Source organism: Pipra filicauda, unplaced genomic scaffold (assembly GCF_003945595.2).
Source record: "Pipra filicauda isolate LSUMZ 115617 unplaced genomic scaffold, ASM394559v2 scaffold46_size3722508_pilon, whole genome shotgun sequence".
Classification (NCBI taxonomy): Eukaryota; Metazoa; Chordata; class Aves; order Passeriformes; family Pipridae; genus Pipra; species Pipra filicauda.
In genome coordinates, this window is record NW_024104609.1 from 231,465 (window position 1) to 798,467 (window position 567,003).

General features: G+C 42.7%; 22 protein-coding genes, 4 long non-coding RNA genes, 1 other non-coding gene and 1 pseudogene across 79 annotated transcripts; 18 read left to right on the forward strand and 10 right to left on the reverse strand.

Annotated features, from left to right (window-relative positions):
* Window positions 1–1,581: 1,581 nt before the first annotated feature.
* On the reverse strand, window positions 1,582–2,543 carry LOC113994379. Its single transcript, XR_003543059.2, has 2 exons — window positions 2,149–2,543; window positions 1,582–1,812 (listed from the first exon to the last, which is right to left on the reverse strand). It is a non-coding gene; the product is annotated as an uncharacterized LOC113994379 (long non-coding RNA).
* A 347-nt stretch (window positions 2,544–2,890) lies between these two features.
* Window positions 2,891–36,521, forward strand: LOC113994345. 4 transcript variants are annotated; one of them, XR_005565399.1, is made up of 6 exons: window positions 2,891–3,198; window positions 4,167–4,236; window positions 33,055–33,164; window positions 34,455–34,661; window positions 34,806–34,895; window positions 35,885–36,521. It is a non-coding gene; the product is annotated as an uncharacterized LOC113994345 (long non-coding RNA). The 4 variants fall into 4 exon arrangements; XR_005565400.1 differs by having other exon boundaries at window positions 34,486–34,661; XR_005565401.1 differs by having other exon boundaries at window positions 34,497–34,661.
* Window positions 36,522–55,032: 18,511 nt separating this feature from the next.
* On the forward strand, window positions 55,033–82,412 carry LOC113994365. The gene is made up of 11 exons (XR_005565393.1): window positions 55,033–55,281; window positions 56,440–56,661; window positions 56,991–58,937; window positions 59,033–59,197; window positions 60,080–60,189; window positions 64,552–64,638; window positions 68,840–69,070; window positions 69,880–71,159; window positions 74,280–74,370; window positions 74,578–74,722; window positions 80,697–82,412. It is a non-coding gene; the product is annotated as an uncharacterized LOC113994365 (long non-coding RNA).
* Window positions 82,413–87,745: 5,333 nt separating this feature from the next.
* LOC113994402 (tropomyosin-like) lies at window positions 87,746–91,825 on the forward strand. Of its 4 annotated transcripts, none has more exons than XM_039386169.1 (8): window positions 87,746–88,470; window positions 88,782–88,867; window positions 89,360–89,593; window positions 90,247–90,375; window positions 90,675–90,836; window positions 90,947–91,108; window positions 91,201–91,461; window positions 91,663–91,825. In XM_039386169.1, the coding sequence occupies exons 1-7, from the start codon at window positions 88,443–88,445 to the stop codon at window positions 91,429–91,431; spliced, it is 1,032 nt and encodes a 343-aa protein (XP_039242103.1). In that variant the 5' UTR covers window positions 87,746–88,442; the 3' UTR covers window positions 91,432–91,461; window positions 91,663–91,825. The 4 variants fall into 4 exon arrangements, with proteins under 4 accessions (XP_039242103.1, XP_039242102.1, XP_027589219.1 ...); XM_039386168.1 differs by having other exon boundaries at window positions 87,748–88,470; window positions 89,360–89,608; XM_027733418.2 differs by having other exon boundaries at window positions 87,750–88,461; window positions 88,791–88,867; window positions 89,360–89,608.
* On the reverse strand, window positions 91,771–101,048 carry DHX38 (DEAH-box helicase 38). The gene is made up of 26 exons (XM_027733401.2): window positions 100,539–101,048; window positions 100,113–100,300; window positions 99,851–99,955; window positions 99,362–99,527; window positions 99,131–99,249; window positions 98,935–99,011; window positions 98,694–98,849; window positions 97,882–98,043; window positions 97,698–97,805; window positions 97,045–97,157; window positions 96,805–96,942; window positions 96,395–96,581; window positions 96,119–96,304; window positions 95,544–95,684; window positions 95,276–95,386; window positions 95,087–95,203; window positions 94,748–94,855; window positions 94,542–94,654; window positions 93,830–94,038; window positions 93,590–93,744; window positions 93,343–93,498; window positions 93,133–93,267; window positions 92,929–93,054; window positions 92,427–92,522; window positions 92,168–92,289; window positions 91,771–92,047 (listed from the first exon to the last, which is right to left on the reverse strand). Exons 1-26 carry the CDS (start codon window positions 100,859–100,861, stop codon window positions 91,963–91,965), a joined length of 3,702 nt encoding a protein of 1,233 aa, XP_027589202.2. The 5' UTR covers window positions 100,862–101,048; the 3' UTR covers window positions 91,771–91,962.
* A 378-nt stretch (window positions 101,049–101,426) lies between these two features.
* Window positions 101,427–108,879, reverse strand: DHODH (dihydroorotate dehydrogenase (quinone)). 3 transcript variants are annotated; one of them, XM_039386180.1, is made up of 11 exons: window positions 108,646–108,829; window positions 108,170–108,369; window positions 107,763–107,845; window positions 107,062–107,249; window positions 106,490–106,603; window positions 105,981–106,134; window positions 105,747–105,906; window positions 102,927–102,988; window positions 102,656–102,760; window positions 102,395–102,469; window positions 101,427–102,247 (listed from the first exon to the last, which is right to left on the reverse strand). In XM_039386180.1, the coding sequence occupies exons 1-11, from the start codon at window positions 108,748–108,750 to the stop codon at window positions 101,484–101,486; spliced, it is 2,010 nt and encodes a 669-aa protein (XP_039242114.1). In that variant the 5' UTR covers window positions 108,751–108,829; the 3' UTR covers window positions 101,427–101,483. The 3 variants fall into 3 exon arrangements, with proteins under 3 accessions (XP_039242114.1, XP_039242115.1, XP_027589390.1); XM_039386181.1 differs by lacking the exons at window positions 102,927–102,988; window positions 105,747–105,906; XM_027733589.2 differs by lacking the exons at window positions 101,427–102,247; window positions 102,395–102,469; window positions 102,656–102,760; window positions 102,927–102,988 and adding an exon at window positions 105,284–105,602 and having other exon boundaries at window positions 108,646–108,879.
* A 527-nt stretch (window positions 108,880–109,406) lies between these two features.
* Window positions 109,407–117,210, reverse strand: IST1 (IST1 factor associated with ESCRT-III). Of its 5 annotated transcripts, none has more exons than XM_039386195.1 (10): window positions 116,356–117,209; window positions 115,330–115,429; window positions 114,548–114,728; window positions 114,230–114,317; window positions 113,854–113,937; window positions 113,391–113,501; window positions 112,873–113,079; window positions 111,711–111,799; window positions 110,504–110,549; window positions 109,407–110,339 (listed from the first exon to the last, which is right to left on the reverse strand). In XM_039386195.1, exons 2-10 carry the CDS (start codon window positions 115,418–115,420, stop codon window positions 110,154–110,156), a joined length of 1,083 nt encoding a protein of 360 aa, XP_039242129.1. In that variant the 5' UTR covers window positions 115,421–115,429; window positions 116,356–117,209; the 3' UTR covers window positions 109,407–110,153. The 5 variants fall into 5 exon arrangements, with proteins under 5 accessions (XP_039242129.1, XP_027589041.1, XP_027589054.1 ...); XM_027733240.2 differs by having other exon boundaries at window positions 111,707–111,799; window positions 116,356–117,206; XM_027733248.2 differs by having other exon boundaries at window positions 110,045–110,339; window positions 111,707–111,799; window positions 115,330–115,426; window positions 116,356–117,207.
* Window positions 116,645–129,288, forward strand: ZNF821 (zinc finger protein 821). 15 transcript variants are annotated; one of them, XM_039386188.1, is made up of 10 exons: window positions 116,645–116,734; window positions 117,007–117,158; window positions 118,353–118,442; window positions 120,500–120,690; window positions 121,925–122,425; window positions 125,215–125,340; window positions 125,845–125,978; window positions 126,519–126,623; window positions 127,487–127,653; window positions 128,357–129,272. In XM_039386188.1, the coding sequence occupies exons 6-10, from the start codon at window positions 125,259–125,261 to the stop codon at window positions 129,009–129,011; spliced, it is 1,143 nt and encodes a 380-aa protein (XP_039242122.1). In that variant the 5' UTR covers window positions 116,645–116,734; window positions 117,007–117,158; window positions 118,353–118,442; window positions 120,500–120,690; window positions 121,925–122,425; window positions 125,215–125,258; the 3' UTR covers window positions 129,012–129,272. The 15 variants fall into 15 exon arrangements, with proteins under 15 accessions (XP_039242122.1, XP_039242125.1, XP_039242124.1 ...); XM_039386191.1 differs by having other exon boundaries at window positions 122,301–122,425; XM_039386190.1 differs by having other exon boundaries at window positions 120,500–120,583.
* Window positions 129,289–131,043: 1,755 nt separating this feature from the next.
* Window positions 131,044–138,479, reverse strand: ATXN1L (ataxin 1 like). Of its 4 annotated transcripts, none has more exons than XM_039386179.1 (3): window positions 137,836–138,479; window positions 136,008–137,587; window positions 131,044–132,361 (listed from the first exon to the last, which is right to left on the reverse strand). In XM_039386179.1, exons 2-3 carry the CDS (start codon window positions 137,475–137,477, stop codon window positions 132,140–132,142), a joined length of 1,692 nt encoding a protein of 563 aa, XP_039242113.1. In that variant the 5' UTR covers window positions 137,478–137,587; window positions 137,836–138,479; the 3' UTR covers window positions 131,044–132,139. The 4 variants fall into 4 exon arrangements, with proteins under 4 accessions (XP_039242113.1, XP_039242111.1, XP_027588800.1 ...); XM_039386178.1 differs by having other exon boundaries at window positions 132,284–132,361; window positions 135,382–137,587; XM_039386177.1 differs by having other exon boundaries at window positions 132,272–137,587; window positions 138,161–138,479.
* On the forward strand, window positions 137,841–139,248 carry LOC113993782 (translation initiation factor IF-2-like). Its single transcript, XM_027732272.1, has 2 exons — window positions 137,841–138,273; window positions 138,821–139,248. Exons 1-2 carry the CDS (start codon window positions 137,841–137,843, stop codon window positions 139,246–139,248), a joined length of 861 nt encoding a protein of 286 aa, XP_027588073.1.
* Window positions 138,104–177,102, forward strand: AP1G1 (adaptor related protein complex 1 subunit gamma 1). Of its 3 annotated transcripts, none has more exons than XM_027732977.2 (24): window positions 138,104–138,295; window positions 147,618–147,821; window positions 152,136–152,260; window positions 154,470–154,611; window positions 155,850–155,946; window positions 156,807–156,883; window positions 157,518–157,526; window positions 158,587–158,682; window positions 159,180–159,260; window positions 159,509–159,607; window positions 160,012–160,067; window positions 160,917–161,030; window positions 164,251–164,391; window positions 164,701–164,755; window positions 165,784–165,906; window positions 166,236–166,325; window positions 166,830–166,957; window positions 167,572–167,676; window positions 168,370–168,511; window positions 169,083–169,209; window positions 169,656–169,751; window positions 169,992–170,152; window positions 170,944–171,042; window positions 173,188–177,102. In XM_027732977.2, the coding sequence occupies exons 2-24, from the start codon at window positions 147,621–147,623 to the stop codon at window positions 173,287–173,289; spliced, it is 2,466 nt and encodes an 821-aa protein (XP_027588778.1). In that variant the 5' UTR covers window positions 138,104–138,295; window positions 147,618–147,620; the 3' UTR covers window positions 173,290–177,102. The 3 variants fall into 3 exon arrangements, with proteins under 3 accessions (XP_027588778.1, XP_027588788.1, XP_039242109.1); XM_027732987.2 differs by lacking the exon at window positions 138,104–138,295 and adding an exon at window positions 138,662–138,831 and having other exon boundaries at window positions 173,188–174,439; XM_039386175.1 differs by lacking the exon at window positions 138,104–138,295 and having other exon boundaries at window positions 143,183–147,821.
* On the forward strand, window positions 162,622–162,708 carry LOC113994495. The gene has a single exon (XR_003543104.1). It is a non-coding gene; the product is annotated as a small nucleolar RNA SNORD71 (small nucleolar RNA).
* Window positions 177,103–178,117: 1,015 nt separating the features above from the next.
* PHLPP2 (PH domain and leucine rich repeat protein phosphatase 2) lies at window positions 178,118–214,059 on the forward strand. Its single transcript, XM_027732953.2, has 19 exons — window positions 178,118–178,282; window positions 178,489–178,733; window positions 185,265–185,398; window positions 190,911–191,101; window positions 191,518–191,643; window positions 192,852–193,006; window positions 196,970–197,116; window positions 198,590–198,820; window positions 199,529–199,731; window positions 200,239–200,299; window positions 200,893–200,988; window positions 202,265–202,420; window positions 203,169–203,369; window positions 203,846–204,008; window positions 205,240–205,370; window positions 205,755–205,865; window positions 206,323–206,511; window positions 206,641–206,872; window positions 208,182–214,059. Exons 1-19 carry the CDS (start codon window positions 178,151–178,153, stop codon window positions 209,319–209,321), a joined length of 4,044 nt encoding a protein of 1,347 aa, XP_027588754.1. The 5' UTR covers window positions 178,118–178,150; the 3' UTR covers window positions 209,322–214,059.
* An 824-nt stretch (window positions 214,060–214,883) lies between these two features.
* TAT (tyrosine aminotransferase) lies at window positions 214,884–232,832 on the forward strand. Of its 2 annotated transcripts, XM_039386170.1 has the most exons (13): window positions 214,884–215,348; window positions 216,460–216,568; window positions 224,900–225,142; window positions 225,321–225,425; window positions 226,196–226,263; window positions 226,644–226,802; window positions 226,969–227,107; window positions 227,634–227,686; window positions 228,053–228,205; window positions 229,108–229,236; window positions 229,676–229,759; window positions 231,309–231,407; window positions 232,164–232,832. In XM_039386170.1, exons 1-13 carry the CDS (start codon window positions 215,223–215,225, stop codon window positions 232,305–232,307), a joined length of 1,611 nt encoding a protein of 536 aa, XP_039242104.1. In that variant the 5' UTR covers window positions 214,884–215,222; the 3' UTR covers window positions 232,308–232,832. The 2 variants fall into 2 exon arrangements, with proteins under 2 accessions (XP_039242104.1, XP_027588834.1); XM_027733033.2 differs by lacking the exons at window positions 214,884–215,348; window positions 216,460–216,568 and adding an exon at window positions 220,944–223,282.
* A 6,953-nt stretch (window positions 232,833–239,785) lies between these two features.
* CHST4 (carbohydrate sulfotransferase 4) lies at window positions 239,786–244,502 on the forward strand. Its single transcript, XM_027733227.2, has 2 exons — window positions 239,786–239,804; window positions 243,133–244,502. The coding sequence occupies exon 2, from the start codon at window positions 243,146–243,148 to the stop codon at window positions 244,322–244,324; it is 1,179 nt and encodes a 392-aa protein (XP_027589028.1). The 5' UTR covers window positions 239,786–239,804; window positions 243,133–243,145; the 3' UTR covers window positions 244,325–244,502.
* Window positions 244,503–246,825: 2,323 nt separating this feature from the next.
* LOC113994196 (TERF2 interacting protein) lies at window positions 246,826–248,701 on the reverse strand. Its single transcript, XM_027732945.2, has 3 exons — window positions 248,166–248,701; window positions 247,988–248,064; window positions 246,826–247,406 (listed from the first exon to the last, which is right to left on the reverse strand). The coding sequence occupies exons 1-3, from the start codon at window positions 248,683–248,685 to the stop codon at window positions 246,966–246,968; spliced, it is 1,038 nt and encodes a 345-aa protein (XP_027588746.2). The 5' UTR covers window positions 248,686–248,701; the 3' UTR covers window positions 246,826–246,965.
* A 77-nt stretch (window positions 248,702–248,778) lies between these two features.
* Window positions 248,779–258,118, forward strand: KARS1 (lysyl-tRNA synthetase 1). Of its 2 annotated transcripts, none has more exons than XM_027732935.2 (14): window positions 248,779–248,959; window positions 249,659–249,803; window positions 249,991–250,156; window positions 250,613–250,706; window positions 250,964–251,150; window positions 251,399–251,524; window positions 252,255–252,374; window positions 252,566–252,728; window positions 252,828–253,001; window positions 253,716–253,801; window positions 254,497–254,582; window positions 254,891–255,017; window positions 256,669–256,812; window positions 257,058–258,118. In XM_027732935.2, exons 1-14 carry the CDS (start codon window positions 248,892–248,894, stop codon window positions 257,142–257,144), a joined length of 1,773 nt encoding a protein of 590 aa, XP_027588736.1. In that variant the 5' UTR covers window positions 248,779–248,891; the 3' UTR covers window positions 257,145–258,118. The 2 variants fall into 2 exon arrangements, with proteins under 2 accessions (XP_027588736.1, XP_027588729.1); XM_027732928.2 differs by lacking the exon at window positions 248,779–248,959 and adding an exon at window positions 249,056–249,177.
* Window positions 258,119–258,267: 149 nt separating this feature from the next.
* On the forward strand, window positions 258,268–281,809 carry ADAT1 (adenosine deaminase tRNA specific 1). 2 transcript variants are annotated; one of them, XM_027732844.2, is made up of 9 exons: window positions 258,268–258,498; window positions 259,255–259,323; window positions 260,035–260,089; window positions 260,844–260,974; window positions 261,961–262,579; window positions 265,062–265,207; window positions 267,424–267,523; window positions 270,030–270,116; window positions 275,110–281,809. In XM_027732844.2, exons 1-9 carry the CDS (start codon window positions 258,330–258,332, stop codon window positions 275,240–275,242), a joined length of 1,509 nt encoding a protein of 502 aa, XP_027588645.1. In that variant the 5' UTR covers window positions 258,268–258,329; the 3' UTR covers window positions 275,243–281,809. The 2 variants fall into 2 exon arrangements, with proteins under 2 accessions (XP_027588645.1, XP_039242083.1); XM_039386149.1 differs by lacking the exons at window positions 270,030–270,116; window positions 275,110–281,809 and adding an exon at window positions 269,294–269,541.
* GABARAPL2 (GABA type A receptor associated protein like 2) lies at window positions 281,614–287,003 on the reverse strand. The gene is made up of 4 exons (XM_027732915.2): window positions 286,679–287,003; window positions 286,317–286,372; window positions 284,232–284,404; window positions 281,614–282,201 (listed from the first exon to the last, which is right to left on the reverse strand). Exons 1-4 carry the CDS (start codon window positions 286,710–286,712, stop codon window positions 282,111–282,113), a joined length of 354 nt encoding a protein of 117 aa, XP_027588716.1. The 5' UTR covers window positions 286,713–287,003; the 3' UTR covers window positions 281,614–282,110.
* Window positions 286,865–292,475, forward strand: TMEM231 (transmembrane protein 231). 4 transcript variants are annotated; one of them, XR_005565391.1, is made up of 8 exons: window positions 287,175–287,362; window positions 287,439–287,608; window positions 288,643–288,771; window positions 289,296–289,439; window positions 289,727–289,808; window positions 289,943–290,048; window positions 290,919–291,203; window positions 292,177–292,475. XR_005565391.1 is itself a non-coding variant. In XM_027732902.2 (7 exons), the coding sequence occupies exons 1-7, from the start codon at window positions 287,221–287,223 to the stop codon at window positions 291,106–291,108; spliced, it is 963 nt and encodes a 320-aa protein (XP_027588703.1). In that variant the 5' UTR covers window positions 287,176–287,220; the 3' UTR covers window positions 291,109–292,474. The 4 variants fall into 4 exon arrangements, 3 of the variants coding, with proteins under 3 accessions (XP_039242093.1, XP_039242092.1, XP_027588703.1); XM_027732902.2 differs by having other exon boundaries at window positions 287,176–287,362; window positions 290,919–292,474; XM_039386158.1 differs by lacking the exon at window positions 288,643–288,771 and having other exon boundaries at window positions 286,876–287,362; window positions 290,919–292,474.
* LOC113994165 (carbohydrate sulfotransferase 6-like) lies at window positions 291,142–309,029 on the forward strand. 8 transcript variants are annotated; one of them, XM_039386151.1, is made up of 8 exons: window positions 294,048–294,136; window positions 294,655–295,909; window positions 299,331–303,850; window positions 304,392–304,528; window positions 305,220–305,394; window positions 306,154–306,309; window positions 307,345–307,457; window positions 308,677–309,029. In XM_039386151.1, the coding sequence occupies exons 2-3, from the start codon at window positions 295,767–295,769 to the stop codon at window positions 300,538–300,540; spliced, it is 1,353 nt and encodes a 450-aa protein (XP_039242085.1). In that variant the 5' UTR covers window positions 294,048–294,136; window positions 294,655–295,766; the 3' UTR covers window positions 300,541–303,850; window positions 304,392–304,528; window positions 305,220–305,394; window positions 306,154–306,309; window positions 307,345–307,457; window positions 308,677–309,029. The 8 variants fall into 8 exon arrangements, with proteins under 8 accessions (XP_039242089.1, XP_039242088.1, XP_039242085.1 ...); XM_039386153.1 differs by lacking the exon at window positions 294,048–294,136 and having other exon boundaries at window positions 294,161–295,909; window positions 299,331–302,034; window positions 303,771–303,850; XM_039386152.1 differs by lacking the exon at window positions 294,048–294,136 and having other exon boundaries at window positions 294,161–295,909; window positions 299,331–301,658; window positions 303,771–303,850.
* Window positions 301,223–309,029, forward strand: LOC113993775 (annotated as a pseudogene).
* Window positions 309,030–313,478: 4,449 nt separating this feature from the next.
* LOC113994137 (borealin-2-like) lies at window positions 313,479–320,435 on the forward strand. Of its 3 annotated transcripts, none has more exons than XM_039386165.1 (10): window positions 313,479–313,672; window positions 313,961–314,089; window positions 315,075–315,115; window positions 315,449–315,509; window positions 316,146–316,213; window positions 317,005–317,072; window positions 317,781–317,819; window positions 319,031–319,163; window positions 319,380–319,466; window positions 320,330–320,435. In XM_039386165.1, exons 1-10 carry the CDS (start codon window positions 313,504–313,506, stop codon window positions 320,414–320,416), a joined length of 882 nt encoding a protein of 293 aa, XP_039242099.1. In that variant the 5' UTR covers window positions 313,479–313,503; the 3' UTR covers window positions 320,417–320,435. The 3 variants fall into 3 exon arrangements, with proteins under 3 accessions (XP_039242099.1, XP_039242100.1, XP_027588634.1); XM_039386166.1 differs by having other exon boundaries at window positions 315,069–315,115; window positions 320,260–320,405; XM_027732833.2 differs by having other exon boundaries at window positions 320,260–320,405.
* Window positions 320,436–321,298: 863 nt separating this feature from the next.
* Window positions 321,299–333,037, reverse strand: DNAJA2 (DnaJ heat shock protein family (Hsp40) member A2). Its single transcript, XM_027732824.2, has 9 exons — window positions 332,842–333,037; window positions 330,188–330,247; window positions 328,966–329,186; window positions 327,549–327,629; window positions 327,099–327,232; window positions 325,283–325,479; window positions 323,718–323,862; window positions 323,425–323,552; window positions 321,299–322,921 (listed from the first exon to the last, which is right to left on the reverse strand). Exons 1-9 carry the CDS (start codon window positions 332,917–332,919, stop codon window positions 322,733–322,735), a joined length of 1,233 nt encoding a protein of 410 aa, XP_027588625.1. The 5' UTR covers window positions 332,920–333,037; the 3' UTR covers window positions 321,299–322,732.
* Window positions 333,038–354,993: 21,956 nt separating this feature from the next.
* LOC120324237 lies at window positions 354,994–366,131 on the forward strand. The gene is made up of 2 exons (XR_005565375.1): window positions 354,994–355,125; window positions 365,963–366,131. It is a non-coding gene; the product is annotated as an uncharacterized LOC120324237 (long non-coding RNA).
* NETO2 (neuropilin and tolloid like 2) lies at window positions 359,255–388,137 on the reverse strand. The gene is made up of 9 exons (XM_027732817.2): window positions 388,057–388,137; window positions 376,121–376,177; window positions 375,220–375,360; window positions 373,094–373,342; window positions 371,144–371,188; window positions 370,927–371,054; window positions 367,131–367,359; window positions 364,347–364,460; window positions 359,255–361,766 (listed from the first exon to the last, which is right to left on the reverse strand). Exons 1-9 carry the CDS (start codon window positions 388,088–388,090, stop codon window positions 361,186–361,188), a joined length of 1,578 nt encoding a protein of 525 aa, XP_027588618.1. The 5' UTR covers window positions 388,091–388,137; the 3' UTR covers window positions 359,255–361,185.
* Window positions 388,138–393,793: 5,656 nt separating this feature from the next.
* On the reverse strand, window positions 393,794–466,486 carry ITFG1 (integrin alpha FG-GAP repeat containing 1). The gene is made up of 18 exons (XM_027732808.2): window positions 466,252–466,486; window positions 462,775–462,847; window positions 461,239–461,384; window positions 459,534–459,591; window positions 458,869–458,943; window positions 456,492–456,586; window positions 446,981–447,042; window positions 444,802–444,886; window positions 432,248–432,342; window positions 425,338–425,510; window positions 418,481–418,631; window positions 418,078–418,186; window positions 414,742–414,785; window positions 412,761–412,839; window positions 401,630–401,754; window positions 400,695–400,777; window positions 398,945–399,062; window positions 393,794–395,623 (listed from the first exon to the last, which is right to left on the reverse strand). Exons 1-18 carry the CDS (start codon window positions 466,457–466,459, stop codon window positions 395,564–395,566), a joined length of 1,839 nt encoding a protein of 612 aa, XP_027588609.1. The 5' UTR covers window positions 466,460–466,486; the 3' UTR covers window positions 393,794–395,563.
* Window positions 466,198–534,350, forward strand: PHKB (phosphorylase kinase regulatory subunit beta). 7 transcript variants are annotated; one of them, XM_027732791.2, is made up of 33 exons: window positions 466,629–466,717; window positions 469,133–469,227; window positions 473,378–473,395; window positions 475,527–475,616; window positions 477,261–477,399; window positions 478,044–478,143; window positions 479,680–479,787; window positions 481,725–481,805; window positions 485,175–485,290; window positions 492,254–492,317; window positions 494,910–495,005; window positions 496,612–496,809; window positions 497,532–497,589; window positions 499,772–499,849; window positions 501,707–501,865; window positions 505,522–505,616; window positions 510,642–510,697; window positions 510,869–510,962; window positions 512,634–512,717; window positions 513,036–513,140; window positions 513,955–514,037; window positions 514,119–514,209; window positions 516,541–516,602; window positions 516,691–516,853; window positions 517,698–517,779; window positions 519,912–519,969; window positions 521,728–521,818; window positions 523,417–523,619; window positions 526,269–526,403; window positions 528,936–529,065; window positions 529,458–529,565; window positions 530,887–531,015; window positions 533,312–534,350. In XM_027732791.2, the coding sequence occupies exons 2-33, from the start codon at window positions 469,173–469,175 to the stop codon at window positions 533,447–533,449; spliced, it is 3,267 nt and encodes a 1,088-aa protein (XP_027588592.1). In that variant the 5' UTR covers window positions 466,629–466,717; window positions 469,133–469,172; the 3' UTR covers window positions 533,450–534,350. The 7 variants fall into 7 exon arrangements, with proteins under 7 accessions (XP_027588583.1, XP_027588592.1, XP_039242096.1 ...); XM_039386160.1 differs by having other exon boundaries at window positions 466,632–466,717; window positions 469,115–469,227; XM_039386162.1 differs by lacking the exon at window positions 473,378–473,395.
* The last annotated feature ends 32,653 nt before the right edge of the window (window positions 534,351–567,003 follow it).

Consider the following 567,003-nt stretch of genomic DNA (forward strand, 5'->3'; position numbering starts at 1 on the left):
GAGAGACTCCATTGGCTCCAGAGCAAGGGGAGCTTTGCTGCTGGAGCCGCTCTTGGAGGGCTCAGGTTTAACAAGGGTTCCCAGCACATGCCTTGGATACAGCCCTGGGGCTGTACAAAGACGTTCTGCCTCCCACCTTGGCTGACCGAGTAGTGACAGTCAGGGCTTGGAGTGCCTCTCATGGCCTGTCAGCACCACCTCTGCCCCGCTTGAGGTTGGACCAGCAGGTCTCCACACCTGCAGGATCGTTGTGCCTGGTGAGGGGACACTGTAACAGTGAGTGATGCACCTCATGGCACAGAGCCAGCACTGTGTGTCGCTGATGGCTGTGGGCACCTGGGTTTGTGCTTCTGGCTCACACGTCTATCTGGCAGCTCACTGTGGTTCTGCAGGGCTCTTCCAGATGAGTCCCTGGCAGGCTGGTAGAGGCACAGCTCCTGCTGACAACCTGCTGGATGATTCTCTCCAGGAAAGATAGTTTTGATGCATTGTCCTGGCATCCTGCCACCGGTCCTTGGTTGGGGTCTATTTTATTAACATTGCCAAGACGGCAGGTCTAACAGGATGAGAAGGGAACTCTTCCCTCAATCCACTGACTGGAGCAAATCAGCTTACAAGGAAGCAATTTCAGTTTCAGGCCTTGGCTCGATTCCAAACTAGGATGGGTCTTAGTCTATTAGCCATAATAAAATAAACTCAGAGTTGGCCTCTGCGGGGTCCCTCACACCCCTGCTCAGACACCAGGGCTTTGACACCAGCAGAGTGGAGCAAGGCACACCTGGTGTACATTCCTGCAGACTGGAGGAATTCATGTGTCCTTGAAAGGGAAAAAAAGGGATCTTCCCCAATGAAGGCATCAGCTACATCAACCAGCAGCAGATGTCCTCAAGTGTAAGCTCAGTAAACACAGTCCTAATTTCATACACCTATGAGTGGTGAATCAAAGCCAAATTACATAAAGGCACATGCTGGTGTGGATCACTGCTGCTCCTAATTTCAATTTTTTTTACCCGTGCAGATTTCAGCTGAAGGAATACTAAGAGAAAAAAGGTCTAAATATATTTTCAATACAGAAAAGTTTCTGGTTAGAAAATTGTTACGAAGTTATGAGAGATGGGGAAAGAATTGTAGTGGAAATTCTGAGGAAATATGGTTGTAATGTGCCCAGCAGTGACCATAACTGGGCTCTGGCCCCCACAAAACCCTGGTTCTCTTGCTGTCTCCCTGGATTTCACACATTTAAATGATACCTTGTTCTGGTAAAAGAATCTGGAACTGGACTTCCATCCCCAACACCATCTCACAGTTACCCCATTCATGCCATCTGGTATTTGATCTATATACATGGCTGCGAGAGTATTTTATGTTTGAGCTCTGTTACATTTTTCATGTGATGGTCCATTGCACCTGGGGCTTGGCCTTACGCTGAGCTAGACAAAAACAAATTAGAAGTTTCTCCTGTAGTAGGCAGTGCTTTGTTATTTCCTAAGCATCTCCTATGCCTGAGGCGAGCGAGATTAGGGGAGGATTACTGTCCATGCGCGCATAGCTTAGAAAGCTGCTTTGATTACAAAGCCCAAAAAAAGGATATTAAATTTTTATTACAAAAATATTTGTTTTACTTCAATCCTCTCCAAACAGCAGACTAAGTTCCAAGCATTCTCCTGCTCTGCGGTCACACTCCAGTTTCAAGAAGGGAGAAGTGAATTTCCAGTGCTGTTTTCCTCCTGGAGATCACAGCCTGGAGCTTTGCCTCGCACTGTTTCCCAGATCTATCACTGTGAGCAGGGCCTGGACAAGCTGAACTTCGTCCTGCCAACAAGGAGTGAGGGCTGTGAGAAACAGCAGCTCCCTGTCATTATTTACACCTTTAGGGTTTCAGTGAGCTCAGTTCCCTCCCTGCTTCTCCATCGAGTGTCAGGGCAGCCAGGCAGTTCCTTGCTACTATGATTTACCATTTGTCTGTGCATTTGTAATTTTTTTCTTTTTTTTTTTTTGCCTACAGCAACTTGGTTTCTAAATTGTCTCATGAACAGATGTATGAGTCATGTAGGTTTCCCAACTCCAAAGCTTGGCTTACGCTTTCCCTGTGCTAATGACACCTCTTTCAACAACCTTTCTATTTCTCAAACTGGCTGCTTTGCTTACACGGGAGGGCAAACCATCTCCAGCATCTCCTGGGTTTGGAGGCTTCCTCTGTGTCAAATCAGGTCTGTGTGTGTGCCTCAAAGGCAGCAGCAACTCCTTCAGCGGCTTGTAACACACATAAATCAGGGTCTAGCTTCGATGGCTTTGGCGGGGTTACAGCTGTGACTGGAACGCGAGGCGATGGAAGCAGGGCCTGGGGCTGCGCTGAGGGACAGCGCAGGACAGTGATATTCGACCCGAGCCCCCCAAACCATTGTGGAATCACCGAGTGGCTTCTCTGCGTGACAGAGGACAGGAGCCTCGCTCTGCGGGGTTGGCCGGGAGCAGCACCGCTGGTGGGGTCCGGAGATGCCGAACGCACAGCGGGCCGGGCCGAGCCGGGTCTGGCGCGGGGCCCGGGGGGTCCCCGGCCTGTCCAGCGGCGCCCGCTCGTCCCCATGGCAACGCGCCTCCTCTCTCTGGGCGGGATGGCCAATTGGCGCCACGCACGGGCGGGAGGCTGAGCTTCTATTGGGTCATTCTTACGTCCATCAACGTCTTCAGAGACCAAGGGGCTCGTGAGGCCTTCCGCGTGCGCAGGTGGCCCCGCCCCCGCCCTTGGCGAGTGTTGATTGGTCCTTTTGGGGGCGGGGTTTTGTCTCTCTCGCCTCAGGATTGGACGAGGGCACGGTCAATACGGGGCGGGGCGGGAGGACGGGCTGGCGGGCGCGTTCGAACGGCGGGAGGGGCTCGGGTTCTCCGGTCACCGCCACTTCTGCGGGCTCCGGCTCCGGGTGCCGCGAGGCCCGAGGGAACCCCCCACGCTGGCGGCAGGCGCGCTGTGCCCCTCGTGCATCCCAGGCTCCCGCTCTGCCTCCCGCTACCCCCGACATCCCTCCTGTCCCGGGAGGGCGGGGGGAGGCAGAGCTCCTCTCCCGTGCCGTCCACTCCCAATCCAGGACAGGCCGCGCTCCCGCCGGCTCCTCCGTTGCCGTTCCGGGAGAAGTGATGGGACAGGCTCCGCGTTGCAGGGTCCTGAAAAAAACGGGCACTTGCCAAACTGCGGACCAGGTTAGTGCTCGGGAGGATCCCATATGTCCAAGCAGTTCCCTGAAGTCTTTGTAGGGAAGAGTGGTGGGCTGCGAGGCAAAGCTCAGCAAGCCACTGTGGGGATCGTCACAGTGGTCATTGGGTTTAACACCTGGGTGCAAAACTTTCTCTAGGCAGGTTATTCTGCAAAAGCTTTGGGATACATCATCCGGTCTGATTCCTTGCTGAAAAGGGGGATGAAATGCATCTATCTGACAAACTATTCCAAACCTGTTATTAAAAGCCTTCAGGGATGGAGATTTAAAGTGAAAATTGAGCTGATAGAAGCTGAAGTGCTCAATGTGTCGAGTTCCTGTTTACGTTGGTCCTGTTTGACCTCCTTATTTCAAAACCTGAGTTTATTTCTACATCACTGATGAGAGAGAGAGAAATAGGGAGTTGCTTTTACTGAATCGAGCTCTAGGCGAGAAAAGACAGGAACAGCTCTCCCATGGTGCCAGAGCATTTATCGCACAGAATTTAGTGTAGGTCAATGAGAAATGAGTTGCTACCACAAAATCCAGGTTTTCTTAGTTGTCATACTTCAGGTAACCTAGAAATCATCTGTTTGTTTAAAAATCCCCGAACGTGTGCTTGAATGTGTATTTACTCTTTTGACTGCAACAACAAAGAAGCAACTCTGAACTCTCTGGTAGGTGATAGTGAGAAATCATTCCCTGATAACTATGAAATTCTGATTCTGACCAGTTTTGGCCTGGGTTATCGGTTGGACCATGTGGCACAGCTCTGGTCTCGGGGCGTGACCTCTCTGTGTCTGACTGTATGTTTAATAACGAGTGCAGGGGAAATGTGAGCACCGTTGACTTTTTGATGTTCTGACTGAGACAATGGCATCTTCTGGAGCATAAATTGTATTGTTTGAGTTGAATTTATGTATGCTTATAAAAATTATGGGAAATTAAAAAATTCTCTTTGATTTGAAATTCTAGATGTGACTGAGGAGACTCACTGCAGTATCTCATAACTGGAAGTCAGAGGGACAAGGGTGCTTCTGAACAGGTAAGAGACAAGCAGCCCCTTAAACTTTTCTTAACTGTAATTAATTTCACTCCAGCTTTTGATTTTAGAACCTCAATTTTTTTCTGTCTCCTCTTTCTAGTCAGTTTTCCTGTCTTTGATTTACAATTTTACCTTATGTTTTATTGGAATTGTTGTTTTATCTGTTTATACTGATGGCTTTACACTTTCAGAAGTAGCTGAGAAGACTTTGCTATTATTCCTTAGAATTTCAGATAGTGAAATAAAGCTCTTTTGCTGCTGCCACTGCTCAGTTAACAGTAATGATTAAATCCCATAAACATTCTCTTATCCTTGATGGGAAAAGCCTTGAAGGTAGGTTGACAGAAAGCATTCCCTTTCCTGTTGATATTTGTAACTAAAATCAGGCTGTAAAGTGCTGAATGCATCCAGAAAGCCCATGCTGGTCTTCCATTCAAGCAGAGCAAATGCAATCACCAGTGCTGTCACCCTTTGAAGGGTTGGAGCACTTGAAAAGAATTGGATGATTTGTAGATGGATTCTGACCAGGCCTCAGTGTTAGCAAAGGGCAGGTGGCACTTCTTCCCATTTCTGAAAATCAAACCCATTTTGTGCAATTCATCCCCCTCTCATTCCTCAGTCAGTGCTGATTTGAGGTAAGTGTGATCGTTGGTGTGGAAAACAAAGAGCCAGATCAGATCCTGGTGATAGAATCCCACTTTGGAAAGCCAGAATATTTGTTGTGTTTATGAGAGGTATTTCTTGGGGGAAATGTGTGGGAAAATAGCTCTTGTAGAAGTGATGAGAAGTTTGGCTTAATTTTTGGGTCACTTCACTCGTATGTATTTGATTGTAGCAGAGCTGGGGAGAATGGAAGAAACTCTGCCTTTATACAGGCATAAAACCCAGTGGCTGTCTCTTGGCCAGTGTTCCTGATTTTCCAGTAAGCTGTGTGCTGCACGGAGGTGTAGAACCCTAATGGCTTGTTGTATGCCATTAAAAGGTATTGTACACTCATAAAAGAATGACATTTTGATCAATGCTGCTAAAAGAATTACTGTCTTGACACAGAAAAGCTTTCCTGCTGCAAGTTTAAAAATATGCCTTTAAAAGCTTTTTATTGAATACCTTTGCATCCCTCAGAAATGTGCTATTTTGGCACAGGGCTGCTCTGAAGTAACTCCATGTTGTAACCTGAATGCAAGACCTCGTGTTTACCATCAGCAGGGAGTGAGGCAAGGCAGGTGTATTCACTTACCTACTGTCATGGGGACAAAGAAAAGCACCTTGAGCTGCCTGTATGCAGGCTAAAAATACAACCCCCTCATTTCTAGAGTCCCAAAACACTTGAAAGCTTTTTGGTTTTGTTTTGCCATTGATTCCTCTCTGTCCCTTCAGCTTTCTTTTGAGTGTCCCTTTGAAGCTGTACATTGATGGTGGAGGCAGGCAGGTGGCAGGTAGGGAAACCACAAATGTCTCCACTGCAGCTGGGTCCTGGCTTGTGGACAGGTGGGCTCTGCTGGGAGAAACTTTGGCTTGGAGCTGTCTAAGCTGGTTCTGTAGTGTAATACTTCTTGTGGCAGAAATTTCCCCTATGTGTGGTTAAAAGAGCTTGTGTTAGAGCTCTTGATTAATCACAGCTGCTGAAGAGGTGTTGTACCTGGCTTGGTCGAGGCCAGAATCACAGCTGGGCTGTTCCACACGGCTGTGGCTGACAGGTGGGAACCCAGGAACCCCAGGCTGGGAATCGGGAGGTAGGGCTGTAATTCCTCAGCTCTGTCGTGCTCCTTACGTGTCCTCATGCACTTCTTATGTTCCTTGAGCTTTCATGTTTCAGGCTTTGAGTCGTTCAGCTGCGTGTGATGATCTAAATACAACTTTATATAAAGGGGGAGGGATTACCAAAGGAGCGTGATGTGTGAGTTTTGGTGTAAAGAGATCCGGAATAAATTGTTCTGCAGGCTTTTTCTTCCTCTCCTTTCTATATATTTATGGTCAGAACAAAGCAGCAGATGTTCTGGGCACATTTGGTATGTGTCAAGTCCTGTTGTGGGACTCTCAGTGGCTGGGGGGATCTCAGGTGCTTGCTAAGAGGTTTTGTAACAGGTGAGTGAGATCACAGCATTACCTGGCATTTCTACACCTCAGAAAAAAGCTGTGACGTGTAGTGGGATTTCATTGCTGAAGAAAGCAAAATGTTTAGTTGCACCAGGTGTGAGTAGCTCCCTTTAAGTTTAGCTTTTCAAGATATGAGAGTTCCTTCAGGAAAAAGAAATATTAATGCTCTGCATGATCTGCAAAGACAAGGTATGAAAGGAAGAAGCAGGAGAGCTTGAATGTTTGTTATTGGCACATGAGGATGTTCCTCAGAGACCTGTCAGTAGACTTGCCATCCATCATATTTCCTTCCTAATTGTCTCTCATATACCTGAGTTTTGTCCAATTTGACCTTCAAGGAACACATGAGATGCCCAAATGCTTTCTTACCTCTGTTTCAATCAAACTTTTGGCAGCTTCCAAGGGGAGGTGTTGGTTTTGCTTTTCTAATGTGTGAGTTTCTGTCACCAGCTGCTGTCGACTATTTTCCAAAGCCTCGCTTGTGTAGTTTTAGCTTTGGAGGAAATTTGAAAGCAAAATTATCTCCATGATCCTATTTACCCACAGTATCTCCCTGAAGCTCCCTACAAATGTTTTTCTACAGTGACCTTTTAGATTACCTGCTTTCAAGAGAGGCTGCCAGCCTGGAAGTGGGGCTTAGGCATGTTTTCTTACATTTAGCTATATTAAAAACAGTGATCTTTTCTCCACTCTTCTTTACCTGGCAAACTAAATGGCTTTCTACCACTGATCCTTGTTTTCATGACTCTAATCTGTAAATTTGTTCAGTAATCATCTTGTGCTTTTTTCCAGAGTACAGACAAAACTGCTGCATAACATAAGGTCATCTCTTGAGGGTGGGATAAAAGAAACCGTTCTCTTTTGTGTTGATATTTAATTGATATAAGCTGGAAACATTTATTTAGTGTTTGGCCTCATCTGCAATTACATTCTGGGGCCTATCAGTCTCTAGCCCACTTGATGTGTCATGTTGATTTTGAGTTTCTTAATCAAATGTCATTTTGCATCAAGTCAACTGCCTTACAAAAACCTGCTATATCTGTGCTATTAATTAGCAATAAACTTTTAATTAAAAATCATGCTAGTGCAAGAATATATTTTCTGTAAACTTATGTCGTTAATGTTATATTATCCTCTCCATTTTGTTCTAGCCCGGGTCTTGTATTGGCTATTTTGTTGCTTTGAGATCAGTGTCACATAGACAAGATTATAGCTACTCAAGTCACCAGATTTAAGAAAAACACAACCTCTTATTGTTTCCCTCTGCCCTCTCAAATAGCCTGTGTTTTCCAAAGGATACTAAAAAGGAGCATTAATGGTCCAAACAGCTCCTCAGACAAGCTCTTTCTTCTAATCACCATGGAAATCGAAACCTAGATCTTAACCCTTTCCCATCTGACCTAGTTCAAGCCACTCACTCCAGTTATAAATGTCCTAGCAGAGTCATGGTTTCCCGTGGGACTTCAGCTTGCAGGAATCCCCTCTCAGGATGGTGGTTCCTAGAGGTCCCCTGCTCAACTGCTGGCGATGGCACTAAACGGGTGACTGTGACCTGGAAGGCCTTTGTCACTGGTTTGGGCAGCCAGGATTAGATCAAGGTGGGACAGAAGCTGAGGGTCTAAATCTCTTCGGGTTATTATTTCAGGTGAACTACATGGCTTTGGCTTATAATTGATTAAAATTTGATGTTAATCTTTGCAGCCATGAAATAGGGAAATTCAACAAACTTTTACAACTAACCCCAAATCTATAGAAATTGGTCCTGGGGGTGCAGTATTGCTGCCAAGCCATTCAGCATAGAGGCCAGTTGTGTGATGTGATCATAGAGTTCTTGGATGTCAGATGGATTGAATTGCTATAAGAACTGGTGGGAGCATATCTTTGGGCAGCAGAAACAGGGAATCTGCTTTTTTTTTTTTTTATAATGACTTTTTCGAAATCAAACCTCTGTGTCTCATGTTTGTGGCTGACTTCCTGTGGGCATGTGGATAAACCAGGTCAGTTTGCTCACTTGATGTGCATAGAAAAGTGTGAAGAGAATGAAATGAGAGCAATAACTGAAGGCTGTGTATTATAGTGAGAAGAAAAAAGGGGGGCATAGAGGAAAGTTGTGCCTGTTTGTAGAAATATTTATGAAAAAATTGATAATTGGAAAATAAGATGGGACTATCTCTTGGGAATAAACAGATCAATAAAGTCAGTAAGATCAGACTAGGAAGGTGTGTGTTTTGTTACTTTTCGGAGTCATGAGAAACACCTTTGTACTTGTGAAAAGGGCATGTCCTGAATTCTGAAATTATATTGTACTGAAGTTTTTGGACAGTAAATCAACTAGTAGCTCAAAGTGAGGTTTGCTTTTAAGTCTGGAACTTGGGTTGCAGTACATTTCCTCATTCTGGGCCTTGCCCGAGGAGCAGCGTGCATGTGGCTGAGGGAGTAACTCACGTACTGAAAAGAGCTCTGGCTCATTCTGCTCTTCTTCTGTTTTTAGCAGGGCAGGTTGTAGGATGTTTTCTTTGTAGCTCTAGTGTTTGGGCTACAGGGATTTAAAACCTTTCAGAGGAAAAAAAGATAGCTTCAAATTCAGCTCAGAGTCTGATATTTGTTTTATTAGTGGAAATCTTTGTCTCCTGTGTTTTCCCCATTCTAGATAACCTTTTCTTGTCATCTAAGAAATTAATTTCTTTGTTGGACTCATTGCAAGTAAACTTGATAGCAGGAGTGCTGTTATTGAGGCAGCTTACACAGTGATTTGCTAAGTACAGCCTCTTCATATAATGTGAAGCACAAGTCGATTTATTGACCACCACTGGGATTTCAGGAACTGTTGAACTACCTGGTTTTTATCCTTCTCTCATAAAATTTGCTATTGAATGTCTTTTTTCTGGTACCTGCTTGGAGAGGATTCTCTTTGATATGCAGTAGTACAAGAGCATCAATCCTACTTGTTTCTGTGCTGTAGAGTTTGGCTTTTTAATGAAGTGTCTATAGGGTCATTTAAGGTACCTTACATGACATCAGACTCTTGAAGGTTTTCCTAAAATACTTTCCTGTGCCAGGAGGACACTAATGCTTCTCAGCTGTGACAACCAGGTCCATGGCTGTGCTGCCATTGGCATAGAGCATATCCCAGTGACAGCAAAGCACTGCAGAAAGGCCAGCTCTGCTCTGAGCACAAGACTGCTCTTCTTGCAGTGCATCTCCTCTGTCAAATATAATCCACTGCTTCTCTGGAATGCTAAGGAGTTATTAAGTATATAATTAGATTAGTTGGTGCTATTTGCTGTATATTCATAATGCTTTTTTCCAACTTCCTGCAAGCACTTCTCTAAGTAAGGTGTATGTTAGGAAGGAAAACTGTTGTGTCTGGTAATCTGTAAAAACAGTTTTAAAAATAGAATCCAAGTGAACTGCACAAGTGGATTATTGATTCTCGGGGATGTGGAGAGAATGCTTTCTGTGAAGTCCTTTCATTGCTTCAGAGTCTGCACAAACGTCAGGGGCTTGGGTGGGGTGATGTTTGTTTAAATAACAGACACTAATGGATAAATCATTGCTCATTCATCTCCTGGATTTCTGACAACTCTTCCCAGCCACTGTTGCAGACAGGATGTCAGAGCTGGGGTACTTGGGGTGGAACTGGATACTTAGAGGTTATGGTATGTGGTGGTGAAGGCCTCGGCATATTTGTGTTCTGTGAGCAATGGTGCTGTGCCATGTTGTGTGATCAGCCTGCCTGGGACTGGGGCTGATGCTAAACTGTCCACACTGCTGCTACAGGCATCAAAAGGGAAGAGGGAAGTGAAGGCAGAAGAGAACAGTTATTAGAGTGCGTTAGATTATTGCAACCAACCAAAGGGCACAGCGTTGTGTTTGAACCCTGATGCTGTGGCCAGAGCTGCAACATCTACCAGCCCAGTATTCAGAGGGGCTAATCCCATCCAGTTATGTACTGTGGTTAAAACTGCTTATTTTTGTTACTATTTATGCAGACATTAAATGACAGGAACAAAAATAGTATTTTCCAGACTCCCTCTTTGTTTGCTTTAATCTTATATTTATTTTGGAGCAGCACCTTAGTAGTCCTAATTAACCTGAATGCTGGATTGTGAGAGATCCTTTTGATTTGACTGGTCCCAGAATTATTTTATTTTGCTGTTAACTGCAGATTAACAAGCCTCAAAGGGGTGCACAAACTTGCTATTGGAAAATAGCTTGTGCCAGGTGCATGGTTATCAAGCCCACGGCCAGCTTGGTTTTATTTCCAAGACAGCTTCTCCATCTGTGGTGTAGAGGAAGCCCCAATGCCCAGGGGTGAAAGCCGGGCCATCGCTCTGCCCCCGCAGCTCAACCTCATCTTCCGTGCGGAGCGTCCGGCTGTGTGCCCGGCTGTTCCCTCGGAGCCCAGCCCAGTGTGCTTCCCTCAGGCTTTGTCAGGGCTGTCCTCTTGGAGACTGACATGAGGAATAGTCTCCGACACTATTGGCAAGTGGCTTTCACGCTCTGTGGCAGATCTAATGAGCTACAGCTGCCTGGTGAAATCCTGCTTCTGATCCACTGAAGGGCTCCCAAAGGCTCTGCTTGGATTCGCAGACTTTATTTATTATTTTTTTTTTTTTTTGTCTTTTGGAAGCGGATGGAGAAAGCACTCTTGGAAACTTCTTCATAATTCACACTCACAAGTGTTGAGTTTAGAATATGGCACAGGAAAAGCTGTGAAGCTGACACATATACAGGCATGCCTGGAAATGGAAACAGTGGCACATGCCCACCTGCTGAGAAAGGCAGGAGTATCAATCACCTCCAGGCTGTCAACAAAGGTCCCCCATGAACAGGTATTTAATGCTTCCTGTTCATCAGGTACTACAGGTGCCTGTGCTGGTGGTTGGTACTCATATAAACAGGAGAGGTGGTGCTGTCTGATGGGAATGCAGCACTTGCAGCTGCATCTTCCAAAGCTTGGGATCTGCAATTGGTAACTGTGTTACTGTGTTTTTCTTCTGTTTTTTACTCTCTTTTTTTCCATCTCCAGTTTCCATTTCATTCTTATTTACACAACACTCTTTATTCCCTTTGCCTTGTCCCCTGCCTTAGGGATATCAGCTAGCCTGAACTAGCCTTTTACATTGGAACTGAAGCTGTGAGAGAGCAGGATCAAACACAGCAATATTCCTCTCCAGCCAGTGAGTGATAAGGTTATGGACTGACATATTTAAAGAAAATCAAGAGGCACATTACTAAGACTTCTAGGTACTTGGAGAGAAACTTTGGACGTGAAATGCTAATAAAGTGAACTCATTAGAAATACGTCTCACTTCTATGGCAGAAAATGCTTTTTCTTACTCTCTTGTTTGTAGTGGTTTTGACATGTTCATTATTAAACAAATAATATGACACAGCTCCTCTGTTCGGGTGATGTAATGAAACCCTAGGGACTGGCTCAGGGGTTGGGACTTTCCTAGTGAGAAGAAAAGCTGCGGGGTCACCACGTTTGCAGTTTGGAAGGAGAATTCTCACCCAGCTGAGGGCTTCTGGAAGGTGCCAGGTGCATAACAAGTCTGCAGTCATTTTTATACCACTTCTAAGACTGAAACAGAAAAGTTAGGTTCCTAACTGGGGAACAGAAGTGTGCAAGGACTGCTGCCGTAACAGTTTATTTGGGAACCGTTTATTAGCAGGTGCAGGCTAAGCATGCATGGGTGTGAGTCTTACAGGTGCACGTTTTTCAGCCCCAGCCCATGTGGCTGTGAGTGGCCTCTGCTGCACACTTGTGTTAGGACTGTTTGTGCCATGCTGTTACTGTTTTCTGGGTAAAATTTGTAATGTATGTAATTCTCAGGTATGTGGTCTTGCCTTTCACATCTCCTAACTGAGAAAATAGATTTGTTTCTTCTCCTCCCTCCCCTTCCTTTTCTATCATCTTTTGCCTGCTCAGTAGTTGCCCAAAGAGGAACCTGAGCCCAAAATGGTGAGCAAGTGAGGGTCTGCCTTGCATCCCTGGTTCAGACACCACCAAGCAGCTTCTCCACTCTGTCTTTAATTAAACTTGGGTTTTCTGTTGTTGTAGCTGGAAGCACTGTGCTGACACAACTCACTCTTGTATAGAACAGATTAAAATGTCAATGTTTTAATGTTCTCATCTGTGGGAAAAAGAAAATAGTTGGGTGTTTTATAACTTAAAAATAGACTGTGCTGTGGAAAAGGTTTCTTGTGCAAGATGGAAAATGACAATTAAAGGTACAGAGTCCCATTTAGTATTAAGAGTCTGTAAAGGGCTGAAAAGAGTGAAAGGATGAAATCTCTTCAGGAAATAGGCTATATTGGGGCATGGCAGTTTAAAGCAATTATAAACAATTACAAATTTATCATGTTTTTATTAATTCTACTGAACTCTAGTTATTCAGCTCCTACTGAACACTGATGCTAGAAAAGGGGCACCGGGCGTCTTTTCCCACTACTTTGTTGCTCTCTCACACTTATTTATTTATTTGAACCCATATCCTACTGCCTGGCTGCTGAGGGATCAATTTGTTGGCAGGGGTTATTCAAACATCAGCAGAATGCATGTTCTTACTGTTCTGGTTGGACCTGGCTGCTGGAGCCAACACAAACAGCTCTGGTGTGGGAACTGATGCTTTGTGTTTGAGTCAGGCTGTTCTTGGTGGTCTGTCCTTACTGCAGTAAAAATGTCAGGGGTTTCTTTTCCCATAGTGTTCATTTGTGTTCCCGTTGTTCCATGTTTGTACAATCACTGTGCCTGTGGACAGTTCAAATAAATACTTTGAATAAATTTTGTGGTTTTCTTCACTTTCAGCTCTTGCTTTCTGGAGGTTTGGGTTTTTTTCCACTCTATGGCTTCATTTCAATGGCTTCCCTCCAACTGTCAAAGGGAATGTGGCATTGTGTGTTTGGTGTTTGGTTTTTTGCTGTTTGTTTTTTCTCACAAGGAAAAACCTGACTGTGGGTGACTGTGGGGACACTTAGGGCAAATAAGCTTCAAGAGTAAGCAGAGTGCCTCCAGAATGCTCCAGGAGCCAGGGTACAGGGTGTTTCAGGCTGAGCTGTGCTGGGGCCGGTGACACAAATATGGTGCTGCAGTCTCAGCCTGGGGCTCCCCACAGTGAAATCAGAGTGTGCTTTTCCAGGAGAACTTGGGCCCTTGAAGCACTTAGTGCTGTGCTTTGTAACACCCATCCAAGGATTCAGGAACTACCAACATTCCTTGCTGGCTGTGCTTTGTTGGTCTAGTGAAAGTCCAGGATGCTGGATGGTTTGAAGCTTTCTGTAATTCTTCCTGTTACCCTCAGGGCACACTGAAAAATTACCTCTTTGTAGAGTCTTTGGGATATGATGCAGTCCCAGATCAGACATTTTTCTATTAAATAAAAAGTCTGATAAGCCTAAAAGCATTGAATTTGGTATTTTGAATCTCTAGAGGCCAATACCAGTGTGGATCTATTTGGGCTAATTTACTGAACTATTTAGTTTCTCCTCCTGCATAACAACCATTCCACCCCCAGCATTACCAAGTCAGCTCTGCCTCTGTGGCTGCCAGGAATAACTTTGCTTTGCATGGATAATTAACTGGATTGAGTAACAGGGAAAAAAACCCATTTTATTTCCACACAGTGGTAATAATAAATCTGTTACTACTTTTGGCTCTCCACGTTATTGCCATACTTGGGTATGTCTTAATGAGGAAGTGGCTTCCTTTGGCTGAGTTCAAATACCAGCATGGAGTCTGCCCCAAGTGCAGGGCTGGGCGGGTGAGAGGAGGGCAGAGGGGGGTTAAACCAAGCAGGCATTCCTGCCACAAATAGCTGTCTTTTTTTTTTTTTTTTTTTTTTGTTCCCTGCAAGCTGTAAATTTCCAGTCTTTTCAACAAGGTAAACTTGGGATTTCTGATTGTATCAGAATCAAAGCTTTGCTAAGATGGAAATCTTGCAAACCAATTTTTTTTTTTTTTAAACCAAAATCAATCTTTCCTGTGGTGATATTTGGAGCACCCCACTCTGTTTTTTTCCCCTGAGGGTATTTGGAGCAACCCACTCTGTTTTCCAAAATGCACAAAATATGGGTATGGGACCTGCCAAGCTCACCACAGGAATTCTCTTATGTGATGGAAGAACCTGAGGCTCAGATATGAAGTTATGAGTAACTCCCAACCACAATAACTCTCCCGTCTCATAACAGCTTATCTGACACTCTTGGGACCTTTTCCAGAACCATCTCCTCCTTTTCCCATTCATTTTCATCACCTATTTTGTCTCATGTTCTGGAGCCTCGTTGTCCATCAGTCCAAGGAGAGATGGACTTGCTTTCTGCAGAGAGGGCTCTCACAGCTGCTGGGAGCAGTTTCTGAGTGTTTTGCCAAATACCCAACATCTCAAGTTGACATATTTGCAACTCATGTGTGCACTGCTGCTGTCACGTGGTGACAACACACCCAGCTGCAATTCCTCCTTTGGCTGATCCCTGTCATTGTCATGGGAGCCACGAGTGCTGCAGACCCCTGAGAAGGGACAGTGACCCAAAGATCAGTTTGAGGAAAGGTTGGCACAACAATGGAAAGCTGAAAGCTTCCAGGAAGAAATGAGCAAACTTGTTTGATGGTAGAGAAAATTAAAGGGGGTGTTTGTTTGCTTGTGTCCATTAACATTTCCTTCTGTTGGTCTCGCCTGTGTCCCACCTGTGTTCCCTCTGTGCCTAATCCATCTCTGCTGTTCCTTTTCCATCATCCTCTCACCATGTCAACCTCCTGCCTCTAACCACTGCCCTGTTTCTTCCTGCAAAATATAAAATGCAAAAATTAGCTTAGTTATTGTTAAATGGATGGAATTTGTTAAAGGAGGGAGGAATATGTCACCCTAGATTTAGACCTGCAGAAGTTTTTATGGTTGTAAAACCAATCACTGAATTAAAAAATGACAAAAGGAAACTGTTCAAGAAAAACGTTTAAACTATTCTTGGTGAAAAGTGCTCTTTGCCAAAAATAACTTCATTTTAATGAATCATTCAAGTGTTTGGAGGAAAAAAAAATAGTCAGAAAAATAAGAACCGAGAGAAATTCACGTCCCTCCTCCCAGATAGTGCTAAAACACTTAGGGTCTGAAATGGCCACATGGAAAATGGGGGTTAATCTGGGCTCAGTCTGCAAACTCCTGTAGCCCGTAAAACACAGAAGCATTCTCCAAGATACACTGAAGAGAAAATAATTCTTTTAAACATAATATATGCATTTTTAAATTATTTTTAATCTTGTTTCTACCTCTGTAATTGGAAATCTGACCTTTCTGACTGTTTAAATCTATTATATTTTTAACCATTTACCTGTCTTGTGTCAGAGATGGGTACAGATACAAGTGTCCCAAGGTTGTCTCTCACTATCTCTTTGGAGATGATAAATACAAATAAATCTGTAGACACCCCAAGGAGAAACTTGCAGCCTGACGTTAAGGGGACTTGAGGCTTGCACAGTGTCTCACATTGAGCTGTAGTAGCATCAGATTCCAGACTGATTTCCAAGTGCAGGATTGAAGAACACAAATCAGCACCCTATGGATGAAAAACCGATAAAACTGTTAAAATGCTGAACCTAAACAGAACCTAGAAGTAGAGAGTTCTTTTCCTTTCTGAGCCTATTTATGCATTTACTCAATTTCCAGGTGGGCTCAGTGTTGTGCCATAGATGTTCAAAACCCTAAATATGGGAGCTAATCATAACGTGCCAGGTTTCAGTCTTTATCTGCTCATTGTTAGAGTTCAGATGTGGGTATCTTTAGGAGTAGGGACAGGAAATACATCCCCAGGGATGTGGTGGAGCCTCTACCACTGGAGATGCTTCCAAACAGAATGTTAGAATCTCATCAGGGCCCCTTTTCCCATGAAAGAATGGTCTTTCAAGGTCCCTTCCAGCCTGGGCTGTTCTGTGACTCTGCACAGTCAGAGGAAGAACCAGGATGTTCAGAGGCTGGTAGAAGAGGTCTAGAAGCATGTTTGCAGGAAGTGGGAGAGGTGATAAACAGGATCTTCTCATAACTGAAATCTGTTTGCTCTCTCTTTTCCATGGCAGAGTAAGTCAGACTTCTGTGGGCTTTCAAAACCAAATGAATGATGGTCTTGACCAGCACTGCGGTGTTGCTAATGACCTCATTGCTGACCACAGCTGCTGGCAGTCAGGCTCCCATTGCCACTGCATTGCTGATAGGTTTGTGAGGCATTTTTCTTATTTAATGAGTTGATTCTTTTTAAATACTGTTCAAGCTGTAATCTTGAATTAATGAATTTGGGAACATGGGTAGTGCAGGTTAAGGTCTGTGAGTTTATGTTCCTTATTGCTTCGTGCGGGTGAAGACACATCAATCACATCATTAAAAATAGTTGTTTAGATGACTTTTCTATTTTAATTCTGAGGCCTGCAATAGCCTGGGTGTAAGTACAAGTGGCCATGGGGCTTCTTCGTCCTGTCTGCTTTGCCAAAGTATAAGCCTGAATGGAGCACCAATCTGTTCTCTGGTACCAAATTTAGAGTAAAGTCAAACTGGAAGATGGATCATTTGGGTTTGCCTTCACTGAGTTATAACAAGGTTATCCTGACTTAAGTCTGAACTCCACAGAAATGTTTATTTAGCAAGATGTACCTCTGAGCTCACTGGCCACGAAGCCGCCTCGATCAGCAGTGGGTCTGTGCTAACACTGCTGCTCCGCAGAGCAGGCTCCAGCCAACTTCAGGGCTGATGGTACTTCTCTAAATCTTTTTCTTAATTGCTTTTCTCTGCAGAGAAATTCCAGCTGAGCACATGCTCTCACGTCACTGGCAAAGAATTTAATGTGGGCCTGACTTCTGCCCTGCAAATAAACATGAGAGAGATGTGCTCAAGCCCAGCAGCGAGATGCCTGTGAGACACCTCTGTGGTCAGCACTCTTCAGAGTGCTCTCCGAAAAGAAGCCAGCTCAAAAGAAATAACTTAATTGATCTGTATAGTCTAGACACTTCTGAAACAAAGACAAGCTTTATGAAAGAATGGTTGGTTAGACTGTTTGGATAAATACTGAGTATCTTTGATATTCCTGGAATTTAATTTACCTTGTTCTGAGCAAGGAGAGCCACAAACTGAAGTTATTTGTTTGCAGAAACACCAATTTTCTTTGAATCTCAGAGGCAGATGTGCAGATGGGAGAGAAGCCATGGTGCTGTGAGCAGATATGGACTGAGGGCTTCAGCTGGGCTGACACTGATGTTCCAGGTAACCCTGTGCTCAGGAAGCAGGAACAACCAGTCAGCTCTTGGTCTGCGGGACTCGCAGTGCCTTTAGAGACACCTGATGTACCCCAGGATACCGCCCATGTAGTAGCTGCATTAAAATCCCACCACTGTCCAACTGGTGTTTTGAATGTTCAGCAGAGGAGAAAGAAGGGAATGGATTACTGGCAACATCAAAGGCCAACTTCTTCTAGTAACTTTTTTATATTAATGGAGTCCAGGCTGTGGACCCAAGCGATCCTATGTGTCCTCTCAGTGCTCAGCTGAACTCGCTGGTCCTGAGGCTGTGTACTTCCCCTGGGTCATGCATGGCTCAGAGCCTAGCAGGGCTCAACTCCTGCTGCTGCCGTGTCCGTGTGACACAGGGGACAGCTTTGCTTACTCCCAGGCCTCCTGTTCTCACAGGGATAGCCCTGGGCACCTCGTCCCTGAACCTGCACCTGGCCAGCTCAGCAAGGTGTTCTGTTCTGTCCTCTTGTGGGGTTGTAGTTTGCAGGTGTAGCACAGATTTGTTTGTGTAGATTTTGGGTTGTTCTCCCTGAGTCTGACAGACCTAAAGGACAGATCTGTCCTTGGCTACATCGATGCTTCATTGCTGACTTTAATTACGTAGTTTGAATGAGAAGGGAGCAGTTTGCCTTGGGCCCGTGCATACCTGGCACGCGTCGTCACAGCCTGGCAAGCATCCCTTAATCCGGTCACCAGCTTATATCTTCATGGGCTCACTTATTTTTAAAAATCCTGCACAAAGCCCAGAGAATTGGGGCGTTTTTGAGGGGAGAGGTGTGACCTGCAAACCTTTGATTGGTTCTGTTCCTGTCTCACTGTTCTGTGTAAAAATCATTTACTGGTTTTCCTTTTAAACTGTTAGCTGACCTTCCATACGGATTCCAGCTGTGCATTAGCATTGCTTGGGGATGTGTTTGTATCTTTTGTCTAAAAATACCCAGCCGGTAGGATCCATGATCCATGAAAGCTAATTGAAACAATTTCTCTTCAAGTTTTGGCAAGTGAAGCATGCATTATAAGCATTAATATCTATAAATTGAATTGTTAATGAATCTAGACACTAATAATGAATGCAATTTTGTAGGCTTAACTAGAAACACTAAAATTATCAGGATCTGGAACAGAATTTTCAATCATTTTTGCTTATTAAATAGCAAAGCTATGCTTTTAATAAGCTAATCATTTTTATTTGACCCCATAGGAGTAGCTCAGCTGATTAGAAACAGGTTTCTAAGTGCCAAACAACATTGTTTTTCTCTCACTGCTTTAACCACCACAGTACTGAAATCTTGGGTCAGATGCTGATCTCCATTGCTTATCCTGCAATTCCTCTAAAAGAATTTGCAGTAGAACCTCTCTATGTCCCATTGAACGGGAGAATTCTCTTTGCAGATAAATCATTCTGTTAGCTGCCAAAACAACTGGAGCTTGCCTGAAGCATTGTCAGTGCACAAAAATACAATATATGAAAGAGACTTCTATTTAGTATTTGTTACATCAACAAGTAGAAAAACGCTTGATACAACTCAAAACTCAAGACCAAAACTAATAAACTGAAATCTTTTCCTCCCCTAATTTAAAATTAGCCTTTAGGATTATTTTTTGCAGCTGAAGAATATGGTAAGATTCAGAGCTATAGCAAGAAAATCTTAAGTTCTGATGATTTCCTTTGAAACAGTTTTGTGAAGTTTGCCATTCCTCCTGACTCTAGTGGCTGGAGACCAGGAGGGCACATGGAAACCGATTATTCTGCAAGTCTCTCCCGCAAAGTTTCTTCTCTCCACACTGCTGCTGGCAGCCCTTGCAGACAGGCTGTCAGCCTTTATGGATCACTAGTGTGCCTTAGACAAGCAATTTCTTATACCAAAAGATTTAGTAACCCTACACCATTTGTTAAATGAAAAAATCAAACTTGGTTATCTTGCAAGGTAACAGTGAAGAACAGTCTGAAAGGTAAGGGAAAGGGATGTCAAGAATTTATCACTGGATTTAGGGCTGGAAAGGACCATGAAAGGTTCCTCCATCTCTAGAGACAATTGATATCCTTATGGAAATGTATTCCAGTGCTTAATTATACTTTCTATTTGAGACTAGGTTTTTCCTTTACTTAATCCAAATCTCCCTTACTACAGTTCATATGTACTTCTACTTTTTTTGTGTTCCATGAACATGGGGAAGGGTTTTCACTCTCTGTCACAGCCTTCTCAGTATCTGCAGGCTCTTTCCATGTCTCCCTGCTGCCTCAATAAGCCCCTCCCCCCATTTCTTCCTTTCTTCAGCGTAGACAGACATGGGGTGGCAGTGAGGATAAGGGACTCATTAACATGGGATGACAAGGAAGGAATACTGGCAAGCTTGGAGGGATGAGGTGGTCAGGAAAGAAACATCAACAGATGGAACCAGGTAACACAGTAGGGGGTTCAAAATACTTCACCAAAATACTAATGGGAAAGAAGTGGAGTCCCACAGTTTGATTGAAAACTCAATGGGAAATTAATATTAAGTTAATCTGGAAATACACATTAAAGAGCAGAGTACTCTATGCAGGAGCTCTGACTTAGCAGACAGCATTGTAAATGTTACACTGAAATATTTAGCTGAAGTTGTTGAGAATATCTTTACTACTTAGACGTCCGTGTTTATGATTATTGTGTCCGTGTGCCCTGGGATCCTGTTCTGCTGTCCCTTATGGCTGCCAGGGAACCCCGGAGCACCTTCCCTGCATTTACGGATCCTTTCCCTGTGCTGAGGGCGTTACAGGGAGTACACAGCAAATTCCATCGCGGGGGGCCATGGTCACAGTCCGTGCGGAGTGTCCCATCTCGAGGCTGAACACTTTCATCATGATATGTCTGCAAAATGAAATGTCTGAGCTAACCTGAGAGGGGGAAATGCTTGTGGGCCTTCCCCCACCCCATACCTTTCCCTGTTGGACAATATGCTGACAGAAAAACGTCTCAGCCTGAAGATTGTGTCCTGTCCCACTGACTGCACTGGGTAAAGGAGAGGATGCTGGGTCTGGGGTGTATGTTCCTGTTCTGTTTCTTCTGTGAAAAGTCCATATTCTGGGAGACAAATATTAGAATTATCTTTAATAACTGATATTAGAATTCATCCATTGATAACTGCTGCGTTTGGTTTTATTCTTTGCTGTTTTCTACTTTCAAAGATTCCTTTTCCCAAACCAACAGAAAAAAAAAGGTTTTCTCAGTGCTGCTGTCTATTGACATTCAGCAGAATAACTGCCCTGGAGTTAATTCCTCCTCTTAAGTAAACTGCTTCAGTCAGGGCTGTTAGCATGGAGGATATTGGCATTCCTGTTTACTGAAGAGCAGTCTTTCAGGATCCTTCCTTTTAAAGTGAATTTAGTATGTGTATATGTGTACTTTTCAAAAAATGTAACAAATAATCCAGATGAACCTGGGAGCCTGCTAGCAAGTCACATGCAAACTGAACCAAAAATATTTTAGTCCTGGAGTAAACATTTATGAAGTGTCTGTGCCACCCTTTGCAAAGGGATAAGGTGGTCATTGAGTGTGCTACAATGTGCATCCAAGAAAGAGCTGAAATAATATTTTTTTGTACTTCAAATATTTTGGCATTATGAATGATAGTGTAAATCAGATAATGTGTTAAAGCCTTGCAGCCTCTTCCTTTCAGTTGAAGGCCAGTTGTGTCAGGTGCCAGCCACCCTCCTCCTCCGGAAAAGAAGTTTCTGTCCCTCAGAATTCCCCCTGCCACAGGTGCTGCACTGTCATGGGTGCGAGCTGGAGAACACTCAGGCTTCATAGTTTGAGATGCAATTGTTTCAGATATAAAAACCCAGTCACACACTCTATCTCAAACAAGTACTGGAGAAGGACTTTGCCTGAGCTCTTTTTGCCTGCTCTCTATAAACAGAAAAATCAATGGTCTCTGTTCTTTTATTGAGGGGAAAAAAGTATTTTCCCATCTGGGAGGGCTAATGGGATACTCTGGTGTGCAGCACCATTTTGGTGGTGAGGGAGGTGTCCCCACTTGATCTCTCCATACAGAAGTCTTCACCCAGCCGTTCACTCTGCTTCTGGGGTGGAAAATTCCATGTTCTGGCCCTCCTGGTCCATAGCTTTACTGAGCCTCTGTGGGATCCTGTGCAGCACTGTTTGAGTATGGTCTCAAGGAGGGTATGACTTGGAAGTCGTGCCCTTTTCACTGGCCAAAGGGCTGGTGGTACTGTGGGACATCCCTGTAAACTTGGCTGCAAAGGTTGAATGTTCTGATGGCCAGTGACGGGCATCTGAGCTTTCCAGCTTGTGTCTGAGTCCCCAGCAGAGTCAAATCCAACACTACCTGTGTGCAAAGCTAACAGTTAGGTAGCTTTTTTCCTAGATTTCAGGCCAGCGTGATCCAATAACCTTTACTTTGGTCTCTTGCACATCTTTCTGAAAAACTAAGCATGTCACATCCTCAGAAATGAGAGGAAATGGGATAACCTTACACCTAAATTGACATGGTCATGTCTTCTGTCTTTCCTCAGTGTTTTACCATTCCATGTTTTACGTGGCTCACCTTTCACATTGACAAAAGAGACGAGATGTATGTTTTTTTATTTTCTAGAATGCATGACTCCTTTAGAGCAGCTCTGTCATTTATCTTGCCAAATATTTAGCAGTGCTCAGTATGTGAGGCTCTTCAGGAAGAAGATGACAAGATTTCTCATTCTTGCTGCCTAGAATTTAAACAAATATAAAAAAATTGATGTATTAAAGAGGAAGTGGAAATAATTGACTAAGTGTGATGCTGGGAGCTAAATCATTGTTTTAGCAATGAAGAAATACTAGCCTGGGTTGGTGGAGCTGCTTGGATGCCATGCAATAACATCAGTTTCCATGTTGGATATCATGACAGTCTGTTGCCACTTTCCAGAGGACTATAACCAAGTTTTATCATAATAGCAGCCCTCAAAATCAAGAGAGTTTGAAGCAGTAGCAGCCTTGCAAGCAATTACTCCCACTGTTTATTTTGTGTGTGTATATTTATCTTCTTCTCCTCATCCTCAGACTCCCAAGTTTTTATCAGTGTTCTTGCAGAGTGGAACTGGAAGTTGCTGACACACTCCAGGCAATAACATTGAGCACAGGGAAAAGTGCCTGCATCAGTGGCACAGGGAGAGCAGGTTGTGGCACATGAGGAATGTGAACAGGTAACTGCTGTTTCTGTTTTTTCTAGTGCAGGAACCAGCTGAGGACAGTTGGTTTACAAAAAGAAAGGGAAATACTTTTTAACAACATCTAGTAAAATTTATGGAATTCGTTGTAAAGGCCAAAATCATAAATGCATTTTTGTGCCACACTTTCCATGACCTGAAAGTCAGATGAAATGGTAATTCCAAGCAATAGTGTGCACAGGTACTAATGCACTCAGATTTTGGTGCCATCTTCTGCCGTCCTGCTAAATTTCAGTCCAACTCAAATTATTCAGGAAGAGAGAATCCTGCACTGGTCCCTCAAACTGAAGAGATGGAAGATAGTTCTGGACAGTGCTTCAAGAGTGATAAATGTAATTTGATAACCTGGGTACAACACATAATTGATTAAGAGCCCACTGGAGGTGGAGGGCACATTAGTTTTTCCTGGCACAGGTGGGTCTCTGACCAGAGTTTGGCACCTGCCCTGTCTTTCCTGTGAAAGTGTGGGTGTTTCCAAACTACACCCAAAACGTTGAGGGGAAGAGAGGAGCTTTGAACTTTCCTTTTTTGGTTGTTTCTTGATATTACATCAACATTGCTTTTTCCATCATGTTTGTCCACCCCTCGCTCCAAGCAAAGATGGGTTGGTGTTAGCAGAGGTTTTTTGGTGTAGCCGGGAATAAAACAGTGTATTTTGCAGCCTGCTCTTTATTCTCGATTCAGGACTTACAGACTGTTCTCTGCAATGTGGTAATGAGATCTGGGATAATAATGTCAAGCTGTATCTAAACAATTGGATTAAAGCAAGCCCTTGGAGTAGGACAGAGGTTGGTGTAACTTGCTGGATCACATGGCTGATTGCTGGCCAGTTCCCTAGGGACAAAGTTTTTCCTCCTGGCAGAGCTCAGCAGCTAGCTTTCAGCTTCTTTCATGATCAGCATTTTGTATCCAATGTTTTAAAATGTTTGGAAAATGCAGCATAAGGGAGATTGAAGGTGTTATCTTTAATTGGACTAACTTAAAAAATTAATATTGAAAAGCTTTCTCCCCCTTGTGTTGCTATTGACCTGATGTTGAGAATAGCATGTGCTGATCTGGTGGAGAGGAGAAGGGAAACATACTTTGCTTTCTGTTTTGGATTTTGGGAGGAAGGAGACTTTGGATTTGTAGACAGAACTGAGGAAGAAGTCATGGAAAAAATGGGGAAAGAATCTATAATTTCCTGTAACCACTATTATGTTTAGAAAAAAATGGTCTGAGCATGAGTAGGGAATATTTTCAAAGGTGTTTCTATGTGTTGGGCTGCCTGTGACGATTTGTTCAGGGATCCAGCTGGAAAAGGTTCTTTAGCCAGCATGCAGCTGTTGGTAATATCTGTATGTCAAGTTCAGAACCAGGAAGGTCTGAAAGGTGGATGGACCTTTTTTTTTTTCCCCTAGTAAGGTTCCTTTGCTAATCACAGCTCATTCTACTCAGAAAGTGATGGCCTTATGGAATGGAATTGCAATTGCCTGCTTTGTCCTCAAAATATTACTTTGTCATCCTTGCCTTTCTCTCTCCCTTTCTTCTTGGAAAATTAACATTAGATAAGAGCGAGGTAGATTCTTTTCTGTCTTATTCATTAGCAGCAGCAGTGTTGTTAATCATGTTTTGATTGTAGAGCCTGTATTATGAGTGGCCAGAGAACACAGAATTAGTTTCAGATTTTCATAGCTAGAAGGTGGGAAAATCCTCCTCCGGGTTGCAGACTAAGCAGATTTCCTCTGGAGATCATTGAGGCACAATAAACTGCAATTTGGATGCTTTTTTCTATTATAGCTTTGCTCTCCATGCACAGATTTTACTGTGGGAAATATATAGCCCACTTCTTGGAGGGTCCTGTTGTCTTTTTTTACATATACCAGTTTCAGCTGGTAGAGTTTTCTGTTTTCTTCTTTTCTTTCTTTTTTTTTTTTTCTTTGAGTCTTTGAAAAACAGTTAGAATGTTCCTGAGGAGCCCTTAACTGGCTTTTTGTGTCTTCCTATGTGAGTTCAAAGCCTGCCAAAACCTACAACCATCCTCCCTGGGCAGCACTCAGCAGTGAGCAGTGTGAGAGCTGGTTACTTGGCATCATAAATAACTTCAACCCTTCTTTTTCTTTTAAGCTTTATAATTTATTTAAATTTGCAAAAGTGTTTTGGTTTTAATCAGCTAATAAACGCTGTGTGTCTGTGACTCAAAATACCTGATGCATGTGTTAATAAAAACACCACCCTGAGTGCATGAGTATGAGGGAGTGTGGCACTGCAACTCTGTTTATCTTACCAATCCCTGCTCTCACCTGCTCTTGCCATCCCGATGTGCTGCAGTGCCGTATTTCTGACAAACAGAACCAAAGGTACGAGTTTGCCTGACACTGTTTTCTGACTTGCTTAATCTTCTGGCAGAGTCTTCTTCAGAGTCTGCCCTGCATTGCCTTGATGCTCTTTTGTCCCTCTCCAAGTGCACGGAGCTTTTTGTTGGTCACTGGGATACCTTCAGCATTACAGGAGTGTTTCTAATACCAAATTTTACTCCCGGTGTCTATATTAAACTCCCTCGAGTCTTCCTCATGATTTCTTCTTCTGAAGTCAGCTTACACGTGTTCCTTCGGGCTTTTTGCATCAACACTTGATAAGTGTTGATAAGATATGATAGCACATTCCTAAGGAATCCCTGGAAGCACAGAGCACACATTTCACTGCGTGGTGACAGACAACCCATGTTTAAGATGTTCAGAAGCAGAGCAGACCCTTCTCAGCCCTGATTTCCTTAGAATTTAGTGGAAACTTCAATGTCTGATGAGGAATTTGAGGTGGAACATGAAACAATCCTTTTCATCCTCAGCTGAAGTGTCAGTATTCATTTTGTCCTTGGTAATTAAAGAGAATTTCTTGTTTTCCTTGCTCTTTCAAATCTGTATCAGTAGGATCTTTGGAGTAATTGCTCAGAACAATAACATGGAAATAGAACATCACTGATCTCCCTGGCTCGGAGATTTGTGAAAGGGAATGAAAAGAGGGAGAACTTCCCTGTCAGAGCTGCAGCTCTGCCTGAGCTCGGTGGGGTCTGAGCAGGGGAAGAGCAGCTCTACGTCAGCTTTGAACGCAATAAATTCATGAATTTGCTGTGTGAGAGGAAGTTGCACATAACAGGAAAGACAAGATTGTTAAAAAGTCTGATAAATTTCAAGAAACTAAGCAACTAGTGACAGAGAAATGGGTGCAAGAAATATTTAAAAAGAAAACAAACACAAGTAGAGAGAAAAACAGGCAAGGATTTAAATATATCATAAGCACATCACAACTAATTCATCTGATAAAGGAAGATACAAGACACAAGAGGTGATTGATGTAGCTCAAAGATTTGATGGTACAAAGGCGCCTTTACTTGAAATGATGAAAGGAAATAGGGCAAAAATCAGAATATTGGGGATTATTTACAACGTAGAGAGAGGGACAGTAATCAAAAAGGCTGAGTAAATTGTAAAACGAAATAAGAAATGGCTTATGGTGTATGGGGGGGGAAATTACAGAAATCATTACTAAACAGAGAGTCAACCAGGAATCTGAAATGGATGAGCCCTGAACTGATCTCATAAATGGGCCTTGACAAAGGAGAAAACACAGCAGCACAAGGCTATCTGTGAGTAATGGAGACATTTCACAATGTGGGATGTTAATAGAACACTTGGAAAGGATGAATCTAAATAGAAAACCAGTTCTACCCATAATATGTGTCCTCAATGTTAAAGAAATTAATTTTTTTTCCCCAAAACTTGGAGAATTAATTTGGAGGATAATAAACTGCTGAGATAGCGAGGAATTGCAGAACCCATGCAAGGCACTCCTTTTCCTCCCCTCAGAGAAGGGATTCAAGTCGGTATTTCAGTACATGGTAAAATATTGTCCAAATTTTTCTGGCTCATGATCTGCGAAGCATATTCCCTAAAAAGCTGCTGCTCTTGGAAGTGTGTTTGCCAGCTGTGCACCTCTGCTGAGGTACCCCCTGCTCCCAGACGGAGCTGCCTGGATGCTTGTTCCAGTCTTTTTAGTAAGTGTGGATGACTGGGTACCTAAAGTAGTAAAATAGCTTCTTGTTTAAGGTGTGTTGTTTCTGTAAGTTTGGATCACTCGGGCTGGATTTATTCTGCTGGTGAATCTTCAACAGAATTAACGTCTACTCAGTCACGGGAACATAAATTTCACTGGAAGTCTCAGGTACCAGCATTGCATTAAAGAACATGAGGTTTGCGCTTACAGGAAGAGGTTTTTTTAAAACATCTAATACATTGTAGGTGTCACACCAAAAATAAATAAAATATTTTTATCCATAACTTCTGATCAAGGATTATATTGCATTTGAAAAGAGTGACAATGTTGCAGAATTCTATCAAATTGGATGTAAATTTCTCAATGATTTTTGTATTAATTTCTGCACGCAAGATGGCAAAAGTGAATTCAAAAGGAACTGAATGATGTGAAGGATGAAAATGTGTAAGGTTGGCACTACAGAGCTAAGATTTTCCCCATGCTGCTCTGTAGAGCACCCAGACAAAAAAAAATAAATTGTGAAATTAGTGCAAAGCACTGGCAGTTGGAAAAATGATGGAACAGCTGCTGGGAGATTAGTAAGTGTGGATACCAGGCAACGTCATTTCTAAAATAATTTTTCTGAGTAAAGCTGCATTTAAGGGCTGGAAGTAATGATTTATGAAGAAATATGAAAAGAATTAGATGTGTTTAACTTGGCAAAATAAATGAAGAGTGTTGTTCTTGTCCATAAGCATATGAAGAGCATAAACAGAAACCATGGAGAAGAATTGCCTTGGACAGGGCCTAAGGAATGCAAATGAAATGTATTGTGATCATAATGCAAGAAGGAAAATGTATCTCAGATATCAGGTAATATCCTCCATTAGCAAGATTTATGAGACCCATCGTGATGGGAGTATGAAGGAAATGATGGAAAGTCCATTGACTGAGTCAACTGAAATTGGATTAGAAGATGTAGAACAGTTCAGCCCTGAAAAAGAAATTGTCACATGCCCAACAAACATTGCAGACTTGTTAGACGGTGGCACAACACAAATGTATTTCAATGTTTTCCCTCAGTGTCAGAGATGCAGGTTCTGTCCTGGTGTGAGAATGCAGGTGGGCAGTCCCCGAGTGAGCATGCCTTGGTCATGCTTTTGCTTCTCTCAGCTGATTCAGTTCCACCCGAATCTTGTAGAAAAGGGTCTTCATAAACGATAGTGTAGTAACATGCTCCTTCACCCCGTGAGTGTCCCTAGAACCAGAGGGTTCCACAGAGAAACTGAGGACAGAACACCTTGAAGTCCCTCTACTGTCCAGCTCTCAGGTGCCTGCCTGGAGGGCTCCCAGACTGCAGGGCGCGCTTCAGAAGTTCAGGAGTGTTGATTCTGGTTGCCTGGCGCTGGGTCAGAGAACTCTGGCTCTGGCTGTCTGGTGATAAGCCTAAGTGGTAGACTTGGAAGGGGTCCAATTCTTTTTCACCTTCAGCAGCTTGCTTGGGAGTTGGCCACTGCCAGGGCTGAGGCAGACGGATGGTTTGACATCCAGCACCAAGTGTTTCTCTGGCACTGCGCCACATCTTATATCACGCTCAGCACAAAAGAACCTTGGAGTTTACTAAGCCTCTCTCCACAGCTGGCTTCACCACAGGCTCTGGGGTCAGTGCTTCTGTTGTCACAGCAGGTTTTGTTTAGAGCCTTACCTGAGAACGTGGCTGCACTGTTCAGCTCCTGAAGACGTTCTGCATGGTGGTGGCTGGTCAGGTTTTGCCCTGTCTTAGCTCCCTATAAATGCCAGTGTTGGCAGTTCCCTTGTGTCACATCACCAAGACTCAGCCTTCGGTAATTTGCCACTTTCCCTTCAGGGAATCTGAGGCACCTGCACAGAACTGTTTAGAAGAAGTTGTAGGTGCCTTGTGCATCTAGATCAGTGGTCTCCACAGTGGGATGTATAAGACACATTATATATATATATTTTTTACAGTTAATATTTTAAATTTTTAATATTTTCTTATATTTTAATATTTAATAATTTTTAAAAAATTAAATAGTGTTTATTTCATCCTTTTCCTTAGTAAATGTCTATTTTTGTGTATGTTTTATAAAGTACATAATGGATTAGTACATGGAGATAATTTATAGATATACATACATTGGGGTGCACACTCAAAATTTTTTTACTTAGGGAGACTTGGAGACTGCTGATCTAGGTGTTCAGAGAAGGATGGGGATGATGGCCATGGCACAAAGATCTTCCACAACAAGAATCCTAAAGACTGATACTAAGCTTTGAAGAGGGAATATGACATAAAGATATAGAGTAATGTAAAAACCCTGGGTGATGCTGCTGGGAAGCTCCCTGTGTTGTCATGTAGGTGCACAAACTCTTCCTCACACCCACTGGGGTGTATTTTAGCCTTATGCAAATCCACAACTGCTGTGTAATTAAATAGCAAGATCAATCCTGCCTTCTCTGCCTGGTTCCTGTGTCTCACTGCTGGGTCCAGCCTCGTTCCCTGTATCCATCTGCTCTCATGGAGCATCTAGGCCTAGTTTAGACAGTCAGGCAACAAGTCCTGGAACATCCCTCCCCAGCAAAGGGGACAAACGCAGCTAGTTCCACCCACGGGCCGGTGTCCTGTTTTCAGCTGTAGTTGGTAACTACAGCCACAGTCTGATCATTCAGAACTTTAATTTATATTTATTATTGCTTCGTACACGTGACCTGGGGCTTCAGCAGACTCGTTTATAATGCCACCATCATGGCTCTGCCTTCACAGGACACGGAATGTGCTGAATATGGAAAAGCGGTGTCAGTTTTTACACTATCATGTCTCTGATTGGCACCTGCCATCTGATCTTTCTCCGAGGCAAAGAACACAGCCAGGTCTCGGCAGATTTCCTTGCACAGTGCAGACGGCATGTACCTGTTGCCAGAGTTACGTGCTGCCAAATTTCGAGCCGTCATTCCAAATTAAGATGTTAGAACTTTCCTTACCTATGATAAGTCATTAAGTATCGCTCAATTACCCTTGCATTGAGCCTTTTTTTTAAACTCAAGCTTACTTTACTGAAAGGCATCCTGTCTTGATTTGGAGATATTAAAAGATGAAGAATCCTCGTTCCTTTGATAAGGCAGGGGTTTTAATGTCTAATCATTCTCACTATAAAACTGTGCCTGATTTCTAATTTAAGCTGGTCTGGCTTCAGCTTCCAGCAATTGGTTCTTGTTATGCCTTTCTTGGCTGGATTAAAGAGCCCTCTAGGACCTGGTATTTTCTCCCTTTGAAGGTACTTATACATCGTAATCAAGCTATCTCTTGATCTTTTTAATAAACTAAACAGATTGAGCTCCTTAAGCCTCTTGTTCCGAGGCAGCTATTCCAGTCCTCAAATAATTTTTATGACTCTGCACTGTCTCCAATTTTCCCGTGTCCTTTTAAAAATGTGGACACCAGAAATAAAGCCACTCAGGGAATTTACAGCCAACTGTTTGTCCCTTTTCCCAAAATCCTTTAGATTCTCTTATTTCCATGCTATGGGTTCTCCAGTCTATAGAAGACTTTCTTGCTCCTAGAAACTATGACCACTGATGTAATTTGTTCCAGGTGAGCCAGAAGTGCTCCCAGACAGGTAACCTAGCACCAAAAAAAATGGGTGGACCCTTGCTCCGATCAGTGTTAACTGTTCTTACACTTTTTTTGCCCACTTGTAGGAGCTATTTCAAATCATTAATGTTTTGGAACCAGGACCTCTGTGTATTTTACATTCTAGGAGAACTTGAACTGTTTGGGGCAGTCCAAAATCGCTATAGATTGTAACTGAGCCTGTTCATACTTATAGAGGAAACTGAGGCTTCTGCCGCCCTTCAGAAGTGATCTCGGTAACCAAAGAGGTGTTTTGGTTCTGGCAACAGTCTTAGGAGATAGCACAGGTGGATTGGCCAGACTGCAGAACAGAGTTCAGGAACCACTTACACTTCTCTAATGAGCTCAGGAAGCTGCCCTGGTTTGTACAGGGAATGATGCTGTCTGCGAGGATTTTCTAAACCTGTCTAGTGCTGCTTCTACGACTCAATTGTTGCTTTGTTGTTTGGGGTTTTTTTTCCTGAAATATATTTGTGTTTATCAAAGGGATAGTGGATGAACAACTCCCCTCCTCAATATAAAGGAAATTTTCCAGGTGTTGCCTTGGTGAACCTATTTCTATTGAAACCCACTCATCCTCGTTTGGTCCCCTTTCCGATCCTGTCCCTGTTATTAATCACAGTTATCTTCTGCTGACTATAAGCAAACTGGAGGCCAGATTTGAGATACTGTGTGTTGACAATATTAGGCATTTTTTCTGTTGCACCAACCAGCCTCCAAGATATTTATCCTTGCAATTATCTGCCAGGTAGGCAACAGCTATTCCCTGGTTTTAAGACAGGGAGGAGAAGCTAAGGTATGGGAAGCTTCAGTAGGTCAGGGCTTGAACTCACATCTTCTAAATCTGGGGTAATTGTGCCTCCTCTCTGTTCCATCTTTAAAAAATAAAGCACACACGTTAGTTCTGAGGCTTGCTTTCATCTGCACCGTTCTGCCTTCAGAAATCCTCACTCCTCCTCGCCGCACTGCGGTCGCCCTCCAAGAATTGCACAAAGGCTGTCAGTCGCTTCGGCTTGCCATCATCAAACATTGAGGAGAAATAGGAACAATTACAAGTTTAATATTAAAAGAAGCAATTTCATTTCCTTTCTGGAGTCGGCGTCATTTTTTAATGCTACCTGAAGTAGCAGAATCCCTTTTGCCTGGTGAACGGGGTGCGTTTACACTGACTCGGGTCTCAGCCCCAGCATGCGATAGGCGGGAGAGGGGCCACCTGGGCCGCTGGTGGGTCCTGGGAGCCCCCACGCCCCCCGGGCGGGCCCTGCGCTGCGGCTGCGTGATGCGCTGTTTTATTTTTAATTCACCTGCCCAATCGGGCCGTTGTTTTTTAATTAAACTGCAGGAGGGCACGAAGAGCTGCTAAAGGCCCCCGGCTGCTCAGGAGGCCGCTGCCCGGGCGGGGAGCGGTGCCAGCCCCGCTCTGGCCGCGGCGCTGCCCCCGGTGCGGCCCCCGCGCCCCCGCCCGGCCCGGGCGCTCCGGGCCCGCCCTGCGGCGCGGGCCGGCGGCGGGGCGGCAGCGCCCCCTGCTGTGCTGCGGCAGCGCCGCACGGCCCCGCCCGGCGGCCCCGGCGGCCCCCCCGGCCCCGGCCCCGGCCCCTCACCCGGGCACCCGGCGGGACGTGCCCCAGGGCCGGGCGCGGGCCCTGTGCAGACGTAGCGGTGACGGGCACGGGGCGCAGCCACAGCGGTGCGTGCGGTGACAGCGGGGCAGGAGCAGGGACAAGAACAGGGACAGGAGCAGGGTCGGGAACAGGGACAGGGACAGGAGCAGGGACGGGGGCAGGGACAGGAGCAGGGACAGGGACAGGGACAGGAGCAGGGACGGGGGCAGGGACAGGTGCCCGCTGCCGTGGCCACCGCTATGGGGGGTGGCGGTGGCGGTGGGGTCGGGCAGCGGAGGTTTCGCTGAGCCTCGGCCGTGCTGGTGCCGCCTGGCAGGGGCTGTCTGTCACCTGGGGAGCCCCTCAGTGGGCCCGGGGGGGCTGTGGCCGATAGAACCGCTGCCTCAAACACCTGGTTGGGATCTCTGTGGGCTGGGCAGCAGCTCCCCAGGGATGAGCCGCAAGCAGGGGCCACCGAGGCCCTGCATCAGATGAAGTTCCACTAGGTGTGAAGGGCAGTTGTGTGCTGTGACATTTCAGGTGACCCCTCCGTGCTCACCCTTCACCTTCCAGAGCTCCCAGCTGGAATGTGGCCCTGGCTCCCGGTCTGGGCTGGAGGGGAATGTCCCTCCCGTTGCCACAGCGCACAAGGAGGCTGCTGGCTGTGCAGGGGAGAAAAAAACCTGTAAAGAAGAAAAACCTTCTACAAATTGGGAAGAGCATTCTGCTTTGACAGAATAAAAATAAAACCTGGAATGGGAAAGGAAAGGCATGAAAGAGTTAGTGACAAAGTATCATGTACAGCTGGGGAGATGATGGGTTTATTGGTATTGCGGGGGGGGGGGGGGGGGGAAGCTGAGAGGCAGTGAAAACACAATTTGGCCTAAAATTGAATTTCTCTGATAAGGAATTTCAGAAGCGGCTGCCTCATTCACTGTGCGGCCAAATAATCATATGCGCTTTAATAATCTTTATTTTACAGGAGTACGTTGCCAGGGCAACAGAGTGTAAGCAGGAGCACAGCACCTTGCAGATCACAAAGGCAAAGCTGCAGAAAGAAATTTCAGCGAGTTTCTCTCTCCCTTTTGCAATGTAATGACGACTTATTTTTCATGCACTGATTTAATAATCTTATTGAAAGATCCTTTCCCTGTTTCTCTTATTCTTGTCTGTCTGGGCGCGGACAATGGTAAAAACCTGGAATTGTCAAGCCCACTGGGCTCAGCAAACTAACAGATGTAATATGTTTAGCATTTTTATGTAATTACTTTTTATTGCTATTTTACCCCTACTTCTATTCCTCCCCGGTTAGATGCTGCTTCCCTTCCATTCCAGCCCAATCAGGGGATGGAGAGGGGCTGGGGGAGAGTTGGTAATTGACGGCATTAATCGGGAATTATTAGTGGGACGTGTTTTCAGGGGTGGGGGTTGGGTGCAGAAAGAGACCTTTTAGGAAGGGTGAATTGAATTATGGGCGATGCAATAATGAAGCCTCTGGGCTGTGAGCTGCAGAGGACACTCATCCTCACAGAGCTCTGAGTGTTATTTATCATGGGCTCTGCTCTGTGGGTGAAAAACAGTGTGTTGCCCTACTGACATCCTCTGGGTGGGGGAGGTCTCAACTAGCTGGGCTGAAAATGAAAAAAAAGCTGATTTGGGATGATTAAAAATGGAGATCTTCGATGTTGGTTAGACAGGGAGCAGGCACGCTGCTACCAAACCCTCGGCAGGGCGCAGTTTGTGACCAGTCTGTCTCTTGTAAACATTTTGCTTGTTCTTTCCCAAGGGCCAGGGCTGGGGAAGGAAGCGTGGGAAAAGCAATCTTTGCAGGCTGCAGAACTGAAGGTGGGGGAAGGCTCTGTGAGATGAAGTACAAACCCCGGGTTGTCTCACTGCAGCTGAAAAATTCCAAGAAGTTGGGAACAAAGGCTGTCTGTCACCTGAGCCCAGCAGTGCTGGGGCACTGCGTGTGGCAGGTCTCCGGCTGGCACCAGAAAGCAGCAGGATGTGTGGGTTTGGAGGGCTGACAGGGCAAGGCTGAGGGAAAGGGCACTGGGATAGGGGTTTGCAGCCTCAGCTGAGAATATCACAGTTTTGTGGTGTGAATTCATGCTCATTGATGTTGCTGACATGGAACCTTTGCTTTAGGATGCCAGTTCTTTAAAGGACAGCACATAGATTTACATGTTCTGCATTTTGCAAAATAATTACATAAAATAATACATAATAATATATATAAAATAATATATTTTATATATGTAAATAATATATAAAAGCCAAGCAGCATTCTCCCTACAGGATTACCTTGTGCCAAACATTACTGGTTTTCTCTGAGTTAGCATTTCACAAGTCACTGTGAATGTGAGATGTTCCCTGAACCAGGGTTTCATGGAACAACAAAAACTGCTTTGAGGCACATTGCAGAAATGGCTGGAAGCTGGACTCAGGAATGGGAGGTGGTTCTGCAGAGAGCGACAGGGACCAAACCCTTGGACCAGGTGTGGGGACAGTTGCCTGCAAGAGAAGAGAAAATTCTGCTTGGAGACCTGGGCGTGAGGCGCATAACTCATGGATTTCCTGCGTCTCCAGGTTTGGAATGTTTCCAGTCCTGTGGAAGCATTAATAACAATACAGTGCTTGAAGTCTTGTTGTCACTAATGTCTAATCATTGTACAGACAAAAACCCAAGTTCTGAGGCCCAGTTAAAATTCTGTTGCTTTCTTAAAAAAACAGATAAGCATTTATACCTGAGACATCAGAGTCCAGGGAGTGAAGAACAGCCTGGCTGCAGGGACAAGGGCATGTGGCTCTGTTCAGAGTGAGGTGAGCAATTAATGCATTGATATGTTCAGTTTATTAAAATTTGTTTATAAATCAAGTGTAAAGATATTGTACTATCACTAACAACTTCAGCTTGGTTTTTAGAATATTTGCAGTGCTAATCCTAGGCAGCATGGGATCAGATAATGCTGTGCTATAAAAATGACTCAATATAAGATTCTGCAATAGAATAATGTACATTAAATATATATAATATAGAATGCTATAATATACCCTCTATATAACATTATATATATAAGTATATATAATTACTCATTTGTAGTTTTGAATGTGTATGTAGATTAAATAGTTTAGATACAAAGACAATGTTTTAAGGTTGTAACAAAAAGGAAAAATAACACCTTTTTTTCTAAGCAAACATATCCCAGGTTTCACCTTTCTGCTACTAACCAAAGGAATTGGCAGTGATATAACTACTGCTAAACATTTTATCTGGTCAGAAAACTCAGCAGTGCCTGGTGATGAACTATGCTGTTGTTCCTAATCTGGAGACGTGCAGGATTTTCTACAGCCATTTTTATAATTGTTCCGTTTTTTCATGGCCAGATCTGATTACTAAAACAAATATTAACTAGACTATATTTTCCTTATTAAAAAAAAGGCTTTTCATAAAGCAGAAAAGGCGTGATTATTTACAAAAACATTTTTCTTGAGTATAAAAGCACATGAGCATCCTTCAAATTGTATGGCTAAAGCTTTTCCATGGCATGTAGGGTCAGGAGAGGGGATAAACACAAAAACCTGGCTGCAAGATTCCAAAACTGTTTGTCTTTTTTCCTACAAACCTGGGATCTGCTTCATCTTGGAATTTTTTAATTTATTTTTTTAATAATAAGAATGTTTCTTTGTGCTCCAGTAATATGACAAATATTTGGAAATCAGTTTATGCAGAAGAGGGTTGTTTTATTTCTGTAGCTGTATTTAGAGAAACTATGGAGTAAAGCCCTTGTCTGCTTCTATCTTTATGTTAGCAGAAAAGCCAGGAATGAAGAAGCAGCCTGTTGCTTTGGCAGTGTTTGAGGAAATATCTCCCTTTCCCATGGCTTCAGAGAGTTGGAGACAAGGTCACGCTGGTCTGAGGAAAGCCAAATAGCTTCTGGAAATCCCAAATCAGACTGACACTGCAAGATCTGTCCATCATTCAAATTTAGATGAAGTCACCTTCCACGTTGCTTTCACTGACATTTAGGATTTTTTTTGTTTGGTATTGGCTGGTTTCTGTGAAATCCAACAGCTCTGCTCCTCTAAGCTCTAGCCAAGAAAATCTCCACCGTTTTTGTCCTCTGTGCAGAATCTAATTTCATAGAAACTGAACATTAATTCAGATAAAATATGTAGATACAGAATCTCCTTAAAGCAGTCTTCTGTTAAGTCTGCAGGAAGGCAGCTGACTGCAACCAGACTGGGCCACAGAAAGAACTCTGGGACAAGGTGCACTTGCCAACTGCCAGACAGTGGACAATATTTCTATTTTTTGTTGGCTTAGGAGACTGCATTTTTGGCTCCTTAAAGCAATTCTGGACAAGAAACTATTTGCTGGATCTTTTTAATTTTTAAATTTTTTTTCTGTTTTAATCATAATAAATTTTAAAATGTAGAAAGTCAAAAGGATTGTTATCTGTTCTTTGTAAGACTCTATGGGGAAGCCCAAAGTTGAAGCAAGGTGGCAGAGCCTGTACTTGCTTCAGGGGGAAGCAGGGTTATTGCCATGACAATATAGAAAGGTTTACCTTTGTACCCATTTTCCTATTTTCCTTAGGAATGGTGGGATAAAAATTTTGGTAAGGAATTGAAGTCCAGCAGCTTAAATACCCACATATTTCTAGCACAAAATCTGGGCAATTTGCTTTCCCCTTCCTGCTAGTTTGTATCCTGCTGCCTTTTGAAATGGAAACTCTTCTGACCCTGTAACCCCCGTGTTACTCGGAATAAAACTCTTTTTAATTGTGTTTTGGAGGAGCATGCAGGGAGCTCCAACACTACTAATCAGCTTTGCTGGTCTGGGTCTGTATCGCCAGGATTCATGTCGGCAGAATAACTTGATATAATTGCGGCTCTGCATCGCTGATTTAATGCTGAAGAACTTTAAAGGTGCAGGTCTCCATTTCTGTCTGTGTGTTAGTACAGTGTGAGAGCAGCTCCTGGGCACTCCTGGCTACTTGGGGCCTTGCAGAAGGATGTGGGCAGGCCCTGCTGCTCTTTGGGGTGCCTGGAGGGGATCCCTCAGTGTCAGAGGGAGTGACTGCCTGCTGGGCAGGGTTTGGTGGGCACAGCATTAACACAGTGACACAGGTTTTGGAAGAGACCTTTCATACCTGTTTGTTTGCAATGTATCATGTGGAAATGCAGGTCAGCTTTAGTGCCTGGAACCTCTTCATATAATTAAAAACAAAAAAACCCAAAACTCTTCTAGCTAGAGTCTGAGTTTTGTACTGGCCAGAAGCAGGTCTGGATGGATTTAAAGCAGACCTGTTATTAAGCTATTTGACAGCATCTACAGCTTTGGTTTGAAGAACAGAACAGCTGCCTTACAGTGCCAGAACTTCAACACTGGATAACGCTGAAATATCCTCCTTGACATTAGGAAGGTGGAAGTGGATCAATGTAAACTCCTGCTCTGCAGAAGCTCTCCCTTGGGCAGACCCTCACCTGTTTTACCCCTGTTCCTTACATTGTTTGCCTTCTCACCTTCCTCAGAAAACACAAACACTGCTTCAGGTTTTTATATTTGGTATAACTGTGTTTAGCACCGAGTCTTGCCCCAGCCACAGTCTGTCCTAATTTGTTTATAACTCTGCTAATGTGCCTCTGTTTGGCCTTCAGCATTCCAGGAGTAGGAATGCCACTTAACCCGAGTCCCGGCTCCCTGATCCTGTTTGATCAGGAACAGTGATGCAGTAACTGCCTCAGACAAATGACTGTACTGAGAACACTCCCAATTGCCCTGTAATAAACCCGCCATCCTCCCTGAAAGCCACGATGAGGATAGAGAGGGCAACAATGATTGGAAGGTCAACAAGTTTGAGCACTGACAGAATAAAAGAAAAAATTATAATGCCGAGGCCATGATGCTGAGACTGTCCTGTGTCTAATTCGTGGCATGGCTGGAGCCCAGGTGTCTCAGCACAAATGCCCCACTGCCCTGGTCCCACGGGAGAGGATTCACCAAGTGTCACAGTGCAAGGCCTCAGTGGGGGAAGGAGCTCTGTGCTGTGCCATTGATATTCCCAGTGTCTGGCTTCCTCGTCCAGGCCGAAGATATCTGGTGTGGCTCCCACTGGCACTGGTGGGAGGGTACACCTGGCTCTTGCTGGGCTTGAGTCAGAATTTGGCTCTTAATAAGTGCAAGGAGAAACTTTCCAGTGTACTCTCAAAGAGGTAGGAAAATGAAAACATTTTACAAGTGATGTTTTCTGTCATCTTGCCTGTTTGTTCCAAAAGGGACAGTCTGGCATAGCTGCCTCTGGGCCTCTCCCCACTGACCCAGAGCTGGGAGAATGATCTGTTAGAAGAAGCCAGCTTGTTTGATTTGTTTTGGCTAAACAACTTATTTGCTGGGGTAAAAAACCCCAAACTTTGGGGAGCTTTTGTCATCCTACAATTTTGTTGACCCTACGCTCTTTTAAGTCATGAGTATTTTAAAAGGCCACTTGCCTTTTGGATTTGAGACCATTCAAATTCCGATACTTTTAGTTGTGAGGTTGTTTATTTTTTTCTGTTGTAAACCAACAAATCAATCCGTGTGTTCACACAATAGTCCTGTGTTACCTGTATGTTTCCAAGACCTGAAGTCCAAACAAAGACTGAGATGCTGGATGGATGTCCCGGGGAAACAGCTTACATGGGCTTTGAAGGATTTAATTAATGCCATTAAATCTTTGGCTTTTTTTAATTATTATCATTTTTTACACAGACAGATTACTTAAAACCTTGATCTGCTTTGTTTTATTACCACAAAGCATGCACAAAACAATATCATCATCTCTAAATGTGAGGTGTTTACCCAGATGAGTTTCAGACAACCTGCTGTACAAACTGCACTTTGGGAAGTTCCATGGGGGAGATAGTTCCTGCAGAGAAATGGTTGGAGTGATCAGAGCTCCTCCATCAGGAACTGGGGAAACCTGTGCAAGGCTGGGTCAGGTAGAGCTTAGACCTGGCACACCAGCAGCCCCTTTCAGCTGGAATGGAGCACATCCACACTTCCATTTGCACGTGCAGAGACCAATTTGCTTCTGTAGATGAATATCCAAATCTGGGCGATTATAACAGAGAAATGAGATCCCTTGTTACTGTCATGTTCTTACCACAACAGTGATAAGCCAGGATGTGATTTCCTGACCATGGTTGAAACCGTGTTCCTGTGGCATTGCTCTTAAGAAATCCTTTCTGAATCATTTTCATTCAAAGGTATCCTGCAAACTTTGCTGACACCTCCTTAAACATGTCCACAGATAACTCACTGTTCCTTGTCAGATGATTCCCCCCATAAGTACATCTCTCTTGGGGCAGGATAGAAACAACTATGTTCTTGAAGTCACAGAATCACAATCTGAGTTGGGTTGGAAGGAACATTTATAGATGATCTAGTCCAGCCCCTCTGCCATGGGCAGGGACACCCTCTACTAGACCAGGTTGCTCCAAGCCCCATCCAGCCTGGCCTTGGACACTTCCAGGGATGGGGCAGCCACTGGTTCTCTGGACAACTTGTGCCAGGGCCTCACCACCCTCATCACCACCACAGTTGGTGTGCTCAAAAGCTGCAGAGTTACTCTGGTAATTCCAGATACTTTCCCATCAGATGCAACTGAAGGAGAGAGAGTAGCTGCCAGGGAATTGTGACTACATGGTGTGAAAACCCTCCAGGTCAGTTGGAAAGTGATGTGTCACACACTTTCTGCTCTGATGTGTGAGCCAGGAAGAATGCAAAGATAAAGATCAGTGGCAAAGTGTGGTTAGGTGGATCGATAAACCACAGGATGTTTCAGATTCTGGAGCAGTAAGAAACAGTGGGAGGCATTGGAAGGTGTGTATTTGCACAGAGACCAGCACCTGGGGACTGCTCATGTGCCTCAACACAGGTATGAAACTGAGAAGTAGGAAACAGTAGCAGGAAGCCCCAAATTGAATTGGCAGTGCCACAGAAAAAGTGAGGAAGGAAAGGAAATGAGGCCCCAGCACATCCTTAAACTTGCTGTGCAGGAGATGGCTGTCTGCTGAGGCTTTACCCTTTGCTGTGTGGGATGACTGAAGTGAAAAAGGCTCTTACCCTAAAATACTATATTCCTTCCCTCTTCCGTGTTCCTATATTAGCTCTGACTGATGTTTTAACTTCGAACAGATGTCTCTAATGGGGAATAAATGGTGATTCATTTCTGCATTGGCCAGGTTCATGTTCTGGCTGTAGATGGAAGGACACACGTTGCTTCCTGTGAAGGTATCAGAGACTCAGTCTGTGACTCATTAAATCGAGGGTGGCCAATGCCCAGGTTCGATACATGTAACCATTGTATTCCCTGAAAGTTACCAGCCCTTCCCGGGAGGGGGAAACCATGCTGGGATGTTCTTTGGCTTTGTGAGAGGTGACCGGTACCCAGGAGCATTTACACCTGCCAGCCTTTGCTAGGCTGCCCATGCTCAGGGGAACAGGTGACAGTTCAAAGGAGAGGCTCTGAAATTTTGTGACTTTCACTGTAAGTTTAAGAGAATATAATTTTAGAGTAAAAGAGTCGCTGCCTCTACATTCAACTGGATTCAAAATGACACTGACACAGCCACAAAAGGCCCAGAGCTGTTGGAGTGTGGCCTGTGATGTGGTTGATTCATAGCAGCTGAACTGAGGAATTTAATCTCTAAGAGCTCTTTAGTGAAACCAAAACTTACCAGAACAGAAATCTCCCAGCCCTTTTAAGCAGAGTCCTGGTTAAACTGCTCAGTAGTTTGTGAATTGAGGTGATTGTACTAATTGGATGTTGGACAGAGGCTGATTGAGTTCACGTCTCATGGCTGGAAATCACGAGCAGTGAAAGCTTAATTCACCATGCCATTACAGCAGTACCTCCTGTTTCAGGAGCCACTGGCCTTTGTTCATGCCAGACTCAAATTCATGTCTGAACAGACAGTGCTTGCAACAGCCTGAGATCCAGATGCTTCTTTCAAGGCCAAGATGATGGAGGATCTGGGCTTTGAGATGTGTGAGCTGAGCAGTTCTGCTTGGTGTGAGAGCAGGGACTGTCATATGTGTCCTCTGAACAAGTGTCTTGTACTGGAAGGGACTGAGGCGGAGGTGGGGAGTGTTCTCTGATCACTTCTCCAATACAGCACTCTGGCCACCCAGATCACAGGATGTAACATTCTTGTTCTCTGCCTCAGCTCCTCTGACCAAGGGGCTCCCTCCAGCTGGGGCTTCAGCCCAAGTGTTTGCTCACCGTGACCGAAGTAGTGCACCTGAGACATCTCCAGGAGCTGCCATTCTCTAGGAAACTCTGGGATTATACTGATCTGAACTCTAACAGCCCCAGTCTATTGGTAACAGTGGACAAGAGCCCTCTTCCAAATGGTCTGTTGGAGCTGTGCAGCCAGTCTGGAACCAGGGTGCTGGGACTGACCGTCTGCATGGCCACAGGCAGCCAAAACCTGAGTCATTGCCTCCTCCTGAGGACTCCTTCAGAGAGCATTTGCCATCCAGGCTCTGCCTGCACCCATCAGGTGCCAGATGGCTTAAAATGGTGTGTGTGCTCCTGCAGAGGCTTTTAAACACCCTTCTCAGCCTCACATGTGGCACCTGTGGGGTGAGTGGGAAATAACAAATCACAAAGAACCCGGTTTCAAGTGTGTCACCTTTTGTTGTTGGTCCTGACCACAAGGAAATCAGTTCTAAGAGAAATCTGTTTTAAAAGATGAGTTTGTTAATAAGTTTTCACTTTATTTGCTGAATTATTTTTCTGTGAATTAAAAAGAGACAATAAGGTTTTATTTGTGCGTTTTGTTATTGTGTTTTTTTTAATTTTTTAATCCACCTTTCCTTGGTACAAACTCTTTCAGCCGAAGAAATCCACAGTGATTTTCCCTAGTGCTTTTCATGCCTCCTCACTTTGTTGACTATTTTGTTTATTGGATTTGTTATTTAAAATCTGTTTCCTTATGGCTTTCTCTTTAATTTCCTCTTCTTTATTGGGGCTGCACAAAGGTAAGCTGAGTCCCAAAGCTATTCTCTCCTAAGTTCTGGTATTTTATATATATAAAACTTCAGGGCTGATGGCAACAATACCTGGGATTATTTATGGGTTTTCATAAAAAAGAAAGGGGAAAATACAGAATCGCATGGCTCCTCTCTTCCTTCCCCATTTCCCAACCCCCTCCCCACAGAGGAGTTTAATGTTAAATGATAAATGTGGAAATTAGAGACCGTCGAGAAAATCCAATTTGGTGAGGAGTTTTAAAAATCCCATAATAAACGCCGAGTGAAATGTATGATTTAATGCGGGGCGCCAATGGCTGCTATTATGTGCTATTAGCAAATCGGGGTTGAGAGTGAATCTTTATCACGGGGCGCGCGCGGGCCGGGGCCGCCTTCGCTGCTGCTATTGATTTGTAGCCGCTTGTCATAATGACATGGGGAAGCAATGAATGGAAGATGTGCTTTTGATAGGATTGAAGCGGTGCAAAGGGGGGAGAAAAAATTCAGCAAGTTTTCTATCTCTTCTGCCTGATTAGATTTTTTTCTTCTTTTAAGAGCTTTCACATTCCAATAAAAATGCTAAATCAGCTCTGAAGCAGAATTGTTAGGGAGTAAATAGCCAGTCACATTTAAAGGAGGAAAAGATCTGACTTTACAGCTCTGGCTTCACAGTAGCTGATGAGTCCAAAGAATATTTCTGGCTCCACAGAAATGACAGTAGTGGGTGGTGTGAGGGTGGCTGGGAGCTGGTCACCTGCACTCGTGGCTCTGCAGGCAGTGGGCACAGACATCTCTGTGGGATGCACAGGAATTAAATCCCCAGTGTCAATATTTAAGGAGAGGAAGGTGTGTTTCATGATCTCGGAAACAAAAGTGCTGGAAATGAAACAAAAAAACAAAACAAAACAGCTTTTGCCTTATAGCAACAAATAATAAAGGACTCCTTTACATCTGGAAAGGAAGTTGTCACTTTAATTATAGGTGTTCCTCATCAGAAACCCAATCCAGGTTTGATGGAAAGGAGTGCAATCGCTGTGCTGTTTGAGGAACGCAGCATGCCTGTGCTGAGGGCTTTTCTGGGACTTGGGCTCTTAGGAACCAAAAACAGGCTCCTACCTAGGCATGGATCTCACGCCTGTAGGGAATGAGACAAAACCCAAGTGTGCTCAGCGTCTGTGTGTAGTGCTCACATGTGGCTTTGCCTTTCTGATCAGTAGATCCATGTGCCTTTATCTTCCTGCTTCCCAATCATTCTGCCTTCCCTGTCAAGGGGGGACCTGCCTGCACCCCAAGGAGCAGAGCTCCACTTTGAGCTCCTTTGCACCAAAGTCTGCACACATCTTCTCTCTTTACTATTATAATTATTGTTGTTGTTATTATTATTACTTTGGCTGGCCAGGCTGAAGGGCTGTGAGCTTAGTAAGGGTTGGGCTTCTGATATTTGGGTCCTCTCGTTTGGCCTGACCCTCCTCAGCCGCTCTTACCTATGGAAACACTCATGGAGTAGCTGAGAGAACCTGGTTTCCAGGGCTCACTGTCAGGGTATAAAATGGCAGATTAGAAATCAATGCAGAGAGTCCAAGTGCCCACTTCATCACTCAGGAGAAAGAAATACAGTATTCCTAGTCTGAGCCTTGCGCTCATTAAAATCACATCCTTTAAAACACCCTTTGAATTAAAACAATGATCAGTGGAGATGGGGAGAATTTCATGCAGAGGAAATTTTCCAGAGGCAGGCAGGCTGATGGCAGGGTGCAGGTTTGATGTGGTGTTCACCATACCACCCAGTGGTCTTACCGGGCACACATACCTGGTGTGTCCAGCTTCTGTCCTGCTGGAGGTGGCTACACACCTGCCTCAGAAATTCAGGGCAAACCTTTGATGTGTCATATGCTGCTTTTTGCTGCAGACAAAACAGAGGGGATTAGCACCCGACCTGTTCCTGCTCAAGAGTGTTTTTTGACTATGAATCACACAGGGTTGGACACTTCAGGAATCCATCTCACCCCTCAAGCCATTCCAGCACACTCCTACAAACAGAACGGATTATTCCTACAGGCATGAACGAACCTGTGGGAGCCCTTTGCTAGGGGGATGTGCTATTTTGGGCCAGTCTTTTGTGCTGTTTCATAAGAAGATAACAACTCGATTCTCTACATTTATCTATGAAAGTAAAGTAGGCTGGAATCAACTTTGGGAAGCTTTTGGTGCTAATGTGATATTGCTTCTAGAAGGGTTGCTCATACTTCTGAACAGATGAGTCAGCAAAAGTACAGAGGCAGTGTGCCAAGCTCTGCTGTCCTGTCCTCTTGGCTCCTAGGCACAAATTTTATGATAGCAGCAGAGGAGGCTGATACAACAACAGCTTTCAAACATGAAGAAGCTGCTGCCAAGGGGAAGGGAATAGTTTGTTTTCTGTGTTTAACAATTAATGACTTAAATAGCAGCTGGATTAGATCAGCAGCCTGGAAACTGAAGTCCATGGACTCACAGGGTGCTTTTGAAAGCTCTCTGGTCAATCTGTCTGTAAGTGTTCGGTGTAACTGTTCATATTGTGAACTCTCTCATATGTAAGTTTTGATTGTCATCTTCAGGAACACAGTTGAACATTCACTGACACACTCCTGGGCAACCTGGTCTGATTAGACCTGCTCTGAGCAGGGGCTTGGACTGGTGACCCTTGGAGGTCCTTCCACCCTGAATCATTTCACGGTTCTGTGTTACCTGTTTCCTGGGAGCTCAGAGACACCTTTGTGTAAAGTGGCAGGGAAAGGCCAACTTTGGTCCCTCCTTGTCCCTGCTCATGTCAGGAGATGGGACTAGGTGACCTCTGAGAGTCCCTCCCAGCCAAACCATGCTGAGAGTCTGTGATCTGTGTTTTTTACCCAAAGTACATGGGGGTTGTGTGGCCCATGGCATGACTCCAAGCCATTGGATGCAAGTTCTATCAACATCAGATGACTATTTAGGTCCCTGTATGCTGAGACATGAACAATTATGTTTCTTTGCTTTGTATTTCATGAATAAACCTGGACATAGAAACCCCTAAACCCACAGTGGCAAGGAGAAGCAATGGCATGGCAAACAGTAGCTTAATTTTGGTAAGACACTGTCAGAAGAGCAAAGCTGCACATTTCCTGAGCTATTGTTTTCCCTCTGGCCCTCTTTCTTATGCTTTTCCTTGGTTGAAAAGGTAGGAGGAGAGAGCAGACTGTAACAGTAGCTTCTAAAACCATCTCTCTCCTTTCAGTGAGTGCAGGTGATCTATCTCTGCAGTCTCCTAAAAGCACATTGATCATTTTCAATTTGGAAGCTTTTCTGTAATAGCACTGTGTTTGTTATAGCAGACAGTTCAGGGGCATTTATTGTGTTAGTCTGTTGGAGGACCTGCAAGACACTTTTCTGTCATGTTGAGGGTCCAAGGCTCTGTTCCCCCTGCATGTGCACGCCTCCACTCCCCAGCACCACTGGGGCTCTGGCTCCAGGTATGGCTGTCTGAGCCCCTGCTCTGAGCAATCAGAGTCCTCAGCAGAAATGAGAGCTCTGAGAGAATAGGAATATAGAAAATGAAATTAGGATAAATCAGGAGTTGACTTAATCATAATCTTTTTAACAAGATGCAGAAATATTCCTCTGCAGGCAGTTATGAGGCAGCAGGTCCACTGCCAAATGTTCTTTCTGATTCTCTTATTAAAAAAGAAACATGTCTATCTGACATCCAAGAGCACAAGTGCCTTTGCAGCGACGCCATCCAAGGACTAACCAGGTGGTGTGGGAAGTAGTTGTGTTTTTTTCAGTTTCTTTTTCATTTCTGTTCTCACAATGCAAGCGTTTAAATGTTGTTGGTCTTTGCTGCTGACTCCCTCTTCAGAAACCAGGGATGCAGCTTCTGGTGCTGTTTAAACCTCAATAACTGACGATGTGTTCCAGCATTCCTCCCTTTCCCAGCCTTGAAATTTTTTTCCTGCACCATCCTTGTGCCAGAATCAGAGCCAGACCAGAGGCAGTCTGGTGAGAGCTGGTGTGTGGTAACGCCCCATGGGAGGTGACAGGACATCCCCCTCCTCCTCCTTGGAAGCTATCCGGCATATTAGGTCAAAGGCATGCTAAAGCACAGCGTGACAATGATCCAGGGTACTCAGGTCCCACTGCTCTGGGATGGAGGGGTGGCAGGGTGGCTCACAGCTCTTTTCAGTGCTCTAGGCTCATGGTGTTGCAGCTGCCAGGCAGCGTGACAGCCACACATCCCATTAGCCAACACGGCTCCCACGTGCTGTGTGGGAGGCGATGGCTCTGTGGGACATGTGCCAGGCGCTGTGCCAGCATCCCGGGGCAGTAGATCTGGCCGGCCGGGCTGGAGAGACATATTCAGCAGTAGCCTCGCTTGCAGGCTGCCAGGATGGCAAATATTCCTTAAAGGAGCCCATTAAAGTAAAATAAACCCTCTTAATGTACATAGGGAACATCTATAACAAAATATACGATGCACATGTGTCTATTTGCTGTATTTAAAACCTGAATTTGTGAGAGTGGCACAGCATCGCCTTTGTCTGAGGTGCACTCAGAGATGCTCAATGGGGACAGTGTGTTTGGGACAATCTGTTGTCTGCTGAAATATATTCCTATTCTGAGTTAGGTGTCTAAAATACAGGACACAAAGCACTTGTTCTCCTGAGGATGTGATCCAGCTGGTCTGTGTAGCCTTCGGAACGTGCACTTTACGCTGCTGGAGGGGAGTCAGCCCTTCTAGTCAGGACAACATATGAGAGAGTTTTAGTTTTCGGAGGCTGTCTGTCTTTTGACCGCATTCCCAGAGCAGTTCTGTTCCACATCACCACAGCCCTTGCCTTGAGCAGCTGCTCTCTGAGCCTGAACAGCTCATTCTCCGTTCTCGAGGTCCTGGCTCCAGCCATGGCCCACAAGCAGGCTCTGCATGTAGTGTGGGTAGGGGAGATGTGCTCGGGAAGTTTGCAATGGCTCAGACATGACCCCCTGAATGCCTGTGAGGGGACACTACATTCTCTTGGCACCAGTCAAAATCTCTGGGCTCACCCAGAGCCAGATGTGCCATGGTGTTTGTTGTTACCCTACTCCTGGGGTTTTCTGGCCCAAGTGATGCCTGTTACCTGCCTGGCTAATGCTTGGCACCATACAGAGATCTGCAAAACGCTTTTGGAGGAGCAGCAAGCACACCTTTAAATATCTCCTCTTTATGATTCGGCTTGTGAGTCTGACACTTGCTTGAGCACACGTATTTAATCCATGCTCAGCTGGAATTCCTCACCTCCATCCTGCAGGTCATAATGCCAGGAGGTGGGAATATGCCAATAAAATGTGCTGATAATTCTGATCCTGCAGTGTTCTCTCCAAGAAGTCTGTCTCTTTCTCATTCTCCATGTCCTCACAAAGAAGGTAAAGTGGGTGCTGCAGGCCTGGGGAACTGGTGGCTTCGCAGCAGTTCAGGCAGGTGCCAGTGAGGCTTTGAGTGGGATGGTACTGGGAGGAGAAAGTACAAATGGCGTGCTAGTAATGTGTTTGTCCTGGTCTGAAAGTAGGGTGGTGTTCCTGCATCCATACCTGGGGAACAGGGAGAGCCACTGCCGTGGCCCACAGTGGCTCCAGGAATGAGGTTGGCTGCAGGTGTCAACATTAGAAACAGACAGCAATGTTGAACTGTGACTGTTGGCAGATAAGGGAGAACAGGAACTTCAGGTTCAGCAAGACAAAAACCCACCAAAATGCCTTGGTAGAAGGAAGACAGTTGGTCATGGAGAGGGATGTCAGGAGGTGTGAGTGTTGGAGGGTGCCTGGAGATGAGGGAAAAAAATGAAGGAGCAAAGGACCAAAGGGTAAATACAGACTTGAAGTGTGTGTCAGATCCAGGGGCAGTGAGTTGTGCCATGAACTGATGTGTTCTGATGGCCCCAAGGGGTTGAGCTGGAAGGAGATGAGTTCAGCACCTAAATCTGCAACTGCAGTGATGGGGACAGGCCAAGAACTGGGCTGTGTGTCCTGCAGACACTCGTCAGTGCAATGGAGGCATGACCCTGGCCACCAGTAACCCCTAGTATGTGGCACTGTGTTCCACGATTTTAGGATTGCAGGAAGGAGAGAGGTAGAATAATAGTAAAATCACTGGGATAAAGAAACCTTTTTAAAGGTGCAAAATGCCATGGTGTGCTAGTGTGGGGAGAGGTGAGAGCTGGGCTGCAGGAAGGGAGAAAGGAACAGTGAAGCTCAGCGGATGTTGTCCTGCTTTGGGATCATGCTTAGGGACCCCTGCAGCACTCGGTCACTGGTGGAGCTGGTGCCAACAGCAGCAGCTCCAGCAGCATGGGAACAGCAGAATTTGGTTATTGTGCTCTGTGGGAGGTACCACACTTTTCTGTAGAGACCCCTGAAGCTAACAGGCTCTGGGCTCAAGAGAGAGGAACCGCTCAAGCAATTCATCTGGAACTAATGGGGTTTGTGCCTTTGATAGGGCTGCGCTTTTCGATACACCTTCTGTGTCAGCCTGGGAGTCTGGTGAGACCTGAACCTCACTGTGATCATTTCCACACAGGACAACAAAGGTGGTTATTTAACCCAAAATTTAGTCTGATATACCCTCCCTGGCAAATATAAGCTTGAATAATTACTGTATTTGAACAGTAAAAAAAAATCTACCTTAATTACATCTCAGAGGATGAAAATCTCCCACCTTGTCTGAGTGCAGACTGAGCAGCTGGCAAAGGGAGGTTTCTCTCTGCGTACTAAATGGAATCTGTCTCAACCAACCCCAGATAGTTCTAGCTTGCTTATTCCTGTGTTGGTTACTGTGGCCCCTCATAGGGACTTATCTGTGTCAGGAGGGAGGTAGCAGCCATGCTCCCTCAGTGTCTCTGTGAACACCCTCCCCCCTCATCAGACCCCGCAGTGCCAACCTGAGGAATGGGATTGGTGGTTATGAGGTGTTTCAGGTGGGTCTAAGTCCTGATGGCTTGCAAAGAGAGTGAATTCCAAAGGGTTGTGAATGCTTGGACCTCTTGGAAGTTTCATACACCTCACCAGGCTTGAAACTGTGGGGACAGCTATGGGGATCTGCTTGGACCAAAGGTGTAAGCTCACCCTATGTTAAAAATAATTTCTGGCCCTGGGGTTGGCTTCTCAAAAATTTAAAATAATCTGGAGATTACTTTCATCTCCATTAGTAACAGAACAGCAATGTCCTCACGATTGCTGTGACAGATGCCTGTTCTTTTGGAAAACAAGACCTGCCCATTTCCTGCAGGAAAAAAATGTCCATTTTAACTGTCAGTCGCTGTTTCCCCCAGTGTTACCAACAAAAAGTTATTCCTGTCCTCGGGGGCTGCCACCACATTGTTCCTCTTGTTCCTCTGAAAATCTTAGTTGTCCCTTGTAAATGTGCTGTGTCTATGATGAAGAGAGCTGCTGCTCTCCAAACGTGAGTACAGATGCTCCAGAGGACTGTTGGGGACAGGGATGCTGGCTGGGCTGGGCTGGTCACTTTGTCTCTTTTGGGGAGGGGAGGTGAAGGAAGGGCTTTGCAGGGAGGGGAACTTCAGTGTGAATCCCAAACTCTAATTTTGTTGGAAATGAAAGACTAGCTGCAATAAAAAACTGAAGAGGGAAGTGCCTTGAACTCTCTGAAAATTCCTGAACTTCCTATTAATAGATCTGTGTTTAGAATAATGTGAAAAATTGAGTCTCTCCAAGCATTGAATCATGTGCATTCCCACGAGTGCTCAGCGTGTCTGCACTCACACAGCCCCATCCTACTCTGTCCCTCCCATGCTGGCTCCAGGCTCATGGTGCAGCAGGAACCTCCACGGGTTCTGCAGCATCTCAGCTGTGGAGATTCATCGCTGGCCTGGTGATTTTATAAAACATTTGCGTTCCCCATACTTTATTAGTCCCTGACAGACTCATTGTTTATAACATACTTCTCAGCAAGCTGTTTGCGACTCATCGCCCTGCTTGCTTTATAGTCTATAAATATTTAATTCTTTAATAAACTGCTTATATGTAATATCAAATGACTGATGTACTTCTCTCCCCTCTTCAGCAGTGCTACTATTTGCAAAACAATTCTTTTGGTGTTTTGAATAGCAATATGTTCTATAAATGCTTGAATTTCCTTTTCCTAAATAGCAATTTCTTCAGGGTATTTGGTGAATTGACAAGCAGTGCAATGGCTCCAGGAACTGCCCCTTCCTAAAGCTTCCAAAGGGCCACAGGCTGCAATCATGGGAGTGATATTTCTGGTAATATTTCCCACCTGTGCATGTCAGGAAATGGTGGGAGCCTGGCTGCAGAGCCATGTGAGCACATTGGGCACTGTGTGGACTGGGGTGGGGGTGTCGTGCAATGAGCATCCTGACTCTGACCATGTGCTGCATCCCCACCTCCTCTGCCTCACCCACTGCATGCTCCACACTCATTTTCCCAGCACAGTCTCCTTCCTGCTCCTCTTGTGGAAAGAGTGACTCTGAGTAGCGCTTGTGGAAAGAGTGACTCTGAGTAGGTTTGGTCCTAGGCTTGGCTCCATCTTTCCTGGGGGGTTCTCTACCCTGGGAGCATACAGCAGGCTGCTGGATTCCTCTGGCAGTCCCCAGCCTTTGGGCTCCTTCTGGCATTCCGGACCCTCTCCAACATGCAATGGGAGCAGCAACCTTGAGGACTGCAGAAGTGTCAGCCAAGTGGGGGCATGGCTAGAGCTATTGATCTGCTCTGCAGCCTGTTCCACATCTGGGTCAGAACACTCTGAGGCTGGCAGCCAGCTGTGGTCAGGGTTACAGGCTGCCCTAGCTGCACTGGGACCCATGGGCAGAGTGGACAGCCTTGCAGAGCTGGCAGGGAGGGCTGTCTGTCAGCATGGGCACAGGAAGGGACAGTGGCACCGCACTGCCACGTCTGTGCCTCTCAGCCTCAGTCGTTGTCTTACCCTCCACCTTGGGGGAGGTTTCTTCTCAGACTCTGAGCTTTTAATCTCTTCCCTAAGGCTCATGGCACGCCAAGGCACTCTTTGGGATTGGGCACCATGCTCTGCTGCCAGGGCAGAACCAGGTGGGGGAAGGATTCAGGGGAATGATGACAAGGGCATGGTGCAGGCATTGCCTTTCTGTGGAGTCGCTTTGTGTTGGTTCCAGTTATTCTGTATTCCCAGGTTCCATTTGGTCTGAACAGACACCCTGGCACTGAGCTGCTTTGAGGCTGGAGACCAGAAAGATGGGGCAGGGCCAAGTGACACCTTTGGGGTTGCTGTTCCACAGGGTCCAGACCAGCCACGTTGGGGTCAGGAAGCCATCGACTGGGGTGGATGGGCTGGATGTTGGAACGAGATGTTCATTAAGGTCCCTTCCAACCCAAACCGTTCCATTATATGATTCTATGGTCTGCACAGATCACTCCATCTGATCCTGGATGCTCTGTTCCTTACAGTCAGCTTTAGGCTGCTTGCTTGGGTCCAGACTGGTTTGAACACAGGTTCCTTGTTGCCAGGGTGGCAACATGCCTTAGCCGTGCCCCTGAGAGGCTGTAAGGGCAGGACATTCACACCCAGCTGCTGAGTCACATTGCCAGTTGGGTTATCCCTCCTGTCCTGGATTTTTGCAGGTGGTTTGGAATGGCAAGCAGAGCTCAGGTTTGGGATTGCTGCCCAGAAGCAGTCCTGTGTCCTGGTTTTGATCAGACCTGGCAGCCTGTTGTCTGTGCATGGTCTCCTGAGTGCCCTTGCAGAAGGAGTGGGTGTGTGTGTGTATGTGACAGGGATGCATCTGTTGAGATGTGGGAAGGGAGTGGAGGCAGATGACGGCTGGATGGGCCCGTGGTCAGGAGTCTGAGCAGGATGGGGCAGCAGCCACCCTCTTGGCTACGGGTCACTGCACCCACTGCACCCACTGCACATCGGTCCTTAGACAGACTAGAGCATAACCTTCCTCTTTGGGGTCTCATATCCCTTTGAGGGCGGCCTGCCTGAGGACCCTGCTTACTGTGTGCCTGGGGGTCACAGCTTTCTTTGGGCAGGCTCTCGTACCACTGCTGTGCCTGTGGCAAATGGCACACCCTCAGAGGCAGTGAGTCCACCCCACTCTGACCACGAAGGGACTGCTCAGGAGCCTTGCTGGAGCTGCAGTTACAGTCTGTGCGTGCCCAGGACATGGGAGGAGAGGAGGCTCTTCTCGCAGAGAGTCCCATCTGCAACTGACCTTCCTCTCCACCTGCCTCTCCCTTTTCCGGTGGAGAGGAGACTGATGTTCCCTCCCTGACACCACATCTGTCTGCAGCCTGAGCCCTGCCCACCACCAAGAGGGTGTGGAAGCTGCAGAGCCGTCCAGGATCAGCACAGGGCAGACACACAAGGCACAGACCCCCAAGTTGATGTCACACAGCTCAGGTGAGGGTGTTGCTGTTGGCTGCCAGCCCACTCTGTTTCTCTTTGTTCACCCCTTGCTGATGGACATGGGTGCAGATTCCAGCCTAGAAGAGCAGCAGGACAGAGCAGCCAAGGGGTCCCACATTTGTATTTTCATACTTGTATTATCCAGGTACTGCTCACTACTCTGAGGAAAATGGGTGCGGGCAGATCTAGCCAGCTCTGGGCTCCCTGTCCCCAGCAGGCTTCCTGAAGACACAGTGGCCAAAACTGCTCTGCCCACTGGCCTGTGGTAGGGACCCCCTGGGCACCACATCAGCACTGTGTCCCTTGGTGGGGGATGCCAGCCTGGCATCAACCAGCATCAGCCAGTGCCAGTGCCTGGGCAGCATGTTGTCACACCACCCTCGAGCTGTCATCGGGCCCCTCTTTGTCACCGAGCTGTGCCACTCAGCACATTCTCCCTCTGCTTCCTTTTCTCCTGTCCTCCTCCCACCACACACTTCTGAAGGAAAACCAGGAATCATCCAGGCATCCAGCTCTCGGCGCTCTGGGTCTCTGGCAGCGAGCATGCCCAGTGCCCTGGCTGAGGGATGAGTGATGATAAATAAGTAAATCACGCAGTGGGCTGAGCGATTCCCCAGCAAGCCTGTTTGTCCCAGGCACAGTGCAAAACCCTCTTCTCCTTGGCGATAACCTTTCTGCGTGCTCACATTATGCATGTATTCATGTGACTTCCTCTGCCTCACCGCCACCTCTTCGACTCATTTAAATAAAAATAATTTATGTGGACATTCCTTCAGTCAGGATTCCCCCCCCATAATATTTCATTGATGCTGTGAACCCAAATGGGGTCGTTATGCTTTTGCATATCATTAGGGCTTTATAAAGAACAACAGCGACATCTGCATGTGCCGCAGCGCCACAGAGATGGGGGAGAATATGGAAAACAAACCCCAGATGAGCTCCAAGCTCATCTGGCTCTGTCTTTCCTCAGTGCCTTTGCCTCTACCATGGACACAAGTAATTGTACAGTGTAATCACATCACGGCTCATCTGAATATTCATAACCAAGACAAAGACTTGGAGGAGAAGTGGGGGAGGGAAAGGAAGATAATTTAAATATAAAACAGTATTTCATTTGGAAGCAAAGTTCCGCGTTCAGCTCAAGAGATTGTCTTGGTACCAAATCGGTGTGTCTGTCTGTCTGCCTCCTGTGTGGAAGCATGGGCAGTGGGAGCACCACACCCGCAGCCCCCACCGTGGAGACAGAAAATAAAACACAACAACAAACAGTGGCAGAACTGCCCCCAGCCAAAAGGATGTTTGAAGAGTCGCCAACGGTGGCTAACCAGCTGCTGGTCTCCAGGAAAGAAATAGTCTATTGAGGGAGCTTTATAAAGACGCCAATTAATATGTTGTGCATGTATAAGATCTACAAAGAGCCCACTGTGTTCCTCCCCCCGCAACCACCACCTTCCCTTCCTGATCAGTGCCAGTGGAGAAGGATCTGCACTACCAAATAATTGATTAATCATTTCAGCAGTGACAACGCCCCTCTCCAAAATAAAGAGAGAAGAAAAACAAACACAAAAAGAGGCAACTGTTCGCTAATTAGCGTGTAAATTACCGCTGGTTCCATCCTTCTTTGTGCCTTTAAAAAAGGAAAAGAGAAAGAGTAGAGAAATATATTCCCCATCTTAATGTATATGTTGTCTTCATTTCTTTTCTATTACTCTGGTATCCTTCACCAGTATGAACCCAGCAGTGTGGTGTTTGTCGAAGCTGTGGCTGGCTCTGCCAGTTCGTTCCCCAAAGAGCTCCTATTTCCATTCCACTGGAGCTTATATTCCTTTAAATGTCTAGCGCAGCATCATTTCCCCCTTTCTAATACATCACTCTGCTGGAATTAGAAGAATCCAAGGTTATATCCAACTTCAAAGGTTTCCAAGTCATCATGATTTTAATAAAAGGAGAAGATAGATCATGGAACAAGTCCCTGGCTTTTGAAGATAGGCATCATAGGGACCTTCCTCCCTCTGTCTCGTTCTCGCTCTCGCACTCTCTCCCCCCAACTTTGTACCTCTCCAGCTCTGAATGTCCCGCGCTAGCGCGGTTTAATGATATGCAAATGAAATATGCATAAAACCATTCTACTGTATGATGATTAAACACTGGAGACATTAACCGCCGACGCTTCGCTGTTTGACTATAATAATCTTTCCCGAGCATCCACTTTGATTGCGGAGTTATGGAAACCCATAGCAGTTGGCAGAGAGGGAGTAAGAGAGAGCGAAGGAAGGAGAGGTGCGGGGACACATCACCCATCTCTGCATTTATCCCATTCCAGGAGACGTTTCCCCCCTCTTTGTACTGCGTTCCTACTGCTGTCTTTTGTAATCCATCCATGCGGTCGCACCAGGGCGATTAACGGGAAAAAAAACCTCTTTTCTCTTAATGTTTCAAAGCTCATTAGCCAAACGATTATTCCTCATTAACAGCGAAAGCTCATTCATTAAAAGAAAAAATATGCCCAAAAGATGCCAGCGCTGTTAATCCTGAGCCCTGTAGCTGGGCTGTAAATCCCATGCTAGTATTTTCCATGAAGAAGGGAAGTGCGCCAATCCACAAAAAAAACACCAAGCAAAAAGAAAACATTTTGTGTGTTTTGTAAAATCCGCAAGAGAGGCAATTAATATTCCCGTTGTATGACTTTATTTTTTTGTCTCTCCCTTTTGTCTCCAGTGCCCTTCCCTGGCTCAGCGCCCGGTGCCAACAGAACACCTTGCAGGATCCTCAGCAGCGCAGACAACGTAAGTAGCCAGCTGTCCCTTGATGCCCTCGTCCAGAAGCCCTGCGCCCTCCAGACCCTGTGGAGCGCCCGTGTGGCTCCTTCCCTCGCTCGCCCTCCGAGTGCCACCTGGGTTTCACAAGTAGCACCTTCCAAATCTCTCTGTCTTCAAGTTTGTGCATGTCTGTGTGGCATCCCTCCTCCTCCTTCACTCCCATAGTGGATCTCGTGAAGGGCTTCAGATCGGCCCCATTCATCTCCCTGGTGATAGCAGTGAATGTAGATAAATCTCTGCCTGCCTGCTTGCTGCTCCAGTATGATTTTTATTTTGTCTTCCGTGTATACCTAGGTCAAAAAGTGGGATGTATACTGACGGTGGGTGAGTGTGTGTGTGTGTCTGTGTCTGTCTCTTCCTCACTCCCTGTCGTTCTCTCTCACCGAGGCACACAAACATACTTCTCCCTGCGTGTGTGTGTTACACGCGTGCACACAAATAAATATCCACACACCGACACGTGTGTGCACACACAGAGGCAAACACACACCTCCTCACCCCCCCACTCACACAGCTCCTCTTCACCGACCCAAGGCAGTGTGTGCGTGTATGTCTGTGTGTCCGTATGCACTGTTCCATGTGCGTGTGCATACACAGGCATCTCGCTACACCGTCAAACATTCCCTCTCCTCCCAGCAGAGGCTGTGTGCAGCTCTGATCCTGCCCTGTAAGAGTGGTATTCCTTCCTCCCTTCCTTCCCTCAGCGTGCTGTTCCGAGACCTTCGTGCTCCCTCCTCGGGGTCCCTCCTGAGCTGCAGAATTGGCACCTTTCCCCGAGGTTGTCCGAATGGCAAATGGCACTGGCCAGAGCTCGCATTCTTGTAGCTTCTCATGGCATTTCTTCCTCCATGTCGGCTACTCCCTTTTGTTTGTTGTTGACTGGTCTGGGTGTGGTTGGGGTTTTTTTTGGCATTAATTGTAAACGAACCTGAATGGCAAAACACACCAACAGCTTGCGGGGAAAAAAAAGAAAAAAAAAAGCAAAGCCCCACACAAACGCCTTCTGCTGCGACAGATGCCCACGTTGCCCCTGGCATGGCAAGCGGGCACAAGGGGTTTGTTGATGAGGTTTTTTCAGTTGCTGTGTTTATTGTTCGTATTTCCCTTTTCCATTTATTTTTAAAGACTCCAAGATGCCGGCCTCGGCTTGGAACGGAGCGGTGTCATGGCGGAGACGACGGCCTTTGTCTCGCAGGGTGTGAAAGCATCCGTTGTGCTGGCTCCACTGCGGCAGAATGACGTCTAAAGGGGGGAAAAAGTGCTGGAAGTCCGAGTTGTGCGGTGCTGGTGGGGGAGCCCCGTCCCCACGGTGTGCGTCCGAGGAAGGGCTTGCGGCAGAGGAACCTGGTCTGTAATCCTGGCACTTGTGCCTCCGGTCGCTGCCTGCCGTTTGCTCCTGGGGGTCTGGATAATCTCCCTTGGCTCTACGGCACTGTCTGGCCCACGCACAGGGCCCCCGTAACATATACCCGCTGCCGCGATCACAGGGAGCTGTGGCGTTGCCACTGAATGGATGGCACTGTGCCAACTCCGCTGCCATCCGCCCTTGCAGCTCTTTTCCTCCCTCCTCCCTCCCGCTCTCCCCTCCTCCTCCTCCTCCTGTCGACTTGATGTTAATTAACACACGGGTTAATTGATTTTAAAAGCTGAAGAATTACAGTTAACTTTTCCCACAGGGTACGGACGCCAGCCGCCTGGCACGGCTCTGCCTCGCGCGGGTGCAGGGGGGCAGGGAAGAGCTCGCAGCAAAACCAGCCACTGCAGAGGGATGAATGGACGGCCGTCGACTGTTGGAGTGTGGCTGGGGCAGCTGATGCTCCTGCCTCATCCTCCGGACATGTCACCACTGAATTTTGCTATAAACAATCAACATGACCCCTCCCCTCGCCTCTCCCACCCACCCTCCTTTCAGGACGAGTGCTGTCGAAGTTTCAGCAGGGAAGCTGTCCCCCCCAAAGTCCCATCAGAGTCCGGCAATGTCTCACACCACAGGACTGCCCAGCCCGAGCACCCTGCATGACGACGTGGGGCGTCGGAGGGCCCCCGGCCCTCATGGGCTCATCCCGCCTGCCAGGGCTCAGTTCCCCTTATCGGCTCCAACGTGTCGCTTGGGATGAAGCATCACAACCACGGGAAAGTTAGTTTGTTGTAATTACGAGAGAAATAACCCATGTGGGGGCTTTGTTTTTTCGCTCTCCCTCGCCCCAGTGTGCTGCTGGTGAGGGTGACGGTGTGGCGGGAGGAGGCGCAGCGACGCTGGGAACTTGCTGCTTTCACCTTCCCGTGCTTTCATTTTATTTCGTTTTTTAAAAGCATGAAGCAAGTGAAGCGACGAGAGGAATCCATTATGCAAATCAGGTCACATTTGCATAATGTCTCATGACTGGAATATGCAAATGAGTTGTATAATTTATGAGTGCCAGTGTCTGTCTAAAAGTGTTTCCCAGAATTTATAAAAACTGCAGCGTGGGGAGGCAGCTGCCGGCTGCCCTGCCAGGAGGGTCCACGCTTGCTTTGCAAAGTCTGCCTGAGCCCAGCAGCCCAAACACTCAGGAATAAGAACTGATGCCCCTTCCCACCCTGTCCTCTTGCTTTATTTTCTGTTTCTCCCTCTGCAAAGTCCCCACCTGCTCCCCTCAAACTTCTCTGAGGGTGTGAGGCTGGGGCGTGGGGCTGGACGGCCAGGCAGTCCCGCAGGTGGCTCAGCCAGGGCTCGCTCAGGTCCCTCAGGGCTCTCCACAGCTGCAGAGCCCCTGCGCCGTTCAGGTAAGTGAGCTCATGGGCACGGTGCATCGGAGAGCTGCCTCCAGCCTCTGCCTCTACTGACCCGCACGGTGGGATTCCTGCTGGTTTGCCACGTGCCAGGTCCAGCCCCTGCTTGGATCCGAGCTCCATGACCTTGGGGAGAGCTACGAGGTCAGCGCAGGGCTGGCATTGCCAACGGAGGGACCCTGAGTGTCGTCCCCAGTGCCGCAGTGCTCGGCGTCAGCACTGGAAAGGTCTCTGGAATATCTGGACATGCAGGACAGGTATCAAGACTTTGTCTTTTTTTTCCTTCTTCCCTGCATGTCTGGTGATCTGGGGAGCATCAGGAGGATGCAGGTGGGCTCTTGGACCTGGGGATGCCACTGCCCCGAGCTGCCTGCATGGGGAGAGGGTAAATAATAATGCACTGGCCCGTGGAAAGTTGTGTGGGTCATAGCCTGCCCACTCTGGGCAGCATCCAGCGAGGAGCAGCGGGATGGGAGAGCCCAGGAGTCGGGGCAGCTCAGCATTGGCCTTCCTCAGCTCTGGGAGGTCCCTGAAAGGGCTTTTGGGCAAGAAAGTGTGATTTGCTGTTCTTGAGAGTCTGCATTTCAATTGTAAAACCCAGATGTGTTTATCTCATTGGTTCCAAATCAGTTTTGGTGCTAGCTACCTCTAAAGTGACAAATCTCACACTTTTCATCAGTTTCAAAACACTGTGTCTGTGCGTTTGGTTTGTTTAGTGCACGCAGCTCCAGGCTGTGACAGTGAGAGTCTTGCTGAGTGCCTCCAGGACAAAGAAGTGAGTTCATAGACTGTGCTTTTACCGGTGACTGGGGAGTTCTGTTGCGGGAATATGAAGAGACCCTCTGCATCAGGTACAGGGTACAAACTGGCACATACTCTGTGTGACACCAGTGAAAGGCAGTAGCACAGCCAGACTCTGAAGCATCTTTTGCTTGTTGTTGCTCAGGTTTGGTGCCTGCCCCCTCGCTGCAGGGTGACCGTCCCCCCAGCACCAAGGAGTCACTCTCCCTGTACTGGTCCTTGCAGGCACAGAGAAGTAGCTGAGTCTGATCTGGAGACAGTGCAGGACCAGGGCCACTGGGAACAACCGGTGTTTCCTGCTGGAGACCAGGTGCTTTGTGGAGGGCAGGAAGGGCCAAGGGCAGTGGGAGGGAGTGGGATGGTGGCCCTGGGGAATGTCCCATGGCTTCATGATCAGTGGCCCTGCAACGCCAGGGGTCAGGGATGTTTTTAATCTCAAGGCAAACCATTCTGCTTTGCTTGTCACAAAGACTCCTGCAGGCTGGAAAGGAGAAGAGAATGTCTGCTTATCTGTTGTGGTTTAGCATCAGCAGATTCTGCACTGCGACTGGTGCTGGTTCTCCAGATGGGGACAAGGATGGGCAGACTGTCAGGGCTGGCCAGCAGCAAGGCTGGGCCATGGGTGGGATGAGGAACTCGGGCTGTGGGGTAATTAGCAGGTGCCAGAGGGGACTCAGTGTCTGTTTGGGGAGAGCCCACAGCTCCGTGCAGAGCCGCCTCGCTGTGCTCTGGGCTGTGCAGGCGGCTGGTCCTGGTCCCATCCTCATGCCATGTGCTGCATGGGGAGCTGGTCCCAGTCCCCCTTGTGCTCTGGGCTGTGTGGTGTGCTGGTCCTGGTCCCACTCCTTGCACTCTTTGCTGTTTTCTGATATTTTTATCAAACCACCAAAACGCCTGAAGGTTCTCTCATGGTTTTGATACTGCAGCGAGGACTGGCAAATATTCTGAACTTTGTATTTAGGGATGAAAGAGCTTCTTTGGGGTGGGAGGAGGAAAGCTCATCCAGAACATACACTGAAACCTCCATATCTGCCAGACAAGATAGTCTGGTCTCTGTAAGTCAAAATAAGGAACAGTGCATCAGGAATCCCTCACACAGACCTGCTCATTCATGGTCTGGGTTTCTATTGAGGTGGTGCATTTTGTCAGCTGAACAGAGCATGCCTGACAGACCCTTGTTGCTCTCCTCCAGTGTTCTCCTGTGGTTCCTCACCGGTGGCATTGGAAGAATTCCCTGCAGCTCTGTCCTTGGGACTTCCTGGGGCCTTTGCCTGCAGGACTTACTCTCTGTCTCTTGATGAGGTAAGTCATCTGCAACACTGATCCAGGGACCTGTGAATTGGGACTCCTCTGTGCCTGGGGCCCCCCCAGCAGAGCACAGTTCAGCCATGTGCCTACTGGCAGTTGTTATCATTTCCACCAAGAAGAGTTGCCACATAGAGTCCCTCTTTTAAACAACTACTGCCTCCTTCCATTCCTCCTGTACCACTGCTGGTTTGAGTAGTGGGGTACAGTTACAGATAACCTCCAGGACCTCCAGTTCCCTCCTCACCTCTCCTGAGTAAGGCATGCACCGTCAGGCAATGCCAGCCTCAGCTGGATGGTTGGTCTCAGTTTTCCATTCCTATCAGTGCTGAACTCTGTGACAGTGTGAGCTGCTGATGCCAACTCAGTGACCCACGTTCTGAGCTGGCAGCTCTGTCCCAACCTTGCTTAGTTTTGCAGAAAGAGGGCAAGGTGCAGGCAGAGTCTGAGCACTGCTGTCTGACCAGGTCCATGGAGGCACTGGTCTGCCAGCAATAGGCATCAGCCACCAGCATCACATTACCAGCCTTGGCACACCTGACTGTGCCTGGCATCAGGAACAGCTTCTCTGCATGGGGCTTTTTGCCTGATGGTTGTAGATAACAATACTTGTAAGCAAAGTGTATAAAATCTTTAAATCTTTAACAAATCTCTCATTAATCCCAGCTAAGTAGATTAAAGCTGACTGCAGGCTCTAAAAAGAACCAAGCTGATCACTTGCAGAACAGAGAAAACATATACAGTGAAAACAGTCAGACTGTAAAATGTGCAGCTCCTATGTTCTTTAGTGTAGATAAAATTAAGGTGGCAGGATGGTAACCAGACCACAGGTCCTGGGATCAGTGGAGCCAAAGATTCGGTGAGATGAGGCAGTACAGCACAATTCTGTACAGCATGACTCAAAAGTGTCAAAGATGCTACAAGCAGATATTGTCTGTGTGCTGCAGACTCAGGGAATGAAGGGGTGCTGTGTGGAGGGCATCTTCAGCAAAACAGGACAAGCTGCTGAATTCCCAGATGGAAATCAGGATGCTTCTCAATGTTCAGCCTGATGTTAAGGTCCCAAGCATCAGACTGGCCTGTTTGTGGCTCTGGTACTCTCTCCACAGTGGTCACTGGAGCTGATCTATGTTTGCAGAGATAGCTCTGATTGGCAATGAAATGGTTAAATATCTTGGCACAGTGAAATTCAGCCACTTAGACTTTGCTTCAGTAACTGAAGGAGCAGATTTTGCAGGATTAGGCTCTTAGCTGGAGAGGTTAGGGGTTTGTCTTCCTTAGAACCAACCATGTGTTCCTTTCCTAGGTGTACATTCTGAGGTGTAAAGTACAGGGACATCACTCGCTGTAGCTGTCACAGGAGAGGTGAAAGCCCTCCACCAAAGGCCAGCAGTACTGTCACCGTGGTCACTCAGTGTTTGCAGCCAGCTGGTGCCTCCCTTCTTCTCCCCCTGGCCCTCCTGTTTGCCTGCTCACACAGTGCCTGTGGTTTCTGCTCCCCCAGACACTGTCTGCCATCCTTTCTCACGTTTTGCACATCCCAGTGGTGCCCACTCACTTTGCCAGCTCAGTGATTTTGTTTTCTTTGTCTTTGCTTTTGCCCTTGTCCCCACACACAGGACTGGGACTTTCTGCTCCAGCACCTACACCTCTGTGTCTCAAAGGTGGAACCATGGTGACCTGTGCTAAAAACTGCAGCAGTATCTCCTGCTGCTGTGGTCATACATCCAAATGTAAACGCTGGTGTTGGCTCCTGAAGAGCCAGGGTGACAGTCAGGCCAACAGCAGATTTTTGGGGTTTGGTGGTGAGCCAGGGGAAACAGGTGATGCAGGATACATCTGCTGAAGGGACCAACACTGCTCAACCAGCCAAACCTGGTGAGCCTGGCCCCAGAACACTCCCCCATTTTGGCAGATGGTGTTTGGCTATTCGAGAGCAGTTGAGATTTGGGGGTGTCTTCTGAGCAGGGGGATCATCACGTTGTCCCCTTGTCCCTCCCCCATCCCATGAGACAGACAGAACAGATCTGGCACAGGTGACTCAGCCTGGGCCCTCGTGCAGGCAGGGCTTTAGTGGCAGAACAAAGAAGCTGAAGTTTCCCAAGCTGCCCCAGCAAAGGGCTCCTAAAACAGTGACACATCTGTTCTAATAAAGTTACACTTGTTACTCGTCTAATCACGTGAGGAGATGGCTCGAAACAAGGACTGGAGGGTGTCCTGCCTTAACACAGCTCCGCCAAAATGACGAGAGGTTCCTGCTGTTGCTCTCAGGTTATTGTACTAAGATGCTGAGATCTGCTCCCCTTCCTCCCAAACAGGCAGTTTCCTCACCCTGCAAACTGCCCCAGGGCACAATAAGTAGGTTAATGCTTGTTTTAGGATTAGCCTGAGGGTGAGGGTTCCCTGAAGGAATAGCGGGAGCTGGGTTTGCTCTGTGCCTGTGTGAGTTCATGCGTGGGGATGCCTCCAAGGCAAATGAATTCCTACTGCTCCTATTTCATCGCTGTACGTCCCTTTGTCCCTTCCTCCTTCCGTGGGATGGTGATGTTCCTTGTCATGACAAAGCTTTGATTTCAGGCTCATATGCTTTTCCTTGCATTGTTTTTCCATTTTTTATTCGTTTTTCCATTTCCTTGCTTCCTAATCCTCATTCTGGCCAGGGCAGGGAGTGGGAGCTCCTGTGGGTTGCATTGGCCATGCCTCACGCTTCAGGCTGCCCCTGTTCTCTTATGGCCAGACTGGCTTCAGAAAAGGAAAACAAACCAAAATATGTCAGTGGTTTTTGAATTGCAAATCTGGGTGTTCAGAAGCCATGAAATGAGAAATTTCTTGTGCTTACCACAACATGAATCCACCCATGTTGGACATGAGCAGCATTTCCTATTTCTGCTCAGAGTCCTGGATAAAAAGCTTGGTTAAAACAGGTGTCAAGGCAGCTGCAGATGGGGAAAAACAGGGTCAGGGAAGAGAACAGGGAGGTTTTCGTATGTTCATCATTACAGATTTTGGCTGTGGCAAGGGAAAGTTAAACATGTGCTAGAACTGTGGATTCAAAGTTGATTTGCTATTTAAATTTTAACGTGTGAAGTTCCCATGTTTAATTTCCACATAAATATTGACTCATATTGTCACATAAAGGTAGTATTGACATTTTGCATGGAAAGACTCTCTTTTTGGTTGCTTGGCACCTCTTGACCCACATTCCCAACCTGCAGACCCTGGCATGTTGGTGCAATTCAGCCCAGCCCCAGGTGCAAGTGCCTGTTCTTTGGTGACTTGCTGTGTGCACAGATCCTGCGCTGGGAACAGATCAGCATGTGGCACAGGTGGTTGCTGTGTGAGGGATTCCTCAGCCTGCTGCTGTGGAACCTGGAAGTGTTGGATGGATGGCAGGTAGCGGCTTGAGAGCTGCTTTTAGTGACAGATACAGCTGTTGGGTTGCTGTGTTTGTTATGTTACTGGAGGCAGTGGATGAGTCAGGACCCTTGCAGAGACAGCTCTAATTGTCCTTGTCTTCCACTTTTTCATCCTGGAACACGAAGGTGTTTCTTTGCAGAATTGCTGAGCACTCATGCTTTTGCTTGAAACATATGAAACTCTATAAAGTCGTTAAGTGCTTCACAAATCAGAACTAGACACCTTGAATCAAGAACGTAAAACAAGAGGACAAATCTGGTGCTTGGGTCTCTCTCTGCCTCTATTTGACATTTGTAAAGTGCAGATGATAAAACTTTTTCCTCACAGGGTTGCTGAGATTAGGGAATGCTCCTGGAGAATTGAGAGTGATGAATGTCATAGGAATTCCACAAGCAGCTTAATAACAAAGTTCTGTGAGAGGTTTGAAAAGTGGGCACTAAATGCAAGGTGGAGCTGGAGCCACACACTGAGCTGTGGCAGAGACCAGGAAGCACTGACTGATACCTCTTCTGTGCACATTATTCTCCATGTGGATGAGTCCAGGGTAGTGTGAGATGTGCATTGGAGCCCATAGCATATGCTTACACAGAAGGGCCCAGATTGTGCTGGCAACATTGATTCTGTCATACCCAGTGTTACAATAGTATCTCATGATTGTAGTGTTTTTCTAAAATAACTGTAGGCGTTGTTCATAAATTAAGAAATTCCATCTGTACTTGTGCATGTTTCCATACTTCGTCCAGCTAATGAGAACTGCGAGGTTTGGCATCCTTTGAAAGCTTCCTCAGTAGTAAATGTGATCGGAGACACCAGAGCATTCTCCTGGCTATCAATCTGCAGATAATAGAAGGTCCATTTCTTAAGTACACACAGCAAAGGAGAAGAAGAAATACTGGCTATGACACAAAATGAATTGTCTTCCTCTGTGCCCTTGTAACCTAGGGCATGTAGTGCAGGCTGCCAGCCATCGCGTTACAGATTTAGAAGTGCTGGAATCTCTCCGTCTGTAGCAGGCTGCCTGATGGATTGGTGAGTAATGGACTCGGGGAGTGCATTACCAGCGCCCAGACTAATGGCTAGTGCTTGCCCATGGCTTTGGCTATAGATCATCCATCGTGCTATTCATAAGCTCTTGCCAGTCTGTCTCTGGCACTTGTGCTGCCGCTGTAACACCATTTGCCTGAAAAATTCTGCACCAATGTCCCCCACGTTTTCCGAAGGTGAGGAGTAAATGAGGAGAAAACAGTGAGTCACAGTTCTCCAGTTCTCTCGCTCTTTGGAGGACATGGTAAAGGATAAGGTGATAGACATGATACTCACTCACCCAGTGTTACCAGCACAATAGCCTGGAAAATACATCCAGGGTTTCTGCACACCATGAGGCACCACCTAAGGAACCTGTGTCTGGGATCCTTGCTTTCCCAGACAGACCCATGTTACAGGCTGTGGCAAGATAGAAAGGGGAGAAAGAGGTGACTGAGGTGCTGAATATGACTCTGGAGAGCTGGAAGAAGTGCCTGGATGGCACTGTCAAGATTTGGCTGTTTGTGAGCTAAATGAGGTAGAACTAACCTTCACAGCAAAGACCATCTCTAGGGCTGACTTCTGGGCTGGCTTTGGTGGACAGGTCAGGTGTGTGCAGAGAGGAATGAGTTGCTTCCACTCCCACCAGGCTCGGTAGCCTTTCCTCTTCCTTTAGACTTGAGTAGGACTCCAGGGTTGTGGCTCCCTGGGGTGATTGAGATGAGCTGTATCCCTCTCTGGTTCTTTCACTTGGACCACTGCCCAGCAATGAGAAAAGAGCAATCCAGTCAGCTCTCAATTTAAACTGGTGACCCATCCCACCTCTGGTTGTGTGAGCCATCCAGGACCCATTCCAATTCCCAAGTGTAGCCTGGTCACTTTGCTGATAGTGAAGCTGTAAGCCTTTTTCTGCTATCCTGGGCTCTTTGGCCTTGTATTTTTTGCAAGAAGTTACTTAAAAATAAACTTCTGCAGTTCTTTATTAACTTATTCCTGATGAGAATTTGGAAAGGATGAAGGCTTCATCTAAGGAGTTTCCTCTACAGCAGTCATAGTAAAGATTGCTGCTAAAACCAGACAGCAGGACCAATACCATAAAAACAATGCAGATGAGGGAAATTTTTCAGTTCCAGGAGTCCCGTGGAACTAGAAATAGCCCAAACTGAGCAACAAACACTTTACATCTTCTAGTTTACTTCATATGTTAGGAATGTTTTGCCTTTTGAGGGAATCATGCCAATGACACTGATGTCCTTGGGATGCTAGATGTTACTCTCTTTTAGAGAACCACCTCTGTGTACCTGGGCTTTAATTTATGCGCTTGGGCATCTTTCAATTGGCCCGAGCAGGGATCAAATTCTGGTTCTTCATATTTGTCACATTAATTCCACAACCAAAAGTCTGGGTGCATTTTGGATACATAAGCAGGTGGAGGATGCAGAGGGTTACAGAGAAGGCAACGCTGCTGAACAGGAGATGCTATAAACCCAGAAATTCCCAGTGAGTATTGTCCATCAGTTTATTTGTGTGCTATTTTGGGAGATGTTTCTGCTAATAAAGCGTCATCAATCTATTATTTCTTTTGGCCAATCTTTCCCTTTCTCAGCCCACCTATATAAAACCTTACAGTGGCCTATATTTAACTGAGAATATCCTCTGCTTGTTCCCTCTGTTCCACTGTGAGTTTTCTTCCTTTAACAAGCACAACAGCATGCTGCTCCTGCTTCAAAGAGAAAATTAATTCCGTCCGCAAAAGGGTCAAGTGCTGGAAAGTGCATAGCAATGCAGTTTGCATGGCAGGATCCAGGAGATATGATGCTAATAAGATTCCAAGATGAGAACAGCAGACTGGCTCTGGGGATTCAGATGAAGGGTTCTGTAAATTTTAAAAGAAATGGTCTCCAAAAACTAATGATGTCTGCTTTCCAATTCATTAATAATGTGGAGCAGGGAGATGGGAGTGAGAAGCAGGCCATGCTTTGAAATATCAGAATGTAACAAGGAAAAAAACAGCGAGAGCTCATCTCACCGGGGTCATAAAGCTGGGAGGAACAGGCGGGCTGCAGGGGAACACAGTGTCGGTGCCTGGAGGGAAGGAAATTGCACTGTGTGTTCTGCGACCTGTAATTTATGCACAGACTCTTTGCCAGAGCTGATGTAAAATTTCTATGCAGAAAAAGATGCTGCTGTATTGACAGATCTTTTTCAATGTTCTTGTTTAAGGTGACTTAGTACACAGGATATCTGATGGGTTTTAAAAACAGATCTGAATTGCCTTAGCATATTTACAAATGGCTCTTGGTAAACCTTCCCCTTCACCTTTTTGCATTGCACGCATGAAACCTGAACCTTGTTTGTAGTTAATAGTGGAAGAAAACCCCTCAGGCAAAGCCTAATGAACCAAGACCAATTCTGAGCTTCCCTCTGCAATATCTGGAGAGCCTCTGCCTTTCTGAGGGCTCCTGGACACACCGTGTGACCTTGCTGCTTTACATCACAACAACCTCCCATTACTGCTGCAGCATTTGCTGTTGGTGCTGCTGTGCAGACATAATGCTGGAGTCTCTCCCTTGTGCCTGCAATGGGCAGCTAATGGAAGATGTCTGTGCCTGAGCGGTTTCCGGAGCAGGAAGGTGTGTGGCAGCAGGATTTAGCTCTGACTTTTATTTTGACAAAGCTAGTATGATTGCAAAGTGAGGTTAAGGGTTTCCTCCTATCTTTTCCTTTTATCTGTGTGATATTTTCTCACCGTGCCTCAAAACCTCCTGTCAGCAATGGCTGATGAGGTTCTGGGAGAGCCTCGCTGCCCTTGGGAGCTCTTTGGAGCCTGTGGATGCCGAGAGGTCGACTGTGGCACAGGGCAGGGGCTCCACTGCCAGCCCTCAGCCTGCCCATGGTGCTGCCACTGCAGTGGGACCTGCCCACACTGGGCTCCTGTCCCAGCAGTCAGCTCAGCCTTGCTGTTTGCCAGAGCAGGTTTTAGCCCCAGTAAGATCAGTGTCTCCTCTCTGCTGCGCTGTGCTGCCCTGGAGCCCTTTGCCTGTGCCTGCTCTCACAGTCTGAAGGGCCCATCTGTTTCCTTTAGCTCGAGCCACATTCCCTCAGCAGCAAGTCTTGCTCCGAGACAAGTGATCTCTCTCTAGTGCAGGAGCAGGGGTTTAGAGGAGTGTTCAGTGAGTGACAGTCTGTGCTGGGAATCCCTGTCCCCTCGGAACAGCTGTTTTCATGAGGGGTCACCCTCATGAGCTGCAGAATCAGGGCTGCCTGGGGTGCAGTGGGTGATCTGGGGGAGTTAGCTCACGGAGCCTGGCCAGGAGGCTGGAGCTGAGGTTTGTTTCCTTGCTAAAGCCTCAGCCATGGAAGTGGATGAAGTGGGGCTCTGCATCATGGCTGTAATGTGTTCACAGAACAGGTTATTTTCTTACAGTGTTTATAGGTGCTGTGTATTTCTTCAGTATAGAAGGGGCCCTCAAGTATTGACAGATGTGCCTCAGCTGTCCATAGAGCAACCATGGATGCATTGGCACCAGCTCCAAAAGCCACAGACTTCACTTGTGGGTTTTTTCTACATGTTCTTGGTCTCCAGTGGACATATCAGACTAACTTTACAGCAAACAGCAGGGTGATACATCCATGTGTATCAAATCCTCATATTTGCATCTCAGATTTTTCCTTGGACAAGAGCTGGGGAATTTGTGTCCTCAGGAAATCTTGAGATAGATTGATAAGAATTTCCTTGAAGGTTTTCCAGTGAAGTTCCTGGTTATAATTCAGTATCACCACACTTGCCTGCAGCCATGGTCAGTGAGTGAAGCAGGCGGGTGCTCACAGCTGCTGCAGTGGAGGTGCACCAGGACTGTCTCATAGCACTGGTGAAGAGATGAAAACCAGCTGGTACGTGGAGGCCCTTTTTGGTCCTGCTTTTCATGCAGACACTGAACAACTGGGGTGATTTCTGTGTCAGTGATCTTCCAGCAGAAATCATTCTGTTTTGCAACTTGGTAATAACAGTGTAGTCACCAGGACCTCAGAATAAGCTTGTATATTTTTAAGGTCTTCGCTTACTTCTGTGTTTGTCTGTGCTCCTCTGTGTATTCAGCCCAGCTTTCATCTTCTTTTTCTGGGCTTCCCCTCACTTACATGAGAATGCATGTGTGTGTCAATGATGAGTGTAGCTGTTTTACAGCTTCTGCTTTCCCTTCCTCAGCATCCAGCATCCCTGTGGTGCTCATGGGAGCTGCACAGATCCATTGCTCCTGAAAACCAGACCCTGTGCCTGTCACTTCAGAGTGTGCCCAGTGACCTGTGTTTCATGTGTCATCACCTGATAGGCCAGTGGGAGATGAGGATGCTGCAGTGAGAAGAGATGAGTGGTGGGAGGAACATGTCTGCACCCTTCACACAGCGAGTCGGGACATGGGGATGTCGGGCAGGGAAGGTATGTGTTTTCTGAGCTGCCTAGTTGTAGTTTTCTTGTTTCATCAGAAAACCCTGACTTTTCCATTGAGAAGGCAACCCAGAGCTCTGCCAGAGGGACTGTGTCTTGGTGGTGTTCAGATGTTGCCTTATGATCCCTTTTCCGCTCCTTTTAACACCCAGCAGTTCCCTTTCCAGCACTTCATACCAAGGGCTGTCTGATTATTCCTCGTGACGGGTGTAAAAACGCCTGGATCCATGGCAGCCCTGCCACAGCAAACCTCCTGTGAAGGGGGAGCTCTCATTGCAGATAACAAGCCAGATTTCCGTGGAAACCTGCACTGTTCCAGACCCTGGACAGGCCGCAGGTTCAACAGCAGGGCTCTGTTCTCCTGACAGACACTCAAAGGCAGATTTTCTTTTAATTAAATATGAAAATCTATAATGCAGTCAGCATGACGCCTCTTGGTATGTTTATTTTTATACCCCATCTATTTGTTTTGTTCTCAAATGTGCTTCCATAGGGAAGCTTCCATACTGACCATCTGTATATGAGGAGTGAATGGGACTGAAGGACTGGGAGAGTGGGACAGAGGTCAGTTTTGGTTTTTATTATCTGAGTGGACATCATTTACAGTTGTGGAATAAACACACCAACTGGTCTTTTCTAAAATAATACTGAAGTTGCAAAGTTGACATTTTTAAGCTGTTGTCCAGTGAAGTATTTCATCCCTCATACAGTTAACGCTTCACTTTCTCTCTCTACACTCAGAAAAAAATATTTATTGTTTCAGTAATATTCTGCCAATATTTTCTTATTTTTCTCTGCAGCCAAAGGGCAAAAAGCGTTTAATTTCCCCAGCATGAAGATAATGCCATGAGTCCCAGCTCTGTGGAGGAAACTGCTTGGCAGGACTGCTCAAGAGCCTCTTCCCCAGTATGGATTCCTTCAGGTTCTTAATTCCTCTGTGTCTCCCAGCTTTAGCTCATTCTTCCTCTTTGGCTTACTATTTTTCCTTTTGACCACTTTTCTATGCTCTAAGGTCAAGGGTTTTCCGTATGGAAAGAAGTTTAGCCCCTCCTAGCCTTTCTTGTGCCATTTGCCCACCTGGCATCACATGCCCCATACTAAGCCTGGCAGTGCTTGGGCATGCAGGCACTACCAATAGCAAGGATGTTCTCCTTTGATTCCCACCCAAAAGAAGAGCACATTTCCCATCTCCTCAGGCTGATGCTCGGACTGGACAACCTCCTCTCCCTTCACATGCTTGCACACAGGACAAGAGAGGGCTGTGCACCCCACGCTCCCACTGCCATGTTCCCATCCTGGTGCTGCCATTCTGCAGCTGGAGCCAAGCATGGCAGAGACAATGTGCTGGAGCATTCTGTCTGAGGGGAGTTCGGGGAGGGGAGAGGGAAAAAGGCTGTTAGATCTATCGCTGGCAATTTAGATTCAGAGACATTTCATCTGCAGTTCCCTCAAGTGTTGAATTGAATAAAACCAGCAGCAGCGGTGGAAAAGAAGGTGGGGGAAGGGCTTCGAGCACTCTCAGCTAAACAAAAAGAGACAGGCAGCTCATAAAAAAGGAATTGCATCCTTGGGCTGAAAATCTGGATTCACAGGGCAGAAGGGGAGGGCGCGTGGCAGAGCCCATCTGTGGCCAGGGGCCAGGCAGTGCTGCCAAGGGCTTCTGGTGCTCCCACAGCAAGAGCAGATCACAGGGCTTACTTCTGGGTTTCCTGATTTTCTGTGGATTTTTGAAGCTCCCGTTGTAGAATCAAGCAGGAAGAACAGAGTCCCAGGCTTCGGTTGCAATTTAAAAAAAACCCAATACTTCACTTTCCAGTGCTTCAGGAGAAAAGCACAAAAGTGAAACCCTCAAGGGTCAAAAATTCAGAAGAACAAGTAACTTAGCACTTATAATTTTGTAAACAGTTGCTGTTGAGGGCCAAACTCATCATTCTCAAACACAGCTGTGGGATGGCAGAACTGTCCTCACCATTAGATGTTTCTGTTCCTCTGCCTTTGAGGGAATTGTTGCTGGTGGCTGTTCTGGCTATGCACTGCAGCATTGGATTCCTCTGGGTTTGTCCCATTCCCTGGGTGTCAGGTGAGTATGGCTTTGACAGGAGCACTCAACCCAGCCAAGGGTGGGAGGAGAGCAACAGACATCAGAGAGAATTGGGTTATAGCAGAAAATAGAGCCTTGGGGTCTTTGCTGCCTTGTGTGAGTGTGATGCCAACACCTCTGTGGTGCTGTAGGGCTGACTGTGACTGCCCTCAGGCGGGAAGGCAGGCCTTTTGTTTGCCTCCTCTCCCCATCTTCTTTATTACTCTCCTGCTCCCTTGTAACACCTTAGTGACAGATCCTTATGCTTTGCTCAGCCCTGCTTCAGACCAGGTACAGGTGTGCATGCAGAGAGCATGTGCTCAGCCCTCCCTGCTTCAGAACAGGTCAGACCCCACAGCACTGAGTGACCCCGTGGTACAGCTGGGCAGCCCAGGCAGGTGTGTGACACGGGGCTCATTGTGACTTGGTCAAGTGCTGTGTTTGTGTTACAGTGTCCCCTGCCTTAAAGTGTCCCCTGCCTTCACAGTGCACCTATGGAATCCCATGTGAAACACAAAGGTGAGACCAGGGTGAGGAGTTGGGACTCAGGACAGCACCGACACCTTCCCTTCACGTCACTTCAGCTGTAAAACAGGGGTCATGATTGTGTCACCAGGGTTTGGGAATCTGATAGCCTGCAAAAGACTGAACCAGACTTACTGTGAATCCTGGACCAGAGAGCAGAGAACAGGAGAGTCTGTCTCATAGGCATCTATTTATGCTGCCCTGGTTTTCTCCCTGTGCTATCGATCCAGCAGCTTGCTAAGATACAGCCCTGCCTGCTGTAGTGGTTTAATTCATTTTTAAGCACCATTATTTTTCATGTTGTGGTCTTCCCCTGCTTGGGGTGCTTCTCACTGCCCATCCCCAAAAATGTCCATTCCTGTCTGTCTCTAGGCGTGCGCTGCTCCCACATGTGTGTGTGCACACCAGGGAGATGGAGAGGCAGCTTCAGCTACACTAAGCAATTAAACTCCGGTAGCTCAGGGATGAGCAGGAGGCCGTGATTTTCTTTTCCTTCGCAGTAATTGCCTCTGCAATCAGCTTTGATCACCCGAGAGCAGAGGAGATGAGTGCTGCAAGTTGACATCAGTGGTTTTAATATATCCATTTACATATACAGGAGCAGTGCAGCATACAGCTTTCCATAGCGCCTCTGACCTGAAACCATCGCCGCTCCATAGACACCTCATTTAATTTAATACTTCACCGCCACTGCGGAAGCCACAGGATGGGGATGGGAGGGGGGATAATCAAGCCCTCACTCTCTCGCTCTCCGTGAATGTCTGTAAAAATGACATGAAAGTAATTGCTTTTGAAAAGCAAAGCAGAAATGGCACAATTGATTCCACTTAAATGAGAGGAAGGGTGGGGGTGGGGGATGCTCACCCTAAACATGCCACCTTCTTTCCTGCTGCAAGCACATCACTGCGTGGGGCTATGTGGGGACAGAGGAAAGGTGGGCTTGTCTGAATGGTATATGGGGAAGGAGGGAAACTCAGGCAAGCAGTGCTGCTTTGGGCAGGATGCACATCCCGGCGAGCTTGGACCCATAGGCAGATGCTGCTCCATGGAGCCTTGTGACATCCCTTGTTGTCACAGGCACTCCTGGTGCTGGGGAACTGGCAGGGACCCTCATTGCATTGAAAATCCTAGAATCACTCTGCCTCCCAAACACACTCACCTGCCTGGCAGCTGGGAGAAGGGGAATGGTGAGGAGACATCAGCTCCTCTCCATCTCTCATCTATCTCTCATTATCCCTGTTGACAAAGCTTTGTGAGCCCATGGCTTTGGAATCTATCCAGACTGCTGCTGCTGGTGGGTGCCCACCCTTCTGCCCAGGACCTCCCAATGCCCGCTCTGTGAGCTGCCCAGCACAACCCTCTGTGCCCCTATCTGCAGGAGCCGGGACCTGGCTGTGCCAAGGTGTGGCCCTCCCAGTGCCATGCTGGCCCCGCAGGCCACACACCACCTCTGTGTGCTACAATGCATTTTTAATGTAGACATTAACATCATTTCATGTTAATTACATGCAAATTGATTATTAATGTATTTATTGAATGTTGACAGCTGGGTGACAGTCTTCAGTAAATATGTTTTACTAATCAGTTAGCATCTAATTAATATCGAAATCCTCTCTAGGTTTAACAAGAGTCAATGAACACTGATGAGGCCCCTCTTGCTGCCAGTGTTAGTGGATGCCAGCAGCACTGTGCCCAGCAGCAATGTGGGGCACAGCTGGGCCCAGGGGGGCCAGGGACAGTGGCACTGCTGGCAGGAAAGACAGACACGTGCTCCGAGGAAGAAGCCTCTGGGAGATGACACTCTTGGGAGAGCCTCCCCCCATGAAGCATGGCTCTCCCAAAGGAGGGAGTGCTGCCAGCTGGAGCTGAGGTGGTGGTGGCCAAGCAGTGTCCACAGGAAGCTCTGGAGGCCCCTTTTCCCAGGACACAGCGCTGCTTCTGGGCACACCTGGGCAGCAGAAGTGAGATGCTGTTCACAGCTGCAGTGACAGTGTCGCTGCACACAGGACCCTTGGTTATGGCAGGGCATGGCACAGTCCGCAGCCAGCAGCGCAGAGGAGTTCTTGTGCTAAATTAAACCACCAAGCAGACCAATTCCTGAGCTGCTTGGCCAGCATTTTCTCTTACCTCCCCATTCTGAGCAGGACAGGAGCCACGCAGAGCCAGCTGGTTGTGGCTCCTCTCACCCATCTGAAGAAGGTGAGCAAGCATCCCTGAGGTATCCATTGCCAAGTCATCGGGAGAGTGGCTTCACCTCAGGACTGTTGCCGCGCTGGGTCAATATTCGAGTCTTGTTGTGCTAGTGCTCCTTAGTTGACATCCATGATCCTTCCCTGCTCCCACCCTGTGTAAACTCCTTACACCTGGAACACCAAGAAGTGAAAATGCTGAGCCCTCAGAGATGTTCCTGTTCAGGCAGGACAGGAGGGGATGGCCAGACTGTGGGGTACTTGAGCCCCTTCCCCTCTGCTCCAAGGACAGCGCAGGGGAAATGCCTGAAGAGCTCAGCACGCAGCCAGAACAGCAGCTGGGTGTTTAGTTACTGGTTAGAATAACTTTGATCTTGCTCAGCTGCTCTTTGCTTCCCTCACCCAGGCAGTCTGATACCCCTCCATGAGCAGAGGCAGGTGCCTTGGTGCAGTGGAGTCTCTGCCTTCCCTGAGTTGGACATGTCTGGTTGCTGCAGGTGAGCATGTCAAATCACACCTACCATATTGGCTTCCTGTCCCCAGAACATCAGATTTTTGCAGCTGATGTGTGGGGGGGTGTCTACTCCCGCCAATCCCCACCCCCAGCAGCATCAGGCCTGTGCTGTTCGGGGTTTTGTTAAGCCGTTTAGTATTAATTGATTTTTTTTTCCATTTTTTCTTTCTTTCCCTGGGCGGGTCAATAGCTGGATGCTCAAGAGCAGAGGATCTATCAACTGCAGACCAAGCAGAGGGAGAGGCAGGCAGAACTGGAGCAGAAATGCAGCCGGACGAGCAGCTCAGCCAGGACCTGGGGGCCAGCCACCAGCTGCGGGAGGGAGCTCGGAGCAGGTAGGAGAAGATGCCAGCCTGGTATAGCTTGGAAGCCCAGGCTGGGAAGGGAACTCTGATGCATTCACAACAATAGTGATAATCTGCTGCTCTCATTTACATGGTAGCATAAGAAAGGGCTGAAAATGCGTCACCTCCCAGTGAGGAGGGGAAGGTTGAGGGCAGCAGGGAGATGGCCACAGCTCTGCTGGCTGTAAATGGGTGCTGGGATCGCAGTTGGTGTGGGGGTGTGATGGCTGTCACGCACAGATGTCCTGGGTGTTGCTCCTGCTGCTGAACTCGGAGAGATGGGAACAGGGTGGCCGCAAAGACACTGCCGCAGGACAGCACTGTCCTGGCTGGTGGTGACAGTGCTGTGAGCCAGGAGATGAGGCTTGCTGAGACCTGTTCAGCTATTTTGCTGTGGATAAAACCCTCAGTTTGTTCCCGGACATCAGGGTAGGAGCACCCTCATTTCCTGCTGGAGGCCTGCTGGGCAGCCTGGGCCAGTCTGCTCCATGCTGGGTCTGTTTGCCCCTGTGCTGCTACAGACCCCCTCTCCTACCCCTGTGTTTCAGAAGCTGTAGGAGTCAGACTCTTTGCTCAGTGTGTTCCTCTGGCATGTGAGCCTGGCTTGGGAGAGCACAGTCGCTCCCGCCTCTGCAGCCATCTGGCTGTCTGCCTGATGTCTGCTTGGGCACCGGCATTCCACGGCATTCCTCAGTGTATTCTGACCACAAGCTCTCATTCAGATCCACATGGCAAACAGGGGTGAGGAGAGCTGGTCCTGGAAACCTGGGCAGCTGCTGCCACACACTGCAGCATTACTTGCTTAACCTGTACCCTTTTGTTGTCCCCTTCAGCACCTCATAAGATGTTAAAAAAAAGTGTCTATTTTAACAACTTGGTAGTTAAATATGCTCAGGGTTCTAGTAGAATAAACCAGGTACTTTTGACATTGGAGCACCAGGTGGTGCTGGATGGCAGGATGAACTCAGCAACGCTGGTTTGTCTGAGCAGCAGCTCACTGCGCAGCATTTAAAATCAGGATGGGGGGTCCCTTTTATTAGTCAAAGGGGAAACATTTTGTTTCATTTAATGTGGTGGTGATTAATATATTCATATGTTCATATATATAGAATAATACATATATTGCATCATATATGAACACAGTGCACTGATTACATTCATTGCATTTGAAGGAAGGTAATGAGATGTTGTTCCATTTACTCCCACATCATCCATTGTTCTGTGTGTGAGGAGCCAGCCCAGCGCGTGGGCTGAGCTGTGCGCGGTGAGCCCTCGCTCCGACTGCCCACAGTGAAGGCGGGAGCAGGACGTGTGTGCCTTTGTGTGTGTGTGTGGATGGAGGCGTTCTGCACATGCATATGGGTGACCGTCTGCTGACTTGTGCAAGCCCAGCATGGGAGGGTGGGAATCACACTCTGTTTCTTCTTATTCCCTTCCCATCTCCCCATCCGTTGATACCAAATTCAGCTGAGTTTCACTCCTGGTTTTGGTGTGAAAGTGGCAGATAAAACAGCCCAGCTCTCAACTTTCTCTTACAAAACTCCCAATTAAAGTACTGAGCATCAAGCCCTGTTACATAAAAATATAACACAATTCGGTGGCAGAACAGTGTTCCACCTGGCTCTGTGTCTGGCAGCAGCTTATGCCCCTGCCTGGGAAGGAGCTCTTTTCCCCTGGGAAAAGCAGGAGAAATTTGTGATATCACCACAAGATGCTAGCCCACCTTCTGTGGTGAAAGGGCTTCCTGAGCCCAAGCAGGAGTCTTTGTGTTTAACAGCCCTTGAGGAATTGTCATCTCTAACTTGTCAAACTAATTTTGTAACTCAGATCTTATCCAACTTCTGCAATGTCCTGTAGCAGCAATTTCCCCTGCTTGACCACGCATGGGATGAGAAGCCAACTCCTTTGGTTTGTTTTGAACCTGTCCCCTGACAATTTCCACTGTTTTATTGGAAGAGACCATGAACAGTCACTCCTTAGTCACCTTCCTGTGACACTTCTGATTTTATAGACCTCTGTCATATTTCCTTCCCATCATCCTTCTTCCAGACAGAAGGGCTCCAATATATTTTTCTGAGCCAGCCCCAGTTGCTGATAAATCTCCTGGTGTGGGGGCTCAGGGCTCCCAAGGCTGGTGGTCCCGGGTGCCTGCAGCAGGCAGCACACACCAGGAGTCCTCTGCAAGGAGTGCCAGGTGTAATTTAACACTGGGAGCATGAGTTATGGTCCTGCCCTTTACGGAAAGGCTGGCAGCGCAGCCCTGCCTGTCATCTCAGTCCCCCACCTGATCATGAGCTTTCCTGGTGAATGAATCAGGATTTGGCATATCGTTCTTTAATACAGCCCCCATGCTAATGTCTTTTTGAAATGAAACCGAGAAAGCTGTTAACCTCAGTTAGCCAGCTGTCCTCACCGTGACCTGGATAAATCATCCAAGCAGGAGCGCCGAAGAACACTGCTCTGGCTGCTTTGGAAAATGGAGCTGGAAGGGAAGGACTGTGCTTTCAGCTCATGCCAGGAAGACTCCTCTGCACCAGGACTGTGCAGCAAAAGGACCATTGTGTTCTCACACTAGGGACCCTGATGGGGCTCCAGGCTGTGTGTCAGGTCCTGCAGACAAGTCCACTGGCACGCTCCCTCCCTGGCAGACACTGAGGAGTCATGGTGTCACACCACAGGTGGGAGAAAGGCAATGTGTTGTGTCTGGAGAAGAGAGGGTGGCTTCCCACAGGGACCCCAGAGACTGGTTCCTTTTGCCCCTGCCACCGGGCACATCTCACCGTCCAGCCCCTCCTCATGACCATCTGGTTGTCCACATTCCTTCCCTTCAGCTGGAAGCTGGATTTTCCCCAGGGATATCTCCTTCATCACATCTGAAGGCAGCTGGCTTTGAGCTGATGCCTCTGGGGTATGAAAGGAGATGAAGAAGACAGTTTGGTGGCTGCCCCCAGAAGAAATGAATCTACAGGAGTAGGGCATTTCTCTCCATGGGCTGTTGTGACTCTGGGAGCTGTTATCTTTATAAAGGCCTTGTTACTTCATCTGCTCTCACAGGGCGCTCATAGATGTTGCTCTGTGTGGTAGGGAGTTCCACTAGACAGGGTTTCTTTTGTTATTTATGATCTGGCTGTTTTGTTGGTTTTGTTCTTATTTTTAATTTTTGCATGACCGAGGAAATTCACAACACCAGCTGTATCTAAGAAACTCCTGGAAGGAAGAACAAAGCCATCTGTTCTCCGTGTCCATGAAGGAACACACAAGAACTAATGGCCAGAGCCTGCATCAGAACAGATCCGGGTTAGGAACAGTTTTCTAAAGGGGAGAAGAACAGAACAGGTGACAGACTGCCAGGCTCTGAGGATCTTGCATTACAGGAGAGCTTTAAGGACAGATACACAATACACACAGCACTTGTAGGTTCCCCTGTCTCAGAATTGGAAGATGGACTATCAGTCTCTTGAGGTTCATGCCAGCCTTGCTCATTTCCTAAATCTATCCCTGTTCACACCTTGAAACACAGCTCTGCCTTTCCCGGAGCTCCACCACATCACCTTCAGTGTTGCCCCTTTTACTGCTGACCTGCCTGGTGCCAGGTTCCCCAGGAGGCAGAACATGTGCTGTAACATGCTGAAAGGAGCAAGCAGAGCCTGGAGGATGTCAGTGGGTGATGAAGGCTCCGATACCACCATCTGCATGACATGTGCTGCTGTGCCGCAGGCTTTGGCCGGAGCAGTGCAGTCCCACCCGTGGTGGGGAACACAAGAGTGGATGAGGCAGATGGGAGGATAGATTTGCTATCAGAACTTTTGGATTCAATTTTCCTTCTCATCAGAATAGCTGTGTGCAGTTTCTTACATGTGCTGCTCTGCAAATGAGTTGTGCAGGACATGGCTGCAGTCAGAGACCACCTGGGGAGCATGGTCGGTTTGGGGCTCACAGCTTGGCTATGCAGGGTTTGGCCCAGGCACCACTAGGGCAGAGTCTGGCTGACGTACGGGGCTCAGCTCCCTGGAAACTGTAGGAGTTTGCTGTCTTTGGCCTTGCCCCACTGTGCAAGGGCAGCCATGGAGCATCCTCAGAGGAGGGTGGAATGGTCACAGGCACAATACCCTACACCGTGTACCCTATACCATGTACCATATACCATACACCAGGACACAGAGCCACTCGCAGACATCTCATCACTGTCAGCAGAGAGACAGGGACAGAAACACATGGCCACAACAGCCAGGGGAACTGTGAGCCAAGGTGAGCCGTTATTTGTGTAGACACCAGCAAGGAACCCCACCGGGCACCTGGATCTGAGAGTCAGTTCTACAACACAGGCATTAAAGAGGGAATAAAGAAAATAATAGAGCATTGACTAAAATGGTCGGCAAGGCTGATTTCTCTCCATGCAGCCTCTGAAGGAGCAGACTTTGGGGCTGGGGAGGAATAGGCAGCCTCCAGGCTGTGAGGCTAATGCAGAACCATGGCTGTTTGTATAGCTGCAGAGCCTTTAAGAGAGACTTGGGAAAACTAGCCTGGATTCCAATGAATATTTACAATTACATTGCTCCAAAGCTGAATCCAATCACAACACTGCAGTGTGCAGGCTTTGTGCATCAAAAGAAAATGAGAGGAAAGCAGGAAAGATGGAGTTGCCTTTGGAGGGACTTATAAACACAGATCTCTCTGCTTGTGGCAGAACTAAAATGCTTTATTTCTGATAGGAGCAATTTGTTCTTCAGGCATTTTGCTTGATATTGGAAAGTGCCTGGCTGGTTTTTGAAGTGAGAGTCTTCAGTAGAAGGTCTTTAATTCAGAATGAAGGAAAGAAATGGAAAGTGTTGTGGTCTGTATTTTGATATTGTACTAATGAACTCCAGAAACAGAGGAAATAGGGGAGCATTACCAAACTAGAGCAGGGGCCCCTTCCACTCACTGTGTTCTTGGTCACCACGTAGAACCAGGCTGGGCATTTAAACCATGCTGCTAATATGGAATTTGGCTGGTTACTGTGCCGGCTAAGCACTCACTGCAGGCTCAATATTTGCCTCTTCTTTCTTGTAGTGGAAGGTATGCAAAAACAATGGTGACCAGGAATCACCTTGATAAAAAGATGGAGGATTTGTGATTGCACTGCAGGGAGCAGTGTGCCGCAAAATAGGAAGTGTGTGACAAAGCAGAGGCACTGCTTGAAGTGACAACAGGAACAGCACCATGCAACTGACTCCAGGAGCTGCTTTAGTGGCCTGTCCATTCTGCCCATCCTGCCCAGGCAACCCATGCAGCTGCCTTGCTGCTCTAACCTACAGGACTGTAAACAATCAGTGGTCTTGGTGTGGTCCCACAGCACAAAACCCCCACTGCTCTCAATTAATTTTAAGTATTTAAGGTATAGCATTGCATTCCACCATGCAGACATTGCTTAGCACCACAGTACCACAACAGCAGGAGCTTTGAGAGAATCAGGTTAGGATTTACACCGCAAGAACATGCAAATTGTTTGCCACAGTGTCTGCTTACAAGCCCAGCTGACCTGGGAAAGCCATATCTGAAGGGTAAGCCCCCTCCTTCCCCACAGCCCAGCAGGCAGCATGTCCCACCCTGGACAGAGGGCAGTGGGGGGCTGCTTCTAGCCTGCGCTAATTCCTCTCCGTGGTTTGAAGAAAATGCTGTCTCCTGGTGCCTGTCACCTCGTGGCTGCACAGATCTCTGCTGCTGGCTGGCAATCTGAAAGGATGCTGGTGGGAAATCCCGGGAAGCTGGTTTCTGATCTGAGTCAGTCACACTGCTGGTGCAGGGATGCACTCCATCACATGCAGGCATGGCACAGGGGGTTCCATGCACCTTGGCACAGGCTGCAGTTGATAGCCCTGAGTAGGAACCCGCAGTCAGTATTATATTGTCTAAGAGGCTTAAAATCAACTGTGAAGTTTCAGCATAGCTACAAACCCCCTGTTTTCTGTTTCTCCACTGATAGCTTGTTCCAGAAGATGGTGCAATTTGGTGATTGATTCCTGGAGTCTGGCTGGTGCATCTGCACTGGGGTATAGAAGGCACAGACCCTGCCGTGATGCCCAGAACACTCTGCCAGTGCCAGCCACCCACAGCTCACAGCTCCAGAAGCAGAAGCGGAGCATTCCATCAATGTGAGTGGATATTTTTCTCCCATTAAAATGTTTAATTTATTTTTGAATGCACATGAACTTTGAGGGCCCACCATACCCTGTGTGAAGCAGTCTGACACAGCACATGACATTAAAAAAAGAACTCTTTTTTGTTTTGTGATTATTACCTGCTAATTTATGGGGTGCTGCTGGTTCTTATATTGAAGGGACAAAGAGAAATCATACTGCAGACAAGTTCTATTTGCCGAACTTGATACTATAATTGTCTTCAGTCATTTCTTTTCCAGTCTAAAAAGACTATTCACCTTTTCCTCACATGGAAAATACTCTTTGCATTTGATCATCCTTGTTGCTCTTCTCTGAAACTCTTCCAACTCTTTTTCTAGAGAGAGGCAGACAAAGCTACATATGGAAATCACAGCGCACTTCCACCATGGATCTCTTCAGTGGCAGAACTGTGATCTGCTCTGCATTATTTTTCTGATAATTGTTAACAGGCAGTTTGCCTTTTAGGCTGCTCCTGGGCACTAAGCAAATATTTCCACACCTCTATCTCTCCATCCCCATCTGGTTGTATCTAGCACAGCTCCAGGCCCTCACTCCCGAGGAGGAACAGAGCTACAGCAGCTGGGACTGCAATGAGATCTTGTGAGCAAGATGGTGCAAACATCCCAGATCCTGAGTAAGATTAGGCCTACCTGGCTGTGTCATACCTTGGAGACTGGTATAGTCTGATAAACATTGAAAAAAGAAGAAATAATGATACATGGTCAGCCTCACCACACTGCAGACCGGGACTCTTCCAGGCAGGTCTACCCTCAAGTATCTGCCCACCTGAGGGGCTGAGTAACCCTGTGGGGAGAGCTCAGGAGCCAGCTTTTCACCAGAGCCAGGCAGAATAGCCAGGAAGGGCCCACATTTGCCCTGCACTTGGACATGGAGCCTCCTTAGGCAAAATGCCTGTGCCTGTGGAGTCTTTTCCCTCCAAGACCTCACCTTCACCATCACATGGAGCACTAAGGTCATTGTGGTACAGGCACAGGAGCACCAGTGGCCCAGGGACACAGGGACAACCCAAGTGGCCCAGGGACAGGCAGCCCACGTGGGGCAGGGGTGAAGAGCAGCTAGCCCCATCACCCAGGCGTTATGGGACCTCTCACAGCCCATCACAGGCATGGCTCCGCAGGGAACACTGCTGGAGCCAGATGGATCAGCACTGGCATGAAGTCCTACCCAAGAGCACAAATAACATCATGTTCTTGTGGTTCTCCTTTGCACTTCCTTCCTGCAGATTCCCAGGATGAGTAGGAATGGATTGGGCAGCCTGATCTCCTGCATCTGCAGCCAAGGAAATTTCACCGTGTTACTGGGGAATTCAGAAGTTGTCTGACTAAGACAGTTTCAGATGGGCATTCAGCTGGGCTTGAAGACATCAAGAGAGCAAAAGCATTACGTCCTCCCTTGGCAGTCAGTCCCTTCGCATCACTCCTACTGATTTTTTTTCTCTGATTACTGCTGTGCCAACAGGGCTAATGAAGCTTTCTGTGCAGCAGCAGTATAGGTCTCAACTTTGTTTCCTTTTGGTTTTTTGCTTTATATTAGAATGCTCCTTTCTTTTTGGCCAGAGACTTAAGGTTAACCAGGGAAAGGGAAAGGGAAAGGGAAAAAGGGAAAGGGAAAGGGAAAGGGAAAAGGGAAAAGGGAAAAGGGAAAAGGGAAAAGGGAAAAGGGAAAAGGGAAAAGGAAAGCTTTCTGCCTCCCTTCAGCCCCCATGTTTTCCCAACCTTTTCCAACCCACTGCTGCCATCACTGCCAGCTTAAAGGAGGCCCCAGACGCTGACGTGGCTGTCCGGGTACACCATCCCTCTCTCCCAGACTTAGTGGCTGTAACTGCAAGAACAACCAATGCCTCGTGTCCTGTGACCAGACCTAAGTAGTGCTGCTTTCCCCTCACTTATTCCTTCCTTTTTCCAGCGGGATCTCTGCTTCCTGCTGATTTCCAACTCATGGTTCCTTATAGGAACATGACAGCTCCTGCACAGCTTGTGTATGTCCTTAACCCACAGATTCAAAAAACCAAGATGCAGCTGACAGCAGGAGCAGTGGAAATGGTGCCGTGATGGCGTGAATACACAACAGCCTCAAGAGCACTGCCAGCACGTGGGCAGTGGGCAGGAGGTGGCCCTGGGGGCTGCTGCACCCCTGCAGGGTCACTCCTGTGCTCTTCTGCACCTTCCCCTGGCCCTGGGGGGAGACATTTAAACCCAACCAGCACTGGGCAGCCTGCTCCGGCTGACCCTGCCTAGGCAGGATGAGGGGATGAGCCAGGTGACCCTGTGTTTGAGCAATGGGAATGTCACAGGGTTGGCTCCTGTGTGACTGGAGTGGGTGGGCCCCCACATGCACCAACATTCCCCACTCCAAGTTTTTATGGGAACAAGTGGCGGATGAAGGGACAGAGGAGACGCGAAGCACTGCTGTCCACTCTGGGACGTGGCCTGGGCTCTCAGTCTGCACCGGGAACACAGCAAGGCAGGTCCCGACCCATTTTTGCCACTGTGGCTGTTTCCCCCTGCTCTGTTTATACACATCCAGTTTGTTCTCTCTCCATTTCCTGGCGAGGACCCTCTCCCGAGAGCTGCCGTGGTTTTTTAATAAGTATTTTTCAAGTAGCTGGCCGAGACCCCGGGAAGGATAATGAGATCATTCCCAGTGCGGAATGCAAAGCCTGCAAGCCTGTGCCAGTTGTTGTCGCTCCCGGTGGACCCTGCCCACGCTGCCGGTATTGCTGTTGCTGTTCCTCATCCCAAACACAGGAGCGTGCCCCGGGCACGGGCAGGGGTCGGGCCAGGGTACAGCTCCCTGCCAACAGGAATACCTGGGAATTGTCACTGAAACCGCCCAGAAATAAGCTTCAAGGTTCATTAAAATTCTACCGACGCAAACGCTGATCCCATTCACGAATCCCATTCCCCTTTCAGGACCCGCTGGCCCTCCACCGGCCACAGGCTGCGGTCGCGCTGCGGCGGGGGCACCGGGCACCCCAATCGCCGGGAATCCCCGCACGGGTACCCCGGGCCCAGGCAGCGGTCCCGGCGCGCCGCCCAGCCCCGACCGGGACTGCGGCGGAACAAAGGTGCCCGGGGGGTGCCCAGGAGGTTCGGGGGGTGCCGGAAGGTGCCCCTGAGGTGCCCCTGAGGTGCCCCTGAGGTGCCCCTGAGGTGCCGGGGCCGCCGGGGCGGAGCCGCCCCCAGCGCGAGCAGGGCGAGCAGCGCAGCGCGGGCCGAGAGCGACCCCTGCCGGGCGCGGGGAGAGGGGGCCGGGCGCGGGGAGAGGGGTCTGTCCGCGCGCCTGCGCGGTGCGTCCGCCCGCAGAGCTCGGGACCCCCCCGCTGTCCCCGGACACCCCCAGAACTCCAGATCCCGGCACACCCGCGTGCCCGGACCCCCTGTCCCGGAGCCTCCTGGGTTTTTTCACTCTCTTCTTTCCTTTCATCCCCAGTCCCCTCTCAGCCCCTGCCCAACACTGGCACAGGTTGCCCAGAGAAGCTGTGACTGCCCCATCCCTGAAAGTGTCCAAGGCCAGATTGGACCGGGCAACCTGGTCTAGTGGAAGGTGTCCCTGCCCATGGCAGGGGGTGCAACAAGATGAGTTTAAAGTCCCTTCCAACCCCAACCCTTCTACAATTCCTCGATCCCACAGCAGGCTCTGCCAAGCAGCCATGTCATCTCTGTCAGTTTTGTCACTGAAATGCACAAGCAGTCCCGGATGGAGCTGCTCCCACAGCTCTCCAGAGCTCTCCAGACCCTTCCCCACACTAATCCTGGGATAGTTGGTTGGGCTTTCGTTTTTTCATTTTTCCTTTCCCCTTCCCAGCAAAGGCTGACGGAGGGGGCCCGAAACATGATTCTGAGGTCAGAGTTGGGCTACCGAAGGATGGAGTCCAGTCTAGCTAAAATGTATGCTATTTTTCCTGTGGTTACAATTATTTTTAATACCAGTAATCTTTTACATGCAAAACTTCTCCACTTATTCCATAACTCAGGAATAGTTGAAAGGAGGTTAATCAAACACCTGAATTAAATGTATTTCTACGCAAAAACGCAACATGGAAAATTTTAGCTGCAAACAGGAGTGTTCCAGGAGTTTGGCCCAAGTGGCACAGGCCGTGACTGTGGTCCCCAGCCTGCAGACAGTGACATACAGGTGACCTCAGCTCCCTTGCTGCTCAGGCACAGCCCCCTGAGCAGGCTGGGAGCCTGCACACAACCTCCAGCCCAAGGTCTGAGATAGCTCACCTGGAGCCTGGGGCACCCCAGAGGTGCCCAGGGATGGGGACCCTAGCTCGGGGCACCAGGGGGGCAGTGAAGACCTCACTCAGTGTGTCCCACCCCACCATGGGACCACCAACATCAGTGTCTCCTTTGGGATCAGGCACAGGTGGGCAGAGCTGGAAACAAACCATCCAGACTTGGTTCCAAGTGGCCGTGGATGGCCCATTGTCCAGTTTGTTCTGCCTAGAGGTAACCACTCCTGCATGTGCTGTACTCCAGTTTCAGTTTGGCTTGTCTCAGCCATCAGACTGGCATGCATTTTCACCTGCTGACCCAAGAGCCTCCTCCTAACGGCTCTGTTCCCACTTTCCGCTGTTACATTCTGATGTGTGACCAAATTACCCCTCACTCTGCATCATTTAAGTCATGCAGGCTGACGCAGTGCCTATGTCTTCTCCTAGAGTTCCCAGAGTCCCTATGTCTTTCCCAAAGTTCCAAGGTCCCCCTGCACCATGAGCAGTGGGAGCACGTGGGCCCCCACTGCCACCAGGGCCATGTTGCCACCATGGCTGGACATTTGGCTGCACAAGCTGCCACTGGCATGCCCCACACACCACTGGGATGTGCCAGTGCAGTGGCTGCTGCTGCACAAGCTGCTTGTGCATTCACAAGCAGTGTAGGTACAAGCAAGACCTCAACTCATCTAGTCCTTTGGCTCCCCTTTGTGAAATGGGGATCAGAACACTTGTTTTGCAGAGAGGCCCTGCAGTTCGGTTCCTGAATATAAAGTGGTTTGAGCTGCTGTGGTGGAAGGTGCTGGGGATGGACAAAGGGGCACCAATGGCCCAAAATTGACGGAGCCCCAAGCAGTTGCACTGTGTTTGCTAAGCCAAGTGTGTAATCGGCACACATGGGAGACATGTTGGCTTGGGCTGTGTCACTCACAGCAGCTCAGAGCGCTCTCACTGCGAGCTCGCGCTCCCCAAGAGGGGCTGTCGGCGTCTGCGCAGCCACGGAGGACGGGTGAGGAGCAGGCGAGGATGGAGCTGGCGGCGGCAGAAGCGCAAGATGGGTATCATCAGCACACAGCCATGGCGCCGTCCTCGGAACAGAGAACATCCAAACCTCCCTCCTCCCCCCACCCCTGCCCGCCAGCTCTCCCAAATGAAGTCCCAGCTTTGTTTTCCTGATTTCCATTTTGTATCCTAAAATATTCACTCCAAGTTCCGCTTGACAGACAGCCCTAATCTAATCTCCATGTCTGCTTTCTAATTTTCGCAGCCGGGATAAAACAAATTGGCTGGCGTTAATTGCCTGTGCAGCGGCCTGGAGCTCTGAGCCGTGATTTACGAGCTCGGAGCAGGCGCTCTGCAACACATTTTTCTTAATTTATTTTTAATGAGTCTCTCAATTAATTTTCTTGGAAACATCTTAATGATGTTGGAGGCGGGTGTTAATGAGGTTTGTACCAGTGCCTCATTTTGCATATTTTAAAGTTCTGAATGGCATCACAAGCAAACTCCTGGTCCTAAAACAGAAAAAAGGTTAAGGCTAGAGAGTGGCACCCACCTGGGCTGACCCTGCTGCCCTGGCTGAGGCTGAGGGGCTGCATGGGCCGGTTGGTGACTGTGAACATTGTGAGGCTGAAGCCAGCTGAGCTCACAGGGATGGCAGGACTTTGGCAGCATGGCGGGGCTGAGGGGCCACACTGGGGCATGGCTGGTGGCCAGATGCTTCTTAAGAGACAGAATGAAAGCCTGGACTCTGGACACTGAGACCTCCATGCTGGCATCCCCCATGTTGTGGACGTCCCATCCCCTGCATCCCCCTGGCCAGACCCTTTGGGTAGGAGCGCCCTGGGACACAGGATGGGGCTGCCTGGGGCTGGCAGCTGTTGGGTGCTCCAGGGTGTCTCTGCTGGCCCACAGGGTCCCCAGTAATTGCTGGTGTGTGTGTGCCAGCAAGAGGCAGCGGCAGGATCGCCTTTGTTTTCTCCCAGCATGTCAGTCTTCATTAAACCAGAGGGGAATGAAAAAGGATTCACTTTTGTCCCAGCCTGAACGCGGCAGCTGTTTAATTTCAATTAACGTGGCACTGAAAAGAATAACATTACGGCAGTAATTAAAGTGAGACAACTCCCACCCCCAGGACTGCAGCTCACCCAGCAGAGGGGCCAATTTGACCACCCTGTCCCCTCAGCACTAGTCAAGCTTAGGTGGGCAGCTGTGGGTCAGGGCTGCGGGGCTGCCCCACAGGCTCATAGAGAGCTGGAGCAGGGTCAAGCCCTTCCAGACAGGCACTGCCCACAGCTCATCACGGTGTGGCACATGTGTTGGCACAATGCAGCATGGCATTGCATATGGCACAATGCAACATGGCACAGCACAGCACACAGCACGAGGCTCTGTACCCCAGGATGCTCTGTGCCCCATGGAGGCTCTGTGCCCCAGCTGTCGCTGCCTGAACAAGACTGAAATCCCTTGCAACTGGCAGAAATTATGGTCAAATTGTTGTGTTCTGGCCGGGGGGGGTCAGCAGCCCTGTTAGCAGAACTGTTGGTGCTGCGCCTGCTCCCACCGCCTGTGGCTGCAACCCGCTGGTGGAGCAGGTCGTCATAGCAACCGATGATTTCTATTATGGTACATCTGCATTCACCTTCTGGGCCCAGCCTGGCCTTGGAAATTTCCAGTTAAAACACTTACCTGTGAAACTGCACTGAATGTCAGCAAGGGACAGCACACAGCACAGGGAGCCCTGTGGCACCGGCACAGGCCAGCGGCAAGTCTGTGCCCACACTCAGGGTGCTGCTGGCCCTCAGAGACCCGCTCTGCTGCTCTGAGCACCTGGGCACTGTGGAGTGGCCCCAGGCAGGGCGAGTCTACCGGCCACACACACGCTCAGCCTTCTCTGGGCACACTCAGCCTCTGCTGGGGCCTGTGGCCTGTGGCTCCACCAGGACGTGCCCCTGCAGTGGGTCTCCCCGGCCCTGCCCTGAGCACAGGGTGCGAAGCAGAGGGGTCACACTGGGGAGGCTGCTGTGTCTGGCTGTCCCAGGGCACAGCCCCAAGTGTGGCACCACTGCTCACCCTGCTGCCACCCAGCCCTGGCCACAGGCCTGTGGCGTGTCCTGGGGCCAGCCGCAGGCTGAGTACAGCCTGAGGACAGGGCAGGGGCAGTGTGAGGGTGGCAAGGCCCCGCCATGGCAGGAGGGTGTTGCCGTGCCCTGGCCCAGTTCTGAGGATGATGCCCAGAACCTGGTGACCTCATGGTGGCAGACAGGGAAGTGCCACAGCGTGCTAGGGACACAGAGCGGTGAGGAGGATCATGGCCCAGGAAGACCGCGGTGAGAACTGTGGGTAGTGGCGGGGTCAGGTGCTGCTGAGGGGGGGCTGCAGTCCTGCACAGCTCTACCATGCTTTTCTAGGGGTCCCATGCTCGGCCTCTCCTGCTGGGGAGCGGCAGTGCCAATACCATGGGCTGGTGGGGCTGCCCCAGGCAGGGCTGGGTGACATGCCTGGGACTGAGGGTTGTCTGGCGTCACAGGAAAGGCCTGTCCCCTGTTGTGGTCCTTCCAGCAGTGAGGGATTGGCCAAAATGTGACACATCCAGGGAGGTTCCTGCACCTCAGGGCCAGCCTGAGGGTTCAAAGGTATCACTGTACAGGGCTACCAGGGGCAGAAGAGACAATACCAGAGCTGAGGGACTCCATCCAGCAGCTTCAGCAGGAGACAGAGGCCTGGCAGCCCCAGGTAAGTAGTGCTGACCCTGTGCTCCACCCAGCTGCTGGTCATGTGGCCACAGGATGGTGGCCAGGTGGTACAGGAGACCTTGGCCAGCCTTGACTAAGCCACCAGACACCTTGTCCCCAGGGCTGGGGAGAGCACAAGGGCTTGGGGGTACCCAGTCTTGCTGTGGCTGCACTGGTCCCACGACCACTGCTTCCCACAGTGCCACAGTTCATGCTGGTGTCACTGCAGTGCTGAGGGCCAGTGGTGTTGGGGGCTTGGCCATTTGTGAGCCCAGGGGGGGCTGTGTGGGTCACACACACACACACAGACAGGGTGACGCTGTCGGGGGGGGGGTAGGCTTGTACCCACCTATCAGCAATGTGCTCTGTTGCTGCTCTGCACAAAATCAGGACTGCCAGCCTTGTCCAGCCCTGGTGTCTGCCCAGGCAGGAGCTGCAATATGGGTTGGCCACAGTGGCAAGCTGGACAGATGCTGTTCACACTATGTCCTAGAGCCAAAGGCAATCGTTGGTGCTGGAGCCACAGCCTGGGGAGCCCAGAGTATGCCAGGATACACAGCAGCAGGAGCTGGAGCCAGCTGAGGTACTGGCCACGATACAGGCACTGCAGCGGGACCTGGACTTCTGCAGGGATGTGAACCGCAAGCGACTGGCCCAGCTGCAGCAGCAGGAGTGTGAAATGGAGCAGGAGCACCAGGACTTGGTCTCTCTGATGCAGCAGTGTCAGGTGCTGATAGACAAGGTACCACTGCTGGGCACAATAGCTGCAGGCCAAACTGCATGTGTCCCCCACTGCCTTCACATAACAGGCTAGGCACCATGCCTGCCCCACAGCCTGTGCAAACAGCTGGTGACCCCCCATGGGAGGGTGGGGGATGTCCTGCCAGCCATGCAAGGGACAGGGCTGTAGCACCACACCCTGTATAGAGCAGCACAGTCACAGGGCAGGCATGGCTGGCACAACCCAGTCCACTCAGCTGAGCAGAGCTGGAAGACTGCAGCCCCCCATGGCCCCACTGACACCTTGGGCACTGTACCAGGGCTGGTGGCACTGCTGCAGCCTGCAACCTCCTCAGTGAGCTGGGATCACCACTCTCCCTGTGACCATGCTCTATCACAGGGCAGGGACCATGAGGATGGCCATTTAGAGCTGCTGGCTGTCCAGCGGACACTGCCACAACAGGGGGGGCTGCACAGGGATGAGAGGGCCAGAAGCCAGCAGCCTTCCAGCCTCCCACCTGGTGCAGGCCACATTCCTTTGCCACAGGCCCTCCCCCACAGCTCACTGTCCATGGGTTGACACAAAGTGGCTCCACCTCCAGCCCCAGCTCTGCACAGCAGGGGCACAGGGTGATCCCACATCCTACTGGATACCCACAGGTCAGCGATGCACCTCTCCACCTGAAGGACCAAGCGGTGCAGACAGAGGTCACCTCCAACATGGCTGCCCACAGCCATTCTGTCACCAGCCACAATATCCCAGTGGAGAGCAGAAAGCCGCTCGAGCAGGTCAGTGCCAGCAACCCCCCAGCCACTGCATCAAGTCTGGGAGGAAGCAGTCTGGGGGGCACAGGAGCCAATACAGCCAGTGTCCCAAAACGTGCTGCAGGGCTGAGCCCTGCTCCACTTCCCCCAGAAACCCTGGGGCAGGGCGGGCGGTGGCAATGCCAGCTTTCCCCCACTGCCTCACACAGCCGGGCACCAGCTGGCTCAGAGCTCCCTGCGGCACAAAGAGGGCAGTTGTGCCCCTGCCCAGGGAAGGGCACACAGCACGAGGCCAACCCACCAACGCACTGCCTTCTCTGCAGCTGGGGACACAGGAGAACCAGGGCCCGCAGCACAGCCCAGCTCAGCTGCAGGAGCAGTTGGGAGCCACCGAGGCCCAGAAGCAGCAGAGTCTGCACCAGCTGAGTGGAGCCGAGGAGACCATCCAAGGCCCACACCAAGAAGTGGTAGAGCTGCAGCAACAGGTGAGGGCAGGGCAGGACAGGGATGCAGCCTCAGTGCCAGAGCCCTCTCCTGCCTCCAGGAGACGCTCAGCCTGCCCATGGTGTAGCCAACCACTCTCCCTGCCCCACAGCTTTGCGGGCAGGTGCAGGACACAGCCAACCTGCAAGAAGAACTGGCCCAAGCCCGGCGAGAGAGCACCAAGCAGGAGAAAAAGATCGCAGTCCATAAGACACAACGGCAGCAGCTCCATCAGGGGCTGAGGAAGAGTTCTCAGCAACAGAGCAAGCCGGAGGTAAGGATGTCTCAAGCCTTCCTGTGGGGCACCAGGAGTCTGTCCTCAGCCCATCTCTCTCACTGTGCCACTGGCATGTCTACTCCCTCCAGGAGAGGCTGCAGGACCTGAGCAGACAAGCCCAACACTGGCAGCAGCTACATGTGGACAGTGAGAGAGCTCTGGCTCTGCGAGAAGAGGAGCTGGTTGTCTGCAAGGTGGAGCTGGCTTTCCTTATGGAAGAGCTCAGCAAGGTGACAGAGCAGGTGGAGGATACAAACAGGCATTCAAGACACGCCAGGCAGGATGCAGGAGAACCCACACCTCACAGTCAGAACACCTGAGCAGCCCCACAAGTGTCAGCAGCTGAAAAAGTGAGCAGAATCCCTTGCACAGCCTGGCCTGAAACAGGGCTGGGCCAACAGTCCCAGGTGTGCAGGGACAGCTGGGCACAAGCTACCTGCCAAGGGCATGGGCTGTGGGGGAACTGCCTTTGCATGAGTATGGGCCGGGGTTGAAACAGGGACAGGCTGTATTTGTCCTTCAGGTCACTGAAATTCTGTGCCTTGTTCCAGGTTCTACAGGGCAACAACTTGACAGCACCAGCCTTGCACAATTCTGCAGAGCTGCCTCCACCCAATACTTGCCTCTGGGACAAGAAGCAGCACAAAAGAAAGCAAGGATTAAGACTGACAACCTTTAAACAAATAAAATTCTTTCTGTTCTGTAGCAAAATTAGTGCCAAGAACCAAAGCCTTCCTGGGCCACAAGCTGTGGCCTCTCATAGAATACAGTGATCAGGGGAGTTGGGAACTCTCCTGAGACTCAGCTGCTCCCAGAAGTCCTTAAGTCTCAAAGCAACAGGTACTGCCATCTCAGAGGCCAAAGCGGGCTGGGGTGCGTCGTGGCGTCAGGGGCTCCCCCTGCTCCTTCCGCCCAGGGGTGTAGATTTTAGTAGATCTGTCAGAGACGACAAGGGTGATTAATGGAAAATGCAACCTTTCGCTGCACCAGAATGCCCATGAGGAAGCTGGGATGCTTCATGCAGGCAAGCCATGGCCAGGCAGGGCCAGCACCCACCTTGCACTGCCCAGTGGGTTACGACGCTCCTGCTCCTCCCGGCGGGCACGCAGCTGCTCCTCCGCCAAAGCCATCTCCTCCTCCATGGCAGACACTTCCTCCTTGGCACGGCGGCGGTTCTCCTGGAGCAAGGCAGCAGCAGGTCAGGGACAAGAGAGGGATGGCCTGTTCCCTCCATGTCAAAACACACACACACAGCAATAGAATAGGCACACAATGGGTCTACCATCTGCCAGCTCATCCTGAACAAAAGACTTACCTGGCGTGACTTGCCAGCATGTTTGATACTGTAGAACATGGGGCCCAGCTCTGCCAGCCACTCTCCATCCACAGCAGTGACACACTGCATGTATTCCTGCAGGGACAGAAGGGAAGACCAGGGTAGCAGGATGGTACTCTTGGGGGCCTGGGCACTATGCACAGAGCCATGGCAGCTCCCTTTCTCCCCCACTTGCTGATGGCACTTCTCAGGCTGGAACCATACCCCTTCCAGACAATTCCTCCTGGCCTCAGAGGGCCCCCTGCTATGGGTTAGATTTGGTGAGACCACAAGGAGGTTCAAACATGTCCCACAGAGGCCAGGGAAAAATAGTGGGAAAGAGACAAATAGGACCCTGCAGATGACACAGATGTGCCTAGTTGGTACAGATGGGAAAGGCTGAGAACTGCCACTCAGGCAGATTCCAGTCTCACAGCAAAGCCCTCCCATCTCCCTTGGAGCACTTGTCACCCCTTCCTGGCAGCCCTCAGCTCAAGCTCACCTTTGTGGTCATAACCAATTCGTGATACACAATGTAGTCTGGTGTGTAGCCCATGCCAAACAGAGAGCTCGTGGGGTGCAGGTGGCAGGGCATGCCTGTGCGGATGTTCACGTACTCCCCAATGCCCTGCAAAAACAAGTGTGCTTAGCTCACCTGTTCCCAGGCAGGACCTCACAGCCCCCAGGCAGCTCAAACACCTCTCACCTTCAGCTTTGCAGCCTGATGGAAATATGCAGCACAGATGCACTTCCTGACAACATCCCAGTCCGTACCACAGGACGCCAGGCTCATCCGTTGCTGCACCATAATGTCCTTGAGCTGGGCACGCACCTCCCGCACCTGCAAAGGTGTGTGCTAGTCAGAGCCCTCTCCTGCACAAGGCTCCTTCCCCCAGGCTCATGGCCACAGCCTCACCTTCCGCATGGCCTTGGCATGGATGAAGTGCTGATTGCACCACAGGGTAGAATAGCTGTTGTTTTTCCACTGCAGGTAAACATTCAGGTAAGTCAAGTGATCGCTCTCTGGAACAGCAAATTTCTCCCGCACTTGGTCACTCTCCTCCTCTCGGCCCTGAAGGGTGAGCAAAGAACACAGACTAGTCAAGGAAAAAGCAGGGCCCCAAGCAGGGAAACGCCCCAAGCTGCTGGAATGAAACGGGTACCTTAGGACGGTAAAAGATGGCAGGCACAGACAACATGGAGACAACAAGCAAGATCTCAGAGCTGCAACCCATGTCACAGGAGACTATGAGCATTTTGGAGAGCGCAGGGTCCAGTGGGAACTCCACCATGAGACGTCCCGTTGAGGTCAGACCACCTGTAGGAACAGCACAGGGACCACTGATCAGCAGCTGGGCAGGTCCCAGTTCCATGTGCTGGCAGCTTGCCTCAGCAGCCAATACCTGTGTTATCCAGGGCCCCCAGGATCCACAGCTGGTACATGGAGTTCAACATGTTGTCCTCAGGGGGTGGATCCATGAAGTGGAACTGTAGCAGGTCCTGCACACCCAGGGACTTGAGCAAGAGCACTACGTTGGCGAGGTTGGTGCGCTGGATCTCAGGCACCGTGGTTGTCAGCAGCTCATTCTTGTAAGCACTCTGGGTGTAGAGCCTGGGAACAGATGCCAAGAGCATGCTCCTCCTGTTCTGGCCACTGTGTTTCTTACAGACTTGCCAGCCTCTGCCCAGCCCAGCCTGGCATGGCACAAGGCAGCAACCCTGCACCCAGACAGCAGGACCCTGGGGGGCACCTCTACCCCAGCCAAAGCGTGTCCTCCCCAGCACATCAGGGTGTTTGGGCTGCAGCACAGCACCCACCCAAGCACAGCCCTTCCCTGGTCTCAGAGCAAAGCCTGGAAAGGCCTTTGACTTGGCTGCTATCCTGACAGCATCCAGGGCGGAACAGCCACAAGTGCAGATGGGCACAGGAAGAAGCTGGAGCACATCCTTTTCTCTGCAGAGAACTGGGTCCCAAGGAGGAGTCCTTCAGGGCTGCCTATTGCCCACATCCCCCCAGAGTTCAAGATAATGAACAGCTCCAGTGAGCAAAAACATAGGTAACTTGATGCCAAGCTCGGGATACAAAAGGAATAGGAACACCAGTGATGTGCCTACCTGAAGCAGTGGCCTGGGCCTGTCCGGCCAGCTCGGCCTGCCCTCTGATTGGCATTGGCCTGACTGATGGGGTAGATCTGCAGCGCGTCCATGCCTATGCGGGGGTTGAAAACCTGCAGGCCACAAGAAGATCAGATGGAAGTAAGAGGAAGGCTGGATCACAAATGCAGCAGAGATCACAGATAGTACAGGAAATTCTGGCTGACCTTCAACTTGCAGTAGCCAGAGTCAATCACAAACATGATGCCATCCACTGTCAGTGAGGTCTCTGCAATGTTAGTGGCAACGATGCACTTCCTGACCCCGTCGGGAGCCTGCAAGCACACTACACATCAGTCACACCCCCGGGCAAGGCTCTGCTCCCCTGGGGAGGAGCGTGGAGCAGCAATACAGAGCCCCAAGTGACAGGTGGAAGGGGGCACATGCTTTCTCTCACCCTCCACATTGAATACAGAGACATGTCTGCACCCCTCCCTCCTGCTCTGTACTGCCTCCTGCTCCACTTTTCCCTGTCCCCACCCCTATCACAGAGCACACATCAGCACCTTCTGGAAGATCTTGGCCTGCAAGTCCGAGGGCAGCTGAGAATAGATTGGCAGTACAGCAAGAGCAGGAGCCTTCTCCAGCTCCTCAAGGTGCTCCACAATCTGCTCTGAGGTCACCTAAACACAAAGAGGGGCATAAGCATCAGATTGAAACAAGGGGGTAGGACAGTGCCTGCCCTTCCAGCTCACCTCAATGTCCTCCTGGCCAGGCATGAAGACGAGGATGTCTCCAGGAGCACCAGACAAGTGGACCTGCAGGGCTTGTTTCACTGCAGCCTCCACATAATCCTCCTGTGGGGTCTGAAAGGCAGAGCTCAGGTTAACAAGGGCCTGTCCTGTGTGCAGCACACTATGGCCACTCCTCCCCTGTCCTGTGTGTCCACCCCAGAGTACAGCACATCCAGGTCACAACCCCCTCCTGTCACAACAGTACTTCCCTCCACAACACTGACCATACCTTGCTAAAAAGAATATCCACAGGGAAAGTGCGCCCAGGAATGTGGAAAATTGGAACGTTCCCAAAGAAGGAGGCAAACTTATCTGCATCCATGGTGGCCGAGGTGACAACAAGCTTCAGATCTGAGCGTCGGGCCACTACCTAGAAAGCAGATGAAAGGAACAATAAGGAAGGGGTATTTGTGCATGGCTGTGGGCTGCTTCCATTCTTACTGAGACAATGGCACAGGACAGAGCTTCTGCTGTCTACAGAGGCACTGGCAACTCATGCCAGGGAGCACAGGTGCTGTATGATCTGCGCAGTTAAAAAGACCCACCAACCTTGGTCCGGGAAGCCTTAAGCCAGCAAAGATCTCTGTACTGAGAGTTCTGACACTCAGTCAGTGAGACTCTGGCAGCACCAGGGAAGATTTAACCCTCCAGAACCAGGAACCCAGATACTGGAGCAGCAAGTGCAAGACAGAGACATGACAGCTCTGCTTCCCTCTCCCAGACCTGGCAGAAAAGGGCTGTCCCTGCCAATACTCTGCTCAAATTGCCCCACGCTGCTGTCTTCTAGCCCAGGCTCACACACACCTCCCGAAGCAGCCCGAAGAGCACATCAGTGTTGAGTGAGCGCTCATGAGCCTCATCCATGATGATAGCACTGTAGTTGTCCAGGTCAGCCTCCCTCAGTGACTCACGGAGGAGGATCCCATCTGTCATGTACTTGATTACTGTGTTCTCGGACGTGCAGTCCTCAAAACGGATGGCATAGCCCACCTGGGAAGGCAGAGATACCAGCAAGTCTTCCAACAGCCCCATGAACTCACTGTCATTGGGTGGTACCCCTGCACCCTCTGCCAGACTCACCTCCTCCCCCAGACGGACACCCATCTCCTCACTGACCCGCTTGGCCACCGACATTGCGGCCACTCTGCGGGGCTGGGTGCAGCCGATCATGCCGTAGTCAGTGTAGCCATCCTCGTGCAGGTACTGTGTCAGCTGAGTCGTCTTCCCACTCCCCGTCTCCCCTACCACAATCACAATGCTGTTGTCTCTGAGGAAAGAGAAAAAGTATTTCTTCGTACACCACAAAGAAAAGTTTTTGTGTTCGCCAGTCAAGTGTCATCCTGCTCAGGCAGGAGCTGCCATCACCCACGGACAGCAGTGCGGTTTGTTCCCCAAGAATACAGTTTCCAAACAGCCACGAGTCTAGGAGAATTCCTCACTTGGGTTCCCAAATGTAGGCCAATGTCCTGGGGACGCCCTGGCAGCCATACCTGAGGATGGAGAGCAGTTCCTGCTGCACAGCAAAGATAGGCAGGTATTGTCTCTGCTCCAGGATTGATTTCTTCTTGGCAAACTCACTGCTGGCTTCACTTTTCTCTTTCATGTGTTCAGCAAACTTCTGCTCAGTCCTAAGGACACATCACAAGTCCTGAAGCTGCTTCTCCACACACTCTGCTATACCCACAGCCCCCATCACCAGCTGAACACAGTAATTCAGAGCAAGTCCCTACTTGTAATCCACTTTGCCATCTTCCGTCACCATCTCATCCTTCTCCTCCTCTTTCTTGATCCCCATAATGTCTCCCAATTTAGTGCCTGCCAGCTCCCAGTGCTTGTGCTGTGCCTGGAAAGATAGAGAGCAGCATAACTTTACCACAAGAAGCACAGACAATCCTAGTTATAAGCCTAGGTCCCACAATTTCCCAATGCAGAATGCACATCCCACTCTTCATCAGGTCTCCCTCTTCCAAATGAATTGGAGCAGAGTTTTAAGACACTGCTATGGATACAGGCACAGGATGAGTAACCGCCTCCTAAGAAAATAGTACACCATACTGCTACCATACTGCCTGCTGACTGTCCCTAAGCTGACTGGCATTCTTCCATCTGCTTTCTTCTTCCACAATTCAAATGTCCTTTGGATCAGCCTCCTCTGCACAAGTGCACAGTGATTCATGTCCCAGGCAGTGCCCAAGGCAATCACAGCACAGTAGCTGCTATGAGGCAATGCAGTGAGCTGGGCTGCCAAGATGTCCCAAGTTACAAAAATATGAACTCCTTATCATCACTGCTGCCAAAGCCCGAATTCTGCAGAGTCCAAACAAGACTGTGAGGCACTACCTAACATGTACAGTGGGCAGTAAGCCAAAAGGTCACAGCATACCCTCTTACGCTCCTTCTGCTCCCTGTGCTTGCGCACCAGCTGGCTGCCTTTCCGGGCTATGATGGCCAAATCCGAGGTGGCATCCTTCACAGGGATGACTGGCTCTGGCTGGAGGGAGGAGGCATTGCTTCAGTACAAAGGGCTCACACGTGCAGCCATCAGCACCTTCAGCTGCAGCCTCTACCTGCTTGGTGAAGACAATCCTTCCATCCAGGAAAGGAGGTACGAGGTTGTGCACCAACAAGTGAACTTTAGCGGAGTTATCCTCTTCAAAATCTTCATCCACTTCAATCCGATGAACCACACCACTGGTCAGCATGCGATTCGTCTCCCAGCGCTCGTTATCCTGCAAGAAACAACATACCATAAACACACAGAAGACTCACAGAAAGTCCCAGAGATCACACCAGAACACTGAGCTCGGGCCTGGGCGCCACACTGGCAACAGGATGGAACTGATGGTTCCAACCTAGGGAGCCTGAAAGTAGGCATGAGGGAAGAAACAATAACTGGAAGTAGAGTACAAGAAACAGACTGGCCACGCGAGCCACGTGGTCAACAGGACTGCCTCCAAGGAAATGCAGGACAGACACTGCCCACAAGGCCCCCATACCACTCAGAATACGCGAAGAAGCCTGGACATAGTCCCGCTCGTGTGCTGAGGGCAGCTGCCCCCAGCATCCACTGGGCCAATAGTGGACAATACTAGTAAATGTACCTCACACCCATAACAACAGGAGCACAGCCCTTTGCACTCCTGCTGCCTTGGAACTGCAATCCACCAACCACTTGAACTGCAAATTCTGCCCACACAAGAGATGCAGAGCTGGAATTTCCAGAGGGACACAATCACAGTTTCCCTGTGAGCCCTCCCTCAGCTTGGGCCAGGACCAAGAGTGTCCTTCTCCACTTAACAGCAAGGGCTCAGCCCATGGTCTCCCAAGGGGCAGCCAACCCCACGTGTTCAGAGCAGCCAACCCCACATCTTGGCCCTACCTCATTGATCTGCCGCCGCTGTGCTGAGATCCGCTTCTGCCTCTGCTTGTGTAAGTGCTGCTCGCGCTTCTTCACGTACTCCTCAGAGGAGTAGGCCAAGGGGTTGTGAAACTCATCATAGCCCTCATCCATCATGTACCAGTCCCGGTCAGCTTGCTGGGAAGGGAGAGGTGCAGCACTCAGCTCTGCCCGTCCCCACAGCCCGGCGGCCCCAAGCCCCTCGCCTGCCCTTGGCTCTCACCCGCTGGTCATCCTCCCACTGCTGCCGCTCCTCCTCTGTCTCAAAGGCGATGCCCTCCTCGCCGTCTGCGCGCCGCCCTGCAGGTGTGCCAGTTGGTCCAGAACGCTCCCAAGGAAACCCCACAGAGCTGACCCTGTGCCGCAGGGAAAGGGATTCCGCACTGCCCACCCTGGGCAGCCCAGCCCAGGCTCCTCACCTCTCCCTCGGGACAGCCGTGGTGTGGCTCCGAGGTGCTTCCTGTCGTCAGCCCACTCATTGTATTTGTACGACGGGGTGGGCAATGGCGTCTTGTCTGAGTACCTGCTCCTCACAGACCTGAAAACAGAGCAGGAGTGAGGAACTGGTGTCACAGCTCAGCGCTGCTCACAAGCACACTGTCCCCCTTCTGCAGCCCCACAGCTCACAGTCCTACCCCAGGCACTGGTACCTGTCCCGTTCCCGCCGGTCCGTGTCCCGCAGTGACGATGGCCGGTGGCTGCGCTCCGAGTCCCGATAGGAAGGCGTGGGTGAGGGAGATTCCCACTGTGAGCGACGGGTACTGCTGTAGCCACCATCATCTTCCTCCCAGCTGGAGCGAGATGGTGTGGCTGCATCTGGTAGAGGAGGTGGGGTTTGACACCTGATGTTCCAACAGCGGCCCCGAGCAACTGGAGCCACCTAACACCTTCTAGCAAGGAGCAGGGAGAGAGAGTATTCATTTTCCCTCCCTCTAAGGGCAGGGGCTGACCCAGTGATTCCAAGGAATTGCCAAAGGGCCACATTTTCATCACACAGACCCAGAACAGACCCCACTCGGCAGAGATCTGCCTGATTTTCACACATCTCTGTCCTTACACAACCAGCAGGAAGCAAAAAAAAAAACCAAACCCCTCCCTGTTAAGTCTCACACAAGAGCTCTACCGGGTCCCACTCCCACCTTTGGGCCGATGTCGGGGGCTCTCAGGTTCACTCCTCCTGCTGCTCCGTTCTGACGAGCCATCCCTTTCCGATCTGCTGCTGTGACGACTCCTGTCCCGCTCCTCTGTGAAAACAAAGTAGGATCAGGTGCCTATTACACAAACAAGCTTCCCAAGTCTGCTGGAGAAATCACCACAAACGTTAGCTAAGAACTACAAACAGGCGGCAGGACAAGCCCAGACCCAAACCAAGAAGCACCACAAAGGTCTCTGAGCAGTTACCACGGTCCCGTTTACGATCGTGGTCCCGCTCCCTGCTGCGTTCCTTCTTCCGTTCCTTCTCCTCCTTGGAGGAGGCAAAGACTCCGTGTTCCCGACGCTCTCTCTCCCGCTGCCGGCTGCGTTCCCAAAACTCCTCGCTGACACCCCCTGTGTATGAAGGTGTCTCCACGTGGACGGAGCGGTAATGCCTGGGCAGGCAGAGCAGAAAGAAGAAACCCTCAGGAGTGCTGAGCAGTAGCTGCCTTTCAGCTGGTCTCGTACGGCTCCAGTTTCAAGCTCTGTCATAGTGGCCCGCAGTCCCCCTCAGGCCTCCGTCTCTGCCACGCCGGAGGCCGCAGCCCCGTGACACCGCCTGTGCTCGCCCCCCGCTCCCTTCCCGGCCGGGAGCGACCTCCGCGGGCATCAGGAAACCCCCGCAGACCCCACCTGTTCCTGCGAGCTTTGCGGCTGCTCCGGTCGTCTTCATCCTCTTCCTCGTCCTCCTCCTCGGCGCTGCCCGCCTCGTCACGACCCTCTTCCCAGTCTTTGTAGGATGCGACCCGGGATCGCTTCCCTCCGGCCTCCTCCTCCTGGCGCTCTCGCCGCTTCTGCGCCGCCAGCACGTCCAGGCCCAGCAGGGAGGTGCGCGGGGCCGGCGCCTTGAAGATGTGCTGTTCGGCGCCCTGCGCCCGCAGCACCAGCCCGCCCGCCTCGCCGTCCGGGCTCGTCCCCGACAGCCGGTGCAGCGACTCCTCGCTCGCCGCGGCCATCGCGGCCGCAGCGCCGCCCGGGCCCCGCCGCCGGCACCGCCCGCAGCTTCCTCAGCGACCGTAACCCAGCTCCCCGAGCGCCGCCATGGCCGCCCCACAGTGCTCCGCGGGAGGAGCCGCTCTAGCCACACGCACCATAGACACAGCGGCCAGGGCCTATGGGAGCGCCGCCACCGCAGGGTGAAAACACCGCTGGGCAAGACGCGCTACCGCTCCTGGCGGACTTCCGGCGTGGGGAACGCCCGCGGGGTCACGTGGCCGCCGAGGCAGCGGGGAGTTACGGACGGGCGGGACCGGCGGCGGCAGCCCGGGGACAGAGAATCCCCCACGGGGACAGAGAGTCCCCCATGGACACTCACACACCGCGGAAGGCGGCGAGAACCCCCCAGAGCTCCGGGCAGTCCCTGCAGCCCCGAGCCTTCCAGCCAACCGCCGGCGAAGGCTTCCAGGGACCCACGGGGATGTGGTGGGGCGAGAGGAGGCACATGCTCGCCCCTGCGCAGACAGGCCCATGTGCTGCACAAACACAGAGCCTGCGGACAGACAGACACACACACACACAGTCTGCACAGAGACACAGCCTGCAGCCCGAGACAGGACAGTTTTATTCCCCCACGGCCCCTCAGCTGGCTGTAACTGTCTCCTTCACCCAGGCCAAGACGCGCTGCACGTCCACGTACACACTGTACTTGGTGGCCGTGCAGGTCTTGTCATAGCTGAGGATGCCAGCTGCGTACCAGGTGTCGTCATCAGGGTCCTGCACAGCAAAGGCCCCACCAGCATCCCCATAGCAGGTGTCCTCCCGCAGCTCACTCATGCCCACGCAGAAGGTATCGTTGCTGAGGATGGGCTGCACCCAGTAGGATGCATTCCGTGCCCCGTAGTACTCCTGGCACTGCTTTTCCTCAGCCACTGGGAGCATCACGTACTTCAGCATGTCAGAGAAGGCGAAGGTGGCACCACGGCCCCAGCCTGAGACATAGCCCACCCGCCCTGGCTGCACGTAGTCTTTCTGGGGCAGGCAGATGGGCATCACTTCCTCTCCAACAAGCACCTTCTGTTTGAGCTTCAGCAGGGCCAGGTCCACAGCCTGTGGGTAGCCGGGGTGCAGCACGATGCGCTCGATGCCCAAGGCGGGCTGCTCCCGGCTGCCCAGGAACAGCTGCAGCGTAGGGGCAATCTCCTCTGGATTGGTGTTCTCGCTGTGGTTCAGGTACACGTTCCTGCCAGTGGTTAGCAGCCACTGATCACTGATAAGTGTGGCCCCCACAGTGAGGTTGTGGCGGGTCACCATCCGGGCCTGCCAAGGGAAGCTGCCCTTCTGAGCCAACAGACCCCCAATGATGCGCTGCATCTGCCTGGGGGGGTTCTTCGGCTTCCCACACACTGCATAGGACAGAGCAGGGCCCAGGTTGAGCCCTCTCAGCCCAGTGGTGCTCAGCAGCCCCTACAGCCCTTTGGCTGCACAGACTGCTCATGACCCCACAGCTGCCCTGCTTTTCACAGCCCCAGCCCCTGTGACTCTGCTCTCACCTGGCTCGCAGACAGGCACCTCCTTACCAGCTCCAGGACTCACCCACACCTGATTCCCATCACATTTGTATGTCCCTTTGGAGAGAAACCAGAGTCAACATCCCTGCCCTGCAGCCAGGGAGGCACAGAGGTGCTTGTACCTCCCTGGGGCTTGGGTGAGCAGATGTAGCTACTCATACCCCCGAGGAAGTGGGGTAGGGGGCTGCATCCCTGGCATTGGGGCAGCCCCTTGCATCCCCTGGAGCTGGGGATGTGCCTCACCATCATCGGAGCCGCGCAGCCGGTAGTATGGGTCGCAGCGGTACCTGACCACCAGGTGCTCCACGTGGCCGTGTTCAATCTCCGCAGGCTTTGCACAGCTCCAGTCTGCAGGCAGACAATGCTCAGCTGGCCCAGAGCACCAAGCCCAGGACATGCTCCCACCTCCATTGGGTCCCTCCCTAGTTCCATCTTCCCTGACCCTGCCTGCTCCCTGCCAAGTCCCCTCCCCTTCATCTGAACCCCAGTGCTCCCTGCCTGCCCTGGAAGGTACCGGTGGCAGCTGCAGTCCCCAGCACGCTCCAGGCCAGGCCAGCGATCAGCAGCTCTGCAGGTCTGCAGGGAGAAGAGGGCAGCATCAGCAGAGAGCTCCCAGAAAGCTGCCCTGCTCCCAGCTGTGGGCTCCACCAGGATCCTGTCTGGGCTCCTGTCCTGTCCCAGGAGGGCCCTCGGGGCTGCCCATCAGACAGCCAAGAGCCAGACCTGGACCCTGCTGCTGCAGAGGGCAAGGCTGCAGTGTTGGGACCTGGGGTGCTTCCAGGCCCAATATGGGTTCTGCCATGGCCCTCAGCAGGGCCAGGTCCTCAGCCAGGCCCTCAGCCAGGCAAGCAGGACAGACAGAGCACTGAGCACATGGAGGGACATGTCAGTGTTGCTTACCCCATGCTGGCAGCTCCCTGCTCACAGCAGCCTCCTCCTGCAGGTCACTGCTGCTCGGGGCTCCCTCCTCACCCCTTTTATTGTCACCTCCCTCCCCCTGGTGCAGCCCAAGAGCTCCAGACCTCCTGACCCTGCTGCCTGCAGCCAGCACCTTTCCCAGCAGGAGGAGCACAAAAAGCCCCACCTGGCTCTCTGCCGGCTTGGCAGAGGCTCACGGGAAGCTGCCAAGCCCCCACAGGAAGCCAATGTGCCAAGAGTTTCCCGGATTTTGTAGCTACAAATATGGGGGGGGCTGGCTGCAGACTAGTGCCCTGGCACTGTGACACCAGCTGAGGCTCACAGAGAGCAGACCAGCCCCTGCCCTTGGCAAACCTGCCCTGTGCCCACACCTACCACAGTCCCTGCAGGGCACAGGTGACCGCCCCAGTGCTGGCAGGAGAAGCTGGGTCCCAGGAGCCAGGTCCCATCCCATCCTGTGCCTGGCTTTGCTCACAGTCAGGGCACACCCACCCAGAGCTGGGGTACCAGTGCCCTGGGCAGTGCCACCCTGCTGGCCAAGGGGAGCAGCATGTCCCACACTAGGGACAGGTTCTGAGGGACTGCAGCCAATCCGGCTTCCAACCAGTACCCACCCTTTCCCAAGCAGTGGGGCCACAGCCCTGTGTCCTGGCAGCCCCTGGCCCCAGGGGTGGAGGTTGTTTGTCAGCAGCATCGAGGGCTCAACCTAGGCTTACGGGAACTCACAGCAGCAACTGCTGGCCAGTGCCCAGCTGGATGTGGCTGGGCAGCAGCGGTGCAGGGCAGAGCACATCAGCCTATTCCCACGAGCAGTCTGCCTCCAGCAGGAGTACAGCTGAGGGGCAGCAGGAGAGGAGGGAGCCAGTGCTGCAGGGAAGCCACCCCAAAACCATTCATAGCATGTGGTGCTAGCCCCAGCCCTGAGCCACTGAAGCTTGGCCTGCCAGGGTCTTGCCAGTGCCCCCCTGCCCCTTGGATGCTCCAGCTCTTCGGGCTCAGGAGGGACATCTGTGGCTGGTCCCAGACCCCCCAGGTGGCTTTCCCATCCTCTGTGAGCTTCTTCCCATCTCATGGGGCATTTGTGTCCCCAAACAATGCAGAGCTTGACATCCCTGATCCAGCAGCAGCCATACTTGTACCACCACACAGAAGGCTTGAGTCCAGCACCAAATGCATCAGGGCTTGGCAACTCTGATCCGTCAACAGCACCAGTACCTTAGGAAGGTGCTGTGTCACCCTCAGCCTGAAAGAGCAAGAGTCTCCCAGGCACTCTCCAAAGCACATCAACACCTTGGCCGACAGATCAGGTGAATTCCCTGTTAGAGCAGCGATAGGTGTCACCTGCCCACAGCAGAGAATCTGGGACATGAAGAGGCTGGTGCAGGGGGCTGCAGAAGGGGGAGGCAGGTGGGTGATGACCCTGACATGAGCTGAGTGCCACTCGGAGCAGGGGCAGGAGTTGTAAACAACTTTGGGGAAGTGCTGTGGCGCAATCCTGCTCTGCAGGGTGGACTGCGAAAGGCTGCCAAAGCAAATGCTGTGTCCAGGGCAAGCTCTTGTTCAAGCAAAGCCCAAGGTAACTGCAGGAAGTTCAGGGCGAAGGAACAGTCAGTGCTGGAGGCTCCAGAAACAAAACCAACAGGCAGAAGCACTACCAATCAGACCTTTTCCACAACAATAACAGGGCATAACCGCAGCCATCTCCAAACAGCTGTGTACTGGCAGCAAAGGGAAGAACTGGCACCCAGCAACCCCAAGTGCCTGGCCTCGGGCAGAGATCTCTATGAGGGGAGCCCTGGTGCACTTCTGTCGGTTCATCCCAGAGCTCAGCTACCCTGCAGCTTCTCCCACCAGAAAAGTGGGAGCAACATAGAGAGCCGATCCTGCTTGGCTCAGGAGATCTGGGCTGTGTCCCTCCAGCCCATGAGGTATCCCCGGAGCAGCATACACGACTAGGTGAGCCAAATGTTTATTGATACTTGGGCTGGGTTTGGCTGCCCACAGGAAAGCCAAAACACAGCCCTGGGCAGTGGCACTGGTGTGGAGGTCCCCTCCCCTGCTCCCCACTAATGCAGCCCCTGCTTCACCCATCAGAGGCTCTTCTCAGGGCCTGGGACCAAGACCTTGGCTTGGTCCCAGCCTGCCCAGCACTGGAATTATCAGACTCATTCCTGCTCAGCCATGGCTCTCCTGGCTAGACCTTGGTTCTGCAGCATGTCAGCACCGGTGATCTGCTCCAACCGCCTCCATGACGTTCTTGAAGCCCTGCTCCCTAACCAGGGACAGTGCGAGATGGCAGGGCCAGCCTGGCACTGCAGCTCACCCTGGTGGTGCACTGCTTGGGCACCAGCACAAAGTTGTTCAGAGCCACCCTGGGCCCAGGGGCTCCCTGGGGAGGTGCCTGGAGCCCCCTCACCTCAGCAGCTCCTCCAGTTCCCGCTTCACTGCCCCCACCACCGGTGGCCCGTGGTACACAAGGGCTGTGTACAGCTGCACAAGGGAGGCTCCGGCACGGATCTTCTCCAGGGCATCCCGCCCGCTGCTCACCCCACCCACCCCGATGATGGGCACCCGGCCTGTGGGTAGGCACAGGGTCAGGAAGGCACAGGCAATGAAGGCATGCACCCCCCAAGCCCTGCTCTGCTCCCACCTTGGGTGAGGCAGTACATCTCCCTGATGGTCTGTGTGGAGAGCTCCCGCAGGGGCTTCCCGCTGAGGCCCCCGGGCTCCATGCGCTGCCTGCTCCGGAGGCTGCTGGGGCGGCTCACGGTGGTGTTGCTGACAATCAGCCCATCCACACCTAGCTGAGGGGGTCAGCAGCATGAGGACACAGCAGCAACAAGCAGCTCCCCCCCATCCCATCCCATCCCATTCCTGGGATGCCAGGTCAGGGCTCCCCCAGCACATAACCCCAGAAACATGGCTGGGCACAAAGCAGCTGCCCCTCACTGCCTGGACTATCTGGGCCACCCAAGGTCTGGTTGACACACATAGGTCCTCACAGACTCCAAGCTACCCAGGATACCACCCCTATGGCAGCCAGGGAGCTGCAGGTGCACCTATCTTTCAGAGAGAAGACCTGTCAGGAGTGCCATGGTCCTGCCCCTGTGCTGTGTGAGGTGAGGCAGGAGGCACATCAGCCTCCCCTTCCCATCTCACCTCGCAGATAACGCTGGCAATGTCGCGCTTGTCCTGTGCAGTGAGATCAGGGGCGATCTTCACCAGCACGGCTGGCTTGTGCTCGCAGGGCAGCAGGTCCCTCTCCGCCAGCACCTGCAGGTGCACATGGCAATGCATGGCAGGGAGAAACCTCGTGCCCTGACCAGGAGCCACGGGCGCCAACCAGGACAGGGACAGGCCCTGCTCCTCTACATGGCATTCTTGACAGAGAGGCACCCTCAGTACAGGGCCTAGGGCACACGGCCAGCACAGGACCCCGAGGACACCCAAAGCCGTGGGGTGGGTGACTTGCTGCCTCTGGCAGGAACAGAGTGGATGGCGATACCTCACTGCTCCTGAGCCCTTTGCTGGGGTACAGTGCCCTGGTGCACCCCACGGCAGCAGCTGCTCAGGGGACATCTCAGCAATCCTGCCCGCCACTCCTGGGAGCCGCCCCACTTATCCCTGTGCCAGGGCAAACCCACTGGCTGGAGTGGAGCAGACACTGCCAGGGCACACGATGCATCCAGTGCTGCAGCTGCAGGTTGGGCTGGCTGGGGGAAGTGACCCACCTTTCTCAGCAGGTCCTGCAGCTCAGTCTTGCCCTGCAGGTCTCGCAGCCCTGGGGTGTTCGGGCTGGACACGTTCACAACCAGGTAGTCAGCCAAAGGGCCCAGTGTCCGGACCCCAGCCACATAGTCAGCTGCAGCGTCTATGGAGCTCTTGTTCTTGCCCAGGTTGATTCCAAGGGGCATCCCCGCTGGAACATAGACATGGCTAAACTAGGGCAGGACCAACCCCCACCCAAGGGCCAGAGCACCAAAAAGGGAGGCTCTAGGACCAGCTAAAATCAAGATGGGGATATGCAGCCCATGTATTTCATGGGAATGGGCCTGGCACTGTCCCACAGCCACAGGAGCATCACCACAGCTGCCCCACTCAGCACCTCCCAGCACCACAGCCTGGCAGAAGTTGCTGTCAGGATCTGCCCAGCTGGGGTCCTCTTAGCTTTGGCTTTAACATGTTCTGCCTAAAGCAGTATGTGCAGCTCAGTCCCAAAGAAAATGGCAGGAGAAAGGTGACTAATCACAATCCCAAGGGGAGAGGCTACAGCCCCAAGAGGGTCCTGCTGTTTGAGTGTACCTTGCTCTGGCCAAGGTGCTCCTGTGCCTGGACACTGGTGTTACACACCTTTTCTGGCCTACAGCTACCTGGGAGACCCCCAAACCCACCCTGCAGACCCCAAGGGCAAAGTCTTACAAGCTTGTCTCACCACCAGTGAGCCTGGTCTGCGTCTCCTGGCGGGCCCGCAGCCTATGCTCCACTGCAACGTGGCCATGGCTGTTGAATCCATACCTGCACCAGGACAGATGGTTCAGGGCTGGGCTAGTGTCCACAAACCCCAAACAGAACATGGGAGAAACAAGGCAGACACGTAGTCTCTGCAGCTCTGCTCAGCACATCCAACCCAAAAGCCACCACAGCACCAACCACGGAGCTGGGACCATCCAAATAACCCTGCACTGCCATGTGCACCCACAGGTGCTGGCACAGAGGGACTTGCTGCCCTGTGAGTGCAAGCCAGACATGGGGTAAAAATCACCCCTGACCTTCCCCAAATAACCACCCTCGAGGTGGGCAGACTGCAGGACACGGCTGAACACTGCCCTCAGATCCCACCTGTTGATGACCGCCTCGTCCTCTGCCAGCCGGAAGACCCTGGGCTTGGGGTTCCCTTCCTGGGGCTTGGGTGTGACGGTCCCCACTTCCACAAAGCCAAAGCCCATCTTGTACAGCCCGTCCACAGCCTCACCCTGCTTGTCAAAGCCAGCGGCCAGGCCCAGGGGGTTGCGGAATCGCTGCCCGAGGACTCGCACCTCCTGCGGGGACAGGTCTGGGTCAGAGCCCACCGACCGCAGAAACCACAGCCGGGGCCTCGCTCCAGACCCCTCCCGAACAACCCCAGCTGCTTCCCCTGACCTCCCTTCCTCTGCCCCATGGAGTGCCTGCCCGAGAGACCCTCGTCTTCCCCCGCGGACTGTGACAGGTTTCCACTGGCACCCGACCGACCGCCCCCCCGTCCACTCCGCCCTCCCGACTCCCTGCCCCAATCCCCGCCCCGCCCCACCCCCGATCTCTCCCCACCAGAGCCGCACCAGCGCGGGGCCGTCGGGACGGGCGGGGGGCAGCAGCCCGAGGGCAGCAGCGCGCAGAGCCAGGCCGTGGGCGGTCTCGGGGGGCAGCGCCCGGAGCGCGGGCATCACCGCCGCCGCGTAGAGCCGCTCGTCTCCTGCCGCCAGCGCCGAGCCCAGCAGCAGCCCGCAGCCTCCCAGTGCCAGCGCCCGCAGCCGCCCCTGCCCACAGCCGTCAGCGGTGCACCGGCACCGATCCCCTCTACCGGCACCAGCACCCCTCCATCCCGGTACCGATCCCCTTCCCATTCCCTACCGGCACCACCCCCCATCCATCCCGGCACCGATCCCCTCCCCATTCCCTACCGGCACCAGCACCCATCTCATCCTGGTACCGATCCCAACCCGGCACCCTCACCAACACCCATCCCATCCTGGTACCGGCACCGATCCCATTCCACCCCCCGCACTCATCCCACCCCGGTACCCATCCCATCCTGGTACCGGCACTCCCTTTCCCCCCATCCCAGGCCATACCCTCATATCCCGGCACTCCGGCCCCGGATCCCACTCCACCCGTCCCGTCCCGTCCCGCCCCGCCCCGCTCCAGCCCCAGCCGCCCCGTCCCCGCGAACGGCCCCGCCGGGCCGGTCCCGATCTGCCCCCGCTCACGCGCAGCGGCGCCGCCATGGGCTCAGCCCGCCACGTGCGAGCACTTCCGGGATCCCCCTCGGTGATTGGCGGAGCGGGGACCCTTCCACCCAATAGCGACGCAGAAGCAGCAGTTCAGAGCGGGGCCCCGCTGGGGGGCGCTCCCGGCCCCGCCCGCGCGGCGCACGCACAGGACGGATCCCGGGCCTCGCTTTATTGGAACCGACGGCGGGGCCGGAAGAGCCCGAGCCCCGCGGGAAGTGTCTACGACTTCACGGACAGGCACAGGACAGGGACCGTACAGGTGTGGCAGCATCACGGACAGGTCAAGTACAGCCCTACGAGGCCCCACCCCTGGCCCGGGGAAAAACAAGGTGCTGCCGCATATCCCATCAGATTCCCAAGAGCGCAGCAGAGCAGCTAGGGGAGCCCCTGGGCAGCAGAGCCTGCCTAGCTCTGGCAGCAGAGCCAGTCGTGCTCTCAAGTGGGCCCAGGCAGAACATGACGCCTTGGGAACAGATTCCCCCCCGAGAACACCATGAAGGCCAGCAAGGGCTCCCCAAGAGGGAGCCTCCTCTGGGAGCACAGAGCCATCATGAAGGCAGCCAGGAACAGTGCCCAGAACATCAGGCACAACTTTCCATACAGCTACTCAGACTGACAGGGGCCCAATCTTGCACAATTCCCTACAGTTCACCTCCTGGAGCAACAAAGATCAGCAAAGTGGCAGCATTTGGTGTAAGTATAGTAGGAAGAGAGCTCAAAAAGGAGAGCGTGTTCATTTGAGGTTAATACAGGAAACCAATTTCAAGGAGAGTCTTTTTCAGAGAGAAGCTCCTGCCTCTCCTTCCTGCAGCCCAGGGAGTTTTATGTCTTCTTCTTTAGCTCCTCAAATCTCCGAGAAAGATCATCAAAGTCAATGTCTTCTGAGGCGGAGGAGTTGGCGCCAGCAGATGCCGTTGGCAGCGTGTCTGGCACAGACGGTAATTCAGGCAGCACAAAGTTATCAAAGGTATTAGGAGCTCCAGCTCTTGGTTTAGGAGAAGCTTCTGGCTTGGGCTCAGGCCCTGTTTAAAAGAGAAGTATCATTGCATCTCACTGTCAGCACACGCTCACTGGGCCAAATGGAGCTGCATAAAGTAAAGCTCACCCCAGGAAATGGACAGCACCAGTGGGTTTTTCTGAACAGTCCCTAACACCCACGGTTTCCCAAACCCCTGGACATACTCACCAGGCACTGGTGCAGCAATGTCCTTGTCAGCATTCGGCTCATCAATCTGAAAAAGACTCTCAGTTACTACAGCTCTGTCCCACCAGGCACGGTCACTCCAGCGTGCGGGCAGAGCTAAGCGGCACAGTCCCAGCAGAGCAGTGCACATTCCTCCCTGCCCTGAGCAGGTAGCCCTGGCTTTGGAACAATCTGCCTCTCTTCCCAAGAAACAGAGGCAGCACTTCAGCTTTCTTCTCCCTCCCTTTCAATTAAAGCGGCTTCACTGACTATGTTCTGGAACTGAATCAACAGAGCATATCCACTATCAGGTCTGAAACATTCAAGAGCATGAGTGCAAAAAGACTGCTCTCTTCACCCATGTCATCACAGCTCTTCTGCCCTTCATAAACCACTGACAGGCCCTTGTGACTAGCAGCAGGATATGAAATTATGCATCTCAGGTTTTGGTCTAGCTGAGACAAAGGCCCACAGCACACCCAGCTGTGCTGTTAAAGCTCCTCATTCCCTGCAGGCTGCAGCCAGCAACATCCATCCCCACCCAGTTCACCTGCACTGCTGTGCCTGTGCCTGCCCCTCCCGAACTCAGGCTGTTGTGCAGGGAGCCCAAGGTTCAGCACAGCTCCTCCCTACTCTGGATAACACAAAACCAAGCACCATGTCACCAAAGGCAGAGTGGGGGAGGCATGACCATGAACTACAGCAACAAAACCACAAACAAGCAAAAAAAGGGAAGTCTCCAGCCTCTCTTTCATTGTTCCCCAAGGACTGAGTAAAGTCTGGGAAAGAAAGAGTGTTTAAACATACAGCATCTGGGGCAGCCAAAATTGTCATCCAGGCTATTAATTAGTTCAAAAGCCATAATTAAACAGACTCGAGGCGATAAACCCTTCACATTGCAAAGACCAGAATTTGTAGGCTCTGCTTCTGCTTGTTAACTGTTTATCACTACTTGAATGATGCAGCAAGAGAAATGTTGGCTTTCCTTTGCAGCCAAAGCACAGAGCTGAACAAGGAACTTCTCCCCACAAGTCATTCTCCCGTCACGCGCACTCAGTGATTCACCCGTAAGCAATGCCAGCACCACCCCGAAAGCTCCAAAGGTTGGCAGCAGTGTCCTTAATGAACACTTCCCTTCTCTGTGGCTACCACTCTCTTTGAGGGTCCCCCTGCTGCCTGCAATGGCCGTTCAGCTCAGGCACTTACAGACTCATATGTGGGTGGGTTTGCCGGAATTGGTGGTGGGTGGATGTTAGTGAAAGGCTGGTAGGTCCCCACTGGCAGGCCACTGAAGTTCTCCTGTACAGAGAAATCAGTCATGCACCACACTACTCACCTGGGATACCACACCTACAGCTGCTACAGGAGCCACAGGAAGTAGTCTTAGATAAATGCAGGCAAGTATCCAACTGGATTGAGTTTATGATACAAGTAAAAGATTCTCAAGTATTAAGTCAGTTGTAGTCGCCTGGTGCAGGCAGACCCAGCTAACAGGATTATTCTAAAGAATCAGCACAGGTAAACACTTCATCTTCCAAGGCATAAGCAGTACCAGGACAAAAAGGGAATACTCTGCCATTTTTTGCCCTGTGTGCAGTATCACAGAACAGGAAGGAGATTTCTGCCTCACACAAGGCTCTGTATTACACCCTCACTTGTAACACAACAATGCCTCAAGGACGCAGACTTGGCGCAAGTCCTCAGCACATTTATGCCTGGGCCAACAGCCAGCTGATGATACTTGGCCCAGGTTTTCCACAAAAACCACTGCAGCACTACTGGGACCACGTTAAGACTCCAAGCCATCCCACTATTCTGATACTCTCAGTCTACAGAGATATCCTGTAAATGACTGAATTTAGAGAATGGGGCTCTTTTCAGCTCCCACATTCCACCCTCACAGAAAGTCATCTGCAAGAGCCATTGGCTCAGTCTCCTTCCCTTGCAGGTCTGAAGGCAGGGCTCTTCTGCATTTTTCTGCGCTGTTCCCACCCCAAAAAACTCACCTGATTTCCTTGACTGAATCTTGGCACACTACCAGCCTACCAACTTCGAAGTGCAGCTCCAACTCCTGGACAAAAGCCTGGCAGTCAGAAGACTGCCTCAGGAGTTAAGTCTGGACTCCTCTGTTCCCTGAAGGCAAAGAGGGCTGGCTGGAGAAGAGGGGTAGGAACCTCCACAGTCAAGAAGCAACACGAAGCTTCAGCTGCACTGCCAACAGTCCCCATCCCATGTAACCTCACACCAAAACAACGGCCTTCTGACAAATCAAGCTATCAGGTACAGACACTTTCTAGTCAGCAGGCACAGGGCTAAGCACCACACTCAAGAGTCTTTCACAGAAAAAGGAAACACAAAGCCAAGAAACTTACCGGTCCCTTTGGAGGTGGATAGGAGAAGGGCGGATTTGGCGTTGGCATGGGCATAGGCATCATCACGGGCATGGGTACTAACCCATCATGACCCATCATCGGGGCTGTAAATCCACCACCTCCACCCCCTCCATGGCCACCCTTCTTCACATCATCCGTGAACCCCACATCAATTAGATCTGCTTCTCCACCTGCTGGGGCTTCAGCCTGGAAAGGGTGGAAGAATTCTGCTCACCACCACATCTCTGTTCCGATCACTGCCCTCTGAACAGCAGTAGATGCAGCCTTTGTCACTGGACAAGATGGGAATAAACAACGAGGACAGAACAGAGAGCAGCTATACAGTGGTATTAACAGAAAACAGAACAGGAACCAAGCAGTTGCATGAGTAACTACGGGCACATGCTGTAGGGCTGTGGGAAGGAACAAGGACCGTGCTGTGCTGGGGCTGTCTAGAAGACACCAAAGCACAACGATCACCAAGTTCACTACAATGCCACAGCCCACGGCTCACTCACCATCACCACAGAGTCAGGCTCATAGGGCACATTGTAGTTCTTAGCAATCTCGATGAGGTATCTCTCCACCAAGATCTTGGGCGGCGCCTCAACGCTCAGCTTGTGCATCAGCTGGAACACAGGGATGGAGAGACTCAGTGGGGCCAGGGCAGTGGAGCACCCCACAGCTCCGGCCCAGCACCATCCCAGCTCTATCCCAGCCAGGGCCACCGGGAAGCACTGGGCAGCCCCGGGGAAGCCTCTCTGCCCAGTGCAGCACACTGTGGGCAGCAACAGGCCAGGGCTCCATGTGCTCCCCCCTGCCCAGGCTCTCAGCACCGTGCTCCAACACAGGTGGGCTCCATCTGCCCGCCCTGCTCTGCAGGGACTGTGGGCATCACCCACTGGCCGCAGGCCCAAGGGGCAATGAGCCTCAGCAGGCGTGGCTGCTCTGCCAGCTCCAGCTGTTCTACCAGTTCATTACCCTGTCATTGACTGTCCCAATCTGGTTTGTCCGGCACAGCTTCCCGTACTCCTTGCTGTACTTGGCGCACAGCTGGTCAGCAACCTGCAATAGGAGAGAAACTCTAGGAAGATGCATAACTTTGCTTTCCCCCACCACACACTGCACACCTGCTGTAGGCCCCACCCCCCTCCCTCTCATTTCTGCCACTGAGCATCCCTGTTCAGCAGCCACAGCCACCCTGGATGCTCCAGGGACACCTGGTCTCCATCTGCAGAGCCCATGAAAACACATCCTCTGTTTTAACGACACAAAGTCCCAAACAAGGGCTTCCACCAGCTTCTGGCAGCATCATCCCCACCCTGCGTGCACAACACCCTCAAAGAACTCTACTCACAATCTTCAGCTCGGCCACTTCTGACTGGAGACGTGGTGCAGCCCAAATTAGGGTCGATACCGCCTCTGCCAGGCCAGAGTCCAGCTCCCTAGGACACAATAAACAGTTCTCTCATGCACCCTGCCTTTGCTGCTCTCAATCTGCTCAGCCTCAAAGCTCCCATCCTCCACATTGGGCACCAGAGTCTTCCCTGCCTGGGGAAGAAAAGGTCTCTGGGGGCCTTAGGACACTGAGACAAACACAGGTGCCCTTCTGTACCCCAGACCTGCCCCAGCAGTGTCCCTCCCTGAGCCCAGGACCCTCTCAGCCAGAGCTTACTTCATGGACTGGATCAAGCCAAAGCGGGCAAGCAGCAGATCACAGTACAGCTCCAGGATCTCCATGGCCTCCACAAGGTAATCTTCACGGATGATGTGCTCCACACGAATCCTGGCACGCTCATCTTTTCCAGCTGCCAGGTAATCTGCAATCTCCTTCCTTGCCTTCTGGGCCAACTCAGCTGCAGCACACATCCCCGAGCATGGTCACCGTGCTGCCTGGGGCTGCTGCCTCCAGACCCCTCACAGTCCCCACCACACCCAAAGCCACCACCAGCTTCTCTCCCCCACTGAGCTTCTGCAGCACGAGACACTTGGCCAGAGCTTGGCAGAGCCCTTGTGTCCAGGTCCAAGTACACTAACTCACAGGAGACAGGAGAGTGGGCTTTAGCTGCTGGAAACACTCCTGCACCTACAACCTCCCTGCAGAGTCAATCGGGACCACAGACCTTATCTGCATCAGGGCAGGGCAGGGCAAGTGGGGAGAGCCTCCCACAGCACGCAGGGAGTTTCCCAATGTGCTGTGAGCACACACAGCCCACAGCTACCACTCCACACATTGCACTCCAGCACTTGCCAGGAAGATGGAGAGAAGCCAACCCCAGCCAGTCTGCTCCTCTGGGCCCTCACGCACTGGGACAGGCTGTAAGGCCCAGGTCCAGCTGGGAAGAGCAGAATACTGAATACTTGGCCCACAAAAGCATCCTGACTTCAGAAAAACCTCTTTAAGTCTCCTGAGCCCCAAAAGTATGGTGGAGCCCACCTGCCCCCTCCAGTACTTACTCTTCTTTTTCTCCAGCAGTTTGAGGCGATTGATAACAAGGCGCAGGTTGACTCGCAAGCGCTCGGCCTTGAACCCAGAGCCCAGCATCATAAACACCTTCTGGGGAGAAGAGGGAGGGTCACTGGAACCGGGGAGGCCAAGAAATTCCCCCAAAAGCCCAGGCCTGCCATTCCCGAATCTAGTTATTTATAAATAGCTGGACCTCCAGAGCTCATCATTACCTCTTCCACTTCACAACCCTGCACCCAACCAAGCCCAACAGGTTTGGCCTTGGAAACTTCCAGGAAACTTCCTGGATACTTTTAAAGAAACAGGAAAGTCAATTGGAAGAAAAAAGCCCATCTCTGTCGTACCAATACGCAAGTTATAAACCAGCTAGATAACTAACCCAAGAACTGTAGAAACTAAGATTTTAAGAGTCGTGTCGGGAGAAGGAAAAGCTGCCATTCCACATTCCCCACGCTCTTCCTGCTTACTGAACACACGCTCTGGCACTCCCCCAGTCTCCCCAGGAATCATTTCAACTCATTAATCCTCCAGAAAGCTAATTCTGAAGATATTTAATTACTGCATTTTGCTTTGCCGATAACCGTTCATCAAAAAAAAACAACCTTCCTGAAAAGATACTATATAGAAAGACGCTGGTTTGTATCTCGCCTCCCCATTCTTCCCTGCCGGCGGCTGCTCGGGCCAGCGCGGGGCGAGCCGCGACCTGGCCCGGCTGCCAGGGCGGCCACACCAGCCCCATCAGCCACCCGGCGAGACCCGCCGCGTAAGGCCCAGTGCCCAGGGACAGTTCGGACAGTGCCCTGGGCGGGCTCCATCGGCGCAGCTGCACCCGAGGAGCCGCGGGGGGAATTCCCTCTCTCTCCCCAGCCAACGAGAACGTCCCACAGCGCAGGCGGGGCAGGTCCCGGGACTGCGGGAGACTGGAGAAGGGCCTCCGCGTCACCACCAGCATCTCTTCGGCCGCAGAACGCGACCCACCACCCCGCTCCTGCTCCTCGACCCCGGGCCCCGCTCACCTCCCGCCGCTCCGCACGTCCCAGTCACCCAAAATGGCGCGCACTGGTTGGCAGCACCTCACCGCGAGCGGAGGGATCCCCACAGCCGGCACTCCCCGCTCCCCGTCCGGGGCACTGCCGAGCCGCTGCGGCGGGCGCTCTTCCGGTCTGGCCCTCAGATGCCGCCCCGGCGCGGCGCCGGCCGGGCAGGAACGGGGAGGAGCGGACACGGCCCCGGGAGAGGGGCGCAGAGGGACTACATGGCTCGGCGGAGGGATCCTGTGCGCAGCGCTGTAGTGTCGCGCCCGATAGGCGCCCGCTGGTGCCCGCCCCCGGCGTGGTGGTTCCGGCAGTGCGGCGTTCCGCCCGTGGCTGCCGCGCCGTGCTCTGGCTGCGGATGGTGAGCGGGGCTGGGGTGTCCTCGGTTCTCTGAGGGTTGCACGGCGCTGGCGCCACTGCAAGGGAGGGTCAGGCCGAGGTTCAGCCGGGTCCTGGGCCCGGTGCCGCAGCCCCACGGTGAGCGGGCCCGCGGCGGCCGCGCTCGGCGGCCTGCGAGGGGAGGCGGCCCCGAGCCTCCGGGGAGGGGCGGTTCAGCTCTCGGTGGGAGCGCGAGTTCACGACGCGCGCGGTGGGTCCGAGTTAATATTAAACCCGTGTGTTTTGGCCTTGCAGGGTACGCGAGATCCCTGTGAGCCGGGACGGCACGGGCGCTCCCGGTGAGCTGTCGGCGGAGGCGGCCGGGGCAGGGGAGCCCCGCCGCAGGCACAGATGAGCTCCCTCGGGCGGCCGGGAGCCGCGGGCTGGGGCGGATCAATGGCAAACAGGTGAGATGCTTCAGCTAATGAAAAACCGGCACCTGAGGTCTGAGGGCGAGCCGGTGACAGCCAGGACGGCGCTGGGCTGGGGCTCCCGGTGCGTGCCGGTGCCGTGCCGGTGCCGTGCCGGTGCCGTGCCGGTGCCGTGCCGGTGCCGTGCCCGTGCCGTGCCCGTGCCGTGCCCGTGCCGGGCTCTCCCGGTGCCGAGCTGTCGCTCCCGTGCCCGCGCCCGTGCCCGCGCCGCGCGCTCCAGCTGCGCCGCCATCTTGCCCGTCCGTCTGTCCGCTGCCCTTTGTCTGTCCGTGGCTCCCGGCGCCTGCGGCGGGACCGGGTAAGGCGGCCCAGGCCGGGCCGGGCCGGCGCTGCCGCCCCCGAGGGGCGGGACGGGCCCCGCGGCGGCCCCTCCGCTGCCGGGGCCGGTCGGTCTGTCGGGGCTGCTGGGCCGGGACCCTCGGCGGTCCGTACCACTGCCAGGGGAGCCGGGTCCCTTTGTCTGTGTGTCCGGCCGCTTGCGGGCCCGGTTGCTCCTGCCACCTCCCGTGCCCTGGGACTGCCGTCTGCGTCCCGCTGTTTGGGGAGGCTGACGGGATCCCCGTGTCTATCCATCTGAGGCGGCTGACGGGATCCTTTTGTCTGTCTGTCTGAGGCTGATGGGATCCCTGTGTCCATCAGTTGGTGAGGGACTGACGGGATCCTTGTGTGTGTGTCAGCGAAAGGCTGACAGGATCTCTGTGTCCACCTTTCTGAGGAGGCTGATGGGATCCGTGTGACCATCTGTCTTGTGGGAAAGGATTTGGATCCTCCTTTTGTCTGAGGGGACTGCTGGGATTGCCACCTTCTTCTGTCAGTTTGAGGACAAGCAGTCGATGATGAGGCTGCAGGAATGGACAGGAGGTAGAAGTGTGTTGGGACTGCAGCCATTCAAGAGGTTGCAGTCACTCTTGAAAGGGGCACTCAGTTTTTTTTTGGGGGGGGGGCAGGATTGCTTAAACCTTTGCCTGAGAACTGGACAGGACTGCCCGTGCACGGTGACTTGTAAAACGCTTGTGGATCGTGTTGGATGCTGGCACGAAATCCAGCTGTGCTGATGCAGAACGAGCCTCGTAGACAGAAGGTGGAGAGTGACCATGGGACAACCATCTGAGCTTGGCCAGAGACTCGGAAGGTTCCAGTGAAGTGTGTGACAGGCTCTTCTCTTCGCAGGTGAGCCCTCTGCTGACGGGAGGAACACTCTGCTCCCAGGTCAGGGAAACATGTCCCGTCGGAAACAGACCACTCCTAACAAAGTTCACTGTGAGTATGATGTTACACAGCAGTGTGGGACCCTCTGTCTGGATTGTGGAGTGAGAAGGGGAGGATGGGAATGACGGGAAGGTACAGGTTGCGGGGAACAGTGGTTACTCACATTTTGTCTTAGGGAGCGTAAGAAGAGAAGCTGAGCTCTGTGCGTCAAGGGAGCTGGCTGTGCCCTGGCGTGGCAGGATGGGGATAGGCTTGAACAAACAACTAGTGCTGTAGAGATAGGTGTGTATGTGCAGGGCCTGTAGCTGGGCTTTGTGTTCACACTGTCATAAGTGCAAGTTGGAATACTAGGAAATGCGACTTAGGGCTCTGGCCTGTCTTGGGTAGCAAAGGAGGTTCTAGGCAAGGTGGTTGGAGCGTGTGGCTGAAAACCAGCAAGTCTTGGGTTTTGATCTTTGTCCTACCAGACTCAGCTGACTGGCCTTGGCATGTTACTTAAGCTCACTGTACCCCAGTTTCCTACTAAATAATTAAATAAAGCCACTTGCTCTTTCCTGTGAGGGAATGGGTGGTGGTCAGCTAATTCACAGGACAGAAAAATACTGTCTGCCAGATCATTCTTGAGCTCAGCTGGTAGGGCAGATCTCTGTTTCTCCAACCTTGCCAAGACCCAAACATTTGTTTGACAGTGGAAGGGCTGAAGATGCTGTACATCAGCACTTCTTGTGGGCAGGCTACAGCCAGGTGTCAGTGCAGCTGGGAGACATGGATGGAGGTTTGGCTGCAGAGGGGAAACTGCACATGTATGGCTTTTGGTTGACTGGTGGTAGCAGAGGGACGTTGAGGGGCCTGAAGCTATGCCCTTGTTCATACCCGGGTTTGTGGCTGGAGACGTGCTTGGAATTTGGGCTGGAATAAGGAAAACAAGTTCTTCTTCCATTTCTGTAGACCCATGAGAGCAAGGCTGCTGAGAGGGCCCTGGATATTGCTAGCTGCAGTAGCTGTCAGGAGTATGAGACAGAGCTGAGTGCTGCAGCCCTAACACTGCCTCACTGCTGGTGCTGCTGGCTTGCATGTCTGTGTGCTGCCTCCGTGCACGAGTACACAGCAGAGATCTGTGCATGCTGCTCTCTGTGTGAGGAAACACTGCTGGAGCGTGGCACCGTGCACACTCGGTGAGTGCACTGGGAAGAACTGCCTCTCTCTGGGACTTGCAGCCACACTGGCCGCTCAGCTCGGGAGAGCTGACCGAGCTGTCCTTGGTGACCAGCGTGAGGGTCTGGGGGTGTGGCTTGTGGCATCTGCACTGCCCTGTGCTCTCCAATTCCTGCTTCTGGGTGCTGGGTTCCACAGTGGGCAGACTACAGTTGTGATTTGCCTGATACTGCATTAATGACTTTGGAGTTGTTTTCCTTAGAGAAATTTGGAATGTCCTGTATTTTGTCCTGTGATGCCAGTAACACGCCTTGTGTCCACATACTTTTGCTTCTGAGAGTGCCCAGGTATTAGTGCTGCCATTGAGCTCAGGTTTATATCAGGCATGCACTTAAACTGTCTCCCTGGGGGCAGAGTTGAGGTTTCTCTCGAGTGTGGAAACCAAGGGCTACAGCAGCTCTAATGGTGCAGGTACAGCTTCCATGGTGTTTAGGTGGGCGCTTTTCTGCACTCCACAGCGTAAGGGTCATGTTCTTCAGAAGCTTGTACTGTTATATACAAAACTCTATATATCACAGAGTTCAGCTGTGCACTGTTTTCACAGTGAACATTGCTCTTCTATCTGCAATACAAGTGATTGTATCTCCAGTCTTGGTCTTGGGGGAAGCTGCCTGACAAACACTCTACCAGTGGGCACGAGGTTGAGGTTATGGCATCAGGTATGCCATGGAGAGGAATTCTGGGACCTGTTCACCTCCTTTACATGCAGAACGTTGCTACAGAGCAACTATTCAGCAGGAGCCATCAGGACCAGCAAGTAGGACTACAAGAAAATAAAGGGACCGAAAGATACCAGAAACATGTCAATGATGATGTCTCCACCTTGGGATGGAAAATCTTGTCTGTCTTATGATGAACACCACGAAATCGTTGGGACTTCTCTGTCTACCTAGCCTGCTGTGTGTCTGGAGGGCCCAGAAATGCCGTGCAGTGCCCTGACGAGGATAATCGGAGAGAGCATCGGCTCCAAGAACGGGGTGAGCCAGCAGAATGAGGAGTCAGGCTGAGACATAGCAGACACGTTACTGGGACTTCTTCACAGGGACTGCAGTGGTTGGGAGGAGAGGAATGAAAGGGACAGCAGGTATGCAGCTTTTTACACAGTTGTCTGCAGCTGGGGTCTGATTTGGCAGGCTCTGGGGCTGGGGAAGTGCTTTTTGGATTTGCATAAATACAACTGTGAATATCTGACTGGACAAATTTAATGGGAGGATGGTGCCTACTTCTTCCTTGCATGGCTACTCCATGTTCTCTTCTTGGACTCACCAGGGCAAGCGACAGCTGCAGATCTCCTTTCCCTGGCTTGCTTGGTGCTTCCTCTTTCCAGGGTTACTTTCCAGGCTTGGCATGGCCCTCATTTCACCTTGCTCTCACAACAACATGGTTTGCTGTCCTCACTTAGCACAGAAATGTTTTGTTTGGCATGCAGAGTGACCGGCTAGGAGATTGTGTTACAAGTCAAAAGAGTTTTAAATGGAAGTTGATGTGTAAGGAAATTCAAAGTAATACTGAAGCAATGGTAAAACAATTATAAAAATTACTATTATCACAAAAGTCTCATTGTGCATGGTGGCCAGTGCTGCAGTTTTAATTGTAGTCATTTCCCCTGCAGCATGTAATTGGCTCTTGATAATTTAATTTTGTTTTGCCATGTGGTGCATGAAAAACACACCTGACAAAGTGCTAAAAAAGAGAACAGTAACAGTGGAATATATTTACTGAAAAATACAATACAGTTAAGTTGTTTCTGTGGAGTAACCTTAATGATTCAATTTGGTCTTTATTGTCTCCCAGAGTCTGAAGTAGAAAAGTATAAAAACTCTCTGAGCAATTCATCTGCTCTTGCATTCAAGCCCATCTGTTGCTGCACTGTCACCCCATCAGTCGTGGACCACTTGCTGTCTTTGCGCTTGCCAAAATTTGCTGCAGGTGTTAGTGTGCACTTCTCTCTCCCTACCATCCATGAGCTGCTTTGCTTTCTCTTGCTTGTGCCCTCTGCAACTGATGCTTATTTTAGAACTCTGGAGAACAGCTTCTGTTAGTCAGATTAATTCCTGCTTCCGAGCTCTATTTATCATGGTCCTAATATCCCATTAATCCTCTATTTGCTTCCCTCTCTCTCTGACACACACATATTCTGTGCTCCTTGGATTCTGCTGTCTATAATATTCCCAGTTTGAAGAGGGAGTATCTTGCAAGAAATAGCACCCAGCATTCTCAACCAAGCAGAAATGTTACTTGCATCAAAATCCTTGGTTCTGAAGGGCTCCGTGGGCTGCCATTGTTAACCCTTTCAATTGTGTTGTTTTTCATTTCAGTAACCACTACAGCAGTGTGGACAACCCAGAATAGCCATGGGGCAGGTGGAATAGATCCACAGTGGTGGAAAGACTTGCAAATTTCAGGTCCAGGAACACAGAGAAGACCTACACGAACAGGGACTTTAAATTGGTGTACAGGGGGGAATAAAGTGACTAATCTCCGAGAGACCTTTCTGTTTAGGAAAGAAGGCAGGGGAATGATGCAGTTCCTTTGGATTTTGTTTTGTGGATTTTGGGGTGGGAGTTGTTTGTTTGTGTGTTTATTTTCCAGAACACCTGAGAGTTATCCTACATTCATACAGTTGGAGAAGGGAAGGGCTCAGGGCTGATAACCCAGCAGACCCTAACAGTCATGCCTATCTCTGTTGCTCAGTACCACAGGGCTGTCCCCTACCTCCACCGCTGCTCACCTGGTATCCCACTCATTCACAGGAGTATGGAGAGGAAAATGGAATACAAAGCAGAGGCATTTGTGTGATCTCTCATCTCTAGCTGCTTGTAAGCAACTTCAGTGACTTGTTTTGGTGTTGTGGTCAGCCTGCAGCCCTTTTTGTATTTAATAAAGAAACTTCTGGAGAAGAGTCTGTGAATTCACTATTGAGCATAACATCCTTTATTTATGACAGTGATGCTAAAGCTGTTGCCTGTCTTACTCCCCTTCCAAATGAATGGAAGTGAACCCAAAGCGGGGTGGAGGGAGGGATGTAAGTGGCTATATGGGAGCATGTGTGTGCAGAAACAACAAAAGCACAATCCTGTACTTATCAAATGTTAAAGTGCTAAGGCTTCATCAAAGTAGGACTTAGTTCATCAGTAGGTGAACAGGACACTCTTTGCTAAGTCATTTTGGGCGCTATTATTATAACACATAAGAAATTCTGTACAAGCTGAAGACAGCATTTTTACATGTTTGAGTTTCCCAATCCCGTGATGTTTTTGGATTCAGGCTGTGGAGGATGCACAGGGTGTCCCTGCTAACAGCACGGGTTTGGTTAACAGGTTGCATTGCTGGCTGTAAGCTGGCTGTTCTGTGCACTGTGCTGAGTCAATGCTCACTGGGCTCTGGGGGTGTTGTGCCCCTGGCACACACGATTACTCTTGGTTACTGTGACTGATGCCAGTGTTCCTGATGGGAGGAGTTCCCTCCTCTGTCACCTGGATAGAGATCCTAGCTCTTAAGTCCTGCAGACTGTCTGCATGGCTTGTGTAACTGAGCAGGAACCTGCCTGCCTTTGGACTCCAGGCTGCTGCTCAGTGGGAATGTAATCTGGAAGGGAAGAAAACAAACACAGCTGCTTCCACGAGAGCTGCAGTGGCGTTTGGGAATCCCATTTTGGAACTCTGTCACAGGTAGCACTCTCCCACCGTAGTTTTATATCTGTCCTGCGTTCTGCAGGTTTCCTCATTTCACCATGCTTTCTCTTTCTCTTGCAATGCTTTTTTGGTCTCTGGGCTTTTATCCTGGTGGTTTGTGGGTATCTGCTTCTTGGAGAGGCTCTGGGATTCTGTGTGTCTGCTGCTCATACAGTCTGTATCTCAGTCCTACCAACGTGAAGCTGTGATCCAGGCATAAAAACACAACTCCAGGTCATGAAAACCATTTGGTGCTGGAATGGCTTCTGAAGGGGCTATGTGTATCACAGCAGTCATGACAGTACCTGTTGCTTTCAGTGACAAATAGACTTGGGGTGCTTCTCAGCACCTCTCCTCACATGCATGGATTGTGTTCTCAAGTTGTCTCTACAGAAACCTTTCTCACATTTCTAAACAGAATGATAAAAGCCTTCAAATGCTTTTGGAAACCTCCATGGGGACATTGGGAACTAAAACTCTTCTCCCACAGTCTCTGTGAAACTTCTGAAGGTCTTTGAAATCTTCTCTAAATTATGGCTTTTTAAAGCCCTGCCAAAATGGTGAGGTAAGCCCCAGGAAAGGCAGGGAGTGGGAACACAGAGCAACACTGACTGGAACAGTTCAGCATGTGAGAATGTGCCTGTCCTTGTAACCGGACTGGTGCTCTCTCGAGAATTCAATTCCCTGGTTATACTGATGCCAGCTGTGGCCCAGTATTAAAAAGTAGCATTTTCTTCTGAAAGCTGTGTTTTGATTTTATTTGAAAAATGCACTGCATCTTCCTTGGCATTTTTGCATTTGTGCTTTGAATGGTCTTTAAGCACTTAAAAATCAGTTGATAAATGCAACCCAAAAGCCAGCCTGCTGGGAACTTCAGCATCTTTGCCAGGCCTCCCAGCTCATCCACTGAAAAAAGTAAATCACAACTACACCTGGAACAAAGTAATTTGTTTGCTTGAATATGAAAATTAATGGTTACCTTTTATTGTTATTCTCTGGAACCGAAAGTTATCTCGAGCGGGGATTGCTGAAAGTTTTCTTTCAGAGAAGCACAAATAACTGCTTTCTTACAAGGTGTTTGCCATTTCCTGTTGAGCTGAGATACTAGCGGTCAGTGCTTTCAACAGAACAGGCTGTTTTATCCTAAACGTGCATCTCAGCTCTCAGGGTTCCTTCCCTTGGGTTGCTGTTTTGAGCACATGAAGTGCCACTGAGATTCTACTTTAGCGAGAGCCATTTCTGGGCGAGGCAAGGTAGTGGAGCAAGTCATCCGTCGTATGCACAGGAGAACATCAGCTCCAAGCACAAACACCTTCTACAAGGACAGCTTGTCCTTATCCCTCCTGGAACAGAAGGAGGTGACAGAGCATGCCAAGAACAGCCCCTAGTTTTGGTATTACTGTGGAGGGCAGGTGATGTACCAGACCCTTAGGGAGGCTCTATTTTTGTGCAAGATGCCTGTTATAGCAGGGAATAGGACTTAATGATTTAGAAGAGCTATACAGTATCTGTATCCCTGATCTGGGATACTGTCATAGTCCCCAGGGGCTTTGCCCAGCCTAGAGCTGTGCTGTAGGATATTGGTGGATAACTTGTCAGCAAAAGCCACCTGGCTATCTAAGGCAGGTATATGGGTCTCACAGTTTTTTTTGTGGCTGGAGCGGCATATACAGCGTATGCAGGGGGCAGGCCAATGCTGGACATTGCCCTAGTGAGACTGTTCTACACCCAGGCACTGGACTTGCACCAGTAGGTGCCAGAGGCTGGTGTGGCAGGGTAGGCAGAGAAGTGACCTAAGTGCTTTCCAAGAGGTGACTCCAGAGGTTCTGCACAGTGCAGGTGAGCAGCCCTACGCCTGTTGCATTTTTGGCAAGCTGTGGTGGTGAACACGATGGAACAGCACTGGTCTGACTCTTTGTCCTTGTGGCTGCCAGGGGAGCAAGTCTTTGCAGGGCTGGAGGAGCAAGCCCGCCAAGCCATGATGAAAAACAACTTTCCTGGAGCTCTTGGGGACCAGAGACCAGCCATCCGTCCGCTGCAAGACCCCGACTCCAGCAGCAGTGAGTTCTGCCCCTTCCAGTAACGGCAAGGTAGTGAACTGGGGAGACTGACAAGGCATGAGGCTACGGGGTGTGGGGGGTTCTCTGAGAACCATCTTACCCAGCTCCTCTTCTGTGTCAGCCCTTGGCTCCTGTGCAGGACTTTGTCCTGAGAGAAGGCAAGCCCAGAGCCAAGGACCAGCACAGCACAGACTGGGCAATGCCCTCACCACTGGGACACAGTCCCATCTCACCAGAGCAGGGAAGGAACTGCAGCAGGTCCAGCTGACAGTTTGGCAATTATCGAGGAAGGCAGGATAAAAGGCCATGCCCAAGGACTCTGCAGAGCAGCTCAGGGACTGAAGTGCTCCAGACTGAGTTTAAATGAAGCCCATGGTGGGAGGGGGTGGGTAGAGTCACCATATGATGCTGGTCAAGACAGTTAAGACCTGTAAGTTAAGACCCTGAGGCCTATGAGTGCCCTCAGGGTCCTTACACTTGGCATAACTGTTCTGCATATTTCAGGTGGCAGTGATGATGAGGAAACCACCCAGGATGAAGTTTCTTCCCATACATCTGAGGAGGATGGCTCAATGGTGAAAGTGAAGAAGGAATTGGAGAATGCAGAACGACCCATGGCTGGAACCCCACTGAACGAGGCAAGTGTGTATTGGCTCTGCATTCACTGTAGCCTCCAGGGAGGGGAAGGGTACTGTCTAAAAACCTCCTGTCCCATCATGGTTCTTCATCTTTCTTTCCCTCCCACCTCCTCCAAACTTCTCCTGGCAGGAGGAAAGGGTATGAAGAGCTCTTGGACTGCCACAAATATGAGACAGCAGGCACGAACTGGCCAAAATGTTTGTGGAGTGTGTCCCCTTCCTTCAGTTTTGGTGCCTTTCTCTGATTGACTTCCCCTTCCCCCCTGCCACAGAGCAGGCTCTACCTTCCAGAGCCACTGTGCTGGCAAGAGCCTGGGTGCAAGTGGAGGCTGTGAGGCCTCTGCCTCTTCTCCCTGAGATGTAGGAGTTTTGCTCAGAGGCTACGTGAAGGAGGTTTCAGATGTCAGGAACCCAAAGCAGCCCCAGTGGGACTGGGCACACAGCACTGGATCTGCAGCAGCTCTGGGAGGAGCTCAGGGAGAGTGGGAGGCTGCGGGGGGTCTGTGTGCCTTTCACCAAAGTGGCTGTTCCTCTCTGTAGGTGCCCGAGAGTTTGAACACTGACCCCATGCTGGGACTGTCACAGTGCCCCCTCTGCCAGCTGGAGTGTGGAAGCAGAGAGCAGCTTATTGCTCATGTGTACCAGGTAGGGATGTCTCTGGCCTGAAGGCCTAAGTCCAGAAACAGTCCAAAGCACAGAGTAACTTTGTTCTGGTCTTTCCAGTCACAGAACTGAGCTGCTAGCTAGGATGTGACTGAACTTTACAGCAGTAAACTGTGTCCAGAGGGTGTCCCGGGGAAAGAATTAGTAAGGCACCAGTCTGCAGATCTGAAAAACACAACTCTATCCCATGGCAGTCTCTGCAAGTTTTGCAGGCTGAAACCAGGCAGTTCCTTCAGATTAAGCGGAAGCAATTTTTATATCATTCAGTGAGATAAGAAACCTTCCTCCTAATAACTCATTTATTTTTTACTTCATTACAGTTCTTGTAATTACCCATGAGAATAGCTGTTCTTCCTCTACATGGTTCCAGTTTTGCAGGAAATCTGTGGTGGAATCTCAGGTTTTGTTGTCAGTGCTCTCTTCATAGCATATCAAAGTCTGTAACAGAAGGAATGAAGCAGAACTGAATTGGCCACTTACCTGCACCAGCTGCCTCCATCTAAGTGCTTCCTCACCAGCATCCTGCCTGCTGTTAATCCAGTCATGCTTTGTCCAGCACCAGCTGCTCCTCAAATGCATTTCTGAAAACGAGGGGCAGGTCTTACAATCCAAGTATGTTGGCCTTAATTGTTTCTCCTGCACTGGAGTGGAGCTGTAGAAGGGTTTCTTCCTTGTTTGACCTGTGACACACCAAATGTCTTGAGCTTGGTCTAGTTGCTGTCAGACAGAGGTTTAGTGGTAAAGGGTTCCCATTCCAAGAGGCTGAACAGAACGGTTTGAGCGTGCCTTGGACTGGGCAGGGAGCTGGGCAGTGTGTAACTAACATCTGAGTGGTTGTTTTGCAGCACACTGCAGCAGTGGTGAGTGCCAAGAGCTACCTGTGTCCTGTGTGTGGCAGAGCCCTCAGCTCACCGGGGTCCCTTGGGAGGCACCTCCTGATCCACTCGGAGGACCAGCTGTCCAACTGTGCAGTGTGTGGAGCACGCTTCACCAGCCATGCCACCTTCAACAGGTCAGGGTCTCCCTGGCTGGTGAGTGGGCTAGAGCACCACATTAAAGATTAAGTGGGTTGCCTTAAATGACTCAGAAGTTGTGGCTGTGGACACACCGAGGCCTGTAGGACAGTGCTAAACATCCCCAGTGAGTGAGATTCCCTTGATCCTTTCCTGCCTGCAGCTCTGCATCCCCTGCAAAGACCTCCAGGGGCTGTGGTGCTACAAGGGTGTTCCTTAGCTCTGTGCAGAGCTAGAGGGGTGCAGAAAGCACTGGGGTCTCCAGTAACTGGAGAACAACACGCTGCTTCCCTTACCCAGCAATCCATCAGCATAAGGCTGCACTGCCCAGGTAGGTTCATCATTTTCAAAGCAGGGCTATAGGCAGAGACCAAAATGTTCTTTCTCTGTGCCCTGCCTGGTGGGAGATTATCCACTGACCAATGGAATGGGGCTGAAAGGAGAAATCCAGAGATGAGGGGAGGAGCAGCTCACTGGTTAGTTCCTGCTCTTGCACTCTTCCAACCCAGATACCTCTCTGGGCTAACCCACTTCCTACGTCGGATAGGATGGTGCTTTACTTCAGATGCATCTGTGGGCAAATGCCATGGCTTCTGCCATGGGCTGTAGTGGGGGCACTGTTTGTGGCAGCCCCTGGGAACTCTGAGATGGGGACTCTGCCAACAGCACCAAGTCTCTGACTCTGCTCCTTATGCTCTGCAGTGAGAAGCTGCCGGATGTGCTCAGTGCAGATCGGCTGCCAGCGCCACAGAGCCAGGGCCCCTCCGGAGCCGAGGGGAAGGACGTTGCCTTTCGCACCCCCGTGTACCCCGCGGGCATCCTCCTGGTGTGCAACAACTGCGCCGCGTACCGCAAGCTGCTGGAGGCGCAGAGCCCCAGCATGCGCAAGTGGGCCCTGCGGCGGCAGAACGAGCCCCTGGAGGTGCGGCTGCAGCGCCTGGAGCGGGAGCGCACGGCCAAGAAGAGCCGGCGGGACAACGAGACACCCGAGGAGCGGGAAGTGAGGCGCATGCGGGACCGGGAAGCCAAGCGGCTGCAGCGCATGCAGGAGACAGACGAGCAGCGGGCGCGGCGGCTGCAGCGGGACCGGGAGGCCATGCGCCTGAAACGCGCCAACGAGACCCCTGAGAAGCGACAGGCCCGGCTCATCCGGGAGCGCGAGGCCAAGAGGCTCAAGCGGCGCCTGGAGAAAATGGACATGATGCTCCGGGCACAGTTTGGCCAGGACCCCTCTGCCATGGCTGCTTTGGCAGCTGAGATGAACTTTTTCCAGCTACCAGTGAGCAATGTGGAGCTGGAGAGCCAGCTGCTGGGCAAAATGACCTTTGAGGAGCAGAGCAACAGTGCGCTGCAGTAAACCACAGCCACGAATGGTGCTGCCTCTGCTGTGCCTGCCCCAGGTGCACTTAGCAGGCTTCTGCACTCAGGAGGCTGCTGGGAGTCTCTCTGACCTTCCCTGACAGGTGGTTCTGGTTCTCCTCTGAACCCAGGAGGAGAACAGAGCTGAGAGGTGTCTGCCAAAGCAGCTCTGGTAGGAGCAGATTCTGAGTATACAGTCTGCTCTGGGGGCCAAGTCACAGCCTGTGACAGAAGGAAAATAAATTAATGTTCACATTTATTAGTCCCCTTCTTTACCTTTTGTGCTTTGTCCTGTTCTTGGATCCTGGCCCCATAGATGGGTCTGGGCTGTGGCAGTTCTGCTGTATGTGAAACCCACCTCACTACAAAGGGATCTTGTTTACTGCAGCATGAATTATGGAGCTGAAGACTTTGACAGTCCACAAGTCCTCCAGGAATAAATCCTTTGCAGTCTGTGCCCATAAAAAGGAAACAAAGGAGGATGTCTTGCTGGAAATGGCTGTGTACACCGTTTTTCTTAACACTATTATTATGTGCTTATTTGCAGTAGCAGCCATGGAAAAATTAAGAGGAAGCTAAGCTCCTGTTGTAAGATACTCCATAAAAACAGTAAAAGAAAGGCTGGCTGAGGAAAGCAAACAGCAGACAAGTTTGCTGCTTTACTCACAAGTTAATTTTCACCTAAACAACATTTCAGGTTTGCAAGTGGTTGGATGATAAATAATACAGCAGGTCAGTTTCTAGGACTGGATGGGTTTGCTTTCTTCTTTACTCAGCGCTGGTGAGACCACACCTAGAGTCCTGTGTCCAGTGCTGAGGTTCCCAGTGCAAAAGCAGCACAGATGTACTGGAGGCAAAATGTGATCATAGCCTATGCCTATAGGAAAAGGTTCCAACTATTAAATTATGGAAATTAAATCTAGGCATCTTGAATGTGGAAAAGGCAAAAAGCAGTGGCACAGAAGGACTCGTGAGGGGCAAAGAGGCGGTACACTCTCTGTTATTGGGTTTCTTTAAGAATGTGCATCTGAAAATGCATGGTGTAGCTTTGTGGTTTCCAAACATCAGCCACTGTGCCACACCTCTGTGTTTTGTAGCCTAAAGACCCCTACTACCTCCATAGCATTTCCATTGAAGGTCTTGTGTCACACAGACTGGTTCAAACACCCTGGGAGCTACTGTCTTCTCTCTGATGGCTATTTTTCTGCTTTGCAAAGAAATGGAGACCACAAGACTCCTATTTGAGATCAGAAGAGTAAAGTTAAAACAAGAAGCAAAACCTTTTGACCAGACTACTTAGAACCCTATTTCCCCCTCATTTTTCAGTTTGAAAATCTTTTGATTGCAGTCCCTTAAAGCCCGAGTTAAACTTACAAAAGTTGCCTTCGAAGTGCATTTATGTTGCAGTTTTCTGGCGATAATGAACTACTCTTAGTGCCAGCCCTGGGGACACTGCTAGGAAAGAGCACCGAACCTTTTCAGTGCTCGTTTCCTCCACATGCCACTGCAACACCTTGTTTCCTCCTACAGAAGCTGTTTTAACATGAAATTCATCACGTAGAACTGACACCCAGGAGCCATCCCTGTCTCTCTCACTTTGGGAAAAGGCACCAGATCTGGAAAAGGAGCTGTTCAGTTCATGTTCCTTTGTTCATCTCCTGCTTTGTTCTCTGATCTCTCACTTTTATCCTTACCTCTGTTCATTTTCATACTCAAACCCAGTTTGCTTTTGGCAATATTTGCTTTTGCTCTACCTCATGTATTTTGCTTGCCCAGCAGAGATGTACCTTCACTCTGCAACCTGCAGCTGGAACTTTCCCTGCAGCATCACTGGCATCTTTATGCCAAGGGGTTCAAGAGAGACCACATAAAACAAAAGTATCTGAAAAAATTATGGCTTATAATCCGTCTGTCAAACAACCTGTACCTTGCCCTTGTCATGAGTCTCCAGATCACTGTGTAAGACCAGAGAAGCCACATCTTGATGATCACTGATGCTACAGACAAGCAAAAAGTCTCAAACACCAAAGGAAAAGCTATTGGTTTATATATAGATATATATATATATAGATATATACTGTGTTTACAGAGTCAACAAGTTAAATGCAATATTCATAAGAGCATTAACAATAAAAATACAATCTGTGTGTAGCCAAGTACAGACTTAAAATGGTAAAACAGGAAAAAGGATCTCACCAAAAGTACAAATATACAGTACAAATTGATTTATTTAAAACAGTTACAAAAAAAGCACAACAAAATAGAGATTATCCTTAGAATTATTAATGCTTTGTTAAAGATCAGGTAGGAGGAAAGGGGCAGGGACAAGGTCGGAGGGGAGCACCTGACTAGTTCTAAGGCTTTAGATACACTGCGTTGGTTACATGTTAATACAGCCATATACTGGGGTTATAGTGAGGGGTCAGCACTTATCTACAAACACCTCCCTGCCTCAGGGCAGCCCAGCCAGCCCCCCCTGTGTCTGTCTGTCTGTCTCTGGGCAGACCCTCCCCGGCGCTAAGGTGCCATGAAAGCCAAAAACAACTCAAGTGTGCAGGGGCACGTTGGCAGCAGCAGGCTGGAAGGACCTTAGGGGCAATCCTGTCCTCCAGACAGGTGTGAAGGTCGTGCAAGGGCCTGGACCATCAACCTTTTAAGCCATACATGGAACACCCTGGGCCAAACTGTACAGAATGTGCATTTGTGGCCATCGTAGCAGCTTCTGCAAAGTGTCAGGCCCTAGGACAGCCTGAAAGACAAGGAGCAGTTGTGAGTGATGCTGGGGAAAGGCACGTGTGCTGCTGCGGGCAGGAACTACCATTTGGGCTACTCCAGCTGCTGTAGTTTCTTTTACAATATTTTCTGAGTAACAAGGATTGTTAGTTCTCTATGGGGCAAAGTGACTTCAAGTGTGGGGGTGGGGACAGGGACACTTAATGTGAAAAGTGCATTATACCTGCTCGGTGGCTGGAAGGGGAAGGCAGAGGGGGCCCTCTGCAGCTTCCTCCCTTCCAGACAGAGCTTCCTCTGCATAGTCGTAGGCATGAGCACTCTCTGCTGTGAATGACAGGCCTGGCTCCGCTGGGCAGCTGACTCGAGGAATGTTCCATGGGATGGGACAGATGGCTACAGAACACTCAGTATTGCATCCCACAGACTCCTGCTACAGAGTGTGAGCTGGGTAAGACCAGGGCCAGGAGGCCTTCTCCTCCTCCAGGCAGGACAGACCACAGCTCTCCTCCACAACAGGAACATATTTCTCTGAAGTCTGTCACATCTCTGCCAGCAGAAAAGCCCAGGTAACCATCCCACTCCACAATGTTTTCCTGGCTTTATCTCCTCTTTTCCCTGTAAACCCAAGAAATAAAAGAATGAGCTTCACGGGCTCATTCACAGCCTTTCTGCCTGCAGCAGAGCCTATCTCACACACTCCCTGTCCCAGGAGAGTCTCAATGCTCAGCACAACCACCACTACAATGCTGAGCCACACAGCCCAGCCCTGTAAGGACAAGTTCCAGTGATACCAGTACTGCTGAGCTGGGCTGAAGGACCTCCAGTGGTCCACTCCTGCCCACCGTTTGGGGCAAGCAGCCAGATGCACAGATTCTTCATCTCAGTGCCCTGCCTTGAGCTGTGCCTGAAAGCACTGCTTCCAGGGAGGAGCTGGCAGCTGAAATATGCACAACAGTGGGAGTGACAGGGAGTCTGGGAAGAAGGACTGAGGTCCAGTTCACCCTGGCCTGTTCCACAGAGCTCAGGACTGCACTCAACAGAGGTGCAGCAAGCCAAAGTCCAGGTCAGCAGCCAGGTAAACAATGAGGGTGAGCACCTTCACAGCCCTTCAGCTGCCTACAGTACAAAGCTGTTTTAGCCACACAGCATCTTGCCTCAGTCATCTGTGCTGCCCGTTCAGACCACGGCACAGTGTGGCTGAGATCGGAGAGGAGTCACAGTAACACACAGGGGATAAGGCAGGCTCTCCAAATCCTCACTCAGACAGACTCCTGTGTTCACACATGTGAGGGGCTGCACCCTCAGCTGCTCAGACATTCCCTCTGTGGTGTGGCCAACCCCTCTACATTCACACGCCACACGTATGTGAGATCCCTTCCTCAGCTTTCACAGCTCTCAATTCCTCTGCATGCACCGAGCAAAGAACACGCACGAGAACCTGGGCTCCTCTGTCTCCAGCCTCTGGCCACAGACACCTCGGGTATCCTGAGCATTACGTACTGATTACCAACATTAACCGAGGTCTTTGCGTAGGAGAGTGCAGTGAACAGGAGCTGTGACGCCCCCGGGTGACGGGGGGGCCCAGGGGGACACTTCACTGACAAACAGGGCTGTGAAAACAGCGTCTGTTCCCGCAGATGCTGCACCTGAGGAAGCAGAATCTTCACCCGACAGCATCACCGTGACTTCACACATCTCAAATACAGCTGATGAGATCAGAAGTAGTGTGTCATTTGGGAGCAGCTACACATGATACAGGCAGCACCCTCATTCTGGAGAGCCCCGTGAGGCACAAACACTGAAGGCATGATTAGCACATCTCACCTAAGGCCTGAAAAGAGTCTGTCCAGGTGCAGGTATTTCAAAGGCAACAGAAATGGCTAGCAATGTGCTAGGAAAACAGGACGGGGATGGAAGGGACATTCTGGAGACTCTCTAACTTGCCTGATACCCAGGCAGAGCACCTGCCCATCACACAGCAGAAGCCAACCAGTTACAGGACACACTCCTAGAGAGTGCAGAAGAGCCCTCAGGCAGCACCGCTGCAAGGAGAGGTGCTGACACGCACCATTCTGTGACAGAGAGGAGCAGTGCCCCAGAAGTCAGGCACACCCAACAGAAACTTCAGGAAGATGAGAGCAGTGAGACAGAAACAGCATGCTGGACATAAGGGCTCTGCACACTGAGAAAAGCCCTCTCCAAAGCCTGGTCCTAGCACAGAGATGGGCACCTGAACACAAGGAATACTTAACCCAGGTTAAGTCAGGGAAAACTTTCCTCCCCAGAACAGTGACCATTCTTTATCCTGGCTGAGCTGGTGTCATAATACACCATCAGAGAGAACAGATTAGTGTAACTACAGGAGCCTTCACTCAATAGAGTGTTATCACCACAATGAGGTATTCATACACAATTGTATTAAGTCCCACCATGAAAGAGACTAGTCTTGATTTTACCTTATTGTTCTACAGAGGAACTCTGAAGTGAAGCATCAGAAAAACTAACAAAACCACCCCAAAATGCCCTGTGATGCTGTGATATTTTTAGAGCCCCTACATAAATGAACTGTACTTTTCAGAAACTTTGTACCTTGCCTGCACATGCACAAACACTTGTCTCTTGTCCAGAGCTTATTCAGGAAACTGCCTGCAGGGAAGAATTAGCCATCCAGAATGGTTTTTTTTCTGAGTTAATTACAAAATAGCCTCGGTCTTCTCACAGAAAAAGGATGTTTTCATCCTTTCCTGAAGAATGCTGAATATATTTTAATCCAGCTTTAAAAAATACAAACTAACAAAATACCAAACCCCCAAATCCAACCAGACAAAAAACCCCAACCCCATTCATTCCTAGGCAAAGACTCTGCAAATTTATAAGCCCAGGATTTTTTTTAAAGTTACTAACATGGGAAGAAAGATTTGATTTGGTGGCAAACAATTAAACGTATTTTATAGCAGGAAACGAAATGTCTCCCAGCTCAACTTGTGTCCCATCCCAAGTGGTCAAGTTCCCTATTCACCTACACCCAAACCCATCCTTTTGGTCCTTCCTCTTGAATTTCTGTGAATCATTCAAATCTGTACATTCTTTGCAAGAAGAAAGAGCAGTTGGATTCAGTGGAAGAGACATTAATCAGAACCACCAGAGAAGCACCTCCGTCCTGCCCTCGAGAGCTCCGTCAGTGAACGGTCCTTTTAAAGTGCATGTGTGAAGAAAGGGGATACTGGGAGTAGAGCCCCCAGACTCCAGTGGGGACCCGTCTCTCCCCATCATGAGAAAGGAGGAATAAAATCTTCAGCAATTTTATCTGCTACCTTAAGCCGTGTCTGCCCTCCTCATTTCCCCACCTGTCCTGAATGCTCAGCCCCTGCCCTGCAGGGAGTCAGTTATCCCTGGAGGTGGGAGAAAGCCCTAGCCTCCAGCCTCTGGAATGCTCTCATTGCATGCTCATGAGCACGTCCGTGCTCCCCACCCCAGCTAAGCCTGTCGCTGCTCCCTGAGGCACTGGAGCCCTCCTGACTCCCCAAGAGTCAGCCACGGAACTGGAATAGAGCCAGTCCTGCAGGGCAGAGAGCAGCCTTGCTGGTGAACCTGTCAGAGTCTGTGCAATTCCTCCACCTGAGGGGGAGGCTCACCTGCCGGGACTGCCCCAGCTCACACCTCCACGGGATCACTTCCCTGCATTCGAACGCCCTTCAATAGACAGCTTCACCTCCTGGGGAATGAAAGAGGGACGGAGCAGGGAGGGCCGAGGCTCCTCTGCCTGCACGCTGTATCTTTGGAAGCCTGGGGCTGCCCAGCTGTGCTGAGTGCCAGCCTCAGGCTGAGAGGGCTCTGCGCGAGCGCTCTGGGCCGCGCTGTCCCTGTCCGTGTGGCTCTTCCTTTCAGCAGCTCTGTCAGGTGGCTCTCGGAGCCCCTGAGCTGTTCGTTCCGATCTCTCCCTGGCAGATCCCAGCTGATCTGTGAGAGGGGAGTTGGCCTGAGAAGCAGAGTTGCCATTCATGCTCTGTAAACTGATTGATATGCAGACATCCCCCACTTGCAGCCTGTGACAGGGCAAAGCAAAGAGCTGAGCAGTCCGCCCCGGGCTGCAGGAGGACCAGCCCTGGCCATACACAAAGAAGGGATGCTCCGGGGGCACATCAATGCTCACTTTACTTTGTTGCTCCCCAACCACAAAATGCAGTGTGACAAGCCCAGGCCACTGGCTTTCCTGAATATCCACCACAGTGCTGGAGTCGATCTTCAGGCCCCCGCTCACCTCCGCACTGCGAACAAAATCTTGAGTCTGCAGGTCCTCCACCCGCTTCAGCTCTCCTGTTGCCAGCTGGATGATGGCTCCTTTCATGAAGTGAGAGGGCAGCTGGGAGGAGCTGGGTGGCTGCAGCTGGGCCAGCTCCTTTTCCAGCACGCTTCCTCGAGCCTGTGCATCTGGGCTCTGCCTCACCAGGGCTTCTGAAGTGGAAGACCTGATGGGCTCAGACCCAATGGGAACAAGGACTGGCTTGCCGTTGGCTACCACCATTCCTTTGGTTAACTGTCTCTGTCTAACAGCCTCCTCGGGGGACATTCCACACGGGCTCCGGGACTGGCTGTTCCCAGCCCTATCCACGGTGTTTCTCAGCATGTCTTCCTGCCCATCAGGGATATTATGGCAAAGGTTCAAAGGGCTCGGATCATCTTTCCTCTGGGCTGCCAGAACATGATAATCCTGAGACGCCAGCACTCCCACCACCCTCTGAACCTCCAGATCAGTGTCTGGGGTGCTCCTGTGAGCTGGCACAGAGATCTCTCTTCCCAGCATCTGGTAACCTGGAAGGAACTGTCCGTCACCCACACCTCCTGCTGCAGCCCCTGGGGGCTGACAGTCCTCAGCTGCACTGCTGGCAGAGTCCACGGCCTCGCTGAGTCTCCTGGCCATGCTTTGCTCCAGGGGCCTCTGCCCACCGTTGGCTGCAGCCACCTCTGAGCTCAGCTGACTGTCCTGCTGAGGAGACACTGGGCTCCCACCTGCTGCAGGTGCCTCATAGGCCGCATACCCTGGTGGGAGGCGGGACATCTGATAATAAACAGGAATCCTGCCCGGGGCCATGTCCAGCTGGGGCACAGAGTGGTGCTGCACCTGCCCAGGAGAGGCTGCAGAGGCGGATTTGTTGAAGCTGTGGGTGGGAGAGGTAGTCTGAGGGGAAGGAGTAGCTTCTTCCGCAAACAGGGAGGCATATGGCACAAAGTGGGGGACGTGGGGGGCAGCGAGGTTGGTGGAAGGAGACAGGAGAGGACTAGGCAGGAAGGCAGGAGGGACGGCATAGGGCACTGTGTAGTGGGACCCGATGAGCTGCAGGGAGGCCGGAGGGATCTGCGTGTAGTGGATGGGGGGGAAGGGCACCCCCGGGTGCTGAATGATGGGTGAGCTCACGTTGAAGGCGGGGGACAGGGGGCTCACGTTCACCACGGGGTGCAGGCCCGTGGGGGAGAAGGTGGCAGGTGGTGCTGCCACTTTGTAGAGCATCCCGTACTGGTCCACCGTAAGCCCCGCCGCCGCCTCGGGGGCTTCGCCGGGGCCATAGCGGGGGGCGGCAGGACCCGGTCCGGCCGTTCGGGCCCACTCCGGGCCCTCGCCCGAGCCCTGGGGGCCCCCCGCCCGTCCCGCCTCGGTGCCGGCGCTGGCGGCGGGAAGGTCCCGCTTCTTTGGCGGGAGGCACTCCTGGCTCCGCTCGTGGCCCGCTCTCATGGCGCCCCGCGCTGTCCCGGCTGCCCCGGCCGCCGCGCTCCTTCATGGGGGCACCCGCTGGGGCTGCCCCGCGCGGGCTCCCGGATCCGCGCCGCCCGCCGCCGCCTCACCTGCGCCAGGAACAGAGGGAGCCGTGAGTCCCATACACAGGCACGGCGGCGGCCCCCGGCCCAGGGCCGGTACCCCGGGCACGAGAGACGCCCGAGCCCGGTCGCCGCCCCATCCCCGGCCCCAGAGCCCCGGCCGCGCTGCGCCCCGCGGACCCGCCTGGTGCCCGCCTGGTGCCCGCCCAATGCCCGCGGCTCACCCGCCATAGCCCAGCCCGGCCCCGCGGACCCGCCCGGTGCCCGCGGCTCACCCGCCATGGCCCGGTCCGGCCCCGCGGGCCCGCCCGGTGCCCACACCGGCTCCTCCCCGCCCGCGGCGCGCAGCGATGACGCGACACGCCGCGATGACGCGCCCGGCGCACAGGAAGTGCCTCATCCGTCGGCGGGAGTTCTGCCGCCGCCGCGCCCGGATGACGTCACGTGGCAGCAGCAGCGCCGTTGCCGTGGCAACGGGCCGCGTAGGCCCGGGGCCGGCCCGGCGGCAGCGCCGTGCGGGGTCTGTCGGTCCCGCGCCCCACGCGGACACTCCTCGGCTGGGCGGGAGCGCGGGCCCCGCGGCGGCGCAGCCCGGCTCACCTGCGGGAGCCTGCGGTCTGAAGGGCCCCGCTCCCTTTCTCGCACCCCCGTAGTGTCCCGCAGGGCCCGCGCTGCTGGCCGGAGCCCCGCGGAGGGCAGTTTCTCGGCATTCGGTGATCGCTGAGGTGACAAAAGGTCCTGGAAGGGCGGACAGAAGAACTGCTCGGGGCGGGGGCGGCTGTACACCCTTTCCTGAGGCACCTCGCTCCTCCTGCCGCCGACGGACGCTTCGACAGGGCGAGATCGCGGGGGGGCGGGGAGCGGTCCCGGAGCCCCCCGGAACCCCGGGCGCGGGCGGCGGGACCCGCCCGGCCCCGCCGCCGGGAGCGCGCACCACCGGGACCGCCCCTCTCGTGACGTCATCAGGGACTGCCACGGTGCAGACGCACCGCGCCTAGTCAAACCAGTCTCGCGGGTGCTTCCGCCAAGAAAAGTAGTGCAAAGGGCCTTTTCCGCCGCGCCGCCGGCGGTGCCGAGCCGCTCCCACTCCGTTCCCGCCCAGCCCAGCTCAACCCGGCCGCGCCCCCGCCCGCGGCCGGGACAGCCCGGGGGGCTGCGGCGAGCGAACCGGCGCGAGGATCCCTCCGCCTGCGGTATCGGTGCTGCGGCCGCGCCGCCGCCATTTTGAATGCCCGGCTCCGTCTGCCGCTGCCGCTGCAGGGACCGGCCCGGTGAGTGGGACCGGCTCGGGCGCCGCCGCCCGGTCCGGGACTCCGCCGCCGCGAGGTCCCGCTGCCCGGGGCCCCGCGAGCCTCGGTGCCTCTGCCCGCCCCGAGCTCCGCGGCCGGGCTGCGGTCGCTCTTCTCGCGGGGCCTCCCGGTGCCCTCCCGCTGCCGGCGCCGCTGCCTCCGCCCGGCGGCTCGGCCGCCTCGGACTCTGCCCCCCGCGCCCTAAGGCCGCCTGCCCGGGCGCCAGGAGCGCTCCGTGCCCGGCCCGGGCCGTTCCCCGGTGCGGGCTGCGCCCCGTGCCCACGGCTGGGGGGCCGCGCGGTGGCCGAGGGGAGCGCAGCCCGGGACTGGTCCGTGCTGGGGCCTGTGACCGTCCCAGGAGCAGCCGGGACCTGTGCCCGTCCTGCCGCCGGGGTGTGATTGCCTGGGCTGTGCAGCCGCTCCGAGCGTTACGGTGTCCCCAGTGCTTGCCATGTTTGCCGGCGATCAGGGGTTTCAGCAGGCGCAGGAGATGCACGATCCGGCCGGAGGCATTCTGAGCTGTGACGGCCGGTCTGTCAGGGAGGCTTCAAGTCCTTTCTTCAAGGCTGATTGAGTTCTCTTCTCACACAAACTATAAGACAAACTATATATATTTAATTTTTTTTATAGTGAGCTTTGTTTTTAAAGTTAGCAGATGGAACAGGTGTGCTTTTTATTGTGTTGTAAGTGATGCGTAAAAATGCTGAGTGATTTATTTCAGTTTCTGATACTTGAGATGTTAATGAGACAGCACAGAATCCCAGTGGAATACCTTTGGAAGTGTGACATGTCACACGTGTGGCTAGAAGGTATTTGGTCTGTAGTGGCTTAAACAGAGTAGAACATGTATGTGTTTTCCCCTGCATGGTGCTCCAGTATCCCACATTTAATATGGCAGCGAATTTTGTGTTGTTTTCTTTTTCTCTTTTTTTTTTCCTGTTCCACTTCTGTGTGATAGAGCACAGCAGCTTTTTGTACCCCTGTTTCGCCACCACTGCTCCTCTAAACTACACTTTGTATTTTTCCCTGTGTTTATTTGCATGTCCCATTCTATTGCCGAATTCTTTCTTTTGCCTACTCCTGTGCATTCCTGTTTGGCAGGGTTTGAAAACCTGCTGGGTACTCAGGAGCTCAGCAAAGGCAGGAGATTTTGTGGGTTTTTCTGAGGAGTTCAGTGTGAATCTCTTAATTCTTCTGGGCTGGGAGAAGGAGGGGAAAAGGTATTTAAATTCCTAGGACTTGAGGAGGGGAAAGTCTGTGGTAATTGTTTTGTGAAGGGATCCAACTTTAGTGTTTCCAGTGTGTGAGATAACTTTCAGACTTCCTCCTTTTATGATAAAAAACTCCATTATCTTCCTTTTTTTCTTTTCTTTTGTGTTCCTGTGACTGCTGATCTATTTTCCTGAAGGTGGTGTGGTAGGGATGGGTGGATCCTGTAGCACCTTTGTGGTGTTGTGTGAGAGAGTAAGGGATACAGAAATGTTCGGATTCTTGGTAGCTCCTTGTGTACAGAGTCTTGTAGTGGCATCTCTGTCCGACAGAGTGAGTGAGTGTGTCAGGCCATGGTGTGAGGAGGTTGTGGACAGCAGCAAAGAAACCCAGATTGTCTGTTCTCAGGCACACACAGCCTGCCCTGCTTGGTGCAGTTCAGGTTTGGAAGGTTGCCTTTCCAAGTGTGAGGGCTCGTGGAAATCTTAACTGCTGCTAAAGCTGATGTCACTCACTCAGTAAAGCTCCTTGAGCCTCTCTAGTGTGAGTATTTGTATTTGTGAGTAGGCAGTGTATAACTTCAGCAGATGGGTTGTTTGACCTCTTCATAGTTTTTAGTGACACGACAAACTCTTCTGACTGAAGGTGATGTTAACTTGTTGTAGATGATACTCAGCTGTTCTCTAGGGAAAAGGGTCTGGTCTGCCTTGTACCAGCATTCCATCACTGGACAGAAGTTCGGGAGTTAATAAGTAAATATATGATGAGGCTGTAACTTGAAAAACAGAGCTACGCTAACATGGGGACAAGTGAAACTGCTGATATCACAGGTATTAGTACAACCTGTACCTGCTGTTTGGCAGAGATGCTGCAGATAAAATTGAAGACTAGAACTTCCTAGAGCATAGCCGAAGTTACCTGGCCTGTTGTAAAGTGTATATTAATGAATGTAAAAATGGGGCATCATGTCTTTCATGTGGCATTAACCAGGGTTAAAAAGAGTGTGGGGTTTTTAGTCACAAAGTAGTAGCTAATTTTTTTTTTATTTAAAGTCTAATTCTACAGGGAAGTGAACAGGAAGTAAAATAGGCAGATTACAGATTAAAATAGCGAGGGACCTAGAAGTAGGTAATAAATACAAAGGTAATGTAGGTCAGTGGTGATTGAAGTATAGAAATGGAAGCCAGGAAATCTGGAATTCTGCATGCAGCTGTCATACTGATCAGCTCTGTAGCTGTGCTAATTCTTCTTCGTACCCTTGTTAGCATCTAAAAAAAGGGAAATATTTATTTTCTTTTTGGGCAGCTGTTGAGGTCAATGTTTGTAGTGGTTGTGAGCTCAGCACATCTTTTGAAGGCAGTTGAGGAGCTGTTTGGTTTGGGGTGTGTGCACAGTTGTGCAGGAGTGGGAACCTCATCCAAAGTGCTGAGTTGTGTGTGGGGCTGTGCCCCAGGCAGCAGAGAGTGGGAGGGGGCAGTGGGGTCTGTGCACACCCGGGGTCTGTGAGAACAGGTCCTACCCTGCCTCTCCCCTTCCCTTCCTCTCAGCCCCTGAGCAGCACCCTGCCTCACCTCTTCAATACTCTTGTGCTACATTTCTTGTTCATTTCTTGTTCATTTTTTTAAGATGTAACTGGAAGTGGGACCATCACTTCTCCAAGACTGCTTTTTCTCTCTTGTTTAGGGGCACTCTTTTCCTTACTTGACCTCCCCCCTCTCCCTCAGCTGTCTTTGTATAAAGCGAAGCATAAGCCTGATGCCTTTTATTATGAGAATGCATTTTGAAGCCCCCTGCTGCCTTAATTTCTTCCTGATTTTCTGATGTTACTTTCTAATTCTCTTGTATTCAATAGCTTTTTCTCAGAAGAGATTGTTCCACTTAGCATGTTACATGGTTGGTTGCCCTTTCACTCAACTCTTTGTGTTCCCTTTGCCCTTGATGATGATGGTGCTCCTTACTTTGGTGTTTACTGTTTTCTGTATAAATATTGGTAATACTAGACCCTATACCGATATCCCTGCTTTTGTTCACAGCTTCATCTCTGCTTGCAGTGCATACTTCTGGTTTTACTGCCAATGTATCTTTGTTTTGAATTATCTGATAGAAGTGTGAAGCCCACTGATAGCAGTGTGGCGTTGAGGCCATCGGCGTTGTGTATCAACATTGCAGACAGATCCTCTGCTCTTGTGTGTGGGAGGCTGGATTCAGTGGGACCAAAGCAAGTGGGGGAGTTCTGCTACTGATTTCAGTTGGGAGTTGGGTCAGGCTTTCATTGCCTAACTTCCTGAAAGCTGTGTTTGCTCGAGGAGTGTGATTGCCTGTGCAGGCACTGGGGTGGAGCAACTGGAGGTGTGTATTTTAGATGTGTGTGAAATCTGCTTCAAGCTTGGGGTGCTTTCTAGACAGAACCGACTTCAGAAATACTATTTACAGGAAAAGCTATAACTTGGCGTGTGTCTCACTAGAACTGGAAATTCAGACTATTTTCCCAAACAGTAGAGCCCTTCTGTGAATAATTGAATGAGCTTTGATGGCCTTTATGTCTTAACGTTTCTGGAATTCAAGGCTAAATAATAATGGAATGTTAAAATGTTAAATGTCTGATAATTTGTCCTAAAGAAGTTTTAAAGCAACTGTTTGTTTTTTTAATGTCATTACCATAGAGACACATTAGACATTTTAGACATAAGCTAATATTTCTGAAGAGTTTCCAGAGGAGAAGGTCTCAACTCAACATTTAAGGATAGTCTGTCCTTTGTCTTTACACTGCAATTCCTGATGGAGGAATATAGCTTGACTGAAGCACTTGAGCATTTTCAAGGTTGATTTTGGTAGTACTAGGTGCTTCTTGTAAATATAAAAGGTGACTCACCATTTTTAAATGTGACTGTGTTCTAAGAGAGACTTCTGGTAAAGTTCTGTACTCAAATATTTTTGGTATAATGGCATGTTGTGTAAAATCTTTAACTCGGAAATGTGACAAGCTAACTAGTAAAAGACCATAAAAGAGGAGAAAATACTGATTTAGCAGCATAATTTAGATGAAAATTAAATGTTTTAATACATTATGATTTTTGTTTTCTTGATTTTTTTGTTTGTTTGTTTGGTTGTTGTTGTTGTTTTTTCCTCACTTTTGGATAGTTTAAAAGAAATGAGTTGCATAAAGAGAACATGCCTTTTTATTGGTTCAGGGGGAGGATTCCTGAATAGCAGAGGGAGGAGAATCACTGAGGTAGAACCTTTTGTGCAACCCAGAGAATAGGAAAAAAGCTGGAATTCTATTTTCAAAGGAACTTAGACACCTGCCACCATTTGAACTAATCTGAGTTAGGTATCTGACTCTCTCAGAAGTTTTCATCTTGATAGTAGGTTCTTCTGAGGAGCAAGGCCTTCACAATGAGAAAGGGGAAACAGATCTGATGAGGGAGAAGAATTCTGTGTACAATCCTGCCAGATACTGTAAATATTAACTATTAGGCTCTTTTCAGGGCCTGATTTCTGGGGCTTGTAGTTAGCAAAGAAATGGCCAAGGGAAACTCCTACTGTAAACCAAAGGAGGAAATAGGTAACTACTTCTAAAAACTGCCTTGTTGTTTATGCTAATGTGCAAAGAATAAAAGCATGTGCCTGTGCTGGTGAAAAATGTTAACTAATCTTGAAGAACAAGATCTACTGCTTTGGAGGAAGTTATAAGCAGCACTTAGGCACCAGCTAAATTAAAACTCCGGGTCTGCTTTGGTAGATGATACTGTTGTCCTCCCATTGTTGCATTAAAGGTCTGTTGGCATTATGATAGACTTTGGAATTGTTGAGAATAGGTAAATGCTAATCTCTTCTGGAATGTTTCTGAATTTAAGTGTTCTTATGGCCCAAGTTTCTTCTCATCTGCAATACCTACTGCTTATGCTTACTTGCATGTTTGAAACTCCAAACTGAGGTGAAATTTCTAAGGTATTAACATGCAAAAGAATCTGAAAGTCGATGAAGGCAGAGAACAGGTACCTGCTGCAAGAATTTCTTGGTATTAAGAGAAGGCTTGTGGAGGGGAAGAAACCCCAACGTGCTGTGTGGCATGGGAACTGTGTTGTGTTGAAATGCTGGAAGAGTGTGTGCACAAGAATGGAGCTCAAGCTTCTAGGATAAGCATGTGAGGTGATTTGTGAGGGAGAGACACTATTTTACATAGATGGGTGCAAAACCTTTTTTATGGGAAGCATTTAAAGGTATATTAAAAAAGCCGAATGATTTAATATTGACTGAAAGAAAAAGAGTATGTAGTTGCAGCAAAAGGATGGAAGTTCTCCATGTTGGAAAATAAACCATAGCTTTGTCTTTTGTCCTTGATGTTGTCCTCCATCAGAGCAGTTCTAAATCGTTCTGTTCTCATCAGGCAGGAAGCTGGTGTGAGACGCAGGTGCTCTTAGGCAGTCTTAGGTTGGACTGTGTCTGTGGGACTGTGTCAGTGTGTTACATGAGTGAGGACAGCAGGTAGCCTCAGAATTTGGCTGTTGAGACTTACTCATCAATTCTCTGCTTTTTGTGCTGGTTTCTAATTGCTTTCCTGTGGTTGTGGGGTGAGGAGAAAAAATAATCTTTACGATGTGCCTTGCTGATTCTTTATCTATGCAAGGACATTTGTAAATGTGGGTTGTTCATTTTGTCAGCACCTGGATGATGTTTGGGTGCAGTCCTGTTAGATCTTCAGTGTTTGTTTTCACTGTACCTGCCTTCTCAGTGAGGTAGGAAGTCCTGCCTAAACACTGGGGAAGGATGCAAAAAATATTCATAGAAAGTTGCACTTAGAATATATGGTAACTTTGTTCAATTCTCTTTTTCGTTGACTAGAACTGAATAGGCAGTCTGTCCTTTTACTTTCTGTTGTCCAGGGCCAAACTTAAAGTGCTGAAGCCTTCCATGGGCATACTGACAGAAAGTTTTGGACCCATGGCAAGGAAAGCACTGGGCTTGTAGAAGTCACAGGCTGCAGATATCAGTGTTCAGCAGTTTATAAACTCTTCAGATATAGAGTGGGAGCAAAGCAACTTGTATCAAAGCAACTTGTTGCCGAACTTCAGTTTGTTTGCAGATTATGTATTGGTGTTTCAAAAACTTTCTAAACAGATCTTTCTTTAAAATAACAGTCATAGTTTTAGCTTACAGTAGACACTGCCTATCTTCTCAGGAACAGCAAAGTTGTAGATCAGCTTAATTAGGGTGCATGGCCATAGCATAAGTGTGGATTACTGCTGGAGAGAACCCTTCTCCTCTTTCCCACTTGGTCTCTGCATGTTCTCGCTGCTCCCTTTGTGTCTGCACAAGCCGGACTGATGTGTCTGGGCACTGCTCTTGGGAGGAAAGGGGAAGGCTGTTTCTCAGATGTACAGGTTGCCTCACGTGGTGCACTGTCCCTGGAATGCCAGAGTCAGCACAGTGGAAGGACTGGAGCCACCTTTTTCAGCATGAGCCTCCACATGGCTGGTCTTGATGATTATGAAATTATTGGCTGTAAACTGCAGAGGAATATTCCTGCAGTAGTGCTTTTATTTTTGTAACTTCTGCCCAATCTTCCAACAAGAGCATGGCTTATCAAAATCAGTTTAGAAGCATGTGATATATGTGAATAGTAGGTGACTCCAGGCTTTAAAATTGGGGACTTTAAACAGACAGTTATTACCCAGGAAGGAGTTTTTTGGGTTTATGATACTGTTATGTGAAAAATACAAATTGAGCACTTTTTAGCAATCAGAACTCCAAAATGAGTGTTACCAATTGTTAAGAAAATAATAGAGAGCAAAATAGGAGATATTTAATATAAATAAATCAATAGCACACCTACCTCTCAAGTGCTGAGTGCAGCATTTTGCCCTCCTTTCCCTTCAGAAAGGATGCAGAAGAACTGTAGAATGTGCAGGCAGGGCAGCAGAGGTAATGGTCATGGAAGGACTTCTTCTGGAGATTCTTAGTTCCCTGTGACTATTTCTGTGATGCTTGTTAGTGCAGCATGAGTGCATAGCAACAGTTAATTTATTCATATTGCAGTAATGTGAGGAAGTGTTATGAATTCACATGGAGAGACAAGGAGAGACTAAGGAATAATGTGTCCAATAACCTTGATCCTACACGTGCCAGCATTTTGGGACACTTTACTTATGCAGGAAGAACATCTCTTCTATTTTCAGAGCTGAATGCTTTGTGTCTCTGTAAATTCAAACTTTCTAAGTATGAAGATGGGGAACTGAAATATGAGGAGTCTACTTGGTTTGGCTGAAGAGGCTTAGTGTTATGTATGAGTTTATAATTGAGACTTACAGACCTGGCTTTGGCTGGCTTACTGTGAGGCCACCTTTACTTGTTGAACATGCATCTCTCTGCTTTTCTGAAAGCAAACAAGCCCCCTCTTAGCTCTGTATGTGTCCTAGCCTGTCTGTGGTGTCATGCAAGCTAGTTAGTGCAGTACTTGAATGCACATCTTTTTCTGATATGGTAATGCTTAAAATGTATGACACACTGTTCTGGGGGGATGGTGACCCAGACAAAATCTGTAGTAGACTGCTATGGCAACTTTTTATGAGTTGGTGTGACATTATCTGTTATCAGAAGGGCTCGGTTCCGTTCACAAGCTGGCATGGATGAAGGAAGGCTGTAAAGATGCTTGTGTAGTCTGAGCTCCCAGAAAGTCAGAAGTGAGCTTTGGTGAGCATGAACTAAAAGTTCAATTGTTGAACATAATCCTAAAGTTTGGCTCCTGTTTGAGAGCCACTTCCCTCTTACCAGATACTTGGTAGGCTACGTTGCTCTTGGGGTCAGATGGCTCCGTCAATATTCCATCTGATGAGGTGAAGCTACTCTTGAATGTTTTTGCACGCTCTTTTCGTACCAGTGCCACCAGACAGTAATGTCACAGGCTTTGTTTGTTTCAGAAAAGGTGGTTCTATTTGGGGTGTAATAAAAGGATGGTGTCAACTTGATATATTTATTTTTAAAACAGGATTCTCTGCAATATCCACACAGCTAGGATTGCTCTTCCCTCTGCTTTTCTGCTGACTTCCACACTGCTCTGAAGGAAGTGTATATGGCACAAGTTTGGAGGAGTTTTGAAGCACGGCCATCTGAAGCACTTATGTGAAGTCTTGTGGAAGTTATTAAACAGAGTTGTCTTTTTTAAAGGATTTCTGACCCAAGTTGTCATGATTCTGGGATCAGCTGTCTTTGGAACCTGGCTTTTCTGGAGAGAGGCAGATGATATGAATATGAGAGTACCTTGCAGAATGCTGTTTCTGCCCGTTTCAAGTGGGGAGTCATGTTCTATTCATTTGACAGGTGGCTCAAATCACAGCAATTCCCATTTCTAATGTTCTGGAAAAGCAAATGTGAGGTACAATGAATTCCTCATGTTCTCAAGTTTACTTTTAACCATGCTACTGAAGCAACCTATCTTTTCTTCATTCTTTTACTTATATACTGGTAGGGTAAGAAATAAAAAAAATACGCAGCAGTATGAGAACAGCATGAAGCCTTTAGGTACAGTACCAGTTTTACAGACCTCTTTCTTCTCCCAGAGGATGCCAGCCCCCATCAGACTGCGGGAGTTGATCCGGACCATCCGGACAGCAAGAACCCAGGCAGAAGAGCGTGAGATGATCCAAAAGGAATGTGCTGCTATCCGGTCGTCCTTCCGAGAGGAAGATAACACATACCGATGCAGAAACGTGGCAAAGCTGCTGTATATGCACATGCTGGGATATCCTGCACATTTCGGACAGGTAGGTCAGAATTCAGTGCCCTCTGTGCATATGCCAGTCTGCCTTCTGGTTTTGGGCACGTTGACTTGTTCAGAGCATTCCTGCGTGCGGTTTTGCTTTGTTCCTTTGGGATGTTTTGAGGTGTGTTTTCATGTATGATCTGCACTTACATCAGTTAGTTTTGATTTTGTTAGTGATATCTGCTGTTTGGGGACTTAATGTATTTTGTTTTGAAACTTAGTCTGCTTTTGCCATACTGTCTCCCACCTCACCGCTTGTGTTTCTGCAGAGCAGTGGTGCTTAAACCACAGTCCAAGACAGAGATATTTTTAGATGGGTTCAGAACAGCACTTTGGATTTTTATCTCTGGTGGAAAATACCAGATACTTCAAAGGAGTTTCTATACCCTTTTTCTTCTAAAGCAGACAAGAGCTGGTGTGTTCCCAGCAATCAGAAGTTGTGTTCCTTAACCATCTTAGTGAGGTGACATGGAGAATGCAGGTATGAGTTTTCCATCTCTTGGCTTATTTTTGATGTGCTATTTTTGACACAGATTGTGGAAAAGGGAGTCAAGAAGATGAAAGTTCTTGATCTACAAGTTCTTGACAGGGTTATCTTTGCTCAGTCTTTGGGGCACAATCTGTTTTGCTTAGAAGTCAGTAAGTGTCCTATTAGTGGTAGTCTAACCTAGGTCTTCAGTAAAGTTGCAGTCAGTCAGATCGTTGTATCCCTTCAAGTAACTTCATGTCTCGTGAGTGTATCCGTTCATGATTGGATTTACCAATCCTGATATGTATCACTGAAACAGTAAGCTCAAACTAGTGAAATCAAAATGTAAATAGTGTTAGGGAGTGAGTGTGGGCTGTGCTTTTCCATATAAAGTGCATCATCTTACTTCTGTATCATTGGATTCTTCCCTCAGGATAATGAGTTGTTGAGTAAGAGCAAGTGAATTTGTGCATTATTATGTCTTTAACGCTTTTCATAGCCAGGCTCCCTGGTCCAAGAGAGAAACTTCCTGTCACAAAAATTAAGGCTTAAGTATCTTAGAGCTGTAAGAATAATGATAAGTGTTACAGATAAGTGTCATTGAGAATTTCTCTGTTTGGTCTATGTTACAAACATGTTTAAATTTCATTCTTTTGTTTTGTTACTCAAGTATTTAATGCCGTTCACTTACGAGTTGGACTCAATGATCCTTGTGGGTCCCTTCCAACTCAGTATATTTTGTGATTCTGTAATATATAGAAGATTAGAACAGATATCAGATATCTAGTAACTTGCAGTTTCTGCTTTGGTCAATAGTGGTAAATTCACTCTCAGTGAAAGAAGGATAAAGCAGATTTTTCAATATCTGTTGTTGCCAGGATTGCTACATCTCAAGAAGAAGCATCTATTCTGACTGTTTTGGGAGCAGGGCACTTCATTTGATGCCCTTGGTTGTCATGGAGTTTATCAGCTGCACTTTCAGGAAGGCTCCTTCAGGAACCACTTTTCAGCACCCCAGTGCTGAAAAGGGGTTTTAACAAGTGTTCTCCAAGTGAGTGACTTAGAGACCTTCGCATGTCCTCAATGCTTATTACTGGAAGGAATCTTTCAAGATGGTGCTGTTGTGTAGGAGGAGTGTGGTTTGTGTGAGCTGGGGACCTGTTGAGGACACATGCTGTTCCAGCAGTGGAGTGGAGCAGAGAGACAGTCCTGCGTTGTAGACAGGAAGCTTCTGAGAGTGACAAGATAAATACACAGGACAGATGTTTTGGTGAAAAACAGGAGAGCCACAAGTGGTGGTAGTCTCTCTTAAGGCTGTAAGCAGCCTGCAGCTAACAGTGTGGGTGGGGTAACCAGGAGTGAATGGTCAGTATTGTTCTTTCCGAGCCAGGGATCCTCAACTTTCACCCAGGATATCTTGTACACAAAGATGAGCATGAGCAAGCTGTCTCTTGAGCATGTGCAAAGGCCATTTGTGCAAGTTCAGAGTTGTCAGACAGCCCAGACAAATGGTCAAATAATGTTACTATTATCACTGTGTCTGTTTGCAAAAAAATTGTAGTTGGTAGAGTGGTTTTGTCAGTAGAAGTTGGGTAAGTTGTAGTCTTGTTACATGCCAGTACTGTATTAGCTTTGCTAATGTATCTGTTACAGTACTGATGTAGCAGATTTTAATTGTTCCTTTGAATGAAATGGATATAACAGTATCAAGATTTTTTCCACTAATTGACCTAGTAAGAGTTTCAGCTGATCATGTTTCTTAGCGTTGCTGTGCATGTATCTAGTTTGCATGTATTTATATCCAAGTAAAGCAAGAATTCATCAGCCTTTCATGGGGTAAACTTCACTAATATCTTTTAAATTCAAAAGTACTAGAAATATATCTTAGAGTATCTGTTGCAGTCATCAATTTTCTTATGCTCTTCCTCAGTCATTCATCTTCTGCCTTTGTTGGCTCTCATACTGTAGCTTAGATGTCATCAATTTTACATTGCATTTTTGCAGAGGATTGTATAAGAAAGTATCTTGTAAAGCCAGGAAAAAAAGTTGATTCACAGGTGCATTATTCTCTTACAGAAAGCACAGGAAAGATGAGAGCTCGATATCTAGTGTTCTGTACCTTATCCTTGGTTGATCTTACCCATTTGTGCAAATTCAGTTATCTTTGTGGATGACTGGTCTTATTGTTCAGAGGTGTTTATTCTAGGTTTTCATCCCCTTTAAACCTAGCAAACTGAACTTGCTTGCTTTCAAGCTTTTTCTTACTGGTTTGTCACCCTGCACTAGCTGGGCGTTCACACATGACGACAACTTGCCCAGTTGAGTGTGTGTTCTGATGCCACATGGTTGTGAGAACTTAGCAGTGATGAGGCCATAGCACTTTCTATGGTGCTTCAACTTTGATTTTCTTACCAGTGTCCTGTGCAACTTTCCCCTTGTGATGTGTGTGCTTCTTGCATCTCTCCTGTGCCCGTTTCCCTGTTCAAGCTTCCGTCTAGCTGGGGCCGTGAATCCCTTTTCCCAACACCCTGTATCTCTGCCTGTGCATGCCTCCTTTACTTCCTTTGCAATGGATCTGTTGCCAGCTCTGTCTGACCCCTCCTCAAACTCATCATGTACACCTACTTGCTGCCCCAGCTAGTTTGTAAAGCAGACTTACAGGAAGTGTTTGTGAGGGAGAGATCTTTACTTTCCTGTCTGGAAAGTAGATGTTGATTATACTTGGTTAGTTTTCTGTTATAGAAAAATATTTTAGTGCATAGTAATGTCAGAATATCTCTGTTTTGGTTTGTTTTGGTTTTTTTTTTTTGCATTAAGAAAGTGCTAAGTTTAAAAATGGGTTAGCAGTTAAATTCTTAATCAGCAGAGTGCAAGTGGCAGCTATGTGTGTTGTTTTGGGGATTTCCTCTATGCTATTGGACACAGTTGCTGTTTCTACACAGTGAAGGGAAGTTTGTAGTGGCTACAGTGCACGTGATTTTAGTAGACTTCTGGTGTTCCAGCAGAGATTAAAGAGCAATGCAGAAACTTAACTATCTCTGACAGTCTCTGGTTTACCTAGGTAGCAAGTTAGTTACAGATCATAATAACAAAACTTGTTTTTAGAATCATAGAATCCTAGAATGGTCTGAGTTGAAAGGGACCGTAAAGGTCATCTAGTTCCTACTGCCATGGGCAGGGACACCTTCTACTAGACCAGGTTGCTCCAAGCCCCGTCCAACCTGGCTTTGAACACTTCAAGGGGTGGAGCAGCCACAGCTTCTATGGGGAACCTGTGCCAGGGCCTGAGCACCCTCACAGGCAAGAATTTCTTCCTAATAACTAACCTAAACCCACTCTTTTTTCATTTGAAGCCATTGCCTCTTTTCCTATCACTGCCAACTTACAGAGCATTGATCCTCTCTCTGGTAGATAAATAGAGGTTCTTAAGTCTGGTTCAGAAGTTTCTGGTGCAGAGTCAACAAGATGTAGATTTCTAGATCTTTACAATTTTGTTTTTAGTGATGGATCTATGATCTCTATCAATATGTAATCGTTTACTTTTGTGATGTGACATAAACCCGCATATCTAGTATGTCTGAGGTCATGGAAGGCCAACAGTGTCTGACCAAGACACAGGAGCTGCTAGTGACCTTCCTGCTGGCTTGCTGGGAACTTTGGGCAGGTCATTTAACTTTTCTTGGTTTTCCACATCACCAAAATGAGAATCAAATACACTTTCAACAATGCATTCTAAGAGACCTATATTAGTATGCATCAAAATTCAAACTGTTTATTCTCTAGCTAAGAAGTAGTTTTAAGCTAATTGTCTTTTTTTTTTCCTCTTTTTTTCTTTTTTTTTTCCAGTTGGAGTGCCTCAAGCTCATTGCCTCTCAGAAATTCACAGACAAGCGCATTGGGTATTTAGGTGCCATGTTGCTGCTGGATGAGAGACAGGATGTCCATCTTCTTATGACCAATTGCATCAAGAAGTAAGGGTACCACCTCTCTCTCCATCAACACATGCTCTGAGGTTTCAGGATCAGAAAGTACACTCCTGACAGTGATGTTTTGAGTACTTCAGGTTTTTTTCCCCTTGTGTTAGAAAACTGGTATCTTCAATTTGTTGTATGCCATTGACCTTAATAAGGCTGTTGTAGTATTGCACTGTATTGGATGATCCTGCTTCCTTAGTGGGAAGAGAATATAAAATTGCACTGGTTTGGAAGAGGCATATGTAGAAAGCAACACATATTGTCCTGTGTTTGTTTGCTTCTGCTGATGAGCTCTGGAGAGTCGTCAAGGAGCAAGGCTGTGTATCTTACTTTCTCTTTAGGGTTGCCCTGACAGTCCTGATGAATGGTTTTCCTTGGAAGCAGGGCAGCAACTTGGGATGTACTGTCTCTGTGTCATTTTGCTGAAATGAGACAAGAAGGGATGGGAATTAATTTTTTTTAACACTTTTCTTCTCTCAGCAAAACGATTTTAAACTGTGACTTTTCTACATCATAGTATAGTAAATGACAATTAGTGTGTTTCCAGTAACGTTACTTTCAAGATGGATGGGAGCAGGAGTGGAACAGCTGGGTTCTGGGTGACTTACCCAAAGGCCTGTTTGGTTGTGTGTGGTGTGTCTGTTTTTATTATGATTTACTTTTAGCACATAAGCCTCTCATATATGAGCAAGTAAAGCACTGATCTTCACTTAGACTGTAGCCTCAAAGTGCTTGGAAAGAAACTTGACAAAACTGCAGGCCTGAGGATCTGCTAACTTTGGACCCAGTGTCCAGGAGATAAGAGATGTTTGTGTAAAGATCTTCCTCTGAAATGCCATACCTATGAGGCTCTTCTGTTAGAACCAGGCTGCAGGTTAACACCTTTTGATTGTTTATACTACAGTGAATTTGATAAGGGTGTCCTGAGTTTGAACTGGGAATGGGTCAGGCTGAAGCTGAGCAAAAATGGTGGAGAGCTTCCTACTACCTCCCTGGGTTGTTTATTGATTTCTCCTTTGGCTTTCTGTATCTACCACTTTGTCTTGTTTTTATCTAGACATTAAGGGATTTGATTTATGTCATTGTTTTTAATTATTTTATAGCAAGACCTAGATTTTTGATACAAAAGGGTGAGCACCCTCTTGAAGCAGGTACTTGCTATACACACAGCTTTATGTAGCTGCCAAAAATTTGTTAAAGGAAGGAAACAAAAAACCAACCCATTTAGTAGCATGTGCTGTCTGTTCCTTCACCCGCCTGTTGCCATAACTGCTTGGTGTTACAACCAGGATACTGTTCTCTCTCTGTTCTGCACCTCCTGTGTGTTGGGTTACCCACCACTGGTTTCCCTGGCTCTTCCATGGTGCAGTCCCCAGCTCCCCTTGCCTCCCAAGCCAGAAGCTATATTTTTTACTTTCTTCAGCATTGAATCCTGGGTGCTGTGGCAACATGAGTACCAAACACAGATGGAGAAGTAGTGTGCAAACAGGTTTTAAAGGCTGTTGAGATTGCCGTGTGGAACCTATGTTGTCTTGTGCTTAGTGTGACACTGGTACTTGGCCTCATGAATAGTATCTCCTGTTAGGTGGTTTAACTTCTTATTAACCACTTTTCACAACTTCCTTAGGCATATGAATAGGAAGAATTGCTGAACAGAATTCCTGTATGGTTTATTTTCAAGGTGTGTGAGTGGTGGGGTTTGCGGCTTTTGGTCAGGATAGAGGATACTTTTACGTAGATTCTTCTATCCTGTTTGGTTTGTAAATGCAGGAGCTAAAGTCTGTCCTAGAACATGTTTCATATGGGACAGCCCACAGAGTCACTGCAGGTCTGTACTTCATGTTAATTTCTTTTCTGCACTCAAGTTCCAAAATACAATGTTTTGGTTTTAGAAGTTTTAATGGAATTCCGTGTGGTCTTCCTTCTTCTCAGCTCAATCTCTGGATACCCACCTGATAGTTGAGCCAAGTATTTTATCTTTTTAATTGAGGATTCTAAGTAGAAGTAGTAGCAAACCCTGTGGTACATGCACTCAAAGCTGCTATTGTTCCCAAATTGTGCTCCCACATAGCTGAGAATCTGGAAGGTTCTTTTGGGCCATGCATGCAGCTGGTTAGATGACTGTAGCTATAGATACCTTTTTTTGTGTGTTGTTCAGTTTCTCTGTGTGCATGCTGATTGACTTTTTTTTTGTTCTCCTTTACAGTGACCTTAATCACAGCACACAGTATGTGCAGGGGCTGGCACTCTGTACTCTTGGCTGCATGGGCTCCTCAGAAATGTGCAGAGACCTTGCAGGAGAGGTGGAAAAGCTCCTCAAAACTTCCAACTCCTACCTGAGGAAGAAGGTACTTCAGGAAACTTTTGAATACTTTTTTATGTGGATTAAAAGGCAAGATTGATTGAATACCCTGGTAATATATGGAATATTAGATGACTGAGATGACAGTGGCTGAATATTTTCCCATTGTGCAAGGCAGAGCTCAACACTCCCTGTCTGTCAATAGCAAGAATGTGTGTAAGCCTCTAAAAGACAGGCCTCCAATGGGTGAGGCAGTTGTTTGCATTTTTATACTCTCTATCCTAAAGTTATTGATGGTAATGTGAACACCTGACCCTCCACAGACATTAGCCCCAAACTCATGGTCATCAGTTTTATTTCTTGACAGATAAGTCCAGAGAAACTTTAATTATTAGCAGTGCAGACTGGTATCTGAAGATTTGGACCTATTTGGTGTCTTCTGTTGATGATGGTGGTGACAGTAGTAAGAGAGCTAGAAAGGTTAAGGTCTTGAAATGTGAAAACACAAATTTTCTTGTTTCTGCAGCAAATGTGCCATAACATCTGCAGAATGTGATCACCCTCCTTCTTCTAGATTTATTTACTGATAAATTTTGGGAAGAGTGTGGAGCTGTAAGATTTAGGAAGAGGTGTATTGTTACTTCTTTGTCTAGTGCTGGATCTAGAGAGAGATTGGAGAGAAAGCAAAGCTAAGAGGTATTGCTGTATTCTGGGAAGAGGCCCTTAGTGCAATTCTCAAGCAGCTGCAAAGAATAGTTTTTCCTGTTGCTTTGGCATCCTAGAAAAAAGAGGCTTTTTTTTTTCTCTCCAAAAAACCCTGAAAGTATACTTTTGTTTCTCATAGCACCCATCACCTACAGGAGGAAGTTATTTTGTGGGGAGGGAGATGATATTCAAGGAAAAGTAAATGAGCCATAATTTGACATAAGTTTAATTATTTGCTTCCAATGCATTATCTCTTCCCTAGCAATAGGAAGACAGGCTGAAGTAGCCCTGTTAAAGGCAGAGTTGCTTTGCAGACAGTAGAACTTCTGATGTGAATAATGTAGAAGTGAACCATTTTTAGTGGGAGTATTAGCTTGTAGCTCAGTCTCCTGCACCCCAATTCATGGTAGTTTTATTGAACATTCTTCTGTGATGCTGTTTAGTGAAAAAATTTACCATAAACTTTCCAGACCTTTGTGTATCATGAAGTCTGTGACAGTTCCCACTATGGCAGACGTTCTCAGAAGGGGTATTGTTGTCATTGCAATCTATACTAACTGAGGTGTTTTTCCTATCCAGGCAGCCCTGTGCGCTGTTCATGTCATCAGAAAGGTGCCTGAACTCATGGAGATGTTCCTGCCAGCCACCAAAAACTTGCTGAATGAGAAGAACCATGGTAATAGCTGAGAGAGTACTTAGGAAGGCTAGACCATTCTCTACAGGATAGTGCACTCGCTACCTAAGCCTTTAGTTTGGAGGGAACTTTTGAGGTCTATTTGCATGATTTGTTTCTTCCCATTTCTATGCAATGAAAACAAATGTCATTCAGAAGGAAGGGATGTGTAGGATTCTGCTAGTCAGCAGGACTTTTACATGGCATAGGTGACAAAAGGAACTCTCTCGCTGTGTTTTGATACACTTCAGAGTAGTGGGTGAAATGGGAAAGTTTGGGATTTTTATCCAATACATTGCTTAAAGTGACTCTAAAGTGCAGTTTTTAGGTTTGGTTGTTTTTTTTTTTTTGTGTAGTCTTTCTCTAGATGGAGTTCTGAGACTGTCTGAGGAATGCCCAGTCCAGGTCACATAAGGTCAGCTAGGCTACCTAAATCAGAAGAGAAAATCAGGAAGTATGAAAAACCCAACATCCACAATGCCATTGACACATATTGTCCTTCTGGAGTCTTTTGTTTGTACAGAATTGTAGAGTGGTAGGATTTAGAAGGGTCCTTAGGGGTCACATAGCCCAACTATGTCTGTTACTGTATGTTTAGTTTATGGAAATTTCTGCAGAGCAAGTCCAATTTCCCTCCTCCTTTGGCCTTTAGTTACAGATCTAAGACATGAGCACATTGCTATCTGCCTCCCCTTGGGCACAGCTGCAGTCACAAATACCTGTAGTGGTAGATACGTTGAATTCAAGAATACTATTTTTTTAATGATTTCCTGTTGTTTTCTTATGATCTTTGTCACGTGTCTGGAGCCAATGGAGTTATGTTAAATGTAGATACGTTTTTCTTTTCCCCACCTCACGTTTAGGCGTTCTTCACACATCAGTTGTCCTTCTCACAGAGATGTGTGAGAGAAGCCCAGACATGCTTGCACACTTTAGAAAGGTAAGTGTGAACTGGTAATATTGCAGAATTAATATTCATGGCCTTTTAATAAAATCCTTACAAGTCTTTGGGTGTAGACTTTAATGATACTGTCTGCTTGTTATCTAAATTTTTTTAAAAAGGTATTAAATGTGTGAATCTTGTGTGTATCTAGCCTAATCTCCTTCAGTAAGTTGGGTAAATTACAGAACATCAGTCTTAAGATTGTGCAGTATAAAACATCCTAAAGTTAGATTTGAAGTGTTGCCTTTGATGGTCCCTTAGGGTTTTTTCCAGTCTTTGTATCTAATTGCATAGTGACACTATAATCACAAATGTAACAAACATAAAGAGACAAAGATGAAGAACCAAAGCTTATGCATTTTCCCTTGCCCTGATTGCATATATCAAAGCAGGAATGAAACTCGGATGAGGTTCATTTTGCAGGTACCATCTCTGCTACTAATGCTCAGTTAAGATGATAGATATGGGAAAAGAAGGAAGAGCTGAGTCCACAAAATTTAGTTACTAGGTACATTGTTTCTAGCTATTTCTTGTGGTTGTTTATGCTGTGAATGGTGCAACACTGACCTGTGCCTAATGCTCGCTTTGTCTGTTTTGTCCCTTTTGTCTGTTTGGAATCCTGCTGAGTTAGAATGAAAAGGTAAGAGTTAATTTTTCTAGATGGTGCATGTTTGCCTTGAATCTGTAGATGTTTGTCCCTTGTGAGGCAGTGCCTGTTAATGACACGTTTGTGATTGATGCTGCATGCTTAGATCAACTGTACTTGTCTAAGGCTCTTTGTATGCTGATCTTGTCACTTAAACCTCTAGGCCCATGGCAGCCCTGAATCTCAGTTGTGGCCTTCTCCAATCATCAGCCTGTTTTCCTCGCTCTCTCTCATTTGAGGAATACTTCAGGGAATTTTTTTGTACCTGTACAAGCTGTAGCCCTGGACCTTCTTCGTTTCACAAACTTGGCTTTGTGTTTTGCCTGAATCATGGGGCAACCTTGGGTGATTCCCAAAAGGGAGCAGGACAGACAGGTGTTTAGCTGCCTCTAGGAGGCTGTAAAGCCTTACTGTGCTAAAAAGAGCTACCAAGTCCAGCTGCAGTGCTGATATTCTTCATGGGTATAATTTGTACTCCAGAAGAAAGGGGGGCAACCCTCAACTGATCTCCAGGGCTGTAATGTTTCTCTCTGTTTGTCCTCAGTCCTGATAACTCTTGCATGTTGGAAGGCAAAGAAAATGTTCATCAGGGTTCTAGAAATGCTCTGCTTGTCTTTGTCTTGAGGGAAAATGTTGCAGCACCTTTTGATTTCCTCTTTAAGGCAGATATAGGAAATTCAGGGTTGCCTTTGTTTGTGTGTTTAGTTAAATGCATGTTTTCAGAGTAGTATATATGTCCTGAAGAGCAAAGGTAGGAACAAAAAGAGACGATGGGGAATCTCAGCTGGTTTCCTTCTTGCACTGTACCACAAGTGTAGATTTAGTACTTTAAAGATACAATATGGTGCTCCAGTCCCAGCTTAACTGTATCTAGTTGTGCCTTAGCTAAGCTGTAAGTATTCATATAGCATCAGCTCTAGCTGTGCAGGTTGAACTTTGTGGAAGAATTCAGACTGACTTGCTTTCAAATACAAGATTTGTTCTTGGACCTGTGCTTCAGAGCTGGGATTGGGGAAAGAACAACACTCTAATAGAACAACTCTCTTCTTCACAGCTTGTTCCCCAATTAGTTCGTATTCTGAAGAACCTTATCATGTCTGGATATTCACCAGAGCATGATGTGTCTGGGATCAGTGACCCCTTTTTGCAGGTAAGAACTGATGCAAAGTGACTGATAGCTTTAATTCTAGTACTGTGTTTTGAGCCTTAGGTGTGATGAGGTGGCGATCTCAGGGCAGCTGTGTTGATTTTAAGATTTTTGTGACTTCATTAGAGCTGATTGTGAAAATGCTCTTCATCTGCCCTAGTGAAAGACACCTGCCTTAGTTTAACCAGCAGTTGTAGTGCCTTACCCCACCCACGTCATGTGACAGAAGAGAGAAGCAGCAGCATGTGTTGGTCTCGCAAGGCTGTGCCTGGTAGTGAGGGGGCTCTGAACGGTTCTGGCTAGTGGGAAGAAAATGAGCACAACATAAGCATGTTCTTATTGATAAAGGTCTTACTCAGGATAAGCATTTTGCTTAAGAATGGAAATCAGCAGCTTGTTTTGCTTCTTCGCCACTCCTCGTAAAGTATACTGGGCATTTCATGACCCATGTCAAGCACTGCCATCCAATGAGCTTTTCTTTCCTTTATTTTGTCAAATAGGTACGAATCCTGCGGTTACTAAGAATTTTAGGGAGAAATGATGATGATTCTAGTGAAGCAATGAATGATATACTTGCACAGGTGAGGTCTGAAAGGTTGATGAGTGGTTTAAACTCTCTCTTGGTTTTTTAATAATTTGGATTCAGCAGCTCTGGGGAGGATACAGCTGCTTGTCATGGTGGGTGGAATTTTGCTGAAAGAGATGCGTGTTCACAAATGTGATGCTGTTTGCTAGGGATTAGTTACTTTCACTGCTTGTTCTGCACAACAGCACAAAGGGGAACTGGTTTGCTTGTGCTGGAGTTGCTTATTTTGTTTCCTTTCTTCAGGTTGCCACTAACACAGAAACAAGTAAAAATGTGGGAAATGCCATTCTATATGAAACTGTGCTGACTATTATGGACATAAAATCTGAGAGTGGCCTGAGAGTAAGTTGCCTTTGCTATGGCCTGTGTTTTTTTCCTAGGATTGTGTGTTAGAGTAATTTGTTTGGAGGGCATGAAGCAAGGTTGTTTCACCCAAACACAGCTCTGCAGTTGACTCTAGATAAGACTGTAGCCTTTTCAGAAAGTGGTGTTTGTTTTTGGTTTTGGGGTTTTTTAATAACAAAAATTAAAAAGCAGAACTTTTTGCAGACTGTGTTTCCTTGAGTGCAGGTGAGAGCCTGTGCTCGTGTTTCTTAGCTTCTCCTCTGCTTAGGCAGCTCTTGGAGTTCTTTTTGGCTAAGAACCACAATGGTAGTTTCGACATCTTGCCTTTAAGATCACCATGAGATGATGAAGATGACCAGCAGCCTTTTTAGATCACTGACCTTCCCTAATTCTTTCTGCAGGTCTTAGCCATTAACATTCTAGGCCGTTTCTTATTAAACAACGACAAAAATATTAGGTAAGTTGTACAAAGCATGTTTTGACAACACCCAGTTTAAAATGTGTGAGAAGCAATTACATAAAGATGATGCTGAGGTGGAGCTTTCCAGGAGACCCTGTTGGGATCACTGCTGTTGGGATTAGTGTGGCTGTCGAGCTTGCTGCTTTCTTGATGCATTATTTTTCTCTGCAAACTGTGGCCCTGCCCTTCTTAGTTGATAAGCCTGGGTATATGATCTAATTCTTAACTTGTGGTTTTTAATCAGGTCCACCTTTTTTTCCAATAACCCATGAATCCCCTGTGTTGTCCCAAGTAGTCTGTGGTGCAATTCAAATCGGAGATGGCATTGGAGATCTGACAAATTAGGCAAAGACTGTGTGCTGGTGGAAACAAGGGAGTTCAGTTGCGCTTTGGTCACTCTTAACCTGGACATGGAATTGCTGTAACTGCTAGAATTGAGTCCCGTCTCTACAGGCAGTTGGATATGGCAAATCATGATATGGGTCGCAGACTTCGGCCGTGGGAATTGTGACTCGTGCTAGTTTGTGTGTAAGATCCATGGATGTCTAATCTTTAATTGCCCTATTTTTCAAAATCTTTTTGAAGGCTGGACAGCTGATCTGAGCCCAGGAACTGGGGCAGGTGCTTGTCTAGGCAGTGGGGTGTTGTTAGGCACGTTACAGCTTAGTGTGGTAACTCACCTGTGAAGACAGGCCAGGCAGTCCCCTGGAGGATTTCCATTTGTTACTGAGTACAAGAGAATCCTGTTCTGTTGGAAAATAAGACCAAGTTTGGGGCAGGGGCAGTGTCTGTGCACAGAAATCAAATGGCTGCTGTCACACTGATGACTGTGTGTCCTTGTCGCAGATATGTAGCTCTGACGTCGTTGTTGAAAACGGTGCAGACAGACCATAATGCAGTACAGCGGCACAGAAGCACCATTGTGGACTGCCTGAAGGATCTGGATGTCTCCATTAAAAGGTAATCGAAGTCTCAGTGAAATAGACTCTCTAGGTTGACAGGCTATGGAAGGGGAGCAGGGCATAGGGGAAAATGATAATCCTGGGGAACCGTTAGTGAGATGAGTGTGAAGATATGGTATGGTTTGTAATTCAAAGAGGGTAATGAAGGTGTTTCCTTCTTTGGAAAGCTGCTGTTACATTTCATGGGGAAAAAAAATTTTTGTTTGCCTGAATTTTTCCAAAATGGAATCTCATTGGAGATCAGACTTGTGTGCTCTCAGTGAGATGGAAAGCCTCTGTACAGTATGATCCTGATCAAATCTACTCTGATGTGTTCCACCTTGTTTTTCTTTCCCAGATGAACAGGCAGTGCCATGTTGTCATGAAACAGTGTTAAGTCATCCAAATAATGTATTCTAGATTAAATGGATTAGGCAGTGGTAGAATTGAGACTAAACTTGATTGTTCAAACAATTTGCTTACAAACTGCTTACTGTTATCTTATCCTTTTATCGTTCTTTGTGTTCATTTGTCATTTAAATAGTGGTATGTTGCTGCTTCTCTGGCCAATGGGAAAGCTTGCTATCATACTTCTCGCTACAGAAATACTTTTTGTCATATACTCAGTCTTAGCTTCTTCCTCTGTTTCTTCACCCAGAGGGTGGTTGGGCACTGGAACAGGCTCCCCAGGACAGTGATCACAGCACCAAGCCTGACAGAGATCAAGGAGCATTTGGATGATACTCTCAGGCATATGGTGTAACTCTTGGGGATGGTCCTATGCAGGGCCAGGAGCTGGACTTGATGATCCTTGTGGGTCCTTTCCAACTCAGCATATTCTGTAATTCTGTGATTCTCATTACTTCAGTTATGTTCCTTTTACTCATAATAGTACCTTTCTTCTGTTTCTGTCAGTCACTCATAGAAACTTTTACCCTGCCTGTGTGGAATGCTGCTCTTCTAAATTGAGTCTTTCAGCCTGTCAATTCCTAGTTCTTTCTTTCAGAACTTTCTTCCTTATCATTATTCTTTCTGTAACTGGGTTACAAAGAGGGGTCTGAGCTCAGTACAGCATACAACATGCAGTGATGGGGACACTGGCACCCTTGTTGCATTTGTGGAATCTCTGCTACAGGCCAAAATTTCATTAAGCTTTCATCACATCATATACCTTCAAAATATACCTTAAAAATTGCTCAACCTCTCTTTTCCATCTACTCAGACTGATCAGATACCCTATAGATACTTGTTCTTACAGGCATTCTTCAAATTTATGCCCATCTTTGAATAAGATCTAGATTTTTTTAAAAATCTACTCAGTCTAATAGGTAAAGAATAGGGAAGAAGGTGGATTTGTCTTGCTTCTGAAACTTAGTTTAAACTGTTATGTAACGGGTATCATGTAATCTATTTTTACAGTTGCAATCTATGCCAAAACACAAATTTGTATCTTAAATGCTGAGCGAGCCTGGCTGCTGTTGCTGTTTGGTACCAGACTCAGTAGAGGGCTAGGCTGTAGAACAGCAAAGCCCCATTAAAGTTTTGAATAGAAGGCAACAAAACCATTTTATTGATGCCTGCTAGGAAAATACTACTGAGCTTCATGTCTGAGTGCTGTTGGAGGATGAAGCCTTTGAGTGATCCATCAGCAGAGCACGATGTTGCCATGCTGACACTTGTGCTGCTGACAATGCACTTCTTCATTGAAGCAATATGTTGACTGCATGTGTGTCAGAGTCCCCAGGTAGCAAGTTCCAAGGGCTGGGACTTGAGGGAAAGACATGATACCTGATTTTGGTTATCTGAAGCATGGTGTCTTCTCATCATGTAACTGTTGCAGTGTGTCTTTGGTCCATGTAGTATAATTCAGAATAGCTTTGCTATTTAATTCAAGTCTTTTTGTCTGCTTAATATGATCAAACTACATGATTAAGAGCTTCATGACAGAAATGAAACATGTAATATGACTGAAGGTAAGAAATACATGCTGAGGTAAATGCCTGGTACTAAGATTACCGTCTACTCCTGTGCACTTGCAGTGTTGCTATATCTGCTATAATGTGACTGAAAATTTAAACATAAATATGTAACCCAGTATGGTCAGGTGCAAGGAGTTGGGAACCAGTTGGAGGGATGGAAGTAATTCTAATAATGGTCTAGGTCATCAACTAGACACATGTTTAAATGTTAAAAGGTAACAATTTAGTTAAATATTTCCACCCTAAGTCTGAACACCTCTGTGTTTTCTCAGTCCCTGAGTATTAGTTGGGTAAAAGGCAAAGTAACACATTTACAATTCACCATTCTGTAGAAATCCTTATTACAGTAATAACTAGGAAGATGTTGAGAAGCAGTGCTGTCTAGATGTTCTCAGATTCTTGAGAACAAATAACTTGTGTCCAATACCATTTTAAAGATCAGACAGGATTGTTTAGTGAGCCTGCTTTAATGCATTTTAATTTAACTATTGCAAAGTTGTGCAGAAATTAATCTACTTTTGAAGGTAGTAGTCTTCATTCAAAAAATGTCAGAAGAATGAGAGACCTGTGCTAGAATCAACTACAGAAGCTTCAAGTAGAAAGGCCAAGGAATAGCCTCTGAGCTCTGGATGTGCACCAGAAGGAACAGCAGGGAACTGGTACTCTTGACTCGTTGTGGTGTCAGCCTGTCTGTAGGAGGAGGAATGAATGGAGCACCAGCGTAGCTTTGGGTTCTAGAAATCTTACATAGTCTATCCAACAGTGTACAGTGAAGCTTATCAATGAATACTTTAAATCTCTACTGTATATGAATCTCTAATATATGGATTGGAAACAGGTCTCTTCTGGATCCCTAAATCTGGAGTAAGCATGTTATAACGTGGATTAGTTGTTGCACTTGTGTGTCAGAAGTGACCAGCAAGTGATTACAAACACTTGGACAGTCAGAGTTTAATGCTGATGGACTCTGGTTGCTGAAAGATATTGCCAGCCTTAAGGACACATGGATAGATGTTTCTAGAACACTCCGCACCCTCGCTCCCCCTTAGTTTTTTGGAGGGTGGGTGTTTATTGTCTGCCTATGAACAGGAAAATACTGGCACATTTAGTGTGAAAGGCTATTCCCACAGAATTAATAAATATTGCTCTCTTCTTAATTAAAAGGCAACTTTGTTTTTGTAGCTGGACTTGTGGTTTGTGGGGTTTTTTCTTCCTTCACTAGGTGAAGATACTTGATTGGTTTTCTGTCTCTTGCCCTAGGCGTGCAATGGAACTGAGTTTTGCTCTTGTTAATGGGAACAATGTCCGTGGAATGATGAAGGAGTTGCTGTATTTTCTAGATTCCTGTGAGCCAGAGTTCAAAGCAGACTGTGCATCTGGAATATTTCTTGCAGCTGAAAAGTATGGAGTCATTTTACTTGCTATTAATTTTTGGTACATCCTCAGAATTGTGAGCATCTTGTATATTGTTCCTTCCCTTCCCCACTCCCCAAGAGAGAATGTGTTGATCATTTCTTCTCCGTTTGATCTGTGGGTGGTTTATCAGTTGTAGCCCACTCTGAGGAACAGGATACACTAGTGTTGGTGTCCCCCCTCAGGAAGCAGTGGGCCAAGAAATAACTGAGGGGAGATGTTCTGATGATGATGAGTTTCTTGCTGGTGTTGAAGGCTGGCAATTATTGCTCCAACTTGTTTTCTTAATTTTGTCAGATATGCTCCTTCCAAACGCTGGCACATAGACACGATTATGAGAGTCTTAACAACGGTAAGTGAAATTGCCTCTCTACATAAAATTTTCTTAATTCTTTAGGAAGTTACTCTTCATCAAGTTGGAGATGGCTGTAAAGGCTGGCGGATAATAAACACAGAGGAAGTGCACTTATGATAGTGACCCAAGGCAGCCAGTCAGAAATATGTAAACTCAGTAAATATGGCTGAGTGGTTTTTTAGAGGAAATGTATGATTTCAGAAACACACAAGAATAAGAGTGTGTAGCAGAGGATTTCTACTGCAGTAGTCACATTAGCTTCTAAGTTAGGACAGGTCTTGTCCTGTCTGATTCCAGTATATAGTACTTTCAGAGGAGAGTGAACACAGCCTTAAGTGACTTGCAAAGAGGAAGGGGGTGAAGCACTTTCTTGGAATTATTCTGAGTTTATCAAAGCTTATTAATGAAACTTCAGTTCCTCCTCTTTGTGTTTAATTATTACTCTTTACCTACTTTATTTATAAACATCATAGCTGAGGTGGAACTGGAGTATTGTTTTGGCAAACGAGGGAAGAGATCTTGATAGCTTGGGTAAGACAGTGTGTTTCCTCAGGCAAAGGAGTGGGAAGAGATTTATCAGTATTTGTGTTCAAATTTGAGAAGCTCATCAAGAAGGGAGTCTGGCTTGTGTGCTGTTTTGCCACCCTGAAACAGAGAAAAGTAGATTCCTCTGAACTGAGAATCGATTTCCATTAGAAGGTCGGCTGTGAGAATTGCTCTCAGATGACCTCATTCAATAAAGTAACTTCCTTTTCTTGACTGCTAGAGAAACCTTGTATTATAACCTCTTGCAATTTCAGGGTATCTATAGTATGGATTTCTCTGGGTACAGTTTTGTTCATTGGCAAATATGCTGTCCTGTACTTCTGCCTCTCTGAGCCTGCTCAAAATCAACCATAAAGTGCTCACAGATCAGAAGGCTGATTTTTATTTCCATGCACATCAGGTGGTTTTGTGAAAGGTAGCAGCAGCTGCTGGGTGTTACTGAGAAGGTGGATAGTAAAACCTAACAATTGTTCTTGCAGGCAGGAAGTTATGTTCGTGACGATGCTGTTCCCAATCTGATCCAGCTAATAACCAATAGTGTGGAGATGCATGCCTACACTGTGCAGAGACTCTACAAAGCCATCCTTGGAGATTACTCTCAGGTAAAACCAAACACGGCCAGCTTCATTTTCCTTGTTGTACTGCAATAAATATGCATTTTTACTAAGCATCTCAAGGTAAGCCAACACCACTCTGTCTGGCTCCAAGGGACAGATTGCAGAGAAGGCATGTTTTCTATAAGTTCACATTTTTAGTTTCTTCAGTTCTCTTACAGAATTCTTGATCAAATCAAACATTCCTCTTTTTTCTGCTGTGGAGAACTTCCTTCATTGGGAGGAAGACTAAGCTTGCTCTTGGAAATGAAGGTGGTTTAATTTATCATACAGGCATCCATTTATCTCTGAGGTTTCTCTGGTTTTTCTTCCAACAGCAACCCCTGGTGCAAGTGGCCTCCTGGTGCATAGGAGAGTATGGAGATCTTCTGGTGTCCGGTCAGTGTGAAGAGGAGGAACCAATACAGGTATAGCTTGGGAAAGAACAGCAGTGGTATCCCTGGCTGAGGCTGGAGCTGCTTGGTGCTGGCTATGTGAGGGGAATGCTTGCAACAATTCCTTAGCATTAATGTCTGTGATGGTGATGGACTCTGGGCAGGAATCTCCTTCCCCTGCTGCAGGCATGGACTGTGTAAACACTGGCTGTGTGGAGTGCCGCTGCAGTTGGCAGAATGGTGTGGTTTCAGTGCTAACCTGCCTTGCAAGGATTCTGCCAGTGTCTTAGCTGTCCATTTTGGTGATAAACCTGCCCTTATATGTGTGGAACAGGAACTGTATTTTAAAATTTGTACCATGAGATCTCCACCTGGATGCATCTGTCTCACACGCTTTGAACATAACGCTACGGGCTCAGAGTTGCAGAGGAGGTGTGACATGGCCATTAAGCAAGAGACAGGTTTTTACAGTATGCTCTGGCAGGCTTGCTGCAAAGCTCCTCTCTGTCTCAGCCTAACCTCTCTGTACCTTTTCAGGTAACAGAGGATGAAGTTCTTGATATTTTAGAAAGCGTCCTGATATCTAATATGTCTGCATCTGTGACACGAGGCTATGCTCTCACTGCCATCATGAAGCTTTCCACAAGGTTCACCTGCACTGTCAAGTGAGTTCTCATTGGTGGTGTACTGCACAGGGCTTTGTTGCAAATATGCTGGCATCAGTTGTCTTCAGTAGGAGTATTCCTTGAATATGTTCTGCTTCCATGGGTTACAAGAGTCATCCTGTTACTTGTTGGCTTTTAGAGTCCTCCTTTGCTCACTGAATGGAAGATGTCTGCTGTTTGTACTGTTTTCTCTATGGATGTCCTCTACTATATGGGACTTAATCCATGTTGCCATTTCTTGAAAACTCCTTATGGGAAAGAGAAGTCCTTACTTTCAGTGGGCTGTTCTTTCCAGTTCCTTTTTCAGATGATGGGGAGATGTTTCGGATGATGTTTCGGATGATGTTTCCTCTTGGAGGCTCCTTGGTGTGGGTAGTTGAGCTTTTTTATGCTGTACCTTAAGGTGGTGTGTTAATCACCTGCTGATGATGTTGTGAGAGGACAGTTCAGATACAGATATTGCATGGATACTGCAGGGACTGCTGTGTTACATGAGTTACAGGGGACTTGTGTTGAGCAGAGGCCAAGTAGCATCTTCAGGATGACACATGCTAATCCCTCGGTTATTGCTGATAATTCCGTGGTGTGTTTGTTTGTTCCCCCTGCCCCAACAGTCGCATTAAGAAGGTAGTCTCCATCTACGGCAGCAGCATCGATGTGGAGCTGCAGCAGAGAGCCGTGGAGTATAATGCACTTTTCAAGAAATATGATCACATGAGGTAAGTACTGATGAGTTTTGGTGTTTGAAAAGGGTCATTATAATGTGTGCTGATCTCCTGTTGATGACACTCCGGGCTTTGAGAGCTTTGTCTGGTGATTTTGGTAGGTTTACAGGGGAACTAGAATCCCTTCCCCATCTATAGGGTTAGTGAGTGTTTTAAGGACTTAATGTACCCTGCGATATTGTTCTGTGATCAGAGACTTTCTCTGCCAAAACATTTGTCCTGCTTTGAGCCTGAGCTTGACCGATTTTTACTTCTCGGTGTTGAATCTTAAGTGGTTAACCCTTCTGCAAAGATAACTCAGATGAGCTAACTCTGACTCACCTGCATATGGGACAGAGCAGTCAAGTGGCCCAGGTCTGCAGCTAATCCACCATTGCTCAGTTATGTAATTTTTATCTTGGATTTGTTATCCTAGCCCCATAGTGGAAACTGTCTCAGGTGCTGGGGGAAAACCTGAGACAGGAGGGCTCCTTTGGTTTTTAGCTGTCAGCTAATGTATTTACAGTGGCACAGAATGCCAGGGATTGCTTCTGACCACCTCAAGCTGTCATGCAATCTTACTGTTCCCCTGCATTGGAGCTCAAAAGAAAAGGCAGGTTGCCCTGTGTAAATCATCTCTTGAATGTTTAAGTATTTGGATTGGGATCCAGGAAGATGGCACAGTGTAACTATGTCAGCTTCTTTCAGGCCAGCACTGCTTGAGAGAATGCCAGTAATGGAGAAAGTCACCACAAATGGCCCTACTGAGATTGTACAGACCAACGGAGAGACAGAGCCAGCGGTACTGGAAACCAAACCTCCACCCTCTGGATTGCAGCCTGCCAGCCAGGTAACTGAAAGTGACTTGGGATGAGCTTCCACTACATGTCAGATCACGCTCTAGCCACTGCCAACAGTAAACTGAAACCATCTCCCTCCCCCTCTCTGCCTCTTTGCTAGTTCTGACTGGTGGTGATAGATCATGGCTCTGCTCTGATGGCTCTAGTGTCCAGAACAGGTGTGTCGAACAGGTCATTGTGGGCCTCCCAGGAGAGGGTTGGATTAGCTCTGTTGGTTATGGTGCTAATAATGCCAAGGCCGTGGGTCTGATCCCAGTATGGGCCATTCATTCCAGAGTTGGACTCGATGATCCTTGTGGGTCCCTTCCAACTCAGGATGTTCTGTGATTCCCCAGCCTGTCTCCATGTGCACGAGCTCTTTCCTCCTCTAGCTCTGTGGTCCCATGAGCATGGAAACAAGATCTCTTTTGGGGTGTGGGATCACAGTGAAACTAAGAACCCCTGTGACTGGCCAGCAGCTCTGTTGGTCTTCAGTTTGAGAACAAGTAGAATCCACTGCACTAAAAGACAAAGTAGCAGAAAGTTGAATATATGTAACTATTACATCCTCTCTCTCATTAGGCAAATGATTTATTGGACTTATTGGGTGGAAGTGATATAACACCTGTAATCCCCACTGCACCTACAAGCAAGCCAGCCTCTGCTGGTGGGGAGCTCCTTGACCTCCTGGGAGACCTCAACCTAACAGGTGAGCAGGCTGCGTTTCTTAGAAGTCCACATTCTCAATGCCAGGGTGCGATGAGAGGGAACTAGTTCTTCATTGTCTTTTAAGTCCTAGTTTTCACACTTATTCTTACCAAGATCCATATTAGCATACAGGTGGGAGTTGGGGAGTGAAGTCCCAGGTTGACTCTGCATGATTAGCTGGTGAGACTTGAGCATTTCTGCACTTCAGTCTGGGAATACTGTGAGCCTTTCCCGGAGAGGACTGGGAGATGTGAAGAATTAATTCCATTTGAATGCCTGCTAGCTCAAGAGGAGCTGGTTCTTGAAAGCAAAGAAGGGGAGGATGACAACACAGATTTTTTTGTAGAGCTTCAAGAAGTACAATATGCAGTGGTCAGTCTTTGGTGAAGAAGTAATTATTCTTCATTTCATGACAGCTGAGTAATAATCATTCAATGTTTTTTGTAGGTTCTCCAGTATCTGCCCCTGCACCCCAGATAGCACAGCCTCCATTCCTGCTTGATGGACTCACATCACAGCCTCTCTTCAATGATATTGCTGCAGGTTAGGGACATATAAATCCTTTGCCCTGAAGTGCCTCAGCACTCAACTAGAAGAGGAAACAAGGGATAGTAAAAAAAAAAAAAGGGGGGAGGGGATTTGAAAATGTGGCATAGACACTGGAGTAGAAGGGGCTGTGTTTAATCTTCAGAAGAGTTCATGTCTGGGGTAAATTAAATGCATGCTATGATGTTGAAATGATCTCCAGATTCTGTAGGTCTGCTGCTTTTTTGTTTTGTACAGGAATCCCCTCCATTACTGCATACAACAAGAACGGGCTGAAGATTGACTTCACCTTTGAGAGGTCGAACACGAACCCCAGTGTCACTGTAATCACAATACAGGCCTCCAACAGCACAGAGCTGGATATGACAGATTTTGTTTTCCAAGCTGCAGTACCAAAGGTAGAGCCACTTAGGGCAACTACAGTGAGAGGTAGAGGGCCAGCTGCAAACACTCCCTGGGCGGTGCTTTCATGTAGACAGAAACTCGCAAGGTAAACAAGGCTGAGAGCTGTTAAAAGGATTTCTTAGTGCTCGGTTTGGTCATCTCTTTCTAGTCTGAAAGTAAATGTTGTAAATGCAATAGAACACAGGTTCCTATCAGATTGGACTACTTTTGCTTGGACAAAATAGTGTTTTAAAATCATCACTTTCTAGGAAAGTTGCTAAACTGCACGCAAAAAAATGTTGAGTCAAAAAACATATTTTGGAGATGCTAATCATTCCCTTTAATCTTATTTTCTAAGAAATATATCATGTTCCTCGCAGCTATGAATACATGAAAGAGAAACTCTTCAAAGTTATTAGCTGCTTATAAAATTTGAATGAGTCACCATATGGTGATTAGTGGCAGTCCTCATTTAAAGGAGTGAATTCTTCCCTTGCACTCAGCTGCAGCACAAAATATGGGAGTCGGATATTGCCTAGTTTATAGTAGAGCAGACTGCTGAAGCAGGATGTGACTGGAATGCTCTCCAAATTTGGGAAAATACATTTACTTCTGAGAGTTTCACTTCTGGGAATTAGTATTCCCCTACCTTGGATTCAGGTTGGTTTCATACCTGCCATAGGAAGGTATTAGGAAAGAATGGGCCTCCTGAAGTTCTAATTTTCCTTGCTTTCTCCCAGTGCAAACAAGTCATTTTATGTTCTTACTTGATTAAGCACCAAATTTTCTCTTTGCTTTTCTTCAGACATTCCAGCTGCAGCTCCTGTCTCCCAGCAGCAGTGTCATCCCTGCATTTAACTCGGGGACCATCACACAGGTCATTAAAGTCCTGAATCCACAGAAGGTGAGTGATTCCAAGAAGAATTATTAAAGATACTGTCTTGGAATTGTTCATTTAGTGGCAGTCAGTTAGGGATTCATCTGTGATGAGAGGTAGGGAGTGATGGTAGTGAATGATGTGTTTTTCATGATGGTCATTTTGGTTAGGGTTAGGAAAAGGTTATGAAAAATAGAGTTTTGGGAAAAAAAGGAGGTTCTGACCTTCTATTTGGTTATACTGCTAAAACAGATTCACAGCTTTGCTATCTTGATTCATTCAAGTCTTACATTGGAGTGGTTGTGAAGTTTTCAGGTGACCTTTCCAGAGGAGCTCAGCCTAGTATTTATATGGGTGGTAAAAGTGGTGTCTGGAAAGCAAGCATCTTGCCATATGAAGATATTCAACATTTGTTCTTGCTATCTGCAGCAACATTACTTGAAATGTTTGCTACACAAAGAGTAGCTTGATACATATTCTTAACAAAATTGTCTGTTTTCTCAAGTGGTGTCATTTGTTTTTAATGTGATGAGCGTAGTTTTAAACAGTTGATTGAAAGAATCTTTAGGTGTGATGTAATCATAATTCCATTTGTTTTATAGCCTTCAGAGACAGGCTTCAAGACTGGAATATAACAGATTTGAGGGGAGGGAGGGAGGGATGTCCTCCTTAAGAGGCTTTGCAAGTGCTCAGATGTCATCAGAAAGAAAAATAAAATTGAGATCACATGTTTCTTCTTTTGAGGGACAACCTTAAGATCTTAAACGACTCTAAGAACTTAAAACATCTGACGTTTTTCATAGAAGTATGTCATGTTCTTTGCAAGTTAATACTTGCGTACTGCTCTAGATGTAAAGTATTGCTGCTAGACTGAAGTGCAAGTGAGAACACAATCACAAATTTCAGCCCAAGATTTCACTGAATGGCAGTCTTCTAGTGCATAGCTTTTGTGGATTCCATGCATCTCCCCTTATTTCCATGTAGTCTGCTCACCTCTGCCTATATTCAGCCACAAGGCTAATTATTCTCTGTCTTGTATACATCTGGTAGGAGTTTCTCTGTGGTGCCACAGAGCACCTTTCAAAGATCACCGTGAAAGTTATTTTCTGAACTTTGGAGGATTTAGGAGTTTTCCTGTGATGTGCCAGAAGTCACAGTATGGCCCCCTCAGATGGTACCCCCAAGGTGAAATACAGCTGGGTAGTGGCATGTTTCCTTGTTGGAACACCACAGCTCCCAGGAACACTTGAGAGTACAGAAGTGCAAAACAGTGTCCATTGAAACTGGATTGAAACTGATGGCAAGTTTTCCAAAACAACACCAAATAAACAAAAAACTGACACTGATGATGTTGATTTATTAGTGATAAAGCATAACTTCTTTATCCTGAGTCTGGTTGGAGCAGTCCTTGTCCTCCTTTCCTCCCTCTGCTATCCCTTTTGCATATTTATGTGTAGGTATGGAGAAAAGAGACAGAAATGGTTGAATTTTTGCTTTTCTTCTTAGAGTTTTTTGAGAGTGAGGAGAATAGGGAACTTGACTGGAGCATGCTGTGTTTTAGGGCCACTTAGTATCTGGGTGACAGCCAAATGACAGCGTAAAGCAGCTTCTGAGCTATTCCATCATTTACTCCCAGCAGAAGGCTTGGAGGCTCTTGTTTCCAGTCTTTCATAAGCTATTTCCTTCACAGTGCTGCTGAGCTGTGCAGTACTTGAAGTTTCCAGACTGCTGTGTTGAGTGGACAGCCAGTTTGGGAAATGCCATCTTTCCCTCCAAGCCCAAGTGCAGAGCAGTGGAGTACGGACCTGCCTCCTGCTTTCTTCTATTGTTAACTGGAATTTTAAGTTACTTTTGTATTTAAGGACCTCAGTGCTTGCAAGAGCAGGGCCAGTGCAGAGAGATGTAGGTAGAAGCTGTGCTATAGCTTTTCTAAGAGCTCGTCCCTGATCTGACAACTAGTGACCAATCAATGTCCTACCAGATTGAGCATTTATCTGCAGTGTCATGGCTCACCCTGCACATCCTTCCAGCAAGCTCTTGCAGTCAGGAAAGGTCTGTGTTGAGTATTCATGGGCTAGGGGAGGGGAAATGAACGTTGTGTGATTCGCTGACCTTTAAGGAAGACCTGAATTTGTTTTGTGTGTGTGTTTGTTTCTCCCTTTTCTCTTGTAGCAACAACTACGTATGCGGATCAAGTTGACGTATAATCACAAGGGCTCAGCAATGCAGGATTTAGCAGAAGTCAACAACTTCCCCCCTCAGTCTTGGCAGTGAGGCTCTGGCACCATTCTTATTCTCATCCCACCCAATCAAAAGAACTCTGGGAAGAAGGTTGTGATCCTTGGCAATCCCCCAAACTGCACCATGGGCATGGGGAACAGATGAGACCTGCTGATGAGGAGGAATTTTCCTGAAGTGATTGCTGACTTTGAAGCATATCTGTTAAGACTAATCTCCTCTCCTCCGCTGATGAGGCTGGTGGCTTGTGGACGCTACTGTGCACTCCCTCACACATGCATTCACAGCCAGAAGCAACATTCCCTTCTCCCCTTCCCCCGCCTTCCCCTGGCCCCTCAAAAAGAAACACAGCCTGGTTGGAAGAGAAGTCTGGAATTTCTAGCAGGGAAACTTTCTTCTCTCTGCAGCAAGTGAGCAGTTGCCCCTTCTTTCTGCTGTCTTTTTTCCCTGGGATGGGCAAGGCGTGTCATCATTCATTTCTAGCTGGATTTCTCCAGGCATTTTCATCTGGGACTCAGATGGGGACTTGGGGAATGTCAGGCTGCCTTGCCTCTTTCTTCTTGTATCCCATAGGTCTGAAGGGGCTGGAGGCTTCTTATGACCTACTCAGTGCATTATTGTATACACCCACCTCTTAGTTATGTGATGGCATACGAAGAGCAAGTGAGGCCTTGGGAGTTCATCTGCAAACCTGGGACAGTGCAGGAAAAGAGGTGCTGGCAAGAGCTGGTAAAATTGCGTTTGGTGCTGTACTTGGAAATGAAGACCTTACACTTGAATTTTCTTTCTTTCTATCAGTAGCTACAGCCATGCAGATCCACAGTCTTCTGTAGCTTCCCCAGAAAGTGTAGCGAGATATGAGAAACGTAGGGATCCAAGGAGCAGCTGATTTCCTACCACAGACGGTTTCAAAGTCTTTCACCCTGTTAGTTGTGGTTTATGGGTAGAAAAGACACATTCAGTTTTGTAGATCAGTCTTTGGGCAAGGGCTCTGCTCCTGCTGGGAGAGTCATCAGAGACTATGCTGCAAAGTTGCTCTTCCTGGTTATTCCAGACCTTCTCCCCAATTTAATTTCCAGAGCCTGTTGTAGACCCCCTGGGTTCCATTTGAGTTACTTCTGACTGGGATATTTGTGTTGTATCTGTAATATTGGCACTGAAATAAAGACCATGCGGTTTAAAGAGACCTTTCCCATTTTGTTACTTAATTGATCCTTGTAGTTTACTCCTTGCTCCCCTTTCAGGAGAGTAATGTGCCAGTTCAGGTTCAGACTGAAAGTAATTTTACTGTGTTTTGAACGGAAGCCAGTTGTTTGAGTATTTGGATCCAAAGAGGTGAGGTACAGTACCCCTGTGAGCTCATGGAAAGCTGTGTTCAGGATGTTCCTGTGGAACTGCTGGGAGGTGGTGCAGTTCAGGGCGGTCTTTCAGAGGCCATGTGTAGGACATAAAGCACAGTGTGACAAACTGTTCAGATATTCAGTGCTCTTCAGGGAGGAAGAGGGGAGGATACATCTTAGATCTTCATCTGTGAGTGTGCTGGTAAGCTGAAGGTAGGGTGCGTCTGCTGCAGTTCTGTTTTAGGGCTTTCCGGACAGTGATCGTTGAGTGCTCTCATGGCAAACTTAGACACAGCTTTTTGTGTCCGCAGAAGTGCTAATACTGGGCTCCAGTCCTTGCCAAAAGTATTGCAAGAGTGGTACACAGTGTATTTTGGAAAAATTGAAGACCTGTTCTGCCATTGAATTGGGAACAGGAGGCCACTAAAGGTTGTTCAGTCTGCTTTGGTTTTAACTGCATTAAGTAATATAAGGTAGGACTGACTGTCACTGACATAAGTGCCAGTCATGTGTAGTGGAGTAAGTTTGTCTTCTCTCAGAGGCCTTTTTTACTACCTTACTGATTAAACAGGTTTGGGCCTTTGGATTAGCAAAGAGCTTTATTCTACTAGAACTGGCATCAGCATGGGGTTATAAAATCTAGAAGAATAATGTATGATTTCCTTAAAAGTAACTTTGGGTTGTGGTAGGGTCATGCCTTGGCTATCAGTGGTGGGATAGATCCTGTGCTTCTATCTAGAAGCATTATGAAACAGGCAGTCTAGCAGGAAATGGCTGAATTAAGGTACATTTCCGGTGCTGAGCATTTAACTTTGTTGCTTTCACTGCAGTTCTGGCTATTCACCACCCCACTAGCTCAAACTCAGTGTTGAAACCTGACCATGTTAAGTCTGTACTTCAGTGGGCTTTGAGGGCGTCCCAGAGAGAAAGCTAATGGAAAGTCTTTGCCTTGGTTCCTGAGCTCCTTATAAGCTCTCCTGTTCTCTTCACAGAATTGTACATGGTCACTTGTACTGAAAGCCAACACACCTTGCTCTCCCTTTGGTTTTGCTGGGAAGGAGCACTGGTGCGGGAGATTAGATGGGAAGGAAGAAGGAAATGGTCTGTCACCTGGCGAGTTTGTTGCAGCAGAGTTGGGAACAGTGTATCTTGTCCCTCTTGTCATGCTTGTGTTCTGTCCCTAGAGCAGCTGGGTTTTGCTGTTGGTCTCTGGTAGGATGAATTCCTTCTGTGTTCTTGGCTCCTTCAGCCACCCTTGCACCGTGTCTGTGCTTGGGGAAATGGGCACTTTGTCACATGGGGGCTGGAGGAGGCGGCAGTTGTACCCGAGATGTGTTTTGCAGGAAGCCATCCCTTGGCTATGAAGAACTCTTTTGTAGCAGCCAAACATTCCGCTTGTCCTTGGAGCTCTCTCCCCTCCTCACTTAAGGGATGGGCGCTGACATTCTGCCAGAAGGAAGGCCAGGCTTCCCACCTTCCCGTACCTGCAATCCCAGATAATGCTGCTTGCTCCTTGACCCCTGTGTGCTCCTCAAGCTCTGTGCTGCTGCTGGGGTTTCCCTCTGGAGAGTACTCACGTCTGAGGCACTCCCAGACTGAGTCCTCTTCCCACCAGCTGAATGCAACAATTCTTACAGGCCTGGTCAACGTTTTACTTGCTTCACTGTAAGGGGAATATAAAGGCAGCAAGATACAGACTTCGTGGCTAATCTTACTAACCTACATGGAAGACTTTGGAGCTGGGAGATATTGAATGTCTGTTTTTTTCAAGTGAATGTATTTTGAGTCAAAAAATGACAGAAACAATAGTGGCCATATTGGGCCTGAAGGGGGAGGAGACATGGGAAGGTCCTAAAGTCGACTTTATCCAGGTTTTGATGGGACAAAATATGGCCTTGAACAACTTATTGAAGCAATAGCAGTGAGGGGACTGCCACCTTTACAGTACCTTGGATCTATAACTTGGAAGATGCTGAAACAGCTGGGAAAGGTGCCAGTGCCTTCCCTGAGGCTGGTCCCAGCTGTGAGCTGCGGCAGCAATGACGCTGGTGCACTTTTATGTGTTCATTTTCTACTTGGAGGCTGTGAGGGAAGGAGCTGCTGGACTACTTCCCTCTGAACTTTCACTCTATTCCTGTATATTTCTTTTTCTTTCCTGATGTTGTAATTTAAATTTTGCATAGAGCCCCAATTCCACCTCTTTGACAGTATAGAGAAAAAAATAAGCAAACAAAAAACCCCATGAAAATACAAACCCCCAACAAACCCAACCAAATTTGAAGTAAGAACATGCCATTTGAGCAAGGAGCCCGGTGGCACTTGAAATTCTGGAGACCTATTTTTGAGATGTGAAAAATTTAAGTAAATGCTGAGTCGTAGGTGAGTGAGGAGCTTAACGGATGTAAACATTTACATGGGATGCATTAGACTTCTGCTGTGTGTATTGTCTTTTGGTTGAAACAAATTATGAAGTGACTAATAAAATGAGTCAATATTCAATGATTTAAAACTGTGCCTTGTTACTTTCTGCAAGTACAGCTGGATAGGATGTTTTGATTCTTGATGTTTGGCCATGGCAAGTTCAGATGATGCAAAAAAAAAAAAAGGGCAGATTTTGAAAACCTTTATGGGAAATTTTGGAGAGCAAAATGAGAGGACAATTGCAAAACGCTTGGGCAGTTCAGAATAGCACCTGGAGAGAGAGTGTGTCAGTTAGTTACTAGCAGCAATGCTTGTCCAGGTGCTAGAAATGTGTGTGGGATCTGAACACAAAGAATATTTTTCACCGGTATTTGCAGTGTGCTGTGGGTATTGGTCATGATTGCATTGCTACTTAAAAGGCCACTTTGGTACTCCGTGTGCCTCTGGGACAAGGATCACCATCATCTCTGTGTCAGAGCAGCATCTGTGTCTGCGGGGAGGCTCTGCTTTGTGTTTTCTAGTCACAGTCACATTTCATTAGATAACTTTTCAAGTCTCTTCTAGCACGTAATTGCACTGTGGGGAAGGTGGGAGGCTTTTGTTGTTAATGTGCTTGATGCTGTTGGGGCATGAGCAGTAGCTGCCCTAAAGCATTAATCAGATTCTTCCAAACTGCACCGCGACGATGATGTCGTTAGTAGATAATTATATCATTAGTAGCAGCCACTAGTTAAGAGTGGCAGAGCTTACGTGGTGGACCTGCAGGGCACCAGGAGGAAGGCGATGTTCGGCTGTCGAGCTGTGTTCCTCCAGCCGTGGCAGCTGGTGGTGACAGACGCTGGAGGTAAGCGGAGGGCGGGCGGTGACGGGTGTGTTTGCTGCGCTCAGGTGAGCTTTGCCCTGTGCCCGGCCGGCCGGCGAGCGCTTCTCTCAAGGCACCTGGCGCCGGTGGGAGGCACGGACACAGCGCCCGGGACGGGGGAAGGACCGCGGGGCCCGGCCCGGGAGGGGACAGTGGGGACAGCGGGGCCCGGGCGCTGCCGCCGCCGCCGCCCGGGGGCGGGGCCTGGGCCGCGCGCCCCGCGCGCTTCCGGGGCGGGGCCGCCGCCGCCGCCCGGGGTGTGGGTCCGGCCGGGATGGGGGAGGCCGGGCCGGGGCCGGGGCCCGGGCCCAGGGAAGCGCAGGAGCCCGAGGAGGACGAGGCGGCGGTGCCGGGCGGCGCACGAGGGGGCCGGGCCGGGCCCCGCGGCGGCATCCGGGTGCTGAAGGTGAGGAGGGGGCCGGGGCCTCCGGCGGGGTGGGGGCTAGTCGGCCGCGGGGCGCCGGGGGCGCTTCCCGCCGCGACCTTGGCGGGGCGGCCGGGCGGGGCCGGGGTCTTCCCGTGCCCGGCGCGGGGCTCCCGGCGGGGCGGCCTGTGCGGCGGGGCCGCGGCCGGAGGCGGTGCTGACGCTCTCGGGTCTTGGCTGCCTTGCAGAGGAACGCGAAGCGCGCCGGCAGCAGGAGCTGCCTGAGCAGGAGCCGGGTTGGGTCCCGTGAGAGGGCCTGGCTGAAAGGGGACGTCGGACGGGGCTGCGTGTATGTTTATGGAAGAGACTCTGCAGCTGCGGCTCCCTCGGACTTGCGCCTGGTCCTGTGCACGGTGGACACCCCAGCGTCGGAGATCTGTAATGGAGAAGGGAGGAAAAACCTCTTTTTGCAGCTTCATGGAGACCTGGTCAGGTGAGGGCTGAGAAAGGATAAATCTGACTGAGAAAGGTTTAGTAAGGGTTTGCGAGGCTCCGTTCATTGTGTGCCTGCGCCTGTTGGCAGGGCAGGTAGGGAACAGGCAGAGGTGACAGGTGGCAGCCAGGTACAGCCTTGAGTCATGCAATTCATAAAAATGAATTGCAGGTGATGTGCCCTTTACACAACTCTTAGTTAAGTGTTTAACTGGGAGGGTTTGGCTGGTGCGCCCGCCAGAACTATGTCCTCGTTTTCTAGGTAGAGGCTCCTGTTCATATATCCCTTTGTTATGTTCTGTGTTATGGGCGTTTTAGTGTCCAGATAACCTGAGCTATTTAAGAGGCTGTAAACAGTTATTCCGAGTCAGCAAAACATGTAAGGTGCTTTCACAGTTTTGTCGTGTAATACTTATGTATTAGTAACTTTTTTACTAAGAAGAGTTGCCAGGTAAATAATTAAAGGCAGACAGAAAGTGTAGCAAGGGTTATATAAAGAAGGCTTAAGCATCAGATTATATGTTTTATGCCTGAAATTGATTTAGGCTGAAAATAGACAGCTCAGAGTTTGATGTGCATGAACTTTGTGCTGTGGGTGTGTTATGGACTCCTAATTTAGAAACTCCCATTCATTTTGTTAGGTTTTAGACTTTGCACTGATTCTTCTTGACTTAAGATTCAGTTATAAAATTGCCACCCCTGTTCTCAGGGACAGATAATTGTTGTGGTGTCCTTATGTGAAGGCTATTTAGACCTATTTGCCATGTCCAGTCAGGGTTGTTGGAACCAGGGATGAATTATTTAGAAACCCTGTATGAGGACAGATGGACACTTGAACATAGCCATTGAGGCACCTGAAAACCTCTGTTTGTTGGTTGAAGAATTTGTAAGGAAGTTGGCTTGTTTTGCACCCTAAGAATGAGCAGATTTTCCAGCATTTAGAAGGAAGAGCAGACCCATTACTGCAGATCATGAAAAAGCTTAGGTAAAGCTTAAAGATGTGTTCAGAGAGGCACTTTTTGACATTTTTGGCTCTTGAAATGGCTTTTGTGTTTGAATTCTTTTTGGTCTCTGTTTTCACATGCTACCTAGCTGTGCCTGTCTTTGATCTGTGGCAGGCTTTGTGCTGGATTAGCAAATTGGATCTGTTGCCACTGTTTTGAAAGAGAGTACTGAGCTATAAATTACTGCTTCCCACTCTTGTTGCCACTTGATGTCTCTCTAGAACTTGGTCAAGATTTGTCATAAATTTTGTGAAGAGTTCTTCATTAAGGGGTGTGTATTCCTTGTAATCCTCAGAATGTGTTTGCCACAGAAGACATCCTTGAATTACTTCCCACTGGGGCTGTTCTTGGTAGGAAAATGGGAGTTACCAGTATTGCTTCAGTAGCACTTGTGTTAGTAACAGGAAACAGGCCTGAATGGTACCTGCGTGCATGTCCACAGGAAGATGACAGAGTGCTTAAGATCCCCATGCTCTGTTGAGATAATTCCTTCCTTGAACAAAGCTTGCTGATTACTTTAATAATGTATTCACAAATACCAATTACTCTATTAAGCATCTGATCGTATCTTACTGTAAGTGCATGTGTCTCCCAAACACCTTCTGGATTCTTCACCCTTTTAATGTCAGCAGGTGACTTTCTTTCTGAAGCTGAGTGTGGCAAAGGTTGATTTGGCATCTGACTCGGGAGTCTAAAAGCTGGATGGAAGAATAGCAAAACCTTTTTTGTGTATTCACACTAAATATTCAGCAGCGTCCTTGTGATCACCCCTTGTTTCTGCTTCAATTTTGGGAATTCAAGTCAGTTTCTGTCAAAACTTTTTCTTCTCCGCAATGCACCTCGAGGATCTTTAGCTTTCTGCTAGCTAGAATCTTTCCTTATGTTTCCATCCCTTCATATCCAGAAAACATACCTTCCTGCAGAGGGGAGGTTAAACAAGAGTAGCACAGATACATTCTTTAGTCTGGACACCCTTCACAACAAAAACTTAAACTGCAAAGATTTGAAAACTTGGCTGTTGCTAATGGAGAGCTACAGGTGCTACAGGAGTTGTGAAACTGTTGCTACTTCTTGTTGGCTTTTCTGTCTCCTAAGCCTTTGCACCTGGGCTCAGCAGAGAGGCTCTGAGCAGTGAAGTGTCCAGTCCCTGATGTGTGATAGTACTGTGGCTGCCATGGGCTGTTTGTGCTGCTGTGGCAGCCGGGTGTTCCTGTGTGTGCCAGCATTCAGAGTCAACTGCGCTGGGTACAGGATGAATGTGTACAGTTCTAATGTGATCTCGTGCCAGTTTGGGTTTCACACCACGTTGCTTTCTCTCAAAAGGAAAACATATTTTTCTATCTCAGTTTGACTATTACTTCCAGAACCTGTCAGCCTTGATCAGGTTAGTGAAGAAATTCGGTACAGAAACTGCCATTCCATGTGGTTTTCCCTTTGCTGGCCTGCCCAAATATTTTTTAGCAAAACACATGGCTCTTGATGAGAATTTGGACCAATAATCCATTCTGCCAGGTCTCCAGAATGTCTCCAAAAGCATTCAGTGACCTGCTCCCTTTCCTGGTGTGAGCATGGTCTGTAGGCAATGAGCTGTTTTGTTCGTGGCTTTATTTCCAGAGCCCTGTGTGGGACTTGTGTGTGTCGTCAGTGGGACACCTGGGCTGGTCACTGGTCCAGGACATGGCCAGTGCCAGCAGGGAGTCAAACACCCTTCCCACTGTGTCTGAAACACCCAACCCCGAGCAGAGTGGCCAGTCATTGCCTCCTGCCACTTTTTGGGTTGAGATTTTTCTGTAAACTCAAAACTCTCTTGCCAGGTAGTGAGCTTTGACCAACTTGTGGTGGTTTACAGACAGCTTCCAGAATTCAGAAGACTTAACTTTTTGGCAAGGCTTTTGTCCTGCAACCATTGACCAGCAAGCCTGGTTGGTGCAATAGCATGAGCTGCTCTTTTGGTTGGTTTTCAGACAGGAATGAGTGGTATGGCATGAGAGGTACATTTGTAGGGGATTGCTGACAATGTTCCTTTTGTACATGGCTTTCATAAAAAAGAAATAAAACTAAGGGCATTGTGTTTGTCTTCAAAGAGCATATCAGTGTGATTTATGTGGACAAGAAAGAAAATTAAGGGGTTTTCAAATTAGCATTTTGAAACTTTGCAGCGTTAATTCTAGCTGAAGTGTAAGATGAGAAGAATAAAAAATAAAAAAGCAGATCTCATCTCCAGAAGGGGCAAGTGTGATGGGATAGAGTATCCAGCTTTTTCAGGAGGATGAGCCACAGTACCTCAGGTGAGCATTTAGCAACCTGTACAACTGTGACTTAATTTGTGCTGTATGAAAAGCACTTTTCCTTCCACTGCATTACTGTTCTTCCTGAATTCTGATATGCAGATATATTGTTCAGTGTGTACTCACAAAAGCCTCAGTCCATACAGTGACCAAATAGTAAAGTTTGAGTGTTTGTTTGGTTTTTTTCCCTGGGAAGTCTAGATGCAGACTACTTGACTCGTTCTTTTTGTAAGTGACACTCAAGCATTTATCATTCCTGAGCCACAGGTCACATGCTGGAAAAGCTGTTTTCTGGCAAGCATAAGGCTTTAATAGTAGAAGAATAGGAATCTAGGGTTAGCCAAGGGAAACTTGGGCAAGGTATTTGGAGATCCAGTCAAATCTCTCATATTCTTCTTGTATTCTGTGCAGAAAGGTATAGAATACATTGGGTATACTGTACTGGAAGGCAGCAGTGTTTGATGCAGTTATTATTTATTCCAGTTTCTTGCCTGTTAAAGGAGGCAGATACATAGGTTTGTCATTTCCAATATTACCTCAGAAAGCTCTTTTGAATGTTTACTGTTGTGTTTCTGTAGCAAAAAAAAAAAGAAAAATTAAGTGATAACATAAACCTCAGTTACGTATTTGTAGAAGTGCTTGGCTCTGAGCTTGTAAATTTTAACAGAGAGTTCTAAAGAAGGCTGAGAGCCTGAAATCTCAGCAAAGAAAAAAGAATTGATGGCATTACGCTCTTTTGAACCAATCTCTTGTCCTACATCCAGGGAAAGAAACAACATTTAATACATCACCTTTTCATACTGATTGTACAAGAACTCCATCTTAGCTGACATCAGCTTATTAGTGAATAGAAGCTCCAAGAGACAATTTCTGAAGTGAGAGGAAGGGGTTTATTTCACATAGAACCTTCTGGCTAGTAAGTAGATGTATTTCTGTGTAAAACAAAAGCAGGGAGCAAAGTTGCCCTAAGCAGGCTTAGCAAGCAGTGAGCAGTAAGAACTGGTTTTCTGGGTCAGCTGCATATCAACTACATTGCCTTTTCAGGCTAGAAACTTTGTTATTTTGCACCAGAACTTTGAGAGTGATCCAGAGGTGTGTGAAGTGAAAGAGTTGCAATGTATCTCCTTGAAATACCTGAGGTCATTTTACATCTTCTTGAGATGCATCCTGGTGACTACAAAGGAAGCCTGGAGGACTAGGTACATGTAAATGGTGCATGTTTTATGAAATTGGTCCTGCCTTAATTATGAGATGACATTTGTAAAGCTGTCAGTAATAGTGTAAATATTCTGATAGAGTCGTTAAAAAGAATCAGAAATATTTTCGTTCTTGAAAAGAGGTGAGAGGAAGCGGAAGGGTTTGGTACATACAGCAGTAAAATATTTCACATTCAGACACGCAATATAAACAATGTTATGCAAGTCAACAAAGTTTAGTGGAAAACAGGTCCTACCAAACAAGCTTGATCTTGATGCTTTGAAATTTCAAGCTCAGTTGCCAAAGGCATTAGTCATTTGGACAGGGCTCTGAGCAACCTGGTTGAGTTGAAGATGTCCCTGTCCATGGTGGGAAGTTGGAGTAGATGACCTTTAAATGTCCCTTCCAACCTAAAGTGTCCTGAGATTCTGTGTTCTGATGTTGTGGGGAGAAAAGCAGTGCACAAACCAGTAAAACTCGTTGACTGATACCTTACAAACTGGAAACTGTTATTCAATGTAAGCATCCTGGCTTGGATGAGGAGTTAATGTGTGTTTGAAAGAAGAAAGATAAATTTGCACTGTTCAGTTGTTCTGTTAATAACCTGTGGCTAAAAAAAAGGTCATGCTCAGGAGGGCATGGATGGAGGGAGTGATGGGTACTGAGAAGTCAGTGCAGCAGGCTGATGTAAATGGTTTAGCATGGAGTATTCCCTGGAAAACATTGGGTTTATTTATGTAAAAGACAAGTGTACTAAATTCTGCAGAGGAGAGGAAGGATGCTGTAACTTGCCAAAACTGTGGTTCAGGAGGACTCGTGGACTGAAGGGATATGAGTGAATGTGCCAAACAGTCGAGAGTAGGTCTGATCCAGGATTATAAAAGCTGTTGAGCAGAACCAATACCTCTCTGCAGTGTGGGGATACAGGGACCAGTCCTACTGGTGCTGACAGAGTGGGGATAAACTAAAAACAATTGGGTGGTAAAAATCCTTTTTAATCAAAGTAGACCCACCCTACTGCAAGAAAAATTTTAAAAGCACATTGAGCCTCATCTTGAAGAGGAAGTTTGAATAGTTAATGACATGATTTATAAATGTCTGCTTAAAGAATAGGTGACAGTTGAGGTCCAGTGACTGTAATCTGAAACTAGGCACTTTCAGATTAAAAATGGAGATTTTTAATGGTGGATAATGAGTTGACCATTATAACAGTTTATTTTAATTCCTATCTAATGTTTTCAGTGCTTAATCTTTTACACTGGTATTTTTTTCCCTAAAGTAAAACTTCTAATTTAGTGAGAAACTCAGTTGTTTTTATTGCAGAAAATAACAATTCAGGTTCTCTGGAAGAAGTGAGAAGAGAGGATCAGAAAACATTTTTTCTGTTCTGAATATACTAAACCTGATGGTTCAGGAGAACTTTTCTTATTGACATTTATTCAAGTTAGTCACTGAATCCTTCCTGCAATCTTCTGTAGTCCTAAAAAGTCCTTTTTAAATGTACTGGTTGAGTTAATTTGCCAAAATATGAGACTCTTGCACCGGTGAGAGCTGAAGAGAGTAGGAAATTTCTTTTTTTCTTTCTTTTTAGAACTTATTCTTCAGGAGGATTCTTCATATGCTTTGTTCCCAGCTGCATTTGGAAGAAAAATTTAAGAGTTCTTTTATATCTTTGAGTCATTGTACGTAGGGGTTTTTAATTATTTGGCATCTGCTTTTTGCGCAGTATTTCTGGTTTTGTGTCTTGTCATTGTTTCCTCCTGGTGCTCCTTAAATCATGAAATGGAAATGCTCACCATGGATTGTGTGGCTTATACCTATTGCTTTTCTTCTCTGTTTCTCTTCTGCAATGTAATCACAAGTGCTACAGTTCTTAAGTGCTGCTTGCCAAGCAGGGAGCACAGCCCCAAGGGTGCATGCTTGCAAGACCTTTTCAGAGGAGCAGAACAGCCAGAGTGTCACTATTCCTCACACCTTTGCTGCATTGAGACTTGTTTAATCTTTTTTTGTGTTCTCAAACTATTTTCTCCTATGTTTTGACAGGAGGCTGGAGCCCACAGAAAAACCCCTTCAGATTGTGTATGACTACTTGGCTGGGTTGGGTTTTGATGATCCTCTCAGAATGCAGGAAGAGGCAGCAAACTCTGATCTCAGCTGTATGATTCGCTTTTACAGTGGTAAGAAATTGTGTGTGCACACTGTCACTGTTCCTGTAGCTGTAACTGTGAGCTGGAACTCAGCTGAAGCCTTAGTCATCGGCCTGCTGCCTTTATAGAGGGCTGCATCAAGCACCCAAAGTACCAGTAAGCATTTCTTAAAATAAAACATTTCCAAGATTAATAGAAAAAACTCACAGTTCTGTAGTTTTTTGTTTCTGTCTGTGACTTGATATGAAGATAGGTCCATGGGATTGCTCTGTTGTCTTTAGTTTCTGGTGTTGCAGCTGATGGTTTGTAGCTCCCAGTGGGATCAGAAACATATTGCAGTTTGGTCTAGATGTGCCTGGAGATTGTATTTACAAAAAATGTCAGGAAGGTCCTGGTCAAATACCTCCACAGCCTGTAACTAGAGAGCGAAGGTGCCAGCTGGTTAATAATAATGCAGGCTGCCATCTCAGGAACCCAGGGCATTGGATTGCAGAAGCCAGACTTGGGAAAGTGGCTGCTGAATCGGTTTAGTCAGGACACAGTGTGCACAAGGAGCCACAGAATGAAGTCAGAGGCCTGTGGTCTATGGTGCTAGCAGACAAAAAGGGAATTCACTGAAGTTAAGATGAAATATAAAAGAAATAAGGGAGAGGAAAGCTAATAAAGGAATTATTTCCTTACTTTTAAATACTTCACTTGTGTAATTTTTTTGCATTTCAGAAAAAAAAAATCAAAGTGCTTTTAATGGAAAATTTTTCTTGCTTCATGGATCTGGGCAGCCAGACTAAGCTGCTAGCCATCATTTGTTTGTTCAGTGTCAAAAAATGCATTCATGAGAAATCAGCTTCCTCACTCTGTTATCTGAGACAAACCCTTTTGGTCTGGGAGCTGTGTGCAGAACAGGCAAAACAGTGTATATGCTGTATATATGCAAATATATATATATATATACACAAAACAGTATAACAGATGGAAAGAAGTATGATGAGTGGTCTGAATTTATGGGGCAAGGAAGAGGGAGTCAGAAGTTACTTCAGCTGGAAGGAGGAAAGGCATAAAGCCTAGGGCTATGGAGAGCTTTTGAAGAAAAAATGAGCAATTTATTTTGGCTATGTCAGGCAGGAACTGCTGAGGATTCAGGAACAGTGACTCAACTTCATGGAAGCAAGTAGGTAGAAAATGAAATTGAGTAGTTTCAGTCAGCGTGGGAGGCTGCTCCTGCTTAGACAGAGGCTGTGAAGGAAGAAATACAAGGGTTGAAGAGTATTCAGGAGACCTGTTTTAAGAAAGTAAAAGCAAATGCTGACAAAGTGATTCTCAAAGTTAGCAGAGGAATTAGAGGGAAAGCTATGGAGGATGATACAATAATTTTGCAAAGCCTACAGCTGAAAACATAAGGGAGGAAGTATGGATTTTCCCCAGAGAAACACTACTTAGAATCATGGCATCACAGACTCTGGGTTGAGTTGGAAGGGGCCTTAAAGATCACCCAGTTCCACCCCCTGCCATAGTCAGGGACACTTTTCACTATCCCAGGTTGCTCCAAGCCCCGTCCAGCCTGGCCTTGAACACTTCCAGGGATGGGGCAGCCACAGCTTCTCTGGGCACCTGTGCCAGGGCCTCACCACCCTCACAGGGAAGCATTTCTTCCTTATGTCCAATCTAAATCTGCCCTCTTTCAGGTTAGAACTGTTTCCCCTTGTTCTGTCTCTACAGGCCTTGGTAAAAAGTCTTCCTATGCCTTTCTTGTTTGTTTCTTCCCAGAGCTTTCTCTTCTCTGGGCTGAACAACCCCAACTCTCTCAGTTTGTCTCCATAGGAGAGGTGCTCCAGCCACCTGACTGTTTCCATGGCCACCCCTGGCCCTGCTCTAGGACATAGGTGTCGTGGTTTTGGAGCAGATAGGGAAACCAGAGGATTGGTGTAGCTGCTTAGTAATGCTTGGAACAGTGCTGCTGTCGCAGTCGGTAGGACACCGCTTGTGGTCCCGTAATACTGTTTTCTTACAAGTCTGGGGCTAGTCTTTCAGCTTGGTGAAATCAAAGCAGTTTTTTCTGTGGATGCTTACAGTTTCTCACTAATAAAGGACATCTGCCACACTTCATGTCCCTGAAACAAAACAACTGTTGCAAATAAACAACTAAATGTTCCAGCTAAATTCAGCCGGGTATGGGCATCAGGACAATGCTTTAGATTTGGCAAGCTGAAGATCTGCTGTCTGAGAAACAGTATAAAGCTTTAGTTGGCAGTTAACTTTTTGCTCCTAATAAATGTTTGGAGTATGGTTTGTGTCTGGAAGTGGGGCATGTATAACCAACAGTGAGAGTATTTTTCCAGCCCGTCTAATGCGATTTTTTTGTCATTGTCTGACATGTGTTGGCTACTCAGTTCCTCTGTCTGACTTTAGGGGAGGAGAGTACTGGAATATGAATCCCTGCAGCTTCATGCTGTTTCTGGATATCAGGACACGTGTAGGACAGTTCGAGAGAGAAGCAGCATGCCAGCAGCAACTTCTGAAAGAAAAAGTATCCTTTCCTAAGTAAAACAAAGTATCAGTTGCCAGCATCTGTCTTGGGGATTATTTAGGATAAAATGAATAAAAAATTTATATGAGGAGATTCTTAACACTTCAAACTCATTGCTCTGTCAGGTCAGGCTTATTCCTATTCTTTAAAATGTTCGATTAAATGACTATTTGGAAAATATTCCTAATCAGTAAGAGAGCATAAACAGTGGACAGAATCTTGAAAAGCATCTGGGAGACATTAAAAGGTCCTTGGCTTGGGGTAGGCACTGCTGAGCAACAGTGATCAAGGCATATTGCTTCTCACTTTCTGGTCTTTAATACAGTGGGGCCTCTTCAGCATGTATCACCTCCTCCTGTGGGGACATTTGGAAATCTTTGCCTTCTGGCTAGTCCATGATCACTTCCAAGATTCCTGGATGACTGAGGTTCCTTATTTGAGCTTGTTGTATGATCCATGTGACTCGCTTACTCGCTTACTGTAGCATCAGTTGCATGATGCATAGAGGAGACCCTCCTTTTGAACATCCAGCCCAGCACCCCAGCGAGGTGCCAGGAGCAGCTGGGCCTCAGTGCCAGTCACTGCCAAAGCAGCTCAAAGCCCTTCATATGCTGCCAGTATCTCTTTTTCAGTTAGAGTATAGTGGACTTCAAATCCTCTATCCCTGACTCCAGAAGCTGAAGGGTTGAGCTTGAGTGTGTCTGGTGCTTTGTGCCAGAGGCTCCAGGTAGGGCCATTCTTCCCATGTGCACAGTAAAGCTCATGTTTTATATCTTGTCCTGTTTGGACTGGCCCAAGGCTGCATGAACAAATGGCCCAAGGGCTACTGCTTGAACAGTCTCCTGCTTGATGTGTTCAAAGGCTTGTTGTTGCTTAGGGCCATTTGAAATCATTCTTCTTCCAGGTCACCTGATGGAGAGGGCTGACAATCAGACTGTAATCCAGAATATACATTCTCCAAAATCCCACGATGCCTAAAAAACCTTGTGTTTCTTGCTTGTTAGTTGGTGGAGCCATTGCTATTATCTTGTTAATCATATCCACTGCAGTCTGATGACATCCATCTTGCCATTTTATTCCTAAAAAAATGGATCTTCTATGCAAGTCCCCTGACCTTTGTTTTATAGCAAAACCAACTTTCAGAAGGATTTGGACTATTTTCTTCTCTTTCTCAAAAACCTCTTCTGCTGTGTTGCCCCACGTGATGATATCAGCCATGTATTGCAGGTGTTCTGGAGCTTCCCCCTGTTCCAGTGCAGTCGGGATCAGGCCATGGCAGATGGTGGGGCTGTATTTCCGCCCCTGGGGCAGTTGATGCCAAGTGTACTGGACATCCCTCCAAGTGAAAGCAAACTGCACTCTGCTGTCAAAGGGATGGAGAAGAATGCATTAGTAATATCAGCTGTGACACTGCTGGGCTGCCTTTGGCTCCACTTCCTTTTGGAGTTCAGCATGTCCATTGCGGCAGCACTCGGCAGCAGCCTGCAGTCAGATCTGAGCAGCCACAGCGCTTGTCATGGCTTAGAGTAGCTGCAAATAGTTGCTTCACCCTAAACAAGACCTGAACCACGTTCATGGTTCCTAGCAGTAGGACCACACTGGTTTCAGCTTCCCAAGGATATTCAAAATTCCCAAATGCTGTTGTAATTAGCCTGGCGGAGAAAAGGAGGATGTGGGAAGTGTCTGCTTCCTAGGCAGGCTCTCCAAGAAGAAAAGGCAGACAGTGTCATTGTTGGTATTTTCCACTATATGGCACCAGAGCACAAGAGGTGAGGGCTGTGCTGAGCACACAGACCAGATGACAAGGTACAACACGATAACCTTAACCCAGCCCTTACAGCAGGTAAGGTGGTACATAAGTGCCACAAAACAGAGCAAATAAATCAACATTGTGACCAGCCACTATTAAACCAATACAATAAATGCTTATAGCAAATTTGTTTTAGCACAGTCTGGTCAGGTCTGTCTGTCTCCACCATTTGTGCCCCACATGTGGCACAAAAAAAGGACTGTTGTGTTTTAACACCAGGTGGCCGCTAAGCACCATGCAGCTGCTCACCCCACACACTGCTTCCCCCATGGAATGGGAAGGAGAATTGGAAAAAGGTAAAACCTGTGGGCCGAGAACAGTTTAATAATTGAAATAAAGTAAAATATTAGCAATAATTGTAATGAAAAGGGAAATAACAAAGAGAGAGGAATAAAACACAAATGATGCACAATACAATTGCTCATCACACGCTGACCAGTGCCCCTCTCTGAGCAGTGATTGGCCCTTCTGGCCCACTTCTTCCAGTTTGTACAAGTGGGCATGATCTTCTGTGGTGTGGAATATCCCTTTTGCCAGTTTGGATCAGCTGTCCCAGCTGTGCTTCCTTCCGTCTTCTTGTGCACCTGCTCGCTGCAGAGAATGGGACACTGAAAAGTCCTTGACTTGGGATGAGCACTGCTGAGCAACAACCCAAACAGTAGGGTGTTACCAACACTATTCTCACATGGAATCCAGAACACAGCCCTCCACCATCTGCTAGGAAGAAAATGAATTATATCCCAGGCAAAACCACAACAGTCATCGTCAGGGAAAGAACTTCCTTCTGTAGCTGATTTTCCAGGCCTTCCCTGAAAGCCCAGTAGAAGCCACTTATTTGATGGTTTCTGTGACTTTAGCTGATTTAACGAGAGTTTGAAAGAGCTTTTCTGTTGCATCTGAATGAAGGATATTTGTCAGGCATGTAGGTTTGCTAAGGTCTGTAATTATCTGTAGATTAAAAACACACTGCACGGCAACCATTCCAACATTGCTTGGGAGGCACATGATGGTGCTGCTCAGCTGTTCCTGCGCTGACTGAGGAAGTTACTTGTTCTCTGCATGAGGCTTTTTTATTTTTAAAGTGCAACTTGTCTACCTGTTCTTAACAACACCTGGTTTTGCATGTCAAATCTGTGTCATTATTTGTACACTCAGATGAGAACGAAGAATGTACGGAAAGTAAATGCTAATGACCCCTTTTTCTTCAGAAAAGCCGTGTCAGGTGGAACAGTTGGATCGCATTCTCCTCTCTGGAGTCTATAACGTCCGCAAAGGAAAGACCCAGCTGCACAAGTGGGCAGAGCGCTCAGTCACTCTCTGTGGCACCTGCCTCATTGTGTCCTCGGTGAAGGACAGCCATGCAGGGAAGATGCACATCTTGCCTCTCATTGGAGGGAAGGTAAGGCTTTTTTTGGTTAGCTCTCTGTAGCTTGGGAAGGAAGAAGAGATTGTAATGATGGGAATCGTCCACAAGAGGCTAATGTAGGCTTTTGTAACAGTGTTAACACACACAGCCCTTTTCTACTTGCTTTGCTTAAGTAGTAGTCTGAAGGCTACTAAAATGAAGAGGCACTACTTCTGCTTTCACATTACTAGCCAATGTTGTGAACGGACACCCTGGAAATTATTACTTCTTGGATCTACATCAGAAAGGTGTTAAGCAGGATTTACTTCTGAGTTTTTCTCCAGTGACTTTACAGCTGTGTTTTCAGCAAAATGTAATATTACTGGTGGCCGTTAATACCTCACCCTGGACTCCAGGTCGGTTGTAGCTGCTGGAGCTTAGGCAGATTGTTGTCAATTCTCCCTTTGCAGGTGGAAGAGATGAAACGTCGGCAGTACACCCTTGCTTTCACCTCGGCTGGAGCACAGGCTCAGACGTACCACGTTTCCTTTGACTCGCTGGCAGAGTGCCAGCGGTGGCACCGGAGGGCGTCCACGGTGAGGCCCTGGGGACACTGTACTTCGGGCCATGGGTGGAGGGATAGGAAGGGTTTTTGGATGCAGGCTTGGTCTGCAGGCAGAGGTGAAGCTAGGATGTTGGAGAAAGTACCTAGGACACTTTCCAGCTTTCTTTATTTCCTTTGTGCTCTGGACTACAGAGATTTTTCTTTTAGCCTTTTCTTCTCTTCTACCTGTGCAACAATGTCCAGCAGTAGTTCTGTGTTGTTTTAACCCCTGCTGCACCTGTGAGAGTAACTTCATGACAGGTCACTAAAGCAAACCCCAGGGACTGGCTGACTTTACAGCCACAGAAACCTACAAATTGCACTTGTTGCCATACTTGAACCTGCCTGAAGTGCGAGCTGGGCATTCACAGGGTTGCCCTGCTAGATTTGAGTCACAGAGATCATAGGTCAGCAGGGGATGTGTGCATCAGAACACACTGACCTGCTTTATTTCACATTAGAGTGTGATTAGATGGTGATAGCTTAATGCTGAACCACACTTTGGCCTCATAGATATGGTTGTATATATAAGCCATGTATAAATGGGTGTATATATATTTTGTAATATATCTATAAATGAACTATGAAATAAGGTCAGATTAAAGCAGGTCGTAAAACGTCAAATGAAGCATCAAAGACCTTGAAATAAAACATACTTAATGAAAGGAGATCTGGTATTTGCAAAGACTTTATGAAGTGTTGCAAAACCATAATTTATTAAGGCTTTTCATAACAGGTTATGTTTCAAATTTTATACCCTCAACAAACTAACAAAAAAAAGAAGTAGGTAGAAGTACAGAAGAAGCAGCTAGGCAGAGGTTCTGTAAACCTCAAAGAACTGAACTGGAAAATCAATTGCTTCCTGTTGCTACTTGCACCTTTGGAAGGCACTTGGAGATCATCCTTTCTCAAGAGTTTCCTCAGCCTAAGATCTGTTTTTCTCCATTAGGTTGGCTCTCTTACAGTCTAGACTTTAGGCAGTGTCCTGTGCACATACAGAGAAGGGCTTTGTGTGAGTCCGGGTTGGCAAATGGCATAGACTCATACTCCACAGTACGGATACTCCACCTGATGGATACAAGGAGTTCTTTCATGTTTTTGCAAATTGTTTGCTACTTTCACCTTTGCATTCTTTGGCCTTCCATTAGACTTCCAGAGAAAAATCATTGCACAGCTGCAGCTCTTTCTCCTCCTTTTCAGGTTGTGTCTATGCGACTTAGCATGGTTGATCTTTCATGCTACAGCCTTGAGGAACTACCTGAACACCTCTTCTACAGTCAAGATATCACCTACCTCAACCTACGACACAATTTTATGAGATCAAGTGGAGCAGGGAGTCTTGACTCTCTTTGCAGGTCTGCAAAGAATTATTTTTCTTCTACATTTGGATCCAGGGATAAAGTATTGCCAGTTCTCTTGGGGTTGATAAAAAGATTGATCTTCAGGAAGCTCTAACAAGTGAGGGGTTTGGAAGCAGAACTGGACAGCACAGGCAGGCATAAGCTCCCAACAACTTAGAGTATTTGTGAGCTCCCTTCTACAGATTCTGTGCTAATTCTGATCTGAGATGAGCATTGTGGGGTGATGTGCCATTTATATGGATGTGATACAATAGTAATATAAGGCTGCTTGCTAAACAGAGAACATCTTGGCGTATAAAATAAAAGGTGAGGGAAAGCATAATGCTGCTATTGTGAGTAAATAAGTTTGTAAGAAGAAATTCAAATCTGAAAAAATGTTTTGGCAAGTTCTTAATGTGCATTTGGAATTGGCAGAGGGCCTATGAGACTCTGGTTTTGCTTTGGAAAGTTTGATCTACTTTTAAGAGAGTAGCAGTTGTGTGATGGTATGGAAGCATGATGTAGTCATCTTAGGTAAGCCAAGGTGTCTTACAAAAATATTTTTAAATTAATTCCCAAAACCCATAAAAATCTAGAGGAAGATTAGTCTGTTGATATCTATATTAGCCGTGCTAAGTAGAATTCAAGGAGTTGCTTTATGGATTTCAAAAGCCAATAGGAAGCCTGTAGTAATATTGTCCAATGGCTCTGTTTGGAACACATTGTGCCTTAAGAAAAATACATTTGAAGAAACTTTGCAAAACTGCTTAGGGTTTTTTTGTTGTTGTTTTGGGGTTTTGAGGTTTGCTTTTTTGCGGGGGTGGGGGCAGAGCGGGAGCGGTGGGTGGTGCTTTTGTTTGCTTTTGTTTTGTTTGTCTCTAGGGGCCTATTAGTGTGCTATTTCATTTTTCTTCTTACAGAGTCATGAGATACCCAGGTATCCATGGAGGTATACAGGGAAAAAAATTACTCACCTGTGGGAATACTTTGCAGTTTCATTGAGAGCCGAGTCTAGTCTGGTTTTGTTTTAATTCCAAACTTGTTTAAATGTTTTCTAACTGTTGAATTGTAATAGATTCTGTTATTGGAAAAGCTGCTTAAAATAATTTAAGATTTTGCTTTCTACTTCTCTCTTCAAATACATTGTATGATGATGTAAACCCTACCAAAACTTTATTTTCTAAAATGCGGTATCCTTGGTTCACAGGATCAGCAAAGGGGCTTGAAATTTCTTTTGACCTTGCATGTAGTCAACAAGAAATCTGACATGTCAGAAACTCGGCTCTTTTCCTGGCAGTGACTATGTCTGATGAAGCTGAAATCCTCAAACAAACAAAAGCCATAAAAGAAGTCCTCACTTCACACAATCTTGAATAAACAGGTAGCATTAGGTAGCCCACATAAGGCTGCTCATTGCCTTTTGAAAAGGTTTTCTTTCTGAGGTTTTTAGGATGTTTCTCAGGTCACAGCCCCACAAAAAGACCCTTGCTCACTTGCAGTATGTGCCACCAGTGCCTTGAGGCTGTCAATTCCCAACAGCAGAATTTTTTGCAATAGTCAGATCTCTTCCTCTTGGGAATTCTTTAAAGCTCTAGGAGTCTAATTAGCTATAACTATAATAATGGAACAAAAATAATTAACTAAAGGGAAAACGTTAAGCAAAGGGCATTAAACAACCCTACATGTTTTATGTCCTAGCTCATTTTTAACAAAACAAACTGCCTTTCAAGTATCTCCTTTTTCTGAAAAACACTCAGATCTGGTCTTCATTGATGTGTGTGCACACGTTATGTGTGCATGTCTCTTATCAGTGTTTTAGCCAGCAGATACAGAGTTGTGCTGGGGTGCTTTGCTGGTAGAACAGGCTGTTGTGTTAAACGGGGAATATTTCAGGGCAGCACCAGTTTGGGCTGCTGAGCAGAGGATGGTCATCTCATGGAAGATTCATTACTGTTTCCACACCTCTTTGCTGTTATGTCAGTATGCCTGTGAGAGCACAGACCAAAACGAGGACCCACAACAATTTCAGAATCTTTACTCCCTATAATACCTGGTTCATGTATGCAGCTTGAATGACAGTTGCATTTGTGCTCCATTCCTACATCCCTACGTGAGATTATTGGGGCAAAGGAGAAGGAACAGGAGAACTCGAAAAGCTTTTGAGTATCGTCCTCCCCATTGAGTATGGAAGGCTGCTCAAGGAATCTCAGACCAAGCTGTGTCATGTACCAGTTTCCCTTCAGCTTTTGGAAACTTTAATGCCCCTCTTCTATGTGCTTTGATATTGTTGCAGAGGGATGAATTCTAAACAATGGTTTTGCTGTTGTGTGTAGTGCTGTGTCTCTTGGGGCAGCTTCTCACCACAACCTGCTAATGAGAGAGAAACGCTGCTTGGTGTTAAGGAGAGGTGCTGTAGCCATTGCAGAACTCCAGAGAAAGCAATTTCATTAAAGTGTTTGCTGATTTCAGAACCTGAGAGCTGTGACCTGTCCTAAATCTCTTCAAGTTGAACCAGCTAATAAGAAAGTTCAAATCTTTAGGTTTATCCTCATTGTTTTATTCTTCTCCAGTACTGTGCTGAAGTTCCATGTGCAAGTTTCTGATCCTTGTTAGATCTTTGCATTATGCAGTGTGTTCCCTTGAGGAAGGCTTTTACCAACACAACATCTTTCTCTTTGGCATTCAGTTGCGATACAAGAGCGTCTGTGGCTGCAGCAAACATGGAATGCCGATGCCTTATTTATATGACAGCAAACAACCCATGTCCAAGTTTCAGCTATGCTCCCTCTTTCAAAAGAACAACCACCCCTCCAATATTATGAAGCAAAGTGGAGAAATATAATGCATAATTCCTACACAGATCATTCCAAGTATTTTGAGTCTGATGAAGGGTCACTGTAAAAAATAAAAATACTTCAGAATCTTTCAGTCTTATATTTTAAAACATCTCAAGCTAGAAGCAATATTCTCCCTCAGGCTCATTAACCTTAGTTTTGTTACCTATATTAAAACTTTTGCTTCAAAATAAGAACTACTCACCAATACCTGGCAAAAACTCAGATAGGTGGGGCAGATTAACAAACTTCTGTTTCCAAGAAGTAGTTCTATGGTACATGAAATTTGTAGTTACTTCATAAAAGTGAGATATTAATTTCCCCACTGAATTAATTTCTGATGATTCCAGTTTGGGATGAGGAGGTTATTACTTGGGGAAAAATACTTTTGTTTCCTGTAGAAAGAGGCAGGAACTCTTGGAGAAGAACCTCCTCTATGTTACCCCAGCCTATGCAAATTCCTTCTCTCTCTTTGGACCTTGCCCAGTGATGGAAGGGGATGGAATAGACAGTCACTTGTTAAGCACAGGTGGGACTGTAATGACCATGGGGCTGTGTCAGCACTTGGGGCAGTACCTGGAGTAGTGTGCTGAGTGAGGGGCACTGTAGACACGGAATCCTGTTCAAGCACCTCTGGGTGCAGGTCTTGGGGCTTCCCAGCATGAAGTGAGCACTTTCCTAGTTTTCCCTTTCGCAACTCTGCACAGCTTTCTGTTGTGCTCAGGTCAAAAAGGGAATTCCCATTTTCTGTTGTTCTCAGAATAGTCACAGTGAATGTTTTCAGCTCCTCTTTTCCCAAGCAGCGTAATTGTAGACTTTTACTCTAATTAATTCTTTGAAGGTTATTTTTTTGAACTGAGTATTTTAGTCTCCTTAATCTTAGTCACTAGGAGGAAGCCTGTCAAATCAGGGTAGAAGGTCGTTATCAGTTTCTGCAGTAAAACCAGGTATTTGATCACTTTCAGCATGACCACTGTGAAAAATATCAGTGACTTAAAATTAAATTTGTGCAGGAACTACTGTAACGAGTTAGCCGATTGTATCACCAGTGTACAAAGACTTAAGAATTCTTTATGACTGGTTTTGTATGTTCTTGCTTTGAGACCGTTTAGGTTTATGAATTAACTAGTGTTCTTGCCAATAGGTTTTCTCAGTTGAAGAATCTGAACCTGTCCAATAATAGACTGGGAGAGTTTCCTGTATCACTGTGTGAGATCTCTACTCTGACAGAGCTTAATATTTCCTGTAATGGACTTCATTACCTGCCAAGTCAGATTGGCAAACTGTTGAAGTGAGTATGTTTTTTTCACCTGTGATCATAACCATCAGCCTCAGCTGAGCACTGCTGACATGCAGGTACTGCTTCTGAAAGTGTGAGTGTAGGGCAGCCTGTTCTGCATATGAAGGCTGAATGATTGATTTGAGTCCAGCAGGAGGTCAAGAACCAAGATGTGCAATCCCTTAATCACTATTGTTAAAATGTTAAGGTTGCTGGTGTAGAAAAGATGAGGAAACTTGATGCAGCTGAGGTATTGAAGGCAATTGTATTGTTTCTCAGATGAGTCAATGCACATTCCTCTGCAGCTGCAGAGTTGTGTGACTTTCTGAATTTATTATTTGTATTAATATTTTCAGCACTGATGCAATTTCTATTGAAGTTTTAATTTGTTACAGAAAACTTTTCTGTGGTAACTTCTCACAGGGGTCTAGTGATTTTTAGTCAGCACGGGTACGTTTTGATAGTGTTCTGCAGAATTGGCTGCTTTTTGTGTTAGAGGATTTTAGTATGGAAATATTGGGGCAATCCCATCTGAAGATTTTGTTGTAAGGTGTTTGCTGGAATAAAAGCCTTGTCCATTTCCCCCTGTAGCTACCCCAAATGTATAAAAACTTAAGCTTAGGTAAATTTAATTGCAGGACTATTATTACATTTGTTTAGATAAACATCAGTGTCATGCTTTTGTGGTCTGCTTTTCCTCCAGCTTGTGTTTTTAAAAAAGGAGTGTCTGGAGCCACACTGGATGTAAGCAAGTAATTTCCAGAGTGATCTTTTAGCCATATGCAAACTGTGAGGAAAAAGCTGTGTGTAGGCTTACACTTTAGGGAGGTTTACAGCTTAGTTATGGGTCCAGTTATCTTGATGACCCCTTGAGCCCTTATTCACAAGAACATTTTGTGGCCTCAGATTGCACTTCTACCACCACTAAACAGTGGTCAGGAAGTTCTCTGTTGGAACATAATCATAGTAAGAGAAATTGTATATTTGGGATCTGAGTCTCAAAAGCCATGCAAACTTTGAAACAATTCATCTTACAACAGAAAGCCTTCCTATTCTTTTCCCAGTGTTGGAACAGACAACTAGAGTGTAAAAATCTGCCACCAATGTGTTATTGTGGTAGATATTGTGATTAAACTGTGCCATTTTTAGAAAACCAAGTAATTAAGTAAATAACTTTCATTTACAACATAAGTACTGATTTGTATTTTGCTTGTGTTAACTTACAATCTTTGGCACAACTGGAAGTTTACCTCCAAAATAATTTAAGAACTATTTGGTATTGCATATATGCAGTTCGGAGCTTATTACATGTGTGATAAAAGTACTTTAGTAACTTTGTGTGTTTAAGAATAAAATTAGCTGTGAGGCATCTTTGAAAAATAGCCACACTGAGACCAGCTAGCTACATGAGAAAATGCACTGAAAATATTAAATGCGATGTTCACTACTCTTTGTGGAATTATTTTCTCTTTTTCACTGCTGCAGTCTCCAGACCTTCTGGCTTGATGGCAATTTCCTCACATCCTTACCAGAAGAGCTGGGAAACCTCCAGCAGCTCAGCTGTCTTGGGCTTTCTTTCAATAACTTCTGTGAACTGCCAGCAATTTGTGAGAAACTCGTCGCCTTAGACAAACTAGCCCTGGCAGGGAACTTGCTGGAGACCCTGGACCTGGCAATGCTGAACCGTATGAGTCACATCAAAAGTGTGGACCTGAGGTAAGGGGGGAAACTTGCAGGTGTCTATAAAACCAGATTGCTGCCTTCTAGTTGTAGCAGAGGAGCTGTGTAACTTCTAGTACGTTTTGCAATAAACAAGGTGCAGTTTTTCGTCTTACTGATTCTTTAGCTTTTAGGGAGTTCTGTTTCTGAGGGTGTGCAGAATCCACTTGGAAAAGCACAGCTAACTGAGCAGTGCCTGACACTGAATGTGACCCAGCCCTCTAGTTTCCTCTTGTGATATGTTGTTACCCTGAGCTTTGGTAGGTCTTTGATCTATCCTTCCCTTCCTTGCCTCCTGGCCCTAGAGATGTGATCCTGATTCTCCAGGCTGCCAACTGCAGTACTCTCAGAAAGGGACAAAGAGGTTTTTGCTGTGGCAGGACAGTCATTAGCTTTGTGTGGCAGTGTAAAATAGCAGTCCCTTGACCTGGCTTCTCTTTCCTAGACTGAATCTTTCTTCAGAATCTCCTAGAAACTGGGGAATGAGTAAAATGGTTACACATGGTAGTGTAGACAAAGGAAATGTTTTTGTTTGTATTGGCTGCCTGAAATTCACCATTGCTCCTCACACATTTCACTGCATTCACCTTTGGTGTTAGCCTTCACCAGAACTCTTCCTTTCCTTTTGTTTCTTCTCTCTTCTTGCTATTGTCCAGTGTTCAGTGTTCTGTTTTCTGACTTTTTAACTCATCTCTGAGTGTTTAGGCTGAACAACCTGAAGAGAGCAACAGCTGACACTCTGGAGGGGAACAAATCCGTGACTTACATGGATTTACGAGACAATCAGATGACAGATCTGGATCTGAGCTCCTTGGGCAGCCTGGAGCAGCTGCACTGTGAGCGGAATAAGCTGAGAGAGCTGACGCTGAGTGGCTTCTCCCTTCGGGCCCTCTATGCCAACAGCAATTGTATGTCTTTATGTCTTCTTCACCTACCTTCTCCCTTTAAGCCTCAGGAGTAAGGGAAAACAGCCATTTGCCCTCTCCCACTCATAAAAAAATACTTAATCTGGTGTTATTGTGGCAAGACCATATATGATGGGTCCTCTGAGGTTAACTCCTAGGGATCACATACACATGTGTGTGCGCAGGATGTATATTGGGGGGAGGCTGTGGTGTTGAGTTACTGTCCAAGGAATTCATCTTCCAGTGGGATGTCTCTGGGAGCTCACAAAGAAAAGTACAGTTCTCCCTTGTTCTGGTGCCCCACGTGACAGACTGAGAAATGGGATAGTGAGATGCTGTAGTGCCATATGGCAGATGTATGAATTGTGAATTCTGTGTTAGAAAGGATCAACAAAGACCTTGAGCCTCCATAAAGAAAGACAATGAGTCTCATTTGATAGCTAAGCTGCTTCCCCGTGCTGTTTTCTCTCTGAAGCTCTGCAATCATACTTATTTGCTTTACTTCATCAGGTCTGGCAGCTGTCAATATTTATCCGGTTCCTGGTCAACTGACATGTCTAGAACTCTCTCAGTAAGTGACTATACAGCACAGAATTTAAAGCAAGTATCTGGATACCTTTGCTGTTTCCTGCAAAATTTTCTGGAAGTTTTAAGCTTTCGACAGAGTTGAGAGCAATTAAACACAATATAACTACAAAGCTCACTACTAAAAAATGGTGAAAGTGTTCCAGACCAGAAGCTCCTCTGAACCAGTATGGCCTGTCCAGGTGACTGGCTGTCCTTCAGCTGTAGTCTGTGATCAGAAAAGCCAAGCAGGGACCACTGAACTTGTGGCAGCTTACTGGGCTGAATGGTGGGGATCTGTGGAGCAAACATTTAGAGTAGCTGCCAGTGATCTCTGCTGTTGGTTTCGTTGCCTATGTCTGCCTTTGGAGCAGTGTTGTGAGATCTGTAAGACAGGATGCCCTCCCAAGTCATGCACCAGCTCAGTTTGCATTACACAGCTTAGCCATGAGATAAATTCCATATGACTAACTTGGATGCTGGTGTTCATTTTTTGTCTGTTGTTTTTGGTTTGGCTGTCACTAACTTCATGCAGCATTCAAACAGGGTCTGTTCCATATGGAATGCTGGTGTCTAGCTTTTCCCACTTGCTTTTCTCAGCAATCAATTACAGTGTATCCCAGACTGGGCCTGTGAAGCAAAGAAACTGGAAGTTTTGGATGTGAGCTACAACCTCCTTGTGGAGCTTCCATCAAGGTCAGCAAACCTGCATAAACGGAGCTGAGCTTTCTTCTACAGTGGGCTGTCTGGGAACAGAGAGAAACAGTGCTATTCCAGTTGCTTTTTTCCTTGTTGTACACAGATATAATCCACTTTATCTATGCAGCATTGAAAATACTCTGTATTCAAATGTTGGAAGGAACTAATTTCTAGGTCAGCCTCTTTAACAACAGAGGCGAGGTAATTCCGTCCTGTGCTTTTGGCTGCTACTGCTGCTCTTTGCACCTGATATAGAGCACACTGCTATGACTTATTTGTGTTACCATAATGTCTGTGAACACAGGTCATAGGTGAGACCCTAATATGTACAGAAATTTTATCTGTTACCTCTGATAGGGAATTACCACAAAGGGACAATACAGCTGATCTCAGAGGTAGCTTTTGCAGCACACAATCAGCCAGCTCCTTTCTCCGTTTCCCTTTCGCTTTCTGCAGAAATGCAGTAAAGGAGAGCCAGGAACTAATATAAGTTTTCAGATATTTATGACTTCTCCAAGGTATGGAGGATATTCTGGGAAGAAGCAAAGCAGCTTAACAAGGGTGTTTGGTGGGGGTGTGAGTGTAATGAATGACACAGTGTCTAGGGTAAGCTGCATTAAAATTGAATGGAGAGTGGGTGGCAGGGAAGAAATGCAGAGCACGGGTTGAAGAAATTAAAGCAAGAGGCATAGGAAATGTTAGGCAGTGACATTCTAATGATTGTCACAGAAAAGTTATATACATCAAAAGCAAGATAAGGATGTAACAAGGATGTGATAATGAGAAGTTAGAAGATAATTTTAGCCATATCAATGGATGTATGAGACCCAATTTTATATATGTTATGCAAAGAATAATTTACTGCCTCAGGAATAATGCAGGAGTGTTAAGCAGCTAGTTAAAGCTCTGAATTTAGGTTGGCACAAGGAAGCACTTCTTTCTGCCTACAGCTTAAAGCAGGCATTTAAAGCCATCCTTGTGACTTCTCTGTCTGCCTGAGAGAATGCTGGGCACATGCACACCAACACACCTGCATCACAAGATACCAGTCTGCAGTAGAATAGAGGGAAATGTAGATATGCTTCCAAGCGTTCAGAGTGACTGAGACATTGTGTGTTGTTCTGCTTTGTCATTGTTTACATTTTATGGATCAGTGTATTTTAATTTTTCTCTGCTGTACAGTCAAATTAAGTGGATTAAATACTACCTTTCCCACTCTGGGGATGTCAAGAGGAGTGAACCAAGTTAAATAGAAAACCCTGTGTCCTTCTAGGGTCCTCAGCAGCCTGAGCCTTCGGAAGTTGATGGTTGGGCACAATCGTCTGCACAGCCTTCCACCTCTTCTAGAACACATTCCACTGGAGGTGCTGGACCTTCAGCACAACCTGTTGACTAAACTCCCAGAGACACTCTTTCTCAAGGCTCTGAAGTGAGTGTCAGTAGCAAACGTCTTTTGGCTGCATTATCCTTTGGAGCCGTAAAGGCTTAAAGTGGCACCTGCGTGACTTTCCTTGCAAGGTGCTGTTTGCGCAAGAGATAACGAGGTGTACCCTTTATGAGGAGTTAATTCAGGTACCATTAGGGAAGCTATCAAGCTGATTTGAAGGAATCAGTCCATGTTACTGTTAAATTACAGGAAAAGAGAGGCTTGTTTAACCCAAGAGCCAGCTGAAGAATTAGCTTCAGTTGCAGTTGTTTTTAAGATCACATTACTGCCTGAAGAGCTTTGTTTCTAAAAGTAGTCGTAAATTCAGGTGCAAAGGAAAGAAGCCAGACAGATTTTCAGATATTGCAGCAGAAAGTACATCAGGTCACTGGAGAACAATGAGAGAGACCTTTACAAATGAACAACCCTTCATAACTGTCTATTCAGACAGGAGTCAGACCTTCTTTTAAAGTCTTACTAAAGGTTTATGGTGTGTGCTTCCACCAGTATTACCCAAAGGCTCTTCAGTATTCAGTGTTTACTGTAAAATGCTGTGTGCATCCACAGTGCTATATAGCTAATATGTCATGAGTAGACTCGTAAATCTTAATGTGAGTAGGGATGTTACAGTGCTGTCTGGGCTCCTGTCTGATGCTGCTGTCCACACTGGCATTTGTGTAGCTTCTTTTCCTGCTGTTAATGGGGTGGTTTGGATGATGTGAAGTCTAATTCTTGTACTTGCTGTGGTTAGCCTCAGGTACCTGAATGCATCTGCAAACAGCCTGGAGTCATTGCCCTCTGCATGTGTGGGGGAGGAGAGCCTGAGCATGCTGCAGCTGCTGTACTTGACCAATAACAACCTCACAGATCAGTCCATCCCTGTCTTGGTGGGACACCCAAACCTACGGATCCTGCATCTGGCAAACAACAACCTGCAGACTTTCCCTGCAAGGTAAGTCAGTAAGACTTCTGGGCACGACAGTGCTCCCCAGGATTTTAGGGGAGCCAGAGGCAGAGCGAGATGCTCTGCCTGTGGCTTGATGACAAAAACCTGACATTTCTACACACAAAGTCAGGAGAAGCATGTTAAGGGATTGGCACAGGGTACTGTTGTCTGTAGGGGTTCCTGTCCTCCTAGTTGTGGTGCCATCCAGAAGGACCAAGGGATACACCTAGTTGTGTGGATGGGGTGGTATTTGCAGCTTCAGCAGTGATGGTAAGGGGGCCTATCTGTTGTAGAAATCCAAACCAGGCACATCCAAGCCAAGCCAACCCTGCACTCTTACTAGAGCATCTCTTAGGACTTTTGGTCTCCTATCATTAAATCAGAAAAGTAGCTCATAAAGGGCAGTGTCTATGGATTCTACAGCTTCAGAAAGTGACAAATTCTTATCTGTAAGTTACAGTACTTTTTTGTTTCCTTTTCAGCAAACTTAGTAAGCTAGAACACTTGGAAGAACTGAATCTGAGTGGCAACAAACTGAAAACAATTCCTACAACGATTGCAAACTGCAAGCTACTTCATACACTTATTGCACATTCTAATGAAATCAGCATCTTTCCAGAGATCCTGCATTTGCCCCGTATTCAGGTATTCATATGGAGAAGATAAAGAGATGTCAGGGGAAAGTTTGGGTTAGAAATTGAAGAGTAACTGCTAGAGAAACTAGAGAAACTGAAGAGAAACTGGAGATCCCAGCAAGGCCAAGTGCAGGTGCTACGACCAGTATCAATCTGTGCTGGGGGATGAAGGGATCAAGAGCAGCCCTGGGGAGAAGGACTTGAGTGGATGAGAGGCACCCAGAAATCCCCCATGCCCTGGGCTGATCCCACAGCATGGGCAGCAGGGAAGAGGAAGATTCTGCCCCTCTGCCCTACTAAGATGAGACCCCCACCTGCAGTGCTCCCTCCAGCTCTGGGATCCCAGCATAGGAAGGACATGGATCTATTAGGAATGAGTCTAGAGGGGGCCATGAAGATGATCAGAGGGCTGGGACACCTCTCCTATGGAGACAGGCTGGGAGAGCTGGGGGTGTTCAGCCTGCAAAAGAGAAAGCTCTAGGGAGACCTTAGAGTCCCTTCCAGTACCTAAAGTGTCTACAGGAGAGCTGGAGAGAGACTTTGGACAAGGGAATGGAGTGACAGGACAAGGGGAAGTAGCTTTAAACTGAAAGAGAGTAGGTTTGGGTTTGATATTAGGAAGAAACTCTTCCCTGTGAGGGTGGTGAGGCCCTGGCACAGGTTACCCAGAGAAGCTGTGGCTGCCCCATCCCTGGAAGTGTTCAAGGCCAGACTCGACGGGGCTTGGAGCAACCTGGGGTAGTGGAAGGTTTCCCTGCCCATGGCAGGGAGTGGAAGAAAATGACCTCTAACAGACCATTCCAACACAAACAATTCTGTGGTTCTATGATTTTTCTCGATCAACTCTAGAACAGGGTACAGGATGTGCATTCTAGATCTGTCACCTTTCTGAGTTGATCAAAGATCATCTCTCATTCACCTTTACCCCCTCTCTGACTTGGAATTTCCAGTTTCTGGCATTTGAGACAGTGGGCAATGTTATTATAGCTAGGCAGGTTTGAATACAGAGGCCTTCTTTTATCTTTAGTGTGACCTCATCATTCAGTACTGGAGTCCTACCTATTGGAAGTTATAAGTCTTTGCTGCTTATAAATAATTCTCCAGCTGACAAGTCATTTTCATGACCTGTGTGTGGGAAACAATCAGTAACAGGGCTGTTTGTAAGGAGCACTGGAGTAACTGATGACATGACACAACAAAGAGTATTTTCTTTGTCATTGTGCTGTTTGTTGCTACTGCAGTTTGTGGACTTGAGCTGCAACGAGTTAACCGAAATCCTAATCCCTGAGGCACTGCCAAGTGCCTTGCAAGAGCTGGACCTGAGCGGAAACACAAACCTGGTGCTAGAACACAAGACACTGGATATCTTCAGGTGAGCTATCAAGATGTCAACCCAGTAGTGACCTGCACTAGGGGGAAGGGTAACCCTTCCCAGGGGAGGAAATGAGATAGTAAAGTGTGTATCACAGCACTGCATGGTGTTATAATGTTCCCTGCCTGAGGCAGCTGAGACTTCTGTCTGTAGGTAGGAAAAAGTCCAAAACATCAGAGCAAGCAATTTTTCATCGTATGAGGTTCTCCCAGCTGTCTCTGGCATAAGCAGCCAGATATCTCCAGAAGGCCAAGACTTTAAATTCCTCTCCTTTATGCAGTTCTTTCCACAAACTGCTATCTAAAACTCTTGGCTGGACAAGGTCCTATGGCCACAACCTGTTCAGCAGGGTCTAGAAGAGCATGACTTCTGTTCTCTCTGTAGTCACATTACCACACTGAAGATTGATGCTAAGCCCTCCCTCGCGGCAGACTCGGCACTCACTTCTTCCTTCTGGAGTCACGGTGTAGCTGAGATGGCAGGCCAAAGAAATAAGTGAGTATTGTGGTCTGGTGGATGCTGACCCTTTGTCTTCTGAGGGTGCTGGGCAGAGTGCACTGCTGAGCACCCATGCAGACCTGTTTTGCCCAAGAGCTCATCCGTCCCATCCGTCTCTCCAGATTTCTTACTAAGTCTTAGTAATGCAAACCTCCACATTGTCTTTTCTTTCAATTTTTACACTTATTCTGGGACGCTTGGACTTTCCTTCCCACTCCAGCAGAGACGCTTTTTCTCTTGCCAGTTATGCATGTTGCCCTTTCCTGCTTGTGGTCATGGAGGGTTTGGGAGTTCCAATAATAAAGTTCAGCTGTACATCTCCCGGGGCAGTGACTGTGGGGACAGTGCTACCCTGTCAGAGTGGCACTCACAGCAAGGTGCCTGATGGCTGTGGTTTTGGGGACCATATAATCTTTTGAGACATATTAACTTTGCTTGTTTGCTTTTCTAACAGGCTGTGTGTGTCATCCCTGGCACTGGGGAGCTTTGCAGAGGGGGTGGAAGCTGTGTATGGCATGTTTGATGGTGACAAGAATGAAGAACTGCCACGCTTACTGCAATGCACCATGGCCGATGTGCTCCTGGAGGAGGTACAGCAGTCAGACACCATGTTCATGTCCAACACCTTCTTGGTCTCCCACAGGTAGGACAGTGAGCAAGCTGGTCCTGGTGGGACCTGCACTGGCATATCAATGTATTAGGTGGGGTGAGGCAGCCTTCCAGAGTGCCTGTCACTGGAGTCTGGAGCCTCCTACACCTTCTCCTCCCACAGGAAGCTGGGCATGGCTGGGCAGAAGCTGGGTTCCTCTGCTGTCCTGTGCTATATTCGTCACGAGGTGGCTGATCCAGCCAGCAACTTTTCTCTGACGGTGGCCAATGTGGGGACGTGCCAAGCCATTCTGTGCCGAAGTGGAAAACCGCTGCCTCTCTCCAAAGTCTTCAGCCTTGAACAATGTTCAGAAGAAGCCAGGAGGGTCAAGGAGCAAAAAGCCATTATAACAGAGGTTTGTTTGGACCTGTTTCACTTCAGTTTCCACCCTCCCATAAAAGCTTGAGCTCTGCTGCTTGCACAACACTGTAGGGAAGAAGGTGACATGAAGGTGTCTGAGTGACTTGGCTGGTGCTTCCTGCTCTGCTTCTTTTGCTGATTAGCTGTTGAAAATGACTTGTTCCTAAAACACCCATTGTGGCCTGAGAACTACAGGTACAGGATGACTGGTTTTATGCAAAGTATTACAATTATTTCTGGAGAACTCTGTAAAGGTTAACTTTCTAAAAGCTTGGAAATAACAAGCAAGTTCCAAAGAACTAAAAAAATACATCAGCAGTAAAGATCTTGAGAAGTCAGCACCAGTTATTTTAGTTTTACGCTCAGTGAATCTTTTTAAAAGTATCAAGTTGTTAGATAGAAGTGTTTCTCATAGGGATAATCTGTCACTGTGTATAGCTCTGCAAGGTGCTGTAACACTGCACCATATCACTCTGACTGAAAAGAACTGTGGGATCAATGTAGCACATTAAATGCTTTAGAAACTGTCTCATTAATGGACTCTGAAAAACAAAAGTGAAATAATTGTCTAAGGAGACCTCCCTGCATGTGTCCTCTGCTGGGTTTTAACACTTGGCAGCAGCAGCAACATTAACACCCAGAGGATATAGAAATTAAGAACACTGAAATTAAATTCAAAACACTGGGGAAGCTGTGTACTCTGTAGGCACTGACTTGGAAAAGAGACCGAGGACTGTGGGCACTTTTCTGTCCAAGAGGCTGCTGCCAGGCTGGCCAGGAGACCATCTGTCAGAAGGGGGTAATACATCCATGTTACAGAAACAGTGTGAGATACCTGCTTGTTCTTTTCTTCCTCAGGATGTAGTGTCCACACTTCAGAATGCAGTTACATGTTAACAAAGAGGGAAGTAGTTCAGATAATACACAGAAATCATTTAATGTCAGGATAATCTGCCTTGCAGTGAGAAACTCAGAAGTCATTATCTCGCTTGTACTGAAAAAATACATTTCGTGTGAGACTTGTGAGACTCTTTGATCAGTGTGCTGCATGGAGTCTGAACATTTCAGAGGAGTCTGCTACAATTCCTCAGGGTGCCACAAAAAGTCTTGTGGGGTACAAGTGTGCCATTGCCAGCACGGGTAATGTCTGTGCTGTAATATCTGCACCTAGATCCCTTTCTCCTGGGAGCTGTGTAACTGGCATTTCTCAAGGCTCCAAACCAGCATATGGACAGAGGAAAGGTTGCTCTCAAAATGATCTAATAGCACTTCCAAAGCTACTGTCTTGTTTCTCTCGTCTGCAGGACAATAAGGTCAATGGTGTGACCTGCTGTACTCGGATGCTGGGCTGCACCTACTTGCATCCTTGGATCCTGCCCAAACCACATGTCAATTCGATTCCACTGACTGTACAAGATGAGCTGCTACTTCTAGGGAACAAAGCTCTCTGGGAACACCTTTCTTATGCAGAGGCCATCTCAGCCGTGCGGCACCTACACGACCCACTAGCTGCTGCAAAGAAACTCTGCACTTTAGCCCAAAGCTATGGTTGCCAAGACAATGTAGGTGCAATGGTGGTGTATCTGAACATCAGTGAGGACAACTGCACGTGTGAGATGCATGGCCTGACTCTGACAGGTCCTGGGGGATTTAGTTCCACCACCACCAAGCCAGCAACACCTTCATCTAGCAGTGGAATTGCTTCTGAGTTCGGCAGTGAACTGTCTGCTTCTGAGGTCAGCAGTGAGGTGGGCTCTACTGCTTCCGATGAACACAGTGCTGTTGGTCTTGATGGCAGTTTGCTACCACGACAAGAGCGACGTTGCAGCCTACATCCTGTGCCCCCCTCGAGCATCTTTCAGCGCCAACCTTCCAGTGCCACCTTCTCTAGCAACCAGTCTGACAACGGTCTGGATAGCGATGATGAGCAGCCTGTGGAAGGTGTGATGACAAATGGCAGTAAAGTGGAGGTAGCAGTGGACATCCACTGCTGTAAAGGAAAGGGCCTGGAGTTTGAATGTCTTGCTGCAGAGTACAACTCCCCTGCTCCAAGGCCAGAGGATGACTCTGGGCTCATCCTCATCATTCGGAGACAGAACAGCGTAAACAGCAACACTGTGCAGAGAGGGGTCAAAGAAAAGTGTGAACTGCAAAAGTCTCTTTCCACATGTTGTCTTTATGGAAAGAAGCTTTCCAACGGCTCCATAGTGCCCTTGGAGGAGAGCCTCAACCTCATCGAAGTAGCCACAGAGGCACCCAAGAAGAAGACTGGCTATTTTGCTGCTCCATCCCAGATGGAGCCAGAAGATCAGTTTGTGGTGCCACCTGATCTGGAAGAGGAAGTGAAGGAACAAATGAAGCAGCACCAGGAGAATGGAGCAGATCAGGAGCCAAAAGAGGAACATGCAGCACCCCTGCCAGAGGAATTTGACACAGCTTTGTAACCCTACGATTACCAGTCCCACGTTGTCTGTCCCAGGAAGCTCTGTCTCATAAGGGCTGTCTTGCCCTCCAAGCAGACCTGGGATCTGCAAGGAGTACAGGCACCTGCTGCTTCCTTAATGGAGTCGAGGAAGAATCAGGAGTGCCAAGGTCTGGGCTGTCCACTTTTCACTGCAGAGTCTCAGTTGTTCTATGAGCACTCAGACCAGCAGCTGAGCTCTGTGATAGGGACTGTCCGTAACTCCTTAAACCCTGAGGTTCTGCCAGCTCTGCAGGAAAGGGTCTGGTGTACATGTGTGTGGGGTGAGGAGGCTGCTGAGGGGGAAATGTTCAGTGTTAAGAGTCCTATGAATATTTCTAATGCAGTGTCCCGCCCTCCCCCCCAACACCTTTGTTATTCCTTGAAAGAATACAGACAGTTGCAATGAAGCTGACCTAAGAATGATTTCCTACATTAACTGCAAGCACTTTTATTGATTGCACTTAAGCTATTCTTCTCCCCTTCAGCCCAGCACTTTATTATTTAGGGTTAGGGGAGAAAGCACTCCACAGCAGGTATGCTGGGGGCTTTTTCCAATGGATATTGTTAGGGCAGTTAGGACTCAGGGTACCAGTGTTCTGATGAGCACTGGTGCAGGAAGAGTGAGGGTTATGATGGGATCATCCTGTGCAGAATGAGAAAATACATAGCTGAGTGATAGCAGGTGCCAACTGATGCATTTCATATGGAGCATAGAAAAGATCAGCTCTGGACTGGTTGATTCAGGTAATGTGTAGAGCTACTGCTTCTCGCTGCAGAGCACAGACCCAATTCATCAGCAACTTGGCCATCTCCATCATGAATGCTTCAGAGTAGTGGCTTCCTCTATCCAGAAGACATGGGATAAGCCCAGGAGCTCGTGCTTGTCTCAGTGCCCAGTCAGGGGAGCCAAGCTGGAAGTAGTGCTGTGCTGCTCCAGGGCTGGCGAGCAGTGGGGCCGCCCTGCTGCACCCAGTGCTCTGTTCCACCAACACAAACATCTGCACTGGCAACTACAGCGTCTCTGCTTGCCTCTGAAAACAGGAGTCATATTCCAAATTCACAGCAACCAGCATTTCATGGTACATGCCCAATCTGGCCACGAACGAGGTGAAAGCATACTTGTTCCTCCTTAGTTTTCAGTACTAAAAAAGCTAAAATAGAACTTTTCTTAGTAACATCTATATCAGAGCTGAAAAAGATGTTTAAAACAGCCCCACTAATGGCAAACAGGCCAGTCTGCACTCAGATGCGTTGTGTTTCCAGTAGGATTTTTGGTGCAGGGTGTAAGTTGGCTGCCTGTGTTGTCACCTTTGTAAGGGTTGTGGAGACCACTGCCCCTGTAACATGCAGATCTGTCTTCCTTGCTGACAGAGCTGGACAGCAGCTGCCCCGGTCATGTCAGTGGTGCAATAATCCTGACTGTAATGTGGGCTAGTGCCTTTTCTTCTTTGTTAATTATATTTATGAAGAAAACTTAGGAGTTTCTTCTGGAGAGATATGAGGGGCTTGAGTTGTCTATTTTTGGATCAAATTCAGGCCTTGCTCAGAAGGAAATACTGTGCAGACTACTTGTGGGATTCTGTCAATGTCAATATAGATCTTTTGACAAAATCTAATGGAGTTTTACTCAAAATTTCAAAGCACCTTGAATTTCTTCTTACTGGGAAAAAAATGTATTTTTACCATGCATGAGGAGCAGCATTTAAGGATATGCTTTGTGCTGGTTGCAATGTAATCACGAAACAACCCAACTTTTTCTAAAGTTTAAACTCACACAGTTTTTGATTGTTTAAATGCCTGTTTCATTTGGAACTAGAGATTGAAGCTAATTATTAGAATCACAGAAACAACAGCATCTGAATCCCTTAGGCAGAGAAACAACAGCAGAAAAGATTCAAATGCTAAACTCCAAATTTCTTTCATGTTTTCATGATATAAGTGCAGAAAAGACTCATCCCAATGTATTTGACTGCAACTTTTGATTCCATCACTGGCGATAACTTTACCAAATACCTGTGCCTAGCCCAACACCTTCTGATACCTGAAAGGGCTGCAGAGCAGCCTCTGTCCACAATGGGACTGATGCAGGAACCCTTCTTTCTGAGTAAGACTGTGACAAACCTTGCACTCCGAGAGTGGCGAATGTTAATGCAAATCAGGTCTCTATTTCTTGCACTGATGTGGAAAGTCCAGTGTGTCCTTGCCAGTCTGAACCAGTAGCATCGTGCGGAGAGTTGCCACAAGGAGTTAGTAATGAATGGCTCTACCTAGCTCAGTGTTGAAGGACTAAGGAAAACAGCTCTGCAATGGAGCGTGCAGATTTCTGAACTGCTCCTCTTCATGGTATTGGCAGAATGGAACACAAGGAATTCCTACTTTTTCTCCAGTGCTGTTTCTGGTTTTGAAGCAGAAAGGGAGTTTAATACAGCCAGCTCCTATTTTCTATGGGTATGCATTGTCATGGAAGACATGGCTTGTTATCTTCCTTACACTCTAGGTAGAGTCTACAGATTTCTCTGCTTAAGCTGGTATTATGAACTGTTTGTCTCACTCTGGGCAGCACAGCCTGAGTTGACTTTACCTGTTCCAAATAATCTTCCTCTATTTGGCTAAGATGAGCATTGGTGTCCTCAAGCAGCTTCTGCATATCTTCTTTGTGCTTCTTCCGAAGATTAAGCTTTTCCTTTTCCACTTCAGCCACGGCATTTGTGAAGCTTTTTTCCACTCATCCAAAATCCTTTTCATGCATTAAAAATAGTGCCTGTTTACCACAAAAAGTGCTTCTTTTTCCTAGGCCAGTTTTGGGTGTCAGCAAAGACACTGACATTTTTTCATGCAAATGTCTTGGATTTTCTAACACAAGATTCCAGCTTTTGAGACATGCTTCAAGGCCACTGTCATCCAAAAAATGGGTGTTTTCTGACATTGGTCAGACAGGGGTGTGGCTGGATTATCTTAATCTTTCTTCAGTAATTCTGGCTCTGCTGATGAGCTCCCTCACCGAGAAAGGTACTCTGAAAAGGTACTGACCTGTCTGCCTGTCCTGTCCAGAAAGGCTTCTGCAAAAGGAACCCATAAAGGTTATCTTCAGTCATGGGTAGTTGGGGCCCAGGTGTTAAGGATAAGGGATATCCTCCAAGTTGCCCCCAGCACCAGGAACAGGCCCAACGAAGGCAGCATCACAGGCTGTTCATACCAGACCAGAATCCTCAGTTAGATGGGAGGATAAAATCCTGTTCCAAGGAGGAGAGCAAGTATTCCTCTCTCTCAGGGACAGGCTGCTGTGAAGTCTGAAATCCTTCCTCTAGTACACAGGACCTTCAGCCACACCTATGGTCTCGGACCTGCAGAGCTTCTGCACTCCTTCCAGATGGTGACGGCTTTCGTGTCCCTTGCCAAAGGCCTTCTTCAGGCAGTAGGATCACCTCTTTGGTTTTGTGCAATCGTTGTCTGCTGTTCTATTGCTATCTGAAGACTCAACCGTCTTTTTCCTCTTTTTTCACATTTTTAAATGTTGCCTTTTTTTAAACTTGACTCATATGACCCAACGCATGTTAAAGAAATATTGCAGTGCACCGATTGTTTATTAAATTACCTTTTTTCATGGGTTTTTTGTTGGTTTTTAAAAAGGAGAGTATTTTCTGTATCCCTGTATACTCTAGCATGCACCTATGACAATCCCTGTTTTTATTGTGTGTGGAGTAGGTTGTCCAATGAATGCACCTTCAGCACTGTGGCCTATGTTTGTATTGCTTTGGAGAGGTAAATAATGTCAGATTGCTGGAAAACACTAGCCCATTGATTCTTTATTCAGATGTATAGAGCAGTTCAGGAAGGAAGAATATTTTTGCATCAAATTTTTGGCTGACTTAGCAATAAAGATTTTTACTTTCATCTAACAGTTTATTCTGATTCTGTTACTGTGCTGGAGGGAATTGGTGCCATATCACAGTCAAAGGTAGCTGTGTCTAGCAGCAGCTGTGCTGCAGGTTCTCCTTCACTAAGCTCTCTGGGCTACTTCACTCATCAGCCTTCCATACAAAAGCTACTTGCAGAACACTGTGAGGGTGGAATTCATAATACCAATTATTAAGGTAGCTTTCTGTTGCCTGCTAGAGGAATCCTGCCCTATGAACTTGCTCTAATAGTACTGTACAGCTCTCTAGAAGTAGCTGCAGCAAGGGGACATACTGAAATCTTAATAGGAATAGGACCACAGTGGGCTGTCCACATAAATCCCTGTGCTGAGACACTTGATGCATCTAGCTACTAAGAGGCAGGAGAAATCAAACAAACCCCAGAGCACCTGGTGTGTTCCTATTTGGCATCTGTTTTACTTTCCTGTCTGTAGTTCCAACAACATTCCATGGTTTTGGTAATAGTGAGGATTTAGTCACTGGTGCCAGTGAAAATGGAGATATGTCCAAGGCAAAGCATGTTTCTGGTGTGTTTAATTTATTTAATAAGGGAAGAACTCATCTGTAAGACCATGGTCATTCCATTCTCATATGAACAATGCACATAGTAGGCACTGCTCTGAAGTGACATTTCATTTTGAGGCACAACTTGGTGATTCTAGTGCTACTTTTCCCAGTTAAATTTCATATAAAAGTCTTTATAAGAAAAAATATGAGTAGCATCTCATTTCCCCAACTTGTACATTAAAATGTATTTTGAAAACAATATACTTGTACATTAAACCACTTTGATCTCTTAAAGCTTTTGTCTGATTATCCCAACTCAGGGCATCTTTTTAAGCAAAACTGTTGTATACAAGTTATATAAAAGACCATTTCATACAAAAATGAGCCCTCTCCAGGAGTTTGAAATGGCACTGTGTCACAAGTTATACCGAGTGTATCCATCATTTTGCAAGGTATTTTTAGGATTTTTGAATGGCCGTATAAATGCTATGTTCATACTGCACTGTTAATTCCAAGAAACCTACAAGGAAGCAATATTTAGCTGCCGCAACCGTGGGCCTCAACCCCTTGTTTTTAAGAGCTCTGTTCTCAGTGAAGTTACATGTCTTTTGTAATGGCAGTTTTGGCTACACAAAGCTGTTCAGCAGCAGAAGGATGTAGTGGCAGGACTTGTAGCAAGACCTCACTGGAGGAGAACGGGACACCCAACAGTGGGATGGAAGGGCTGCCTGTGAGGCAGGAGACAAGTCACTGGATTAGCTTTGAGTCGTTAATAATTCAATAACGCAAACTCAAGTTAGGAACAGCCTGACTACCATATTTAGAGCTACACCCACTTGGTGTGTGTTCTGCTGCAGCATTAAGGCTGCACTGCCTAGAATCAAGGAAAGCATACTGCTTCATCTAAGGAGACTGGCAAAAATCATGTCCATTTTACTGGAGTAGAGGAATCATTTGAAAGCTCTTATAATTGTACTGGCTTCTGTTTCTGTTGGGAAACTGCCCTGTACCCTCTGACAGCCAGGACTGCACTCAACAGGTATGCCACAGTGGCCATGCAGCCTAAAAGGCCAACAGCAACCTCTGCCCCGTGCAGGCTGCAGCTGAAGCCCTGATAGCCTTTGCTTTGATAAAGCTGCTCTCTCTCTTTGCACACTGATGAATTATAAACTCCCACCATAGAATGGAAGAAATAGTACAGAGCAGGCACTGTGCCAACTGCAATTACTATGTCCAGGGCGCATTCAACTAGCAGCCATGCTGGGAAATGCCATGGTACCTGTAGAACACCAACCAAAATAAGAATACAAGGGAAGACCAGGAGACACCCTCCCACGGCCATCGCTGCCCTTGCAATGGGCAGCTTCAGGAGGTAGAAACGCTGGTCAAGCTGCTGGGCTCGCTCCCCGTCCGCTCCGCTGAAGCCGCTGTAGGCCCCGCCGTACTGGTAGTAGTAGATGCCCCCCAGGGCGGGGAGGCCGGTGTATCCTCCCGCCGAGCCGCCGGACACGGAGCTGCAGACGAGGACCAGCACGGCGAGCAGCACCTCCACCATCTGGCAGCAGGCTGCAGGGGAGGCCAAGGTGGGTCGGCGGCCGCGGCGGAGCGTCCGGGAGGCCGGCGGGGAGCCGGGCCGGGCGCTCCGCCCGGCGGGACGGTGGGGGCGGCTCCCGCCCGCCGCGCTCACCCCGGCCCGTGCGCAGGTACCGGCAGCGGCGGCGCTCCAGCGGCTCCTCCGGCGCTGCTCCGGCCACGGCGCTGAGGGGAGATGAGAGCGGCGATGGCGGCGACCCGCCCGGCCCCCGCCCGGCCACCGGCCCGGCCACCCCGGCCCCTCGCGGCCGCCCGCCCGCTCCCCCCTCACCGCCCGCTCCCCCCTCACCGCCCGCTCCCCTCACCGTCCGCCCGCCACGGCGCGCCCCCTCCGCCCGGCCCCGGGGCAGCCCCGCTCGGCCATGGCCCGGCGCGGCCCCGCTCGGCCGGCACTGGGGACGGGCGGCGGGGACGGGACGGGCCGCCCGCCTCGGGGTAGTGCCGGCGCGGTGACCTCCGTCCTGGCCGCCCGGTGCTCGCCTCAGCCCCGCCGGGTCCTGCCGAGGGCGGTGGAAGCTCCGGCCCTGCCCCGCCCGAGGGTGCTCGGCTCCGCGGCGCAGGGGCGCGGCCCTGCAGCACCTGCGCACGGTTCACCTGCTGCTCGCAGGTGTGCCCGCTCCCCTTCGCTCGCACGGGCACTGTCCCCACAGCCCCTTGCGGCGACAACGTCCCGTGGTTTCCCACCTGCCACAGAACATGTGCTTGTTAGTACCCATTGGAAACTGATTAAATTTCACTCACAAAAGATTCACAATTTTACAAGTTCCACTTTCTCCCGTGCTGTGAGTTTTGGTGAAAGTGTTCTTCATTCAGTTTGCCTGCCACCTTCTGCCTCTGTAGACTTCAGTCTTGCCACTCTGTTCCCTTATGAAACCCCTGTCCCAGTCTTCTTTGTCTCTCCTGGCACAGCAGTGTCACCATTCCCTGCGTTGTACCTGCTGCCCTTCTCTGGACCTGCCCTAACTCCTCTAAACCCATCCTGTGATGTGGTGACTGCATCTTCATCCAGCGTTCAAGACATGAGTGCACCAGGGGTTTACATCACAGAACAAGTGCCTCTGCCTTGTCCTGGCAATGCACAGCATTTTGTTGTTTCTCCAGCTGCCCCAGCACGGAGCCTGTGTCTCCAGGTACAGTCATGAACACCTTGGGACCTGTCCTGCAGTGCAACTGTCAGGTTCCAGTTCAGAACTCAGCAGACCACATTCAGGTAATTTTCTTTAGATACATTACCTTATAATTATCCATACAGAACCAAATAGACCTCTCTGTGTCTGTTTGCTGGAGGCCACTTCAGACAGTATGATGTGACCTTTTAATTGGCAATATTGTCCTGCTGCCAATCTGTCCTCCCATTCCAGCAGGCCCCTGAGTGCAGCACCCTCACCTGCCAGCAGTGGAGGTGGTGAATTACTCCTTTGATTACTGTGGTGGCTGGAGTGAAGGAAAGTGTCCAGGATCTCACCCATGCACAAGTGTCAGCATTGCTCAGGGCTGGTAAGGGCAGATCTGATTCAGGAAAGGGAGAAAAGTAAACAGCAGGACCATTTGAAAACATAAAGATAAGCACAGAAAACTCCACATGCAGAGCAAATGTTTTTATTCAAGAATTTGACCAAACACTGCCTATAAAAGCTCTAGCATTGCAAAGAAATAATTTTGTTGCATTTAGGAAAACAGATCTTTTCAGGGAAACAGTTACACCATAAGGTCTCAGACATACTGCCTGAATGTGTGCCCTGAGAGGTCCAAATTTGTCACAAAGATGCAGAAATACATTTCCCCCATCTGTAAGACTGGTGGCAACAGTAAGATTGTTTCACCCTTCTGTCCTTGCAGGAGCAACAGCAACAATCCTATAGACTAATACGGTGAGAAGCCTATAAACTGCAGTACTTCTGCACCTCAACACTATAGGAAAACATTCTCTTCAACATTCACTTGATTCCAGAAAGGAATGGAGATCTGAAAAGCCATCTTAAAATTTACTTAAAAGAACCCTTGTTTCAACCCCCAGTTCAGATAGAGGGGACAGGAGTTGTGTGCTGAGTTAGGAAATGGGGAAACCATAGGGAGCTTAGGATGAGGTCTCTGGAGATAGTGCAGATGCTCAGCAGTGAGGCTGTTGCACACCACTTTTCATCTGCATATTTTGCATCACTCATGTTCATGTGCCAGAACCTAGACCTCCTTGCTGCCATCCACAGAGTAAGTTTAAAAGCTTTTAACAGCCCTTTGTAAACTTTTAGGATCATGCACAGTGCCATTGGGCTTAGTAGAGCTTTTAACTGACATGAAAGGGACATGAACTAAGCTGAATAATCATAAGTCACAGGAGGGGATGAAATACGTATTTCTTATGCAGAATGTTGCTGCTGGTCATCCAACAACCTGAGCTGAAGCTTTCTTTGGATCTGTGTTGTGCTGAAACTGCTTGTTCAAAGATAGAGCTGGGAGTTACCCCTCTGTTGATTTGGAGATATGTTCAGTGTTTTACTATAGTGTTTGCTGCTAACAGATGAGGTACAAACTTAAAGGTACTGCAAAACTGAGACAATCTTATTCCACTTTTGTTGCTATAATGAGAAATCATAAAAAAATGCTTTGTGTCACTTCACTCCTACTCAAAGTACCACAGCTGAACTTGGTCAGTATCATCTTCTGGGTTCTTATTCTTTCTGCAACAAACAGCAGTCAGCAGAAGAGAGCAATAGGAAGCCAAGGATACAAATATTAACCTTCACCACTGTTTTGGCTTGTCTTTTATTTATTTATTTTTAATTTTTGGCTCTTTTGTTTCTGGCCGCTTCTGATGTCATTGCTGCTCTAAGAGAAGGGGCTGGCCTGACTTGCCATGGACCAGGAGCTCCGACCTGGTTCAATGCCCTCCCTGGGAACTTGGAGAGTAAAGTAGAAGGAGCAAGTCACGAACTGCCTCGTATTTCTCCAGTGTGAGGCAGCTGGGAACTGCAGCACAATCGCTGCTGAACACCATAACCAGATTTATTGACTGTCCCACATAAATAAATAATTGCAGGGACAATGAGTGCAGCATGATGACGATACACCAATACTGCAGAAAAGAACTGCAGGTTATTGTTAATGACAAACTGAACTCGAGTCCACAATGTCATCCTGTTGCGAAAAAAACTAACATTGCTAGGGTTTATGAACAGGAATGTCATGTGTAGGACACATGAAGAAATTCTTCTGCCCCCCCTCCAGTGCTGGTTTGGCCTCCAGTCTTGCACACTGTGTTTCCAGAGGCCAGTGGATCAGCTGGAGGGGATCCAGAGGAAAGCAAAAGAAAGCTCTAGAAATACAACCTATGAGGAAAAGATTGGTCACAGTGATCTCATTTGAAATAACAGGTGTCTGTTAACAACTTGCAAGCTTGTTAATAGAGAGGTGTCTAAACAACTTGCAAACTTGTCAAGACCAGGGAAATATTTTGTTCTCTCTATCTGCTGTTGGCATGGTCAGGAAAGAGTGAGCTTAGCCTGAAGCAAGCGGGATGTCTTTCAGGCACAAAAAAGGCAAAATGTCTCCTGCACACACCAACTCCACCACTTTGTAAAGAGATGAGCAGTTGTTGCAGGAACAGATAGTCAGGCAGGTGGTGGGTTCCCATCACTGGGGCTCGAATTCAGTCATGTGAGGGGCTCACCTGTCTGTGTTCTTGAGAGAAGGAGGTGCTGGTGCTGCCCATGCCACTCACTGTGAGCTCACAGTGTCATTTCACCCCACAAAGCCACTGTGCCCCTTTTTACCCCACCCCCACCGGCTGGTCACTGTCCCTGTGGCTCCAAGGCCATTGGGGAACAGTTGCCACAACACATCATGCAACAGCTCAAGTCTCTGAAGTCATAACTCAAACACAGGATATGCATTTACCTGGATAATGTTTACCTGGATGTAAACAAGCACAAGTGTGGACAAGGTGTTTCTCTTCACTGTGCCTGTACCCAGAAACCAATAACACTCATACTTTGTGGAACATTCCTCTCAGCATCTGTAACAATCTTGCAAATCTCTCATTGTGGTTGTCGGCCCCTCGCTCACTGGTGCTTCCCACTCCCCAAGAAGCTGGAGTGCACTCTGTGTCTTTCACGTGCCTGCAATGGACTCAGTGCCCAGGCTGAGTGAGGAAGGGCCCCCACAGCTGCTGGACTCTATCCCCTCCCCAGGCCACAGTGGTCAGTGTCTGCCTTGCTCAGCACAGCTGCTACCAGGTTGCTGCAGTGCATTTTAAGGTGCTAGTGTTGTGGGAGGTCACGAAAGCATTTGTTGTTTACATTCCCTAGTTTTCCTGACAGAGGGAAATTGCAAATAGTAGGAGATGGTGCTCATGAAGTCAGGTGTATCAATGAAGCTGTTTCCAGTCTGCCCAGGGCTTGCAGAGGAGAGCTCTACCATCCTAGGCAGGTCCCTGTTCTTGCTGCAATGCCCTGCATTTGTGCACGGTGGGAGCCACCTTGTTCCCCTTCTAAAAGAAGTGCAGAGGTTAGACAGCTCCCAGACACCAGTGGTCTGCTTTCCAAAGCCCAGCTCACATGGGTGGCAAGAGCATCCTGCATATCACTTGCTACACACAGAGTACTTTTCCAGAATGAGCCATCTCTACTAGACTGTGTAATGTCAGTGTCTTTCAGATTTTTATTTCTGAAATCAAATCAAAATTGATCCTAAATACAGGCAGATAGATAAACTGTAGGTACTGTATATTTTTAGTCATTCTGTTATTGGCTTTGAGCCACTCTATGTGGCTTGTGCCATCTTTCTGGCTCTTAAACACACTGTTTGCACAGCTTTTCAGAACCTAGCTGAGGTTTCTTTGAGCTGATTTTCTGCTCTGATTATGCAAAGAGGTAACAGGTGCTGTTACAGGTGCTTAATTCCATTTCAGCAATTAAGATTGCTGGAGGCACAACCATCACCATGGTTTATCAGAGACTCATGCAGATACATGTAGGTTTGGCACAGCAGCTTTGCTCACACTGCCAGACAGCTTTAACTATGAATATGTGCATTTTAAGAGTGCCTGTGTGACCTGACCTGTAAGAGACAAGGTTTGCCCCTTGCATTTCAGAAAACCTGCTGCAGTTTTATAAAGATGCTGTCAGAATCAATAAACAGCCACAACATTAATGAGAGATATGGAGGCTTTATTGCTGTTTGCTCAACAATAATTTGATGAAAAAAAAAAGAAAATCACATATTTGATTATTAAAAGCTGATTCAAGTAGAAATGCAGAGACCAAACACGGATTAGGTTACACACAAATCCTGAACCAGTTGGGACTGTACCAGTGCCTGAAAGGAGCAGATATAAATTGCTGGAAATAGCAAAATATGAGGGGGTAACTATTAAAGTGGTTTGTTACTGACCTCAGTGGATTTTTATGCAGAGTACCAGTTTGCAGTCTGTTCCTGCAGTAGTGCATCCTGAATGGGTGCATGGGCAAAACTCTCCTGGTGCATGACCTATGTGCAGTCTGGCACAGACAGGTTTGTCAGTGCAGCGATGCTCGAGCCTGTGTTCCTCTGAAGCCCCTTGTCAGTCCTGCTTTGGAACTGTGACTGGGCCTGGAAGAGGGAACTGCTTGCTCTTGCTGGCTTGGTCTCTGTCCACAGAAATGGGACTCAGGGCAGTCCTAGTACCAGAGCAAGGCAGTACCATAAAAAACAATTAAGCCATCACTAGTTTCTCCTTCCACTGGGAAAAGACAAGAACCAATTGCTCAAGCTACACAAGAAAGAAGGAGCTGAAGAGGTAAGCAACAAGGTACCTGTGGGGGTGAGCTGCTGAGACAGGGGAGCAAACCACAAAGGGGAGGGTAGTCAGGGCTAGTGGCGTGCAGAGGGCGTGACAGTCAAGACAGCCAGCAGCCTTGCTGGCAGAAATCATCCTGCAGGGTATGGCTGCCTCTTTAACTGCACCATACAAGGATGGCTTGGCCATTTCTAGAATACAAAGTGCTGGGTTGTGTGTTCATGCTTTGGTCCTGGGAGGGCCTGCGCACAACAAGACAGGGGGAGGGCTGCAGACCCCATGTGAGAGCACCTGGAGAAGACTAGAGTCATGCAGAGAGAGGAGAAAGGCACTCCCAGTAATAGCGGGAGAAACCCACTGATGCAATTGTACACAGCTTTTGGCCAGGTTCTCAACCTTATGTAACTGGGTCTGCCTGTGTCTCCTGAGCCACATTTTTTCCCTCTCTTGGCAGCAGGCTTCCACTGTGCCCTCCCCTGAACCCCACTGCTGCGTGCAGTATGACGGGTAGAGCTCCAGTTGCATCAGTTTGGGGGTTGTTGCCAGGCAGAACATGCAGCACTGTCCTTGAGGCAGCCCAATGCCATGTTTAACCCTGCCAGGCATGGCAAGAGGTGGGGTCAGCTGCGAGAAGTCAGAAAATAACCCACAGGTGCTTGGAGAGGGTCTGCATGAATTTCTGAAGGTTGTTTATGTCGCGTTTCAGTCAAAAGAAGAGAGAAACTGTGCAGCCCTCAGCAGAAGACAGTCCAAGCAGCTTCAATACGTGACATTTCTCCGTGAAGGGTTTTTGAAAGGTGCTATTCCTTGTCCAAAGGCTTTGTGAGTGAATGCCATGGGAGGCCTGCCCTCCAGTCTGGGGCTGGGGACCCTGGCTGGGCCTGCTGGCTGCACCCCACCACCTCCCAGCCTGCCTCCAGCCCTGAATCCCTGTCCCCCTTTGTGGCCTCAGCAGCGCCCATTGCAGCACTCTGGTCAATGGCAGGTCATGGCTCTGCAGCAGTGTCAGCCCAGCCCTGGCACTGAGGGAAGGGGCCAGTGCTTTGCATCCGGGGAGGTGAAGCCTTACTGCTGGTGGTGTAGTGAGCATGGGTTGAGTGCAAGTGGTTCTTCCTCCTCCCACTCAGATGGGGATGTAAACAGGAAAAAATCACACAGAGTGCTGGCCTCTTCAGTGAAGGCATCAACAGTTTGTTTGCCCAAAGATTGGCTCTTGTCCCTGAGCAGCTCTTCAGACTCTGGTCATTTGCTGCCATGGCAATAAGACAAGACTTAGAGCAGTCCTTGGAAGACAGGGAGGGTGCAAATGCCCCTCATTAATCCCAGGCCTGCAGGAATCAAGAGACAGGAAGGCATAGGTTCACATCACTGAGCAGAATAGGCCCTTCTGGGAATGGTGTAATCTGTGCCTTGCAGTACCGTCAGAGAGGGAAGACTTGCATAATTTCTGCTGGTTACCAGAATTAGGAGTTTGCTTGGGTCTTGCAGCAACCAAAAAAAGGGAAAAGGCAAAAAAAACCCAAAACAATGACAACTTGAGCTTTCTTTAATCCTTCGTGTCCTGGTATCTCCAAAACACTGGCTAGGGAAGTACCCTCTTCTCTAAAGCCTATAGATGAAGATGTCTCCTGATTGTAATGAAGCCACAAACTGGCCTTCCTCAGCTGGTGCATTTGAGCCCAGAGCTTTGAAGTCAGGACAGACTGATGGCTTCCTCAGGTTTTATGGTCCATCAATCCACTCTCAGTGAATTACAAGGTGGTAGCACTGGAATACTTGGACTCTGCAGATTTGCTCCCAACAGTCCTTGTGGACTGAGGGAAGTGGTGCCAAAGGGTAGCAGCCCAGGTGCTCCTGGAAGCCAAGATGTGTCCTGTAGGCCACCCCCAGAAAGAGTTAATAATCCAGAGGCATGTTCCAGGTGTTTGGAGTGAGGACAGTTGCAAAGGGGAGGAGAGGTCATTTTTGGGTGGAGAGAGCAGCCCTCTCTGTGAGCCAATGGCTAAACGATTTGGTCCCAACGCCCAGTTTTGGGGATTATTTCATGGGCAAGAATTCGCAGGACTTTCCTCTCAAAGAGATTTGTTCTGGATGAAAACTAGAGACTGGACCCCCAAGCTTGTTGGTGTCTCCCTGTCTGCACTGTAGAAGGTAAAATGCTATGCTCTGGTACCTTGCTTCTTTTAGGGGAGAAGTTTGGAGATCTTCCCTGGCTGCCTACATTGAAGGCATCTACTGTCCCTGTGTCTACAGCTCCTCTTTTTGGGAGAACCATGTTGCAGGGTGGTGTGAGATTCTCTGCTGGGATAGACTGTGCTTTTGGGACTCAGCCCTGTTACTGAACTGAGATATATGGCTCATTTCTAAGCTCAGTTTTTTATGCAGATCTCCTGTATATTTCTTCAGCTGCCTTTCTTCTAACCTAGAAGGTATTATCTACAGAAAAGCAAAGTCTTGCTTTGTGACCCTGTCAGATCAGCCTGAGTTGCTGTAAGCAGTCTAATAAGGCACTGCTGGTACAGTAACTGCAGCAGGATGGGGCATCTCGAGGTGCAAACTTGATTGAAACAGTGAGAAATTTGTTTAGATAGCAAATTCTGCCTGAACTGGGCAACGCTACAACCCTTCTGGCTCAGTCTCTGTAGCAAGGAAGGGGAAGCTGTGTTGTAAATATCTACAAGTCTGAGGCTAAGTAACTATCCTCAGGAAAGGGCCACTGTTCACTGAATTGCCTTTCAATGGAACAGAGAAATAAGACAGTACAGAAAGCATAAGCAGTTTGTGGCAGGATTACAAGGCGGTGTGCTAGTATCAGCAAGAATGGACTTTGTGTCTCAGGAGGTCTATACCTGCCCTGAGCCCTGTCCCCCACATGCAGGTAGAAAGCCCTGAGCTGTCAGCAGTTTGTAAGTAAGGCTTTTCCTGCCTGGGTCTAGCTCGTGCTCTGGGTATGTGTGCTGGGGTGTGTAAGTCACTTTTGTGCCCATTTTAGGGCCTTGAAGGCAGCTGTTCCTCTGCTGTGCCTTGCTTGTTACCCAGCCTCAGATGGGACTACGGGCCCTTTGCTTGGGGCAGTGCTGCCTCCTGGATTTCCCTCTTGGCCATACCAGTCTTGCTCCATTTTCTAAGCACTGTCTTTTGATCTAGACACTCTGGGCTGGACTGTTCTCTGCTGGCAGAGGCAAGTGTCTAACCTCTACCTTGCCACAGTCCAATGCATCCTGATAGCATTGGACAAGAACTACCATTTTGGCAGCTGAGATGTGATTTACAGTGCTGCGTTTCTGTCTGTAGACTGGAGGAACGTTCTGGATGTGAACACACATAGTGGGCCAGTCCTAGTGGTTGCAGCTTGAGGTGTGCAAGTTGATAGCTGAGGGGAGGAACGGGGTGACCTGGTCCTTCTGTCGGTGGAATATTGAATCTGCAGTCAAGCAGTGACTACAACATGTTGCTAACTCTTGGCTGCTGGCTTTAGTGGGCCCTGCTCCTCCTCAGCACAGCAGGTCCATGCTGGGCAGTGGTGCAGCTGGCACAGAGAATTGCATTTATCTTTCCCATTGTATCGTGCTCTCACTTATGCACGGGGTTTCACTGCACTCTGGCAGTGAAAGTACAGCCCTACTGGCTGCTGCTGCTTTGTCCATAGGCAATAGGTAAGAATTTACAGCTTTTGGAAGTTTTACTTTTGGGCTGCATCCTCAAATGGACAGATTCCTTGTTTGACATGAGTTAATTAAGCCCAGGAAATTCACTTTGCACTGACAGTTCTCAGGATGGACTCGTACCTGATCCAAGTGAATGGCCGTGGAGACCACGCCCCTATGCGAGATGTTCATCTCAAGAGCACTGGGAACACCATATCACCTGGGAAGGCAAAGGGCCGGAAGCCAAGATGGGCTGTCAGGGCTTCTGAAATGTCAAAGAAGACTTTCAATCCTGTCCGAGCCATCGTAGACACCATGAAGGTGGAACCCAACCCAAAGAAATCTATGATTTCCTTGTCCTTAGGTGAGCATAGTCCTGTGGCTGAAGCCTCTGGGTATTGTGGTCAACTGTGTGGCTGGCAGATTGCAGGGCTCTGAAGCACAAAGTTTGTGCAAACACCGAGGGATAGGCCAGACAACCACACAGATCTGTGCCTGTCACAGATTGTGAAAACTTTACTATTTTTTCAATCTTTGAAAAGGAGACCCAACGGTCTTTGGAAACCTTCCCACAAATGATGAGGTCACACGGGCTGTGAAGGAGGTTTTGGACTCAGGACGGTGGAATGGTTACGCTCCATCTGTTGGTAAGTTGACAAAGTTCATCCTGTGAGAGTTGGATGAAGGCATGTGCCAGCTCCTACCCCACAGCAGGTATACGTATACAGAGCCCACAGACATCCTTCCATTGGCACCCTATAGCTGTCCTCACTAGCAGTGACATGAAAACACAAATATGTGTATCCCCCAGATACACCTGAGTGCCCTTTCCTGCCTGAGCTGTTTGAGGCCCAGAGCTCCTGCAGAAGCTATGTTTGCTGCCCCGGCCATCGGACCAAGCAGGTTTTCAAGCACCCAGAAGAGCTTGGAACTCTGTGTCCCTGCCGTGGGTTGCAGCCAAGCTCCTTTCTGATCTGCCTTGATCCAGGACTCCCCTTGGGCTCCCTGACTTCACCAACAAGATGAGCCTTGTTTGCAGCTCGTGACGAAAGTGCGCACAGCACATAGATCATGCCTGCCTCACTCTCCATGTGGTGACAGGAAGGGCTGCCCCAGTGCCATCACTAAAAAGTGAAGGCCTTGTCATTGCGCGTGGCTTTCTTCCGGCTCAGAAAACTCCCTGGTTACCCTCCACCCTGCTCCTGTCAGTTCTGTCCCCAGGACATGCTGGAGTCAGAACCTGCCTCCCTGCCCAAGGTCTGTCCCTGCTCTTGGCCATCCTGGCCCAGCCTTGGGGTTGCATCCTTCTTGGCCTTAAGCAGGACAGTCTCTGCCACCCTGGGACACCACTAAATGGGTGAGAAGAAGAAACAGTCTGTAAAAACCTCCCTTCCGTGCTTGACTTCTCTTTTCTCAGGCTACCAGTCCTGTCGGGAAGCTGTGGCTGCATACTACAACTGCCCAGAGGCACCACTGAAGGCTCAGGTACTGGTGCCCAGCCAAGGCGCTCCCATCACAGTGCAGGCAGGGTGCTGCTGCCTGTGCCCAGACCACAGGGCATGGGAGCCCTGCCCCACCTCTCCCTCCCTGCCCAGCTGTGGGACTGAAGGCTTTGATCGCCTTGCCCTGAGGTCACCTCCTGCTGCCCTCATCCCTTCCCTGAGGCCTTCACCTCCACTCTCCTCAGAAGGAGGCTGGGCTTTCCAGCTGTTGGAAGTTTCATGCTTTCAGTCAGGCTCTGGTGCTGCCTTTTTGGCCATGCTCTACCTGTCAGAGTCGAGCCTGGGTGTTGTGTCACTCGCACACGTCTGGAGCACTTCAGAGTGGCTGTGCTTCCCACTGACCTCTCTCTCTGCTCTTTGCAGGATGTCATCCTAACAAGTGGCTGCAGCCAAGCCATAGAGCTTGCCTTGGCAGTACTGGCCAACCCAGGCCAGAACATCCTGGTGCCACGGCCTGGCTTCTCCCTCTACAAGACTCTGGCATTGTCTATGGGGATTGAAGTCAAACTTTACAACCTCTTGGTAAGTGGTGGCAGGCCTGGAAGGGGCAGGCCTGACATTTCTGCCTCTCAGAAATACCCTGGCCTTGCCAGGGGATGTGAATAACCCTGGATGCCCTGGCACACCTCACCCTATGTGGCAAGTCTAGTTCCTCAGCTGTTACTTCCCCTTCTCTTTACTTCACTAGCCAGAGAAGGCCTGGGAAATTGATTTGGAGCACTTGGAGTCTCTGGTGGATGAGAAAACAGCTTGCCTCATTATGAACAACCCATCAAACCCCTGTGGCTCTGTGTTCAGCAAGAGCCATCTCCAGGAGATCCTGGCAGGTAAGCCTGCCTGTGTGTATCTGGGGCATGGTTACAGTCCAGTATCTGCCCACATTGCCCATGTCTCAATCACTGCAGTACCATGGCCCAGGGCTTTGCTTCTCTCCTCATGACTGACTCCACCTCAGAAATCAGGGCCTGCTCGGTGTAAGGGTGTAGTCTTATTCAGTCAAGAAGATGCAGAGCGTGTGTCTTCCTCAAAAGTTCTGTGTGGCTTGGACTGCTCATTTCTCCACTCTGGCTCTGCAGAGAGAGTGTTCACAGGAGTCCTGTACTTCCTGAACCCTGGCCTGACAGAGGGAGGGCTATGCTGCCAGTTCCCACAGACTGGAGCAGTACTAGGCTCAGCCAGGGCAGGGATCTCCAATAGTTAGGCATTCTGAATGAACAGTCTATAGGAGGAAGATAGGAACCCTCTGCCTGGGACAGAGCTTCCCTCAGAGCCCTGCCAGGCCCTGCAGCAAAGGGCAAGTCTGTTCCCATGGAGGATGCAGGGTGGCCAAGCTGAATGTCCTCTCTCCCACAGTGGCATCAAGACAGTGCGTGCCCATCCTTGCTGACGAGATCTACGGAGACATGGTGAGTGACAGCTGCAGTCCTTTGCACCCCCAATGCTGCCTGTCCTTTTTGATGCACCTTGGCCATGACAGCCAGGTCTCCAGAGTTGAGGGGCAGCTCCATTCCCCTATGCCTGTGTCCATGCCTGGAGCTCCCAGTCCTTTGGTACACAGTCCTGGGGCTACTTCTCTTATCCAGCTCCTTTTCTCTTCCCAAACTGCTTGCTTTTATGTGAGTGCACTTTCAATGTTCATATCTTGAAGCTGTGAGCTTTCACCATCAATTTCCCATCACTTCCCTGCATCCTTTCTTGTTAAGTCTCATGCACACCCCAACAGTTCTCACAATAAGAGGCAGGTTCAGCCCTAACACAGTCTCCTGTCACAGGTGTTCGCTGATTGCAAGTTTGAACCCATTGCAACTCTCAGCACCAATGTGCCAATCTTGTCCTGTGGTGGCTTGGCAAAGCGGTGGCTAGTCCCTGGCTGGCGAATGGGCTGGATCCTAATTCATGACAGGAGAGACATCTTTGGTAATGAGGTGAGAACCGCTGAGTGTTGCTGTCATGGCAACACACTTGCAGTCTTCAGTGTGTGGATCACCAGGTCTTTAACTGATACAGCCAGGTACTGCTCTTTTGCTCTCACATCGGTGTCACCGAATTGATTTTACATGTGTTTATGCACCTCTAGGCCCTTCATGTCCCTTCCTTACTCCATCTGCTCCCTGACATGGCCTTCCAACCACACTACACTGTAATACACTCCTTGTTTCTGCTGTTCCTTAATATATGCCTTGTCCTTCTTGTGTACACCTAAATTCTCTTCTCAAATAGCTGCAATGTGCACTGAAAGTGTTGCATGACTTATCCAGCATGTGGAGTCCATGTGTGATGTCTATGTGCTCTTACATGGTTTCTCTTAAAAGTAAGCACAAAGCACCCTGCAGTGCTGCCAGTGCCTTATCTGGCTATTTTTCAGCTGTGTTACAAGAACAACCATCTACTGCAGTGACCTTTCCACCTAGAAGGCTCTCTGCAGAAGAAGAGGGAGAAGAGAGGACCAAATGAGTGAGCAGAAAAGCTAATGTTGATTGTCCTTACCTGGCTTTGAAAGTGTGCATTGTGGGCCCAAAACTAAGGGAAATGCAAAGTGGTATTTGGAACAGCTCTGGCTTTATTTGTATTATCTATATTCCAGCCTGGTTTGAGTCAGATTGGGAAGCTCCAAAGGTTTTCTCTGTTGGCATTACAATCTGCAAATGAGGAACACTGTAAATAGTCTGCAAAACCTGGCATATAGTCAAGCAAATGTTCTTTAGTGCTCTGTATGCTCACTGAAGAGAGGGGTGTGAACAGCTGTAGAAATAGAGAAAGTGGGCCTTGAAGCTGTTCCTTTCCTTAAGGGAAGCATCATCTGAGCTGTGTCATGATGTTTTCTCAGATCAGGGATGGCCTTGTAAGACTGAGTCAGAGGATCCTAGGACCCTGTACACTTGTCCAAGGAGCATTGGAGCGTATCTTGCGCCGAACACCACCTGAGTTCTACCACAACACCCTAAGCATCCTCAAGGTAAACAGGCTGTAACAGCAGCAAGGTTTGTTTATGGATTGTTTGGAGGGAGTCATATCTCTAGCTCATCATCCTTCCCCACCCCACTTTCAGGTGCAGTTTTGTCTGTGACTAGGACAGCACAACAAATCAAAGTCCAGCGGGAGACATTGTAACTGAGGCAGAAATACTGGCTGGCATAAGTTTCAGGCAGCCCAGCCCTGCAGCTGGAGTTGCTGACCCAGGGGATAAATGTAGCATTTGGCACTGACTTGCTGAGCTCAGCTCAGTAACACCTGCTGTGCTCAAGGCCATGATCTCTCATGCTGTTTACATTTGTTGTGCCTTTGTTTGCAGTAGGCAAACCTGCTTATAGTCCCAGTTCAGAGCTTGGCTTCCATTCGCTGAGCTGCTTCCTGGAATTTCTCCTGTTTTGAAATTTCCCTTTTTTGCTTTTCAGTCCAATGCTGACCTTTGTTATGCTGCCTTATCAGCTATCCCTGGCCTTCAGCCTGTCCGGCCCTCTGGAGCCATGTACCTCATGGTAAGTGAGGAGTGATGTGCCATTTCCAGACCACCAACATTCACAATAGGTCTCATTGCCAGTGCTTGTTGATGTTTCAGATTGGTAGTTGGCACCAGATCTCCCTTACTATGTGCATTTCCACAGTGCCCTCTGCAGTAGATGCATCCCCATGTCACTGGTCACAGAGCTGAGGCCAGTACAGTTCATCTGCTTGCTCCTGCACAGAGATCCATGACTTGTACTTTGCAAGACAATGTTGTTTTACCTGGATTTGAACTCAGGTGGCAAGGGGAAGCCTCTACACTACAAGGCAGATTTTCATACCTCTTGTAGAAGATGTAGCCTTCTTCATAGTAGCATGTGTTGTCTTCTGCCTATGGTGTTGCCTCTTTTTATACCTTTTACCATGCCTGTTTAACTTTTTATAATATTCTAAAATTTCCTTTTTCATCTCATCAAGCTCAATTGAGACATTTACGACACTTTAACGCATTTTGAATCTTTTATTTTTTTTGTCTCATGATGTCTCCAGTTTTTCATCAGATCTTAAAACATGGACTTAGAACTGGGGAATACTACAATATCAGTCTCGCTCATGTTCTATAGAGAAATCCTTATCAGTTGACTTATTTCCAGTTTTACCCAGAGCTACAAAGGTCATTCTGCTCATGCTCTTTGTGTAGAGGCACAGCTCTAAGATTCTTTCGCACCTATTATATTTCTGCAGTAGCTGAACATTTATTTCAAACTAGATCATCTGGTATATTTTTTTCCTACCAACTCTTTCAGAACTTCTTCATGCAAATTGTTTCGCAAATTATGTGTTTAACAATATTTTCATGAGATGTTTAAAATAATTTTTGGTTATAAAGGTCAGGCTGGATGGGGCCCTGAGCAACCTGATCTAGTGGGTGGCAGCCCTGGCCACTGGAGAGTTTGGAACTAGATGAGCTTCAAGGTCCCATCCAACCCAAATAATTCCAGAATTCTATAAATGAATGGCCAGCATAGCACTGTCTTTAACTGACAGATGGACAGCTGCCTTCTTTCCAGATACAGAACAGAAATATTTATTGAAGATTTTCGCATTTTCATATAATTTTAAATTTTTCATATAATTCTACAAGGATTTATTTTGCTCGTGATATTATATGCCTTACTATCTTTATTTTTTTTTAAATCAAAACATTAGTTTGTCTTTTTCCTACCATATGGATTTCCTGCATGACAGAATTGTTAATGTATATTAAGTTCTCTACCAAGCTCTTTTTCAATGTTTTCTTTATTCCTTTTCACTTTTAATTGGTTACTGTATCTTTGCCATCAGGTGCTTTTTACTGAAGTTGTGCTGAACTGAAATTCCAACTTTAGGTAGTTAATGAAGGCTTCTTGACAAGCTCAGCTTTCATTAATATGTTTCTGTTTGTATCTTACATTCAAGTCAGCCCAAAAAATTGAGGGCAGACAGCTGCACTTGACTGGGAAGCTGTTGGACCATGTGTGTAAACAAGGACACTGCAGATAGTTTTGGTGCCCTTGATTGCCATGTTATATCCCCCTGCTGCAGGTCGAGATTGAGATGGAGCATTTCCCGGAGTTTGAAAATGATGTGGAGTTCACGGAGCGACTCATCTCAGAGCAGTCTGTGTTCTGCCTGCCAGCCTCGGTGAGCCTCACACTGAGAGCCCCAGGGAGCTGCAGGTCCAAAGCATGGCAGGAGAAGCTCTGCAGGGTTTTGCATCCTTGAGCTCTGAAGGCAGGCTGGGAGTTGTGTGTGCAGTGTCCATGGTCTTCAATAGTGTGTATGAGCTGACTTTCTGCTCCAGGTGCTGTGTGTGGCAGTCTCTGGCTCATAGCCCTCAGTCAGGCTGCCAGGATCTTCCCAGCTCCAGGCTTGCTCTGTATTGCTCAAGTTGGCAGAGCTGTATCCCTGAACTCTGTGTACCCCCACACCTTCTTGCTGAAGGTGCTCCCTCAGAGACCTGGAGCTGCTCCCACCTGTGTTCCTTTCCTCAGCCTGTTTGCAGCCCCCAGCCCCTGTAGGCACAAGGAAGGCTGAGAACGTCTGTGCCCTGTGTTCACCTTCTTCCAGCTCCATTTCCAGCACTGGATGTGGACAGTGTCTTAAATATTCTCCAGCCCTCTCCTTCACTAATTCCTCTCAGTCCATTCCCTGGGTCTGCACAGTCCACACAGAAAGTTCTTGGGCCTATCACCCTCACAGCAGCATATCTACACAGACGCAGGCGGGAGATTTGCTTCGAACAAAAAAAAACAAACAGTCTAAGGGAGCATGAGCCCAGCCCTGCTGTCCTGCACTGACCATTTTCACTTGCTGATGCAGCACATGGCCCCAAGGCAGGTCTCTGAAACTACAGCACTACCCCAGGCACTCTGCCAGCTTCACCTTTTCTTCTTTCAGTGCTTTGAGTACCCAAACTTCTTCCGAGTGGTGATCACCATGCCTGAGGAGATGATCTTGGAGGCCTGCAGTCGCATTCAGGAGTTCTGTGAGATGCACTACCAGGGTGCTGAGGGAGCCCAGGATCTGGAGTGCGACAAGTAGCCACAGCTGGCCTTCTGCCTCTGTCAGGCTAGACCTTGTGTGAGGCAGCAGCCAGGCAGGCAAGGCTGCTTCCAGCCAGCCCCACACCCCCCTGCCTGCAAGCAGCCACTGTCTTGCTGCATCAATTTTTGTGCTCCAGAGAGCCTCAGCACTATGGGAAGAAGACGCCACTTCCTCTCCTCCTCCACTACAGCCTGCACACTCTCTCGCATCCAGTCCCCCTGGTCTCCATATAGTCAGCATCTGCACCCTGTGGTGGTCTATGCTGCCTGTGAACCAGCTGCAGGCAGAGGCAGAAGGCTGTTCCTGGGCCAGCCCCTGTGGCAAAGGCCCCACTGGCCTGTGGCTCCTGTGCTGGCCATACTTACCCTCAGGCCACTGTCTCAGAGGATAAGAGAAAAGTACCCACCTCTCAGTTACTTGTGTTACCTTAGGAGGCCAGAGCTCTTTATACTAAGCCCTTTGTGTGACAAAGGTAGTAAGTTATTGTAACTTTTTTTATTAATAAAGATTCTGACATGTCAATCCTGCACTGTGCTCCTGCTGCGCCGGGTCAAGCTCGGTCACCGTGTGTGTCACCCTTACTCGCCCCATGGTGCTGCAGTGCCCCAGGAACCATCCCCACCTTGTGACTGGCTGCCCAGAGCCATCCTGTGTGCCAGTATGGACATGGTGAGAGTGCCTCGGACCCCCAAAGAAATCCATCAGGCCTGGGAGCAGGATGGGCCCTGCAAGCTTGGCACAGACTGGAGCCAAGACAGCTCGCTGTGCCAACCTGGCTGCTCCCCACAGAACAGTCCTGTCTGCACCTGCTCCTTGGCCCTCACAGTCCCCCCACCATGGACCCCAACAGAGCAGAGGCTGCTGGTGCCAACTGCTGTGGGGAGGCAGCTGCCCCTGGGACTGGAGCCAGCCATGCTGGGTGCTGGTGCCTACGTACTCAAGGCTGGGGCAGCCACACGTTTCCTGCTGTAGTGGTGAATCATGGGGTGGAACCCCATAGCTCATATTGTACAGGGTGTTTGTGACACGCCAGTGGGGCCAGGGTCACCGATTGCCAAATACATCAGCTCCCTAAAATAATAAGGAAATGGTGGCCTGGTATCTGTTCATTTGGTGGAAACGAGAGGATTTGATAACACTCATCAAAGCACGTGTCCTGGTGAGCTGCCCGGGAGTCACTTCTGGAACTGACAGAGGGGCAAGCTGCAGAGTGCCTCATGTCGTCCCCTTCAGCTCTGCTCACCTGTCCTCCTGCAGAATTGGGATTCACGGGTCAACCCTGCACCACCAATGACAGGAAAATGAGCTATCTCTAGATCACACACTGCCAGACCTGACAGGTTCTGTGGGCGTCTCACTGTCTCCCCTTACCTTGCCCAGTACAAAGTCTGGGTACCAATAGTCCATTAGAGGAGAGGTATCTGTATGAGAAAGATAGCAGTATATGAAAAGGTCTTTGACATGTGAGCTGAATGTCCATGCCACATCTTTTCCCTTCAAAGAAAGTAATCCCAGAACAAAACGAGAGGGAAGCTGGGACTATGGGTGAGTAGTACACAGCATCAGAGATTTCATGCCACTAGACCTCTAAATAGAGCCAAATAACCAGAGCTGCCTAAAATTAAACATTGACAAATAATAAGTAGAATGATGTGTGAGATCTTTATAGCATGATGTTTCTGCATTGTTATGTCATCTTGCATCTACTACAGCTGTCAAGTTTCATCTGTTTCCTTGAACTCTTCTCCACACATCTTAGGTTCTGTGGCTTTAATCCCCATTACTAATGAACAGGTCCTGCTTTTAGAGAAAGCCATTCCTTTGAGATCACTCTCCCTTTAGGAACCCCTTTCCTTTCACAGTCCTCTCAAAGGTGTCTGTTAACATGCAAATATTCTGCAATAATTAACCTGATTCTATTTCTTCTTGACCCAGCAGCATTTGGCCTGAGGGAGCCATACCTCATAATATTCAGCATATTTAGATTTCTCAAGGCCACATCCTCTTTTGCCATCTTTTGCAAACATAACACTGCCTTTTGACCGCACCTAAGTTTTCCTGGATGCAATAGCAAACTAGCATTAAACCACAAATGTGCTGGTATCGTTTTTCAGGTATTATACTCACAGATGCTTTGCGTCATAATGTGGGTGTAGCCTAGAGCACCCTGCCAGCCATACAAACTAGCCTAAGCTGGTGTTTGGAGATGCTTTGTGCCAAAGAAAATCCCTTCAGCAATGAGACCAAGGAAGAAGTCAAGACACTGTCCTGAAGCTGCTCTTTGCAGATGTTTAGACAAGGTCTGCAGGGCTTTAGTAGAACTCCCTGAGAGCCCTTATGACTGATGGTGGGAAAGTAACGGAAGATTGGTGAGGAGGATTGTAGATAAATCCAAGCGACTTGCAGCTGAGGTGAGGTGTAGAAAAACACATGTATTGTACTAGTTGTTGTTTAGCCTTGTGTGTTTGATGACTAGTACATCTGCGTTTAGATAACACAGGCCTGTGATAGGCTGAGAAGCACCCCACTGAACATGCTTGGGATTCCTGCTCTGCTGTGGTAAAGATCAAATATCAGTGGTAAACTATGTCTGCAATAATCCCTAATATGCAGGTGAAAACAGCAGGTTTGGTGACCCTTGAGCAAGGACCAGGCTCCGCAGTGGTGGCATCCCTGTTTGTGTGCCTCTGGCTTTGGGTACCGCTTTGAGGATGCTCTGGTTGGTGAGGTAATGGAAATAAATTTACTCTGTATTTCATCTGTGGTTTTGTGTTTGTCCCTGCATCCTGCCTCTGCCAGCTCACACACACTTATCCACAGCCATCCTCCCTGTCTTAGCTGGGGAGCACCAGTGGTACACCCTGGCAGAGGCTTGCAGTGTGCTTCTGCTCTTTACTGTGCTGTCTGGACTGGTTGTGTTTAGGAGTAGAGTGACCTACCCCAGATATGGGAACCTAGGCAGAGAGGCAACCTTGTGCCTAGTGCTCTTCTTGGGAAAGGAAGAAATTTCTCAGCTCAGGGGCCAATGCAGGTGAAGTGTACTAGTCCTCAACTTCCAAAGGGGCTGGCAGTGGGGTTCAGCACTGCTGGCAAGCAGGGCCAAATCACACCTGCCAGCAGTGAGGCCATCAGCAACCCCAGGTGCCTTAGGAACCTGAATGCAGCCCAGCCCCTGGCTTCACCCACTCCTTCTTCTAGCAGCCCTGGCTGCTTCCAGTAGGGCTGTAGAACAAGGGGGTCCTTGAGGGTCTTTCTGCCTTGGGGCCATGGCTTTTGGTTGCAAGAACTTGTCTGCACTGGCCTGCTCTCCACCAGCACGTAGTCACTCTGGACACCCGCAGTGGGAAGATGTGATTTGCACTGACCTGGACCCAGGATGGCTGCGGGGAGTCAGTCTGGGCATGAAGGTGGAGGCTGTGGTGACCCAGGGCCCAGCGTGCCCGGAAGCTCAGGTGAGGCATGAGCATCGCACGGGAGTGGGACCCCAGGGGACCCAGGGGAAGGTGTCCATGCAACACTTCTTTGTACATGAGGGCTGGCACGTAACCTTGTTCTCCCAGGCTGTGCAGGCCTGTCAGAGGCTAGAGGAGCTGACTTGCTCTGGTGGCATTACCCAAGACACACAGCAAAGGGAGGCAGAGATAGGCTTCCATGAGGATGAGAAGTAGCCATGAAAAGACTGTGGATGTAAGAGGAGGCAGCAGCAGTGGGCTGGGAAACAATACTTGCTTGAGGTGATTGGGAGGGATTTTGCAAACCAGAGTGTGAGAGGGCAGAGGAGTTCTGCAGGAGAAGGAAGGCTCAGCGCAGGCAAAGTCTTGCTATTGACAGGACAGCCATGAAAGACACAGCCTCAGCAGGGTTCCAGTCACTGGAAGGCACCTAAAAACCAGCTAAGCTTAACTGGTCAGAAGAAGGTTATGGTTATATCTTCTATACTGGCCTGCGTCCACAGCACTGGGAGAGCCTCCTAGGGGGCAGAAGCACTGAGATCTTCCTCATGGTTTGGCTGTCAGGCACAGGCTATCACAGTGCTGGGAGCCCAGATCTATACCAGCCCTTTGCTTTCTCGTGTATTGTCTTCAGTTTTCTTATTTGACTTGGGTCAGTGTTCCCTGAAGCTTTGCCAGAGCAAATAGGCACTGTGAATGATCTAAATGACTTATTTCCTGGATGCCTGGCAGAAGTAGTTGGTGCTAGCATGGGATCTTCTGTGCTCCAGTGCACTGCGTGAGCTTCTGCATGCTTCAGGTCTGTTTATTGCTGTTGTTTCTCTCAACCCTAAACTAGCTGTTCTGCTCTAAGATTCAGTGCCTTGCTGATGACTGCCTATGTACTTAAAGAAGGCAGAAGCTGACCAGTGAAATTAATTCAAAAGTTGAATAAATACTTTTTTTCTTACTATTTTTCTCTTTCCTGTAATGTGTTGGTAAAGTATTATGTGACCTCATTTTTAGAGCCTGCTTTACACAAGCTTCTTTCTTGCTTTCTCTCATGTTTTCACATTTTCCTGTTCTCCCATCACTTGATATTAGAATGCCATATTACAATGAAAACAATAAATGATACTACAACTGCACTCAGGGTGAGAGAGGGAGGGGGTCAGCCACTATCCTTGCTCTTGCCTACGGCAACTTTGGGTACTTATGTGCCAGTTAAGATACATCTATTTATCTCAAACTGCTTTTAAATAAAAATATAGCTTTAAAACTTATCTCTAACACAAGGAAAAGGCCATAGCAACTTCAGTGCAGAAGCACACCAGCCTGTCCTTGGAGAGATGCCTCCTATAGGACATCATATCAGTCGTTTGTCTCATTCTTCCTTTTTCTAGAAGCTCTGGCTCAGAAAAAAACTTGCTCTGACTGGAGTTTAGCATAGACATTGCAGCTCTGCTTCTATGGATTCTGGGGCTTGCCTCGCTGCTGCATTTTCTTTCCATCTTTTATGAACGATGACTTCTTAAGCAATCAGGGTGACTGTATAAAGCATCCCTACCAAAAAAGCTCTTTCCTAAAGCCAGAGTTCCACTCTGTTGCCTTTATCCAGACGAAAATGATGAGCAATTGACATAGAGGGTTTTTTTGTTTGGTTGGTTTTTTTGTTTGTTTTTTTTTGTTTGTTTGTTTTTTAGATTACTGTCAGGTTTCTTTTCTGCAAGGAGCAGAGTTTTGCCTGTACAATTCAAAACACAACAATATAGCAGTACTCAAATCCAGTGATCAGCACAAGAGACCGTACATAGCCTCTATGTGAGCAGCCACATCACAGCTTTCTGTCACACTCAGTCTTGCAGAGCCATACATTTCCGTCTTTCCTTTGCAGCCTTAGTGGTGTCAGCTGGAAAGCAACTGAACTCCCTCTGCTTTGAAAGGGAGACATCTTTCTGTGGTAAGCATTCACCAGTGCAGTCATAGCATTGACTCTTCCAGCAGCTCCCTGGTGTCATAACCTTTGGGATGCAGAAAATGTGAACCATCCCAACATATACCTAAAAGACACAGAGACTTCCACAGCATGATTCCCATGAGCTGCTTTAGTTATCAGCCTGGTATGAACTGTTCTGCAGGGCATACAAGAGCAGATATTAAAATCTTGAATAGCTTGAAGACTATACAAGTAGGAAGAAATTATTCATTGTCTCTCTTGATTAAAAAAAAATGTGATAATATCAAAAACAGTTTTTATATGTAGGTTCAAAACAGAGGAAAATAGTTCTCACAACATGCAGCCCAACATATCTCTATTGCCAGGAAATCTTGTTGATGTCAAAAGTGTCTGAGTTCAAAATGTGATTGGAGAAGTGAATATTAAAAAGATCTAGGTGCTGTCAAATGCAAAGACAAGGTTAATTTGAACTGAGTTTAGACAGCTTCTGTGTTTACACAAGCATCACCCTCCACTCTTGTCACAGCCAATAGAAAGGAACAGGGACTTCCAGGGCATCATTCACTAGTTTATTTTGGACAACTCCATTCAGAGAGGTGAATTGTGTCCTCTAGATCCCTGGCTTCAGGCCAAGAGAGCATGTAGGGAGGAAATGTGTTTCTTGTTCTCTCCTCTAGGCATCTGCTTTTGATGATGGCAGAAAACAGGGGTTAGTCAAACCTTACAGCTGAGCCGGTTTCACTGCTCCAGGTATGCCTTGTTCTCTCATCAGCTGTCAAAGACACACCCTCAGGCAAACTACATACAGTTGGAACAGAAATTTTGATACATCTCTGTTCATGCAACTGTTGGCCAGGGAGGAATAACGCTTCAGGAAGAGCCACTCAAGTGGTGTGACCTTTACAAAGGTTTTGAACACTTCATGACCTATAGATGAATCCTTCCTATGGATGGTGTCAGTGCAGGGCATGGGAACACACAGCTGAAATCCAGGTTGCACAAAACATTGCATGGTTCATTACAGGGCCCTACCTGGGCCACTGCCAGCTTCTCACCTTGTTTCCCAGCCCAGGGTTACCAGGGCTTGACCATTGTGTTGGCAATGCTGCAAGTGAAAGAGAACATGACCTGCCCCATTTGGGTTGTTTCTCTTGCTGGAAGGACCAACCTTACCCAGACTTTTTGCTTCTGCTGTTTCCTATACTTCACTTGCCCTGAGAGCATGTCAATGATGTCCTTGGGGACAGGGGACACCATTAAGAGGAGGTCTACATTTCTCCAAACTGTGTGACAGAAACTATAAGATCTGGAATAGGAATGAGCCAAAGCAATTGTCTCTGCACAGTAGTATTTCTCTTGAGCCCAGTGCTGCCCTGGCTCACTACCTTACCTGCCACAGCCCCACTGCAGCTCCAGCACCTTTGTGAATCATTAACCGGCCAAGTCCAGCTGCTCCTTCCACAGCTTCTCCTTTCACACAATTTTCTTCCCCAGCACCCCAAATATTTAATTCAAGCAAGGCACAGACAGAGAAGAGACAAAAAGATTTTATGTGAATTTGCATTTGCTGATAACATGACAAGCAGCCAGAGCAATGGCAGGAAAATATGCCTTGTCTCTGCACTCCTGGTGGGCAAGCTCTGACACTCCACAGACATCCCTGTTCCTCCTCTTATAGAGAGCCATCTCTTTGGGGGCTTGCAACAGGACTTAGCTTAAAAGTGCTTCTCAATCTCCTTCATAAACTTTCTGGCCCTACTCCTTTATTAGCAGTTCCTGGTCATTTGAGCCCCTGCAATAAACTCCCAGTATGATGCTTTGTGCTCAGTGCAGGGTGGAGCTTCTCTAGTCCAAGGCTGATCAAAGTAGGCGGGCAGTGCAGAGCAGTCAGATGTACTTAGAGCTGGGATGTACACAAATAAAGGGGACGGGAAGGAGCAGCCACAGGTGTAGGTGGGAGCTGAGAACACGTGTATATGAGAGCCCAGCACGTAGGCAGAGTGTTCGTGTGACTGCCTAGAGGGCTGTGGACCACAGCAGTGAACGGGTGTGAGGGCAACTTTGCTTGAATCAGGCCTGGTGGTGCTTCAAGAGGACTTTGCTAAGGTGAGAGATTTTCAACCATTTCTTGGTATCTGGTGTGGATGCTCTTGTGCCCAGAACTGTAGTCACTGCTCATGCTTAGCAGCCTGAACTGGGAGATAACTTTTGTAAAACACTGCAAACATACAGATGCCAGCAAATTGCTACGATTCTTCCTGCAGACAGAAGCTGTTGGCCTGACTTAGAGGGTAGCTCCTGCTTCTACAGGCTGTCTTCTCAGTGCCCTTGCTTAGCTTTTCCCACTATTGACCGTCATGCCAGCTGCTCTCCTCTGGGCAGATGACTTCTAATTCTGCAGAAGATGACCAGGACAAATTGAAGAAGCATTTGAAAAACTATGAGCAACCATCAGTGCCATCAAAGAGGAGTGCCTGGGGCTTCCCTGGCACCAGATCCTCTTTGCTATACTGCTGCCACTACAGCAATGGGGAATGTGTACAGGTCTGGAGAACTCCCCCACACTGGCAGAGCACTTAACACCAGTCTGCACTGCATGAGATATTTTGGGCTATCTCACACCTACCCCAGGCATGTATAGATTCAACAAACCCTGGGGACGTGCCACTCAATACCACAAACTTTGTACTCTGGGAACAGGCTACCCAATGCTCAGAGTGTGTTTGATGGGTAGATTTCCCTTGGGCTGCTTGTTGCTTTCTGTAATGCTTGCTCTTTGCCAGGATCAAGATTTTCCAAGGTCCCTGTGTCTTTCTGGAAAAGCATAAAACTCTGGTGGTTTTTTTTTTTGTTTTTTTTTTTTTTTTTTTTTTTTTTGTTTTTTTGTTTGTTTGTTTGTTTGTTTGGTTTTTTTTTTTTTTTTTGAGACTCTAGCTGCTCAGGCAGGCAGATCCCAGCTATTTGTGTTCTCATACATTGGCTGTGGGAGACTAACACAGCAACACTGGATTGTCGTTTTTTTCAGTAGTTCCTGTACTTCATCCTCTGTACCTTGAGATTCTTCCTATTCTTTCTGCTCTCAGCCAAATCCTGGCTCATCTCTCTGCCAGCACACAGTAGCAGTGTGCCTTTTTTTTGTTCTGCAGTTGAGATTGTCTCAATCATTCTGGGCTGATCCTTACTCAGCAGCTCTATGAGAGCTTCATATTTTCACTTTTGCAATATGAAATTAACTGAATCCCTGGTGACTCTGGATGTTTGCTGTGGGGAAAATGTTTAGACCTTAGTTTAGAAATATCCCAGCTGCCATGATTGAGAGATGCAGCGGTGAAGAATAAGGTTATGTAACTAGTATTTCTAGGTATGGTATTTCATACCATATTAGGGAAGGTACGATACAACCTCTACTGTTCTTTGCTGCTACTCTATTCCACTTCACCAGGCACACAAGTCATTTCAGTCCTGCCCTCTGTGGAACAGACTTCTCAGGGCAACAATCATCACTATTTCTTGTATAAGAGTGAAGAAGCTGTTGAGGCTGTGGCCTCACACGAGGTCATTTCTACCAAGAACAGTCACAGAAATGGCCTGCATACTCTGTCAAATGTCTAAAACATGCAGCTATCCCACTCTGATTTGATTCAAGATAAAAATATTCCCTACCAAATCCATTCTCAGACTATTTGCATGCAAATTCCCATAGAAATAATTATTTCTGTGGTTTTAAATCTGCCTGGGCATTTTCATGCCGGTGTTCATGTTTGCTCAACAGAATTTTCTTGATTAATAACTTCTGGCTGTAGTCCAGGAACTCTGTGAGGAGTTAGAGTAACAATATTAATCGCGCCAGATGGAAGAGATATTGTCAAAGTTAATTTGGAAGCCGGGACTTTTGGTAAACACTACTGTATTCCTTGCATTGTATTTGCAAGGAGGAAGCTGATAAGTGACTGATTTTTACAACACTCTTTGTTTGCAGCTTTTCCTGGGTTGGTCCAAATAGCGACCTGATTCAGCTTATCGTCAGACCTGAACACTACAGGCCGTTTGTGTAACCAAAAAAATCAGTGGGCTTCTTGTCCAGGAGACCAGAAGCTTGTGGTCCCTTACTAAATGCACAGCCCTATCCTTGCAAGACATTATTAAAGGAAAATTCATATTGTGGTAGCACTTACAGGCTTACCCATTGGGCTGGTTATTGTCCTGGCTCTGAAAAATTATAATTGCTGCCTTATAAACCTAAGCTCAAAACAATGCACAACAGATACCTTAGATAAACAAGTCAATTTAGCATATATGTTGGAGGGACAGATGAGTTCCTAGCTGGTTAGCAGCAGTGACTGTACCTGAAAATCTAAAACATCAGTACTAGAGGAACTGAAATAATAGGAGGAGGCACCCCCATGCAAATTTGGCCAGTGTGGCCAGTGCTGCGAGCACTCCTCTGTATTTGAGGCACAGTCAGGCACTGCTGGGGGAGGGAAGGAGAGAGCACAAGACAGGAGCAGTTGGCAGAGCATGCTTTAATGTACTTTTTAAAACAGAGGTTTAGTGTGAGAAACAAGGAGGCAGCTTTGGGCAGAACTTTGAGTTCAATTAGCACAATCTATTGTACCTCTTCTCATACAAGACCTATGGAATGAGTGGGGTAGGGAAGAAGGGTAGCAGGAGACAGTCTTTAAAAAGGAGTTAGGCTAAGAAGAGGGCTAGTAGGCAGGCAAGCATTAAGCCTGCCTACACTTGTAGGACTTTCTAGCAAAATTGCTTATGATGCTTTAACTGTAGAGGAGATATTGTTGTGCTTGGATTTATCACAGTGCCAAATTACTTCCTTTGGTATGTCAGTTTTTGCCTGTGGTGATAATAAATGTTTCCTGAAATTTCAAAAAGAATATAATTAAAAAACCCTGAAACCTATATTGTATGTTTACAGCATTTTGGCATTAAAATAATTGTAAATGGTGGTCAGAGCAAGTGTTTAAAAGTAACAATGTGGAACTGTTGAATTCTCCACAAAAAAGTGGTTTTTTACATCTTTTCTTCATAAAAATTGCCCAGATCATGTCTGCAAGGCTTGTGTACATGAAGTACACATTTGTGTGTATGGACTTATTTCAATGCACTCAACTAGCTCTTAAACTTTGATAAAAATGCAGACAAGCTTTTCAATATCTTCTAGGACAGCATCAGACAACACTTACTGACAACATTAGACAAACTTACTGACGAATTGTGTTTTTGTTACAGAAAACCTCCAGCCCTGCAGAACTTATGTCCTCTTCAAAGACGGCTTGTGCAGTGGTTGTCACAATGTCATTGGTATTGTGACAGCTTTCTAAAACCCTGTGCCTACAGAGAAATTCACAGGAGCCTGATGCACCACATCCTGCCTTCTTTGTGATCCTGTGATGCTGAACTTCCTCTGTCTCTGCAGGTCCTTTGCAACCATGGTGAAGTCTAAAAGAGTGCATGTGCTCCTGATCCTGGTAGTTCTATCCTTCCTCCTGATCCACTTCCTGCCCTGCAGCAACAATGCCCCCATGGAAGAAAAACCTTCTCCAGTCCACATCCTCATTCTCTCCACCTGGCGATCAGGATCTTCCTTCACTGGACAAATCTTCAGCCAGCACCCCAGCGTTTTCTACCTGATGGAGCCCGCATGGCATGTCTGGGTTAAGATGTCCCAGAACAGTGCCAAAGTCTTACACATGGCAGTGCGGGACTTAGTTAGGTCGGTCTTTCTGTGTGACATGTCTGTATTTGATGCTTACATGTCTAGCCAGAAGAAAAAGTCCGATTTATTTCAATGGGAGACAAGCCGAGCCTTGTGCTCCCCACCTGCCTGCGACTTGTTCAGTCGCACTGACATAATCACTGCAGGCAATTGCAAAAGGATCTGTAGCAAGTACCCATTCAGCAAGGTGGAGGAAGCTTGTAAAACCTACAGCCATGTTGCCATCAAGGAGGTTCGATTCTTTGACCTGAAAGTCCTTTACCCCCTTCTCACTGATCCATCCCTGAACATCAAAATTATTCACTTGGTCCGTGATCCCCGGGCTGTGTTCAGGTCCCGCGAGAAGACAGCGGCAGACCTGAAACGTGACAGTAACATTATTGTGGGGTCTCAGAGGACAAAGGGTGAAATGGGGCCCTACAACACAATGCAAGTAATTTGCAGAAGTCATGTTGAGATTTATAAGGCAGGAATTCAGGCCACTCCCAGCTTCCTGAAAGACAGATACTTGCTGGTTCGCTATGAAGACATTGTCAGAGACCCTCTGGCAAGGGCTGCTCAGATGTACAGGTTTGCAGAACTACATTTCACACCAGAACTTCAGAAGTGGGTGCACAACATCACTCATGGGAAGGGTCTCGGAGCACAGGCCTTTGTAATTGGGTCCAGAGATGCACAGAGAGTATCTCAGGCCTGGAGGGAGACACTTCCCTTCCAGAAAATAGAAAAAGTGCAAAAAGTGTGCAAGGATGCAATGGACTTGCTGGGCTATCGGCTCGTTCAGTCTGAAGAAGAGCAAAAAAATATGTCACTGGATCTTTTGTTTGCCCAGAACTCCTCTGAGTATCAAACTCTGAAGGCAGAACAGCTGGTGTCTGTACCTACTCTCTGAAGACTGCCGAGGGCAGAACTGTCCACTAGAACAAAAGAGGACAGAGGTGCAGGCATAGAAGCGTAAGAGCATGTGCATGGATATGCATGGTTGCAAGGACAGGTAACATAGGAATCCTGACTGCATTCACAAGAGCTCTCAGCAGCACAGGGTCACACTCTCTAAGGCCCCCTGGAGACTCAGCCACAATGGAGGCTGAAGTAATGCAAGTTTGTTCTCCAAATAAGGTATGTTTAGATTGGAGCATACAAACTAGTAAAGCAGTGGGACCAGATAGCAGAACTCGACCCCCCCACATGGAAGCAATTGCACTGCAAAGGAAGAGGAAATATAAAAGGAAGCTGAATAGAGAGAACATTATTTGTCATGCTGCTACACGGGACATGTAATGCCAGAAGAGATGCAAAGATGACCAACATTTGGTTTCTGGAAAGATGCTTTTTTTTTGAACGGTTTTCAAGCCCAGTTTTCCTTTTGCTTCATTCCTTTGCCTGGGTATCCAGCCTTGCTGGCAGTGTTGGGGAAATGTTTGTGTTCATTTACTGTATAATGGGAAAATGGAATAAACCTGCTATTGTTGAAAATAAAAACTCTTGGATTTGCATGTGGGGATCCATTTCTGGGATTATATGAATCCATTTATTTTTTTAGTTGAAATAATTCTGTCTTTTAGCTTTCAGACCTGAGAATAGTTGTACCCCGTGAGTTCTCACAGTCCATATGTGTGACAGTGGAATTCATGGTAAGGTTGAGATCCTAAAGACAAGGTAAGGACACAGTTTCCATTGGTATAAATACTGGACTGGGAAGATAGGTTCATGGGAGTGGACCGAAGAAGCCCATGGCACAATTGGAGATGCCATTCTCCCACCTCCAATGGGAATATGTAGCTCAAACCAGAACAACAGAATTATTTTTACCAGGTTTTAACAAGGAGAAAAATTTGTTACCAGACTTGGGGAGGACTGAAATGCCTACAAATACCTCTTCCTAAACATCTCTTTCACATGTAAATTGTGGATCCCCTTTAACACACATCTACAGATCACTTGCTACCTTGGCAATATGGATTTCTATATTCCTACAACTAAACTTCTAATCCCTGCAAAGGGTGGGATGTTGTATTATGGAAATAATAGTGTTATTACGGGGGATCTTGTTGTTGAATGACAAAATCCATGGCGAGCAGGCAGCACTGGCATCATGGTACTAAGTCCACTGAAAGCAAGGCATCTTCCTTTACACAGTGTTTGTGCAAACTTAGGGCAGGTAGGCTGACATAGAGAAGTGGGACTTGTACTGTGCCAGAGAACCACATAGCCAGTTTTTCTTCAAAGTCCCTTTAAAATAGACCTTAACATATCCAGCTAATAGCATGGGGGCTCAGAAGCCTCTTCTTATTGACGTTATAGTAAAGAGCTTCCTACTTTAAGTGCCAAGAAGCCTGATTTTGAGCAAATATAGTCTTTTCAATACATTACTAATTATATCTCTACGTCAGCTTGAGTGACTTAAGTTCTATTATAAATACTTGTTTTCAGTGGACTCAATCAATGCTGTCTATCAAATGTTTACCTGAACAAAAGCCCTGATAGTGTTTCCAGTCAGTCAGTAAACAAATGACATAAAAGTAATATATAATGCATTTTCTTAGTGTACTGTTTTGAAAATTACTTTAGCTTCTGCTTCCTGGAATGGGAAGCTTTTTGCTGCAGGGGGTGACAGATCTCCTGTTGATGAACCTGGTCATCAGCAGTACTTGGATTTCAAATCCAGCTGGTAAAGTTTCTAATTTAAAATTCTTACTATTCTGTTTGCTGTGATGTCTTGCGCTCCTTTGTTAAGTGCTTGTCTGGCCTTCCACACAAGTCTCAAATAACCAGCCTGAACGGCATGAATGTGCCAAATAATTAGTGTTTTTTCAGCAGGAATGACCTGTCCAGTGAAACACTGCATAGTGCAGCTTCAGCATTTATTTGGTTACATTGGTTAACTCCCCTAATAATCAGTTGGTGTTTCAGATGTTTCCGTGGTTTCCTGAAATAGCAGTCTCATTATATCAAACTGTTACTTACTTTCAAGATAATCTGAATTTGGCTTAAAATCTGCAACTTCCCAATCCACCTTAATTTGTGTGCCACAGTGCAATAAGCAAAAAACCCAAAATATAAATCTTTAGGAAAAAAAAAATTTGGTTTTACCAGCCCATTTAGTTTCACCAAAAGAATGAAATCCAGTTTTATAGGAGTCACTTCAAATAATATTATGTGACCAGAGCACAACGTGCTAAAATTACCGAGTTTTTCAGATTGTGACTGTATACTAGCAACTATCACAACTTAGGTGATACCTTAACTCTGGGCACTCTTAGTTAACTTGTCTCTCCTACTTCTATTATTGCACATGGCTCTGGAAGCCGGTGTACTTTTTCCAACTAGAATATATGGTCTGGTACATGCGTTACTTTGCCTGGATTAAGGAAGCTGCAACACTTCAACCTGTAGAGATAAAAATGGGCCTTTTATTAAAAAAAGTTACTTTAAAGCATTGAAACTTCATAATGTTGATCAAATTTTCCATCACATTTCTGAAATGACTATAAAGTTCCTGCCACAGTCCTAGATCAGTTGTCCTCCTCTTGCTAACTCTTCCTAAATGCTATCCGCTTTGCTACATTTTCAGCTCCAAATTTGACTATCAATTTATTTCTGACATGTTCATCATCCTTTTGCAATTCTAAATCATCCTCTCTGCTCCATACAGGGTACCCATCCAAGCGCTGCCCCATCTGCAGAAAGTCTGAAGTAGCCTCCACTTCACCACTGTTTTTCAGAAAGGCCTGTGTAACAGTGAACAGGTCCACACTGAACTTCTCCATGAACTGCTGCATAGTTTTTACTACTTCTCCCACCACACTGGAAGAACAAGTGCTTGTTGGTCTTTCTTCCCTTTGTAACTGAGTGTCAGGGAAAGCAGAGTCCTCCAGTCCAGATTTCAAATCAGATGCTGTTTCTCCTGGGGAATTTCCTCCTTCATCTTGTGTAGAAAGTTCTTCTGAAACATCTGAAGTGTCACTTTCTGACTGAGAGTAAAAGAAGTGGAGTCACCAATTAGACATGGTATTTTCTGACCAGCTTTTTTTACTACTGCTACCAACTACCTTCCACTGTGACTCTACAGTATATAAAACCCTCAGAAATTACTAGGCATGGTAAAATTCAATTACTGAAGTTAAGCTGTATGTGTTAATGAAGATACACTTGATCATAGAAAGGCATGAAATGCAAGGGAGACTTTGAACAAACTAAGCGTAAAAAGCAAAAGTGATGATGCAGCGGCAGGAACGTTTTGTGCCTGAGATGAAAGGATGACTTCTATTTGCCAATGCAGGTTTTAACGTGACAACCCCATCACATAAACCTCCTCACGTTAACTTGGGCAGGGAACAAAGTTAAGAAAATCTGTGGCAGCAAGGCCCCGTGCATTACAAGCTACGTAGCTGACAGCTCACAAGAAGCTCCCCTGTAGCCGCAGAAGGGATGTCACGATGCAAAGGCATTTCACTTGTTAACGATGCGTAGGGATGCTGCCGCCTGTGACACCGGGGAGGGTCGGCCCCGAGCCGCTCGCGGCACCGCTGCTGCCCGGGCTGGCCCCACTCACCTCCGCGCTTTCGAACTCCAGGTTATTGGCCGCGAAGAGACCCGAGACCTGCGAGGTCTCCTCCGCTTGCAGAGGCTCTGCGGAAACACGCGGGCACCGTCAGCGGGGCCTCAGCGGGGCCCGGGCCCGCGCTCGGCCCCGCCATCCCCGCCCTGCCCGCCGTGTGCCCCCCGCTCACCCCCGAGCAGCGGCCGCAGGTGCCGCAGGAAGCGGTCGCGCATGGCCTGCCAGCTGTGCCGGGTCAGCCCGCTCCGCTCCAGCTCCATCCACAGCGCCCGCCCGCCCGCCCGCGCCGCGCCCCCGTCGCGCACCGCCCGCAGCAGCGCCGCGTCCTCCGCCTCCGTGAAGGCCAGGCGGCCGCGCGGGGCGGTGGCGACGGCGGGGGGCGGCGCAGCGGGCAGCACGAAGGGCTCCAGCGGCAGCCGCTCGTTGCGCTCCACGCACTCCGTCACGTACTCGGTGGAGACGGCCCCGCCGGGAGCCGCCTCGCCGGGCTCCGCCAGGAGCACGGCCCCGGGCTCCTGCACGCGGCACAGCCGCCCGCCGCCCGCCAGCACCAGCGGCGCCAGGCGCAGCTTGGCCGCCCCGGGCCGCACGTAGAACCGCATCGGGCGCCCGTCGTCCCACAGGAACAGCGACCGGGACCGCGCCGCCTCCGCCGCGGCGCCCGCCATCGCCTCCCCGCGCCCGCCCGCCATCACTGCCTCGGACCCGCCCATCGCCAACACTCCCCGCGCCCGCCCATCGCCATCACCGCCCCCAGCCCGCCCCCCATCACCGCCCCGCGCCCGCCCATCGCCATCACCGCCCCCAGCCCGCCCCCCATCACCGCCCCGTGTCCGCCCATTGCCATTATCCCGCGCGCAGGGGCGGGAGGCCGGGAAGGCGGTGCTGGCAGCGGGAGATGGCGGCGGCGGCGGCGGCAGAGCGCGCGTGCGAGGCGGCGGAGACCGAGTCGCACCTCAGCAAAAAGTGAGGGTGGGCGGGCAGGCGGGGCCGGGCCGGGGAGGTGAAGTTGAAGGTGAAGGTGAAAGTGAGGCGAGGCGAGTGTCCGGCTGACTCAGTGCGTGTCTCCGCCAAGGCACCCGGCGGAGCCCCATGCTGAGCCCCGTCGCCGCGCGGCTCCGCGGCTGGGCCTGGAGGGCCGCGCCCGCGCTCCGATGGCGGCAGGCGCTTCATGACCGGAGCAGGTCGGTGCTTTGCGTCTGGCTCGGACCAGTTCTGTCCTCACGGAGTCCCGGACGGCGGGGTCGGGAGCGCGGCAGGAACCTGAGTGCCCTGGGGAAACGGGCCGGACCGCGAAGGCGGCTTCGGGAACCTTCCGTTCGCCTGACCTCTTGCAGTGGGGACCTTGCCTTGTTTCACTTTCACGCTGCGTGGGGCTGCCAGGCTCATTGTAGTAAAATGGATGTGGAATGCCCCTGGACGCTTAGGCGTTGTCTCCGCTGTTTAATTTTGCTTTCACTTTCCCTGAGTATTTGTATCGTAGGATATGAACTAAAAGAGTTCAAAGAATAAAATGTTCAAAGATGCTTAAGCATTATCTTGACTTTTGGGCAGATTAAGAGAAGTGACAGGGTTATTTGGCAGGATCCTGCCAAAATCTTACTGTATAATTGTTTCCCTGTAGAAGTATCAGGGTACCTGCTACATCTGGTTTCTCTTTTGCAGTGAGCTGAAGAGACGTTTAAAGGCTGAGAGAAAAATAGCTGAAAAAGAGGCAAAGCAGAAAGAGCAAAGTGAAAAGGATTCAAATAAGCCTTCCTTGACGTCTGAGAATAATGCTGGAGCTGATGAGGAAAGCTTGGATCCAAATGTGAGCATCTAGTCTCATGGTTATTGCTGTTCTGTGAATAAATCTTATTGACTTAAATTTTATTTTTTTCTTCGTGATTAACAAAATGGCTTTTCTTGTGTAAGGGCAGCTGCATTTTGATTTGCACCCTGTAATATATTTTCAGATTCTAATAAAATCGTTTGGTTTTGTTTGTTTCTGGTGACAGCAATACTTCAAGATTCGTACCCATGCAATCCAGCAGCTGAAGGGCACCAGTGAAGATCCCTATCCCCACAAGTTCCATGTAGACTTATCTCTCTCCGATTTTATAGACAAGTACAGTCACCTGCAGCCAGGAGATCATCTGAAAGACATTACAGTGAGAGTGGCAGGTAAGGGCTTATGTGGGATACAGAAATATGTAAAGTCTTAGCTGCTTTTATTGATGGGTTGGTCTCTTTGAATTTTGCTGATCCTCGATCGTGAAGTCTGTAGCAATGTTAAACAATTTGGGACATGTGTCTTCAGACTGAGTGGACCTGTGCAGCATCCCTTACAACTAGAAGATCAGATTGTAATGTGGGCTCCAGGACCTAAAGTGCATATGGTATTAACTTTGAGACTTAACTGCTTCTCTTTCACAGTCAGCAACAGTTTTGCTCCGCCTAGGCTTTCAGGATCATGCCTGAAGCTCTCATGGCATGGGATTAGACTCAGCAGCAGTACTCCCGCTCTGCTCAGTGCAGAGATGGTGATTCTTTGTCTAAATGATAATTCTGTGGCTCTTGTCCCTGTTTCCTTTCTGCTGGGGACTCTTTTCCTGATGTTCTGCATGCTTTGATATTTAGGTCGAATCCATGCGAAGCGTGCCTCTGGAGGGAAACTGATTTTCTATGATCTTCGTGGTGAAGGAGTCAAGCTGCAGATCATGGCAAATTCCAGGTAAGGAGAGGTATTCCCAGTAGTATTCTATACAGCACTGTATTTTGGGGCCTAGAGATCTGTATTTGAGTATTCTATTTCGTCTATGGGTTGGCTTAGGCAGCCAGATAACATTATGCTTAGGATGTTGTGTTTGTCTTCCCTGTTGAGTAAATTTATTTTTTTTTTTTTAAGGATTTGGTCTTGGGAGAGACTTGAGGACAGTTTGGAAGATTGAATTTTAAACAAACCTGCTTACATTTGTTTTGTAATTACAGCTTCTACAAATCCGAGGAAGAGTATTTCCTTGTTAACAACAAGCTACGTCGTGGGGACATTATTGGTGTAGAGGGGAATCCTGGGAAAACAAAGAAAGGGGAACTGAGTATTATTCCTTATGAAATCACTCTGTTGTCTCCATGCCTGCACATGTTGCCTCATCTTCATTTTGGCCTCAAAGATAAGGTACTTGTCATACCTGCCAGTCTTGGAGGCAATTTGACAGATCGTAGAAGGGTTTGGGTTGGAAGGGACCTTAAAGATCATTTAATTCCAACACTCCTGCCATGGGCAGGAATGCCACAGATAGGACTGAATGGATGACCTTTGGTACCTGTTGATGTTGTCGGTCAGCAAAGGAACGTTAGTTTTGGTTTGTTATTTTTTCCATCACATTTTATCTAGCTTGTTCTAAGGGTATGTGTTCTTTTCAGGAAACTAGGTATCGTCAGCGATATTTGGATTTAATTCTTAATGATTATGTGAGGCAGAAATTTATAACCCGTGCAAAGATCATCACTTATCTTCGGCATTTTCTAGATGAGTTGGGCTTCCTTGAGGTAAGGCTTCAGTGTTTATTTCTTTCCTGATACTGGAAGTGTTTAGAGCTTCTCAGCTTCAAGGGTGCTTTATATTCAGGCTCGTATGCAAAGTACTTACAGAGGTAATATAATTACCTTAGCATGATGTGTTTTATCAGTTTAATGTAATGGGAGCCATTCCTTTCTTCTCTTTTTAAAGTTAAGACTATTCATCAGTTGGCGAGGTTATGACTTGGGAAAATTTTATCAATGTAGTACTCCAAACTACTGCTATTTTTTCCTTATTCCAGTACATTAAGTGGAAACAACATCTTTGAAGTGGTGTTTTGCTGCTGGAGATAAAAACAGGGATTACTTCCTTGGATAAAATTGGATTGCCCTGACCCATGTGCAGGAGCTTTCACTTGGCTTTGTTGAACTTCATTTTCTGCAGTGTAGAGAGAGGATTTTGTGGTAATGTCATGGTGCTGTTCCTGGCTTTGGTAACAGCAGGTTCATGTTTGTAGTAAATACAAATGGCTCTTGATAGCAACAGATCAATTATATAATTTGTTTTTACTGACCACATGAAAGAAATGCACTTCAGAATTGTTTTACTATATTTTTTATATATTTCATATAGTGAAATGTCAATAAGTGAAATACAAAGATTTTTCATCAAAACTAGGTGCGGTTTGCTTGATCTGTGCAGTTCTGTTTTGGAAACAGATTTGATGAAAACAGGACAATTTTTGTTGTTATTTTACAGATTGAAACTCCTATGATGAATATAATTCCAGGTGGAGCTGTGGCAAGACCATTTATCACATACCACAATGAATTGGATATGAATTTGTATATGAGAATTGCTCCAGAGCTTTACCATAAGGTAGAATGCAAGCCTCTCATGGCTAAGCCTGTATTCTTCAAACTGTTTTAAAAAAGGAAATGTAGTGCAAATGAGAGTTATTCTTGAAGAAAGATGGACTTGTCTCATTGTGCTGCAGTTGTGTGTGTTCGAACTCTCTTTAAGGTCTTTTGAAAAAGTCAGTGTGTTTACTACAATTCCATTTTGTTTAGATGTTGGTGGTTGGAGGTCTGGACAGAGTATATGAAATTGGGCGTCAGTTCCGGAATGAAGGAATCGATTTGACTCACAATCCTGAGTTCACAACTTGTGAATTCTACATGGCTTACGCAGACTACCACGACTTGATGGACATTACAGAGAAGTTGCTTTCAGGTGATGTATGCAGTATTAATAACAAGAGAGGAAGAATCTCTTGAAGAATTGCTTATTATGTGGCATAATCTTCTTCTAAACTCGAGGTTCCTTTTGTAGGGATGGTGAAACATATTACTGGGAGTTACAAGATCACTTATCATCCAGACGGTCCAGATGGACAGGCGTACGAGATAGATTTTACTCCTCCCTTCCGGCGAATCAGCATGGTGTACGATCTGGAAAAGGCCCTGGGAGTGAAATTTCCACCGACTGAGTGTTTTGAAACTGAAGGTTAGATGCTGAATGTGAATGTCCTATAATTCTTCCTTAACAGAAAGTGGGCAAAAGGTAGCAAGTTCTCAGCCTGCAGTTTGTCAGCTGCATTTTTGAGGTAGTGCTAACGCATGGGATTACTTCTCTGTGATTTTGTCAGTTTACCCAAGAGTCCAGAAAGAAGCCTTAATACCTTGCTGTCTTTGACAGGATCTGACTCTTTTTGGCTCTTCCTTTGTTGGGTATATGTGAAAGGATGTACTCAAGAAGTGTGATGTGGGGAGTTCCTGATCTGTTGAAGAGATACAACTTTTTACTTCTTATTTCTTCTGTCTTTTGTGCAGTTGAGTTTCTGCGCCTGCAATCATAGCTTAGGTGTATGATTATTAGGGACTTTCTTCAAAATGTACTTATGTGCTATTTTATTCCTGGAATCAATAGACATAAGAAAACAAATTCATACACTTCTTAGTGGTTTTTTTTTTTTCTTCCAATAATAATGTCCAGCAGTCATGTGGTGGTATCAAATTTCTGAAGTATAACATAACTTATATTTTACTGTAAATTATTAAAGTGAGACACTATTTTTGTGGATTGACATTTAAGCCCGTGGTTTTCCATGATGTCTACCATTAAGATCTTCTAAATCACTCTAAAACATGTTGAAGGATCTAGTAAGAACAAAAAATGATTGCTTGGGTGGCTTTTCTAATTTTTTGTTTATAATTTCAGAAACTCGCAAGTTCTTTGATAATCTTTGTGCAGAGAGAGACATTGAATGTCCACCTCCCAGGACAACAGCCAGGCTTCTTGACAAAGTAAGTAAGGGTGCTGTTTTTATAATCCTAATGTCTTTGAGGGTTTATCTGTATCAACAGAAGCCTCTTCAGAGAAGTTTAACTGGGAAACTGTGCTGAAGTGCATATCAGCTATTGCTGTATTAGAGTGAGAAAACTTGCTGTGTCAAAATCTTCTTTTGTGTTGTCTACACTAAAATGTAGTTTACTTATGTCTGCTTAATTTGAGTGCTAGAGAATTTTAGTTTGTTAGCTGGTGTCTTGTGGTTAAAGCAGATCTGCTTTATCTCATGTCAATTTTGTCTGAGAGATGTGTGTATCTGTAGGTACCTTACCAAACAGGTAGGCTTAGCATGTAGTTCCGTCAGCTGTACCCAAACACTGTCTGATAGCTGTTCTTCTGGTGCTTTTCTTTTTGGCCTTGCTGTAACATGCAAAGTGAATTATTATACAGTTTTTGCTATGTCATTTTTCTTACCTGACTAGGACACACACTCTCTGTTAATGAAGACATTACCATGATCAGAAATTATTACTTGGGAAACTCTTAGAATTTATGGTACCACCTTCAGTAGCAAAGGGAAGAAATCAGGATGCTTTGTGAAGGCAGTGCTCGGAAAGTGATATTGTTTTTGTACTCTATGTAATTCTGTTTTTGTACTCTATGTAATTTTGTTTTTGTACTCTATGTAATTGTTTCACTTTTGTTTTCCCAGTTAGTTGGTGAATTCCTGGAAGTCACATGTATCAACCCTACATTCATCTGTGATCACCCACAGGTCATGAGTCCTCTTGCCAAATGGTAAGAGTATGAGTCACAGTCAGTATGTAATTCTTTTAAATGCTCTACTCCTATTTTATAAAAAAGAAAAAAAAGGAAGTCACATATGTGAAAACAGAGATTTTGATGTTGTGTGCTAATTTGTGAATTCTGACAGAAATTAAGGTTGGTTCCTGAGCTGTGAAACCCATCATCCAGGGAAAAAGCATGTCGAAGTTTTGACAGCTGTTAGTGCCAAGTGTGCACAGTCCCCCATAGTAATGCATGTGCTCTTTGCTTCAATAAATATGTTAATTTTAAGGTTTGGCCATTTTGCCTTCTTCACACAGGCATCGCTCCCATCCAGGACTGACTGAACGCTTCGAACTCTTTGTGATGAAGAAGGAAGTGTGCAATGCGTACACAGAGCTCAACGATCCCGTCCGACAACGGCAGCTCTTCGAGGATCAGGCCAAGGTATGATGTCTTGCTGATGGTGAATCAATGATACAGATGTGTAAGCAAAGAGTATTTCCTATGGCTCCTCCAAATCAGTCACTGGTACCTACTGCTGAAAAGAGTTACTACTTTGAGGCGAGTGTTGCTCACTCAAGTGAAAGCCTGTCATTAAAATTCAATTCCTCTTAAAGGAACCTTGCTATCTAAAGTAAGGAACCTTACTCTCTAAGGTAAACAAGTCCAAACACTGCTGTTGATTAGTTTTTTTTAGTGCAACTTTGTTTTGGAATATTTTCCCTTTTATTCTACCTAAAGTACTAATCTGGAAAAACACAAATGTGCAAAGTGTTTTCTGTGTCTTGCCTAGGTTGAAAGTTTTTTTCCCCAACTAAGTATTTACATAGTCATACAACATTATACTTTAAGCTCTTAAGTAAATTTTCATGTCCAGTAAGAGTTTGAATGCTGTGTAAGAAATAGCTTAATGTCCTAAACTGAGTTATTAATATTTTAAGTCGACTCACAGAACAGAGCTGCAGATTGGAAATTATTAGCTTGCAAATTTATGTTGCTAGGTTTCTCTAAATAATAGGTCTCTTAAAGGAGTGACTGAAACTCATTTTATTATTACTTAGGTATACACAGCCATGAATGCATGCTTGTCCCCAAATGATTGAGGTCAGATGTGGTTTGCAGAAACAAAGCTGTCCTTTATACTGTCTCTAATTGCTTCACAGTGCCTGAGAGGATTAAACAATTGTCAAAGTCAGTAAAATAGACTTATGTTAACTAACTTGATAGTAAATTTCAAAATGTTCAGTCAGAATGACTAATACTACAGATGCCTGTTATGTTTCATCTGTTGTATATACATTTACTGTAGCTGTCTCATGATTATAGTCAGACTTTGCAGATATAGGATTATATGTATTGAATGAAAATTTGCCTGAAAATTTAATGTTAAGGTGGAGACTGAGGTGAAGAATGACAGTTTGCATTTTAAGATTTCAGGCAGAAAAGTTTGCTTTAAGTCTTTCGCAAAGTCTTCCTTGAAACTGGGCAAAAATGTTTGCTGTTGTTTTGACATGTTTGGCATTGTCTAAATTTGAGATGGCTAGTCTGCTTTTTTATTATTGTGACTTTTGTCACTTGGAGGCTGTCAGGGCATTAGTTACTATCTCAGTGTAGGGTTTTTTAATTTTTCTAAGTGAGAGGAAAAAGGCAGTCCCTAAATTTTGTTTCATGGAGCAGCTACTGCTGATTCAAACAGTTATGCTTCTTAGTTGTTTCTGCAAACATTAAAGGAGGGGTTGCAAGCAATAAAGAACCTGAGAAGCTTTTAAAAGCAATTCATTCCGCTGTCATGTGCTGCTGTATGGCTTTGAAGATGGCTTTTACTGAAGAGCCTGGGCCTTTGCCAAGAGAGGAAACTGACAGGTCAGAAAGGAACTGAGCCTGGAGCTGTTTTGGGAGCACCTGTACAAGTGGCCCCCACAGTTGTCCAGGTGCTGCGGTTCCTTCATTTGTTACTCACTTCCACAGCTGTACAGGGTTTAGATTTCATCAGCTCCATGGCTGCTACAAATACTAGTATTCCTCTTTTTTGGTAGCAAAGTGGTGCTATCTAGCTCTGTACAATCCACCTTTTACTATTAACTTCCTCGTTTAGGCAAAAGCTGCAGGTGATGATGAAGCCATGTTTATTGATGAAAACTTCTGCACTGCCCTGGAGTACGGCCTTCCTCCTACAGCCGGCTGGGGCATGGGAATTGATCGCTTGACCATGTTCCTTACAGACTCCAATAACATCAAGGTAAGCATTGGCAGTGGCAGTGCCTAACTGCAGGCTTTTCAGGGAGCAGGGAATGGCATTCTGCAAAGCTGGCCATCTCCTCAACAGTGACACAACAGTGCAGCCGTGTGTCAGAGGCCTGGAGATGCACAGTTCCCCTAGGAAAAGCTCCTTCACTGTGCCTGCTCAGCTCTGGGGAGGCTGAGCTGGGCTGGGGCTGTTCTCACGAGACCTGTGCGTGGTGCTGACACTGTCACTGTCCACAGGAGGTGCTGCTCTTCCCCGCCATGAAGCCAGAGGACAACAAGAAGGAGGCACAGCCTGAGCCCCCTGCCGAGGGCACCTCCGTGTGAGGCTCCAGACCGTCACAGGCCCCTCTGTGTGAGCGCGGGGTGGCGCGAACATAAATAAAGGCAACGCTCTTTGCACCCTGAAAAAGGTTGTTAATCCTGTTATATGCTTTTGCTTAATTTACCTGAGAAACTTACCTGATATTAATGTTGTTGGAATCTTTCCTTGTCTGAGAAATTTGCCGGAGAATCCTATAACTTTTAAGGTAAGACACGTAGTTTGAAGATGTTTTTGTATTGCTTAAAAGCAGTAACCGATCAGAAACCAGCCTCCAAGGCTGTGAGACTACCCAACCAAAAACAAAGAACAGAAGAACCAGTTTCATGAGTTGGAAACGAGACAACTGAAAGGGAACTGTTAAACACTATCTGCTAAATCTTTTATATTCCAAATTAAGCTTGAATTTATTAGTATAAGTTTTTTAAAGATTTTAATTTTTCTACTAACACTTTAATAGAAAACATTTAATAAAGAACTAACATAGAATTATGTTAGGCTAAAGTATATGTACAAGAACCTTTGATTTTGCTTAACTTGCTGAGAATTTTCTAACTTTTAGATAATAGGAACTGGGAAAGGAACATAACTTTTGCAAATAGATAGCATATATCTGCGAACTGACAAGTAACCAGTCAACTTCCAGCGTTGAAGTCATTTGAAAGGCTGTGAAACAAGTCATTTGAAGCGAAGAGATACAAGCAGTACAACAGAATTATTTATGGACTAAAAAGATGTGTTTCTAAGAGACTGTAAATGTAATTAGATAAAAGGACGCTAGATGGGAGCAGAGACCGTGAAATAATTACAGCGATAAATATAGCGTGGGCGTGGACTAGGCGGGATTTAACATGAACGTGTAATGACTTGTGAAAAGAGGTTTTTGCTTTTGTGATGTTGTCGGAGCACTTAAGGGCGCGTTTATCCCCGGTGCGCCCCAGTACTGTCAATAAAGGACGCCTGCTCAACACTGACAAAATTCCGGCCTTGGGGTAAATCTTTTGTTTCGCCCCCGCTGTCGTTGCCTCTGTGCGCGTGCGCAGGAGCCGCTCTCGGGCCGCGGCTGCGCGTGCGCGGCCCCGCCCGCGGCCGATCCCCCGCCCGTGTCCTCACGGGGAGGGTGCGGGTGGGTGTTCGCGGGCTGTGAGGGAATCCGGCCCCGTTCGGAGCCCGCACCTGCACCGGGAGCCATGTGGTCAGCTGATGAAATCGCTGAGCTGTGCTACCTGCATTATAGGACGAGACTCCCCAGGCAGGGGAAGCCAGATCCAAACAGGGAATGGACTTCACTAGCAGCTGTTGTCAAAGTGGAGTCTGCAGCCCAAACTGAGGTTTTTGCTAGTCCAGGGAACCTCCAGGGTAAGAATGAGTTGGGATAGGGTTGGGAGGTGGGGAATGGGGAGAGGAGGTGGCAGTCCTTGATGCGCTTTCCCCCCCTGCCCCCAAGATGACTTTTAAGAAAAGCATACACCCCTTCCTGTCCCATTTCTATCTCCACCCAAATTCTTTACTCTTTGTGATTGTAAAAGCTTTTACAACTTCTGTCTGGAAAGAGATGGTTATAGTGAAACGCTGTTCTTCCCAGACTAACTAAGAAGATGAAAGCCTGCATTTGGCTATTCAGTAAGTGGTGAAGGTCTAGGCAGGACCTGAATTCCTAATATAAACACTTGCAAAAATGTTTAGCTACTATTTGAAAGAATCCTGGGAAGGTCTCAGTTTACTCTCCTTTAACAGACTGTCTTACTGCATTTTGCATTTGTGTATATATTCCTTTCTCTTACTGGCACTTCAGTGTCGTCAGGCAGATTGTATCCCGTGTTTATTTCTTATGTGTTTGGGGAATGCTCTGCCAGTGTCCACTTGTGCTGCCTGGCACATCAAACCTCTATTGGCATTCCTACTTTGCCATCATAGACTTTTCTCACACTGGTGCCTCTGCCTCTTGTGTTCAGTTCTGGATCTGTTTGCTTTCTGTAAGGTTGCATGGCCTGTCTCCCTGTCCATTCCCTTCTACACAATGTTCTGTGTGTTGTCTTACCAGAATAACTGTGTAAGAGCAAGACTTCTGTCAATAGTTGGTGATAGTTTGTTCAGTTAACATTTCTTTTTCAGTATCTAAGGAAGTTGTTGCTATGGGAACTGGAACAAAATGTATTGGCCAAAACAAAATGAGAAAAAATGGTAAGTATGGTGTAAAATTCGAGAACAGACTACCTATGTTATCTTCTCTCTTGCTGGTGTCATAGAATCAATAAAAATGTACAAAGCGTTCTGCTCAGACTTATTCTGAATTGAAGCCAGAAGTGTAAGTCAGACCACCCCTTATCAAGGAGAGAGGAGCTTAGGCAGCCAGAATGGCTGCCCTGAAAGTTTGCTGCACTTGCTGCCTTAAGGGTGAATGAACTTTTTATATGTAGAAATGTGTAGCTTAGGTCCTGAGTCTGCATGCTCAAAGACATCATAGCTAAAAGCAAAGCAAAACATAAGCAAAATAATTGCGCGTTGCTTACCTGACAGTCTGCCACTGCTGAGTTTGGGGTGACATCAGGAAGACACTAACAGGCTTTTTCTCCCTTACTGCATATTCTGCAATGAGATAGTTTTAAGTGTTTGTACCAAAAGTGTATGAGTTAGATACATGACTTCACACAACTACCGTTTTTCACTATTTATTGCAGGGCTTTCCTTGCTCTGCATGTCCATTTTTTATCCTTCATTTGTGTAGTCTCCTTTTGTGGTGATTGGAAGTTTAAATATCTTACAATAACCTAATACCAGTGTTAAACCCTCAAATGCTAATAAATCTGGAGAACTGTGCTATGTGAAATTCTGTTTGCTTTGTTTGTCTTCTTTTCAGTCGTGATTTGTATTCTCACTTGGTTGTTGCTTTAGGAGACATTTTGAATGACAGTCATGCTGAAGTTGTGGCCAAGAGGAGCTTCCAGAGGTGAGTTCATGTGCTGTTACTCAAAGCCACTTGAAGGGCTTGAAATACAAATGGTTTTGATCTGTTGCTGAAATAGCCATATTTTGCCCCTTCAGATAGGAGAGTGTAATGAAACACTGCATTACTTCTCTGGAGGCAACAATCTTTCCCACTGTTAGCGGGATTTTAGCCTAATTTTTACACTTTTAGGTGGTGTTAAGGTCCTTTCACAAAAGCTTGTTTTGTCTGTGTTCTTGTAGAGCCTCTTTATGAAGAATTAGGTTCTGATTTCATGTGACATCAGTGCAGGTCTGATGACTACTGGTCAAGGGTAGAAGTTTTGCTGTTTCCCACATCCAGTCCTCTTGTTTACATGGGATAAGCTGGTTCAAGGAACTGAGCCAGGAGAATAGTAATTCTGCAGAAATTAGTACATTTCTTGCGATTTGATGCCACCAAACTGAGTCTTACAGAGTCAGATGAGTTCCAGTGCTGGTAAAAACACACATAGTGGGAGGAGAGGGCCTTATATACACAGTTTGAGGAGATAGTTAACTCCACTGAATACAACCCTTTGAGGTCTGTTATTGAAATTCCAATTATGTGTTTTCGTTTATGGAGTATGTTGGATCCCGTCTATCTGTAGAAGCATAACTGATTGGCTCCTCATAGACTGCATCAGGAAACAACAGGCACTAGAGGGCATCTAAGTTTTGTTGTTTTCCCATGCATCAAAAATGCAGTAAATGTTTCATGAAAACTTTCTGCCTAACAGGTACCTTCTCCATCAGATGTGGCTGGCAGCTTCCCATCAGCAGTGTAGTATCTTTAGTCCAGGAACTGAAACTGGAAAATGGAAGCTTAAACCAAATATCATATTTGTTTTCTTCTCCAGTCATACCCCATGTGAGTATGCTGGAGTGAACCAATTACATTGCTCCCACTTTTAAAATATTTTCTGCCCCTTGCCTTTCTTTGGTTTCTCTTTGGTCTGGAGTGAGGGTGAGGCAGTAATTCATGTTACAGGTATGTGCCCGAAGATGCACTTAAGTGGTCCTCTACAGATAGATTTGGCATTTTATCTCGCTGGATGTGATTCATGAGAGCTCAGTAAATCTGATATACTGCTCATTATATAGTTGAATGTTTCACTTTAAAGAATAATAGGTAGTATTTTGTTTTCCAGAAACCAAGATACTTGCCAAAGGCCCTGTCATATTGTGCAGTTGCTTTGCTTTAAACATTCTCCTTGGATTAAAATTTTAATAGAAAACACCGACATTTACCACAGTTACTAAAAACATCCAAGCAAATAATACCCCCCTCAACCCAGTGAAAACAGAAAACCGAAAAAAACAAACACAAAACCCCTGCAACTTCTGTCATGGAAAATGCTCTTTTTGTCACCAGGCCTGTCAGACTTGCTTTGCTTGCTTTGAGCTGAGCTTCAGAATTCTGGTTTTGAGCTTGTTTCAGTGATACAGATTAAAGTTTTCACCCTTATTTGACAGATTATTCTTTAATTACTCTTTTGAGGTTCATGTTGTTTAGTTAGATCAGACTGGCTTTCCTGCGAGTCTTCAGCACTGCTTGTAGCCTGTCAAATGCCTTTGTTACCTTTTGCTTTATAGGTTTTGTTTTAACTTTTGCTCTTTTTATTGTTTCTTACGTAGAATGCAAAACTTGAAGTTGAGCATATATTGGCTCAAATTTCAGTGAAGTCTGATTCATCATTGCACAGGACAATGTTGTCTTAAAAACACATTCTCGTAGTTAAATTTTGCTGAGTGCAACTCTCTGAAAGCTAATAGTAGTTGTGATATTACTGGTGTGATGTGTTCCAGTCATGAAATGTGTTTTTGGCCAATTTTATGTTATTTCTTTGGTTCTAGGTGGAGATGCTTCTATTATTCCAATCAGCGAACCAGAGAACCAGCTTTCTAAGCCAGTGACTGCAGGTGATGCAGCTGGACAATCAGCAGAGTGTAGAAGTAACCATGATCATCTGTATCCAGAAGATAAAAGGAAAGCAGAGAATATGGCAAGTAATCGTGCAATCAAGAGAATGAAGACTGAAGATGATGGTTGTTTTTCCACAATCAGCAAAGACCTGCCTGCTCAGCAAGAATCTGTAAAACGAGAAGATGACACAAATCAAAAGTGCTGTGACTGTTCTGCAGAGGTGCAAACAGCTCATAAGGAGACTGGCTTGGCGAGACCAAAGGTAGTAGATGTTCACAGAACTGGAGCCAAATGTGTGCCTGGAGAGCTGGATGATGCCCGAACACCTGGGCTGGGGTACCACTGTGTGGGATTATTACGAGTGAAGCCAGGTCGTGGAGACAGAACATGCTCTATGTCCTGCAGTGATAAACTGGCTCGCTGGAATGTGTTAGGGTGTCAAGGAGCTCTTCTCATGCATTTCCTGCAGTATCCAGTGTATCTGTCGGCAATTGTAGTGGGGAAGTGTCCATACAGCCAAGAAGCCATGCGGAGAGCAATTATTGAAAGGTAAGTGCTCTCCTTTGGAAATCAGATGGTGTATGTGGAGACAGTGAGCTTGGAAAGACAATGTGTGTCACACAAATATCAGAACTTCAGTAAGCTTTTGACACTGCGTCTTGTAAGGTCCTAATAGAGAATCTGTAAAGTACGAGCTGGCTGAGCAGACATGTGGATTGAAAACTGTCTGAATGGCTGGGCCCAGAGCCATTCAGACTGAGAGCCAGAGAGCAGTGATCACTGGGCAAGGTGTAGTTGAAGGTGTAAGTAGCCATGTACCCTGAGGTCAATACTAGATCCAGTCCTGTTTAATGTCTTCATTAATCATCTGGATGATGGTGCAGAGCATATGCCCAGCAAGTTTGCTGAAGACTCAAAATGGAGAGGAGTGGCTGATGTGCCAGGGCATTGTGCTGCTGTCCAGAGGGACCTCAACAGGCTGGAGAAAGGTAGGAACCTCATGAAGGTCAGCAAGGGAGAGTGCAAAGTCCTGCACCAATACATGCTGGGGGCTGCCCAGCTGGAAAGAAGCTTCACAGAAAAGGATTGGGGGGTCCAGCTAGACTCAAAGTTGAAAACGAGCCAGCAGTGTGCACTGGCAGCGAAGACTAATGGAGACCTGAACCACATTAGGCAAAGTATTGCAGCAGGTCCAGGGAGATGATCCTTCCCCTGTACTGGCACTGGTGAGGCCACACCTGGAAGGCTTTGTCTAGTTCTGGGCTTCTCAGTACAAGAGAGACATGGGCATTCTGGAGGGAGTCCAGCAAGGGGCCTCAAAGATGCATAAGGGATTTTGAGCACCTCTTATATGAGGAGAGGCTGAGAAAGCTGGGATTGTTCAGCCTGGAGAAGAGAAGGCTTGTGGGGATCTTATCAATTTGTATACATACCTAAAGGGAGAGTGCAGAGAAAATGGAACTAGGCTGTTTTCAGTGGTGTCAATGACAGGACAAGAGGCAATGGGCACAAACTGAAGCACAGAAGGTTCCCTTGGAACATCAGGAAATCCTTTCTGATATCCTTTCTGAGTGTGATGGAGCCCTGGCAGACGTTGCCCAGAGAGGTTGTGGAGTCTCCCATCTTGCAGTTACTCAAAAGCCATCTGGACACTGTCCTGAGCAACTGGCTGTAGGTGGCTCTACTGGAGCAAGGGCAGTTGGACCAGATGACCTACAAGAGGTCTCTTCCCACCTCAAGTGTTCTCTGATTTACTGAAGTGGTTCAGGACTAGCATGTGACAGCTTGCACTGGTCCACAGGAAGAAGACAGAGTTGTGTTACACTGGAAAGGGAAAGCTTATATACATTTCCATGGTGGTAAAAATTTGTCTGCTGCTTTAATCTGAATTACATCCCAGATTTGATCTTTGTCCCTGCTGTGAGTAGAGCTCTCCTAGCACAACCTGTCACCTCAGGGAAATTTATGTGGGAGATGAAGTGCGGTGCTGCTAAATGAGGAAAGTCATCTGTTGTGCTCTGGTTTGCTTTCCCCTCAGATCCTTGAGCTGATGAAAACTATCTCAGCAATGAAAGGATAGGAAGTGGATGTTTTTCTTACTTGGGAGGCTAAATGTGTGCAACAAAGGAATCTGCAAGTAGTAGAGAAGAGTAAATGGATCTGGACAGAGTAGAGGGAAAGGAGAGCAAGAAAGAAACCAGGGAGCTGAACCATTCTCTTCCAGAGGCAGTTACTAGACCAGTTCATATGAAAGGTTTAACTTTGTTTAGTAACTCCTTTTCTCCATAGCCCTGCATCCTTCAAGGATGATTGTAAGAGAGGTCATAGTGTGTTAATGGGGAAACTCTGAACTACCTGTCCAGTGGAGCTCTCTGTATAATCCTTTCCTTGCTCTGTAACACATGACAAGAACTTGCCTAGCCTCATTATTTTTAGGTTGCAAAGTCAGGCACTTTTTCAGACTATTGCATCTGACAGTATGAACCTCAGTCTTAATTTGTTCCTGCTCTGTGTAAATATTTTTTTGTCATATCCTAATCTCATTCAGTATGCAATGGTAATGTAAGGTAACGAAGATGCAATTACACATAGAACTGCAAGTATATTTTGTATCTGTTTAGGCTTTGATTATGAACCTTTAGGTTCATTAAAAATTGCTAATGTAATGTGGTTGACATAAGTACTTCATGATCATTATTTTTCTTTGTGATTGCAGAAGTGTATTGCAGTTTTTATCCTGCATACTAGCTTTTAACTAGACCTTTTAAAAAATCAGTTCATTGTAGTTTTTCTAGGATGGTCAAGGTCTTAATAAACTAATGTGGTTTTGTTTGTTTGTTTGTTTTTTAACAAATATTTTTTAAGGGAAAAATGACTCCAAACCTCATTGTCTTTCCTTTGTAACTCATGTTGAATTCAGTTTTTCATGTAAAAGCAACATATTTTGGATAATGAAGGAAAATTATACAAAATGGGCTTGTTTGGGAAGAACAGACTGAAAATCATTTGCATTTTTCTGCCTTTACTTTAGGTGTAAGCACATCTCATCTTTACCAGATGGTTTTCTGGCTCAGGAGGTTAAGCTGCTGCAGTCAGATCTTCGATTTGAACACAGTCGTGAGGCAGTTCAGGAAGTTCAATCTAACAGCAAAACAAAACTTGTTCCTTGTAGTGCAGGTGAGTTAACTTGGGCCAATTGCATAACTGAGTGCAAAAGTCCAAATAGAAATGAAGTGGTTTGGATTGTTTGGAACATCATTCAGTGCCAGTGCTAGAGGCAAAGTATGAACAGCAGGAAATTAATTTCATGTCATAACTTAATTGTTAATAATTAATATTATGCAGCTCAGCCTCTAGTTTCCTGTAGGGAGTTTTCGGACTGAATAAACACTTGGTTGATGACATTAAGAATTTATAATCTAAACACAGACAGAAAATAACCAGGGAAAACAAAAGTTCCGAGGGCAAGAAGAAAACAAAAATATCAAAAGACTTCTTGTTTCAGTTAGTTTTGCATTCTCCTTGGTAATGAAAAGAAGAATTGCCATGCTGAGTTATGCTTGTAATTGCTCCAGAAATCTGAACGAAGAAAGAATACAGAGTAGTATAGTGTAAAGGTTTAATTGATAGAGATTTTGGACATGGCATTTTTTGTCATGGTGATGAATGAATATGCAAGTCTCGTTGTGATTTAGCAACATGGTCTCATTTGGGGAAAAAAAAATAGAGCTGCCACTCTGTGTATGGTTAAGCAGTTTCCTTAAACTTGGACATGCCTGCCTTCTGCTGTCTGAAGCAGAACTGAAAGTTTTTCTATTACAATAGAGCTGATGATAAAATAGAATGGAAACAAAGGGTTCCTTAATGGAATTCAGATTCATTAAATTGGAGTTATTTATAAGTGCCAGGAAGGAAACTATTTCGATTTTCTGAAATAGGAAACAAAATTCATCATTGAAAAATACTGCTAATTCACATATCAAAAAAGATCTGAAACAAACTGCGACTAAATTCAGTGTATGTCTGTCTTTCTGTACACTTTTCAGGTCATTTTGTTAAATGAAAATGAATGATGCTTTTTCAGGTTTTTTTTGCACATGTGAATTATGCTGGCTTGATTCTTTTCTTGAAGGATTGAAACTCTAAATTCTGGGCTGTTACCCTGAGCATTGAAATATGCTCAATAGGAACATTTCAGCTGGTATTTTTAAAAAAGAAAAACATGTTCTGTTTAGTATTTTGAAGTTCGAGATAATTAGGAAGAAGTGAAAGAATAGAAAGTGTTCTCATTTTTAAGTGAATTTGTATTTGCTTGTCAGAATCTGATGTCCTCTGATCAGGTGATTTTTTAGATATTCTACATGTGGAGGGTTTAATACCAGTTGTATGTATCTAATGTTATTTCATACTACATAAGATTGTAGTTTAGTAGAGCCATACAGAATTGTACTTAAATCACAGTGCAGGTACAATTGACACTTAGTGGAGTATGACAGTTGCAGCTGAATCATAACCAGTCTTTGAGAGTCTTGGATGGCAAGATGGTCTTTAGAGTTAATGAACATGCAACTGTTTTGCCTGTTAGGAACACAGAGAAATGGGATAATTTAGGGAACAGAAGTTGTCTTACGGCAGTAGAAGTTAAAGGACCTGCCGTGCAGGGGCAGATGGGACACGCCGGGTTCTGCCAACGCTGCCGATGCTTTGCTGGTTACTTATAAATCATAAGGTGTCCTATGCAGAGTTTCAGCATTAAGAAGTTTACAGTCTCAAATGATGACAAAGTTCCCAGAATTGGGGCAAAGGATAAGGTTGTTGGCATATGCTACTTCTTTCAGCAAACTGTTTTTGACTACTAGCTAATAATATTTTTCAAGTAAAGTCTACGGATACTTGATGTACATCAGTTATCAAACATAGAACTATTTACACAATAAAATAATAGCAAACAATAAATTACTAAGGAAAACACAGAATGACTGGTGCAAGTAGCTTAGGGGACTGTTTCACTACCTGATGTGAAAATAAGCCATCTGACTTGGAAATTTCTTCATGTTTTATCTGGACAGGATGTACAAAAGAAAGTGGAATCCCCCTAAGAAAGGGAGAATTACAAAGCTGGAGACCAGATATTTAGAAGCATGCATTCTTAAAGGATCTAATTAAGATGAAAGCTCTGTGTGTGTGTGTGTGTATATGTGTATTTTAATTTTTTTTTTTAATTAAACGGAGTTTACCTGTTCTTTTAGGTACTGGAATTCCGGCCCTAGAGAACCATGGTCCTCTTTCTAGTTTGAGTTACTTTGGGAAGCAGCATGTGAACACATAGGAACTGCTAGGTTCTGCTTTTGTGATAAGAGCATCTCCCTTGTTCATAATCCTTTCTTCTACAGCCATCAGTTGGAGTGCAGTCCCTGAGGAACCTCTGGATGTCACCTCAAATGGCTTCCGCCAGGGAACAACAAAGAAGGGGATTGGGAGCCATCAGAGCAGGTGTGAGAATACTGTAATATCCTGACACACGTTTTATTTGTTAGCATACATGCCTCTGTCAGCTCATGTGATGTGCAGGGCTTTGTCAGAGCAGAAGGAAGTCTAGGGAATGGGGAAAAGGAGAGAAGGGAGGGAGCAGGAGAAAGGGGAGAGTCACTGTGTAAGGGAGAGAGGGGAGTTGCAATAAAAAAGTTAAATGAGAGTTAACAAGTTTATCCTATTTCTTTGTCATTGTTGAGACCGTTGTGGATAAAGGCGGGTGACTGATAAATTTTTATGAGAAGGATATTTACTGGTGAAGTTAACAATTTTTGCTTTATATTTTTTTGGGTTGATGACTGTGAAGGAAATGTGTACATTGCAGGTTCTCTTTTTGCAGATTTCTTTTTCTTTAAGAGTCAAGCCAACTGAACTGGGTGTATGATTGTTAGAAGTGTTGCTTTGAAGCATGACTTTCTGCCTTAAAGTTTGAAAATGTATTGAAATGCTTGCAGCACATTCCTGACATGAAACATGTAACCTTTCCAACTGTGGTCTTGGCACTGTGCTCTTTAAAACATCTCATAATCTTTTATCAACAATTAATGTTTAAAAAAGCCAGTTACGTATTTTTCTTGTGGTTGAGAACAATTACTTGTAACACCTGCAGACAAATTTCTCCATCTCGATGTTATCTTCAGTTTAGGTGAGGTGACCAAAATCATCAGTGGTCTGTGGAAATTCAGCTTGAAAGTTAGGGTTTGTGTATTAGTTGTTGGCTACTTCTACTACCAATTTATCAGTAGTCATATCGTTCATTTTTCCCACACTTTCTGGGAGAATGACAATAATCCTGAGTAGTGAATAGCATAATAAGTGGAGCCTAGACAATTCTTTTGGAGAATTTGTTCACATGCCTGCAAGTTGCACATTCTGAGCTTCTTGAGGTTAGGCCTGACTTGACTGAAGTTCATACTGGTATATCCTAGTATTTTCAAATTTTCTGTGTAAAGAAGGGGAACTTTGTGGTTTGTGACCAGTGTTGGTGTCTGGGGTGTTACTAACATGCATGACCTGGGTGAATTAGTGTGTCTTTTGAGACAGGCTTTGTGTGCACTGTAGAATAGTAGCTTTCAGTATGTGGTGTATAATGTATTCCAGAAGATGTGTCAAAGATCAAACAAACCAACCAACCCCTTTTTTCTCAGTAGGCTTAAATTTGTTATGTAGCATTTATGTGTCAGCTCGAAAACTTGAGAGCCATCTGCTAGCTGCCAGTTAGCACAGAAGTGTAAGAACTTAGTGTTGAGAGATCCTCCTCTCAATATGTGCTCAAAATTCACTAAAACATTCAAAAGTTATTAGAGTCTACAAAACTGTGATTACAAACGTCTCATTTCCTTGGGAAATGAGGATTAAAAGCAATGTCAAGGAACAACTATTTACACTTTCATGATAAACAGTCACAAAAGGAACTTTTATAATGAAAATAAGAAATTTACAGCCTTATTGGGTGTGGTGCTGGTTAATATTAAACGTGATAAGTATTTCTACACTTTTTTCTCTCGAGGAATCAATATGCTAGATAACACTAGATATCAAGGAAGGTAAAGCTGACTGACTAAAAGGAATTTGTAGGTAAATATCTGGTATGTACTTTTGTTAATGCTTAATTAACTACACCACCAAAGACTACAGTATGAACCTTTGACAGATTAAGTTGAAGATTATATTTTAGAGTGTCTTTGCATGACCCGGTCACCAGTGGGGTTCAGCAGGGCTCTCTTTTAGGGTCAGTGCTTTTCAACATCTTCATAAGCGACCTGGACGCGGGACTCAAAGGTACAATAAGTAAGTTTGCTTCTGAAGATACTAAACTGGGAGGAGCTGTCGACTCCCTGGAAGGAAGAGAGGCCCTGCAGACACCTCGAGAAATTAGAGGGCTGAGCAATCACCAACCCTTACGAAGTTTGAAAAAGAAAAGTCCTGGTTTCTGCACCTGGGATGGGGCAACCCTGGATGTACGTACAGGCTGGGGAATGGAGGCTGGAGAGCAGTGCTGCGGAAAGGGACCTGGGGGTCCTGGTCAATGGCAAGTTGGACATGAGTCAGCAGTGCCCTGGCAGCCAGGAGGGCCAGCCCTGTCCTGGGGGACATCAGGCAAAGCATCGCTGGCCCGGCGAGGGAGGGGATTGTCCCACTCTGCTCTGCACTGGGGCAGCCTCACCTTGAGTATCGTGTGCAGTTTTGGGCACCAGAACATAAGAAGAATATAAAGCTATTAGTGTCCAGAGAAGGGGCCATCAAGATAATGAATGGTCTGAAGGGGAAGCCTTATGAGGAGCAGCTGAGGTGACTTGATTTGTTCAGCCTGGAGGAGACTGAGGGGAGACCTCATCACAATTACAACTTCCTCACAAGGGGACATGGAGGGGCAGACATTGATCTCTGCTCTTCACGGGAAAGTAAACTTCTGATTTCTTTTTTCTATCAGAATTTCTAATTTATTTTTTTTTATATATATTAGATCCAAGATCTGTAAAGTGGAGCTCTTCCATAAATTCCAAAAGCTGGTGACAAGTATTTCACAAGAGGATCTACCAGACACTCTCCGGTAAAGGCATTATTATTGCATTTAGAAGAGTGAGTTTTTCTTAATGAAACCAAAGAATACTGTGATGATACTAGAATCTGCTCATGAATCTCCCTTCAGATAAGTTCATTGTTAAAATCTGATACTTAAAAAATGTGAAAAGAGACACAAGATGAGGCAGTAGTATCTTTTATTGAAAACATGGGCTACTAGATCAGCTGCCTGCCCATGGTGGTGTTCAAATCCCGCATCCAAAAATTGGGGAGTTATTGATATCTAGTTGGTGTTTAGTAATTCTATCAAATGCCATTTCTTTGTTTCACAAAAAGGAAGAGTTTCAGTAAAACCTTTTTTTTTTTTTTAAGTCTAGGCTAAAATCTTTTCTCAGTGTGTGGTGGAGTAGGAGCTAGTAAGGTGGGATAGTGTGTATGGCTCTTTATGCAATGCATATGTTACATAGATGGAGACTTTCTGGAAAGAACAGAAGGAAGCGTTTGTGCGAGGAGGCCATACTTGGAATTTGCCTTTGCATTATTGGAAACAAGTTTGGTTTATCAAACTGGAATTAATTACTTGCAGTAATCATCCAGTCTGCCTTAGCATTATGTGCATTATTGGTTGGTATTCCAGCCCCAATAGCTACCATAAAGTAAGGCATAGTTTCACATGCACAGAAAACTTCTCTCTCTGGCTTAGAGATTCTGAGAGAGGTAGAAGGTTCCAAATCCATTGCCATAGAAGGTTTATTTTATTTTAGACTTATTTCCAGGTATAATTTCACCAGCTCTAGGATGCAGTTACATGAACTCTTGAGCTAATTTAACTGCTTGTAGTTGCTGATAGGATGGTCCCCCAGCAGTCTCTGCTGCTACTGGCTGTAGATTCCTGTTTTCTCCCTTGTATCAATAGCACTTCTCCAATCTCATGTGAGTCAGTTCAACTAGCTAATGTGGATGAAAACAATTTTCTTGTTTTCTGTGTTTTCTCTTGGACTAATGAGCTGAATTGGCTCATGGAAAGTTAAAACAGGAAGTAGGAGGTGTGTGGCTGGAAGCAGGGGAGATAGGCCCTTTCAGCCTTTCATGCTACCAAGACAGTAGATGCAGTGAAATTAGCCAAAGTAAGTGCACCTTGGATCTTTAATTAGTAGATCTTGCTTGCTTTTGAGTTTTGTTGAATTAAAGATTCTGTAGAAGTGTCTCATAACTATTTCAAAGTTCTGATGTCGGCATGAGATGCTTTCAACTCATTCTAAAGTAGAGATACACTTTCTTTGTAAATCAGTTTAAAATATGAAATTATTATTATTATAAAATATAATATTATTATCCTCTTTTGGGTAGGAGTTTGTCCTCACTTGTTTAGCCATCATAATTTCCTCAAAACAGGTTGTGAACTGGTGGATTGTTGGGTAGGTGACTCATTGTTCTAATCATATGCTGCTTACATAAAGTCTCTTCACCTCAGGGCTTTTCTAGACTCCAGTGGCTTTGCCATTTCCTTTGACTTTTTTGTCCTCTACTGTTTTTCTGTCTGGGCTTCTCCTGACAAAGTCCAGCTGATTCACAGATGTGACACTGCTTTTAGGCTGCATAAACTCTATTTATACAGTAGAGGTGCTGGCTCACCAGTCAGCTTGTGCAGCTGATTCACTTTTGAAGTTTTTGTTTTTCTTCCTCTTCATTTAAAAAGCAAAATAAAAATAGTGTCTTAGTGTTGCTGTTTCCTTCATCTTCCCTTTCCTTTTCTGCACAATATTCTGACATATTTTTGTTTTTCTTTCTTCCTTGGAGTCTGAGTGAACTTCAGATAAGAAATCCCACAATCTCAAATTGCATCCTCTAAACTTCTGTGTATTTAACTGCTACCCAGTTTTGTATTTTCTTTCCATTCAAAGGTATCCTGTTATCTCTTCCCACAAATGGTTGGCTCTAATGCTGCTGCCACCCAGTTTCCTTTTCGCACTTTGACCCGAAGTTCCTGCCCTGCCTCTTCTAGTCTACTTTTTGGTCTGTGCCTCCCATCTTTTCTGTTCCATTGGGGGAAACTCATTCTGTAATAATTTCAAATTTGCTGAATAGCTTGTTTTGTGGTTGTAGGGTGTATTAGGACAAGGATCATTCTTCACTTAACCCTTCCTTCCAACTTAACTGTTGTCCACTGTTAGCCTAAGAACCAGGGAAGTTAAAGCTTTATACTGATTCTGATGTTTTGTTTTCTTCTTTTGTGTATTTAAAGCTGCTTCTCCTGCTTCTTTTGTCTTCCTTTCTCTTTCATTCTTTGCTTCTATCCAGAGGATGAGTGTGGGCACTGTTAAATTGGAACAGGTAGAGAGCCTACTGGGGCCAGAACTTTGCTGGCTCTCCTAGAAGGCAAGGTTAGGTGTTTGTATTAGTGTAGCTTAGCTAAGATTTTTAGCATCATTCAGCGATTGGTAATTTTTGTATGAGTAATATTTTGGTTGATTCCTTGTACGTATTTTTCATGTGCAATGTGTCTGTAATCTTGCAAGTACATTATGGGTTAAACATAAATGTTTGAAGCTGAATATGGAGTTAAAGGTAGGGTTTGTTACCTGAGAAGGAAGTATTGCTGCAGTGTATTGCTTTTCTTTGCAGGCTGCCTTTTTAATGAGCCCATTCCTGCTCAGCTTTGCATGTAGCTGAGCATGTGAATGTTTTCCTAAGCATAATGGTGATTTTTGTAAGGCTCTTTTGTGTTACCTTTCAGAATGAAGTCTGTGGACCACTTCTCATGTCTCTGGCACAAGCTATCAGAATCCCTGTCTCTCTCTTGCACAGTAGTGTAGGGGCAAGATTGAAATAGTAAAGGGAAACATGCAAGAAACGTACGTCAGACAGACTTGGATAGGGTGGAGATTCTGTGACTGTGTTTAACTTTGCCTGGGGCAGCAAACTAGTGTTTGCTTCTGCCAAAAAAAGGTCACAGGTTCTTCATTACTAATGCTCAGAGCCTTAACTACATCTGAGATACAGTCAAATCACGTAAGGTTTTTATGCAGATACAATGTACATAGAATTTGAAAGCATTTTTCCTGTATATGTGTTGAAAATTTCTTAGAAGCTTAATGCACAAATCAAGCATGAATTAACTAAATCTGTTGATTTTGTCAGCTCTTTGAGGAAACTGTTTAAAATACTTTTTTAATTTCTGTTGCATGCACTTTTAAATCACTGTACTGATGTCTGCTTGGAGAATGAGACCCCAAGAGGCTGTGGTCACATGTGCTCTAGTAGTTGCTCCAGTGTGGTGAGAATCCTGCTCCTGTCTATCCTGCTTTTGTTCTAGCTATCTTTTTACTGTCTGCTGTAAGAGTTTCCAAACAAAAGTCCGTTGGAATAATGTAGGTTAGAAAAATCCCCTATGTGTTTTAGTTAAATTGGGTCAGACTGATAGGTATGAGTCAGAGCTGCTAATTTGACAGCAGATTCAGGGAAAAAGAGCAACATTTAGCAAGGAAGAAATGAAAAATCGATGAAATGAAGGTGAAGGTGCAGGTGGTTTGTACTGTGTTTGAGGCACATGTTACCTGGGAGAGAAGCAGCTTGCCTATGCCAGGGTTTTGGAGCCAATTGTGGAGGGTTGACTTTGATCCTTCTTGGACCAGGTTGTTTCCTGAATGCTGCTTATGCAAATAGTTGCTGGTCTTTTACCTGTTCAGTGATGCTCCTATACTATGATCCACTACACAGATTATGGGGTTCTGTGACTGTTCCACTGCCCAGGTGGGGGAGAGTTGCAGGGGGCCCTTCCATGGAACTTTGCAGAGGAGCTCAAAGTTAGTTTCACGGAGTATGATTAATGTGAAAGAGGTAAAGCAGAATGAATTAGCTGGGATGAGAGTGCAGGGCAGGTTTGTTAAGGGGGAAAAGACATCTCCTGTGTTCAGCAAGGGCATAGACAGGTTCACCACTCTCTCAGATTCAGAACATAAGGTCTGGAGGATAGATAATATGGCTTTCTATGCATGTCACAGCGTTCTAGAAATAAATTTATAGCAGAATGATGAATGCCTGAAACACAGCTTCTGATGGTCTGCAGTTTTGGGGGTGATGGGTGATCATTATTGCCTTTGAGGATTAAAGCCTGTTCTAGAAGTTAGTGCAGTGGTTCTCAGACTTTTTAGATTAGGGTTCCTGTAGTAGTTTGGCTCTTCCTCTTTCTTGGTGAAGGTCATGTTGCCTGTCATCTTTCCTTCGTATTGGGTTTAATGTGTTAAAACATTGCATACCACATGTGGCTGACAGACTTTTTGGCAAAGGGAGATGAAAGAAGCTGAGAAAGGAATGCAAGGAAAGGAAAAAAAGTCTTGATGGGATTGTCTTAGAGGCACTTGTTGTCAGATACTCTAGGCCTGAATTTCTCTCTTTTGAAAATCAATGGCATAATGTACTCAGCAGAGTGACCAATAGTTCTGCTGAGACCGTGGGGAATAGGTACTACTTGAGGAAGAGGAACAGAACACCAAAATCACTGAGTCTCTTTTGCTTTAGGGAAAGAAAAAAGTTATTTTCTCCTTTGTCTCACTCTTCTTCATCAGTTTTGTGTTGGAAAAGAACTGTCCTGTTTGTTCTGTCCCTTTCCCTTCCAGCCAGCAAGCATATCTGTTCTTCTAGCAAGCTAAGGCTACTTCTACCCAATTCAAAGCACCTCTAGCCACCTTTTCAGCTTTTCAGCTTTGCTTCAGCATTTTTTGCTATCATGGAAATTTTCTGTAACCTGTGGTCACACAGTCAAACACTTCTATTGCTGGATAGTGTGTACGAAGCATGGTAGAAGAGTTGTTTTGCTGCCTTTTGTAAGCCTGTTGACAATGTCTGGCTTCAGAGCCTGGACCTCTCCAAGTCTCTCTAGAAGAGAATTTCACCTAGTAGCATGAAAGAGCTCATAGGGTATCATCATGTTCTTAGAAGTTTGATTACTTTTTTCATTCTGTGACATCATATTCAATAGGATCATAGAATTGTTTTCATTTTTGTGCATTTTCTGTCAGGATGAAGACTCTAAAAACCTACTGGGACTACAAGGAAGCTGCATTAAATTATCAAGAAGCCTGGAAAGTGCTGCGTAGCCAAGCCCTGCTGGGTTGGGTCAAGAATGCCAAAGAATACTTGCACTTCATATGAGAATCCATGTGGCTATGTAAATCCAGCAATAAGCTCTGCTCCACAGCAGATACCTCTGCAGTTCAAGGTCCAGGAAAAGATGTCCTCAGTTGATGTGCTGTAAAGAGACAGGAGTGAAAAGGAAAGAAATTTATAGAGGTCTTTATTTTCGTTGTGTTGAAGTGCCCTTTTTATTTAAATGCAGAAAACGGTCATTGCTGACTTGAAGTTCTGAGCTGCATGCAACAATATGCCTCCAGAAGAAAGGCAGCATGGATGTGCTGCCCTCTGTTATATGAGGATATGATCAATCTGCCATAATTGTTGCAGTGACAGTAACGTCACCTGAAATTGAAGCAGTGCTGTGGAAGAAAGGCCGTCGCTGTAAAATTTTAGCGCTGCTTTTTTCTTCCACTCCTCATAATGTTATGGTTGTTTTTCTGTTGCTGGGACAACACTAATGTATAGTAAGTAATATTTTTATAACTCTTGGCTCTCCTTGTCTGGTGCCTGGAAGAATTTTCCATGTCCCCCAGCCCCATTGCTTCTAACTGGAAATACTAGTTTGGTTAAAGCGTCATTTTTTCTGGGAATCAATCATATATAGTGCTATTTACTAAATATAGCCACAGCTACAGCCACAGCAGAAGTAAAAGAGTGCTGGGGAGGAGTCTGTGTCAAATGATACCTTTTATGATATCCCATGCATCTCTCTTAATTTCAGGACTTTGACAGATAACCCTCCAACTGCTTTGCTTCCATAGGAAAGAAAGAAATGTCCTGAATTACGTGATTCAAACCTGTCAATCCTGTGGAACTACAGGCAAACATTTACCTACTTTTCAGTGTTTCAAGCACTGTGCATCCCCCTTGTCCCCCTGTGGGACACGGTTAATTAAAAGCAGAAATGCCTTAGCCATTTATGTCACTGTTCCCTGGCAAGTGTTCATTAATAGCCTGGCAAAGGTGGAGATGCTTTGGGGGGACTAAAAGTAGTCTCTGGCATGTGTCTTGCAGTCTCTTGTCATCATGCTTTATTACCAATTAACATCTGCACGGCAAAACTGTCAACACTGTGAGCAGTTGTGGGGGAAGCAGTGGATGGATAACCCTCCCTAAACTTTCTGTCCCAGTTATTGCCTTCTATGAGCAAGTTCAGGACTGTGTAACTGCTACTGAGCACACTCCCCCTTTGTATTTTTTCTCTTGTAAACCACAAATCATAAAATATTTGGACAAATCATAAAATATTTGGCAATGGCAAGATGAAAGAAGTAATTTAGATAATTTAGAACACAGGAATTCTTCAGTGATTTGAATTTTCTGCTCTTCGGTATATTACAGTTTTGGATTTGAAAAATGGGCACAGCAGTTCTCCAAACAGCCTTTGCTGTCAACCTACTGAGCTAGATATGGGACCAAACAGTATATATCACATTACACTCTGAGAATTGATTACAACAAATCCTTTTACTTCATGATTACATTGACTTGTCAGATAAGTATAGTTCTCTCTTACTTGTTGAAGAAATAACAAAAAACTTGAATTCTGTGTGTATAAGCCTATCCTCTCAAATGCAGCACTAACATGCAGAAAGACCAGTTGTACTGGTGAGGGGGGAGTCATTGTATATTTGTAGAGGGCAAGGGATTATGGAGATTGGGTGACTTGCATGATTCATCAGAGGATAAAAAAGGGCCAGATGCCATTGTACATGGGCCACAGGGTGAACTGCTGAAGACAAATGGTAGCAGTTACTGTAGTTGAGCAAATAGTGTTGCAAAGGCAGTCCTGTAGTGTACCTAAAGAACTACCAGTAAATTTCCAGGTTCCTGAAGTTTACGTATGTCATTTCCTGAAATCTTGCACAAACTATTAACTTACCATACCTAGTCTCCCTTTGTTAATCAACAATGTCTTAGTGAACCTGCTGACCAGACTGGAATGTTCCCATTTCCTATTCAGCTGCAATATTAAAATGGGTTGTGTAAGACTCGTTCTGTAGTCTTGGCATCAGACTGGTTTTCAGATGAGCAGTTATATGATTTAAATTCTTATAACTCTTTTCTAAAATTTGAGCCTGGCTGTTAGGATTGTTGCTGGTAAGATTTTTCCGTGCATTTGTAAGATACTTGTGAACTGTAGGCTGCCATTTTTCTGTTGCTTGTCAGATTTAAAAGCAGTTTTCAAGGTGCTGAATACTGATATTAACCTCATGTTTTGAGTGGAGTCGAGGACATATTTAAGCTAGAGCATGTCAATGAATATACAAAGAGAGGAAAGGAGCTAAAACAAAACAGCATTTAAAAGGCTAAGCCTGTAGAGGATCTTATACTCAACTGGATGGCATTTCTGTGATGGAAAATAAGTATTTAAATGCTGCATCTGTTTAATTCCAAAATGCCAAGAAATGCTGTAAGCAGTACTGTGAAACTGGTCTAAAAATCAGAAGGGAAAGATGCAGAGATAGGAGAAGACACAGTCTCTGCTTTTGTAAGAGGTAGCAAACTAAACTTTGATCATTGCCAGCAGATCTTTGGAAGAATTGCTCCTGAAAAGTATCAGTTTATGTGTTCCAAGCTTGTATCACTCCTTTGTGCTAGGATAGCTGACACCCTGAGAAACAGAGATAGGCAGGGCACAGGGAGGACAGCAGAATGCAGACTCTGCCACAGGGGAGCAGAGTTGGGGGGAGTGAAGTAGCAGGAATGAAGTGCCCACAGTTCATGGTTAAGGACGACATTAAAACAATTCACAGTGGGAGAAACAGAGCATAGGAGGGTGCCAAGGCACCCATGGGATGTGTCAAATGCTCTACAGAGCATTGTACTACCCAGATAGGTCCTTGCCTTTCCCAAACTAGTATGGGGACCAGTGGTCTCTGATTGCCAGAACAAAGAAACTGTAATCATTGAGTGGGATGTCTTTAACAGCCTCACTGTTGGAGACATCATTCTGTTCTCAATCATAGTAAGAAGGCAGGGCAGACTCCCTGCTCATCTTTAAGGAAGTCAAAACCAGAACACAGAACATGTTTTTGTCCAAGGGTAGGAGTAACAAATCTGTTTGACCTGGAGGCTGCAGTTCCATGAGACAGGATGCTATCATCCCACTAACTTTGAAAAAGCAAGATTTTGATCTTCACAGTGTGCTTCCACTGCTCACCTTAAACAGGCTGGAAGGTGTAGTATCTCAGTACATTCAGAGTAAATCGAAGACTGTTAAATAACTGTATTTGTAGAAAAACAAACCACGAGTCCAAAGCAAGGTGTAGCCTTTCACTAGAAATTAAATGAGCTTTGCAATAAATCCAGTAAGCACTATAGGAAAGGAAGAGCTCAGGCTGTGCTGCTGAGGGCAGGAGAATTCTGTTGGTAAGGAGGAAAGAAAGGTGTTGGAGTTCTTTCTCTCATAGTATCTGATAATGCCATAAGCGGGTTGCAGCAATGATTTGCAGGTAGAGGCAAGATAATTTTTGAGAAAAGACCATCTAAATGATCTGAATACTAAATATTTACTGAATACTAAATTCATCCAGTACTAGTCTAGTTATATCAGAGGTGACATTTCAATTTAAAGATAGGTGATACAGAAGTGTTGCTGTGTAGTAGTAACAAGGTATTTCTTTGTTTTCTATTCAGTGTATTAATTTAAAATGCCTTCCCAGTCTTAAAGAGTTAACAGCAAGTGAAGATCATATGGGACCCAAATGCTTTTAATAATTTTATAGGAGTGATTGTACTTTCTAAAGGGATAAATTTCGTCTGTGCATTTTGAGAGGAAACCTCTTGATGTTTTATTGCCATTTGAAGTGCATCTGCAGAGGAAAAGTAAAGTTACTGCTGTAGAATGTTTATCCTTGCATTCTCTAGAATTACTTGCATATCTGGGCTCCTTAATCTAAACTAATAAATACAGAGATGTTAAAGAGAACAGTTATGTGGTGGTCTAAGAGGATTATGAAGGGTAATACAAAAGTCACCTGATTATAACATCTTTCCTTGCTTTTAGATATATCTATTTGCTAGCCTGTAATTACCTTTATCTAGCAGTTTTAAGGGATGTGTTAACAGCTAAGAAAAAATATTACTTGATAACTAGAAAAACTCTGAAGTTTCAGCTTAAAGGAAACAACACTTTCCAGTAATAAAAGGTAATTAAAAAAAAATGACAGATGAAATCACTTTTCTTTATTCTGAATCAAAAATTCTGTTACGAGTAAACATTAATGCCCGGAAAGGGGGTAGAAGGAATTCAGGACAGAAGCAGTGATGGAATGTTTACTAAAGCAGTGCTATACAGTGCAGTGCTATTGTGAATAATGAAAGGCTTACTGAGACCAACAGAGCATTTTCTGATGCAGTCAGCACATGGAGCACAGTTACTGTGACAAGCCTCAATAATAGAGTAGTGTGAACATTTCACAGGCTTCTACCTTCACATTTTGGAGTCTTTCTGCCAACACTTGTGAATGACTGCAGAGCCAAACATAATTCTAGGCATAATATGTCTTCATGGAACTTTGAGTTAGTATGAATTTAATCTTGGAAAGTGATAAATTCCCACTGTAACTGGAAACATTTTAAAAAATTAAATTTTTATGCACCACGTAGTGTGAAAATGAAGTAAAACTTCTGTTAGGAATGTAAACTGTATTTAGTGTTTCCTTGCTGGCTTAGGAAGGTCAGCGTGATGCTACTTTTCCATGCCAGTGGTATCCTTTAATATCAAGGCATGAACTTCAGTACTGTGCAATTGGTTCAATGAGGTGGTTTTTCCACCCTCCTCTCCTGGGTGATCCACAGGTTTGCTTTTTTGCCTGTAAGTAGAAGTAGCTGTGTAACTTTGAAGAGAAGATTTTGGTTTCTGACTAAGCCTCTTCACTTTTGCTGTACTGGGTACGTGCTTTGGCAACAGCGCTCAATAAACTGGAGGAACCGATCTTGAATATTGTGCATGCAGCATTTCTAATTCTAGCTGTCTGTCTCAATGAAGTAGAATCATAGAGTGGTTTGGTTTGGATAGTTAGGGACCTCTAAAGGTCCAACCCCCCTGCAGTAAGCAGGGACACCTTCCACTAGAATAGGGTGCTCAGAGCCTTGTTCAATCTGACCTTGAATGTTTCCAGGGAGGGTGCATTCAGGACGTCCCTGGGCACTCTGTTCAATTTTTTTATCATCCTCAAAAGAAAAAAAAAAATTCTTCCTTAAATCTTGTCAGTCTACCCTCATAGTTTAAAACCATTAAAATGTCTGCCCCATCTTTCTTAAAGGCCCTCTTTTAAGTACTGAAAAGCTGCAATAAGTTCTCTCCAGAGCCTTCTCTGGGCAACCTCAGCTCTCTCAGCCTGTCTTCATAGGAGAGTTGTTCCAGCCCTCGGTAGTTTTTGTGACCTGCTCTGGACCTGCTCCAATAGGACCATGTCTTTCCTGTGCTGAGGAGCCCCGAGCTGTGCTTCAGTCTTACCAGAGCAGAGGAGAGGGACAGAATCCCCTCCCTTACCCTGCTGGCCATGCTTTTTTCAATGCAGCCCAGGATGCAATTGGTTTTCTGACCTGTGAGTGTACTCTGCCAGCTCATGTCCAGTTTTTCATCCTCCAGTACCCCAAAGTCCTTCTCAGGGTTGCTCATTCCCTTCAGTCCCTGCCTGTACTGATCCTGGGGGTTGCCCTGGCCCAGATGCAGCACCTTGCACTTGTTGGACTTCATGAGGTTCACATGGGCCCATTTCTTGAGCTTCTCCAGGTCCCTCTGAATGGTGTCCCCTCCCTCTGGCGTGTCACCCGAACCACTCAGCTGTACAGGGAAGCTGTTCTTTCACATACTGGGTTCTGTAACATCGTTACAATATCTACTGAGTTTTGATTGGAAAGGATGTGTATAATTACCTGTAATGCAACTACTTTTTAGGGTGAGGGGGTGTTTGTTTTGTTTTTGTTTTGTTTTTTTTTAAGAGCTACTCATGCAGCTGTTTTAATCTGAACTCCTTTGCAATTATTTCATGCTCTGCAATAACTCATGTAAGAATTATACCTTCCACTTCTTCAGATCTCTAGGTCTCCTATTTGTATAATTCCTTCACCTAGGTGCCCTTCCCTTACATGCTGTGCTTTTGACACCTGGGTCCTGTTCTCCAAAGTCCATGGTATTTACTCATCCACTGATAGCCTGTGGGCCAGCATAGCTTTTCCTGATGAGATGAAGTAGATCTGAAGTTCTTGGTTTTGGAACCTACAAAGAGCTCCTTGTTTCTTCCTTGCATCATCAGCCACACTAAAGTCTGAGAAGCTGTTCAGCGTCTAGTAAGTAATATAGGAAGCTGTATAGGATCTAGTAAATGGGATGTGCAACTTTCTGGACAAAATTAAGGTAAAGAAATGACAGCACTGCCTGTTTGTGACAGGAATTTTTATTGTACTTGTTTGTTAATTGAGAAAGAGGAACATACTGGCTCAATTCAACACGATCAGCATCTTGGTCCTGCTTAGGAGAAGCTAGCAAATCCAGTGTTCCCAATACTAATTTATTGGTTTTATTTTTCTTAAACTAACACCTCAAAACAGAATAAATGTGTGTTCTTCTCTTCATGTTTTAGTAGCCCAACTACTTTGCTTTATTATTTTATCAATGTCATCAAATGTATCCTCCAAAGAAGTGAGGCTCTGGGAATTCATAGCCATGAGAAAAAACCAAAAATGCACAAAACCAACAAAACTTTTTTTTTTATAATTTAACAGTCTAATAAAACAAGATCTATCAATATATTAAGAAATAAATCCAGTTACAAATGCATGTATATAGAAGGAACTTCTGTGGACATCCGAACAGAAAATGATCAGCTATTTACAAGATACACAGCAGGATGGTATAGTATCCAAGACCCACCATTCAGAAACCAAATGTGTTCTCTCCACTGTAGGCAACATATAAGAATCCATCCTCATCCTTTTCCTTCTCATAAAGTTGTCCCATAGTTAAGCTTCAAGGGGAAAAAAAGAGAAAGGGTTTGCTTGGCTCATGACAGTTGCAAATATTAACAGTTAGAACCTTGCATAAACAAGGAGTAATAAAAGCTAAAACTTATAAATCTGTATATAAATTAAAATGCAAAAATGAGGATATATGAAAAGCAGTTGACTCTTGAGTTAGCAAAATGAGCCTGGGCTCTCTGCATAGTAAATTTTTGATAATTCTTCACAAACACGTTTGTCAGAACGCTTCCTTATTTTATTGGAAATAAATCACTGAATGTATTTCAGGTTCTGAATCGTGCATTAGATGCCGTGACTAATACCAGAATTAATGGCCTGACGGTACTTGAATGCAGCTGCATTAATGTCTTGCTTCTTGTGTGAGCAGCCTCATTCCTCCCTCCACCTGGTATAGTTCTGAATGTTCAGCCAGTCTCTTTTTTGGACTGTTTCTTTGAGGTCCAGGTTGTTTTGGGGGGCAAAAGCTTTGTTTTCTATATTGTCAAAAAGTGATGACTTCAAATAGTGCTGGTACCAATATATGTGGGCAGTAAATTACAATTTAGTTGGAAACTAATGCTTTTTCAGTGGCTGAGGTTTTGAACGTTTGATCAAATAAAAAATTTCTTAAACTTAATACGCATGTGGCCCTTCACAGTCCTAGCAGTTGTGGTCTTTAGGGCAATGTCTGTATTTTGAAACCAAAAAGAAACCCAAGCAATTACTTGGCCAGTACAGCTGCTGCAACCATTTACCTACAGATGGAACAGGCAGTTGACATCAGTCAGGTGCACAAATGGTTCCTCCTCAGCTCACCTTTCTCCAGCTTCCCAAGACTGAGAAAAGGCTCATGAACTGAAAGGTGGAGAGCGGATGGGAGCGACAGGGAAAACGACCACGTCGTTCTACCCAAGAGAGGAGCTGGGAGGATTTGGAGGCAGTGCTTGAAATGGAAGAGAACTGGTGAGTAGCAGATAGATCACTAACCCTTGACATCCTCCTCTCCTCATCCAGTTTATGTAATAAACTCAGCCTATGAGATGAGCAGAGCCATTAACAGGATATTTGATCTGTTAAAAAGTTATCATTTTTACATTGATATTGAAGGTTCAAGGCCCTTTTTTTCCAGTTGAGATGTGACACCTCATAGTGAACGTGTGATGTGAGACAATGTGTCTGTCTGTCCTGTTCCCAGCAGTTCTACAGTCCTGTTATGAAGATGACATACAGGCATTCCTATTACTCTTAAAACAAAACAAGTAGAAAAAGATGGTTGTCATGGTTCTCCTTACTGTGTATCACAGAGTAAATAAAAAATGTTCCTGAGTCTGGACAGGTTACCTGGAGGGACTGTTACTGTTACAACAAGTAAGTAATAAGAATATTATTACATCTAAACTATGTAACAACATGACTTACTATTTCTTCAAATGTTGTTAAAAAATCTCCTGTAGAAAGCAGCTGTAGTAGCTGCTTCTGCTATATTCTGTATGTGGCAGACAACAGTGAAACTTACTCCTATACAAAAGCAATGTGGAAAATTGCTTTCTGTAGCAATTGTGCATTTTTTTGTTTATAGATGAAAATAATTAACTTTTTAAAAAAGTAACAGCAGTTAGTCTGTAACATCATAATTTCTTTGTAAGCTGACAAGTTATTGGTTTTTTAGAATAATTTATGACATTTGCTATTAAATATTTAATGTGCACCTTTTTTGTTACATCGAGAAGAATAATTTTTTTGAGATTGATGATGTATGTGTTCTTGCACTCAGCCAAGGATATCATAACTGCAAAGCTCACCCTTTTGCCATGGAAGTAAATTATAATATAGTTTTCAGTCACCTTTCCTTTAAGCCTGGCTCAAAAAATAAGATGTTTATCAAACTCATAAGGAAAAACCCTTTCACAATGATATGAAGATGTAACCAAACACCACCTAAAACCACCAAATGAGCCTCAAAGAATGGTGTTACTGACCCTCTGATATGCACAGGTTTGCTGAAATGGTTCTGAATACTACGTGAATAGCCTCTCACCTGGACTGTGGGACAGTCTTGTCTACAAAGAGGAATATTGCTTTCTCAGATGGCAGTTGAATCCTCTTCCTGATGATCCACATGAACTGGGCCACGGTGATGTCAGATGGAACTAAGTACTTCCTCTTGTCAATATCAACAATCTGAGATCCTGAGACCTTCTCCACTATGACCTGTAAAGTGCAAGTGTGAAGGTCAGGATTGGTATGAACAGACAGCTTGGGTAAATCTCTTGCCGGCACAGGCTGGCAACAGCGAGCAGAGGGGAGGAACAAAAAGGTTTCTTGGCTGCAACCAAATGAGAGGTAGAACTGGCTCAGTACCGTAAAACCTGATTTTACGGCTACACTGAAACCTACATTCATACACACAATGGCTCAAAACTTCCTGTATCTGAGGCTGACAGTCATGAGGTAAAAAGCTGCATTATGCCCAAAAGAAACCCATGACAGGGAATTACATGTGTCATTTAACTTTGTACACTGACGACACGAAACCATTGCAATGTGGACCCAAAGCTGAAAATAAGCCAGCAGTGTGCCCTGGCAGCAAATAAGGCTAATGGCATCCTGCGCTGCATTAGGCAAAGTACTAAGAGGTGATCCTGTACTGGTACTGGTGAGGCCACCTTTGAATTATGCTGAACTGACATTAGAACATCTTTCATCATACCTTAGGAAATCAGGAATAGACTACAGGAAGGAAAGAGCAAGATGGCCACAAACAAAATGAAACAAAAAGCAGCAGACACAGGGGAAAGGAGAATTAAGCATTACTTGTGATAAAGACCTGATGCTTACTGCTCCATACAGGCTAGTTCTTGAAGGAAAAATGCAGCAGGTGGGGAAATCAGTTTTACAAGAGGTTCCAGTGTCTCCATTCTTTAGCTCTGTGCTCCCCTTAAAACATTGTTCGAAAAACACTTTTAACTATTAAACTGGTACCAACTATTTTATGAAAGGTACATGGCTCAATCTGAATCATCAAGCAGAAAACATGGACCTGTCCAAACAAAGCACTACACTGCAATTTGAGATTTAATTCCTGTATCTACATACACCTTGTTGTCCATTCCTGATACAGCAGCATGTAATTCTGTCTCTCACTGAGAGTCTCTACGTTTCTTTTCCCCCTATGGTTAAGAAGGATATTCTTGAAGCAGATGAATGGATATCTGTGGAGATGTATGGTCATTAAGGATGCTGCAGTCCATACATGAGGGGACAGTTAGGCAGGAGAGGATGGGAAGGATCATATCAGCTTGCCAGACTGCAACTGGAGACAATGTTGTGACAATTAGGTGCAACTGAGCAGCAGAGAAAGGCAACAGGAATAGATTCTCCTCTGGGCTGTGCTACTGAAGAAGTTACTCACCAAGAGGTGAGGCAGGAGTAGCACTAACTGGCCCATGGTGAGATGGGATGTGGGACATTTTACACACGAGCAAGTAAGTTGAGAATGTGGACATGTTGCTAGCTGTTATGTAAGGATGTGAAGCGTGGTCATTTCACAGACTGAAACATGATAAAAGGGAGTGTGGAGTGAAGAAGAGAGGTCATTCACTATTTAGCAGAATGGTAGCTATTAATGCAGAAAGGAGGGCTCACCACTTGTACTGGCTCTACAAACAGTGTTTGCATGAGGAGATTCACCATGATGATTGGTTATAGGCATGGAATACAAGAGGGAATATCATCTAACTCATATATCCAGGATGGAGGATTGTCAAGGTTTAAAGAATTCATAATCTTTCTTAGGATCAGGCACAGAATGAATCCTCAAGATAATGAAGATGTTTGCTGGGATATAATTGCCATTAGAAGAAATCAGGACCCTTATAAATTATTAAAATTCCCAGAAAGTGTTTATAAAGTTAGGCACTCTTGCTTATTTGTCAATATACACTGGGACAGGAAAGGGAACATTGGATTAGTTAGATGTGTTTGGGGCTTCTTTAAAACACCTAAGGATACGAGAAGGAACATGAATTTACTTAGTAGGAACTGATCAAAGAGTGTGAAGGATGGAAACAGCTTATCTGCCTTTGCCTCTAAGTACTCTGAGGAAGCTGGCTCGGTTACTCACCGGGACACGGTCGGGGTATTTGGCTCGGATTTTTGCCGACTCGACACATCTGTGCTCTGTGAACAAAACTCATAATTAGTCACTGCACAGTAATACTACTGCCGGCGTCACAGGCCGAGAGGGCAGCGCCCGCAGGGCCGAGAGCCTGCGAGGATAGCAGCCACCTCCCCACCCTCCGAGGGGATCTCCAGCTTTTCGGCGAGGCCGTCCCCGGGCATCGCACCACCCTTCGGCGAGGGCCGCAAGCGACTGCCCGCCCACAGACGAGCGGCTGGGGGAGCCGACCGGGGCAGATGGCGACACAGCAGACGGAGGGCGGCGGGGCCGCTGGCGGGCAGCGCCCGGCCCGGGCCCACCCTTACCCAGCGCGTGGTCCTCCTTGAACATCCACTTCATGGTGCGGGCGGGCGGGAAGCGGAGCCGGCGGCGAGGCCCGTGTGCGGGGGGCGGGGGCTCGTGCCGGGCCTGTCGCTGTCACGGTCCCTGTCACAACAACAACAGCCGCGGCTCGGCAGGCGGGACTTCCGGCTCGCCCGTTCCCCGGCAACCGCCCGGCCCGCCGCGCTTCCGGCCGGGGATCGCGGGGCGGGGCTGTGGCATCCGGCGCGGAGCCACCGGCCGGTGGTGAGGCCGCCGTCAGCCCCGCACACGGCGCTGCCGGGGCGCTCGGGACCGCGCCACGGGCTCGGCCGGCCCGGCAGTGCCCCGGCAGTGCCCCGGCAGTGCCCCGACCGCGCGGCCCCTCCCGCCGCCGGCGCTGTCCCGCCTCACGCGGCCCGCGGCCCCAGGGGCGGCGCTGTGCGCTCATTGGCTGGCTCGCCCGGCCCCTCGGCGCTGATTGGCGCGGCTCCCGTCAGTCCGCGCTGGTGCGCGGCGGGAGCGCGGCCCGGGCGGAGCGCTCGCCATGGCTGGCGTGGAGCTGTTCTCGCACCCAGCGCTCTACACGCGCTACCGGGCCGGGCTCTGCTCCGCTGCGGCACTGGCGCTGTTGCTCATCACCGCGCTCACCTATGTGCCGCCGCTGCTGGTGGCCTACCGGAGCCACGGTGAGCGCCACTCGACCCCACGCGGCTCGGCCGGGCCCGGCTCGGCCCTGAAATCTCGTGCTGTCTCTGCCCTCAGGTTTCTGGCTGAAGCAGAGCACGTACCTGGAGCAGCCCACTGTGCGGTTCCGGTACGAGGTTCTCCTCGTCGCCACCATCGGGCCCAGCCCGGGCAGCTTCTTGGCGTGGAGCACGTTCCCAGCGTTCAACAGGCTGCAGGAGGACCGGCTCCGAGTCCCGCTCCTGGCGGTAGGCCTGCCCGGGGCCCGGCAGCAGCGGCGAGAAGCGGGGCTGCAGAGTGGGGCAGCCGGCTCGGGGCGTGAGTGGGCACTGCTACCTTCAAGGAACAGCAGCTTCACGCATAACCTCGTGCCTCACATCAGAATCCAGTTGGGAGAAGTGATTTTTAACGAGTCCAGTTTAACTGCCTCTTCAGTGCTACTGAATCATAGAATTACTTAGATTGGAAAAGACCCTTACTATCTAGTCCAACCATTAACCAAACTACCGGTTTCTGAACCATGTCCCTAAGCACCACTGGTGGTTTGCATGAACACTTATATGCAGTTTACTTCCCTCAAATCAGTTTACTTCCCTCAAATCAGTTGTGCTCTCCTCCCCTGGCCACATGGCTTATCATGATGTGAACTTGCATGGGTCGCTAGGTAGGCCCTAGTTTTGGAAGCATATATGAGCTTCCTAAAGCACATAGCCTTTGCCTTGCAGTCATTGTTCCTTCTGGGATTCCACAATGGCAGTTATTTTTCTGTCTGCCTCTGTTACGAGTCCTGCTATGCTTGCAAATAGCTGAGGTACTGGGCGTTTGTGGCACAGAGGTGTAGCAAGCCTTGGCTCACAGCCAGGAATTGGAGTAGAAAGGCCATTAAGAGGCATGCTGCAGTGGCAGGAGGCAAAAGCCTGACCACCTGTCATATTTGCACAGGATCTGACAGAAGATCCAGCACTAAGGCATGCTTTGTAGGATGCAGGGGAGGTGGTCAGAATGGTGTAGGGCAGAAAAGACTTTGAAGAGTCTAGTGAGCTTTCCCTTCCTGGGGGGGCATATGAGATGTTGTATAACAGACAACATTGCAGGCTTCTTCCTTGTCTCTAGTTCTTGGTCTATCAAGTCAAGAAGCTTTTTATTTCTTTTGTAACACTGCAGCTTATTTGCTTCCTTTGATTGTGCATACTGCAGTTGTGGAGGTCCCCTGGGGTTTTACCTTTTCTGTTTTTCTTTCTAACAGAAATTCCTGTATTTTTAAAAAATCATATTATTTTAGACTAGAGAAGAAGACAAAAATCAAGATGGCAAAATGGATCAGTTGCATTTTGAATTGGAACTTCCACTCCAACCCACAGAGCATGTATTTGGCATTCAGCTGATTCTACTCTTTTCCTACCAGCTTTATGTGAGCATTTTTAGTTATGTTTGTTGTGATGTATAGACCCAGTGTAATATTCCAGTAGTGGTTATACAAAGGATGAAAAGAAACTTTTCACATTTGAAATTTCTATCTGAAATATTTATTTTACTAACAAATATTTAATTTTCTCCTCTGCTGAGTCATTCCTAGTCTAGCTGTAGCTTGCGTATTTTGATACACTTTGTTAGAAATTTTTTTTTTAAATTTTTTTAAGATCTATATTCTCTTGTGTTGTAGTGCAGCATAAAAGACAGAAATGCACAACAGTGAGTATCAGTGTGGGTGGCACCAGGAAATAACTGATAGTCCTGCAGTAGGGAGAAGGATGTGCATTCTTACATACTACTGTGCCTTGACATAACCAGTTAGTTTTCTGAGGTGGAGAGGCAGGCTGTTGCAACAGCCTAAAACTCCATATATTTTGCTTCCTTAACAACTCTTGAAGCAAGAGTGTGTGTGTGGGGGGGTGTCCCCGCCTAAATTCTCTTCTCTTGTGTTCGCTATTTCAGAGAATGTCAACATTTGTGATGCAGAGCATGGCTTTTCTTCAGTTTTTTTCTCCTGTGCCAGGGTCTCGGCTCTATATGAATGGAGACCTGAAACTGAACCAGAGGCAATTACTTAACCATTGTGGACTGGATACCAGATACAATGTGAGGAAATGTTTTTCCCTTCCCCATCAATTCCCCTCCCCTTTTATCCTCCTGGTATCATAGGTGACACCCTGGTTATTTGTAGTCCTGCACAGAGTGAACCCTAAAACTTTGGAACTGGTGTTTTATTGTTAGGCTAAAAGAGGGAAGAGGTTATTGTGCCAGGATGTTCAGTCTGATGTTTATGTGCATTCCCTCAAGGGCATGGTTATTTTGTGTAAGAAACTCAGTAGAATTATTGTCTCGAAGACTGGACAAATAATGCAAGTGTCTCCTTGTTGTAACAGGTGTCTGTGGTCAATGGCACAAGTCCTTTTGCAAGTGACTATGATCTAACAAACATCATTGCAGCATATTGGGATAGAAATGGTAAGCCTGAATGTGCAGCTGTGAACTACAAGACAGTAGTAGTTCACATATTGGCAGATGTTTTGTGAGGTATTTGGGTCCTGTATTAAGACCTAAAAGCCCCTTAACCTGGATGTTTCCTTTCCCCATTTTAGTGACAACAGTCTTTTCAGATCCCAGCCCTGTTTGGATGACAGGAAGAGCAACAGATACACCATTTATCATTAATGCCACTATTCATTATCCAGTGGAAGTTATTTTATATCCTTTGAAAACTGCATAAACTGTGACATAATTGAGTTGCGTTATTTAGGCCTTCATATACAGGCCAAGTGAAAACTGTTTTCTTCTGGATTTGTTTCTAAACTTTTTCTTTGTTAGCTAAGCAAATGCTGAAGTTCTGGAGTTAATGAAATACCTATTTGTCCATTCCTCCAGATGGTTCTACTTGCCTAACCACTTTCTGCCTTTCTCTACTGGGAACTTATGTTGCTTTTCAGCTTTACTAAACAGGCCTTTAAGACAGTTTCTTAGCCATTTTCAGTGAATATTCTTAGTGACTCTTGCTTTGCTCATGCAGCACCTGCTGTCCCAGTCTGTCATGGATACCACTAGCAAAGCATGGTACTGTAGTCTGTGACCTAAAGCACATCATTAGAAATATGCATGCAAGATAATAATAACCCCCACAGTGGAGGAGTTACATCTGTTACACATGCAAGCAGACTTGATTTTTTTTTTTTTTTGCAAAATAATACTTTGTTAATTGTGTTTTTGCTCATTTTCTCAGACAAGAACCAGCCTGTGTTTAAGAGAATCTGTATGGAGCATACTTCTTAATGAGGTTTGTTTACCTGCCTGACTATTACGAATAACAACTTTCTGGTGAGTCAGGCACAAAATAGGTACTTTACCCAGAATTGGTTTAAATGTTTTCTAGGACAGATATTCTCTGCAGCTTTTGTTACCTACTGTGGTAAAAGGCTTTTAGGTGTTTCTGTGGCTCAGAGGCTTTGCATTTGCTACAAAAGCTGATATCCTAACAGATTTTGTGCCTTTCTGCCTCTGAGTTCCTTTGTTTGCTTATTGCAATCAGAAGCTTCTTCATTAACACTCCTTGACTTTCTTTAAATATCAGCCAGGATTCTGGGAAATTATTAAATTTGCCTGGATCCAGTATGTCAGCATCCTCCTTATCTTTCTTTGGGTGTTTGGTAGGATTAAGATGTTTTTGTTCCAGAATCAGGTGTTGACCACAATTCCAGTATCATCAGTTCTGCCAGTGTCTCCAGTACTATCCTACAAACAGCACCAGTCCTGAGGAGATGCCTGAGAACACTTTAACGAAATGCAGTTCAAAAGTAGTCACCTGCTTTTATTCTCTATTCACTTTTTACTTTGGAAGATGAGAATTTTGTAAGTATGTTTCAAGTATGCTCTGTTTGTGCTTCCTTTTTAAATACATGTTCATTCATCTAATTTTTCTGGGAACACTGCTTTGGAACTGAAAATTTTAATTTTTTTGACAATTAAGAATTAAAGAAGAGCTTAGTTATTTTTTTTTTGCAACTGGACCACGCTTTAAAAGCCAGTAGGAAGCAATGAGTCTGCTTTTGCATTATCTTAATTTTGCTACACCTCGAAGACTGAAAATAATATGCTAAAAGTAACAATATAAACTGTTTTTACTGTCTTGTGAATTAATTCACTTCTGACTTAGAGTTCTGTCCAGAGCTGTTTGTACATGCATTTATGTACACTATGAAATGAAACAAAATATGAGGACTGTGGAAAAATGTATGGATGAGTTAAGGTCAGAGACACTCCTGTCACAGTACAGCCACAGTTATGTGGCTATACATGCTCAGCAATTTAGTTATTAAATTGGATGATGGATAAATTCAAGGTTGATGTGAGAAACTGGGTTGTGGGTGATAGCGTGTGCAAGGTTTGCACAACCATTTACTATTGGCATTATTACTGTAGCACTAGACCATTAACTGTGAATTGTGAATAGTGAAACAGAGAAGCCTGGTATTTATTGAAAGAAAAGTAACAAAAAATACTACCAGAGAAGCTTTAGAGTTCCAAAGCAAGTGAATGATTACTTTCAGAACTTAAATAGCTTAGAACTGATAAAAAATATAATCACCTGATTGTGATAAACAAAGTCTCGAGTTTCTATAAGTTTTAAATAATAGTTTATTATATGGTAAAAGCAAGCAGCCGGCTGGGTGACAGAAATGGGACCAGTTTCCCAAATCTGCACACACCTACTACAGGGTACATTTAGTATTTATCTTAGCTACTTCATGCATATTAATTATATCATATACATATACATTCTACAGGTTTTTGCTAAGTATTTAATATATGGGTTTTCTTACAGCTAAAGCTAAAAGGGTTATCTCTACAACCAGTCATAATTCATGCATTCTTGGACGAACAGGCGCCTAAAGATTTGAAGTTCTACTCTATTTTATTCTTGGGATAGTAAGGCCTCTTGACCGTTTTAGGCCTCTTGACCTTGTAAGGGTCTGTTTTATTTCTTTATGGGGGTGTAATTAAGTTTTACAATCCGTTTGTTTTATTTTGATATAATCACCCATTTGTTTCACGAATCACAATTATTTGTATATCACATAATGAAGATGATATTTACCAAATATAATCACTTTTTCAGATGACTCAGTTCCCTGAATGAACTTGTTATGTGCCTGCACAAGCATTTGAGTGGGCATAAGCAGGGGGTAGAAATCTCTGGAGAGGCCACAGGACCTCATTTTAAGGGTTTGAATGTTGTACTCTGACAAAACTGGAATGTGTAACAGTCTTCCTCCAGGCTGAACAGAAAGCTGTTCAAGGTAACAACAGGAACATGGAAGAGACTAGTGCCAGCAAACAACAGTATTGGGAGACTTCAGTAATTCCTGTCTCACTGTTATCTCCTATTGTAGCCTTTCACATTAAGTTATGACAAGTGATGCTGCTCAGAGCAACAGTTCAGTGAATGCATGTGAAATAAAAAATGGAGAATAGGTCTGGTTTAGGAAAGACAGATTAAAGTATTGTTATGTTCTCTTTTCCTTTAGAAAGAGAAAACTGGAAAAAAATCCTCTACAGTAATTTAAGTGGAGAACTATATAAGTTAAAAGGACGAAATCAAAAAGAGTTATTTGCTTGCCAGTGGCAAGTAACTGTTTAGTATGACCTGAAACAATCCCTCCATTTCTTTTGAAAGAGGTGTGTTTCATGACTGCAGCTAGTAAGTGAATGCAGGGTGAAAGGAGCCCTAAAGGCAAGTGTGACCACAGCAGGGGAAAAAAACTTGTTTGTGATACCTCTGCTGTGGTAACTTCCTGGATCACTGTTATACTGAAAATAGTTCTTGGTTCATAGTTCTGACTCCTTTCTCAAGCTTGAAGAGACATTCTACTTCTGTAAGTAACCAAGCAATAGAAAAAAGATAAGATTTTTCAGCTGTAGCAATAAACTGAACTACAGGGAAAAAATATACCTGAGGATCTGCTGCAAGTACCATTAAGGGAGGTTGAGGAAGGAAGAGCCTTTCTCAGAAGGCTGTCTGCGAGGACTCTTCCTTTAGCTTTCTCAGCGACCCAAAATAAAATGACAAAAAATATCTGAAACCGGTGCTATCTGCCACAGTGCTACTACACAGATCTTATGTGTACACATATGGCAGAGAACAACCTAAATGCTCTTCACTGAGGAAGGACACAGTGGCTTGCTAGGATTAATCAAAGTTCTGTAAGTGATTCTGTAAGAAGAAAAAGTAAGCATCTGGTTAAAGGTCCTATGCATAAACTGAAGTGGGAATGTGGCTGTTTAAGAGCCATGCTTCAGGAGTCTTTTAAGGCGTGGAGCTGGGATAAAAGAAACGATCCCGGTTCTCGTTAACCGGCCGTTTGCAGGGTCAGGACCCTCCGGTTCTGCTCGCCTGAGGCGAGCGGGACGCGGCCGCGCCGAGCCCTGCGCGCCTGGGGCTGGGGCGGGCTTGGGGGCAGGAGGAGGAGGGGGAGGAAAAGGACGAGAGGGAGGAAGAGGAGGGGGCTGCCGCGGCAGGCGGGCCCGAGGCACCGCGGCGCTGCCCGAGCCGTCCCCGCGGGTGCCGCGCTCGGGGCGGGCGCCGGTGCCGCTCGAGCCCTCGGGCAGCCGGTGCTGGGCGGGGCCGCCTCTGCCAGGCTGCGCCTCTGCCCGGGGATGCTCCGGGAGCGGGGCGGATCGGCTCCTTCCCGGGCTCCTCCCGCTGCCCCGGCGCCTCGGCCACGTCTGAAAGCGGCTCATTGTCTCTGTCGGCAGCTCGGAGCCGCGGCGGTGGCGGCGGGAAGGTACGGGCGGGCTGGTGCGGGTGGGGGTGGCGGCTGTTCGCAGGACTCGTCGTCGCGGTCAGACCGTTTTTTCCGGTGTCAGCGGTGCTTACAGTCAGTCGCACTACGCTTCAGGGGATGTATTCGAGCCGTTCGCACTCTCATTACGTTTCGGGGGATGTATTCGAGCTGTTCGCACTCGCACTACGTTTCGGGGGATGTTTTTGAGCCGTCCGCCCCCGCCCCTGCCCGTGGCGGTGAAGTAGCGGGAGGGAGCACCAGGTGCGGCGGAGCCGGTGTCGCACCGTCTGAGCCGGCCGTTGGTTGAGGTGTAGTCGGTTGTTGACAGAGGTCAAGCTGTCGAAAATTAGACCTTTTTTTGGTTAGGTTTTTTTTCTTCTTCTTTCCTCTCCCCTAGAGAACATGGCTGAGGTGGTTAAGTGGTTTCGTTTGCTAGAGTCAGGTCGTGAAATAAGGTGCGTTAGAGAACATTTCCCGTCGTTCCGGGAAATCCCTTTCAGTTTTTCTGTTGTGTCCAGCCTCTCTTTCCAGATGAAGGTCACACACCGGTCGGAAGAATTTGTCTTTATTTATTAGTCGCAACAGTTGCTTCAGTGGGGCACACAGGGCACACCTCAGCCCATTCGTCCTAGGACGGTTTGAATTTGAGGACATTATTGTGCTGCTGCAGACAGAGTCTCAAGTAAGTGAATAGCATTCAGTCACTGTAGGTGTCTCTTTGTCAATCCAGTTTTGCCATAGTAAAAATTCTTAACAAAAATTGCAGCTAAGCAGACCTCATTTCTTGAACACCAGTAATTCTAGCAGCTGAAAACGCTTTGTGATCTTCAGCTGCGTTGCATGGAGAAACAGGTGGTGTAGGGCTATGCCTCAACACTGCTTTTTGTTCAGGCTGGACAACTTTATCTAACTCCAAAAATTATAAATAAAACCCAAAGGAAACAGAACCTTTTGAAAAAAAGAACTTTAATGGTCATGTAATTAAATCCATGGTACGTTTAATTGAATTATAAACTATTTCAGCCTGATGATTTCCTACAAACATTTGTTCCAACCTCATTTGCCCCTAGATTGTGAAAAGAAGTAAATTTCCAAAACGTAAATTAACAGTATCAGCTGGAATTCTAATATATTGTTATGATTCAGAATTATTACAGTACATTTACTGTACTTTTATTGTTTTAGTTGCAGTTTCACTGTTCTATTAAAAAAATTAAGCAGGCTTTTGAATTTCAATTATTTAGTATTGGCCAGCTATTAGAAAGATTTTTAACTTTTTGAAGTACCAGTAGTTACAGAAGGCACCCTCCAAACGAACTTTTTCTTTCCCCATTCAAAGATCAATCTGCATATTGTTGGCAATACAGTAACCTTTTGCCTTATGAAGGTGTGTGATTTCTAGCTGCAGGAGAACACTAGAAATGGATATTTTGTCAGCTGGGTGATTACAACAAGAATTACTAGTAATATTGTTGTGCATTTTTCTTTGACCAGCTTTGTCACGTTCCTGCATTTCACTTTTTAGAGCAGCAAAGCGTGTTCCTAATAATGAGCCCATAGAAGCAATTCTGGTGGTGATTGCATTGGTGTGATGTCTTATAGGTGAAGTATGCAGTGAGTAAACTTCTCCATGAGGGACAGTAGAACTTCAAGTGATCTTTGCTCTGTTTATAATGCCATGCACAAATATTTTCCTGTTATTTCTACAAAATGCATGATGACATTTACCATTATCATTCTTTTTACAGTCAGTACTGCTGCATCTGGTGAATCGTAAGTACATAGGTGATACTTATATTCATCTTGTATGATTGCTCTGAAAAGTCAGCATGTAGTGTATGACAAGCATACAGGACAATCATTGTTGGCTACCAAAAGGTATTAATTTTTCAGTGGAAAAGACCAATCTGGGAAATTAATTGAGAACATTATATGAAATTGAAGTAATTTCTGTGTAATCTATAAAGACTTTGGTTTAAAAGTGCTGCATAAACTGTTTTAAATTAAAGTGTGCTGGACCTTTTCTTAGACTCAAAATGGCCAAGGAAGACTGACAAAGACAGTTAAAATTCAGTTGCTCAGAAGCCATTGTAGGAGAGCAGGTATTTATAATTCCTCACTCAGATATTTTGCTTTATTCCAGCCAGGGTTTTCAGTCTTCCCAAAGCAGACCTAGGCTTGTTGGTTCTGAGGGAGTCTTTCATCCCAGCCTTTTGTCCCAAGCTCAAAGAGAGAGCATGTTTCTTTACAGCTCTAATGTGAGGCACTCTCTTTCTGTCTTTCTACCATCTTTTTAGTATCCCAGAAAAAAAAAATGAGCAGTGTAAATAGGAGGGTCTTTTTTTTTTTTTAAGCTATAAATCTTATTGTTGATAATTTACTAGGTCTCTCCAGGTTGAATTCTGTGCCGAAAGGAAGTTACTTAGAAACTGTACTCCTTTCAGAGATGACCTGCAAAGATCTCATTACTCAATTCCAACATTACATGACTTACAGGACAAATGAATAAAAGTTCCCGAAAGCAAGACCTAAATAATCATCCATCACACAGTTTCTTTCTCTCTTTTCTGCCATTCTGGGTCTGAAAAGCGCTCTCTTTAGAAAACAAGCCCTGCTACCACTGGCTGTATTTTTACCCTGCTTGGTAAAACTGGATAGCTTTCTGTGTTGTATCTAGTTTCTTGGCAAGCAGTGGCAGATGCTAGTGGCCCTGCAGCTCAGCAGTCTATCAGAGGCAGTTTAAGTCATGAAGAAAATGATTGCTCTTTTGGCCAGTTTGTATAATTTCCTTTGGATGTTATGGAAGAATAGTTATTCTGGGACTGTCCCAGGGTTCATCTAGTCCAGGATCTTGTTTCCATTAGTAGCTGTTAGCAGGCAAGCCCAGTGACAGAGCTTGACTTAGAACTGTCAACTAAGCCATATATGCAGATGCTTTTCAGATCACATTTTGAACATTTGTATTGGCCTGCGAAGAGATGATTGTGCCTCAAGAATTTGTGATGGTTAGACCTCTGATTATTCTGCTGTTTGCCAGAAGTCTCCCTGAAGAAACAGTATCACAAAAGAAATATTACTGCGACTATCACAGAAAAGGAATAATAGTGTAACTTTTATTAAAATAATTTATGCTTAGCAGTATTCATTATTTACAAAAGCATGTATTGTGGTGCCACCAAGTATTGCAATACTTCATGCGTGAGAGGTGTTGGAGTGCTCTGTGCTGCAAATTGCTGTCTGTCACAGTCTGTTTTTCTGCCTGTTGTAGCTCCCTTGCCACTTAGGGACAGAATGATTGCGTGAGTCTATGAGGAGGTGCCTGCTAGAGTTTTGTCACTGAGGTGGCAGCTGGAGTGGCAGTAAGGACGTCTGGCCCCTCTGCTGCCCTTTCCCCCGTGCCTGTGGTCAGCAGGCCTGCTCTGGTCAGGCAGGTGCAGCCAAGGAAGCACCACTGTGGAGCAAAGAAGGAAGAAAGGAGGCAGAACGAGCCCCTCTTTGGCTCTCCTGAGAGGAGCTTGGGATGGACAGGTGGTGCCGCTGAGCTTTTGGCAAAGGAGGAGGGCACTGGCAGAAGGAGAGGTGAGGCAATGCAGAGCAAGTCACAGACTAGTGTTTCACCTAGTAACCAATGCAGTTTTGGCATATTGCCTTTCTGTGCTGAAAGAGCTGGCCTAACAGCACCCTCTGGTGAGTCCTGAGAGGTTCTTCTTCCATTACTTACTTTTCATCAGTGTAATAGTTTGTTGAACTCTTTTATACTTCTGCTGCCACAGCATTTTGAGGCGGAGTTTCATATTTTTAAGATGCAGCATACAAAAAGGTTTTGTAATGAGAGATCATTAATTCAATTCCCCCAATTTTTCTGTTTTGAGCAGTCATGAGAGTGTGTTTTTGCAGTTGTTCTTTCCAGGCCAGTTGTGATTTCCCTGTCTAGGGAGCCTCTTTTCTAGGCTGAGGAGCAACAGTCACTTCAGTATTCCTTTTACAGAAGTCATTGACTGTCCTTGTGCTTGATCTTCACTCCTTACTGTATTCAACTGTATTGTCTTGAAGAATTCTTGTGGGCAGATCAGAACTAAGAACTTAATGCATTTTATTATGTCAAATGAGTGTGTATATTTATTTGCTAGTCTGCATGGTTTCAAGAGTCCAGAGTGTGTTGGTATGTCTCTCTCACTGTAACAAGAAACAAATTGTGTAAATACAGCTAGATAACAAATATGGAGATGATCTGCGTACATGAGGACTCATACTTTCCTAATACCTTGCCTGCTAACTTATACTGATTGCCTACAAGTGGAATCTGCACAACTGAGGGCACAAAGGGGCAGGTGCCAAAAACCTCTCATTAAAAGCTGTGAGGAATGCATGTGGCTTGAACTTTGACTTCAAAGTAAAACAGTTCCACTTGGGGTTGACATGTCTAAAATTTTCTAGGAGTTATATGTCATTTCTATATGTCTGGTCATTTCTAACTCCCAAATGGGTAATTCCCTTAAGTGCAAACTTGGGGTATTCAGTCTTGGGGTATATGCGCTCCAGACCAAAGACACATGTCAGCTGCTTTTTCGTTTTATCCTATGTGGCCAGATGTGGCTTCAGGTTGTGAGTTTTCACCCATCTTCTGCAGTTTGAAAAACAGAGGGTTGTGCACAAGCATCAACTGGTGTAGCAGCCTACTGCCACTGCAGGGTACAGCACTCACATTAGAAAAGAAGATGATTTTTATTTCAGCAGCCAGTTACTGATGTTCCCATCTACTCCTTTTAGGGGATAGAAGTCCTTGTAGTGTCAAACTGAACTTTTGGAGTTCAGTGGAGTCATTCAGAAGGATTTTTTTTTTTTATCCCTCGGCAGTATTTACCAGTATTCAAGTTGAGGGCTTTGTGTACTTTGTAGATTTTTTTTTTTTTAAATCCAAGAATTGACCTGCATCAACCCCAGGTTTTCTTCAACATCAAACATTTACTTATTTGCTTATTTGTGCAGTGATCTTGCTGTCACACATTACTTCCTTTCAGTTTCTAACAGCTGTCACCTGCAGATGAATATCTCCAAGTGCAACTGGTTAAGGAAGCAGTTAGTGCCTATTTGAAGGAAGGTTTTACTAATGCAAGAGTTTGTACCGTGTAAGTTTTATTGTTATTGTGCCACAGGAGCGATGGTTCACCAGCATTTCCCTTGTCTTTTTCAGCTTTTCTTATTGCTCTTCCTCGGTGAGAATGGCAAGGATTCGGATTCCTAGCACAGTCGTTATACTTTTTGTTACAGTTCAGACTGGATTCTTACTCTTCATGTTTGCCCGGTACAGTAGTTTCATGCCTCAGGCGGGGGAGAAACCATCACAAGTCCACATCCTCATTCTCTCCTCCTGGCGGTCGGGATCCTCTTTTGTCGGGCAGCTTTTCAGCCAGCACCCCAGCGTCTTCTACCTGATGGAGCCCGCGTGGCACGTGTGGGTTACGATGTCTCAGAACAGTGCCAAAGTCTTACACATGGCAGTGCGGGACTTAGTCAGGTCGGTCTTCCTGTGTGACATGTCTGTGTTTGATGCTTACATGCCTTGGAAAAGAAACTTATCCGATCTTTTCCAGTGGGCAGCGAGTCGGGCTCTGTGCTCAGCTCCTGCTTGTGACTCTTTTCAACGCACTGACATTACCAGCGAAATGGCCTGCAAGACTCTTTGTGGACGGTATCCGTTCAGCAAGGTGGAGGAAGCCTGTAAAACTTACAGCCATGTTGTCATCAAGGAAGTTCGATTCTTTGACTTGAAGGTCCTCTACCCTCTTCTCACTGACCCATCCCTGAATCTCAAAATTATTCACCTGGTCCGTGACCCCAGGGCAGTCGTTAAGTCACGGGAACAATCAGTGAAAGCTTTAGCCCGTGACAATGGAATTGTCTTGAGTACCAATGGCACTAAAGTGGAAGACAGCAAATACAAAGTAATGCAAGAGGTTTGTAGAAGTCATGTTCAGATTTATGAAACGGCTACTCTAAAACCACCTAATTTCCTTAAAAATCGCTATTTAATGATCCGTTTTGAAGATCTGGTAAGAGATCCATTATCAGAAATCTCAGAAATGTACAAATTTGCAGATCTTAATTTGACCCCCAGGCTCAAAAGCTGGATCTATAACATCACACATGGACAGGGACCAGGAAAAAAAAAAGAAGCGTTCAAAATCACGTCTCGAGATGCAGTTAGTGTTTCACAGGCCTGGAGAAACGTTCTTCCCTTTCAGAAAGTTAAGAAAGTACAGGAAGTTTGCAAAGGTGCTATAAACATGCTTGGCTATCAGCTGGTGGATTCCGAAAAAGAACAAAGAGATCTGACATTGGATTTAGTGTTGCCAAGACGACAAAATCAATTCAGTTGGTTATCATTTAATCCAAAGCACTGAAACATTATTTTTGAGAGATGGGGGGGGGTGGGGCAGGGTAGATGTTTGACTGTTTCTCTACTGCTCAGCGTATAGTAATTGGAAAATCCTTGGCTGATGACTTTAAGTGTCTTTCTGTCTACTATTTTTCCGTTAATGGAAGGAGTATTTTTTTCCTGAGTTTCTTACACCTCAAAAACAAAAAAAGGCAAGATAATTGTCAGATTGCAAATATACAACTGAGCTGTGCTGCTCACAGCATTGTTTTAAAGTACTATAATTTAAGTACTTTCTGTTAAAAGGTGAATTTTCAAAGATGTCTTTATTGATAATAGTTCACTTCTGTTTTCATGTTTTATATATTTAAGAATCACAGTTCTTTATTTGTATAAATGGAATGAAGTAGATACTAAATTCCTTCATTTGACTTTCTTCTTTCCTTTAAAGTTGTTGTGCACTTGTGTATTTTTTTTAGACTTCTTTAGATGTTTTAAATTTTTAACATAAAAGTTTTCCAAAAGCTGGGGCAACCGCAGTAGTTCTGTTGTAAAGGGCTTAAACGGGAACTTAATTTATTGACAGATTTCATAGTGGTTTCCTTGGAGTGGCAACGTTTACAATCAGGTACTTGAATGGGATGTCGGCGTGGAGTGCAAAAAGCAAAAATACATGAAGAAGCTTGGAGCGGAATCACAGCTGGTTAATGGCGTCCCTGTCGCGTTCTGTGACACAGAGCAGGTGCAACACGCTTGCTCCTGCAGCGCAGTTACCCTCTGTGTTCAGGACGACACGACGCTGTCAGCGAAGGTGACGGAGTTGGCCGGGAAACGCTCGGACGGGATCGCTCAGTCCCGGCGGGGGCTCCGGGCACGGCGGGGGGCAGAGAGCGCGTGCGCAGTGGCTCCCGAGCGTCTCCGGGACTGCGCTGAGAGTCGCGCATGCGCAGTTCGCGGGGGGCAGTGCCGTGTTTGGGCGGCCTCTGCCGCCCCCCGGTGACCGGCCCTCGGCACGGCTGGTGCGGACCCGCCGCTCCGGCACGGCGGGGCTGCCTCCCCTGAGGGAGCGCAAAGCGCGGAACTGCGGCCCGGCTGCCACTCTGCTTTCGGGCGCCGGCCCTGGAGCCCGGGGGGCAGTGGGCGGTGAGCCAGGGGAGGAGCGGGGCGGGAAATGGGAAAGGGATGCCTTTCCTGGCGGATCCCCGCGCGTGGCTCTGCCCCTTTAGCGCGTCTGCACCGCTTCGCGTGTGGCCCGTGAGAGTGAGGAGGGGCCAGGGCAGCCCCGGGTGTGGCCGTGAGGGTGAGGAGGGGCGGGCCCTGCTGGGGCAGCTCTCGGCAGTCACCCCGGTGCACCTTTCGCGGGGAGAGGCCGAGGGGGTGGTCCCAGGGCATCTCTCAAGGAACGACACTGGGGGAGCACCTGAATGTGCCTGAAGATGGAGCTTTGCTCGAGGAAGGTGCCGAGGGACGAGCCCTGTACCGAGGGGCAGCGGAGGAGAGGGGAGCAGCACCGGAGCAGGTTGGGCAGTGTGGGCACTGTTAGTTAAATGCTGATAAGGATGCTTGCTTTGATTGCACGTGTACATCAGAGTTCTCCCTTGGTTATAAAAGCAAGAAGTCTCTCTACTGCCTGTACCAAATGCACTCTTTTATTTAATTCACATGTAAAAAGCCTACACACAGACACACACAGGTAAATCTTTCCATTCCAAGACGTGCAGACTTTTGGTCTTGAAAATGGAAACATAATGCAGTTTTGTTCCCAGCTGGCCACAATTGCTCCTAATCTAAAACAGGTCACTGTTCCAAAGGAGAATCTGCACAGGCCCCAATTCTAATTTCTGGTTTTATTTATTGGTCTCTTGGGGTTAGTGAGATAAAGTGAATGGAAGGCAACAAGCAAGAACTAGCTGAGGCTTCTTTGCTTATAACTGGGCACAGCAGAAAAATCATGATCTTGATATTCCTGTTTCCACCTTTCCCTCTAGCGTTGTGCTCAGAATGTTTTTCCTAAATTTTGCAGTTAATCAGGCATGATCACGGGAAGCCATGACATGCAGAGGAATTCCATTAAGCTGAGTTAGACTATCCTCAGTCAGTAACAACTTGAAATAAATAAGTACCCTTTCATATGAGAAGATGACTGTATGCTTCTGGAATAGAAATCCAACTTAACTCTGGACTTTTTTAGGAAGGAAGATCAGTAACTTATTCCAGAGTATACTATTAATTCTGGTGTGTGACTTTTTTTCCCAAGGCAATATTAAAGATCCTGATCTCAGGAGGTGGAAAATCCTGAACAGGAGTGATGATTCCTATACCACAATATCCCTTATATTCAGCAGCCATATCTGAACTAGTTGCTATCCAGGTGAACTGCCATTTGGATGAAGAAAATTGCTGGGATCTAGATGTGAATGAACTTTGCTGTGCCTTGAATGAAGCCAAGGTGTATTGCAACCCAAAAGTCCTCTGCATCATCAACCCCAGAAATCCCACGGGTCTGGGAATTTTGTTTAATGGATTGATTTTAAGACCAATTTTTTTTTTCTTTTTCATTCATTTGACATTGCAGGCAAATCCTAAATACACATCAAATATGTAAAGCTGAATTTTAGAGTCAATGCTCTAAGTAGGACAGTATGTCATATTTTCAGAAATATTTTTTCAGTTTTGTGGGACTCCAGAGAGTGGGGAGCAGGTTCACTTCACTGGATCCCATTTGAAGCCACTGCTTCCACTGAACTTCTGCAGACTTGTGGAATGACTTTCAGTCACCTTTGGTCTTTATGAAAGATCTTGCTTCTGGCATGGCCTGTAGCCTTTTGCTTCTCAGAGGCAATGACTGTGAATACTCTCTGAACTCCATGGCAACCACTGCCTCCCTCAGAATTTAGGTTTTTGAGTAGTTGAGGTTGATCAGTGAGAAACTAGATCCCATTGACCTATCATGCATGTGAGCATTTAAAATTATAAGTTATACACAGAGTACTCTTAATAAGTCATTGATTGATTACTTTATATCACATTTCCTTTGCTTGAGATGGACTAAGTTACCTTGAACCATCATTCCTCCAAAAATGCTCCCTAATTTCATACTTGGTGAACTGAATTCTTAAGTTCAATAGCACTTTTCTGAGAAAGAGGGGTATCTTGTTGAAAAGCTGGAAGTCTTACTAGGTCTGGGTGAAAAGATATATATCTAGATATATATGCTCCACTAACTTTCTTCTTGCTTTAAAAATCAAACTATAGGACAGGTGCAAAACAGAAAGTGCACTGAAGATGTGATACACTTTGCCTGTGAAGAGAAACTTGTTCTTCTGGCTGATGAGGTAACGGAATATTCTGTTCTCTCAAAAGCACAGCTGAGAGTACTCATATGAAGTGTAATTTTGTTCCATGTGTGGTACAGGGAACAGATTCTCTGTTATATTAAGACATGAACAAACATTCAAGATTCTTAGTATCAAAGGATCAATATAACAGGTGGCTTGATCTGGATTTGAACTAGAGAGAAACTGTAGGGAACACAAGGAAGAACTTTGTTGGAACTGACCTAAAAACCTATGTGAAGCTGAGACCACTTCAAATGAAAGAAACAGAAGGAAAATCAATTTAAATGTGCAAGTAAAGGTTAAATTGTGTACAAAGAAGCTCACTGTTCTTCCAAAGGCTGAACCTTTAACTATGGTCACAGGATATAAAGTATATCATGACAGTAACTGTTACTTAACAAAGAACCTTGTGTCTTCTAACAGCTCTTAAGTTTTGAGTGTTACCACTGTTTCTTCAGTTCAGATCTGGCTCTCTAAAAAGCCATGTTTTATCCTTAGTTTGGAGAACAGAGCACATTAATGTCTTCTGACTGTTCAGGTTTACCAGGACAATGTGTACTCTGAAAGATGCCAGTTCCATTCTTTCAAAAAGATTCTGTATGAGGTGGGACCTGAGTACTAAAACAATGTTGAGCTGGCCTCTTTTCACTCCACCTCTAAGGGAGTCATGGGCAGGTAAGTCTGATTTAGTTTTTTTTATTTCATCTTCCTCATTAATCTGGTTGAACAGCCCTTTCATGTTACTGACCTGAAAGTAATCCACCGTCTTCTATGAATTTTAACTAAAAACTATCAAGAAAAGGAAAAAAAGCATTTAAAGCATAGGATAATGGATAAACTCTGTGGTTTTCATAGTACTAAATAATAAGCACATTTATTTCAGACACCTAATGCCTCAGTTCCACAGAGGTGAAATCCTACAGTTGCAGTCTGGACCTGTGATAATGGAATATTGGTCTCCAACATTCAGATGAACAGCTCAATAATTGCTGGGATATCTAATGCTGTAAATGTTTGGGTTTGGTTGTTTTGGGGAGGAAGAGATGGAAGAAAAAGAATTTTCTGATGAAATATATGCTACTGCAGCCATGTGCTCCTGTTCTGAAGATTAAACAATCCATGTTAACTCACCTGACAGGGAAGCTGCATGTACACCTTTGTCTCTGTATGGGATACTAGGACTTAGTGACATCCCATGTAGTTCCATCTTAAACCATTATCAATGTAAGAGCTGTTTCAACAACCTGCATGTTACATATTGTAAGATTCTCATTAATTGTCTTTCCTATTCTGCAGTCACTTTCATTGCTTTCCCAGTATTTATACACTCAAGGTTGACCAATCTTTTCCCTTCACTTTGTCACAGATGTGGCTACAGAGGACATTAAATGGAGGACATTTACTTGCACCCAAAAATTAAAGGACAGCTTGTTAAGCTGCTTTCTGTTTGCCTTTATCCCCAAGTCTCAGGACAAGCAGCAATGGATATTGTAGTGAATCCTCCAATACCTGGAGAAGAATCTTATGCACAGTTCATAAAGGTCAGCAATAACATGCTTGTTCTTTTGTGCATTTCCTGAACCTATCCTAAGTATTGGGAACTCAAAATATTCACAGAGACAAGTCCTCTTTCATTTCTCCTCAGACAATGCTGTAATAACACAAATTTACAGAACTATGCAGTGTATTTAAAATTAATTCAATATGACTACATTTAAAAATATTAAGGAGCCATTATCAAATCAATTTTCTTGCCAGTAAAATCAACTTTTCTCCTGTGATTAATATGACAAAAGGATTACTAAATAAGATCTGCTCTTACTAAGATCTAAAGAGGAATATAAGTTCAAATACAGTTATAAAATCAGCCATGTTCTTAGGTATCCAGTGGCTCTGCACACTGAGCAATGTGGTAATCTGTGTTAAAGTATACACATAGTTTCTCACTGGTAAAAAGAAAACTGAGTCTGGCTTAGGAAACTACATTATCGAGTCAGATCAAAAATTCAGCCAATGTGGTCTCTAAAAACAGCCAAGAGTGGATGCTCAGAAGGAAGAATGTAAGAAGGCACACAGATAGAGACTTCTACATGTTATTGTCTGTCTGCAACACTTTATAGTTGTATCCTGCTAATGCCTTTTTGCATTGCTGCCTTTAAGAGCAGAACTTGAATTTGGAACATTGTTTGCTCTAATAACAAAGCCCTAAAAGTGTTTAATCCAGGGAAGCATCATAGTTTCCTCTGGAGTTTTTATTACCACTTCAAATGTGTCTAACTGAAGACCTTCCTTTTAAACAGGAGAAGGAGTCTGTTTTGAACAGTCTTGCCAAGAAAGCCAAACTAACAAAAGACATGTTTAACAAGATACTAGGCATTCACTGCAATCCTCTTCAAGGAGCTATGTATGCTGTCCCACAGATCTTTATTCCTTCCAAAGCCATTGAGGAAGCAAAGGTCAGTCAGTTACTTTTACCTCAATTAATTTTAACCTTCACTGGCCTGTGCCTGCCACTTCTAATGATGTTTTTATTCCAGAGACAAAGTAAGCTCGGGTAGTTACAAAAGCAGTACTTCATAGACTATGTATGATCTTAAATATAACATGACCTTTATTTTAAGAGAGGAAAACAAAGCAGAGCATTTCATCACAAAGGTGAGGCTTTCAGGGTGAGAGTGTTCCCAAGGACATTGGTGTTTAAGTCATACAAGTAGCTGGACCTGTGCAATTCCAGATTGCTGCCCCTGCCTGGGTTAGGGAGGCAGTGGATTGGGAATGGCAGTGTGCTACCGAGCCTGCAAAAGAAGCCCCACTCAGCAAGTCTGGGAAAGAGGGAGGGAGGTTTCCTTACAAATTTTACCTTTTTGCATTTGGGTTAGTAACGTCTATTACTAAATAACAAATCTTTCTATTCCTAACTAGAGCTTTGATACCTGATATGTAATACTAATTTTTTAAAGGGAATTTTATCAGCACAGCTGAGAACAAAAATAGGGCTGTTTTTCAGTTGCTTATTTGATTAGATTTATAACTTGCATGTATTTAAGGACTTTCCTGGGGACTTCCTAATCAGCAGATAATTCAGGAGGGAAAAATAGTAACTGCCAACAGAACTGGAACACACAGTTCTCAAATTAATTTAATCTTATCAAATGTCAGTGCCTTAGGTTTTTCTAAGTACAATTTTGAGACTTTTGACAAAAAGTTATAAGCAAGTCAAGAAGAATAACAACATTACCTAAACCCTTTCTTTTGAAGTGAGTGTTTTGTGTGGGTTCTTCAGCCCTGTTCCTCCATGAAGTACTGTTATTTAATTCACAGTGTGAACTTGTGAACTGTCTCATTAGCAACTGTTCCTCACCTTCCTTAGTAAATAGAATAAGGAACTAATAAGGTAAGATAAGGTTTCAGGGGAAAAAAAAAGAATAATGAAATTCTATATATTTGGGAATATTTTCACTTCAATAATTCCAAAGCATCCATTTCCTTAGGCTCATGAAGTGGCACCTAGTATGTTGTATTGCATGAAACTTCTGGAAGAGACTGGAATATGTGTTGTACCTGGAAGTGGATTTGGCCAAAGAGAAGGAACCCACCATTTCAGGTACAGTTTCTGTTTGTTTGAAATCAAATTAACAGTAATAAGCAAAGTACCATCCAAATACTTTCTCTTCTGATTAAATACAAGGATTTTTATTTCAGTGTACATTGTCTCACTTTAAACAGGACAGTTTCTGTGATCTGATCTAGGCCAAAGACCTCATCTGCTAGATGAGCTATTCAGGTTTTTGTGGTGTTTTCATAGCTTGGTGACATAATTTTATTCTATTTTTATACACTGGTATTTGAAATGCCTTCTCCAGGAATACAAACAATAATAATAGCTTAGACTTTAATCTTAAAATTGACTATAGAATTACAAAAATTGCCCTGCATTCTTTGGGAGGAGGGGGGATTAAACAGTGTTTCCATATGGAGAAACTGCATTAGAAGTGCAGTATTTTCCCTATAGAACTGCTCCTTAAAAACACTGAATAACTTTTCACTTTGCCAAAACAAGATGTTGAGCTAAATAATGCGATACCAAAACTGTGAACATAAACTCAGTTGCTTTTGCTTCCAATAAGCAGGACTTTGCTCCAGCCAAGCCACTGATAGCTGGAATTTATCATGGAATTTAGTCTTCAGTCTGAAACAATATAACAGAAGGTATCTTTAGCCTTGGTAGTTCTGCAACACAGCCAGCTGGGTGAGATATCTGGGTACATACAGCTCCAGGAAAAGCCAGTGAGTCCATTCCTGCACCAGTGTGGGAAAAACACTCTGTTCTGTAGGTCTTGCACACAATCTGGGATTTTCATATCATGCAGGAGAAGGAAAAAAGAGACTAAAAACTGCAGAGTGGGATGTTGCATTGTTTTAATGCATCTGAATTCAGTTTTCAGTTAAAGAAGGAATGTGCATTTACTGATAACTGCCCACTCCTAAAGCTTGAAAAGCTGGGTATAATTTGGCATAACTGCCCAACTATGGAAACCAAGTTGCTGTTGTTTCTTGCTGATGACCTTCTTACCACTCAATAGAAAATAACAATTCTTTAATTCCTATGAACTAACCAATTGAAACAAATTGCTCTAGTTTAATAGTATAGTTCAATTAAAGTATAAATGCATGAAATAAGAGAATCACATCAAAACAAGTATTAACCTTAACATGTTACTTGATGTGCCCTGAGATTAATCAAGGTCTGGGCAAAGATCACAGTTTAGTTTGTTCTGCAGATAATGTGGATTGTTTTTTTTCTTTCTTTAAATATTTTTCAGAATGACCATTCTTCCTCCAGTAGAGAAACTGAAGATCCTACTGGAGAAAGTGAAAGACTTCTACATAAAATTTCTTGAAAAACATGAAACTACTGTGGCTTTTTACCCCTCATCCCCTCCCTTTCGAAGCAAATGAAGGCAATGAACAAAGATGTGCTGAGAATGTGCTGTTCATCTAATTTAACTAAATTCAAAACAGATAGAACCAGTCTCAGATACTGCTACAACTTATTGGACTATTAAAAGTTAATGTCTCGTATAGAAGACATTTTTTTAAGGGGAAGGGGAAGAATGTGAAGAAAGTGGTGAGAAGAAAGACTTAATAAATGTATTTGTGCCTTGATTGGAAGTTACATTGTGGACTTTTGACTCAATAGATTGGGAAAGGGAATTGCTCATTAAAATTATTACTGTTATGTGGAGGTTTTTTACTAAACGGAAATACCAAGATAAATTGTTTAGCTAGGGATATGTTTCCCATCCTAAAATTCTACTAAACAAAAATTCAAGCCCCTACATTATAGGTATTGTTTGGTTTAATTTTTATTGTTGTTAAGTGTGAAGTCTTCAAATCTGATTAAGGATGTAGATACATCGTGCTTATTTAAAATAATCTTTGGCACATGTGTGCAGATACCTCTGAAATTCTGCTAGAAAGAAATCCTGCCATCACAGCATAATCAGAATGGAATATACAGTTTTGACCAGAGGAGTGAATACGATGCCTGCTTGAACCCTGTTTTTATGAAACTGAAACATAATGAGGAATATAATCATCTTCTTCATGTGCTGTTCAGCACAAAATCCCAGCACAAGAGCGCTGAACATTTCCTCTCATAACAACTCCACGAGCCTCCTGTTAACTCACTTCTTTTATACACATGGAACATAGTAAGGTACTGTTTCAAAGCAGATGAGAGCACAGTCAGTCCTTTCAGGTGGGCTGAAACATAACACACTTCCAGAACCGCTCTGTCTATGGAGAACATTTGTTTGGAACCACATGACGGAGACCCGCGGTGTGGCCAAAATCCAGCTTGAACTGGCAAAGGCTAACACATGTTGTTACCAGGGGAAATGCTGGGGGGGAATTCTAATGAAGAAAAAGGTCTTTAAAGGAAAATGTCTTGCACCAAGCATAAAGAGAATGATAGTACAGCTGACACTTAAGTCTTCCACAGTCATGCCACTGGCTGAATGACCCTGAGTGCTTATTAAAGCCTGGCTCAGCAAGGTTGATATCTAGGAGTACAGCTGTATGACTCCACTAATCTATGCCAGTTTCCCTGCAAAACAAAGGACAGCTTCTGTTTCTCTAGAGCTGGAAGCTGGACACCTCCTGCTAGCTCTGATAAAGGCTGAAGGAACAGACCTTCCAGTATTCAGATGTGAAAGCATTAGCATGTCAGGCTTTGCCTCAGCATTTACAGAGTTTATTCATTAAGAATAAAGAATAACATTTAATCCAGTCATTAATTTTAAGTTATCATTTAGAAGTAAACTCATTTTCTTGTCTATTAGCACTTTGTTAGGCTGCCTCTGTAGCTGGTTCAACATCCTCTGCTGGTCCAAGTTACTAAAGCCGAGGGCTACAGAATCACCATATGGATAAACCTGTGCCAATTTATTATGTGTGGAAGACGAGATACTGCCAATAACTGTCCTTGCAAGAGCAGCTACCAGTATGACACAGTGTTAGCAGTGGGTGTACTTCTCACAGTTCCTTACTGAAGTCTGTGAGAAGAATTTAGTCCCTGTCAATCACCTGCCAGTGGTCCCAGGTTCATGGGTGGAAATGGCACACTGATACAGAGAGTGATTGTGGGGGCCTGGAGAAAAATCATCCACTTATCCTTGGAGAAATGCACCTGTGGGAGGACAGCAGACTGAGAATATTTATGTTGCTACTATCCATTGACAAATACAACCTTTTATCTGTTGGCATCCTTAATGTGCACTGATGAAACAAATCTAGAAAGCAAAACCGTAGCAAGAGATCAGGATATTGATGTAAAAATAAGACAAACAGCACTTTCCCATTCTAGGAATGTGGCCAAATGAGATCTGGCTTTGGACTTGTAAAGCAGTGTAGACTGAAAATAGGATCTAACGATGGGAGTTAGGATTTTTTTTATATTTTTGTAACTACAGCTTTTTCATGGGGTAGTATTTGTAATCTATTAAGTCAGTGGATTTTATATTTGCCTTGCATTTGCACCTGATACTTCTGGAAAAAAATGTAAATGTTTACAAGTTTCTAATTTACAGATATTTATACATTATTTAAGATAGTTTACAGGTGTGAACAGCTTTTTGTTTTGTCGAGACAGCAATTCTTACACTTTTAAATCAAAATATAATTACATAAACTGATTTTTTTCTAAACATTCTATTACGGTGCCTTTTATGTCTGTGACATTATAAGGGATAACAATTTTTTCTTGATGCGTCTCATGTGGAAGAGTGGTGATTTCTACTGTCCATCCACAATATTTATATGTATTATGATGAGATTAATGTCCATTTTTGTGGAACAATCCTGTAAAGCTAAGAAAGGAGGCTTTATTTTCCATGTCTTTGAAATCTCTAATTAATGACAGACAATCATTACTTTCAAATGCATGCTTCTAGGTTTGATCTTCCTACAGGTGCTCCTTATAACAGTATTTCAGATGTACGAGACTTCCAAATAATAAAACACGTTAAAAAAAGGTAATAGTTCTCTGTTTCCTATGTCACTGAAGCAATACCAGCTGGATTGCACTATGACACATTAACTCCATGTCCAAACCAGTATTTACTAGTATTTAGTATCCATGTACCAGATCATTAATCTCTGCATCACTTCAATTTATGGACTTGAAATTTTCCAATGGTTACCACAAAACTATTTCCTACCATTTCAGAACTGTAAATAGAGATGGTCTTGGGCAAATTTATGCTCATAGTAATCATATAATGTAAGGAATTAGGCAGGAGTTAGGCAAGCCAGACTTCTTTCTTTATAGAGAGGATCAACCAGTCAGTTGAGGCTGATCAACTGTGTCATGAAAGCTTTGGGGTTTGTTTGGTATTGTTGGTTGTTCCCTTTAAAAAAAAAAATTCTTACATGGTTTATATGAGATTAAATTTACAGAGCAACACAATCTTGTCTTTTTGCAGTGACACCTCTAGAATTACTTTAGTGGTGCTTGATAATTCCAAAGAAAAGGAAGTTTAGGGAAAGGAAAGTTAGTCCTGCTTCCCTAAATATATATGCATATGCCAGCACTGCTAAAAATGCCCCCAAAGCAGGCTATTCTTTTCTTTGTATCTAGTCTTTGAGTGTTTTCTGGAACAGAAACATTTATCTCCCTTTTTTTTTTTTTTTTTGGGCAGGAAAGAGGTACATTGTTTGTTTTACAAACAAGAACATGATCTGATATAAAATGCTTATGAGTTATCAGTCAGATTTTTTACAACTTTTTTTTCAGTGACATAAGCTGTCCCATCTGGCTCAGGAGATAAGGATGCTGTGCCAGATGCATATGATACAGAAAAAACTACTACAGAGAGCTTGCAGCATCAACTATATACGCTGGGAAAACCACTAGTGTTTTAAAATATTGTCTAAATTCCTTTTTATACAGTTCCTTGGTCAAACTTGTACAAAACCGAAGATGCTCATACCTCTGGCATGATTTTTTATTTGGATGCATGTAAGATAATAGGTTTCTTCAAGGGATTCTACTTTTAAGGATTTGGATTTGAATATTCAAATATTAGGTGTAGTCATGCCTTTCTAATGTTCCACTTTATTACATGGTCATTAAATCCTGTGTTCATGTGATTAGCATTTACAGAACCTGTGACCATTTGCATGAGGTAGAACAGGTTATTCACTTTGCTAGCTTTGAAGCTTTGCATATCCTGCACACTAAGCAGCAGTGAAGTATCTAAACCCAAACCTCGGCTCTAAAATAGGGCAGAAAGGTTTTCCTGTCGAGCAGAAAGGTTTCCCAGTACCTGGTCCAAGCCCTGGCAGCACATCCACTGCCTGCCCCAGGCCCTGGACACCCTCTGGCCTTGGTCACTTCTCATCAGGGATGGAAGCACTCCCTCCTCGTGTGCTCAGATTTGCAGTGGCTGCTTTAAACAACTAACAAAACAGCACAGTTCATTTGTTCCACCAGGACCAAGCCGTGTGTGTGTGTGAGCCTGCCCAGCTCCTGTCAGGGCACGAGGGTCATAGAATGTTAAGGGGTTGGAAGGGTCCTTAAAGACTATCTAGTCCCAACTGCCTGCCATGTTCAGGGACATCTTCCACTAGACCAGGTTGCTCAAGGCCTTATTCGACTTGGCCTTGAGCAGTGTCAGGGGTGGGGCATCCACAACCTCCCTGGCCAACCTATGCCAGTGTCTAACCACCTTTACAGTGAAAAATTTCTTTTTTAATATCTAACCTAAATTTCCCCTCTTTCGACTTGTACCCATTATTCCTTGTCCTATCACTACAGCATAGGATAGGATAGGATAGGATTAGGATAGGATTAGGATAGGATATAGGATAGGATAGGATAGGATAGGATAGGATAGGATAGGATAGGATAGGATAGGATAGGATAGGTCAGGACAGGCTTTGTGCCTCTCTGTCCATCCCTGGGGGACCACCGACACGAGGTACCCGCAGATCCCCCTCGTCCCCCGGTCCGGGCCGTCCCACCCCCTCCCTGAAGGTGTGTCCGCCCCATCCCCTCCCCGAGGTGTGTCCGCCCGGCCCGCGGGCGGGGGCGGAGGGAGGGAGGATCCCCCGCTCTCCCCGCGGTCCCGGGCTCGGTTCCCGGCGGGATGGTCGCCATGCCCCTGAGGAAGCCCCCGGGCAAGCGGCAGAGCTCGGACTCGGGCGTGGAGCCGGACCGCGGGGCGCTATCCCAGGAGCGGGACCAGCGCCTCGGGCTGTCCCAGGAGAAGAAGGATCAGCGCATCGCGCTCTTCCTCAGCGACTTCGACCAGCAGGGTATGGCCGGGGGCGGAGGAGCTGCCCGGGGCGAAGCGGAGGTGCCCGCCCGCCGGCACTTCCCTGCCGGGATGGGTGGAGGGAGCAGCGGCTCCTGGCAGGAAGAGCCCCCGGGCCGGGAACGCGGTCCTCGTCCCCCGGAGTGGCTGGTAGCAGGCGCTTCGACTCCCAAGTCGGATTTCTCCCGATAAAACGTTGTTTTAACTTTCTCGTATAATGGGATCTTCCAGCGCTTATACTTGGAAACATGTAACGTGCATGGCAATAAAAGCCTGTTTTGTTTTGAAGCCAAGGAGCACGTCCAGGAGATGAAGAAGGAGCTCGATGCGCTGCTGCAAACAGCTGAGAAGGCGTTTGCAGTGGAGCTGCTGACGATGCCGGCTGCCATCAGGAAAATGAAAAGGAAAGACTTGCTCAGTAAGTGTGAGTGGCCCTGTCCTGCGAGGGGTGCGGACAGGGTTAGGGCAGGATGTGTCTGTGACTGGTGTGAGAACACCTGTAAACTTGGGGACTTTTGTGAACAAGTTTGATTTGTCTGGTGAGTATTTTAAGCTAATCAGCAGAGCTGTTACCCTGCAGATGCTCACTGAGCACTCTTGTTCAAATAGACTGATATGTGTAAAAACAGGGTGTAGAGTTAGTGTGTGTATAGAGTCTGGAGGGTTTTATGTGTGCTCTTAAGTAGTCTCATTTAAAGTCTGAAGAGACAAGGAATAATTACAGACCTAGTGTTTTCTGTGCATGAAAATGTAAGTGCTACTGTCCATCTGACTGTTAATGCCAGCAACAGAGATTTTTTTTGTCTTTCTCAGTTTGGAGTCTTCCTACTGAGCCTTTCTCAGCTAGTTGTTCATCTGTGCTGATAAGCAAGCAAGTTTAATTTTAACTCCCATTTCTGCAGCAGTTTAAGATGTGGTATACACTCAGCCTCAGATATATATTCTGGTGAGAACTGATGTTTTTGGAATCTACCTTGCACCTGGAAATTGCAGGGGCCACACAAAGATCAAACTTAAGACTCTTGATGAACTTGAGTTTACCATAAGCCTGAGTATGTATTTCAGTGCTTTTCTTGAGAAATTTCTGCCTAAAAGCATTAGCTTTCTGCAGTACAATGTATGTGTGTGGTTCTTCTTGGAATTTGTTATATACTATGTGACTACACTCAGTATCCTTTCAAAGAATTAACATCCTGAAATTTTCATGATTTTGTAGGATGACTGTTGTTCTACAAGACTTGAATCTTGTTCCAATGCAACATGTATTCTAACTAAGGTTAACTATTTAAGCCATTGTAATCCTGAATTACTTGTTCTGCTTCATAGGCAATAAGATAAAAACTTGAAGATAAAAATTTTGCAAGTAATAGTATCTAAACAAGTTACACTTTCTTGAGTTACAGATTTGCAAGGAGGGGAGGAAGTGGCTCTTGCTGCTGCAGTGGTAAGTTGTGTGTTTTCAAATTTTATCACAGTTTACAGAATAGAATTCTTCTCTCCCTGCTGTAAATGTTTCAGACAAAATATTTTGTTTGGCTGTGTGTTTAAATAGAAGATGATATGAAAAGACTAGACAGCCAGTCACAGTGCAGTTATGAACATTACCTAAATTTTAAGGTCATCTGTTGGCAGAAATCCAGATGTTTCTGAAAAAATAAACTGGTGTTTAGCCAATCCCACTTCTGTCACTTGCTTTCATGTGCTTCTGTAACATAATATTCATCTACTGGGCAAAATCTGTTGACCTTTCCTTGTTGTATAAACACTTCTTTTTCAGACTGACTGCTCTCTAGAAGACATACCAAATCCAAAACTGGTGAGGACCAACAGCAAAAAAGGCAAGTCAATCCATTAATACATAGCTTGTGGTTCTTAAATTTTATTTTTTTTTTTATTGGTTTGAACTGAGCATTTGTAAAGGGAACGTTAAGCCTGAAGAATACAAGAAGGGAAAGTGTATAACAGTTCCCCCCAGCATTCAGTGTGGAGGATCATGAGTTATGCTACTGTTGAGGTACTTTAAAGGATAAGAGATCCTGCCCTTTGGATTTATCACTGAAAATGGTGAGAAGAGACAGATTTAAGTGACTTGTTAGTGCTTTACAGTATAGCAGAAGAGCTAGGAAAGTCAACCCTCTTTCCTTGCTTCCCCTGTGACCTTCTGCCCACCGAGCTTTGTAAGAAAAACACCATTTTTCTTCACATCCCAATATATGCAATAAGGAGGACACTGAGATGTAAATCTGTTTTGTCTGAGAGTTAAGGGATTATCTGGTGTCTTTTAACTGCCCTGTGCATCCCAGTGTCTGCGAGGAACAGAGACAGTTTGTTTTTAAGTGTGTCCAGGTGAATGACCATTGTGGAGCAGACATGTAACTGTCAGTGGGGAAACAGGTTTTAAACACAAGTCTGAAGTGGTGTTTTGTGCTCTTCATGAGATTTTTATTTTCCTTGTCTTGCTAATACATTTCTAGTTAAGGTAACTACAATCGTCGAATATGAAGATGCCAAGCACAGTTCTGCAAAGAAAGTAACTAGAAAAGTAAGTCTATTTTTTCTTTATATTCAAAAAACATAAGGGCTTAGTCAGTTTTGACCTGCCGGGAACCCTGCCAGATCCATGACCAGGCAGGCCAGTGAACTGCTGATTTTTTGAAAAATCAGTTGTTTTAAATTTAAAATATTTGAAGTTAAGCAAGGTTAAACAGTTTACTAAATCATTTTCATAAAGAAATATAGTATCTGCACTTCCAGTGACTAATTCACACAGACTTGCAAATACTGGCAGTCATTCTCTCTTGACTTGTCAATAAGTCTTGAAGCTTTGAGAAAACATTTTTTATTCAAACTTATTTTTTAAAAAAACCTGCCTGTTTTAATGAATTCTTTTCTATATTTGAATGACTTGTGCATTCTTTCCATTTTAATCTGTGAACCAAATCAAGTATTAATTTTACCACCTCAGTCTGTCTGTGCAAAGTAGCTCCTCAGCCAGACACTGAAATATGTAGCAAGATAACAACAAAGACCAAAAAGATTCTATGCAGAGTTACAGGCATTAGTTGTAAGGTTTAAAAGTTGAAGGTGTATATATGAGACAGGTGGTTGGCTGTACAGAACTTCAGTATGAATACATTTAAACAGTATGAAACTCCTTTTAGAATGCATATTTGCCATTTTATATACATGTAGAACTGTATAAAAGGCAGCACCGTGGGGCTTAACTGCTCTTTTTCAACAGGGAATTCTTACAGTATTGTTTCCTGCAAATACCTATCATTTTGCTTTCAAATGCCACTTCTTTTAACTGCAGTCTTACATATATATTTTCAGGTTTCCAAAACCAAGTCGTTGGTTTCATTGGCCTCTGGTTTAAATAGCAAACTGAACCCTCTTTCTAGGTAAGACTGACCTTTGATAGCTTATTTAACTCACCTGAACTTCTGAATGCTGAATAAAATTATTTTAAACTGAAGTAGCTGAGATTTGAGCCCAACAGGAATACATCTGATGTCTTCCCTGACTGAGTGAGATGCACTGTGGTTTTGTGAACCCTGGACAAAAAAGCACCTCTAGATGATGAAGACATGGAGTTGTATCACTCACTGAATGGTGCAGAGCTCTGAACTTAGGGAATCAGTATAGATTTCCAAACAATACTTAATGGAAGAGAACATGTAAGGAAAGCATCTTTGCTCTGTTAGGACTAATAAATTGTTCTGTAATAAACACTCAGTTTGGTTATTACAGCCCTCTCTTACCTACTACCATCAATTAATTCTTTTGTTCCTGTATGTTGTTAGGTCCCACGATACCATTTTTACCTCAGGAGGGCTTTTTCACATGTGCATACACCAGATGTCTGTCCTGGAGCACTCCCCAATCCATTCTCTAATCCACTGTCGGTCTATCTTCATCCCAGCTAAAACTCCACATTGGAAGTAGATGAGGAGGAATAAATAAAAATAATAATAAAACAAGAACAAACAAACAAACAAAAAAAACCCCAAACAAAATATAAAACTGATAACTACTTTTTTTTGAGTGTATTAACATCCTTTTGCAAGTCACACTTGCAGGAGAGTAAAGTCTCTTACTTCTCATTGCAGTGCCACAAATCTCAGAGCCACTCCAAAGGTATCCAACAGGTAAGGGGTTTTCAACTTGTTCTTAATAAATAATTTTGTTAAATACCACAGAATTTCACAGAATATTCTGAGTTGGAAGGGACCCACAGGGATCATTGAGTCCAACTCTTAAGTGAATGGCCCATACAGGGGTCAAACCCACAGCCTTGGCATTATTGGTATCATGCTCTAATCAGCTGAGCCAAGACACTAAATATCTACATTATTATCAATCTAGATATTAATCATCATCAATCCAGACATAACAGATCTTCATGGTCTGCACTTAAATTTGACAGTGGGGATGTGAACCAGTTACACCTCCTGCTTTGAGTGTGGGTGTTAATTTGCACTCTCATGGAGGCACAGGATTTGATGTCCTAACTAAAGTTAGTTTAAAAAAAATGTATTAAGAGTATAAATTTTATTCTCACTATTTAAGGGTTTACAGCTCAAACTTGTTCTCAGAGCCCAGCTTTGATTAAACTGTCACTAATATTGCTGTGTTTTAAAAAAGTAAACCAACCCCCACAAAACCTCCACCCAAATACTTTGACAATCAGTTCTTTGCATATTGAACAGTTAAGATTTTCAGTTAATATCATTCTCCACACACTACAGAGATTGGTTTTGGCTCAAGTCATCAGCTGAAATGAGAAGATGAATAACTCAGATGGGTCCTAAAAGCAGCAACTGGCTCAGTTTCACCTTGGCCTGATAAAAATGTCAAAGGCTTGTTTCCATGTAGAACATACCCAATTTTTAGGCAGAGTAAGAACAATTGTGTAATGAAAGTTTAGGAATTCTGTATGGCATAAGGTATGCCTTGTACCTCTCAGAGCAAGCAGCTTTGGTATTTATTGATTTCTCTCTGTAGTAGACAGATACAGCATGTCTTATCTTGAGCCCTGAGGCACGAAGTTTCCTCTTTCCCAAATTGTAAACATTCAATGCTGGTATTGGAGAGTGGATGTTTTTGTCACTGAGTGGTCCAAATGTCAGCTTGCTCCCTGGCCTGTAACAGGCTCAGAAGGTTACTGCAGGGTCAGGGGCATAAAACGTGAATGCTGCTGATGGTTGGATTTCCTGGAGTCTTGTGGCAGAACTGGACAAATTTGAAGCTGACTGCCTTTCCCTTAGGTGTATTTCCTACTACTTGGATTTGATTGAAAATTTCCAACAGATCATAGGAAGTTAGTTAACCTCAGAGTAACATCTTTATTGTATTCTAGTGCTGGATTACAACAGACTGTCTCAAGAACTTTACCTACCCGTGGAAGAGTTCAAGGCATGTTAAAAAGAAGTAAATCAGTACCCCAAAATAAACCAGTTCCATTTGTAAACATTCCTCTGGCTGATGGACAGGTATATATATTTTTTTAAACATTTTCAACTTACAGCAGTTGATCAACGTGAACACTCATAGTGACAGCTCTCACTATTCCTGAATGAGATGCTGCTAAACAAAATGAAAAATGGTTGCCAAAAGTTTTGCAGTGAAGCACGTGATTTTCAGAGAAGCTGGGCATGAGAGTAAAAACTTTCAGAGTAACTTTTAAAATTGTTTCTGTTCGCATTTAGACACTCTGTACAGCTGGTGGAGACCTCCGTAATATTGATGTGCAACTACTAAATCAGGATACAGTACAGCACATTCATAACTTGGTGGTAAGCTTAAACTAGTAGGCTTAGATTAGTAGACAGCTAGTCCTGAGTTTTCATGTGAGATACTCTCATGAATGCAAATTCTAAGTGCTTTAACTCTTTGGAGGTTAAGCCTAAATGGGTTGGTATAAACTGGGAGGGAGGAAGAGGGAGAGAACTGCTGCACATGGACCACATGTAAGAGTAAATGCCCTTAAAAAAGCATGTGCAGTTTGGTAACAGCCTGGGGGACCACAGAGCATAAACTCCCTTCTACACTGCTCTGGTGTCTCTCCTACCATGTGAGCAAAGTGCCATTCTCTTATCTCATGTTCAGAGGCTGACAAAGCTACAGCCAAGTTTTGATCCTTGTTATAATCTAGTATTGTGTGTCCCTTGCTTAGTAAGGACTATACAGCTCTTAATTCTCTGCTGCAATTGAATAGGAACTGCCTTACCTCTGATTCAGGGAGGTAAATGGTTTTGAAGCAAAAGGAAGTGGAGCAGAAACTCTGTAGCACATAGTGCCCCACTCTTCTGAAGATGAGGGTACCTGGGTATTGTTTGAAGCAATGGAAATCCATCCAGACATAAGAAATATTAGCCAGTTTACAGTTGTGCAGGCACTGAGACTTCATTGCAGCTATTTGAGTTAAGGGTCTGGAAGCTGTTCTGTTATTTTATAACATGGCCCTGTCTCTGTAGGCAGACAGTGGGGGAGGGAGTGAGGATTCACTGCTTGTTTTAGCAAGAGCAACTTTTTCTTCTTCCAAGATCTGTTGGGTGGCTTGAACTAAAATGATTTTTCCCCCCTTAGAGTGAGCTGACTGTACTGTGTGGAAAGGCAACAGCTAAACCAAGTTAATGGAACTGTCTTGTGCCCACAGGATACTGGTGACAGTTCTTGCATGCTGCCTCTGAAGTGTTTAGATAATGCTTGTTATGTCTTAATAAAGCTGTATACCGGCCAGTAAATGTTTTTGTAAGCTTTTATATCATGTGATGTGTCTTATTAAGTTCCTGTTATCTCTGTGAAGGATACTAAGCAGAAGAAAATGCTACTTTCTCAATTTCTCTATAAAAGGCTTAGTTAAAATCTAACATCAGTTCCCAGTAAAATGAGCAGTAATAGGTCGTAGGTAGGAAGTGAGTTTGAACTCTAATATTCTAAATAGGACTCCGGTTTTTTTACGTAAGTATAAGAACAAACCTCTCCTTTAGGTTAAACACGAAGTGTACAGAACATTCACGAACAGTTAGTTAGGCAGTTCTCAATAGTTTAACCTGAATTAACATCCATTTTCCACTGAATTAATCATGTGGTATCAGCTTTTAATTATTGCAGGCAAATGGACATTTCAACATGAACTGTTCACTCCCATACTACACTGGGGTAAACCTGCATTGTTCAAGTGGTTGGAAAAGGCAGTGCTTTGCAACAGGCCAACACACCTCTGTGGGTCCCTCACCATTTTGATGCTGCTGGCAAGAGCCTAAATTAATGCCATCTCAGGACTCAAGGAGAACTAGCCTATATACAGTGATCAACTCCTCCTCCACCTTCCACTTCAGCACCTTACCTGAAATCCCTTCCTCTCTTCCCCCTCAAAAAAACAATTTGAAAGGAGATTAAAAGTTTAGAATAGTACTCTATTTTTCAAGGAAGTGTATCTTAAAGCTACTACTTAAAACCAGAAGACAGGTGGTGTAATTGTTTAAGCAGTACAGGTTAAAGTGATCGACTTCTTGGAGAAATTAGTCAGGAGAAAGGATCAGCATGTAACCATGGCTTCACAAAAAGCAACCCAAAGTTTTAATAAATGAAAATAAAAGATCCACCAGAGAATGCCACAGCATAAGTCAATACTGAAATACAGATCAAACAGTATTTATTTTTGCTTCATTTTTAGAGTCTATAACAAGGATGTTCAGCAACACTCAAATGCCAATGCCTACCCAAGCACATGGAAACCCCTGGAGTTTGTCCCTCCAACCTCATTGGTAAAATGTCAACAACTATCAGAGCAATAACTAAACAAGTCACACTTCAGATTTGTAAAGAAAAGTAGAGCTTCAACTTTCTCACTTAAACAGGGAGAGAAACCTTGCTATAGAGAGGCAGCTTACCAACCAAACATTGTTCATGCACAACATTCCTTAATTAAGGTCACATTTTTGCCTTGTTGGGGCATTTTTACCAATTCAAAGTAACAGAACTGAAGCTGGAGAACTTAATATCTTCATAATTAAAACAAAGTGCAAACTACCAAAAAAGTAACAAAACCATCTACATTTATGATGTTTCCAGGTCAAACATATTTTTTTTTTAAACTGGAAACATTTCTCTAGGAAGTGAGGCTGAATCAGGCTTTGAGTAGGATTCAAAGGCTAAAAGAAAAACACCATTATTTCAGAATATAATCATCCCCATTTAAATGTTTTCTTATCTTCAAACTGAATTCAGTATTCCTTGTGTTTTCTTCACACAAAGGGGACATGGCTGCAACCTTCCCTGTGCCCATTTAGTCAAGTTTCATTTCAGGAAAAGACTTTTATGTGGCACACAATTGTTACCTAACCTTAGCTTAGTCTTAAAGCAGCTTCAGCCTCCCTGTGTTTACAAAATGTCTATCATCTACATTGTCTCCTCATACACAGACTAGTTAAAGCCACTGGAAAAGTAAGAGTTACAAGGCAAAAGAAATATATTATACACCAACTGCTTTTATTTAATTTCAGAAACCGTTCACAAGATGGTAGAAAAAACTTACAACCACTTCTAATTCAGTCTTTCATTGTTCCCAGTCAGCTCTAAACCCATTATGTGCAAAGCCCATTTATTACCATGCATCTAGATGATAGATACAGGCTATGAAATTCTTGATTCTACTTGTAGCAGCTTATGCAGGTGCAGCCAAATACCAAGCCTCAGGACAAATTGTACACAAACTTTACAATGTAGAATTTGAATTTAAAATATGAAACTTAAAATCTACACAAAACTGATAAAAATCAAGCACAGATACGAGGACAAACTTAAAACCCATGTGAAAAGGAGTCTCGTCTTCCTTTCAAGTGCTTTATTCTGCTACACAGTCAAAATGAAGATGTAAGCTTGTGGTTAGTTTAAATTACACTCTGTAGATACTATAGACCAATTTAAAAGTTACACATACAGCAATAGATGTCCATTGGTTCATCTGGATTACTTATACAATCCAGCTGGATTGTTGAAAACAAGTCAGGCAAAATTTGAAAGAAAATCCTTGTGCAACTTTTTAGACAAATGTTTACTGATGGGCACACTGTACCCCAGGTCCATGATGGCTGCTTTCTTCGTCAGAACTATCATTATAAGCTTCACGTCTCTGGCCACCACCTGAACCACGAGTGGTATCAAATTCCTGAAGATCTACCTCTTCTGCATCACCAATTACATTTGGAAATTCTGGTCTAGCTGGCAGAAGATCTTCAAGTTCCTGCCCCAAAGAAAGAAATGCATTCAGTATTGCATCTACAACTGCTGTGTAAAAAGTGACCGGTTTCCCACACCTTCAAGACACCTCACAGAGCAGGTTTGGTTTAGAAGTCTAAGCTGATGAAAGCCCTGAAGCACAGACTCATTTAAAAGTATTTGTATCAATTGGAAGACACCACAGAAAGAAAACCAACTCAACATATCATCAACTGAAAGTGCAATCAGTAAATACAGTCGCGCTCTGACAACTTATCACACAGCAACAGAAAGATTCTTCCTCCTGCCTTCGTCTGCATAACATCTGCACAGCTCTTAAACACAGGTTAATAAATTCTTATTCCAATGAGTATTTCCAAGTAACATGTTGCCCATTAAAAAAGTTAAAAGAACAATTGTACTTGCATCTAAATTTAACCACTGAAAGCAAGCACATGAGGTACAACGCATGCCCTTGGCACACACTGTCAAATAAGACACCACAGTTATGCTTGAAAAACTACTTACTGAAAGCTTTTCTGGGCTAATCCAGTTATTTTCAGGAAACTGAACGTCAAATTTAATGTAAAGATCCCCTTTCTCAAAAGGATTGCGATACTGTGGCATTCCTTCACCTCTGACTACACGGACACAACCTGGAATTCAAAGAGAAATAAGCTGGAGAGTGCTACTGCAGAACCATTGTCTCCACATAATTTTAGTTTTCCTTGCTTAGGTTCAGTTAAAAGGACAAGAATGGGATTAAGTGTTAAAGAATCACAAAAGCATAATCAAAGAAATCCTCATCAGGCCAAGTTTACCTGGTTCAATTACTTTTCCAGGAGGATATTTAACCACAATTTGACGTCCATCAAGGTGCTTAAATGTGAACTGAAACCCACACAGTGCTTCAACAAGTCCAATCTTGTGTGTCATATGCAAATCATTCACATCTCGCTGGAACACCTGGAAAATAAAAACGGATGTCTTTTCTAGTCCTATAATCATAACTCCACCAGGCTCATTATTTAATAAGTTCATTATTATTTATCCTTAAAATCAATGTCACAGCAACAGCCCTTGTGTAAGTTAACTTGATTCTGTTAATTCAGACAGCTTAACGTGCTTGGAAAGTTTGTTTCTGACACAAGTGTCATCTAAGATAAGGGAAACCACACCACATGCTATGAGCTAAGGTTCAAATTAAACAAAGCCTGTATAGCAGCACTGCTCTTTTACCCCCAACATCTTCCACATAGCAACATATCAACAAAAGTTACCATAGCACTTCCCCTGCACTTGAGTATATAAACCACATCTTTGTTTCTCAACTTTTATTTTGTCATCATGCATATCTGCTTTAGCAAACCGGATCTACAGCAGGACTTCAATCAGTTAGTCCACAGCTGTCAGAAGTGACCTTTAAGCTATATTGCTCAAGATTCTTAATCAGAGTAAATCTAAGATTTATCCATTGGCAGAACCATGATTGCCACCTCAAGGAAAATTTTAAGAACATTAAAAGTCTACCTAGTTTTACTCTCTAGGACAAAGTACAGACCAACAGATTAGCAGTCCTTGACACAGCTTTGAAAATCTTACAAAGTACCTAATTATCAGGTAACCAACATTATACCCTTAATATATGACTGGAGTTTAAATTTGTACCTCATGCTATTCTCTCTGTCACAACAGACACCCCCCTCTGAGTATAACACACCAACTATTTCTTATTTCATTACAGTAATACCTGGCATTTTTAAACAAAAGCATTCCAAAAAAAGCACAGTCACCTCAACTCTGCCCCAAGAGTTTTAACAGAAAAAGATAAATTGCCATATTTAATTCCAAAGTGCAACCTATACACTCCAGAATACAGTGAGTACGAGTCTAGTATAAAATAATAATGCTTCTGCTTTGTTAAGTGAATCAGCAACATCACCATTTTGTGTTATTTCCAGAACCACAGTAACAGACACAGAAAGCACCATCTGGGGATTTTATCAGGAGTTCCCTGCCATGTCACAAGACATTCAAAAAAGCAACACTTAGCATTTTGTTAGTGTCACAAGCAAAGCAGATTAAAGTTAACATCCCGAACAGCTCTTCGCTGCATCTACTGCATCAAAGTCACTCAGAGCTTATCTGAGAAAGCTACCTTTTATTAGCAGTAGGAAGCACCAGAATCTGCCTTGCTCTGGCTAAGGACTCGCACAGTTTTCTCTGGCTCACCATGAAAGCCACATTACACGCTATAAATTTATTAAAAGCTACTCACCATCTCTCCCAGAGCTCCAACTATATGAATTACTTTAAATGAATGGCCACTATACAACTTAAATATTAACAACTAGGATAAAAGGCATTTAAAAGATAAAAGCATTACCTCATTCTCCTTTTCTTGGAGCAAAAGGACAATATCGCCTGGTTCCACACCTGGAGCCTGATCTGCTTCTCCACTGAATGTAATTCTTTGTCCATGTTTCATGCCTTTGTCTACATGGACTTCAAGTATTTTTACCTCCTTGATCACCTTCTTTCCTTCACATTTTTTACAGCGGTCTTTTTCATTAATTACTTCACCTAAATAAAGACAATTTTTGAGTTCAGAGATTTCCACATAATTGCATCCAATTCTGAAGAAAACCTATTTGAGAGCAGGCTCAAGAATTCATGTGACACAACAAGCAATTTAGATGTTCCTTTATGAATTCCTCACAAGAGGAAATCCAGGCTCCATTTACCCCAGCTGGGAGAGGTGGAGGGAAGGAAAAAGAAAAAAAGGTGGGGTGTCAGTAAATAACAAAGATAAACATAACCTTCCAAGCTGTCTTATCAAGGATTTTGAAAAATGAGAGGGCTTTAGAGAATGGCAAAACAAGACTTTGCATTCCTTAAGTCCTTCCCATGTAACTTACTACCCTTAAAATAAATGAAAAGCCTTTTTTCCATTTCTTGTTATGCTAGGGATAACATAAGCTAAAGCCACACTGACGCATCTCTTCTCCCTTAAAAGTCAGAACAGAAATTTCAAAATATTTCAATGAATTTAGGAAACTTAGTTCCACTTCTGTTAAAACCAGCAAAAAACGATGACTAGGTTTTGTTCCCTGCCTACCCCATTTCCCAGTATATCCCCACAACACAGTACTGTGTAAATGCATCCAGCAGGAGTCTTGCATACCAGACATGGGAAGGGAGCTGGTCAAATTAGCTTCATGTAAGAGCAGTATACAGGTTTTCCCACAGAAACAATCTAACAGTTTGTGACACATGAGGGATTTCACCTCCATACTCTGAAACTCGGGGTAGTTTTTCCACATTATCTGTGACCTCTAGAAAGGTAATAACTGTTTCCAGCAAACTGAAGGATGATGATCCAAAATGGCTTCAAGGCTCTGTTCTACCTCACCTTTGTCAAGTGAGCTGCTGTTTCTGTACGCAGTAACCACAGTACTATGGCACACACAGCACTAAGTGCCACAAGCAGATGCACTTGGTTTAAAACATTAAACTTTTCAGCTTAAATCACCTTTCAGTGAAACAAAGCACAACATTATGATGCAGTTGAAACTACTAAGGTTAGGTATGTGAAATGATAAAGACAACATAATTTATTAAATGTTTTGACTAATCACAAAATACAACTCTTTGTAACTTCTGAGTGTTGTGATGAGTAAAATCATCCACAGGGTGAGGTAACTACTCTGCAAAATGCAGAAGACCTAAAAAGAAATCACACTAAGTGCAGATCACGTGCTGAGCTTGTTCCCCCTAAACAGAACCAATTCAGCCAAAGATATCTTCTTAATTTGAAGAAGTTAAAAATTCAATTTTAGGTTTCCATTTTTAACCTAAAACTGTCCTTGGATATTAGGAGAAGCAAAAAGACAAATAGCTCCTAAACCAGCAATATCTTTTTTTTTCTTTAACACAAGAATAAGAGCAGTAAGTAATACCCACATCTAAGTGTTTTTAAAAACAATCAATCCCTGTTGTTCAAGCTTCTAGGCTGCTTTTCAGCATTAACACTGTAAATCTTGCTGCTGTTCTGGGTAAAATGATTCCTCCATGTTGACACCAAATTGAGACACAGCTGAGTAGATGGGGGCAGAACTGTCCTGGATAAGTTCCTCCTGAGACTTAAGCAGAAGGTTGAATCCAACCACACACATTTAGCAGCAGAGCACAGCTTGGCCTACCTTCTCCATTGCAGTCAGAGCACACAGACTGCATCTGCTGAACCATCCCGGGGGCGAGCTGTCGGATCATGATACGGACACCTCTGCCCCGGCACGCGTTACACTTCTGAACAGATCCAGCCTTCCCTCCCTGCCTGCAATGGAAACCACCAGTTGCATGGAAAGTTAGTTTTTCAGAAACATACAGCCAAAAAAACCCCTCCATCAGAAGGTTAACATGCCTACATGCCTAATGGCACTGCCAATTAGAATTAAGTTCTCTCCTCTCCCACCCTTCCCCCCTTGAATAGTTCCAGTTCCATCAACAGTATCATTCAAGTTCAACAATTTGCTAGTCTGAAAGCAGGCTCCAGTAAGTCAAATACTGATAAGGATCCGACACAGGAGATCCTTCATTACACTATCTGCCAACAAAGCAACCAGAGAACTCAAAAATACAAACAAACTTACCCATTACATGCACTACAAAGGACATTCTTGCTAAGTTGTAGTTTAGTTGTCTTTCCATTATACAGATCTTCTAAAGAGACTCTACAAAATAAAGCATTTCTCCTGGGTTATCAATTAACAACTTACTTTCCCCATGTAATTAAAATACTTGCCTAGGACAAATGAAAGAAAAATAGAACTTCATAAAAAGACTAAATCTGCTATTAAAATATGATTTTAAAGCATTGTTTTGGCTTTCATGAGGAGTTACTAAAATAATATTTCATGCATGTCAATATACACTTGTAAACCTGAACACAGTTTCAGAGAAAAGCTGTAATTTAAGAAGAAACCAGATAGGACTGCTCGTGTTTCACAACAGGAAACAAGCTGATCTAGTATTTTAGGGGTTATTATATAGTCATAATTAATTATTATTTGTAGTTCTACCAGGCAGGTGAGACAGTCCAGACAATATTTATAGCACGAATATGTAAGAACACATTTAGAATACTTACTACTGTATTGGCTTTCCACACAAGAGAGTTTAGTGAGGTGGAGTTAGCACATCCTCAAGGCCACTTAATCCTTTAGACTTGTTCACGTTTTAATTTTTTTAGAAGCTCTTCAATACACTATCAAACTCCAATACCCTTTATATATTGCTAGAAGATTATGTACATATATTTAGTGTTTCTCCTACAAGGGTTTGTTGGTGGATAGAAATTGCAACTCAAAGTATAGAGAAAAGGTTGCTTGGCATCAGTGTTTACAAATAAAAACAAAACCAAAGCTAATTAACAATATACCGAGCAGTACTAGCTGCTAAACTAAGCATGTAAAATTAAACAGATTGTACTAAGCATGGTTTGCTGACCACAGGAAAGGCGTAGCTTAACTTAAGAACTTGGGAAGGACCTGCTCAACAGGCAAAAAGCCAGTCATGACTGCAGGAAGAGATCTACAAAACACAATTAGATGTGACATTCAAGAATGGCTTTGAAAAAAAGCCAAACCAAAACCACACACTTTTCCATTAATTACGAGGTTCAACTGTAGTTCCAGCTGGTAGTGGACTATGAATGCAACTTAAGTCTTTACAGAACACCTCCACTTTCCTAAGAATCCAGCTAATGAGTAATACTTTGTTGTTGAAGGTTTTTTCAGATCAGAACGATCAAACATAGTTAAGGAGCAAAACAAAGGAAAATAAAGCTATCGAAGTACACACATTCTAATAACCTGGCAAATCATGGTTATATAGATTAACCAACCATTGGTAACTCCACTGACCACCCTACACACAACATGCAGGTCTGAAAACCACTGCAGACAGCAGAGGATGTTAACTGAGAAGCATATCAAGAACAGAAACCAGCAGAGTCAAGTACTGATCAGGAAAGCTTGAAAGTACAAACTGCAGTACCAAGATACTCACTTGAGTGGATGCATCATATCTTCTCCTCTTCTTCTACCATTACGACTTCTACTCTGACCACCCATGAAATTGAACAATCCACCACCAAAGATATGGGAGAAAATATCGTCCATTCCACTGCTTCCGCTCCCTTCTCGGAGACCCTGCTCTCCATATCTATCATATAACTCACGTTTCTCCGGGTTTGACAATACTTCATAGGCAAAGCTTATTTCTTTGAACTAGAAGAGGAACAGAGTCAAAACAGTGCATGATAATTTAGAACTTCAAGGGAGTATTTTACTTGTTTCTCGCCCAGCATGAACATCCACCAATTATGGAAAAGTTTTCCACTCTCTTTCTAATATAACTTATTCTAAGCAAGACTTAAAAACGAAACTTGGGCTTAGTTTTTACTTAGCTGTGCTACTCCTTACCATAAAATAAGATATTTTACTGCAAAACTTGGTTGGCTTTGTTCTTTACTGTGCTTAGCATAAGACAAGGTTTCTTACAAATAAAAAAAAAAAAAAAATCCAACTGAAGAAAACCCCCAAGTACACAAGACTGCAGAAGCCAATAGGGAAAATACCCAACAGAGCTACATACTAATGGCAAAGACTTCAAGATATGTTAGGCACTTGAAATACACTAACAATTAAGTAACTTACTAAAATGTATATTAATGTGTTTGTCTTTATGACAAATTAGTATCTTTTCACAGTCATCTCTGCTCACCCCTAAGCAGCCATTAGGACTTCAATTTTGTTAAAGACAATCAGCTGAGTCAACCTAATTGACAATTTTTAAATTGCTTTTAGCATAACAAACCTAATTCAACCTTCCCATCTATGTAATTTGTTTTATGCTGCAGCAGTTTCAAGAACCTCTACAATATACACTTTTCCATGTTGGAAAGACTTGGAAAACCGACTACCTTTTTCAAATACCTACGCAGATGCCAATGCCAGCTGACACCATCTCAGCAGATGAAGAGAGGCAGCTTTCTCCTCAGCATTACCTTCTCAACCAATCTGACTCAGCCAACTGCTGCATTTTGTCAGTAGGCACACTGGCAGATTTTGAGATTGGGGAAAAAAGTTGACCCGATATGGTTCCCTCTCATAGTTATTATTTTTGAACAAACTGAATAGCAAGCCCCCAACACTTGTACTTTGTTCCCTACGTGCTACTGTAGTAGCAAACTTAAGGCATTGAAAAAAAAAAAAAGAAGTCATCTTACTTTGTCACCTGCATTTGGATTCTTATCAGGATGGTATTCCTTAGCCAGCTTTCTGTATGCCTAGTTGAAAAAGGTAGAAAATTAGTTTAAATTTCAATTAATCAGTTTTCTAAGAAACTCAAGTAATGTCCCCAAAAAGAAGGAAAAAATCCTAATAAATCAAAATTAAAAAATTATAGTTTCAAAATCACTTATACATTGAAATGATATATAAAAATATTCTGACATCGCTACATGCATAAATTAACTACATTTGGATTTTAAACATAGCTATAGCACACAATAGCTGGAACTAGTTTTTCTGCTTCTCTTCATCAGCTTACAGGAAGAATCCCATTGGACTTTCATTAAAATTACTTACTCTAGAGAACCCACTCAAAACCTATAACACAACAGCAAATTTCAGCCCGTTTGTCTTTCCCCTCAATCACAGCAGTAACTAACAACAAAATGGCTGCCTCAGCTTCTCATTCAACCCTACCAACCACTCCTCACAACCATCATTTTATTCTTCCTTACCTACCAATAATGGAAGATTTCATCTCACTTTGAACTAAGCACATGAGTTACATGTGCAGAAATGTACATATTTATTTAACTTCTCTGTTCTAAAATAGCAGGAGGAACAAGTACAGCCAAATATCCAGAAGAAATTTTTCAGAATGTTTTTTTTGACCAGTGCTTTGACTCCTAGGATCATCACTTGCCCTTCAGCACTTCATCTGTTCCACTTAAACTTTGGAGGACCAAATCAAATTAACACAATAGGCAGAGACTGTTCCTACAATTTGAGTTTCTGACAGCAAAGACCACAACCCTTCCCCCACTCCAGCTCAATGCCCCTCAGAAGCAATCAAGAAACAGATATTAACAAGTTACGTTGTATAGTCTTTTATTCTCTAAATTATACATATTTTAAAAAGCTACAGTGATGCAATTGCAAAAAACTGAAACATCACTTCTTAAGAGTAGACTTTCCAAAGGCTTTATTTCTGTATAACTGAGCACCTAAACTAACTCTTTAGAACTACAGTGTTAAGAGAGCTTTACACACAAAGTTTTACAACTTTTGAACAAGTAAATTTCCTTTTTCTATATCTGCACAATTACTTTGCTTTACTGATTTTATCTTGAAACACTCCGTACTTCTGCATGCAATCGATCAAGAAATGAATCTTTATAATGAATTAATGAAATAAAACGAGAACGTTGATATTACAAGCAAAATATTCTGAACCATAGTAAATAAAAAGAACAAAAACCACATGTCTTCAGGACAAATTACCCCTCAGTAACAAAGCATAACTGTCCACGAATGTATGCATTCCATAAAAATGGATTTTGCCCACATATTTTAAGGAGTCTAGCCAAGGAAAAAACCAAAACACCACTGAAACGCCAACCTAAGTAACATTATCTAATCAGGAAGAAAGGAGCTCACACGATGATCTTCAAAAAGATGTCTCTTTGCTGATAACAGCATTCCAGGCCAGAGCAATTTTTACAACTACCCATGGCCCTAAAGGAAGCCACCACAAGTCATTTAATCAGAAACAGATTCAGAATCAAGGTCTTCACTGGCAACATATTATAACTTAAAAGTTAATGTAACCATTGTCAAAACCTATTCTCTCAGCCTCTTTTGACTGAGATATCAACTCTTTTTCTTCTCTTTTCTATACTGTTGTAATCATGCTAAAATACCAGATTTTAAAGCATCCATGAAACCTCTCAATGACAATAACACATAGATGAACTCCTTGTTGTAGTAGCTGGAAACTTTACATTCTCTGATTAGTTTAACCTGTAGTAATTAATACTGAGCAGTGCAGGCTACTCTAGTGGAAAATTTGTCCCCAGTTTTCCTTCTTACAGGACACAAATATATTTAAGAGAGTCCTGTAAGAAAATACAATATTCTCCTGGACAGCGATGTACACCAAGCACAACCTTCCATCTCCAGCACTATATTTCAACACTGCAATCGCCGATCCCTGCACAAATGAGGCTGCCGCGAGCATGCCGGGTAAGGCGCAGTTGTTGGTGCCAGCACCACCCACCCGCGGAAGCCACTGCGAGTGAACTGTCTGGTTCATTCTCCTCCCTCACGTGTGAACGGTCATTACGGCCTTCCACAAAAAAAGTGCTTCATACGCTACAGGGTGCAATCGCTGTGGTGATGACCCGGCAGCGAGCTCTCACCTCCGCTCTTTGTTTATCTCGCCCCGCCGACCCCGGAGGGATCCCATGTGAGAGCGGGACCGAGGCCCCCCCGGGCCCGCACGTGGGGCGGACAATGGCCCCGGGGAGGATCCACCCTCGGGGATTTCCCCTCTCCCCAAAAAACCCCTTCCCGGCCGCGCACCGCGTGGTGCCGGAACGAGCCGCGTCCCGCCCGCGCCCGGAGCCCGCCGGGGCAGGGCCGGGCCGGGCCGAGTGCGGCCGGGCCCCATCGCCCCCTCCTTCTCCTCCTGCCGGGCCCTCACCCTGCCCGCGGCCTCCCGAGCACCGCGCTACGCCCTCCCGGCGGCCCCGGCCCCGCCGCCCCCGCGCCCCCTCGGCCCCGCTCCCCTCACGGCCCGCCCGCGGGCCCTGCCCGACCGGGCCCGGCCTCCCCCCCCACACACCGCCCGGCCTCCGCCCCTGCGCCGCACCTTCTTGAGCTCGTTGTCGGAGGCGCCGGGCGGCACCCCCAGGATGTCGTAGAGCTTGGTGTCGGCCACGTTGGCCATGTCGTGCGGGCGGCGGGGCCGAGCGGGGCCGGGCGGGTCGAGGGCGGGCGGGCAGGGCCGGGACCGGCGGCAGGACACGGGCACGGGCCGCCCGCGACGTCACCGCGCACGCGCTGCGTCACCGCGCCCGCGACGGGCGGACAGCGCGGCCCCGCCCCCGCCGCGGGGCCGCCTGACCCAGTTGCGGCGCGGCCCGGCAGGGGGCGCTGTGCGCGGGCGGGCTCTGCCCGGGCTGTGGGCGGTGCGCAGCGGAGCAGGGGCCGCGGCTGCCCCTCCGCTCGTGTCACGGTCACGGAGTCAGGGAGGTTGGAAAAGACCTCCGCGGTTATCGAGTCCAACCTGTGACCGATCCCCACCTTGTCACCCAGCCCGGAGCGCCTGAGTGCTTAAGCACCTCCAGGGACAGTGACTCCACCGCCTCCCTGGGCAACGCATTGCAATGTCTAATCACCCTTTCTGTGAAGAAGTTCGTCCTAATGCCCAATCCAAACTTTCCTTGGTGCAGCTTGAAGCTGCGTCCTCTCGTCCTGTCACTTGTTGCCTAGGTGAAGAGCCCGACAAACCGACAACCCCCTGACAACAACCTCCTTCAGGGAGTTGTAGAGAATGATGAAGTCACCCCTGAGGCTCCTCTGGACTAAACACCCCCAGCCTGCTTAGCCGCTTCTCACAGGACGTGCTCCAGACCCTTCCCCAGCTCTGTTCCCTTCTCTGGACACGCTCCAGCCCCTCAATGTGCTTCCTGAATTGAGGGGCCCAGAACTGGGCACAGAACTTGAGCTGTGGTCTCACCAGTGCCCAGCACAGCGGGACAATCACTCCCTGCTCCTGCTGGCCACACTATTGCTGGTACAGGCCAGGATGGCAGCGGCCTCCTTGGTCACCTGGGCACATACTGGTTAAAGTTGCTGTTGATCAGCACCCCCAGGTCCTTCTCCACTGGGCAGCTCTCCAGCCACTCTGCCCTCAGCCTGCAGCACTACTTGGGGTTGTTGCGGCCAAAGTTTAGGCCCCAGCACTTGGTCTTGTTGAACCTTCTTCAGGGACATGTTGCTAAGTAGTTATAAATAGCATTGGTACCCGTCTGCTCGATTTTTGTGCTTTGCTGCGCTATTGGGATCTGAAGCACCAGTTGCTATGCTGGGCCCAGAGTGACTCACAAAATGTACCAGCCCCAAGGCCCCAGCTGGGAACCACTTCTAGCAGACAAATAAAAAGCTGGGTTGTGTTTAATTAGAGGTTTGTCTTTTAATGCCTGGCGAGGCACTATTGAGCCTTTCCTTAGGTGTAGTCTCTTTGTCATAGCCCCTTGTTAGGTGGGGGCTGCTGGAAGGCTCCAAAATTTGTGACACGTGTGGCTGAGGATGACAGGATGGGGTCTCTATAAGGGCAGGAAACAAAAGCAGCTTCCCGATTTCTCTCTGGGTAAACCCAGGTCATGCTTCAGGGAGGGTGCTCCCTAAGGAAGAGGTGAGTAAGGCTGAGCCCTGAGGAGAGTCTGCTGAGAACAGATTACTGGTCTGGCATATGAGAGAGAGCAGAAAAGGCCTTTTGAAATGATTAATAGGCTTGTGGTGTAGAAAATTGAGTAGGTTGCTTGCCAAAGGGGAACAGATCTGAGTGCTTGAAGGCTTCTTCCCTTGTTGTCTGTCGGGGTACTCTTCATTTTCAGTTCCTCCACACAGCTTGTAGTTGCAGTGGCTGGGTTGGGAAGTGCAGTCTGCTGATGGCTTCTCTGGTCCTTCTTAGGCAGGTGTTTATGGGGCCCTACATTCCATCAATGTGTTTATTCAGTTTGCAGTAATCTGGGTCAGAAGATGATGGTAATATCTGCCTCTGGTTTTGCAGGTGTGGCAGCAAGCAAGAGCTTCAAAGGAAAATGCAGACTAGTTCTTGAGGGAGAAAAATAGTGGTAGGGCAGAGAATGGCTATTGGAAAGAGTCCTGTGGACTGTAATTATTAGTCTGAGATGTGCAGAAAGAAAAAAACCTCATAAGGAGAGGTATGTTCTTCTGGTGTTTTTGGAAGCTGTGTGTACAGCCTTTGGGAATTGCATGGTTTAACATATGTGGCTAAACCCAATAAGGCTTCACATTTTGGTTTATTTGTGTATTGCTCTACTTGGCTTCATCTTTTATTTTGGCAAGGCTAAATTCAGCTACTCTAAGAACTGCCTGGCATGCCTATCTGGCTTGACTGTTTTGGATTGTGCTTACTTTACAGCTTGGTATGTTTCTAGATGGGGTTTGTGTGTTTTTTATACACAGGATTTTCCTTTTAGTGGGCAGTCAGGTAGGAAGAAAAGTTAGGAGTGTGTGGAGGAGCACTTCTTTGCCCTGCAGGGCAGACTTGCCACTTCAGGAGTAAAGCAGAATCACCAGGACTGATATAAGCAATATTTAACATACTGTAGCATTTATATGTCTTTGTGATAAAAAATAAATCTAAAGCTCTGGGAAGGTGAGGTTGCTCAAACCAGTGGGATGCCATTCTTATGCCTGTGGGGAGGAAGTTTGCCACGAGCATGATGCAGACTTACCTGTCCTGTGAGCTGAGTGGCTTCTGAAGCCACTTGGCATCTTGAGGCCACGTTGGCAGCCAGACCGTGAGCCAGCAGATTGATGGATATGGGGGTGAGAGGTGAACTCGGTGTATCAGCTGGAGCACAGGCCAAGGAGGCAGTTTAGAAGCAGAGTTTGCGAACTTCCTTCTTCCCTGCCAAAACAGCCTTGTTACTACAGGCCTGGTTTGTGTCTTGCACAATCAAACCATGTAATGAATAATAAGAAAACTCCTCTGGGATGAAACTTTACATTTTATTTTCAAGTGGAGCTAAGGAATCACAAGATTGGATGATTATCTTTTTATTAAATAAAAATGTAGATGACGAACAAGGTGAAGTTTCCTCTTCCTGCCTTACTGCTTTTACCACTGACTTGGGAGTTGTACTGACAGAACACATTAGGCTCACAGCTGAAATGTTGTGTCCTCTCCTGCTTTTTTTGGTAGCACTTGCACATTGTCCTTGTTTTCTTTGTGTGTCTTTTTCATTTTTTTAAAATTACTCTATTTCAAGATGAGCTCTTTCATTTAGTTTCTAATGTTATTATTATCACACAATGTGATGAAAAGCAGTTGCTACATGAAGCTTTGTTTGTTTCTACATGGACTGTACAACTCTCAGCTCTTTGAGGTATTGTTTCGGCCTTACACAGGCACCAGAAGGGACCATTCAAATTCAGTTATTGTTTCAGACCCTGTTTTTAATTCTTTATATGAAACAAATTTAATTTCTTTTTTAAGATGAAGCATTTTACAATGCTTCATTAGAAATCAAATAAGTATTGATTATGTTTATTACAGGAAAATTGGAAAGAGATCGGTTTTATGCTACTACAAGTGAAATAACTCCCCTTCGAGTTCACTTTATGTGTTCAACATGGTCTTAGCACGAAAATATGACCAAGCATCACTAACTCCTGCTTTAATACTACACAGTCAAATTAAAATTAAAAAGAGTGTTCTGTTTAAATACTACTGAAAAATGCAGTTAGACTGCAAAAAAAAAATTAAGGTCCTATATAGCCATTGCTTTGAAACCTTTTTTGGTATCATCTTTCGTCAGATAAGGCAGTTGGTGTATTGTGCACACTGTCTGATTTCTACAACTTTTCAGCTAAGGAAAGAAAGCAAACCAGTAAAGAACAAAGAACCTGAAACTTGTAGAGAATTTTAGGAGTCACAACTGAAGAACCTGTTAGGAAGTGGGCAGCTGCCTCTGCTGGCAGCTGTAGAGGGCACAACAACCAGACCTTGATTGCCAGCCAGTTGTTCCCTCACTGATCAGGAAGAATGCCCTGCCTGCCTCACCCTGAATTCTCCCGGCCAGGGAGGCAGGTTCTAGTTTTTGATATGGTCAGAACAACAGGTTTGGTTTATTGTCCTGCCCAGGTGTGGTGATGAAACCCAGGGCTGTCTGACAGGTTCCTGTGTGCAGCATCAATAATGACTTGCACACCTCATTCATTTTGCCTCTTCCTGGCCCTTGTTTTTGCTGTCCTTACACCTCTGTTTTTCCATCTCAGTCTCCTCCCAGATAAACAACCCACCCCTAACTGCTTATTCCCCATTGGCCCTGGTTTTGCTACATGTGCACTCAGATTTGGGTTACTTAGATACCGTTACTTAGATAATCTCAGCCTTATCAGGTATTACTGACACAGTTACTGAAGTGCTGGTAGCCTTGCATGACTTTACTCCCTGGAATGTCCCTAAGAGTCCCTTCCAGTTCTGTCTGCCCTTTTTTCCTCTAACTCCTACTTGAGCACCTGGGGGATCAGCCACACTCACAACACTATCTGTAATTTTTGTCATCATCTCATAGCGTTATTTTTGTTTTCTAGTGAGACTTTTTTTTATGCCATGTCGGTAGTTTTTCCCATTTTGTTCAGTTAACTGAATCTCAGGCCCAAACTGATTCACTGGCCTGTCATTTGCCTGCAACCCTGACTGAGCATAGCTGATAGAAAATCAGAATGTTACTTTTAACTGAACACTGTGCATGTTTTCATTACTAAATTAAAGCAGACATCAGCAAAGAGGAGAACTTTGACAGGTAGTGCTAAACAAGCTAAAAAGGCTGTACTGCAGGAATCTGTTAAGGGGGAGCGGGAAGGGAAATAGCTTAAGGGGTTTTGCTTTTGAGCCAGCAAGAAGAATAATTTAGGAGTTCTGCATTTTTAAATGCCAAGTTATCGAGGCAGTTGGGTTTTACCAGATTTTTCCATCTGAAGGGTATGCAGCAAATATTTTTTTTCCCTTGTTTTGAGTATGGATTTAGGTTTTGGAGTTTTTGGGTGTAGTTTCAGAGATCACAGAGCAACATGGGTTGAGGGAAAGGGGTTTAATTTCCTCCTCACTGTTTACCTTTAAACAACAAGAAGTGGGTTTTAGAATTTTTTTCTTAATACCTTCTTTTCCTGCTTAAAATTTAAATTCAACTCAAATTTACATATTTTGAACTATATGTCTTTAACAGCCTCTCCTATTAGGGCCTGTTTTCTGTAATGGGTGCAAACATTCTCTGTGGAAAAAAATGTTCTCTCATCTACTACTTTCTGTTTTTTCTGTTCTTTAAATTGAGACCTATTCTCAACAAAAGGTTTCATTTCCAAGGAGAATAAAAAGGACATTTTCATGTCACATAAATGTAAAGATACTGTTATTATACCTTTAGGTCTATTTAAATTTTTCTGAATTACATTGCAGCTGTTATGAGTAGACCAGGCCCTCTAAATGTAGTGTGAGAAGGTAACCACTGTGGAGGGGGTAGCAAGTTAGTGCTGAACAGACTGTACAAAGGTTTAAGCCAAGATGAAAGAAACCCCTGGAGAAGGTAACTAGGGATAAACAGCAGTTGTTTAATGTCTACTTATTTTAAGAATGCTTTAGCAAAAAAAAAGTAATCTGGCTTCTTGAGGTAATAAGCTGCCACTGAATGTGTCCATCTGCAAGAGTACATACCTTTATAGAAGAAAAGAGGCAGCAAAGGTGTGTAATATTTTGAGGCATGTATAAAATGCAATGAAAGTATTCTGTAGAAACCATCAACTATTCACTCAGGAACTTATTTATTCTATAGAGGAAACCACACCTGCTCGTTAGCCTACCCATAATCCATTTTAAACGAAACCAGTCCAACTTCTGACAGAATCTTGTCCTTGAACAGAGTAAACACATTCCTGAAAGCTGTTACTGAATTCCAGCTGCTGATGAATTGTGACTCTTTCCTCTATGCTTTGAACTTATATTTGTAATTAATCCTATTACAGCCAAGAGTCAAGTTATTACTAGATCAACACACAGTTGGTGTTTAGGAAATGTGATTTATTAGAAACTGCTGAATATCAGATTTTTACAGTCTTTGCAATTTTTACAATATTTTCCATTGCACGTGCTCTCTCCAGTTTACATTGTGTCTCAGATAAATTAGTTTAGACAAAATATTTCACCACAGTTATTTCAATGAGTGCAAAGACTGCAGAAAAAATAACAATGTTTCATCTTAGGTTAGGAAGCATTTCCTAACATCATAAAGATGTAGCCAAAACTCTGATGTCTAGAGTTATGTGTTATTTTTGAGAAAGTTCAACTGATAAAAGTTTTATGTATAAGATAGATCTTTGTGTTTAGATAAATGCATAAGATTGTCACATTTGTAGCCTTCCAAAACAAAACAGTTTTTCAAACTGGCGCAGTATTTCTTAACCAATTCAAAAGTGCTATTTCAGAGCGGTGTACTAAAAGACATATCTATCCTTATATATAGATTTTTATGAGTTTATTTAACCATGCACCAATACCTATTGCATTATTTGTTTTGGTTCTAAAGGTTACTTCATCACTTCAGCTTCAGCCTTGCTCCAGTTGATCTCAGTTTTACTGTTGATTTCAGCATAAGTGCAAGCCTGGAGCTTTACCCAATGTCTGTCTAAGCTTTGCCAATTTGAAACACTTTTGAATAACAAGTTAAAATGGGAATAGTTTTATATCTGTCATTGAACTAATAACATGGACAGAGTACGTGAAAGTATGAGACGTCTGCCTTTCAACTCCCAACAAACTTTAGCCTTCAGAAATAATGTGATTTAGTGGAGAGAAATATTAAAATTGTTTTGCAGATCCTCTCTAGGACTAAAAGAAAAAATTGTTTATTCATGTGTCTGTTAGCTTTGTACTCTGTAAAAAATGTGAAAAATAACTCAACTTGTCATCATACTCCTTCATGTGAATAATGACTAATTTCTGACTTCTTATGAGAGGTTTGGGAAGGGGGAAAGGTAAGAAAGTAGAATATCTTCCTGTGTTATTTAATGACTTATTATTTTTTTGTAATTCAAAGTGTGTGGGGGGGAAAAAGCCTGAAAAAAATAATGGAAGGGTTTGTGAGAAACAGTGATTCTTCAGATAATCAGACTTACAGTCCCCAGAGATGGCTCTCATGATTTGGGCACAGGGTTCACACAGACGATTGGGGGATTTAATGTAATCAAACTTCCCCTGAAGGGAAGGCTGGCTTCCCTCATTCTCATCTAAGACTATTTGTAGTATTAAGGTGGTGTTCTAAAGGATTTGCCCCAATTATGATTTTGGTTAGTGGTTTTAATAGAGCACGCTAGTTTTTCCTTTCATGAGATAATTGCAGCGTCACTAGTTAAAATTTACAAATTAAACAGGAAAGGGGAGGAGTCCCAGAAAAGGGGATTTCCAAAGGAATCTGACTTTTTCGTGCACGCAGTTTTCCTGTCTTTTAAATCTGTATTATGTTGAAAACGCAACTTAGTGTCTCTTGCTGCTTATTTGCCTTTTTTCTACATCTCAGAAATTTGCCATGTGGCAGTTAAGCAGAGGCAGACTGGCTCTCTGATAAGGAATGTGGATATTCCTAGTGTTGTGTCAGAAGAAGAGGGAATGTAGTGCTGAAAATAACACAGTCTTCCTGTTCTGCCTTCATGATCAGAGAAGCAGGCTCACTAGGAAAAGAACAACTATTGTTGTTAATCTCGGATATCTTCAGATAAACTTCTGAACTTTGAAATCTTATTTCAATCAGTAAAGAAATCAGTCTCCCTCAAGCCAGTTGAAATGGGCATACTTCATTTCTGAGTAAGGCTGAAGCATGCAGTTCAAAGAACATACTTGTTTCTTTCTCATTTTTATCAGCAGATCTTGGGGCAAAAAAAAAAAAAGGAGAAAAACTTGGTATTTAAAATGTGGCACTTCTCCAAGTCAAAGTAATTTTGTTGTCGATGACTTTAAAACAAAAATAATTATGTGTGTTGTGACAGTTTGGGATGCAGCTGACACGAGTTGAATTCAGTTACCTTAAAGTTATGAACTTTTTTGTCTTCTGGGTATTATTTTGTCCCCCTTAATTGTTTCCTTTAATTAAAAGAATGCTTTTTGCTCTGTTTGCAAACGGCAATGGGCCCGAGGAGGTGGCAGCCCTTGTGTGCCGGGACTCCCCGTGCTCGCTCCGGAGCCTCTGGGATGCCGCTGGAGGGAGCTCTGGCTCGGGAAATGGGTCTGGTCCCGTACCTGCCCCTACCGTGCCCCGCCTAAAAACTTGCTTAAAAAACCCCAAAACTTCACTTTGTGACACTAAGCACTTTTCATTAAAATTACTCCTCTTAAATTTTCAGTTATGACAGAAGTATCAGGATTTGTTTCCATAGTAACTTGAAAATAGATGCTTAGAAACACAATTTACTAAACTGACAGTAAATTAAATTCGGAAAAATCCTCATAATGGGACTTCTGTAAATTCAATAAACTGTCCTTTTCAGCAAAATCTGCTCCATATTGCCTGGTCAGACAGCTCTGGCAGTTGGTTATATTGTATTATGCAGGAAACCAGTTTGAATACAACCCAGTGCTTCCAGTTTGGACATGGAACAGAAATAACAGTGAGAAGAATAGGTTCATGCTTTCAAAAAAAGGGGAAAATAAAATTTTGAAACCTATAGGTAACAGCTGAAAAGGAGGAAAAAAGGTTTGTAAATGGCAGACAAATTGAAAGCAGAGGATTACTTACATTTGCCATACATTTTGCAGTAGCAGGAAGGTTTAGGTAAGTGCTGTGTCCTGGAGAGTGGCAGACAAAGCTACTTCTGTTTCATTTAATGTGAAGTGTAACCATCTCTCGTGAGTATCTCATGAACACAGCCAAGACTTGTAACACCCTACCTTATCTTTTAGTAGAGGTCACAGCTTTGTGTGTTAAGCAAATTCTTCTCTTCCTGATCTATCTTTCACTTCCAAGGAAACAAAAGGAAAAACTAACTCCTTTAAGAAGTTTAGAGATTATCTCGTAGGGAACAAGAAATAAAGTTATGAAGAGGCTTGTATCTCCCTGCCCTCTTTTGTGTTACTTAGGTGATTTTTATATGAAATAGTTAATCAGAAAATAATTTTAAACTTGAACAGTCAAAATAACATTTTCTGTTTTCTTACTGATTGCACTGATAAGAGTTAATGAAGGCACAACCTATTCCTTTTTGCAAGTTTATAAACTGTGAATAAATATTTTGTGGAGCCTTCAGTTTAACTCAGAAAATGGAACTAAAGAACTAAATGGAACACAGGAAGCCTTTGCCTGGTATCCAAGAAACACTTTTGGCAGTAATCCTGGGGCTTCTGATTACTAGCTGAAAGGAGAAACTTCATTATTTAAAGTACAGAAGAGACTGAGAGAAGCTTTTTCTGTAGTATTCTTGATTGTAGGAATGTAGTCTGTCATTTAATAGAGATAAAGCATTCTGCTGACAAATCACTGGGTAGGGGAAAGCAGAAACTGTAGAGTAAAAAGTCTGAAGACAAAACAGGATGATGCAGATTTTTAAATTCTAGGGGGGTTTTAAATAAATGGGCAGATTAATGGTTTCTATATTTTAAAATACCCTGTAGAAACCACAGTGCTTATTTCAGACTGTTAATTCCATCAGATGTTTAAGGCAGGATCCTGAGCTATGCTTGTATAGTTCACTATACAATGTTATATATATATGGTGTTATGAAATGTGATTGACTGTGAAAATTTTTATTTGTAGGCAAGTAGGTTTTCCTCATCTCAGGTATAATTTCAAGGAACTTCAGGTTTTGTGGACAGACTCTTAAAAAGACATCCTTTTAAGAGAATTGACTTTATTCTTTCATAATTTATAACCTATATAAAAATGAAGCTAAGATTTGCACCTTTTTATTTTGATATTCCAGCATAGAACTAGTGCAGTAGTGGTTGCAGACAGGCTTCCTATGGATTCACTGAATAGTGGAGAAAAGCTTTTTTGACCAGCATATGGGAACACAGTCTGTGTGTTGCTAAGTGGTTGTTACCTTATTAAGCTTTAAAACAGTTTGGCTTTTTATAGAGAGGGAAAAAAATCTGAAAGCTTGGGGTGTTTAATTCACTCAGTTCTATTAGCTAAAACCAGAAGAAATCACAATTAATCAAACAAGCTGATTTGACTCAGTTAATACAATTACAGTATATGGCTTTGGCATGCTGACCATTAAGTGAGGAGCTGAATTACACTGAGTATATTGATAATCTCCATGTTAAGATGCCCTGCTGGGGTAAGGTCTCATAGCAATGTCTGCTGTTTCCAGATGGAGAAGTGAGTAATGAGCCCAGCTGCCTTCCAGCATTGCTCCAGCTCACAACCACCACCTTCAGCATTGCCTTTTCCTGTCAAGTGTGGGAACATTTGGGCAATAACAGCTCGGTGCTCCTGACAGGGAGCATCTCTGCTAATGCTGTGTGACAAAGGGGGATATCCAAGCACTGCCACAATACGTAGGAGAAGGAGAGTTCAGTGCCAGTTCTGAGCTGCTCTTTAGAACACACACACATGGAACTGGCCTGTTGCTTCCAACAGATTCTGAATGAATCAAATTGAATCAAACCTACACTGAAAATACTGGCTAGAACTCTCCTTGCCAGTTCTTCTCAGTCATGAGGTTGTGATGAGTATGAATTGAATTGTAAACTCAGGGAAAATTTATGCGAAAATTTTGGGGCAAGTAAGGTATCCATATAACTCCAAAATTAGGGGATCAAAAGCCAAAAAGAGGATTGCCATCTTTTGTGGGGTTATGCAGCTGCAGGAATCAAGGGGACATGGTTTGGTAGCCCCAGGAAATGGTGGTGAACAGCAAGACCAGGTGTACAGCAGGGCAAGAGGCAGCCCTGGCCACTAATTCCCCCTCCTGCTCTTTGTCCCTTATTGCTATATTGCAGTGTTGAATTTTGCCTGCATTGGTGAAAAGCCCTGGTCTGGTTTGTTGTATACCCACATTGTCAGTCAAAACTCAGTGAATGAATTCAGTAGATTCCTTGTGCAAAGTGTCAGTCAAACTAGACATCCATAAAAATAAAATGAGAACAGAAAAATCAAAAATGTGCCAGGTATTTTGCAGTATATAATTTAACATTGAATAAACATACACTTTAATGCACACTAACTTGCTTTAAAATGCACTGAAATGGGTTAAAAAACAAACCAACCCTCTGAATTGCAGGAAACATGAGGAATAGCACACATAAGAATGCAAATGTGCTGGAAATTTTAAATAAAAAATCAAAATCTGTAGAGCTATTGGTGTTGCATGTTAAAACCAATAAGAAAAATATTTATAATATGCATATGTCCCAGAAATTAGCTTTAGATTATATTATTATCTATAGATGCTTGTTGGAGGAAAAAGGACCTGCATTTTAAAGAGAGATTTAAATACAGTGCCAAGCTGATACAGCAGCTCTCCTTTTCCTGAAAATACTTTTGAATGTGTTGTTTGTCTAGTTTATTAGTAGACTCTAAATTCTCTTCTGAATCTTAAGCTTTTATTTCAATGCTAAAACATTATTCAAGCTTGGCAGTCTTTTAAAAAAAAGATTTTTAGCAACAGATCAGATACTACATCAAGTGTGGTGCAGGAAACTCGCTTGGTAATTATCACAGTTACATTGCAAAACAGGCACAAATATAATAGAATCTAAATTTCTTCCCCTTTACATAAATCCAAGCCATAATTTTATGTATTCTTTTTATATATGTAGTACAAAAACTTGCTTGTGTCAACCCAATAATGAGTTTCATGTAATTTAAAGTAGCTCATTATCTGGTTGAGTCTTTGCCTTCATTTCATGTTGTTAGTCTGAACAATGGAAAAATGTCCAAAGTCTTACAAACATTTCTGGCACCTGAAGATCTTCCTGTCTTGGTGTTTCTGGGGGGGGATGTTGGGAGGAAGGTCGTTCTAGAATATTTTTTCATTTTTTCCTTTTTTCTGTTTACAACAAAGAAATAAATATGTGATCTGGGTTTGTATTTAGAACTTCTTTCTGCAGAAAATTTGAATTTCATATAAAAATAACGGTAATTGTGTACCTGTTTTATGTGTATTACACAGACTCCTCTTGACTGAACTGACAGCTCTCCTATTCATTTTTAGCTTAGTGAGGAGGTGAATACTATAGAGATTATGATGATATTTACTTTTTTCTGAATGTCATATTTTCTTTTAAATACTATGTGATAACCTTTCTTTCACTGTAGTTTGTTTTGAACGTTAAGGCAAAATTGATTCCTGAGCAGGAAGTTGACGCAAGACTTACGTGCCTCTTAAATTCTGTGTAAACTCCACCTGGTCCGTGGAATTTAAACTGATATTTTGTAGAGCTGAATTTAGACTTGGATAAGACATTCTAAACTTGGTATCAGTAGGCCATTTGTGAGGGGAGACACTGCTTAATAAGAGGTAATTCAAGCTTTACTTTTTTTTCACGCTGCATATTTCTAGAAGTTTTAAATAATAGTTGTTATACATAAAGTTCAAGGACTTAATTAAAATTTGAAATTTAAATTCTTAGACACTTCACTATCCACTTAGGTTTATGAGTATTTTGATTTGGACTCTATCAGTGCTGTCAGTCAGACACACTTGATGTGCTCAACTGTTGGTCTTTAGTTCCACAGCTGAACTATCATATTTCTAATGAATATGGGCCAATTCTTAAACTGTTTAAGGAGCTTCTCAGTTTTCATGTGTGCTTCTACAGTGATGAATCAGATGTGTTTTTCTGCTGTTGTACTTGCTTCTTTTTATTGAGCTGGAGCTCTTTGATTTCATTTTTTTTGTTAGTTCACGTACTCAGGGCCAGAATTTAGGCCATCACTGTATTAGTATTAATTCCAGTTAAAAATATTCTGGAATAAAGTCATGCTTCAGTTGACTTAAGGACTCCAAGTTGCACAATAAGATCTATTATTTTATTGTACTGTCATTATTCAGTGCAGGGATTAAATTTTGTGTTAAAACACCAGAAATCATAACAGTGGAGGAATTATGGCCTTGGATACTTCAAAAACATACAAGAATTTTTTACAAATTTCTTTATTCTGCAATCATGAACCAGTATAAGCACTGGAAGAAAGGAGTATGTTTTACATCTTCCCTGTAAGCCCCAGGAAATACCAAAGAAACTGGTAGCTGAAATGGATCACAGAGCACTGAGAACTGGGAAAAAACACAGAGATAGAGTAATAGAGGCAAGAAATTTATTCAGGGCAGGGTTTCAGAAGTTTAGACATTTTCCTGTACAAATGTAAGCTCACATGTCTTGTGTCATTCTAATCAAAATTGCCTTTAATAAATTTCAGAAAAGCTAAATAAGCAGAGATGATTAGTGCTTTGGTAAATTTGGACAAATGCATGAGGATTTACAAAAATAATTATTTGAAAAAATAGCTGAATTTTTGGTTTTGATTATGCTTTTAAAATTTAATAAGCATTTCTGTAAGACAGTACTGTCTGATTTAACATTGTCTAAATTACAAACAGTCTTGCAGTCTTCCTTACTCAACTTAGTTTCAGGGCAACCTCATTACTTCTTCTCTGACCTTTGTCTGTGACTTGGTTCTGAGATAACATCCTGGAAGACTTCAAGGCTATTACATCTTTCTGATTTAACAGGATTCCCTTGGTGTTCCAGGCTTTTTGGTTGTTTTTTTTTTTTTTCCTCCAAGCTATCCCAGTGACATGTGTGTGCAACACAGCACTACATTCGTTAGCGCTGAAAGGGTCCTGCTGATCTGATAGGTGAACAACTGAAGTAAAAATTATTAAAAAGAACCAAAAATCCTCCTAACTTTCTATAAAAAAACTAGCACAGAAGGTGCCTCAGCGGTTTGCATCTGTATCCTTTCAAGATTGTATGGCAGCGTAGGACAACAGATGGTTTTCTTACAAAAAATATGTTGGTGATTATAGAAATAGCTTCAGACTATAAATCAAATATATTCAGAAACTGATTAATGTTTTATAAGTCTCTATTGTCTTGACAACTTTATATGCTAAAAGGCAATTCCTTTTTGTAGAAATATTAGTGTTTTAGAAATCAAACTTCTTGAAGTGACTGCTTCAGAGGAACAACCAGATCAACTGTGTGGTAGAGGGCTTTTATTTTAGCAGAGGTTAAAAAAAGCCACTGTACTGAAAGCTACTCATAGGATTGCATCATCAAAGTCTGAGATATCTATAGATAAATGTTACAGTTACCTCCTAGTATATTTATTTCCTGTCTCTTCCAAATCTGAGTACATATCCCACAGGAGGAAAGCAGCTTGACCCAAAAAACTGTGATGTTTTATTTTCTATGGTGCTGTCAGTCGCTGCTACGTCGGCTGGGAAAGCTGGGGCAGAAAGGTCTGCTGTGAGCTGACTTTGCAGCCCTGTCTCCTCTCACTGCATACCTTTGAGTAGCTTTCTCCAGCTGACTTGCACAGATAATGATTGTTCATATCTTTCTGCCCTTGTGCGGACTTTGGCAATTGTCCTGTTCTTTCTGTGTGTGCTTCAAATCTCTAAAGTGTTTTTGCCAGCATCCTATAAATTCTAGATCTTCTTTAGCTTGAATGAGTGAGGAGATACAGCTCTTGCTGATAAGCTGTTTACTGTCATATGCTTTGTTAGTTCAGCTTTCTTTTTATTGCCTTTCTATTGTTTGTAGCTTATCTGTAAATAATGCTGAATCAAGAAAAGAAAACATAGACAAGTAGCAAAAGGTCTGGTTTTATCCACTTTTGCTTTAAAACATAAGATATATCTTTTGGGGTTGCTAGTGCTTAGGATATACTGTTTCACAGTGCACAATTTGGACAGATGTGATATATGGTGCTTTGCCAAAACAAATACTGTAATATTCAACTATCATCTCCAAACCTTATGTTTGAAGTTTGGGTAAAGTATCATTGAGACAGACTTGTTCTGTTAGGGTTGTCTGGAACTAAAATTTTCAAAGTGACAGTGTTAGGAAATGTTGTAACTGTTGGAGCAGCATTGGTAACATTTGCCAGAAATGGCTCATAGTAGTCATAGTATTTTGCTTTAATTTAGTAGAGTATAATCTAGAGGCATTCTTTTCCCAGGAAGAAGAATTCAAACTCTGACAAAAACACATGAGCAAAGCATTGCTGATACATCTCTAAAAGACAGTCATGTGACCTCGTGCTTGGTGGTGCAGATATGAGTAGAACAGGGGCGGTGTGGGCCCTACTGACAAGAGAAGAAAGCCTTGTCCTGTCTTCCTTCTGCTCTCTGTAGAACCCCCTCCTGCTAGGTCTCCAGAAGCAGATAGATGGGGTGAAAAGTTTGTTTGGGCCTTTTTTTGTCTTGTTTTTGTAATACACTTCTGCCTAAAGAAGCAATATTGTTCCATGATCCTGTGGAAAGAGAGAAAGCAGGTTTTTGTATCTTTTTTTCCCTTATGGAAGTGGAGGCATTCTGCAGAATTACTGCTTAGAGTCTCTACCTTTTAAGGCTGAGACCGTGGGAGAGTGAAGAACCTCTAAGCTGTAACAAACCCCACAAACTCACCAGTCAGGATCTCTGTGCAGAGTTCCCCACAAGTAGACGTAGCAGGTGGCAGCTCCGTTCAGATTTGCTGCCTCCAACAGCCTCCACATTAGGCAGCACCTGCTCTGCCCACGCCTGGAGCTCCTGCTCCTCTTTGGTTAGAACATGGAGTTTCTATGAGCATCTGAAAATAAGTGTTTCATTTGTCATAAAACCTACTTGTTTCTACACAGTTGTTATTTATGTGACTAGATTCATTGCTAACACAAGTGAGTGCTCAGCTGAGTAAATCATAACATATCCCTTATCTCTTGCCAAGCACTCAGTTTCTTCAGTTGAAAGAAACTTAATTATCATAATTAATTGAGGAATTAATTATTACACTGTCTTGTATTTGAATGTTATGTCACTAGCAATAAATGTAGAAGGGTTTGAGAATTATTTATACTAGATTTTATATGCTTCTTAGGTTGCTCTTAAAAGAACAACAATCCTCAAACATTTCCAATACTAGAACGGTTTAAAATCTCTTATGTATTTAGTTTATTCATCTGTCCTCTTGGTATTTATTTAAAAAAAAATAATCTGTCACTGAGCCCTGTTTTGAAAGGCTAGGAATCGTCTGTGGAGTTTAGAATTGCTATTCTAGTCCTCTCTTCCCCTGTGAGAGCAAAAATGTGTGTGTAGCCTTTTGAGCCTTTTGTGGCTCAGGATAGGCAGCAGTGGAACTTGCAGCCTTTCATCTTCTTTTTTTAACCTGCTTTCATAGCCACAGGTATAAATGAAGTATTTGTTTCCATTTTCTCTAATTTTCTGCTTAGTTTCTACCAAAGCAGACTCTTCTTGGAGGCTTTAAGTAATCCATTACTGAGATGCTTTTCTCTTAAAGGGTTATGGGCTTTTTTTCCTCAGGGAATGGACTATATGTTTTGTTCAGTACTGTAACCTAAAACTTACCCTCTGGCTGGAATGGCTGCTTTTACTTTCTACCTCAGAGATGACTGGGCACCAGACAGAGAGAAGAGCTGAGCATAAGTTAAAAAACAATAGATTTTTAAAAAATCAATTAATAGATCTAAGCCAGCAAAGTGAGACATTTCAATTTAATATCTAGTCACTAACCCTTGGTGCCATTCTCTGTGACCATTCCAACCGTTATGGAATTGTGTTGATTTAAATTGAATCAAAATTCAAAGTTGCTACGAGGTGGGAAATTCTGCTTATGCTATAGAGAAAATGAGTTTGTTCTTTTTCCCACCCTTCTCCGGTTTTTTTGTTTGGGTTTCTGGTTTTGTTTTGTTGTGTTTTGTTTTGTTTCTGAAAGACAAATGAAACACAACTCACCGAGCTTTGTTAGCCACGTCTGCTCCAGAACAGAGTTTTGTCATTTCTGTTATCCTCCTTTCTGTACCAGAACAGTTTCATCTATTTTGTGACTACTTTTTTTCTTTCGTATTTCCAGTATCATCTGCATTAAATGGGAGGAACTGTGCCCAAAACTAGATGATATGAGTGTACTCTTGGCCAGGAAACAGCAGTTTAAGCAGTAATTTGTTTACAAATGTTTACTCTAGAAGAACATGACCTGAGCAGCAAACATCACCTGTTCATATGCTGCCAAAAAGCCTGTCAGCATAATCCCCATTGCAACAATGCCAGTGTTCTGGTTGCAGATAAATCGAAAAGGCCTATCACTAATGTATTGGGTGTATTAGCACTTTTGTGTGGATAGTTTCTTTTCATTCTTTTAAATCTATATATAATTTACTCGTTAATAAATACCCTCTAGTGTCTCATATTTCAGGACCTGGATAAAAGAAAAAGTAGACAGAACTTAGACAGGATGTGGTACCTGCATTGTCAGGATCCTGCCAATGTCTTCAGATAACTTAACATTGTGGCAAAAAGTTATATTTACTTCCTTGCTGCTTTGGTTATTCATTTTGGACAGTTTTAAATCTAATTTTAAAGAGATTGTGTGTTAATTACTTTACCTACTGACCTGTCTTTTTGTTTCTTTAAATACATTTTTTAGCACAAATGAGAGCAGTGGTTGCCCTTTGCCCAGAGACAGCAGGAAGTAATCATATGTATCAAAGTGGAAGATGGTATTTGGTAATTGGATAACTTCTGTGTGTTATTGGTTTTTTTCTTCCTTTCCCTCTAGCCTAAATAAAGAACTTACTTGTATGTGGTTTTTTAATACTCCTCTTTCTTCATTGTTTTGTTTTTTTCTGTGCTGGGAAAGTAGCTCTGGCAAATTGCCACAATCTTATTTTGGAGTAAAATATAATGAGGAGAATGCAGATTCCTTTCAGTGATGTGCATGTTGTCTTGTTTCAGGAGCACACAACAGTCTAAAGTTGAAAAGCCCAAGGTGAATACTTCACGTCTGCTCTAACATTTAGAAGTAAAACTGAACTTTATAGAAAACTAGTATTGTCACACCATTGGTAATATTTAGTTACATTTTTATTACTGCATCCATTAATTACTAGACAAATTGGATCATTTGATGTCAAACGATCAACCAAGACAACACAGTTAACAGTGGCAGAACTGGAAAGAAAATCCATGGCTGCTGAGAGAAAACTGATTGTTCTATCTTTTGGAATTTAACTACATCTGTATCCCTATCCAATCAGTATTATTTTGTGATATGACTGTAGTACAGTTGTGTGCTTAAAATTATAGTCCACAGCTGCAGACAAAAGTACTCTTGAAACTGTTGAAATAGTTGATGTAGAGAGGCACAAACATAGATGCACCTTCACTCATGACCTTTACTAATTGATTTCTGAGCCCACAAATGTAATGGGTGCAGGAATTAGGTACTTCACCCATGAGACTCTCCTTCCATGGTAGTGCTATGACTTAGTTGTTACTAGAATATCACATCACTGCAAGTCAGTTTTTCCTGTCTGTTCTCTGCTTATTTATTTTGCCCTCAGGGTTCTTTGGCTGCCCTTAATGGAGGAACAGAAGCCTTTCATTTGTTTGTTTATCAGGATGTAAAGAGCGTTTTGCTCTTGCTTTGCCCACTGTAAGTTGTGACAAATCTAATTAAATGAGTGAGCTACACAACTTCTGTAAATGAAATAAGAGGTATTTATCTTGTCTCCCCACTCAGTCTTGTTAAGAAAATGAGAAATCTAGATACAGTAAATAACCTTTACACAGAGATGGGAGAAATCGTTAATGTAATTGTAAAGGGGGCATGGCATGCCTTTTTTCTTGGCTCATTTCTGCTTTGCCCCTCTGACTTCAAAGCCTGAAATGTACATTAATGTAGCAATTCAGTGAACTGCTGTCCAGTGAAAGAATTTTCTAAAAGCCTCTGTTTTGGTAGAGGTGTAATTGAGGCATCATTCCTTCTTCCAGAATAAGTCAGAATTTAGAGAAACATTTTTTTTTAATGTTCTCTTTCCCTCTGTATGAGCTATGTATCCAGATCAAGGATTTATTAAACAACCTTTTCACTTGTTTGTGTTCAGGAGAGGGGGGAAAAAGTTTTTTCTTTGACGTTCTCAATATTTTCCACATAACTGGATTGAAACCTGAAACCATGTCAAGCAAAATCTGTGACAGTAATGTACTCTAATTTGTTTCCCTGAAGATTGGTGTGATGAGTTGTTCAAACTTTATTCTCTCTTAAGTTGTTTGAACACCTAATTTCTAGATAGCCATACATTATTCATCTTTAATGCTGATAGTAAGCTGATAATAAAACAGGAAATATCTCACCTCTTTGTGATATTTTCCAAAATATCCTTCTTGTTCTCCTGTACACATACTTTTTTAAATGTTGGTTGTCCAAGATGAAAATAGACATATTTTCAATGATATGTGTACCTACTTATAGGGCTGCTGGCTAACTGCTTAGCAGATTGTCTTCCCTATTTGTGACAAGTATTAATGGGTCAGTATTTTAAATAACTGCTACAGGAACATAACATCATACATTCTTACGTTTATTTGAATGCAGATTCAAATAAATATGGAACATGAATTATTACCTGCATGCAGACAGCAGAGAGCAGTAGTCACTGAGCTGTTGGTCAGATGGAGGGAAGGACAAGGATAGAAAGTAATTTCATAATCAACAGCTTTAATGGATGATAACACTGTAGGAAAAAGCAGAGCTGGCAGGCTTTGGCAGCATATTCAGTCTGAGGTTACTGTTGTTATTTGAGCTAACACTGACATGAAACTAATGAAGATACATTTGTTTAGATGTGCTGTGTACAGACATTACTGGACACATGGCCCCATCTGATGAGAAAATAGGTTTAGCTATTTTTTAAATGTTTGCTGCTGGAGCAGGCTAAAGAGGACAATATTCTTGAATAATCAGATTTGCCTGTGCTTAAGAGGTTTTCTGCACTAGAAATGAAGAACTTGGTATTTGATCTACTTTATGTATCATCAGGATCATGAGTGATGCATCTCTGAATCACTGTCATGGTGTAAAACCTTCAGTGGTGTCATACAGGAAAATTAGACCCATGGATGGGTGATAAACTTCACTGGCAATAAATGAGACAAATTGTGCATTACTAGACTGGTGCTTCAATAATGCTGTAGTGTTTCTGAGCTCTAGAAAAGTAAACCTATTTTCAATTTACAGCTTTATACTGGCATTAGAGAGACACATGAGTTATGTCTTGGGTTACATACACAATTCAATTTTTCAGCTCTTTGTAGGCTGTGATTGTGTAGCATCTGTTCTGATGCTTTTGTAACTTAACCTTTCTTTTTTATACTTTCCTACCTAGCTTTTGCTTTCTGTAAGAGGTTATGACAAAGATTTTCCTCCAAAATCCTTTTAAAAATAGTAAAAATAAGCATTAGATTAGATGTGGTATTTTGCTTATGTAGTTTGGCTGCTGAGAACAGAGAATCTGGTTTAATTTAATTTGCTATATTGTCTTTCAGTTCTTCAATTCTAGGCATTAGCCATTAATATTCATACAAAGTCTCCCTTAAAAAGAAAAAAAAATCAATACACAGATCTGACCTTAATAACAAGGGTTTGCTGTTAATCAATAGAATCACTAACATAATGAATTACCCTTCAAAATAGCACTCTACTTGTTTGGATCTGTCTTGAAATCTTTCAACTTGAGTCTGGTTTAGTGCTGAAAAGTGTTTCAGTTATGTTCAATGAAGCTGATGTCTACTGTTCATAGGGCATCCAGACCTTGCTCTTTAGGAGATTATGATTTTTTTTTTTTTTTTGATGCTTATACACTGAATCTGGTGGACTTTCTATTAGACCCTAGAATTTTTTTTTCCCTTGTTATATCATACCAGGTATTTCTTTTAAGATTGGCCTTGGGCCCACAGGCAGGATTGTCACTAATTTCAGATATTCTCCTATCAGTACTGAAAGTGCTTTCATGATGAAAGAAGAGAGGGGGTACCCCCGTGGTTAGGCAAGCAGAAGACTAGTTAGTACACTTTCAAATATATGGCAGACAAGTTGTTCTGCTTTGAGATAGGATCGGCTTTCTGCCACTTCCTTCAGTCATTGTCAGCTGTTCTTTGTAACTCGACAAGGCAACCAAACAAACTGTATTTTCTTGCAGTTCTACAGAAATAATTTTTCATTATACTGTAAATCTGAAGTGGCTGTTCCTTATCTTTTGATTTTTTTTTGGGGGGGGGAGATTAATTTCTATGTAGTCCTACAGTAAGCATAAGCCATGACTTCTTGCTCTGATTCACATAAAATTATGTGTATTTCCCTTAGTAGTCCTTGTTTGGTCACCTGGTGTATTTTTTGATTTTAAATGATACCTATAGCAAAATAATGTAGAAATACCTTCTATTTTCTGCTTTCTATTAATGTTTCCCTAAGCCTTGAGGGCTACTTTAACTTGAGCTGTGTGTTTGGTACTGTTGCTAAAGAACAGTTGGTAGCCTTTATTTGTGTTCCTGAGGGGAAGAGAGAGTACTGAAAAAGAAGTGGGTTTATGCTTTTAATTTCTCTTGTTGAGCATTAGTATTTGTCAGCTGCAGTAGTGGTGCTAAAATGTCATTAAATCTTGATGTTACACATCTGGTGACTTGTAATGTAAACTATTCCATGAATGTAGGTAATGCAGTTTTTTATACTTTTATAAATTGACATTAAAACCAAGTATTTAGTAATTTTAAACACAGCAATGCAATATTTAAATCTACTTATTATAGCTGTTTGTGGACAAAAAAATCCACATTTGCTTTAGAAGACATTTTATCTTATGATGCTAATAATTAAAGGGAATTAAAAACCCAACAAAACAAAGTAACAAAAACAAACACCCAAACTTTGTTCTAACAATAAGTCGTGTTTGGATTCTGATAGTTCAAGTAAAGGATGTCTTTTCCTTACGCTAATGTCTGTCCTTGCTTTTACTCTCATGGGGGAAGTGCAGTACAGTAAAACTTTCCAAGTCTGCAGCTTTATTAGTTCTGGATCTTAAAGGCCAAGAACCTCGTTTTCTCTTATTACTACTTCTCTTGCAGAGTGTTAATATATGAGAGCTTGTATTCAAATCTGCCAACAGAGAAAATGCAGAGATGTCTGGGAGAATGTGATAACCTTAGGAGTCATACAGAGTTCTAGAAAATACCTAATATATGAGATTATTTTAAGTATCTGTTCATTTTGATTTGTTTGCTATACAATTGAATTGTACATAGATATTTTGTGCTGTTCTTTTATATTCCAGAATTCCCTTTACTGTTAAAGATAACACTTAATGATGACAGAAGATTAAATGGCCTGTCCAGAATCTTTTGCCTCTGGTAAGTGCAAAACAAATATCTTCACTCTACTAGATCTTTGTTTTTCATTACTACAGAAAGATTAAAATTATTTGCCTTGGCCTCAGGCCTTCAATTGCTCTGTTGGGTTATTAAACCTACATTGGAGAGCCAGTAATGAGTGGTATTCCTTATGTAGCTTGGCTGTTTGTTCCTTACAAATAGAAGATTGATTACAATGGTTAAGAGACTTGGGATTTATTGACTTGTCTTTCTGAGAATCTTTTATCTCATAATTGCTTTCAAGAGTATTTTCCTGCTTTTTTCACCCCCATTAATCACTAAATCATCTTTTTCTATAATAATCAATAGTAACTGAGAATGTTAGTCCACAAACTCAGGACTAGCAGGTGGCTTTTTCCAATTTATCAGGAGTATGAGGGTCTTTACTGATATGAGGGAACCTAAAATATAGGTAGAATTGTGGGCTTTATTACCTTGGGGCTAATTCGACTGCATTGAAGGGCAAGTTAAACACTGTATCAGAAATGTCCAGTGGTTAATATTTAATCGTTTCCTGTTTGGTATTTTAAACAAAGAATTCTCTGATTTTTAACTTCCCTCCTGTCTGCAAACAGCTTAAGCCCTGGATTCCTGTGTTATTCACAGGTGAATGTATTAAAAAGTGTTATGAGCAAACCAGGGCAAACTAAATCCTCTCACAAAACAACACAGGCCTTTTAATTCTGATATTGCTTCCCTATAAAATACTAAACCTTGAGTTTTAGAGCACTGATGTGCTCTGTTCCAGTTTAGCCATGTTCATTCTAGGTCAAGGAGATAATTCTGTGAGCTTTGAGTTTTCTTTGTAGGCTCTTACTTCTCTGGTGAAAAATAAACTGCAGTATAGTCTCAGAATTAACATAGTGTTTAAAGTCTGAAATGCTGTGGTTTAATGAGAAATATTTTGCAATATAATTACTGCTCCTAAAAACATTTGGAAGGAAGACAGAAGCGACTTTATGTAGGTGATAATGAACTGTGAGGCTAATTATGAGATGTAATATGCATATATTTATATATAAATTGATAAAATAGTAATATAAGTTTTAACACTTTAAAAATGTCTAGGAAATCTGTGTTTGGGCCAAGAAATAGCTTTTCAGAGAAGATGGTGTGATGTGCATCTTTTAAGTACACTGGCAGCACTGACAGCCCATACCCTTCAGATTTAGATTCCAAAAGAGTAAATTATTTTGAATTTTGAGGTGTGTAGATCTTAGGTACCGATTATTTGGTTTATATTGTAAGACTTTCTTTTTTCTTGAACCGAATTCAGCATGAAGTTTTTAAGGGTATCTCCACTATACAAGTTATTACCGTAAATTATGGGATGGTAGTGGAAAGACAAAGGCATCGAGATCTTACTTTGTTTCTCCTGAGCCTGATTTTGTAAGAACAGACTTATAAAAAGTAAGCTGTTTTATCTGGTATATGGTAGATTATCTTCAATAGAGAGATAAGAGGGAACAAGTTGACCATTCAGAAATTACTGTTGTTGATCTATGAAACAGATGGAAAAAGACTTTAGTTAAGCTGATTGTATAAAATGGAGTGGAGCAAAGAATCTGAGTATGAAAATAAACTTGCAGTTCCATGGTCACACTGAACCACATATTACAGCATATTGGCATGTGATTTATGTATTTGTAGGGGGGATTTATGCTGTACTGAGATGGTTATTAGACACCACAGGAACAGAAGTAGCTTTTATATTGTTAGATTGAGATAGGTGGTGTAAATACTAATTTTCAAAGCGCGAGTTAACTCATCCAGGTTTTTAATTTTAAAATCCTTTCTTCCATTATAATTAATATTCAGTTTTAGCAGTGTGATCTCAGTGTAAAATCAGCTTATCTTTCAGACTAACATGGATTAGGAATCTTGTTTTGATAAACAGTCTACAGACCTTCTGAGAAATCATAGGGCTTATGCATAAACTTTGAAATAAGGACATGTAAAGTAAATGGATTTGACTGAGTTTTAATGTGAACAGATATATAGAGCCTGACCATACAGAAAGGTCAGACTGTAGATATGCTTTTGTATATCCACATGAATTAAGTTGTTCCATTTCAAGCAGTAATTTACTCTTGGCTTCCCAGGTAGAGGTGCCAAGATTTTTTTTAAAATTTTTTTTTTTTTTACTACTTCTGCTTGGTATCCTTTCAGATAAAGGATTATACTTACACAGTTTGGAAACTTCAATGTCCTGAACAATGATGTAAGAACTTTATTTAATTTGTTTTGCAAATAAGTCAAGCCTTTTTTCCTCATTTAGCAGATGTGCTGGTAACACACAAAATTCTTTGTACCACGTAAAAACCAAAACAAAGTGTATTTTAATGACTTAAAAGTTCTGTGACGTGTTCACACGACAAGTACCTTTTCTTGTAAATCAATGACTGTTCTTTTCACAACCCTTCTTTGTATTAGTTTAGTAAAAATAGACAGTAATTCTTATAATGTGCCATTGTAATTTGTATGTGCTATGGGGGTCATCTTGTCTATAGCAGACAAGAGAATCTCATGCATTTTAAGTACAAATTGGTTTTTCTGCCACCACTGATATATTTCAGAGTCAGGAACAGTGTTAAGCCTCAGTTTCCTGTACCACTGTTGTCATGTCTGTAAATGCAGATGTCTCCTCACAGCGCTCGCAAGAGTCGTGATTCACAGTCACCTTTATTTTCATGTCGGTTTTATGTTTACTTATACAATTTTTATCACAATTCCTTATTCATATTAGATAGTTTGCTGTCTAAGCTACTATGATAAAAGGTAAAAATTAATTATAAATACAAAAAAGTAGTTCCTGCTGTTGGTCTTTTCCTGGTCAGTGTGTGTCTTGTGAGCAGATCTTTGCTAATGAGCATTCAGAATTAACAGATGGTATTGCAGATATGGGTACAACTGAGTGCAAAATCAGGATGCTCCTAGAAATGTAAGAATTTAAGATGGAGACAATGGAAAAAGGCTAAAAGTACTTAGATGTTGCACAAATAAGAGAGGTGGTATTTTTCACTAATGCCAAAAAAAGTTTAAAGACCACAACATCAACCGGATTGAGACTGCAAAACAAATACTAGATTCTTTTGCTGAAGATGCCAGCTTTCTGTACTCTGAGTGATACCAATCAGTCCACCCAGTTAGTTTTTCTCTGTAGTGAAAGGAATCTGATTATAGTGGAAGTGAAATTATGGCTGTAATAGTTAACCCTCATTTCTTACAGCACAGCCAAGTAACTGAACCCAACACTGCAATGTGTAGGCATTACTATTTTTTAAACACATCATGCACCAGTTTATGTTTCAGAATTTTAGGTTCAATGCCAATTTCACTTTGCATCAATACTTCATTTTCTTGCCATTACTATTTCTAGAAGCCTAGAGAAATCATTATTCCCTTGGGTTTGTGTGCACCTATTGCCACAGTAAGGGTTGGATCTGCCATTGCAGTAATACAGGAAAGCTCCCTCTAGGAGAATTTTGCTCTGTATTGGGAATCTGGGGCAGCTGTTAAACAGGCAGGAGTGTCTTGACTTTAATCCCTAAGCCAGAACAGATAGCAAAGAAGGGGGGAAAGCAAAGCTTGTAGAGGTGGAGTTGGGAATACTGGGAAAAGTTGCGCTCAAAAGACATGACTGGCTGTGGGAGCTCACCTGTGTGCTCCAGGGTAGCCAAAAAGCACCTGTGCTCTGACCAGGGATTTGGAAAATTATGACAGACTGATATATTACCCAAGCCATTTGGGAACTTCTTCAATAGAGCTGTTCCCTTTTCCCCACAGACCTGGGCTTTGGAGGCTTGCTATTCGTTTTATTAATACAGGTTTACTGTTCAGAGACAACATAACTTAGGGAAGAGTAGGGATCATGTTATTTTTATCACATGGATAAATGTAGCTCAAAAAGAAAACTTAGTCATGCAAACCTAGCACTTACAGGAGTTATACAGATAAAAATGACCTGTGTAAAATTACATACTTGTAAAAAGAATCTGGAACTAACAGATTGTCAGAAATAACATTCTGTGTCTTACAGGTCATGGTGAGGTATTTATTACTGAAAGTGTAGAATTTACCGAAAATATTACTGAAAGTAAATGAAATCTGTCAAATGTTTTAATTTAATATTCAAAAATTTTTCAAGTCAAACTTTACTAGATTTTTTTTTTTTAACAATTATCTTTTGCGTGAAGTGCATCTAAAAATAATAACCATTTTCATACCTTCAAATTGGAATACATTCTGGGACCAACACAAAAACTGACACCAGGATACAGCCCGATGGGTCTGATATATGAGCTTCTGATGAAGTTCTTTCTGGACCTCAGACAGCAGTAACTTTGCAGTTGGGAAGTGCTGAAGAAACTCAATTCCCCTCTTTTTTTTTTTTTTTTCCCTTAAATGTCATACATTCTAAGCATTTGTAAAAAATATTACAAAAATGCTTTGTCATTCTAATGAACATCTGTGATTGCAGCTGTTGTTCATCTTTTATTTTAAAGATTTTTCAATTGCTAACGTCATATATTAAGATAATTTTTTTTTTTGTTTGTACTACAGTCAGCACAACAAACACTGGTTTGACACCTGTAAATAAAGGCTATGCCCAGTGCAAGGTGGCAGGTCAGCTTTAGAGAAAGGTTTCACATACAAAAAATACCAGCATAAGCTCAAACCAACCAGGAAATAAAATGTAGACTAATGTGTAAGTCATGGTAAGTATTGGTGGCAAATTGTGATGTGTGCAGCAGCGACTGCGTGTTACTCAGAGCTGCTGAGAGGGCCACTGAAACAAGCCTGCTGTACAGGTGCTAGATTGTGACATAATAAATAGTCTGTACAGTATCGCACTATATAAAAAGTTTAAAAACCACAATGAGAATATATTTTAAAAAATTTTTTTATATTGTAAAAAATTTAAAATTAGGTCCAAACCACCATTAAAAAAGGTATGAAATGTGCAATTTTGCAAGTGGAAACAAGGGGCACAAGAAGGGTTCCATAAGGGTTAATAAGAGTTGCTTTGTGAATTCTCTTTGTTCCCAGTATCTTCATAGATCTGGTAATCACACAGACCTCAGAGCAGTTCCCTTCAGGCAAGTAGGACACGAGCTAAAAGTATCACCACTGATTTCAGTAGGGAAGATTGGCTGCAACAAGGAGTAAAAGGCTATTTTAAGAGACAAATGTACAGTACAGTCTATTTATGTAAATACTTGGAAAACGCAGGCACAAAATTGTTTCCCAAGTGCAGAGCTGTGAAATCAATGTGCCATATGGAGCTGTAATATATGGCAGAATATTTTAGAATCCTAAACCTTGAAAGAAAATCGTTGTAAAAGTCTGCATCTAGAATAACACGACTACTCACTTGTGTTTTAACCAAAAGCTGCAAAGATTATGTATTTCCAAATGTACTAAAATATAACTTAGTATTTTTAAAAGGCAGTAACCCTTTTCACTTATTTCTCACAATGGATAGAGTGCAGAACTGGTAATTAAAGGCAGTAGAAATGGTAGGCAAGTGAAACAGATGGCTGTAACATAATTCTTGAGTCTTAACTGGCACTTAACACTAACTCTGCTTCCAACTTGACAAATACAATAAGACACCTATGTTGACATACACGGGGTGCACTTAACGACTTTTATTTATGCAAGTGAGGTATTAAAATTGTCTTCAAAAGCAGACGTCTAAAGAAGAGAAAAATGGTAGCCAGAAGAAAATAGTAGCCATTGTTTTCAGTGTTCAGTGATTAGTAGTTGTAGGGTTTTTTCTTCCAATATCCTTTCTTATAATTTCCATGCAAAGTCTCTGTCTTACTCTTCCACTAGATAGGTAGCTTGGGAAGATGGGAGGAAACTCCTCATTTTTCAGCAAGAATTAGTTATGAAGACTGGGGGGGGTTTTAAATGAAGTATAATAAGCTAAAAGTGTGTGCATCTCACACGCTGCATATGGTACACTTTTAATATATACACTGTCATTGTACACAAGCATCTTGTATATACACTGATACCACCTTCATCAGGAAGTCAAAAGTCAATAGATAATGAACCTTGTGCCGTATCCTCCCTTCCTCTCACATAAATTTCACATGGAATCTCCTCCATCACCCTGTCTTCTATACCCTGCTCAGGGCACTCATGAGCTTGTTTGAACGTGTAAGTACTTTTCTTGAAGGTGCTGTTAAACGTTTTCATCGGCTGGGGCTGCGCAAAGTCATTGCGGAAGGGCAGTTCCATGGAGCTGAGGTTGGTCCTGCTCTGTTTTAGGTTCGAGGCCTGGGAGCCACAGTGGTGGTCGTGGATGCATCTGGAAGCTGTTGAAGGGCGTCGCATTTTCTGATAGTTCTCGAGTTCTTCTGATAAATCTGCCAAATCTGCAGAAATTTCTTTGTCCCTTAGTGAAAAGAGTTCATAGTGTGGAGGATCAAATACTTCCTGGAAACCGGTTTTATTGAAGGCAGTCTTGCAAGCCATGACCTTTTTGCGAGGTTGCTTTACTTGCACTAGAATTGAAATGATGAGAAGAACTAAAACTATCCCTGATGTGATGCCAATGATTGTCCCATGAGTTTTAGTGATTTGTTCAAACAACCCAGTTCTTTTCTTTTCTGCAAAGAAAAAACAAGGATCACGATAAGACTTACTATTTTCCACACTTCTGATAATGTATTTCAACAAAGCAAATTATGGTGATTGCCATGCAAGTGTCATATTAATAAAATGATTTAATGGCACTGGAGACTAGACCAGTATGTCAATGGGATTTGTCTAATTCCCTGTCATTAGTGGCTACCATGTGATAATTCAGTGGCAGGTGGAACTCTGTGACCAGTGCATGCTGACTCAGCTGGGGGGTGATTTCCCTCCTGAACCTTAACTGATCAGTTCGTATTCAAAAATCTGTGAATTAAATAGGCTTAAGTTAACCTTAAATAGGTTAAATCCAGCTACAGATGATGCTTCTCTTGCCATGGTTTGTTCCTGTAGGCAACATTCCCATTGATGTCCGTGGAAGAAAACTTGGATTTAAAATCAGCTAGTTCTTCTTTAAAAGTGAAATATTATCACATTGATATCAGATATATGAATGACTGTGCTGTTTGCTTTCACATCTCTTGGATATGTAATGGCTGTGTCTATTTGTGTGAGGCTGTTATACCTAATTCAACACAGGGAGCTTTAGCATAGATATATTCGTTTTAGGAGTCCAGTAATCAAGTCAGTTGAGGGAAAAAAAAAAAGGAGAGGGGAATCAACCAACCCAAATCATATGGGAATTTTGGCTAGTACTTCATATGAAAACACACAAGATGGCAGCATCAGAACAAGGCAGTTTTCCATATTTAAAATTCTTATTTGAAGACTCAAATTTTCCAGTTGGATTCTTTTTTTTGTAAATGTTCTTGTCCTAGGGGACTGAAAGATTTCTACGCTGAGGCTCTGCAACATCTGCTAGTGGGGGAGAAAAGCACTTAGGACTATGTAGAAGAAAATGCAGTAGCCTAAATATTGCATAATATTTTCAGATATCTGGCTCCTGGCATCTGAAAATGTGTGTACCACACACAGTGCATGGAGAGAGTTTGACACCATCATGTGTTATTTGAAACTATCCATGTACTAAACAGACTTCCAAGGAATTGTAATAAGAAGTTACATTTCTGCTTCAGAGCTTGGACTGTTGGAGGTATGGATTCCTGTGCTGTGGAAGTTCTCTTATCTGCATCTAGGTTTCTCAATTCTTGGAAGATATTTTAATCAAAAAGTTGTTACGCAAAAGGTGATGTCTTCTCTGGTCTCTTAAAATAAATTGCACACAACTGACTTTTCTAACAATTTTTGTGTTACAGGGCTTAGGCATAAGTAGGTCACAATATGCTCAGATTTATGTAGCTATTGATATGGATGAAATGAGAACTCCAGGTGCCTGCAGGAACTGAGCACAATTGTCAGCAGCTTTCTTTTTAAGGCTAAATATTGCTTATTTGGTTGCATCAGTCTTCCATAGCTGGCAATATGGATCTAGTCTTCAGCTGCCTCTAAATTATCTGCTGTGCAAGTATTTCAGCAGAATTTAGCTTGCATTCAATATAAAACACGATAGGTTGTTCAGTACCAGATATAGCAATTTACAAATATTGGGAAAGACACTTTCTTCACATTACAATATGTTTTTCATGGAATTAATTTTTTTTAATGCTGCAGTACGTGAGTGAAGTGTGGATTCTAGGTGAGATTCTAGAAAGAATTTGGTAAGGATGGGAAAGAGATCTAGGAATTGCACTTAATATTCAACATTCCCTCTTATCAAAGCTAAGGGTTGTTTGGAGGAAGCTTACTTGTACATTGAGAACTTGGAAGCTGTGGATCAGTTTTGTTAGCTGGAAAGCTTCCACAATATACCCAACATTAGAGTATTTATTAGCGGTGTGAATTCTTTTTGTTTACCCAAAAGGCAATTAAAAAGTAGGGGTGCTTTAACAGAATAACAATTTCCTCAAATCATGAGAATTTTTCCTACAAAACCTGATACTGAAGCACGTCTTTACTGCAGTTGTGATGGTTTAAATAATACTTCTTGCCCCTGTGTTCTAGAGGTAGAGATTTACGTCTGTTTTCCATAAGTGATTACTTCATGCTTCCTAACAATTCCTCCTTCCTCCCATCCTTTCTCACACTGTATGAAACAGTTGAATTTACTCTGAAATAGCCTGAGATTTATAACTCAAAACAAATGTTTTAAAATTGTATTTGTCTTCCAGGATTGTTGCTTCTATTTCAGCCCTGAGAAAGGTTTCTTATGCTTGAAAGCTTGTTTGTGTTTTTCCAGCTCTCTGTTTTTTTTTTTCTCTAAAAGGCACTACCTGTCCCTACAATCCTTTAGATAAAGTTTAAAAATGGACAGGATGCAGCCTGGAAAATACAAAATTCTCTTTCTTATCAAGCTGATATCCTTTTAAAATAGAGAGTATATGCTGGAGAGGAAGAAATGTAGTTATGGAGCAGTAAGATCAATATTCAGGATGCTTACATGTCTCCTGAGTTTAAATATAAAATTTGGAACACTTTCCTGAGATTAGCAGAATAGTGTCTTCAGCATATTTCCAGAAAAAAGACATTTCATGACTTTCTTGAAAGGCAAACTGACCAGCCTAGCTCATAAAGGCTCTATGTTGCACTATACCCACCTCTGCAGTGATTCTCGTCCCAAGGGTATGCACAGTTCTGGATGCCATTGCAGACTAAAGAATTATTGATGCACATGTTGCTATGGCAGAAGTAAGTGCTGCCTGAGCAGGGAGCTGCAGGAAAGAGGAGAAAGAAAACATTCAGAATTTTCAGTAATTGATGCATAGCAATAAAACTAGTAAGTTTGTGTTTGTTTTTTTAACATGCTAGCACATTCTTTATCTTTGTTTCAAACACAATTGCTTTTCTTACACATCACTAATTGTCAGATGATTTTCTCTCTCTCCATGTGGTTGCTTTCAGGTGTGTTGTCTATGCTACAAAAAAAAAATTCTTGTTCCAAGTGAGTAGGTACCAGATAGAGACAGTCACAAAATACAGATAATGGAAGAAGGCTTTGATTCGTGCCTTTAAAAACTTAATACTTAAAAATCTCATGCTTGCCATCAATTATATATTTATTCTTCTGTGCATCTGCTGTGTGGATGTTGTGAGGCAGCCCCTGAACATCTGCATTTTAGAGCCCATTAATATCTTAAGGCAAATCAGATTTCAGCTTGTGGAGGACTGTTTCAGTAATTGCAAGAGATTTCAATAACTGGAGGCATCTAAGTCATTCCTGTTTCTGAATCAAAAGCTCTTGGATCCTCCTATTAGAGCTAATGCAGGGATTGAGAGAGTACAGTTTAGCTTTTTATCTATCTATATATAGTTAGAAATTTGAAGAAAGAAATTAACTAGAAAGCTGCCCTGGAGATTTTATGTTTTTATGAATATTTGTTATAGCTCCTCGACTTTAGGAAAAAAGATATTAAAAAATAGTAATAATTCTTTTCAGGATGCTGTATAATATACATAGAGAATTATTTATGAATTCAGGACACTGGACAAGAAATTGGTTTTCCCTTCCTCTGTTTCAGTAATGTGGTATTTTCATCATTTAAATGTTTATTATTAGTGGATTCAGTTATATATTAAACAGCAAATGGGAAGATGCAGTCAACATTTCTAGCCATTATACCTATATCATGGGAGAAAGGCTAATAATTAAAATGGAAGTGTTCATGATGCAGACTATAAAATAAAAGGCTCTTGGCCTTATTACCACATGTGGGGAGAAAAGACTTAGGTATTTTTTCCTTCTGATTTTGGAAAGAAAAATCTTGCAAGCTTTGCTTTATAAGGGATAACCAGGATCAGAATTTAAACACAGTAATTTAAAATGGGTGTGTATGTAATAGGCTAAAATATTTCTGACTGTGAGACAAAGGAGGATCTATGAAATTCATGTCCAAAGTGGTGGTTGTGTATGTATGTATATATAGGTGGATCTACGTGTATCTGCTGGTGTTTCAATATGGACTTGTATAGAGTTGTAGTTCTTTTGGAGGCCCAGAGGAATAAACAGGAATGTAAGACACATTCCCTTTCTTATTTCCCTGAACAGGTGGTTCTGTATTTTCGGTTGATCCTTTCTGCTGCTGCTTCTCCATCCACGAGCACAGTCTCTATTGTACATTTTTGTGTAGTCTCTCACTTTTTGTGGGGATGGGAAAGTCCACAGTTTGTAAAGATGAGACAAATGGACCTAATTTTCCTTTTGTTTTTATTTGAGGAGTATGAAGACTAAAAGTCACAATGATTGATCAGTTCCAGTCCAGGACTTCAAGGACTTCTCATACCAGCTGCCTATGACTGGTGCAATGATCCCAGTGTCCTTTGTAACCAGCATTATTCATGTATTGAATCAAGCCAGAAATCAAATACATTGATTTTTAACATTGCTCTTAGTTGAATTAATTAGTCAAATCTGCAAGTAGCACTAGGTATGTGTCAGGTGACTGTCATGCACAATTAGTTCATTTATGTAAATCTTTTCAAAAATATTGATCGTTTTCATGGTTGGCTTCATATAATTACAAATCATTAGCAAGGTAGAAGAGAAAGATAGCTTAACAATCTGAAAATGTGTGAATTCACCTTTTCCAGTTTGAAAAATTGTTTATGACTAGATTATTTAAAAGTACATGATACATTTTTCAGCCACATACTTTTCAATTACCTGCCAAGAAAGGCAGTATCCAAGTAAAAAAGAATAACCACATACCTTTACAGATTTTCTTCCGCTAAAGACTTTGGGTTGCTTTAAAATTGTAAGTTTGGAAAGTTATCTAGCTTTAGGAGTACTTAGTGTTTCAACCTCTTGCATCAAAAGAAAACAAAAAAACAAACGCGCCCACCCCCCCCCCCAAAAAAAATCCCAAACTCAACAACAAAAAAACCTCTTAGAGCCACATGCAGCTGAGGAAAAAGGGAGAGGCTCAGGTGGAGTGGGGTAGTTCCAGATCTGAAACTGAAAGTAGAGCTGCAGATAGGAAGGAGATCAAGCACGTTTTCTAGCCTTCTGACCACCCAGTGTGGGCTTGAGAAGTGCCTGTTGTGGTGTCTGGCAGGGAACTGGAAGGTGGGGGCTAGTGGGAGAGCCCACTCTGGTCCCTGTGTTGTCTTTTTGAAGTAAGTCTGTTTGTGGGAAGGACATAGCCTAGGGCAGTATTATTGCTGAATTCAAATGGAAAATAAGCCTTTCAAGAATGAAGGAAAGCTTTTCTTCAGGAACCACCTTACAGCTGTAATAAAGCAATTATCTAATTTATCAGCTAGTATGTGAAAGAAACAGAAACAACCTTTTTCATGTATTCCTGCTGAGTAATACACAGCTGATGCTTTCCCTAAATCACTTGAAGTGTCCTGATAGCAGAACAGGCACTTTAAAATCTACTTACGGTCCACAAATGAAGTGAACAGCATCCTGAACCTGCTCAGTCTGCTGCCTTCGTCTGCCCACATCCTCACCACCCCTGTCCCCGTCTGCAGCATCACATCGTTGGCCACGGTGCTGCAGAACTTGGCCTTCAGGTTTTCAATGGAGCTGCTCCCGTCATACACAGCCACAAAGTTTCTCTTGCATTCATTTGAATGCTCCATCTGATAGTCGAGGAACCGCATGTAGATCTGTTAGAGAAGAGAAATTAATGTCTCCGGGGAAAGTAACACAGAGAAGACAGTTTTCTTTCTTAGCAAATATTGAATAAGATGCATTGTTCCCTTACAAATATGGGTAACTCCCAATTCACAACACTTTTAAACTTACATTTTCTCATTAAATGTCCACGTGGAGTATTACCTGAAATTTTGTCTTGGGTGTCTGTTTCACTTCTTCCCACTCCCCAAAACAGTCCTTATTTAACAATTTACTTTGATATATTTCTGGTCCCTTTGGAAAAAAAAGTACAAAGCAGCACACTTGCTGAAGAAACCCCCAAGCAGCTCTGCTAAATGGGAAGTCTATTACTCTAGAAGAGATACAAGGAATGCATAAATGTGCTGAAATAATTTTAATGGTATTTTGACTGTTCTCTTTTTAATTCATAAAAATAATGTTAAAATATAAGGGAAGGAGTCTAGTCAGAAAAGCTCTGAAGTAAAATAAGGAAATTAAAATTTATTGCTTCAGAATGAAAGCTAATTACTGAACCATAGCAGTGTTATGGAAGACACAAACCATGAAGTCAGGAGTAATTTGAATAAAAATGGAATTGAGAGAAAAAAATAAGCTGGCTATGTAGGAAGAGGTAATAAATTTAAGCTAATCTTAATTCTTCAAAAAGCAGAAATCTAATCCAAGAAAAGGCAGCATATGTGTTTGAACATGTGCAGCAAGGAAATTAGAAGATTGAGATGGTACTTAAAGAGTAAGGAAACAATTTATTTTGCTGGAGCAGGAATCTCGTGCAAGATAGTAATTTAGTTAGAATGACATGAACACATCGTAAGGGCTTTTTAATCTCTTAAATGGTTGTATTGGAATTCTCAGAATTCTACTGAAAGTTTATGAGATATGAAACTATGTCATCTATGCATGCTGCAAAGGCCATTTTCAACTTTAAAAATTTGTCAGATAGCCCTTGTTTTGAGAGAAGAAGTCTGTCCAGGTGGAGGCTGAGGTCTCCTGCTCTGTGAGAGAAGAGCTGCTCCTCCTGTATCCATGAGCTCTTCCCTGTGTGCTCAGCTCAGCCTGGCTCCAGCCTGTGTGTGTTCTGAGGACTGTCTCTGATCACCTCTCTGGCCCGTGCTATGGATGCTAAAGGAGTTTTTTTGCACAGTGTGGGTTTTTATGCATCTCTGCCCAATAAGAAGAATCTCCAAGTCCTGTTTAGGTTGTGAATGAGGAAGTCAGAGTGGATGAATCCCACACCTGCATCTGCTCTATTTACCTGGTTTTCTGCCCTTTTGCCGTATCTTGCTTTTAATCCCAGCGAGTGCCAAAGCCTTTCAAAACTGAATTATAAAGAATTCACTAAAATAAAATTAACCACCTCAGTGTGTGGGGAAAAAAGACACACACCACATCCCCCCATACACCTAACAGGCTTTCCTGAAAACATGATAAAAGAGCACGGGGAAAGACAGGTGACATTTGTACCCCCTGGCTTTTCCTTCCCAGTGCTTCCAGAGGCAGGTTGCCAGCACTGCCTTCCCTTGCACCTTCTGTCCAAAGGTGCAGCCTGTGCCATATCATCTCATGCTTCACCTCACTGTTTTGTGATTTTCAGTATATCCTTTTTTTTCTGTTTTCTTTCCCCCCCCCCTGCTGTTTCTGTTAGATTTACTGCTGGAAATTCTCAGCTACACTGAGAGCCTGTCTTCCATTGATGTCTTATCTCACAAACGTGGGTGTGAGCTGTAAGTGCTAGTATTTGGACTGAGAGATGGTATTTTCTCTTAATGATTGACTTTATATATCTGCTACAAAATTACAATGAAAACTAAAAATAATTTAGCACATGTGTAGTAGAGCTATTATTTGTATGAAAAAAGGAATAATTCCATTAAAAGCCCTCACCTCTTCCCAAGATCATCTGGGTTAGCATTAGGCAAATATAAAAGGTCCTTACTCTTAGATTATATTGATTATCCTTGTAATTTTCTGAAATCTAGAGGCAATTTATTACATATATGACAGATGCTTCTCTGTTATGCAGATTTTAAAGGTACTTTAATTGCTGTAGTTGTGTCAGTTTTAAAAGTTTATTTCTATTACAAAATCAGATTGAGGAAATTAAAAATGTCTATGGTTATTTTTCTCAAGAGAGAACCATATCAGATCTAATGGATTTTATCACCATAATTATACCAGAATTGACTTGAGAAACCACTGTCAGAATACTAAGAATTATTTTTCTGTAATGTTTTAAATCAATAATTTAGGATGATGATCTAATCTCAGGACTCACCGAACTATAACTCTGCCTTCTTGCAGCATTCAATAATTTATTAAAATGCTTAAGCATAAGACCTGGTGCACTCAAGTGGCAATGTAGAGAGAAAATGGTTTTATTATTGTTTCTGGTAGAACTGCTATTACTTAGACTAGGATAGGGCTCTTGGGAGTTGAGTCATTTCCTCAAAGGCTCAAATATATTAATGGACTTTCTTTATTGTCTTGTCCTCTTGTTATCATCTTTTAGGTTGCTGTTTTAGAATGCACTTGGAATTTGGTTAATAGGGCTGGTTAGTTAACTATAAGGAGTGTGTAAGAAGGCAGAGAGGTTTGTCATCTTGGCAGCTACTGCTTAGAAATATTTTTTAACTTTTATGTACATGCAAGCAGAAGTAAAATTAAAGATATATATGCTATAAAAAATAAAAATATGTACTCTTCTGTGCAACTCATAATTAACAAATACATGATTCTGAAACATGTAGCTGTTGGGTTTTTTAAACAGGCTGTAGTTACTGTATTTTGGAATTGTGAATAGGATTTTATCCTTCTCTCTGCCTAACAACAAATCTCGAGTTTTTTAATGAGCATAAGACAGTGATGTTTTTGTAAGCAGTCTCTAGTTCTGCAGCACAATCATAAATACCTGAGTAACTAATGCTGATTTCTGGCTCCAGGAGCTGATAATGCCCCTTTAGGGCTTGGGCAGAAAGGGTCCAGCAAATTTTATTGAGGCACTTTAAGAGATTGTGATCCTCTAGCTAAGTCAGAAGAGCGATAATTTCTCAGCTGTTTCCAGGTGAAAGCTGAGCCTTTCCTTTTAGCTCAGACTGCTGATGAAAGTGGGTTTTAAGGTGCTGGATTGTGAATGAGATGGGAGAAGCAGGCACGTGTTATGTTGACTTTGAACAGAACCAAATTCTCCAACAGAACCACTGGAGGTAAAATGCTAAACCATGGCAGTGAGATTTACTGGAAATTATCAAAGGTGTTAGCCAGCATTTTTGTCTGCAGTCTTCCAATAAAACCAGAGTTCAAGTCAAATGCCCTTGAAAATTGTTGCTTAAACAGTTTTCACAGTTATTTGGTATTTGAAGTTTCAAATAATAGGAAGACAGCTCTGTGGACTTGTGTAAGTTTGATTTCAGAAACAATTAGCAATCTGGATTTCCTAAACCACTGATACATAACTCATTTCAGTGAAAGTAAGACATTATGCAAATCACAGCTAGTGACCATTCCCTGTTATGAATGTCATGGAAACACATTATATACTGAATTATGTGAACAAAACCCACCTTAGCATTTGGAGTAGCCTTAATTGTCCATATACAGTCAACTGCTTGTCCTGGCTTTGTTTTTCCTTCTTGTTCTACTTGACTGGAACGTACTATTCCATCAGCTCCTGAGAGCTCAAATTGGCAGTCTAGGGAGAAGATATACCTTGCTGTCAAATGCAGTATGATATTAATTTAAAATTTCATGTATAAAGAAATTGTTACTGTAATACTAGACCTGGGATGGGATTTAAAATGCCTCCTAGGTAAGTGAAGTCAGGATCTGCAAAAGAAAGAAGTTATGAATCACAAGGACTATCAGTGCTCGAGAATCACTTCAAGGTTTAGTATTATCTGCAGATTATGTCCATTTTTTAGTATGTCACAATAAAAATTACCAGAAAGTTTACTGAATCAATTGGAGGGGAAAGAGGCAAAGTTTTTTTAGATGAGAACATTATTCCACAACTATTGACCTTATCAGAATAAGGCAATTCTATGCTGGCAGCTCACATTTCTAGCATAACACTAAAAATGACAATTCAGTATTTTGTTCCTACATTATGTTCTGAATTTAACTATTCCAGTTTTCACTGAAATTGCTGGAGCTCCACAAGAGTATAAGGGATCTTTCTGTGTGCAGAAAGATTATCTAGATTTATTTTATCAGACTGCTGTCTGTCTAGTTTTGAAAAATTTAAGCCAAGTTTAGCAGAATATATCAACACTTTGAAATTGGTAACTGCTGTTAATAAAGAATGTGAAGAAGGACAGTTCAATCCTGAAGATACTTTTTCCCTGGGTACCTTTATCTCTTCTACTAGGCCAGGTAGTGCAGTTCGAGACCTCATTTCTGAAGGCAGAATTTCACCTTGATTCCTCCTCCATCTCCTTTCTCCTAAAGTGACGTGTAGGTAGTGTACACATCTGTAGTAAACCTGTAGTAGTACATTGTCTGCACAATACTAGTAAAATAAGAATATACTTTTTCATAATGATTAACTGGTGGTACTTGATCTACTGAGACTACAACTTGCCTAAAAATGAGTCTGTAATGGGCTGGGATACCCAAGGCTTCCACTTCAGTGATCAGGTTAGTGTTTCCTCACAAATCAGCACAGACATGTTTAAATGTATATTTGAAGTTCCAGCCTGGAACTATGCTAATTTAGTGATGTTTATGAAATGCCTTTGGAAATGGACTTAGCGAAATGCCTAAGTACTGTCCCTATGGAAACATTTTAGCATGTTATTCCCAGTGGACTGGCCACCATGTTTATCTGAAGTTTTCAAGTCTAAATCCCTAAGCAGTAATATATAATCATAGATAGTGTATTCATCTGCTGTAGGGGTAAAGACCAGTTGGGTAAAGGTGACATTAAGTTATGCCTGTGCATACATTTGTAAAAGGAATAGAACTGACACGTTTATATTACCTTTCGTCCCAAAGGACAATAAAATGCTGATAACCACACATGTAGTATCCATGAAGTACAGTAGTCAAGCATTGCACAAGGACATCAGGTCAGATTTTCATGTAAGAATAATGCCCTGCCAGTTTTAAGTGGCCCCACAGAGCAGATGTACTTTTTGTTTGTCTAAAGGCACTGGCAGCACATTATCCTCTCCTTCATCCCTGTAAACTACACAGTACTGTGAGCAAAGAGCAGCTCTGTTGTCTGAGCCTGTGGATTGAGGGCATGTCGTTCTACTGAGAGCTGATGCTTGGACTGTATAGAAACGTCCTCTGGCTTTTCAGAATGGAGATTTAAAATGTTTTGCACCTGGCTGGAGTGCTATTATAGATTTGCTTTGGGTGTTTTTGTCAGTGTCTCATACTCCTGGAGGACAGGCTGTTGAAAATGCAGCTGTTGGTGTGCAGAGAGGCTCCTTCCATTACTACCACTGGTGAAACTGGTACGAGGTAGAGGAACAAAGAGGGATGCTGCTGAAGACTTCAGCATGAACAAGATCAACTGTCCTCTTCACCAGCAAACTACAGACCTGTAATTTCCTTCAGTCAACTTTCCAAAGTGGCTTTAGTCAAGTATCCCAAGTGGGACTGAGAGTGTGACTATCACATTGTCACTGTGTGACACCATAAGCATTAACGATGAAATGCAGCTCTAGACTGAGAGCTCAAACACACCCACAGAGTTCATTAACTCAGGATTTTAGACATCTTTACCTGGTATAAACGAGTACTTTGCTTGAAATCCCTTTCCTTCCAGCTCCTCATCAGACGTAAACTTGATCCACATAAATCTCCCTGTTGATCTAATTAGCGCAGGACTTTTCAAACCACAGTAACGATTGATGAGAGGGGAGAAACCAAAAGGTCCATCTCGAACCTCCAGATGATCAAACCGACATTCAAATGAGGGTTCTATGTAATAAGGTTCATCAAAGGTCAACTCAATTCTTTGTCGTGGAGCAGCTAGACATAAAAAAATCGAGCAAAAGATTAAATGAAGGTCTAGATAAAAAAACATTAAGACGTGAAATAATGAAGAGACAGGCCTCCAAAACAGCAAGATAAAAAAAAGAGAGTGGAAACTTCTCAAAATATATCTGGCAGTCTGCTACAAAATCTCAGATACACCGTAATAAAAATTTTAAAAATTATTTTGTAAAAGATACTTTTGCATAGAGTTTTACAGGGTTTTTTTGCTGGCCGATCTTCATTGTTGAAAAATTTAATGCAGCACATGTAACATATTAATATATATGCAGAGGTATTCAAACAAGGTTTAGTGTTAAGATATAAATTAAAACCAGTGTTATGCGAAAGCAAAATACACAATATAGGACAAAACAGTGAGGTATGCAGAAAAAAATGGAAAAGAGGAAGATATGAAGAACTACTCACTGGTATATTTCTTAAAGTCCAAATTTGCGGATCCATTGGCAGAAGACAACTTTTATTAGATTATTCAGAGAAGTGTAAAAGCTTCAAATATGTTATTAATGTGCAGGTGGCTAAAGATGTTGGCAAGTTTGAATCAGTGGCAGCCTAATATCAGGATCTGGATCAGACCCCTAAATCCTGATGAGATGCAGCTATGACTGCTTTGAGACTGGACTTTCACATCCACGGCTTTATACTGTGTGAATAACTTTAGTGTTCCTTGCTCTTGGCACCTCTTGAGCTATGTGAACTTCCAGATACTCTCTGGTATCTGGAGTGCCAGCATTAAGGAATCCCACGCTGGCTGCTTTCTCTGAATGCAAAAAGGATTTACTCACGTGTCTCTAACGCTCCGTTCAGACCTTACGCCTTCTTTATACGTGAGTTACACACAGTTGTAGCTGGTTGTGCACACTGGCAGGGGGCTGCAGGAAGCAACAGATCTTGGCTAGAAATTCTAGAGGGCCTTGGCCTCACTCAGGTACCCACAATGTTTCTGTGTCGGGACTGTGAGGAGAGGCTTGGGAGCTGACTCTGTGCCCATGTCAACTGCCTTGTCTGACCCCTGAAGCTGGACAGGCTGGGTGTGTTCTCTGGTGCCCTCACGGTCAGGCAAGACTCAACACTTAAACTGTGCATGTGTACATGCAAAGAGGAGGGTGTCTGTGAACCACCACTATACTGTACAAATAAAAACTCACTGAAACCTATTACTTGAAATATTTCAATTAATTGATATGAATCAGATGATTAAGCTGACTAATATTTTTAGCTGACTTCAGTGGGTTTTGTGGGTGTATTCTAATAAGAGGAAAAATAATTAGAGTGTCTCAAGTTTTGCAGCCTTTATCCAAGATATTCTCATTGGAATGTGGCTTTATTCAAGTTAATGACATTTTTTGTCCTCATCACATTATTTTAATAGTGCCTTCGGCAGTGCTAACAAATCTCTGTATTTTTAGTACAGTGTTATGGCAGTCAGATGTATCTTTTTTATTAATGAAGGACAGCATAACGATTTTCTAACACAGTATGGTCTGAAAATTGTCTTCCTCTTTTGCTGTTTATTATCAGTGATATTAAGATAACAAGCTACAATTTTTATCTTAATAGTTTTGTGTCTTCATAGATTACAGTAGATCTGATGCTGCTTTTTCTGGCTGTGAGGGTATGTCTTATTCCCTACAGCTAATTTTTTAATGTTTGCATTTCTTATTAATTTGTTATTATTACTTCAGAGAGCAAATTTAGGTTCTTGTTCAAGTAAATTTATGCAGAATTTATTATATTACCAGTATGGCTACGCAATACTTCACAGCATTGTAAAATGACACAGCCCTAACAGTTCAAGATTATCCATTTAACAGTAAGATTACAGCATAACAAAACAGAAATACAGCATGTACCTTCTAAGATATAGATGCACTCCTGATTTGGGGGGTACATGTTTGGGTAGTTTGGTGAAGCAAAATGTCCTCCATTGCTCGTCCGTACCCAGTTGTTGCACTGGGTGGGGGGAATGCGATTCACTCCAATATTTTGCCCACCTTAAGCGAAAAAAAAAAGTGATAAAACAAATTTCTTCTGCAAGCATGCAGGTTTGATATTGCAAAAGTAAAACACTGGCGTGACACCCAGCCTATAAAAGAGGACAGTAATTTATTTTGGTTGAAAACCCTCTTCTAAGGTGCCTGTTAATATCTAACTATATCTGGGCAGTTTTAATTTGCAGACCTTTGAGAGGACACCCAATGCTGATACAGGTCTTAGCAGCCTCCAGTAAATTACATCACCTTCCACTGGTATCTTGGCAGCTTCTTGATTTATGGGGGTGAAAACTCTCTCTCCTGCAGAAATTTTCCAAGGAAATTCTGTAGGTGTCAGTTCAAGGAATTCTTCTCCTCTTTTAAGTGTGGGTTAATCTCACATACGAGAAAATAAGGTTTGTGAAATCAATGCCTTCCCCACTCAGCAGTCTTCAAAAATGTTTGGGGGTGGACTATTTGAAAAGCTTGTTGTCAGATACAGAAAACATGAATTCCCATGGTGGTTTCTTTCCCACCTCTATCACCTAAAACCATAGAACTTTAACTAGGTAAGTGAACTTTCAAGTTCTTTGTGACTGGATTGCTTTGTTCATTCAGAAGAAAATGCAGCAAATGGGGGAAAATGGAAAATACTAGAATTCATATTGGTAATCCAAGAGCTATTAATACCTGAACACAAGTACTTTCATTTATATTGCTCAATTAAAAATTACAATACTGTTACATTTTTTGACAGAAGATCATCAAACTAAAATTGTACCTTGTGTCTTCTGTGCAACGGCAATCCCTTCCACTACAAGGATTGTTACCAGCAACACTGACGAGAGAAATTGGACAGGAAAAACATCAGTAATTCATCAAAATTATAGACCATTCTCTGCAGCCCTGATTCATGCAAATCCAAGCATTACTGACCAAAACAACTGAGAACACACAAAACCATGTAATTTCAATTTTAGGAAACCAGTGTAGTCTACAGGCACTGTTGGTTCTTCTTCCAGGTTCTTTATGAAAGTGTATATTAGAATAGCAATTAATTGTCTGGGGGGACTTTAAGAGTATTTTCTAGAGTATCTACTAATTTACAAGCATTTTCTAAAATTACATGGTATCTATTTTCTATAAAACTTTTATATCCTGAAACAAGATGTTTCACTGCTATAATGCATCATATTTATCCTAAAACTCTATTTGCCTAATGTGTGCAAAAAGACTTCTCCAGTTTCCAAGAAATTAATCTGGACCACAGGATTCCCTGCATGGTCTTATCCCTACATGGATTTCAGGAGCACTACTGAATTGTGCTTGCAGGACTGGCTGTTGTGATGCTGCCACAACACCAGGGATTTCTGCAGATGATGTGGTAGTCGAAAATGGGCAGATACAAGTTATAGTGATCTCCTTCCTTCCTTCCTTCCCCTCTCTCCCTCCTTTCCTTCCCTCCCTCCCTTCCTCTCCCTTCTTCCCTCTGGGCTTTTCCTTCCATTTACGTTTTCCCTGCACCCAAGCAGCATCACTATGAACAGCACATATTAAAGATCCCAGATTCCACTATCCATCAGCAATTTTAAAGCAGGCTTAATGTCCAGATTTTCCTAAAATGCTTTGCCATATCAAATTGTTAGGGATTACCGCGAGGGGGAAGGGGAATGAAATGGAGTATATTAATATGCCACTCTTCAAATCTTTCATTTGCTTCCATCTTGAGTATCTCTGCAATTCTGACACATCTCTTACAGAACTAGTTAAGCAGGCCTGGACTCTGCCCTGGACAGAAGCTGGCTGAGGGGAGATAGGATCCAAGTAATAAAATCACAAGTATCATTTAAATTCTGAACAGAGAGCAACTATTACTTTTCCAGTACAGCAACCTGAAGCTATCAGACCAAGTTAGCAGGTAGCATGTTCAAATTAAACAAAGATTTCTTTTTTCTTTTTTTTTCTTCTCCTTTTTTAATGCACGCACTTTGTAACTCATCCCTGAAATAAATTTTATTTCAGAAACCCCTTAAGCCATAAGTTGTTGGAAGACTGGGTTAGTATTTGGGGCAAATATAATTTGCTCTATTTTTATACTCTTTCTGCTTTTGCATCTCTGTGAAAGAAGATACCAGGCTAGATGGACCTTGATTTGACCTGTTATGGCCATTCCCATGTTCTTAATCTAGCTGTCAGACAGGTCTTACCACTGCAGCAAAAGAAAAGAGATTTCAGCAGGAATTTTATTGTCACACTCAAGAAGTTAATTTTATTTTCTCAGTTTTCCCATCTGGTTGCTCAGGTATTTTAGTAGCTCATGTTGAAAAGGCATTTTCTCCATCTGTGATTTTCCTTGTGTTGCTGTAAGACTTTGAGCCCTTCGGAGAGTTCCAGAGTGAGCATGTACTGACTGTGAACTACGATGATCTTGACCCAACTCGTCTACAGGCTCCCATAATGTTGGCATGGATATATTATCTTGGGAAAAGATAAAAGGAATCAAAGTCTGCTCCTGAAAGTGTCCATATAGCATTTGTGTTTTATTATGTATGTCTCTGCTGCCCTTTCTTCTCTCTGCCCATACTGAAACAGGCTGTATTTCATTCTGAGACTTTCCTCACCAACAACTGCTTTTCCCATGTAAGTCAAGTTCATAACTGTGGGTGTTTTCTAAAATACCATATGGGTCTTGCAACAGGTGTTACGTTCCTAGAAGCTTATTTGATTTTTAGGGGTGGATTATGAGATAGTAGGTGAAGACTTAAGTAGTTTTTCAATTTCAATCTTTGCAATAATTCTGCATTTTCACCAGTATTAACACACTGAAAAATATGCTTTTTCACTGTTATTATCCCAGTACAAAGTATCTGTCACTGACCATTGCTGACTCACCCTCCTTCAGGTGAAAGCATCTAGCACCCCATTACTGGTCTTCAGGTTAGGAGTGTTCACTAGTCTTAAAAGCAAATAAACAAATATCTCATCTTTATTAATATGACCGACGTTAGTTTTCAGCTATTTTTAGTTTTTAATATTTCTCATAAAGGTGCTACTATTTCACAATTATTTGCACTTTATTTTTGCAGCTTCTCTGTTTAAACTGTGCAGAGGTCCAAGTTTAAATGCATGAACTGACAACGCATTTGTGCTCCTGCATTTGTACTTGGCCCTAAAAGAGAGAATCTTGATAGTGGTTATAAAGTTATCAGTCTGTTTTCTCTGGGTTTTTCTACACTGGTTGTGGAGCAACAATTCAAAGTTAGCTTTTAAAGTAAATGCAGTTTCCACAATCCTGTGTAAATCATGTGTCAGTATGTTCTATTGAATTCACCTTTCCTGAAGATGTGCTGTGCCCACCCTTGTTTTGCAAGGACCTAGCAAGCTCTGTAGAACTTGCTGTGCCACTCCTCAAAGTGTGAAATGAGCTCGGACTTTTTTTCTTAGAGCAACCAAACACAGAATTATGAGTGAAATAAATACTTTTCTGACTAACAAAATGAATGCAGTCACTTTCAAGCAACTGAAAAATTTGGGAGTTTGTTTTTTATTTAGTACAGCTCTTTACTATGGCTACCACTGTTACTGTATACTTTTTAAAAAAACAAATATCAGTGTGCATCTGTTTATTTGTGTGATTGTACTGATAGCAACAATGTAAGAATAGATGTTCAGCTACACTAACCATTGATTTCCCTTCTTGCTGATGTGGATAAAGAAACAAGCCCCCTAAAATGACTTCAGAAAATCTGGATGGCTTTCTCTAAAGCCTGTGCCATTTCTATAAATAGTCCAGAGCTGTGTATGTGTGTGTAAGTGCAAACAACAGTGCATATTCCTTGCAGAACCGCATGGATATGCAGGCAACTGCAGAAGATAAATGGGCTGAATATTTGCCTTAATGTCTTCCTTTTGTCATGTTGTATGGATGAGTGGAAATAGTAAGTATGGGCCACCTTCTCTTTGTTCCCTGCCCTCTGCAGTCTTAATCTCTTCCACCTCTTTCTTACCCTTCCCTGGCAATGCCCATCCTTCTCATGCTCTCAACAAACCCTGAAGATATATTCAGAGCAGTCCACGTAGCAAAGGTTTCAGGGTCTTCCTTTGCCATTACTTTTATCCTGGGTGACAGTATGACAAAGGAAGGAGGTGTCTCTGACTAATAGTCTGGATGTGTGCTGTCCTTATCTCTGTGACATTGCTCCAAAAGAGGTGCAGAGGACTTACCTTCTTCCAGAGAGTACTGGGCAGGGATGCCTGAGGTGGTATTGCCTTAAACTGTGTGCATTTACATCCCACATAATGTGGGATAGCAAACAGGAGTCTGGGGGCTGAAAACAAGGCCTATCAATATTCAGGATGAAAGGAAAAGAAAGAAGGGGGGGGAAAATCAGTCAGATATTTTTAGACCTTTCAGACTGTTTCCATTAACCCATTTTTGTGAGCATTTTAAAAACAACAAAGCAATCATTTGGTGTCCTAAATCCATACCACTTCCTGGAAAAATAATTTTGAGTCCCAAAGGCTAATTTGGACAATACAAGTCTGTAAGAAGGAAGATGTCTAGGGAAGAGACAAATCCTGTAGGATGGTGCAGTGGAGAGCCAGTGCTGAACCAGTGTCCTGGTACTGCACGCAGGGACACAGACACAACAATTAGAACAGACATGAGAGACTGAACTACTCACTAAGAGTCTTGTAGCACGTCCAGAAGGATGAAGAATGATCTTATAATTTCTGATAAACTGAAATTCAAACAGTTATAATGGACATGAACTTACAATGGGACAGAGTATTCCTCTGCTCCTTTTTTCCCCTTTTAAAGTCTCCTACATCTCTCACTGACATGACTATTCTTCAGTGCAGATGAAAGACAGGTCTAGACTTAACTCCACAGTGTATTATGGCACAGGAACCACAACTAGTGAGTCAAAATGCCACTTGAACATGCCTTGGCAATGTAAACAACAGCACACAGAGTGCAGCACTGCATGACTGCATTGATTACCAAAGGGATGGAAGGGGAGGTCTGATTGTGCTGTTTCTAATGGAGGAGTGTGGTGAGAATTTTCTAAAGGACACAGATATTGGAGGCTGATCTTATGAACTTAAGATACTTCATTGGTAAATATTATAAAGGTTAGTGCTTCTGCACCTTATACTGAGCTTCTACTTCATGATATGTACCCTGTAGAAGAGGCCATCATGCAGCCAACAGCAGCACACACATTGAGGCAGACAGATTAAAAGGGGCTTCTTTTATTCACGAATCTGGTATTTGCTACAAGCTTGTATTTCATGAATTCTGGTGCATACTTTTGTACTACCATTTAAAGCTCTCACAGTTTTTACCTGTGTGAACATGAACTAGGAATAAAGAAAAAGCAGTAAGCTTCTGTCTCTGCTTTTACAAGAATGGATTTTTCATTTTCTTCACTTCTTTGCATGAAATATTTTAGATCACATAGCCTGCAGACAGCTGTATAAATTCTGAAGAGTGAAGACACTAACCATACATTGCAAGTTCTTACTATTCTGTTGTTGAAGTAGGCTTATGGAATAATATAAACGAAGCTCCTGAACTGCTGTAATAAACCATGCAATGTTTGCAGGACTCAAGATTTTGTTGGCATTTCTTAAAATTTTCTGAAATAAATCTAAGCTGAAAAAAAAGTCAATTTTTGTATTGAAGTATATACAGAGAGGTTCGTATATGTGTGGCTTCTATTTCTCTTTAAAAATGAGAATAATATAGTTAGTTTTATAGTAAACGGGTCCTCAACTCAATATTGAGAAATCAGTGTGTTGCTTAAAAAAGAAGTGCTTTAGGCTGTAAATCTGACATATGCTTGTACTTTCTGGCAAGATGCATTTCTCAGATTTCATGGGATACAGTAGTGCTCTGAGCTCCCTCTGATATGTCTTTCCTCTCTCTTTCTGCATGCTCTAGGGATCTTCACACACACAGAAAACAGACTACATTTGCTGTGTGGCTCTGAGAGCAGTGTCTGTCTTCAGTGATGACAATGGGGGATCTATGCATGCAGGGCAAGCTGAACATCAAACTGGGGAGCAGTCAGGCACAACTGAGAAACAGAGGGAAAAATTCCACCAATTTTTCAAATAAAGACTTAATCGTTTGGAGTATTACACATTCTTAGTGCAGTGGTAGTCAGAATCCCAGGGATAAAGATGACAGACCTTGCTTTAAGCAGGATTCCTTGTATCCCTCTGCTGTACTCCCTGGATTAGGCAGCACCTTGTATACATATAGATGGTAATTGGCAACACACAGGTCATGCATGTTGGAAAACCCTGCCAGGATGCCTCTGCTTCTTTCTGGCAGATACAGCCTAGAGTAACAAATGCTGATCTTAATTATATACACTGTGTTTTGCCTTATGGGAATGAATCCTTTTCTGTGTACTGTTCTCAAACCTAGCTCCTAATTTGCCCCATGTGCTAAAATTAGAGTTATTTTCAGTAACTGCTCATCACAGCATTCCAGCTTTTATATCCTTGTTTCAATTCACATGTGTCTAAACATTAACATTAGCTATTAATGTGTTGGGGACATTTGTGATATCATATCCTATCTTATTATCTGGCCCAGATTACATGTACAACACAAATTACTCATGGTTTGGTTGCTTTTAAGAACTCTGATCAAGGATGAGTTGCTGCAGAAATTCAAAGTGATTGACTGCTGGGTGGTCTTGTAAAGAATTTGTGCAATTTGGACAGACAGGAAAGTGTCCAGACACTTTGGATCCTACATAATTCTGTGTGGATGGTCATCTCCTTTTCTTTTAAAAAGCTTATTAACTGCATTTCGGATTCAAGCCATTTTTAGCTCAGAAACATGAACTGTAAATTCCAAGGAATGAGATTTTTCTCTCTCTTCCTAGCACTTGGTGATGTTTGTTAATTGACAAAAGGAATAGTGGATTGCATCTGTTGCTGCTTCTTTTTTTAGGCAAACAATTCTATTGCTGAGGATGAAAACACAGGAATTTTTGAATCCAATTACAGTTCATAGTCTGAATATATTCCCTAATCTATTGTGGTCTCAACAGGACATTTGCAGATTGGTAAAATGAGTATCAAAGAGCAGTTAAGGTGGCTGCCTACAACTTATCCTATTAACAGCTCCAGTGATTTCCTCATATTGGAATATACTGCAGGATTGCCACAGAATAAAGCAGCAGAGATGAAGGTATGCATCCAGCAAGACATATTTTAGCTGGGTTTAAATCTTACCCAGAGCATGCGAGCGGAGCTGCCAACCTGTTTTTAATCCTCCTCACAAAAGCTGGATAGCAGGAGTGGGCTTCACCAGCTATTAACAGTGACTCCAGCGCCTTCTAAGATCCAAATCTTGTTAGCCATTAGCTGCCAGCAGGATATCTGAATGCACTCAGGTCTATTCTCAGTTATAACAGTTTCATCTCACTCCAGCTGTTTCCAGTAGGGATTCCTCTCTTTAAGATTGCCAGAGAAACAAATTGGGACTCTGTATCTCTGCAGAGAAACCAGGTTAACTGATTCAGGAAGTAACTGCAGTTCTCCCACATCCCTTTGATAAAAATCATCTCCAGAACAATTCATGCTTGGATGGATCTGTGACAGTCCCCTCTAGGTTAGCTCAAAACATTTAACATTTCTGATCCTGTCCTCCATTAGAAATGTATAAGCAGCTGTGGGCTGCTTCATTTTACCAGTTGCTCCACATCCTGTTAGTTATAATCCATCCCTGGGTCTGTCTGCCAGCAAAACTTCTGCCAGAAGAATGATAGCTTTCATTTTTAAAATAGAAGCTTTCCTTTTTATATGGAAGATCTTTTTTTTTTCATCTCCAAGATGTGTGCAGCAAGAGACTGATGAGAAGGCTGCATGTGCAAACCATGCTGATGAGGGGTTTAAAAAACCTTATTAAAATATATACACTGACTTCAAGTTCAGATGATTTCCCTGTAGCTGACAGAACTGATCCTGCTGTACATGACTATTCTGAACACACCTTTCCAAGAGACAACTTACTCCTAGAGCACTTGGATAGTGATACTCTGGACTTAAAAACTCATCAGACTGTACCAGACTTCTTCATCTTCTTTATTATCAATATAGTGTATTTTTCAGAGGAAATCTTCTCAGGAATGTCTATTATGAAATTAATATTAAAAGTTCTGCTGTCTGCTGTCATGTCTGGCAACAATTTATGTACACGGTATAATTAATTTTTTTTCTACCTCCTCACTCTCAGTCCCTTAAAAAGAGGCTTCTCTGTGTTCACCAATTTTACTGTATGCTAAAGAAGGAGGTTTTGGAGGTTTGTTAACATATTGGCCGTCCTTTTCTGCTGCATAGTGGGGTTTGTGATAACAGAAAATGGAGTGAAGCACAAAGATAAGCTAAAAGAAATGTGGATTTTTTTCATTAAAAGTTACCTGCTGGTTTTTTGTGGAAAAATTTACACTCCCCAACCCCCATCTCTTGCAGTATTGGAGGTGGCAGTTGCCAGTCATATATTGAGAGGGAGCAAGCTATTTAAAGGTAGCAAGCTGTTTAAGTTGTCCTAGACTGTAAGTGCTTCATTATTTAAACTAACAAATTGGAGTATACAAGGCACAAAGGCAGCAAGCTTCCTTGCAGCACTAGAACCCCAACTTGAATCCAAGACATCATAATTAAAATTTTATTTCAGTCCAGATGGGTTATACATCAAGTGATGGATTTGTTTTGTATGTAAACTCTGTGTACAAGAGTATGTGCAATTATCAGCTCTCTTCATTCCTGCAATGAATTACACTGTGACATTCTGACAGGTTCATAAAAGATGAATAGCTTATAATGTTTCACTTTGGGGGTAATTTTTCTGTCTAATCTCTCCCTGTGAATTAAACCTTAGGGAAGACACTGGAGATCTTAACTTTTTCATTACCTAGGGATACATAATTCAGCAGCTCCTTTAGCTTCAATCCCATGTTATTCTGTACTCCAGCTACAGCCATATACCTGATTTATACACTGAAACTTTCTACTAATATCAATGTAATTATAACCAACTTGTTCTGTACAATTTTAGCAGTCATGGTCAACTATCTCTTAGGAAAACTAGGGAGTTAATGTTTTTGAAGTCATGCTGCTGAGTGGTGCATTTTGGATATTAAGTTTGTACGTGTATTAGGAGCAACACATAATACACACCACCAAATACTCTCCTTTTTGAATCCTATTCCACAGTTAAACTTTACTTACTTCCACTTAACTCCTTACCAGTGCCAGCAGTTTGGTGCTTCACTTTTCTCCCAGTGCAGCAGAAAAGGCTGCAAGTAGATACTGTTTATAACGTAAAAAATGAAATTCTGACTTGCACTTGATACTGCCCTCATTAGGGTCACTTCAGCCTCTTCAGTCAGTACTTTGCCTTTGGTTTCAATGAACAAATTGTGAAATTATTAACAGATTTTTAATTTTTTTTTTCTCTGCTTGTTTTAGCTTTTTGGGTCATCATTTTGATTTTGGAAAGAGGTGGCCATAATTTCTAGCTGTTGTGTGGAAGAAAGCATTACTTCTTAACACTACTTGTTTGTGAGAAATTAACTGTTAAAATCACGCCAAAATGCAAATGAGGAGGCTGAGCAGAATGGCAGGAGGTTAATAATAGTAGTCCACATCCTTGCAACCTGGCAAAAGTTGGAAATAATTCTGTAGCCCATTGGAAGTTTGCAAATGCTGACTTTCCAGAAGTAGCAATAATTTGTTCTAGCCCTGGCTGCTTGTTGAATTATTGGGTCAGAAACTACAGAATTCTCTTTTTAGAGAGAATATTTTCCTTTTTTTAGCTTTTTAAATTAATTCAACTGTATTAGCTGAAATAGTCCAAAACTAATGTACAGTAAGGATTTAGCTTATGGTTTTTAGGGGTTTTTAACCAGATAACAGCATAAGGAAATGCAAGAGGGAGCATATTTGAAGAATGGGAACAAGTGCTTAGCAAACACATTTTAGAGGAATACCAGATTTGAGGAAATCCAAGGTGGGTATATTTACTTCAAAAGCGTAACAGGAACACAGCTTTATCAAGAAAGCAGCTACTTTTCTCTCTTACAAAGTAGAGGGTTATAGTGGTTTATTACTGTAGAGCAGGTGAATTTTCCAGGGCTCAGGGAACAACTCTAATGTGTTTAAAATCTCAATGAGAACTGAAGACAGGAGGAAAAGGCTTTGTCTTTCAACAACCCAAATGCAGCAAAGCTCCTTGGCCTCCAGGAGGTTACAGACACCACTGAGAAAGCAGGTGGGCACTGGCTGGGCTCCACTTAGCAAAACCTGCAGCCACTGCAACCTCAGAGCTGCTGTGCTCCACCATCGCTGCCACTCAGCACTACTGCCTGGGAGATCTGGGTGAGAGCAAATAATCCATGTAAGATGATGGGATTCAGGATATGACTTTTAAAAGTTTTGCTGAATACTATGGACAGAGATAGGAAGACTGACATTGAGATGTTCATTTAAATCAGCCCTTATTATTGATAGCTGAGGAAGAACATAAGAGTAGTTTTGAACAAGCTTAATATGAGAAATTTGAGTTGCCATGAAGTATGACGGGCTCTTTTCTGCCCTGAGGTTATACAGTCACAAAATATAACCTCTGTGGATGACACAAGCGTAGATATGCATTCCATACTAAGAACAGATGACTAAACTGTTTCTAAGTATTACTGAAATGTGACTTTTCATGATGTATTGAGCTCATGGTACTTTGTACGTGGTGTAGCAGAACTCCCCCAGTTCTGCACACAAAGCTATTTGTATGCAGAAAGAAAATTAAAAATTACTGCCACTGTAGGTAGAGCTTCCACGCAAAATTTAAGATGCAACTTGTGATATAAGGAGGGTTACTTTGAATTCTATTCCCAACAGTCTCCTTTTGGGATTAAATCTGTATGTCTGTCTACAGGAATACATTTTTTTGTTTCTGACGAGGTGTAATAATCGGAATATGTGACGACTTTTAGTGAAGCAGAGATAAAAGGCAGTGCATGATGCTAAGTAATGATAGGTTGTTTCTGTAGTCATAGCAAGGGATGCATTTAGAATACTAACAGCTTATTGACTAATGGCTTTGTGCAATTTATAGATTATGAATAACACAAAAAACTTCCTGCAGGGGGACTTTTTACCTGGACACTAGTGTGATTATAAAAAATAAAATATATAGGTCTGTTCAGGAGAAAACCTGAACAGTCAAATTTGTGGCAAACACAAGTTTCTGAAATGTGATTAAATCTGCATATCTAGAAAGTATTTAAGCAGTAGATATGTCATATAGTGGTTTAGACTATTTAAATATGTTACTTAAAAGAGGCAGTAGTAAAAAACATCAAAATGCCTTGTCTTCCCCATATAAGCCCTATGTTCCTATGTTGTCTAAACTCAGGGGATGGTTAACACCTATATAGAGAGCCAGACATTTATTGAGAGCAAGTAACTTCTGTCTCTCAGTTATTATGCTAATAAATGAAAAATATTTATTTAAACCTAAAGACATACATCCTTCAGTTCAGGAACATGGGATTTTCTGGGCCATGAAAACATTCTGGATTTGAAACAGACTTCTTTACAACTTTCATACCGTGGGAAGACATCAATCCATAATCAAAACAGTTCTCCACCCTGCAGTAATGCCTTGTTGGCTTCAATAATGCAAACGGTCGCGCCAAAATTTCCTAACAGAATAATTTAATAATAATAATCTTAACAAAAAATAGACTTGCATCACTATCAAGTCTGCTACTGCTCAAGTAGATACAGAATGCTAGAAATAACCCCTTGAGGCACAACGTTAACTGCCACATCCAGCTTTATTTTCTAACAGAAAGCCCTCGCCCATTGTCGAGCTGTATAAATAACAGCACAGACAAAAGAAATGCTCGGATGAGGAGCCTTCCTCAGTTGTTTACCTCTGAACCGAAAGAAGTTAGAAACAAGATTTAAAAGCTTCAAGAAGAAAAGCACAGGTCAATACCGGTCAGGCAGCAGCCTGTGACTCAGGTGGCGACTGATTTTGTGAAAACCTTGCTGAAAACAGATCTTGCTCCCGATAACAAGTGTGATAAGCTGATCACTGCTGGGCAGCTCGTTAGGAGAGTTCCGAAAGCAGAAAGAGTATTTTTACAGTGAACAGACCGGAACGCAGGATGCTGTTGGTGCGTCTGGGTAATATACGAGGCACTGGGGCAGGGTCGCTGCCCCTTTGACCCACGTTCCTGCAGGCTGGGACCCCCCCCCCCAGAGGTACCGAGGTGTCCCCAGCGGGGCCGGAGCAGCCTGGGATGGGAGCGGGGCCCCGGCCCAACCCGCGATGGGCTCCCGGCAGCGCCCGCCCCAGCGCCGAACCCCGAACCGCCGCAGCGCTGGGGCAGAGGGGGAGCGGGACCGGGGCCGCCCCGCACCAACACGGGGCCGAGACCCGCGGCCGCCCCGCAGGGACGCGGTGCGGGGCTCGGGCAGCTGCTCGGGCGGAGCAGCCCCGGCAGGAGCAGCAGCGGGGCGGCCGCCCCGGCGCAGCCCCCAAGCCCTCGCTCCAAAGTTTCCGCCGGCGCTCGGCGGGGGCAGCGCGGGGCAGCCGAGGGGGCGGGCGGCTCCGGGGGTACCGCGGCTCCCGCTCCCAGCAGCTGCTCCCGCGGAGGGCGCCACGCCGCCCGCGGCTCCTACCTTCGAGCACGGAGCAGAGTTTGTGCAGGGCCATTGTCTCCCGGCGGCGATCGGCGGCGATCAGCGGCGCTCCATGGCCGCGGCGGGGCCCCCCGCGAGGGCGCTGTGCCCGCGGCTCCCGCTCGGCCCCCGCCCGCCCGCGGCCATGCCCGGCGCCCCCGCGGGGCGCGCTCCGCCCGCGCCGCCCGAGCGCGGAGCCGCCGCCGCGCTCAGTCCCATCGAGAGCGGGGCGCGGGGGTCTCCGTCGGGGCGGGCCCGCCCCGGGGGGCTCCCCGCCAGGCGCTGCGAGCGCAGCCCGGCAGCTCCCAGCCCGACTGGAGCGGCTGCCGGCAAATGAAGCTCATTTAAGATGTGAGGGGTGTTTGCCTGGATGAGCCGCTTGTACGCATGTGCCCGCCCCCCGCGGAGCCCCGCAAGCAGCCGCAGCCGCCGGGGCCGCGGGGCTCCTCCCGCTCGGCCGGGCACCGAGGTGGGGGCGGCAGCGGACGAGGCGCTGGGGCAGGACCCGTGCTCGCCCCGTCCCCACGGGGAGCCGGGGCTGGTCCCACCTCGGTCCCCCCGCCCCGGTTCCCCGCCGAGCCTCACGCCCCAGGCCCCTCCTGCCCGCCGTCCGCCGGGATTTTCCCGTTTTTGCGGTGCTGGCCGCCCGCAGAACCGGCAGGGCGGAGGGGGCGAGCCGTGCGGCCCCTCTCCAGGACACGGTGGCTCGGGCGAGCCTGAATCCCGGCTGCCGGCCTTTGTTTGGGATCTGAGTGGGGTCCCGGTGGGGTAAAAGGGACCCGGTTCTTCCCCTCGTTTTCCGTCCCTCCCCTCGCCCCTCGCTCGTGGCAGGGAGCCCGCACGGCCCCGGCAGTGCGGCGTGCCCGGTGCCTGCCTGGCCGCAGTGTGCTGTGCGCTGCCTGCGGCTCGGGCTCCGGGAAGAGCCCATCACACGCTGTTGTGCGGCTGTTGTTTGACAGGAGTGACAGCTAAAATGGAGCTATTACTTTACAAGAAGTTAATAAAAAGGCGCACTTAGCCTGCTGGCTGCCGTCCCTCTGGTTATCCATCATATCGGGTTAGCTTGTGAAGGGACACGTTACTTAAGAAGAGGGCCCGGGGTGGAGGCAGGTGGCGGTGTCGAGGGAAGGGATGACTGGAACCCCAGGGCGCCGGGCAGGGAGGGAGAAGTCTCGGGCCGCAGATCCCGCCGCGGGGGCTCCCCGAGCTGGCGATGGAGGAGTGTGAGGGCGACAGCCGAGAGCGTGGCCGCGAAAGGCTGTAGTGCCCATAGGCAACGTGTAAAATTATAGCAACACATGTTAGTCCCTTAGAGATGTTTTCAAATCTCCCATAGGCAGCACGGGTTGAAGTATCACTATGTATTTCCTACAGGATGTCTCCTCCCTAGAATTGCCGATTAGGCAAAGCTGAGAGCTTTCGCTCAAGCTCCAGAAGTATTGAAGCGAGGGGATGTGCACGGAGCGTGTTAAAGGTTTGCTCAGGGGGCAGGAGCGGTGCGGGAGCTCTCGGCCCGGCCCGGCCCCTGCAGGAGCTGCCGTGCGGGTGTCCCGAGCCCGGGAGCTGCTCCGGCCGCGCTCCCAGCACGGAGGAGGTCCAAAGTCAGGTCTTCCCTTCTCCCCATCGCGGTCCTGCACAGTGATGCAGATCTGAACCTGCAGGTGCCCCACGCGCGCAAGCACCGTGTGGAAGCGATTTGGAAACAACTCGATAGACCCAACATATTTTGCAAACTGTAAATCATGTGCATAATTGCAACTAGCGATCACGTCTGCTTAAGGAGTAGGGCAGCTCACTACAGTGTCGAACATGATTGTGCGAGGTGAAGCTCTGGTTTCCTTGTGGTTTGATGCTATGTGTTTGAATGTTAAATGCTTTCTACAACGCTCAAAGGTCAGCATATCCTGTTAGAAAAGGTCATTCTTTTGCTTCAGCTTATCTGTTAAATATTTCAGGCTCTTCAAGTCAGTGTGATTGTCAGTTAGGGCGAGTTAATCGAGGAGGGAGCGAGGAGCAGTTGGAGGAACGCGGTGCGGGGCTGCGGTGCGGGAGGAACAACTCCTGCCTGCGAGCGCCCCTGCCCAGCATCACACCGGACCCCCGGCGAGACCTTACGGTAAAGGTCCTGAGCTTTTCTGGTTATTAAAGATCCATTTCAGTGTTCTAAGAAGCTTCATGAAGTATTAAGCTTGATGGTCTGGCAAAATCCCAAGTTACATAATTATATTATTCTACTTACTTGAATTGTCCTTTCAATTTCAAATAGAGATGGTACGGTCCTCCTCAAATTGGAGTTTTTCCATGAAATGTTGAATACCCGCTGCATTCCAGCAGTGGGTAAAGCGATTTCTCCGTGTTCACCTCTTAACCATGTATTTATAGTGGTGTGATGAAATGTTAAGTTCTGTCGTGAAAACTCCTATACAAAGAGAAGTCTTCATTAGGTGTATCTACTTTGCATTATTTTCTTTACTAACAAAAATGTTTACTGTAGTGATTCAAGAAAATATCAGACTACTGTATCTGTGCATCATCCACAATTTTTTATCCTCTCTGCAAGTACATAATTAAAATCTGACTGCCGTTGTGCAGATTGTTAGGAAACAGGGGGTTGCTTGCCTTTTTTTTATTTTTTGGAACACGCAGTATAGCTGATGGCAAAATTTGACTTGGATATTTTTATTACTTGTGATGATATGAGAAATGAGAGAACTGGCCTGCTTCTCAGATTTCAGGCTGAATTTGCAACCAGGAAGACTATTTGTGGTCAATTGTCTCACACCAAAGGAACAGGAGAAAATCCTTACAATACTTTGTGCTCAGTACAAGTTTTGGTAGTAATTGCAAAGACTCAATCTGCTACAGTCAATTTAACTGAAGAGCTGAACTTCTAGTTTGTCCATTAGAAGGCTGAACAGAGCTATTACACACTGGGGGAAGTGAGCAGCTTTTCCATCCCGTTCTTTTCCCAGGGCTGTGTCAAGCTGTCAGAGTGGGAGATGCAGGTAGTAGCATCAATTTGTAGATTTGGGGCATATTCTGCCATCATTTACTGCTACTTTCAGAGACGTTTCTCCTGGGGACATCCCTGTTGCTTTGTCTTCCTGGACTTCTTGCTATAGGTGCTGCTTTAAAGTACTTCATAGTGAACTAGTGACAGGTCTGAAGAAGCTTTCAGTTCCCATTTTCTGAGCCTGCAGAGTGCAGGTTTCCAGAGAGGAAAATGCTGTGTCATGGTAGTAAACTTGGGTTTGGGAGTTATGAAAGGTTGAACACAGCTTTTGAACAGCCAGCTGTGTATTGTTCTGATGCTCTACCGAGTCATCATGATTATCTTTGAATGGGAGTAGTTGAGGGAAGGCAATGGAACTGCTCATTTCCATGTAGGTAAACACCTGCAGGAGCAGTTCACAAGGAGTCAGGTACAACAGGTGCTCTGCTGCAATTAAAGCCTTACATTTCTATTGTTAGAACTGGGTTTGCCTCCTCCCAACAGTTCTGCTGTTTGGTGAGAAGTTTTAATTTTAATATTACCTAATGTATTTTTTGCTCTTGAGTAGCAGATCATACATCACAAATAGCCTTAGACCAGCAGCTATGGTTTTTAAAAGAGGTTGCAATAGTGAATAATTATGAAAGAAAGTTAGGAGTTATGTTTGAACTGTTCTGGTACTTAGTTTTGTTAGTAGGATTTAGGTGCAGTTGATGAATCTTATTTGTATACAATTTCTACTTAGAAAATTATAGAAGGTGCAAGTGGCTCTTGGTGTGGCAACATAATATGTAATGATACATAAATATGTACAGTTGGCTTTGTTGCTTACTACTGAGTTACAAACACTGCAAACTTTGGAATAGACATGAAGAATACTGATAGTCCTCAGAAAGCTTACTGGGCAGTTCTCTGCTAGGCAATATAATCAGATCTGACTGTTGGTATATACCCACAAACTTGGTTGGCTTGAATCGGAAAATTAATTAATTTCAAAATAAGATTATAATTGTTATGGATTGTATCATAGGTGTGATCACATTTTTCACTGAAGTCAGGAATTAATTATAAAAATAATGCTGTGTGGCTGATTATTTTCAAAGTGACAGTGAGTCTGATATTACAGTGCCTCAGCAAATAGATCCTGTCACCAAAATGGAAAAAAAACCCAGAATGGATAACAGGGAGTTACTAAAGCAGCATAGCAATGTGTCAGATTTAAGATCTCTATTGCTCTTGATTTCTTAACATACTTCTTTGATGAAAACATTTGCCCATCCCTACTATTTATTTACAAAGTATGAGATTATTTAAAGCATCATTTTATTTTCTGAATTTTTAAAAATTATTCTTTTGGTTATTAATACCTTCAAAACTGACACAGTTAATGCTTTAACAGTATTGATTATAATATAGTAGAAACTTATGGATTGACTCCTCCTTTTCTATTTAGGTGTCACTTCTTTGAAAGAAGTTGTAAATATGAATTATAATATATTGGTATCTATACAGCATCAATATCAAATATTGATATTAATCCAGGCTGGGGGGATGAACAAGTCGAGAGCAGCCCTGGGGAGAAGGATTTGGGGGTGCTGGTGGGTGAGAGGCTGGACATGACCCAGCCCAGAAAGCCCCCAGTGAGGGCAGCAGGGGAGGGGGAAATTCTGCCCCTCTGCCCCCTCAGGTGAGACCCCACCTGCAGAGCTGCCTCCAGCTCTGGGGGCCCAGCACAGCAAGGACATGGAGCTGTTGGAGCAAGTCCAGGGGAGGCCACCGAGTTCATCAGAGGGATGGAGCAGCTGTGCTGGGAGGAAAGGCGGAGAGAATTGGAATTCTTCAGCCTGAAGAGAAGGCTTTGGGGTGACCTAATTGTGGCCTTACAGTGCCTGAAGGGAGCCCACAAGAAAGGCTCTTTTACAAGGTCATGGAGTGACAGGACAAGGGGGAATGGCTTCAAACTGACAGAGAGTAGGTTTAGATGGGATATTAGGAACAAATTCTTCCCTGTGAAGGTGGTGAGGCCCTGGAACAGGTTGCCCAGAGAAGTTATAATTGCCCCATCCCTGGAAGTGTCCAAGGCCAGGTTGGATTGCTCTGAACAACCTGGTCTAGTGGAAGGTGTCCCATGGCAGGGGAGATGGAACTGGGTGGTTTTTAAGGTCCCTTCCAACCCAAGCCATTCTGTGACTCTACAGAAGTCCTGAATTGACTCAGTGCATTTACAGTGATCACTTTTCAATGAACTGCAGCAAATGTTTCTAATATAGCTGTCTGTCAAGAAAGATGGCCTCAGCATAGGAGGAGTATCATACTACACAGAATATGCCTGTTAATCTGCAGCAGAAAAGTTGGTTCTTTTGTTGGGGGATTATAGTGCATTAATGATAAATCTGGTAGGAAGATTCAATCTTAAAGCTTCTCATGGAAAATGAGAACAAAGAAAGATGGTATTTCGACAGCCATCTGTCAGTTGGCCTGTCAACAGTATTTTTATATAGGTGAAATTTCACACTGAGGAAGCCTTCCAATAGCATTTCTCACCAGGGCTGTGTTACAGTGGATGCATTTTGAAAATGTATGTAGTTAGAACTATTTCTCAATTCTCAGTTACTGTAATGATCACCTGGAACGGCACTTTCTAATAGATGTTACTTTCTTAAACTTACTGGTGGAAGGGTAATAACCTTACCCAAACATATTTTTATGCTTATAGGGCAGAAAACCAAATTACGACATGAAATCTTTGACAAGAGGTTTAACAATATTTAATGCCTTAATTCAAAATCATATGCATATACTGTGTGAGCCAAGCTAGGAGTAGTCAGAACCTGTGGAAAACTTTATTATAAAACAGCTATTAAAGCACCACTAATGTATTGTATATAGTGATGCAACGATGCACTACTGAGCATGCAAAATACCTCAGAGCAAAAGATATGAGTTCAATGTTTTGTAAACTTGACAACAGCTTAAATGTCAGCATGAGGTTATTTTATTCCTAATTGCTTTTTCAAAAAACATAAGGAAGCTAATCTGTGTGTATTACATTGTGATAGAGGGCTACAGACAACTTTGCTGCCACAGTGGCATTATGCATTTAGCATTATTCTCCAACCATCTGAAAAAACAGGAAAATCTATTGAATTGTGTGTCTTTTTAATAATGAAATCTGTTCTTTCTTTTGCTGGTGGGAGCCAATTCTATCAATGTGGTTTAAAAAGTCCAATAGCATTAAGTATTTCTCTAAAAAAAAATCATACCCTTTCATGCCACTTTGAGAAATATTAAAGGTGTACATTAAGTAAATATTCTGTCCTGAATAATACCAGTCATGTGATATGAAAGTCTCCTGTGTTGGCATCTGAGCAGTACATATTGGAAATGTCTAGTAAAACTTAGGAGACTGTAAACTCATGTAAAATGGAAGCATGATTATTCTTAAGAGACTCTTTGAGGATCCCAAGTACACTGGGCAAGTGTAACCTCATCATCATTTTAAATACTTAAAATTAAGCTACTCATCTTATGTAATTATTATGAAATTTGGGCATAGTAGTGTCCATAGATAATGGGCATTGCTTATTCTGAGTTCCTACTACAGTCTTATTTTATCTTTGTATATCTCATCACTTAACAATAAATTTTAGGGCATCAATCCTCATTCTCTTTCTACTCAAAAATGTTTGAAGTTGTTGAAAAACAAAACCAAACAAATAATCCCATATCTTTCTCATATATATATATAAAAGTTACTTTCATAATGACTTTGGAGCGTTCTAAAATAAATATGGTTATACTTTAATTATAAAAGCAGTTTATGTAATCCTGATAAATTTTTATGATTTTAATTTTTTAATGTGTTGTCTCCTCTCCAGAACTAGCACACATAAATACTGCATCTATCCCACGATGACTGAACCAGCATTACATTGCAGGTTTCTTTTGGTTCTCTAATTCCTAAGTTCTTTAACTATTGCACAGATGGATTTAAACAAAGAAAAATACAGAATACTTTAGATTAAGCACCATTTAATACAATCAAAAGAATTAACAAGTCATCTGAGAAATTGCTCAAGTTTAATTTTCAGAAATCAGGTTATTTTGCAGGAATGAATAAATGCATTATACAACATGACAAGACCAATTCAAGTGGTACAAGGTATTCTGCTTGCTGAAATGGCAACACTTGATCTACACAGCTTTCTTTCTATCAAATATTACTAAAGAATTGGTACATAAACAATGGTTCATGCAACTTGATCCCTTTACTAAGAAAAAGAAATGTACAGTTCTGTTAAATATAGGCCAAATGCTATTATATACAGGCTGTTAACTGAGAGGCCTTGTGAGACATTCAGGTCTAATTTTAATACTTTCCAAATAAATACCAAATAATGCAACATTTACAAATAACACACCAACAGTATTTTCATGGTAATAATTTTAAAAACCAGAATTCAGTATTTCAATTAAGCAAATGAGTAGCAGCTCCTTCATAAATATTAAGGCATGTCACATAGCATCAAAATGGAACCGATGAGCCTCCTGTCGCTTCTCTCTGTCATCTGCTTTCTGAAAAATATTAATAAAAAAAACACTTTGTGGAATCTAGAGCAATACTCTTACAGAAATGAGTCGTCAAATGTCAGAGAATGCTTGATTTTTTCCAAGTCGTTTATTTGACAAAAGGCAAAAAAGCTTAGTAAAACCCCCAATAATTAACTTTTAAATGATGTCAGCTTGAAATAGCAATAATCTATGCAAAATTGACTTCTGCTGTTAATGCTCTGCTGTTGTAGTATTTATGACCTGTTATTTTCTGTTATTTCTAATAATGCTTTTTTAAAAGGAATAAGGCAAACCTCAAAACTGTTTCCTAGTATGCATTTACTTTGCATTATAAATATGAGATAAAACTATTCTGGATTAACTGTAAATGTCATTTACGTTACTCTTCAGAAGAATCTCATTTAAAAAAACATTCTGTTAAATACAGATTTAGACCAGGTTGGCAGTTCAACCAACAATTAACAGCACCAGGTAGGCTAAAAATACTCCGTGTTTTTTGTTTGTATTATGAAAATGTGAAGTAGGGTGCATTTCCCACACACATTGACCTACTGAAAGAGTAGTTTAGATGGTGCTTGGAAAAAATAAGTATATTTAAATTGTACCTATAATCCATGTAATGTGTAAAAACGTCCTCCCACAAGTCTCTAGTGTGCTAAAGAAGTAACAGAGGATGAAAGCACTTCTCTAAGGATTTGTGAACACACGGTGTGAACTTCTCTAGAAAACAGTGTTTTTGTCATGACAGACACTATGTGTAAATCCCAGCATGAGAGAATTTAGCAAAACAGATTGAAATGCTTTTTAGCTGCTTAGTCCCATCTTTTTTTGATGAGTAAAACAAAGAAAAGCCTCTCCAGTGTGCTGTTGTGTGGGCACTCAGATTTGTATCTCAGTTGATAAATATACACCACAATTGTAGAAATTGGTGCACGTCTCCTGCCATGGAAGTTTGTCATCTGCTTTGGTTCAAGGCCAAATATTTCCTCATTACACAATGTTTATGTGTGATAGCAACTCCATTGGATTAACTATGGATTTTACTACATTTTGTAGCAGCACCAGAGCTGTCAGTGAGGTTTAAGATGTATCAGTCTGGCTTTTTTCTGGCAGGGATTTTATCAATGTTAATAGAAGTTTGAATGTCAAAAAAGGGGTGGGAAGGAGGGAGTGGCACACTCCTCCATTGAAATGCTTGTCACATTCCACAAAATTTCACAGTCCCACTTAGAAAACATTTTTCACTCCATTTCTTGTATGCTTCCTGAAAAAATTATTGCTTCGAATTTGACAGTAACTGATACTCTGATGGATCCATCAAAAACCTTCGCTGGCAGCATTACCATCACTGTGCAGTGCTCACATGACCAGGCTCAAGACCCCAAAGCACATTATAAAGAATGGAAATACAGGAAGATGGAGGTCCTTAGACTGTATTTGTGGTAACATGAATAACGGTCTCAATTCTTCCTCAATTACTCTTTCATTTGATGTATCAAAACTAAAAACTAGTAACTGAGATTTCAAAGCTCTTTTTTTCCTTTTAAATGGATCCAAATTTTCTAAGGCATGACAGCAACACCTACCCTAAACCCTACAGTTATTTCAGTACTATAATACTTGGCTGGCAGATGAGTGTGTGAGAACTATTGCAGACAAAGGGCTCCTATTACTACCAATCTGCAGGAGTCAAAGTACAGGGTTTATTTTAGCTGCTGAATAAAACACTGCAGCTCACAGACACACATCCTCGGGGGGATAGAAAAGATTCTGAGTGCCAGTACATATCCCCTTCCTTTCTTTGCTACAGGTACTCCAGAGATCTCTATGGGAAAATAGCATTTAGCCGGGATGGTATTTTTATGAGAGGATTACTAAGAGATAGTAAGCTAAGAACATGCTTAGAAACAAGGAACTTTGGAGTTTAACAATGTCAGTGATGCACAATACAGCCCTAGTGAACGCTCTTATGTATTCAGTACCTCAACCGTTTCTTCTAAAAAGTGGGAAGGTAAAAATCAATAGGAAAAGTATAGGAATTAACACATGTTTATACAGTGGTCTGAAAATACATACAATTTATCCAAATATTGACCCTATTTTGAGCAAGACTGCAGAGTTGGAAATGAGTTTATAATATAACCAATACACATACATGTCATGGGGCTTAAAATTGCTCCAAAAGTACTCTGGGCTGAGTCCTTCTTTACATCGCAATGCTTGAATTACTGGATGAAAAATTGTTTTAAATGGTGCCATTAAATCTCCATTTCTCCAGATGGAATTATACATAGTCAACCCTTCCCCTACTCAAAATCCAAGTACCTTTTCTGCTACTCCTGTTGCTTAAGATACGCTGGAGACAGAATTAAACCCAGCCAGTGCCCAGCCCAACTCCCAGTTCACAGTGCTTTCTTGGTACAGTAGGATAGGCTAATGACAGTCATCATAAATTTCATATTTCTTTGCTTTGTGTGTTTCAATCCCAGCTTTATTATTATTTGGAGACTGTACTTAAAGTTTTGAAGAGTGAAGATTGACAGACAAATACCATTTAAATATGAAGCATGCGCAAAGCCTGCCTGAATGTTTAACAAGGTCATTTTATTTCCACAAGCACAAAATAACAAACAGTTCTACCATGTCAAAATGGGCAGTAATTTTATTTGACAGCTAAGATTATGGTTTGGGTATGTAGTAGCATTTATTGGCAATCCTGCCAGTTGGATATGATTGTGAACTGAGCATAGTTGAGAAAAATGGGAACGCATTTCTTTTGTGACATGAAAGGCCTCTTTCAAAATGCTTCTTCAAATCAATGGATTTCTATACACTGCATGTATAATTCAGACCCACAGAGCAAAGAACCAACATGCACATGATTGACTCCCTATGCATTCCTGAATGCTAATGTCAGTGCAATCAGCAGATACAGAAAAAAAGACATTTTCCTTATTTTTAGATTAACAGCAGAACTCAAGATAAGTAAACTGAGTTTATGTTCCATTTTCCAAAGCAGTTCTCCTTAAAACTTCAAAATGGAAAGCTTAGATATGAAACAAAGACATCTCATTTAAGTTGGCAAAAGCTTGCCCATGTTGCTCTTCATTTCCCTTTTTAAGTGACTTGGAGCTTAAATAAAAACAATGTCAATTTTTAAATTTGCAGTGAATACTAAATTAATAAACACCTTTTGGGAATGAATTCAATCTGTGTCAGAAATTATACTGTAGAAAAATAGTCAAAGAATCTCCAATGTACAGGGCTGTAAAATATGAGGAAGTATTAAATAATATAGAAAATATTCTAGTTAATTAAGCTTACCTTTTCTTGCCAGTGTAATATGCCAATTATTGCCAGGATGAAAACGCAGACACCAATTAAGGCTATAGCTGTGAGCAGTACAATGTTACTTGGGGTCAAATACAGCTTGGCACTCCAGCTACACAAAAAGAAAAAAACCCAAGGAAACATTAATACCCTTCATTAAGAAGCAGAAAACAGATTTAACTTACAAAGATGAAAAGAACCTGTTGGGGTAAGACAACTTGGTCTACAGAAACGAGCAACTCTACTTATAGAGACTGAAGCTTAATGATGTTTCCTTGGAAATATATGGCTTAATATAATTATTTTCAAGTAATACCATGTCTAAATGCAGTTTCTGTTTAACTTTTCACGAATGCCATGGATATCCTCAGGGAATGAGTTTTTTCTCATTAGGAGATTTATCTCCCGCCCCTGCCTGGGACAAAGTAAAATGCATAAGAAAAACTTCCACAAAAATGCCTGGGGCTTGGGAACATGGAGAAGCAGGGGGAAATAAGCCAGTAAGATGCTTCCTCCACATGACAAGCTGCTCTTGGACAGGCTCATGGGGCCAGTTCTCTCAGTTTGACGTTTACCCAGGGACAACTGCAGTTCTAGGCAATATAACCAGTGGATTATGGCAGCAGAATGCTGGAGAGCAATGAAATTAAATATTGTAAGGGCTTCTGGAAGACATCCCTCAAACAGTGTGGGGCCCTGAGGCCCAGTGAACACCCTTTTTGTACTACAGCTTTCTGTCAAGGGACAGCTGTCAGCAGCAGGCTCTGTGTTAAGGCAGCACTGAGGCCTCTCAGGAAATAACATACCTATGTTAAAAAAAAATTAAGAAGTTTTTATTATGAAATCTGATTTCTTCTGGGGATTCTATCCTCTGCTATTCTCCAGTGTCCATAAACTCCCTTTATAGGAAAGTTTAAGGATGTTTAAGGATGTTTAAGGATGACAGAAATTTTTTTGTGCAACTCATACCTTAAAATACTTCTAGACCATAACTAAATTTTCATCTGGCAGATGTTATTTCTGTGGTTGTTAATTAGCAACTCAAGCAGCACATCACTTCTTAACTGTTATTTGTCCTATAGTAAAATTAACTGCTGAAACTGATGTCAGAATCATTTCTGCATGATAAATACAACTGACCTCACTGGCAGATCAAGCGGCAAAAAGCAGCTGGAATATCTGGCTAATGTTTTCTCTAATAGCAGGGACAGAATCACACTCTCTTTCTGGGATAAACATTTCATTTGCAAAGTGAATTCTGTGTTCAAGCTCTCTTGTAACCAAGCCATTCGCCTTTACCTGAAGAAGAACATTCACACCAGCAGCAACAGCTACTGCATTCAAAGGGCTGAACCAAAGCTCTTCTATGGAACCACACAGAACTTGCATATTTGGTGCAACAAAAATGCTTAATTCAACCATTACCATGCTTTTTTGTAATTTGTCAGTAAGAATGTTGGTACAGCTAGCAAATATTTACAGGTGTTGAGCTGGTAAAACATTTTGCTTGTTTGTATGAGCTGGTAATAGATTTTGTTTCCGGGCACCATGTGAGAGTCTGTGTAAATACCTGAGATGGATCCTGCTCAGGGACAGAGGCAGCTGCATCTCAGAATTGGCCCCCTGCCCTTGTTCTCCAATTTTATTTTATACAAGTAACTATTTTTAAACCGACATGTAATGCCTAATTAAAACTGTGTATTAACGTAATTTTGTGAAGTGCAAATTGAAATGATGGAGTTACCTTCGAGGAACATTATGAGGATAGGGAATGACTATAAGCTGGGAGTTTGGTATGATAGCTGTCCATTCCTGTTTTCTTATGGACTGAAAGAAAAACAAAGGCTCCGTCAATTCCTAAGTAAACAACATACTTAAAAGGAAAGAAATTCTCTGTTGAAATATACAATAGGAGAAACAACCCCCCATTTTTTAAAAGAATTTTAAATATAAGAGATTAATCCCTTATTTTGTTTAAACTTTTATTCTGAAAGCTCCAAAGTGCTTAAAAAAAACCCTAAAAGAGTAAAAAGCAAATAACTATTTCTGACATGAAACACGGCATCTGCTTAAAAAGTACAAAGCAACAACATAATAAGGAAAGAAGAAAAGAATCAACTATATAAAGGAGGCAGGCAAAGCAATTATCCAAATCAGAATTTGGTCAATTTGAGTACCTTACTTTTTAAAGTAGTACCATCAGATCTTTAAAGACTGGAAATGGTGAGAACCCCACTTTTATGTTTCATCTGAAGATTAGAGAATCACAGTAATCTCCACCTCCCATCACACTGATCATGGTTTTATCACCGAGGCAGAAAGGATTATGTGAGTTCCAGGCTGGCCAGTCCAACCCCAGGAAAGCCTTACAGCAACTACAGTCCATAATAATTGGACTGTCAGATCTAATACCCATTTGCCCTACAAACTACATACCTGTGCTAACACTTAAGAGACAGCTTCATCCTTTGGTCTTAGCATTGGCCTCAGAGCTTACGTACTCCCAAACTCCAGGGATACATTGTTCTCTGAGGCAAACTTTTCTGTATTAAAACTTCTTGGATATTCTTACTTCAGAGACTTAAAATAAAGAGTGTCCCTAGCAGTATTTCCGTCCAAACTCTTTTAGGAAAGGTAACACCATAAACATTAGCTTGACAATCTTAAACCTCAACTCACCTTTTCTCCTAAGGGACGAGGAATGCCAACATACAAATGGTCGAGGAAGTTGGCACTACGTCCCAAGCCCAGCACGTTGTAGGGCAACTGCAGAGAGTAATGTGCTGACTGGCTGAGCTGTCCAGCTGGAATAAAACCAGAAAAGAAGAATGAGCAGGTATTTTGGGGGGAAAAAACGCCCCAAAATCAACCGCCAAACCACCAACTTGCTAGACAAACACGTTTCACAGTCAGTAATAAAAACCTTTAACAAAATTTTACTAATCATATGATTATTTAATTCTTAAAGGTTCAATCCCGCATTTGCAAACTATTTGTGGGCACTCACTAGGAGAACAAGCTTAAATGATTATTTCTAGGAAAGACAATTCTTTTGAGCACCATTTATATGTTAAACCAAGTCTCCCTTATTTGTTACAAGTGGAGAAGAAATCAACTATCCACATTTATTTTGATATGATTAATGCCAAGTCTTTTGCCCCACTGATTTACAAGATCAGACTCGACATGTGAAAGTTCACTTTAATTCTTGTTAATCAGTGATTACTACTGAGTCACAAAATCAGCTATGTAAATTCTCATGAACAAATGTTCAAATAATAAATTGATTTAATGAAAACAGGATTACAGGGGTTGCAAGTTAATAATAATTAAAGAAGAAACTGCAGGGGAAAAACCAGATTCTTGGTTTCTTGAAAAGGCAGTAGGGAAACAGACAAGTATTGCAGCTACCCACAAGTTCACTGACATCCCATTTCCAAAGTATCCAGTTATTCCATTGAAATAAAAAATCTTGTAATCTTTTAATTTCTGGCAAACAGATTCAGATCCTCTATAGATTCTTTGTTCATTCTCTAGAAAGCCTCTTAGTGAGTGATCTGGTTACACAGCAGGAACGGTATCAGCACCTCATAAACTGCAGGGAATCCAGCCTGGATTAACAGAAATGAGTTCAAGAGATACTTGACAGCCACAAGTAGGCTTACGTGACCAAAAGGAAGTGTTTTTCGCAGGATGTGATGTAGTCAGTATTTCTAGAGCATCAGATTTTTCTCTGCTTTGACCCCTGATAGATTCTGCCTGAAACTGGAAATTATAAATACGTGACAAAACACAACCGAATGTAAATTAAAGAACAGGAATTCACATTTTGTCATGAATTTACAGCCAACTCCTTTCTGCCTCTCCACACTCTCATCCAAGGCTTGATTCTGGAAGTTGGCACTTTGCTGTAGTATTGGAGGATGATAATTTTGAATTCCTCTTCAGTACAATGATTACTTCATGCTCTCTCTTTCTGAACCCCCCTGCCCTTCACCAGCTCTTGAGGAAGCCACTTGCCATTTGCTGTCAGACATGTTCTGAAAGAGGCTTGTTTAATCATGAGGTAAATATTCTGTATTATTGTAGCCTTAGAGCTATGATTACTTTACTTTAAAAAGGAAGATAAATGTCAAATAAATACAGAGCTCCAGATGAGATCTGAAAAATCAGCCTGATGCAGTTACCTCTTTATTAAGCTAAAATGCTATTAGCAAAAAAAAACAGTAACAGTCTTCCTAAAGATTATACATATTTTAGATTTACTTTTCCCCCGTGTCAACCATGTAATGAGCAAGCAGATGAGAAATATTTAAATTGGATTTGTACTTTCAGTGCTCTGTTATGAGGGCAAGGTGTACTGTGCACATTGTTAAATTTCTCCATTATGGAAGATGTGACACTGATGAGCAGCTTTTCTCTTTAAGAACAGGGATTTTTCCAGGAAGTTAACAGGGTAGGATCTGAGTCCTGAGACTGCCCTTGCTTTGTCACTGCCTTCTCTGACATGATCTTGGCTAAAATGCTCAATCTCTAGGTGTCATTTTCCAAATCTAAATAATTCCCAAATCAGAGGAAACATGTAATATCTGAAAGCTCTGATTACCAACATAAAAGTAACAAGGAACGAAGGTGGGTTTATTAAATTTGACTTAGTTATAAAAACAAATCAGGTATGTGTTACTTGATCATGCTGTAATAAAGAATTTTAAAATTTGGTTCACTAATACCGAAGGATTTTCCCCAAAATAACAAAGTACTGCTGTAACATGTAACACCGAAAAGCTTTCAGAGTTACTTCTGAGCGAAATATTTAGGATCATGAAAAGACTGCAACTAAGATCTTGCTTTTTTCCTTCATCATACAAATGAAATGAATGTCAACTAAATTATAGGAAATAAAAGAAAATGTCATATACTGTGTGCAGTCAGCCTTAAAGAGGTTAGAGAGTCAGATACTGCAGCTGCAATTCTTAAAGCACTGAATAATTTCATGGCTACTAACGCTGGTTCTTATGCCTACTAAGATAAGGATAATGAAATCTTATGCTTCAGGATGTAAATAGATCATTTGCAAAGGTCAGAAAGGAATGTTTTCTTCTACATAGCAGGCAGAAAATGTGCACATATCTATTTTTTTATTTGCCTTTAAAGTGGAAGGTATTAACCAAGCAGGATGATAGCATAGAGAAGGTTCTAGTTTACATTGAAGCTGACTAAGCACAGGAGATCTTTGAGACTATTTCTTGCTTTACTCCCTCTATATCTATCATAAATTCTGTTTGATGCTTACTGAAATATTCCACTTAGAATTGCAACCAAGTAATTAAGAATGACAACTACTCATCTGAGAAACATAAAAGCCCTGAATCAACATGAAAAATAAAACGAGAAATTACAGAGAGTAGTGTCAATAGTTTATTGTCATATCTGAAGTTCTCAGTCACTGGTAATTAATTTACTTATGAAAATATTTCAGATTTAATTTAAATAGCAATTTGCCCTGTTGTAAAACTATTGTGAACAGCTTGTTCTGAGATAATTTGAAAATACTGTTGCATCTTCAAGGAGGAGGGTGGGATTTATTTCTTACACTAGAATTGTTCTTTAGGCTTTTGGAGGTCTGTGCAGGTAGATGGAGGAAGTGGCTGATACTTCACAGTTTGTTTTGCTTCATCAGAAGATTTGTTACTATAAACAAAAACTGAAACTCCTCCTCCTGACAACGTTTTTCTTTTTGACACTACTTTTAAGACTATTCAACACTACGTCTTTTGCCCCATGCTTCTTGTTTCAAATCTGTTATTTTGAAGCATGCAGCTATCATGGGCTTTGGTGTCAGTGGATGTTTGTATTTTTGTTTCAAATCATAAATCACTAAGTTTGTTGCTTCAAAAAACCTTGCGCAGACTAAAATCCTCAACATTTTTGGACACGGTTTTCAGTGGTTTCAGCCTGTCACAGATCAAATTTGTAAGAAATAGCTAATCTCAGGAGGTTTTGCAGAGTTTTATATTCAGAAACCATCCTGGACACCTCTGAATCAATCTCCTTACTTTTGAAGTCTGGCATATAAAATTGGAAGCAATATGTGTCATTAACCTTTCCAAAGTCTTGTCTGAAAAACAGAGTGATGTGTCGTCTGTGACACCCACAGTCCTTGTTCTTTTACACCTGAATTAAGTCATTTTCCTTCTGTTCCCATTATCCTGATGTAAACTTGCTGAAAGCTCAAGGGTACCTGCTCTCCCCTGAGTTGAACTGTAACATCCTCAGCAGCTTATTTCAGGCAGCAGAAGCGCTTAAATGACGAATTTCACTTTGTGAAGGGGAGGTGATTGTGTTTACATGTAGAAGCAATGCCTTGTTTAAACAGCACTGATAAGATGGATTTATGAACAGCCTACCTGAACCTACAGAAATAGATGCACAATACTGATAGTGTTCAATCAGTTTAAATAAGCTTATTTTGTGAAATTCAATAGAGCAGAACGTACAAGATCACTACACAGAACTGAAAGACTAATGGAAAATGATTTCAAGCTTGTGGTTTCCTGAAGCACCATTCTTATAATTTTTTAATTATGATTTTCTTGACAAAATATCATTTGCATTTAAGTAGTCAATTAAAGCAATTCAGATTAATTCAAAATACAGTAATATTTAGGCTTTCAAAACTTCCCCAAAATTCAACATACTAGGGCTGAAAAGCTAAATGTATTTTCATAAATAAAAATGTTATGTCATTATTTCTTCCAGTTGCTACATTGTCCTCTAATTTGCAAAATGATGTATTTACTAGAAGCCTTACATCCACCAGAATAGTAACTGAAGGTATTTGTGAAATGTGAATCAACTTGTCAAAAAACCTGAAAATCTAATGGAGTTAGAAAATGTAACAAGGAATTTCTTAGTTTTAGATATACATTATTTTTACATTTTGACAATGTAGGCATCTTTTCTGGTAAAAAAACCAGTATCTGAGTTGTAGCCCTTAGTGTCAGACTGCCGTACCATCACCTACCTTAACACTGAGGTCAACACAGCAATGAGTGCTTTTACATAGATTAGATAAACATATACATCCTAGAAAAAGTAAAAATTATTCCAAAAAAATGCCATGCAGAAGTTGCCTGGATTGCTGCATGGCTGGGAACAACATGCACTCAACAGCTGGAATGAGACAAAGCCAGTTCAAGGTTTAAGTACCATTTCCCAGTGAATGTGTGTCACTTCAGCTGCACAGTTGAAACACTACAGTGATACTTAATTTACAGTCATTCCTGGTATTGTGCTATGTTGCACAAAGTCTTTTCCCATCTTTTGAAGCTGGCAGCACTTTATTTTACTTGAAAATATGCCAAAACAACTTACAGTAAGAGAAAGGGAAAATATAACTGATAGCAATTACAGACCCACGGAATATGCTTAAGAATTTACAAAGCAGCTTTCAGAAAAAAACCAAAAACAGCAAACAAAAGCCCAGCAACTTCAAACTTGAAAGCTTTTTAGAAAGTTGGAGAATTTGATTTCCTTGGCTTTAGTTGACAGCTTTACTTCAGTTCCCTTATTACTGCCTTTGGAGTTGTAGGTCACTGGCTGGAAAAAAAAATAGTGGAGAAAGAGCTCTTCTTCTGCTTAAAATTACGCAGTGGTAACTTCAGATTTCTGGGGCTGAGGGTGTTTCCCTGTTCTCCTCAGCTAGTTGCCTCTTTTCCTTAGTCCACCCAATAGGAAATTCCAGATTAATGCAGTACACAACTTCACCTCTCAACCTTTTCTGCAATTCCTTATTCTGGGGTCCTAAAAATAATATGGGAAAGGGAATTCAAAGTGCACACTTGTGACTTTGACACCAGTGACTTGCAGTGCTGCCAACACTCTTCTGCAAACCCAAACTCCAAACCTGATTCATTTATATGAGAATATATATTTTCAAGAAAGATAACTTGGCACCATAAAATTGTAGAAGTAAAACTAGTTGTCTTTAAAACCCCTCAAACGATAAAATGATCATATTGCTGATATTCCAACCACTTGCATGGGGGAGAGCTGTGTCATTTGTAATGCCTAAATATCTGAGATGAAGTAATATTGCATGCAACAAGTTCAAATAGTTTTCTAAACAAAAGAGTTATATAGAAAAACATACTAGCAGGGTATTCCCACCTACGGCAACCAGAAAATCCCTCTTAATAGAATCCCACTATTCAATTATTGAATTATTCCAGCTTGTTCCATGAACACTCTTCTTTCTTTATAGTGGAATTCTACAGAATTAACCCTGCAGTGTCAAATGGCCATTGAAAATAAGCTTACTTTGCTTTTTTTCTGGTACATATTGCAACGTTTACGTTTAAATTCGTGACTATAAAGGCTGCTAGACATTTGTGTTCACCTCACAATTCAATTTAGTTAAACAGCAGGAGAACTCAATGCAACAACAGGGAAGAGTAAGCAGATTTCAAAAAACCAGAAGGGCACGACTTCACAGCATGTGAAAGGTCATTCTGCCATGGAAGGTTTAAAACAAAACAAAGCAAAACCAGCAAAATGAAAGAGCTGTGAAATGAGAGCTGCAAAGGCCATCAGTCCACACAGCTTCAGTCGTACAGATGCTTAAACAAATCATGACTCGATCCATATGAGCCATTCAATGAAACTGCTCATATCATCACCTTATGCCCACATGTGGATATGGATCTTTGAGTAAACCTTAAACATTTATTGTTCCGTTGTTCCTGTCCAACAGGATTAGTATGTTTGGTAGACACAAGCTGCAATTATGACCTTATTTATTTCAAACTCTATCAGTGTATTTTTACTTAAGAGACACACAGAAAATATTCTCCCAACAAAATCCAATGAAAGGCTGGAAATGCAGATGTAGAGCTGAAAATCCTGGCTGGCACTCATACTTAACTGTGGGATCTCCTTAACAATACAGCTCCAAGAGAGATGGGGAGTGGAGAAGGCAGATCACAGGAAATCCATCAGAAAGCATGGCTTAAATTTGAGTTTGTGCACTTCCCCAGATTTACACCTGGAGGTGACCTGATCTCAAGCATGAAATTCCTTAAATATTTGAATAAGCTGTTGCAGTTGATTTTCCTCTCAGGGAGAGAAGGTCTGTGGAGATATTAACCACAGATGTAAGGCCCAGTGCTTCTCAATTCTAATGCTCATGTTGGCAATTGCTGTTCCCTGTAGCTAATTGAAAAGTATTTCTTGTTGTAAGATTACAAGTGAATTGAGCAATGGGAAAGTAAAAGCAAAGAATACACGCTAATTATTATTCTGATATCTTTTAACAACATACTGGAATGTTAATAGGAAAGAGAACAATTCTAACAATGTTTTTAAAAAAGCCCTCATAATTATGCAAATTTCCTGTCGTTAAGGCTTGGCAGATCAAAGGACCTTAAAACAAATTAGATAAGGACAGCCATATGGGCCTTCCTATTTTACTCTTTGAGCAAATATTGCCTACATGAAAAGTACCCTAGTTCACAACTAAAGTCCTGCAGAATTTAGGAGATCAGAAGCAGAATGGGGACATTGCTTTGAGTACTTTATGATTTCCTGAAGCCCAGGGCTGGAGGGATAACTTAAAGTGACTGGTTTCAATGGTCCTGCCAGTTCCTCTTCCTCAGCTGAGACCAGCCCTAGAGCCAATAAATAACATCAGCTGACTTGGAGGGGGGACCAAAAAAGTAATGATGAGTTTTAGTTTTATTAGAAAAAGAGCTATGTTTTTACTCACATTATTTATTGGGAAAGGGATTGATTATTTTAAAATTTTTATTATCTCATTATTTCTTTCAGATAATTAAAAGTTTCAGATATGGATTGTTCCATAATATTATATAAGGAATGCAAATAAGTTGATGAAAATTAGTTTTAAAATAGTACATTGATGCCATACTTTAAAAAGCTTAATGCAGAAAAGATGTAGGTTTATACACGGCCCAAAAATGCCATATGGGTTTGATATTGCCTATCAACACACAAAAAACATTCCTTGATGTATTTATTGACAGTCAAATAAAATAGGATTATGATGTAATGGGCTGTTTTTCAAGATAACAACCTGTAGGCCAGGAATTGTAGTTAGAACATTTACTGAATTTTACAAATAGGACTTGCAAAAGAAGAAAGTCTAGCTACAAACTTAATGTAATACCTTCAGAAAACATGACTTTGAAAAGTTCTTGCAGGAATTATACAGTCTCAAAAAAATCTATGAATTTATTAGAGCTGAGAAACTGATCAAAGGGAGTATTAGAAAATTCCCTGTAGCAATCTTGCTACTGTCATAAATGCACTTGGAATTCATTACTGTTATTTCCTACTGTCAAAACAGAAAAGGAAATTCATCATGTCTGGACTCTGTTAGGTTTTTATTATTGTAAATATGGTAGCAGTGAAGGTAATATAGCAATATTAAATCATAGTTGATAGCTGTTCTTAAATTGTAAAAACATTCAACTTCTAAAAGCTCTGCCCTCCCTAAAATACACAAACAAAAACAAACAAACACACAACAAAGTCATAACCAACCAAATTCAGCAAACCCTAAAGATAATGCTTAAGAAAAATGTATTTGTTTTTGTTCTTGGAACAGAGAAACAAACAAACAAACAAATTAGGAAAAGGATATATGAAATGGATCCAAATTTTAAGCTAGTTCTATTCCACAAAGGAATATAAGGATTTCTAAGATAAGTGCATTGTTCCATGCCACAGAGGAAGAAAAAACATCAGATTTCTAAGTCGGAGATTGTGTTAAATATAAATAAGTAGTAAGAGCTAAAAACTTCTCTGGCTACATGAACAATGAATTTAAATGAGTATAATTAGACTTAAACAAAGCTCACGTTGTTTTTCTGATTTATAGACAATTTATAGCACTTCTCTAAAGAAGAAGAACAAAGGGCAGTTTCATGGTTTTGCTAATGTGTTTCTTAGGCAAAAGATGTCTTTTTTGTCACTTAGACAGAGTTACTCATCAGTATTTCTGATTCTCTGATAGTAAGACTGAGATTCACAAGTCATGTGGCCAAAGGAAGTAGGAAGCTGTGCTTGCAATAAGTTAGTTTAATTCACATGGGTGCACCAAATTTAGGCAGGCCTGTAGTAAGTCCCAGTGAGTCTGAAGGAATAAATGCAGCCATGATTTCTTCATTTAGATGCCCTTTCACCCAATGAATGCACTCACTGAACTTGCAGTGGCAGGCTGGAAACTTTTGTAATATAGAATTTATAGGAGTTTCCAGTAGCTCTGACAGCAGTTCTTGGGAAGAGCCCCAAAGAGGACAGAGGGGTACTGCAAATACAGTTAACAACATAGGAGAATTAATGATGTCCAACTCTTTACTAAGCCATGAACTGCATTCCAAACACTTCTATTTTTGTTGTTTTGAAAGACATGTCTTTCAAAAAAGGAACAGGTACAACAAAATTCCTTGTCTTCAGCAGCCTATGTCTTACTAGTACCCTACCAGAAATTCTACTCTAAAACCAATATACAACATGGAAGCAAAAAGAGGACAAAACCCAAGATAACCAAACATCAAGAACAGAAGAGAGAAGGCACTCCAATGTGGATTAAAGTCATATGGATAACACAGTAGGAATCTATAGAACCCTGTCCTGAGGAAAATGCCATAAAAAAAAAAAAAGGGTAGAAGCTGTGAAATAAGGGATGTCTGAATATGAATTCTGTATGTTCCTGTATGGAACCTGCAGTACCTTTAGCCTTATCTTCTGTTTTCCCATACACCCTCCCCAGTGCACGGAGCTTTGTCCTGCTGTGCTCCTTTGTTCCTGCTTGGACAAGAAGATTTCTGGCTGTGGCTCATTGCAGCTGCCACGTGCTGACCACATGGCCAGTCTGAGGGCAAAACCAGACCAAACAGCTGTTCACCTCTGACTCAAGTCTTCTCCTCACCTGGAATTTTGTCTCCTACCTGACTGACGACTTTTAGGGAACTGGTAGGGTTTTATTTGAGGCACATATGCTCCAGCTAAGATTGACTTAAGTAAGGTAGTGGATTCAAGAGTTATTAGGGATCACAATCAACCACAAAGACAGCAAACTGAGGACAGTTTCCCATCCACAGGAATTGAGATTTTTGAGGGATAAGAGAAAAATGCTGTGTAGACCTTTACCAGTGCGCTGTGATTTGTGCCTTGGCGCTGACAAAACTCCATCCTGGTAACTGGCAATAAGAGGCTCTGCCAGTCCTTACCCAGCACCAGCTGCCCGAGGCTCGGGTTGGAGGGTCTAAGGGAGTGTACTGTAATTAAACATCTCTGAAGTTTTAAGTGTTCCCAACTAAATATGTAAGCTCTTCTTACATTTAGCTTATGAGCAAACCTTCAGAGAGATGAAGCTGAGCGTACAACTGGCAGGATTATTAGTTTATTAAAATGAATTTGTGCAAAAATTAGAAAAAACACCTTGCATTTTCAGATGACAGCATTAATAATTAGTTTGATTAAAACATAGGCTAATACTTTCAAGCTTTCAAACCCATATTTAAGCATGTATGAATACAGAAGTGATCCAGAATACCAGGATATGTTTTTGCATCTATCTGGTTTGTATTTCAGGACATCTTCTTTCTCTTCAATTTTTTCTAGGGTGGAATTAACAGTCCTGAGCACACTATTCAAGGTGAGAGTATTACCATCAATTTAGATTGATTTAGGACCTTAACATGTCAGCATTTCCCCCCCTAAAATTATTGCTATGATTTAAATCGCTGTTATACAGAAGTCAGTCTTCCCAGTGCACTGCTGGAAGCTTTTTTTTTTTTTTAAATCAGTGTTTAATTTGAAATGAGACTGGAGTGACAGATGCAGGTGACTGTCACCCTGGGGAAGGAGCCACAGTGGCACCACTCACAGACGTGCACACTGATCATGTTTCAGCTTGAGAGTTTGGGATACGCTGCCTAAGCAAGAAGTGAGTCCTTTATAGTCCTAAGATTAACAGTCGTAAGTCAGACTAACAGACCACTAAGTACCTGTGTCTTCTACGAGCCACTAGTGCATACTCAGGAAGGCAGCATCAACCCCAGGGTATTCTAACACCAGGCCCTGCCTGGACCATGGCCTCATGGATTATTCTTTTTTTGGCTACTTGTTTTCTGCAAACTGAGGCACCTGCAACATCTCAGGCCATTAAGCCGCTAGTTAAGCTATAAGTTTCATGAAGCACTTCTTCCCATTTCTTTTGACCCTGTTACCTCATGATTCTTTGATACCTTGTAGTTCTTTCATTATGGGAAAGGATGCAGCCATTCCCTTTCCAGCTTCCTTAGGCTACTCATGATTTTATTTTGTTACTCTGACAGACGTAGTTAACAAATCCAGACAAATACATCCTGTCTTTACTGGATATTATCCTGATCCTTTTTCATACAGCTACTATGATTCTGTTTAGGTATTTCAAGGCCACTGTTGTTTCTTAATACATAATTGCTTAGGAACTGACAGAAAAAGTATATAATTAGAAGCTTATGCTATTTCACAAACTGATGATATTGTACTCAACAATTTTTCAGATACAGCCAACTGTTCAAACCCAACCAGCACAGAAGGGACAGAAGAAAAAATAAAGCAGTTGCAATATTTCTAATAAAAATGCAATCTGTAAAGAAAGAAGAGAAAATTGGGGGGTTTTGGCATTGTAAACTGAAGACACTATTCAAAACCATTCCCACTTCACTCTGAAAACTTTCCAGCTCTTTAGGTTGCTGAGAAGTATGTATATATGTGTATTCTCATGATGAGATTATCTTACCTGACCCATTTTTCAGGTAGCCATTTGCATCTACAGTGGTGTACATGATGTAAGGACCAGGCTGATTAACTCCAAAGGGCTATGAGGGGGGAAAAAAAAAGAAAGAAAAAGGTAGGCAAAATTTTAGGAAATGACAAAACTATAGTAATCAACAGTAAAGGAAGGAAAACGTTTCTACATTAATAATTTATTTTTTAAATTGTAATTAAAAAATCTTGCAACTGTTTTGGTCATAGCATTATGTGGAAATTAATTTTCAAAAGAAGGGTAATCAGTTGGCTAAGTAATGTTTAGTTTCTCATGGAGAAAGCAATACTGTTTAGTCCTCTGGCAGAAGGCTTAATGTTTCCTTGGAAGCTACAAGTAAAATAAAAAAACCCTAAAAATTCAAAGAATTAACTGCATGTTCTCAAAAAGCAGAACTCATTTGATGCTGTCTGGGAGAATGCACAGTCTTGATGGTATTTCTGAATTGAAAAATACTACACAAAGTCCAATTTTTTTATCATTACTTCTCAGTGTTTCATTTAATTCATGAAAATGATTGAATAGTTACTTGTCAAGTGGTGGTATCTATTTTAAGCAAAATTCTCTTGAGGGAGAAAATGTAAAAATGTACTGAAACATCAAAGCACAGTCATGGGGGAAAAAAATAAATAAACCAAGTAAATATCCAAGGTAGTTGTGTGTTACTGAGTGATAAACCAGAACAAATACACCTAAGTAAGAAGGGTTTGGAAACAATTACCTGCTATGGTGGGGAAGAAAAAGGATGGGGAACAACTCCAAGAATAGATTTAAGGAAATTTTTTTTTTTTTTTTTTTTTTTTTTAAATGCCAGATTCGAGCTGATATTAGGGCATCAAATCCAGTAAAGATATTTCAAATAATTTACAGAAAGAACACTAAAAGAAGTGCCATACCTCAAAAAAATAGTCAGTTCCAAACCCTAACAATAAGTGATAACGATGACAGATGAGATCAAAGCCTGAAAATAATAATTGATCAGAATGAAGAGTAAGGAGACTACAGAGATGATGTTAATGCAGATCTATGAAAGATGAGTAAGTAAGGTGAAATTTAAATTTTTTTTGGTGCCAAATAGCTGTACTCTGGCATAATATACTTATGTTACTTTCTGACAGAGAACTTCTCGTAAAGCCGAGGCAGTAGTGTTTCAGTGACCTCGATAATAAAAAGTTCACCAACATCTGTTGTGAAGATTTGCTTTTTAAATTCTCCCTATTTTTGTAATTAAGCCAATAATACTACCAAACCTCATTATTTTATAACAGAAATTAAACTCTATGTCTTAAAATAGGCTCAAATAAAAAGCTGGTCCCACAGGAAGCAGTTTTTCTATTTTCAAGTCAAAATTCAATTTGATGTTTTTGCAGAGCTAAAGTGCTACTGCTAGTTCTGATTCCTCTAAGTTCCTCTTTCATGCCAACTTTCACACTGAACATTGCTAAACAATTGGCTAATTGGAGTTTGGTGGGTGAGTTGCAGGATCTCTGGAGATGCAAATGTCTATGTAACTATCTGCAGAACTATCAGAGCCAGTGCATTTCCTTCCTTCACTGCACCCACTACTGCAGTTTAGTCCCAAAGTGGCTCCGTGGCTGAATCTGCCCCATAATCAGTTTTGCCTGGACTTTCTAAATGCCCAGACCAAGACTTGGCACAATACACAGTCTGGGCATCCAGCTGGATTACCCAAGTTTCCCTTGTGCCTGGTATATCCCAGCCCCCCCCAGTGCTGGGTAATAAAGCCCCTGCACAATCCATCAATTGATTTCAGCTCTGAGCAGGCAGCTGCCCAAAGTTCTGGGTCTCAAAGACACAGAACTTGGCCAGTTGTGATTTGGACTACACATTCTTCCAGTCAATAAGTCTTTTAATATGTTGAGAGTTTTTGGTATAATTAAGACTTCAGCTTATTTGAATCTAAATACTAATGCAGAGTCATAGTTCCACTTACTGTTATTTTCCGAGGACAGTCATTAGAACAGAGGCCGCTGAGAACTGCAAAAACAAGAAGTGAGCTTGTAGTGTTTCTGTTCACAAGCCATCTTGGAAGCACTATCTCTGAAACCTGGCAAAGTCTAGAAATAGTGTCAGGTATCCACTAAAACACAAAGAAAAGAAATGTCTTCTATGTGACTTATGTTAATGTATAACATTTCCCAATCTGCATAAAGCAAACTTCTTGGCAGAAATTTATCAGCTGGTCATTGTTTTATCCCACCCCACTGGTTAACCAGCTTCATAAGGAGAGATCTGCCAGTTAAAAAAAATCCAAATTAAAACATTTTTACAATAGTGGACTGTACATTTTATTCATTATTCTTCATTTCTAACTATTGAAAATACTGGCAGAGATTCAGCTTTACTGTTTTAACTGATAAAAAGGTAAAGGCTTTTCATTCTACACAAGGCATAGTTTTGGAACTTGATTTAAAGCAATTCACAAAAGCTGTAAAAAACAAAAATCCCATTATCTATTTATTCTAATAATTCAAAAGTATTATAAGCAGATATGTGTAACACTACTTAATATCTAAAGCCTGTGATAGTTTTTCAATTACTTGTTTAAAACTTATTAGTTTCAAAAATCAGTTGCATTCAGAAATCTGTTAAACAACCAAGTAACGGGCAATGAAATCCATCTGTTCTGTAACCTAGAACATCCTGTCACTGAGTATGAGAACAAAACAACAAGAACCACACACACAAAATAATCTAAGGTGTCATTCTGATGCAAAATTTGGACTGTAATGACAACAGTTTGGTTGAGCAGCAGGCCAGTAATGGCTGTGGGCAGGGAAGAGGATACACATCAGGTGCTGAAGCCAAGAGAAAACATTACTTCTTCATGAGTTATGGTATCCCAAAGCAAGTGTGGCAGACAGAAAATGAAGGTTTGGACCAGATTTGAGGGCAGGTCATCCTAACCACCACAAGTTTTTTAAACCATCTTCTGTCTACTTTAAGGCTTCATGGAGTTCAGGGTACAAAATGTTTGGGGTCAGTGAAATACTGAAAGGTGCATGTAAGATGTTCGCAGTCCAATTAGAAATCATTCCCTAAGGGAGTCAGAAATGGCACTCCTCTAGTGAAGGAATTTTTCTAATATTTTGTGGGTGACTATTAACAACTGTCGACATTCCCAAGTTACCATTCTTTGCTTGTGATTTCAAAATATTGAAATTTCCAAATATAGTAAAATCCAATATTTTATACAGTCCAAACCCCTCCAAAAGTCTGGACAGGTAAGATGAATGTGTGGCAAAGCAGAATTTGAAGACTATATGTATCTACAAACAGACTTTTAAAGCTATAAGCTAATTTTATCTGTTATACATAAGTGTGTCTGCAAGTACAACCAAATCTTCCCATTTTGAGGCATAAAGACACACTGAAATTTGCTGTTCGGTTTCACTCCTGAACAAATTACCCGACCAAGTAGATTTGACATCAGTTATAATGAGCAAAGCTGTTCTCATTGTCCATATGCCAAATAAGTGAACACAATGCATTTATTCATGCACTAACTCCACAAAGCAGGTTTTGTTAGGAATACTGTCCCCCTGTATCACAGTAAAAATATTTTTAGACACTTATTAATTCCTATTTCCTGGGCTTTCTATGTAGAAATACTCAACCCCTAAAAGGGTGCTAAAAAAAGGCTTGCTCCAGTTTTTAAGATAGATTTACAGTGAGTGAATCAAAAAGCATGTTGCAAATTACTCCTTTTCACATTAAAATATCACAAAATCATAATTTTGATATGGCTTTGTGAAATGCAAGATTTTTTCCAGAGGATTTGCTGCATGCTTTCGGGAATTACACTACCCACACATGGTATTATTTAAAAGGCTCCAATCAACATGATAAATTATTACAGGCTATTACTATGAGAACAGAGCTCAGGTTAAGGAGCCAAGTAATAAATGCATCAGTCCCCAGTATTAACTGCAGTGCTGTTCACCTTATCATGTGCAGAATGTGTGCTTTAGAAGGATTAGATGCATTTAACATGAAGGCAAATACAATTTTTGAAGGTGAACCTCTAGTTGTTCCTGTTGAGCTTTGTCCTCATAGGCTCCCATACAGCCTCATTTTCAGCTGGTTCTCAAAGAAACCAAGGAAGACAGATAAGCCATGAGCTCAAAGCTCAACACCTCTGCAGCTGAAGAACAGGGCAGGGCATGCAATTTGAAAACCTAATTGCTCTTAATTACAGATATCACGGTCTAACTCCAGCTTTTTAAACCGAGTCTCTCATTAATTCCCACACCCTGGCCGTGTTCATTCCCATTCTGTGCTTTTCAGGTAAGGTGTGTTTTGTGCCTTTTAGACTGAAAACACCAAACTGACTCACACATGGGAGCAAACTGACCCTCAGAACAGACCGTGCAGTATAAATAAAACATAAAACACTCCAGTAGTCACTGAAATGGAATCAGCCCGTTTTGAACAAGACTCTGCAGCATTTCCACGACATAGACAAGAATTCCAGCAACGTAGGTTTGATATGGCAGAGGCACAGCAAAAAGGACAAAAGTCCCTGCTGGAAGAAAACACTGGAACCACTCAAGGCACAGGTGAACATAAGTGCCCTTGGTTACTGTTTCTCAGAATAGGCAGTCACTGTGGACAAGCAAAGCACAGTCCTTCAAGTCAATATTGCTGTAATTTCTCTTGGTTCCTTTCTGTCTCACCATGGCATACGTATTTATATGTGGAAGCATCATCACTAATTTTTCCTCCAATTAGTGAACTATGAGCTAATCTTCCTCCAAATTTTAAACAACATCACACAATTAAAATAATAGTATTTAAGTCGAATGATAGATATGTGTATATCTATCACAATTTTTACACTGACAACACTACGTTATGTGAGGAGGTAAGTGGAGATATTGTACAGAAGATCCACAGATTGGGCCTCTTGTGATCAGCTACTCCAACCCTTTCCCTCAAAATCTATGAGACAATTTCTTAATCTAGTTGTCAGGACCTCTAATGCTGGTAGCTGCAGTTTCTCCAGGCAAATAGTGGTCAGAATTAATTTGGATTTTAATAAGTAAACTAAAATAAAAACAAAACCCCTTTGAAATGAAAAAAAACCACCTAATCCAAGCTCAGATTTTGCAATGAGAGATTTCTGCAATCCCTAGTACTTCCAATTCTGTGTTTTTTCTTTTCTAAAATTGTCATACACAGAGCATTAACATAATGTTTTCATACACAAAGGTTTATTCACATTCTTCTCAACATCCCATTTTGACTTGATTATACAGTGATAACTTACCAATAACTTTAACAAAGTAGGCATCTGCTTCAAAGTTATTTTTCAATGTATGGATAGCAAAGTCCTTGTTGGAGTAGCCTTTGCTTAGCACAATGATATCCAAGATTCCCTAGAGGAAAAAAAACCCCAAGTTTACATTAGAATGCTTATTTACTCTCAGTAACATCCAAATTTAGCAAACCAATTCTCCTAGAGACACAAAGAAAAAAATACTGCGCAGCAAAGTTTACAACTTTACTAATTTTAATATCTTTCAAAAATCTTTTAATAGAACCCTAATTTTAAGGCAGAGTGGTCCACCCACGTGCTGCAAAGCCAATGTTCGTGCAGAGCAGCCTTCCCGGGGCACAGGGACGGGCACAGCCACACAGAGACTGTTTTCTGGGTAAAGAGCTGAACTTACATCTTCATATATGTCAAAGAAAGTCGCTACCACTGCGTCTTTGATCTGGTTTAGATCTGAGAGCTCCCAGAACACTTTGAACATGCGACGGACACTCTTGCAGCTCACGTTGTTGCAGGGGACGTTTTCTAGTAAAAATGCTTGTTGATTGCTGTAAAACACACATGTATATAAACCAATTTATTATTGATAAAATCTAAACAACAGACATTACAAAAATATTGTAATTAAACAGTTTAAGTGTGCTGGGGTTAAATATAATAACAACAAAGCTAGCAGCCCCTGGATACTTGAAAATCCATAAGCATGTAGGTGAACTTTACAGACCGAATGACAATCATTATGTCGTGCCTGACTTAAAACAATGAATACACTAAATAAATGGGTCCAAATTAGCAGGAATAATTTAATTACCATCCACTCAAAGGACTAAACATAGCCTTACTTTATTTTGAAACAAGTACAAGTGCACTTATCAGCCATTTTCCTTAATCCCTCCACGGTCCTGCAGCTTAAACACTATTCAAAACATGTCCATGCTTTTTCATTATTTTATGACAATCTCTTCCCATCCCAGCTCCACTAATAAATTTTCTTACACATTGCATGATGTTTTAAACAAATGTAAGATTAAAGCAAATCTCTATTGGTATGATTTCCATGGTTTCCAAGCAAAATATAAACCACAAACCCCAGCCGAATAGCACAGTAAAAATAGGATAAGACAAACCAAACTGGGCATTTGTTGAGGTATAATGAATCCAGACACAAAGAGGCTGCAATACTGAAACAAGGAGCAAAGAAACGAACCAGAGTAGCTGGTCTAGTGGAGAAAAATGTCCCTTGTAAAGACTATACTGAATAGGTGCCGTCGGTCAGTGGGACACACGAGGTTCACACGTGGAGGCTGATGATCAGCACTATTATACACTGTCCCTGAGACTTTATCAGTGCTACCGGAACTGGGAAAACCTTCAGACTTTACCAACCAGGAGTCCAGCTCCTTGGGCAGGTTTGTATCCTGGGAGCCAGCTAGAATCCATCACTGCCTTGGCAATGGCAATAGATGAAGTTTCCTCCTCTCCTTCCGGGGGCAGAGCCAGGAGCCAGAGCAGACAGTGCTCTGCAAAGCCAGCTGAGCGTGTCAGAGCCCAGGGCAACAACCAAACCACATCCTTAGCGTGACCTTGGACACGCTGCTGAATGGACAGGGACAGCAAGGGGGTTCTCTGTGTCTTAGTGGCATCCAGTGCCTCCAGGATGCACAGTCACACACATGCACACACACAAACACTGCTCCTTAGGAAAATTACTTGAATTAATGCATTGCCAAAATGAAACGGGGTAATCTGCAACATTTAAGATGTTGTATTATCTGTATCTGAGAACTCATAATCATAACTTGAAATTCTTCAGTGCTCACATTCATTTCATGTATTACCTAAGTATCCACATCAGAATAGCCAACTGCAAGTTGTGACAACCTGAGCGAAGCAAATTGTTTCAATTTCTCTTTTTCATCTCTTGACATACACTTTTTTAAAATTTGGAGGAAGTTTTACAAAGATTCTTTCAGTTCAGATTTTTTAAAAACTGCTAGAAATTATCTGGATGATAGTTATTTAAAAGACAAAAGACTGTCAAGCTTGCCTTACACTCTGTGTACAGAGTATTGTTCAAATCTAAATTATAAGCCTTCTGTATGGATAGACACAAGAAGTTTATTTACTACAGGAACCTTTTTTATTTCCTTTCCTTGCATCTGCACTGTGAGAAAAAAGGAAAACATTAATCAAAGTAGCTCCGAGCATGGAAATGCCACTTTCCTTCACCCTTCTGTATCAACAAGAGAAACAGAAGACAAACAGTAGGAAATAAAAAGCAATGTCAAAACCTAAACAGATGCTGAAGACCCAAGAAGTGCACCGTAGAAGAGCCATCTTGTAGAGGAAATAAATAAATTCATAGATGTAGAACCTCCTGTCCCATGTGCTACATCTCAGCAAGGGAGGAGGAAATCTTGGTGTGTGGCTCATGCAGCAGCAACAGGGAGTTGCAGGGCCTTATTGTCTGCAGAAGGAAGAGCAATCAGCTCTTTGCTGCCTCCTCACCTCTTCAATTCTCTCTTGGAAGAACTCTTGACATCTGTATTTAGCCTATGAGTTGCCAGTTGAATCCTTGTATTATTTAAACCTTTAATAAAGAAGTATCCCTAGAATCAAAGTATCTACCTCCATGCTTTATGACCTTCCTATTATTTTGAACCAAATTTTGAAGATTTACCATCAGTAAAAATCTCCCTGTAATGAAGATGATCATCTGCATCCTGAAAATGATGTCCTTGAAAGCCTATAAAGACAGACACTGTTGTAATGGTAAAACCTTAAAAATCAATGCTAAGGTGCTATTCAAATGTGCAGCAGTCAATACCAAACAATTCAGCTTCAACACTGACAAGAGAGAGAGCAAAAGAACTCTGCCCTTCACATGCTATTTGCAGCACTCTAAATATTTAGGTATACACACCAATGCAGAACAGCAGCTAAATTTTCTACTTCCTGCATAACTTGATACTTCAGGATAGAGTTGTCTACAATTTGGAACCTTCTGATCAAAGTCATCTATGCTTCAAGGTAAATAACTATGAGTGGGGCTTAACACCAAAGAAAGACTGAAGACTTATCTCAGTTTTATATTACCATATTTCTTTGCAATTAGAATTAAATATTTAGTACTAATTTCATACATCTCTCATGCTGTCAATTTAAGGTTAGTTCATTTACAGTTATACTGGGGACATCGAAATGACTTATATCTCACTCCAGACATTCAAAGTAATTGAATTTGCCTCTGCTTTTTAGATTTGCTCAATTACAAGGTGCTCATCAATCCTACATTTAAAAGAAGTCCTCTATCCAACCTTACTTCTGACAAGTGACAACTAACAATGATTTAGGAAGAGATAATTTGGTCAAATAAGAGCCCTTTCATATAAAGGATTAATACATATACATTAATTTAAAACTCAGCATGAACACCTAGAAAACTTTCTAGAAGTCTATCATACTCAAAAGTTTTTTATTAAACTGTCCATATCCAGTTGTTTTTCATCTCCAAGTTTCAGTCTTTACTGTTATTTATCAACAGTGTCAGAAAGCGATAAGGTATTTCCAATTTTACCAGTGAAAAACATTCCCTTTGAGTAAGAGTGGAATTGAAAAGACTTAGATTACATGTTTGCAATGCAAGATGCCAATTATTAGCATCCAATTGGAAACAAGTGTTAAACAAAATTTGTTTCATCTAATTAGATGGGAGAAAGGTGTTTATAAACTCACAGTAACTTACACTTTCAATGTCACCAGAGTCAATTTAAAAAACCCAGCATGTGAAAAAATGAATACATTTATGTAAGACAGGAAGCACAGATGAACTAATTAATAACTACTGATAAAATCCCTTCACTTATTATTATTCTATATACACACATCACTTCTAATACAGAATTCATGTATGTATGTAGCCTGAAGAAAAATTTCTGGACTTGAATTCTTATGTGCAGGTTTTGACTCAAGTCAGAAGTTAAAAGAACATATAAACATACTGAACATATAAACATGTAAGAATTTACTGTGAATTTAGCATCTCCACCTGTTGGAATTTATTGATTCTCTGGGTTCAAACCCTCTCAACACTTGCAAACACAAGTGAGATTCCATTTTTTTGTTGTTGCTGGCAAGGAATGTCTCCATGACATCAGAATATTACACACTGCAATTTGAAATCAAAGGGATATGGCAGGAGATGAAACAGCAGAATCCTACAACAGCTCTGAGAATACTTGAAGCTATTACTCATTTTCCTGACTTGCCCACATGGCAGGACAGTAAACTGATGTATGTCCAACCATTATATCTTTATTTCAGTCTTTTGTAGGTATTTGTAAGGATTTGATCTGAAAGTACTTTCCTGAATTGTGATGGAAGCATATAATTGATTTTAATTCTTCCATTATCACATATGGGTATATTTTCAGATGAACAAAATTGTTTTTGCCTCCTTTAACTTCTTTATGTTACAGACAGCAACTAGAAACCAGGCTTCCCAGACGATAGCACAGATTGAGGTCAAGAGTTTACAAAAATGCTTTTATCATTTAATCACAGTAATCAATCACTGAAATTAGATCTGTAGATGTAGCATGAAAGGCTTCAGAAAAAGAAATAAACAGCTTGATCCAGAAGTGTTTAAAATCGATTAAATAAGGTTTTCATTTTAATTTGCTCTAATTTAAGGACAGCTTTTAATTTAATCCCCACACTGTTTTAATTTTCTCCAATCAGTGACCCAGTTACACATTTTAAAAGGAAGTATTTGCTTAAGTCTCTCAGAAACAATGAATTAATAATGAATGTGACATTCCATTGTGAGTGCAAAAAAAAAGTGCCTTTCATTTCCATCCCAAAGTACAAAGCATGTTTCTGTTACTTTTCTACAAATATTGGATAGATACAATGTTAACATGCAATGTATTTCTTCTTTTTTAGGTTAGTTACTCTGTTTTTGCCAGACTTCCTCATCTTCCTGAACCTCCCTTTCAATAACCTGTCAAATCATCTCCCAGTCCCTTCAGTCCTTATGCCTTACTGTGTCACTCAACTTCTATGTCAAGTTTCAAATTAATTTTAAATGCACTCAGTTGAATAAGCAAAAATTTCAGAAGGAGGGAGAATAGAGATAGAAGTGTATCACAGCACTTCATTGCAACCAGACAGAGGTAACTTCCTGGGTTTCTACAGGAGTAACTATTTACAAACTATTTTAAACTTTTTTACATGATATTACATTGCCATAATCTTACACCAGCCAGAGGACAGAGGCTCCTAAGAATCTTAAAAGATAAAATAACTTAAAATAAATTTCTGAGCTCCATAAATCTTCAGGCAGTCCTTCTGAAGGGCAGTAGCTATCAGGACACACACCAGAAGACAGCCTATAACAGCTCAAAACACAAGATTTCTGGGACTTCAGTAAAACCAAAGACAACAACTTTCCTGATGTCACAGTATTCCTATGGCAAAGGAAAGACACTGGCTCTAGTTTGCTCTCTGACTCTTTTCAGTCTTTATTCAATGACTGCTGAATAGAAGATGCAAACTCCCAACTGAGGCAGGTATGGAGTGAAAAACTTGCCATTCAGGGCCTGAGAGCTTTAACTTTGCTATGCCAGTCCTGGGCAGTAACAGCATCCTCCTTCTCGTCTGCCATGTCTGAACAGAAACACCTGCTCTGCTGGTTATTTTAAGGCTCAGAGCTACAGAGACAGAGCTCAGCTGCTCACAGCCTTGTCTCTGAATCACAGCACGCAGGCTGAATACAACCATGTTACTCTTCAAACTGGGTCATTTTTAGGTGTGTGTCAGCATCTGAAGAACCTTAACACAAAAATGTCAGTGGGTGACTCATGTTTAGGCAACCCCTAGAAAATCTGAATTGACTTCCTGGACTTCAGCACTGAATTCTCTTTTATATACACTGTCTGAAGCATCAAAGTGAGCTCCTCAGTTCTTTTCCTTATGAATTCAAAGTATGAACCTGCACCCAAGCTTATCCAAAATACCATACAGAGGAAGACAATAAATACACCTGTAAGACAGACCTATTTTGCCTTGTAATGCACTAGTGCAAGTATGTGTCAAAGGTTATAGTAAGGAAGATATTAAGACTCCATTACATTAACCAATACATAAGGTATTGGTTAAAATACCTTTTACAAGCAATGACATGAGGAAGAAAAATGGAATAGCATAAACAACCTTACATTTCTTCAGATGCTGGGAAAATCAGTTGTGCAGCATCAGACAGACTCTAGTCAGGGCACAGCACGCTGCACATCTCCTGTCTGTACTGCGGTTCACTGGCATCATGGTCTCCAGAGCTCTTTTAAGTTTTCCTTAGAATAAACAAGCTATTTATCATTCCTACTGTCAAGCAAAAGGATGTTCACATGAGAACATGCTGCTTCACTTCAAGGTAACGATAAGGACATGCCAGCAATCCCATCAGCAGGTGCCAGGTGAGAGCTGCCCCCAGGCTCCTCCGTCACGATCAGCCGCGTTTATCCCGGAGCCGTGGCACAGCACAGGGATGCACCTCCTCGGGTCAGCTGTTATGTGGATCACTAACTCCTCAAGGTACAACAGTCCCCCTGTAAGCATCCCTACATGCCCTCTATCATATAGCACCAGCTGGTAGCAATACAAAATATTGGGAAAGCAAGTAAAGAAGAAAAAATGAAAAAAAAGGGAGGTCAAAGATTACACTGACAAATTTAATAGGAAGGGTTAGAAGCTCCTTTTGATGGTGGGGGAGGGAGGTTGGATTGGTGTATTATTTATTTTCAGTTAAAGTTGGACAATATAAGAACCACTGGTAAATTATTAGGTTTATCTAAACTTTGTGGCTTTCAAAAGGGACAAACCACTGTTGCATTCTTCAGCAGTTACCAGTCAGCGTTCACTCCATGTACCAGCGTGGAGCAGTTTCCCCAACTCTCCAGCCTGGTGTTACCAGTCAGCACGGAAAGCTGAAATCAGGGTTTTACAGAAGATGATTTGGGAAAGGAAAGGGAGAGAATCAGCTCCTGACATCTGGGAGGAGCACCTAAAATGCTGCCTCATGCTCCAGTCCCTGGTGCAATTCTTCACAGTCCCTTTTTACAAAGGGAAACGCTTAACAGAGATCAAAGTCTTGTTCACTTGTTAAAATGAATGAGATGCACTGAAGTTAGTAATTTGTATGACTGATGATGGAACATGCACCTGCTAGTTTTATTTCTAGGTTTGCATGTACTCTACCTTCCAGAAGTGTTCTTTAGTATAGCAAGAGCATCTGGGTAGCCATCCATATTGTAATCTCCAATATGAAGTGTAATTGGAAATGAAATTTCTGTTGAAGATTTGTCATTTTGATATGGTACAAAGCCCCAGATTGTGTCTTTATTTCTGAAGTCTTGCAAGACAGGAATCCACTGTAAAATAAAACGAAAAAACAACAGCTAGATAAAGCAATCCATTTTATTTATTTAAACAAGGTAATTCTATTTAAAACAGCTAACATTTTTTCACTTCATCAGGATTTTTAGCCATTTACAAATTTCCATAGAGGAAATAAGCATTATTTCCTAAATCTGTCACCAAATGAAAAAATTAATCTGAGTAATTTCTATGCATTAAATTATTCCAGAACAGGAAAATGTAGTTAAGGTTGTAAGAATAAAGGACTTGTGTTTTGGAATGTGTCCAGTGTATGGAGATATTCAGGAACACCTTAACTGAAATTCAGGCTTGCCTGGAATCTATGCTAATCCTTAAGTGTAGCTAAGCCCAAACCATCAGGGCCTTGAGATCCTGAGTCTCATTTTTTTCCCCTGGAATTGCAAGCAGTAGGCATCATTAAAGCTGGAGGACTGAAGCACCCTCATCAAAACTGCTGGATATTATCAGTATGCTTCGGGACAGTTCATATCTGAATTCAGTGTTGCTCCTGCCTAAAGCAGGAGGCTGGATCTCCTAAGGTTCGTTTCAGCTCAAATGATTCTATTATTCATGGATTTTTAGAAGTTCAAGAGCTTCAATTCCCCTCCTATCTCCCCAGCAGCATCAGATACTGAAATATTTGATAACAAATTAAGATTAAAGTATCAAACTGAAAGTACAAAAGAAATGCAAAATATAATTTCTCCAGGAAAAGAAATGCACTTACTTTCCAAAGTGTTGCAGAGGTGCTAAATAGGAACTTATCTTAATTAAAATCAAAGTAATTTCACAAGTTAGTATGAAACCGAAGTACCAGGGTTAACATTTCAATGCTACAGAGAAATTCAGTGCCATTTTTAAAGTCAAAAGTAATTTTATATGTCAACTAACTGTCAATGCCTTCAAAAGGACAGAAGGGTGCCATCTTAAAGGATCACTGTCACCAACATCAAAAGCACTTAACAGATCTTACATGTCTCTCATCCAAGCCTCAATTTAGCTATTTCAGGAACCAGAATGAGATCCATGAGTATCATTTCCTGCTGTGGAAAGACTCCCTCACTAACACAATCCAGTAATCAACAACATTCCTGCCACATGGCAATCGTGTGTGACACTTGACTGGTCCCTTAAGATTACACACAACCACAGGCATATCAGAGAAGCCCCCAAAATTACTGAAGAAGCGCATTAAGGTCAACTTGGTTTGGATATCACAAGTGGCTTAGAAGATTAGAACAGTTCTGCCCAACACTGCACACACTCCGTGCATGTCTGCCCACATAAGTGATGACATTTGAACTGCAAGGATGATCTACTGCACTTCCGCTGAAAATTCAAAGTTGAAATGAAACATATTTGGACCCCCAACCCTGTGACATACACGTGTCTATTTGTTTACTGTAAGTTGCTGAAGGTTTGGAAAAAAAAAATCTGTGAAACAGAAAAGAAGAAAAAGACTCAACCCAAGGGAAATTTTTCAAAGGGCAAGATTTCTTAGCACTTATTTGTCATGCAGAAGACAGATGATACAATATTATTGCAAATACTGTAATTTTGAAGAACACTGATTGAAATCAGAACCATGAAATATAATACAGCTTTTACTTTACATGGTATCATTCACACAGTCATTGCAGTGAAATCCAATTATATCCATCATAAACTTTTTGAATGTTCCCATGTATGGTAACACTACTTTAAAGAAGTAAAATTAAAAATGAAGTTTTAGGCACAAATATGAATTGGTATTTTCTTTTTATTCTATTCAGAGTGAGTCCTAGAAAGCAATTTTACAATCCTAAGGTCTACAATCAGATATAAAACAATAGGTGAACAAAACATCACCAGTGGCCACCAAACATCAGCACCGCCCGTGCCCTGGAGTCAGATCCCTCCATCCTGCTCAACCAGTCGTGGGATTGTTCACAAGAGCAGTTGTGTAACAATTCCAGAACATCAGTGTTGTTCACTGCATAACCAGATCACATTCCAGCACCACAAGGAACTGTTTAAACTGACACTTTAAATTCAGAGTAATCCACGCTTTTGGTGAGACTCATTTTGAATATTTCTATTATGAACTGCAGCCTTGTGTAATGTAATGCAAGATTAATTGTTCATGTGCCTCAGGACGTATATTTCACTATAGAAGGCAAAAAATGAAAATGTGTTTGTCAACAATATAAATCTCTTACTTCTTTTGTATTTGATAATCCAGACACTTTAAGCTTCATGTTTGCTGTTGCTATTTTAATAGGAAAAGACTAAAACCATTTTTTTTCTTTCACTCTAAGATAGAAATAGGTAGGTATAATGAGGACACACAAAGCTATTTTTTCCAGTTTTCTGATCATATGATTTCTGCTACACAGCTCAGATGAAAATAGACTGAAAAATAGAATGAGTATCTAAAAGAAATTCTAAATGAACACATAAAATTTAGCCAGAGAAATCAGATTTACTTCTTCACTTTCTGTTAAATTCCACTGCATGCCACTAATATAATTACTTAAAATATTTATATAGATATTTTTGATCCTTCAATTAATGATTTTGTGGCTAAAAAAAGGAAAAGTACTTAAGTGCTTGAAAATTTGTTTTTAAGCTCTTCAAACATTTGTTTTTCAACAAGTAGAAAAGAGAATTTTTTACTACTGCCTTGTGAAAACAACATCTTCATTTCGAAAAATGTCTGGGGTATTTGAGAAACATTTAAAACTCATTGCATTCACCCCACTTCACTAAAAAAGGGATCATTTCTTGCAAAGTCCCCATTCTTCTATACATTAGGAAAGGCACTTCTCTGGCTTCAAAGCCTAGTAGCAGGTCTTTGAGTCAAAACTGTTGGATTAACATGCATTTTTAAACTATGTCCAGAAACCTGTGAAGCACAAACCTCACCCCCTGCCAGCTGCCCGATTTCAGGCCACCCAGTCTGGAAGTTTGGAAACTGGTGCCCATTCTTGGCCAATACATTTCGTTGAAATGCCAGGGATTCTCCTGCTTTATATGAGAAGCATTATTCCACCCTATAGAAAGATGAGCATCAAGGGTGGCCTGAAAGAGCTGCCCCAGCCCCAGCCCTTTTCCCTGGGGCTCCCTCTCTCAGCACACGTGCATTGTAGTTCAGCTGCACATAACAAATAGTCCCACCATTTCAGGATGCATCAGGCTTTCAGTGCCTGCAAAGGTCACCTGAATCCCTTCCACAGTTGAGCAGCCACTATTGCATAAAAATAAACTAAGTAAATGACTATACTTTACACCATTAATATGGTGTTCAAAGCCCAGAAGATGATGATCCCCAACATTGATTCAGAACCATAGAAAAAAATAATCAAGGCAGTAAAGGTCATGTTTTCAATGCTCACAGCCCCACAGCTGCTTTCAGAAAGATGAGCAACTTAGGAATGATGAGAGGATCTTGCAGAACCTGAGATTTATGACAATTACAGCAGCTGAATCCACCCTACCCCCTTTTAAACTGTTATTAGGAATGAGGAAAAACTTCTGGCACTGACCAAGTGCAGCTGGTGATCGATGCTGTAACATTCCTCTCTACCCTATGGAATGACACCACAAAGACCTGTGGTTTGCTGTAGGATGCACCACTGTGTCCTACTTCAGAGCTGCTAGATTTCCAAGAGGAATAAAGCTATAACCTTTCTATTATACAGAGAAAGGTTATAAGAATCATCCAGCCCACAAAGAAATTCTCAAATGAAGGCACTGAAATAATACTGTTTGCCTCAGGAAACAAATGAAAAATCATACCAAATACCTGGCAAAATTAAAAGAAGGATTATTCATCTCTAAGAATACCACAGTACCTGGAGTTTCTACAATAAGTAGTACCAGGGACGTTAAAACATTTCTCAGATTAGACTGCAGGTGAATTAAAAGAAGTCTGAGGTGTCCTAACACCTGCCATAATCTGAAACAGTGTATAGGATCCCACTTCAGATCTGACAGCAATTCTGCTGTTGCCATGGAAACATTCACATTCCTTTAAAACATTAGTAGGTCTGTATCTCCTAATGTCACTCGTGTGTATTTTGTTGGCCTTTACTCCTGTTCCATCATCCAAAAGAAGAAAATTTTATCTGAGATATTTCTAATACTTATAAAGAATAAATCATCAGATTTCTCATGAATATTAACCTACTTAGTCAAAACTTGGAAGCTGGGTCATCTCATCTCACAGTGACCAAATTCGGTGAAATTAAACATTCAAAATAAATATGGGAATTCACATGTTTGAATAGATTTCTACCTGAAAGAAGCCTGCAACACATGGGAAAAGCTGCAGACACAGGAATGAGGATACTGATACTATCCACTGTTTCAGAACAGAAAAGAGAAAATGTTTTAAGAGAAGCAGCTCCATCACCTCCAGATGAGTGCAAGAAAAGAGTACTCTAGATAGAATTCTTTCAAAAGGTTAGGTCAGAACAGGTCATTATTGCATGCCATTTGATACTGTCATTTTTAATTAAAAAGTCATTCTAAAAATATCAAGAGAAAATTGCTTTAAAGTTTCTAGGTAAGTATTAATACTTTATAATACTTTTTTTCCTAGTAGGGTGAGAATCTGTTGGATTCTTCACTTTTTAAAATGACGTGACAATATTTAACTGCTAATTTTTATCTCAAAAGTCACTACCTTGGAAATTTTTATAAAATTGAAACTACACAGTGAAATTGCTAAGTTAAGTAAATACATTAAATATAGCTTAAAAATTTGATGTATTAGTAATTAAATAGTTTACTCCTATAAAAAAATGAAATAATGAAGAAAGATAAAACTGTCTACATGCAATGTTACTTCAGAGCAGGTAACAATAACAGACTCTCCTTTGGAAAAATTCTGATATTATGCAAATTGACCCACACCTTCCTCTGTCACTGCTGCATCACTTCCCTCTAGAAAGGTACCCTGAGCAGCAGATAACAGAACTGGCCCTCAGCCATCCACTACTCTCAGGTAACCAACAGCTTTGTATCTCCCAGTGGTACCAGCTGTTTGTGTGGGGTTGATTTTCTACAGTGAAATTACTTTAATTTACAATATTTGTCTCAAATTTACATGAGCAGAAAAACTCAAATGCCTTTTAATTCTTATATTATCAAGAGTAAGTAACTAAGAGTAAGTAACTAAGCTGAAGAGCAGTTGTCCTTTGACAAAGAGCACCCCAGCTACTCACCCATTACAGGATGTAACCAGTGTGCTCATCCAGAGAACCAGAAGCAATGCAGATATCATGACCTGAGCAGCCACTTGCTCAATACAAAGGCTATGGCCCATAACTCAGACTCCCCTGTAACACTGTGCCTCTAGCAATGCTATCATCTATTGTCTGTATTCTGTGTTTACAGGGAATGAATGTAAGAAAAAAAATCCAAAACAAAACAAAAACCCAACAACTCACAACCAACCAACCACAGTGTGCACAGCAAAACATGATTTCTGAGAACAGAGCTGCCATGATCAGAGGGCTAAAAGAGAGAAATTGCCAAATTTATAGTTACTCTGTCTTACACTGATGGTATATTCCATCCCAGTTATTCTTCCTGACCTGACTGGAAGCTGTGTGCTTTCCTTTCCAATATAGAGTGATTTTCCTCACTAGTAGGAAAGTGTGATATAGCCTGTATTCTCTACATTTTGATTCTTTAAATGAGAAAATCTACACTTGAAACTTGGGCTACAGACTGTAACAAGTTCACTGATAAATTCTGAATTATAGATCAGAGAGGGTACTACTGTCAGCACAAAATTCTACTTTTAATTTGTCAGTAAGGGAATAATCAGTAATTCATAACCTTGCTAGCAGCATGTGTGGCACACACTGTAAATTTTTGTAAGTACACTACAGTGGGTTTTCCTGTCAGCTACAAGTACTTTATACCTCACCTTGGCCTTTTGGTTCATTGATAAACATGATAAACATTGATAAACATGAATTTAGTAAAATATTTACTAAGGCATCCAACAAACATTTGGTTAATTTACTGTATGCTGCAACTTTATTATAAATGAGGGCACTGTAAATACTTAAACCAGATTATCACACACTTATATAAATGAATATATAGTAATCTGCTCCATGAATTATGACCATGTCTCTCAAAGCCAGCAGTGTCATGAACAAACGAGTCTGCAGTAGTTTAAAAGAAGTCCAATTCTGAAGATAAACAGCCTAAAAAAAGTCTTTGTATATCACTTTTTTCAAGCAAAGACAAAATAGAAATAAGGGGTAAGAGGTGTGGGCTGGTTTAACTGTGTATATATGTGTATGTGTGTATATATATATATTTTACTCTAAAAGAACTCCCGAAGTTAAACTAAAGAAGCTTATTTGAGTTAATTAGATCTGTTTCCAACTCTTAACACAAACCTTGTTTTTCATCTCATGCTGGGACAATTATAGTGCTTAGAACGCAGTGGTTTGCAATCAAGAAACTCCTCAGAAGCATTCATCATTTTCCTGAGTAGAATTATTCATTAAAAAGAATTCTAGGTATGTAACCTCTTCCACCAAACCCGCATTTTTCAGATAGGGAACAGACAAATAAATAAATAAATAAATAAAAAAAAAGTCTCTTGTATCCAATAATTAGAGGTGAGAAGATTTCATTTCTTTCCCGAAAATCAGTTTTTCTATTTCATATTATTTAATAAAGCAAGGTATTTTCCTTGGGTTTTGCTATTCCAAACTCACATTACCTGATCCAGTCCCAGCTTAGTTAGGTAGATGGCACTTCTTTGACATGTTTCATCTTCGCAAACTGGTAATAAATGTTCACTTTGTCCGTCCCCATCTGTCAAAGGGAAAAAAACCCCGTCAGCTTTGTATTTGCAAATTCAGAAACCCTGTTTACAAGAAGTAATCAGCTGTGAATAATTTATTACTGTTCTAGATGTGAAAAATTACATGAGATAAACTGGACCCATTTAAAATCCTTAACCTAATAATCTAATTTGGACCTTTTGTTTGAAGATTGCCTTTGCTGACCTATTTTCATCTTGACCCTTAATATACGGAAACTTTTAAATTTTACTGACATATTTAGAAGAATAGGTACTTAGTAATTTAATCAATCCCTTTGTTCAGTTGGGAAGAAAATTACCTTTAATACTGCTATCACAAGTCCACCACACAAACTTATTTAATTTTCTGAACTAGTTTTAAACTCTTGTGCTGTCAGCAAGACCTTAAGAAGAGTCATGAGTTCACATGTAATATCTTAATCTGTACTTAGCATAAAAAACAATGTTAGAAAGTTGATTAACACAATGGCTAATAAATCCCAGGCTTACAGAATTAGGTAAATCTGAGTAAATAACAGGTTTTCAAAAATGTTCTTCAAATGCCTTTAATCCATGCATTTCCAAAATCCTTAGCAGAATAATGACTTTCTAATGTTTAAACAAGCAATGTCCATTTGCATCTAGAATTCTGACTGAGCATATAATGGGAAAAAAAAGTAATAATTGATTTACTGTTCATTATCTACTCCAGGAGAAATCCCTGTGTTCACATGTTGACCTTGCAGCCCTGCCTAGCTCATCCCAAAGATGCTGCCCCCACACTGGGATACAGGCCACCACCAGTTACTGCGTGGGCTGAGAAGGAGGAACACAGAGGGGAGTTGAATGGAAATGCCAAAAAGCAGCAGCAAGAACTGCAAGTTCTGCAAGTCCTGCAAGTTCTGCCACCACTGCAAGTCCTGATTCTAACCAACCTCGCCTTGCCAAAGAGACAGAATGCCCCAGCTCAGGGACATTCCAGGGACTCCACTTTTGCAGGCTATGAAATCAAAGCTCATGTTTCAGAAATGTAGCCTATGAACATGCTGGGAAATGGATCTCTGTGTGAACTGCAAGTGTTACTGAGAGAATCTAAGGGCTTCAGGCATACACAGTACTTTGTCTTGCAAAAAAACCCAAACCAGTTTATTTAGGCAAGTGGATTTGGTAAAATTACTTAAAATCTTTTTAGTTAATATGCAAAAAGTAGATCATCTGCCAAAGTCACTGAACACCTTATCAATTTTCCAATATACTACTGAACACAGCCTAGGAGTTCTGTCATACTTCACCTGCACTACAAGAAATGCTTTCTCAGCCTGCCAACTTATATTTCTAGGAAACTGAGCCTCCTTTTAGGGTGTGTGTGTATATCTATCTATCTATCTATCTATCTATGCATAGTTATATTTTCTAGGTCCCTCATTTTATCAGGAAGTTGGGAGATGGAAAGTAGGGTTATAAGGGGAGGAGGAGTGATGAAAATATCAGACTTCCCCAAATATCTCCAAGTGATAAAGCCAAGCCTTTAGTGGCCTCCTACATCCCATCTGCCTTATGAATTATTCTACCTCACGACTAAACCCCTCCCAAATCCTCATGGCAGCTCTGTTATCAAGGATAGACAATTTAGGACGTGGAGTAGCCTAAGTGATAGAAATCCAGTAAGTTCTCACCCCAAGAGATGGGAGAGGGAATTACCTACCACTGAGCACAGAAATCAATGTAGCAGCTACCCAGTCTGACCAGTCTGAAATCAGCTCCAACTTTTGAAGCTGTTTGTTTTCGTTCTGCATCATCCAAGAACAACAATTAAAACATGTTACTTGAATCTTTGCTCACATGAATTAGATTAAATGTTGGACTGCAGGCTTTTTCTAAATGTAAATGGAAGAAAGTGTTCAGTTTGCAAATCATATGGGAATATTGAAGGGTTTGCTAAAATAGAATTAAGTTGCAGAAATCTGTCTTCTGAATATGAAATTTAACTTAAGCCCTAATATTTTAATCACATTTCTACAAAAGTTTCAGTCTGAAGTAATCTTAGAAGATTTTCAATAACACACAAGGACAAAGAACCTTCAAATACTCTCTTCTTCCTCTTTTTTAGAAAGGGACAAGGACGTTTTCATTTTAAATTACACTATGGAGCAGAGGAGAATATAAAATGTTTGATTCTACTTATATTGCAAACATTCATCTTGTTATGCCAATAACTCAGTTTGATAGTCTTGGTAATTAATGTTCAGGAGCAGTTCAGTATATTGACAAAAACAACCTTGGAGCTCTGAAGAATAAGCAATCCATAGGACAGCAAGGATTGAACTTGCACATAATTAGACACAAAGCCATCACCAACACCAGATGCAGGTGTTCCAGATAAATTACAAACTTAAGATTCAATCTGAAAAAAACCAGTATGATCAAAGAACTCACTAACAACAAATTCACCTTGGACCTGCAATACCCACTCTTCTCCACTTCCTGCTTGCTTTCAATCTCCCTTTGAATAAACATCCTTCAATGTTAAACTCTGATCTTGAATTTGAATTCCTCCACAAAGGAAAAGGAAGACAAATCCAAAAAGAGTATCATTAGCACATTGCTCAGTGCAATTAGGTATTCACATGACCAAACATGCACTGGTGACAATGGCTGGATGAACCCACCAGACATACTGTAGTTTCAAATATTTATAAAAAATACTTCGCATAACATGTCTTTAATAATCTCCTTCAGCCTAGGTCTACCTAGGAAATCTATTTCTGGAGATCCTCTGTACTCTTCACTCAGTTCCTAGAGTCTACTAGTCTTTCTATTACTGTATGGATTTTAAAAAGATCTCAGTCCAAATTGTTGGAAATCTCAAGCTTATTCTTATTTGTAATTTCAGCATCATTTGTAGCAGTAGATATGGCCAAATACTCCAGACTCCAAATGTCCTTTGCTATCACTGCTCAACTTAAGAGCATCTTTGACATACAAAGAAAAAACTCAGCTGTTAACGAGCGTGTTCTCAACACACAATTCTTGCTTTAGAGTGATACTAAAGAACTACATGGTTAATAAGATCAAGTTTTATAGGGAGTGGAAAAGGCTAGAAAAAGAACAGTCCCACATACTCATCACCTGCAAACCTGTACTTATGTCTAAATACGTAAAGACAAAATTAGCAGTCTTATGCCATCTAGAAATCATGTGAGAATCATTACTTACAACTGCCTGTTCACTGTATTTCAAAGAACAGCCATGGATTCTTTCCAGCACTTTGCCCACCTTTACAAAGGCCTGGCAATCCAATCCAAACCAAAAGTACCCCAAAAGCCATGGCTGGTGCAGATCAGTGGGAGCACCTTGCACAGAGAGGTTGTATCAGAGAAATTACTTGCAGCTGAAATCTTAACAGTGATTGTGAATGCTGACACTTGCAAAAAACACATAGCTCAAGTATTTCCAGTCTATTTTAAACGTAAATTTGAAACTGAGAAAGCATAAGCTTTGATGTACAAGAAAACAACTTGTACATCAGATTAAAACCAACATAATGTTATTAAAAATTGTTCCATGTTCCAAATGCAATACTGAGGTAATGTAGTATAAGCACGTGTTTTAAACTGAGTCCACAAATAACAAAAAGTTAAAAGAACCCACACATAGTAACTTCTTCCCAAATCAAGAGATATTGGAGAGATGCTTTCAAAGCAAACATCCTTATAAATTTACTTAACACGAGTAAATATAGGCAAAAGACCCTCAATCCAAAAGTTCAAATTCCTTTAAAAACATAGCAAAAGGTGTCAGAAAAGTGGTATTTTGCAACAAGATTCAAGGGTTATTAGATTCACTGCACATATTTGTGCAATGCACTTTCCAACATGGACTCTGCAAGGAAAATGGAACCTGGGGAGATGTCAGGTACTGTGATCTCTCACTGCAAAACTGGTTTATAATATGCAAGATAAAGCTGTAGTTATGAAGAGCAAGGCAGCTTTTGGTGGGTGTATGATCCAAATCCTTTTATAATTTGAATGCTATGTAGTTCTCCCACAGTGTAATTTTACTTCTGCTCCTTTAAAAACAAACAATAGAATCAACTTTTTGTGGGTTTTTTTTTTAGATCTTAGACTAATTACTATAACTTATTACAGTTATGGTAAATAAAAAGAAATTGTTTTCTGGAAAATTGGGGGTTGGACTACATGATCTCCAGAAGTCCCTTCCAACCCTAGCTATTCTGTGAAATAGAGAAAAGCTAACTGTACAGACTAAGACAGTGAGAACAGTCCAGGTTTCATAATTTTAAAACTCATGCAACAAAAAACCAAGACCCTTCAGGTACCACAAAGGTCTCATTCATGCCTTGAGAATCTACTCCTGTCTCTTGAGAACACACACTCAGAACTAGCCGTGGTCCCTGTATTATCACAGACCTTTTTCAGTGCACTTTTCCCAGTTCTCTTGAAAACGGTGAGAAACAAAAATCCTCAGCATAGTACAATAAAAGCCAAGAAGTTTTTCTTTGCTGTTGATTGTAAGTCCAAATAAGGATAAGGCATCTTTTGTATAATACAATACAGCCTAATGAAGCTTTATATGCTTTTTCTGTCTTTCACCATACGTTTAGCTTGCTCACATCTCTCCCTCTTGTCTTTGTCCAGTTCTCATTTTCCTTTTTCATGAGCCTTTCATTTACAGTTCTGAAGAACAGTAAGAGGATAAGGAGGAAAAAGCCTTGTTAGGGTAGTGCTAAAAAAACCCCACCCTTCTGAGGCAGGTCAGAAGCTTACAATCAGTACAACTGAGTTTGATATTCAAATCAAATAAAGGTTTGTTTGAAAGCTGATTATCTTAAATCTATCTTCTCAAGTAATAAAATCATTAGAATTCTTTTGTCACTCTCTGCCTTTAGGTGTTCAAGATGGTCATGATGAGAGACAATTATAATGAATTACTAAGATAATTACACATTATTAAAACAATCAATGTCAGCTGCTTTTAGAAAATGTGAATCATAACTTCAAAAAAACAGATGTAAAGAGCTTTTATAGATGATTCAAAGTTCTGTGGACATTAAAGAAACCCTTATAACCCTCTCCTTCACACTAAATCAATTCTGACTCCAAGTCTGTCTACATCCTTCCAAAGAATTCATATTCACAGTTCCTCTGCAGCAGAAGCATTTAAATGCACTGTGCCAGTAAATTGCACACAGAGACTTCCAGGCTGCACCGGAGCCAACAGTGCTGTCTTCTGTCTCAAATGGAAATTCCAGGACTAAGCAGAATACAAGCAGGAAAAAGAAACTATATTAAATACAATATGAACACCTCCCCCCCAAACAATAAGCATCACTGAAATTCCTGTTGCAGTTTCCTGCTGATAGCTGCTTGTTCCAAGGGTTTTAATATAAAACAGACACTCCCAAATCTGGCTGAGCCATTTGCACCTCTCTGATGTTACACATGTTAAAAGCTCACATGGCAACAAATCTCCAAGTGCTGACAAATGAAGAGGATAACAGGAATCAAGGCAAGCCACTTGTGTGCCTCTCTTGGGTCAACTCAACCTGGGTTGAGAGTTCCTATTATATTAACCAGGAATACTGCCAAAGAAAAATTCAGTCCTGAAGAGATGAAGTTGTTCAACAAGGAATGAATAAGCAGGTGGCACATACACCACTCCTCCAAATTCACTGTTGGAAAGAAAGCAAAGTACTTCTTAAATCTACAAGCTCCTTGGACAATCTTAACATGAAGCAACAGCAATTCATCTTCCCAGGAGATACCAGCATTTGTCAGCAGCACGTGAAAGACTTTGGCAAAATATGGGAAACCAATATTCCCCCCTCAGAAATGGACACTGTTTGGGAACTACATTTAAAGCTAAGTGGACAAAAATATCTCACTGTATGCAAGTCCTAATAAAGATTTGGAGAGAAAGAAATAACAGAAGTAATGTTTATATTTTGGAAGGAATCGAGAACACATATAAAGTTATTTAAGAGTACTGAGTAGCACTTGTCATCTAAGGCTGTAACTCCAGCCAGCCTCAGCTCATCACTCAGCACTCTCAAAGGTGCCAAAACGCTCTAAAATATTTTGCTCCTGCAAAATCAGACAATTTAATCCAACAATATCTGTATTATATTATTTATCCTGTACAAGTTCAGGGAAAATAAAAAATATCTCTTGGATTTTCCATACCACCATAGGTACAATCGTACCCAGCTACAATTTAGGGATAGGAAACTGTTCAGAAATGGGGGATTTCTGTGGATGTCACAGCAGGACAGATGCCTTAAGGAGCAGGAAATGCAGTGTTTTAAACAGCAAAAGGAATAATATGAAATGATGGTATATATTCAATAAGTATGTGCTAGGGACAAACAGTAAGGATGAGATGCATGGAAAAATAACCTCCTGAAGGGCTCAGAGATGAATTTGAAAGAAGAATTTGAAACCATTGTATTCAGCGGTTTCCTATGTGGACTTTATGTCTGTCCTATATTTGGATGCACACCATGACAGCAAAAAACAGTGGTGAAGTTACTAAGGCAGTCAGATGGGTGCAGTCTGTAGAGCAATGGCATCTAGTTGTAACAAATTTACATTTTCTTTGTTTGTTTGGGGGGTTGTTATGGTTTTTTGTTGTTTGTTTTTTTTAAAGGAACAGCAAAGGAGTAACACAGATATCACCTTAAAACTCAACACAGGATCTTTTTCCAGAAAGAACTGTCAAAAAGATACAAATCTAAAAAACAGGACTCATATTAAGACAAAAAGGTATCACTGAACAGCATTGCTGGTTACCAATTAACAAATAAGGCAGATTTAGCTCCTAAATTCACTTTCATGGACTCGAAATTTCAATTAACTTGGTATGTCTTTATGCACTGCTGTTTCAGATGAACTGAAGTGCATCTGTTACTTAAAAGAACCCCTTCCATATCTAAAGTCTCTCAGAATTCTTCATTTCCATCAGCTTTTATATCTTTTTCATCCAAACTGATCACAGTAACAACAGTCTTCCTCATATGCAGAGCATTTCAAACACAGCAGTATTGTCTTCCTGCATCTTAATTGTTCTTATAGAATCCCTTTTTTGACTACAGGAGCACTTATGTACTTTCACAATGCACTGCTCAAAGGAGGAGGGTTGTTTACTGAAATGTACCATCACCTTTTTCCTTTGATACACTGCTACTACATCTGAGAATGCAACATTCTGAAGAAAAAAATAAATTCAGATGCTAAAATGAAGCCGATGGGCAAAACTAAAAGGTACAAACTCAAAATGCAACTGCAGGCAGCAAAGCAGTGCATTTAAGGTACCATCAGCTGCAGGATAATGAAGGTCTACTTTAAACAAAAATCTTTCAATGAAATGCATTTTGCACAGTGCAATGTATGGTTTCTAAAAACCCCAAGGTTAGGCACTATGTTGTCCTGTTTAAACATAATTAACTGGCAATAATGGGCTATTATTTCCTACAAGAAAAGTGGTAATTTCTACCACATCATAAAAGTAGTTAATATATGTGAAACAGTTCAATTTTTTGGTAGGGAGGAGAACAGAGAAGATTCTCTTAGGATTATTACTTGGATAACTGGATTTTAAATATGAGAAAAATTTGAGTTCAGGTCTCTGAAGAAGTTGGACAGAACTTTACCAATCCCAATCCATATGTTGTCAAAAAGCAAGTGTCACAGCAGGAGTGAAGGTAAACTTTATCAATTAGAGAAGAGAAAGACTCAGCAGCAGCCAAGGAATCAACTGGCAACAAAAAACTAGAGAACTGAGTTGGCTAAATGCTACCTGGAGAAAGGAAGAGTTGTGTTGTGTTTACTTACAAGGACACCATGAGCAGTATGATCCAGTTTGATTTCAAAAAGCTATTTTTACTCTTTCTATTCAGGCCACAACAAAGTTCTTTGCCTTAACTAAGCAAAATCAATGACTGATTAATCAAACTTTTACATTCTTAGATCAGATATCACAAAGGATGATCTATCAAACTCCACTATCCAACTGAACCTATCACACTTAAATAGCAATTATGACATTAATTTCCTGTAAAAATGAATTAATGGACTGTATAAACTGCACAATATCCTGTGCTAATTGTTTCTGAGTCACTACTTAAAAGACATATGTCATTAATCTTCAAACTAACAAGAAAACAGCAGGTTTGTGTGTCCATAACATGGCTCACATTCATCTCGTCCCAAAAAAAAAAAAAGGTAATTTTCATATTGTCCCATCACAATCCTTGAATTTCTTTAAAAATGCAATGTTTCCCAGTATTTTAAATGACAATTATTAAAACTCTCTCTATTTGTAAGTATTTATCAAGAATCTAGACAACATCTATGATTTCCTCTAAAGACAGTACAAGCAGATCTTATAAAAAGCCTCTGTGAGCACAGAGATAACAACAACAGAGGATTAATCATTTTTGCTATAGCAACCACTGCACTGCAATTACCATAGTGACATGAGAAGAATAGGGAAAGTAATAATGAAGAGCTCTTACTTGTTTAGAGCAATGTGTCAGCCAAGTAAGTGCAAAATTCTCTAGTGCCCAACTCTGCTCACCTTAATCAATTGAAATGCCATTTGTAATAAATATCAAAAAGCATTTCTGATTTATTTTTAGAAGAGCAATACAAATTTATCAATTGTTCCCTGTCCTTTGGTCAGATTAATGTACAAATCATTGTTATCACGTAACAGGGGGAAGTGCTACTTATTACAGAGGTTCCAACTTGGACATAAAGTCTAAGGTCTACTCCATTACCATAAATGTATTGATATGTACACACGTGCTTTTGCATGATTTTCTGTTAAAATATACACAGCCATATATAGATGCATACAAACATACATTTGTGTACCTTTTAAAGGAAAAAATATATATTTATTTTTTCAGTACTTAGGAACACTCGGTACTGAGATTATACCAACATCTGTGACAGCTTCTCATGAGTCACCTAATTGCTGTTTTTTCCAACTCCACTTATCCAAATAATTTCTACTTGATAGCTGTTGTTCGACCCGCTTAGTTTAAGAAAGGAAATCTTACCCCAGATCAGTTGCTTTTAGAGTTTCTCAGTCAGGATCTTATTCAAAGCTCACCCTTTTTACAAATGACTTTTAGATGGAAAGGGTATTTCAAATAAAATTTTTGGAAGCAGAAAATAATGTTAGACAAAGTCAGCTTTTGAAACAATGCTTATTTTGCTAAGATGAAGGTCTGATCAGTAAATCAGATTCTTGCAGGAATGCAGCAGGGTACAAATGGAAGGGTGGGTGTAAATGAGAAGGCAACAGCCCAAGTGACACACCCCCAAACTCACATCTGGACCTGACATCATTCCAGGGTCCAATGTGCACAAGGGTAAGTAAATGAGAAGTGGCAGAGAGAGAAAGCACAGATATGGAATCCTCTGAGACCTTTAGCAAATGGCAAAGCTGGCACATCAGCTGTGAGGTACAGAAAATGTCAAGAAAGGGGAAGAAAAATAGAGGCTGGCAACACAGAAGTAAGAGCATAAGAGGCTTGTGACTGTGTTTGAACGTGTTTCTAGTCCCAGCAGCTGTGTCCTGGTGCCAAGATGGGATGGCTGCGCAGAGCAGAGCGCGAGCGTACGGCACGTTCTGCAGCACACGCAGCTTGGCAAAACCTGCTTAGGTGGAAGGCAGCACAACCTTCTCACTCATCTCATTTTCCATTTTGTTGTGATATTTTGATTTGTTGTACAATGAAACCTCCCTCAGGCCCCATTACAGATAGCCAAATAACTCTTTCAAATGGCAAACCGTCATACCTTAACTTCTTTGGACTCACAACAATCATTATTCCATCATTTTTGAAACAGAAAACTGAAAAAAGGAGACGTTCAAGTCTGACAAACCATTTCTAGCAATGCATTTCTTTGCCTTTAGCTCACTACAGGCAGAAGCTCTAGGATAAAACTCTGCCTTTTGAAGTATCTGTGTGTAAGCAGACACAGCACAGGGGTGAATGCTGTTACTCTGAGAGAGTGTTATACCTGTAATGTGACCTTTTGCCACTTCACTGCTAGACTGACGCAGAACGAAAAATACCAGAATGAAAACAAACATCAGCAGAACTCAGCTACAAACCTCCTTTGCGTTTAAAGGTTTTTTTTCCTCCTACCATTTTCTGTATAGGCACTCTTACACCCAACTATTGTGGTGTAAGAGGATTTTTTGATGGTGGGATATTATTAAACTTCCTTCAGACTACATTTCACAGAGAACATGGAATTTAGGATTATATCCCTTCATTACTCATATACGCTGTGTTTTAGTTACCATATTCACTTCAATATTCTCTAAAACTTGGTTCAGTGAAAAAGTAACTCTTTGTTGCCCTGAGTATTTTAAACTGGCATTAGAAAAATGGGAAGAAAAAAAAATTAATGCTCTATTCCATCTCCTACCCTGATTTGAAATCATAGTTGTCAGAATCAACCTTGTTCGTTTATCAAAGCACACAGATACATTTACAGCACTCTTCAATTGCTTAGGAAAATTAGGCAGAAAGACATTAAACCATTTCCTCTCCTTCAACTGGAGTGATCTGGAATGAAGATGAAGTTGACAGTGTGTGTGTAGTGGTTCAGGGAGAGGCAAGACCCTCATATGGCACCATCTGGGTGTTCTTTCCTAGAGATGAAGGGGCTGAGACCTTTCAGAACAAAGACTTTAGAAAGGCAGCATCTCCTCCCACAGCTGATACTGGTGGTCCCTTGCCTCTCTGCTGTCCCTCTACATTTATTTGCAGGCATTTCTTAAGTCCCCGAGCACACTTTCTCCCATGATATTCATCCTTGCTAGAGATTGCTCCCCTGTTGCCTCACACTAGTGCTCAGCCTATGACTTTGATGATAATTAGCAGACAAGGGCATTAAAAAAAGTGGTGATGGAACTCCAAATCTGCACCCCCCTAGACTAATCTGTACCAGCCACTGCCTTTCATAACCTTGGCTGTACCAAACACTGCACACTCCATTTAGTCACACTTTCGAAATTTCAACTTTATCATTTGAACAGTTCCACTTCTCTCTGTAAAGACATCCCAGGGTTTATTAAAATGCCATTAATTATGATACACTTCTAAAATTATGATGTATCATCTGGGCTCATTAACTACCTAACACAGAGATAAGGTTATTCTACAGTAAGATTGCTTTCCACATTGCCACTGTTAAAAAAATAAAATTTCTATTTAGTACCTATTAAGACACATTATTCAGAACATCAGCTTGGAAAGCAATTACAAAAACCCTAAGACATTCAATTTTTTTAACTGTAAACTGCAGTACTCTATTCTTTCCTTCACATATTATATAGATAAGTGTTCAAATTTGAAGATGAACAGTAAAAGATTTTATAAAACTTTGTCAAAGATTTTTGAAACTGTGTTAAACATTTCAACAGAAGAACCTGGAGCATGGTTCAGGTTCTACCTGCCATTATTCCCTGTAGATCTGATCCAGCAGAGGTGTCTTCTAGTTCCATGTCATAAAGACCTTTGCTAGAATTCCTCAGAACCCTTCTAAATGGCAGCAAGAGTCACATTCTGGGTCTAAGAACTTTAAAACCTGTCATTTTCTTTAAAACATATTTTAAAAGAAAATGATAAACAAGGCTATGTTTTGACAACGTTTAAAGACAGGTTCAGTCTCACAATTAACAAATGTGTTGTATAAATGTACTAAATTAGTTTTTTATGAATTTCTTTACATCCAGTCATGGCAGCAGAATCAGGCCCATAACACTTTCCCTTGGGATGGAAAACTGTTATTTTACTGCAGAGACAAATAGTATTTTTTGGACTACATAATCAACATTCCCTATTCTCTGTAACCAAATACACACATTGACAAGCCACAATTGACTGGCTAATAGAAAAATACAGGCTTTTGCTTACCCTTGCAAAAATAGATTTACATATAAATTTTTTGCCTGTCCAGAAGTCTTTCAAAATTTTCAATTACAACCATTAAGATTTTACCATGTTCCAGCAATCTTTATTCAAGTAATTAAGTAATTTACATTTTGTCTTTATTAGATTGCACAAGTGAAGAATTTATGACCATTTAATCAGATAATATCTTCTGAACAAGATTAGGGGAAAAAATAAAATCTTGACAAAAACTCCACGTCTGGTAAAAGTAAGTTTGGTCTTGTACTACAACTGAAAGCAAGAAAATGTAGACACATGTGATGCAGAATGTACTGGGACAGTCAAAGCTGAATTCATTAACAATCATTCCCAGATATTTCAAGATTTACAGATATACCACCTCACAGAAAAAAGCAGAGAAACATAAGAAACCATTTAGAGCTAAACATCTTTATTTGTTCTTCAGTGTAAAGTATCTAACAAAATATGGAAAATAAAGGAACACTCAGGAGTAGTGTGGAAGAATAAAACTCACCAAAATCTGCAAATACAGACTGTCCAACAACTTTTGCACCACTGGGCATTTCCTTACTTTTTCCAGCTTTAGTGAAGTTTCCATCCTATCAAAGAGAACAAAGATGATGGAAAAACTGAATTGCAGTCTAAGTGATAAAATTTGACTTTTGAACCAAAGAAAATACAGATCAATAAAGAAGCAATTTAATAACAGAGAGATATCTCAGCTACAGAAAAAAAATTGCACTCTTTGAAAATTGGGACTGAGCTTTTACATTTCTAATCCTTCATGGAATCTTATGGAAGTCCAGCAATAGTAATATTCAGACATAATTTCCATATATTTTGCTGTGTTAAGAGGAAGAGACTGGGTTATTTCAGCAACATTATCTAAATCATAATTAAGTGATTATGAATACTAATGTGCATTTATGCATATTGATGTGATTTTACAGATATAAGTAATATATAAAACCACAGCTGCACACCTGTTAAAAATAGCTTTTGATTTGCCTTCTCATTAGGAAATAAATTGATTTGACATTAGATTTGGTTTAGATCTCATTTTAATTACCTATTATTAAAATCTTGGCCCACAGAAAACAATAGTCCAATATTTCATCAGAAAGACAAAAAGCACTGGATTGTTGTTTATCACAGAACTGCATCACAACTGGAACAAGCCCATTCTAAAATGCTGAGTTTTTGTAGCCATGTCAGATGACCCAAGGCCCCCTGGCCCAGTCCCTGCAATCAGCTCATACACAATGCTGTCCACACAAATACCCAGAGAGGCAAGGACACAAAGGGTTTGGGAATGGTGCACAGTTATCCATAGCCAACATGACTCATGTCATATTCAGTTTGTAGACTTCAATGCAACTCTGGACACACTTAGTCCTTGTTTGTACTGGATGTCTGACTATGTATCTTTACCTTGACATATAATTTATAATGATTCTGATGAGAAAAAATAAAATAAAATTGATGCATTTCCATGCAGTAAAAAAGACTAGGCCCTGTACTCGGCCCCAAAAGCATATCTCATATGGGCTAATATTTTAAAAGCACAAGTGCATCAATGAAGAGAATTACTTTGTTCTGCAGAGAGCAATTTATGTTCTACAGAGAGCAATTTAACAGCTTTTAACGGATCAATTAAGGTATTTTGAGATTCACATATATGTACATGTATTTTATATCTATGACCTATTTTACTGGGTTTATTGATTCCAAAGAACAGAATTCTTTCTTTCTAAAGACAAGTAAATCTATCCATATAAAATATATAATGTAGGATAATATTTAGAATACAGGAGTCCAAAATTTGTAAGAACATTAAAAAAAAAACAACACCAACAGGAGACAGGATAAATGCCTTATGTAGTCACTAACACTCAATCCCTGTCCATTTAAGTCCATATAAAGCTAGAAATACAGGATTCATGACTCACTGCTTTCATTGCTCTTGCCTGGTTGAAGATGGCCGTGTTGTCAAAGACAAGACTACATTTTTTGTTCTACAGCGACTCACTATGACATGATGGATACATTTTCAGGTAAACTCTCAAAAACTCATTCCTTAGCTAATAAGAAACACATTAAGCCCCTTCTATTGTAAAAAAAAAAGGTGAACTTTTAACTATAATCCATTTGGGTAACACAGTATAAAGGATACTTCTGCAATGCCAAAGCAGTATCTCAATAAATAAATAAATATTAATCCATTGAGCTATTACTCCTCAACCTTGAATTCCGTTTATGGTACTCAGTTAACACAGGACTCTGGACTCAACTGTACTCTGAACATAAACTTTAACAGTTAGAAGTGACATTTGAACCTTTGTCCAAGACCAAGCTTACTTAAAAAAAAATTAAAAATCATTGAGACAGCAAGAATAAAACCAAAATGATCATCCTTTTATTTACAAATCATCCTGCCGAGTGCGAGTAACCTCCTCACACAGGAGCTGACAGCCCAGGAGCCCTGCTAAGGTGTGTGGAGGCACCTGATTTACTGAGTAGTCACGTTCAAAATCTGTAGAGGGACTTGTGCTGAGTGAAAGGTGTCCAGGAATATTGTGCAGTCTAAATGCAACGGTGCAGTCGGTGCCTCAACATCGCTTCTCAGATGACTTTTTGGTTTTTATAACTTGTCTGTGTTTCTATAGAAAGGTTATTTCTGTTTTCTCTCTTACCTTATTTACCCATGTCTCAAACTGAATATTTTTGGAATTTGGTGATGTAGTAAGGAACAAATCTGCAAGGAAAAATGTAAGAGAAATAAAAATATTTAAGAGAAGACTACACAAACAAATACATTTGATCACTTAGTAAAGATACATAAATTATTTTAAAAAATTACCTAAGCTCTAAATACATTATTCCAGTGATGTTTAGATGTATAGATATTAAGTAAGAAACATTAAAAACACACCCCTCCAAAACTATTTTCATCCCTCGTACTCTTCTGTACACAACTTTTGCATTTGTATAGTTTAATACACAAATACAATTACTCTCATGTGAGTTAGTAAGTGCTGGATGTTATATATGCGCCCTGAAGAATGTTTCTTAATAGTAAAGACAGAGGCATACCTCAAAGCTAGAAAAAAGTATAAACAGTTATATTTTTAGGAAGTCAAAATTAAAAATAAAAACCTACCAACTATCCTTTTATTTTGAATATGTTGAATTAAGCAGTAGATATAATGATGGAGAAATATTTCTGGCTTCTTTTACACTAAAATTCTCTCAAACATCAAAACAGTGCAAAAGAGGGCTTCAGACCATGTATCTGGCATTGCCTACTGAAAGAAGAACTTATTCACTGATATTTAGGAAAGCACACAAATTAGAAAAATAGGAAGAAAAAATTTTTATTAAAAAAAAATTAAGCCCAGTGTTAAGAAATCCAGACTTAAGAAAACTACTCTTGGATTTAAACACTTGTCTTTTTCATTGTCTCCTTCCCCCTCAGAATTTCAACTGCCACTATTTGAGATAGAACACAAAGGTTACTTTGCAGGCAAAAAACCAAACCTAACCTAAGGCACACAACATTATACAGGACGAATGGAACCGGCACCCCAGAGCATCTCCAAGGCTGCTGTAATATCACACTGCAGTGGCAAAATGCAAAAGCAGGCAAAGATAGCAGATAATCTTCTAAAAATAGTGTAGAGGAGCTGTGCCACGCTGCTCCTACATCAGAGCAACAAGCTGTGATTTCCCATAGGACAACTTAACATAGGTACAGCAACACCACCTCTAATTCTAGAGCCTACTGAAACAATTCCACTGTCCTCTGTTTTATCCCTAAGCCTTCTTAGAAGCTATGTGTCCAAAATGCTCATGCTTGTTTCTAGGATTAAACTCCCTTTCACTGAAACCAAATCGAATGCGTAATATTTACAAGTAATTTTCCTTTTTGATCAAGAATGCCACAGATTTCAAAGCAAGCAAGACCAAAGTATTTCTTTGCAGCAGCAGCATAAAAGGGCAATGTAATTTAGACCCTTCAAAGAACTGTTCACAAATTGGTACAGCTCAGAATTACAAATGTTTTCTCTCAAGTTTGTGAAAGAAATGTGTAAGAAAAACCAAGCCATGTCTGGAACAGTGTTCTAGACCTGGTAATTCCCAAAGGTTACTTTCAACCTAAGGTACTTTATGATTCTCTCTGGCTTTATTACAAAGGTGGTGCTTTTACTAGACAACAGGTACATTAGGGGATACCAAAAACAACAGGTAAGGGTGTACCTCTAACAGCCCCATGGTAACTGTAGGTTCCAGAGATATACCATGAAAATATGAAACAGGAAGAGGAAAATATCAGAACTAAAATAATCAGCCTGGCCACTTTCCTGCTGCTGCTGCCAGAGAAAGATTATTGGGTTAGCTAGATGGACCACTAGACTAAGCCTGCAGGGCATTTCTTACATCTTTAACTTGGGACATGATGTAGCAAAGGGAAGTAAAGTACTTGCTAGTTGGGATGGGGGAAGATCTTGATGTCAGATTAAGGCAGATTTCCCAAAATGTAACACCTACAGCCTTAGGAAATGGTTGGAAGTAAAAAAACCATACTGCCCGAGAGGAAAGGTTTCTCTTAAACAAATGCAAAGTGAACTGTTGCAATTATCACAGAATGGTTTAGGTTAGAAGGTATCTTAAAGATCATCCAGTTCCAGCCCCCTGCCATGGGCAGGGACACCTTCCACTAGAGCAGGTTGCTCTTGGAGCCCTGTCCAACCTTGCCTTCAAAACTTCCAGGGATGGGGCAGCCACAACTGCAGACAATCTTATTAAATAAAAAGCAGATAATATTACAAACTCACCCTACTTCCAAACATTGTTTTTTCTCACTAGGACTCATTGGAAATTGCAAGAAAACCAAACTATACAGAACCTGCTCCAAGTCCACTTCTGATTATTCTCGTTATTTTCTGTCACTGTTGAGTGTTATAAAAATGGTACTAATTATAGATGGAGCATTCATTTCACTAATGACTGATTTGACCTTTGTTTAATGTCAGAGGGTTTTATTTCAAAATAAAAACTCTCAGCATCTATGACTGTCTTTAGAAGCCACCAGGGTACGAGCAACATTAAGTTACTCCTTGATTTCACAATCACTTCAGATGTTTAAGTTAATAAAGGAGAGGGGAAAAAAAGTGCCCCTATTTTTAAACACTATCAGGCACTATGTACAAGGCATTACCCAATTAGAATTTATTTATGGTCCAAACATGCCTAAATATGCTCTCATTAATGTGGAAGAACAGGTGTGTCTGTGCATATTCTCTAACCAGAAGCTCCTTTGGGGTATGAAAATGCCCTCTTGTATGTATATGTAAATAATGTGCTGAACTAAAAATTCCTGCTTTGCAGGGTGTTAACAGCATGGGTAATGTAAGAACTGTATTAAGATCATTAAATGCCATAAAACCTAAAGACAAGTAAAAGATAACTTTCCTGTACTTACATTACAATTTTCCCTCTATTTACATTACAGATTGACACACTGGTAGGAAAAAAGTATTTAAAACCAAAATAAAAAACATTATTTACAATTTTTTTAGTACTACTTCTACAACTTCAGTTGTACAATACTTCTAATATGCACAAACCATATTATATACAAAAAAGTTAGATACAGTCAGTTTTATTTCTTTACTACGTGGAAGTGGAAAACCAAGCCTGACAAGTTTCATGCTTCTGTTCATAAGTTTTTCATTCAGGTAGAGAAACCCTCTACATCTGGTATTCAGATTTGTTTGTCAAGTTGGCAATAGTTCTGTTCTAGAGCAAATGGAATACACCTGCCTGGCTATGGTTTTTTAGGTGACTCAGCTTTTACGACATGGATACAAGTACAAGGACCAATGCTAATGAGCTTGCAAGTCACTTGGCATGAATTTTTGGGGCTAGTTACACAAAACAGGAAGGAAACATTCCTTCCAGTAGCTTCCTCCCCTGAAAAACTTCAGCAAAACAAAAAGACTTCATGTGTTCCAAACAAGCTAATTTGTGTTGGCCAATTTTTAAGAAAGGTGCTTCTAATCAAAAGATTGTGAATTTATTCTGTTCAAACGAGTCTTTCAAAACTTAGTAAGTGTTTATTGGAACTATTTAGTAAAACATGATGAGCAATTATAAACAACATAACTAACATAACAGTAAAATCCCTTTTATTGTTAAAAATTACTATAGGATATTAATTTAAAAGAATCACTTAACTGGAAAACTTTTAAATTAGATCTATGCTTTATAGTTATGTTGCTTTTAGCACTTCAAACATGACTTTCAGACAATTCTGTTTATTTTCAGAATAAAGGCAACAATATTGTTTCAAGCAATAGAATATAACTGCTCAGTGTTCAGAGTGCTTTCAGAACCCATTTTCACATTCATGCTTTCTCAACAGAATGCTGTTTGTGGCACAACCAATTTACTTCTCACCTGTAGTAAGCTGCTGATTCCCGTAAAAATGTCATATTATTATCCCCCGCTGTATATAATTATATCAGTATATAATTAAAAATTGCAAAAGGAATAGCTTTTGAGACACTTCATAATGACAATTTTAAAACTAAAACTGCTAAGCACATAGCAGAGATTATGGGCTCTTTTAAAAAGATTAGAAAAAAGAAGTTAAAACAGCTATTTCTTTTCTCTAAAGATCTCTACTTATTCTTTTATTCTCTTTGTGAGGTAAGGTGGGAGTAAGGGAAGCCATTGGCAAAAGCAGACCAATCCCAGCAGGAGTAGATGCAGCTAATTCCAACTTCCAAGTCCTCTGAAATATATCCTGTCCATCTTACATGATACATTTTTTGCCTCCATTACTTGTTGTAAATTCACAGGTAAGTTCTGTTATCAGAGCTTAAAACAGCTAAGAAATTTAAAAAATGTACCTATTCAAGGAATGACACAGTGACATGGCATGACTGAATATCAGTTCTGGGAAAAAATGTCAGGGAGGGAGCAAAACCAGAGAGAGTAAACACATACCCCTACTCAAGTTTTAAAATGCCACACAAGCTAAGTTTTAAAAAGCCGGATAATTTGTTTGCCTGGTTATTTTCATAGAGAAAAAAATGCACATCTATTGTATAAAATAAGCTTTGTTGATAATATTAACTGCAGAGAGGCTCCCAGCTTCCATGAAGAGGAAACTCACTGAATATATAACCAGAGTCTGGCATCAAATGTTACAGTATCTTCACAATCCAGGTTTAAATGATTACAACAGAAATCACCTGTGATCTGAATGATTGTTTTTCAAGAAGAAAACTATCTACATTTCCACATTTAAACTAAGAATTGGGAATAAAAAAGAAAACACATTGTGAACGTTCTGCTACATTAGGTTTCTAGATTCCCAAAGCAAAGCAACATAAGAGAATTAACCACCAGAAATCAGTAAAGAGACTGCAATTAGCTTACAGCAAGCTGTTTCTGAATAATGATTTTTCCATTTTAGTTTTCCCAACCCCAAATTTATGATTTTTCCTTCCTATTATATAAACAGTTCCAGAAATATCTACAATTATACACACCATGTGCTAGTGTTCAACACAAGACTGGTTGTAAGAGCAGCACTTCCAAACTTTGGAACCACATAATCAAGTTAGACACAGAATATTTAATACATCAGCTGTTTCTCACAGCATTCAAGGATGCATTGACAGATGTACAGTATGAGGTTACAGTATAATTCAGAGCCCAAGGCAGCTTGTCTCATACATCTGAACATTTTAAAAGTATTTGCAGGGCCATGGCCTGATTTCTTGGCAGAGGGCTTGTAACTTTGAGTGCAGACATATTTATTATTTAATAATCCTTTTTTTTCTCCAAGTGATTAGGAACTATGATTTAGCTTAGAAAGACAGCATTATCCCTAAATGAACATCTGACATTTTAGGATGTTTAATATAAGAGCAATTAGCTGACTCATTAGAAAAAAATGACACAGTAAAATAATCGTTATCCTAAAAATTTCAACTGCAGATAAATCACTCGGTACACCTATGAGAACTTATGTTAAGACAGTCTAATGAGGGTTCACCCAGTGCCTCATGCTAAATTTAAATTTCAGCTTGGTCCAAAGTACTGAACTGAAAATTCTGACTGTGATGCAAATCAGCAATGGCACAAACAGTGTCTGTGCAAGTCCAGCTTTAAACAGACCATCTGTACTGGTGCCCACCTCGACATCCTTTCTGGCTGGTCTTTATCAAGTCCTTTCATGTATCTTGGCCCAGTTTCCAGCTATGACACCTTTTCCCCACGGTTCAGTGTAAAACCTTCAGTGTAATGACCACCTTGCCAGCAGGGTTTCCTCCACTGACCAGTGTTCTCTGCATCTCTTAACTGACACATCCAAGACACATTGCTGAGAAAGACTGAGCTCCTTCTTACTTTGGATTGAGTGGAAAGTAATGCAAAGAGAAGTTACTTTTTAGCTCCTTCACTATAAAAGTCAAAGAGTTAAATACTGTACAAATACTTCTTAAGTCACATGATGTAAGGATCCTGCTTTGAAAATGCTCACCTGGACTATCTGCTCTATAAAATACACCTGATTTAATCTGTTCAAACAAGTCTGTTATTATTAGCTTCAAGATTACCTTCCTAAGCCAGCTGTTAAAAATAACTAATGACAAGTGTGAGTATGTATTACTAGACACCCAGTAGCCTTATTTAAACATTTTCTCCTCATCTTTCAGTCTATCTCAGTTCATGTATCAGCAGTGACAATGATGGTAGGCTGGTTGACCAGACCATTTCCAGACATCCCTTCCCAACCCGGGCACTCTGTGAATCAGATACTCCTCCCTGGAGCAACACATGCTTAATACACATGCAAAGACACTTGAAAGTTTTTTATTTAGTTAATCTTTATCCATAAAGCACATGTAGACCCTTTTGATATAAGTTTTATACCACAAATTTTGGCATGGTTTATACAAAATTCCTGGTCTAACTCTAAATTACTTACTGAATGAATCATTATAAGGAGCTGAGACTTCTGCATGACGATGCTTTCTTTAAAAACTGCAGTGGTATTACACTCTGAAACAGCCCAGTTTACCTCTCACCAAGAAAGATTAGTATTATCTTTGTTGTGGTTAGAGGATTTTTGGATTATAAAATCCTTACACTGTTAGCCTTTCATGAAGCTCTGTTAGGGATTAAACACATCTTTATGAGCAAGTTCTCATATAATGAAATCATAACAATTCAACTTCATTTTACCCAGAGCAGGAGAAGTGTGGCAATTAAAAGCTGTGTTTGGAGGGTTTAATATCAGCAGGTTGAAAATGGGTTAGGCAATAAACTAGCAAAAAGCTTCTCACCCCAGAGAGGATTTTTTCTTTTCTTTTTTTTTTTTATTTTTTTTTTTAATGTCAAGCACACTTTAAATCTCCTAAGCTGTTTATAATGATAGAGTTGCCAAAAATAGCCCAGCTAAAAATCATGAAATTGGCTGCATCTGTTACAGAATACAAAGAGCCCCAAAACACTGCAGAATATTAGAGAAAAGTCTTAAAAAAAACCCCAAACAAAGTAAAAATGGCATATTCCGGTGGTTTGGTTTTTATTTGTAAACAAAAATCAGTGCATTCATTTTAGGTATAAGTGTATCTTCATAGCCATGAACAGTAGCACTTCCTGTGAGTAAATATGCTGAATTTTTCAGTGCAAAAGTACCACAAGAGCATCAAATATCACAATTAAGCCTCTTGAGCAACATGATTTCAGCATGCAGACTATTCCCTTGCATCTCATCAACGCCTCCTTTTTAATTAATACCATTCTAATGTGTCCCAGGCCCTATTCTTAATGAGGCTTTATTCCGACTCAAGAATGACTGTGTGGGTGAATAGTGAGTCACAAGGATCCTCTCCTCCTCACCAGCTCTACCTGAGCCAACCAGTAAGGAACAGACTCCATGGAGAAACAGCACCATATGGATCCCACTCTCTTTGCCATGCTGCCCCAGCTGTGCTGACAGGGAACAGAGCTAAACAAGCAGGAGAAGCACTTACGTGTCTTCTGTGAGGTCTATCCAGGCTGCACAGAGCTCTGGTGTTTTTTTCTTACCTTCTATCACCTGCCTACTTCTGTGAGTCACTTGCCCAGCTCCACACAGACTAACAAATTACAGGAGATGTGCTGAGAACACTATACAGGTATTTTTTGGAAGAGGCACAGTGAGACTCAAGGTGCAATTTTATGCTTGGTTAAAGGCAGGCTATGACTGCTGCTACTAAAAGAGGAGCGAACCTTTTCTCAGTGCTTACATTGGCTCTGACAATCCCGAAGCTCCATGGAGAGTTGGATCACCTTAATAACTCCAGAGAAAATAAACTGTGTTCCTCAGCAGCTCCAGTTCCAAGCAGTTACTAGAGCTGATGTGAGGGAAGTGCCATAAATGCACAGGCAGGACCAGACGATTGGTGACTTTCCATTTTGGCAGCAAGCAGTCTTGGAAAAACACAGCAGCCATGAAATATCAGATTTACTGATATTATTTTTCAGCAACATATGTCTTATTCCCAGTTGGTCCCATTTTCATGGTGATAGTAAAAAAAAATTATTATTCCCATCTTAGAAGCAAAACATTACTTTAAAGAAAATAATTCTATGGTAATAGTTTCTCCAGTTTTCTTCTCAGAATGAATTATTTTTCTTAATATTTCCTCAGGTTACTGTAACATGACACCTCCCACAGAGCTACACATTACACTGTAACTCAGTATTTCAGCCTGAGGTGTTTTATCCTTGCTGCTACAAGCACGTAAAAGTCAGGATCTTTATGGGAAGAGCCTCATAGAGGCTTCTACTCACATCTTGAGATATGAAAACAGATGTGAATCTATAAAAGCTCTGAGAACTCCCCATACAAAGATCCTGACTTTCATTTCTATTTAATAGAGGAACTTCCACATATCACTAGCACTAACTGGAATTCTGTGAACATTCTTTAGTCTGTCAGCTGTCAAAAACCTTGAAAAATGGATCCATCTGTGATAGATCTATGTAAGCAACCTGGACTTCTTACCTTCACCTACCCGGGAGTTTCGATTTCAATGTACTCAGCTTAAAATGCTACCTGGAATGCTCATCTATGCTGCTTGTGCCACTAAAAGAAAATTCCAAAAGACTTCTAGAGCTAAGTGTTTTAGAATTGCTTATTACATGACACTGATTATGGTAAGCAACCATATATCTACTTTTCCAGTTGGAATTTCCACTTGACAGCTTCATGTAGCAACGTGCCAGGACTGAATATTAAGGTTTGACTGCATGCTAAAGCAATTAACTTAATCCCCAACATTTATAAGCATCTTAATTAAATTTATGGACTGTTTCCTCTCTCATTCCCATGCAACTAAAAAAGAAAAAGATAAACTGTCTTTCCAAAAATTACCACATATGAATTGATGTCCATTGCACATCTAGCAAAAACACTTCAGAATTCATTTAGTGCATTTAGCACAATATTTAAATGTGCTTGGAGGTATGAACGAGGTATGTAAGTAAGAAATAGATTCATCATGGTAGCTGAACTGCATTCACAAAAAAAAAAACAAACCCCAAACTCCCAAACAAAATGAAGGAAGAACACAGTTTATCTACCATAAGAAACATTGTCTGTAGTGCTCATCCCTGAACACTGAGCTATGAACGGGTTACAGGATTGCTCATATAGTAATACAAGAATAAAGTCTCATGTATTATTTTCTCAGTCAGTGATAGAACCAACTACAACAAAACAAAATGAAGTCATATTGAAATCTCCAAGAAAAATTATAAGTCTGGTCTTGAAAACATTCTCCTGCATCAAACTATTTTCAGACTCAAGATGAAGAAAACGAAGCCCTGATTCCATTGCCAACTGAATACCAGAGTACAGCACTGTTAAGAGCAGGAAACAAGGCTTTAATGGTGAATACAACATTATTCAGAACAAGCATTAGCTCTGATCACCATCAAGAAGTAGAAAACTTTATTAGACTATTAATTTTGAAAGTAGCTTTTTAGAACTCAGAATTTTAAAATTTCAGATACTAAAATAATTTAAAAAACCCTAGAAGTAGCAAATTCACATAATTATCAAAGGAAATTGCAACACATTACATTGTGTACTTACTGATAAATATTTTTAGGAAGGTATTTAACACTTTTATGACTTACCAGCAGTGAAGTCATTATTTAAATCTATAAAAGCATGAGAGTGTGGTATATACATTTTACTCTGAGTTTCCAGTGCAGCATGCCATGACAAGTTCCTACAGACAGGAAAAGAAAGGAGTACATTTCAGCAATGTGCAGGGACTGTTAATCATAATATAGCTTTAAAAAATGGTGAAACTTTAAATAAAATTGGACAGAGAGCATGTTCGGCTAATACCAAGATAAAATTACTACTTAGCTTACAATATACCAAGTAACTAAGAGTAATTGCTTGAAAGGTTCTGTGAAGGATGATTCATAGCACAGGGGCTCCAGTTAGATTTTATTAACTTTCTAAAGCAACTTCCTTTTTTTTTTTTTTTGCACAGAAAAGTATCACCACCCACAAAGTGATAATTAGTGCCTAGGCTTCAACTATAAATCCTGAGACACTGATTCCTGTCCTTCCCAGTTTCCTCAAGCAGTTTTAATTCTGGAAGTACTTATGGAATCTAGCTTATGACTAATAAACATGAGCAAAAGTGCTCACACGCTGTTACAGCAGCTCACACCTGCTGCATGTAAATGCATGTTATTTCAAGACACTTCAAAATCAACACATGAATTAAACTCTCACATTATGATTGACTACAAGCTAATAATGTTATTTACCAAGCAGGTGATACTTCTATTTATTTATTTATAAACATACATGCACTGCTGGTTTCTGCTCTAAAAATGAATTAACTTTCATCAAACCTCTCTATTAGCAATGATTTGAAATGCAACAAATCCTTCAGAAGTCATCACTGCTGAATCACTGGTTATGTTGCTTTCAGAACCATTAGCTAATACACTCCAAAAAAATCTCAATATGCACTATACACCAGCAGGACAGTGATATTACTATGTCTAGAATTATGTTTTTTATCCCAGTGACATTACATACATATTAGTGAAGTCCTTATCTTCCGTGACTCATTTTATGTTAAGCAAAAAAATAAGCCTCTGATGACTTCCCAGAGGTCATAACTGAATCTTAGAAATGTTAAAATGCAGCATGTAATCTTTAAGAAATAATTAAACATTTTCTCTAGGTTTTTCTATGTATTCATTTTTCAAAGTAGCCAAGGAAGTTAGTTATACAGCTCTAGAACAAATTTCAAGACATTTTAGATTAAAAATGGAAAAATGCTTTTCTAAGCAGATGACATAAAGCTGTTATCCATGTACAAGCCATGGCTTATGCTATTACCTATAGCACTCAGGCTTATTTTGAGCTACAATGAGTAAGTTTATTTGTATGCTAATGCTACTGAAAGGATTTCTTCAACAAAATGAAACAAATCTTTTCCACTTCTCCATATCTCCAAGAGTTCATACAATTTTTCATAATATAATCATTGCAAAGGGTTCAGAAACATCCTTGTGATTCTGAAATCTGTTTCATAAGCCATTAATTTAAATAAAAGTAGGGTGATAAAATTCAATTTGAGATTTATTATCAAAAACATATTGCCAAGAAGGGTACAGTTTCCATTTACACATTTAAAGGTTATTTACTCTACATCACTTCTGAATCATCTCCAATGGAAGGAAAATAGCCTGTTAGAAACAACAGGTACAAATTTGTTAAACTCACTGACAGGGTGTGTGAGGAAAGCCTTATTTAAACATTTTTAAGGGACATGGGGAAGCAGGATAGAAAGCTTATATGTTGTTGCCATAGACAGAGAAATGGTTTCATTGATTTCTCCACTTTTGAAACAATAGCTGAAGAAAACCACATAGGAATGCAAAGACTTCTTAACATACTCTTTCAAAATAAACTTAAGGACTGATTGCATGCAAAGCTAAAAGAGCTGTGACACCAAAACCTGGATTTCTTCTCAAACAGAGTTGCAAGTTTCTTTGTTAATATTACTGAATACCGTTAAGGACAATCCTAATAGTTCCACTTAAAAGCTGCAAAATACAAGTTACGAGATGCAAATTTCTTCAAACAACTGGTTTAAAGGTCCAATCATCTAAAAAAACATAAGTTCTGTTCCTAATTTTTCCATTCATTCATTATCAGTCAAGAGAGAATAGTTAAAAAAAAAACCCATGTAAAAAGACTTGTGTCTTTGACATTTATAATACATCTTTCATCCTAAAATAGTTTCTGCTATATTTTGAGCACAGACTTTCAAAACTGAGAGAAGAATCTCTCTATCAGAGTTTTAATTCAAATATCCTTCTTCTGAGAAACTTCTTTCTCTTTCAAAGAATGCCCAAGCCACTAATGTTGGAAGATACACATTAAACATGGGTCTTACACCTCTTTAACAAGAGCAGCAGTCGATGCACAATGAACAAGTTCCCACAATCAATGCTAATGAACAACCCCTGAGCTCACCCGCCAATCAAGATCTGGGGCTTGTTTGAATCACTGGTGACACCAAAGACATCAGGAATCAAGTCTCCGTTAAAGCTGAAAACAGAAAACAATTTCAGAATCACCTCAGTCATTACAGGAGTTCAAATTAACCGTTCTTAAGTTAACCTGTATTTGGTCAGCATTTTCCCACCAAGCAATGAAGAACTCTCAGCTGTACAGACCTGTCTGAATTTTGGCTTTGTCTGAGCTTTCAGGAGCAGTAAACATCTTTCAATGGGTTTGGCTTTCAAGCTGTATTTCCCACCCCTGCTTTTGTTCAGCATTTCACACAGAGGCAAGTACAGTATGAAGGGCATATTTGCTCAGTCTGATAAGTCAGTAAGGTTTTTGCTTTAAAAAATTCACTGAAAAATGAATGGCTCTTTTTTCTGCATGAATTCAAGTACTGAAATTAAAAAAATTAAAAGCTCATGTAGTTACTATTGCCAGGATGATCTAATAGGATTTGTAAAAATGAGCGTTATGGTTCTTCATCTTTAGTTGGATCAGTTGACATTACATATACCACCCTGTTCTTAAAAGATAAAGGGCATCTGTTTCAAATTTTAGCATTAAAATATATTTAAGTGGCTCTTAGTCACCACTATAAATGTGTTTTTTAAAAAAAAGTAGGTCATACTTACTCCATTACTAGAGGCTCATCATGAAAAGTCTTATTTAACATAGTTTTATGGTTAAGATCTGAAAACAGAAAATATTGATTCAATTACCAATATATTATGACACTTGCATTTTCAACCAAGACATAATTATTCTATTAATTTAAAACCATGAATTTTATGATTTAAAAAAAATCAGGAACCACTGAATATAAACAACTAAATGGCTTCTTGAAATTTTGCAGGAAAGTTACAGTTGAAGTACTGAAGCTTCTTCTCTCTTTACTAAACTCTTCAACAAAACATTCTAAATAGATCTTAGTGAAATCTATTTCTATGTATGACTGCAAGCATGCAGACACATGAAATCTGAAATAGCTGGGATGAAGACAGGCTAAAAATTGACACTGTATGTTAGACTTCTGTTAATGTTTTGTCACTGTAAAACACTTAATTATATAGACTGAGTATTTGAAATAAGCATTAGACTGCCTAAATGGGAAATGAGGATTTTAAGACCTAATCAGGTGATCACCTTAGACTTCACTTTTACTTGGAATCCAAACTCCTTGCCAGATCATCCTTGTTTCTCTCCTCTCTCCACGATGTTTCCCTTTACGATTTCCACATTCTATATAACAATACTCTCTTACTGACCTGTCTGTCACCCTTCCATTACCCAAGGAGGGACCACATACCTTCTCAGTAGCCTCACTACATACCAACCATTGCCCCAATTTTTAACCTCTGACTCCTTTTCCAGGCCTCAAATGCTCATTTGTTCCTCTCCAGATATTTTTTCTCCAGAAGTAAGACAGCATAAATTAATCCAAGTCATTCATATTATTTCAAGTACTAGAGACACCTACTATTCTCTCAGTATTTGATCCATTGCACTTTCATGGGTTCCTTGTTTCACCTTCTGGTGATTAAAGTCAGAAGCAACAGTATTTAAATCACTTGCCTCATCTGTAACTATTTCATAACACAGTTGTTTGCAAGAGTGTTTATTCTTCAGTAGTTTTTGTGGACTTGAAGAGTATCTTTAGCTCATCTGTCCTTGTTCAAACTTTAAACTCTTCCCAAAACCCTTTCCTAGCAAAGTCAACAGAAGAGCCCTCACAAGTTCACACAGTCCATAACTCTACCCAAAGACAGAATCAGCTATATCTAAAACACTGCTAAGAGACTCTTGAAAACTTCATTCTAAATTTGTTGAAAACATCCAGCAAGAGACACTCTACAAACCTCTCTTCCAATACCTACTTTACTGTCTCACTGTCTTCAAAGATTTGATTTAACAGAAATAAGTGTTATATCACAGTTGGTAGGTTTAGGTGTGCTATTTTGAAATTTTATGCGTTACAGTTTACACTAAGTTCTCTGTGCATTTCAAATTGAAGATAAATCTTTTGAGATCATCTTTGTGAAGCTGACATGTGTAATAGGGAAGCCATGAGAAGAAGCTCTTCAATTAACAGGTTACTGCCAAGCTATGGTTATGTCTGTTGCATGATACAGTGCAAGCATTTTAGCTTTGTTCTCTTTCATCAATTATTGAATACAGTTTAAGAGCAAGATAATACAAGGGTGTGAAGCTGAATAGCTGCTAATCCCTGTTTTAGCTGTAAAAATCACTACACTGTAAAATGAGTTGTAACTTGCTGACAATACTTCAAGTTATTAAGAAGTCTGACAATCCTGTTAATGAGCAGTCTCAGCAACTCACCCAATGTTTGGTTGTGTCCCCAGAAAATAAACACTGAAAGTTCATCTCTGCCATGACTTTGTGCCTGGGTAGTCAGGAGGACATCCATTTGGGAATCTCCATCATAATCTCCAGGAACTACACTGGTTATGGTAACACCAAGAGATCTGGAATTAAAACAGAAATTAAATGCAAAGCACTTGTGTATCCAAAGGCTTGCCCAATTATTATTAGTTGGCCCAATAGAGTAATATCCTTCAACAACCTGGCTTATTATATAAAGTCCTTATCTATTGCAAAAGTATCTTTAAATCAGGTGTTTGGCAGGCTGTCCTTGTCTAAGGAAGATGATATTTTTAACTCCAAACTTCAGCTATCAGGCTTTCTTCAGCCATCCCATTTGCTAAAACTATCTAGACTCCATTAAATCCCTTCATCTGCTGTAGAACCAGTCCTCAAAACTGTATTTTAGTGAGCAGGATCTTTTGGTTGCATTCCAAGAGCAAGACCATAAAGCAACAGGAGCAGTTTAAACAGCAGGAGTCAGACACATTAGTAGACTTTTCAAAAGACATTGCCATTTCCTTCTATGTTCTGCCATGTCTTACCACCACTCCCTACATTTGTTTGTTCTTTATCTTTTATTTGGTTACCTACTCAGGCTCTGCTTTACACACGCAGCCATGGATCACTCTGCTAAAGATTAAAAACAGATCACTAAACAAATAGTGCACTAAACAAATTAGCTCCTTCCAAGGCAAGAGGGAATAACAAAAATACGTAAAACTACTGAAGATGAAGCTGATCTCTAATAGCAATTTAAACATAATACTATTAATAAGCACGATTCATAAGCAATAACCATCATAGTATTACAGGATGTTAAAATTATGCATATATATGTACATAAACAGATTGTTTTACATTTATTAAAAATTGATGCTTTTTTAAAGGCCACATTTAAACTCAATAAAGGAACAGATTTCTACACAGAAATACCAGAACACCATTCTCCATATCTCTCCTAAAGCAGATAATATTGGCTGGATTCCATTAGTAGCTACAGCAAAGATGAATTTCCCTGAAAACATGTCTTGGGACTGAGATCTAAGATCTACCTGCCACAAAGACTTAACACATGATATGAAATGATAGTTTGCTTTACTAGGGAATAAAATCCTGAAAATCCAATTCAACTACAAAAATATTTCAACATACGGGTATTTCAAATAGTCATTTGAGGACAAAAAACCCCAAAGAATAAAGATTCCATAAGGGGGTGGGAAGTCACATCTATTAGTAAAGAACATGAATGACAAAAGTCACCTCCACAAACTCTGTCATCTGACCAACAAAGTCCAAAGAAATCAAAACAAAAATTTACCAGGAAATTAATGAGGAAACTGGTCAAAGAATCCAAGCTCCAAGGGCAAGCTGAACAAGTCAAAGAGATAACAGCAGCACAGATAATTCTATAACGTTCTCACTGACTGCAGAGGTGCACCTTCAAGAAAAAAAGCCATTTACATTGTCTCAGCACTGAATATCAATACTTACTTCATTGGTAACTTAACACGAGGCTTGAAGTAGGGTTCCTTTTGGTCAGCCAGGAAGATCACCAACTCATTTCCTGGGGAAGCAAGTGAGATGATGAATAATGGAGGAAGATTGTAAATGGCTTATATACAAACCCAGCATGTAAACAAATATGCCACAGATACCCATTCCACACAGCAGCAAAAAATTTGAAGGAGTTCCTATACCAATACTTGCTCCTCATTCAAAAAGAAGCAAGAGGAGCACTTCTTCAACATGACCTATGAAGCCAACTGCATCTCAAAGGAATGTTAATATCAAGAACCTTCTGTAGTGATGAAAGCCCTTCTTAAGGGGTTTAGTGTTAGAACTTTCTCTCTGCTATTGCTATAACATTGCTTAAAATAAAACTTCCTGTAATGAGTTAAGAAACATTACATGTGGAAAAGTAATAGGCACCAGCTCCACACAAATAATTAAAGCTTTAAAGCTACTTTTAATACTTTCTCTGATGTAGCAGGATCTGATACTGCTTCCCAAGTCAGCTGCCAAAAGCACTTTCAGTGAAACTCAGAAGCTACTTGGTTCCCTGCAGCATTTCCTCATTTAGAGTCAACAATACAAGCAATTATCATTTCATTATTTCTGGAAGATCTAAATAAAAGCCCATATTTTATGTTGCAGAAATAATTGAAATTGGGGGAAGAAAAAGAAGAATTTTAAACTGAATGATGAAATAAAATTTTTCAGTCAGTAAACCGCACTACAAATGCTTTTACTTCTGCAACTAAAACAATAGTTCATAGCAAAACAATTGTATTTTTTCTTTCTTCTCTTCACACCTGTAGCATCCCAAACTGCAAGAACTGGGCTGCCAATCAAAAATAATTCTATGGCTCCAAACTTGAGCTACCACAGCATTTTTCAAGAGCATCGTTCTCTGGCAAAGTTCACAGCTGCGAAATAGGAGAATACAAGCTACCTCACTATGAAAGAAAAAAGGTAACTGCCATAAACCTATTTAGGAGAAGGAGGATACACCAACAAATGAGTAAATGAAAACAAACCCGTTCAGAAAGGACGGGGGGGATCAGCACAGTCCCATCTGGCAAGTTAGTGATGCTCGAGCTGCACTACCCTCCCAGCTGAGTGAGGGAGTTGGCACACAGCCAAGTGCAGAAGCCTGCTGGCTGCTCAGCCTTGGATTATAAACCTGGGGGCTGGCTGCTAAAACTTGTAGTTCCCATTTCACACTACAGACTCTCACCTGCCTTTTTATCATCTATTTGGTAAAGTAATGATGAAGATGGAGAAGTAAATGTGTTTTTACACATACCAGGTTCCAAGTCATTTGTACCACTGAGAAATGAGATTTTGTGATCACTAAAGATAGATTTATGAAAGTTTCAGCACAATGCTCATCAAGAGCCAAAACAAACTAACTACTGGAAACTATTAGCTGAACAGAAAACGGAATCACTACAGCACTACATCAACCCACGGTGCACACATCCTAGATGCCGTTTGCAGTTCTGTATTCTTTCTGAGATGAGAGGACAAGAAGAAAGGAAAAAAGTACATTAGAGGGTGTGAAAAACAAGAACAGTTTCAATACAAACAGCAATTACAGAGATTAGAGGTCTTCAGGCTGAATATCTCTGTGAGAATCCCACAGAAGTTTTCAAAATTCCCTAATGAAATGCAGGAGGTGAATAGGGGAATAATCACTCATTCCCTGTACTACTAGAAGAGGCATCAAAAATAACTAGAATGTGGTAGGTTGAACAAGTGAACAGCATGAGCTTCCCCACTTATCCTTGTTTCATGCATAGCCTTATAAAACAGGTAAGCATATGCACAATTCCATTTATTTGTATATTTCTAGTTTCAAAAAGTGACTAAAACCTGTGTCCGCTGGTAACTTTAATTGGTCTTGCAGTGAGATACTTTTGGATTTAGATTACTTCTTATGTTCAGTAAGTTTGCTCTCCCTTACAAAGCTGTGAGTACAACCTGATTTTCATTTATGTATCTTAGCATATGGAACATTACTCTCCTTCAGCTGAAGTAATGCAAGGTCAGAACAGTAACATATATCCAGAAAAAAGGCTCAAGATATCATCCCTATTTCCTTATTAAGGGTCACAATTATTAGGACTGGGCTGCTTTACCACATCCCTGTTCCTCAAAGTCCAGTACTATCTCCAACGCTCATTTCCTCACACTATTTACAACTGGCTGCCGTTTATTCTACTATTTAGAATCCTACTGTTTAGAACTATTATCTTTTGTTTTTAAGGTATTCTGTAAGTTTTCCAATTTACTTTTTGTCAAGACTTAAATTATGAAAAATAATTTTTTCAAGTAGGTTATTTCAGGCTGACTTTTACAGTAAGTGTTACATAGGAAAGTGACCTATCAAGTGCTGCTGTGCAGACACAAAGAAACCACGAATCTTATTTCTAAAACTTATAACTATTCACATTTTTATATGCATCCATCTGAAAGATAAGAAAGTAAAAATTAAATCTCCTATCATGGACATTTTTTTCAGTAGATGAGTCAGTGGAGCATTTTCAGGGAGCCATACACTTCAATAACTCCACTAGATGGGAAAGTCACTCATGCTTTACCAAAGCTACTTAGAGAAATATTTCTGACGTTGAAGGAATAAAAAAGGTGAATCAGAGAATAAATTTAGTATCTTAACTTGTTGCTTCAGGCAAGTAAGATAATCCAAGACTAATGTCTGCAAAGAACAGTGACCACTGAAAATAAGCTCTGATTCGGGGTCTCACCGTATGTGAAGCCTAAACAGAAACTCATGGCAGGTGACTTGGGGCTGTGCGGAACAAATTTCTCTACCCTGCCACTTTAACATGATGTTCAAGGTAGGATAACGTGCAATTTATCCTCCTCACATCTGTGAAATGTTTATCTGTGTTTCCCAAAATATTATGAAAGTAGGAGTGAAAAACCAATTTGCGACCACGCTAGAGGAGAAAATATATAAATTATTTCAGAACCATAAATTCAACTTTAAAGAAAAGCATGTCTTGCTCTATACGAACCCATATTTTAGGGCAATTTGAAAACACCTTTTTTTCCACACAGGAATTATGTCAGGAGCAAAGCAAACGTCAACTTCATCGTGCAAACACCGGTGCGACGGCCCTCGGCAACGCCGCGAGCAGCCCCCGGCACCCAGGCCGTGCTGTGGGAGAGAACGAGCAGCCCGTGACCCACAGACCCCGCGGGACCGCAGGGATCCCCGAGCCCATCTCCCTGCTCCTCGCGGGACAGCTCCCACCGGGAAAGCCTCTCCGTACCCGCCGGGAACCGAGACCGCCGCTGTCACACAGGCACCCGGTGCCTCTCCCCGAGCTACCAGGGGGCCGAGGCGGGAGGGCGGCGGCATCGCGGGGCTGCCCGGGAGGGGACGAGGAGCACTCCGGACACCGGCAGGGACCGCAGGCGCTCCCGGCCCCGCGCACTCACCGCCGCGCAGCACGAACAGGTCCGTCTGCTTGTCCGAGTTGAAGTCTCCGAAGGCCGCCAGCGTTCCGTGAGCCTCGGGCCCGAAGAGCTGCGCCGTGACATTCTGCAGGGCGCGGGCGGGCCCCGCCAGGGCCAGCAGGGCCAGCGCCGGGACCACCACGGGGACCAGCAGAGGGGCCAGCGGCGGGCACGGCCCGCGGGCCACCATCGCGCTCGGCCTCGCCCCGCCCGCGCTCTGACGGCGGCGGGGGCGGGCCCGGCCCTGCCGGCCCGCGGTTTGCGGCAGCGCCGGCGGAGCCTGCGCGAGCCGCTTTACGGCGCGATCCAGGGGCGATCCGGGGAAATCCCGCCCGGCCGTCCCGGACCGACCGTCGGGACCTCGCCGGGATGGCGGCGGCAGCGGCTTCTCACATGGCCGATGTGAGCTGGAAGATGCTGGAGCTGCGCGCCCGCTCCAAGCGCTCAGGTCTGACCTCTTGGCTCGCCCGGGAGGAGCTGCGCGGGTCCCGCTCACTCCCGCACTCCTGCCCCCGCTCTCGGCCCATCCCGGGTTGTATTTGCCCGTCCCGTCCCAGGCTGTTTGCCCCTCCCGGCTGTGAGAGGGGCACCTGGAACACCCAGGTGTTCCCGGGATACATGCCCGTGTCCTTGGCGGGGCACAGCCCCGGGTGCTGCTCAGGTGTCACTCGCCCCCACGGCTGCACGGGCAGCTGCTCGGGGGAGTGTTTATTACTACAGTTGTATAAAGCCGTCGAACAGATGAAGTACTTAGGCAAAAAAAAAAAAAAGTACTAGTTTTTGCCAGCTTTCCCTTGGATAAAGGTAACTTTTTTATGGCTTGAGGATTTCTTGTTCTGAACTTCGGCTACGTGGCAGCTCCATTCTGACCTAAATGAAAGGGCAATGTTTACCGAGTTGGCTTGAATTTCCAAAGTTAAAAAAAATCGGTTTTTAAATTGCTTTTTCGAAATAAAAAGTCTTAGTAGGGCTTTAATTGTTCTAATGGAAACAGTTTTCCAGAAGAACCCTGGGGGGTTTATTTATATACCATACATGCTTGTAAAACTCAGTTGTTATTTACTTACCTGCATGTTTGGTTGTTTTTGTTGTGTTAATGACTGATCAGATAGTGCGAAAAGAAAATGAGGCTTTTGGGGTCTCTAAAGGATTGTTTAAAGACTGGTCTGATTCACTTGGCCTTAAAAGTTCAATGTATGTATAGTATTGATTTGCAAGTTCCATGATTAAGACGGTCCACTAAAAGAGTTTTTACGTTGTGGCCGATGATGATTATTAACAGAGTGCTGTTATCTGAAAGCTGATTGACAAATGTAGCCATAGAGCTTTACAAAATCAAGCCTGGGACCTGCATGTCTGGAGTGTGTGAATCCCGAGCCCCACAGCAGCACACGAACTTTGGGGTTCCCCCTGCAGGCTCAGGCCCTGTGGCTGCGGAAAGCATTTGGGTGGTTTTAAATGCTTGAGTCTTAATTGCTGCTGCAGCGACTTTGTTGTTAAATGTATAAAAAAGTGGCTTTTGTGCAGTGACAGATTATTGTCGTTCCTTCTTTCCCTGTTCATAGAAATTTGTCTAGAGATTTGTTCACAGAGCTTTATATAATAACTGAAGAAACTTAGTCAAGAAATAAACATTATTTTAGTTGAAAAGTTTTTCTAATAATAGAGTTGATTTAAAAATCAAATTTTATGTATAATCTTTCAGGTAACGTTCATATCTAAAACTAAAAATCACGTTCTTGTTTTTCAAGTTTACTGCTGTATCTTTATAAGTATGTTGAAATTTATGTAAACTTCAGAGCTCTTCTATTTCCTTTCTGGCCCTGTCAGAAGGAGTCATAGTCGGGATAATCATAGAAAATGACTGAAACTCCCCCAGTTATGTGGTTTGGCTGAGGCCTGTGCTGGAGAGTCCCAGCTCACAAACAGCACTGTTTTGTTTGGCATTATTATTTTCCAAGTATGATGCTTGGATAAGATATAGTAAAGGTGGAGTACCTGAACTGCACGAATGACTCATGTTTTATAGCCAACAACAGTGTATCATTTAAGACCCAATCCTGTAGGGGGTAATCCATATCTTCATGTTTATGTATATTAAATTATGAATTACGTTTTTGCCAGTAAAGCCAAATTTTATTGAGAATTTTTTATTTTTCTTCCTTGAACAATAAAATACTGTTTCATTTGTTAGCAACAAATTATTAGGATCCTCTGATTAGGACTAGATTATAAAGATATTCAGCAGTTGACCAGTCTGAACTCCCTGAAATTTTAGTTGCTTTAAAAAATGTAAACTTCTTTAAAAATTTGGAAAAACTTGTAATCATAATTACAAACACTGTTTTCTTTTTGTACATTCCAAAGTGGAAGATGTTTTACTTTAAATAACTGAGATATTAAGTGCCATAAGTAATATATATGACTGCAAGAAACATCCTGGTGTAGATTTCACATGGGATAAAAGCAGCACTATGCACAAGCAGAGCTTTAGCTCTCTGCACTCACTATTACTTAACACTTTTGTATGCACCAGTTAAATCATTGTTTTTGTTTAATCTTGAAATAGATTTTATTCATCACCTCTTGATGTTAGTAGCGAATTTCCTATTAAATAACAAACCTAATGACAAATATCCAAAAGATGCACTTTTTGTAGACTGTGTCCTTTTACTCAAATAAGTTTTGTGGAAGCAAAAGCATAATAAAGCCAAGAGGTCAGTGTAGAAGAAGGAAACATAAGATGAAATGAAACTTTGTGCTGTGCACTCTGTCATGTTAATAACTCCACTAACATTGCTTTCACTTAATTTAATGCTGGTTGCCTTTAACATTTACTAAACAGTTTTGAAAATTACTGTAGCTTAGCCTGAGACGTTTGTGATTAGCTGCACCACTTTGAAATGGCCAATTTGGATGATGACAGAGCCTTCTCTGCGCATGCTTTTTTAAACTTTGGTAAGTGTGCAGTTCTGTGTTTTGTTTTTGTTTGTGGCTATTTAATTCAACAAAAAATAATTGTGTGTGTTGTGTTTCGTGCAATGTTTTATGCTAGCAGATTTTTAGCACTGTACAGTAGAACTTAAAAATTTGAACTCTTTCAGTGAAAATTTCTGAAAATTGGAATCTACTTAGATTGAAATCTACTATCAAATCTTCCTGTTTTGTATTCCTGTCAGTATCTCTGTGTAATAATCTCTGAACTGAAATTTCTCTTTTAAGATGATGGTCATGTGAAAGATGCCCTAAGAATGGTGTTTAGAATTGGGTTCTAAAAAAACCCAGTGTGACTAGTTTAGAGCTAAGCAATAAGATTTCCAGTAAGTCAGTAATTGTTACAAATCTTGACTTTTGAAATTAAGTGGAAGCAAAATAAAGCCCCCGGCACAGCTTCTCCTCAGGTACAACAGAAACTACAGTCACAGGGCAGTTGTCAAGGCCATTGCTCTGTATTTTGAAAGGAGTTTGACAGGGGACAGATGTATCCATATGTTAAACTAGTTGATATGAGAAGGCTGTATAGGACTCTTGTGCAGTCCTTGTTGAAATACAGAAGCATTTCAAGTGCTAGTGAGGGTAACCAGGAAAGGGGATTTCAGCTCTCTTGCCACACTGATTCACTCGAACTTCCCTGCCCTGCCTGTGCCATTTCTGTTTCTCCTCTCTTAACCTCAAAGAACATGTCAAGTGTTGACATTGTAATAAAAATAATTACTCTTTCCTAATTATTGTATTGACACTTGATGTTTCTGTTGTTATGATGCAAAATAAACATTTTTAGTAGTTTTTAGAGCTATTGTTTTGAGTTCACAGAAATGGCAGTGCCTGCCTTGAATATCTTGAATGATTTCCTGCCTTGCTTGTAGCATTTACAAGGCTTGTGTAGTAGACTTTAGCATTTTGGTTATATGAAGCTCCTGTGTACTGGCACAATGGTCAGTATTTTACTTCTGGTGTTCAGTAGCTTCCGTGTGTTGTTAGTTACTGTAAATCCTGAAATCAGTAATTTCCATTAAGTATAATATACTGTAGAGAGAAATAACTTCAGATGATTAGGAAATAGAGAAGGGACAAAATAAATTGGGGCATATTTTTTTTCTTTTTCCTCTCTGGTGACCAGTAACAGGACCCACGGGAATGTGTCAGGGGAGGTTTGGTTGGATCTCAGGAAAAGGTTCTTCCCCCAGAGGGTGGTCGAGCACTGACCAGGCTCCCCAGGGCAGTGGTCATGGCCCCAAGGCTGCCAGAGCTCAAGGAGCATTTGGGCAATGCTCTCAGGACAGGGTGGGATTGCTGGGGTTGTCCTGTGCAGGGCCAGGAGCTGGACTTCAGTGATCCTTGTGGGTCCCCTGCAAGTCAGGATATTCTCTGATTCTATGAAATACTAATTGAATTACATGTACAGTCTAACACATGATTTTTTTTTTTTGGATAAATGATAGTTTAAAAGCTTTGTCACTTCAATGCTATTTAAATGCTATTACAAGCTTTTACTCATTTTTACCTGTATTGTTATCATCAGTCAACCTAGGTAGCAATTTGTACCTTGTGCTTACTCCTACTGTCTATTCAGGTAGAAGAATTCTTTGATACATTTTGCATCTTCCTCTCCAAGCCCTTCTCCTTGTGTTTCCTTACCCTGTTTGGAAGGGTTGTCAGGATGTCATCTACTCCAGCCTCTTACTCAAAGCAGGGTCAGCTATGAGATCATAGTTTCTCCTGTATGTAGTGATTAAAAATCCCTGTGTGATACCATTTCTTAAACTTTGTTGTGAGAAGAAATAAAATCCTCTTTGGTTCCAATGGCTTCTGTAATGTGAATATTTATTGCCCATACTAATGTTGGGTAATGAGGGTTACAGTGATCAGAGATCCAGAACTTTTTACTGTCTCAAGTGTTGGATTACATCCAGAACTATTGTCACATTAGAGGCTGTGGTCAGTTTAATTCTCATCAAATCTAGAAAGAAATCTTGTATTCTCAGGTTTTTTTCTTTTGGCCTGTCCTGATTTAATGATGCAAATTAACATTTTCTTTTATTCTTCTGGCATGTGAAATATTGGAAATAATGTTCTTGCCATGTTACTTCCATTTGTTTGTGATTAAACTTCAGGGCAGTGTTTGTTTGTTTTAATTCTGTACTTTGAAAAATTTGAATAAACCCTCCTCGTTGAAATATACGTATCTTTATCCATAGGCTTGGTCCAGAATTCCATTCTTATGTTTCATTTTCTTTAGTATCCCCAATTACTGCCATTTTCAAGAATGTGTGGGTGTTCAAAGCTTCTGTGTATACAAATTTGGGAGCAGGGTTGTTTAAAAGCCGTGTTGGCCACAGCTTCTAAATCTAAACACCTAGACAGTTTAAAGCTCTTCCCTGAAGAGCAATTAATGCTAATCTCAAGTATAAATGGAATAAAAATGAGGCGGATGGGGAAATACTTTAACATCAGGATGACATAATATTTTCAGCCTCCAGAGGTTGTATATACATAGATATTTACCCTGCTAATTGCCTACCTTGGAGAGCTTTCCTTAACTTCCTTCAGTTTTATATTCTACTTAGAAGAGATAATTAAATTGTAATTTTTTTCCCCTGGAATTGTACATTTCAATTTCATCTACTGGATAAGGTTTTCTTATACTTTTGCTGTCTTAACTAAGTCAGAAATACCTTGTCTGTTTATTACTTTAGTTCTGCACTAGTATTTGATGTGTTTATTATCAGCTACTGGGCTACTTGATATTTCGTCCTGTTCCCTAATACTTTGAAAGGAAGTTTCTGTCCTTTTTAGTAATTCTTCAACTTGAAGATTGGTGAAATCATATTACTCTGGAAACTCTAAATGGTAGGAAATAAAAGAGGATTAATTTTCATTCAGAATATGGATATAGGGTATTTAGTCAGTGCAGTATCTGAAGACAGACAGGGATTTAATTGGACTTGCGATAAAGATTTTTAGTGTTCTCTTAGCAGATGTGAAATATATTAGTGCAGGAAGCAACACTTTAATTTCCTATCAGGTTTTTCCCTGATTTTGAAGTAGGAACTGCCTTGCAGCAATCCACGTGTCGTGTAAGGAAATAATGGGCACACTCCATTCGTTGTGGAAGAAGAGCTGAACTCCCACATACCCCATTTAAATGTTGGCTGGGGTTGTTACACTGCTAGACAGCTGAGCAAATACTAAATCAACAAAATAGGGTTTTTGTTACTTCCTAGTATATGTACTTATTTACCTACAATAAACCCCACACTGTATGGTTACAATGAAGTGATTTATTTATGAAAAACAGTATTTAAAGTTAATGTGCTCATTCTGTTTCTTCCGAATGCTAACACACAACCCCAGACCTCCAGGGTACTATTTGCATATGTCATTCTGTTATGTTTAGAGGGTTGCAGTCTTGCTTTTGTCTTTTTTTTTTTTTTTCAGTTTGGAAACCTATTTTAAATATGTAATTGGAAATAGCTTTCTATGGCATGTTTTAGTCTTGCTGAAATGAAGTGTTAAATAGATTTGGGAAGACTGTAGATGGGCTTTTTTTAGCTGTCTTAAAAATAGCTTGGACTTTGTTATGGGCTCACTCCAAACCACAAGGAAGGAGCAACTCCATGTTTGCTGCTCCTTGCTTTTGATTAGGTTGTGATAGCAATGAAACATAATTTACCTCGTGATTTCTCTAGGAGAATGCTGTAGACATCCAAGCAAAACATAAACTATATATAGGTGCTTATGGGGAATTAATGAAGAAGATGTGGAAAACTTTGATTTAAACAAGTTCTCCTACTTATAGTAGGAGTTATTTTAAGGAATACTTCCAAGGAATAAAACTATTTTTTTGGTCAAATTTCTCGAACTAGGAATTTATTTTACCTTTTTATTTCATCAACAGTCTACTCTGGCTGTTTTAGTATGTTTCTGTTAGTAAAGTTTCAAAAATCTAAAATAATATAATTCATAGATGGTGGTGCTTTGACGTTTTCGTGCTCTTTTTTCTGCTCAATCTTCTTTCTGCTTAAAGTTGAAGTCTTTGAATGCTCTGAAATAGAAAAATATTCTTTTTGTTCTTGATAACATTATTTTGTTTCTCTGTTGGCCACAGAGGGTCACAGATTGTCTGGTAAGTATGTAAATTAGAACAATTTTATTTTAGGAACTTTTGACTTGTGTATATGTGGGTGTGCTTGTGAATACTCAGCTGTGTTTCCTGGTGCAATACTGGGATTAACAGTCTGCAAGTGGAAGGATGGTGTACTATGCATGTGTTACACAGTTAACAAATCTAAGAGAATCTTTATTTTGCCTTTGAAAATCTATTAAGTGAATATTTCTCATAAATTTGCTACTTTTTATGCAGTAAGTGACTTCCTGAAGATTTTTTTCTTTGTGTATTCTGTCCTACTTTCACTGAATTGCCTTATAAAATTACAGTTACACAGGTCACTGTATTATGTGCTTTTGCAAGATAACTGAATTAATAGTATAACACCATAAATTATGAATCTCCTCATGGGTATGGATTCATAGGCAAAAAGAAATAGAAAAATAAAATTGCTTTGAAAAATGGATTTAAACTGCTTCAGAATGTTGATTTTTTTTTTTTTTTAGTTGTTTTTAGCAGTAGATGTGAAAGATGTGATATATTAGAAGTTTCTCTTTTCCATTACTGAACAATTTAATTTTTTTTTTACTTTGTTCCTTTAGGCAGCTTTAATAAACTGGGCTTTCTGTTCTTCCCTCTCAGACCCTTCCCCACATGGATGTGTTGTTTGTAACTCTCCCAGTGAGGAAGGGAAAGGCTGTAGGGGAAGCTCAGATGTGTTGGGAAGCATCACCAGAGCATCCATCCACAGCAGACCCACAGGAGTCTGCTCAGAGAGGGGTGCATTTTTTTTAAACTCCTATGATTGCAAAGCAAAAGCAAATACTAACTTGGAGGTGAGGTTTGAGTTCCTGAGTGGCAAAAGACATTTTCTTGTGTCCCCTCCAAAGGATTTTATTCCTACAGCTCCTGTCTCTGCACACATTCACAGAATCAATTAGGTTGAAAAAGACCTCTAAGACCATCAAGTCCAGCCTTTGACCAAACACCACCTTGTCACTAGACCATGGCACTGAGTGCCACATCCAGTTGTTTCTTGAACACTTTTTCATTTCTTTTTCTTCATTTCATTTGGATGAGAGTCCTGAATATGGACAATCTCCTGTCTAATACTTGGGTATGTGCTGGGATTTCCAAAAAGCCAGTGTGAATAGAGCACTCAGCTGTGTCCTGCCAGAAATGCTTGGCTGGCTGGGCTTCCCTGGCAGTGCATTCCCTGAGCTTTTCAGAAGGGCAGCACGCAGTCCGGAAAGGGAAAATTCTCACTCTTCCTCTTAGTACATGGCTCTGTGGGAGACCTTGCCATCCAGAACACTGAATAAAGCCCAAGGGATGATGGAGGGGGAGCAGTATGTTACTCTTAAATTAGTAGTTGGAAATGGTTCACCACAGTAATTTTTAATAGCTAGGTCATTTCAGATATCAGGAAAACTGACTTCTTGGGTGTAAATGGGGAAGCAATCAATATGTGGGACACTGAGAAGGAAAGATGTGGATTTGATAGCATTGTATTTCTCTGCAATATAGGTAATTTGGGGACTTTATCTGTTGGATGGGTTGTTTAAGCATTGTTAGTAGGTGGGAACAAGCCAACCCTTTTTGTCATTCAAAATATGAGATCAGCTGGGATAACTGTGGGGGTGGGTGCAAACGAGGTTGGATTAGGTAAAGTGTTGATGGTCTTGTACATGTTCACTATTTTAGAGGGCAGGTAGGGAAATAATAGCTAAATTTAGTCCACTTTTGTTCCTCTTCCTTATGTTTATCTACATATTGTTAGGAATTTTGTCTGTAGTGTACTTAAGTTCTAAGCAAATGTTCCTATAAAATTCTTAGCATTTAATAGCTATCTTTCATAATTAACTATACATTTATGTGGCACTTGCTGTAGCTGAGTATCAACAGGGCATTAGAGATCCAGATGAAGGTCTGATTTGTGTAGACAGGTACTGTAGGAAAAAATGTGTATAGAAATCTATTCCCTGAGATTGTAGAGATAACAACTTTTTTTGTTTCCATTGAAATGTGATAAATTGTGCTTTTGGATAACATGCAGGAAAAATACCATGTTGTACTAATTCTTAGCAATAGTAGAATTATGAAACTAAATCTGATCTTGATTGTGTTTTGTTTTTTCTTCTTCTTTTAGGTTCAATTTATGAGCCACTTAAAAGTATTAACCTTCTAAAGCCAGAGGGGGAAAGTCTATGGGATAAATTAAATCATTACTATAGAATTGGTAAGTTAATAGTAGTTCTACCATGAAAGATTTTCAGTGTAACTCACTAAAATATTTACAGTTGTGCTTATGAAAGTCATCAGCTTTGTCTTAAAATAATATCAGGAGTCCTTAATAAGGATTTTTATTTACTGAGAGGTAAAGGGATAAAATTCCTCATGAGATTCCTGTGCTAATGTAATGTGTGTATCTTGGATATTTCATACACTGCTTGAAGAATCATGAGTGGCAAATAGTGTTCAAAATGATGGCATTTGTCAGATTGCAAATACATTCTGAGTTGCACGTGATGGCCTTGGATGGGGATGGACAAAGGTTTTCTGTAAGAGGTTCTTTTTTGTTCTTAGTGGTGCCATAATGTGTTTTGTGCTGAAATTTTATTTGTTAGCTAACTTACTTTAAATCAACTTCAGTGTTTTTTCTTTTCATTATGAGGTTATTTTAAGCCAAAACTGTTAAAGAAGCAATGATTTGTTTTGATTGTTTTTGGTTTTAGGAGGTTTGTGTTATAATGAAGTCCTACCTGTATTCTAAAATGAAGGTTTTTTTAATGGCCGTGCAATTGAGTATTTAAAATTTAAATTTTCCTCAGGCAAGAGTATAGAATAGTGGACAGTCTTGCCATCCTTTTAAAAATGTGGGATGAGATTCCCTTCCTTTAGCTCAGTGTGAGTTGTACCCAGTCTATCCATACATGTGCTGCTTTTTGTAGGTGCATTGCTTTTAGCTTTCTTACAGAGATGACTGTTCGATTTGGCAGCAGCAAATGTGTGGTAGTGCTTGCTATTTATCTGTCAGGCACTTATGCTGCTGCCAGAGTAAAAAGTTACTATTGAATTTATACTTCATTGTAGAATAATTTTTTTTACAAGGTATCAAGGCACTAAAGAATATAATTCGAAAAGCCATAAAACATTGTAATTTTAATTTAGAATACTTAATTTCTAATACATACATAAAGAGGCTTTTTTAAAATAAATGCTTGATAATAATCTGGGAAAAACACCCCCTGCTTTCCTGTCTTATACTGGACAGATTATTGTTAGAAAGGTCATGTTTGAGGGCAGTAAGCCCAGTTGCAATCTTGTAGCGTGCTGGTTATTGTATTAATTTAGGAAAACAATTCACAAAATGGAAAATATTAAAGTACAAAAAGAATCAAGGTAATATTTTTTTTTCTAAGTAAGTTTTGACAACCTGAAAATTTCTGTCTTGTTCTATTTTTATGTCAATACAATCATATGGCCTAAGTTAAAACTGTGATTTTTATGAATGTAAGGTTCTGGAGAGATAAAGTATCTAAATGATTAGGGAGGCAGTTGTCATACTGTAATCACTTTTTTCGTCTCTTTTTGTAAAGAGGAAATTACTGGGTTGTATTGTAGAGATTCTGTACAAAGTGGGTTGTGCTAGAACAGAGTCGTGTAAATAGTCTTGAATACTGTTGAGGTTTTTTTTGTAAAAAGGTCTAATTTGACTGAAAAAACAACATGGCAAATTTTTTTGTGTTTCTCCTTACCTTTCTTTCTCTTGTTTTATTTGTACATGCTCCAACAGGTTGTTCACACCATGATTTATTCCTGAAAATCAATTTAGAAACAATATAAATGTTGTTACTAGCCTTTTTATTTTTCCTTTTTCCAGTTAAATCGACTTTGCTGCTCCATCAGAGCCCAACCACAGGTCTGTTTCCTACCAAGACCTGTGTGGATAACCAAAAGGCAAAGGTACACGACAGTCTTTACTGTGCTGCCTGTGCCTGGGCATTGGCCCTTGCTTACAGGTGAGTCACCTCTCATCTCACACCTCTTATGCTCTTTCTGTTATTCAGTTCCCCAGGAAAGGTTTAAAAGATGAAGCTTTATCAAAAATAGATTCGTAAACCCGTAGAGATGGTACGTTTCCGAATCTCAATAAGAATATTTATGTAAGGACTAGGTTAAAAATGTCACTCTACTTCTGGTAAGTAAACAGGTTTTTGTATGATGTAATTAGTACCAGTATTTGTAAGAGAGACATTAATGCATGCTATTAAGAATAGGTTCTCGTGGCAAATTGTACTCAAGGAATACTGCTAGTTTCAAAGGTAGGAGAATTCAGAGCATTAGCAGGCTTGATGCAGGGATTAACAATCCATTTCCTTGCAAGAGACTGAACGTTATATCAATACGGATTTTTCTTTTTAGATTTTGAAATAGGACTGTTTGTGTAAGTTGCAAGACAAACTGCAAAAAACCCCCCCATTTTATTATTATTATTATTTTTAATAAGGAAGGATGAATAGGGCAATAAATATCTTGATACGGGTGAGGGCACCACTATGCAACAGCATTAGTTAAATACTTAATATTCCAAAGCATTGATGTCTCCTTTTTTTCCCTGCTAATGCATTTCCAATTTGTTTTATGAGTTATCTCTCTTCCCCAGGCGTATTGATGATGACAAGGGGAGGACTCATGAGCTGGAGCATTCTGCTATAAAGTGTATGAGAGGAATTCTCTACTGCTACATGCGACAGGCTGATAAGGTAAAACACTGGAGTGTGGACACAAGCACTGGCTTCATTCTGGGGGATTAATTAAACTGTGAAAAGTAACTTCTAACTAGAGATAAAATTCCAAAGGGGAAGGCAGTGCTACTGTGTGGCCCAGCTCAGAACAGCTGCTCCGTTGTTGTCGGGCCACAGCATTGTTTTAGGGTGTAGAAGGCACGAGTGTTTGGTGAAGTAAAATGCAGGGTGTACTTGAAACTTCTTGGGGTTCATTTTGCAGTTAGTTATCCTATTTAAATATTACTCCATTAGTAGGTGTGGGTGGGTTTATGTCATTTTAGTGATTAAATGGAAAGATGCAGAACTTCTTTTAGTTAAGGCTGGAGACTTTTCTTTGCACTGTTATCTTAGTTATTGCTTTTGTGGATGTTCTCCTTATCTAGGTGATCATTTTGATTATTTTGCTTGGTTTCTTTAGCAACCACTTTCCAGTATTCTTTGACTTAATGATGTAAGTTGAGAAGGGCAACAGCCCAAAATGAATAAGGAAACTAATTTACTTATGTTGTAACACAGTTGATTTACTCAACCCATAGTCCTCTTGTGAGTATATCCTAAATATTCTTGAATATTCAGGGATTCTCCTTTTTAAAATTTAGATATGGTGGGTTATTTTGCATAGTGGTTAGCAGTAATTCTAGAATTAGTTAAATATATATATTCCATATGATTTTGTTAAGTTTCATGTAACTGACTTTTAACTGTATTATTAGAAATAGTTTTCATGTAACCACATAGCCTTCATCTCAGCTGAGCACACAAACTGAAATGAAAAGTTCATAGGCATGTGATACCAGTAACAATAATAATAAGCAAATCAGATGTGTTGCCAGTTGTATTGATGTTGACATATTTTTTCTTTTTTCATAGTCTGTTTCTTTGTGGTCTCAGATCTTTAAATAATCTTGACCTAAATTGATCTTGTTGCATTTGAGCTGTTGTTTTTCTCTTTGACATGCAGTTGTTAGTTTTTGAGGATGCTGAGTGCAGATAGAAATAATGAGTGTTAGATTAACACAGGTGTCATATTGCTGACATCCTGCTTGTCAGGTTTTGTCTTGTTTACTACAGACGCTTTTCTTTTCCCACAGTGTAGTAATAAACACTTTCTGGTGTCTAAAAGAAATAAATCAAACTGGACTTTATTCTGAGAGACTGTGTATGTGCTGGCCTCATGTAGAAGGAAGATGGTTTTATAATAATAAAAGGAATTATATATGCCCAAGACATGACTTGAACAGATGCTGCTGCTTGTAAGAAGAATTGCAGATGTTGTATTCTGTTGCTAATGAACATGTGACTTATGATCTGATATGTATTTAATGTGTTCATGGAATAGACATGATAACTCTATAGATTCTGTTAAGTGTTGGGAACTCTTGTTTATAAGTTTTACTTAGTGACCATATGGAGGAATTTTTTAATACCTGAAATATATAGTGAATTTGTGGTTGCCAATCATATTGACATTATTGACTTTGATTTTATGTTTTGCCTTTCATTGACCTTTAGGTTCAGAAATTTAAGCAAGACCCCAAACCATCTGCATGTCTGCATTCTGTGTTCAGTGCACACACTGGAGATGAGGTGTTGTCCCATGAGGAGTATGGGCACCTTCAGGTAACACATGCATACATATGTAAAAATTTGGCTGATTTTTAATAATGTTATTGTTGTCTCTATTCTTCCATAATGCAGCTGTCTCAGTTTGGTTAGACTTGTGCTAAATGTGCTGTATGTGGTAAAACTGAGGTTCCTTCTGCATCTTTTTGTGAAAGATAGACTATTTTCAAGTAACTCAGTGATATGTTTTGGTCAGAAGGTACTGAAATAACTGTGGGATTGTAGAGGTAGATGGTTGGATGTTTACAAAGTTTCTTCTTTTGAGAGCAACAGAGGGCTGTCAATAAATACTCCTGGCAAAAAAATGTTGTGGTCAGTAAAGTGAAAGATTTAGTGTAATCTTACAGTGAACATGAGTGTTCCCAGCTTAATTTTCCATAAGTTTGAGAAATTTTCATTCATAGTAAAGATTTTAATGTACACTGACAACAGCTTTGTCTAGCTAGGAATTGTTCACTTCTTTGTGTGATGGTTCCTAGTCAGATTCGTTGCCTAATTTGATGTTTTAGTCTTTCATTTTTCAAAGTTTTGATCTACTCCTTTCTTTTTTTCCCTCCCTCTCTTCTTCACTTTCAGACCCTTCTTTGCTTTCGTGGCCTTATTTTGCATTCCTTAGTCTGCATAGTCTTTCGTTCAGAAATTGCTAGTGAAGTTATTCAGAACTGACAGTAGGTTGATAATTATTTAATTTCACGGTGACAACGTTACTTGAATAGTTTGTACAATAAACGTGTTGGATTCAGACAATGTGTGTTCTGAGAAAAATGCTTTATGCAGTTATCCTGAGTTAGCATTTTGGACTTCTTTGTGAAGCTCCCTGAAAATGCCCATCTTTTATCTGTAGGAGGAGACAATTTTGGGACCTGGGGAGCAGTATATGAGAGTTTAAAGTCTGGTTTTTGTGGCAGCTCAACCCTTCCCATAACATGTATGCCCATTCGCTTCTGTCATCAGCACACTTCAAAAAATAGAGGATTTTCAGCTCTGTGGAGATAACAGGGTACAGAGTAACTTAGGGGACTCAGTTGGGAAAAATAGAATATATTATGTAGCTCTTATTGCTGTACTTGGTGCTTTTCAGTTTGTATGAAGGAAGTGGAGACAGGGGTATTTAAATCTCCAAATTTAAATCCCCAAATTTTTAAAATTTGGACCTAATTTTTAATCTGCTATATTTCAGATAGGAATCCAGTTAAAAAACTGGATTAAAAGTTCTGGAGGGTTTCTCTAAATTTCATATGCTGACAATGTGGGTTTTTACCTCATTGAAGCAAGTTGCTGTGAGAAACTTTTGGAGTTATACAAATTCTCAATTATAGTAGAATTCTGTAATAAAAAACCAATCCAGCTGTTTCCTTTGATTAATCAATGAATTGGCATCATGATGCTCATCCGTATAGCTACTGTTAATAATAAATGCTGTGTACAGCTACAAAAACATAGTTTTTCACAAATCTAATCATATCTGAATATTGTAATTATACTCCTGTCAGCTGATAACACTAAAATTCCCACTAGGGATGAAGTGATTTGCTTTCTAGGTGTGCTGTATACTATTCAGTGTAATACTTGCCTTTTTGGTAATCTACTTGCTAAGAAATGGTTATATATGTAAACATGAAAGAGCTCGTGGCTACAGTGATTGCCTGTGGGTCAAAGCAGTGTGCTTTGATAGCATATTTTGACAGCATAGTTTGAAATAATTTAAAAAATGATAATACATCAGAAGTTTTAGAGGACAATGCTTCTTTGTGGCATTTTTTCCTATTGATTGTTTCCCCATCATTAGGTCTAGGATAATGTTTTTGAAGAAGCAAAACCGTGTTATAGTGAAACCATCTTTGTTAGTGAATAATACCACATTTAATTTGTTTATCTGACTCCAATAAACATAAAGTTAATTATAGTTTCCTTTCTGTGTTTAATTACTTCAGATCAATGCCTTGTCATTATTTCTCCTCTATTTGGTTGAGATGATCTCTTCGGGGCTGCAGATTATCTACAACACAGACGAGGTACAAATTGATTTCCCATCCTAAAACACGTGCTTCAAGTTGTTTGTGTTCTTTCTTGGTTTTATTTAATTATCAACTGTAAAATAATTGTTCTGAAAATGCACTGCAGGTACTATTTGCTTTTAGTGTAAGTCAGAAAAGATGAATTAATGGATAGTGCAATAAAGTAATAGCTGAAAAGGTGTTAAGTATGCAAAGAGTAAATGTAACATGACATTGAAAACTTTTGTAGTTCCCTGCTATTTCTGAAAGGTACAAGGTCAAGAATTAAAAGGTCTATTAGGACAGTTAACTTCTACTTATGTTGTTCTCAATTTTCACATTATTTCAAACTGTCAGTACATCCTGTCCAGTGGGATTTCAATACAATAAATAATGGGGTTAATTTTCTGGAAAGCTGAAGGACTTTGTTCAAATACATATGAACCTGTGGGTGTTAAGAATTTTTGCTGTTTCTTTGATTGAAAAAAACCCCATTTTGTGTCATGGTGAGAGATGTTTGTAGAGATTGTTAACTCTTCTGTAAATAAGATAATAATAGCCACTGTGGCTGTGACTTGAGGACAAGTCATGTGAGGACAACCTGCTGTCCTGCTCTAAAATGAGGTTATGTTTTGATACAGAATGGAAAGCACAGATGTATGTGGTTTTTTTTAATTTTTTTTTCTTCCAGTTTTCCTAAACTGGATTTGTTTAAATTTACTCTGTTCTATTTAATAATTGCTGCTGTATTGCCTTAAAAAGCTTAATTGCACTTATAGTACTACCTTTTAAAAAAAAAGGGAGAATTTTCCAGTAACAGTGTATTTGTATTATATTTCTAAAACGTGCATCTTCATTAATCTAGTTTTTTTTTAGATAATGAGAGAACTGAATGTTGCAACGTCTCCTTTCTTGCTTAGTTAGATCATATGATAGGTCTATCCTATTTTGTCTGAATTGCCTTTATGTCTGTGAGGAGGCAAATGTATATAATTAAGTATTTACTTAGCTTGATATATAATTTATATTATCCTCCAGATGTTTGTATTTAATTACAGATTCTGCAGAAAAAGTGCATGTGTACAGACTCTCCAGTCAGTGGATATTCATTCCTTGTCAGGCTATAGTTTTCTTTGCAACTGTACCCTATAAATCTCTGGGCTATGGGGATTTATACAAGATTGTTTTACCACAGACCCATATGTTCTGTTATTCCCTGTGTAGCTCCAACAGTTGCCTTTATTCTCAGATCTTATAACTCCATGTAATGACAGTATTTCCAAGTTTCCCTGTGTGTTTAGAGAATGTTCACATAGGGGCATTGTGGATGTGGCAATCTGCTACCCAGACACCAAGCTGGAGATTTCTTCCCAATGATGCCATTACAGGGTGTATTTAGGCTCTTTCCTTCCATGGAGAACCAGTGCTTGCCCAGTGGAAGGTGCTGGCAGATGGCTGATATTTGGCAAGCTGTCTGCAGAAATATGTTTGTACACACAACTCTTGGCTTTAGAGGCAATCCCTGCCTGCTTGATGTCAGGCGTGGCAGCTGTCAGTGAGTTACCCTCCAGTTTCATCTGCTGGCAGTTGAAAAATTAATTTAATCGTGTCTTTGCATCCATAACAAAGATAACAGTGTATGATTGTGGCAATGAGTGAGAGCAGTTATCCACAGGTTAAACAGTTACATGAGTGTTTGCAGTCATCCATGCTGTGTGTGTGTTCTTTATTACACCTTGATCTCCACATGCTCGACTTCTGGATAAATAAGCTTAACACACACAATCCATAATTTCTGTAAGTGCCAGAGAATTGACTTGGTTATAGCATTTACATGCCTGTGATATGAATGAATTGTTTGCAACAAGCTCTCTGCTGCCTTTTTTTGTAAATCTGCTGTTTGGAAACCCTTAGTTAGTCTCATAAAATGTCTAATTGACTTTTTTTTAATGTGTGTTCCACTCATCATCACTGATAGAAGTAATCAGTAAAGTTATATATTTCTGTGTGGTGCTCTTTCCTTCTTCATTTAGCTGATACATCTCAATTTCAGTTATTGATAGAGATAGGAGAAGCCACACCCTTAATCACTGGGTATCCTGGCTTCATTCACAGAAAGTTCATTTTAATACAATCAAATGCTAAATTACAGAGATGAATATCTAAGGAATGGGCATATCTAAGGAGTGGGACAGTGTCTTCTTGAAAGTAATAGCTATAAAAAGATTTAGGGTACAGGTAATTGTACATGTGCATCCCATAGTGAAATTTTAGCAGAGGCATATTATATATAGAGAGACAAGCGTGTCTAGAATTATAATATTGCTGATGGACTGGTATTAGCATAAAGAGTGCATCTGAAATACAAAATTTTTAAGATTTAAAGAAACATGGAGAGAAAAGACCAAACAGAAGTATAAAGATAAATGAAAATGAAAGCAAATACCTTTCAGTAAAAGATTTGGGTTTTGTTTCATAGCTCATTAAAAAAATAAAAACCACATGACTGTAATAAAGTTGATCCTTCTCTGTCATTCCCCAATATGGTTGTGTATTTAGCCATTGCAATATTCTCTTTATCAAAGAGTCCCCTAGAATAATTTAGATGGATGAACCAGCGTAAATTTTGTGTTTGTGGTTAAATTTTCTCCAGGCTCTAATCTGTGGACTGTTTGAACTGAACTGTAAAACTTACGATCAGTTTAATTTTTCTACAGTTGAGCAACTCCAAATGTCTTTTTCAACAGTGCAAATGAGTGAAAATTATCTGCTTAAATAGGTCCCCAGCTATAGTTGAATACACCTGAAATACCTTAAAATACCCTTCAATACCTTAGTATTCAGTTGAAACATGTTGATCCATGCAGATTCTAATTATAATAAATTAGTTTAGGGTTTTATTCATGTTTATAAAGGAGTGTGTTTGAATCTGCATAAGTATGTATTATCTGGAGCTAATATAATAAACTTTGGCATGTTGACTCCCTTAGAATTAATTTAGAAACAGCACCAAGATTTCTGTCCTAATCTTGCAGGATATAATTTCTTTTGGATTCTGAAGTTTGTAGAATAAATCTTTTTTGAAAGCTCACCTTTTTGTAGCTCTCCAAATATGTGTCTTGAATATGAAATAATTTTTATCCCTGGCTTTGGAAGAACTTTTGCATAAATTCACATTGTCACCTCATTTGGAGAACTCTTAATATTTTGTGATTAAGAACTGGTCTTAAGGAGAATACCTGAGCTTGGGTACATCATGCTCTGGATTCAAACAGAAATCGATGGAATTATGATGGCTGAGGAATAACTGTTTTGTCTCTTGGAAAAAAAATGAATAGAAAACCTGGTTTCATTTTCCTTCAATCACTTTTCCTTTTCTTCCTGTAGGTGTCCTTTATCCAAAACCTTGTGTTTTGTGTGGAGAGGTCCTATCGTGTACCAGATTTTGGTGTCTGGGAAAGAGGAAGTAAATACAACAATGGCAGCCCAGAGCTGCATTCAAGGTGGGTCAGCAAATGTGGCTCTGTCAGTCAAAACAAGTAAATGAATCAAAAGAATTCATGGAGTGAGTTAAAAATAATAATACATTAAAATACTGTTTGAACTAAATTAAGGTTCTCTAAAGACTGAGAGATGTATTTTGGGAAAATGTGAAGATAATTTCATCATCATATGCCTGCCAAAATAACCACATAGATGCTTAGCTGTTTGAGTATTCAAATTCCAATAATTATGTGCAGCTGCATGCATATAATTCTGAAAATTGTGTTCAGAACTGTTCAGACCCTTTAGGCACACGCAATAGTTTGGATTCACAAGAATGGTTAGGAATACCCTGCTTTAAAAAGGTGTTGAATCACGAGTCTAGATTTTCTCATCTCCACCATGGTGGGAAGAAGATGCTGGACGCTGGAGGCCAGCCCAGTGCCGAGCCTTTTTCCAGGTTCTTCAGATGCTACAAGCAACTGGACATTCTGATCCCTGTCCCAACAGACAGTTAGCAATGTTCTTAACATTTTAATGTTATAGTGGTCCTGTTCACTTAAGTGGAATTGCTTATGTGCTGTCTGTCTTGAAGGATCAAGTCTGTAATCTGACAGCTTGACTTTTCTAGTGTTACTGTTATTTTCTTCACTTCTTGACTTCTGAGGTTTTATTATTCATAAAAATGGCTATAGCTTGGATATCTTAGGATTTTTAAAATATTGTTGATCATCCTAATTACCAAGGGCTTGCAAAGAATACATGTGTTTCTTCCAGTTTTCAATATTTCCAATGAATGTGTGTTCTCATTTGAGAATGGAAGTTTTTTTCTGAGTCCACATACAGTCACATATATTTTAACCTATGGGTCTAATTACATGCTATTACAGCAAAACACTTAATTTAGGTTTTTTTTTTTCCGGGCTTTTATAGAACCTTTGTACCAATATGAGAACTGAAAAAATCAGAATTGTTGTTATATGATCTGCTTTGTTTGTTTGCTGGGGTTTTTTTCCTCCTGTGTTTGTAGAATTGTCGAATGGCAGACTATATGAGCATTCATGTAGAGAATCATATACTTCCTTCCACATCTCACCTCGTGCAAATGTGCAAAAGGAACGTAAACTCCTGTGTCTCCTGTTGTTTGCAGCATTCTGGTTATTCAGTATGTGAATTTCCTCCAGGGAAAACAGAACATCTTTTAAGCAGATGGAAATGGGCTTGTTGTTCTGTCTTAATCTAGACTGACATTTATAGGTTGGTTTCTCGAAGGTGAAGTTCTGTGAGATGGACTGAGCCAATCTAACAGATCATTGAACTAACACAAAAGGAAGCACAGAGCTTGGTCCTAATTTAAGAAGTAGACTTTGGTCATCTGAAACAAGTTTGCCCCTATTTATCTTTCTTTGTGTGCATGTTGATACTCTGCTGTAGAAAGCTGGTAGGCAATTTCCCTTGTTCTCATAAATCAGAAAAAATGGAAGAGGAACATGCATCAAAAGATGTATTTAGATATTATTGAGGAAAGCCCTGGGTATGCTAAGATATTCTATGTACTTTGTTATGCTCGTGGTGTAGTGAATCTACCAAAGAGAGCTCTAAAAACCAACTTTTTTTTTTAAATTGATGAAGCAATTAAAACCGTCAGGTCTACTAACAAATGGTGTGTCTTCAGTGATTATGGACCCCAAGCCAGTCTCTTAATTTCAGTGTTTAGTGTAGTGTCCTCCTGATCCTCCAAACCTACACTGTAAATCTACATACAATGTGTGTTTGCTTTCAGAATGAGAAATTAATTATTGTCTTTTATTGAAAGAGGCTTTCTTTTTAAAGAAGATATTATATAATAGGGAGTCTATGAATAGTAGCTGTAAAATTGTGGCCTATGTTAAAAGATGCAGATATTTTAAACCTTCACAGTCTTGGTATTCCATCTTAGTACAGCTCAAAACACTTATAATAAATGATAAATAGCAGAACACTCTGTGGAGCAGGTCTGCGCTGATGTGTGCAAATTGACGCCTTTTATTGGTTCAAAGGCGGGATTTGTAACAGCTTTTATTGCAGTGTGATCCCCTTCCTGAGCGGCTGAACTTCTGAAAAATTAATTTGTCCTGTAAGCATTTGATCAAGCTGTTCTCCAGGCATCTGCTGATACCTCTGCAAAACGTCTTTGACATCTCCCATATGTGCTGTGAGAAAAATGAAATTGCCGAAGTGCAGCATCTTCATATCCCGAGTCTGGGGCTGCAGAGCCTCAATCTTGCTCTTCTCTGCAGAGCAGGTGTTATATTGCTATAGTGCTGTTCTTCCTTGCTCTATTTTGATTTATATAGTTAGAAAATTATTATTACTGATGGAGGATATTTTTCTTGTTTACTTATTTTTAGCATCCTCTGTGGTGTTTGATGTCCCAGTTCAAATGCACAGCACTTGGATGGAGGCAAGCAGCTGAATGGGAGGAGGATTAGAGATGTATATGCTTCAAGGTGTATTTTGATTAGCAGTTGCTAAGAATATTAAAATTTTAGTGTTTGCCCTCAGATATTTTACTGAGAAGAGTGAATCTAACAGTTAGAAGTTACTGGGAATTACGAATGATGTTTAAGTGCATTTACTAAATATTTTTTAGCAAACTGGAAGTACAGTTTCTCTAGGTTAGTCTCACCTTCCCCTGCCCTAATTGTAGCTCAAGGTCAAATGTATTAGTATTATGATTACAAGTCTGCTCTTGATAATCCTTGCCACATCACAATAATGGGCAGCTACAGTAAAGTCTTAAGATTGCACCTGGTGAGGTTCAGTGTGGACATGAGGAAGAAATCTTTTCATTTGACACACAGTGAAGGACCAGAACAGATTACTCAAAAGAAATTATGGAATCTCCATCACTGGAGGTTTTTGAGACTTGTCTAGATGAGGCTGTGGTTTACTTGAATTGGTCTTGGTTATCACATCTGGCTTGAAGTGTGGTTTCCTAGTGGATTAGATGAGTTCCATGTGTTCCTTACAGCTGATGACTTAATGATCCTGTGAAATTTTCAGAGGAATATTTCTGGAGAGTTTGAGTTAGGTTTTCTTTAGGGCCATCTCAAAGTAAGAACCTTTTTCTCTGGGCATTGAGTCCCACATATTAATACAGTATGTTTATGGTGGGTTGCTGAGTGGAGGAAGGAACATTTATTAAAATACATTTTGCCATTAATTCATACTGTTAAAACAACCTATTTCTTCTGTTACTAAATTACAGAGTATGAAGAATGTATTTTCTCTACAAAGACACGAGCATAATGTTTATTATAAATCCTCTCTTGTAATTTGCCCGACAGGAGGGCATTAATCAGTAGGAATGAAACGAGTGTCTGAAGTGTGATCATAATCCTGAAGTGTGCTGTGTTATTTGTTTGTTCACTCTTTTGAAGACATACTTGGTATGAAGGCTCTTCTCAGACTTTTTTTTCTTTTAAAGTAACTTCCTCCTGTGATTTACCCATGAAACCTCTGGTAATCTAAGTAGTAAGTGTGTCTTTGGTGAAGGGAGTGCTTGATGATGTTGAGAGATTTATATGGTCACTTGCAAATAATATTTGTGTGAGTAGAGAAATCTCCAGGGGCTTTGAATAACTAGGGGTAGAAAAATGCTCATCATTTATGGTAAACATTATTGTTATTGTAGAATAATGACTATGTAAAATACAGATGATTTCAAGGAGGGAATACATGTCTTGAATTTTGCCTACTTTGTAGGCAGATTGAGTAGTTTTACATTATCTGAATACAGTTGAACATTTGAATATTCTCGAACATTTATTACTTCTCTAGCTTTTGTCAGTAACTTTTTTCTCTGAAAATGTAGGACTTGGTATTAGAACTGTTACTTGAAAGGGAAAAGAAGAATTAGGTTTTAACATGAGATACAGACTGCAGTGTGCAGGATTTCTGATTTTCATTTTCTGTATATGCAATTTGGTAATACTACTTAATTCCTCTAAAAAGTTCTGTTCTGAGTCATCATGCCCATTTGTTTGGTCAATTGCTAGGTGATAATTGGAATAGAGCAATTTTTAGAACAATTACATTTTTGTTTAGGTATTTGAGACAAAGCCAGAGAAATAATTATATCCACAGTACTTCTGAGTTCAGTTTATTTCTTTGTGATATTCGCCAGTACTAAAAGCTTTTATCATCAGAAGACACAAAACTGAGGGATTTCAGCACTGTTTGATGGCAGCTGCTCAGAGCAGGACATAGTTAAGCTGGTCAGCTTTCTCTTTTTGAACCAATTAGAATTGAATCCCATGAGTACTATTTCTGGCAGTGTTTCAGAAAGGAAGATGGAGGTTTATAAATGATAAAGTGTGAAATCAGTATCTAAAGTATTTCTACCATTAAAACCAACAAAGGTAAATGTAGTACTTAAAAAACAAAATTCTGTAACTGCCTTGTATTTTTTCCATTATTTTCAGTATTTTCTGTGTAATTGTAATTAAATCCCATATTTAAAATATAGATTAGTAAACATTTGAAATTTCGTATTTTACATTAATGGGACAAATAAATTTATTTACAGTAAGGTAAGGCTTGCTTTGATCCCAAAATGCTTCATGGAGTATAGAAGAATAAAGATTAAAGCACAGTCCCTGTTTGCCGGTTTCTGACAATTTGATTACTCTAAGTCTTTTTGTGGGTGGACAATGAAGCTGTTTGTCAATACTGTCAAAACTCTTACACAGAAGTTGGGAATGTTAGTGATTATTTTCTGAATATTTTTTATAACTCGGTGTTATAAACTCTGTGTAATGGGACAGATGTAGGGATAGCATATGGGTTGTCAGTGAAGTAAAATCCTGTTGTAGTTCATGTACAACTGAAGCAGGGACAGCTCAAGGCACATTGGTCAGAGAAAATGCAGTTCAGGGGAGACAAAGGTGTAACTTAAAATTTTAGTTTCATGAATGATGTAGGGAGAATTACAGTAAGCTTTGTTTTACTGGATGCTTTGAGTCTGTTTTACCAGATTGCCTAAGAGAATGTGAAAGGTGTTTGTTTAATTAGCTGAACCTCTGCAGTGTTTCTAGTTCCTACACTTGTATGTCACCACTGAATAGGAAGTGCAAGGGCCTTTCTCTGCCTTGCCTGTTTGTGTTCAATAGAGCTGTCAGAAATCTGGGAGTGTTAGATATTATGTTTTTAAACTGTAGCACTGTTGGGAACTAGCTGTCACAGGAGAGTGGAAGGCTTAGGCAAAGTTTTAAAAAGCAAAGCCTTACTGGTGAGTCTCGAGGTGCAGAAAGGACTCCCTTGCTTTCTAAACTCCTTCTCGGGGAAGGGTTTGGATGTGGCTGAATCCCATCTTAGCCTCTATAAGGAATTATAGAGGTATGATTAAACCACTTTGTCCCACAGGTTTTAATGATGGCAAAATAGAAAGATTTATGTAAATGAATTATTTATTATGACAAATTACCAAACAAGTGAACAGACAAAAGATCCTAACCAGAATTATTTACTACACAGTGTAAAAGCTAAAAAATCTACTAGTAGAGTATTATATAACGTAGTAATATATTGCACTGTAACAAAACAATTATATTAAAGCAATTGTATCGAAGGTAGCAAAAGAAACAATCATTAAGCAGAGATTGATATAACTCACCATACAGGCTAGTGGGCAGATCTCTCTCTCTTAACCCCTGGGGAGTAACCATGAAGAGGCATCTCTGCTTCACGGGAGAAGCTCCACACTTCAGGGGAGTGTGTGGAACAATCTGCTATATGGAAGTTTGGACTGGGCTTTTATAGTTATAAAGTGATGGACTGGTAGTCACAGGTTTACAAGCTCACAGGCTAGCTTATCTGCCACATCTTGTTTCAAAAAATGGATGTATATTGGAAATCTGGTGAACCAGGATGGTTTTAGCATAATTTAACACCAAGACAGCACCCTGGCACCAGCAGCTGCACTTGCATGATAGCTTGCATGATGGCTTCCATAGTGTGCATTATTGGATTTTAGGTCAGTTCAGGGTGGACTGTCCTGCCACACTGGCTCATTTAATAATTTACTTTCTGATGCCCTGTGACCTTAAACATCTGGAATTTTGGAATCGACATGCCTAAAATGCACTGGTTTCTGTGTATGTTAATGCTTCAGCTCCTCAGTGCAGTTGAATGGATGTAAGTGAAATTGGCCGATATAATTCTGTATTCTTTAAAACTGAGAAAAAGAGAAGAATGTTTCTTTGCCACTATTTTTTGTTTAAATACTCACAAGGAAAGTATAAAACTACACCTTCTTAAAGAAAAGGCTTTGTTAAAGTGTATATTTTTATTTGTACTGTATAATTTATGTAATTGGTAATAAATTAATATGTAATTTGTTTTTAAATTATATGATCTAGTGATTTTAGTGCATAATGTCTTTAAATGTGAACCTGCTTACTTGAAAGCTTGTTGATAGTATTTCTGGGTCTCGTTTTGTTTGTGATAGATATTAGCCATGTAGTAAGTGAAATAAAAGATGTATCACTGTATGGTTGACATGAGAAAACCCTTCTGTTCTGAATCCAGATTGATGAGTTCTTTTATTATATGGAAAGCTAGAAATCAGTCTTTTAAACTTCAGTGCTTGAGAGCTGGGTTGAAAAATTGTGCTGAAGTAAATCCTCTGTCAATAAACTACTAGCAAGACCTTGAGATCCATAATGCCAGATGTCTGGTAGCAAGGTGAGAGCAAAAGCACTTTTTGCAGATGGTCTCTGCCATTTGAAGACAAATAAAAATGCTGAATAGTGTTTGAGAGAAAAAAGGAAAAAAGCCAAAACAACCCCAAATTTGCTGCGTCATCATTTTATTAACATAAAGGTTAAGCACAAAATTCAAATCAAGAGAAGATCATAGTTCTGAAAGCTGGCAAATGTGTTAAATTTTAGCCTGGGCTTGAATTATGATACCTCTGGGATTTTGTTTTGTTTTCTCCTCAGCTCCGTGGGGCTGGCAAAAGCAGCTTTAGAAGCAATTAATGGTTTCAATCTCTTTGGAAATCAGGTAATAAATGTGTTTGTTTTCTCTCCTTTTTTTTTAGCAGTAATGGTTTAGACTGTGAGTTGGGCAGTTTTAGATTCCAGCTTTAAAAAAGTTGATTTGCAAACTGACTGGTAGAGAATTTGTCAGATAAAATCACTGTGCCCTTACTATCAAGAATTACTTTTTTTATTTCCTTAAAAAAAATTCTATAATGGTTCCAGCTTAGTCTGAACAAGAACTTTGCTGCCAAAACATTTTTTTTTCCTTCAGGACTGTATCTCTTGATGATAGAGTATTCTTCTACCTACAAACAGTACCTTACTTTTGTCTGCTTCCCTTATGTTTTTGATTAAGACTTTAAAGAAACTACTTTTATATGATCCCACTGTTTTACTGGTTTTTAATTTCAGTATGTGGCATAGTTGTAAAATCTTTTCCCAATCTTTCACATGGTTTGGATGAATTAGGAAAGCAAACCTTTTCTGAGAGTTTTGTATCTGACTTGTATTCCCTTTGTATGTGCATCTTTCTTTTTGGTATTATACCTACAGTAGTCTGTAGCTAAAATAAAAGAATATTCTTTGAAATTAATGGTTTAGAAAATGTACAAATGGAAGATACGTCATCCATTTTAAAAGCTGATGTCAAGTGTTAAGAACTAGGAGCTAGTAAGGATCTTCAATAATGATCAGACATTATACATGCATTGTATTTCAGAAATAACATTTATCTGTAATCTTTACCTTCCCAACAGTTTCAAGCACCAGTAAATGTGGCTGCTGGTTTTTTTTCAAATTATTTTTTACTAAATTCTGAAATGGATGAATAAATTGCTGAAGCAAGACCAGTTATGCTTTGAGAATTTATTTCCGAGATATTTAGTTGGCATAAACAGAAACCATTTTGACCTTCAGTCTATGGCAGAGTTTGCCTTTGTGCTTAACTCCAGCTGTGTTCCAACAGTTTTGAGAAATCCTGTTGAGCCCCTCAAGAGAGATTTGTTTGCACCTGCAACTGCACCAGTATAACCTGCATAAATCACTGCTGGGGTGACAGACAGCTCGTGACAAGATAAACATGTTCAAAGTCTGACCTAGTCAGAGTGTAATCACTTGTTTGTTTATGAGCTATATATCCTATATTAAAGACAATTTTATTTTTTTTTAAATAAATCAAGCCTTTGTAATGTGTCCTTACTCCAGAACTTTATAGTCTTTAGAGGAGTGAAAAATAGTTCATTTGTAAGACAAGATGCTTGTGGGTTTACCTTGCTTTTGAATCCCCAAAGAATTCTTCACTGTAGCACAGAATTTGAAACTGCAGATGCACATGTGTAGGCAGGCTGTGTTCAGAGCTTGTAGATGAATTTAGAGATTTGTGAATAATCAGAGTCTGGATTAGGAAGAAAGTAAATTAACAAATCATCAAAGCAAATGTGATTATTTGTGTGCATTCTTAGCACTATTCAGTATATATCTTACTAGAATGATTAAGAAAACAGAGATTATTTTCCATGGGCACAGTGGAAAAAACATTTTGTTTAGCCTAGTAAAGCAAAAGCTGAGTATTTGTATGATAACTATATATAATTAGAGTGCAGCTAAAGAGTGAGTCAGAAAAAACCCTCTGGAAAGGCATCTCAGTGGGTGGTAGTACTGACACCCAAAGAAAGCTGGCCAACTGCTTCTGGAGACACTTAATTGGAAATGAAAGTGTTTAATAATTAGAAAGGGAGGGTTCTGGAACAGTCTCCCTGGGAGAGTAGTGTACCAAAGAAACAGTGCTTTTTAGGAGAAATTTGGTGGATTTATGAAAACTCATGGTCTGATGTTTATGACCATAATGGAATGAGTTGGCATTGAATGTGTCCTCCAGTGGGGTGGTTCTGAGATTCAGTATCAGTTGGAATGTATACAAAGATACCTCTTCATTAACAAACTGCATTGAGTTTGCAAGAAGTTGCCTACTGGTAATAATTCTAAATGCTGTTGATTGTGTTTAAACGGTGTCTCAGATATGGGAGTTTTTCTGAGTGTTTCAGGAGGTATCAAAAAGGTGACAGATACAGTGTAGAATTGCAGAATGTTATTAGGAAATAGATTTTGCAAGGAGTAGATGTTAATAATGCAGACCTTACAATAACTGAAAAGCAGACAATTTTTGTTTGCTGTGGAAGCCCTTTTCCAAAGCAGTACCTCTGCTGAATATCTAAGCAGTACCTCTATGCTGAATATGTGTTCTAACTGCCTTGTAATGAAATATTCAACATCACTATTTGGAACATTTCCTGCAGTCACAGGGAAGGACAGCTACTCTTTTTGTTTGCCCTTAATACAGTTGTTATTTTTCAAGAATTAATGGAAGGGTTAATAGCCTGAATGAATCATATAATTGATAATCAGTATTATAATAGATACAGATAAAATCATCTAATTTTGGCTATACTTAAATGAGTTTAAAAATCCAAATTATTTTCAACTCGATGTTATATTTTCTGACTGAAATTACCAGCAGAATGACAGCATAACCCAAATAAAACACAGAACCAATTAGTTTCCCCAGAATAAGCTAACCTTCTTCCCTTTCCATTAAACAAATGTAATGTGTTTACAGGGCTGCTCTTGGTCTGTTATATTTGTGGATTTTGATGCCCATAATCGTAACAGGCAGACTCTGTGTTCGCTGCTGCCCCGGGAGTCAAGGTCTCATGTAAGTAATTAAATAAAATTCTCCTCGACAGACTGTGGAGAAAATAAATGGATGTGAATTCTTAGTTGCATGATGGCCCTTATGTTCTGCTTGATAAGGATGGGAATTTGCTGGGAAGGTGTTAAATTTTTGCTTCTTAAGTGTCACTGTGCTGTAGTTGTTTTTCTGAAGTAGAATTACAGTGGTGTTCTTTATTTTGTTAATACATAGGTTAGAATAGTGGCATCTTGGGAGCTTCCTAAACAATTGTAAAATAAAATTGGAAATAACTGAAGTTTTGCAGTCTTGGTGATTGTTTTCCTTTTGGCCTAGTTTCCACTATACACTCTGTGCCTGCGTTTTTGAAACACTTTTTGTTTTAGCTTTAATTCTTTCTTTTGTCTAGGAAAAAAGCCTTTAAGGTTGGCTTATCATAAATTACTGAATATAGACAATTTCTTGTTGTTATAAACTACCGTTACAAATATATTTCCTCAGTGAGTAAATCTAAGTGACATAAGTATAGATTAGTTAAAAAAAGATCTATTTCAGTGCTACCATCAAAGGTGAATTTGGGTTTTGAAAATCAGTAATTTAAAATGAGTGTTAATAGAGTTCTGCTTTTTTGTGTGTTCTTGGACGTAAGAGCATTTTTGTTCGTGAAACAGACTGTTATAATCTTCAACGTTAATAGTTTACTTATTGTGGATAAGAATTATGGAAGAGTTGTAATGCTGGATAATTAAAATAAAAGACACTGTCAGCTACTTTTTTTATAGTCAAATGGTCTTTTATAACTCTTGCTGTTTGTTATTTGCTGGAGACTTGAAATATTCCAGCAGAAGCTGATTTCACAGCTTACTTATCCCATAGAAGGAATCTTTGTGTCCTTTTCTTCTTTTTATGGGTTCATGTCAGTCATATTGGCAAAAACATGTTATTTTTAACAGTTGAATATCTTGAATATGTCAGCAGAAAAGAATACTCTTTTGTGTTTCTGTAAGCTTACCTGTAATGGTGCTGCACTGGTTAGTAATTTTTCTATGTTTTTAATTTATGATAGGTGCACATGGTTCTTGAGAAGGTTGCTCATATTTTCTCCTGGAATTATTCCCTTATCCTCTTAATTGTAAATCAGATAAGCTTGTTTGTTGAAGCACCTGAAGACTATTCCTGAAAAAGATGTTCAGAAATGATAATTTAATCACTGCACCTTTATAAAATATTTGTGATTCTTTTGAGCATATGATACCCAAATGTTTGTATTTCTTCCAGGAATAACCTGGAGGATATATTTAAAAAAACAACAACAACAAAACAACACAAAGTTTTAGAATGTTTTCACTTATGCCTGCACATTATCAACTGTAAAACAGGTCAGATTCTGAGTCAGAGTTCTCTTTTAAATCCTCTGTCTGGATATTTGGGTTGTAGTTTATCCTGATGTCTCTTTAGAAGTCTTATTTTGCACCTTATTTTAGTATGTTGGTACTAGGATTTTGATAAAGATAAGTTTGGAACATTATCTTATATTTCACTTAGTAAGTTAAACAGTCTTTGTGCATCAAATAATTGTCAGGAATCTAATTAAATGTGTAACGTCCTATTTCTCCCTCTCCTCCTACAGAATACTGATGCAGCCCTTTTGCCCTGTCTTAGTTACCCAGCATTTGCTTTGGATGATGAGGTTTTGTTTGGTCAAACACTAGATAAAATTATCAGAAAACTGAAAGGAAAATACGGGTTTAAAAGGTTTCTGAGAGATGGGTACAGAACAGCCCTGGAGGACAGAACCCGGCGGTACTACAAACCAGCAGAGATCAAGGTAGAGGGATACTTGACCTGTGACCTTATGGACAGAGTGTGGTTTTCCAAAATGTTTAGGCAGTACTTGAAAAAGAAAACGAACCCCAAAGCCAAACAAAACAAAATCCTCACAACACCCCAAAAGAAAACAAAGCCAAGCCAGACACCCCTCTGCAGTAATTGTAATTTGAATTGCCCAGTGATGCCTAATTGCTTTAAGTGAAGGAGATGCATTTTGTAATTTGCATGTGCAGTTTTCAGAGATTGCTAAGTCAGCAAGTGAGTCATTGGTTTGTTTTGTAATGAATGTGCTTTCATTTACATTTAGGGTACAGTTGATTTCACATAACAAATAAGGAAATTATTTATCATTTCATTTAATTTCACAGCTGACTACAGTCTGAGTGCATAGAAAACAATTTTGCTTTTGATCACAATATTTATCAGTAAAGGTTATCTAAATGAAAATTTATTTCTTTTTTTTCCCCCATAGTTTCTCTGTGAAAAATTAAAAAGTAGGTTATTTAAATATTCTGCTTGAGAATGAGCCACAGCAGATATAAAGGCACAGTTAAAGTGGCCGTAGGATTCAGGAGTGGTAACCTAAATGACAAACTGACATTCTAAAATGTTTTTGCTTTTATGATTGTCTTTTGTTGCTTAGAAATTATTCAACAGCATTATTCAGATATATTTCCTTCAATGAAAATGATGAAATGTCTGAATTTTTCTTCTTTTCAGCTTTTTGATGGCATTGAGTGTGAATTCCCTCTTTTTTTTATTTTCATGATCATCGATGGTAAGTGTAGCTTTACATCCCTGTCCTTGAAAGGCATGAGAGAGATGAGCTCTTAGAAGAAAGAGACAAAATTTTCCTGTCCTGTGAAAATAAACCATAATGCAGTGACACTAAATATCTCATTGAGAGTTCTGCCTCCTGGGTTAAAAAACCCCCAAGCACCCCAACCTGTGGTGACCTGTTTTTAGAATAGAACTTGACAAGGGTGTTTTAAAAGGTTCAGTCTGTGACATTGTCCTGCATTGCCTTTTAAGCCTAAAAATCTTTCACAGGATATCAAACCTTTGCAGCTGCACACAAGAGGAAAGGAAGTGGAAGAGAGAACATATTGACACACTGAATGTTGCAGCAGGTCTTTTCAAGTTGAATATTGAGTGGAAATTGAAACAGAATTCAGAAAGAAGACAGTGAACCAGAAAAGGCCACAATTTTTCAGTCAGTCTGACTGAATTAAAAAAAACCAACATAAAATCACAACAGCAGCAAAAACACCACTACCTAAACCTTGTCTTGAGGATAGGAGACACACCAAAGAAGTTCAGGGGATGATTCATGATGGAAGCTAAAGCTTTGATAGAACAGAAGTCTGATTAAGCAAATTAGTAGGGTTACAGCTGTCAAAAAGATTTTTAAATGGATTAAAATCTGGCCTTTTTTTTTTCTTTTTCCCCCCCTCTGTAGTATGTTAAATAGTTTTCAAATAAAGATAGTGAGAGGCATAGAAATATGCTGTCTGCCTCGACTCCTCTGTGGCCAGGCACAGATTAAAATATTGTGTTTGAAGATACAATAAGGTTTCACAATTGATATTTCTAAAGGAGTGCTTGATGTTTTTCAAAGAGTGAGGCCCAAAACTGAGGAGAAAGGCACTGACATTTAATGCTGCCCACTTGCAGTTTTGGGAAGAACAAAAAGGTAGTGATCTTTAACTGAAGTTATCAGAAGAATAAAAGAAGCATTTTACTCTTCTTGTGTACAAAAAAGAGTAAAAAATACTTTGCACATACATGTCCTTTCTTCCTGGACCGCACTTTTAGCAAATAGACCAATTCTGTTAGTAGATTTTGTGCAAATATCTCCAAATCCACAGGTTTCCTTAATGCAAAATTTGAAGTGTAAACAGACTGCAAAAAGACAATGGAATGGGAGGAGCAGATTACAGGGTAATATCTCTGTAATGAAAGCATTAAAGAAACCCCTCAAACTGCTGCATTGTGAATAGTGGTTTAGCTGTAAGCCTGTTTGCCCATCCAACACACACACTACAAAAGAAAGCCTTTTCTGCAAATTGTATTAAGCAACTAAATATCCAGGTAACTTCTGGTAGCTGGGTTTTGTTACCTGTATGACAATGGGACAGTGCTTGTCAAAGTGATACAGTTTTTGCTGGATGAGCAGAAATGGTTTTGGTATTGTTGATATATATTTTCATTTAAGAACTTTTGATGAACTTAGCACTGGTCATGTTAGTGTTGATCAGATTCATTTTGGGAAGTTCTGCTAAAAAAAACCATTTAAGGTACTGGTACTCCCAAACATACCAGTGTCTCCCCAGAAGCAGCATCAGAGAGTTGACTGTTTTATTTAATCTTGAGGTGTGTCAGCAATTCTCAGTCTCTGTAATATGGTGATATAATAATACCTGTATAACTTACAGATGTAACATTCCATCAAAAAATCTTTGGAGAGATTCAATTTGCTACTTCAAATTTCTTTTGTATTTATTTAATGGGATTTCTGGGCAACTCTCATCTAGATCAGTTTGCAACTCTGCTCTCAGTATTTAGAACGAGGCTGTTTGTGTCCACACAGGCACATAAGCTCTGCCTCTTCGTGCTGCTATAATTGAGGAAGTTCTTTACAGTGAGCTGGGCTGGTTGTCTGTGTCCAGGTCCTGCCCCCTGTAAGTTCACAGCTTTACTATCCCATGTAACTTGACATTTATTTCAGTTTAAGCTACTAACAGAACACCTGATTCATGATCCCTGTGAGATTTAGCTGTAGCAGTAAGTGAGGATATACAGTTTAGTCTTTTACTTCTGTGTAGATACTAAACAGTTTGAAAAAATATTTAGTTTTGAAAAATAAGCACCAGATTGTTTTTTCTTTTTCTTATATGAACATTAGGTTCATGAAAAAATTATTTCTTCCATTAAATCAATTATTGTTTGGTTATTTTTAGGCGTTTTTAAAGGAAATCCTGCACAGGTAAAGGAATATCAGGATCTTCTGGACCCTTTGCTTCAACATACACCTGAAGGTATTATCTGGAAATCATTCTCTGAAACACTTGTAGCTTTTTATTTATCTGAAATAATTAAAATACTGACTTCCCTATTAATGTATATTGTGGTCAGAGCAAAGGAGAAGTAAAAATATCAATATGTTTCTCCATGGCATAATACTGATACTAAAATAATCTCTTTTATGTAGTAGATACATTACATCATAAAGTGTGATAACAAAAGTAACATTGTCTGGAAAAATGCTGCTGATACTGATATAAGTTTTATACTGTACCCACTCATTCCTCCCCTGCTTCATTTTTTACAATTTACATTGTTCACTTTGACTTTCCTGGCAAATAGTAACTGCCAACAGTTAGGTTGTTTCAGTGTTCCACCTGGATACAAATGAGAGTTGCTCTCATCTTTCATTGTCACTTAATTTCACAAGATTTAAAAAATAATTTACTACATGCATATGAAATTGGTTCTAGCTTAGAGCAGGGAAAATGGCAGCATTCTAATATAAATGTTCTCTTGCTTAATTTGTGCGCTCCAGAATGTTTGTGGCACTGCAGACGAGGCTATTGATGGCTTACAGGCTCATTCATCCAAAATTCAGTTAAAAAAAAGAAAAAGACCATAAGTTTGAGTGGGAGGAAAAGAAATGGCCAGAGAACAGAACAAGCTTCAATATACTGACAATCCAATTTTAAAACTCAGCATTTTAGTCACCTGTTCTTACATCTGTGGTACAGTTACACAGGTAGATGTAGAGTATTTTAGTCTGACTTGTTCTTTAAACTTGTTGAAGTGAACTAGTTTCTATAAGAAAAACAAACATTTCCTTACCAAGTTTTCATTATGTGACAAATTTTCTGACCTTGCTAGTCCTTGTTTTTTTCTGATTGTTAATGAATATGTGAAGTTTCATGGATGCTAAATTAATCTTGTGGTTTCTTTTGTTGAATGTCATCACAAATATCCCATCTTAAACTTTCTGCATGTGCTTTGATACCTCACTCATTTGAATATTCTCTCTCTAATAACTTTCGTTTTTCCACTTTTTTCTCTGCTTCTTGCCAGCAGTTTTTTGTCTCAGCACGTAGCCAGACACTGCAGCTTTATTCTGTTTATCACCAGTTCTTTATCCAAATAAATTCAAAACTAGAGCAATACTAAGGTAAAATTTAGTTTTGCAGGAAGCATATTAATTTGCATTTCTATTTCATATAATTAGGTCAATCATTTGTCATTATGTTTCTAAATTACTTAAAAAGTGTGGAAATAAAGGTTATTGATCTACAATGATCAGCAATACCTGTGGCATAATTCTAGATAGAAGGTATATTATCTTTCAGGGAAGAACTTATGCTATTTTGATTCATGATGTTTCAAAATTCAAGTGCTAGTTTTAAGCATTTAATTAATAAAAGTATGTAAACCCAAGTTGACTATTTTTGACCAGGATTTTAATTTTAAAAAGTTGCCTGAGACTGAGCATGTGTTAACTGCAGGGCACAAAACACCCCAAGTGTTTCACTGTGACCCGGCTTTCAGTGCTTTTGGTTATGGTTTGTCACCTGAACCGAGTTTTGCTTTAGGTGAATTGTTTTATTTTCAATTTGCACAGTAAGATGCTGCACAGACAACATATGTATTCTGGGAAGAAATTCTGAGGAAAAGTTTGGTGAAATATGAAGTAGTTTAATATTGCCCTGGGTTTCCTACACTGCTTGTGGTTTTGAGAGAGGATAGTGAATGAATCCATCTCTGTTCAAATTGTTACTAAGGTGTCATTTTTCCTATTTTGGATTCAGTTTTATTGGGGGACTCCAATCAAATAATGAGGGAAGTGATGACTTACTTACTGTTTATTTTAAAAATCCCAGGCTGTCCTGTGGTGCCCAAGTATTACTATGTGCCAGCTGATTTTGTTGAAATGGAAAAGAAGAGCCCTGGCAGTCAGAAGCGGTTTCCCAGTAACAATGGCCGGGATGGAAAGTTGTTCCTGTGGGGCCAGGCCATGTACATCATTGCCAAACTCCTGGGTAAGAGCCTGAGCAGGTGCTCTCAGGTTTTCACTGTGTCTTGATCATGTTTTTCTGAATCTGAACAAAAACAGTGGCTTGAGTTTTGAAGGGACTATGAGTGGCATGTGTGTCTTTTGCTTTAGTACTTACATGATGGACAAAAATTACTTTTTAAAAGTCTTTTCATTTTTATGCTGCATGCAACATACTGTGAAACTTAGTGGAATATTTCATAGATTACTGAAAATCTTTTAAACATGATAGATCTATTTTTTTTGCTGTTTCTTTTCTTAGCTTCTCTTCTTATTTCCTTTTCTTCGTAACAAAGTATATTAATGTGATGCTTTCTGGATTAACTATATCAGCTGCACCTGTACAGTGATGTTTGTAAGTGATTTATAGCGTTTAATTCAAATTATTTACTGCTTTAGGCACAAAAAGTTTAAATTTTGAATAGTTGCAGTCTCAGAGAAAGTTAATAATTTATTCAACCTGTGTTATTTTTATCCTTTGAAATGTACTTTCAATTGCTCATCTAGTTTCTTTTTTAAAGTTTGACCATTGAAGATTGTTATGGTGAATTTCAGTCACAAATGAACTCTTGGTCTCACTTGAAATGATTTTATTAAAGGCTAATGCAAAAAGAATGATTAAGCCAGAAAAATCTTCACACTTGTTTTTTTTATTTAGTATTCCTTTTAGGAGCAAGATATATCAGTTTATTTTAACAGGATCAGCATTTACCTGGTAATCAGTAAATTGAGTTCTAGAAACTTTTTTCTGTGAACACTGTAAAGGGAAACAGGCTGTTGGTAGTAAAAATGAGAAACACTGAAGGGGGGTTTAAAAATTCAAGACTTGGCAAGAACAGTGGATGTATCTTTAAGTATGGAGGGACAGAGCCTGTCTGGTGCTCCACCTGTTTGCTTTCACTGTATTCCTTACCTAATTCCTTTTTCAGCCAATGCTTTAAAATAAATGCAGGCAATCTTATTGTTAATTAAAAAAAATGAATTTAACCTTTAAAAATATTAGTCAAGTAATTCTCAAGTGTGTGTGTAGGAATACTGTATTAATTCTGCTAGTATTGATCTTGTACTAATATTTGTGTATTTCTGTACCTGCAGAATGCTGGTTAAATAAATTGTATTTATAATTTGCTAAATTTTGTTTGTGTAACATAACATTCTTGTGTTTCAGTTCTTTGCTGAGCATTCTTACACACCGCTTTTTTAAAAAATAGTTGTGCTAAATCTCTTTTTGAAATGTTGTCATTAGTTGCTGTTTCCTTTATTGTTTTAAAACTTTCTCTCCACTGTATTCACCACTTTCATTCACCCTCTTTTTTTCCCAAATATTCAAAATTTCAACATTTTGGTGGTTGTTATATCAGGAACTCCATTTATTCATACTAATTTATAACTGCTGCATTCCATTTTGTTCCTTTCTGGATGAAAACCTGCCTGAATAACAGTCTCATCCTTGGTGAAAGTGTTACTTTGCTTGTTGGTGGTTGCTAATTAAGTGGAAGCCTGACTCCAAATACTTTGATATCTGGGAAGGTACTGTTTTCCCATTTCATCATCCATTCAGAAATCATTGTGTTGCCTCAAGGGTAGCAATTAATTTGTATTTGTTCAGCCTCCTTGCTCCTGCTGTGTAGGCGAGCACACGACATCACCTTTTAGATTCCTCTGCTGTCTCTGGGCCTGGGCTCTGCCTCTTGCACTCCAAACTTTTCTAAATGTAGCAACGTGAAACAGAGTCAATTCTTACACATCTCTCTGCCTCCCACAGAAGTAGGGAGGTCAAAATTTGGGTCCTGCTTATAAACACTCTGAGTAACAGGCAATGAAAGTGTCTGCGTGTCAGATGCCTATTGGAGGGCATCACATGTTTATGCAACTGAAAAAATTGTTTATGAAAAAAAAGCATGTTTTTGCAGATGATAATGCTATTTTTCATACAATTTCCTCCTTACGTCGGATGAGGAGGTTTGTAAAACCTTTATGATAAGGTCCTCATTTTGAAACAAGGGAAGGAATGCCAGGCATTCAGCTTTTTCATGCAACTGAAAATTCACTCAGGCTTTCATTTAGTACCTCTCTTACCTTTCCTTTCCTTTTCCTTATAATTTTTGTATCTTCTTCTGTGGATTCAGTGCTGCCTAGAACTAGGTTAAGAGTCTTAGTTTTAATAAGATTTTTAATATTTCTTACAGTGTAGACCAAATGGATTAAATGTTGTCAGCTGCTGCTGCTGCAGATAGTGAGCTAACAAAGAAATCTCTGCTTTTGCATTCTAATACATTTGTATTTGTAATAATGGTGATGAATATTCACTGAGATCCTATTTTAAAAAAAAATTGTAAATATTGAAGCTATATTTTATAATAGTCTATTGATATAGTTCTTTTAAATATTAAATTATTCTGACCTTATATTTTAATTACTAAGCAACATAAATCAATGTAAAAAACAGTGGGAATAGAACATGTATCCTGGAAACTGCTCTTGCTTTTAAGAACTGATGCATAGCCCATTGATCTTGCAATCGTTTGGTTAATCAATTTTATTGCATCACACATAAATCGAGTAACTTCCATTCCTTTAGCCAGCATAAGAATTCTGTGTGGACTGGAGCTTTAGATGACTGATTTCCTTATGTAAGATCTGGTAACTCACGTGTCAGTATATAAATGATTTGTCCATGGTGATTTTTTTATAATCTAGCTTTGCTGGTTTTGTGCCCATGGATCGTGACCGTGCAGGAGCAGAGCAGAGGAACGGGGTCCTGCCCTGGCAGGAGTCCAGCCATGCTGTCCCAGCACAAGGCTGAGGACAGGGCAGTAGCCAGTAGCTGGCAGAGCTCCTGGCACCAACATCTCCAGCACAGCTTCCATGGTGAACTGCCCAGCCAGGGCCCTTCACTGCTGCCTGAGCATCTTCTTTGCACTGTACCATCTATTCTCTTCTTTCCTAACACTTATAACCTTCAGTAAGGACATATTCTGAGTTTATAAACTGTAGTCTTCATTTACTACGTGGTGCAGTGTTCAGAAACATTCTTATGAAGGCAGTGCTGGTTTTCTCTTGCAGCTGAATGGAGTCATGAGTCACTTCCTTTTTAGATTGATAGCTTGTTATCCAGTGTGGAGGCTTTTAAGAATAGGTACAAAATTGTTGACTTCTATGTAGAAGAAATGAAAATGCATTGTGGCCTACTCTGTAGCAGAAATTAAATAAAGTTTGGAGAGTTTCATGGCAAAATGCAACTTTAATAGAATGCTTATTTGAAGGGTATAGTGGCTCATAGTAGATTATGAACCTTTATTCAAGGAATTCGTTGAAATTTTTCAATAGCATACTTTTATTGGAATACTTAATTTTTTTTCAGGAGAAGGTTAAAATAATGAATTTTTAGGTGGGCTTTTTTCCTCCCATGTAAAAAAACTCCATGTAGAAATGGCTTGATTTCAAATAAATTTAATTAGGTTTTTTTACAATATCTGATTCTTAATTTTGCAGAATATCCTTTTGATCTGTAAGTCATTGATCCAAAACAAGGGTTGTAGCAGCAGAACCAACTCCATCAAATAAGTTAGCATGCCTTCTTCACAAAAGCTGCTGAAGGTACTTAAGTCATTCTGTATTTTTATTATCCCTTACTTTCAGCTGACAAGTTAATAAGTCCTAAGGATCTGGACCCTATTGGACGGTACGTAGCTCCCCAAGACCAGCGGAATGTGAGCATGAGATTTTCAAATCAGGTAAGCATAGGCTTAGTTTTAAAATATTTTCACTGAGAAATTGTCATCTACATGTTATGTATGGTCTTCTAATATTACAGTTAAAGTGCAAGGAAAATATTAAGTGTATATACATTTTCTGAGTTGATGGAGGATTGCTTTTAAAAGGAAGATTTATAACATCTGCAGCTCTGGGGAAGTGACACACATTTGCCTTCAGATTAAGCAATGCAGTCAAAATGATACAGAAAATGTAAGTTTAAGTTGTTGTTAATAGTTAGGTATGTTTCTTTGAGTTATAAGTTATGCCAGGAATGGAAAAATGCTTTTTTTATTCCTCTGAAACAATTTCAATGTATTCATATTTTTTTTGTATTTAGAGCTCCTAAGACCTACAAGGATTAGGTTCTTTTTTTTGTGTGGTTGAGACACCATCCCTGGGGGTATTTAAAAGACATGCACATGTGGTACTTAGGGACAGAGTTCAGTGCTGGGCTTGGCAGTGCTGGATTAGCAGTTGGATTTAGTGATTGTAAAGGTCCTTTCCAGCCCAAATGATTCCATGATTCCATGTTCTCCTGTATTTGGATTAAATGCACAGCAGGAATGAGTGAACAGGGATGGGGAATGCTTGAAAACGTGATCTGTATGTAGGGGACTTCTTTTATTAACGAGGTGAGAACTCGTATGTGTGGAAGCTAAACAATGTATTTCAGCTGTTATGTTTCCTTATATAAGGAATATATATTTAAGAAGTCCCTTGTTCAGCGTTGTGAATTTGTTATTGAAGCATAAAAGATGAAGTATTTCAGAACTGAATAATGTTTTTCTTGTTTTATCCAAATGCTGCTTAAGCCCTCAGTTTCCTCCTCTTTGCTGTTACCAAGGTAATCCACCTGCCTGGCTCTTGGTTCATTCATAGTGAGACTTCCATTGTTCACGGTGCAGCACTTCTGCCATGTTAATATGAGATAATGAAAGCTCAGTGACTTCATTTTTTCCCAGTTTTGGTCTGTTCTTACCTCATGGGTTATGAATACAACAGAACTTGTGAGCTGCTGATACCACGTGCCCTTTTAGGAGTGCCCTCAGAAGAAGCCTGTATTGAGTCAGGGTTACTGCAACCCATCCAACTCTTCTTCCTTTGGTTCTTCAAACCAGGAACTTTTAATGTGCCACAGCTGAACACTTTGAAGAAGATGAGGGTTTGTTCTAAAGGCACTGCATCACTCATCAGGAAATGTTTCAGCAGAAAAGCATTTTTACTTCTATTTGGGGTACCCAATGTATGATAGAGAATTTCCAGATCTCCAGAGAGAAGTAGCCTCTGCCCTAAGAGCTTCCCAAAAGTGATAATAAATAATACACTTCCAGGAAGCTGTGTCCATATGTTTCCTCTTGGGGAATGCCAGTGTGGTGCTGGAGCAGGGCTCTCTTTGCTGGTTTTAGTCTGTGTTCCAAAACACAACAAAATCCAACAGCAGTCAGAGAGGTTCTCCTTTTGCTTTGCAGTGCTAATGGTCAGGTTAGATCCCATTCATAAGGTAAAAAGAAAATGTACTTTATTGAAAGAAGATAATGCAGGGAATTCTAGTTCAGTGAGGAGGACTCTTTAGAACTGGATTCCTTAGAATAGCTTATTTGGTTATTCCTTTTTACTGGCTCTGTATTCAGCAGAGATTATAACACAGTTCTGGTTGTTGCATTCTGTTTTGGGGAATGTAGTGAAGAAGGAGGCCTGGATGGTAACAACATTTGAGAAATGAGGTAGGATGGGGATTTTCTGGATTTGTTTTGCATTTTACTGGCACATGTGAAAGCTGATTTATTGCTGTCTTATGTTTAATTTCATATTTAACAAAAAATCATCTTACTAAATTGCCATAGTAAGACTAATTTGTCTGCTGGGTTATGTTGAAATATGTGTTTAGGGTTACAATTAATTAATTGTATTCTTTTAGTGTTTTGCTATGTAGACTTGGCAGTCATTTGGGAGGACTCCAGTTACTGTGAATTGAGGTTAATACCTATTGATGAAGAGAATTGGGAAAAGAATAGTTAAAATAATAGACTGGTTATTTTTTTATTTTCGGGGAGATAGATAATGTGTAAGGAAGGAACTAAAATTAAGTGGAGGTAGACTGAGATATTTTTAGATTTTTCAGCTTACCTGAGTTATGTTTAGAGTTGGACCATGTCTAATTTGGATGGTTTAGAGAGATGTACCATATTGGATGATTTGTTTTGTCATGATAATTATAAACATATTCTTGCTTTCATTCCTGTTAATACAATTGTCTATCACAGTTAACACAATTCTAAATGTGTCAAATGCTATTTTGGGATTTGAGGCACACATGTGTGCAGGCTCTATTTCATGTAACGAGCCTGGTGTGTCAGTACCAATGGCCACACAGTGTTCAGAGGGTCCAGCTGCTTCCAGGAGCAGATGTACTCTGTGACAATCAGGTTGGAGTTCAGTAGCAGCAAGGTGGGTCGTTTGGGTCAAGTCCAGTGTCTTCTGTTGTGGGCTATTTCTGTTTGCCTCACCTTGCTCCACATGCTTGGAAAGCCCGGTAGGTGTCATTTCCACTGGTGTTCTTGGATATTGTTCCCAGTTTCTCACATGCTCAGAATGAATGGATTTTTTTCAGAGTTCTGAGACTTCCTGGCACTGTAAGCAGAGAGGCATATAGTGATAACATCTGTCCAGAGAGAGTGCAGCTAAAGACTAATACTGAGCTGCTTTCTCTGCTTGTGCCAGGGACAGAGTCAAGGATTTTTGCCTTTATCCTACCTCTGATGGTTTATAACCTTGTTAAAAAACTATGATTTTTAAAATTTTTTTTTTATTCTCCTTTTTGGAGAGGAAAAAGAACTAATCACTATTTTGTCTTGGCCTTCTGAGGTATATTTATCATCCACACAGCGTGCAGAATATAGTTGAAAACAGCCCCTTCTGCCCACTATCCAATGTGGAAAGGGAAGGCAGAAGGCTGAGCCTGGGCAGGGGGGGTCTGTTTTTGTGTCCTGGGGAGGTGGTGATTGATGTTGTATGAACAATACCTGACCTTGCCTTATTAGACAAATGTGAAAGCCAACACATTAAAATGGAACTTTTAACAACAACAGGATTTATTTAGTGAAATATTTAGGAGTTTAATGCTTTTCCATATCTCTTTTTTAAAAAAAATATACAGCAAATGCTATTTAGAACAATTGTTATTGAAAAGGGTGACACAGTTTTTTGAATGTTGTATCAATTATTTTGATCTGTGTTTCTTTATGTACTTGTCATTCTCTAGGCTGTGACATGTCAAATGACAGTGAAAGTAATGTTACATGTTTAATGGTACAGCAGTCCTGTAGTTGTACAGCAATTACAGTTAAAATTTTCCACAATACTTTTAAGGGTCTAGCAAGTTTTCCCACAGATTTTGTGTTGTGCCAGTTGTGCTGCAGATGCAGTTTGCATAGTTCTGGGAGGTGTTAGAACCACCACTTATTGACTGCTCTAAATGACTCGTGTCCTTGGGCACGGCTGTGTGTGAGAGGAATTGGTTCCAATCAGGATTGGGGAGGGATGTGCCTCACTGGTGATGTGGAATAGATGATTTGTGTACAACTTACAGTCTGTGGTTACAAAGTCCTGCTAACTTCATCACTGATAGAGTAATAAATGAGTCTTAACTTGAAGACCATCCCCCAGGGTAGATCACAGGCTGTCTGTGAATCAGTACAGTCTTGTTTTCAGATGTGTATATGGGGGCTTTGCATTTTTTTTTATAAACAATTATTATGGTAAAGAATTGGTTTGAGTTTTCCTATGGTTTGTATAAATGCAAGTAATGGCACAATGACCTTATTCTGAGCAGTAAAATCTTTTAATGTCACTTGAACTTCTGACTTCTTCATCTGGTCTCTTTGTGCACGTACTTCCATCACAACTTATTTCATGTGGCAAAAAGTCCAAAATTTGTAGTGGAAGTGTAGTGCTGACAAGACTTCTGGGAGAATATTATCAAGAATTTCTTCTGCAAATCCCTAAGATCTAACTTCATATCAAGGCTCACAGATGCCTGAGCAAGCAAGCATTCACTCTGAGCTTCCTGTTCTAAATCAATATATCTATATCTCTATCGTCACAGAAAATGCTGTCTTTTTATACAATTGATAGAAGATGTGTTTAACTTCTGTTATTTGTGTTCTGCCAGTTTCTAGACAAGAGGAGACAAAAAGCATTTTAGCAATGAAAGTGTGAGCTGCTGTTAGTGCTGTTAGCTGTTGAATGCCAGGGAAGAAAGGAACAAGGAATAACTTGGACATGCCATTTTCTAGCTCATAGTGCTGCTGCCACTGTGATAAGAAAGGTGAATTGCCACTTCAGGACCCAGGGAGCTGAGTCAGTGTTTTCACCCAACATGCTGAATTCACTCCTGTTTGCGTAGTTGCCTGATGTAAAATACTTCATGTTTGAAATGAATACTGGTGTCAGTGTAATAAACAATGTGAGGAAATGGAGTTACCTACCTGTCTGATCACAATTTTTCAGAGTAAAGGGCTGAAATCATCAGGTCGTTATTTCTAAGTGAATTTTATTGATTACCCAAAAAGCTGAATTATTTCACTCATTACAAAAACGTGTATCAAAACATTAGGTTGTATCAGGCATATATGTGACACATTGATTAGATAAGTTCTAAATTTTTGTATAAAATTTAGTGGTTTTCGTATGTGATTCTTTTTAATTAAAAACCCCAAACTAATCCAAACAGTGATTACCAGAAATCTGTTTATTAATGATTCTCCAAAACGCATCTCTTGCAGAGTCTTAGTGATGGGACAGTCTTCCCATAGTTTTGAGACTGACAAGTTTTAGTGCTGTGGTGTTCTTTCAATTTGTTCATGCTGTAAGAAAGAGAAATGCAGACAGTGATGTCTGTCATAGTTGTGAATTGTTCAAATAGCCATTGTCCCTGTTCATGCTATATTGAACAAAATCTTTAATTAGCAATGCTAATAATATTTTTTTGCATTATTTTCTAGGGTCCTTTAGAAAATGATTTGGTAGTACATGTGGCCCTCATAGCAGAAAGTCAGCGGTACGTATTTACTTTTATTAAGAATGTATGTATTAGGGAAGGGTTGAACAATAAATATCTTAAATGGTGTAGAATGAAATACTGCTACTTGTGTATCTCCTGCCACGATAATTGTTAAAACTAAGACTATTCTGTGTTTTATCATTAAATTTGTCCTTATTTCATTTGTAGCTTACAAGTTTTTCTGAACACATATGGAATCCAAACTCAGACCCCCCAGCAGGTGGAACCAATTCAGATATGGGCTCAAAAAGAACTTGTCAAAGTAAGGAGTTTTGCATTTAAGATTTTTTTATCTAACTATACATTTCTTTTGTAAAAATAAGAATTTATATCAAGCTATTAGGCTTGTATCTCCCCAAGCTTGTTATCTACCTCTTTTGAATGGCAGTGGAATGAAAAGAGAAAGAAGAGGAAAACAAGAAAATGGGCTAAGATACATGGAGTATAGCACAGGAGAGGAGTGGAATACTCTGTAGGCACAGACTGATGAAAAAAAAGGGAACCCAGAAACAGATGGTGTACAAGACCACTGTAGTTTGGTTCATGCTCATAAATCAACCCAACAGTCTGGTCTGCTTTTGCAGCCATTTCTTGCTATTAGCAGATTTAATAATCTAGATTTGAAGGGCATTTTAATAAAAGAAAAACCACACCTGCTTGAAGCAGCTGGACTTGCATGAAACCATGCACTGTTCAGTGCTCTAGTGCTGAATCAGAACTGATGCTTTGATTGTAACGGGTCAAGATGGAGTGCTATTGCTAGAAGACAAAACATCTTCAGTAGTTGTGTTGTCAGCATGAGGCCTCCAGCTGAGAGTCTTCAAGGAAAGAGACAATGTTACAATGCTAATGGAGTTCTGGTTTTGTTAAGAAAGCATTTTCTGCTTTTTATTCCATCAAAAGGAAGGTTGTTTTAGTGTTAAATTGTCATGTCTACTGCCATTTTCCTAGTCTCCATTACTTCCTACAAGCAGAGGTTGAACGTTGTTTGGTTTTGTTATGCAAGGATGGGTCATTTAAAGCTGTTGGTGTTCTAGTGGCTCCATTCCTTTCCCACTTGAATAGGGTTACATAGCCTGGATGAACAGGTCATGTAGGTAATTTTGTTTTCTCTTTTAAATAGTTCTTGCTATTAATGCAGAAACATAGGCAGGATCAGGAAGGCCCCAAGCTGACAGCAATAAAAAGCTATTGAGTGTAATGCTTGTTCAAGTGTTTGTTTTCATTTGCTTCTCAATTATCCTCCTATAGCATAAAGAAAAACTGAACTTCGGAAAATGTTCAGAATTCTAAATATTCTGTAGTAATGGTGGGTTCCTTACCTAAAACTGCCCAAATAAGGAAGAATTACATCTTTCAGTCAGGTTTATCTGGTATGTTTATAATGTCTTGCTCACAGCTTAGTTGTTTTCTTATGGTTTTATTTTCATATACCGTAATAAATGAAGATTTTTTTCTTTCATATGTACTAGCAATACATAAATAAGAGTCAAGCTATGAATAATGAGATAATTCCCTTTGGTTTGTGTTGTTGTTGCTTTAATTTTGCAGGCTTGTACTAAAATTAGAATATAGATTTTCAAAGACTTCCTATATTCCTCTTTTACCTTTGTATCTACACTGGAAAAAACATTACAGAAGGCAAAGTTGGCCAGACAGTTAATGCAAATGATCCTTTAAAAAAATTATTTCATTAAGCAAATTGAAAAATTTTAATTATATAGATTAGAAAAGTAATAGGAGTAAGAAAGTATAAAGGAGATCTAATATAGAAAACCACAAGTTTTAAAAAAAACCCCCATGAATAGAAATAATGACCACATTTTAGGAATTGTTTTCTAATCAGAGCAGAATACACACAACTTTCTTTGTAAGATATGGCAGGAGCATAAGAAAAGCTGTTTTTATCAGTTTCCCTGATTTTTTCTTACAGGCTTACTTTCATTTGGGAGTCAATGAGAAACTGGGATTATCTGGAAGACCGGACAGACCTATAGGGTGCCTTGGAACATCAAAGGTTGTTCAAGAAATGTTTATATTCCTATTATTGATGTATATTTTAGATAAGCATTGAGTTATTCTCTGAATTATTTTAAACATAATTGAAATTCAATTTTATTTTATGCATATATCTTACTTTCAAGTCATTATATTTGAATACTTGGCTGAATGGGGATAAAAAATTAAATATGTAGGTTTTATATTATTTTTTTAAATTCAGCTGTTCTACAGTCATTATTACTTTGATAGTTTCAAAATAAATTTTCATTTTCAGCTACTTCAGTGCTTCAGATATTTTAGAGAAAAGATTAATGGAAGTTTTCTCTCTCAACAGATCTATCGAATACTGGGGAAGACGGTAGTTTGCTACTCCATCATTTTTGATCTCAGTGATTTCTACATGTCTCAGGATGTTATGATGTTGATTGATGACATTAAGGTATTTGTAACTTCTCCTTTGAGAAAGTGACAAAAGTAGAGCCTGTAGAAGAATAAACTGGGAAGTCTGATAAAAGAGAAGACTGAAATGGGAACACTCTGTATGTGTGTTCTTTTAATACAAAAATAATCTTGCAGCTGGGAAGTCTATTAAGATGACTATCCTGTCAGCCCAGTATGAGTTCTAGTGAGCATTTCTGTCTGACAGAAAAACTGCCCCAGAAGCGACTGGGAATGCTGTAGGGCAGCAAGCAAATTATCATTTGTTTCTTTGGGAAAACAAATGTTCTTGGCTGAAAAGAGGGATGAGACGGGTGTTATGGGAGAAGCCTTACATGGAAGAAATACTACTTGATTTTACACAAATATTAGAAGTTGCCTGCCTGTAAGGTGGGCAGCAGTGCAGAGCTTACCTGCCACATGCCCTGGGCTTGAGCAGCTACTTCCAGTGCACAGGAGGTGGCCCTGGTTATTCCACCCTAGTGGCTGGGATTCAAACCCTGGATCCCCACGTACACTTCCTAGGTCACTGCATGTAGTTCAATACCCTGCACCTCATGGTTTACTCCATGGTTGATATACAAGCTTATGAGTATTTTCAGAACACTTATGAAATAGCAGGGCTTGAAAAGCAGCTTGTATCCCTTGAAGAAATCTGTTTGTGATGGATTAGATATAGTGGTTTTAACCTGTTGGGTGTTTGAGTGCTGTTATTTTGAGACAACTCTTTTAATGTCTTGTACTGTATATTGTGGTACATTGTGCTTGTGGTTGTTTTGTGATTTTCTGTGACCAGTGTATTTTCTCTCCCCTAGAATGCCCTGCAGTTCATTAAGCAGTACTGGAAGATGCACGGTCGGCCCCTGTTTGTGGTGCTTATCCGTGAGGACAATATAAGGTAGAGAGACATAAAAGCATGACTTACATATGTGGTATTTACCTAATTGCAAAATTAATGGAGTTCTGTTTCAAATTTCAGAGGGAGCAGATTCAGCCCAATATTAGATATGTTGGCAGCCTTTAGAAAGGGAGTTGTTGGAGGAGTGAAAGTTCATGTTGACAGAGTACAGGTATGCTGGTTTTTTCTGAATGTTGTGTCCTTAACTCCTAATATGGGTACATATATTCTTACTACTTTTGGGTTTTATGTGGTTCTAAGGATTTTATCTAGTATCATAAAATTAAGAAGTCCAGACTCAGGACATTTGGTACACTTTGGTTTGTCTCAAAAGAAACATGGGGTTTTTTTAATTCCTTTTGATGAGTCTTTTGAAAGTCAAAATCTTCACAGAGATTTTCAGAAGGGAGAAGGATTTTTTTGTTAGGCAGTCTTGTGAAATTACTACCAAAGGATAAAGGCAGTGTCAAGCACTGAGGGATTTCTTTTGATTAGGTAATCAAAAAGGGGGGAGAAAAGGTGCTTCACATATATTAAAATTCTTACAAGAACTAAGATCTGGTTTTAACATCTTTGCTGTTTGAATTCATCTTAAAGCAGGAACATTTATTCATTAAAATGTGAAAATTACTGAGGTGCTGATTTTACATAATTGTATGTGCTAGTTCGTCTTAGTTTACACCTATTGAAGAACCCTTTTCTTGTTAGAGAGAAGACCAAGTTATGACTTCTTGTTCCCTAAAAAATCATTAATTTGTAGAAGAGCTGGGTCATTTTTAAAGGAAATGCTCCTACCTATGACGGTTCAAGACATTCTTGGAATCTTTAAATATTTATGTATTTCTCCTGGTCCTGTATAGGTCATGTTGTCTCTCCTGGTACCATGGACTCTTTCTATAGCAAAGGTCCGGGGAGAACCTTTCATTTGGCTACAGCATTTGTTATTGTGGTTTGGTTTGTTTATTGGGTTTTTTAACTGCAAGGACTTTCTTGCATTGCATTGATTCAACTGGTGTATTATCAGGCAAGAAATTTCTCCATCTATATGTGCCCTTATTTTAAGCACTACACTGAACAACTCTCAGGGAGTAAACTTTTGCTTCCATACTCATGGACCTTCTGGAAAAATCCTTTTTTTAATGTAAAAAGTAAGGAGCAGTTTTAAAGGGTTTAAGGTGTTGACAGTCACTGGCCTTTGCTTTATTTCTTAGCCACTAAAACATGGGAAAACTACAAACAAATGTTTGTTTCACTTTAAGGCCAATGGAGATGGTAGTGGTGCCTTTCCTGCTGGGATACAGTGTCCCTTCTCCAGCAGTTGAACTAGAATCTCTCAGTCTTATTGCACAGTTGTCACGTTTTTTAACAGTCTTGTTTCATTACAGGAAAGGATTTGGGAAAAGAACAAGGGACATGTCTAATTCCTGGTGTTTTCTTGAATAATTATCTATTCTAACAAAATATATATTGATCTTTGCGAACTGTATTCAGCTGCTTCATTTAGATGCACATGGTAAACGTGCCTAGAGAGAATGTGTGTCTCTAACTGGGTGAATGCTCTTTTTTTCCTGTAAAATATACCAAATCTTATTTCATTTAAAAATATGTATGCTCAGAAGATTTGCAGCTCTTTTCTGCTTTTTACCTTCGTTGTCATCCTGTGTTCAAGCAGATGTGCAAGGCAGAGAATGAATGACACTGGTAATAAAGGCAAAGCAGGTTTTTTTATATTCAGTCATCTCACAGTGTAAGAGATCAATATTTTACTGCAGCTCATGTACAAGGAAAATGGAATATAGAAGTTCATAATACACACTCAGTTTTACTTAGCTAATGAGAACCATCCAAAGCAGTCTTAAAAATGCTGTAGTACAACACATTCCCTCTGGCAGTAGATAAATAGGGAATTCACATAAATTCAGAAGGAACAAATTGTAACGACTACATCAGATAAATGCAACATTTGGTTTCAGGTATGTAATCTTTTGAGGTGCATGTATTTGTAAGCTGCATTTGATGTGCAAACTTAGGGCAGGCACGCTTGGATTAAGGAATGACTACAGCGTAGGAATGTTATTGGGTAGTGTTTGCCTGAAACATCGCTGAGACTGACAGGAAACCCGCCCGTCCTTCAGCAATCCCCGAAATAATGAGCAGTATGATCCAGAACATGGGTATTGTGCAGCACTCGAATGCAAATCCTTGATCTCAGGTGTTTTCATCAGACTTGAGTTTTGGGGGATGGACATTGCTTGATGAAGCCATAAATTGCAGGCAAAAGAACAACAAAACACCAGCAAAGAAGAGACAGCAGCCTCAGGAGACTTCTGCTGTCTTAAGCTGTCATTTTCCTTATGAGAGAGGAAAAATACTCTGGAAGTGTAAAAACTGTAGATAAAGAAACTACTTTGTCAGTTGAAACCACCAGCAACATACTGAAATCAAAAGACGGTTATATAGTAGTGTATATATTTTTAAATTTTTTTTCAATTTTTCATTTCAGACATTAATATCTGGAGCAGTTGTTGAACAACTTGACTTCCTAAGAATCACTGAAACTGAAGAGTAAGGCTATGTGTAAATAGTAACAATGTGGTATTTGATAGTTAAAATATGTTCTGAACTGTGAAGAAATGAAATATTTATTTTTCAGGGCTCCTGTATTTAAGAGTTTGGAGGAGTTGGATCTCCCAAAACATTCAAAAGTCAAGAGACAGTCTAGTACTCCAAATGCTTCTGAACTTGAGCAGCAACCAGATGTAAATATTAATGACTGGAAAAACAAGTCAACATATGAGATCCTGCAGAAACTTAATGTAAGAAAACTTGATAAAAATACGGTGTAACTTCGTTCCTGGGAAATAAGAAATTCTGTGTCGATATTCTCTTTAAGAGCAGCCTACTTAGGTCAGCATTAGTGTCATGGTCAGTGTTAATAATGCAACTAATAACATAAAATGTGTGATATTCCTCTTCATACTCGGAGAATCTTCCTCTTTACAGTCCCTCATCTTAGCATCGCAGAACCCTCTGGCCCTTCGTGCTGTAACTGCTGCCTGTCAGTTGTCCCAGCTACCCCAATCATCTTTGGTCCTAAATGACCACTTAGAAGGGGACCCATTTGTTATGTGTCTTAGGAATAGGTACTTTATTCACAAACTGAAATTCAAAAGGCTTGAGTAGTGAGTATTCACTTGGATGGACTGCGAACCTCTTAATGACATCAAGGGAAAGTTCCCATCTGGTATTTTTCCTGTATATAGAGGAAAACTACCAATATCTGTTCTAGATCTAGTGTTTGATACAAACCCACAAAGTATTCTGCTTGGTTCCCTATGTCATTACAAGCATTTCTGCTGTAAATGAAAGGACCTGAGAAAGAAAAGTCAGGAAATGTTTCCAAGGTCAAATTATCACAACTTAATATGAAGCACAGAGAAGCCTCTGCAAGCAGCAGTGACAAGGATACAGCACACATAGTGTATGAAATAGTTGTGAAATCCCCTTAAAAACAACATTTGTAGACTTTTTCCTAAATTAAAAAAAAAAAAAGGCCCTTTGGCTGCACTTGAAATTTTTAATAGCTGTTCTGGTTTTGCTTCACTGAAAATCTGAAGGCTATTTGTGGTCTTGTTGTTGCTGGTTTTTTTCTTTTTTAAGGACTGCAATTGCCTAGCAAGTCAAGCGTTACTCTCGAGTATATTGCTTAAAAGGGAAGGACCGAATTTTATCACCAAGGAAGGTAAGAGCTTCTTTCATTTGACTATTCAGAGTATTTGAGGAAGCAGATGTATGTTTGGTTGCAATGAATGTGAATAATAGCTGTGCATGCCAGCAGTTGTGTAGCTGTTTTCTCTGCCATTTAAAGCAATTTCTGCATTAAATGGGACATGCAAATTCATAGCGTGGTAGGGAATGAGCTGCTGAATGTATGAACTCTTTTAGATTGTTTGTAGGCCAGTGCTCTATCTAGTTGTAATTTTCTGTGCATAGATTAAAAAAATAGAGGATCTGACCTTGTGTAGAAAACTCAAACTTAAGACAAGTCTGTATGTCTGTAACAGTATGAAATATATGAATCTATATACTTAATTTTTATTCTACTTTGATGTAATCCGACTTCAATGTATCTGTGAAACCTACTTTAATTTTTTATTATGGCTTTGTATTAGAGCACAGGATTTAAATTCCTGTAAAATAATTCTCAGAAGGCTACTGAGGCTCGTGGCCTTTGTTCTGCAAGTTTTGGTGTTTTGTTTTTTTCAAAGACTGCTTATTAGCTGCCTTTGTATATAAGAATACTCCTCAGAAAAAGAGGAATGTTCAGATCAAATAATATTCTCTTACTTATTCACCAAGGAGTGACTTAGCACCTCATGTTATTGAGCCCTCCTTAATTTTGGTGTCAGCTGAGTCTTGTGATGAAGAGTTGTCATTTTGACATAAGCATATATTATATCCGTATTGCTATATTAAAAATGTCATAGAATCGTGGAATATCCTGAGTTGGAAGGGACTCACAAAGTTAATCAAAGTCCAGCTCCCAGCCCTTCAAAGGACACCCCAAGAATCCCACCCTGTGCCTGAGAGCATTGTCCAAACGCTCCTTGAGCTCTGTCAGCCTTGGTGCTGTGACCTCTGCCCTGGGGAGCCTGGTCAGTGACCAACCACCCTCTGGGGGAAGAACCTTTTCCTAATATCCAGCCTAAACCTGCCCTGACTCAGCTTCAGGCCATTCCCTGGGGTCCTGTCCCCGGTCCCCACAGAGCAGAGATGGGTGTCTGCCCCTCCTCTTGCCCTCCTGAGGAAGTTGTCCCTGCAATGAGGTCTCCCCTCAGTCTCCTCCAGCTGAACAGACCGAGTGCCCTCAGCCGCTCCTCACACGGCTTCCCCGCAAGGGAAAGCCTTTGGATCTCTTCTTTGGGCACTTTTTAGTATCCTTCTTATGTTGTGGTGCCCAAAACTGCACTCAGTACTGGAAAACAATGTCAAGTGGAATAAAATTCATTGGCTGACGCCCAGTGTATTGTTGCAGGTTGTGATTGGAATCTGCACATTAGGCCCATGTAGCTTTTCTGCCAGTTACCTGTACTGTTGTCAGGTTTTGAGAGCCTCAGGAGCTTTCTTTTAGACCTTTGTAGGTTGTGTTCTTTGCTCTAGAAAAATCTCAAGGCAGATTTCCTAACCTCTGTAAGCAACCAACATTACCACTTAATGACTATTGGATCACTCTGTTGAAATCAGCTATGTAAAAAAAAAAAAGGTCAGAGGCTGTTGTGCCTCTGACCGTTCAGAACTAACTTGTAGAGACCTTTTTGTGCCATCCCACATGAAATGGTGCGTGATGATAACCTTTTTAATATGCACTTTGTATTAAACAGTCTGAGTCACTGACTGAAAGTTCCCTGCATCCTACGACTGGAGACTACCCAGAGTGACATTAAATAATCACACAGTCAATAAAACCTAAATCTAAAAAGAGAAGCAGAACCTTGGGTTCTGCAGTTTGAGTATGTACCTTATGATGGGATGTACCTTTTATAGGCCAAATCTGCATGTAGATTAATTTTCCCCAATATATAGCAAGAATGGGTGATATCATGAGCATCTCTATATCATAAGCAGCAAATTCAGCTGAAATCTGGTTTGGCTTCTTGCATAACAACATGCTGGGAGACAGGGGACTTGATTGCATCTAAATTTTAGATGTTAAGCATAATAAAAATATGCTTTACTAAAGCAGATTCAGAATTAACCGATCCCATAAAATTAACTTATTACTATTAAATGAAAACCTGTGCATCTTTTTTGCTTATGTTTTGTTTTGTTTTGTTTTGTGTTTTTTTGTTGTTTTTTTTTGTTAAATGCATTTAGGTACTGTTGCTGAGCATATTGAAAGAATCTATAGACGAGCTGGCAGCAGAAAGCTCTGGTTTGTATACACATAATCATGTTCCTTATGTTTTACACCATTTTTTTGTCCTAATGTGTTTATAGAAAGTAAGGCTGGATCCTTACACACTTAAAGGGGGAAAAATGACAGCTTTACTGACAAAATGATGTTGGTGCATGGCAGCTGAAGATCTGGTTTAATATGCTTCAAAAAATTAACAAATGTCTTCTTACTGTTATCTTCTAAAATAGAAAAGCAATAGGCTGGTTTTGCACTGAGTGCAAAACTGCCGATATACAATTCTCATTAAATTGAAATAATGAGAAAAAATTACTAATATTCTTACTTCTTACAGGGCATGATAAAATATTATCAATAGCTTTCTGTAGCAAGGCTGCTGATCAGATATAAATCAGTTAAACTGATACAATATAGATTTATTGCCCTGAATTAATTTGCTTTGAGCCTTACTTTGTCACAATAACTTTGAAAGGTTTTAGCAAACAGGTTGATATTTAAGTGTTGTTTATTAATTTCTTTGCACTAAAGCTCAGTAGAAATTTAATTTATTTTTATCAAAGAAATGAGTTGAGCCTGTCTTGAACTCTGTTCTCTCACTCTGTAACTACTCCTAACAGAGCAGTCTGTAAATATAAAACTGTTTTTCATTTTTTTTTGGTCTCTTCATACAGTTAAACGGGCCTTTGCCAATAATGAGGTAGAACCAAAATACCTTGGTGGTATTTTTTTGTAAATAATTAAAATCAAAAGTATTTTTAGAAACAAAATATGTAAACTATTTTTCATTTCTCTTCCATGATTGCCATGTGACATACATATAGGTTGGTGTTGCGCTACAGTGCTGCATTTGCACAGAAATTTTCTTCTTCTATAACCCCACATATTACTACTTTACTGGTACATGGGAAACAGGTAAAGTGCCCAGAAAGCTGAAGTGCAGCTCTGTGAGATTATTTTTTTGCTTATTTGCATTTTGATAGTATCAGCTAATGCATTTTTAAATGCTTTGCTCTTGACCTTAAGAAGTGTGTAGCAGTTTTCACAGGAATCAGCATCAACTGTTTGAGCTTTTACTAACACTATAGAATATTACAATTTGTTCCTTAACTCTGTGAATAAATGATTCTTAGTAGCCTCAAAACCTGTGCTAGAAAAGCTCAATTACAGGCCTGTTAGGTTTGTGTTTTGTCAGGAAATTATTATTAAAAGTATTTGTATCTTTAGCCATCAACTGCATATATGGAAAAATGTTTTTCTTAGAAGTTGCAGCTTGTTTTGAGCCTAGCAGGTTACACAGGTCTCTTCTTTTCATGTTACACATGCAAAATGTTACCTCAGCATGGAACACACAACAAAGCCTTGGTGTTACGTGTTGTACTTTCTCTTGCAAAATCTTTCTGACTCTTCCTTAACCTTGGTAATTTTTTAGTCTATTTATCTTGCAAAATGATGAAAATGTCTTAAAAGAGGAGCTGGCATCTCTTACCTGTCTGTTTTCAAGATGCTGCTGAGAAGAGAACAAGAAGCTTTTTATGGAGCTGGCAGTTTAATGAGTTCTAACGAGATATATTATTGATCCATCAACCTATATCTAGACTAAAAAATGAAAATCCGTAGAAGAGTACATAAAATCTGATCCAAATTCCACTTTATAAATACTGATGTATTCACTGAGTTAGTTTTGAGATCTCTGCTGTGGCAGACATTAAACTGCTATATGAATTCATTAAACTAGCTTGTGATATGTAGTGGGATTGCTCTGTTTTCTGCCCTCAGGTCTGTTGTGCGCTTCGCAGCAAGTCTTTTAGGTAAACTAGTGGACAGCCTTGCACCATCTATTACTAATGTTTTAGTTCAGGGCAAGCAGGTAAGTCTTTGCTCCTCAGAAATGTATTAAGGAATGATAACAGAGAAACTAAACAAATGACTTTTTAATTTTGAAGGCCTCTGATGCTTCTTTTAAAAGTCCCCAATGGCTTAAAAAATCTTTACTGAAGAAGAAAAATCCAGAGAAAATGAAGATATATTTAATAATTGCATATGGAATTGGCTAATAATTCTATTTCTAATCAGTGACAGAATGGGACTGAAAAGACAGTTCAGCATTTGGGTAAGAGGGGAAGAGGCATGATTTGCATGAAACTCTTTAGGTTTAAGGTCTCTGGGGAGGCCTTAGAGCCCTTTCCATTGCCAAAAGGGGCTCCAGTAGAGCTGGAGAGGGACTTTTGACAAGAACATGCAGAGACAGGACAAGGGGGAATGGCTTCAAAATGAGATAGGGTAGGTTTAGATGAGATATTATGAAGAAATTCTTCACTGTGAGGGTGGTGAGGCCCTGGCTAGGGTTGCCTAGAGAAGCTGTGGCTGCCCCATCCCTGGGAGTATTCAAAGCCAGGTTGCATGGGGCTTGGAGCAGATTAAGGTCCCTTCCCACCCAAACCTTTCTAAAATTTATATATATATAAATATATATATATTCTCCTATTTCACAGAAGTTTTGAAAGACTTCTTTAATGAAAATGTAGCCATCCTCTGTAATTGAACATAAGACAACACGTGGGTGGCAGCAGAGCAAAAGGTCTTTCAGGATTTTAGTATTCTGTTTCAACAAAGTTTAATCAACAGTGTTTCTTCCTTTCCTTACATCCTAAGGAGGATGTAATTTTTTTTTTTCCCCAGCACAATAATTTTAATTAAGTTCATGAATAACTGCTTCCAAATAATGCTAATTGAATATTTATGTATTTTTGTATTAAGTATGTGTATGTGTATACTTGCTTATATGCAATGTTGTTGTGACAAATTTGTCTTTGTCCTACTCCAGACTGAGGTTTAGGTTTGTGCTTCTGGCGCTCCACAGCTGTAGAGGAAACTGCACCTGTGTGCAGCATGATTTGAGGCTATTTGCAACTTTTTAACCTAACTTTTCTTCATTGACCACTTTATAACAATGGTCTTTATTATAGGAGAAAAACTAGTGTTGCTGTTTTACTGACAGCAGGTTAAAAACAAACCCGAATTCCGACAAAATTCCTTTTTTGTGGTTAAACAATCCGGTAGCAGCAATATGTTTTCTTAAAATGAAGGCTGTAACTTTTAGGATGCTATTAGAAATAAAAAACCAAAACTATAAATTTGATTTTGAATTTAAAGTGAGCTTCACAGCTGAAATGTATGAAATGACATACTGTCTAGACCTAATGTTACAGTTATGATTATAACCAAAGCATTTTTATTTTAATTTAGAAAAATATATTCCATATTTATTGTCGTCTTTAGTGAAGTTTATTACTTCAATAGCATCCAATTAACACTATTAACAAGCATCAGCCATTGACAAAAAATTATTTTGTATTGTGCAATTTTAACAAGCAAAGCAGAGTTGATGAAGTTGAATTTCTGAATTGCTTCTCCAGTGCTTTTATTCCTGTCTGTATCTTCTGAATTGTTTTCAATATACTGTAGGTGACACTTGGAGCTTTTGGCCAGGAGGAAGAAGTTATTTCTAACCCCTTATCCCCAGCAGTGATTAAGAACATAATCTATGAAAAATGCCATTTACAAGATGAAAGAGAAGCCGTAGTTCAGCAGGAACTTGTCATACATATTGGCTGGATCATCTCAAATTCACCTGAGCTGTTCAGGGGCATGCTGAAGATACGGATTGGGTCAGTAAAGTATCTCATATTGTTCTTTATTACTGCTGGTATTGCAGAACATACATGCTTCAGATGTATGCAGATTGTTGCTACACTGCAGAAATGGTTTATGTAAGATGATGCAGCAGAACTTGTATACTTCAGTTTTAGGAAGCCTGCTTTAAATTAGTTTGCCAAAACCAGGTGCACAACTATTCTCAAATTTGGCAGACAATAGTGTAAAGTGGAGGAGGGACAGTCCTTGTAATGGTCCATTTGGAGCGTTCCTACTGCTGATATGGTGAACTAGAGGATTTTTTGAAGCTGGATCCCTGTAACAATGGGCCTTAGTGGGGTTGGATGCTGTGGGATTCTGTTGCTGAAAATTAATTTTGTTCTTCAAAACCACCTCAAACCAAATACCCTCACTCTCCAGCTGAGCAGTATCCCTAGTGCAGACAACATACAACACTTCTTGACTGTTCATCAGCTGCCTGGTTGTCCAGTTCTATACTGAATAGGTTTGTCTGAGCCAGGAACCACAAAGCTGAATCAAGTTTAAAACATCATTTACCCAGTGGGTTGTTTAGTTGAGAAGGTGACCTACAAATAGTCTGTGCTGGAGCATTGTCATATTCCATGGTATCTGTATTTACTCTGCTATCTACAGGAGTTAATTATTTTTCACATTTAGGAAGAGACATGCATTTGAATAAGCACTTCTTTGAAGAGGCCAGGTGCTACTGAGATATACAGAATTAGTGAGCATGCTTTAAAAACCAGAACTTAAGTGTTCCATCTTCCATATTTTTTTTCCACAGAGAAAAATATAGCATTTCAGCACTGGAGGTAGATACCAGCAGCCTTTTTTCAAGCAGACAAAATTCATATTTCCACTTTAGCAGTACATTCTAGTCATCATAAAATCAAAAATTTTTCAAATGCCTGTATTAGATTTGACTGGAACACATCTATTCTTTGGCACTGAAATGCTTTTCTGTCCCCTCTACAGATCCATGTTACTCTTCTTTCCTCCCCCTCCTTATTCCCTGTATCTAGTCCTTTTTGCAATTTTTTTTTCTTTCTTCCAAGGTTAATGCTAGAGATTCAATTTCCTTTATTTCAGTGTTATCACCCACTCCAGTGAGCAAAATTAACCTTCTCACAGAAATGCCATTCCAGTTTGGTAATGATTTGATTTAGTGTCTTGTTATTGATTTGCTTTCAGGGTTTCATGTTGAAATAGATCAAGTTGCTGACAGGCCTATTACTGTAAAAACTCCCAACCTATGACTTCTACCCTTCTCTTATCAGTGAAGAGCTCAGTAGAAGGTCCAGTCTTGACTTTGCTATGGTTTGTAGGCCATTGCAAAGAGAAAATACTAGTGAGGGACTTACACACAGGCACATTTGAGTCCTCAGTGAGGAAAGGACAGATTCCCGAGCCAGTTGTGTTGTTAATAACAAGAGAAGGACACTATTCCCCTGCTAAAATAAATGAAAGTAGTATGTTCTGCATAATGTAATATGTCCATGTTGCCTAATCTTCTCTGGTGTCTTGCACCTCCAATGCATGGCCTTGGAAACATCAAATTTAAAGCAACATTGGATCAGCTGGCTGGACATCTCCTCATTGCCTGTAGTTACTAAGAATTTTTTAGAAAAGATTGTGACTTGACTTACATAAACACAGACATTCTGCACCTTGTTGGTTGAATAATTAAGTGACCGTGGAATGTGACTAATACTGATGACAATGTAGCTCCCTTAAGAATATGCTGCATTTTGGGATAATCACAGAAAGGCTCTTTGATGTAACCCAGACTTGATCAGGTGTTATATGATAGACTGTTTGAAGACAAACTAGTTAAGTTTCTTTTTCCTTTTGTTAGTAATACCTGCTTGAACTGATCCAGTGTAGATGGTAAGAGACTGAGCTCTGTGCTCAGTTATTTGGCTTCAAATGTATCTATACATTATTTCATCTTTTGATATTGCATTGGAGGCTGTAGCAGTAGTTTTACATAATGTGCAGAATAAAACTCAGCATTTTCCTTCAATACTTTGCCAAGGTCTGCCTCTCTGATACCTAAGGCTAAAAATCATCACTGTTGCCATATTCTTATTGAATCACATTTTTTCAAAAGGGAGTAGCAGAAGAAAGTGTGACAGACTGCAAAAAGGAGTTTCAAAGGCTAAAAGTATAAATAAGCCCTGAAGTATTTTTAAAAGTAAAATCTTGTCATTTTAATGGCTTTTTAAAACTCTTTGGCAAAATGCATATATTGTCAGAGCCTAATTTTGAATAAGAATTTTAACATCAAAAGCCAGGTAAATGTTTGTCTTAATGAACATGGGATGTAGGGCATGAAGTCAAATCAATTTTTTGCAGTCAGTTTTTTTAGTAGTCAATTGCAATCAATTTTTTGTAGTCAAATCAAATTCTACTATGGAAAGCACGCTCCACAACACATTTCTTAAAATATATGCATTATCCCTTTCAGTTCATATCATGTTCCAATCCAACAGTACGAGTAGTAGAGTCTGATATTTTATGCATGTCCTGACAGCTAAATAGAAGGATCATGTGGAATTCTTATGAGCTATTTTATTAGACTAATTTTTCATATTTGGAAACTTTGTATTTAATTAGTAAATATATTCCTTCCATTGCTTCAGATGGATTATTCATGCTATGAAATATGAACTGAAAATCCGTGCTGGGGATATGCCAGCCAAGGACTTGTACCAGATGTCCCCTAGTGAAGTGAAGCAGCTTCTGCTGGATGTCCTTCAGCCACAGCAGCCGGGCAGGTAATGAGATGTGGGGGTTTGTGGCACCTGTTTTCACTCATAATCCACTGTTCAAGTGAATTTAGTTTCTGAACTGCTTTGCACACCCCTGAAATCACCAGGCATCTGTAATCAGTCATATACTTATTTAAGGAAAGGTAGGAAAATGCACTTTTTCATTCTTTTGTATGTGTCCAGGTTCCACAATTGTTTCTTTTATATTGCATGTTCCTTTTTCAGCTTTATCTTTGTGGAATTCTCTTTACCGCCACAGAAAAGAGATCTGTCTACTGTAAAATGAAGCATTACATTCTTTGACGTGGGGAAAGGAGCCAAAAATTACCCAATAACCTCTACTTAAGTAGCTTGTCTGCTGTTCAGTGCCCCTTTCTTCTGGGTTATTAAATGAATTAAGAACAGATGTTCTCTAGAATTCTTGAGAGAGTGGTACTGCCTGAAACTTGCCATCTTTTCTCCAAGCTGTAATCAGCTGCCAAAAAGAGCATTCACTGTGATACAAAGTATGCAAGACAAAAGTTAAGATTACAATATTTCCACTGAACTGTATTGATAAGAGTGAAGTCAAAACTCTTCCTTTTGGTTTTACTTCAAGTTAAATTAGATTAATCTTTGGCACATAATACAGCTGATAATTTCCATAGTCCTTGACTGAATGGATGATGGCCTTATCTCTCAACAAAGAGGAAATGCACAACACATCCTATTACTTGTGCTTCATTCAGAACACATCTGTTTTTTTCCCCAATCTGTAATGCCTGAGAAACAAGTTCCATAAATTGGTGTCTCATCTCTCAGTCCAACTGGCCATGTACTATATCTCCCATGTGCTTTTCAGTGTCTTGGTTGTGTTTATTTAAATTCTTGTTTTTTAGTTGCTCTCTCCACTCACGTTAATGCTGACATTATTCCCCTAAAACTGTAGCAGAACAACCCCTAGTCTCTCTTTGCAGCTTTTTCCATTATGTATTAGGCTATTTAGGAAACAATTTGGTCAATCACAGTAAGCATTTCAAGCACCATCCATCATTAGAGATCTTACCTGAATTGCCACAGCAGCTTCTGCCTTTGATTGCTGTAACACAGGATAGATAGGTCAGTAAAGAGCACTCAGATGGATTTTCTGAGGATGAGGATTCTTTCTGGGGCTTATCTGAGTACAAAAGCTTGCCAGCATATCCTTCAAAACTTCCTATCTTTAACTTCTTCCTGTACAGAATTATAACTTGTTTTTCCTTGCCCATTAGTGACTTGTTTTTAAAAGTTCTCTTCCTGCCAGGAACTACAGAACACTGTCTCCTTGCCTTTTTTTTTTCGGTGACAGTTTTTCCTACTCTTGTGATCTTTAGAAAAAAAATCTCTTCTAGTGTGACACCATATCTTGCTGCCAGTTAATTTGTCATAAAGGAAGGGCTAATGGTCTATTTACCTCCCCAACCAGTCTCTCCACCACCAACCTCTCTCCAAGTTTTCACAGAGGGTAAAATTTTTGCAATTTTCCTACCTCTTACACAGGGCTCCAGGATATGATACCATGTAGATGCATATATTACATATCTCACCAACAGAGTGCAGACTCCATAGATACTTTGAATCTATTTATGTAGGTTACAAGATTGCAGGTAACCTTTTTTTAAATGAAGCATTGTTCTTTTAATTGTCCAAATGGTTGTAAAACTAATTTTGCTTTTTCAGTTTACAAGACTGTCTTCCTTGCCAGGGTAATATGTATAGGTCAGAGTGTTTTTGACATCTTCAAGTGCTTCTTTCTTTGAATCAAGAAAACAACCTCTTATTTCTACCACCACTGGTCTTTCTGCTTTTATGGAAGTTTTCTTGTCCTAATCCAAGGATAGAGCTGTACAGAGAGTAAGATGGATCTATCATAGTAGACACAAGTTTTTGGCAGTTGAGTGACACATTGCTGGTGTCTCAAACTCTGTGGCTAAAGCCCCGTTGCTGTAATAATATTGTGAAGAAAAAATAGGAAAAATAAATTCCAGACTTGATGGATGTAAGTGAAAGAGGGTGTGGACAGTACGCTTCTGAAGACAAACAAGATTTGTGATTTATGGCGAATGTAACTCAGTTTGTTCAAAGCTTTAGTTCAACAAAACCATTCTGTTGAATTTTCTAAATTTACAGGCCACTTGTTTTCTACACACCCCTACCTTCAGCAATTCTTACCTTTCAGCAAAAATTTCTGCTGAAATACGTTCTTCTAATGTGATTAGACATGATGAATTCGATCTGCTGCTGTTATTGGACTACCCTGGATAGATTTCACAGTTAATTCTTTTTCTCCAGTTACATAAAACAAACACACACCTAAGAATAACATTCTGATCTCTGCAGGCTGAGCATCTTTATTGTGTTTGTTTGGAGTGACCCTCACCTGAAAGCACATGTACTGCATGTGCATATTGAGATGTATTTGATGGCACTGCTCACCTTACTGGCTCACAGCACAGAACATGGCTTTGTTGTGCCTCTGTAAGAGGTTTTCACGTGAGGTTTCCCCCTGTCTGCCCCCAGGAGCTGGCTGAACAGGAGGCAGATTGATGGTTCCCTCAACCGAACTCCGGCCGGGTTCTATGATCGGGTGTGGCAGATCCTCGAGAGGACCCCCAATGGTTTGATAGTGGCAGGGAGATTCCTGCCACAGGTAAAATCAGCAGAGATGCTCAGTTATTTCTGTTCTACCTGAAAATGGTGAATTATTTTGTCATTAATATTTATTTTATGTCACGGTGTTTTACTTGTTCCTGTTGTAACTGAAAAACAGAAAAGTGTTTTCAAGTTCTTTTTTTGGAGGGGGGGAGTAAAATACTGTTAGAATAGAATGGAAGCCAAGTATTTCTATTAATGCACACTGATAAAAGCATAAATCTAGAAAACTCTTTCCAAATCATGGACTCTGAAATCTGCTCCCTTTTTGATCCTACATTGGTCATATTTCTTTGTTGAGTAGGATTCAACAAGTAAACAGGCCCTACCTGGGGGTGGGTTTGATTTAATGCATATGGTCTTTGAGTAACAGTATTATTTATCTTTCAGCAACCAACCTTATCGGATATGACGATGTATGAAATGAATTTTTCCCTTCTGGTTGAAGATATGCTGCAAAACATCGACCAGCCACAATATAGGCAAATTATTGTAGAGGTCTGTGGCCAACAATTAATGAAATTTTTATAATATGCATGAGTGTGTTACAGCCTGAAGGAAAAAAAAATAACCCAGACTCAAATATCTCAAGAATTAGCAATTTAAATTTAAAACTTGCTTCAGTGGTTTCTCCGTAGATTGTTTATGATTAAACAGGTTCTGTTAACATATTCAGAATATACCAAGTTCTAAATGTTCTTCCCCTCTACAAAATATTAATGACAGTACCAATGCAATTAGGTCACAGGAGGTAAAAACTAATAAGGAGTAATTCCAAAGTATCTTTCCTTCAAGTCCCTAGCCCATGCCTTTTCCTAACAATTTTCTAGGTCTAGCCAAAACTGCTCTAAAATAATCTGTTTGCCTTCCAAAGGATTCTTCTTTCCATTTTTGCTGAGGCTGCTCTAATAAGTTGCTTTATATTAATGAATCCAATAACTTCCCATTTCCTCATGTTCCTGTACCAAACAGTAAAGCAAGAGGCTGTTTAAACTCCCTCCCCACCACTGCACATAATGTTTGCTTTTGGAACAGACCAAGAGCACCTGTACCATTGGTAGCTGACACTGGTGTTGTCAGCAGCACTCACTGTTAGTCCCCAGGTATGTGCCCCTGGTGCTTGAGTATTGCTCCACAGGAAAATCAAATCCCTCTGCCTTCTGGCTCACAACTAATGGCCAGGCTGGTGGTTGGAACATCCCCAATTTTTGCTAAAAAATACCAACATTACCAAACCAAACATGGCCAGTACAGACTCCACTGCCCACTTGTACGTATTTCAACAGGACACTTGTCATGCTCACCTTCCTATTTTAAACCTCTTTCAGATGTAAGAAATGTAAACTCTGAAGACCTGAGACTTTATTGATGTTTATGGACCTTGGTTTTTATAAACTTTGTCAAAGTATGACATATAATCTGTAATTATGCCTCAAAATACCAAATGCTGAGGTTCAGTGTTTGCTGCTTTTCGCCCTCTCCACTGTTTGAGCACCAGCATTTGTGCAGCCACACAGTGAACTGAATAAAATGGAAAATAACTTCCCTGGCTCCCAGCCAAGTTAGATGTTATTGTCAATCATTTACACAGTGCCCTTAACTAGGTAGTCACCAGCAATTGTAACCTTTCATGAAAGCCTGCTTTTCCAGTGATTCTTTTATCAAAGTCAGAATTCTATTATCTGTGCACTATTACCTGTGCCATTATTAAATGGCTTCCTGCTTCAAAGAGGCATATGCAATTACCAGCAGTGCTGTTATGTAACCTGAATTTTAAAAAATCAAATTTAAAGTCTTACAGTCTTTTTCTGCCTTCTAGTTGCTGATGGTTATATCTGTAATTCTGGAGAGAAATCCTGAGCTAGAGTTCCAAGACAAAGTGGACTTGGACAAAGTGGTGCAAGAAGCATTTCATGACTTTCAGAAGGATCAGAGCAGTCCAAATCAAGTGAGTAAAATATTGCTGTCTTACAGAATTTACCATTCTTACTGAGGTTATAAATGCTAATTCTGTGCAGTTCAGAGTAAATAACAATTGATAGGAGTTCAGAATGGAACACAAATAAGAAATTAGTATACCCAAGTGCTGTCTAAGCCTGCAAAGAGCCTGTAAAGCAGAGATGAAAGAGGTACACTTTGTTGCTGAATTGTAAATTCAAAATTTTAGGGCAGGGAGAACACTCAGTGTTACATAGCTCTGAAATGGGAGTCTGTGTTAAGCTGGGAAAGTTGCTTATTAAAGGGGACAGAATTCATTAAGAGGGACACTAGAACAGAAAAGAGTTAAAAATAAGAAAATAAAAAACCTGAAGCTCAGCATGGAAGTGTGGATTTAAGATCTTATGTACACAGATACTAAGAAAAATTTAGTAACCAAAGAACTCTTTTTGACTATATTAATGTAAGAACTTGAAATACAAAACTGTTCTTAGTTACTGATTTTTGTGCTGGAGCTGCATTCATGACCTAGCAAGCTTTTGATGTCTAAGGGTTAAAATTCAAATGAATGAATAAATGCTTCTAATATTTGCTTCACTAGAAGTGTAGGGTTTATGCTTTAGAGACCTTCAAATATACTACAAGTTTTGGTGCCTCAAAGCTCTGAAATTCTGTAATAAAGCCAAGTTTATTGAACTGTTAAAGGAGGAAATAGGAATAAAGCAGTGGCACAAGTCCCTGTGCTGCTGAGGATGATCTTCCTCGCTCTGTCTGGCATTTTATTGTGCCCAATATATTTGAAAATATCTGTGCTAGCTCTGAAGAATTATTGATTCATAACATTGACATGCAACAGCACTTCCTCTTGCTGAATTTAGCTCCTTTAAAAGATGAGGAAGGATATGCTCCTTAGGAATTCTTTCAAATGTTTCAGTGTTCACTCTTTTGCCACTAGTTTTTTGTAATAAGGTTTGAAAGCAAGCCACATATCCAGCCTCAGCAACATGTCACTTTGCATAGTACCTTTGCTTATACAAGAACACAATTTTCTTGAACTTACAATTCTTTTGGCCCATTTTGGAGGGTAATGACTCTGTGGCCGTTTCAAAATCACACATAATCCACACAAAAGGCTATTAAGTGCCAGCTCCACACTGGATCTCTGACTTCTTGTGACAATCTGCAAATCCCCAATAGCTATAAACAAAGAAAGATTCCATGCAAATCCCAGTTTTTACTGGTGCTGCCCTAGCTTCCATTGAAGTGATGGATTTTTTTCCCAAGGCCAGATCTACTTAGAATGATGCCTTTTTGACTCTTAGAAAGACATCCCTATTTATAGTTGTGAATAGTATGTTTAAGGTTGTTGTTGTAAATTCCAGCTCCTTACATGTAAATTTTCTGGAATCTGCCTCTCCATATTCCCAGGTGTATGCCTGCTGGTAGCTAACTGTATCCTATTTAGGATTGTTCTTATGATGTTCTGTCTCAAAGTTTCCTAAAAAACACTGCTAAAACCTCCTAATTTGTCTGAACTGTGGTTTTTCATAAAACCGCCTTGCAAATATTTTGATACTTCCTAGTTCCCTGTTAACATGTAATAAATGTCAAAAGTATTTACTCCAGTAATTTCAAACACACCTTAAAACTTCAGCAGTCTAATATTTGCACCACACAATCTCTGCCCTTGATTTAATAAAAGTAACCAGTTTCCTGAATTAAAGTGTTGAACCTTTATATAGCAGCTAATATATAATTTGAGAATAAACAGATGTTTTAACATCATTAACTGTGAAAAACAGGTGTTGAGTGAAGGACACCTATTTTGGTGAACTGATTAATGAGTTAGTTCATGTGGTACCTGTGGTTTGGATTTTGGATTCTTTTCCTTCTGAATAAATCTTCAGTCAGTGTTGTATCTCCATGTACCCCCAAGGCTCTGGCTCACACTTGTGCTGTGGCAGCACAGTGAGGTCCCACAGTCAGCATCCAGCTGCATGTTTCAGGAGAGCAGTTGTTCTCTGACAGCTGTGACATTTAAAAAAATATTAAGAAGGTGGTATCTGTATAGTCCTGGAAAACTCAATGAAGAAGTAGATGCCGTAAATCTTAGTAATCTGTTCTGCACATGCCAAGGTAAGTGTAATGGGAGATTTCTGAAAATTGAGCAGAATTGTTTTGTAGCTTTAGACTCCGAAAAACCACATTTGTGTTTCTGCCATCTTTGTGATGTTCCTCTTGTAACCCTGTGTTTGGCTGCTTTCCACAGTCAGCACTAATGGCAGCATCTTCTCCTTGTCCTGCAGAATGACATGACTGCTTTCTACAACACCAGCCCACTTGGGAAGAAGGGAACGTGCAGCTACTTGAGTAAAGCTGTGATCACCTTATTGCTGGAAGGGGAAGTGAAACCAAGCAATGATGATCCCTGTACCATCAGCTGAAGCTTTGAAACACAAAAAGGATTTGTTGCTTTACTTAGTGTTCTATGTATTTTTCAAGCATATATTAAAATACTGTTTTGAAGAGTAACCCTGGCTAGCAATACAAATGCATATTATCCTTTGCTGAAAGAAGTGCCATTAAAGATACCAAGTGCCACCTAATTTTTTTCTTTCTCAACTATGCAGCATGTAACTGAGCACATGAAGTTAGTGCGATGATAATTGGTGAAGTTCAATAAGAATGTATTTATGATCTTAATTATGCACTTAATGTAGCTGGTTAACTTCAAAAGAAAAGCAGTTTTTGTCTTTATACCTCTATTTATTTATAATTACAAACAAGTTTATTGTAAATTCTAAATGAAATTCAGAAAATACCATAATTAACGTGCATACCAGTCAGTATGGAAATACAAACACTGGATTATTTTCTTACTATTTTACACACGAATTGTAGCTGAAGGTTAAAGAGCTGTTATTCATTCAAGGTTTTCTGAATCAGTTAAATTGACAGCATTCTTTTAAGGTGTTTTTTTTTAATTTACCAATTGGTAACTTGATATACAGGTTTCATCCTAATAGAGCAACTTTTTATCTCTAGCAATACATATCATTGCAGTTTCCCAACTGTAGTTTAAACATGTGCAAGTTAACAAGGGAAATGTATGGTAACAAGATAAAAGTTTGTATTAAAAAAAAGGGCAAACAAGCTGTATTTAAAATTAACGTCAATGAAGAAATAAGTTTGTATTACATATGCTACCTTTGCATTAAAAAATTCAAAATCCACTTATTTATCTCCTAAATGTGCGAAAATACTGTATGCAATATGCTTTATTTTGGTGAAAAAAATAAAAAGCAAATGCTTGTAAAAAAACCTGTCAATAAAAATACTTTAAGTGACATGCAAAGAGACTCCTGTTGACTTTAGTGGCAACTTTTGACCTCCTAATTAATGATGACCAGTGCCAGCTCATCTGTGAATCAGTTGTTGCCATATTGATGTCAAAGGCAGGTAGTTTAACTTAGAGAGAGAGGGGCAAAGCTGACGGAGTCACAGTCTGGGCACAAGAGGATTTATTTGAATACTCTTGGGCAGTGGTTAGTACTGCCCTGATGTGCAGAACCTCCTCAGAGAATTCACAGCATCAAGCCTTCTCAAACCATAATGGCACCAAACCCTTAACAAATCTTCTCTCAAGTGCTGTGGAGAACGAATAAGGTCGAAAAAGCTGATTTGGGGCTATTAGAGTAGTGGTCCTACTGCTCTTCCTTGCTGTAATATGTTTCTCATTCAAAGCATGGTGGAGAGGTGGCAGGGGGGACAGGGAGGAAGGTCCAGGAGAGGCAGCCCCGGTTGCTCAGTGCTGGGAGCAGCCCTGCAGTGTCAGCCCCGGGGAGCAGCTGCGAGGAGGTGCCAGTTCACCAGCACGCTCTGCTACCAGCAGTGCAAAATACTGAAGGAGCCACTGGCTTCAACAGCAGTCCAACATATCCTCCAATTTTTTACTTCATTGCTGTCCTAGGAGTTACCAACTGCAGTAAATTCCACTTGCCCTTTTCTTTATTTAAGTATTGCTTGCAGCTCTGGAGCTGGGCGTGGCTCAGTGATTACACGGGTAGCAAACACATCTATTTCTAGAGGTTTTAAAAATATTATTTGAAATTGATGCATATCTTGCCATACAAATATACAACATAACTCTTGTCTACAAACTGTAAATCCTGTTGAAAGGAAACAGTCCTTTATCTACAAAACCTACAGATTACTCCAGGAGCACTGGCAGTTCCTTACACAGTGGCTCTAGTTTTGGCCTTACAATTGCTTGTAATTTAAAATGTTAATGCACTTTAATTCTTAACACTTCTTGCTACTTCTCTTTTGCTCTTACTCTATTAAAACCTCAGTTACTTGTAAGCCTTGGATTTGCTGATCTTGGGCTGACCTTTATAACTGCAAATGAATGAAAATGCCAGTCACTGCTTTTCCTTATTCAAACTTGGAATGAAAATCCATGCAAGCTATTTTTGTTTTCCTTTATAGCCTTGAAAAAATAGTTTATGAAATTGTGGTTCGACAATTTTTCAGCTTCTACAAAATAAGGATAGATTAGAAGATGAAGATACCAAAATTCAGCAGAGTCCACATTCTCTGAAAAAGGTTCTTGAGTCTGGAAGGACAATACCATTAATTTTTCTCTTGATGAAGTAGGAACAAGACAGGAGCTTGACACAAATGGCTCTCACATAGCTTGCCTATAAAATTATAGTTCCATAAGATGAGATGATTGGAATAGAAACAACAATTTCTACTAAACAATTTTCTACATTATACAATGTTTGAAATCACAGAGGGAAGATAAGCTTTTATGAGAATAAAGAGGGCAGCAGAAAATAGAAGGTAAATCAGATGGTTTTTAAACAGACATAGGTCAAGTAACGTGTGGTTAGTATTTAATAAACTTGGTCCTAATTTCTTTGAAAACATTCTGCCTCAAAAAGGCAAGGAAAGAGATGTATTTGGGGTTGCAAATTAATAACTGCAGGTGCAGCAGTCAATACAGTGCCCTGTGTACTGACAAGAGCTGCTGGCAATAGTTTCTCCAGCCATTAAAGAAATAAGTCCCAAAGGGTTCAGTGTTGATTCACACCATTTGGTTCCTTATTATACACCTTCACAGTGCTCCAAAACTTGAAAAACCATTCTGCTTTCAAGGGGAAGTAGGATCCATTAAAACAATGGGAAAACAGTAGTTGAAAAAGGTTAAAGTTTAGCTATTGAGTAAAAGCAGGGGGTTTTTTCCAGGTTCCTCTATCACATACTCTTGAGAAGAAGACCAAACTATTTCAGCTGAGCAAATCACAGAAAAAAAAAAAAATCCCTTTTTCCTCTGCCATTAGAAAGAGGGGAAATACCAACTTGCAGTGACAACTCCTGGTGTAAAGACACATAAACCAACCCCCCCTCTTCACCCTCAAACTCAGTCACCTTCAGATTTGTCAAAACCATTGTCTTCACACTGTGGGTTACTGTGACAGTTAATAGGTGTCATGTTCACAGCACATCAGACATTTCAAACTGCTCTAGTCCTCTGCAGAATTCAGAAGGTAAGAAGTTGACACATGCAGTTCAAGGCTTTCTTGGCATTTTTACTGTTTGCTTTGTTGCTTCCCTCCATATGACTTTTCAGCCTTCCTTGGCTTACAGATCAGTTTGTGCAAGTGACACAGAAAGGAAACAGAAAAAAATAGACAACCAGGTTAATAATAAATAAATCTCTGAGAAATCCTTTTCATTACTTGCTAATGCACCATAACAGAAAACATAGTAGGAGATCCTGATTTGAACAGGTTTTTGTTGGATCAATCCAAACGTGGTGCTGTCGCAACACTCATGGGGCATTTTTCTGAATAATGTTTTGTCATCAAGGTCTATCAGCAAGCAGTGTCTGATGACAGCAACGTTAGGGTTAATATGATAATATCACAGAGAAATCACAGAATATTCTGAGTTGGAAGGGACCCACAAGGATCAGAGTCCACAAGGATCAACTCTTAAGTGAACGGCCCATACAGGGATCAAACCCAGCACCTTGGTGTAATTAGCACTGTGGTCTAACCAGCTGAGCTAACATCAGGATCATCATTCTGCTTTTGTAATTTAGGTCTTCTATTTTTTGTTTTCACTGCTATTTAAAATACTTTCTTAAATCTTGCACACAGAGTTCATGAAAATAAATTCCTCAAGAAACGGTCATCGTTCACAATCAGCATCATTCTATATTTATGTACCTCCTGCGGTTTTCAGGAAAGTCTACCTGCTTTACCAATGGCATTTTTAAGATTCAAAATTGTCCTTCTGTAAAAATGCAGTACTAATATCACTGAAAGACATATTTAATGAAAAAAACCCAATGACATAGTCACAGTATGTACCTTGAAGATACTTTGTATGCTAGTTTGTAAGAGGAACAAAATAAATGGTACCAAAGGAAGTGGGAGTGGTGAGGCAGTCTAATGCTTAAAACATAAATTATAAAAATACTGGGATACAATTAATTCCACTGAAGCCTCTATATTTCATCCCAGAAATCAATCAAGAGAACGACTTGATTGAATTTTTAGATAATTACTATCCACAAAACCCCTGCCAGACATATTCTCTTCTCCAGAAGCGTGACGGTCTTTTAAGCTAATGAACTAAGGCTTGCAGCATGGGAAGAGAAAATTAAATAAGCAAGAAAATCTATGCTCTGCCCTAAACACAAAATGAAACAGTGCTGTAAAACACTGCTGAGAGCCTAAAGGAAACATGCAGGATTACACACTGTCCATACCTACTCCTGCTCCTGTCACAGGGTTACACACTGTCCATACCTACTCCTGCTCCTGTCACAGGGTTACACACTGTCCATACCTACTCCTGCTCCTGTCACAGGGTTACACACTGTCCATACCTACTCCTGCTCCTTTCACCTCGATTACGAGTCATGGCTTGTATGTGTGTGAATATGGGGAGAAGGTAAGAAGGAAACACAGCAAGGTCTGAACTAGAGAGAACTTAAAGAATTTCCCCTTGGTGTTGTGGTCTTGTGTTTTTGTGGGTGTTTGTTTTGTGGGAGTGGAATAAAGAAGCTGTATTCTTTTCACTTGCCTATGCAGCACTCTGACATCAGGAACCATAAATGGGTTTTCTCCACCTGAGCATGCTTTTCCTTCTGCACATTGGCAGGAGCTGGAACAAAAACAAATGCAGAAACACCAGATACAAGGAATGTAAAACCTACATGTGGTGGGTCTTTCCTGAATCAGACAGAATTCCCTAAAAGGCTTGCAATGGCTCCTTGTGTAAGAATTCTGTAACAGTGCGTGTTTCTGACAAGGGAAGGGGAAAAGGAACTAAATGACTCCCCTCTTCACTTAAATACACAACTGCTACTTTTTTCAGATCAAGTAAAAAATCTTGTCTCTTATTTCCTAAAATAACAACCTTCTGAGACAAAAGAGATGTTATTTGGAACAATGGTTCCTGCTAGTGCCAGACAGGATTAATCCCACCTGAGCCTTGTCCCTATGGGCAAGTGCCATGAAGCTTAGACAGCCTTTTCAGAATGCCACAGCTGGTGTTTCTAGGAAAGAAGTTGAGGTCAAACAGACAGGGGGAAAGGGTGACATCATACACAGGAAAGAAAAGTTACGTAGGAACTGCTTCTTACTTAATTTTCACATTAGTGAAACTATCAAAAGAAAGGGGTATGGCGGTTCTATGCCTTGGCACATCAAGAAATCCACTCAGGTTCAAGTGCACGTAGGAAGAGAGGACCTTGTGTTGGTTTACATCTGTACATGACCACAGACCTAAAACTTGCACATCACTCCATTCTGGTAGGAAACACACAGTTTACTAAAAAGTAACTCATGAGAAAATAATTGATGAAAATACCCCCAAACCCCACTTTCTACCACATCACTGAAGAATAATAATGCATGTATGTCCCTCTGGGTTATATTCCAGAAACTAAAACATATAATCTAATTCCTCCTTGAACTGGACTGGTACTGAATACAAGCATCTCAAGCTCTTGGTCTGCTTATTGAAGGCTCCTGTATCAGTACAGCAACAGGGCTGTCAATGAGCCAGGCCAGTAAACGTGAAATTACTGGTATTGCTGGTGTCTGAGTCACCTGGCTGCACTTCACACTCTCATAGATGACTAATCTGACTTAAGGGCAAGCAAACCCAAAATTTATCTGTTTCCCAGGGACAGGCACAGCGTATTTAGTTAGGTATGCTACACAGTTGAACTTGAATTTCCTGAGGATAAATTATGCTGCAAAATTTATAAAGGAAACAATAATATGCCTAGAGAAGACTGTCTTTTTTAGCACATTCTCTTAACCTGCAGTGTTCATGCATCTATTCTATAAATGATTATTAGTCATAAAAACAAACTAGAAAGAAAACGTTAACAGAGATTCTCATCCACTTGAAGGTATCTAACACTGCTGGCTAGGAGGGCATAAAAGCATAGCAAGTAAGAAGAAACAAAACTGCCTTTAACAATGTAAAAAAGAATTCCTTTAAGCCTTCATGCCATGCCTCCAGACTGAGCTAGCTAACTAAATCCAAAATGCTTTTCTTTGGCAACAAATGTCCTTCCCCGCTATGTTGTTTCCTCTGCAGTACTGGGGACCTCAGGGCTTTAAATGCAAGTGCTTCTTTTCCTATCAGTAGTACAGTTTCTGCTGAAATAAATTATAGCACAGTACAAGTTCTGTGGGATTTATTTAGATTTCAAGAACAACATTAAAATTAACCAGTCTAATGAGAACCATACAAAACATCAGTAATGAGGATTTACACTGGGCAGACAGAATGAAGGTTTTCTGAAAAAAGAAATAAATCAGTGAGTCACTAACAGAGCAATTGTATTTGTATTCTAGAGAGAGACAAAAGAGAGGATTTACTAAAACTAGTGATTTTCATCTCAAAGGTCCCATCACAAAACTAATGAATCCACAGCTGTTGCAAAACTATTCGAAAAATCACCATGTTTCAGGAGCATGGTACAAACTTTCAATTCTCCTGTGAATGGTCTACAATAAATGTTTGAGTTTGGGTTCATAAATTAATCTCAGCATCACTGTGGTCATTCAAGGAGATGAATTATGCATTATTTGTTCATGAAGCATTACAAACACATAACAAATAGTGTTAAAGCTTCTCTTAGCCCAGATAAAAGTACTGAAGACTAGCATGCTCATTCTGTAGTAAGAAATTTATTTGCATCTGAAAAAGTAAACAAAAAGACCTGGTTTGTGTCAGCTAGTATATCCAAATCTTGCATAACATGATATAACAGACACTTGAGAAAAAGGATTTTTGGTTTGTTTCCCCCACCACCACCACTATTTTTAGCACTTTGGGTTAAAACAAGAAAAAATACACCATCATCAGAAAAACAACTTTAGTAATTCTCCAAAGAGAATCAGGCATTCTCCCATGCCTGATTTTACTTCACCCAAGGCAGTAACATCAAAAATATTCCCAAAAGACTGTACAGAAATCACTGATATGATGCTGGAAAGGATAAATTATTGTATTCGCAAGAATCCTTCAAAATGACAGTAAAATGGCAACTCTCACTTGGCAGCCTGATTTTCTGATCTCTGCTGCAGTGAATGGTTAGTTTTTCTTCTCCCAGCAAGAAGCAACTGATGAGTAACTGGCCCACAGCACAAATACTTTGTATTTGTAGCTGCAATAAATGATCTCTCTCTTCAAAGCACAGATGTTTTACAGGAAAACTGCACAGGACTTTTGCCCCACAACCCTGGCAGGCTCCTGTGCCTCTCATGGATGGGTAGGAAGGCACCTGTTCAAATACTGTGCTTAGGGAGGCTACAGTCCCTCCTCGGGGATATTTTCTGCTCATACTTTTCATGCCACATACAAACCAAAATTATTTGAATAATTATATATATATATTTTTTAAAAATGCAAATACTTTGTAAGACCCTAGCCTTGAAAGTTATCTTTGTCAGAAAACTGTACCTATAATCAGAAATATTGATAATTAGATATGAGAACATGCAAACATAGAATAGTATTTGGATCTCATTTCTCTTTGAAGTTGTTTCTGAAATCCCCTATCATGCAGGCATTGTCATGTTGTCCTTCCTGTCTTTTGATGGCATTGGCCAAAAGAAACAGAGAAAGGTCACTAACTCTTCTAAAATTAAGATTTCTTCACAATGCAGGTTTTTGGATTCAGTCCTGTCAGCCTCTGCTTCTGTTCCATGATTCACATGAGCTTTGGGTCAAGCCTCAAGTGACAAGTTGAATTTACTGCTTCTGGATATTTATTTGTTTTACCTTAACACTGTCTGCTTCCCAGTACTGGAGTATTCATTACCTTAGAGCAGGTTAATAGTGGGCTCATGAGAACTCATTTGTATCTTGAAGCTTTTATATTAAATATCTCATTGCCTAAATTGACTAAAAAAAAATCTTTACCTGATTACAATTTCAACTCCTGTATTGGAGCTGACTCTGATTTGCTCTAACTGCGTTTATTTCAGAACACTTTACTTGTCATGCAAAAATACATTGTACATTACAGAATATAAATGCTAGAGGTTAAGAGGCAGCTGGAGGAGATGTTATGTGGCAAATTGACACATCCCCCTCACACAGACTGCAGTGTCACTGCCCTAACGACAGTGCAATTTGCATATAGAAAAGGATAAACCTTAAAAGACAGCAGCAGTTTATTAATTTTAATGTAATCTACCCGAAAACGCACAAAGGAGAAGTAAATATTTATCTATGGGATGTCAGCTATCTCTTTTAGTCCATCATGATACATTATGATTTCCTTTGTATCTAAATGACCTGTCAGACTGGAACACAGCTCTGAACCAACCTCCACGACAGAAATTAACTCTTCAAAAAATATTTTGCAGTTCCTTGCAATGCAAGGCTTCAAGATGCCAAGTTGTCTTGTAAGAGAGAAAATGGAGGACAAGGACAAATAAAGAATTAGTTACCTGACTTTATTATTCACAGGCAATAGTGGTTTGTTCTTTCAAAGCATTTTAAGATTGTTGTTGCTGTCATTGCTTTGAAACAAAATCAGCTATCTCTTAACTGACATCAAACAATCATTAAAGGATTGAAATCAATATCAAAAAAGAGACTAAGCAGCCTCAAGAGCCTTAAATTTAATTCATTCAAAAACCCATAGAACACCTAATCTGCATTCCTGCATGCCCCTAAGCTGATTTTCAGTTTTATATATACAGTTTTTGAGCTTGCAAACTCCATACATGTAATTTTCACAGGTAAATACTTAAAGCTGATATGAAAACATTTGGCTTCCTACAGGGACAGGAACAGACACAACCTAAATACCTGCATCTTTTGTTAGTGGCACCCATGTCACATGACCAAAGTACTTCTCACCTGAGCTGGCACAAACCTTTGTCTAGCCCACCCTCAAAGCTGTATCTTTATTAAACTGTATTTTTTCACCGAACTGTTCCATGGCATTGCAGACCACAGCCACTAGTCTCAACACTAACATTTTATAATAACTCTTGCAGAAGATGGAATGCCATCTCCATAAAGAAAAATTACTGCTTTGGCACAATGTAAGAATCTTTCCCTTTTCACTGCACTCATAAGCAGGTTATGCTGTAGATTAACCACAGGTGAGACTTAGCAAGCCTATGCTGCAAACACTCTTGTAGGCTTCAACCAAAAGCCAAAACTCCATCCCCAGCTTTAGGCTGTAAAGAGCTTTGCAGAGGATGTTGCCATTGGTGCAAAGGCCTCCACTAAAAGTGGGGTCAGTGGAAGACAGGGAAGCAAAAAACCCTACAAAGATGTCATTGCAGGACTTAAGACTTCTTTCATTTGTTGTTCATAACTGACACAGTTATTGCACAGGGAATTATTTGTATCCTATGCCTATAGGACTTCCATAGTTACAGAAACAGAGCTTCAAATTCTACTGGACCTTTAGAAAAACAATTCCTGTGTTCATTTCCCTGTCAAAATGTGACACATTTAGTTTTCATCTCAGTCAGGGATCTATTGGGGCAGTAAGTTTAATTTACTCAGAGCTTCCTACCAGAAAAATTTTAATCAATTGTAGATTGCTAAAAAGCAACTTTGTACATAAAGGAAACTCTTCATACTGTCTCACTGACAAATCATTTTCAATATAAAATACAAATAATATAATACAAAATTATACAAAGCACACTTCAGCATTCAAAAATTCCACTGAAATCTACATAGTTTTGATCAATCAAAGCATCAAATAAAAACCAATACAAGCCTTACAAAGTTTGGCCCTCAGAACCTTCACACTTCTGGGATAGAAAAAGGTTGCTGTCAATGCAGTAGAGAGCTCTACTTCAGATCTTCCTTGAGAGGAGCCCTTCATGGAAGGCTGGTAACACAGACTCAACTGGGACTGCTCGTGAATCAAACCATGCCTGTGTTACAGCTGCCTCCAGACCCTCCTGGAAGAACTGCCCTGTAATGCAGAATTCCACTATGGAGTATCCCTGATAATATTCTAAAATGTAACAGTTTACTTATTTGTGCTGAAAAACTGCCATGAAGTTAGAATGAATACATGAGCTTTATGACAGTGCTACAAAATGCCTTCCATCAAAAATGCCCCCTGGCCCCGTGCCAGCAAGGGAGGATATTTTTGCACAGGATTTTCAAACCCACTCAGTTGAACTGTTTGACGTTGCTCTGTGACGCCAATGGGAACGTTTCCGTCAGCACCTGAATGAATAACAGGCAGCAATTCCCCACGTGTTACCTATTTTCCTTTCCTGAGGCTGCCACTGCTCTTCCTGTGCCAGCAGTCCCTTCTCTCTGCCCCTTGCTCCCCCCAGCTCTCCAAGGGGTTACAGCATTGTGCGTTTGAGGCCATCGGCCCCAATTTTTAATTTGCTAAGTAACAGTCCACAGGGAGATGTGAAACCAGAAACTACTTTAGAAGATTCCCCATGTCTTTTCCATAATCTTACAGAAAATCTCCAATATCCGAGCCTGCAGACTGGGAACTGGCCTGTGAAGTTTTGTACTGCCAATCTTCAATAGCACTTCAGAAGAGAACTAGGCAGCTGCCTGGCATTACCCCTCCAGTTTCCATGGTTACAACAATTAGATCAGCACAAACAAAGCAGCTGAAATTTTCAAATGAATAGTATTTTAAATCACCCTCTCACACAAAAATCCTGATGACAATAGATATGTTAAAAATATTGAATTTTTTTGTTGAAAGCCCACCCACAGATGCAACATTGTTAAAATAAAGGTTGTACAAGAGAAGAAAATAAATCCAACATTTTACCTTTTCTTTTTAGATGAGAAAGACTACAAGGACAAGGAAAGATTAGCAATATTTACTGGGAAAATGATTTCCTGTTACACAGCTTGTTTTGAAATACCAATAAAATTTAGAAAGAAACTTGTCTTCTTGGTGGGGATATAAAAAAAATCAAACCAAACCACCAACAGAGAAGATGTATTTCCTTTTAGGACAACTATAAAAGGTGCTTTGCAAATATATCCAACTACAGTTGTTTGTAGTGATCCCAGAATATGACACTCTCAGACTCAAGTTCTGAATCAAGCTTAAAAAAAATTTTTATTGAACTCATTGGAAATACTTAATACACCAAGGCAAGTACTAGGAATATGCAAGAATGACTGCAAGCAAGTCACGTGTAAATATAAAAGGCTGAATTAAAATCTCAAAAGAAGAATATTCTTGGGTAATCAAGATAGAATTTATTACAAATTTATTAGCTTTTCTTTGGTTTGATGTGTCTAAGAAGTCTCATTTTAAACTTTAAACTGTATCATCCTTGTCAGCAAATCTAATGCCTCCTGTTTGTGGTGAGGAAACAAGCTAAATAGTTCAACCTTCTCAAAAGATGGAGGAAAACATGACTAAATGCAAGGAAGGAAAGTCTGGATTCCCTTCTCATCAGGCACTATTTCCACAGAGATTCAATAAATACGCAAGGTTTGCCAAGGGAGATTTCTGTGTCAACGTCTTCTATAATTTATTTTGAACTACAAACCACTTCCTCTTACAGATTTGATATTAATTATTAACTTCTCTGAGAAGAGCTGATATGCTAAGATCCTTTATGATAAGGGTATTATGAATTCTTTTGTGATTTAAAAATATAACTCAGAAATTCAAAGCCTATTCAGTAACCAGCCAAAACCAAGGTTCTAATGAACTCTTTAAGTTGAAGGTGTAATATATTGTGAATATTAATTAAATTTCATTCTTACTGGATTGAATAACTTTTTCATACTAGTGGTTTCAGATTTCTCTGAGTTTTCTCAATTGAATGATTAGCAACACTTAAACTGGCCACCCTTCCTGCATATTCTACCTTGGAGACTTGATAAGAATTCCACAAAACACTCTCTTGATTCTTTAATGGGCAAACAGGCAACATCTACTACACTAGAGAGCACACAATAGACTGACTGTGGCAGAGCTGAGTTTTGAGTGATTAGCACAGCATGCAAATTGAAAGACTGAATGCCTCATACTAAATTAAGAGACAAATTAGATTTATAAGTTCTGCTAGATGCAGACATCACAGGAAGGTAACTGAATATTGCTGCACAGCAAGCTCTTCTAGTTGTTAGTCTGAGTCCCCAAGCAGACCAGCAGCAGGACCAGTCCAGCTCACCTCCTCCCCCAGCCCCCTCCCTGCACATCTCCAGGGCACACAACTGTCCATGCAAAGAGTAGGAAGAGTGAGCAGCTAAAAAGATCCTGCATCTGGTTTATTTTTCCTCTGGGGGCTTAGAACTAAGAAGGCAGCTGGACATGGCAGCTACAGGTCAAAAGATTTTTTGCCTCCTCTTCTCAAAGCACAATTAGTTACTCTTGCTATTTACTGTTGCACAGCTTGTGCTTGGGCATATTTGTGGGCACATTTTTGAGCACACTAGCCTGTTTCATAAAGACTTCCACCCAAATCTGCACTGTCCAACTGCACCAAACTGTTCTACTAGGAGTGGCCAGCAGCCTATCCCATATCCCAGCAACTTCCACGAAACAAAAACAATCCCCTTGCTCCACACTTCAAAGGAAGCCAAAAAATTAGACTTGGAACAACTGATACAATACAGCAATTAGGAGAGAAGTAGGGAAATGTGAAATCCTAATCCTAATCCTAATTCTGTGATGACAAACTGGTTCGAACATAGTTTGTTTTTAGAGAATAAGCACTGGCTGTTCAGGTTCCCCTCCAAAACAGCTTTCCCTGTATTCACCATTAATGAGAGTCAGCAAGTACCAACAAAGGGAAAAAAGGCACAGAGGGCTATGGGAGACTGAAAAGGAAAAATCCAACACAGAATGACATGGCTTCACTAACACAGCTGTATTTTCTTTTCCTGTCTATGCAGCTTAGCCAGGAGAGTATACCTCTTTCCTCTTCTTTTTATAAAGGAAGAGAGGGCTAAGCCATAAAAAGAGGACAAATCTAGATTATGTGCTACAAAAATTAGTCTAATAACAGAATTACTTAATTTCCAAGGCTTTCTTTATAGACTACTGCAAGTTTTCTAGTGTCTAACTACATAGCCAGAGGGGAGATATATATACATATTCATTAGAAGTCTGCATGGCAAGGTTTAAAAAACCCAAGACATTAATGTGGAGAGTGTTAACAATTCAAGGCAGGAACTATTTAAATTAAATGATTTAAAGACTGAAATAGCATCATGCTATTCTGGGGAAGCAGAATTTATTTCTGTAACCAGATAGCTTTCCCTGCACACACACTGTTTCTAGCTTGCTGTCACTAGAGAACTTGTTATTATAGATTGCTGGGGATGCCTAGAAGCACATAAGGATAATTTGTCTATCACGACATGCTGTATCAGTAAATATCCAGGCTACATCAGTTAGATAAATGGGGGATTCAAAGCTTAAGTAATAAAAATTTTGCTTGTTTACTACTTCTTCCAGAGAACTTTTCATATTGCATAACATAAAAAATTAAAGGAATAAGAGGAAAGCTAGGCAGCAACTGCATTTCTTTACAAAATATGTTGAATTTGTACACAGATAAACTTAAGAGACAAACCTCCATAAACATGGGCTATCATTCATTCTGTAAAGTTACTTTTAGCTTTAAGAAAAAAAAATAAAACCAAACTGGGAGGGAAAAGTGGCACTAGTAATGCACTGCATGCAGACAGCACACTCTGTATCTTCATTACATAGTCGACTTGTTGTTCTCATTTACATGGACATCTTTAATAGTTTGGTAGAGTGACAGAAAATTCCCAAAGACTGACAGACAACTTCAGCGTTAAAAACAACCACAATAGAAGGACAATAATGATTCCAATCTATAAATATGTGGGTTTGATCTCTCAAGGACCAAATAATTTCGAAAGCTTCTTCAGCATGCAGTGGAAGAACAGCTGGAAGCTGCAGTTTGAGCTTTATAACATGAATTAAAGCAAAACGCAACGCACTTCATTAACCTGCTGCAGCAGTGACCGGTGTCTCAGCCTCCAAATCTGCCCACGTGTGAGGGCAGAGACTGAAAATGGCCCCAATTGCAGCACCTGTTATGCTGCTTATTAAATCACAGCTGTCGAGTTCGGAGTTTTTACCATAGAAAAAGCCCGTTTTCAGCAGCAATCCATCCCTGTGAGCTGCACTTTGCAGCATCCACTGCCACCAAGTCAATTTGCTACCACTGCAAACAGGGCACTGATGTGATGTCTTTACAAAAGGTGTCACGTTATTGTGACACAACACACAACAAAATTCCCAAATGCCAGAGTGTTTAACACTCAAGGCAAAGGAAGGAAAGGAGAGCTGCCAGGACTGCCCTGCATGGGTGTGCACCCACGTTCCTTGGACACAAGGAAGCACAACATAGACAGGGAACACTTTTCCTTGCAGTTGCACTTCTGCCTTCCCAGAGACTAACTGGGACATCACTGGAGCTGCTTCAGGCCCCAGACTGGTCTGTCTGCCTCGTTCACCAGGTCTAGAATTAATCTTGAAAGGAGACTGGTGTTGCACCTCCAGGAAGAAATTCCACATAAAGGAGAATCAGAGGGATCAAATAACAGTTCAAAGACACAGAGGCAAGAAAAAGCAGGTGCCTTGGAATTACAGGTTCATACCCTTCCTCCCAAGGCAAACTCCTGACAGTGTCATCCAGAAACACAGAACAAATTGTGCAATGCTCCTTGTAGAATACACCAAGTCAGGTAATCCACATGAAAGGTCCCAGCATTGATTAGAAAACCAGCTGCACCAAAGGAGGACTTCACAGGCTGACAAGGAATTGTTTTAGTACATTGTATACCATCAGTTAAGTTGTTTCTATGGCTGCATTTGTTAGTGCAAAACTACCTTGAAAAGAAAATTTCATTGTAGCATAAGAAAATAAAATCAGGTTAGGAGAATTATTTAAGTGCAAAGTAATTTTTCTTTAAATTCTAAATTAAGAAGAGTTAGAATATGTTTATTGAAAAGACTGCCTTAAACACAGAAAAAAGAGGTAAAACAAAACTCTCTCATTAGCACCACTAGAGCAGAATTATTTGCATTGAGTCGTACTTGGTGCACAGAGCAGAAAATCAGATCCAAGACAACAGCAGCTATTTCTGCTTAAGAGTCCCCTCTGTGTCAAGAAGAGTACCAAAATGCTTCAGGAGAATTTGCATTCATTCCATTCCAGGTTTGAGGAAACTAGATTTTATTTCCCAACCACAGCATACTGTCAGTTTTTATCACTCCTATCCTTTTTGTAACAGAGTGGGACTGACACAATCCATCCTGACTTAACAGAACCTGAGCTGTCATCTGTGAAATCTGAAAAAGCACTTCTCTAATGCTGCAGCGACATGAAACATATTTTATTTTTAACATTGGCTTGTTTTTTAATACTTGAGGCAAAACACCCCATCACATAAAATACTTCATTGACACCTGAATTCTCTAAACAGTGCAATTGCATTACCATCCTGGCCTTTCTCATGCAGAGTGGTACATAAATTCCATACCAGTTTAGCTGACATTTTTGTTCTATGTGTTAGTTCATGCATAATCCAGGGCTGTATATCTATGAATACACATCAACATCTGCATCAATCACACATAGAAAGCTTAGTTTAAAGCAGATTTTTACCCTTTTTACTCTATTGTGACCAAGTATTTAGCCATCATCACTGTCATACTGAACACAATAAAAAAACTTATTAAAGCGAAACAAATCCATATACAAGCCTTAGGGGCAAAAACTTGTGATGACAGTCATAAAAGTCATATATAAAACCTTAATGTACAAAGCATGTATGCAACATTTTGTCACACTTTTCAGTCTTCACAGGTTGCCAGAATGCCCTTAATCTGTCATCTACACCTCTTGGTGATGGTGAAGCTGATAATGTCAGTCAACTGACAGGAACCAGCATTGGGGCTGAAGACACAGTATTACATGGTGCCATTAAAAAAAAAAAATCAGCAAGACATTTCTTCATATATTCATTACATTTCTCTAAGGTTCTCATGGGGAAATTTAACAAGCCAAATCAGCTCCTAATGACGGCTTTGAAGCCAACCCACGAGGGGGTGTTACAGCTCTTCCAGGTCGCAAACCACACTGTGTGAGTTCAGACTGTTTCTGACACCTCACCCAAAGGCACGAGGATCCACAACAACCAGTGAGCAGCACAACAGCCTCTAGGCCCCCAGCCGGCTGTGTTCTACTCTCTTCTACTGCAGTGTTCATCGGCTTGGTGTGCAAATGCTTGGGCACAACAAGAGATGCCCACTGCCCCCTCCCCTTCTTGCAGCAAAGGCCCGTCCTGCCCCTGCTGGCTCAGGGGTCTATGAAAGTGCCACCCTGGCTGTACCTGGGGCTGGTGCCTCATTCACTCCATTGCCTTGCTGCACACACACCTCTGCCAGCACAGCTGAGGAGAACCAGCAGCAAAGGGAAGGGAAAAAGCACCAGATGCTCTGGATGGCAACACTGTCATACAAACCACTGCTTTAAAAGTAGACTGGTATGAAAATTAATCATTCAAGATACTATTATTAAAGAGTAATGAAGAAAAAAACACCAAAGAGATGAAAACACCATTAAATAGAAAAAAAAAATGTGGTGGAAAATAAATAAAGTCCTGACAATTAGATATAACAAAAAAAAAAAAAAAAAAAAAAAAAAAAAGAGAATCTGGAGCAGAAAGTAACCTTTCAAAACTGAAGTTATTTGCAGACATGCTAGTTTAGAAGAACTGCAAGTGAGCATCTTTCTCTGCAAATCTCATATACATTGACACAAATTCATTTTATTCAAAAATATGTTTAACATTCAGAATGTGTCAATATAAATGCATTTTGTAGAACTCACAGGAAGAAACAAAATGAAAAACAATACTGCTTTTTACTTCCCACACAGGATAAAAGTTGAATGGCCCTGCCATCCTCTATCCTTTGCAGTACAGCTCACGGATGGGGCTCGGTGTGTTGCATTTAAAATCACAGTCAGCCCCAGACATGAGCTTTTCATGTTTAGTTTCTGCCATGTTTTTTCTATTCATCACATGAACCATAAAACTCTGTCTAACTTCTAGTCTCATGGCATCTAAAAGTAATCTTTGATCTTATTCCCATGGACCCCTATTGCTACTGAAATATTTGATGTTAACATATTTTTTGTATGGCAATGTTCTTCAAAAGTCCCCTTGAACACCTAAAAAGCATGAAACAAATTGACTGTTTTGGTAGAATATTTTACTAGAAGACTTGAACAAGCTATTAAATAAACTCAGATCTGCTAAACAGGGATGTTACAACACTTGGTTTGCAAAGATGTTTTGATATCAACATCTAAAAACCGGTAAGCTGAGGATCTATAATCTGATCATTGTTTATAGAAACAGGAAAATGCTGCTGGCATCCTCACCCAGGGATTCAGCTGTTCCTGGCATACTGCTTCTATATGTGGCCACGAGTCCTTTGCTACCTATGACCTGAAAGACAAACCTTTATGAGTTTACCCTACTCTAATCTTATTTTAGGTTTCATGGTAAAGCTTCAGCAAATTGCATAGAGTAAAGCAACCAAAGAGAACTGTTTGTGTGACAACAGCAGTGAAAAGGAGAAAATCCCCAAGCCAGTAAGCCCAATCCCCAAATGCAGATCAGCCACCAGTTCAAAACCAGCAAAGGATGGCTGGGATGATAGAATATTTTTTTCAAAACTTGTAAAGTTAACTAGGAAAAAATCCAGTAGAAATTATGCATAGAAGTATCATTCCAACAGTGATGCAGACTTCTATTACCCCGTTCCCTACAGATATGTAGCCTCCCACATGGAGTGATTTTGGAAGGTTCCCCTGAAACTGTGCTGTTGAGAGCGGGTGCAAACACATTGCAGGAAAGGAGCAGTTGGTGAAGGCCAGCATTAGCCTCTCCCTAACCTATGCAGTAGGGGCCTGTCCTGGAGGTATTTTTCTCCCTAATGATAGGGAGAAAAATACCTCCAGGACAATTAAAGTTCATGGAGATACTAAAGTACAGTTTACCATCATTATACTATTTTGGATAGAATTTAAGTGCATGGCACAGCTCAGACAAGCTAAAGGTTGAAAATGCAATACAGATTATAATGCAGGAATGTTTAGATGGCATCAGGTTACTTCTCAGAGCATGATCACTTTCTCAGACATTTGTTTCATAATTTTATTTTTGTATTCCTAATATTACTTCTAAGGAAAGAAATCAAATCCCTACCCCGTGTGGCAAACAAACAAATTGAATTATGAGTACTTGATTTTATTATACAGGTAAAACTTATACTGCACACATTAGGATAGCTTACTCTTATCTTGGTGTATCATTTCAGCTACTCTACTAGCATTAGTAGATCATTCCTGATTAAAATTGGCTTTGAGTCACACCCACTGTTTCTTAGGAGATGTTGCAGGTGTATTGTGTCTGAAAGTAGAGATCTTGGAGGGGCTTGCTAAAAATAATAAGTTTCTCCTGTAAATTTGTGACAATATAAAAACATTCAAAGATGCTGATTTATTTCCTCCCTTAATTTTCCAACTTAGAAAGGCAAAACAAGCAGACTATTAACCTACTAGATGAATGGAAATACCTGGGCTGGAATTCAAACTGGTATCAGTAATATCCTTTAGGTTGAAGGAAAATAATTCTCAAAGATTAATTTGATCTTTATTTTGCAGCACCACACTGGTTCTTTGCTTTGCAGAGTTCTTAAATAGGACATTTATTACCAAGTAATATCCTTAAGACAACTAATTTTCCTTCCTGTGCACACATTCATTCAAAGGAAAACAGACATTTTTTGCCCACACCACAGAAGTTATGGATTTTATTTTAAATCCCCTAAAGAGGTTCCTAGAGCTAGCACAGAAATATCAAACACATCTGAAGGGAAAGGTACCACCTACATTTCCAGTCAGCCAAACATTTATATATATATTTAAAGTAGGTTTATTCCCTTGTAAAAAGCTTGGATCAGTCAAAGCAAATATGTTCATAATTCTAGGTTTTTTCGTTGGTTGGTTGGTTTTGGAAGGACAATACATACAATTTAACATTATGTATAATGCTTAACAAACTGTTCATCAGCTTATTGATCACCAGTAGTTCATACAGTAGCATTTCCACTGTACCAATTTCCTGAAAATGTAATGCTTCAAGGATTCTGCCCATGAAGAGTTCAAAAGCACACTGGGTAGGGTTTGAAAGCTTTCTCTAGAACACAAAGGGCTCCAGTGCCTTCAGTGGCCTCACTGAAGCTTGCACATAGTTTTCATTAAGAATAAGCAGCTCATTATTAGCCATGAAGTTCTCATAATTCTGGTATTACACAGCCTGAGGAGACACAAGTTTAGAAACTGTCTCTTATGCAGTACTCTGGCTAGCAATTGTTCCAAATGTGACAGGACAGAAGCATTATTTTTATTTCTGGAGTCAAAAAAATACAGGTTACATCAACATCAGAAGGGCAACTCCAGCCTGAAGGCATTGTAACTAAAGGCAAGAGGATATGGAGCCTGAACAAACACATATCACTTGAATCACTTGTACCTCAACCTGGAGTGCAAACAAAACGGTGACAGAACGCAAGAGAAACAGGGCTTAGAAATGCACAACTCGACTAAAATCACTGAAGTCATTTCAGACAGATGCATTTTGCCATATATTTAGACACAGTAAATTGAAAGGGAAGAGGAAGTTATCTTGTTAAAAATTTGTTCAACTATTTGACTTCCCAACAGCAAAGATGTTGTAAAAGTGTGTACTGACATTTACAGCTCACACAAGATTGATTAAAGCATCAGGAAATAAAATTCCATAATTAGTCCTGGAAAAGCCGCAGGTGCCAAACTGCTATTTACAGACTGAGGGGATGTAAAATTTTAAAATTAAAGATTGTTATGCATCATCTACAAGGAGACAGAAGGAGCAATATGCAGATAACTCAAAGAAAATAATATTCCAAAATGGCAAAAAGATAACTAAAACATAGATTATGATAGGTTTATTAACCTTTCAATGGAATTTCTAGAGATAATGCACCACTTTCCAAAGCCACTAAATCTAAGGAGCTACAAGGTTTTCTGAAGTTATGATGTCCTCCCTCACATCTTATTTCCCTAGTTTTGTCTACAAACATTCCTTCTAACCACTCCTTAAAAATCTGTGCAGTATGCAGTATTTTAGAACAGCATCTCCACCTCTGCTGGTCAAAGGGGTGGAAGAACTGTCAGCCAAAGGAACTCCATACCATGGTTATTTTGCTTCTTTCCCCTCTCCACACCCACCTGGAGACCTGCAAACTGCACTCTGAGCAGCAACTTCATGAAAGCTGAGAGCTGTTATTTAGGAAGCACCAGCAATGGACATCCTATGAAATATGAAGCAGGATCTCAGCAGCATTATTTCAATATAAGAACAACCTGGTTTAATGAGGTCACCCTGCACCTTTCATGCAAAACTGCAAAGTAGATGCAAACTTGATGCAATCTTACACCAGCCCAGCATTCTCCTAAGATTTAGATATTTGGTGTTTGAGTGGCTTTCAGGGTTTAGCTTTTTTTGTTTGTTTTCATTTGTTTGTTTGGGGGTTTTGTTTGTTTGGTTTGGTTTTTAAAACTAGGATCTCCTCAGAGCAATCTGAGTCATCAAACATAAAAATTCATCTGATAATGGAGGTCTGAGCTTTTTGCCCTCTACACAAATGCTGTGATTTAATTTAAGATTATTTATTCTTTGAATAAGAATTCTTCTGCATTTTGTAAACCAGCCACTCCTGCTGGATTTCAGTGTGCTTTTATACACTAACTGATCATGTATGTTGGATTTAGGCAGAGAAACAACTGGTTTAAGGATATCTATGAAGCTAAGAAGTGATATAAGGGGCAAATGGTCCTTATATGCCAAGCATAGCTCTGCACATGCACAGAAGCAGAGCTTTGAGTTGCACATCCAACTTCACATCTGCTCAAACTTCAGTGCTTTAATTCTGCCTAAAATTAATTTTCTACCTGCATCTCTTCTTTGTGTCTCTGAGCCAGTTGTTAAAAGTAATGCTCATCCCAGAAATATAGATAAGAACAATGGAATTAAGAGCAATGAAAGGAGCATTCTGTCTTGCAAAAAGAAAAAAATGGAACGAGTGCTCCAAATGGATTTGAAAGAAAATTACTGTAATTTTAAAAATTGTATTAACTTGCTGTGTTCTACATAATGGTTCTGCAGTCATTACCACCTTTTTTAGAGCTCCATTTTCCTGTTTTCTGTCTGTGTTACTCATTATTTGTGCTATTTATACAACCTATATTGACAACCACTCTAATATACATAAATATCTCGACTAACAAGATGGCAAAGGAGGGTAGGGGAACGTAATATCCCTATGAAGTAAAATTCTTTAGGGTGTCAACAAGTGCAATGGTCATTTATTTAGACAAAGTCCACATTCTGGACAATGAGTTACTACTTTCTTTTGGGGTCATACTGAATTTCCATGCCTAACTCCTAAAGCCAGTTACTCTACTAACAGTGTTTAATATTAAAAATAAAGTATTTACAAGTAAGTAAAAAGCCCTCATACTTCAATTAGCTCAGAGATGGGTTCCCACAGGGTCACTTTGCACAAATAGAGTTCATTTGGACACTTACCCCATTCTTTGTGTGTTATAGGGAAGGCTCATATTCTTCTTTAAAGATTTCAGTCCCAACTGCTGTATGACTCATTTGTATATCATCTAATTACCAAATACGAAATCTCTCTGACAATTAGAGAAGCCTAAACATTTCAGTCAGTCTCTTCAAAACACTATTTCAGAATTTTGTATAAATAAGTTCTTCCTAGACTATTTGGCGAGCACTGTCAAATAATACTCAATTATTTTTTATTTAACTATTCACAGATTCTTGATGTAAGAATTGTATGAACTTTATAGCCTGAAATAACTCCCAGAATTTTGAATTGCAAATTATTTAAATAGAATTTGTCTGGAGCAGGTTGGTTTCGTTATCTGAAGTTGAGACATGCATCACAGGCTGAGAGTTGTAGGTCTTGAATTTAAAACCTCTTTCAAATTGAGTTCCTCTGCTGTAATCAAAAGAACAGCAGGCATACTTTTTATCCAAATGACTTGAATCACCATGGGGAAATGTGATGAGAGTTTCTTACATGGATTATATATTTTAAGTTTAGCAAATCCAGAACAAGCACACCTCCATTTTCTAACCTTGAGAGCCAGTAGCATTCTCCACTACTACAGCTGCTCACCCAAGCAAAAACCAGATTCACAAACCACTCTTTTGAACTCATTTGATTCCTCTCTGGGCAAAAGTATCAATTCAATAACTGTCAGGAAAAAAAACAAACACAACAACTTTATACCTTTTTAAAATACAAGATTCCACCAAAAAAACTCCCAAAACTAAACCCCAACAGTACAGAAGATAAGGAGTCCAAAACACCAAGTTGGTAATAATAAATCAAATTGCAAAGGCAAAGTAAGGACCTGCCAATGGAAAAGAGAGATGATACTTTCAGGGGAAAAAACCTGAGTATGCCAGACAAAGAAATAAATTATTAATACTGAAGAAGGAAAACCTATTTATTTGAAGAATGTTCTTTTTCAAGGTTTGCATCTTTTCAGCAATTAATCAAGATATCTGCTTACCTACAGCATTTCTTTAGCCCACATGTATTTCTACTGAATTAAAGAGAATAGCTAAAACAAAATAGCATTCTATTGTTACATTTTATTTACATTTATGATTTTGTCAGTGCAGAAATTTTTGCTCAACATATAAAAAGGAGGAAATACCAAGATTTTTAACTATTGAAGAGATCATGTCATTGCCAGAATCTAAATAGGGCACTAGTTATTGTAATGAAAAAAAAAAAAAAAACAACCACCAGAAAAAAAAGAACAACTTTATTCTAGCTGGAATAATTTTCATTCTATTGCACCTAAAATATCTAGAGCTTCCTATGCATCACCTTATGCAACCTACCTACTGAGATTTACATATTTATACATAAAAAAAAAACAAACAGTTTATCAGGATAGTAAAATACCATGTGTGTAAACAGTAAGGAAAATGTAAAAACTGTACCTAGGGAATCCCAGGAACTGAAGAAGAAGGTGGGTTCTTCCTGGGCTTGGGGAAAATGAAGGTGCTTGGAGGTGCAGGATATGGCCTCAGACAACCAATGAGCCAGTGTGTTTGCAGGACTGCCCACGTGGGCAGGCAGCAGGAGCAACCACAGGACTGGAGCAACTCCTGGAAGGGCCTGAATACCTGAGGAACTGGAAGGTAACTTGTTGTACAAGATCCTTGTGCAGCAAACTGCAGGGAGAGCAGTGCCCAAGCTGTGGCCTCACCTTACAGTGATGTGTCACCACTGGCACAGCAGGGAAGGGCTCAGGGAGGTGAGAAGCCCAACTCCAGTTTGTGCCCCATGCTCAGGAGCAGGTGACAGTGCAGGTGACAGTGCAGGCAGGCTGCACATAAGCAGCCTTTGGCAGCCCTACTGAAACTGGATCTGTTTTATTCAGGACCCTCAAATCCATTTTTCTGCTGCATCAGTTCTCAGCTTTTGACCTTTCCATCCCAAACTGTCCCAATGTGCAATCAAATACTCCATTTGCACATACACCTCATTCAATTAAAAATGCTAACAACCCCCCTACACGTATAATTGGCTGTTCCTGTGTTCAGCTCTCTGCCTGGCATCAGGTGCACAACAGGACAGAGCTTGTGTATGTGCAGGTCCTGTAAGACATTTCTTGGAGGCTGCTCTTTCCACAGTCATGGCAAAAGCTTCAGCTGGGCAAGCAGGAACACCAGCCACGGTGGTGAGTGAGCTGCACACCTGCCCAAACTCCTGTCCACCTTGTCAAACAGCAGACAGAACACAACCAAGGAGAAGCAGAGTCCCACCATGTAAAGAAATGAGGTGGGAAGATAAGACCCTGAGAAGAAGGGAGCTGGTGTGCTCCTCCCTCAGCAGCCCCCAGGGCCCTGCCCGAGGCGGGGGAAGGTGTGAGGGGCGGCTGGGGCTCGCACTGGCCGCTCTGCACTTTGGGAAGCCCGAGGGAAGTACCTGAAAGGGCGAATTTCCTCCGGTTGGCGCTGGGCTGTGCCGGGGCTCCCGGCAGCTCTCTCGGAAAGCCACTCAGCCGCAGGGAGAGGCGGCCGTCCCTGCTGCGCCCGCCGGAGGTGATGAGCTGGGGGATGTCCTCACCTGCGGGGAGAGAAGGAGCCGCCCTGTGCTCTGCCCGCCTGAGGGCAGGGATGGTGCCCGCCCTGTGCGCGCCTCTCGGGGCACAGAGGAAGAGGTGTGGAAGCCCCTACTACACTGTGGGTGCCCCTTTGTGTCGGCTGCCATGTATTCCCTCTTCTTTTCTGAAGGGAAGACTTTTTAGGCAGTCATTTTTTAGGCAGTGCTTTGGGATGAGTTTGACAGAACATCCTTACCCGAGTGACTCTGAGGCGAGGGAGCAGAACAACCCCGCGGTTTGGGGTGGCCTTACTTCAGCCTTCTCCTTCTGGGCTAGAAGAGGGTGAGGAAGCACAGGAGGAATTGCTGTTTCTCCCCAGTTAGCTGAGGAAGAACCTTGAGGAGAGGGGAGCCAGAGGATGGAGGTGGATGCCGAACAGGTGAGGAGGAAAAGCATCCCATGGTTGTATGGTTCACCCAGCCTTTCTCGGGAGTGTAGGGACTGAGGACCTGTGACACACATTTGGTGGATAAAGTAGAAATTTCAAAAGATAAAATGCATACTTATGGTTTATGTAGAGAAAAATAAGCAGAACAAAATGTAGGAGCACTGATGCATTAAAACAGATATTCTAAAATACTGTAACTCCCCAGAAAGTTAATGTTTGTGTTTCCTACTGTGTAGACTTCAGGAAAGAAAAGTGCTTAGCATATTTAATTTCAATGATATAAACATATAACTAAGAATATTTGAGCTATTTAACTTAAATATCAGTTTCAGTGATGTTCTTCATCAGCTTAACATTTTTTCCAAGTTGGTTATTACACCTTCAAACTGTATTTTCAGACTGTAATTGCCAAAGCATTTTGTGAATGCCTACAACAGATTTTACTGAACCAAAAATATTTATACAGTTCTTTAATATCAGCTGCTATGTGTATAACATTTGTGGTTGCAACAGATATAATAATATGGAAATCACAAAAGTGTAAAGGAGTAGAAATGAGCAAATTGGAAATAATTAAATCAGATTATTTGGGTCTGTATTCAAACCATAGTAAGGGTGACTGATATGTTGTAATTTTGGATCAAGAATGGCCTAGCTTGGTCTCTTTAATAGTTTTAATGATCTATAAAAGTCTATAATTCCAACCATTTAAATTAACTTGATAACATTAAGATGTTATCATTCAAGGGCAGAGAAATTATGCTAATAAGATTATTGTCATATGAAAAATTGGGCTAATTTTAGGCTTTAAGAATACAGATGTACAGCTCAAATGTGTTCTCAATAGTTGTGCAGTAGGACATGATATAAAGTAGGTATTTTGTCATTGTTAGAAACAAAATGGCTTGAGTCATAAATAGGTTGCACATCTTTTTGGTAGGGGAGGGGATATACTTGCCAGCAAAACAAAATAACTCATAGGACAATATTGGTGAATAAAAGTAATAAGGGAAAGCTGTTGCCTGTGGAAGGAAAAGGGGGGAAATGTGACTCTCAGCTGTTTTCTTATTTGCTGGAAACAAAACCCGTAATGTTACCTCCTAAAATCTGATTTTAATGGGTTATTTCCACTGGTGCAGAAATAATGCAAGCAAAGTCTTTGTCATTTCAAGGATTAATGGATTGATTTCCAACTCCAAAAAAAAAAAAGGCAAAAGATTGTGTCTGAAGGCATAAGAAAGAAACTGAAGCTCTGGAGACCTGCTGCAGAAACCAGTAACTTGAAATGGCACGACCCCATTTGTTTACTGATACCTGGAAAATAGCTTATTCTTTCAGGAGTCATTTAAAAATGTATTTTGCTTTGTGGAAAATATTTTAGTATCAGGAAATGAACCAGAAATTAATGTTCATTTTGTGTTCATCAGTATTCTAGCAGAACCTTTCATAAGTCTGCTTTAATTTACAAAGCAATGGAACAGTTTGGGAAAAGTGTATGCACTAAATATTTTCACAAAATTGTAACCAAGCTAAGATGATTTCACTTTAGTTCTGTTCCAGGCTACTGATACTCAATGTTTATCCTTGAATAAGCAACTGCAGCAATATTAGCATTGTTTTCCAAGAGTGAGTGGAAGGGTGTGCTCGTGTAGCCACTACACCCTGCCCTCAGCTGTCCTGTCACTGGGCAGGCTGAGAATCAGAGTCTCCACAGAGTTCACTTGGAATGCCAGTTTTTAACACTTTAAGTGTTACTTTTAGTGCTGAATAATGAGGAAAAGTACCCTTTAATCATGGATGAGTTGTCTGTTTAATTTTCATTAATATCTTAATACTCTTTCCTCGATACAAATTTTTTCCTCGTGATGAAATTTCATAGACACTTTCATCTCTTGTAGTCCAGGTGTGAAAATACTGCATTATGCTAAGTGTATTATGACGATCATTATCTCCCATATTGGAGAAAATTATTTTTACAGAAGACAGAAAATGTTTTTAACACTTCTGCTAAACTTTTTGTTTGGAGTGACCTTTAACTTGGTTTAGGTCTCTTATATAGTTCTTGGTTGGAGCAGGGTGAGGAGTAGTCCCACTTATCTCAATTGTGTCTGAGAATGGCTGACAAGGACTGGGCATGAACAGGGTGCAAAGAGCCCAAGGGACAGGGAAACTGCAATTGCTTCTCATTCATTTATCAGAAATAGTAACAAATGCAATAAATATGTATCCTTGTGAATTCTGAATTCTATCAGAGAAGTCATTTTTTTCCGTGACTTAACAACAATATTGGAAAATTATGTTTGTCCTTCACAAAGAAAAGGTTTTAGACTCGGTAATCCCAAATTATGTTAAGATGTGAGAGTTTTGGCTCCAGAAAAATTTGTTTACAGGAAGTTTGTCAAAAGGATATTTTTATTTTGCATAATACAAATTAGGTCTGGGCATCCTATTTTTCCATGGGATCTGATAATAGTTCTAACAATTACCTCATTAATCAACTATTTTGTGTCTGATGGCTGAGCCAGCTTTAGGTAACAGGGCCTGTGGGATTCCACTCTTTCCCACTCACTGTTGCAGTTCAGCAAAATTCAAAGGTATTACTCTTGCAAAATTTTTTCAGTAGAAATTTTATTTAATGAATGAATGCCCTGACTCTCTACCTGCTTGAAGTAATAATCTTCCTTTTTGAATTTATCATAACTTCTGCCAATGTCATATTTAACCATCTAATCGATCAAGTCCTTCAGCACTTTGAATAGTGAGGTCAGCTTGTTTAAATCAATAATGTATTTTCCCTGCCTTTTGATGAAAGAAAGGCATGTTTACATTGCTCTTCAAATAGGCATATTTTTCCTACCATTTTTTTTTTAGCTTCAGCATTTAACAGCTAAAACAGCCATTTAGAAGTGTAACACCAGTGCTTGAGCCTGCTGTTTCTGGCCTCACCTGGGTTTTACCTGCTTTTTTCTTGTCACTTTGATGCATGGAATCCTGTCAAGTAACTTCACCCTTGATCCAAGCTTTATTTCTTAATTCCCTTTAATCAATATGGTGGAACAACAAAAACAAAGGAGGGAAACCGTGAGGACAGTTTCGGTCCTTTTTTTCTGATATCAGCATTTAGTGGGTATTGCACAGACCTGAGAATCGTCTGATTTCTTTCCCCCCAAGTTTTTCATTTGTCCTCTGAAAAAGTGTCTAACTCATCTTTTACAAATAGATAAATTGTTTGAATACTTCATCTTGGTTAAAACATATTGCTTGCTTCGTTCTTCATTGGCTTTAAATATATTTGGAAAAATCTGGGTGTAATCAAGCTGCATGAAAAATGCCAGTTTTTAATGGAAAAAAAGAAACAATTTTTGTAATCAGACTTCCTAAAATCGTTTTAAGTCCAAGTAACAATATTTACCTTGCAGAATTCTGAGGACACTGTTCTGGCCTCAGAGGTGTGTAGGGTACCAGGTAGGAAGGAGGAATAAATGTAGGAGATGCACAATAGAAATGGAGTCATAGCTAACATCTACCTGCATGAAATCAGAATTTAAAACTGTTGTTAATGCAGAAGGCTATTTTGGATACTCTAAATGGAAAAACAATTCACTGAGAAGCAAATCTTAAGTGTCATGTGAGCAACTACTGATGGATATAATTTCAAGTACAGTTCAAAGTGTAAGGACTCCAAACTAAGATTGTTCTCAGTCTCTATTGAATCCTGTGATGCAGCTTCAGTCGTCAGACAGTGGGTAATTTGCCAGGCTCTGGAAGTGGTAGCATCTAGGGTGGATAGAATGAATTGGAAGTATCAACCTTAATTATGAATTTTCTTGCTTTTGTGAATGTTATTTTGGTAGTTTTATGTGATCACTGCTACTCTTACATCTGTAATGATAACTGTATAGATTAGAGATGTAACTACTGAGGAAAAGGACATTTAGCACAATTTGTAATTGTCTTATTCAAGTTCTTTTTTTGAAGGCATTCTGTCAGAACAGCTAAAAAGCTTAACAAAGAATGCTTCTGAACTGAATCGATGGAGTGTGCACATTGATTACAATTAGAAAACTTTGTGGCTAGCATATATTAGTTGGAGCTGCTGAAAATGATTTAATGTGAATAATTTTTGTCAATAACAGTGTACTAGAATTGTGTTAAACCATTTCCTTGATGTACAAAGATTGGCATCCTTATTGTTTTAGCCATATGGAGCACATTATCCTGAGAGAATAATGTGCTTTTAGTATGTTAGTTGGTATGGTTTGTATTGAGGTTTTTTTTTGGTTTGAGTGTTGGTTTGCCTTTTTTTTTTTTTTTTGTGGAAATAGCCCACCTATTCACTTTGTTGCAAATACTTTTACATTTACAGCCTTTATTGTTGGAGAATTTGCACAGGGAGTTAACGGAATGGTATATTAAATGCCTGGCAATAAAGCCAAAGTCAGAATTGTCAAAGATGAAGCTTTTAATATCAAAGTGGCTGCCAAAACAGAATTGTTGAAAAGCTGGATGGTCTGGCTTGATGTCTAAACCAAGCTTCTACAAACATGACTCTGGCATTTGAGGTATAATTTGTGCTTAATTATGCTGACAAAAGCTGCTAGCTCTACCCTTGTACCACCAAAAATGTGATGATGCTGCTAATTACAGCCCCCTTGTATCTGTGACAAATGATCACCATACAGATCAAGATGAGATGTGACCAAGGCCCAAGACTTTGAATATCAGAAACCACGCCATTAACTATGTTATAGTAATCTTACATCAGTTTTGAAATGTGTTCTTGTTTTTTTTATTCCTAAACAACATATACCTAAATATTCCTACTATTCTTTGTGTTGTAATAGAACTACAATAATAAAAAGGGCAGAAGAAGATTATAGATGGCACCAGATTGCCTCTGTTTTGGCTTGCAGTTGATCACTGGCAGTGACACAAGTTCTGTGTAACTCTTGTGGTGCTCTGTGTAAAGCCGGATCAGGATGGTGTTATGGTTGCCATTCTGTCTTCTATTCTGGCTGCTTATGCTGCAAGTGTTAGAGAAGATAAGATCCTGTTTCTTGCCATGCTTATGCCTGAGCTGTAGGGATTCCCCACTGAGGAGACAACATCTATCAGTTATTATCATTTATTACCCACACCCTCTCACCTCCATGACAGTGATGGAGTGAGGATGATCAGGTCATTTGAGAAAGAAGTCAGTTTTCTGCAATGAAGTTCAAAGACTCTGCTGCTCTGGTCAGCAAGCATACTTCACATAGGCCTAAGGCAGTTTCAGATTATAGCTCCAAGTGATCTTTTGCAGATGCATTTTCTCATGGCATCTCTTCTAAACCCTACTCAGGCCAGCCCTGATCATGAAGTTTATTCAGACCCTTGGAGCTTGTCAGCACAGATCATTTTGAGCACACTAAAGCAGGATACGAAATGCAGCCTCCTAGTTGCTCTGCCAGGGATCTTTGCCACATACTTTCTGTCTACAGCAAGGAATCCTGCAGGTGAGAGGTTTTGGGTGTGCTGGTAGACTCTATGTGGGGTTGGTACCAAGTGGCTTGTGTGTTGTCAAGGCATTAAAAACCTCACAGCACCAACTGTTCCATGTTAGACAAATTCTTAGTAAACAACAAAGGCATTAGCAATAAAAAGTCCTGTCTTACTGAGTTATCATATTTCACAATTGACATGAACCTCATTAAAATGTTCTAAAAATACACTGTTCCTTCAAAAGAAGAAAAAAACCCCAACAACTCAAAACAGGCCTTTTTGTGGTATTAAGAGTGATAATGTTTTTGTTTTCCATCCCATTAGATATTCTAATGTGGTTAGAAAGGCAGTTGGAAAAAGAATTGCCCCAAATTGTATTGAATTCTAGAAATCAGAATCTAGAAATCTAGAAATCAGAATTTTGAACACAAACTACATACAGAACAGGATAAGAGAAGAAAGCAAGTCCTACTTAAAACACATGCTCCAATAAAAATGTGAAACCATACAGTCTTTTAAGAGCTTTTTTAAAATAATTTGCTTCTAATACAGATAGTTATTAACAAATAGTACATAAGCCTTCAGTGTTTGAGAAACATTTCTTCAAGTGTGATTCCAGGGGAAAAAAATTAATATTAACATAGAACTTAATACAACTATCAATTCCAATGATCAATGATGGTTTTAAACTCGACTCCCTGTCCATTTAATATGCAGAAAAGCGTTTGTTCTTTTTGGTTAAAAAATGAGACCTAAACAAGCAGTTCCCAATGTAGCTATCTGTTTCCTTTAAGTAAATTTCTATATACATATAAATTCTCCAGAACTACAGCTACAGGAAGCTACAGGAGCACCAGAAGCAATAGTGTGGCAAAAAAAAAAGATAGGTATTTGGATGAATATGAGAGAGGAAGTCTGAAAATATGGAAGAGAAGTTGGTAACACTAGAAGAGAAAATAAGAGAGAGGAAGACAGCCCTTCAAGCTATTTAATGAGAAAATGCTTGGAATAGAGACTATAATAGAAAAAAGTTCCTTTTATCAGAGGCTGTGTTCTAAAACCGTAATTGCACTGCTTAGCTGGGGAGTGAAGGAAATGAACTGAATTCATTGTCTTAATGACAAACTTAGCAGATGGGCAAAATGAATACATAATAAATTGTGCTTCATTTCTTACACAGACAGCAGTTTCATGAAATATAACAATGTTCTGCATTTTCTCCATCTGTTTCTACGAAAATAAATTTATTTCTTCTGTTTTTCTGGCTCCCCCTTCGAAACATTATTTGATTTGAATATCATCTATACTTGAAGGAAATGATCCTTGCCATAAGAGGTCTCAATCAAAGCCTTGTCATCAAAGGAAAGATGTGACAGTATGGAATTGTACCCCAAAACTGTAGGCAGATGCAGTTGCAGAATTCTGGATTGTTAAAAATATGCCTGGAACAATTGGAAATTTTGCCAAATTTGGTTGCAGTTTAGCCATGTAGGTAACCTAATTTAATGCAAACCCTTTTACAATGCCTCTTAACCTACATATAAGTGCTCTATATTCTGTCCTAGCAGATTGAATTTTTTTTTTTACACTGGTTTCATACCAGTTATAAAAAAAAAGACTCCTGGTAGTTCTAGGAATCTGAATGTGTCTTAACATTTTATGGATATGACTGTATTCTATACCTACTGTGGTGGTCTCCCCCACCCACCTTTTTTTTCCTTTAGTATAACAATTTAAGGTGAAATCTAGAAACAGATGTTTGCTTCTGATGTTTTGCAGTAAAAAGCAACTCTATTTCAGATATGGTCCCATCTGTGAAAATTTAATCACTTGAGAGTTCAGTTTCTCTGAGGTTTTTTTTCATACATATGGGGGACTGTTGGCTTGTAGGTATTTGGAAAGATCTCTGAACAATACTGGAGTTCAGAGGCAATGGCCATAACGGCCGGGGTCACAAATACCTTCTTTTCTATCTAAGTGATATTTGGTGTTGTTATAAGGAAAGGTTTTACAATTATACACACAGCCTCTGGTTTAAAAAATAAAAAAGGCATTTAGTCAATAAAACTTGTTGCTTTTCACAGGCAGGTTGTATAGTTACTGGTCCTAATTTCTTGATAAGTCTAGGTCCAATTTTTTTTTCTTTTTATTTTTAATTTATTGTGAACAAGAATTATGCAATCCAGTAATCAGAAAGCACACTATATAAAATGTCTATTAAGAACTATACTGTACTGTCTAAAAGTGATTCTGAATGAGTTTTGTGCTTAACTGCATCTGACTTTCAATAAAGAATCCCAAATATCGTATATTCAGCCTTACAATTTAAGAGGCTCAGGAAAATGTATACAAAGGAACAAAGACATTTCATTCAGTGGAGTGTTATCCTTTGTTGTTATGTTAATGAAAAATAAGTCTTACTAAAATTTTAGTTTCCTCCATCCTTTTTATTTTAGAGTGTTAATTCATCTTTAAGATGAATGTTTCTATTCCTATGGGCAATTTGAAGACATCAAAAACTGCTTATAACCATATGCATTAGACCACATGCAAAGTATTTAACTTCTTAGCAATAACAATTCTTTACAGCCTTTAACAATGTGACTTTTCAAGTGAACTTGTGTAATATTTGTGTTCCAGATGGCCTGTACTTGTTGCATAAGGGTCTTCTCTGTTCAGGTGCACGGTGCTTCTATATGGAAGGAAATACTGTCATCTCTATTTTAGAGAGCAAAGCAGGTAAGTAATTTTTCCAAGGTTATTCAGGGACAGTTTCACAAGGTTTGGAATTGTGCTCTGGCTACCAGGTTACTTTGCTAATTATTTAATCACACTGGAGTGAGATTGCTCAAGTTACATGAATTGTTTTGCTACTGAATTTCAGACAGCACCATCTGCCAGCTAGGAGAAAATGCCACAACTTTTGTCAAAATCAATATTGTGGTAGTAGATTCTTTAGCATTTGGACCATATTTCTACAAATGTGTTTGCAAAGTGGGGCCTATTAATATACTAAGAGATTCCAGTGATTTCAGTAGGACTTGCCAGCTGCCAACTAGACTTCTGAACTGGTTCTCCTCACGTTCCCAGGCACAGCCCAGGAAAGCTTCTGTGTTCTCCAGGCTTGGCAGAGGCTTTCTAGCAGATAATCAGGGGCTTGGTGTATGAATGAACAAGGTTCTCATGTGGTTTTGCTGCTCTATTCCATTTAACAGCACAGTTCAGGTGTGTAACAACATGAGTTAATAGACAGAGGTCAAAAACTGTATGAGGAAGGAAAAAGGTCATGAGAGCAGCAAGA

Coding starts and splice junctions, on each gene's coding strand:
- DHX38 (XM_027733401.2), bottom strand. CDS start 100,861: ATGGCCGCGGCGAGCGAGGAGTCGCTGCACCGGCTGTCGGGGACGAGC. Junction 99,956..100,112: donor CGATCGTAAACGGGACCGTG/GTAACTGCTCAG, acceptor TTGTTTTCACAG/AGGAGCGGGACAGGAGTCGT. Junction 96,582..96,804: donor GAACTGCTCTCCATCCTCAG/GTATGGCTGCCA, acceptor CTCTTTCCTCAG/AGACAACAGCATTGTGATTG.
- ITFG1 (XM_027732808.2), bottom strand. CDS start 466,459: ATGGTGGCCCGCGGGCCGTGCCCGCCGCTGGCCCCTCTGCTGGTCCCC. Junction 432,343..444,801: donor GTCTGTATTTGCAGATTTTG/GTGAGTTTTATT, acceptor TCCCTTTGACAG/ATGGGGACGGACAAAGTGAA. Junction 425,511..432,247: donor CTAAGCTGGGACTGGATCAG/GTAATGTGAGTT, acceptor TTTATTTTACAG/TGGATTCCTGTCTTGCAAGA.
- KARS1 (XM_027732928.2), top strand. CDS start 249,086: ATGCTGAGCCCCGTCGCCGCGCGGCTCCGCGGCTGGGCCTGGAGGGCC. Junction 250,157..250,612: donor CATTACAGTGAGAGTGGCAG/GTAAGGGCTTAT, acceptor TTTGATATTTAG/GTCGAATCCATGCGAAGCGT. Junction 252,729..252,827: donor TACAGAGAAGTTGCTTTCAG/GTGATGTATGCA, acceptor TTCCTTTTGTAG/GGATGGTGAAACATATTACT.
- LOC113994137 (XM_039386165.1), top strand. CDS start 313,504: ATGGTCGCCATGCCCCTGAGGAAGCCCCCGGGCAAGCGGCAGAGCTCG. Junction 315,510..316,145: donor GAGGACCAACAGCAAAAAAG/GCAAGTCAATCC, acceptor ATACATTTCTAG/TTAAGGTAACTACAATCGTC. Junction 317,820..319,030: donor ACTCCAAAGGTATCCAACAG/GTAAGGGGTTTT, acceptor ATTGTATTCTAG/TGCTGGATTACAACAGACTG.
- DHODH (XM_039386180.1), bottom strand. CDS start 108,750: ATGCCCGCGCTCCGGGCGCTGCCCCCCGAGACCGCCCACGGCCTGGCT. Junction 102,761..102,926: donor GGGGACTGCAGCTGCCACCG/GTACCTTCCAGG, acceptor GTCTGCCTGCAG/ACTGGAGCTGTGCAAAGCCT. Junction 102,470..102,655: donor GCTGCGCGGCTCCGATGATG/GTGAGGCACATC, acceptor TTCTCTCCAAAG/GGACATACAAATGTGATGGG.
- LOC113993782 (XM_027732272.1), top strand. CDS start 137,841: ATGGCCCGGTCCGGCCCCGCGGGCCCGCCCGGTGCCCACACCGGCTCC. Junction 138,274..138,820: donor GGGCAGTTTCTCGGCATTCG/GTGATCGCTGAG, acceptor CTGCCGCTGCAG/GGACCGGCCCGGTGAGTGGG.
- PHKB (XM_027732782.2), top strand. CDS start 466,639: ATGGCGGCGGCAGCGGCTTCTCACATGGCCGATGTGAGCTGGAAGATG. Junction 496,810..497,531: donor ACAAACCAGCAGAGATCAAG/GTAGAGGGATAC, acceptor TCTTCTTTTCAG/CTTTTTGATGGCATTGAGTG. Junction 499,850..501,706: donor GCTTCAACATACACCTGAAG/GTATTATCTGGA, acceptor TAAAAATCCCAG/GCTGTCCTGTGGTGCCCAAG.
- NETO2 (XM_027732817.2), bottom strand. CDS start 388,090: ATGGCCCTGCACAAACTCTGCTCCGTGCTCGAAG. Junction 376,178..388,056: donor ACTCTGCTCCGTGCTCGAAG/GTAGGAGCCGCG, acceptor TTCTCTCGTCAG/TGTTGCTGGTAACAATCCTT. Junction 367,360..370,926: donor AGGCTACTCCAAATGCTAAG/GTGGGTTTTGTT, acceptor CTTCTCTAACAG/ATCTACATGCGGTTCCTCGA.
- LOC113994196 (XM_027732945.2), bottom strand. CDS start 248,685: ATGGCGGGCGGGCGCGGGGAGGCGATGGCGGGCGCCGCGGCGGAGGCG. Junction 248,065..248,165: donor CCTGCGGCCGCTGCTCGGGG/GTGAGCGGGGGG, acceptor GTGTTTCCGCAG/AGCCTCTGCAAGCGGAGGAG. Junction 247,407..247,987: donor TGGAGTTCGAAAGCGCGGAG/GTGAGTGGGGCC, acceptor TTTTACTCTCAG/TCAGAAAGTGACACTTCAGA.
- ADAT1 (XM_027732844.2), top strand. CDS start 258,330: ATGTGGTCAGCTGATGAAATCGCTGAGCTGTGCTACCTGCATTATAGG. Junction 260,090..260,843: donor GCCAAGAGGAGCTTCCAGAG/GTGAGTTCATGT, acceptor TCTGCCTAACAG/GTACCTTCTCCATCAGATGT. Junction 260,975..261,960: donor CTTCTCCAGTCATACCCCAT/GTGAGTATGCTG, acceptor CTTTGGTTCTAG/GTGGAGATGCTTCTATTATT.
- ATXN1L (XM_039386177.1), bottom strand. CDS start 137,477: ATGAGAGCGGGCCACGAGCGGAGCCAGGAGTGCCTCCCGCCAAAGAAG.
- LOC113994165 (XM_039386151.1), top strand. CDS start 295,767: ATGAGGGACAGTAGAACTTCAAGTGATCTTTGCTCTGTTTATAATGCC. Junction 295,910..299,330: donor ACTGCTGCATCTGGTGAATC/GTAAGTACATAG, acceptor TGTCTTTTTCAG/CTTTTCTTATTGCTCTTCCT.
- PHLPP2 (XM_027732953.2), top strand. CDS start 178,151: ATGGGGGAGGCCGGGCCGGGGCCGGGGCCCGGGCCCAGGGAAGCGCAG. Junction 185,399..190,910: donor TATGATTCGCTTTTACAGTG/GTAAGAAATTGT, acceptor CTTTTTCTTCAG/AAAAGCCGTGTCAGGTGGAA. Junction 199,732..200,238: donor CCTCTATGCCAACAGCAATT/GTATGTCTTTAT, acceptor TTACTTCATCAG/GTCTGGCAGCTGTCAATATT.
- DNAJA2 (XM_027732824.2), bottom strand. CDS start 332,919: ATGGCCAACGTGGCCGACACCAAGCTCTACGACATCCTGGGGGTGCCG. Junction 330,248..332,841: donor CCGACAACGAGCTCAAGAAG/GTGCGGCGCAGG, acceptor TTTTTCAACTAG/GCATACAGAAAGCTGGCTAA. Junction 327,233..327,548: donor CTTTGTAGTGCATGTAATGG/GTAAGTTTGTTT, acceptor TTTCCATTGCAG/GCAGGGAGGGAAGGCTGGAT.
- IST1 (XM_027733240.2), bottom strand. CDS start 115,420: ATGATGCTGGGCTCTGGGTTCAAGGCCGAGCGCTTGCGAGTCAACCTG. Junction 114,729..115,329: donor ACTGCTGGAGAAAAAGAAGA/GTAAGTACTGGA, acceptor TGTGTGCTGCAG/CTGAGTTGGCCCAGAAGGCA. Junction 114,318..114,547: donor GGCTTGATCCAGTCCATGAA/GTAAGCTCTGGC, acceptor ATTGTGTCCTAG/GGAGCTGGACTCTGGCCTGG.
- ZNF821 (XM_039386182.1), top strand. CDS start 125,172: ATGGAACAGCACTGGTCTGACTCTTTGTCCTTGTGGCTGCCAGGGGAG. Junction 125,979..126,518: donor CTGGAACCCCACTGAACGAG/GCAAGTGTGTAT, acceptor TCCTCTCTGTAG/GTGCCCGAGAGTTTGAACAC. Junction 127,654..128,356: donor AGCCATGCCACCTTCAACAG/GTCAGGGTCTCC, acceptor TATGCTCTGCAG/TGAGAAGCTGCCGGATGTGC.
- TAT (XM_039386170.1), top strand. CDS start 215,223: ATGCCCCCCAGGGCGGGGAGGCCGGTGTATCCTCCCGCCGAGCCGCCG. Junction 215,349..216,459: donor AGGCTGCAGGGGAGGCCAAG/GTGGGTCGGCGG, acceptor TTGTTTCTCCAG/CTGCCCCAGCACGGAGCCTG. Junction 228,206..229,107: donor GAGACATCTTTGGTAATGAG/GTGAGAACCGCT, acceptor ATGTTTTCTCAG/ATCAGGGATGGCCTTGTAAG.
- CHST4 (XM_027733227.2), top strand. CDS start 243,146: ATGGTGAAGTCTAAAAGAGTGCATGTGCTCCTGATCCTGGTAGTTCTA.
- AP1G1 (XM_039386175.1), top strand. CDS start 147,450: ATGTTCTCAAGTTTACTTTTAACCATGCTACTGAAGCAACCTATCTTT. Junction 159,261..159,508: donor TGAATGATATACTTGCACAG/GTGAGGTCTGAA, acceptor TCCTTTCTTCAG/GTTGCCACTAACACAGAAAC. Junction 170,153..170,943: donor TCCAAGCTGCAGTACCAAAG/GTAGAGCCACTT, acceptor GCTTTTCTTCAG/ACATTCCAGCTGCAGCTCCT.
- TMEM231 (XM_027732902.2), top strand. CDS start 287,221: ATGGCTGGCGTGGAGCTGTTCTCGCACCCAGCGCTCTACACGCGCTAC. Junction 287,609..288,642: donor TCCGAGTCCCGCTCCTGGCG/GTAGGCCTGCCC, acceptor ATATTATTTTAG/ACTAGAGAAGAAGACAAAAA. Junction 289,440..289,726: donor GACTGGATACCAGATACAAT/GTGAGGAAATGT, acceptor TTGTTGTAACAG/GTGTCTGTGGTCAATGGCAC.
- GABARAPL2 (XM_027732915.2), bottom strand. CDS start 286,712: ATGAAGTGGATGTTCAAGGAGGACCACGCGCTGG. Junction 284,405..286,316: donor AATACCCCGACCGTGTCCCG/GTGAGTAACCGA, acceptor TGCACTTTACAG/GTCATAGTGGAGAAGGTCTC. Junction 282,202..284,231: donor AAGACTGTCCCACAGTCCAG/GTGAGAGGCTAT, acceptor TTCCCCTTGAAG/CTTAACTATGGGACAACTTT.
- LOC113994402 (XM_039386168.1), top strand. CDS start 88,443: ATGGCCCAGGAAGACCGCGGTGAGAACT. Junction 89,609..90,246: donor GTCAGGTGCTGATAGACAAG/GTACCACTGCTG, acceptor GGATACCCACAG/GTCAGCGATGCACCTCTCCA. Junction 91,109..91,200: donor AGCAACAGAGCAAGCCGGAG/GTAAGGATGTCT, acceptor TACTCCCTCCAG/GAGAGGCTGCAGGACCTGAG.